General features: G+C 40.1%; 2 protein-coding genes across 13 annotated transcripts; both read left to right on the top strand.

Moving 5' to 3' along the window:
• Window positions 1–13,986: 13,986 nt before the first annotated feature.
• On the top strand, window positions 13,987–63,414 carry RNF145 (ring finger protein 145). Of its 2 annotated transcripts, none has more exons than XM_036916276.2 (11): window positions 13,987–14,369; window positions 19,715–19,918; window positions 27,729–27,837; window positions 37,790–37,881; window positions 43,491–43,726; window positions 46,779–46,954; window positions 50,144–50,284; window positions 51,776–51,958; window positions 58,144–58,291; window positions 59,221–59,577; window positions 61,773–63,414. In XM_036916276.2, the coding sequence occupies exons 2-11, from the start codon at window positions 19,735–19,737 to the stop codon at window positions 62,157–62,159; spliced, it is 2,013 nt and encodes a 670-aa protein (XP_036772171.2). In that variant the 5' UTR covers window positions 13,987–14,369; window positions 19,715–19,734; the 3' UTR covers window positions 62,160–63,414. The 2 variants fall into 2 exon arrangements, with proteins under 2 accessions (XP_036772171.2, XP_057347226.1); XM_057491243.1 differs by lacking the exon at window positions 13,987–14,369 and adding an exon at window positions 15,988–16,006.
• A 38,314-nt stretch (window positions 63,415–101,728) lies between these two features.
• EBF1 (EBF transcription factor 1) lies at window positions 101,729–478,496 on the top strand. 11 transcript variants are annotated; one of them, XM_057491234.1, is made up of 18 exons: window positions 101,730–103,086; window positions 103,469–103,587; window positions 105,568–105,724; window positions 106,310–106,373; window positions 107,006–107,061; window positions 117,434–117,507; window positions 126,995–127,063; window positions 339,250–339,331; window positions 354,975–355,116; window positions 380,116–380,249; window positions 400,408–400,534; window positions 447,300–447,388; window positions 463,760–463,825; window positions 464,784–464,961; window positions 465,581–465,760; window positions 469,472–469,666; window positions 469,995–470,063; window positions 477,785–478,496. In XM_057491234.1, the coding sequence occupies exons 2-17, from the start codon at window positions 103,496–103,498 to the stop codon at window positions 470,060–470,062; spliced, it is 1,773 nt and encodes a 590-aa protein (XP_057347217.1). In that variant the 5' UTR covers window positions 101,730–103,086; window positions 103,469–103,495; the 3' UTR covers window position 470,063; window positions 477,785–478,496. The 11 variants fall into 11 exon arrangements, with proteins under 11 accessions (XP_036771307.1, XP_057347217.1, XP_057347203.1 ...); XM_036915412.2 differs by having other exon boundaries at window positions 101,729–103,587; window positions 354,975–355,092; XM_057491220.1 differs by having other exon boundaries at window positions 101,730–103,587; window positions 354,975–355,092; window positions 380,119–380,249.
• Window positions 478,497–576,716: the final 98,220 nt, after the last annotated feature.

Here is a 576,716-nt window from a genome sequence, read left to right as displayed (position 1 = left end):
CCTTCTGACACCCTATGTGTGTTATAATAAAAAATGTATATTCAGTCTATGTTCCTGGTTCCTGGCACAGAGCTCCTAAAACCCTAGGAATTTCCTGATAGGAGTATCTCGTTATTCACAACAAGCCCTTTATTACCATACCTGAATTTATGCACATGAGGTGATTCTTGGCCTCTAGATAGCTTCAGGATGTGGGTTGACCAACAGAGGAACCAACTGCATGATTAGAAGGTTGGAACTTTCAGCTCCATTCCTGACCCTGGGAAGGAGACAGAGGCAGGAGATTGAATTCTATCACTGATGACCAATGATATAACCAACCATACCTATGTAATGAAACTTCAGTAAAATCTCTAGAACAAAAAGATTTGGGGATCTTCTAGGTTGGTGAACACAGTGATGCGCTGGGAGGAGGATGAGCCTGGAGAGGACACAGAAGCCCTGTGTGTATCCCCCTTCCTCCCTTGTCCTATGCATCTGTTCCATTTAGCTGTTACTGAGATGTAACCTTTATATCAAACTGTATGGTAAGTATACAGTGACAAGGCAAAAATTCTGAAATGTCTTAAATTAAGTGACATAGGGATGGAGAATGAGACAGAGAGAGAGAGAGAGAAGGGAAAGTCATCAGTTGATTGCCATGGGCCACAGCTAACCAGAAACTCCACGTCCCTGAGGTCATTTCAGCAATCATCTAGAAGACATCAACAACCACTCTGCAAGCTCCCTCCAACTATCCCCAGATTTTCCACTTTGCATTAGCCCACTTTCCTTATCTGTAGCCAATGTGAATTTAATAAACTTTCTTTCCCTGAGACCCCTCATAAATGTGCCCTGCCTCTTGAGTCTTGAGGACAAATTGTTTCTGTTATTGGCCCTGCTACTGGGGAAGCAGTAATTTCCTGTTCCAGGACTCATTCCGTACCTGGCGGGCATCGGTAAAGGCTCAAGAATAGCTCTCTCAGTGATGCCTCAGCTTCCAGAGCTTTGGCTGGTCACAGTGGTCTCCCCTTCTCTCTGGTTTTGTTTTCCACAGTTCCAGTTACCTGTAGTCAACCAAGGTCTGGAGGCAGATGATCCTCTCCTGAGCTATGGTCAGAAGTCAGTCCTAACCTCAGGCTGCTCACAATGCCTGTGTCATTCCCCTTACTGCATCGTATCACATCAGCATTTTATCATCTCACATCATTGCAAGAAGTGGGGTGAATACAATAAGGTATTTTGAGAGATCACATTCACATGACTTTTATTGCAATATATTATAATTGCTCTATTTTATTAGTAGTTATTGTTGTTAATCTCTTACTCTGCCTAATTTATAAATTAAACTTTATCACAGGTATTTATGTACAAGAAAAAGCATAGACTGTATAAGGTTTGGTACTATCTGTGGTTTCAGGCACCCACTGGGGGTTCTGGCACATTCCCCCATAGATAAGAGTGGGCTACTGTAGCACTTCCCCAAGTTCTGTGAGTCCTTTTAGTGAATTATCAACCCTGGTGGGGCAAATCACAGGAACTCCGAAATATGTGGTCAGTAGGCCAGCTACAGGTAGCTTGGGAACCGTCCTGACAGATGGTGTGTGAAGTAGGGCTGTTTTGGTGGGACTGAGCCCTTCACTTGAGGGTCAGTGCTAACTCTGGGGAGTTCATATCAGAATTGAATTATTGGACACCTAGTTAGTATCAGAGAATCAAATAATTGGTTGTTGTTGGAAAATGACAGCTTGGCTGTCAGCAAAACAATGCACTGCTTCTTGGGAGTATTACTCCCCTGTGGCTTTAGATCACTTTGCTCTTCTGCACCAAGGAGAAGCATGGGTGACTCTGAGGCTTCAGACGTCAAGTGCCTAGACCTATCACAAAGCTGTGTCTGCTCTGAGGTTGGCCAACCTGCTGGCTTTACTTGAGAAGGGGAGCGCCGTTCTCCTCTGCTTTCAGGCACCACAAACCTCTCAGATTTGTAATCCACTAGAACATGGCCTGGGCAACAAGATAGGACAAAGGCTCCCTTTTCCAGAGACCTAGCAGTGCCTGAGCTCCAGTGATTCCCTTCTGACTTTCCCCTCTTTCAACCTGTGGAAATGTTGCTCTTCTCTGGGCCAGGAAACCTTGCCTTGACTTGTCGAGTATTTTCCCAAATTGCTATTCATGTCAGAGTTATAGTCTGTTCCTCCTGAAGCCTGTAATTTTGAAACTCAGGCACTAGGACAAGAGTCCTGTTAGTTACATGCTAGATTCTGCTGTGTCATTCCTCTTCTGAGTCATTACCTACAGAATACTGAGCTGAATGAATGAGTAAGGACCAAAGGGGAATATGTAACACTGGTGAAGAAAACCACATTGATTAATGTTACCAAACTATTAACCCAGTGCACACTTTGGCAACTGGGCAATTCCAAAGGTTTATGGAATATTATTATTTGATGTCAATCTTCCACTAGATTATAAACACCATGATGGTAGAGATTATATCTCCATTATACATGATTGTTTAAGAATTATCTAGAACAGTACCTAGCATGCAGAAGAAACTTAAGAAGTATTTTTTGAAGGCATAAATGAAATTAAATCCCTTAAGTTGACATTCAGTATATTTAAGCAAATGATGATAATTCCCTTCTCTGAAAAGCTAAATGACCAACTTTACACATCACCTGATATAATACAGTTCCTAGCCTCTGTTCTCCACTTATTCAAGATTGGATCACTCTTGGATATCTTTTCTTTGCTAAAAATGTCCTTTGTCCTCTCTGATTACTAATATCTTCCATCTTTTCAAACTATGCCTTAAAGCTGACCCCCAAAAACCTTTCCATAATTGATCTCACTTGTCTTTGCACTTAGTTTCATTCATTCATCCATTTAAAAAATGTATTGAACTATTTACTGTGTACTGGACACCATTCTAGGCCCTGGGAATATGTAAATAAGACAGAGAGGATCTCTGTTCAGATAAATAAGTACAAATTATTTTCAAATATTGATAAGTGCTATTAAAATAATAACATAGAGCAGTGTGATAGCAAGTAATTGGGGGACATTAGATAAAAATTCAGAAAAAGACTCTGAGGAGGTGATATTTTAGCTGAGACTTGAATAATGGGAAGATGATGTGAGGGTGGAGCATTTCTGAGAGTATTTCTGGCAAGAGGATAAACAGGTGCAAAGGATCTGGTGCAGGCACAAGGTTGGGGTGCTCCTGGAAAAGCAAAGGTGTGTCTTTGACTGGAGCTGTGTGAGCAAGAAAGAGTGGTAGCAGGGAGGGCAGAGAGGCGAGCAAGGCCAGATCAAGCGGGACCTGTAGGCTAAGAACAGGAGTGTGCATTTTATTGTAAATGCAAAGGGACATTTTGGAGGCTCTGAGACTTGGCTGTGTCATGATTTGGCTTATGTTTCCAAAAACTCATTTAGACACTGGGTTATAAATAGAATGCAAAAGCAGAAAGATCAAGTAGGAGGTAATAACAGTAACTCAAGAGGTCATGATAGCTTGGCATGAACTGCAGTGGTAGTTACAATGGAGAGAAGTGGACAAGTTGGGGGTCTTTTCTAGGGGTAACGAGCAGAATCAAATTTGATTTCTAGATTTTTTTTATTTGAGCAACTGGGTGTTGATGCCATATACTAAAATGTGGAAACAGGGAAGGGAAGATTAAGGCAGGAGTCAAGCATTCCATTTAGTTCATATCCAAGATGCTGTTAGATGTCTAAGTGCAGATGTCAAGTGCACAGTTGAATATATGAGCCTGGGGCCCAGTGGAAAGCCAGAGGATGTAGCAGTTAAGAGAGGAGGCTCTGGACCCAGCTTACCCAGTTTCAAACCCTGGCTCCTTCTCACTATGTGGGCTTGAATAATTTATTTAACCTCTGGATGCCTCAGTTTCTGCATCTGTAAACTGAAGATTAAGATAGTACTCACACCATCAATTTGTTGTGAAGATTTAAAGAGTTAATACACATAAACAGCTTATAACAGGGTCTGGTACATAGTAAGGATCCAATGAGTGTTTAGTACTATTATCGATATGAGGTTGGAGTTTGGGTACAGGAGTGGGCTGGAACATAAGTCTGGGGTTTTAAAACCATGGGATTAGATGATACCCCCTAAGGAGAAAGTGTGTTTAGAGGAGGCAAGGGGCCTTGGCCAAAGCCTTGGGTCACTACAACATTTAGAGCTGAGGCTGGGGAAGCAAAGAGCCCCCCAAGGAGAGAGAGGAGCCCCAAGGGGTAGGAACCACAGAAGCTGTGCTGGGTTGAACAGCATCCTCCAAAATTCATGTCTACCTGAAATCTCATAATGTGACCACATTTGGAAATATGTGTTTTTACACGTAATTAAGTTCAGATGATTCATATTGGAGTACAGTGGGCCCTGAATCTAATGGCTGATAGACGGCCATGTGATGCTGGAGGCAGAGATTGGAGCCATGTCTATAAGCCAAGGAATACCAAGGATTTTTGAGAGCAGGAGGAGATAGCACCTCCAACGAAGCTGCCTTTGCTTGGCGGTACTGACAGCAATAGCTGCCTCCAAAGGAACCCCTCCCAAATCCTCTTCCACTCACAATTTTACACCATTTGATAATCTTATCCAGGCAAAGAGGTCCAGAAGTCTTGGAACTACTATATTCACATTCCTTTTGTAAATTATGCCCATGGGAGAATTTGCTGCACACCTGTGCTGGCATCTGAATCACTTGTTTTGGCACTTCACTTGATACTAAGGTAGGAAGTGTCTGTCCCATGTTAACATCCTGATACGTGTACATGAAATGTGTACTCATTATCCTGTTCTTTATTTTTATTAAGGTATCATTGATATACACTCTTATGAAGGTTTCACAAGAAAAAAATGTGGTTATTACATTCATCCTTATTATCAAGTCCCCCCATACCCCATGGCAGTCACTGTCCATCTGTGTAGTAAGATGCCACAGAGTCCCTATTTGTCTTCTCTGAGCTACACTGTCTTCCCTGTGACCCCACACATACCATGTGCACCAATCATGACAGCCAACAATCCCCTTCTCCCTCCCTCCCCACCCACCCTGCCCCATACCTCCCCTTTGGTAACCACTAGTCCCTTCTTAGACTATTTTGTCCCTTCAGTTTTGCTTCGTTGTTATACTCCACAATGAGGGAAATCATTTTCTATTTGTCTTTCTCTACCTGACTTATTTCATTAAGCATAATACCCTCTAGCTCCATCCATGTTGTTGCAAATGGTAGGATTTCTTTCTTTCTTATGGCTGAATAGTATGCCATTGTGTATATTTACCACATCTTCTTTATCCATTCATCTACTGATGGATACTTAGGTTGCTTCCATATCTTGGCTATTGTAAATAGTGTTTCAATAAACATAGGAGTGCATATGTCCTTTTGAAGCTGGGCTCCTGCATTCTCAGGGTAAATTCCTAGGAGCGGAATTACTGGGTCAAATGGTATTTCTATTTTTAGTTTTTTGAGGAACCTCCATACTGCTTTCCACAATGGTTGAACTAGTTTATATTCCCACCAGCAGCGTAGGAGGGTTCCCCTTTCTCCGCATCCTTGCTAACATTTGTTGTTCTTAGTCTTTTCTATACTGGCCATCCTAAGTGGTTTGAGGTGTTATGTCATTGTGGTTTTAATTTGCATTTCCCTGATAATTAGCAATGTGGAGCATCTTTTCATGTGCCTGTTGGCCATCTGAATTTCTTCTTTGGAAAAATGTCTCTATATCCTTCGCCCATTTTTAAATAGGATTATTTGCTTTTTGGGTGTTGAGGCAGGTGAGTTCTTTATATATTTTGGATGTTAACCCCTTGCCAGATATGTCATTTACAAATATATTCTCCCATACTGTAGGAGGCCTTTTTGTTCTACTGATGGTGACCTTTGCTGTACAGAAGCTTTTGAGCATGATGTAGTCCCATTTGTTCATTTTTGCTTTTGTTTCCCTTGCCCGAGGAGAACGTTCAGAAAAAAGTTGCTCAGTTTATATTCAAGAGACTTTTGCTTATGTTTTCTTCTAGGAGTTTTATGGTTTCATGATTTATATTCAGGTCTTTGATCCATTTTGAGTTTACTTTTGTGTATGGGGTTAGACAATAATCCAGTTTCATTCTCTTGCATGTAGCTGTCCAGTTTTGCCAACACCAGTTGCTGAAGAGGCTGTCCTTTCCCCATTGTATGTCCATGGCTCCTTTATCATATATTAATTGATTGTGTATGGTTGGGTTTATATCAGGGCTCTCTAGTCTGTTCCATTGGTCTTTGGGTTTTTTCTTCTGTCAGAACCAAATTGTCTTGATTACTGTTCATTGTCCCCTTCTTTACCTCACTCTTTGCTCACTAGCTGACTCTTATTATTTTTCAATATGCCTTTCCTGTCCTCCTACCCCTGTGACCCTATAGAATAGGCTAATCCCTCCCACTTGTATTTCCATGGAAACCTTTGCCCACCTTTATCATACGCAATCCACTCCACTTTGTATTACAACTATTAATGTGTTTGTCCTTTGGGAGAGGTAGGAAGTTCTTTGGGACAGGAACTCTGGAAACGGAAATGCTAATATAAAACTTAAATTACCATTAGCAATAACATCTCCCTAAAATCTAGAAATTATTGTAATATGCAAGACCTCTATGTCAAAAACTAAAAATCTCAATGAGATCTTAGAAAACTTGACAAGCCAAAATTCCAAATTTGATTTCAAAATAGTCAAGAAAAATGCAAAGAGCCAAGGCCCTCTTGAAGAAAATAAAATAAAAAGAAGAAAACCAATTAGGAGAACTTTTTCTACCACCTATCATGGTTCCTGTTTACCTGGAGTAACAGGAACAGTTTGCTATTAGCACAAGGATAGGCAAACAAATCAGGAGATGGAATAATGAGCTGAGAAATGGATCTGCTCAGATATGCACACTCCATTTACGACAAGGAATGGCACTATGGAGTTGGGGGAAAAGAAGCTTAAAATGAACATTAAACATTAAAAAATTAAATTTAAATTAATATGTATTCATCAAAAAACACCATTTAGAGAATGAAAGGGGAAGCTACAAAACAATCGATTTTTGCAATGTATGTAATTGGCAAAGGGCTTGGGTTCAGAATATACAAAGGACTCTACAAAGTAAAAAGTGAAAGACAACCCAGGAGAAAATTGAGTAAGATACTTGAGCAATTCACAAAAAAAGGAAGTCCAAAAGGCCAATATGAAAACGTACACAGCTCTATTAGCAATTAGGGAAATGCAAGTTTAAAGCCCTATTATAATGGTTAAAGTTAAAAGACTGATAACACCAATCAGAGGCTAGAACTGCAACTCTCATGATTGCCGTTGGGAGTGTAAATTGGTGCAAGCACTTCGAAAGTTTAGTGTACAGTTGTCTAAGAAAATTGAATGCCTCTAGACCTGGTGGCCCAATAATTCTCTTCAAGAGAAATGTATGAACCAGGAGACAAGTGCAAAGATGTTGACAGCATAATTTGTAGTAGCCTCAAACTTGAATATGGGTGTTTATGAACCCAAATGTTTGTAAAATAGCAGAATGAATAAATGTTATTTCATAAGATAGAATTCTATATGGCAATGAAAATGAATGAACTGCAATTTCACACAAGAACATAATTGAATCTCAAACACAATGTTAAGCAGAAAAAGCTAGTCACAGAATACATATCATGTTATTCCATTTATGTACAATTAAAGAACAGGCAAAGCTAAACTAAACTACATTCTCAAAAAACTAAAAATATAAATACCATACAACCCAGTAATTATATTTCTGGGAATACCCAAAGAAAACAAAATCATTGATTTGAAAAGATATACACACCACTATGTTTATCACAGCATTATTTACAATAAGCAAAATACAGAGGCAACCTAAGTGTTAATCTATTGATGAACAGATAAGGAAGTGGTGGTACATATATTCAATGGAATATTACTCAACCATAATAAAGAATGAAATCCTGTCATCTGTGACAACATGAAATAATTAGAGGGTATTATGCTAAGTGAAATGAGCTAGGCAGAGAAAGACAAATACCATATGATTTCACTTGTGTGTGGAACCCAAAAAATAAAACAAAAAAGCAAAACAGATATAGACTCATAGACACAGAGAAGAGACTGGTGGTTGCCATGGGAAAGGGGGCAGAGGGTAGATGACATAGGTAAAGGGACTAAAGAGGCACAAAATTCCAATTACAATATAAATTAGTCACAGGGATGAAAGTACAACATAGGGAATTATAGTCAATAATATTGTAATATCTTTGTATGTTGACAGATGGTAACTGCACTTTTCAAGGTGAGCACTTAATAACATAGATAACTGTCAATCACTATCTTGCACACCTGAAAACAATTAATACTGTACATCAACTACAACAAAAAAGCAAAGAAAATCCAAACTATAATATTTAGAGATTCAAACTTAGTGGTCAAACAATGGAAAGCAAGTGACTATATTAGAGTTGGAGAAATGGTTAGCTTTGTGGTTAGTGAGACAGTTGTGAATGGAAAAGAGTAAGAGCGGGACTTCTGGAATATTAGCTTCTATTTCTGGACACTTAAATCGTTAATTTTTAATTAAACAACATTTGATTGTTGTTAAGTTGCACAATTGTGTCTCTATGTAATTATCATCGCCATTATTTTTTTTTTTAGTTACTTCCTTATTGTCATAACAGTGTATTACACTGAGTAGCAAATTTAAAGAACTGAATGCCTTGGGGCTCTTTCAATTGCAAATAACAGAAAACACAACCCAAAGTGGCTTAAGCAAGAAAGGTAATTTATTGGCTAATACAGTTAAAGAATAGGAGTGGAGATGCTGGCTTCCAGTGAGGTTTTGATCAGGACTCATACACTGTGGCCAGGTCCTAGAATCTTTTTATGTCCAGGGTCCTTTTACTTGCTTTGGCAAATTTTCAGGCTGGCTCTTCCCTTTTGAATTCAGGATGGCTTCCTGTAATCCCTGAAATTATAGGATTCCTTTTTTAGTTCTACCAGGAAAGAGAAACTTTGCTTTCCCAATAATTCAGTCGAAAGCTCTGGTATTGAATCTCACCCTGATTGGCTTGACTTGTGAATCCTTCCCTGGAGTAATCACTACAGGAGACAGAATAAACGGATTGATCCATCCAGGGTCAATGCCCAAGAAACTACACGGCAGGAATGTTACTGGGGAGACAACAAATGTCTATGACAATCAATATCCATTCTATTTAGTTGAATATCATCATGTTTAAAAAATAACACACAGGTTTGCTTTACTGCCTATCTCAGGCTTAATCACACACAGTCAACACACCAGAAGTAGCTGGGTAGTATACAGGTATACCAGTTGACTTTAAATGTGAAAACAACAACAGCATATTTTTTTCCCCCTGCTGATATTAGAGATTCAAAACAGTCACATGCATTTGAACTGATTAAAAGCAAAGCTGGCTTGTAGGACATAACAACTAAGACAATGAATGAAATTTGATTGACTTTTGGTTAGAAAAAAGGTTACTATAAAAGATATTTCAGGGAGAGCTGCAAAAATGAATACTGGCTGGACAGTAAGAAATTTAGGGAATTGTTAAATCATTTTCTTAGGTTTGTTAATAGCATTTGTTAATACTGGACAGAGCTCCTATTTTTAGAACAGGCAGGTTAGAGAATCTAGGGGTGCAGTGTGTTGATGTCTGTAACTTATTCTCAAAGAGCTTAACAAAAGACCCACACACATAGAGAGAAAGCAAACATTCAAAACTTCAATAGTTGTTGAATCTGAATGGTGAATATATAAGTGATGATTGTAATATCCTTTTAATCCCTCTGTATGTTTGAATCTTTTCAAAATAAAAAGTTGGGGAAATTAAAAATGCTTTGGGGGAAAACTGGAAGATCCAAAGCAAACAAAAAGCTGAGTTGTTTCTATGTTTTTTCCTCCCGTAGTCTCAGGTATTAGTTCCACAGAATGTAGAAAAAGATAAATTTATTTCTGTATTAAAAAAATATAAGTTCCAGTGCTTTTTTCCATTTATCCATGAACAATGTTTATTCAGCACCAGTTTTCTGTGTGCATCTCTTACTGTTAACAAGGATTTATAATTTTATCTCTGACTTCATTACAAAATAAATGTGGCCAACCAAATACCAAAGACAGAAGGGACTAATAACATTTATCAAGGGCTTACAATGTACCAGAAATAGTGTCATACATCATTAATTTATTTTTCACTATAAACCTGTGAAGAAGATACTATCATTATCCCTGCTTTACAGATGACAAATGGAGGTGTTTGTAAATTATGTACACTCTGCACACTCTAACAAATAGGGAGCATCTGAATCTAAGAGTAAATCTCTCCTCATACACTGATGGGAATGGAAAATGGAAAACAGTCTGAGTTGTTACCATATGACTCAGTAATTCAATTCTACTACTAAGTATATACCCAAGACAAATGAAAACATGTGTCTGCACAAAAGCTTGTAATCGAATGTTCCCAGAAGCACTACTTACAAGAGTCCCAAAGTGGAAACAACCCAAATATGCATCAATTGATGAATGAATAAACAAAATGAGGTATATCCATACAATGGAATTTCTTTTTGGCAAGAAGAGAAGGATTTGTGGTTGCTAAGTCTGGGGAGAAGGGCAAGTAATGGTTAATGGATACAGGTTTTTTGGGGAAGAGAGGTGGTAATGAAAATGTTCTAAAATTGTGGTGATGGTTGCACAATTCCATGAATATATTAAAAAACACTCAATTTTATACTTTAAAAGAGGTGTATTATATGGCATGTGAATTATATCTTAACTATTTCTCAAAAAGAGTGAATTCCTCTTTACTGAACCATGTTGCCTAGGAAAACTAGGAGTTTCCTCTTGAGAGTTTATTTTCAATATCAAACCATGGGGGTAGCCAGATTGAATGAGGTTTTATATATCATTTAGACCCCTCTATTCAAGAAAGTTAACTATTTTTGAACTCGGTAGAGAAAACCTCAAAGTGCCCAGAAAATATTAGGAACCAATAATGTGAGTGAATAAATGAATACATGAAAATTCTCCATTCACCCATATTTCCAATGTTGGCTATCCAGGTTCTTTGGATTTTGGTCTCATTATGTAAAATCTGTTGTATCATATTTTATTTCTACATCTAGAAGACAGTGCATAATGAACCGGCCATCAATTATCTGCAGATCTGCAACAAAATACTATTTTGATGTGATTATAAGCAATAGTTAATTCTTTAAGGAATTCAGAGACTAGACTTTTAGAATGATTAGAACTGAAACAAATATGCACTCTCCAAACTTTATGCTGAATTCCCCAATGTTGGATACATTTACTGAACAGGAAGATAACCTTTAGAATCCTGAATGGCCTGTCATTCTGCAGTCATAAACATTCCAGTTCTTTCCTTCTGGCACCTGAAGCTAATTCCTTTTATGACCAAGCGGGGCATTTAGGCATTTCCTTAAGCTTTGTTCCAGCTACTTATGATTTTGCTTCTGACATTTTCTGATTTGGGTGGGTTTGGGTGCTTCTAGAAGGCTTTTACTCTACACTGTGCTTGCTTTGCATTTGAGCAATCTTCCTGTACCTTTTTTTTTTTAAGTTTGATTTGCTTACCTGAGTCTGGCAATGTGGAGCTTTCCCAAAACTGGATTAGCAGCAACATAATAGCAGTAACGCTTTCATTATCAGGGTAATTTTCTTTACTTGTTTTGAACTCCAGCATTTACACGCAGTGGCTATAAAATTCAAAGGTGAAAAAGACGTGATTTTTTCCTGCTTTTACTTACAGTGAGGTTTATAGGGTTTTGAAGACATTTTATCCCCCTTTTTAAAAAGGAATGGTGGCTCAAAGCCTTCCAAAAGAGCCTCCAGTCTCAGATGATGGCAGAAAACATGGTCTTGGTTTCAATCGGTGACTCTTTCAGTTTGCTTAATTTCCCTTTTTTCTCATTCAAAAGAATTTTCTTTGAAGGCAGGAAAGCTGAACGAAATAACCCTGGGATCAAAGGATGCAACATCATCAATTATAGGAATGCCATCCTCTCACGGGCTTGCCATTTCTCTTTACTCCTTCACAGAGTCTAATGAAGCCCTGGGCCTAGAAGCCCGCTCCTCCATTTAAACAAACCACACAAATCTGGTAAGAACACTTAAAGGAGTATTTTCAAGATTCTGCAATTCACCTGGAAAAATAAATAAATCCAACTAGAATTTAGGGTTATATATTTTTTGACTTCTTGTAATCTGATGCTGGCCTTACGTTTTCTTGACTGAGTTAGTAGTAAAGTTGTTAAAATGGAGGAAAGCAAGGGATAAGGCCTTGCTATCGAAGGCAGTTATTTATTCTAGTGTTTAGTCATGTGGTCTCTATAATTTCTTACTTACCATGCTATATAAAGAGATTCATAAAACTGCCTCTCAGGAATGCAGCAGGCTTGATTATTCTGAAGTAGTGTAAGGCACCAGGATGAAAGGCGGCTATGGAGAGTTTGAACACAATTCCCAGAAATTTTTAAAACTTGATTTCAACAGGGTTATCAAACTAGTAGAAGGGAAGTTACTCTGAATTTGATTGATGGATGCTTCCAGGAATTATATTTTCTTAATGCAGTTTGCTTTTTACAGTTTTAGCAGGATACAAAGGTTGTTCAGAATTTGGGGTTTACCATTGAAAGTACAGAAGACAGAGACTTTAATTTCCAAGGGAAGGCCCTGAATTTAGTAATCTAGATGGAAGTATGTTAATTTCTCTTGTAATATGCATAAATTGAGGCTTAGCAATTACAGGATGATCCCTTATAGTTGCAACATTTTACCCTACTGTGTGTGTATCTTCTGTGTATAAAGATACTGCCAACATCAAAGACCAGAATGGTTTCTAGGAGCAACTGGCTCTCCACTAACCAAAGACAAAGCAAGAAACACTGTAAGGTTTTTCCTTTGTGGAGTGGGGCAGTGCGGGGTGAAGGGATTTGTGGAGGGTGGTGGTGAGGAGGGGCAGTAGAAACAGTAAGGAGTCCTGCCAAAGCTCAGAATACTAGCAACATTCTGGAGTCGTCTGTGCACACAGAGTGCTTCAGGCGTTGTTTGTGGGGAAGTGGGCAACAGTTCCTGCCTTGAAAGTGTGTTGACTTTTAAATTAAGGTAGGAATGCTGGTCCGTGCAACTGACTGGGACAAAATAAATGGGTTTCCTCGACCTTGGGAAAGGGGTGTGTACACTAATCTGTTTTGAACTTTGGACCAAAAGACAAGATGAACAAATACCATTTAATTTTTTTTTATTAAAGTATAGTTGATAGTCTTGTAGTGGTTTCAAGTACACAACACAGTGGTTCAACAGTTACCCATATTATTAAGTCCTCACAATACCACTTAGTTTTAAACTACAGTAAAGTTCTTTGAACAAATCCTTTAAATCAAGGGATCAGGATTTTTAAAGATTCTCAGTGAACAGTTCCAGTTCATTTATTCAGGCATCCACTCAGTTATTCAACAGATTTAATGAGTACCTGTTCTGTGCTAGGCACTGTTGAGCCATCGCAGACGTGGTCCTTAACGCTTGGAGTTGAATCAAGACCAGTCTGCTGGGGAGTTAAAAATTTTTGGCATCATGCTACTGCGGTTGCACGGGATGAGGATCAGCCCCTCCAATTCTCCACGTGGTCCGGCAGGTGAGTGTGGGTGTGAGTGCGTGCGGCTCGTGGTGTTTGAGGAGTGTGAGAGCTCACGTGTGTCAGGATGGTGTCACAGGGAGCGTGCAGGTGTAGGCGTGGTACGCGTCTCCATAGCAGCTCGAGCCCGGCTGTGGGGCGGCGGGGGGCGTGCCTACCGCCCACTTACTGTAGGCGGCGCGGGAACCACCCGGCCGGCGCGACTCTGAGTGAGCGCGGGAGCTCGCGCGCGTGCGCGCGCGAAGCGGGCAGTTGAATAGGGAGTGTGGGGGAAAGGGGAGGGGCATGTCGCGCTGGCGGCGCCAGGCGCAGACGCAGGCGCAGAGCGCTGGAGCCCGGCCGCCGCCGCTGCAGAGCGCTGGGGGCGGGAGGAGCGAGCGCGAGAGGCTATGGCTGCCGCCGGCTGCTGAGGGGCTCGGCCTGCGAGCGCCTGCCGCCGCGGACGATGGTGACCGCACGGGTCGGGCCGCTGCCGCCGCCGCTGCCGCCACCTGCCAAGACGCAGCAACCAAGGCCCGGCGCGGAGAAGCGGCCGCTGTGAGCCGCACCATCCCGGCCCCCGCCGCCGCCGCCGCCGCCCGAGGAGAACGGGGAGGCGGGCGAGAGAGCCGGGGAGTTGCGGAGCCCGCCTGCCGGCGGCGCTGCTCCGCAGGAAGTGAGGCCGCAGCCCGAGGTGACCGAACCGTCCGTCCCGGCCGGCCGCTTCCCTCCCCCGCGCCCCCTGTCCGCCTCCCACAGCCTCCCCTCCCCCTTCCCGTCGCCCGCTGCTGCTGCTCTCCTCTCGCCTCCCTCCTTTCCTCCCGGCCGCGCCGTCACCAGCCCCTCCCGCGGTCCTCCTCGCTCCCCGGGGCTCCCTCCCACTCAGCCCGTCTTCCCGGGGCCCGCGCAGAGACCCTTCCCCCAGACCCGGGCCTAGGTCCTCGGCCGCCTCCTACCCACCCTCCCAGAGATATCCCTACCGCCCCCGGCATTCCTAAGATGCCCTTGCTCGGAGTTCCCCCATCGCCTTCCCAGCACCCCATTTCGGGGCTTTTTCTAAGCCGCTCCCTGAGCTGCTCCTTTTCGCCAGTTCTCATTTCCAACTTTTCCTCTTCTGCGTCTTTGTTCACTTTGCCTCCAAGCTTCCCTCCCTCTTCGCATTGGCCTTACCCTTTAGTCTACGCAGCCCCAACCTCAGGCTCCCCCCCTTTCATGCGGTTTGAGCTTGTTTGGGGCTGCAGAAGGGCCTGCTAAGCCACTCTTCGAATGGGGATCTATTTGCTCTGCACCGGTCTGTCAGACCTTTTCTTTTTTACATTAAGAGCGCCCCTCATCCCTTCCTTTTGTCCCCATCGCTTCTTTTGCTTGCCACCCCTCCTGCATCCCCCTTTAGTTCTGCTTATCCCACCCGGGAACCCCGACACCCTTGTTCCCCCTTCGGGGATGAGCCCCTTTTCTGTTCGGAGATGGTGAACTTGGCCCACGTCTTTCCTCGGAAGCTTTTTGGTGTTTGGGGCGGAGAAGCCAGCACCCTTGGCTAGACAGGAGGGGAGCTCCCTGGCACGGTTCTCACTCCTGGCAGAGTTCTTGAGAACGTAATCCCCTGTCCCCGCGGCGAACGGGCCTCCGCTGCCTGCTGCTGCTACTGTGCCTGCTTTGCAGCGAGCTCGGTTGGGGTTACTATAGTTCAAAAGCTTCTGAGATCAGCAAGCGTGGGGTTGGGGGAGGAGGTGCGGGGAGCGAGGTAAGGAGCTTTGCAGTGAGGAGGCATCAAAGATTAATGGTTGGCTTCTCATCGGAGCCTGCATTAAACAGGAAACTAGTTTGAAAGGAGAGGAGAGGACTGTGTGTCTTTTTATTTTTAAAAAACGGAGTGTGCAGTTATACTTAATCTTGAATCATGCCCAGAGTATGAGCTGTCGGTGGTGCAGTCGTGACCCAAGCTGAGAGAGCCTAGTGGCAGAGAGAGCATTTTTTAATTTACTCTGTCAGGCTCCTTAAGCTGAAAGTGGCCCTTGTATTGATGATAGTGGGCTCCATGTCTTTGCCGCTTTGAAAATGACGAGAAACCACAGAATTGCTAGTTGTTTATGTAGAAATCAGGTACATACAAAGTTAGCTAGCAACGAGTGGGAGTGGGGAGCACCAGCTATATTTAAAACGTGCCAATGCTTATGTAAGAAGTGCGTTCTCCTCTCGGTTATCTCAGTTTTTGGCTGTTTACTTAGGATTTTAGACTTTAACTTTGCCCTCTAACATTTTCAGGGCTTAACATCCTAACATATGGACAGCCAGAAAATCTGTTGTTTTTAAGATTGGTTTTAGCTGACGGTACGTTTTCATTTTTGTTTTTAATTGGGTTGGACAAAGAGGAGATGAATGATGAATGATAGCTTTTGTGTTTTATTTTGACGGGGGAAAATGGTGTAGAAACTTTCAGCGTTAAATTATCCAGGAATTTACTGAGTAATTTTAAATTGGGTCATACAGCATTCTTATTTTTGCTTTGGGTTTTTAAACGGGAGTTTAGGAGATGTGAATATTGTTCTTTTTTTGGTAAGATCACATTTTTCATTTCTAATTTAACATAATTTTTCAGCAGATGAGCTGTGACTTTAAAAACTTAGATTTTCCATATTGTTCAGGATTAATTGTTAGATTTCATATTCAAACCCAAAATGCAGTGTTTTCAGGAAAGTTAAAGGTCCCATGTGTTTCCTAACCCACAAATATGAATGGGGAACTGTGTAGCATTATACTTGTACAGGACATTACTTTGTTGGTAAGTAGTGATTGCTTATTCTGAGCCTGGAAGAGTCACTTAATGAAATTGTGTGGTCCTGTTTTTCGGTTAGCATTTGTTGAGCCTTTTTTCCATTATTGGAAAGAAAAAAATTATTTTAAGGTATTTTACTGTGTGGAGCACCTTTAAATTTGATTCACATTTAGTTTGTTACTTGCTGAGACATTGTATTGGATGGAGTATTACTTTCCCAGTTCTTTTCACATTTAAGGAGGAAGTTTTAAAATCGTGCATGGAAGGTAAAAACGTATGTAACTGAACAGGGTAGGAAGTAGCTTATGTATTTGGCTTTAGCAGTGTCAAACTTAAATATCCTTTGCCTTCAGATTGCTTGATTATATGAAATTATTTGATATTTTGGTTTTCAGAGAATTTTTGAGCTGTCTCTGACTTCGAAAGTCCTCAATAGAGCTGACTGGCAATAAATACAGGAAAAGGTAAATTAGGCTTGAACCCAGCATTGTAGAGGTATAATTTCTTTATCCCAGGAGAGAAGATTCCGTTTTTATTTCGTACTTCAAATATCGTGAGTTGCAGGTGTGAGATTTAAGGTATCTACAACTAGGATAAATACTTCAATATTTGTTTAGGTGTTGGTTTAGTGTGTGGTGCTAGAGTGTGGTGTAAGGTGATTGTCATCACTCCATCATGTGGCACTTCTACTTTAGAAAGGTTCAAATTTAGGGGCATCTTTTTTTTTCCTCTTTCCTTAGACTGGCCTTGTGGGTAGAATTAGATTTGTCTTCCATGTATTAAATTTGTTTGCTCCCTGTTCCTATATGTGGCCAGCTTGCCAATCAATGACTTGCATACAGAAAAAAATGAAACTTTTAGTAAGCAATTGATTTGTTATTAAAATGGGCGTATTTCATTCTATCCAAGGCCCTTCTCAGACAGTTGAGTCTTGAGTTTACTATGCAGTAGAGTTTGGGTATCTGTCTTGAATATTCTTCTATATTAATAGCTTTAAGGATCCAAGCTTTTTTTTTTTAATTCTATTTGTGAGGCGGGAGTAGTGGTAATTAGAGGGAACATATACCGTTCTGCTAATGGCCTTCTTTTGTAATAGAGATGATCCTCTGTAAGAATTAGGGAGAATTTTTTCCCCTAGTAGTTCAGCTCTTGATTTCTAATGCAGGATTGTTTGCTTGTTCAGTTTAATTTTTTTTTCTTTACCCCTTTACAGCTCCAATAAATGGTGAAAATGGGTATGTTTAAAAATAACAAACAAAAAATAGAGGACAGCTTCAGTCAATTTAAATAAATATGGACCACAATTATTCACTCAGTAACAGTCTCTTTTTTTTTAACTTTAAAAGCAGTAATGATGTATATTGATTCTAGGACATGGAAAAATAGTTATTTTTGCCTTACAGTATAAAGCGTGTCAGTAATACTGTTATATCAGTATATGGTGATTTTCACACGTGACTGTTGTTTTGTGAGAAAAATCTATCCAGATTTGTGTACTTGGAAATAAACTCCCAAGAATGCTCTGAGTTAGCAGTTTGACCACCAGAGTAAGTAGTTATTTCCTGTGTATTTCCTTAAGTCATCGAGATGGCATAAGCACATTATATTTTCTTACCAAAAATTTATTTATTAAGTGTAGTCCCTCTGCCCTCCCACTAATTCATGGACATTCTAAAATGTTTGGCAAGCAGAAAAAGGTAGAAAGAAGCAAGTAAAAATCACGCCAGCCCCACTGTTGAATGGATGTCAGTGTGAATATTTTGGTGGATTTCTTCCTAGGGTTTGTTTTTTAATCCTTAATGATATCATGATCTTTGAGAAATTATACTTGAGTGGTGTAATTGGAATAAATGTTGATTAGAGATTTTATTTTTCAATGCTTTTTTACCCCTTAGGACACAGCTGTTTGGTTTTGGTTCTCTCATTATTTTTTCTTATGTAGGAAAGTGATTAAAGTGGTCTTGTTCATTTAAAGTAACCAGAATTACAGTATTTTTAAATGTTTATTTTATATTGATAGGATATATATAGCATTTGGGTAATGGGAATGATACATGATCAGTCATCTGTCAGTAAAGTCAGTTTTTCAGTGATAGAAAAACTTTATTAACAATGCCAAGTTGAGCTGCCTTTTTTTTTTAAAACTGTGCTGGAAAGTTATGAAAATTAGGGGGTAAAATGGAAATACTGACAAATATTTAATCATAACATAGCAATCTGCCACTATAATTTTCTTAAGAAGTAAATGTTTTCATTTGTTCTGTAATGTCTGAAATTACTGCTGAAGCTAGATATGTGTTTAGCCTTCTCAGCAGAATTCTTACAAGGATATTGTCAGAGCCAACATTTCCAGAATTATCTTTGCTCTTAAAATTGTCCTTTACCTACTTATGTTTACCTTATTCTCTTACATTTCTTGGGTTAATTTGCAGCTCTATCTGTAAATTATTGGTTAATAAAGCAATATTGTACTGAATTGACCTTTTAAATAGTAGTTTGTCTAGGAGATCCTTTATTCTCTTCCTTCCTTTTTTTTTCCTTCTCATTCTGCTACTACTACTACTCATCAACAGCAAGCAAAGACAGGGACTACAGACTTAGAGCTCCTGATTTCTGTGTGCCAATTTGTGTATCGGTAAGAATTTGATGAGTATTATTTTCCTACTTTGAAGGCAGATTATGGGAATTTCAGACTGAGAGTTCTACTTCAATGATGCAGGGAAACAGTTTTGCAAATAATATCTTCTTTATCTGTATCATGAGTTCTCTGGGTTGTATATAATATGAAAATTCAGTAATTCAATTTTGATTGTAAGTAATAGGGAAAAGGATAGCCTATGAGATGCTTCAAACTAATAACTATTTAAAATTTTGTCCTCTTTTAAGAGCTACATAAATCTCAGATAATTTTATGAGAGTGCATTTTTCTTTTCAAGTTAACTGAACAAAAGCTACAGTATTTTTATAAGGTGTTTAGTTGCTAAGTGCCTAGATTTGGAGTTAAGAGCTTTTTAAAAATAAATTTTGCAGCCTGAACATTTAATCAGAATCTTGAGATTGGTCAGACCTGAAAAAGTCAATGTGAAAACACAGTACACAGTTTATTTCATGAATACCTAGAAACAGTAGATGTGGCTAAGGAGCTTTATACACTGTGACATAGTTTTTGTATAGTATGTGACAATCCATTAGATTCATAAAATGATGTCTAAATGTTATTTGAGATAACTAATTTTTATGTATCACTGTTTCTTAAATTTTAGGTCTTCTCCAAGAACAAAACATGGCTGCAAAGGAGAAACTGGAGGCAGTGTTAAATGTGGCCCTGAGGGTGCCAAGCATCATGCTGTTGGATGTCCTGTACAGATGGGATGTCAGCAACTTCTTCCAGCAGATCCAAAGAAGTAGCCTCAGTAACAACCCTCTTTTCCAATATAAGTATTTGGCTCTTAATATGCATTATGTAGGTAAGTATGTGTATCACCCTTTTTAATCTTTTAGTAAGCATCCTGGTTTTTTATGTCTCTTTATATTTTTGAATTTGGGTTAAAATGTGGTCCAGTTACTTTGAGATGGTAGTCATAGTTATTGATGAGGGTTTATAAATCTTCTTTATAGTCTTATTTGTTTTTCCACTGCATATGAATTATTAGGGCTAGAGGAAAACAAACAGTGTTGGATTTATTTACTGGCCAAAACTAGAAGTTTTAGTTTTTACTGTGATAAAATGTAATAATGAGAAATACCTTTCTAGAAATTTGACCTGTTCTAATTTGTCATTTTGGGTTTTGATAGTAATTCAGAAAGTAAGCTTTTTAAAATGAGATATTCTTTATTGTTCCAAAACAATGCCAGTTAAAGATAAAGCATTTATTTCAGTTAAATGAAATGTAGGAAATGATATAATTATTTTAAAAAATTATTCCATACTCCTTGAAATATAATTGATATGATTTGGAGTTAGTGGTAGAAGTAACGTTGACGGGTTAAAGAAGTTAAAAGAAATAAATGTAGGAAACAGATAAAGTTCATCTAGAATAAAAGTCTGACCCTTAATTTTTAGACTAATTTTTGGTTTATATCTAATGATAGCAACAATATATTTTCATTTAATACTACTATTGTATAACTCAGGTTGTAGTTTGAATAATACACTGCAGCAGTTTTATTAATGTTATTGTTATTAGAATTGCCCATCAACAAGTATATCTGTTATAAAATTATGAAGGGTTGTCCTGTCTCTGGGATTTTTTTTTTTCTCTGTGGAAGGACTTCCTGGGTTCCAAAGCTTACCCCTGAGAACCCCTTATAGCTCTTAAGAGATTACCAAGTAAGCCATTGTGGGACGTATGTAGAGTAGAAAAGAGTGCACTAGAAGTAGAATATCTGGGTACAGTAAACTCATCTCTGGCAATACCATGGGGGAGCTGCGATGAGAAGGTTCTTTTAAGCTGTGAAATACTATAATTCTCAGCTCTTTATTAAAGGCTTTGTGTGTTAGCCAATTAATGGAACATAATTCCAGTTGGTCGTAGAAGAGCAGTTGGGTACTTGGCTTAGATTTTTAGCTTAATCAGCAAAATAATTCACACTGTGGTTTAAAAAATGTGCTTATCATAATATTATTTCTGAATAGATTGAATTACTGTTATGAAAACTGCTGCTTAATAACCAAGAAACATTAATTTTAGAAATTGAATGGGTTCTAGTACAGTTGTAATTCATACTCTGGTTTATAACTTTGAGAACTCAACTGAGCCTTCTTAAATACACTTACTACAGCCTGTGGCTGAGTAAGTGCAGTGACTGCATGAGTAATTTTCAGCTTGAACAATTTTTGGTTGGAGTAACCTGTGTCAAAAATCATGTAGTATTTATGTAATGTTCCAATTTACAGAATTTCACCCTTAAATGCATTTTGAAAATTACTAATTTTTCAATAGGTAATACATTTATATTCAAAAATCAAAAAGCATGAAAAGTATACAGTGGAAGTATCTTCCTCTAATCTCTTTGCCTCATCTATTAAGTTCTCACTCATACTGAGCCCCAACAAGTAGCTATTTTTATATCCTTGTGTATAATTCTAAAGATATTTTGACATATATAAAATAGATGTAAAGATGTTATGTATAAATTAAATATAAGTTCAGTGAAGTTCAGTGAAGGACTTGGAGGTGAGCTGCATTTTAAGAAGATGGACCCATGTATTACTTTTTTTGTGCAGATAATAGCATTGTGTATGTTGTTTGAACCTTTTGTCTTTAACTTAATGATATATCATAAAGCCATACCTACTGCCTTTATTCATGAAATAAAGCTTTGTTCTCTGTTTTTTTCATGTTCACACTTTGTTCTGTCAAATCTTAAGATTCTGATTAAATGTTGAGGCCTCAGTCTCCCCTCAACCCTCCAGTTCTGTTTTGTACTGGCATAGTATCCTTGTATGGCTCTACTGTAATTTATTGAACTAGTTATTTTATTGGCAGACACTTTAAATAGCTTTTGTTTTCTCTTTCATTCAGTGTTGTACTAAGTAATTTTGTGTAGCCGTAATTTCAACAGGTGCAAATATAGCCTAGAGATAAATTATTATAAGTAAAATTGCTGGGTTACTGAGTATATACATTTGTAACAGTGATCAATATTGCTTTCCGTAGGGTCTTACTGTTTTGTACCTCCACAGTGGTTGAGAGTTTCTTTAATCCTCCATCCTTATCAAAAGTGTTACCAAACTTTTGTATTTGGCTATTCCAGTGAATGAAAAATGGTTGTTTCTTCATGTAATTTTAATTTGTATTTTGATATTTTGATTGAGATTGAATTTATTCATGTTTAAGAAAAATGTGTGTTTCCTCTTTTGGCGGTCGTCAGTTCTTGTCCCTTGCCTACTTTTCTTTGGGATTGTTAGCCTTTTCTTACCAATTTGTGGGAGTTTGGTATACATTAGGGAAATTAACCCTTTGTGATGTGTTGAAATTACTTTTCCAGTTTGGATTCTCTTGATTTTGCTTATGATCTTTTTGACGTGCAGTATTTGTTTTTAATAGGAATTTATCACTTTTTATTTTCTAGCTTTAGGAATTTGAGTCAAGCAGAAAAGCCTTATTTATTCTTGAGTTTATAAAGAATTCTGTCATGTTTTATTGCATTATTTTTATGGTTTCATTTCTTAAATTTCAACATTGCTCCATTTAGAATTTATCTGCATGTACAGTGTGTTATAGGTATAAGTTTATTTTCTTCCCAGATTACATGGTCTCCATGCATTTATTAAGTGGTTTAGTCCAGCTTTTCCTGATTGGTTATAATATACTACATGTGCATTATATTATATACTATATGTATTCCATGACATATTTTGTTCCATTTCTGAACTTTTTTCCTGTTCTTTTAGTCTCTTATTATTGACGGTTTAGATATTTTACTGTCTGATAGTTACCCCTTTCATTGTTCTTTATTTCCCCCTCAGATCTTTTCTGTTACTGTTAGTGAGAAAACTAACCATATGAACTTTATGAACTATCTGGTCATGTTCCAAAAACAGACAACCCTGTTAACCTTTTGAGATTGCATTATGAAAATTTTAAGTTAGGGTGAAGAGATAGATTAAGGAAGCTAACTCGTCTGTTTGCAAGAATGCAGAAAAGCTTCCTATGTTTAAGATTTCTTTTTGAGTGTTTTAAAGTTTTCCTTATATAGGTCTTGGACATTTATTGTTTAAGTTCATTCCTAGGTAGTTCATCTTTTTTATTACTATTGCGAGTTTTTCCCCCTTTATATTCTCTGTTTGTTACTAAGAGCTTAAAAATTAGAGTAGGGAGTGGTAAACTTTGTGTTTATGGAATATAACTGTACCTTCAAATTTAGAAGCTTTCCAGTGGGTTCTGTCTGAGAACAGCAAAGACAAGTGACTGTCCTAATGTAATTGGTGGAATGTTAATTATGGAACTGTTTTACAGAGTATAAAATATAAAAAGGAGAATAGAAATAATATTGAAAAGGAAGAGTGGAGGCTTTTGTGAAAAGCCCTGAATTGCATGTTAGGTATTGTGCTTAATAAGTAGATAGTGATGGTTCAATGAAGGACTTAGAGGTGAGCTGCATTTTAAGAGGATGAATTAGGCAGTGTTGTATAGGATGATGGATTGGGGAGGGGAGAAACTGAAGGTAAGAAGACCAGTTAGGATTTAGGCACGAGGTAAGGAGTGTCAAGAGTGGATTTGAGAATAGTGGTTACTGAAATCATTAGTGACCTAGAATGTAAAACTCGAGCTTCATTTATGTCCTCATTCTGCAGATCTTTGTGTGTTTATGAAGTTGTTGACTACTTCCTCTTTCTTGAAAATGTTTCTGGATTCTCCTAAAGTCTTGACCATTAGTTCTTATTCTTTGCTGTCCTTTTTCTTTAGAATTTTTCTGAAGTGTTGATATTGCACAAAATTTGTATTTAATTTTCATCTTTCGTTGTTGGGGTGATCTCACATGGTTTTGGCTGCAAATCTCTATCTCCACTTTCCACTGCTTTTTTGACCACCTTAGTCCAGTTAGTGTTCCTCCTCTGGGATTCCAAGGCACCTAGTTCATACTTCCACTTTATCACTTTACTATGCTTCATTCTAAGGGTCCATATGCTCATCTGTTTTCCTAATTAGATTGTGGGGTCCTTTAAGGTAGGAATGGGACGGTCTGTTATCTCAGTATGCCCAGCACCTAGCTAATGCCTGATAATGAATGAATGAATTTCCAAGTACCATTAGACATCTCCACCAAAATAGTCTATACACACTTCAATTATCAATCACTGAAGTTGTCATCATCTTCACTTTAAACCTCCTCTTCCTCCTGTATTTCCTATCTTAATAGCAAAGCTGTCCTCTTCATTACCCAAATTAGAAACAAACCAGTCTTTGCTTCCTTGTTCTCCATTACTTCCCATAGATCACCACTGAGACCTATTTAAATATGTACCTCAGAGCTGACCATGCCACTCTATACCTAAAGCTACTGTTTTATTGCAGGTCCTCATTTTTCCCCCACTACTAAAGAGGTAACCTTTAAATAGCAAATTCTTGCAGTTTGTTAGGAATATTCATCAATGTTATTTCAAGCAGGTCATGGTTTTTAAATGCTACTCATCTTGATTTTTAGTTGTAATTACTGTTGGGTTAGCTTCATCGTTATTTAGCTTTTTGAGGTTTGGTTAATCCCAGAGAGGGACTAGTGATGCATATTTGCATCAGTGATGGTTTTGGCTTATGTTTTTGAAGTAATTAGATTATGTGTGTATAGTTAAAATGATTCATTCATACTGCTTGTTTTAGCACTACTCATATTCCCTTAATCTTCTTGTACAATATATTTTATTGTTGCTACAGAGTTATTTTTCCACTGAATGTGAAAGGGGGGGTATAGGTAAGCTATAGGGTTTTTGTTGTTTTGTTTTTTGTTTCCTTTCTTCACCTTAATGGGTATCTAAAGGATTTGAGAATAATTAGCCCAGTCTAAATTCCTTGTTATCATATGTAAGACTTTTTTGAGGCATTAGCCACCAGTTCTATTAACTTCATCTTCTAATACCTTCCAAATTCTAGTCTAGCCTAGAATTTACTGTCTCCTGGAAATACCTTTTGTGCTTTTTTGGTTTTTGTACCTACTATTCTTTTCCTAGAAGGTTTCCCCTTTTTCTTGCCTGGTAAAGATCCATTCACCTTTTGAGGTCCAGTTCAAACCTAATCACTTAATCATAGCCCTTTTAATGTTTACCTGTTAAAGCACCAATATTGTATCATGCTTTTGTCTATGTTTATTTTTTCACTAGACTGTGATTACCTTAGTCTTTGGATCTTCCTTGTCTAGGAATGCATATGGGTCATCTTTTACACATAATAGTACTAGTTGAGTGACTAGATAATTCAAAGAATGAATGAAATGAGTATGTTCAATCTAGAGGATTTGGCAGCTGATCTAATGAGAGTTCAGGAGAAGGATAAGATAAGGTTATCTGGAAAAGAATGATAGTTCATTAAAAGACTTGAAAGAGAATCTTCATGAAATAGACTGGTTAGAAAATCCTTTAGCCACAAACACTGAGAATGCTTGCTAAATAAAAAATTCTTCTAAATATCTTAAAGTCCTTTAAGGTAGGGATTTACAAAATAAATTGGGGAAATTATTTTGAGAAATTAAAAGTAAATAAAAATGTTTATTTCTGGCTTCTGGATTGTTCTTGAAGTCAGGGTATGTGGGGAATCAGAATTCTACCTCTTTAGTCCCTGGCAACCACCCATTTCCTTAGCTTCAAGCATAACTGATTCAGCATTAGAAGGGCATTCAGTGCTAAGAAGGGATATCTGTGCCCTAATAAAAACAGTAATAAGTGGAAAATAGTTACAGAAGAGTAAACTGCAACCAGATTTTATAAGACGTTTAGAGCAGGAGTTGTCTAAGTGAAGGTGATGGTTTGGGGCATATTATCTGAGTAATGAAGTATAGGATGGAAGAGGATAGAGACTGAAGAAGAGCAGATACTACAGAGTGGATTAGGATAGCGTATGGGGGAAAGGAAGGGTAACGAGATTTATTGAGGAAGATTCAGCAGACTTGATAAGAGAAAAGATGACTCAGGTTTGAGTCAGTGAATGGGATTTAGGAGAATGAAAGGGTGAGCTAGCTTGTGAGAGGAGGAAGGGAGCTTAGTTTGTACTCATAAGAACATATAAGTGGAATATATTTCAGGCATCATGAGCTATAAGATGTCTACTTAGAATAAAATATTATTTTTGCTTGTGCAGTAGGTTCTCAGTAACTGTTATTAACATTCATCTAGGATAGTGTGTATGAAGCAAAAAAATGGATTCTTTGAGCTAGATACTTTATATAGAGAAAAGCAGTTGTATAGGGATTAAGTTTTCTGTTTATTTGAGAATGTGAAAAGAAAGTGGAGGGGAGAATTTGGTGTAAAAGGAAATCCATGTCACAGAGCCAAGGAATAAGTTTCAAGAGTAATTGCTTCAGATGCTGGGACAAGGATAAGCAGGGCATTTTAGATTTGACAAGTAGGTGATTGTTGACTTCCCAGTTTCTTTAGAGTGTGGAGAGTAGAGGAGGTTTGTAGAGGTTTGCAGATTTTAGGGGATAAAGACGGAATGATAGATGGTTAGAAAATAGAGGCATCAGTAGAGGTAGTTTATAATATGTCCGTGGAAAGAGAAAAATAGGTAATTGAAAAAGGAGAAATTAGTGTGAAGATAAGTTTTTCTTCAAAATTGGGGGAAGAGCCATGCACACTTTTAGGAAAGAGTGGTAGGATGTGTCAGGGGAGTAACTGAAGAAATGGAACATACAGCATCTTCAGGAGTTAGAAAAAATAAGATCTTGAGCCAAAAGGAAGGGGCAGGGCAGCCTTGTAGAGGAACATTAAGACATCCAATTCTTACTCAGACTAGAGAATGAGAGAGTTGTTGTAGAACAAATAAGTAGACATCAAGCAAAGGTAGATGATGAGAGGAGTCTTCTTATACCTTCGTGTGACGTGTTAGATTATTTTATTTTATTTTATTTTTAGATAATTATTTTTTATTGAAGGGTAGTTGACACACAGTATTACATTAGTTTCAGGTGTACAACACAGTGATTCAACATTTATATACATGATAATTCTAGGTACCAGCTATCACCATACCAAGTTTTTACAATATTTTGACTATATTCCTTATGCTATACATTACATCCCGGTTACTTATTTATTTTACAATTGGAAGTGTGTACTTTTTTTGTGTGTGTGTGTGAGGGCATCTCTCATATTTATTGATCAAATGGTTGTTAACAACAATAAAATTCTGTATAGGGGGGTCAATGCTCAATTCACAATCATTAATCCACCCCAAGCCTAATTTTTGTCAGTCTCCAATCTTCTGAAGCATAACGAACAAGTTCTTACATGGAGAACAAATTCTTACGTAGTGAGTAAGTTACATGGTGAACATTACAAGGGCAGTCATCACAGAAGCTTTCGGTTTTGCTCATGCATTATGAGATGTGTTAGATTATTTATCAGAAAATCTACACAAGAAGTGAAAAATGCTTTATATTTTCAGCAAAAAGTCCAGTGATTTTACTCTGCTAAATTTAGTTTGATAGTGAAGTAAAAAACCTCAAAGATGTTGAAACCTAACTGGAAAGTAATTTACTTCAGGCCCTTTTTATTAGTGTAATTAATTGAGAGACTAAATTAGGATTGTATTTTATTTATATCACTCTTAATTTCTGCTACAGGTTATATCTTAAGTGTTGTGCTACTAACCTTGCCCAGGCAGCATCTTGTTCAGCTTTACCTATATTTTTTGACTGCCCTGCTCCTCTATGCTGGACATCAAATCTCCAGGTAAGAATATGACCTGATTTTAAATGTTTGACTAAATTTAAAGTTTTTCTTTACCAATAAAATACTTCTCATGAGCACTGTTGAGAATCTGAGACTTTGGTAGGTATCCAAAAAGGTTGTTTTGATTCTTGTTTTCTCAATTAATAGTATCACATAGGATTAATAGCTGGGGTTACATTTCAAATTTTATTTCTGCTTTTAAAACTAATTCTAATATGAAGGTTATGCTTAAGGTTATGTTCACAAAGGGTTTTCTACAAAGATTTACTTTTCTGTAGTACCTGATCTCCAAAAACAAGCTATAGGAACATTTTTACAATTATGGACTTCATTACTTTCATTTATTTTAGGAAGTCAGTTTATGATGTATGAAAAATCAGCATAAGATGCAATCATGTACATAATATATGATTGATATAAATTACTTGATGAAATTAATATAGCTCAGAACTTCTGCATCTTGAGCAGAAGTCTGGTTGCCTGGGTCTGCTAGTCCTAAGTTTTAAGACTATAGTCTGCCAATGAATATGAGCTTTCTACTTGGAAATAGAATGTCAAATACAGGTGAACCAGAAGCCATACAGTAAACATAATGGGGTAGAATAAATTTTGTTTTGATTGAAATGTATAACCATGTACCATATAACCATAAGAAAATATACTCCCAGTTCTAAGAAGAATGGCAGTTACTTATATATAACAAGATGTAATTGTTTAGAAGTCTGAAACACAAATTTGGGTGTAGGTTTTGAAAATTAATTTTAGAAATATCATTTTTATATTACTAGAATGGTTGACTTTAAAAACCTTTTTTTTTCCTCTGGTTAAAAAATAATACTGCTCATTGTAGACAAATTTTGGAAAATACAGAACATTTAAAGGCAGTAACAGTCATCTGAAAATTATACCACCCAATAGACTGTTAAAATTCTGGTATTTCCTTCCAGTTTTTTAATACCTTCCAGTTTTCACCACTTCAGTGGATGTGAAAGAATGAAAATAACTAACATTTACTGACTCTTGGCCCCTCTTGTTGAGGGACCTCCATCAATATTTTATTTCTGGTTATTTCTCAAAGGCTTCAGAGTGTTTCCCAGAAATTCAGTCTTCTCATCTTCCTTTCCTGTCTTGCAGTCTGGTTGATGTCCTCTGCTCAAAATGGTACCTGGGGGTGGTGTCTTACTCTTTAACTTCTGTCACTATCCTTGCCCAGGGTTCATTCTCCTATGTCGAGAGTTACAAAATCTGGAGCTGTCATAGTAGTGCTGTATTTCTTCTAATCCTCAGTACTTCAAATCAAGTTGTGTTTTACTTGAAGTGAGACAGTGACTGCTCTAATTCTGTGTCACATTCATCTGTCTTAGATTCCCTCATGGGAACAGCTTTAGCCTTTTCCTGTAGCATTTACCTACATAGAGCTGAGACCAGGAGTCCAGGGGCCAGTACTGACAGAGACAGCGTGATGTCGTTCCCATCCCAGTGCTCTGGTCCCCAAACCCTGACACAGTCTACTCCTGTGGCCTTACCCAGACACCTCAGAATCTTCAGTTCAAGCTCAGGATGGAAATACTTTCCAATCTTTATTTAGTCATTTTTAAACAAAAATTGTGTCTGTGGAGTATAATTTAGTAGTTAAGGCAGGGGCTCCTGAGTCACACATAGCAGTGTGCAGATGAGTGCCTGAGTACCTAAGGATGTCCTGTCCTTTGGATACATGGACAGGTGATTGGATGGGTTCATTCCATGTTCCTGTTTACTACTATAACCTTAGTGTCAGTTATCAGCATGTACATCTCGGTTCCTCACCTGTAAAATTGAGATAATATCTGAAGGACAATTTAAACATTCAGTAAGACAAAGCATGTAAAGCTGTTAGCGTAATTCCTAACATATGATGAGTGCTCGGTGCATTTTAATTATCATTCTTAAATGTTCTGTTCTATTACACAGCAATGTTCTATGAGCATTTTGCTGCTGTTCTTTAAAAAATGATTTTTTAACTGGCAGAGTATTATTCCATGGTACGGCTATATGATGATAGCTTTTTAGAGTTGATAAGATTTTGATGACCAATAAAAGAAATCTCAGAATTGAAGGTAGAGCTATTAAAATTGTTGCTTTAAGTAGTTTACTATAATTCTGGGTGAAAAAAACAATTAACCTGCCTTTTCCTTCAAGGTTTTTTGGTTTCCATGTGGTTCAGTGGTATAGTGATGCCTGAAACCATGTAGCTCTATTTTATCTATAATAGTACCATCCAGGCTTTTCTAGAGAGGTCAAAAATCTTGTTATGTAAGGATAAAGGGGCTTCTAACTGTGTCAGAGGTAAAGAAAAGCCTTTCTTTGACCATTCTTATTGTGGCAGTTTCATCTTTTGAGTTCCAGTTTATGGAAATGTTTTTTCTAATGTTTAAAGTTTTCATTTTTAGAAGATTCAAACAGAACTATAATAGAGTTTTATAGTGTGCAAAAATATTTTCTGTTACTTCATTTTGATCCCTATTAAAATACTTTGGGGTTTACAGATTGAAAAAACTAAAGTGGGCAAATAGCTAGGTGGGATGATCCTAGACATTAATGTGAATCTGTGAATCTAGGTTTTCTGATTCTTATTTCAGTCCTGTTAGTGAGGCAGTATTGTTAATGGAAAGGAAGTTTTGTTTTAGAATCAGACTGGGTCTGAAATAGCTTTTCTACTTAGTAAATATGTTACCGTGGCAAGTTGCTTCTTTGCAACTGCAGTGTAAGACAATACCTATATTATAGAGTTACTTTTGGTATTAAACTAATGAATTTCAAGATATGGCATATTTCAGTATGTCTTCTCATAATTTATACTACATGGTGCTATCTCACAAAAAGTTAGCAAAGATTTGTTACCCTGAATTGTTCATAACATGTCATATTTAATAAATACTGAGGCTAGACTGTTACCACATTTATAAAATACTAAGCCTTAAGTTTTTAAGTTTAAAAAACATAATGGTTCAGATTTCATGTGGCAGCTTCATAACCAAGTATCTTTTTTTTTAATAACAGCTTTATTGAGACATAATGCACATACCTATTTAAAGTATACAACAAAGATTTTTGTACATTCATAGAATGGTGCAAACCATCACCACAACTGAGTTTGGAGCCTTTTTATCACTCCAGAAAGAAACCCCATATCCACCAGCAGAAACTCCCCATTTCCCACCAGGCAACTGTCAGTTTATTTTCTTTCTCTTTGGATTGGCCAGTTCTGGACATTTCATGTGTATTGAATTGTATAGTATATGGTTCTTTGGGCCTGGCTTCTTTCACTTAGTATGTTTTCAAGGATTATCCATGTTGTAACATCTATTGCTACTTTATTCTAAGTTGTTCTGTTGTATGAATGTACCACATTTTGTTAGTCCATTCATCCATTAATGGGCATTTGGATTGTTTCCACTTTTTGGCTACTATGAGTAATGCTGTGAACATTTGTGGTTTTTGTGTGGACATACTTTTTTTTTTATTGGGCATGTACCTTGGAGTGGAATTGCTGGCTTATACGATGTGTATATTTAACCTTTTGTGGAACTGCCAGACTGTTTCTAAAGTGACTGCACTGTTTTACATTTCCACCAACAGTTTATGAAGATTCCAGTTACTCTACACCCTTGTCAACATTTGTTGATATCTATTTTTAGTATAGCCATCATAGTGAGTGTGAAGTTACAATTTCATTTTGGTTTTGATATGCATTTCCCTTATGGCTAATGATGTTGAGTGTCTTCTTGAGTGTTCAGTAACCATTTTAAGTCTTCCTTGGAAAAATGTTTGTTCAAATCCTTTGCCTATTATTACAATGGGTTATTTGTTTCTTACTTTTTTTTTTAATTGAGTAGTAGGAATTCTTCATACGTTCTTGATAAAAGTACCTTATCAGTTGTATGACTTTACCGTTTTCCATCATTTACTTCAGTCTAGTTATATCTGGGCACAATGTAGTATGGTACTGAAGAGAATCAATACTTGGGTAATTTAAATAATTAATTTGGTACTTCAAAAACTGGCCATAGAAAAAGATACTTGCAAATATTAATTTCTTAAATTGAAGTTTTCATGAACTCTTCAAAAGCTGGATCTCTGTTTTTCCTTATTACATGTATTCACATAGTGGAGCTGACTATCCCTAGGTGAATAAAAACCTGTTTAGAATGTGTCTGTAGAATGGATATAGCTTGTAGTTCAGAAGATTTAAACTAGAAAATCTATGGACTAAGTGTAGGATGAACATTTAATTTTGATACACTAACTGAACTCATTAGTATTGGATAAATGTCAGATTTCTTTAATTCTTAACTACTCTTTTCATTTTGAGTGATAGAAAGAATGTATTTTCTGGTACCAATCAATCCTGCTTTAAAACTGAGACTATCCAGAGCTATGGCAGAAAAGATAAAAACTCTGCACCTGGCATAACCATTCCTATGAGGGTTTGTTTAGTCATGGTTTATATCCACAGTTGTGTGTTTTTCTCTAAATTTTTGAACTCTTATGTTCTTAAATTCCTTGTTTTGTTAGATTTATTAATCAACATAAGTTTTTATGTGTATGACTTGACTTAGGAGCCCATGGGTTTTGAAAAACTATACTCTTTTTTATCCTGGTCTTGGGTGTATAAGTATGGATTTAAATATGGAACTTTCCCATGAGTTATTTAAGTGTAAATACAGATAACAGCTCTGCATTGTAGGAATGCTTGTATAAGTCAGAGCTGTAAGTGAAGGTTTTATTTCAGGACTTATTAACACTTGGGGCCAGCTCATTCTTGGCTCTGGGGAAAGTCCTGTGCATTATAAGATGTTAACAATGCTCTGCCCCTACTCACTAGATGCAGAGCACCTCCTTCCCCAACAGTTGTGAAACCAGTGTCCCTAATTGCCAAATACTGTATCCTGGGAAACAAAATTATCCTCATTTGAGAACCACTATGACTACATAAAGGAATGTTAAAATGAATTTTATCATTACATACTTAACTTTTAATTTTGGCAGGGATAAAATTGACTCATTTCAGTGCTTGATGTTTTCTTCTTTTGAATATTATCAGATCCAGGCACTAAATACTTAGTAGGGAGTTAGAAAGAAGCTTCAGAAAGAAGCTGGGTGGCAGAGGTGATTTAAATAAATAAATCCTGGGTACATGAACTATTCCTTTGCTAGCACAGTGCTTAGAGTGTAGTACTCAACTCCAGGTGTTTGAACATCTCAGTGTCTGGGGTCTCTTAAACTGAGCAGTGCCTTCTGTTTGCACATATTGAAAAAGATAACTTGGAGAGCTCACCACTTTATTCTGTGTGAGAGTAGATTAAGTTTCTTTGGAATTAGCATTGTTTGAAAGTTTTAAGTGACCGGAATGTACAAATTGTTCCTAGGTTGTTCAGTGACTCAGGTTGCTTAACAGACTGTTTAAGTAAAAGTCTTTAATCATTGGTGAATTGGTAAGCTCTCCTAGGTTTTGTTCTTGTTATTTATTTTTTATAATATGTGTGCTCATTTATAGCAAGAATTTTTCCAGTTGAGAGCTATTCTTGAGGCCCTTCTCACAATTCTTACACATACCTTATGCCTCCAGTTTCAGTCAAAGGAAAATACACTGCCATAGAGAATTAGAGAATTAGATTTTCAAAGTATTTAGTTTAGTGTTCAGTGTTGATTGTCAACATTGTACAAATTGCACAAGTGAAAAAAGGTTTAAGAAGGGAAAGATTTTATTCACTTAATAAGTGGAAGGTGGGTTTTCTTGTTTCTGACCAACAATACAATTTACCATTTAAATGTTCTAAATTGAAAAATTGTACTGCTTTTGAACATATCATGATCCAGTCTTAAGGTAGTTAAAAAATTCTGTTAAAAATTAGAATTTCAGGCTCTCGCCTCAGACTAATTTTTGGCCTATAATGACTTATAAAATTTTGGATAATTCCTTCTCTGAATCCTTCTTATTTAGGTTCACTGCCCTTTTTTTTTAAATATTGTGAATAACCCACTCTGTTGAGATTGGATAACCAAGAATTTTTATTGCCAGCATAAGCTGTACATAACTTAGATGCTTAGAGATCTTCGTGAATGACACATTTCAGTTCTTCTTTATAGTTTGGAATGCAGTGCCCAGATGATTCTTTCAGAAGAGACAGCAGAGTGGTGGCTGCTCGGCAAGACTGGCCATTTATCCCTCCCCAAAGCCACTGCCCTTGCTCTGGCAAGCCGGGCACAGCCGACCCAGAGAGGGACTGCGGGCTTTCTGGGACAGGCTGTGTTCCCCAAAGTGGGAGTCAGTCAAATGGGGAAGATTCTAAAGTACTATCTTAAGAGACAGGAATTGAACAAAGGGAAGAAGGTTTAAGGTAGGGGGAAGATATTAATTTCTATGGTAGGGTGAGTGATGCAGTGACTCAGGATGGACAGTAATAGGGGAGGATGCAGCATTGAGGGAGCGCTGTTCCCAGGTCCTATAGGAGGGCATAGTGAGGGAGCATGAGAGGAAGCAGCTCAACATCAGGTGTTGTCATTACAGCCTAGGGGTAGATGATTCTTCTGAAATGGCTACTTCCCTTAGTGTCCTGTTATCTCAACAAATCATAAAGTAATGAAATATGGAAAGTGCAAAAGAACTAAAAAGAAAGCCATAAAAAGGAGACTTAAGAGGCTTTAATAAAACAAAAAACAAAAGAATATAGGTAGGATAAAAGAAAAGAAAGGAAAGGTACATTACAACCCTTTATAATAACTATGAAATAGAATGAGGAGTTAAAAAAGTAAAATAAATGATATTTAAAATAAAAGAAGCAAAAGGCAGAAAGAGCTCATGAAAATATAAGAATCCAGATATGAAGATCAAGAAAAATTTTAAGGAGAGCTGTGAATTTAAAATCTTTTTAAAACCCCACTACATTGTGTTTTTTTTCTCACAGCATTTATCAGTGGTAATCAAATAATTGCTAGGGTGATTATTTGTTCAGTGTATGTCTTCCCTCCTGGCTTTAAGCTTCGTGCTGTCAGTGATGACACTGTTGTCTGCTGGAGTATTCCCAAAGCCTAGAAGTATGCTAGCAACATGTTCTGCATGTACATAGTAAATTCTTTTTGAGTTAAATAAAAAGTATAGAGAATGTTAACTTTTCTTTAGAAGTTTTGTTATGTGAAATTAGGATTAAAGGTAAGACACTCTAAAGAAAGACGAGGCAGCTTTAAAAAAGAAAGTAAAGTAGGCTAGAAAATAATGCAGAACAATTAGCAAATGTCTCAGCAATAAGAAGTTCTAGAATAATGTTGAGTTTTCTGAGTTTTATTATAAAACATCAGTAATATGATGACAGAAGCAACAAGAGAAAGAAAATATGACAGGGAACCAGCTTTGTAATCTCCACCCTTCTTTTTTCATATTTTATTGTATTGTAAACTTAATTTTTTTATTCTTTAGCTTTCTTTTTATTCTTTAGCTTTTTATTATTTCTATCAATAATTACATTGATACCTATGGTAATCTAGTAATCAGAACATAATATTTATATATTATATGTATGTGTAATTTGCAAGTAGCTTTTTTACCTCTCTCTACATTAAAACAGGGTTTCAACTACTGACATGGACTGGATAATTCTTTATTGTGGGGGCTGTCCTGTGTACTGTGGGATGTCTTAGCAGCATCTTGGCTTAGGTGCCAGTAGTACCAGTAATAACCTTTCCAAGTTGTGGCAACTACAAATGCCTCCAGGCATTGCAAAATGTCCCTTAGGGACAAATCACCCCTGGTTGACAACCACTGCATTAAATTCATTCCTCTTGAGAATTTGGCTTTCCCTTTCAGTAGAAAGAGACTTTTTAATATGTTATTTGTTAGAAATAATTGTAGGGAGGAATTAGTAAATCACCATGAAAGCTTAGTCAGTCATTGACTTTTACAATTCTTTCCAGAACTGCTCCCATTCTTTTTTTTTATACAATTTTTTATTAAGGTATTATTGATACACACTCTTATGAAGGTTTCGCATGAAAAACAATGTGGTTACTACATTCACCCATATTATCGAGAACCCCCATACCCATTGCAGTCACTGTCCATCAGTGTAGTAAGATGCCACAGAGTCACTACTTGTCTTCACTATGCTACACTGTCTTTCCCATGATTCCCCCCCCACACACCATGTGTACTAATCATAATACCCCTCAATCCCCTTCTCCCTCCCTCCCCACCTGCCCTCCGTTCCCCCACCCCACCCCTTTGGTAACCGCTAGTCTCTTCTTGGAGTCTGTGTCTGCTGCTGTTTTGTACCTTCAGTTACGCTTTATTGTTACACTCCAGAAATGAGGGAAATCATTTGGTACTTGTCTTTCTCTGCCTGGCTTATTTCACTGAGCGTAATACCCTCTAGCTCCATCCATGTTGTTGCAAATGGTAGGATTTGTTTCTTATGGATGAATAGTATTCCATTGTGTATATGTACCACATCTTTATCCATTCATCTACTCATGGTCTCTTAAGTTGTTTCCATTTCATAGCTATTGTAAAAAGTGCTGCAATAAACATAGGGGTGCATCTGTCTTTGAATCTGAGAAGTTGTATTCTGTGGGTAAATTCCAAGGAGTGGGATTCCCGGGTCAAATGGTATTTCTATTTTTAGTTTTTTGAGGAACCTCCCTATTGCTTTCCACAATCATTGAACTAGCTTACATTCCCACCAGCAGTGTAGGAGGGTTCCCCTTTCTCCTCATCCTCGACAGCATTTGTTGTTCTTAGTCGTTTCGATGCTGGCCATCCTAACTGGTGTAAGGTGATATCTCATTGTGGTTTTAATTTGCATTTCTCTGATAATTAAACTGCTCCCATTCTTTAAAAAATTTTTGTTTTATTTTTTAATTTTGATTTTTGGCAAGACTCTCCTTACTGATTACATAAGGGTCATTTCTTGTTTGGCTATCCTTTGCTAAAGGAATTCAGCTCAGTTGCCTAATAGGAAGTGATTTCATGGCAAAAGTAAATAGTCATATGAGTTTGTTCAGAAATACTTAACATTCAAACTGTTCTAAAATACAACGGATAAAGCATTCAACAATTAAAGAAAAGAGGAATGATATTTTTGTGCAAATTTCCCCTACTTTGATGTCAGAAGAACTTAAGACAGCCATCTTATAATAGTACCACTTAATTTACTGACAATAAATTAAATTCTCATTTTTTGTGCTTTCTGCCTAGTGCCCTAGAAGTTGTTTTCTCAGAGTGTAAAGGCTCTTTTGGCTACTACTTAAATCTTACTATTTCTCAGTAACTGCATGTTAAATAAATTAAATTTAAAAAGGAATATTTAATTTGATTTTAAATTTGTTTCAAAATAAATTTTTATCCTATTTAAATATTATAATTCTAATTATAAATTTTCTGTGGAATTGAAAGTAACAAGTAACAATTTTTAAGGATTATCCTATGAGCCAGTTTTTTAACTAGTTTGTGATTTTACTTGTAATTAAGTATAACGGGAGGGAAAAACTTTGGGAAAAACAAGGCAGGAGCGATGATGAAAGAGAGCCCCAAAAGGGGAAATTTAACATAATACTATTAGATATTACCAGTTAAGTTAGTAGGGTTGAGAGATGGTGTGTCAACTGTTTTTTTTACTGGGTGTAAATTATTTAATAAGGCCATGGGAAGAAAGAAAATCTCATAAAGTGGATCTTTGGCTGTCTTTCCTGCATAGTAAAATTGAGTTTTGGTAAATTCTGTTCCCAGTGCATGGAAGAAAATGAAGGTCATCCCTATATAATGCTTTATACCTAAATTTTTCCTTAATATAGTTGTGGAGAGAAGTATTATTAATAAACATAATATACTTTTCATAAGAATACAGTATTTTAGATGCTTCTCTCACGCATAATGTGCTTGGAAAGTATCTAACACATTCTTATCATTTTACTTACTTAGAGACTACGTCAGGAGTGAACTGGAGTCCGCCTATGAAGGACCGATGTATTTAGAACCTCTCTCCATGAATCGGTTTACCACAGCCTTAATAGGTAAGTTTATACAAAAAATTGGAAATGCACTTAGGAATCAACTAGTCTGTCTTATACAGTTGGTGCATACTTACTAAAGAAAAAAAAAAAGAATCTCAAAGTTATTCATGCTGACTTTAAAAATAGCAACCATTGTTAAATTTTATATTTTCTTAGTCTTCTTTATCCCATGCATAGGTGTTTCTTATTTTATGTGTTTATAATCATAGATAGCCTATAGTTGCTTATTTTTTTTAAGGGTATTTTAAGTGCCCTTAAAGATAAATTTTTAAATAAAGCTAATTATTGCTTTGTTAGATTAAAATATATAGGTAATGTCTTATTTATTGTTACTGAAAGCCATGACCCTATAGTCAAAAATAAATTGCCAGGAGTGTCAAAAACTTTAGATGTGATGGAAATATTTAGGTAGCAGAATGTTGAAAATGGAAGAACTAGCTAAGAACCAAAACAATATAAAGTCCAAAGTGAGGTACCAGACCCTATCATGAACCTGTTTTGTAACTCTTAAACTCACCCACGTAGAGAGGGTGTTAAAAGGTCAAACGTTGGCAATTGAAGGAGGATTTCTTTGGAGAGAGCTCCTCCCCAGCTCTTCACATGAGAATTCATCAGTGGATCACTGGAAGAATCACACGTTTTCTGTGGCTTAGAGGGGATACTGTGGACTGTTGTCTGACCCTGGCCTGCAAAATCTAAAGCTGCACAATCTAAAACTGGCCTCATGTGGCTATTGAACACTTGAAATGTGGTTAGTGCAAATTAAGATATGCTGTAAATATAAAACACACACCCAATTTCTAAGATTTTAGTACAAAAGTGGGTGCAACATGTCTTATTAATTTTTAAATATAGATTGAATATCTATATGATAATTTTGGATATATTAGGTTAAATAAAATATAGTTAGGTTAATTTCACCTGTTTGTTTCACTTTTAAAATGAGGCTACTAGAAAATTTAAAATTACATATATGGCCCATATAATTCTAATCTGATATAAAGGCCAACAGTGGTGTGGCTGGCTGTTGAGTTTTCTGGCTGTGGAATGAAAATGTTAATGTGGGGTTCTCCTGTACTTTCTAATCAGTGTAGGCAAAGGATGTTAGTTTCCTATGGACTAGATGAGTGCCCCAGGAATCGATGGGATTTTCTTAGGTTCTTCCAAGAAGAACCTTAGAAGGATGAGAAGGCTCTAGTAGGGATTGAACTTCCAGATTCTCAGGAGTGTTTAGGAGAGAGCCAAGAGTAGCCAGAGGGGAGGGTACATAACCAGCAAAATGATACTGCAGGTGAAAGATCCACAGGAATGGGAAGTTTCAGAAGAACCCATAAAAGTACCGAGGAGAAAGGTCAGCTTTAAATACCCCAACTGTAAGGAGCATCAACACTATAGTGTAAGAGTACAATTGAGTAAGAATTTCCTATTTCCCTTCCTCATCTTCCTTACCTGCTTCAATCTTGGGTAAGACAGGAAGAGAGGGAGATCATGCTGCAAAGAAAGGAAGAATCCTGCCATTGCCTGTCCACCCCCTCTTTCAATTGTGGGTGTTCTAGCTATAGTGACATAGGAGACCTGAACTAGAGGAAGGGAGAAACCTCAACTTTAAATCAGTTTCAGAATTTTGGTTATTAGATTTGTAACCTAAGCTAGATTAGAAAAGCATGGGATTTGCTTTAGGGGCAGAACACTAATCTTTATAGAGTGGATTTTAAAATATATTAGGAGACAAAAATAATGTTGCTTTACTATAGCCTGTGAGTTGGTGTATTCAATAATGTTAAAATTCAAGTATGAAAATATTTGCTAGGTTAGAAAGCTTGTAAAGTGTTTGCTTTTTGTTCTGTGATGGACATAATTTCCTTTAAATTGGAAACATATTTCCTTAAGTTTTTCTTATCAATGGCTGTGATAGTGTGTTTACTCAATGAAGATTCAGTTAACTGGAGACAAAACAAATCCATAAACTGTTCAGTAGCATGTTTTCTTCCAACTTTGATTTTTAAATTATCTGTTCCATTTCTCCCATTTCACGAATGAACTTCTAATGAAAAACTAAGTAATATAAATGAATACACCATCATTTCTTGAAGTTGCAGACCTCTTGGAGCTATTTCTAATAACGGAATCCTGAAATCCAAAGAGTATGTTGTGATTTTGATTTATTCAGAATTACCAGTTGAAGTAGGCAAATTAGACAAAGTCCTATTCTTCTGGAGCTGTAGGAGAGGTTTCGACTAATAATATGACTCCTTCTTTCACCTAAATAGGAGGAGTAGCCTATGAGTCATATTCTTCTATGAAAGAAAGAAATGAAGCTTGTAACCGCAGAGCACAGCACTGAATGTTCTGGCACAGGCTTATGGGAACTTTCAGAGCTTAGAGGAAGTTTACATCATGCTGAACAAGGAAATTTGAATATTGCTATGAGTACAGTGAAAGTAAGATATGCCAGAATGACACTTCCTAATCATTCCTAGTATTAAAGCATTTCCTCTAAACAGTTTATTTCTTTTAGAGTTAATAGCCAATTTTTTAACCAGACAAATACACTTATTTTTTGAAGTCAAGAAATACCACAATGTTATAGTGAAATTTCTCTCCTGCACCACTCCTCTCCATTCTCAGGTGTCATTGTAACTCCTTTCAACTCATGATAACTTCTCACTTTTTTTCTGTTTTGTCCCTTTCTGGAAAATCCTGTTAATCAGATAAGGCTCCTCCTACATTGACCCCCTAACTTTCTTACTGTTCTCTCTTCCTTTTCGATTTCTCTTTTTTTCTAATTATTATTTTTGTTTGTTTGTTTAACTTTGAGTTTTTCCAGCTTTATCTTCCAACTCGTTTGTGGGATGTTGTTTTTTGTTACAATTTTTTAATATCCAGGAACTTGTCATTGAATGCTGCTTCTTATTAATGACAGTTGTCTTTGTTTCTTAATGATGTATTTGTCTGAAATTTTTGTTCCTTGCATGCTCTTCCTTTCCTCTGAGTCTTTTTTTCTTTCTCTTCTTGTCTTTGTCTTTCATGGGACAGCAGTATTTCTTACGGTTGGATTAGAATGACTTGGTTATGTTAAATAAAGAATTGTAAATACTGATGCCTATACCCCATCTGAGCCTGATTAAACCATAAGTTTTACTTAAATATCTGGGAGCCTTTGACTGATCCTTTGTATTAAAGTGAGTTACTAAGTTGTTGATTGGAAGGAATCTCATTAGGGCTTGCCAGCTGGTACGTTTCACAATTAGTGTTCAAGTAGGACTGTCTGTATTTTTGGGGAGAGCCCTAATGTGAGTATGTGTAGGTCTTTTCACTTGTACTTGGTCACTTACCCCAAATAAGAATCTTTTATCCACTGTTGGGGAGGCTGGTGTCAGACTAGAATTGGGTGGCTGTAAACATGGCAGCAGGTTTGGAGATCTAGAAAGATGTTATCTTTTGGAGTTCAGACTTTTACAGTTCTAATCCCCTTTTTTCATTTGAGCAGTTCACCTCTACCTTGGGCTGTGCATAGTATTCAGAGTCCTGGCTTCAAATGCTCCCAGAGTTTAGTAGGCCCTAAGCCTGAAGTGAGTGATGATGGGCTCACATCAAGATGTCTGCTAGGCTGGTTCCTTCTCCCTCATCCAAGAAAGAATTCAGTTGCTTTAACGTTCCCATTTCTAGGACCAAGCTGCATGACTTGAATCATGGACCCCCTACACCTTCACAGCCAGCAGGAGAGCATGTTGAAATATTTCCCTAACTCCAGGTCTATTTTGGTTTATTTTGTCCATTCTTTCCACTTGGCTGGAGAATTGTGTTAACACTAGTCCTGCCTGGAAAATCATGGCAAATCTTCTTAAATCAAATGAAGAGCCACTTAATACCAGGTGCTGCAGTGAAGCCCACCTGGAAGTTTGATCAAAGTTTGTCTGCAGTGGGTTTTCTTGCCTTCTGATGATGAATTTGGGGGGAGCTTGTTTTCAGCCCCTCCAGAGAGCAGCAGCAGGCTTCCTCCCAGGGCAGGGGAAAGAGTGGTGTGGCCTGGCTAAAATCACAGTTAGCTGCTTCATATCTTTTTTCTGTCCTCTAAAATGTTGACATATCTCACTTGGTGACCTCTTGTTTTCTTTATTATTAAGGTTTTTCCTCTTTTTATACCTTAGGAATGTTTTTCACAATATTTGAATATCAGTGCCTTAAAGGCAAAATTGATAGTTTGTGGAATACAGAAACCATTAAGGAAAAGATTGATAGATTTGACTCTAATAAAAACTTCTATACTACAAGAAAAAAGTTATTAAAATATTCAAGTGACACATTGGGAAAATATAATCATACGACAAAGGGATTAACATCTTAATCAAACAATAAAAGGCTAGAATAGGCAAAGGATGAAAGAGTATTTCACCAAATAATTGCAGATATTTTTATGTACATACTGGTAATGTTCAGTGCTGCTGGTAATCTACAAAATACAAATTGAAAAAAACACAAGAAATACTCCTTGCCCTCTGTTCCTTAAGTTATTTTCGCTGTTGACAAGCCAGTGGGAAAACGGGCGCCCTGTATACTGGTGTTTTGTTTCTGAAAATATGTGTCAAAAGCCTTAAAAAATGTTTCTTCTACTCAGTAATCCCACTTTTAGAAATTTAGTCTTAAGAAAATATTTGGAAATGTGCTCCACATAGTTTATACAGGGATGTCATAAATGTACAAGTATGTTCACTTACAAAGCATTTTATGATTATGAAGTGCTTGGAAACAGCCAAATGCTAATATCATATACATTTGGTGTAATATACTGTATAACTGAGAAAACCTTATATATATTTATTAATGTGGAGAGATATATGCATAATATGTATTAAATGAAAAAAGCTGATTATAAAATAGTATGTGTACCATAATCTTTTTATAAAACATTTGGGTATATTCACATGCGTGAAAAGGTGGTAATATGTATAGTTTACTTTTATTGAGCACTTTGTTTCAGATACAGTGATAAGGCTTTAATACTTCATTTAATGGTCCAAGATGTTGACAGTACTACCTTTAGGTAGTAGAATTATAAGAAATTAAGGGTTTTTCTTTCCTTTTTCCTTCTCTGGGTTTTCTAACTTTGCTATAATGATCATGTGTAATCCTCTGAGAAAAATTTGTTGATTAAACTTTTCGGTTTTAATTTTCATTATTGAGTCATTTGGGAACTCTTGCATGGTGCTGTAAAAGCAATTAAAGATTGAAAACTCGGAACAAATCTTGTCATACCACAGTCTTGGACAAAGAACTGTATCTCTTGAATTTTATGCCTTCATCTCGTGGCCAGAACAGTTAAATAGTGAGGATCTTTGTAAAAGCGACTATCTTAGTAACTGAATTATTATAATATTAAGTTAGATATTCTAAAAAACTTTCTCAATATTATATATGCCATCTGGAACATGATGAAGATCACAGAATGTGTGATTATGTAATTGTGGTCAGATGAAGTTAAAATTTGGTTTAAAATACATGTATCTTAGAATTTTTCAAAAGCATGTCATCCTTATCAACAGTGTTTTTTGTTTTTATTTTGTGAATACCAAATCTCAAAATTAAATGCATTCTTCTCCCTATTTTAGGTCAGTTGGTGGTATGTACTTTATGCTCCTGTGTTATGAAAACAAAGCAGATTTGGCTCTTTTCAGCTCACATGCTTCCTCTACTAGCAAGACTTTGCCTTGTTCCTCTGGAGACAATTGTTATCATCAACAAATTCGCTATGATTTTTACTGGATTGGAAGTTCTCTATTTCCTCGGGTCTAATCTTTTAGTACCGTATAATCTAGCTAAGTCTGCATACAGAGAACTGGTTCAGGTAAGGCTGATAAGCACAGGTCAATAAAATTCTACATAAATATTAGTTATATTAAAGATTTGGTTCACTTTTATTTCACAGTCATGGTCATGGTAACATTCTGTTGACAGTTTTCGTAGGAGCATTTGAGAGTCTTTATTAAGTTCTATTGAGGAGGCAATGAAGTGAAGTGATTCTCTGGAAGCAGATTGTCTGAGTTTTTACTCTGGTGCTTCTGTTTACTGGCTGTGTAACCTGGGGTTAGTCACTTAAGTTCACTTACCTGTATAGTAGAGCTAATAATAAGAGTTATAATTAACTCATAGGGTTGCTGTGAGATTTAAATGAGTTCAGTGCCAGGCAGACTATGTTCAGTATGTATTAACTACTATAACAAAGACAAAAATAATACAGAATTGAATACCTAGAGGTCAAATCCTGTTTTTTCTTCTGATCATAGTACTGTGATTACAGTTTTTCCCCTGTGTTTGCCTAATTTATTTAAACTGAGAAGTTAGATAGTTCTGGGCTATCATATGATGTATTTCATTTAGGTGTGGTATTTGAACTGTTTTTTGCCAACATATCATGCTTCTGTCTCCTGCTTTTTTTAGCCTTTGCTCTAAAACAGGTTATTCCCAGACATAAACAGTAGATTCAGGAGATAAATATTTCTATTTGATTTAATGGATAAGTTTGTAAAATAAATCTTAAAATTGACACTGGTATAAAAAGAGAGTTTTTCTCCCTCCTGACCACGTGCATATAACCTTAAGGTACAGGAAGATCTCAGATTAACCAAACTGATAATATTAAGTGAAATAGTTTCTTTGTTGTTGTTGTGGCCCCAGGGGCAGATTTCCCAGAAAAATTTTCCTAAACTCCTGGCTTGAGCCTGGTTCCACCTTCTTTCTTCTCACCTGACAATTAACTGGGGTGGTGTTCCTGAAAGTAGGTCTTCCAAAGAAAAGGAAGTTATTTTCACACTGCACATGAAGAGCTTCCATCACTGGGAAGGATAGTAGTTGTACTCAGAGTAAGAATGACAGATTTAAGATATATATATATATATATTTTTTTTTAAATTCCATCTTGTGGCATTATCCTAGTTTGTAAGAAGCAGTAGTTATTTAGTAAATATTAATTGGGCATGTTTATCTAATCACCGTAAGGACAAAGGCTCCATTTTTCAATGTCCTGTTTTCCCTCTTGGTTGCCGTAAGATTCATTAATCACTAGGTGTCATAGTTGAAAACAAATTATAGATTATGAAATTAATGACCTGAAAAGAATTAGATAGGCAATTTGTTGCCCTTGTCTAGCTTGGATTAATACTTAGTCTATAGGCACACACCTGATCATCTACATTTGCTTTCTTATAGCACTAAACTATGTTTTCTACCTTTATCTTGCATCTACCTACCACTTCAGCATTTTATTTAAAATAATAATAATAATAATAATAATAATAAGGGAGAAATGTGGGATTCACATATAAATCAAGTATAAAATCAAACGAATATTCATATTTGACCTGATTGTTTATAGTTCATAATGCGTGATCAAAACCGAAAGTTTCTGTGATGACTGCCCTTGTACTGTTTACCATGTAAGAACTTATTCACTATGTAAGAATTTGTTCACCATGTAAGAACTTGTTTGTTATGCTTCAGAAGATCGGAGACTGATGAGAATTAGGCTTGGGGTGGATTAATGATTGTGCATTGAGTCCCCTATACAGAATTTTATTGTTGTTAACGACCATTTGATCAATAAATATGAGAGATGCCCTCTCAAAAAAAAAAAAAAGAGAACTAGATAGGCAAGAAATGGCAACAGTCAGGATTTTTAGTGGTCTGTCTGGAACAGAAAGGAGAAGTACTCTCTACATCTCAGTGATCAGTTTGCTGATAGTAATAATTTTGCAGCGAGCGGGGCAATTTCTTTTTTCTTTCAATATTTTCTCATTGGGGAAAAATAGAGGTTAATCTTGACTAAATTTTAGAAAAAGCATTTGGTTTATAGATGAAAAAATTCAAATTTAAAATTAACCTGCAAATTAATACTTAAAGGTATTTATCTACATAGAGATAGATGTTAATTGGAAACCAGAACAACTTGCAAATCAGTATATTTTAATTTAAGGTCTTTATAGTTTATTGAAACACTCCATTGTCACATTGAGAGTTCCAACAAGACCATCTGGCTGCTTATGTTAGAGTTTATAACCTGTGTAGCAGAACCTTGTGTTACCAGGGTCTGGTCCCTGGCTTAGTAACTCTAGGTACTTGGTTACATCTATACTCTTAGGTTGAATCAGATTATGAGAATTGATTTTCCCCCTAATCAATCTCATAAGAGATTGTCAGAATATGAGAATTGATTCCTCCTTATCAGTTTCTTAAGAGATTGTTTATAAACTAGAAAACAGATTTATAGTAGATTCATAAACTATTTTTAGGTATACCTCTTTTCCTGGTGTTAATGCACTTGCCAAATCAAATCAAATCAAATGTTACTGGACAAATACAGAGTAGGAATTAGGGGAATTGATTTGTCTGGGTGGGGAAGACTTGCTAACTGTCTTTGCTCCACAGTAGAGTAAAACTCCCCCAGTGATTATTCCATCTTCCATCAAACTATTTCTCATCTATGACATTCCTGAATAAACCCTGAAAAATTCCTTCTTCTAAATTTCCCTTTTTCCTAGCCCCTCAAGGAGTAGAGCATATATGATCCATGCTAGTCCTGGTCCTTTTGATTAGACATGAGTAAGTTTACCAAGTCTCAAACTGCCTTTGATATAGTTTTACTCTGAATGTGACTTTATTTTGGCCTCGTTCTGGAACTTTCAGGGCAGTGAGTACTGCTGCCGTTTGACAAGTGTGTGTCAAGTGTTAATACTCATGCAAAATCAGTAGATTTTTAAAAACATTTTAAAGGGATTTAACTGAAACAGTCTTACAATAAAATAAAGGCTATTTAATTTTTCTCTTTAAGTACTTTAAACTTGTGTTTTAAAGTGTTTATTGAAGTAATACAAGATGTTTTCCTGTCTTATTTTCTTATTCAGGTAGTAGAGGTATATGGCCTTCTAGCCTTGGGAATGTCCTTGTGGAATCAGCTGGTGGTCCCTGTACTTTTCATGGTTTTCTGGCTCGTCTTATTTGCTCTTCAGATTTACTCCTATTTCAGTACTCGAGACCAGCCTGCATCACGTGAGAGGCTGCTTTTCCTTTTCCTGACAAGGTAAGTAATAGGAGCATATGATACTATACATAACCTTAGGAAAAGAAAACTTTGATCTAGGAATAGTAAGCTTTGCAAATTAACTTTTATCAGTTATATCATAGTACCTCATATTAAGGTAAGGTTTTTCATTCAGTAGATGCCTCAGTCTGGCTGTGCAGGGAGGTGCTGATAGAGTTTTGGCATGGTACATTTGGCTGCACTGTGCAACAAAGTGCAACGAATGATTTGTAGAAAGGTATGTAGTAAATTGTAAAAGTCATCTTTAAATTTGAAGTTTAATTATTGGGTCAATAAAAGAAAGAAATGTTATCAAGAATAGCTGTCATTTATTGAATAGTATTTAATATGTGCCAGCAATTCTGTTAGAACACTGTGTCCTCATACTGTACCCACCCTGAGAGATAGCTTCCTTTATTATCATTACCATTTTATAGGTGAGAAACTACCAAGAGTAACTTGCCCCAGGTAACACTGCTAAAAGAGGCAGTGCTGAAACCCCACCGGAGTTCACACCCTGTGGCTTAACTCTGTGCTTTCACTATGCCCTGTTTTTTTCATGTTTTATTTCATTGTTGAGATAGAGTCAATTAATTGGTGGAATTATTACATCACCACACTTACTGTTTAACCCGAAAGAATTCTAAGACTTAGTCTTTAAGGCTTAGTTTTTTAAAAAAGATGTATTAAGTCAGTAGAGTGCTTTTTCCACCTCAGTGTCCTTTTGTGCTTATACTAGATCCACATTTGTTACTTTCCCACTCATGAACTTCAAGCCTTCAGAATCTAGCACATGATATATACATCTTCACCTGTTGGCACATTGTCACATTAAAAGATGAGAACAGAAACTCTTGTCCTCCCTGGTGGATAAAAGTTGAATTATAGTTAATAGAGCCATTGTTTCTCAGTCATCCAAAATGATGAAGCACTGTGCTATAAGTGGTGTGGAGAATGAGAGATTTAAGAAAAATATGCTGTCCTTACGTGAAATAAAATAAATAAAAATGTCATGGGGCAGTATCTATTTTGGCAAATAAGTAGAAGAAACTGTGTCAGATTGTGTACATCCTGAAAATAACAATTGATTAGCTTCTATAACCATACAGTCAATTGATATCAAATACATTTTAATCACCAGTTACTAACTTTAACTGCTATTTATTTTTATGTAAATATTATGGAGGTTTTATGCAGAATTTCTGAATGATCTAAAAAATAAGTGAAATTAAAAAGAAAGAGATACAGTCCTGTGGTTGGGATAATATAAGTGTGGGGGTGGGATTGGTTGTGTTTTAACCAGATTGTTACTGTAAAGCAGTATCAAATGAAGTATAGCATAGTGTAATAGGCTTCACAAATCAGTAAACTGAATGAATTTGGACATATTTACAAAGTAAGCAAATAATACTGAGATTTTAGATAAGGTTTAGTTATCTTGCCAAAATAAGTTTTCTCTCTCTTTCTTTTTTATATATGGGATAAATTACTTCTTCTCAAAATAAAGAGTATTTTGATTTAGATCATGTAAGCATTGGTTCTTTATCCTGAATGCTCTCTGCACCAGGTTATATTTGTGTGTTTTCTTGTGAAAGGCCAATTTATTTATAAAAAGAAGGATTAGAAGTTTACCAGAATACTCTGACTAAACCAACAAAAAAAGTAAGCTCAAAAGCAAAAAGAAGGGGTTTTTTTGCAGCCAGAAAATAGAAACTAAGTGTAATAAAATGTCTCCTTGAAGACAGGGGAAGAAAAATTTTATAAATGATCCAAACTCTTTCACTTCCCCAAAGCTAGGTTGAAACCTTTTGTTTGCTTTAGTGTGGTCCTCTTGAAAATGTAATTAAATCACACTGCTTGGGTGTAAAAGATTTCTCTAAATATTGAGACAAAAATAGAGAAATAGTATGAAACTTCAGTAAAATTTTCACTTTTCCAGTGAAAAGGAAATAAAATTTTTGGTGTTATTTTCAGCCATGATTCTTAATATTTTTAGATTATTGGACAATTTGTTTAAATATGTTATGTAATTTCTTGGAAAAAATGTCAAAAATTAGATTTGTTTAACGATGTTATAAAATTATTACTTTAACTATCAAGCACCACAACTGGTGTATGTTTTTTTTGGCTTCTAACATAAAACCAGACCTTTTCTCCACCATAATGTACATTGGCCTATATAAAATTAGATGTTTCACCTAAAAGCTAACTTATAAGCAATTGTATAGGAAGGACAACTGTGTAGCAGAAGCATGGAGCAACAATAGTAAAGGAACAGGTATGGTTTTGCCCAAATGAATGCCTTATCCATATAAATGAAATTCTTTACTGAAATTCTAAAAGTTAAGATGTAGTGCTTTGAACATATTCTAGATGCTGTATAAGTGCTAAATCCAAATTATTAGTACATACTACCTATTTGCAAAACACTTGTTAATAAATTAATGTCTTATACGTTCTGTGAAAGTATTGAGTGTTTCCCTAAAATATGAAAGTATTTCCAAGCTTTTGTGTAAAGTCTTCCACTTTGCCTTGTAAGTGGTATTCATAGTAAACTTTTATGCTAAAAATTGATAATTAAAATTATATTTAAGTGTTGTTGGACTGTATTCCTTTAAAATGCTTTTGAAATAACTCAGGAAAAAATGCATTTATCTAAACCAAAATTAAATTTTAAAGTACCAGTAGTATGGAAGATGCCTGTACAGTGAGAGGAGTCAGGAAGCAAAGTCAACATAGGCCCTCTCCAGTAGAGTTTGATCAAATAAGGGGGGTTGACAAATAACACATACAGTGTGAACAATTTGAATAGTCAGCATGTTTCAGAAGGAACAATGGGCAACTATAGAGGTTTATTATGAATATTATCAGCATGTTAATTATAATTCTTAAGAATTGGACAAGATTTAAGCCCTTAGAGTTTTACTGCATTTGAAGGAAATGATAAAGACTTTGTTTTACATATGGTGCTATATACTGAATATTTGCCAACCAGATAGAAAAATGTAGGTTGGGATAGTAAGGAGAATTGATTTAAATTATTAATGGATTCGTTAGGTGTTTTGATCTTAAATTTTGGTTTGGGGATTATGAGGATCCAGTCAAACTTTGTGGTTATTTAAAGGCTTAAGATGTTTTTATTCTAAATAGAAAATTTTTATCTGTCAATATTCTCCCCCTTCTTTCTAGTATTGCTGAATGCTGCAGCACTCCTTACTCACTTCTGGGTTTAGTCTTCACGGTTTCTTTTGTTGCCTTGGGTGTTCTGACACTCTGCAAGTTTTACTTGCAGGGTTATAGAGCTTTCATGAATGATCCTGCCATGAATAGGTGAGTTCTTTATTCTGAATATCTCTAGAAATGTTAATGTCATCTATAACTTGAAGAAGTAATGATGAATTTCTTTGTTGATGAATTTTAGAGGAAATGGGGTTTTGAGTTTTTTGTTTTAAATAGTTGCAACATCTGGATTAAAATTCTATGAAAAAAATAGCTAAATTCCCAAGTATGAAAAATGTATTTTTATTATATGTACAAAGCAATATGTATTGGACATGTTCCTTTCCTAGAGTTATAAAAGAAATTTTTGATAGCTTTTTCCCATTTGAAGTTGAAGTGTAGCCCTGCTAAAATTAGATTTCTGTATTTGATACTTAAATTTTTTTGTGTTTGGATATAATTTTGATACTGACTGAAGTTTCAAAGGACTCATTAATGAGGATACAGAATAGTTAATCTAATTGTTAATATCAGTAAGATCAGGTATTGGGAAGCCCTGTTTCTAGAACTTGTCATGATTTCTGTTATCTTAATACAGGAGTTCAGTGGTTTCATTTGAATAAATTTATATAATCTCTTCTTAAAGTCTTTAAACATTTATGGAGTTTTCAGAATTAGTATATGCTGAATACCTTAAAAATTGGGGGTGAAATTTTTTTGTCTGTATATTTTTTTATGACAGAAAAGGAAACTGCTACACTCTATAATTTCCTGACTCTATCCCCATGGTGTCTTAACGTGATCCATTGTTCACTGTGTTTTCTCTTACACATGTATCTTAACTTTTGTAGTACATAAGATAAGCTATTCCCCATAATATTACTGATTTGAAGGGTATGTACATTTTAAATTTATTAGCAAATTTTTCTCCAGAAAGTTTTTATCTGTTTATATTTCAACATTAGTCTGTCCTCTATTTTCTCACATTCCTTGTCAGAACATGGGTCATCAAATTTTGATTGCTAATTTGTGGTTTTGTAAAGTACCTATATCTGCTCATTTCTCATTTATTTGTGAGAGGTTCCTTATAAATCAAGTTAATAGAATAAAAGGTCTATGAAGTTTGTATTTTCTATATGGAAATTGAACTAAAAATTGTATTTATACTTCTGGGTTTTTTTGGTCTTTATGTCTTCTGGTTCTTACGGCCTACTTAAATAGACCTTTCCTACTCCAAGATTATAAGGGTATCACCTATGATTTCCCCTTTTGTAATGAGGATATAGTTCATGATGTAAATATATGTATTCAGTGGATATTTAAGAATGGTAAAGGTATCTATCTGAGTCATTAGCAGAACTAATTTATTTTTCTTAGAAGTTTTTTTTCTCATTTTGTTAAAATATTAGCTATATTTTATATTTTACACATGTGATATATTACAACTATTATTACATTGATATTATATGATAATATTCTGGTGAGTTTTTTAAATCTTAGAATAAATCACAAATGTGACAACAGTCTAAGCCTTTGGATTATTTTCTCTCTCGAGTTAAATGAGAGTCTGATGGTTTGTTCTGAAAACTTTTGCTTTTTTAGGGGCATGACAGAAGGAGTTACGCTGTTGATACTGGCAGTGCAGACTGGTCTGATAGAACTACAGGTGGTCCACCGGGCATTCCTGCTCAGTATCATCCTTTTCATTGTTGTAGCCTCTATCCTACAGTCTATGTTAGAGATTGCAGATCCTATTGTCCTAGCACTGGGAGCATCTAGAGACAAGTAAGAAACTTTTACAATATTCTGTATGTGAGTTTGTTGTCTGAAGATTTAGATAACATGTAGAGAGAGAAAATGGATGAGTAATTGGTATTAGCTTAAGTTAACAAGTTTACCTGTTTACTTTTCCTATGTTTGACTTTTTTCCCCCTCAAGATTCTAATAGTTTAAAGTCATATCAAAGGCTATGTAATTAAAATCAACTTTTTTCTTCAGAGAAATTAATACTTTAAATTTTTGTCCAGCTTTAAAATTAAGAATGTAGTGCATAAAATTTAGTTTTGTAAATATAGCAAATAATATATAATTTTATTCTGTACAGTGCTAAGGGGAGAAAACACTGAGTGAAATGTAAATGAGAGAAAACTTAAGGTTGTCCGGCAATCATAAAGATTAGCATTTATGGAATAACAGCTTCATTTGATGGCCTTTCGGCAGTTGCAACTTACTGTGGTTATACTGGTGATTCTTGACACCTGATGGGACTAGATGAAATTCATAGCTGAGTTCATGTTCATCTCATGATAGTAGTGTTCTTAAGGAATAAGGGCCAAATTGTTATCAAAAAATATTTTGGCGTATTGTAGTCTACACAAGGACATTCTAGGAGGAATTGCTTAAAATTTAGTGCCGTTGTTTCTTTCTAGCATCTATCCACACTCTAGTTATTATTGATTACCAAAATACCTGAATTTATTGCTTCTTTGGTGTAGTGCTTTATGTGTAAGAAATAAGTGATCTTTGGGGAGATAGAATTTTTGCAGCAGATTTTAAAACCATTCCAAATTAGCATTTTAATTATAGTTAATCAAATTTAACTTTCTGTCTCCATTTCCCACATTGCCAGACATTCTAAAAATTTTTTCAAATGGTAGAATGCCTGAAAGAATCAGTTTAATTTCAGTAAACTCAAAGCTCTTAGATTTGTTTCAGATAATCTTAATGATCATTATAATTACAGTTATAAAAGATTTAGTTTTTAAGGTCTAAGGTTTTTGAATAGAAGCATTTAAAATGGTGAATTCAATAGTGAACTCAGTTAAATAGACCTTATATTGTCTTGTTTTTGACCTGGGTACAGTTACTGTGTCATCTCTGGCAGTATCCTTCAGTGTTATTAAGTATACTAATTAACATGTATCAATAAAACTAATAGAATACTGTAGAAAAGTCTCAAAAAGATAAGAAAAAAACAACATTGTTCCATTGCTATAAGAAGTAGTAAATTCTTCCTGGATGCTGAACTAGCTCCATAACTGGCTGCTTTTTCTAAGGCCAAATAAGGAGGCAGTTCAGAGGGAAAGGAGCAAAACGGAGAAGCCCTGTGTATGTGGGGGAGTTACTTGAATTGGTGTCAGTGTTACTAACTGATGTCTGAGGCAGAAGATGCTCTTGGTTGTGAAAAGATAAAATAGAAATGAACCGCTGGCTTCTGTAGTACCCTCCCATCATTGCTTATGGTAATAAGAGAATACTGTCAACAGCTAGATGCCAAGACTTTTCAAAACAAATAAAATGGAGAAGTTGTGAGAAAAGTAAAACCTATAGAACCCATTCAAGAAGAATTAAAAAGCTCGTATAGTTCTATAACTTTTAAAGAAGTGGAAGCAAATTGTGGACATACTGACCCAGATGGCATTACAGGCAAGTTCTACTAAACTTTGAAGGAACCAATTATCCCTAGTTTAAACATTTCCAAACCCCAGTTCATTCAGTGAGGCCAATATAATGCCTATATTAAAACCAGACAGACAATTTGAGAAAGATAAAGTTTTGTTTTACTTCCAGTAGGAGATAGTATGAAACTTTTGTAATGTGGCCTAAGTATAGACAGCTTGACTGGTGGAACAGAGAGCCCCCCTCAACAGATCCATATATGTGTGGAACTTCGGTATATGACAGAAGTGCCATATCAGATAAAGTGCGGACAGGTGGCACTCTTCTGTAATGTAGCTGGAAAAATATGGTTTCTGTTTGGAAAAGGATGGAACTGGATTCCTATCTCACACCATAAACGAAAGAATCAACTACAGAATGTTAGAGATCTAAATGTCAACAATAAAAAATTGAAATTCTACATAGGTTAGTATATTTTTGGATCTTCAAGTAGGAAAAAGTTACTTAACTTGACAGAACTGGCTATGGAAGACTGGGACTATGAGTTTGAAAGAAAGGTGTGATAAGTCCAACTATTAAAAGTAGTTAGATTTTTTAAACCTAAAGACAACCTAAATAAATTAGGAATGATAATTCAAACTGGGAGAAGCAATTCATAGTATTCATATTTGTTCAGAAATTAGTAACAAGAATATACAAATCAGTGAGAAATAGATACAGCAGCAGGCTTTTAGAGAAAGAGGAAACACAAATGAAAATGAAAAGAGGTTCAGTATCTTTAGTGATCAGAGAAATATAAATCCAGACCAGTGAGATACTATTTTAATTTCTATTAAAAAAAATTTTTTTAGTGAGATAGTATTTTAAACAATTTAAATTTTAAATTGTGAGGTTGACAATTAATAAGTAAATAGAAAGGAAGGAAGAAAGGGACAGAAAGAGGGAAGTCACCTGACACTCAGGGTGGTAGAAGGTATTACAGGATATCCCAGGTTTCTAGTTGTAATCACTTTGGAAAACAGTTTGGCGTTATCAGTTACATTTATACTTAATACAGTCTTGCACAGGTTGAGTAGGGGCATATACTAGAATGTTCATAGCACAGTTCACAGTAGCAGAAACCTGGGAACAACGAAAATGCCCATCAGACAGGAAGTGGGTGAATAATTGTAATAGTCACAGTGGAATGTTAAAAAAGTCAGTGACATGGAAAACAGTATGAATAATTCATAGAATATGAAGTTAAAAAGTAAATGCAAAACAAAACAATATAAAAAGTTGTTTTTATGTTAGAAACAAAATTTTAAAATATACTCTTCAGGAATATGGATAGCTTAAATAAACAAAATTGTAAAAAGGAAAGCAAGAGAGTGAAGAGCACAGGATTGAAGATAATGGTTTCATTGGGTGGAGGGGAGGCAGGGCATGGAATAGGCAGACCTGCCATATGGTTAGATGTGGATTATCTAGGCCCTCGCTTTTGTGTGGGGAGCAAGGTTCATGAGTGCTTGTTACAGTAATCTAAAATAGCTAATTAGATCGCTAAACTAAATAAAAGGAGGGACATGCACAGACCAGTGGCAGTAGTATATTCTGAATCAAGTATTATGATCAGTTCAGTGTACTGGGGATTAAAAAAAAAGTATCTTAATTCTCAAATTAGAGGAACAATTAAAAGATAATATTGGTAGTCCATGAAACAATGCTGCTCTCCAACATTAAATAAATCAGTGTTGGGAGAACTGTTTGTGTCACTGGCGTTGCTTGGACTAGAGGTGACTTCAGTGTTTCAACATAAAAAGATTTTTTCAGGTAGTTTTAGCCATAGAGATAATTGTTACTTTTATCTGTAAATCTTACTGCAGTTTTTTAACAAGGAACTTAAGGACTATAGTCTACTCACTCGAATTATATAGCAGACTTTTAAATAACACACTTCTTAAGAAATGGGTTGAGTGAATGTAAAAAAATTTTTTTTAATTTTATTCTGCTTAACCTAGTAGTGAAATGAGATTTCAGTATCATTTTTCCACTGTTATTTTTATACTTGTTTAATTTTAAATTAGATTTTTATTGAATTTTAACTGCTTAAGTAAGCGTGTGTGTGTATATATATATATATGTGTGTGTGTGTGTGTATGTGTGTATATAGTATGCACACCTATATCAAAATTAGACAAATTTAAAACTTGGCATACTGTTATATATATACTTTTCTGTGTATTTATGTAAATATATGTGTGTGTGTATATATATATGTCTATTTTATATAAATAAAAAGATACACATTTAGAATTTTAAGGCAAGTTGCCTTATTAAATGATTTTTAATTTATCATCTAGCATAGTATAAATGTTACAGTAACAGTAATTCCTTCCTGCCTGCCTGCCTTTAAAAAAATGAAATTGTTTGTTAAGCATCCCAGAGCAGAGCTACTGACAGATTTGTATTTGTTTCTCAACTTCTGATAATAGAAATGTTTTCTAAGAAAAGATATAAAACACTTTTCAAAGTACCTAGCTTTAATTCTTAGCCACAATAATATTTCGCTTTCTTATTAGTTACAAATTGCAGATAGTCTAACACAACATAGCATTTAACTCTGTGTATGGGCATTTTTGTCTCCTGGAGATGCTTTGTATAGATTTGAGAATGTATCACAGATGCTGATATTTAATTAAAACATCTTAATTTTGTAGCAGCCATAAGCTTTAAACTATTTCTGTTGAAGTCTACATCTTCTGGCTTTAAATAATCTACATTCATGTTTATATTATAATAAATCATTAAATAATAATGTGAAGTTTCAATATTCAGTTTATATAGATTGCAGCAAGTTTTGTTTTTAAGAGGGAAAAGCTGTTTGGGCTCATGCTGATTTCTTTCTAGATTTGTGATCATTACGTTAAAAGTACTCCAACTTTCGCTTTTATTTACTCAAGAAATGAAGTATCTGGTTTTTTTTGGTTTTATTTTTAATTCTTACAGAGGGAATAAGGCCCTCTATCATCTATTTGCTTATAATTTGGGTAAATAAGTTATTCTTTAAGTAAGCTTGTAGGGGGGAAATTACACCTGTTTTTCCTATTACACAGAAAGATTTTTCAAAGTTCTGCTTCAGGCATTTGGTTGGGGAGGGTTTTTATATATTTATGTTTTAGGATTTGGTATTCAGTCTGTCTTAAATCGGTGTATATTTATGCATGACCTGTTAGAGTGTTTCAGTGTATGAAGAGATACACAAAGGAAAAATTATGTTCCTTTTGCCATACTAGGGGACTTCTCTTATTGTATGTATTCTACTACTGACAAGTATGGATCAGGTGGAATCTGAAATCTAAGAAATCTCTTGATTTGTTTTGTAACTTACAAGCATAAAGTTATACATGTAACTACTCCTCTGTGAAGTAATCATGATAACTTGTCCTGCTTATATCATTTGATATACGGGTGGAGAGATGAGTAGGTTGTAAAAGGCATGGTAATATATGGAAAATAATTTGAAAAATGTCAAGCAGAAGTAAATTTTAAAGTCTTACTTGACACTTTTAACAAACTTTTGTGGTTAGGAGCTAGGCTGTGTGAAAGAGTTATTGTCCTTTTTTCAAGTTTAAATTTGGGTGATACTTTATGTATGTGTATGTATATATATGTTTATTGTATTTAGATATTTCTTAAAGTGTTTACATATAATACAGAAAATATATATTATGAATATTTATGATTGTAAGAATGCTACAGATCAGTGTATGATTGGTTGGTACAGGTGTCAAGAATATGAGAGGAGAAAGGATTTATATTATCTGAATAAATACATTTGTTAACTTAAGCTAGCCTAAAGGACTTAGAAAAAGAAAGTGAGATGGAGGCAATTCTGGTGTGATGTAAGAATGCATGTATTTTTCTGGAAGGAATTAATGAACCATCTTTGCTTATGGTGAAAAACAGATGTTAATAAATTTGGACCAAGAAATTGGAAGTGGAGGAGCTCAAATGCCAGGCGAGGAAATTTAAAGATGTTGGCATTATTATGTTGGTAGAGCTTTTGGAAGGTTAATCTGGCTGGTGGTGTCCAGGATAGATCAAGGGCTAGAGGAAGGAGGACCAGCTAGTAGGCCTTCCTCACTGGAGAGTCATTCCCCTTTGTAACACCACTCAGGACAGCAGAGATTTTCATCACTGGGTGGAACAGGTGGGGAGAGGATGTTGTGTGATTTAAGACTACAGATTACTGTTAAAATGTTTAAAGTTTAATGCTACAAAAGTCTGAAATTGTTTGAAATTGCTAGGAATGGGAATGAAACTGAAAGCAAACTACTGAGAAAAAAAAAGAATTCATGGTTCTTGGCAATTGTGACTGTGTGGAGACTAAGAAAAGAAATGAATCAAAAGGCTTTGACATAGCAAGCCTATGACATGACTTGCCCTGAAATGTAGCACAGGGTCTGTGTGGAGAAGGGTGCTCAGTAAAGTATTTGTGAAATTTAAGCACAGCACAAGACCTCTTAGTTGCTAATGTAATTGTACTTCTAGGTGACAGGCACTTTTAAAGAATATTTTTCTTTTTCTAGGAGTTTATGGAAACACTTCCGTGCTGTGAGTCTTTGTTTATTTTTACTGGTATTTCCTGCTTATATGGCTTACATGATTTGCCAGTTTTTCCATATGGATTTTTGGCTTCTTATCATTATTTCTAGCAGCATTCTCACCTCTCTTCAGGTAAGCTTAGGATTAATTAACTTCATATAATAAATGATTTTATTTTTCTTTTTAGAAAAGGAATTAAACTTTTTTAAGATTAATGACCATAACCTGCCTTTTTAGGTGATTACTTCCCACACTCTTTACTGGAATGTGTTACATTTATTTGAGCATAGGATTTAGAAGGTCGGTTATTAATATACTAGACCTGCACATGTCACTGTATTTTTTTTAATTAAGCTAATTAAACAATTTTTCCATTTCAAAATGTTATGATAAGAGCTGATAATGTAAATCCTGAATTTATAAGTAACTAAACTATTAAAAGATTCTAGAGTTTGTTTGGAGCACACTTTTTTAGTAAATACCCATATAAAAATATCCACAGTTTCATGTTGTATATAAAAAGATGGTGTATGTGTGTATTACACACATAGTCGTGATGTAATCACACACACACACACACACACACACTCAATCTCTCTCTCTACTGCCCTGGAAAGATAAGCTTATTGTAACTTGAAAGTGGACCTTTGAAGCCCAATCAGTAAGAAGTAAAAGAAAATGTGGCACTGGCAATAAAGATAAATTCATTGTTTCTTGTAGAACTAAAGGTTCTTTGAAAGTTGAGACACACATATGACTACAGAATTAGGAAAATTTAGGTAGCATTTTGATGGGTTTGGGTGACCTGGGGAGTAAGGGGAAAGGAAGAGTCAGAAAACTGATTAGGAATCAGAATCATTTTAGGAAAGTTAGGTCTCTTTAAGTATGGCTTTTTGGTATCAAATTCCTGGATTACAATGATCACCTCCATTTTCATTACACCACTGTCTTCTCTAGATATTAAATGTTGCATCATGAAAGTATTAGGAATGTGTCATTGTTGTAAATTTATGAAACACTGTTATTAGTGATTCTGTTCTAATACACATTTTTTTCCCCAGGTTCTGGGAACACTTTTTATTTATGTTTTATTTATGGTTGAGGAATTCAGAAAAGAACCAGTGGAAAACATGGATGATGTCATCTACTATGTGAATGGCACTTACCGCCTGCTGGAGTTCCTTGTGGCCCTCTGTGTGGTGGCCTATGGTGTCTCAGAGACCATCTTTGGAGAATGGACAGTCATGGGGTCTATGATCATTTTCATCCATTCCTACTATAACGTGTGGCTTCGGGCCCAGCTGGGGTGGAAGAGCTTCCTTCTCCGCAGGGATGCTGTGAATAAGATTAAATCATTACCCATTGCTACAAAAGAGCAGCTTGAGAAGCACAATGATATTTGTGCCATCTGTTATCAGGTAATGTGCACAGTAAGAGCCCATTTGGATGGGTCACATCCTGTGTCCCTTGGGAGTTTTAACATGCTAACCAAATTCAAGTTAAGTTTCCAGGCAGCATTATCTCCTGGGTAAAAAAAATGTGGGCCTCAGAAATTATTAAAGACCTGATAAAATATTTCCATTTTATTTCTAAATTAAGCTTCTAATTTAGTCCCTCAAGTTCTAATTTATTGTTATTTTCAACATTATTGCTCACCCATAAATAAAGGAAAAACAGGTCAGGTGTATTTTATATTTACTCCTGAATATATATACACACACTCAAATATATGTACTATCAAATATAGTCTATAAATCAGGAGTCAGCAACTTCTGAAAAGTGGTGTGCCAACATTCTGACTCTTCCTGCTGGTGCTCCTAGGGTGGGCAGGAAGTGCTGACTTACTGTAGGTGGAGAGAGAATGTGCTTTGCGGACCGCTGGCTCTCTGAGATGGGTCCAGTCCTCTGCGGGAAGGGCGGTGAGTTGGAGGCATCAGGTGTTCTGCCGTTGCACTTGGCCCACCTGGCGTCCTTGGCACATGAGCCGTGAATTGCTGATGATTGTCTTCTATTAAAAATTGAAAGATGGTATTTAAATCAGCTTGGAAATACAACAACAAATAGGCCTGCAGTTTAGTCACTAGTGACCTGTGCAAGAAGGTGGTGGAGTAGCAGCTTTTACAGCTGAACTGTACTGTTGGCAGTGTGGACAGAAATGATGGGCAACAGCAGAAATTGTTTGTGTGAAGTCACTGTTCAGGGTGTGAGCTGATGTAAGGAAACCAGCTGTGTCAGTGAGTGTGCGGAGAAGGTTCTTTCTCCAAGGTTGCTGTACAGTTTAGATGTGTGTGTATGTGTGTGTTTAAGACTATCCAGAATAAGAATTTTTTCCTAAGAACAAAGTACAGCTACTACTTTTTTGTTATTGGAGCATACTTTTGGGTGCTAGCAAAATAATGTTTTCCTGGTTGTTTTGGGGGGCTGACTGAGGAGTGATGTAGGTACCCCAAAGGAAGCGGCCATTGTCAGGTCTGCCCCCTTTGTGCCTCGGTAGACTTGTGCACAGGACAAAGCACATCGAAGACAGGTTCAGGGCCCATCAGCTTCAGCAGCCAATGAATCTCTGGGGTTTAGGAGTCCTCCTTTTGTATTTGCTGTTGCCACATCACTTTTTTTGAGGTGCTGGAACTACCTGCTGACACCACACAGAAAATGAAAGTCAAATTGCTTAACTTCCCAGCTGGCTGCTTTTCCTTGGATGGCTTTCTGCTTAAAAGTTGACTTCCAGGTGTTACCAGTTCTTGGCAAGGAATTTCTATGATAGCCACAACTCCTTGTTTTGGAACTTTAAACAAATTAATTGTTGAATCACCAAATGTATATTCTTACAGTTTAAACATCATGTCCTCAGCCTTTCCTCCGTGAGTGAATCTTATGTAAAGTTGCCACCTCTTGCTGCAGTGGTTTTCAAACTTGAGTGTGCGTGAAGGTCACTTGGTGGCGTGCTGTAACAGTAGATTGGTGAATGCCATCCTGAGATATGCTGATTCAGTGGGACTGGTGGCCCAAGGATATGCATGGTTAATAAGCACTCTGGGTGATTGCTCTGCAAATTAAGAAACACTGGCTTGTATGGACCCTGTTTTTAAAACTGGGTTATAGACATTGTCCCGAATGAAATTGCCACTTCCTTGCCAATACCCTGGTGTTATGTGGCTGATTTTGACTCCTTGCCAATAATCTCCTCATGGAATAATCTCTTTGACTGTACTGAAGCATAACTGTGGGAACAGTCCTGTCATGAGATTTTTTTGAGGTTCTAATTATACTCATGCTGTACCAATGGAGACCCAGTAATCCTCCTGCTACAGTTGTGTGACCCTCTTGTTTCATGCTCAGGCCAGAGCCCTGTGAAGAAGGTTGTTTCATCATCATTTTTGGTTTTTACTTCTTTATTTTTTTATTACTTGGCCAGTGGTTCTTGTTATAAAGGGGTCTCTGATGGCAAGAGGATTATTACTAAAATACAAAATGAGTTTTATTCTAAGATTCATGTTATAAATTTTCTGTGGGGAATTTGTGGGAAAGAAATGTTGGAACTAGAAATTTTGGGGACAGTAGCAACGGTTTTAGATAATGAACATTTATGAGGCATCTTTTTTCCCCCTTCTAGGACATGAAATCTGCTGTGATCACACCTTGTAGTCATTTCTTCCATGCAGGCTGTCTCAAGAAATGGCTGTATGTTCAGGAGACCTGCCCCCTTTGCCACTGCCACCTCAAAAACTCCTCTCAGCTTCCGGGGTTAGGAACTGAGCCAGTTCCACAACCTCAGGCTGGAGCTGAGCAAAACATAGTGCTTCAGGAGGGTACTGAACCCCCAAATCAAGAGCATCCTCCATGGCCCGGGAGGCACGAGGGCTCTAGGGACAATAATGAGTGCACTGCCAGCAGACCAGAGAGCCAGGAAGGGACTTGGGATCCCAAGGAATATCCTCGTAGTGCACAAGATGAAGCACATCCTGTTGAGGTCAGCCAAGAAGAAAGGAAGCAGGAGTAACACTTTGAGACTCTGGAGAAATTAACTCACAATGGCATTTGTGCTCAGATTTGAGGAATGAATGTATGAGGTGATTAGGCAGAACACTTGACATTCCAAGGATCTAATCCAGGAAGTACTCTCAGTGGAGACCATCTGCTTCCATCCCCTTGACATTGTGGGAGAAATTTTGCAATGTATGCTAATTGAAATGTATTTATATATCCTATGCTGATGTTTTGTAGAGGTTTGCCAAGAAAATTCAACCTCAGCAACTTCAAAAACTGCCCCTGATTTGTAAGGGATAAAAAAAATCAGATTTGAGTGTTTGAAAGGGGCTAAAGAAAGGAGGATAAAGAACAGGAGGACAGCATGGGAAGATCAGGCAGAAGTGAAACTGACATTTCACTTTCTGTGGGACAGGATCGTTATTGTTATGAAGTATGAGTAATGACTAGTCCTTTTCTCATCCTGCCCTCTTCCTCCCCATTCCCTCATTTAACTGAAACTCAGTCAGGTGATTTTTGAGTTTTGTACAGCACTGAAGTGATATCAAAGATGTAAAAGCATTGATTGTATTCAAAGATTGAAGCACGCTCAGACTTCATATGTGCTTTAGGGGCGTGGGTGGGAGGGCACGTGGGCCTCGCGGGTGCATTCATGTAATCGGAGACTCTTGAACTTTATGATGGAGTCCTCAATATTTTGATGTATATGAAACTTTTGTTAATATATTGTTTACTGTGTTGGCTGTGTGAAGTAAACTAAAACTCTAATGAACACTTTGGAGTCCATGTTAGTGTAGGAGACCAAAGTGGGAAGGGCTTTAGGGCACTGATTAAGGCCCTAAGTGTACTTTTCAATCCTGTGTAATGTTTAATTCTTGCAACTGAATCAAAACAGTGTTAAATTATGGCAATATTTGCACTTTGGGAATGAGTACATAACTGTATGATCACATTCTGCAAATGCCATTTTTAAAGCTGTTGTTAATAGACTTTGCACCTTTTCTTTGACAAAGATGTGTCATATTTAAATTTTTACATTCATCATGGCTACAGGTAGAATGGGGAGGGGGGTATATAATTTTTTATGGGAATTTTGATATGAAAAGAAACTAGTCATTTATTTATACAATAGGCTTGGCTCAAAAACGTGTTTTTCAGACTCAATATTCCTAATGTGGGATGTGACTTTATTTTATTTTTAGTAGCAAATTTGGATGTAGACTTACAGACATAGCTGAATGTCTTAATAAATTTAAATTTGAAGATAACTTTTGTTCCTGTGGTTATTGTAAAATGTTAGGTTGAAATTCCATTCTTAGGTTTTATTTTAAGATAGCTGGGCTTCGTATATCTTGATCCCTCTCAGAAATGCCCTGCAGATGGCAACATTTTTTTTATTGAAAGGACCAGTGTTTTGAAATATACTAGTGGTAGCAAACTTAGCTCTATATCAGAAGCATCTGGGGAGCTTTTAAAAAAAGCTGACACATATCTGAGTCCCATCTCAGATTTACTGAATCAGCCTTTGGCAGTGCCTGGGAACGTGCGTTCAGAGCTTCATGGGTGACTCTATCCAGCTGAGCTTGGTGCAGCAAAGAAGTGGCTAGATAGAATGACTTTATCCCCATGTGCAGCTGGAAGCTTCTCTCCATCCTCTGGTGGCCTAGGTTAGCAGAAAACAGAGCAGATGGCTCCCTCTAGGGGTGGGCTGTTGTCCAAAGACCTAGCAGTGCTCTCAGATTGCAATCTAATTTTCAGCCTTTGTGTAAAAGCTGCATGTTCAAATATTAAACTTATTGGTGTCTTGTTAGAGGGGATAAAACTGCCAATAAAATTGGAATCATTTATGGCATGGAGCACTTGGCGATACTTTAGCAGTTCTTTACACTTTTGACCGACGGACTCATACAGACTGAGTAGAAGTACTCAGACATTTCAATAAAAGTCGAGACTAATGAGACATCAGTTTCACATTACAATACGCTTTTCCTCCTAATAGCACAGAGACCCCAGCTCTGTTCCCCAATCACATGGAGCCTGTTAGCAGCAGCAGTGGACAAACAACGTCCTACCAGTGTGCATGTCCTTTTGTTTCAGTCAGAAGAGCTGTATTACCCTACACTAACAAAACCCTCAACATTTCAGTGGCTTTACAAAGACAAGAGTTTGTGTCTTACTCCATAACGTGTCTGTGAGGTGGCAGAAGTGCTCCAGGTGGTGTAGACCCTTGGGGAGCTAGGCTGATGGAATAGCCCCTGTCGGACCTTCCTGATGGTCATGGCCGAGGGACGGGGCTCTGGCAGGTTGCATGTTAACAATGACACTTCCTGGCAGTGGGCGCCCTTCCCCTCATCACCCCTTCTCACCCACATGAGACGCTGTGGGAGTTCAGTCTAATCCCGTGGCCTGGAATAACATACCAGTGCTGTGACTACAGGCCACAGCTGAAGCAGCACTTCATTTTATTTGTACATTATTCAAAATGTGGACTCATGCCTGCGAACGGTTCGAAACACACCGGTTGAGAACATCTCACTTAATTTGCTGGATGACAGTATTGTGTAATGTCATCTCTTTCAAATTAACTGTTGTCTGGAAATTATAATAGTTTCCAACTCACTGCCAGACTTAATGACTTAGACAAAGTTTAACCACCTAGTTTGCACTACTGAAAACAAAACTAGACTGTATTTCCTTTCTATTGTTTGATCAAAATTAAGTGAAAAAATCACATCCTTTTTGGGCCCTTCTTAGTCCACTTTTCCTGTCCATTTAATGGTTTCCACTGCTTTTCAGACAGCGCATACATGTTTTCATTCAGGATTAGTTTTCTTTTAGAAACTTTGTCACCTTATGAACTTTGACATCCAAGTTCATACTACACAATCTAACCCCTCATACTAGTCACATGTTCCCATGTTTTGTTGTCTTTCCTAATGTAAGACTTGTTGCAGCTCTGTAAGTCAGGTTATTTGTACAGCATGTCTCCAGAGGTGCGATTTTAACACACGGGACTGCACGTGAGGCTCCTGGGGTCCGTCATGAGGGCTTCCCTTGTTTCCTAGTGTGCCATAATTTCATGAACATTTTACATCAGGAACACTCTGCTTTCCCACAAGGTTTTGACATGGTGTCAAATGTGAATTGATTTCTTAAAGGAGAAGGAAAAATTTTGTAGTTTCCAAAGTTTAGGAGGGAGAGCTTTTTTCTATGGCTGTGGTAATGGGACAAGAACATTATGGAGATGTAAGCATTAACAACTTATGTGCCAAGTTTGAAACAAAAAAGGCTTAAAAAAAATAAGGGGTTTGCTTCCACTCTGGCTTTCATAAAAATAGTTTATCCAATGTTAGAATCATGGCAAGAAATGAAGGGATGAAGGTAGGAATTAAATGCTGTATGATTTTTAAACATTTTCCCTCATTTTTTTGAACTGCTTATTATTTGTCAAGTATTTAAAAAGAATAAAAATCACTCATGATCTCACTTTTGGAATTAGTCTTTTCAAGTTACTTGGATGTTGGGTGATAGAACTCCTCATTGACAAGCACTCCCCAACCTGGGAGTTGTTTTCACCTCTCTTTTTAAACTCTACAGCCCATCATTCGGCTTCTGCAGTTCAAATACATCCCAAACAATTCTGTAGTTTGTCAGTAAAGCCACACCTGTTTCTCCCATCTTTGAGCATAAAGAATTCTATGACTTTTAAAAATAGGGCTACAGGAAGTATTTGCTTAGAAAATAAAAATGCCAGAAGCAGCTTTTACAATTAGTTCTTGTGGTTAGAACTTGAAAAACACTTGCTTTCTCTCCTTCAGTGGATTTGACCTTGGCTTGCAGTGCAGTACAGAGTAAAGGTAGGACGTTTCTAGTGGAAGACTAGGTGAGCTCTGCTGTTAACCATGCTTCTGGAGTCTATTCATTTTCCTTGTTCTTATTAACACTCATGTTGGTATTCGTTTACTAATCAATTTTTTATGAACCTTGGCTGTTTGACCCTTAATTTTTCTTTCTATTCATATTAGACATAAGCAACTCCTTGCTTTTCTATTGTTTTGTATGTTCTAAGGTTAGAATGGCTTCTGACTAGCTGGAAATAATAAACTTCATGAATGTACAAGAAATTTGGAGTCAATTCTAAATGGTCTACTCTATTACTTTCCAATTGAGAACTTGCCAAACTGAAGTCATGTCTCTGAGCAGCAGCAAGTCGGCTAGTTTCCTTTGATGATCCTTTATCAGCCCCCCTGGATTTAGGGAAATAGGCTGTAGAAGAGGTAAGAGGAGCCTTGATCTTGTTTTCTTTGGGTAAATTCCTAGGAGCAGAATTCCCAGGTCAAATTATATTTCTTCTCCTTTAGTTTTTGAGGAACCTCCATACTGCTTTCCACAATGGTTGAACTATTTTACATTCCCACCAGCAGTGTAGGAGGGTTCCCCTTTCTCCACATCCTCTGGGCTCTGGGCCGTAACTGTTCTTCCCTTTTGAGTTGTGTGATCCTCGGCCAGCCTTGGTTTTCCTGGGCTTCAGCCTCATCTAAAAATAATGATCTCTGAGGTATCATTCTGCTCTTAAGATTTTGTCCATCTGTATTTTTAAACCTTTACTACTGAGTGATGGGCTTCATGTATTTTTGTATGTGCTCTGCCAAATAATAAACTTAGCTAAGGTTCAGTTTACGGATGTGTTCCCGATGCCTGGCATAGGCCCGAAGCTCTGCATCTACTGAGTGACAGTTGAATTTAGGATGTGACTCCTCATACAAACCCCATAGTTCAAAATGGGCAGAGAGTTCTGTTCTAGAGGGAGAGAGTGTAAGTGTAAGGTCACAAGCCAGCTCAACAAGGTGATTGCCACAAAGGGCTTTTTTTAAAAGTGTCACCGATACACAATCTTATGAAGGTTTCACATGAGCAACATGGTCTGACTATATTCACCCATATTATCGAGTCTCCCCCAATGCCCCGCCACAGTCACTGTTCATCAGTGTAGTAAGATGCCACAGAGTCACTAGTTGTCTTCTCTGTGCTATACTGCCTCCCTGTGAACCGCCCCCCCCCATGTGTGCCAATCATAATGCTCCTCAATCCCCTTCTCCCTCCCTCCCCACCCGCCCTCCCACACCCCTCCACTATGGTAACCACTAGTCCTTTCTTGGAGCCTGTGAGTCTGCTGCTGTTTCATTCCTTATTTTTGCTTTGTTGTTATACTCCACAAATGAGGGAAGTCATTTGGCACTTGTCTTTCTTTGCCTGGCTTATTTCACTGAGCATAATACCCTCTAGCTCCATCCATGTTGTTGCAAATGGTAGGGTTTGTTTTCTTTCTTTTTTTCTTATTACTACTATCCTCTTTTATTTTATTTTTTAAATTTTTTGTTAAGGTAGTATTGATATACACTCTTAGGAAGGTTTCACATGAAAAAACAATGTCGTTACTACATTTACCCATATTATCAAGTCCCCACCCATACCCTAATGCAGGCACTGTCCGTCAGTGTAGTAAGATGCCACAGTCACTATTTGCCTTCTCTGTGCTACACTGTTTTCCCCGTGATCCCCCACACCATGTGTACTAAACAAGGTGTTCTTCTTAAATGGCTGAATAATACTCCATTGTGTATATGTACACCTTCTTTATCCATTCATCTACTGATGGACACTTCAGTTGCTTCCATGCCTTGGCTATTGTAAATAGTGCTGTGATAAACATAGGGGTGCATATGTCTTTTTGAATCTGGGATCTTGTTTTCTTTGGGTAAATTTCTAGGAGCAGAATTCCCAGGTCAAATTATATTTCTTCTTTTAGTTTTTGAGGAACCTCCATACTGCTTTCCACAATGGTTGCTATTTTACATTCCCACCAGCAGTGTAGGAGGGTGCCCCTTTCTCCACATCCTCGCCACATTTGTTGTTCCTTGTCATTTGGATGGTGGCCATCCTAACTGGTATGAGGTGATATCTCATAGTGGTTTTAATTTGCATTTCCCTGATAATTAGCGATGTGGAGCAACTTTTCATGTGCCTGTTGGCCATCTGAATTTCTTCTTTGGAGAAGTGTCTGTTCATATCCTCTACCATTTTTTAATTGGGTTATTTGCTTTTTGGGTTTTGAGGCATGTGAGCTCTTTATATATTTTGGATGTTAACTCATTGTCACATATGTCACTTATGAATATATTCTCCCATACTGTAGGAAGCCTTTTTGTTCTACTGATGGTCTCCTTTGCTGTACAGAAGCTTTTTAGTTTGATGTAGTCCCATTTGTTCATTTTTGCTTTTGTATCCCTTGCCCGTGGAGATGCATTCAGAAAAAAGTTGCTCATTTTTATTTTCAAGAGATTTTTGCCTATGTTTTCTTCTAAGAGTTTTATGGTGTCATGACTTACATTCAGGTCTTTGATCTATTTTGAGTTTTCTTTTGTGTATGGAGTTAGACAATACTCCAGTTTCATTCTCCTACATGTAACTGTCCAGTTTTGCCAGTAACAGTTGTTGAAGAGACTGTTGTTCCCCATTTATATCCATGGCTCCTTTACCATATATTAATTGACCACATATGCTTGGGTTTATATCTGGGCTCTCTATTCTGTTCCATTGATCTATGGGTCTGTTCTTGTGCAGTACCAAATAGTCTTGATTACTATGGCTTTGTACTAGAGCTTCAAGTCAGGGAGCATAATCCCCCAAGCTTTATTCTCCTTCTCAGGATTGCTTTGGTTATTTGAGGTCTTTTGTGGTTCCATATGAATTTTAGAACTATTTGTTCTAGTTTTTTGAAGAATGCTGTTTGTATTTTGATTCCTCCTATTCATGAGCATAGGATGTATTTCCACTTACTGGTGTCTTCTTTAATTTCTCTCTTGAGTGTCTTGTAGTTTTCAGTGTATACGTCTTTCACCTGTGAGGGGCTTTTGATTGTCTTAATGAATTCAGGTACAGAACTCAGCGCTTCTATTACAGATTACCAATCTGGGACATTTTGGTGTAATCTGGGCTGATGAATTTTGCTTTGCTTTATTGTTTGGCTTCAATGGTGCACTTTTAAATTCTTTAAAAAGCATTTGAATTAGTTATTAACCACTTAAAACTTGCAAGCATATACATACAAACTCAATGTCTAGCTTCTCTTGGAAAGCTGGAGGTCTCTCCTTCCTGACTGGCAACAGTTGGCAGGAGCTGAGTTAGGCTGAGTGGGTTTTCTAATTTACCCCCCAGTCCCCTCCTCACCTCAACTTGCTCCTGAAAGTTAGATTGTCATCAAACTCTTGTGTCTGCATAAGAGATGCTGTGATTACCAGGCAATTTTGGCTTCTTATTTCATAAGATTGAATAGTGCAAATATTCTGTATTGATCAAAGTGAAAAATTAAGAGAACTGGAAACGATTTGGGTAAATCTTGTGTTCACTTGTGAAAAAGAATCCTCTTATTTTCACTTTTCTTTAACTACAATAGTCAATAAAAAAATCAGTAATCAAGTGTTTCATCTGAATCTATTTTCAACTTAGGGTCTACACTTGAATTGTGTGACTCTATGATATCGACAAGTTGTTAGATGAGCCTAGGGTTTTCTTTGTTGGGCATTGGAAGCAGGTGGAAAGCTTGTGAGAAATGGAGATGCCTGGGCCGAACCCCCAGAATCTGACTGGGTAGGTTTGGGGTGGAGCCCAAGTATTTGTTACAAACTTTGCAGATGATTCTGATCCCATTGAAATGTAAGAACCTTTGATCTAGAGCAAATACTCCTGCTATTTGGGCAAGAGGGTGTTCCTTGTGTTTGAAACTACTGCTTGTGCAGAAGAGGATTCTTGGAGAAGAAATACACATGAAGACGTTGGCCTCTGAGGAACATTTGTGGTTGAGGACAGCAGCAGATGTAAGAGCTCATGGGGTGTCTGCAGTGAAGCAGTGAAGCTGGGCAGCTCAGCTGTGCTGGTGCACGTGTGAGACCTGAGCCTGCCTAGCATCCATTTTGGTTGATTAACCACCCAGAAATGTCTGAAAATATTTTTATTTAAAGGCAAAACATGGGCAGTTTTTTTCCCCACAAGCATACAGAATTGAAGAAACAGAGAATTTTGGGAGTAAACCAGTCTTCAAAGATCTAGATCACTTGTCCTGTGTTCCAAGAGAGCAAATTATTCAACTTGTCCAAGGCCACACAATGACGAAACTGGGAAGCGTGCTCAGATCTCCTGAATTCCAGGCTAGTGCTCTTTCTACTACACCTGCTCACCTCAAAAAAAGTATCCAAATGCCCCTGTTGGTTGTGCTGCATCCAGAGCTGTTGCTTTGTTAAATTTAATGGTATATGTGAGCTTTGGTGAAAAGATGGAGCAGTGAAAATTTCTGGGCTATCATAATATTTGAAACTCTCAATTTGACATCAAATTTTTGGTGAATTGCTTAAAAACAGAAAACAGAGAAAATAAATAAAAGTTGAGATGCAGAATAAATCTTAAAATATGGCAAGACACAGCCCATCAAGACTTGGAAGGTGGAGGCTTTTGGCTATAAAATGTCCTTGTGCTATTTATTAGGAAAATGTTTTCTGAGTAGCTAAAGCCACAAATCATGCAGACCCAGTGATCACACTGTTTGTGGGAACAGGTGAGAAGTTTTCAGGCTGGGAGTCAAGTCTTCGTTTAGACAATTTAAAAATATAAAACTGCTTCCTTCCCAAGAAGAGCATTATGTCACTCAGAGAGGCAATATGTGAGAGATTCATACCATATAAACATTATAAATTCCCATGTTTCTTTTTTTTATTTAATTTTGTTATCATTAATCTACAATTACATGAAGAACATTATGTTTACTAGGCTCCCCCCTTCACCAAGTCTCCCCAACACACCCCATTACAGTCACTGTCCATCAGCGTAGTAAGATGCTGTAGAATCACTACTTGTCTTCTCTGTGTTGCACAGCCCTCCCTACGCCCCCCCCACCACATTATACATGCTAATCGTAAGGCCCCCTTTCTTTGTCCCCGCCCTTATCCCTCCCTTCCCACCCATCCTTCCCAGTCCCTTTCCCTTTGGCAACTGTTAGTCCATTCTTGGGTTCTGTGATTCTGCTGCTGTTTTGTTCCTTCAGTTTTTCTTTGTTCTTATACTCCACAGATGAGTGTAATCATTTGGTACTTGTCTTTCTTTGCCTGGCTTATTTCACTGAGCATAATACCTTCTAGCTCCATCCATGTTGTTGCAAACAGTAGGATTTGTTTTCTTCTTATGGCTGAATAATATTCCATTGTGTATATGTACCACATCTTCTTTATCCATTCATCTACTGATGGACATTTAGGTTGCTTCCAGATCTTGGCTATTGTAAATAGTGCAGCGATAAACATAAGGGTGCATCTGTCTTTTTCAAACTGGAGTGCTGCATTCTTGGGGTAAATTCCTAGAAGTGGAATTCCTGGGTCAAATGGTATGTCTATTTTGAGCTTTTTGAGGAACTTTCATACTACTTTCCACAATGGTTGAACTAATTTACATTCCTATCAGCAGTGTAGTAGGGTTCCCCTTTCTCCACAACCTCGCCAACTGTTGTTGTTTGTCTTTTGGATGGTGGTGATCCTTACTGGTGTGAGGTGATATCTCATTGTGGTTTTAATTTGCATTTCTCTGATGACTAGCATGTGGAGCATCCTAAGAAAAAATTCCCCTGCTTCTCTCTAGTTGTTTAATACATCTTTTCCAAAATCACTAGCCTTGCCTAAATTACTCTGGCACTCCTCTCTCTCCCTGAAAAAGACGGAGGCACAGCTGAAATGTTAAGGAAGCAGTTGTCTTTGTTTTTGTTGTTGTGAACTATATTGTACAACTCACAGAGAAGGGAACTTAGCAGACTGGAGCCTCTGTGGTGGAGGGGATTGATTTTAAAAAGTCGCTTGTGTTACGATGTATGTTGGCAATGGAAGGAAGCCATTTGGCTGAGCTGATCTGTATCACAATAACATTTAAAACTTTTAATCTGTATTTTACAGGCCAATACCCTGCCTTCATGCCATTGCCATTTATCTTATGGGTTTAGGTATTTGTAGTTTCTTCCACATTTAAGAAAAAAAAAGGAAATAATAGCTCAAAGAAATGATCCCTAAGAAATGCGTTGTGTCCAAGTAGTGACCCTATAGCATCTTACTACGCTGATGGTCAGTGACTGTAATGGGGTATGTGGTGGGGACTTGATAATGGGGGGAATCTAGTAGCCACAATATTGCTCATGTGATTGTATATTAATGATACCAAAATGAAAAGAAAAAAAGAAATGTGTCATGTCTAGAGCAGAAAGGGGCAACCAAAATAACTTGGGGGAAGAAAAAACCAACTTTAAGAAATCTTTATATAAAAAAAGACAAAGCAGAATGAACTACTCAGAAAAAGAATATTTTAAATAAAATATGGAGCACACATGTTTAAGTCCCAAATGCAAACTCAAACTAACATTTTGCTGCATCAAATGTCCTGCATTCATATAACATTATCCTTGGAAAGCAGAGGCAGGTGGAATTCAGCAGACTCAGGTTAGTGTGATGCATTACAATCTAATGTGCAGGTACAGTTAACAACACACCGTGGCCATTGTGGGACATGGACTTTGAGGATCCCCTACTAACCAGCCCCAGCCTGGTGGTGACACAGGATCGGTGTGTGCGTAAGCATTCTCACGGAATCGCCCAATCCTTCCAGTGGCTACAGCCATGTTTTTAAAGAAAGTTCATTAGGGTCTGAGAATTAAAGAACTATCCACCCTCCCTTTCCCCTTAGGGACTGACCGCAAGGCCTGATAAATGAACCCTACATTCTAGTTAACTGAGCTTATGTGTCCAGGTTTTCCAAACAGCTGAATTGGTACCCAAAAGTAGCGCTACATCCTTTTTTACCTGATAATCTCTAACAAAATCTGAGCTAACCCTTGCCCTGCACTAGGAACTCTTTTAATCCGTGTACACAAAATAATCCCTTAACTCTTTCCTTTCTGTTGAGGCAGATGTTATCATCCACATTTTCCAGGTGAGGAAACTGAGGCACAGAGGAATTCAATGATTCGTTCAAAGTCCAAAGTGGTATTTGAACCTCAGCAGTCTGGCTTCGGAGTCTGCTCAGTCTTTACATTATGGTATGTGCCTATTCACAGACACGTGTTTTTAAGAATTTTTCGATTTTATCCTTAAAAATTGAAAAATGGTAGGGAAGACATCTAGGGGACTACATCCTGGACACATCTGTGTGTTGGGTCCTTTGCAGATTTCATTTGTTCAGAAGCCACCACAGATAATTTCTGCCAACCTTCTGTTCTTTGATATGGACAACTGATTTTTTCTCAGTTCTATGTAAAGTATTATAAAAACATAGCTTCAGCTGGTATCTCACCCCATATCCTCCCATCTCCAACTAGCTTGCCTTTCCTATGTCCCCATGGCATCTAATCAACACAGGCTTGCAAGTAACTCCTCGGCCCAGACACGGGCTCAATGCCAGCTTCAGGGCCTGACCCTGCAAGAGCTTTCATGATCCATTTGGAAGGTGCATAGTTAAATAGGAGTTATGAAGTGTGGCGAATTTCTTGATGGGAGTTCCACTTCCTTACTTACTGTGGCTGTTTGTGAAGTACACTGTGCTTAAGTCCAAAGGGAGTAAGACAGAGTTTAAGCCCTGCAGTTCCTGGATTCACTTTCTACCAAATGTGAGAAAACCTTCAATATTTAAAGCTGAGCGCAGTTGAACTCTTCCTGCCTTCTATGAGGCATGTTTTTCCCCCAAAGATAAGCTTTATCAACACTGTGGAGACGGGTTCTCAGAATCAAAGAAAGGCCGGGAGCACAGTGGCTCTCAAACTTTGCTGCAAAGCCAGCGGCCCACCTGCAGGCAGGCTGGTGGGCTGGGGTGAGACCTGGACACCAAGATTCTGAAAAGCTCCCTCGGGGATTCCTATGTGCACTAATGTCTGGGAATCCTGGTGCCCAGGAGACCAGAGCCGTCTGCTGTTCTGTCCCTCTGACGCTCTGCAGCTAGATCCCTATGGGCCCGGGGCCTTTCCACATGTCCCTGCGCTGCAGCACAATTTCCCCCACCTGGAACCTTGAGATTCTCAGTGTCCAACCTTCTCTTGAATCAGCCTCAGGCAAGTTGATCTCTGATTCTGCTGCCAGCCTTTGGGCTCAGACTTGGCAAGCTGGCACCCGGGAGCCCAATCTAACTAGCAAACTTGAATTGTTTTGCTGGAACAGTGTTTCCAGAACATTTGAGCCAATGTTTACAAATTGGAAGATTTCACATTTAAAAAATCTGCATTCATAAGTTCTCTGGACAAAGTCAAACCAAGTCCGTTCCCACTGTAATACTCAACAGGAGTTTAGGGACTCCTGCCCCTTAAACTGGCCTCTCCTCCCCTCTCCTAACTGCCCTCTAGTAATGCAGCTCGACGGGCCACTTTGTGATGATGGAAATGTCCTGTGCTGCCCTGTCCTCATGGTAGCCATTAGCCACAGGCGGCTTGGGCACTTGTAATGAGGCTAGTGGAACTGAAGAAATGAATTTTAAGTTTTATTTAATTTCCATTAATTTAAATTTAAATATGCATGGCTAGTGACCACCATATTGGAATGAGTCTAGCTGATCATTGCTGAGCAGAAGCGAATGTGTGATTTTTCCAAAGCATCCAGGAATCCAGATTTTCGGTGAAGTCTCTTCCATTTAAAAATCTGGTTCCATTTTTATAATATTGTGAAAAGCAAACAAAGCCCATTGGGGGCATGAATCATGTCCTGTGGCCACCCTTCGATGCTGTCCACACATTGAGTTAATGCACAGCTAAGGGTAAAGAGAAAAACACCTTGCACATCCGTAGATGGAGAGCTAAGGGCACAATCAGTGTACTGGGCTCTGAAATACAGCCTGGGAAAGAAACTTAGTAGCTGAGACTTTGAAATTTTCAAGTTCCTGTAAACAAGTCCACTCATTTACTTTGGTGTTTTTTCAATTGTTTTAAACAAATGACATTAAAAATTCCTTAAAATCTGATTTCCTTTTAAGTAACTTTTTTTGGATGTAATTTCAAACTTATGGGAAAGTTTCCAGAATAGTACGAAGAACCTCTGTGTACCCTTCACCCAGACTCACCAATTATTAACATTTTACCACATTTACTTTTCATTTTCTCTCAACACACACACACACACAATTATTTTTTTAATCACTTCAGAATAAGTTGCAGACATAATGCTGCTTTTATCCCTAAATATTTCAGTGTGCATTTTCTAAGACAATGACATTTTCTTACGTTATCACAGCAAAATGATCAAAAGAGCAAATGTAACACTGGGACAGTATTACTATTTAATCTGCAGTATCTAGTTCACAGGATTTTTCAAGTTTTACCAATTATTCCAGTAATGTCCTGTAGTACAGTTGCTTACAACTTTTCCCCAACCAACCCCCTGTGCAGAACCAATCCAGGATTATGCATTATGTTGAGTTGTCATATCTCTTCAGTCTCCCTAATCTGGGACAGTTCCTCATACTTTTATGACTTTCATAACATTTGTATCTTGAAGAGAAATAAATAACAATAGCAATAGATTTATGTACAGTATAAACTTATACATACGTATGGAATCTATAATATATATAACAGATTACATATAATGAATATGAAAAATATATAACCTATAATAATTATATAATGTATAGTATATGTAGACATCTCATAATATATATATATAATATATATGATATGTAATTTATAAATTATATCCTATAAGAAATATAATACACGCAATCTATATATAGAATATGTATTTTATATAACCTATAATACATTATTATATAATATGTACATGAATGCACTTATTCTTACATACTTTAATCAGTTGGGAGGAGGTCCTCAAAGGAGAAGGAACAGCAGGGCAAAGACAGGAGAGGCAGGAGAGGACATCGTTGGTTGGAAACCTAGAGAAATTTTGCATGTCCACTCTGTCCAATATGGTAGTTGTATTGACTATCTACATATATAAAAAATATATTGTACAGATTACAGATGACACAAGAATTCATGAATCCATACTAATAAATATACACAAATCTAATGAGTAAGAAAATAAGGAAAGCTCTTCTTTAGTAAAATGCTAATAAAAGTGTAAAAAGGAGTGACAGAACTAGAGAATTACCATTTTGCAACCAATTATACTAATAATTGATCAAGGCAAGAATTATCAATGAATACTAAAGCTAGTGGATGAAAGTTTGAAGAGGAAAAGGATATTTATATAATCTCAGTCTATTACACCACAAATCATTTATTGATTAGAAAGGAAAAGACAGTAAGTTTACAGTGGGTAAACCTGGCAAGTCCCATTTAAACAAGTAGTTGAAGTTAACGTCACTAATGAGGGGACAAACCATCGCATGCCTCCTGATATGATACAGTAAGGAGGGAACAACTGCACTTAGAGGTATTACTGCTAAGAAATAAATCTGTTCATGAGGAAACAAACAAGCCCCAATTGAGGGATATTCTATTAAATAATATTTGCTTCTTTTTAGGAGAAGCTGCTAAAGTAAAAGGTTGCATCAGGCACTGCATTATCGAGAACACCACTAGGTGTCACTGTGGTATTACAGTTTTACAAAATTATTTAGTAAGAAAATATAAATTCCTTTGTGGTCTGCGTCTTTACTTTGACACTGTTGTGAACTGGACACATTTAGCTAATTCCAACACAGATAGCTTTTGAGAAGCGTACAAGTTAAATAATGATAAAAGCAACAAAGGAGGAGGTTAGATCAAATCTTGTCTCTGCCATTACAAGCCTCATGGCAATTCTGCCCCGTCTGGGGGCCTCGGTTTCCTCCTGTAAAATGAGGGCGTTTGGATTGTTTGCTTCTGGTGCAACTCGGGCAGCCTGTGACTTTCAGTTGCTGTTTTCTTAACTAAAATAATTTCAGTGCCTCTTACAAGAGTTTTGCCCAATCACATTGGCCCACCACTGGTTTTGCTTGTTTTCTTCACCCAGTTTTCTAATTTCTCTAATGTTCATCTTGAAGTTGACTCAGTTTTTAAAGTTGTAAGTATCAAACATATTTGTAGGCTGATCACAAATGGAAACTGGTTCATTTGCCATAAATAGAGGGCAACAACAAACATAAATACAATAAGATCAATGCCATGTAATAAAATTCAAGCAAGATGCTATTGTCTGCTGAAGGCTCGGAGTCCGTGGCCTGCTTCGCTTTTCCTTTTTAGAGGGAGGTTTGGAGGTGATAAAGAGAAATAGAGGAGTAGTGCTGACTTTCCTCTTGATGTAAGCAGAAGAATTGAGACTTTGAAGAGATGGCCTTTCTCTCTGTATGGTTCAGTATTAATTCTGCATCCATGAAGGCAACCGCAGTACTTCATATACCATCTGAAACCAGGTCCTTTCTTTCATAAGTTGTTCATAAGCATAACTTATATTATTCCCTTTCTTTCTTCTCTTTGTCTTTCCTCTCCCCTCCTCTCCCCTATTCTCTTCTCCTTCCTTCCTTCCTCCCTGCCTCCTTCCCTCCCTTCCTTTATTATCTCTTGATTCTTCAGTATTTTTAATAGGCCAGAAAGACAGTGATTACAAATCATACATTATTAATTGTTTTCTTCAATCAATATTTAAGCTTCCATTTTATTTTGCTGTTCCTTTCAGCTTACTATTGGTTTAGCTTCCCCTCAGTGTTTATTTAAATTTGATTTTATACTGTCTTTTTCCATTTAAAACACTCGCTTGCTCCCTTTGTAACAGAGAAGATGATATATATCCCTCTGCTGTCAATGTCGAAGCAATTATATGCCACCAAATGGCTTGTGATTTGGCATCTTCTCCTGATAAAGGCTTATGATAGATAGGATGTGGCAGAGGTCATGAATTCTGCTGAGTACAACCTGAGGGTATACTTCAGATGGCTTGAGCTTTATCCAAGTCCCCTAGGACACAATCAGAAAACGGGTCCCCTTCAATTTTGGTGCAGGGCTTTTTCTTCATTCTTCACAGGGATTCAGAGTGAAGATGTCTAAGGCTGAGCCACCTAATTGCCGCTTTACTCGCTAGCATAGTCGTGGCCCATTCCTGCTCTGCATAATCTGTTATAATTACTAATTTGCTGGCCACAATTAGCATAGGGGGGTTTGAGGGCAGCAGAGACAATTTCTCAGCTACCCAATGTTACTAAATAATTTAAAAAGGGGAAGACAAAGAACTTCCATCAAATGTGTTTGTTTTTTTAATGCGGTGTTTACATGAAGGAAAACAATTACAAGATAAAGAAATCAGGAAATTAATAAAGATCAATGCACCAATTATTTCCCCCACTACAAAAGTTTTTTTTCATAATTTTCTTTTCTTGATGAGGTGGATTTAATTTGCCATTAAAAGTCCAAAAGCTGAAAGGTCAGTTTCAATGTTCAACAAAAACAGAATGCTTTTCGTCTTGCATGGAATGCTGTTCCTATTTACCTAAAGCTATCTAGAGAGATTTCTTTTTGGAAGAAATTTTCATATAAAGGTTGACTTTGAATCAGTAGAAACTTTTGCTCTCTACCGAATTCTGTAGAACTATAGTCTTACCCACCCACCCCAATTCAGAGGAAGAACCTCTGGGTTTTTTTTTTCTTTTCTGTGTTCATCGCTGTAATTACGCTGAGATTCAAATCAAGTCGATCTTATTCAAATATGATTTCATGAGATACACTAAATATACTAATGAAAAGTATGATGCACAATTTTTTTCTGGTGAGAAACTTGCTTGAGATTTCTAAAGAATTCTTCAGGCTTCCTCTGGCCCCGTTTGTTCCTGATGCTGATTAATGTTAATGATTCCATTATCCATCTTTCTGTCTATGGATTCCTTGCCCCCCATCCAAGCATTCACTCAATTGTTTTATTATGTGTTGACATCAGTCTTAATGGATGATGGTACTGTGGCTGAGTCCCCTCCCAACGTTTGCTGACTATCACTAGTATGGGTACTTGGAGCCCATTTCTGGAACTATATCCCCAGTATATCCCCAGGGCTGCAAATTATACTTTATTTCATTGTTTTAAAGTATCTAGAGCCAACATGTCTGTTTGAGATCCTGAGCCAAGTATTGTCTTCCCAGCACATCTATAACTATTGATTCCTGTGAGAGAGGCCTGATTATATTTGTGCTTATCTTAGGACCACAGCATTGAAAGAGGCTTTAAAGGTCCTTCATCCCATCTGGTGCCCTGGTCCCCGCTGTATCAGCCTTCTGTGGTGCAGATAATAGAAACCAACTCTGGGCAAGTTTAACCAAAAAATATATTTAGCTTATTAATAAAAAGTGGCCAATTGAATTAAAAACAAAAACAAAAACAAAATAGCCAAACCATCAGGCTAGGAAGGGTCAGAAACCATGCTGACTCTGGGATTCTGGGGATCAGGAGTAGATTGGCAGTGTGTTCAGGAAACTCCCCACTCACCTCAGTTCTTAGTCTGGGCAGTTGATATTCTTTACCCTTCTTCATATGTAAAAAGTAGTTTAAAGTTGTCCCCCAAATCTTGCCCTCAACCTGATAGCTACCCCCATCCCCTCTACACAGAAATGATAAGGCAGCCTCTGAAGCAGTCCAGGAGGAACATCTCTGTGCTGTCTCCATGACTCCACCCTTGTAGCCTGGAAGGGAAGTGGGTCCTGGGGGAGAGAGTCCATTTGGCTCATCTTCGGTGGGCATGTGACCCACACTTATCCAGGGATATTGGTAAGTCAAGGTTGCCCCAGGGGGAGGAAATAATTCCTGCCCCAGGAAAATTGAAGGCTGCTCGGTAAGGGCATGAAACAGCCAAACTGTGTGTTCACTAACCTTACTAAGAGTGCCACAATCATTTCCAGTGACATGGTTGTGTTGATGCTTCAAGGACTTCTTGATGGTGTACTTGTACTGATGGTACGGTTGATACAGGGTTGCCAATCCTATTTTCCAAAAAGAGTGGGACATTCAGATTTTTTTAACTTGAGCCATTTTTAGAGGCTTTATTTAAGGCATAATTTATGGGCAATAAGCAGCACAGATTTAATGTGTAGTATCTGATCAGTTTTGACGTATGTACCCACCTGTGAAACCATCAGCGTAGTTATGGTAATGACCATATCTATCTTGGTATATTTGCCTCATGTCCTTTCATAATCTTTCTCCCTGTCCTTCACAGCATTGCAAATAACCACTGATTTACTTTCTCTTATAGTAACATCTTTTCATTTCTAGAATATATATGATTAGAATCCTAAAATGTTTACTTCTTTTCTGATTTCTTTTATATTTCATAATTGCTTTAAGGTTTAACAATGATATGATATGAGTAGCTCATCTTTTAATTTTTTTTTTTTTGCTGAGTACAATTCTTATCTTTGGATACTCTACTCTTAGTTTGTACATTCATTTGTTATGGGCATTTGAGTTATTTCCCATTTTTTACTATTGAAAATAAAGCAGGTACAAATATGTGTGTACAATTCTTAGTATGGAGGGAAAAAAGGGATATTTTCCTGCCTGAAAGCAAATCTTTATTAATCATGTATGGTTCGCATGTGTTCCTTTAAACACCCAGCTTTCCATAGAAGCACAATCCTCATGCGTGGCTTCAGCTTTGCATCGTGAGGAATTTTGTATTAAAAGAAAATCAAAGTGGTGCAATTTGTTTATGTTATACATTCCAAGTAAACTCTTTTTAAAAAGAAAAGTCTGGTCTCTCCTTAAATGCTACAGCAAAACAGATATAAAACGGACAACAAACTAGACTTTATGTTTACACAAAAGCTGCAAATGCAAGCAGTTATTGATCATAAATTTATATAATCCAATCAGCTTAGTTATGAAATTGGCTTCCTATTAACTTGATTGTGAAAAAGACATTTAGAAATAGTCTAAGATTTAATCTGACTCTTACCTTTTACAAGAGAACACTGTGATTTCAGTTCATAAACAGCACGTCCCTGCAAACCCATTCCCAAGGGCTGGGCGCGCCTCCCTCATTCTGTTCCCTCGCGGGCTCTAACCCTACAGCACAGTGTTCTGTGTAGTAAAAGGCAAAGAACCATGTCACTGACCTAGAGAAGATATGAGAGCCAACGTTCCTGATGCTCGTGGGCTTTTCCAAGGGTCATTCCTGAAGAGAAGGGCTGAGAGCCGCATGGACATAGTTCACATGAAAATGATGGGCCATTAAAACGCTTTCCACCCTGGAGCCCCACCTCAGGGTATGAGCACTCTGAGATCTCATGGTGGCAAATCCTGCCTTCCCTGGGGCACTGCTCCTCACTGCACTACCTGGAGTTCATCCCAAGCAAATCCTTCTGGTGTTCCAGGTCAGCTTGTAAGTCTCTCCCAAGTCTTTATCTCTGGCCTTCTGGGGACTCTATAAACTTATTTTCTCTCTGTGGGAGGCACTCGCTCCATGTACGGTGGGTTCCTTCTCATTTGTCAGTTCTCTGCTCAAATGCCATCTCCTCAGAGAGACTCGCTCTCACGCATCCTGCTTAAGTGCCCCCCTCTCTCCAGCCCCCTGGTTTTCACACTCTTTATTGTAATCTGAAAGTGCCTTTTTGTTTTGGTGTACTTTCTGCTGTCTATCTCCTCACTAACGTGTAAGTTCCATGAGAATAGAGACCTCTGTTTTTCTATTATTTACCCTCATTGGCTGGAACTGTACCTTGTATCCTAAAATTGCTCAATAAGTATTTATTGAATAAATTAACAAATTGATAGTATGTTTTATGCAGGTTTTTATTGTAATGTATAACATACATAAAGAAACACGCATGAAGTATGAATATTGTTGCAAAAACTGTTGTAGAGTGAACATGTGTTAGCCACCATCCAAGTCAAGAAACAGGATAGTGTTGGCATTCCAGAAAGCATCCTGAACCCTACACACCCATTCCCAGCCACAACCCTGTTCCCGCAGAGGTAGATGCCACCTCACTTACATGGTAAGCATTTATTTGCTTTCCTTCATAGTATTACCACCCATACATTCATCCCTAAGCCATGTAGTTTAGCTTTGCCTGTGCTTAGAACTATGTATAAATGGAATTATACTGCATATACTCTTCTGCACCCAATTCTGTCACTCAGGAAATGTTTTTAGACTTCTGACTTCTGGCATGGTAGACTGAGATGGCTCACATATGTCATCTGTAAAAAACAACTATTTTGTTGGTCAAAACCTCAAAACCAACCATTTCAGTGCTCTGAAAATTGACCAAAAGCATACCACAAACTGATGAAATCTGAACTTTGGGTATGAACAGTATGAGTCTGTGGTATTGTTGCCTGGGCTGCTCCCATCCTCTTCCTGCCCTCTAGTTCCATGGTGATAGTTCAACCATGGAGGGCCAGGCAATGAAAACCGGCAGCCTCCAGAAGGGGCTCCTTGATCTGGAGCACTGTCCATTAAGGTGGCAATCTCGGCGCCAAGCAGATGGAGAGAGCCAGTGGCTCCACTAGACTGAGCTTATGGTCCTATTTGGCACAAGCAATGGACTATTAAGCCGCCAAGGGTTTAACGTGGATGTCCAGATGTGAGACAGCCACAGCGCAGAATGCATATTTTTTTCAAGTGCACATGGAACATTCTCCAGGATAGATCGTATAGGAAATCACAAAACAAATCTTAACACATTTTCAAAGGTTGAAACCGTACAAAGTTTGCCCTCTGACCACAAAGGGATTAAATCAGGGACCCACAGCAGTATGAATTCTGGGTAAACCTCAAATATTTGGAAATTAAACAACATATTTCTAAATAAGCCCTGGGTCAAAGATGAAATCACAAGGGAAATTAAAATATTTTTTGTACTGAATGAAAATGAAAATGTAAAACCTATCAAAGTTTATGGGGTGCATTTAATAAATGAGGAAATTTTTGGCTTTAAATGCCTGTATCAGAAAAGAGGAAAGGTCTCCAATCAATACCCTAAGCTTCCACCTTAAGAAACTATAAGCAGGAGGAGGTGGCTGGTAAAGATTAGAGCAAAACTTAATGGAACAGAACCCTTCTCCCAATAGAGAAAAATTAATTAAACCAAAAGTCGGTTCTTCAAGAATATTAACAAAATTTGACACATTCTTAGTAAGTCTGACAAATAAAAGAGAAGAAATAAACTTTTAAAAATCAGGAATGAAAGCATAGACATCACTGCGAACCTATAGAAACTATAAGGATTGTATGGGAATATTATGAATATTATGCCAGCAAACCAGACAACTTAGATAAAATGGACATATTCCTACAAAGACACATATTGCCAAAACTGGCTGAAGAAAAAAACAGAAAATATGAATAAACCTATTAGAAATAAAGAAATTAAACACAAGTTTTTTAAAGAGTAAAAAGAAGCTTGCTTGTACTTCAACACTTGTTACAAAACCTGTACAAATACAATGCTGCCCTAAAAATTCTTTAAAAAGAGAAAGAGAAGGAAAGAAATTGCATTATCAATAAAAATATTCCCAACAGAGACAAGTCCACAACCAAAGGATTTTTACTGATAAATTTACTGGTAAATTCTAACCAATATTTAAAGAAGAAATAATATCAGTTATTCATAAGCTCTCCAAAATAGAAGAAGAGGGAACACCTCCAACTTTATTCTATGAGGGCACTATCATCCTCTTAGTGAAACCAGACCAAGACCTTTAGGAAAAGAAAACCACAGACCACTTCCGTTCATGAACACAGAAACAAAAATTCTTAATAAAATATTAACAGTAAATAAAAAGGATTATGCATGATGACCAAGTAGAACTTATCGCTGGAATGTTAGGTTGACTTAACATGCATTTCTGTATAGTAAAAACCTAGGAAAACCATTTTGTAGGTAATACCAGACTGTTCTCTAAAGTGCTTGTTCTGATTAGCCATGTACGAGAGAGTCCCTTTACGTATCAGGCAATAACATTCCATGGCACGCATAACATGCCTGTTGCCTGCAGGTATTACCTTTGGTTTTGTGAGACTAGTTAACTTTTGCCTATTTGGTCATATAGTGGTATCTTCCTCTGGTTGTATTTTGTATTTACCTGAATCCTAAGAGGGTGAGCATTTTCTTATCTATGTTTTGGTCATTTGGATGTCTTCCGTGTATGTGTATGAAACGTCTGTTGTAGTTCATAAAGAGTAACAATAAACAACATTCTACTGAACCTTGCTGTGTGCCTGGCACTGTTCTAAAAGGTAGATGCTATTATTATCTGGATCAACCATTATTTTCTCTATCATGGTGACAATAATACAATATTTCTCTTTTAATCTATTAATGTAGTGAATTTTTCTTTTTTGGAAAGCCAATAGTTTACTCAGAAGTAAACGCTACACTTCAGTAATGAGAAACAGCCACAGAGAAGCACTGTATTTTCTGTTCCATTAGCAAATACACAGAAGACCAACTAAGAAAAAAAAAAGGATTTACTTCAAACTACTGGTTCTTACACCCATGAACATATATCAGAATTATTTGTGGAGCTTTTAAAAAATATTTACGTCTGGGCCTCCCTCTTGGAGAAGGTTGCAGTAGGGTCAGGACCCAAGTATTTTGAAAAGCTCCAAGAAGTTCAACTTCCTTCTGGTTGAGTCTCTGATTTTAGGTTGACTGGGATACCTTGGGCTTTTTAGGACATTGCTTGGTGTGAGGGGAGCTTTCCTTGCAGATTTACCAGGAGTAGCAACGAACTTGGCTTCTGGCTTTTTGGGAGACTGTTTTGGGTCTTTTTTCCCCAGTGAAGTGTTTGTTTCTTTCTCTACTTCTTCTTTGAGTCTTGGCCTCTTCCCTGGGCCTTTACCTGGGGTCTTGGCCTGTGTAGCTTTGGGGGTCTCCAAACCTCGGAAGGCCTTCCTCTTCTTCCCATGAGGTGTGTTGGGACCAGGACCCTTTTTTGGAGACTTCTTTCCTGTGGCATGTTTCTGTATCTCCATGTTTTCTTTCACTGGAGTAGTTCCTATTGGTACCGGGGTGAGAATTTGAAATATTCCTTGATTTTCATTATGTTACATCCACCTCGAAATCAAAGGCAAAACCCTTCTTGTTTGAGAGATATTATCCTTTGTGTATATTGTGAAGTCAATTTGTTAATATTTTGTTATAATTTTTAGAAACTGTGTTCATGAATAAGATCAACCTGTATTATTTCTTGCTCATCAATTTTTGTTAGGTTTTGGTATCAATCTTAATCTTAATCCTCAGTATTCATAATTATTCAGTTCACCTCTTCTACTAGTTTGGAAGTAACACACTGTTTTCACTGTTACATTGTTTATGGGTTGAACTGCATTCCCCCAAAAAACAAATGATATATTGAAGTCCTAACCCTTGGTAGGACCTGATTTGGAAATAGGATCTTGAAGATGGAATCCAACTAAGATGAGGTCATTAGGGTGGGTGCTCAACCGACGTGACAGGCGGTCACAAGAAGAGAGGACAGAGACACACAGGAGGAAGGTGGCCATGTGAAGACAGACGTGGAGATGGGTAGTGTTGCTTTAGAGAGCCTGGTCCTGCCAACACCTGGATTCTGGAGTTCTAAGCATCAGAACTGTGGAAGAATAAGTTGTTGTTTTAGGCCACACAGTTGGTGGTAGTTTGTTGTGGCAGCTCTATGAACCTAATACCTCACAGAGATTACAACCTGCATAATTAACGTACTCAAGTCTAGAGGTCATCAGGGCCTGTATCCCCTCCTGGACAAATAAGGATCACAAGGAAAGCCTTTGATCCCTTCTCCATTTCCCCTCTTCAAACTCGTGTGCTTTTATTGTCCTATACCTGAAGTTAATCCCTCTTTTTCCCCCCCGTCCCCCCGCGAGGAATTTTCATTGCTACTTTATACAGCCGATGCTTATTTTACTTAGCCACATTCTCTACTTCCTTTGTTTCACAAACTTTCTTGCATCTCAGATCTTTTTTTCCCCTCTCTTTCTAACTGAGCACATCAGCAGAGCTCCTGTAGTGATAATCTGCTGGTGCCAAATTCTCTCAGGTTTAGTTTATCTGTCACTGGGTGCAGAATTCTGGGGCGGCAATCATTTTCTTTTGATCCATTGAAGATACCAGTCCATTGTCTTCTATCTTCCATCATTGCTGTGGAGAATAACAGTGAGCTGTTTGTTAAAGGTCAGCCTAACTGCCAGGCTTTTAAAGGTAAGGTTTTTTTAAAACTCCAGCTGCTTTTAAGATTTTTCCCTTTACCTTTGTTTCTCTGCAATTTTACTATCATGGATTTAGTTGCAGATTCCTTTTCTTCTTTTTTTTTCATCCAGGTTTATTGAGATGCAATGGACATACAAGACTTCATAGGTTTAAGCAGAAGATGTCACAGCATATGTACAGCATAATGACATGGTACTCATATATATTGTGAAATGATTTCCACAATAAGTTTATTGGACATCCATCACCTCAGATAGCTATGGATTTTTCTTTTCCTTGTGATGAGGACTTCTTGGATTTACATCTTTTAGGCCACTTCTTTTTATTTATTTGCTTGGGGTTCCCTGGATCTCTGATCTATAAATTAATGTGTTTCTTTACTTCTGGAAAATTCTCAGCCATTTTCCCTTCAGACATTTCCTTTGCTTCATCTTCTCTGTCCTCTCCTAAGGACTTGGTCAAGTGTGTCAGCTTTCTCACTATGTCCTCCCTGGGTCTTACTCTCATTTAAATTTTTCTCTACTCAATATTTGATGTTGGATAGTTTACTCTAATTTATAACTCATATGTGTTATATTTTATATGGTTTAGATATACAATTACATATAATTTCATATCTAAAATATTTCTAATTTATGAGTTCATTAATTCTCCCTGTTTTATCCAGTCTGCTCTTAAACCCATTTGTTGCGTAGTTAACATTGTTATTTTATTTCCTTTATAAAAGCTCTGTTTCTTTTTCGAATTTGTTATGACAAATTTCATAGTTTCCTATAGTGTAATTTGTTAACTATAACATACCTGTTTCCCACAGATAGTGCCAAGTTTGTCATGTGTTTCGTTAAGCATGGTCATTGTGGAGGTATTTCACTCTGCCTGGTACTTTCCAAGCCAGAGGAGACTGCAGCTGTGTCTCTGCTTTCCGTTGGTTCTGCTGGATTTCGTGATGTTGTGGCATTTCCTTGTGTTTCTGCTAATCTTTGCTGGTTTTCTGGCCTTTGTAAGGTTATTTTGGGGATAACCGAAGCCTGGTACAGACACACCCTCACCCTGCCACGGCTCCGTCACCTACCAGGTGTACTATCTATCTGCTGGGTACCACCTTAGACCAGTTTCACAATCGGAGATTCGGTAGCCAACCCAGGTTGTGGATACATGAGTGTAAATCCTCCCGAGGACCAGTCTGGGACCAAAAGCCATCCCCCAGCTTTGGGGAAAGAGGGACAGGTTTAGAATAACTTTGCCCTGACGTTGAAATGTAGCTCTTTGAAATCTGAGCTTAATGTGAAGAGGTCTTCTAAAAATTTCCCACCTTGGATGAGCTTTGAGCCCGACCTTTGTTGCCCCTCTTCCAGGGCAGCCCCTGGGCCGACGCCCGAGTGAAAAGTAACCAGAATTGCTTTATTAGGGTGTAACTGCTTCAGTATTCAATATGCCATTTTGAACAGTTTTTGGAGCTGTTTCTCCAAAAACTGGTCTGGGAGCTCCCTGCTGTTGTTTGGCACTTCAGTCCTTTTCAGGGGATTTTGAGAATATTTCAATCATATTGAAATGGTGGGAAGTGTGGAGTTGGTCTGAATGATGTGGCTGCCACGACTGGGAAATGGAAGCTCAATGATACTGTTTCTAGTCTCTCATATGCTTAAATATGTCCCAGTTGGCATGATATCCTCAGAATATAATGGAATTTGAGTGCCTAGGTTCTTAGGAAGTACTGTAATCTGTGTGGAAGGCCATGGACTAGCACAAAGGAAAATGAAGAGAAAATGAGCTTTGTTTAGATTTCTCACCTAATTCCAGTTTTCTTAATATGGTTCAAGTCTTTACTAAACAACTGCTTGCATGTCTTGAGGCTATATGACTTCCACAAATCATAATATAAGAAGCTAAGCTTATACAGTCCCTTTAACATATTTACTGGAGATCAAATAGATTCATTTGAACAAATGATCAGCCTTGTGAACAGAGAAGCCTTGAAAGGCACACAATTAAAGAATCAACAATTGCTCTTGTTCATTGAGAGGCTATATTTTATACTTTAAAAATATTAATCACATCCTTATGCAATGTTAATGAAGGAATCTTTTCATTAAAATATTTAAAAATAACTAAGCTATTAAGACTAAGACTACTAGTAAGACTAAAAAATTTTCAACCCAAATCGAAAAACATTTTGGTCTGAAGTTATAAACATACTTTTATTGTTCTAAGCTTACCTAGTATAAAGTTTAAAATCTCTGTGAACAATTCCAAGTGCCAACTTTGCACCCAGTATGGCCTACACATTTCCAAATCCAGCTTCTATTCTGTTTTATAATGTATGCTTTTGGAAGCGAACAGCCCCTCCCACAAGAAATATTTTCTTTTTCTTACTCATACAACACACCTATTTATGCCATTTAATTTAAGAGTATAAATACTGAGCTGGTTGTTCTTCATTCTTCAAAAAAGTCAAGTGAGATAAGGGTAATGGCCATAAAATACATATCATAGAAAAGTTATTTCTTTTCTCTGTGGCTTTCAACAGTGACAAAGAAGTTAGAATCAGGCACTGAGTGAAGGTCACCTGGGCCTTTTCAGGGCCTGGGGCAGAGCAGAGGTGTTCAGCAGCAAGGGCTTCTTTCCACAGATTGCTCAAGAAGCCAAACTTAGCCCTTTCTGACTCTACCCACCTCAAATTCCAGAGGACTGAAGTTGTGAATAACTCGTGAGTAGCCGACTCAGGCCCTCTTAGGTGATTTTTCCACATCAGTTTTGCATATACACTCAAAATGTCAAGTTAGAGCTCTCTCTTCAGAGTCAGCACAGCAGGTGGTCAGGGGAGCTGTGTGGCCTCAGGCAGTGGCCTGGGACTGAATGCTCACTTCCCCACTTACTGCCTTTGGGACTTAGACAAATGCTCTCAACTCTCTGTGCCTTAGTTTCCTCATTTGTTTGAGGAGAATAATGACTGTTTGCACTTCATAGACTTGCTGTGAGGAATAAATGAGATCATACCTGAAAGAATTTAGACAGTCACTGGCATCTCAGAAGTGCTCAATAAATGTCTGATATTAATATTCAGACTTGAGACATATTTTTGCACAGGTTTGGTTAACTCACCTGGGGAGAGTAATATTCTTGTGAGAGCATTTTGAATGTAGTTCAGAAATAATTAAATGCCTTGCTTGATTGAAATAGAAAGGCAATTAAGACAATGAAGCATTTTTCTCTGTGTTATCTAGGACATATTTTTCTCATTTTCTTTTTGTAATGGGAAAATTTGAAACTCACACAGAGTGGTGACAAATTACTCATCCTGAGGTTAATTATTCCTCAACAAATACATTCAAGTAGGGAAGGTGGGTGAGATTCCAGAGGCTTCAGAATCCAACTCTGGGTAGGATGTTTGGGGCTCCGGCAGGCCTAGGTTTCTGGTGTTGCCAGCACATGATTTTGGAGACGTTCTTTACTCTTCTGGAAGTCAGGCTCCCTGACTATAAGTGAAGGGTGCAAATGCCAGACTGCAGTGGTGGTATGGGCAGGTGTACGGGTGACTGGCTATAGAGTGCTGAGCAACAATGCAAAGTGGACTTGGCATATACTCCAGGGACTTATTGTAAGACAGAGCAACCTGTTGACATAAAAAATGCCAATTAATCAAGCTCTATGCACTTTACCCAAATAATTGTTCTCCCAAATGTGTGTCTCTGGTTACCTGGGATGGTTACATGTCTAGGAATAGGGTAGTGGGATGGAGAGAAGGGGCAGTGGCAGCTTACAGTGTCCTAGATGTTACATCCATTAATTTCTCCACATGCATGATTATTTATCAGATGGTGTTTTACTTATTTCACTAACACATATAGGGAAGGATGTATGACAGCTAAAAAACCCGTAGTTCCTGTCTTCAAAGTAGGGAAAAATGTAGGGAAAAAGGGGAAAGAATATTTATGGAAACTCATCTATGTGGTTGGGAATTATATCTGTTGGTGTGAAACTTCAAGAGCTTCCCCGGGTGAACTCTGAAAACGGTTCCCAAACATGGAAGTAAAGGAGAGACCCAAGAAAGAGGCAGATCACTCCAGACCCGGAGGTGGCAGGTTTAATAAGCAAGGAAACTTACATATGAGGCTCGTCTTAGTCAGCCACAAGGTGGGTGTATCTCCACACCAGCCCTTCAGAATCTTAAAAGAGGCTTTAATGGGGATCAGTCACACATACCATCCAGATGGTCTCAACAACACATTGCTCTCAAGGCTGCATGCTTGAAAACAGTTCCCACTGTGGGAAGGGTAGGCAAGATGTACATGTGGAAGACAGGGGCAGGTTGAGGAGCCTGGGATTGCCAGCTCGAGGGTCAACCTGAGGTCACATCCTCTCTGACTTCCTCCAACAATATCAGAGCAGGCTAATGCTGTTACACAACCCTAAATTTCAATGACTTAACATAAGAAAAGTTTATTTCTTGTTTGTCTGAAGTCTATTTCCTCACGCAATCACTTAGGGACCCAGATTTCTTATGATTCTGACATATCCTAGTGCAGCGGTCAGTGAACAATGGTTTATGGGCCAAATTTGACCTACTGTTTTTGTAAAATTATTTTTGTAAACAAAGTTTTATTGGAACACAGCCACACCTTATTCCTTACCTGTCACCTGTACTTTGTAGCCTCTCTTACACTACAACAGCAGAGTAGAATACTTGCAACAGACACTAGGCTCATGAACCCAAAATACTGACTATCAAGACCTTTACAGAAAATGTTTGCTAAGCCCTGCCTTAGAGCATTGGAATTTTGTCTTAAATTCTCTGATAAAGAAGGAGGAAGAAGAGTGGAAGGTTATGTGAGAGGTTTTTATTAACTGTGTTTGGAAATGGCTTCCAAAAATTCTACCTACATTTTGTTGGCCAGAACTAAGTCAGATAGCCAAACCTAGCTGCTAGGGTAGCTGAGATATGCAGTCTAGTGATGGTCCAGGAGGGGAACACATAGCAGTCCTGCACAGACTGCTACAGGCCTAGACTTTTCCATTCACTCTACCCACTCTGTTCCTCAAAGCAACTGTTTAAGATACACAGGTGCAGATGAGGTACCTGAGGATCACAGAGGTTAAGTAACTTGCTCAAGGTCACACAGCACCAGTACAGGGAGAGGGGGGAATTTGATCATTAGGATGTCTTGCTCTGAAGCTTATGCCATTCTCTCTGAAAAACGTTTTAAAAATAGTTGTAAAATACACATACTATGTACCATTTCAGCCATTTTTAAGTGTACAGTTACATGGCATATAAAATATGTTTTTGAGAATGGGAAGGTTCCTAGATTTTGATAGGAATTTAAAACCTTAGGGCTTTCATTTCAATGATAGTCTTAAAAAGTGAAGCAACATCAGATTTATCTGAGTGATTACCTTCAGACTGAGTACGGACACACAATTTCCTAGTTCAGATTTTAGTTGGCATTTGTTGGTGCCAACAGTGATTCTTCATTGCCACAGGCTGATTGGAAAGGGACTGAGGGAGATTTGATACTGAGATGACTCCTGGAAGTTTTTCCTACACCATGTAAACTAAGGAATGCTTTTGTGATAATTCAAAAAAAGAGAAGAGTGGTAGAAGAATTGAGACATTGCACAGGACATAATTATAGAGACATGCCATGCCCCAACAAGCCTACTTGATTGAACTCAGAACTCAGTTGATATTTGAGTGGCAATTTAATTTCCACAAAGCAATGTTATCCAGCACATTTCATCACTGTCCATTTACAAATCTTGGTTTCATAGGTTTTTTTCTTTTTCATTAACTTTGTAACTTGGTTTCACAGTTGTTTAAGTGTTATATGCATAAAGAACTTATCTCTAGTTTCATGCTTGTGCTGATTTAAGTAAGATAGTACATCTAATTCAAATAACAACATGAGGGACACAGAAGGATATTTTCTCTTTAAAAGATATGTGTATATATAACTCATGTTTATAAAAATCTACCTGACAGAGATAGTTCCCTTTTCCACAAGACTTGAATTTGAATTAGGAAACTGTACCAGTCAGGACAGAACAAGTTAAATTGCAATAATAAGCAAATTCTGAGTATCAGTGGCTTAAACTACTTGCTTATATTAAATCTGTTGCATATTGGTAAAGAACTCTGCTCATCATGATCATGACACCTGGACCCAAACTGAAGGATCTGCCCTCAGTAATATCTCTGGTTGATTGGATGGCGTGAGTTCTCTGGGAGCTTGGGGGGAGTCTCTTACCTCTAAGTGCGTGCCCTGGCTTAGGAAAGTCAGAGGATCACACCTAACTTCAAGGAGAGGATGACAATCTTTTTGGGCCCCCAGAGGAGAGAGAAACCAGGCATCAGCAACATTGTCTGCAACAGAAAGCGTCCTGCATCTTTCTCGTATGCGCCTTGTGGCCTGGTTTTGACACTTTCTATCCCCTGGTATAGTTGCCAAAGCTTTCTTAATTTCATAGGCAGTGGTGGCGCTTGGGTTACAGCCAAACTGTGCTGCTTACTAGCCACATGGCATGGGCAAATCTAAACCTCAGTTTCTCCCCTGTGAAATGGGGGAGAAGTGTCAGTTGAGAGGTTTGTTGCAAGGAGTCAAGGCAATAACTCGTGGGAAACCTTTGTGTCAATTGTAAATTACTATCCAAATGAAGGTAAAAGTGTTCTGTCTGCAATCACTCGTGCCACTCTAAGGGTAAAGAACAGATAGCAATGATTTCACCCTATAGCATTTGTCACACAATCAGTATTTCCTCACAAAAGTTCCTAAAAATTCACAAGAAACTTCCTTAGGTGAGAGAGTAGTTCACCAATAAAAAAGCAAATTTTTCCTCTTGGCTAGAAAATGACAAAGCATTTAACATGTCCCCAAATTTATTTGACTCACCCTTCTAGCAGATTCCCACATTAAAAAAATTTGAGGTTAAGGGAAAGAAGCACTTCCCATCTTGCCTAAGAAAGTTGTTTTATGTTGGGATCAGTATGAAAAAGTTAAAAATATTTCACAAAATGGTGCTAAGGATAGAAACAGGAAGATTCTTACACAGTAGCATCAACTCCTCATAATGGATAGCTCAGAATTCTAGCTCAGTAGAACTGACCACCATCCGGAGGATGCTCTTGTCTGACACTCTTTTTCCAGATGAAGAAAGTAAGATCTGGAAAAGTTAAATTACTTGCCCTAGAACACATTCCTTAAACACAAACTAATCAACCAAGTATTTTTCTCTTTCACCAACCTGAAATGAACACAATGCAGGAAGAAATTTTTCTCTGTTCTCATACAATTGCCAATGAAGTCTTTTCTCATGAAAGTCTACGAAACTCCCTTCATTGTGTATCTGCAAGTGGGTAAAGGGCCCACTAGAAATTCCTGTGGCAGCTCACAGCAATGATTTTGAGATTCCTCTTCAGGCTTTCTGAAGCTCAATTGTTTACTCCATTTCAGAGTTTTTCAAATGATGACTTTGACACACAGGAAATGTAGGAATTGAGTAAGAAAACGAGATATAAATTTCTAGTCAAATGATTTCATTACCTGATTATTTTATTTAATTAGATATGGAAGTCTACTTTTCCCTCTAGGAGAATTTTTACATTGCCGACAAAAAAAAAAAAAAAAAAAAGGAAGAATGAGCTACCTTCCTAGGCATGTTTGGAGAGGCTCAGTTACATTGCAGTAAAAAAAAAAAAATCTCAGGGACTTACAGTAACAGAAGATTATTTCCCATTCATGCCAAATGTCTACTCTGGGTTGAAGGGTTCTCCACTCCATGTTATTTTTGCAAAGAATGGTAGACTGAGGGAAACTCCATCTGGGGGTTGCCAGCAGTGGTGGAGTGGGGGAAGGAATTCAGTGAATCGCACACTAACTCGTAAAGCTTCCATCTGTAAATAATACACACTACTTCTGCTGATTTCTCATTTGTCAAAGCAAAGCATAGGGTCACATGCTGAGGGAATAGAATACTTCAATTTTACTATGTACTTGAAATAAGAAAAACTATAATTTTGGTGAACATCTCTAATGGCTGCCATACTAGGAATAAAAAGGAAGAAAAGAAAACAGAACATACTCTCTCCATGACTGTCAGAAAGCAAATGTCTCACACCATCAATATGAATCAAATCCTCAATGAGGGATAATAAAATATGTCAGCTATATAATAAAATCTCTTAACACATTAATTTGCTGCAGGTAAAATTTCCTGAATCTGTTTTTTCATCTTGATACAAGAGTATTGCATAGAATGGGAAGCAGGCACAAATGAACTAAAACTAAATGAGAGTTGGGATGAAGTTTCTAGAAACACACTGTGGGCCAGCTACATGGGAAGGCACCTTTATACCTTTGTAGATTTTATTAGACTAATTTCTCTGAAGAGAAATTGCTTTTCTGTGACATGACTATACTAGTCAATAAAGTCGTTCTAAAATAACTTGATAATAGGAAAGTTATAGCCTAATCAGATAGAAAAATTCATTTTCACTTAAATTGCTAATAGGAGCAATTGCTTAATGGGTCATCTTAAAATGAGAACGTGCACCTTTAAAACATAGCCTTTTTGGGAAATGTCTAAAAGTCTGGAATATGTTTAAACAACCCTCATTTGTTCCTTTTATTTGGGTACAGTCATTTGCTTAGATACATATTTTTAAACTTTTAGTGTATTACTAGCAACAAACTGTTTCAAATGGGGAAAAATTCAAACTAGCTCAGAATGTCCCCTAAATTAAAAAATAGAGTTTTGTACTTTCCAGAATAATATGCACTTTTATAGTCTTTCTTTAAATCCTTCTTGCTGAACTCTACAAAGGAGGAGGAAAGGGTGAGAGTCAAAGTCTGCTGACTTACTGTTTAATTATATCTTCCCTCCAACCCCTTAAACTTTTATAACAGAGCAGGGTTATACACACCCAACCACAATAAACTAAATATATTTTACTACATATTTTATGTCCAAGATGAAAATGAAGATACAATAGTGACATAATTTTATATAGAGGTGTGGTGAACTCTACATGACTAGGATAAGTCTATTTAGTGTTTTGTGCCTAAGTTTTTACAACTTTCATTAATAATTGTATTAATAGCAAATTTCATTGATTATTGACTCCAGAATGAGGGGCTTTATCAAGTACTTCATATTTTCCCCTTATTTCATTCACCCTCACAGCAAACTTACTTTTACGAATGAGGAAATTGAGGTTGAAGTGACTTGATAAATGTCACCTCACTAGTTAGAATACTCTTTTAGGATAAATCATTGTGGTAACATTTAAATCAAGTTATCTGATAATTGCAGTGTCTTCCCAGCCCAACTCTCTTGGAGAAGACATTAATTTGGCAGTGGTTCATTTATTCATAAATATATGAATGACCATTCCGTGGCTGGTGCCGTCTAAAAGCCTGTAAATATAGAGCTGAATAAGTCTGTAATGCCCAGAAGTTAAGAAAAGTGGATTCTGGCATCAGACCGACAGACTTGGGTTGGTCTCTGAATGCGACCTTGGACAGGCACTTTCCAGCGTTATCTGCAAACTAAGAAATTCTATTGCTGCTTACTTCATTGTTTTACTGGGGATATTAGGTGAGATAATGAATGCAAAGTGTGAAGCACAGTGCATTGCAGAAGAGGCTCCATAGTATGCGCTCAGTAAATCCTAGGTTTTATTGTTATTGTTATTGTTGCTGTAAGGAATAATAGTCATTGTCAGGTAGATCCCTGATTAGGGAAGGGAGCGATATTTCAACATTATTTCCTGTTCCAATGTGATATGAACAGTACGGAAGTCGGGGAAAGTCATGAAGGAGTTTAGAATGGTTTCACTGAAGAGGTGGGCTTGGAGCTGGTGATGGTAAGGGGAGTGAAGCTTCTCCAGGTAGGGAAAGAGGAATGGCGAAAGCCAATGGGAAACCAGTAGTGGGATTTTGGGGGCCTGGACCAGGAGGGGTTTCTGCCTTTGGTGGCAGCGAAAGGAGGGAATCTAGGGAATCGCGAGGCGGCGCTGTGGCTCCACGTAAGGGGAAGATTCGGGCGCCCGCGGGAGCCGGCTCGCTCAGGGCTGGCTCCTAGAGCCGGGCAGGGCTGCTGGTGGGTACGATGCTATCTTCTTACAGCTACCAAATAATGACGGTGACAAAGGTGATAAATACATAAGCAAATAACCAGGAAGCGGTCTCATTTAGGACACACGGCATCAATAATCAGAAACTGTCCACGAGGAACCGTTAACAGCGCGGAACTGTCCGGCCGGGATCCTTGCGAGCGCAGTCCGGGAAATTTGTGGGCCCCAGCGGGACCGCTCCTCGCCTGCCCGAGCTCAGCGCGGGGCTAACCCACCGCCTCCCTGCCAGTCCCGCGCCACGTAGGCGGTTCCCAGCTACCTGCAAGCGGAAGGAGCAGCAGTTTAACTTCTACCGAGGGGCGCTCAGTCTGCATCTTCAGCCGTACCTTACTTTTGGATCTGAGATTTTGGGGATTTATATGCTGAATTTCACATGCACACAGGGAAAGAAGAACCAAGTGTGAGCTCAGGCTCACACACAAGTGTACGATGCTCTCGCACACTTACATGTATTTCTGCACTCGCACACCCACTCGCATAAACGAGACACGTCTACCAGTGACACATGCATACACTGTTCACATGCACACGTACTCGTCTGCAACGAATGATTTCCTAAGCACACGCGCACCCAAGTGCGCACTGTCACTCACCTCTACACACTGCTACCGCACAGGCCCACAAATATGCAGTCACTCTTCGTTGATACAAAGATATTTGCACACTCACATCACCCGCATCTTGCATCTCTGTAGCCAACAAAGACATCACAGCGCAGAGCGGTGCGTAAATATCCAGTAAATTGCTCCTCAAAGTAAATACACGCGAGAAGGACTTGGGCATCTCAAAAAGATGCTAATTTCCAAACCGCCCAGGAGCTCCCTTCTCCCACCCAGAATCTTCCTTCCGCCCTGGGAGTAAGAGCCCTTCCCTGATTAGACTCCAATTGCGTGGGCTATTGGACAGAAGGGAAGGGTCGGGAATGGGGGACGATCGTGCCCTGTGACAGTCTTGGACGCGGAGATCCTTCCTGGCAGTGTCCCTAATTGTATTCTCTCCGTTCAGAATAACTTTAAGTTTGAGCTATCTATGGTCATGTCAAGGCCATATGGTCTTCCTCCATCCGCAGGTGTCCAGATTTCTGCCCTCTGATGAGGGTCGCGGGCACCCCCACAAAGTCTTGTGTTTAGTCAGCCTGACTTTGCGTGCTCCTGGAGCTCTAAGATCTCAGCTAGGACTGGGAGAAGAGGCTGACTGGAGGTCACATAGCAAATGTGGCAGAATCTGAGCTGGAGCTGGCACGATGCTGGCGCGACAAGTCGCGGGCGGCCGGAGGAGGCGCATCAGTGTCTGACTGCCAGGATGCCCAACCGCTACGCGCATTAGGAGTTTTCAGAACCCTTTCCCCTCTCCTCTCCCTTCTGCTGTCTGCCCTCGATTAAGGCAACTTGTACCCATGCTCCTTTGTTATCTGGGGGTACCCAGGGGGTTGAGAGTTGAAGGGATCTTCGAGCGTCGGGGGCAAGGACCAAGGGAAAAGCCGTAGACAACGCGCTGTTGATGGGTGTGTGGTTTGGATACAAGGTTAAGGGCATAGGCTCTGGAGAAATTTTAGTTTGGCGACTATGAGCAGTGTGGGTGTGGACAGGTTGTTTTATTTCAATCACAGGGCATCAGTTTCCTCACCTGTAAAGTGGGGGTGAATTTACCTGCCTTCTTTGTCTGTTATGGGATTTTAGTGAGTCTATGCCGGTAAAGCCTTCAACAAATGGGATCTATTATTATCTGGGGACCGCCCCAGGGGAAACCCGAGTCAGTCTACAAGCTCGATCCGGAACGGTTTGTTCGAATCCCTTGCTCCAAACCTTCGATTAGGCAGACTAAGCGCTCCCAAGACCGGGGCAGAGCCCCCACGGGGTTTGTCTGGTCTGTATCTCCTAGCCATCTGTGAATGTTTTGTGCCTCTGTAGATCTCAGTTTCCCTGTCTGTACAATGGGAAAAGCACGTTCCCATGGACTGGAAGTGTCAGTCACCCTGGGTGAACAAATGGGACTTGCTCTGTAGCGCTGGGGATTGGAAAGAGGACCCGGAGAAATGCCTCCTTCCCTTTGCCGCTTGTCAGAGGTGGCTGAGAGCAAGGAGGGAGGACAGATTCTCGGTGGAACCTTGGCCTGCTTCTCCTACGCCTTCCCCGAAGGCCGCGGGTAGAAACAGGTCTTAGAGGGGCGAGGTTAGGGTTTTCGCTCGCCGTCGGCCACCTCCGCCAGCGTCGGAGTACAGCTCAGGGACCCTTACGCAGCCGCGCCCCTCTCGGGTCCTCATTTCTCCAGGGCCTCGAGCCACCACCTACTGCCGTCCCTCTCCTCCTGTGGGTAGCGCGTTGAGCCCCGCGCGCGACGCCAGGCCGCCAGTGGATGTTTCCGGAGCCGGCCGCATGCGAAGGGACTTTACGCCTTCGGCCTTCACCGCCCATCTTTCCCTTTCCCTTCTTCCCAGCACTGAAGGAGGTGTCTTTCCCCAGGTCTCACTCTCAGCGGTCTCAGGCTAACAGCAACAGGAAGGGGACATTTTCCTGGACTGGCGACCCTTCCAGGGGTGTGTCTTCGTAAGGGGAACAGAGATCGAGGGAATTTTCCAAGCACAGGTCCCAAGTCTGGCCTCCTGGGGGCGGATGAGCAGAGTAGATTCCCTCTTTGTCCGAACATACACACAGTTCTAGTTGGGCTGGATTCATGTTGTCTCTGGTCTTCTAGGGGACCAGTGTGTTCTCACCTGCACCCCTCCCCCTCCAATTAGCTACTGCAGCAACTTGACGGCCTTCAGGAAAAGGAATGGATTTCCCTGTGCCTTAAGAGGGTGAGGACAGGCAAGAGTGAGGACATTTCAAAATTTGGGGTGTGTGTGGTGGGGTGCTTGCTCACTGAATCTGAGCTCCATCTATTGGAGCAATTGAGAAGGAGGGGGTGGCCACTAACTCCCATCGTGGCCACTACTGTGGGAGAAACTCTGAGAAGCTCAGCGGGAGACTTAACTCCAGGGGAAACATCAAGCCTTCCCATTGGCTCCTTCCACATATAAACTCATTCTGCTGTGTATTTTCCTCATGCACAGGTTCCTTTTCCCTCACTGTCTTTCTCCTTAATTCTGCAGGTATGGACAAGGCCTGGAAATCTGCATTTTAAACAAATTCCATGCTCCCCACCCCGTCCACATATGATCAGACTGAAGAACCAGATTTGAGATTACTGTTAAAAACTACCCTGAAGTCATATCACAGATATGCTGTAAAGCCTGAGCAATGGTGAACACACAAGTATCCTTTCACAAGAGATGTACCCTTCATGTGAAAAGGATGAAGTCAGTCTCAGTACATACTTTGAGGTCACCCTTCTATAAACATGCTATGCCTTCTGGAGGTGGTGCTAATCTTACATGAGGAAGATTGAAAAGTGTTTAAGGGATTTTTGAAAGTTTAACATTGCAATTGCTACTTCAATATTCACCAGAGGAAATCCACAAAAAGTTTCTTCTCTGGTGGCCTGGGTGTCATTTCTGGTTTTCTGTCATCCGCTTTGTCTCTTTTTCACCTTCTGTTTAGCTTCCTTCCTACTTAACTGGGTGAGAAAGCCAGGTTGAAAGCACAAGGACACCCAGAAGAAAAGCTATGAATACACTAGCTTGATTAAAATAAAGCACACTTACAATCCCAGGTGAGGAATCTGCTGCCTTCCTACAGCCAAAGGGAATTAGCCTTATCAAAAGATTGCTGCCCTCTTTTATTTTTCTTCCTGTGGTCTGGCGTATGTGGAGACTGCTTCCTTCTTATTTAGTTCCTGCAGATGACTGGCTCTGGGGCAGGAATTGGGATGGTGGAGTCTTCTTTCTCTAGACCAATTTCTCTTTTTTGAACAGGCAGCTGCAGGCCCCTCAACAAACGTGTCATTTGCAGAGGGCTTCTAGATTCTGCTTAACTCCCCAGAAAGCCAGTGGTTGTGTTGCCTCTCACTGATCCAGTTCCTTGGAGTGGCTCTGTCTCTCCTTTCTCTGGCTCCCTTGCTGCCTCCCTTTGGCAGTGATCTGATTCCCCATTATGTGGTCCTCATCACTGGAGTATGTACCCCACCAGACTCAACTTGGAGTCCTGAACACTGTTTACTAGAGACTAAAATGGAAGTTCAGGTAATTAAGGAGAGGGAGGCCTGGGTCCTAGGCCAGGGCTATTAGGGACTCATTGATAGGAGGTGACCTCTGCTTCCTTCCTTGGAAGATCCCCTCAAAGCAGGTAGCAGTTGGTCCAGACAGGGGAAGGGATTGCTCTGGGGACACTTTGGGTTTTGGAGGTTAAGCTTGGAGCTTTAAGAAGTTTTAGCAGGATTAGGTTTTTAGCAGAATGGTACATTTAAATTCTATAGAGATGGAGAAGGTCCAGCTCCCCCCTTTCCTCTTCCCACAAATTTATAATCCTTGCAGTCTCTCCACCAACATACATCTCCTCAACACCTACTATGTACAGGAACTCTGCTAAGATGCTGTGGGGATCCTGATGGGTCAGATAGATCTCTTCAGGAGTGTCTTGGAGGAGATGACATCAATTATGGTACCATGGACAAAGTGCTCAGCACATTAGTGGTCCAGATTAAATGGCATAAAAGCTGGGTAGCCTTTGTGCATAAGAGATAAAGCAGTGTTTGCAGATAGTGGCCATGCATCCGCAGGCCTGAAACAGTCTTTCATCTAGTTTAGGAATCAGGAAGTGGCTCCCACTTTCCTGCTCTTCCAAGAACACAAAGTATAACACTTGCCTGTCTCAGTTCCATTCAGCATGGGCATGTGTACTCTTCCATCAATGACCCCATGAGCTTCCTAAATCAAAGGGCCAAGAAAGGGTGGCAGAAAGGGGACCTGGATTTCTGGCAGAGAATTTTCCCGAAGGAGTCCTTAGCAGATTTGGCTGCAGTCATGGAGTTCCTTTGAGGGCAATGAAATAGAAGTTCACCATGTGCTTATTAGAGGTTACAACCTGCTAAAAAATGATGGGGCATATTACCCAGAAACATCTAGCGATTTCCTTTGCCGGCCACAAACATGTACATTGAGAGGTCTGAGGGGGGAGACTATTTCTTCCTTGGTGGAGGCACTGTCCTCTCCCTCCTTTCCTTCCTCCCACGCTCTCTCCCTTCCTTCCTTGATCTATTTCTTGACATATGGCAGGGGCAGAGTTGGGAAGGGTTTGTTAAAGCGCCCCACCCTTTTTAGTAGAGAGAAACTACATCAAATAACCAACTAATTAGAGATGTTGTTATTTGTAGTTACTTTAAAGAAAAAGCTACTTTGGGGGTGAGAGTGGGCATGAGGGGTTAGAGAATGAATCGTAGTAAATTGTAAAACGCATCCAGATACAGCTCCTGCGACAGCATTCATTCCACCGTTTACCTATGCCTTGCACTGCTCTAGGAGCGAGCATGTGAGGCCAGTGCCTAACGCCGGTGGCTTCGAGGCTCGCGACCGAGCGAGAGGCTTTTCAGAGGCCAGACTAGAGGCAGAGCTCGGGTACCCACTCCCCGAGGGCCCGCGGCGCCTCTCTTGCTGGGGTCCCGAAGTCCACCCACACCTCCCGGCATGGAGGCAGTGTCCTCCGCCAGTTCCCAGTCCTGACCTTTGCACACCCATTTTCCACCCCACCACTCCCTCCTCAAAGCGAAGAGGTGGGCACCTGGGACGCGCGTCCTGCTTTTCCTGCCCGGGCTCTCCTGTCTCCTCCACTTTTGTCCCCGACGTCCCAGAACAGCGGAGCAGAACGCGATATCGGCCCTGGGGGGGCGCGGCGAGGATGCTAAATTGACCGCAATGGCCAGGATTCAGACCCCGGCTCAAATCCCTGACAATTATAATCCCTTCCTTCTGTCCCCCTTGTCTCCTGCCCGGCTCTGCCCTGCTCAGCCCTGCTCCTCCCAAGCTCAGACGCCGGGGCTCGGCGATCCTTTGCTTGCCACTTCGCGAGGAACTTTGGCCGGCTCCCCTGCGCCACCCGGAGAGGGATGTTAATGAGCTAGCGAGGCCCCGCGCCGCGAGCCAGCAGGCTCCCGAGCCGCGATTGGCTGCGCCGAGGCGGAAGGATGACGTTATGCAAATGAAGGGGCGGGCCCGTGAGGCGCGGGCCCCGCCTCCTCCCTTTGGGGTTAGTGTGCCTGTGTTTAGCTCTGGGGAGAGTCAAACTGGATTCCATAGGGAAAGCCTGCAAATCACTTCTATTTTAGCAAGGAGAAAACAGAGTCTCCGTCCAGCGGGGTCCACCCCTCTCTCTTCCTCCCTCTCCTCTCTCTCTCTGCCTCCCCCTCCTCCCCCCTTCCTTTCTCCCTCTCTTCCCCTGCCCCCCACCCCGCTCTCCCTCTCTGGTGTATCTGTCTACGGCGACCAGCGTCCTCCTCATCTATACGCACTGAAAGGAAAGAAACAGCTTTGGTTGGGAGAGAAGGAGGAAAAAGAGAGAGGAAAAAACTTGCCTGGTTGTGGAAAATGACACTTGAAGTAGCAAAGCCGGCAGCGCGAGTTGAGTCTATTGTTTCTTAATTTGCCATCAGGGCTTTCTTTTTTTTTTTTCTTCCTGCTTCTTCAAGTGAAGGGTACCTCTACAAAAGGAAACTCCAGCCCCTCCTGTCCTCCACCGGCCTGTGAGCATTACAAAAAAAAAAAAAAAAAAAAAAAAAAAAAGCACCCAAACCAAAAATTAACCAACCAAACAACCCCCAACAGCCAAGCATACATCTCTTGTTTTTAAAATTTTGGTCTTTTCGTTGGATTTTCCCTTCTTTTTTTCTCTCCCCTCTCCTTTTTTTTTTCTTTCTGGTGATCGCTCACTTTTGAGCGAAGGGTTACATTTTTTAAAATTTTGCTTTCCAGCCCGCCTTGATCTTGTAGCTTGAGTTCATCGTCTCAAAAAAAAAAAAAAATCTCTGGCTGGCGTTTTTCTTTCCCTTTTTTTTTTTTTTTAAATATTTTCAAGGGGGAGGAGATTTTCCACAAGAAAAGGTTGTTTTCATGTTTGGGATTCAGGAAAGCATCCAACGGAGTGGAAGCAGCATGAAGGAAGAGCCGCTGGGCAGCGGCATGAACGCGGTGCGGACGTGGATGCAGGGCGCCGGGGTGCTGGACGCCAACACGGCGGCGCAGAGGTGGGTACCGCCCGGGCAGCGCGGCCCGCGAGCATAGCCGCCGGTCGCCGAGCCGCGAGGCGGGAGCGGCGGTCGCCGCGGGGCCGGGCCGAGCTCGCCGCCCGCCGCTCCGCCCGCCGGGGCTCGGCGCCGCGCGGCCGCGCTGCCCTGGTCGCCCGCGGCCGGAGAGCCGGGCGCCGCCCGCGGGGAGCCCACGCCCGCCGGCACTCTCGCCGGCCCGGTCCGGGACTGTTTTCATTTTGTCTTACGCCAGAAGAGGCGTCTCGCTAGCGGGATGCTGGGTGTCTGTGCTCTTATGTGGCGGCTTTCTCTTCCAGCGGGCTGTCTTTTCTTTCCTCCTTTCCTTCTTTTTTTCTCTTTGTTTCTTGCTTTCCTTCTTTTCTTTCCTTCTTTCTTTCTTTCCTCCTTTCCTTCTTTTTTTCTCTTTGTTTCTTGCTTTCCTTCTTTTCTTTCTTTCTTTCTTTCTTCTTCCTTTCTTTTTCCTCCTTTCTTTCCTTGTTTCCTTCCTTCCTTCCCCCTTGTTACACTTCCCTCCCTCCCTCCCTCCCTGCCCCCTTCTTTTTCCGTCCTTCTTTCCCATTCTTCGTTCCTTCTCTTCTTTCTGCGCCCCCTCCCTCTCCTCTTTCTCCTTTCTTTCCCTCCTTCTCTTCACCTTTCCCCAGAATATCTTATTTCTCCTGTCCTGCTCTCTCTCTGCTCTCTCAGCTTTTCTCGGTCCACCTGGAGACCAGTGACTCCCGCTCTGACCCTGACATCTACAAGGGTTCCCCCCCTCCTGGCACCACGGGCCCTGCCAGCCTCTCCCCCGATCTCAGTCCCTGGGATGCTAGACGGTGTGGCCTGGAGGCACTGCCACTGGCGATGGACTTGGAGAAACTTTACTGGGCACTCTCAGCGCCCTTGGTGGGGGCTCGTGGTCCCAAGTGAGAAATGGCCCTTTTTTCCCAGGCCACCAGCTGGGCTTGGGGAGGTAGGGGATCTGGCAGCCGCAGGCCCTGTCGTGCTCAGAGGGCGGAAGGGGAAGCAGGAGGATGACTAATTACATCATCCTCATCTTCTCCGGGCTGGGGACAAGTGTCCGCAACACCGTTCCCATCCCCGCTGAGTGTAAGGATGGGGGTGGTTGGTAGTGAGAGTGAGTTTGGGTAACTGGGCTGGAAGCGAAAGTGTGTGTGTGTGTGTGTGTGTGTGTGTGCGCGCGCGCGCCCTGGTCAGGTCTGGCTGTCAGTGGCGCCCCAGCCTCCAGACCCCCGGCGGGCGCGCTCAGCCAGCTGCCCTGGTCCTTAGGATTTCTTGAATGAGTGTGAGGATTTCTGCGGAACAGCAAACTTTGTCAGAACACGTCTTTAAAAAACACCCCCCGGTTCCCTTTCCCACAGCGACCACCCCTGACAGCTCAGTTTCACCCTCAGATCCTTTTTCTCCACATGCTGTATCTGGGGAGATACGTGGCTTCCCGAGGCCGGGCACTCGCGCAGGGCCCGGGAGCATGAGGTTTGCTGGAGGATGGCGGCTGCAGCGAGAAGCCGAGCAAGCTCAGCATGCGTTCTCACCTGCCCACGCTGCTGAACGGAAGATTCGAGGGGGTGGAGGGAACCCATTCCCATGCCCTCCTCCAAGTTGTAAACCACCGGGTCTATTCCGTGAATGCGGGTTCACCTCCTCCACCGCCACTTCCCTCCCTCCCCACGCTGCGCGCGTCGGGTCGGAGTAAAGGCTTAGAGCATTTTAGCTCCTGCGCACAATCCAAACTAAACTTTTTAACACCTCGTCGTCGGCGGGGAGGACGGGACACGCGAGAACACTCCTGTCCTATGGCCACAGGCGCCCAGGGCGCCCGAGGCGGCTTGTAGGGCGCCCATTGGGAGTTCTGTGGGCAGAGGAGGTGGGTGTCTGAGGGCCCGCGTGTGTGTGAGGGGTGACAAGGGGTCGCGGGTCGGGGTCCGGCCGAGCCGTCTAACTCTTCGTCTTTGGCCGCAGCGGGGTGGGTCTGGCCCGGGCTCACTTTGAGAAGCAGCCGCCTTCCAATCTGCGGAAATCCAACTTCTTCCACTTCGTCCTGGCCCTCTACGACAGGCAGGGCCAGCCTGTGGAGATCGAGAGGACGGCCTTTGTGGGGTTCGTCGAGAAGGAAAAGGTAAGTGGGCGCGGCGCCGCCGCCCCTGATTCCCGGCCGGGTTAGTAGGCCGAGGTGCTCCGGAAGGCGCGCTCCTCCGCGAGGCGCGCTCCTCCGCGAGGGCAAAGCATCCCAACACATCCCTGTGTGGGGTCCCCCAAGCCACCTCCCGTCCTGGCCGAACCCGGGTTCCTCGTCCATTAATTTCTGCTCCAAAAAAGTTCGCGCGGAGCCCCCAGAACTGTCGAGAGGCGAGCACGGCCTCGAACTCTAGAGTCCAGGGCGCTGGGGATTGAACCCGCCCTTGACCGCGCGACCCCGCGTGGCTCGAGCCTCTGCTGGCCCAGGCCCGGGCCCCTAGACCCCGAGAAGGGGACTGCCCATGCGCACCCCAGGGTATTTTCTGGAAGGCAAGAGGGAGCAGTAAGTGTCGGGGGGAGGGCGGCAGAGGGATGTCAGCTGGCCGGAGTTTCTGGGGCTCCCGGACCTGTCCGGCTACGCCGCCTGAGCTCCTAGCTTGAGGAAAGTTACGCCGCAATCTGTCCACTCTCTCACGCCAAACTCCCTCCTGCATGTCTTGTGTCTTCGCGTCCTGCCGCAACCCAGGAAGCCAACAGCGAAAAGACGAATAATGGAATTCACTACCGGCTCCAGCTCCTGTACAGCAACGGTGAGACTCCCGCCCGGTCCGCTCCGGCACTCCGGGGCTCCTGGTGAGGGAAGGGGGGCGAGGAGCGCTCTAGGTGGACGAGAGCCTTTGAGCAAGCTCAGCTGTCCGCCATCCTTGGGGTAAACTGGCCTCTCTTAAGTTTTGCCGGAGGAGGTTTCACCCTGAGGGCGGCTGTGTCGGGCCCGCGCGTACCTGGGGCCAGGTGTGGAGCCCCGGCCCTGGCCGGGCCGCTTTCTTTCTCCCTCTGCGTCCTTAGGCCTGTTCCCTCAGCTGAGCCTAGACTCCAGGCCCAAAGTCTCCTGGGCTTAGGGGGCTAGAGCGATTGTGGCCTTGATGGCTCCCTGAGAGAGAGCAGAGGGGCTCCAGCCTTGGGAAGGGGCAGTAGCCACATGGGGGGCCCGCCCTCTCAGCTGCCTTGCTTGGGGGCTGGCTTCCAAGAGTGTCCGACTAGGCCAGAGGCCCCTCTCTGGACACTGGGGAGCGGGGGTCCTGGCTGTGCTTCTCCAGGACATTTGTAGTTCCAGATACTTGGAACCCCATTCTTTGTTTGTTTGCTTTTGTTTAGCGGCAGATCCTCTCTCACTTAATTTTCCTTCGTTCATCTCCCTATCCCCTTACCCTCCTCCGCTCAGGGATAAGGACCGAGCAGGATTTCTACGTGCGCCTCATTGACTCCATGACAAAACAAGTAAGTTTCTTAACTTCGCGCCGCGGGGATGACTTTGGGGTAGCGAACTTTGGAGGAGTCCAGAAGCTGACTACTCCATAGCGAGAGGGTCGGGACTCGAACTCACAACGTCAGGGGGGACCGCAGACTGCGTTCCCAGCACTGCTTCCCAAGTGCCCACACATGCACTTGCGCCTGCCGCGTGGGGAAGATGGTTCGACGACTCCTTCCTTCCAAGGGAAACTCAGGCCTGGCGAATTAAGACTACAGGGTGCTGAGTGGGGAAAAAAAGGCTGAACTTCCTTTGATCTGGCCAGGGACCCCCCCAGGGGAGCCAAGGGTCCCCAGGGACTCTGGTGCAGTGTGGGCTGAACTTGTGAAAACCAAACCATCTCTGCCTTTCCCGGGAGGTAAAAGGTAGAGAGAGTGGGTGGGGGGCAAAGGCAGGTTCCCTAGGAATAGTGAGATGGACTGAGAACGTAGATGATCCACTCCGCAGATTTTTTTTATTTAGAGAGGTGGTAATGGTGGTAGTGTTGGGAGAGGGAGCTACAATTGTTGGAGAATATTTTGCAAAAGTCCTCCTGCATTTGCCTTCAAGTTTGGCCAAAAGCCAGGCAGCATGAGTGAGCTTGTGGTCTTAAAGGTACATGGACTGCATTTTCTTAAACTTCCCAACACGCAGTGTCAAGCAGTATACATTAAGGTTGAGTTATGGTTTAAAAGATACAATTATGAGCCGAGTCAGAAAAGAGGTCTGACGTTTTAATGAGGCACAGAAGCTTTTTTTTTTTTTTTAATTTTAAGGAAAAGTTTAGTTTCAGAATTAGGGAGCTGGTTAGGTAGTCGGATGACTTAGTAACAAAAAGGGAGACAGCTTTATTAGGTGGGGGAAAGAAATCAAAACAGAGAGAAAAGTTATCCAGTTTGTACCAACCACCAATTTAATAAGAGGATTAAAACTTATTTGCTTGATTCTGATTTTAAAATATTCCCTTTAAAATAAGGAAGGTGCTCTTCTTCCATAGAAACTGACTTGAAAGTTTACAAATTAGGGTATAAATGTGTATTTGTTTTTAGATATGTCATGGTTAAAATGTTATACAAAATGCACACCAATAAGCTGTTGAGAATTAAAAAATCTACTCAGCAAAAACCAATTTAATAATAGCTCATTTTGCTTATTACTCTCATATTTCATTGTGAACCAAGTAGAAAACATGAGGTTATGAAATGCAGTTTTTAAGATAGTAAATAAATATCTTTTGAAATCTATTTCAAGTTATTTGCCTAAAACATTTGACTTTCTTGAAGATCTGTTTAATTCTTAGTTAATTATTTAGAGTAAATCACATTTATACCTTAAGTCTTGGTCTTATTTTTTTATTGGTTTTTATTATTACATAGGATAATTCCCTTTCATTTGGACACATTGTATTTCATTAAAACATTTTTTTTCCTGCCAAACAGAAGCACAAAAGCCTGATTTCAGAACTTTTTTTTTTTTAATAGCAAAACAGAAATGTCTTAAGTGGAGTTTTGTTTAAAATAATTGTCTTTGAAACCCTGGCTATCCTTTCCTGCCATTCTCATCAGAGGAAGAAAATATGGGAGGGAGAGGAGGAAAGTATGAACTCTAATACATATTCCATATATATCTATTAGAATTTATTTTTTAAAAGATAAAAATTCCTATAAACCAGTATATAAAGTCTGTCTGCTTGTGCAACATTGGCCACTTAGATATTAAATTATAGGCAGCACTATGAAATGAATAATTGGAAGGAGAACAAAATTAGGACATGTTTGAAATGATTAACTTTTCTCAAAACTTTATTTTAAACCCCTCAAACAAAAAGTGTCACCAAGAATTGATTTTCCCATTATGATATGAACTGACTTTACACGCTCTCACATGGTGGGAGAATAATCTTGATTTTTATAAAGCAGTATATCAAATATCATTTTACTAACAAGGTCATAGGGCTTAAGAAAAACTGCAGCTTAAAGCATTCTTTGACCTCTTGGTATCATAAATTCTATCAGATGTAGGTGAGGAAACTAGAATAAGGTACAGTTTATTTTTAATAATAGCAGATATAAGAAAGGCATTTGCCATAATGTGACTGAAAGTCAAAAATTGAAAATGTATGCAATTGTACATTTTGATGGGGAGTGACCTGAAAAAGGTTTAAATAATAATCTGAATTTAGTCTAAAAATATCGAGAAAAAGGGGTTTTTTTGAGGCATACCTGTTTACTTTCATAATAATTGTCTAATGCCTTCTGTGTACCTTTCACTTTGAAAGGCAATACTTAACTATTATCTGCTTGCTTGTTCGTTGATTATGTGCTCTAAGAGTTTGGTAAGTAGGTTAGCTTCTTGTGTACACTAACACAATAGACTTCAGAAACAGATCATTGTGAAGAAGCATAACTTTCCTTAGCTGTGACATGTTGCTACATTTTAGCTTTGATGAGTGAAACAGTGAATTGTCATCTAGCCTGAAATTATTCTGATAATTAAATACCAACTCTGATTTAAAATTTCTTAAATTTTTTATTTTAGTTAAATATGCAATGACCCCTTCAATCAGAAGTAAGGCTTGATATAAACCGACTTAGTAAATGGTTGCATTTTTTTCCCCTGTGAAATCCTTCCAGATAGAGTCAGAATTTTGATATTTAGAGTGCAGAATGGAATAATTGCAGTGATGTGATGAGTTTTAATAACATCATAAATATTGGAGGGAATACCTAGCTACAGTTCAAGTGTCTTCTCTTAGCTGCTTGTTTATCATAACGTTTTTCGTATCAGAGATGCAGCTTTATGTGTGTGATGTCATATCTTTGACTTACAAGTTGGGATAAAAACTCAAAGGGAGTCTTTGGCAAACAAAACCTAAAACTAGCTGTGCACTCTGTATTTTCATAGAATGTTCCTGATCTTGGGTGGAGTTAGCAGCATTGAGATCAAACAGAAATGTACTCAATCAACCAAGATGTATTGGTATGACACAGCATTTCACACCTTTTCAAAGTGTCTCATTACACTATTTTGGGTAATTATTAACTCTTAATTTTGGACTCCACCAAGTGCATAAGGATCTGAGCCCCTTTATCCCTTTGCCTCTGTTATAAAACACAAAGAATATAATGATATTTTAAAAATTCATCCACCAACTAGAAAATAAGAGGCTTGCTTTTGGGAAGGGTTGTTCAAAACCAAGTTTAGCAGGACTAAAAATAGGTTGTTTTTGTGTCATTGCTGTTTTTGGTATTCCATTAGTGAGCATGTTATAGGCCTCTAGGATCCAGAAGTTTATAGCTGTTGCATCCAGAAACAGTATCTACTGCAGAAGCTCAAAGTAACCCAGTGGTGGAGGTCTGAGGTTTAACGTGCCTTTCAGATTTTCATGTAGTATTTGAAATATGATTATGTTCTGTGATTGCTTCAGTGAGTTATCTTTAAATAGTTAAAAAAAATGCCTTTAACTTATTTTCCATCCTACCATCTTGCTTTAAAAAAGTGGCATTTTTATAATTCAAAGACAGAATACCAACAAATTCCATAAAGTTAGCCAAAAAACAAAACATTCCCTGCCTCCAAACAAAAACTTTTTTTTGGAAAGGGGAAAACAATAGCTGCATAATCCTAGTTATGTATGGATTTGAAGGTAGTCAATATGGCAAAGGGGACCCTAAAAATTCCCTACACAGTGGGGAGTCCAAGGTATAATAATCAGAAATGCTGCCATAGTTCTCTTCCCAGCTAATCTTCTTTACATTTGTTTTGATGTGCCGGGTGCTTTAAGTTATTGATGCAAGAGCATTTTTCCTATTGATCGTTTCATTATATCCTGCCACTGCTACATAGATTTGATTAACAACCCTTTCAGGTCATTGTTCGTCATTGGTAGATAAACACATTTTTAGTATATCAATAAGTTCCAAAGGAATTCACTAGGCCAGCAGAGGGGTTCTTTCATATATTTGGGGAAACAAACAAAAAAGGACAGGGCAATTTTATAGTTAGGAGCCATATTTCAGCAGCTTTCCCTCTCTTTTGGTAACATGTCAAAAATGCAGGTGATTTAAATTTCCTTGCACATAGAGGAATGAAGAAGTTTGGAATTTTTATGCATGATCAGGACCTGTGTTTGGGAAAATGTAAACTCATCACAGTGGAAAATGTGTTGTTTGGAGTCTGGGGGTGAAAACAAAGCTGATGGTTTTGGAGAGATTGCCGGAGCCAGATGGCCTAGTACTTCCCCAGTCTGGCGGTCCAACTGCTCCCTCCTGGATAATATACAGCCATTTGTTCAGGGATATTTACGCTAGAGCTGTTTCCATGTGAATGTTTGAACAGCATTAAAAATGAACATATTAGTAGTGATGCATTTATCGAACTTGTATGACTAAACCGATACTCTGTTCTTACGACTTATGTGGCTGAGAGAAATGAAGGAGTGTTTGGATGTTCGTGAACTGTTTATATAGATGTTGAGCAAGAATGATTTGGTCTTAGTAATTAAAATATGTAAGCATTTGGAATCAAACTAATGGAAATAATGGTATCACCTACTCAAAGCTCTGTCGTGAAATTAAATGAATTCAAACGTAAAGTGCTTAGGAGAGTGAGTGGCACATATTAAGTGCATAATAATTTAGTTGTTTTTTTATTTTATTATTATTACTAGTGTCCCATTGGGTGGAGAAAGCCAGTTGTATCTACAAATATAGATGTTGATGTAGTTATCATGTGGGTGAAATATCTTTTATTATTGTGAAAAAGAAATATAATGTACGATTGTTTTAATGATTCAGTTTCTATCTTGGCATCTGAGTAATATAAGGAATTTTATTTCTTTGAGACATAAAAGATGCATTCTAAAGCTAACTGCTTTTTGTATACATTCTCTTCTTATTCAGGGCTGTGATGTAACTGAACAGTATACTGAATATGATAGCATTCATTTGTAACTTTTCTAATTCAGTTCTGAAAATGGTCCTGCTTAGCTCCTGAGCTGAAATTACATCTTTGTAATGTGTTCACCAGTAGCCAAGCTGCTAATTGAAGCAAAATAATTTTTTTTTATTCCTCTATTAACATTGGATTGCTGTTTGAGACAATTGTTTATGAAATGTTAGATTGGTAGTGTTTTCTTTGGCACAGATTAATTTTAACTAGGGCTCCTTTACCTACTGGAAATTTCTAGGGCCACATAAGCCAGCACTTTTTTTTTTAATGACCAGCAGTGTAACTTGGTGGTCAAGTGTAATGATTAACACTACAGTGTATTGATATTGTGGGTGTTCATATTATTTTTTGATTAATTTAAACTCTTAGTAATTTGCTACCAAAACCTTTTTGACAGTCTTTATTTAGAGGACACTTCTGGTTGAAGGAGGTACTCTGTACATTCATGAGCTTATTCTTTAAAGTGACAGGTTAGGTTTGGCCTTTTATTTTGTGTATAGAAAAAGAGGTAACATATTTTCAAGATCACTGTTTTGATTTAAATGGAAAATTAGGAGTTTTTAAAAATTATTGATCAGATGCCTTTCTTTCCTTTCTCTTTTTCCTTTTTTTTGTTTTCTTTCCTTTGTCCTTTTCTTCATTCCTTCCTCTCTTTCTTTCTTTCAACTAATGAATGCAAGTGTCCTAGTTTTTCGTTGTCAACCAGGAAGGACTCCTAATGACAAAATTTGTTCCTAAAACCCTTTCAGATTTTGATGAACCAAAATCAAAAGTATTCTCCTCGCTCTCTTTATTTTAGTATGGAATACAAAGAGTTAAAACTACTAGAAAAGTAAACAAAGAAAAGCCCAGCTCAATTTTCTGTATTTCGTTTGGTATCCTATTGAAGTGTGATCCTGGTGTCCACTGTGTATTTTCGTTTTCCTGTACAGTCTTTAACCATAGTAAGTTTCAATGAACTTTTAAGAGCCGGTGATATTTTAGAACAGCAGGGATGAACATTCTTACAAGATGCTTTCTAAAACAGTGGCACGTCAGGAAGATTTTCCCTGTTGATTGATTTATTTCTTTTCAAAGATGGCTAAGGTGAATTTATAAGTGGGCTTTTAACATTGATGGCATCTTATCCTCTCACAGTAAACCTAGCACTACTGTTGCATAAGGATGTGAAAGTTTAATGATTCCTATTTTTCTTCTTTTTTGTTAATTATAAAAAATCATTTCTGGAAAAATTCCTCAACCGAAAGTTAAAAGAGTATTCAAAATAATTGTGATATTTTCTTTCTGCCTATTAAAGGTGGACATTAAGAAAAGGGAGGCTAGTATATCAGAAAAAGAAGTCTGCTGCAAATATATCAAGTTTTGACAACTTGTTTATCAGTTTCACCAGGTTTTTAAAGTTGAGATGAAGTTAGTGCTGTTTATTCTTTTACTTTTCTTCCTGTACAAACACTCCTGCCACCTTAAGGGATTTATTTGCATTGGCAGAATTAAAGTAAACATCATTTTCTACTTGATATTGTATTTTTTGTTTCTTAGGTTAAAGACCCAACTTGCTTCACTATCAATTCATTTATTTAATAATATATATGCTTTCTCTCCCTCTCCTGCCCATCTCTGTAACAGGCCTCCCAGCCTTACTCCTGATAAACAGATTGATTTATTTAAACCACTCTTGTTTTTGTTGTTCCCACAGCAGACTACCTTCCTCACAGGGAACAGACACATGATTTATTATGAAGGATGAAAATAAGCCTTCTTCTTGGTGTTCCATTGTCTGGGCCCTAAACCAGCTGTCTATTAAAATGGTTTCACTTAAAATAGTCAATGCTGCTTATATGCTTCTGTGATCTCCCAGCTGATCCAGCCTCAATGAGCTTTATTCACACCCCACAGAGACACATATTTAAATGAGTAAGAAAAGCAGAAACTTCTCCCTAAGTTGGTGTTAGAGGAGTTCTTTTTAGGCTTCAAGTCTGGGTTTGCTGAACTGTGAGCCAGTCTTGATGTGTGGACTAATGCAGATGGTAGAGAGTTGATGTGTGGCTGGCAGTTGTGCAGTTGTGCATGTAAGCTGGAGGGAGAATTTGGCGGCATTTTTAAACAGTCTGTCTTATTGTTGATGCTGTGCATCAGAGACATTAAGCAAAATAAATTGATCATATTTTCCTATTTTGGATCTCATCAGACTGTTGATTTCTTGGCCCACACCCTTTATGATATAGAGTGTGTGTGTGAGTGTGTGTGTGTGTGTGTGTATGTGTGTGTGTGTGTTAACAAGCCTTTTCAGTAACAAAAACTTCTTAGGTGAGGTCAGAGGTAGATTTGCCTTTGATAGAATTCCACTCTAGTTCACCCTGTTACACTGAGGTTCTCGTTTACCTTGTTTACAGGATTTTAGTTCTACTCCATAGCAGAGAGAAAAGACTCCCTGTTTCACATGCTTTTATTTCAGAAGTCACAGAAACAGCACTCCTTCCTCTGCATTTTTGTGCTGAAAGCATTGTTCTGTTGAGGCCCCAAGGAGAGGGACAGCAGACACTTTATGCTTCCATCTCTCCCCAGTATTCCTATTTCTGAGCAAATCCAAATCCATGCTTTCATTTTTTCTGTGCTTGATTTAAAGAAAGTTTCTCCATTTTGATTCTGCTGCCAGAAGCAAAGTAGCAGTTTGGCGTTTGGTAGACAGATGTATTGAGAGGCCCTGGGACTTTAACAAATGATGTTCAGTCACTAAAGACAAAAACATGGGATTCCTGGGAGTCCATGGATCAGCTCCTGTCTTGGGGGGTCATGAGCATATTTGTGCTGCAGTATATGTGTAAATGAATGTCATCGTGGTGCGCTGACTTCAGTGGGACCAGTGGTCTCAGTATGATATTGTATCATCTAGAAAGAATCAAGATGAAGAAGGTCTGATGTAACTTCTTTCCAGAAAAAGACAAACTGTTTTTTTTGTGGGAAAAACTCTCCCAATATCTATGAATCTACCAAGTTATTTGTGTTAGTTTAGCATGACAAAAAACTGAAGTTGAAACAGAGGTTATCAGGGATACTCAGAGAACATCCCAAATGTGAAGTGGTAATAGGATTTCACAAAAATGTGATCAGATTTTTTTAGCACTGTGTGTGATCTGATCAATTATTTACAGTGTTTTTTGTTTAATTTTGTTTTTGCAGCAGTGATGGCAGTAAATATGACCAGGTGGATATAATTTTTGGCTTTCATAATGTTTTCAATTTACATGATGCATTTTCTTGAGAAAAAGCAACTTCGGTATTTGAAAAGGTCTATAAAGAACATAGGAAACAACGTCAATGCAGGCTAAAACTAGTGGATGAAAATTTGGGACATGGTATGATAGTAACATAATCTAGACTGTCTCCCCAGATGATAGTTATGAGCTATGTAAGGTGAAGCAGTAGCCCTGCGGTGGGGAAATCAAGCTGATTGTCTCTGGTGGATGGCAGACACCACCTTCACTGAAAGGTCAGCCTTTACCACCCATGGTGGAAGTAGTTGACAGTGTGATTTGATACACTGAGAAGAACTCAGCCTCACATTTGTGGTGTTCTGATCCTAAACTGTGTAATTTTTAGTCTTAAGTCTGAGGAAACACAACATAACCCCAAACTGAGGATGTTCTTCGAAAGAACTGGCCTGTATTGTTCAACAATGCCAATGTCACGAAATACAAAGACTCAGGAAAGTTCCACATTAAAGGAGATACAGCACTGAATGCAATGATTGGTGTTGGATTTTATTTTTTCTTTTTGCTATCATGGACATTATTGGGTAATTGGTGAATCTCAGTTAAGTCTGAAGATTAGGTGATTGCATTGTTTAAATGCTAATTTTCTGACTTGGGTAATTGTACTGTGGTTATGTAAGAGAATTCCTTGTTTTAGGGAAATACATGCTGAAGTATTTAGGGCAGGCCTGCAATTTACTAATAAATGATTCAGGAAAAAACTAGAAAAGGATAAGGCAAAGTTAGTAAAATGCAAGCATTTGAGGAATCTGGGTTAAGACTACCTATAATTATATATTTTTGTAACTTTCCTGTAAGTCTGAACTTAGGTCAAAATGAAGCATTAAAAAAATACAGGATTGTGATAGGCTAATCATAAAAAATGGCTTTGATGGGTCAATGGTAGAGAAATGTTTTCTCCTTATGCAGATACTTTTTGTCATTTTTAAAAAATTAGCTGTAATTTTTTTTGTAATGGAGTTAGATAGCTTAACCAGAACCTGGTCCAGGGGTCTGCACACACTGTGTCTTAAGCCGTCCCCATCCTTTATAGGTTCTGAATGTGCCAGGTTCGTAAACAAAGCACACTAGAGCCAACTACAAGTTAGTTGCTGCAGCATCTTTATGTACTCAATAAGGATAGTTTCTGGTTAATTTAAGTAGTTTTGTCACCAAGAAATTGAGAGTTATCTGAATGTGTGAAAGTAATTTTATTAACAATTTGAAGCTGTGTTATATTAGTATTATGCAGTGATACAGTGTTAAGTCAGTTAAATGTAACCCAATGCAGAGCACTCTTCTACCCATAGCTGTGAGTTTTAATTTGACCCAGGTATTAACATGCAGATCTTCCAGGAAGCAGAGATCTCAGGGAAATTTCCTGGTGATCTTAAGCAAAAAGTTTGCATGGACATTACTAAAAACAGACAAAAACATCTTGGCTGGAGTGGTGGCTTGGGACTCCAGATTTTGAGAGTTAGATGTGATTCTTCTTAGTTAAGGGAAATAACTCCATGGCATAAGCCCACACATGCAGCATGTGCAGGCGAGGATTACTGTTCGGGTGGGGTGGGTGTGCTCTCTGGAGCACATGTTTTCAGCCGGCAGGTGGGAAGAAGGGTGTTCGCTGATTGATGAATCATCTCAAAGAAGACGCAGTTAGTGAATGGACTCATTAAAACCATACCCCCACTTGTTCTCTACTCCTTCCCTCTGGAAGACTCAATGTTGGGGCTGGAAGTAGTAAAATGAAGTGACAAATGCATATCATTTAAAAATCAAATCCATGTGCTTTTCTATTTTATACGTCACTAGGATCTCAAGCTACTAAAACTTCTGGGGTTTGCTTTGCCATTGATTAGATTTATTTTTATTCTGGATTGAAAGAATTGTGGTTGTCTTAATAACAGAAGCCCATCTCATGCACTGATCCAAAGATGTGCATCATAATAAGGTGGTTGACGGGACAGAGGAACATATCCCTTTCCTCTCCATTTGGGTTGATCCTTAACAATGTATCTTGAAACAATCCGCCCAGGAAGGCCCTCAGCTCTGAAAGCTAACTGGCCCTCAGCAGTGGTGAAGTAGTTAATTTAATTGTGAAAGTTTGCTCTCTGCTACTTGGTTCCATTCTTAGCTCAAATCATGCCTTTGTTTACAGGCCATAGTGTATGAAGGCCAAGATAAGAACCCAGAAATGTGCCGAGTATTGCTCACACACGAGATCATGTGCAGGTAAGAAATACCTTGCTCCCTTCTTTAATTAGTAGAGAAGATGAATTTCTATCTCAAATGTAGGTGAACTCAGGTCTATTTTTGAGTATAGATTTATTTTGCTTCTATTAGACAATCTAAAAAGGGCTGTTAGGTGTGAGTACTTGGTAGTGAAGTGTCAGTCATCACAGTGGTTCTCAATTATTTATTAGATTTCATCCTGAAAGACATATATTTCCATTTTGATATCATTTTGTTAATGGGACACAAAACAGTACCCTCCCCTTCTTTCAATCAAATAAAAGAGAATATAACACTTTTAGTGTTAATACATGCGCTCAACTACATTACTAGTAAAATGAGTAAGAGTTATACTGATGTCAGCAGAAGCCTCTGTTTGGGTAAGATTTGAAAGTTATAGTTGCCCTTTTTAATTCTCCCTCTTAAAAATATGACTGTCCTTACATAGGCAACATTCCTCCTTAAATCGAGTGTGGGTTTTTATTCCCCTCCTTGCATCTGATCTCTTAATCTCAGTTACCTTGTATATAATAACTGTGACACTGTAGCTAATATTTCTCTGGGTGGCAAAGATGAGTCCCGGAAAGGTATAAAAATTCCTGTCACCCACAAACGAGTGTCTTTATTTTTGTCTGTAATCAGACTGAAGCTACATTTGAAAACAGGCAAGCAGACCAAATTCACTTCCATGGCCTCAGCTGGTCCTCCGCACGTGAGAGAGGGCAGACCAGGGAATGTTTTAACTTGCAGCTTACAATTCTTCCTCTTCATAAAATAATGCCTGATATATTCTGAATAATTGGATAAAGCATGAAGATGCCACTATGTATCAGAGAAAGGCTACTAATTGCTTTGTTAGCCATGCAGGCTCTGGCTGGCTCAAAGCATGGTTGGCTCTTGACTATTACTGACCAGTCCACTTAGGGCTTTAGCTGCTACTTCAGCACGGGGGGCGCTTTATTTGCTACACATGGACGTGTAGGGAAAGTGGTCTTAAAACTCTACAGGTGGAAATAAAACAGAAAGGGCTTAATGTGTTTCCTTACTGAGATCCCAAATATTAACTTCTATGTAATTATGTATGTTTATAAAATTTTCCTTATTTTCTTTTTAAAAAATGTGCTTCTAGTATATTATTCTAAAATATACAGGACTTTTCACAAGTTTTCACTTCAGTGGTTTTTGTAAAACTTGTTAATTATTCCCCAAACAGGTTGCTTTTCTCTAACTCTGAAGCAGTAACAAAACCCAAAAATATGATAATGGGTTTCTTAGCAGATATTATTAGGCAAAAAACTAGAGTTATACTGTATACAACAATTGTACAATTAAAGCTGAGTTGTGCTTTTCATAATTAAATAAGTAAAATCATTTTGAAAAGCATTAAAAAATCACCTCCTTCAAATCACTACTTTTCTGACCGTATCTCTATTTTAGCTTCCCACCATTACCATGTCATTAGAATGAATTATCCATGTTTTGTTACATGTGATTTTAGCAAATAGGAGACAAACCGGGAGATGGATCTCGATCAAATGGCCAACTAATGTCTATATATGATAGATTTGCATCTCCTATGTGTACATGTTTGGACTATGCTAGAAATAATTCTGTTCTTGAAATATTTAAAGATATATTATGCCTTTCATGCACAAGCTTTCCCTCTATTAATGTAGTTTATATTTTTCTTGTTCTTTAAATTCATTGGTCCAATGTACTTTATTATGCTGGTTGGTATGCTTTACTGCTAATGTTCTTTCTATTTTTCAGAAACATAAAAATAGCAAAAATAAAAATCTCGAGCCGTTGAAGGCAAATGATGACGTTTGTACAGCGTGGCTAAGAGAGAAAAAGCCATATTCAAAATGTCATCCTGCTAGTGTTACAGATTACCGTGTTCCTGGCTGCCTATAGACATATAAGGGGTACTGTTTGTTTACTAGGCTGCCATGACCCTATTACACAAACCTGTCATCTATTGTGTGGCTAACAGTCTTTTAAATTGCAAATCTGATGCTCTTTAGGGGGCTTTAGGAAAAAAATTCTCACTTTCCACACCATCCTATTTCTCTTGATTTCTTGCCTGTTGTAAGTGGAAGTTGGGATGTGCTGAATTTGCACCAGGGGTGCAAATGCAGGCTCAATTATAAGCATAAAATTAGAGTCTGTTCACCATTAATCAGCTTGGCTAATTGCTATGCACCACCATTAGCCATATGGTGTGAAAGACAGCTTGCTCTCCCCAAGATGAAATTTCTTCATTGCAGACATGAAATAGTGAGGGCCCTGGATTTTAAAATAGCTTGTTTTAGATATTTAATTCCTAAACAACTTTCTGCAGTGCTTTTTATCAAGGCTAACGGCACAATAAAACTTTGCATTTATGTCACAAAAGCTGTATATTTATAGTACAGTGGAGCTACAGTAAAGGAGACAGAGAATTTAGATCGACAGGAAGGGGCTGGGGATGATTCTGTTTTGTTGTAGGCAAAGAAAAAGAAAAGAATGAGAAAAACACTAGGGAGTTGTGTCTCAGGTGGTTGCAAATTTAGAAAATCCATTTTGTTGTGTTGAGAGGGTAACCCCCTTACATGAGCTGGCTGAAGGACTTGCTGCCATTGCATTATAATTATTGCCTCTTTGAGACAAAACCTCTTTGACTTTGGTGGCTTGGAACTTTTTCCATGGAATTCTGGGAACATTTCTGCATTTTTGGTAAATTGGAACCCATCATACCAATCATCATTACATTTTGCTAATAGCTGGTGGTTAAGTTCTTAAAAAATTATGGCCCCATGAAGGATTTTTTTTTTAAAGCAGGATTCCATAAGGGATTTGATTGTAAGTGCATTTGACATCCTGTGTTTAAATGTGAAAGGAAAATAGACACTATGTTTCATAGGTGATCCCAGTTCCCAGCTCCCCCAGTCAGGCTGGAGCAGATTTTCTCCCTTTCTGGTGTAGAGGACAATTGCAGGGGATGGGTGTGCTGTTTAGGAAAGTATTCTTTTTCCATTATCAATCAATGCCTAGTTTCTTGTGGGACCTGAGGTTGGCCTGGTTCCTAAGATGGCCTGTTCTTCCTTCTTCTTTTGTCAGCTTATTCTGATTTTCTTTTTCAGTTTCTCATTTAAGCACGGTTTCTTCAAGAAAGCATCCGTGGCTCTTGGTCTGAGTAATGTTCCCTTGTTACGCATTCCTATCATATCCTGTGCTTTTCCTTCACAGCACTCAGCACATTGTAACTGTGTATCCAGGGCTTGTCTTCCTTTGCTGGACTAATTGCTCCTTGAAGGCAGAGAAATCAGTTTTCCTCTCTATTTTAGTTGTCCTGTGTGTGAAGTGGGGGAAAAATATTGCTTCTCTCATAGGCTGGTGAAGAATAAATAATCACTGGAAGTGTTTATCATGGTGCCTGATACATAGTAAGTACCAAAAGCCTATCGTTATTATTAATAGCAGTAGTGTTAGTATTAATATTACTAGAAGTGGTAGAAGTAGTAGTAATAGTAGCAGCATATGCAGTGCCTAGGTAAGCACCTGGCATGTAGCTGCTCAGAGTGAACGATGACAAAGTGAACACTGGAATGAAGCAAAGTGTTTACTACACATAAATGTACTTTGTCCATTCTTGCTGTGGTGGTTAAGGATATTTTCATTTATCCTTTTAGCACCCATGTCCAAAGCACTGTGGGATGCAGAGCCAAAAGGAACTGTGTGGGAGAGCTTACAGCTTAGCCTGGGAGGTGAGACCTGTATGCAGGGAGCTAGACCCACTGTAGAAAGGGCCGACTGGAGAGGGGGAGGCAAAGGAAGGTGGTTTTCTGGAGAAGGGAGGATGTACTTGCAGGTGAGTGGGAGCCCCAGAGATGGGGCGGAGGGTGAGCTAGGACAGGGAATTTAGAGGGTGTATGAAGAGGTATTTGTGCCCACTTCTTCATGGTCCAGGCAGGATTCCTCTGGGGAGAGGTCTGCAGACGGGTGAGCCTGTGGCTTGGAACTGGAAAGAGAGTGAGAGTGCAAGATAACTGACCGCACAGGTCCTTCCCCAAAGGTGAGAGTTGGAGCTGTGGGCTTCCATGGGATTGACAAGGATTAGTAAATAGAAGGAGAAGAGGCCATGGATACACTCTTGTGGAGCCATCACCTCTAGCAAGGAGGGGGATGTGTCTGAGAATTAGGAAAAAGAACGCTGAGCATACTGAGCATAGAAGTAAAAAGAGTGTGTTTCAAAGAGGGGAAGCCATCCACGTCATCTTAAGTGCTAGGGTGATCCGGATGCACGGGGAGCCTGAGAACACTGGAGAGCGGCTGGTGAACTTTGAGAGAGGGCATTCAAGGAGGCGCTGAGGCCTGGGAGCCGGATTTTATGGGGTTACAGTGACAACAAGCAATGGCGACTCTGGCAAGGAGAAAGTTAGGCAGTGAAGAAACTAACTCAAGAGAAAAGAAGGAGCAGTTTTTAAAAAGAGAATGGGAAAACTTGAAAATATTTGTAAGCTGAGAGCAAGAATGAATTTACCATTATTAATCCAACTGTCCAGATAATTCCTATTGCTCATTCTCTAGCCACCTTGGCTACATAGGTAAGACAATTCTGTGTTTTGTTGTAAAGCTTGGGGATGGAGATGATGCTTTTCTCCAGTTGCAAGAGATCTACTTCTAGGAAGAAGTTCTGTGTCACTGAAATGAGTATTTGCAGGTCCCATGACTAGGAAACATGTGAATGTTTCTTGCTCTCATTTATGAAGCTTCACATCAGCTCACAAGAGATATGCCACTTGTGTAGACTGCTAAGGAAGAGACCCCCAGGTTTTCCCTGGTTATGCAAATTGTTCAGGAGATGCATGATCCCACCAGAGGAAGGCTGCTGTTTAGAGTCCACAGTGTATGTAGAATACCAGGTGCTGGGTACCCACTCCTGTGACGGGCCATATTATTCCTGCCACTTGAGTTGAGGTTGAGAAGGGAGGTGACATAGTGGGAATTTTGCTGTGTGACAAAGCAAATTAAGAAACTTCAAGCCCCCCAATAGATGCCTGCTTTAAGGAGCAGATGTCAGGTGTGTGCCTGGTACAGTGCCTGCCACACATAGTAGACCCTAAAGCACACCGCTTTGAATGGATGAAGATCCATCAGTCATACAGCAAGGAGGACATATTTAGCTCTATGATTTCTTTCATTAACATGGTAACTTTTCCCTTGAAGTGCTTGTGCATCTGTTATCCCATGTACTGTGTTGTGTTAGCCTGAGCCCTCTTTGGCCTTAAGCTTAAGTGAATCTGTTCCCCCTTCATTCTGTCTTTCTTGGTTCATGCCTTTCTTGTATATGGTGGAGGTTGGGGTCCACCTTTCTTGGTCCATTTGAGTTCAGTATAAGGAACTGGGGGGCTGTTCAGCTTAGGGGAGGAAAGAGGCTAAGAAAGACAGTCATGGGGAGGAAGGACAGGCTGCTGCTCTGCTTGGCTCTGGGATTAGAACTAGGAAACTACAGGGAGGGAGATTTCAGTTAGGTCAAAAGAAGACCTTCTTTCCCCAACTGGGATTGGTTTTTAGTTTTTCAATAGGAAAACAGTATCGCAATACCAAAGCAGAAGACTCCAGAAGTATGGGAATAAAATATATACTCTCCATTCTCCCCACTTCTTATTCCACTCCCTATAGGTTACTTCTTAAGTTTCTATTTGTTCATTCATTCAGAAAATATTTCCTGAGGACCTGCTGCACATGGGACTCTGCTCCAGTTGCTGAGATATAGGGGTAAACAAAGTAGTCTAAGGCCCTGTCCTCATGGAGTGACAGACAATAGAGAAGACAAATAAATATAAAATATAATGTGGTGAGAGCTAGAATGAAAAGGAGGGCAGGGTAAGGGGCTAGAGAGCACGAGACTAGTCAAGGAAGGGATTTCCGAGGCATTGACTCCCTCCCTCTCTTTCCTTGTCTCATTTTGTTCACCTGGTAAAGGATCATACCATATGTACTATTCTGCAACTTGGCTTTCTCAATTCACAGTATGATGTAGACTTCTTTACATGGTAGCATGGACAAACCCACCTTCATTCTTTTTAACGTGGCACATAATTCCATAGGCACACGTATACACATGCACCCATTCACCTACACACATATATGCATATATGTGTACATTTTTAAAGTGGGCCTGTGCTGTAGGTACTCTTTTGTCACCACCCCAGCTGCAGAGCAGAGCCCAGGAATCCCACTTTAGGAACAATGGCTGTGTGCTGCTGTGACATGACCCGAGACAGGAAACCTGTTAGGTTATTTTTCATGCTTTGTATACATTTTCTTTATAAGTGTTAACTAAGTGGCCTCCAGCCCCTTCGTTCCATTTTCTCTTCTTTCCTTCATTACCCCTACTTTACTCCTCTCTTGTTCTTCCTTCTACACTTCTGTTGTTCGCATTTGCCTTCTTCCTGGGTCCCTTGGGGCACTGCAGGGAGAAGTGGCTCTCATTTATGCTGTGCTTTGGTTCATCTGGCTGTGCTCAAGGGTGTTTTCATTTTAAGGAGATGAAGACAGTGCTTAATCCAAAGGACCAACCTCAGGCTTAGTGTGGCCCTTGCTTGGGAGGGGTAGCTTGGTGTGTGGGGTGGAGCCGGAGTGAACCTTCCATCAGTAGTGCCTGCTCAGAGGGTCAGAATGGCTTCCTTCATCTGTCACATCCCTATTTTCTTGGACTGTATTTGCCCCGTACATTATGTTCATTCATGAAGTCATGAACTCATTCAATCAATCAATCAATCAGTCAATATTTGAGCCTCTCTATTCTATTCCAGGACTTATGCTACTCACTAGATAAATAAAATTGACAGTTTCTTCTTTTATGAAGCATAAGGGATAGTGGTGGGGAAGTGGGAGAAGAAAGATAGTTACAAAAAATACACAAATACATATGTAAGAATATAATGTGTATTGTGTTAAGTGCCCTGAATGGAAAAACCAGGAGAAACCTAATGGATGTCAGGGCTAGCCTCTTTGAGGAGGACGAGCGAGGCTGAAGCCTAGAGAGGGAGCAGAGGCTGGCTAGCTTGGGAGGAGTTGGAGGAGGAGCAGTCCAGGTGGGAGGTCAAACCGGTCGAAATTGGCCAGTGAGGCTGGAGCTTAGCAAGTTGGAGGAGAGTGACAGGAGGTTGGGAGGTGGTCAGGCGTCATGTCATGCCACAGATTTATCCTAAGTGCTGCGGGAGGCCATGACAAGGTCTTGGGCAGTGAAGGCACATAGTCCCATTGACATGTTGAAAAGATCACTCTGGCTGCTGCAGGGAGTGAAGAGTGGAGGCAGGAGACCAGAGGGAGGCCACTGTAGGAGTCCAAGTGAGCAATGAAATTAACCTGGATGAGGGTGGTGGCAGGGGAAGGAGAGAACCAATAGGCTTGAGATACAGACTCTAGCCTCAAATAATCATCATGCAAGTTGGAAGAGTCCCTGCAGGGCATTTAGTCTGAGCAGGACCACGGGCAGAGTTTGACCACCAGGGACTTGCACCACCTACTTATTTTGAAAAAGACACAATGGAAAATAGAAAGGAGAAACAGGCCTTCCCATGCATTGGTATTATCCCCTGGTGAAGGGGACTTGGGCTCTGTTGAAAGGCTGCTTTTGGAGACCGACTGCCTCTGCAGAGCACAGGGAAAGTTTGCTGAGACTTAAAGGAGGAGGAGGCTGGAGGGGGAAGGAGCAGGGAATGATAATCATGCTGGCCGAGCACTTAGTAGGGCCAGTCACAGAGTCTGGCTTTATACCCTTATTGCCTTGAAGCTGTGCCCCTACACATGGAGAGGTGGGTGCCACAGTCGCTCCATTTCACAAATGAGGAAACTAAGACTATGAGGTGGAATGCCTTGCTCAAGGTGACACAGGTTGCCCTGCTGATCCCGGAGCCAGTGTTCTTAACCATTGTGCTCTTCTGGTAAGCCATTGAAACACAGGTGTAGGGGACCAGGGTTCAGGGATGATGAAAGTCAGCTTTTAAATTATTTTTTGCATGCATCCCACCTACTGTACTTCTCATTCCCTGTTTCCTCATCTGCCTTGTAGGTATTGGGATACTTTGGGATTTTTGTCCTCAAAGTACTGGTAGAGCAGAGCTCAGGCCTGGAGGAAATAGTTTCCTCTGAATCACGGAAAGGTTTTAAGATGGATGGACTGGTTTTTAGCTGGAGCTTTGACAAAGGAGGCACAATTCTTACTATTGCTTTGTGAAGATATGAGAGACAAACAGAATTAGCACCAAATTTGGAGCTGATTCTCTTCTCAGATATATAGTTACAGCCAGGAAGGAAACTTCCCAACTTTGGCGAAAGACTCCTTATGCAGGAGTATATTTCTGGGTCTTGAAAATGAAGTTCAATGTTTGGCTCTCCCTAGCTCTCTAAATTTAGGCTCTATGATTCACTAAGTTGAATGCGTGTGTGTGTGTGTCCATGTGTCCAAAGTCGTGTTTTATTTGTGGTGCATGGTCATATATAACTCTTGGATAACTTCCTCACCTCCTTGACTGGTCAGATATGTGCTTCTGTAGTGTGCCTCTGGGTTTAGACTGGCCAGTGGACAAAGTTTTTATTTGCAAACAAGTCTCAGATGGATAGTTTTCCATTGACCATGGGTAATTTTTGAAAACCTTAATTTTTCACCCTTTAGCAGCATCTCTGCTTAAAAAATACAGATAGCCTTAAGGTCACAACTGGGGTGGGATTTTGATGGTGGGTGTTTTTCTTGCCTATGGCTGCCTTTTCTCTTACCTAATAAAGAACTTCCAGTCAGGGTTGTGCTAATCTTTGAATCAACTGGCCATAGTGCTTCCAGAAAACCGAAACAGTGGCTGACACAGGGCACAAAAGCCAGAGGACATGTGTATCTCCACTTTCTTATATCTTGCCTCTTCTTTGTCTTAATTTTGTGTTGTACTTATTCTCATGAAGATGGCTCAAAAGCAAACAGAGCTTTAAGGTTTTGGCAAGGCTGGGGTTGAAGAAAACATCCTGCTGAACGAGAAAAGGAGAAGAAAAAGGAATCTATTTAGTACAAAATGACTGGAGGGGGAGAAATCACTCATACCTCATTATTGACACATCCCACACAATTAGTGTGATCTTGAGGGAAGAACGTTTGAGCCACCCACGACTCTGAATATTCTCATTGGGTAGATGTAATAATAATGCATTTCACAGTGAACTCCTCCAATACCACAGGCAGTGATGGGGAGACCCCATCTTAGGCTGTCAGTCGTGGCACTGGGAGAGTCCCTCTTCCACCGTCTTTTGTTCAGGGAGAGGTTAAGCCTGGCCATTAACCCATAGGTGACCCACATAGAATTTTCTGTCCCAGGGATCCGTTGATTGCCAGGTATGGCTCTGTGGTAATTCTAGCATTTGCAACCCAGCAATTTGAACCTTCTGTGTGCCTAAATGATGATTTTATATTGTAATGGTTGTACTAAATCCTTTCGCTTTTGCTCCATAGCCGCTGTTGTGACAAGAAAAGCTGTGGCAACCGAAATGAGACTCCCTCAGATCCAGTGATAATTGACAGGTAGGGACCACTCTACTTTCACTGGATTTTCTTATTCCTCATTACAATGAAACACCTGCCTTGTGTCACTTATGGGTGAGGGTTAGGAATGCCTGTGGCCGAACTTTGCCTGTTGGTCATGACTAAGCTGTGCTGAGCTATTGCGATTCCTGGGAAAGCCATATGGAATGTTTTTTGGAGGCCTGTTTTCTTGGATTGCTTCGGTTTTGTGTCTGATTCATGCTCTTAAAGGAATATTTTTTTGTTTCCTGACTTTCTGTGGCTCAATCCTCATGCTGTGCCAGGAAGCTTCAGAAATAAAATAATAATAGTTTGTGATTTATGAAATGTGGTTGGGTGCTTATAAATATTTAACTTTTATTTGAAAAATGTTTGAATCATTATCACTTTTAGCTACAGTAGTCTGTTGGACGTAATCCATCTACATTTTAAGGTTTTATTTATGCATAAAAGCAGTTTTAAAGAGATCTGTGAACCAAGATTTTCTACTGTTATTTCCCAGGTTTGCTTGTAGCTCATACTGTATTGTAAGCTGATTAATTTATCCTGCTTGTCTTAATTCTTGTGTTTTTAAACAGATCCATATTACTAATCTGACATGACCAAGTAAATCACTGTAGAACAATAAATCTGTTTTAGTTGTTTGGTGCAATTTTCAGTCAGTGTGTGCACATATTATGCAAAGTTGCATTCCAAATATTCATTTTACATTTTAATTATTGAAATTCATTGTATGAAAGCATGTATGATAAACCAATTTGTTACATAGCATTACTCATTGAGAGTTAAATGGCCTGGAAGGTTAATAGATACTGTCAGTTGTCAGCTAGGAAAAGAGCTAGCACCCTCCACTAGCTGGAAAAGCATCTTGCAAGTAAGACTGACTGGTCCCTCATTGAGGACATCAACATCTAAACAAAAGTCCCTTTTTCTGTTTGGTAATACTGATTTTTGACAAAAGAAACCCCTACTAATCTATACTTCCAGGTCTTAATCTTTCTGGGGCTTGCGTTACCATTTTCCAGTAACTGAAAAAGTGTTTGTTTCAGCGTCATTTATGTCAAACTCTTGACTATCGATTTTGACTTATGTGATTCTTCAGGCTTAAACCCGATTTTGATTGTCAAATAGCTTTATAAAGTTTACATTTCAGTAGGTATTTAAAGTAAATACTCTCGCTAATGTTCATATATCTTTGCCTGATAAGTGAGTACTAATATATTTGATTCAGAATTATACATGTGGACCTTTCGTGTCCAGTGAGGTTGTATGCTCCCTGTGGAATTAGAATAGCTTGTGAATCTGTGAGAACAGACTTGCCATCCGCGCCATTTCTTTTTCTGCAATGGGAGAAAATCTTCAAATGAATAAGGTCAAAAACAAATGTAACCTTTATGCTGTTTCTTTCATTGAAATTCTTCTCTTCAAAATACTATTTGCTATTTTAAGAAAGTTTCTCTTACTCTTGTATTAAAAATCAAGCATTCTGATCAAAGCACCAGCCCAAATATTCCCTCAAACTTTGAAACTATAAGCATTTTGTTCTCCCACATGGTTCTTTTCGGTTTAGATGATGACAAGAACCCTACCTTGCCACCCGCAAAGAAAACACTTTTTTTGCTTGTGAATGGGTTAAGCTTTTAAGTTCTTCGTTTGGTTTTTAAGCCGTGACTCTGATATAGAAGGTTGATACGACTGTGGTTTGAATAACATTTGATTTTGACCTGTTACTGTGGGTTGCGATGGCCTAAGAAACTTGACTCAGCAGCTCTGTAATTAGCCCGGCCCGTGTTTTTGAAACAGGATTGTGTTACCTGGACTGCATTAGTGTGGCTTCTCTTGGTGCCGCCTTGCATCTGTCCCGGTAGGGTACTTAAAACCTTTTCTTGGCTGGGGTAGTTCAAACAATTTAGGCAAAATAAGTATGCACTTTATACTGTTGGTGTCTTTAGAGATATTACTCGTGACATTTATCCTTTTCATTTTTTTTCCTTTTTGGTTTGACAAAGTAGAAAACAGTGTGCAGCCTGTACTGGTCTCTTAAGAGAGGAGTATTTAAAAAACGGCTGAAACTCAAGAGAATCTCCAGAAGTCCCAACATATGTTTATTTGCTGGCTGTTACCACTGTCTCCCATGAACTGCCTTTTCAAGCAGTGATGCCAGCTGATATGCAAAACCCCATTTAGCTATTTTTATTTGCATCTGACTTTTTGGAATTTATTTGTCCTTCAGTCTGCCAAAGGTTTAAAAAGCTCCAGTCCCGTCTATGCTGATATGTGAAACTTTCATTTTTAACAATGAGAAAAGAGAGTAACAACAAGAAAAAAACTTACACAAGGAAGAGCAAAATAGAAAAGATTTTTCAATTCCATAAAATTACTGCAAAGAAAACAAAATGATGCCAACTGTGCTTGAATTTCACAGTTTCCAATTTGATTCCATACTACTGATTGTATAATATCTGCGTTACGTGCTTAGGGTTTGATTTGCTTTCAGATTTATGGATGTGAATCGCTGCATATTTTGTAAAAATAGGTTATGGGGCCTGCATTCAGTAGCAATAGTAACTGTTTTTATAAGATGCATGCAATATGCAATTATGGAGCTAGGGTACAGGCAATCATTGTGTTAGGATTTAGCATAGCTTTAACACACAGTCACCTTTTGGGCTCCAATAATTTTTAGCTCCCTTTGCTTGTCCTTCAGATTTTGGAAGAACACTGCTATTTTTATCAGCCAAAAGACTTTTAGCAGTGGTTATTCAGGAAAACTATTTATAGGACAGACAGAAGAGGCTTTCTGGTCATACAGCAATGGTGCAGGGTAAGCTCTTTCTGTATTAAAATTTGGCTGTTTTATTTGCTGCCAGTGATTTGGGGACATCAGCTTGGCATATTCTATCAAATAAGTGGAATTAACAAAGTCAGGAGTTGCCTACTGTGATTTAGAAGATGGGTTTCTACTTTACTTTTTTTTTATAATAGCATGCAACGAACTAAGAAAAATATGACCCAAACTCTTTTTACGTTTGTGACAATTTGTCAAGTCAGTTCAAAAGAGTTTAGAGGAAAATGTCTATGAATGTAGGAAGTGTGCATCTTGAGTTGACTGCCAGGTTATATTTCTGCCTGATGCCAAATGGCTTGATTAAGAATTATAAAACCCGGGCTGTGCCCAGTGATGCAAATATTTGGGCTGTGTAGACATGGAAAAAGTCAAATGTGTTACATTTAATAGCTGATGACCAGGAATTAATAACAGCAAATTTTATTATTGTTGAGGTAAAGGGCTATGTGTGGTAATTATTGTTAAAGTAAAAAGTAAAAAATGACTTGCAGTTATTGAATTAAAGTGGAGATTGATTTAACATATTCACTGAGTAACTCATATTTGAATTTAAAAGGTTTGCAATAAAATTCATGTTTAGAAATTGAATAAAGTGTAGTTTTATTACCACACTGAATATCTTTGTGTCCTAACCTTTTTCCTTGGAGTTATCTTAGTTCAATAAATAAAACCTCATTAGACTATTCCCATTTCAACGAGTTTATTAAATTTTGCAGGAGTAATTAGCATAAGCTGTGCTAATTTTTCTGGAAGACTAATGAGGGAGGTTCTTAATTAGGTTTACTTTGTAAGAATCAGAAAAGATGATAATGACAAAAGTCACATAGGGGAGTCTGAATTAGGAACCCAGTTTTTCTGAATCTATAAAAAATCTTCCATTTTCTCTGTGGAAACTTCTTTATAAATGCATGAACTGAATATATTAAGTGTTCAGACTGTTACACCAGTTCTAGTTCATTAGAATTACCACCCATTCTTGCTTTGCTTCACAAAACTCTTTATTCTCCTACCCCTGAGTCACTCAACTATCTTTGAGCAATGATATGGATGAATACAGATGGCCTCACAAAAACATTTCTTTCTCCAAATTGTATTGTAGGCTTCCTTTCACCTAGAGCCCTAAGTTTCCGGCTGCCTTTGTGTTGCTTATTTCTAACAAGGCAGGATACAGGATGGCTCAGTGTTTGTTTGGTTTTTCAGTTTAGAATTAGTGTGTTTGATGAAATAGTTAGACCATTAAGGAAAGGGAGAAAATAAGAGCCTAATTTTTCATGCCCTTGTACTGTGGATCCTGAGAAATTACCAAGTGGAATTTTTTTTTTCTTTTAGTAGATAGAAGTAATAAAGTATGAAATTTCTTTTCAGATATGTTGTCCTATCTTCCTTGAGTTTACATGAAGTCCTTTTGAGATATAATGTGGCTGGAGTAATGTGCAAGCTTCAAGCTCCTCACAGCCAGTATGAAAATATGGATTTTAAAAGCTGACCAAGATACCTCTAAAGATTTTGGATTTGCTTATTGTTACAGTAGCTGTAACAGATGTGTCTTCCTCTTTCATTTAAGATCCGTATCTCTATGTTTTGAGGTAGGCTACATAAAAAAAAAACACACAAATTTTGTAAAATGAAAACCCTAGTTTGTTTACAATTACTGTTTTTCAAACCACACTTACCCCTGGGGTCTCCTAAAAAGAAAAGGAAAGGTTAAAAAAAAGCCTAGATCCAGGATTTTCTAGATCACTTTCATTTAGGTAACACTAGTTGCATTTGTTTCATAGTTATTGTCTGAACTAGAATGTCCAAGAGTGGAGATATTAGAACGCTTGTTATAGCTGCTGGTTTTACGTGATGTACGTCATGTGAATGGAAAAGCTTAACCAGAGTTGTTGTGAGAAATATTTTGTTTAGGATTGATTCTTCATCTAAAAAGTATAAATGTTCTTTAGGACTTTTTAGAAAAGTGCAGTGTTGTCTTATCAACAAGCTAATTTATTGATTAAATTGGCCCCAGTGTATTTATATTTGTCCATCTGTATGATAGGAAGACAATGGTAAAAAACTTTAGAATTACTTTTATTTTTTAAACCATTGAGTAGAGTGGGGTATATCCTAATTCCTGTATTGACAATCTTAAGATTGTGAAGGCATCTGACTCCTCAGTGCAACCTGTATTTTATCGTCATATGTAAATCCCAAAACTCATTACAAATTTTTTCTTTCTTATGTTCTGTAAAGTCCTCAAATAACATGAACATAAACATACACTTGGATTAAAATTGCAAATCAGGTGGTTAGTCAGTTTCATGGCTTCCTGTCATTGACCTTTCAACTATTATTATTTTGGTCTTTGTCCAGTTTTTAGAAGAACCAGCCACCAAACAAAATCACTCTGTAAAATATGCAAATGGCTGTCTGGGGTGCAAAGAACCAGTGGTGTAAATGCATTTCTCTACGTTCTGATAAGCCTTTATACCACCTGATTTTATAACCTTGAATGCTTGGTTTAAATAAAAGGAGGAGGAATTCACCCTTTAAAATTGCCCCAGACAGCATAATTGCTGTCTCCTTGGTTGCTTTGAGAGTTTCGCATTTTTCCAAAAGTGAAAAGCCAGCATCAACACCAAGCATGAATTTATGGTTGTTTATTAACCCTAGTGTACTTAAACATTTGTTTTCTCAGTGGGAATTCATATGTGATTATTAGCAATGAGACTTACGTGAAAGAGCATCATTCTAAATTTTATCACATATCAGATAATACCATTCTGAATATGAGATGAGCCCTGTACATTTGTGTGCAGTTTGATACTGTGATAAGAAAATAACGAATACAATAAGCTAATAGCAGTCTATATTCCATTTGCTATCAGCTATTCCCAAATACACAAGCAGGATACATTAAAATGCATTTCAAATACACTGACAATATATCATAATGCAAAGTACTTGTGCATGGTATAATACTATTGCAGACACTGTATAATGAACAGCAGTGGTTTTCCTGTAAAGGAAATAATGGCAGCAACTTCCAAGAAATGTATTTAGCAGTGCTTCAGAGAATCAGTGGTCTATATGTATAACCGACCTGGGCATGAGCTCGTGGTGTGGATTTCTATCCTATGTCACCATACTTTTGCTTTTGTAGCAGGTCTGGAAAAATACAGAAAAGCAATGCAAAGTCCCCTGTGTGTCATCCAGCAACTTTGCAGTTTGTGATGAGAATATATCACCATATTAAATACGCTTTTACTTTTCTAAAAGAAATTGCTTAGAATGAAAATAAAAACCCAAAAACCCTCCCCAAATGCAACTCTCTATTGATAAATTCCCCTTATTTCTCCCTGCTGCCAGCATCTGACCAAACTCTCTAATAAATATTGGCCAGATTTTAAAAACTCCATTTAGCGGTTCCTGCATATAAAGAGATGGCATTTTGCTTCTTTTAATTTGCATGAGGTATTATCTGAAATAGACTACTAATTCTTCCTTCTCTCCCCTCCCCCTGTCCCATCCCTCCCTTTTCAAACTGTGTAACTATATCCTGTCCAGGACAATATAAAAGTGACCTAAATACTCCAGTTGCAATCAATGAAATATGGTGAACAGGACAGGCTTTTCTTTGGTTGCTTACTGCCTTTAAAGGTGTGGGTAGATGAAGATAAATCTTCCTCTCAAAGTCTTTCTCTAGTTACAAGGCTTTGTCCAGAAGCAAATGAAGGTTTTAATGTTACAGTACTTATTGTAATAGAATTTTAATTGCCTTAACCCTGCTAAAGTGTGACGCTGACTGTGCGTGCATGCATATTCTAAATGGGGAGGGGAGTCAAGCCAAAAAAAAAAAATCTCTGCATTTTTTTCCACGGTTGGGGGGTGGGGGTGGGGTCATATATGGTAAATGATGCAAACTTAATGAAACAGATTCTGGGGAAAAGAATGCCAATGGCGTTTCATCCGAGTAACGTGTAGGCCACTTTCAGTGGGGACAGTGTAGTAGTCTTCACTGTGCTTTGGGACTATTTTTGAAGGTGAAGTGCTTGGTTCCAGTTCCAAACTTGCCTCCAAACCCTACTTGGAAAGACTTAACTAGACAAGCTGGCAAATTATACAGCTTGATCCCACACAATAACCTCCAAAATGGCACGCTGTAACTGTACCATCCCGCTAACTGTTGGGGGCACAATGGTTTTGTGATATTATCTAAAGTAATAGGGTTAGCCAACACATCTTTAATAAGATATTGTTCGTGCCTTTGCCGTGTGCTACACAGCAGCCTCTCACTCGGTGGGCCTTTTGATTCCTCTCAATAAGATTATTTCAAATACTCTAATCCTGAATCATTGACGTGAATACAAAAGCGTAGTGACATCTAATAGATGCCTCTTAGCTTTGCTTTTCCTCTTGTTCCTTTCCTTTTTCTTCTCTTTTTACCTGACAAAAAGCTCATAGACACTTGGGCTCTGCCTCTCAGTAGCAGCGTGGGGGCTCCTCATGAAACAGAAAGGAGGCAAAGGACGGACAGAGGCTGGGGAGCTACAGAGCCAAGGGCCATAGATTAAAGGTAAATGCCCGTAAATCCTACTCTGTACAAGTACTTGTTCTTTTATTGTTTTCTTTAACACGTTCCTTGCCAGGACAGGGCAAAAAGAGAAATAATAATCCAATGGCACATTGCATCTTTAATCTGGACATTCATCACTCTACATTTTGTACAAGGTTGTGTCAAGATTCTACAATTTTGGCTCAAGTGAAGGTTGTGGTGTTTAAAAGAAATGCCCTTTAATCAGTATTGGGATCCCTCAAGAACTTTTTGTTCATTTGCTGCTCTGTTGATCAAATACTTATACTATGTGTGTGGGGCGGTGGGTGCTCAGGTCAGAAGAGCTGTTCTGTAGGGTGTGAACACCCATGACGTGGCATTTCAAATAACTTTTCTTTCTTTTTTAATCTGAATTGAAGATTATCGAAGTGAAGTGTTAGGATATTTTGTTTGTGATGTTAGCTGCTCGTTTACCTGTGGCCTCGCTCCCTGTTGGTTCCGAGTCCCCTGCCTGTGCTGAACAGTGAGCTCTGCTCAGGCTGATGAGACGCGGCGAGGGGGCGGGACCGCAGCTGCGTAACTGTGCTCATGGCCAGAGGTTGTTCCCCTTTCCGCCTTTTCAAAGCAACTGTGATTTGACTAGAGCTTTTATTTTAACACTATCTCAATATCAGACAATCATGTTACTTGCAACTTACTAATGTTCAACAGAACAATAATTTCCCCCTAATTTTAATATGCTTTCCATTCATTAGTATTCTAGATCTGTTAGTAATATCTTGAAACATGATTTTTAATAGTCTTGGATGCACTATTGATGGAAGGCCCCTCACACCATGGAAAGTTAGTTTGGAGAACCCTGGACCTACATTGTTTGGTTATTCTCACATGGACACACATACACGCACTCATTACAAAGACAAAAACACAGATGAAATATGGGAAGGTTTTTTTCTGCATTTATTAGGAAGCTCTTTAGAAAAGAAAGTTTGTTTTGAGAGTTAATCTGGTTATCTCTGAAGCTATTACAAACAGTTGAAAACCTGTTTCTCTACACAATGCTAGTGTTTTCTTAAAGCCAGATTCTAATCTCAGATGTATGACATATGAGTTCAGAATATCTTTAAAAAACTGAGTCCTTCTTTTGTGGCTTTAGGGGTGAGAGTGTCCTATTCTGACCATCCACATGTTCTCTTAAAAACCAGTATCTAAATTCTGGTCTAAGAGCACCTTAACATAAAATCTCTAACCATTATGAGTTTAATAGTAATATATATCTGAATGATATTTGCAAAGTTTTAGAGACTTTTAAGGTGTGCTATTTCAGAGAATTCTCTTCACACAAATGTGGGGGCACGGATTAACTTCCTTTTCCAGATCTTTAAACTGAGGCACACAGCCTAAGGAAATGAATTAGTGATGAGGCAAGTGAGTAAAGACTCCATCTCCTAGCTCTCAGCTTGATTTTTTCCTTCCTCAATTGCCCAATTAAAAAAAATTTTTTTTTCAGTATTTCATGCAGTCTCATTTATTTTCCTTGGTATCAACCTTCCCATGTAGTAATCTAAACCTTTCTACCTAAACAGTTTTCTTAGGTCAGGCACTTAACTTTTGAGATTAAAAAAAAAAAAAGAAATGACATAGTTGAGATCTTATGTCTTCTTTTAGTTTGATGAAACCATTGTGTGGTTTCATTGGGAAAAAATAGGCACTCATCCAAGGAGCTCTCTGGGAGGGGCAGAATATGGTGGAAAGGGCATCGGTTTTGGAGTCCATTGGCTGGAGGATCAGATTCCTTCTCTGCTACCTACCAGTACCTGGGTCTCAGGGAACTCAAGTTTTCCCATCTTTAAAATGGAAAAAATCATTTCAGTTTGGAAAAGTTGTGAGGATTAGAATAGCTAGCATAGGGCCTGATATTCATGTGCTTGAAATCTGGCAATTTGAGCATAATGTGTTCCACGTGGATTGTTATTCTTAATGTGATGATTGCTACATAACTTTCTTCTAAGCAAAATTACCGTACTGAAGTTTATCATGGTAGCTATGTGCCCTTGGATGATCACTTACTCACTTTTTTCTTTCTGCAAATATGTATTGAGCCTCTACTCTATGCTATTCAGCATTGGGGATGTAACAGTGAGTAAGACACACGATTCCCGCCCTCACGGAGCTTTCAGTGCTTCAGGGTTGGAAAAAAAAAAAATAATACATTGGAATAGTAAGTATGAACAAAGAATACATTGATTTTTTTTGAAAAATAGGAGAATGCTATGTTAGTAGAAATCATGATGCAGAGGAAAAATATCCCAGAGTTGAAACTGACTTATAGCTCTTACTCAGGGGTACTGAACTTGGGCAGACTCCGTGGCTTTACTGCACTCCTCTGAGACAGTCTACACACTGGTTCAGAGCTCAGGCTGTGGATTCAGGCCACCTTGGGTGAAATCCCAGCTCTGCCAAGCTTAACATCTGGGCTCTGGGCAGATCCCTGAACTTCCCTCAGCAGCTTCTTCATCTGTAAGATGGGGATAAATCTAGTAGTTCCTACTTTACAGGCTTGTGGTGAGGAATAAGTAGATAATACACAGAGAGTACTTAGCACAATGCCTGGCACATAGATCATATTGAGTAGAAGGTGGCTGTTAGTTTTAAAATAGGGCTGGAATGAAGTGATCTTTCAGACCCTTTCCAGTTATGAAATTCTAATTTTCATTCCCTCTGCTGTTGCTGAGGCAGACCAACTCCCTGGGATGTGGACCGTAAGCCCCAGAGGGCAGTTGTATGTGTGTGTGAGTCGCTGCTGTATCCCCAGCCCTCAGCACAGTGCCTCTCTGCTGTACAGTAAGTGCTTAGACTATGTTTTTGTGAAATGAACAAATGAAAGGAGCTAGACGTGCAGTTGTTGAATCTGGTGGTCTTATCTCTCTGCATCAAGACAGGCTTGTTATAACTGCACAATAAAGTGAAAAGGCATTGCCATTAAAGAATGATGAGAAACAGAAAATGTAAGATAAAATATTAAATTTGTTACACTTAAAAGCGTTAATCTTCACACGATTACCATGCAAATCTCCTCATTGCCTAACTCTTTAATTGATCAAGTAAATCACAGAGCAGACAAGTAAGTGGAAAACCCTGCTGTTGACATTCTCACAAAGCACATTTTCAAGAATATATTCTGGTAACTAGTATGCCTATTACACACAAGAACTTGAATTTAAAAACACAGACTATATATAGAGAGAGTATCCTTTGCAAACAAGCAGATTTCAGAGAGTCGGGGGGAAAGCTCTATTTTTATATGGCAACTTGGTGATCTCCCATTATTATAGCAAATGTGAAATCAGCATTAGGGCAACTTTTGTTGCAGCAGTGCCTGGGTTTGATAGAATGTTAGAAGACAAGAACTCACCATTTTTTCCTTTCAGGCAGGTACAATATTGACATGCTACTTTGGTGATTGAAGGGTTAACAAATTCTCTCTCTCTCTCTCTTTCTCACTCTCTCCCTTCCTTCTTCTCTCCCTCCCCCAATCCCATCACGTGCCTGGTTGACTCTGAGAGTAGGGGCTTGAAGTTGCCCACAGGGCATCCCTTTTCCCAGCCTTCTCCAAGGCCACCTGGGCAGATGGTAGCTTGCCTCCTGTCCTCAGGACAAAAAATCCAGTCAGGCGCCACACATCTGTGGGTCTCTCTGACCTGTGTCTGAGCTGGAATAGGGAGGAGAAGGCTCACATTTGATAGGCTCCATCTCTGTGGCTTTAGGGGGCTTCTGCATCTACTGGAGGAAGTTCTTCCTTATTTTCAAGATAAGGTGTCATTCAGGAAAGCAATGTGCTGAACTAATCAGGTTAACTGAGAGGCCTGGATTCGTCCTCATTAAGCCTAACTCTTCTTCCCGTAAAGGCAGATAGTGCAGACAGACAGATTACACATATGTTAGTTTTCTCCCCAAAGCCCATGAAATCTACAGGCGTCAGTCAGGGTAAGTAGGTTCAGCAGAATGTCATTCAGGGTATTTGAGCATGGATTCTCATTAAACAGCATAGCATTAAGCCAAACAAAATAAAAACAAAAAGCAAGCTCTTCTCATGATTAAGAGAAGAGCACCTTCAACGTCTGATATCGTCTTTGTTTTTCTTAATGTCAAAGTAATCTCAGATCTGGCAGGAATGATTGGTGAAGAATCCTGAGTATTTCCCAGCTATTTTATTTAAGATTGAAACTCAAAAAAGAAAAAAATCTCATTGTGATATGTTGCCGGTGACAAGGAGTTTCTTAGGCTGTGTTCCGATCTTTGGCGTCCATGCTGGACACTGGGGCCCTTGGCGCTGGTTATTAGTATCTGGAGCCTCCCTCTAGAGCAGCAGAGGGGAGAAGAAAATAGAGCTGGTTCAACTGAATTCTGTGAAGGGCGGGGCTTTCTCCTGCCTTGTCTGCATCTCAAATGATTTGTCGTAGTGTAATTTTAAACACTATCATTGACTGTTCTTTCTTTCCACCCGACCTCTTTCCCACTTTTTTTTTTTCTTGGAAGTTCCAGGAATGACTTCAATTATCTCCACAATCAAACTCTCATTGCTGCCTCTGTGAAAGTCTGTAGTCATAGATTGTAGGGATTATTTTCTTTAGCACTTGGGGTTAGAGAAACCGGTTGCTTCAAACGAGAACCAGCTGCTTCCACAGAGCCTTACTTAATGGGGAGCCACTTTGTACACAAATCTTCGCTCAGGTCAGTCATTATGCCAAGAACCAATCAGCGGTGTCTGCTCTATCACCCTTTATTAAATGTCGAGCAAGGAGTGATTTGTCAGATATGATAATAATAATGATAATTTATAAAAACACACCCTACATCTTTAACTTTGCTTCTACTGAACACTTGCATTTAAAAGGAGCATTTCTCAAACTTCTTCTGTTGCTAATTATATTGTAGACCTATTTACCACCTCTCTCATAGATGGGTGGGATGTGTGTGTGCAGCTTTAACCTCCTCTAAATCTAGAAAGTAAAACTTAGCTGCTCTTTCAACATCATATTTTATCTGATAAGCACAGTAGATACATGAAAGGTAGATAGCCAAGTTGTGGATCCCGCTAATACAGCAAACTGAAGGGCAGAGATTACTGCTATTACCAAACATCTTTTATGCCATCTTGTAAAATAAGAATGAGGGTGAGCTACCATATATATTCTGCTGTCTTTCCTGGTTTGTAGAAATCGGTTTGTTGTCATACCGTGTTAATCTCTAGCAGCACCAAGCTCAATTCGAAACGAGGAAAGTGCTTTCACTAGTTGACAGTACAAAGTACTTTGGAAGCATGCAAAAAGGAAAAAAAAAAAGCTTAAGAGACACAGAAAACCACTGTGGATATTCAGTTCTGAGAATGACTTGTCTTTAGGACCCTGGTTATATTTTTATAAGATAAATTAATCTGTGGCTGCAACATTTATTAAATCACAGTTTGAAGGATGGAAAAAAAAGAGCACCTTCATGAAGATTTAAAAAAAATCTAGTTTAACCAAATTCTGTCTTACAAATGTGAGAGATTACTTTGCGTCATTAATAAAATATATGGCTAATTTAAAGACAATTTTTTCATGCTGACATCAATGCAATAAAACAATTATTTGAAGAGAGGGTGAAAATTTAAAAATTTATTCTCACAGGAAGTTTGATCAATAAATTGAACACTGGTGTATATGCTTTTATTTGTTTCATTTTTAGGATTTCCAGATTGAAACAAGGTTTGGGTAAAATTTTATTTAATGATTTTTTTTGTTTACCAATAGTTTGATTATGTAATGTCTCTTTAGTTCAAACTGTGATTTTATTGTATATTTCCTGTATCTGTATTAAAAAAAAATTCTGTGGGTTTTTTAATATAAAAAACAAATAACTGTTATATTTCCAGTCACTCAAATTTGAACTGAATTTTACTTCCTGTTTCAAAGGTCAAGGCAGGCTGACCTCAACAGCAGTGTGGAGGCTGCTGAATTATTCATATCATTGACTTTGTGTCAGCTTCCACATTTGTGGAGAGGGATGTTTTATTCATTTATCTCATTTAGGGTTCTTCTCTGCACCTGTTTCTACCATTAAGTACCCTGTAATTTGCATTTGATGCTAATTTAGTTTCATATCAGCCTGGTCCCCCCTTGTTAATTTAATTTTCTAAGACCCTTTTCATTACAGTAGAACTGTTTTCCTCTTTAAAGCAAACATCTATACAAGTAATTGTATAAACTGCCTTTTAAATAATATCTTTGAGAAGATTCCATCGTTTAATTCCTTAATTCCTATAATTAGCCATGGTTTGATTAATGTTTCAAAGGGTTAAATTAAAATGCAGAATTACTCAAATGCATACTTGAATAATTTCTTATATACAGCAGTGATAGTGTTTTGGTACTCTTCCTGATAATTTTCAGAACAGTATGTCTTAACAGCAGTAATTTTCTTTATTTAGAGTGCTGTTCAGTTTACTAATAGTAGTTTCTTTCAAGTCATGGTGCTCTCAGCATTACTTGTGAGATATTAATTTTTTTTTCATCAAATTGCCATAGACAGTAGCTTAAATATGTTTCTTCAACATTAATAATATCATACCCAAAATAATCAGCACAGAATTGAGTCTGATTCCTTGATATGTCATGGAAATTGGCATGCTGAATTTCAGGATTTTATATGTGTGCTGCTCGTTTTTTCAAGTGATTTTATTTCTGTTTGCTGCTCAGAGTAGAGATTGCCTGGGAATTTCTTAGTTTCCCAGATACAGTTGTAGCAAGCTTTTGTTTGTATCTACAAGCACCCATCGGGCTTCAGTTGCCACCTAGATATTAGAAGTCATAGCAGGTGCCCAAATGAAATGGTGGCTACCTTGGTAGGAGTAGCTACATCCCTGGAGTGTCCACTGGGGATTTGGAGGAGGTCATGAGCAACTCATATAAGACACATGTGCAGCCTTCTGATTGTAAGAAAGAGTCCTCCAGTCCTTTGCCTGTAACTGTTTGGAAGATCCTTGACACAAAGGTGTCAGTAATTTGTATAGGTTCTCTTAGAGGTGGGCATTTAAAACAGGGGTAAGAATTATGAATGCAAGTTCTAAGGTACATGAGAATGATGGCGGAGGAGAAGTTGTGGCTGTGGCTGCATGTTACTAAGAAATTTGCTCACACTCCACCATAGCTCTTCTTTCCACTGGGCTGGATTGGTTTTATCTGTTGCTCATATGCTCTGGAGATACCAAATGGTGCAGTCGCTTTGGGTTTCCAGAAGGATTTCAGGCCTATTGAAACTGGAGTTTGAAGGTAGCTTCTCTTGTTCTCTCAGTTATAAATGATTCCCAGGGCCTCCCACAAACAACTTTGTAATTGTGGAAAACTGAAAGGGAATCTCTATTTTCCAGCAGACAGCATCAGCTGTCTAGCTCCCAAACAGGGCTGTGAGAGGACTGTGTGTTTCCTACAGGTGCCCTTCATCTGGGGACTTCTTGGGTATGCCCTATCAGGATGAATTTCTTACATCCTATGATTCATTAAGCTAGCTTTGTGCTTCTGCTGATTGGCCTAAAACAATGTGAGAGTTTTCAGGACTGAAATGTGAGATTTTTATTCATTACTTACTGATTCTCTCTTCTTCCTATTTAGAATATCTAATATCTTTGTAGTTTGGGCAAGTCTGTAAGCTCCACCAGAAAAGTCTCCTGGAGGTTTGATGAACAGCCAAGTTTAAAAAACAATAAGGAATATTTGCAGAGCTCATAAGAATGCAGGCAAGGTTTTCCTTCCCAACTCTGGCTGAGGCTTGGAATACTGCTATTGAAGTCTCATCTCTTTGGTGAAGAGCCTTTGGTCTTTCTTAAGACATATATAACTTTGGGAAGGCTAAAACTTTAATGTATCTATCTCTTTGAGGGAATTACATAAAGATTTTGCATGGTCTTAGCTCTTTTCAGTTTACAGAGCTCTTTGACCTATATAGTTTTAGTTCCCATGACAATACTGTGAGATAGGCAGGGGTTTTTGTACCCATTTCCCAGATGTGGAGAAATGAGTAGTTTAGGTTCATATAACTAATACATAACCCAACCAGTCTTGAGGGCAGGTTTTCTGAAGAATCTAAGTTCTTGTAGGAAGAGACCAGGTTTCCATTTGAGCTGAATGAACTCTCAGAGATTAGTCCAATCCCTTCATTTTACAGATGAGAAAGCTTGAGGCCCAGAGAAGCTCAGTAACATGGCCCAAAGATCTAATTAGCCTCAAAGCCAGGCCTGTAAGCCAGGTCCTTGGCTCTGATTCCAGTGGCCTTTCTGCTACTACTCTGGGCCAGCTGGGTCCCGCTCTGCTCTTCATTTCATCTTGTGTGAGATCAGCTTCAGGGAAAGGTATGACATGTATTTACTGGATTTGGGTCCAAGGAAATTTTGGGTCTCATGAGCTCTGTATCTCCAGCAAGACTCTGCATGCTGCACCCCACATACAAAGAGCAAGGGTTAAATTGTTTCTAAGAAATTATAAGTCCCCAAGCTATAGAACATCCCATCTTAAAGTATTACTTTATTTCTGAAAGCTCACATATTTCATTCATTTATAACTGTGCTTGGTCATGCTGTCATAAAATAGAAATTTTTGTTTATATTTATTGGAGGTTTTCATCAATAGTCATCCTCCAGTTAGACCTCCATAAAAGTTCTTTCTATTTGTGAGATCTCCTCATGAGCAGGTGTCTCTATTATCTGTCTCTGGAAGGCACTGACATATATAAATATTGAACTTGGCAATTTTCAGAGTAAGTCCTAAATCTAAAAATTATCTTATATTTAAACCTAAACAAATTTAATAAACTATCCTTTCCAGAAATAATAAGAGGAATGAGACATCATTGTAGAATATAATTCAGAAGAAATCATGGTGAAAGGGGGAAAAATACATTGAACTTCCCCCTACTCAAAACTGCCTTTGGTACAGTGTTGCCTGAGCAGATTTGCCACGCATTTTGAACTTCCAAGAAGATGCAGAAGTCAAGTGTATGGGGCCGAGAGAAATTAGGGGCTCCTGGGTGTAGTCTCAAGCTGAACTGCAGCAGAGTGACTCCAAAAGGCAAAGGGGCATTTACCTGGTAAGCTGGCAGGTGGAGGTGGGCAATCAGCACTTTTGTACTTTTTCAGGATGTCGGGGGAAGGACGTAGCAACAAACATGTCAGCCTCTAAATCATACACCTGCCCGCCCTGCATAGAATGATTGGACTGATTTGGATCTTGGTTCCAATATGTGACTGAACACACACAAGAGCGAAATCTTTTTCTCCTATATCCACTGTCTCGTCATTCAGTGCCAATGCCCTAGTCTGAAGAAGATGAGATTTTGAATTTAGGTGTCTTCTTTTCTTTTCTTTTCCTCTTTCCAAATTATCATAGACCATCCAACAAGCTGAATCCCCTTGTGCTCCCAAATATTTTGATATTTCTGGGGACCCAGAAAGAATAATTATGCTAAAGCTATAAAAAATTATTTCTTAATGAACATTCTCTTGTTTGGGAATGATTGTTTTCCTTTACAGAGGTGAGGAGGACATACACCCATTGATTTGATTGACCTCAAAGAGGAGAATCAAACTAGCATGTCAATTTATTCACTAAATGTTCATGAAGCATCTGTGTATGACTTGAACTGTGGCCCCTAACCCTGAGTGGGGATTGTCCTTCAGGTACCGTGGGGCACTTCCAGGGCTCTCACTTATTAAGGAAATTGCTTTTGGTGTAGAACCTTTTCTCTTCTCCAAATCACCTCCAATTCCATTGAGTTGTTCATCTTTCTCTCACCATCCCCTGGCCCTCTCCCCCACTCCCAAATAAGATTTGAAATAATTCATTATATGTCAGATTCAGTATAAGTTAATGCCCTACTATTTTTTCAATTTTCAACATACTGATACTTCCATTATGAACCCCAATTTAAGAATATCCTTCTGTTAAGGTGCAAGCATGCTTTGGTTCTATTACAGGCTTGATAAGTTAAGTTGCTCATGCTGCTGTTGGATTTTTCATTTGTAATGAAAATGAGAAGCAACCTGGTGTAGAATGCTGAACGAGGACACAAGAGACCTGGTTTTTAATACTGCCTCTGCTGTTATGTAGATACGTGAGCCTCAGCAAAGTCTCTTTGCTTCTCTGGGTTTCAGATTCCCCATTTATAAAATGAGAGAATTGGACACTTAGGATTTGTAAGATTCCCTCTCTCTGGTCACCTCTTATATAAAACGCTGGACAGTAGCTTATTATTAAAACTTTGCTTGGGCAGCAGGTACTATATGGTAAGTAGCAACCTCACAGTTAGAATTGAACAAGCAGCAATATCCCCAACCAACTTCACTCCTCCTCACTACTTTGTCCCAGGTACCAGCTGAGTAATAGGAGAGTAAGACCTGCCTCCATTGCTGAGATATACCTTGAGGCAGCGGACGATTGGGTGAGGTATTTAGATGATGTACCTTATAATGCAAATTGAATTGGTATAGTTAAATTTATTGGTAGCATAACTTGGGCAAGATGGGGAAGGGATCCAGTAAACAGAAATCTTTAGGCTTGTAAAATGTGATGCATGTGGACAAATAGTAACTCCAGAAGGTCATCATCGCAGTGCTGTCTGACTAGATCTGGCTTGGACTTGTCTTCTGGCTGAATCAACCTAAATGTTGATATATGAGGATATACACTGAGTTGCACATAGCATATGCTCATTAAATCATTGTGAACTGCCAGAAGGTATTATTTGTGTCTGCACTTTTGGGGTGGATGAGTATCTTCAGAATGAAACTATGAAATTCTGTGCTCTGCTGGTAGGTGTCCTGGGCTTGGTTTGTGTGTGAGAATATAGTGTATATCCCTTAAGCTTAAAGAAATTAGAATCTCACAAAATCTCAAGGACATTTTTTCTTTTGGTTCATGTAGAGAGAAGGAGACTGAGAAACAAAACTTTGTCCAGGATAGGAACAAGATTCTATGTCTGCATACATAGATTTTAAAATTTTAAATTCTTGAACTCTTACATATGAACATTATAATATTTTGACAGATTTCCAAGGAAACAAACTTGTGATAATGACTTTTGGAGAATTCCAGGTACAGAATAGGCCCTCTCAGGATGTCCTGTTTTTCATTTGCTTTCCTTCATTTCTTATTTCATGTCCAATAAACCTTTACTTTAAGTGGGATCAAGTGGTAAGACAAGCTAACTACGGAGCTAATGTGTAGAACATTAATTCTATAGTATTGCCCTATAAAAACCAAAAGAAATAAGACTAACTATTAAAAGAAGTTCTTATGTCTCTGGAATTTTTATTTAAGTTTATATTAGTGATAATGACCTTGGTTCCAGGGAATTCAGTAACAATTAATGACCGGCAAGGGGTCACTGGCCCTATGGTGCTTTGGGCCAATGAGCCTTCCCAACATGGACAAGAACTGGTCATTTATCCCAAGAAAGTGCCTCAAGGTGACACCCTTATCCTTTTGCCATCTGATTATAATTTAACCTGAGCTTCTAAAGGGCCCATAGGAACAAAGATACTGTGGGTCATGCTTTCAGTATTTTAAAGAGTTTAATTTTGCTATGCAACTCATAATTGACTATCATCCAATAGAGTTGTCAAAATTAAGTCGATAATTATGTTGCTTTCATTCTGAGGTGTTCATACTCATTTTCTGTCTATGTATCTGCTGGCTTATATTAGTGTAGTATTCATCCATGCATATGCTTGCATTCATATTTCTGTGTCTGGGGGTGGGTGGGTGTGTGTGTCAGTGAGAGAGAAAGAGAGAGACCGTGTTAAAACACTCGATGCAGTATAAATAGAATAAAATAAAATGTGGATTATAGAAACTTCAGTGGCATTAATTTTATTTGAAGCTTGGCAAGTATGTTCTGTCATATGTAAAATAAGAGGCTAGAGTAAAATTAACCTCTTCTTTGGGTACAGATGACTGACAACATGGTGACTGGCATTGGCTTTTACGTTTTCTATGTACTAGTGTTGTAATACTGTAATTACTACTGATGATTAATATAGTAACAGCTAACATTTGTTAAGCTACATAGTTGCTAAGTATTCTCATTTAATCTTTGCTATAACTCTATGTGGCAATAGTCTTATTTCCCCCCCATCTTATAGATGAGAAAACTGGGGCTCTGAGAGGTTGAATAACTTGCCCAAGGTCACCACAGCTATTACATGGTGGATCTGGGACACCTGCCCTACTGTGTCAGACCCCAAAGATCAGGGTCTTAATCATGACACCATTCTGACTCTGTTTAAAAACTAACATTTCTATTTTCTGAGTGCAGCCTTTAATATATTCATTTAGGCAAATTTCCATCCTTTGCTGGCATAATCACTACTCCTTTTGTTGGTCATTGCTCCCTTGGGCTTCCCTCAAACATGGTCAGAGGTGCCCTGGACTTTTTAAAGATGGAAGAAAGGCCACATGGCCCTGCATAATTTGACAGAGACAGCTGTGCAGTTGGTTGTCTCATTTAAATTACAACCACAAAAAAAGATGTGCCAGGCTTCATTGACACAGGCTAAGGGCAGGAACACGAAACCGTTTCCTGAACCTACCCTGGGTTACTGCCAAAGGTAAGCAGCCACCAGCAGGGTCTCATGGACCACTGACGAGGGGAGGCAGTGAGCTTCACTAAAACAATTACCCCTCCCTGGGCTTCTCCTCAAGGTTTGCAGCTCCAGATTCTCAGGGTAAAGGAGCTGCCCTTCTCTTAGTTCCAGCTTGGAATGGCTGACCTAGGCAGAAACTTGAAGACAATTCGACTGAGAGTCAGGGAGAAAAACAAAGAAGTGGATTTAAAAGGCTGGTGTTGCAAAGAATCCTCTTGACCGGCTGTGGCTCAAGAAAAAGCCTAGAGAAAGCCCAGACTGCTGTGGTGAAGGCGCACCACCACACCTTGTGACCACAGACCAGGGAGGTATTCATGAGACCTGACAAGCCTACTTTTAATACAGAATCTGGCACAAAGTTTCACGTGTGAATTTTTGCTGTGGGTTTTTTTTTTTCTATCTTTTGGAATACGGTCTGATAGTCCAAAGGGTAGCTTTCAAGTGCAGTATTTTCCCCTTTGCTTTGAGAAGTTTGGAGCATTTTGGGGGCTGTGAAGCAATAAAGCTATATAATGTGACATACGATTTCTTTTTGGGTGGAATTTTTCAATGCATAGTTTTTTCCCTGTTAAATGATTTTTAACATCAGTTACTTTGTTTTTTTCCCCCATTTTTTCAAAACTTCATTCATGGTAGATGTTTTCCAAATTAGATTTGGTTTTTATTCAAATTGTTATGCCTTTCTGAAACAATCATACTGGATCTTCCAGGAAATTTCATAACAGTGATAACATTTTTTTTTGCATGTGAGTGTATCCTGAGCCTGAGTGTGTATGTGTATGTGTGCGCGCGTGCGTGAGTGTAGGTTTGTATAAACATATGTATGTAGTACGATTTTCCTATTGCAACGATTAATTACTGAAGAACATATTTCAGTCTGTTGGGCTTTCAGCAAATTATGATAAAAGGGATGTGGTGGAGATTACCCTTTTTCTCCATATAGAGAAATTAAAATTACAATAAAATTACAATAAAATGAAGGAGGACAAAATGCCTGTGCTGTGCTGCTGTTGATCCTGCACGACTGCAAACCGGGATGGGCTGGGAAGGCGGCCCTTGCAGCTGAGCGCAGGGATGGGAGTCCCCCCCAACCATGCCTCTCAGTAGTGGCATTGTGGGGACTCATGAATCACTTCTCACAGTCGAGGCTCCTTGCTATAAATCCAGCCTGGTGCCGCGCGCACTGTGGGCAGCGGAGCACAGAGCAGGGGCCGGCGGTGTTTGTGGTGGTGGTAGCGACACGGAGCGAGTTCCTCCTAAGCGGAAAGGCCCCGGCTCCACTTTGTCGCCAGTGAGAGCCGAAACAGGAGTCTCACATGTGGACGGGAGCCGCCGGCCGCCTGGGGTGCGGGGGGAGCGAGGCCGCAGCGGGGACCCAGCGCCCTCCGCCCGCCCGCCGGGTGTGTGTTTGCGGGGGGAAGGGGTGGGGCGGAGGGGGGTGGGCAAAGAAAATAGCTGGAGGCGAACTAGGCAGAGGATGCCCTGACCCCTCACTGCTGTGCGCCTCCCCATTACAGCTCACTACTCATCCGAATACTTGAGAGAATTGAAAAAAAAAAGTGCCCTTTGTAGTGTAGCTTTAAAATGGTTTTCTTTCTCAGGATATCCTGTGTCTGTCTTTGGGTGGGTTTTTGGTGGCTTAGATGGTTAAGGGACATCTTCTATTCCTTTAAGAGGTAAGAACATGAAAAAATGTAAATGTAGGAACTTTAACACTTCCCCCCTTCCTAACATTCATATAATTGCTGTTAAGCCACATCGAAAACCCTGGGGCCTGGTGTGCACCAGGGTAAAGTTACATTTCACAAGCAGAAAATTGACTCACCACTTAGGAAAATTGGCTACCAATTATGTGTCAAAGTCTCTAAAGTCAGACCTGAGGTTTTCTTTTTGCCAGAACGTGGAATTAAAAAGAGCACAGGCACCCAGCTTTGTGCCCTCTCCCCTCTCCTTTCTTGCCACTGAGGTTCTGAGTTTTCTTCCGAGGCTTTCTGGGCCCTGGTTGGGAAGGAGGGCTCCTGGCTGATGGAGGGACAGGCTAGCAGGAGAAACGGAGGCAGGGGGACAAGAGCCTATCAGTAGTTAGAAATTTGTTCGTGCCCAGGTATTGTGAAAATCTGCTTAGGGCACATGAGGAGAACATTTTCCTTGCCCAGTACGTCTGACCCAAGGTCTGAGAGCTGTGACAGAGGGTTGTGGGGCCGAAGGGTGCTGGGGACAGGAGGTGTCCCCAGATGACTACTGCCTCTGGTGATGTGGCCATCACACCCACACCATAGGCAGAGCCCATTCTGGAAGCTCACTGATTCCTCCTGTTGTAGGTGGAGTCGTCTGGGTGAGGGTGGGAGTCGGGGGGACCGTTGCAGGAGCAGGAGGTTCTGTGGTTCTGTGGGGGAACATGGCTGGTGAAAGGCAGGAAAGAGAAGAGCAAGAGAGAGAGAGATAGGGATTCTGAGACACGGAGAGAAATGTGAGGGGAGAGGGGAGGAGAGAAATTGAGACTATGGGAGAGAGGGCAGGAGGCTATGGGGGAGGGCGTGCAGGCGAGGGAGATGGAGCCCAGGGAGGTGAGAGAGGAAGAGAGCCAGTGTCTGAACCTCATCTTTTGTCTCCCACTTCTCCTCTGCCACTGTCCCCCGTTTCTCTTTTATGAAACTTTCTTGACACACTCCTTGCCTTCTGCCAAGGCCTTCTTTCTGTTCCGTCTGGAGTCTTATCCCAGGTTTTATTTCTAATGCTGTGAAATCAAGCTGTATTTAGTGCTTCATGTTCTGCCTCTAGAGGGAGAGAAAGAGAAAGCCTTTGGACTTGCCAACTAGAATGAAGCTGCTGGGGCATGTTGGAGAGAGTTAGTTTGCCAGTACATCCAGGATGCAAATTCATACTGGAGGTTATCTTCAGACAAACACTGCTCCTGACAACAGGATGTGATATGTAATAATCTCAGTGAGAGAAACCGTCCCTCTTTTGTCTTCTGGGAAATCTTATGCTAGCTGTTTCTGTTTGATTCTTATTTCCAGAATTCTCAAGCACCAACTCTCTTAAATCCTCAATGATTCTGACAGAGAAGACTGTTTTGTCTAAGGGATGGCAATTCTAGGGCTGAGTCTCACCCAAAAGATCTAATTTCAAGCTGGTCCTAGCATCTTAGCTGCAACAAAGAGAGAAAGAATTTATACTTTTTGCAGAAAATTTAGTTCACCTCGAAGTCTTCATTGGGTTTAAAAATGTATGTGTATGTTGACTTCTGATTTAACACTTCAGAATGTATGAAAATTGATGTTTTTCTAATCAAGACTCAAATGTTTTGAGTGGATTTTTCCCTCTACCATCCTACATATATGAGAGCTCTTTTTAAGTTTTAAGGATCTCACAGGCTCTCTCAAGTGATGCTTAATTAGAGAAGCCTTCTATCCACTAAGTATTTTCCTAAATGTATAATTGATTGTGCAAGGAAGGAAGAGCTGCAGGAGTGGAAATCATACATCATTTCATTATTAATGGCAATGTCTAAATAAATGCACTTTGTCATGCTAATGGATAGCTGAGTATGTTTAAATCAGAAGGTGTTTTTTTGTTTTTGTCTTTCTTTACAGTTCTGGGATCATTTTAGGAAGTTTAAGTAGCATTTAATATATTGATAAATATTTTGTAACATGCAGGGCCAAGTTTGGAAAAAAGAGCCAAATCAAGCTGGTGTAAACCAATAATTTAGGAAGCCACATGCATTGCCTCCTTTTTACTACAGTGAAGAAGCTGGATTTTTACCTGGATTTAATTCACAAGACATGTATTTAGCACTTACTCTGTGCTGTTTTCATGCAATATTCCACAGATGTCTTCCTAACAGAACAATAGAAATGGGAGAGTTTCTGGACTGTTCTCACCCTGTTTTCAGTGTCTCCTGGACATTGGCATGGCTGCTTTCGGCTGAAGATTGTCTTAATTTGAAGTTCTCCTGAAAGTAGACCTTCCACAGGGATTTGGATGCAGGTGGTTGATGTGACATGATCCTAGGAAGCAGGAAGTGAGCAGAGTGAGCGCAGCTAAGGAAGAAAAACAAAGATAACGGTGCATTACCAAAGTCACTGGTTAGGCAAAGGTGCTCCATCCTCTTAGGGTCTCCTAAGAGGCACAGTAAAATATGCCTCCTAGAATTATGCTCCTGAAGGACAAGAGGCTGGAGCACTTATTTCCTGGCTCCTGCCCCCCACTGGTTGAGAGTTGTCCCTGGGTGCATTCACTCCTTGACACTTGCAGACTGTGACTTGTGTGTGGACCAGGCAGCTCCTTCAGAGTTGCCATGCCGTGGACCCAAGCCATGCAGTAAGGGTGACATATGTGGTTGAAATCAGAGTGGACAGGACCAGACACATATTGTTAAAAGAAGCTGAGTATGAAGTGTCTACAGGGAGGGAAGCTTCTGATGCCTGAGAGTTCATCCTTTGTTCTTTATTGAGTACCTGCTGTGTACTTCTGCGTAGTAGACATTCAGTGATTCTTTGTTGAATCAATTAATGAGCATACAATAAATGTTTGATGAGTGCTTATTATTTCTCTGGAGACCAGTCTATCTTCTTTCTCTAAGTGTGTTCTGTTCATGTGGTCAAATCAGGTGTTGTGATTTTGCTTTGGAAAATATGGTACCAAAATATGGAAATATGGTACCTATCACTTGACAGTTCCAGAAGATACAAAGATGAATGCAATATGATCTGAGGGTCATGTTTTCACCCTGAAATACAGACAGCTCTGGGGTGGATGGCTCTTTTAGAGGTTGAGCATTGGCCTTTCACCAAGAAGCAAGGCTTGAGAAAGAAGATTTTGATAGGGAACTTTGGGCAAAAGATGCAGAAAGGTTTCCATGAGTTTCTTTTTGGGAAGTGGATACTGCTGAGGGAGGGAAATACAGTACATGGCAATTGAGGGAAAGGGAGGCTGGGAAGAAGGGAACAGCGTGTGAAGGGCCCTTAAAGGCCATATAAGGGATATAGGTTTTTTTTTGGAGGGAGCCATTTTTACACAAATTGGGGACCTAAAATCCGTGTTGAGGAATTCAGTGCTCAAACATGAGCTCTCAATTCTGCTTTCTTAATCCTTTCAGTTGTAGGAACCTCAGAATTGTCCTTACTGTTGCCTTCTCCCTCTTGCCCCCAGAGCCACACGGGGTATCTCTCAGCTCTGTCCTCTTTGCACCCCCCCCACCACCAAGATCATCACTCACCCCAACTCCTACTGTAACTCCAGCTGGCGTCTCTGCGTTCATTTCGCCTTTCTAGAATCCATTCTTTCCACACACAAGCCAAAGGAAGCTTCTCAGAATTCAAGTCTGATAGTGCCCTTCCCTAGCTTAAAACCCACCAGTGACTTTTTACTGCTTGAAGATAAAGGCTAAATTCTTTTCATGCTGTTTCCATTACTTTTGTTAGGGAAGCTCCCTCCCTTCTTGAAAACTCAGGTTTTATTCATCCATCAGGTTCTAGCTCCCTCCCTTTCGGTTTTGAGAGACACATTCACGGAGATCTCCAGCTGGGTCAGTTCCTGGGATAATATGCTGGAAGCTCCCTGAGACCAGGGGCTGTGGCTTTCACTGTTTTCATTCCTACCCAGCACAGTGCCTGCCACTCAGGAGGTGCTTTATAAATATCTATTGCATTTATTGGGTGATGGTGAATTTAGCTTGTTGCTCTGGGGCACACAGAGCCTATCCAGTGCTGGAACTGGACTGCGCTGGTTCCTAAGAACCAAGGGAGTGACTCTCTTCCCAGCTCTACTCAGGGATACTGCATCGGCAGCCTGAAGGTCATTCCTGGTGGGAGTATTTACACCACAGAACTTGTCAAACAGTACAAAGTAGGGTTCTCTCCACCCACTTTCCCTGAACACTGCTGATACCAACAGTCATGGTCCCTGTCAAATCTTTTGTTTCTCAAACTTTCCTTCCTTACTGAATCTTTGACATCAGTTTTCAGGAGGGCAGCGATCACATCGTACTAGGCTTTGAGCCACCAACATGCAGCAAAGTGTGCAATTCAATAAGTATTTGTTGAAAAAAACAAAAAGGCTAAGTAACTGGTAGCTTGGATCTCTAGCCATGTGTGTGCTGACTGTGCTGCTGCTCATGCTCCTGGAGAAAGGGACTTTGAAATGATACCACAGCGTGCTTTGGACCTCTTCCCTCATGGACAGCCTGGCACAGTTAATGGGATACATTCCACGGTAAAGCCTATGGATTCAATTCAAGGAAAGTATTGAGGGTCTGTTTTTGTGGAGACTCTGTTGCTCATATGTTAGTGAAACAGAGGCTTTTCCTGCCCTTAACTGTCTGTGCCCTTGGGAGGCACAGGTGTATATGGAGAACTAACCAATAAGAGGTGTTAGATGGCGTGGCAGAGTGTCAGGCAGCATCCATGTCAGGGACTGATTGCTTTTGTGTGGGGTCAGGGAATGCTGGGAGAAGTGATATTTGAGTCGTAGTTGGATAATGAGCACAGCTGCCGAGAGCAGAGCCTAGAGGCTAGCAGACCAAGTTCGGAAGTTTCTGGGACAGGAAGACCCAGAGATGTAGAAGTTTTGATCAGTACCGGTGGCAGGAATAGAGGGGAGTAGGTGGTGAACCAAGTTTCAGAAGGGTTGTGGGGAGGTGAAGGAGAATGGAACCAGGGAGAGCTGCCTGGACCATTTTCTCATCCACCCCTTTTCATGGTGGAAAGATGGGAAAATTGAAATGATCTAAGTATGGTTTATTGATACTCATGTTTTCTTTTTTTTTTTTTTTTTTTTTTTTTTAGATAATTATTTTTTATTGAAGGGTAGATGACACACAGTATTACATTACATTAGTTTCAGGTGTACAACACAGTGATTCAACATTTATATACATGATAATTCTAAGTACCAGCTATCACCATACCAAGTTGTTACAATATTTTGACTATATTCCTTATGCTATACATTACATCCCGGTTGCTTATTTATGATACTCATGTTTTCTTGACTAATCTGGATAAGACTTCATGACAACTTTAGCCCAAGCTGCTGCAGTTTCAATAGCAATTGGATTGTTGGACGCACAATTTGATTTAGCTGAACAGCTTTAGACTTGCATCCTATTTCACTGTCCCTGAGTTTCATTACTGTCATTGTCTGCAACTTAATTCCATCTCTGCTTGGATCTTTCATTAAGCACCTTAAAATTATGTATGGAGTAAATTCACAGGAGAATATATTTAAATAAGAAGCATCCCTCACCCACCTAGTCCGAAATAAACACTGTGGGTTTGTTAAATGAATTTGAGAACTTCAGATAATTTCTTTTATGTAAAGTAATTGTAGCCTTACACTTACAATAAGCTAGAACTCTTTTTCTTTCTTTTTCTCTTTAAATACAAGGGAAAAAAAGAATAACAATATTTCCATTTTGAGTCAGGTTACCCCTTCTGGGCTTGTAGAGGAGAGAGATGAAGAAGAATGAGGGAAAGGACAGCTTCTCTTTTGGATTTTGGCAATAGAGTAATTCCCATCCACTCAGCTTGGCTAAGAAAGGCCTCCAAAAAAGAATTCTTGGGATCTCTGACTCTTCTCCACATAAATAAATTTAAAAAATAGTAAAAAAAGAAGAAATTACAAATGATCTGGTCTTGAAGGCCAGAAGTCTAACCTTTGATGTTGGCTTTTCGGAAGTTAAATAATAAACCACAGTTTCTTTTTTTTTCCTTTCTAGAGAGGAGTACTTTATAAAGTCTATCTTTATAATAAGAAAGAAAACATAAATAAAAGACATTAAAATATTTATACAGTTATTCAAAGGATTAAATGCATTTGGTAAGGTCCTAAGGTTATTTAATATTTTTCCTTTTTTTGAGTCTTTGTTTTTAGCTTTGGTTCAGTGAGGATATTTTTTTCCCTGTGGTTTTGTTTATTGAAATTAACTAATTCCCTTATGGTCTTGGCAGAAGTTACTTTAGAAATATGCAAATACAAATGAATGAGAAAAGAGATATGGTATAGATGAGGTAAAGAAATAATTTTAACAATTACTATGCTCTTTGTATTACACTGGTTCGTTAAACCAAGTGTTATTGAATAAGTAACAAAATAATTCTGTTTTGAAGTTTTATATTACATGGATCCTCTCTTTGACAATGTATGTGTTCAGAGGTATTTTCTCCCATTATATTAGGAATGGAGGGGAATGATTAGTTTATATGTAAAATGCATTGAATTTTGATTTGTCACGAATCTGGCTTAGTTAACTTCTTCCCTCCCCTGTACCCTAGCTAGGATTCTCGTGTAAAAACAGATCAAATCTTTTTTTGGAGTTTTGGTTTGTTTCAATATATCAAAATTTAAATACCTGACAATGTTTTCTGGTGGATCAAAACAACAGCAACACTAACGATACCAATCACAGTAGCTTGATTAAACTGGAGTTGTTTGGAATTCCCAATACTATAATTTCTTAGTCAGTCAGTAAATTGGAAGTTCGGACCAAATCTCTGTGACTGAGATTGTCATCACTTTATACTTATGATGAATTAAATTTCTCTTAAAAAAACACTAATGGGTGTTCTGTGTAGCTAACCATTCTGCTTAGTAGGTTATTTTCTCACATGGTATATATAGAACATCATTTTCAGGTTCAACAATAGAGTTATCATCAATATAGCTTTATTCAACAAGTATGTGTTGTAGAAAGCCCTTGGGACAATTGTAGAACATAGTCTCTATTTTCAAAGAACCTTTCACCTAGTGTCATGTTTCCGTGATCCAGAGGATACCTTGGCGACTTGCTGTGAATTAGGGTCATAATTATGACCATCATTTATCACTGTACTGTGACTGCACAAGTGCTGGTGAATAGAGGATCCAGAATGATAGAATGCAGGATAAATCACATCACCTTTTCCTGGAGCAGGGTCTTGGTGAGACAAAGCAGAAGTAGAGAGTAGAACTGATATCATTTCCATCTGCAAGTGCTTGTGACGCATGAAGTGCGGTGAGACATTTATGGTTTTGCTGCTACCATCAAGACCTTCGGTAGGGTTCTAAACTTATTCTGGTCTCTCTTTCTCTCTTTTGTTGGTGACTTCCAGCTGTTTATTTTTATCTTGCTTTGAGATATTTAAGTGGGAGATAGAATTTGAATCTGAGCTGGGGTTATCAGATCTGGCTAGAGCAAGAAGATGGTTTTCCTGGCTTTATATCTTGTTCTAAATTACTCACAGGGAAGGTAAATTTGAAGCAGCATCTCATTTATTCATTCACTGAACACCTACTGTGTGCCAAGCAAACACTGTTACAGACCTTGCATAGACTTTACAGTCTAGTGGGAAGGATAGTCATTCAAGGAGTCCCACAAATAAGGGAGAAATTACAGCTGTGTTGGCTGCTATGCAGGCAAGTGCAGGAGGGAGATTTCAGTGCATCTATCAGGGAGAAGAACTGACTTACTAAGGGGGGCAGGCAGTGGGCCCTCAGGGTAATGATGATCACGCTGATAGCCGATCTCTGTGTCTGCTTTCTCTTTTTAGTCAGAGTTCAGTGTGGCCTGAGTAGAGATAGCACGAACTCTGGGATCAGACAGAAAGGGTCCCAGACCCCCTGTCCACTGTGAACTAGCTGTGAGACCTTGGATGTGTAACCAACTCTCTTTGAAGCTTAGGTTTTTAAATCTGCAAAATAGGGAAAGCTCCACCCATCTTGCTGGATTGCTTTGTGTTATGGAAACCATACATTGCTTAAATGCCTGATTCAGTTAGATGCAGATGCTTACTATTATGATTTCATTATGACAGAATGTGAGTTACGTACATATTCAGGCACTATCCTTTCCAGAGAGATCTGTTTAAAGAGGGCTTTCTTGACCACCAAACCTAAAGCAGCTCCCTGTCATGACATCTTGTTTGACTTTTTATTTTTCTACTGTTAATATTTGATAAATAAAAATTGATATATGTAATACTTCTGCTATGAAGCATAATAATAAATCAAAACCTGACAACCTTCTTCTGAATTTAAGAACTTAATCTTTTTGAAATTTAAGACATTAATATATATGAGATCTATATTATCGTTCTGTTTAGAAGATAGATTTTTTTTTTATTTTTAAGGAAAGAGAAATAGTAATTATTTTAAGGTTTGTACAGTTGTTGTTGCTGGGGGACCAAAAAACAATCACACGCACACAGACATACACACATACAAAAAAAAAAATTGTTTTCCTTTGGGAAAACAGTAAATATGCCAAAGCTAGTTTGGAGGAAGTTGATTGTTTCCCAACCAGAATGATATTTGGGAAAGCATTTGGTTGAGATAACATTGGTTGACCATGGTTTTAGGTACTTGAGCTCTGAAATGGGGTCAGTTTTTAACCCGACGGAGGGAGAAGTGCTCTGAGCTAAGGTGAGTTCTGGTCCTGGCTTTGCCTTTGACTTTGGCTGTGCCTCTGAGACTTGTGTATTTGGCTTTCCTAGGCTTCACTTTCCTCACCTCCAAATTGAGTGGATAAAATGATCATCTCCAAAGTTGAACAGTCCTAAAGACTATGCCTCTGTGATCTGTGGTCCTCTCAGATCCAGGTCCCTTGGTGAGAAGAGGGTGCAGGCAAAGGCCAGGCCCCAGTGAGTGAGAGAGGCTGGCCACAGGTGTGCATCCCTTCACTCCAGTGCACCGTCTCTGACAGCATGGCGCCGACTGGAAGCTTCCTTGCATGGGAAAAAGTTCCTTTCCAATTACACAGCAGTTTTGTGGTGGCTGAGGGCTATAATGGGACTGCTTTGCAGCCAAAGCACTCTCATTCATAAATTCCACTGTGCCACTCTCTAATGTTTTTTCTCTTTTGGATAGATCACTATTTTGTGGTTCCCTCTACCACAGCCATGCAAACAAATAGGAGTAGTTAAATATTGTCTTTGCCTATAAGTCTCTGCAACAGATGGACATGGCAGTGTCAATCATAAGCAACTTTTGGTGCCATAAATAAAAATGAGCTGACTAATATCTTCTAGGAAGCTGTCTTTAAAATGAAGTACAGAAAGAAGCTGAAGATGGGAGCTGGCTTCTTTCTAGTTTGGGGATTTCTCTGGGAGTAGATATTTTATCCTGGTAAAAGCTGTTCCTTATACACAGCTAGATGCATATGCTAAATGTCAACCACTTTGTGCAAGTGTGAATATCTATTGTAAATTATGGAAATTTAAGCTGCTTATTTTAAAAAATATTTGCTACATCTGTTTTTGTAACTTGCATTATTCCTGGGTTCCCGGTTTGGAAGTAGCTAAAAATGCAGACAGAAAATCAAAGTAAATATTGTTCAAAGAAAAGAAATACATACAATAACTACACAGAATCCACATGTGACACAGAGTATTTTAGTTTTTATTTATTTTTTAAACATGAGAAGTATATTCCCTTAAAGCCAGTGTATCAGTCCATTTGGTGGTGATCAAAAAGACGTATGCTTCATGAAAAATCAATGCCTCTGAGAATCTTTACCCTATATTTGTGTACGCATGTATATTACACAGAGCATTAAAAAGTTAACATTTCCTTCTGCCATACAGTGTTTGCTATGTTTTCATGGCAGCAATGAGGGATATTACAATTAGATTCCACCTAAGTGTGATTATTGAAACATCAAGGACTGGTCAAGCTCAGTTCAAATGACCATGGATGTGTGTGAAGATAGGCACCGCAGTGTGCTGTAGTGAACTTGTAAATCATAACTCTGCCAAGGGATTGCTTCTGTATTTCCCTTTGAAAAAGATGACTGTTCCTCCGTAGATATGTAGCACAGAATCTGTTTCTAAAGAGTGCCAATAAAATCTGTTTATTGGTGTCTCTTGTCTACATACAGCCACCTGTCTAAAAGCATAAATTCACATGTATAGAGTGATCTATTCTCCCCTGCATAAGTATATGTCACCCCCATCTGCATCAATGAAAGCTGTGTGCTTACCAGCAGGAGAATAGATTCATATACTGCGAAAAGGTATGGAATTCTGATTTATGGTCTGTGTTGCTTTTAATGGATGTACCTGCAACAGCCACAGAGCTAGAAACTGTAAGGTGTTAAAATAAAACATTTTACAGTGCAATATATTGCCTGGTTGTTAGTTAAAAGCACTAGCAGGGAGCACATTTTAGGTAAATTTGGCAGTATTAAAAATGCATGGGGAGTATCCTGGCTTTCTTCTCTCCAGTCGTGCTCTCTATTTCCTCAAGCATGCTTTCCCTGGTCATGGACTTGCTGCCTGTGACCTCCAGGGCACTGAGGGTGGACATTCTGTGTAGCTTGAGATGAAACTAAAATGAGACATTAAAGCAATTCTGAAAGATTTCAAGACAGGCTGCTGCTAACTCAGCTTCAGAAGCCGAAAAAGGAAAAGAAACTTGTTTCTTGAGCTGCCTGTAACCTGGATGCTAGAGCGCCATTTGGTGACACCCTCAATGGATGTGCAGTAGCTGGCGCTTTCAGACTCTCCATGCCAGGGCTCAAAGCCTTTGCAGAATCATGTATTAAATATTTAAGTGCTTCCTCTTTCTGCCTCTCACTCAGTCGCACAGAGAGCGGGAGGGCAGCATTTTCTAAGCCCGGTGAGGTACCAGTGTGCGGCTGTGGTTCCTTCGGCACACAGGCCCCGGTCAGCTTTGTTATGGTGTATTATACAGCAGCAAGCACCCCTCACACATCGCTGCGGGCTCCCACAGTCACAACTACAGATGCTAACAAAAGCACCTGGGATCCATGTCCTTCTGTGTAGTCTTTAACTGAGGTGGCCTTTTAAAGGCATTCACAGCCCTTTAGAGAACAGTTAATACTATGTTTGAGCAGAAAACAATTCTAGGCATAAAATTTGGACTTACCTCAAGCAAATCTCTTGTTTTGTTTTGTCATCTCTTCAAAGTATTCCAGGAAATATTTTAAACCTAACCATATACATCAAGAACCCATGTTTTTCATTAGAAATTCCGGATTGTATTCATTCAGTATTTTGTGCTTTACATGTTTTACTCCCTGTCCAATTCTTGTTTTTAGGTGAGCATGAATCAAATCCAAAGGGACATTTTTACCTATTCCAAAAGCTTTCGAGAAGGAATGATTGTATGAGCTGATTTTAACTTTCATAGTGAAACTGCTTTTAATATTTAAATAATCTTTCTTCTGAAATGGGCGACTTCATTAAGAAAGTTATTTAATAGCTAAGCTACTTTAGCAACTGGCTTCTACCTCTTTCTTAAAATCTGGAATAGTGCTGAAATAAAGTATAATGTAATATTTAAAATAAATATACCTAGGACCTGTGAAAATCCTACTTCACAGTATTTGTAGGGAAATGTAATGCATGCAACAGTATACAGTAGTTTATATAGTAGTTTTATTTTAACTAGTACACTATAACAACCTGACATGCTGTGAAAAATAAATAACCTTTTGAAAATGCATTTTCCAAGTATGAAAGTAATATTGAAAAATGACTGAGGTAATCATTTTTGTATAGATTCTGAAAGTGGAAGAGAGGGGAAGAATAATTTATGGTTTAATGCATAGAGTTATGCAAGGGTGTGAAAGATTTTCTTTTTTGTGGGTCCAGGAAGAACACACTATGCCATTCTGCAGAAGGGCTTGGGGAACACCCCTGACTCTTGAGTGAGCATTTGCAGAAGTCTTCGCCAAGTCATTCATACCATGGACTCTCTTTATTTTGGTTTTGGGGTTAGCAGATTGAGTAAATGGATTTCTTTTTAGTCTTAGTGGGGGGAGGGGGGAGAGGGGAAAGGCTCTTTGGGCTGTTAAATTCCAATTTTCCAGAGGAAGTAAACATTCAATCTTAGCTTCTCACACATTCAGATAAACAAACAACTATGAATCACATAATGTTTATGGAAAGGAAATAGCCTCTCCATTTTATATGTGGGGTTCCAGAGAAGAGGCGACTTGCCCAAGGTCATACAGCTAGTCAGTGTCTGAAGCAGGCCCTCTTTCTTTCCAGTCCCAACATTACTCCTCCTGGTAAGAAGCATGGTGGGACGTCTGAGATTTTTACAGGCATTAGGTGTCCAGGTACTAGATCGAGGCCAGCAGTGGAAATCTTGTGGATAGTCTTGCTAATACAACTGGGTCAGGGAGTCCCAGACAAACCAAGTGTCATTAGGTCATTGGCACCAAGAAGGGGCTTAGGGGCAGGGTCTTAGTCTCCTTCCCTTCGTCTCTACCAGTTCCTCCTAGGCCTTCTAAAATATACAAAAAGTCCAAGGAAAAACCATGTTTGCTCAGCTTCTAGATGACTTCGTGAACTCCCTTCACTCCATACTTCCCAACAGAGCCACGCCTTGAACTCCTTCTCTATGGATATGCTAGAGCTACCACAGCATTAGATTTTGTTTAAGTTATTTTGGCCATTAGTTTGAGTCTTGATACTCTCATTGGTGATATTAGCTCAGTCCATCTTAATTGGGGAATATATACATGAAAAGTTATTTTCATTGGCTCTAAAGGTGTGAAGTATCTAGGCTATTTAAGTGCTAAGTAGAGAGGATGAGGAGAAGGTGGGGGGTAGATGTGTTTCCTTCCTCATTTACCTCCACTGCCTCGCATGGTTTTTGACTTTTTTGCCATAAGGTTTGTAGACCAAAGGAAGAGGGAGGTGAGTATCTTTCTATCTACCAAAAGGGATGGTGGTAGTGGGGCATGCGCTAAGGGACAAAGGATTACTGAGCTAAGAAAAGAAAAGATCGTGAATCCCTAGGACACCAAAGAACAGTACAGGATGGGAGACCGAATCAAGATACTCTTCCTCCCCAGTTTTCCTAAGAACAGAGATAATCTTAAAAAATAGCCTTGGCAGTCTGTATCTGTTTCTGCTTTCACTCTGGCCCTGCCCATGAGCCTAGTAAAGGCATTTATGCAGGAACCACTTGCAAATGGACTTGGACCTTGGTTGCATTTTGTTAGAATATCTAAGGGTGTCTGGTGTGGTGGGTGGGAGGTGATAGTGGTCCTCATTTCTAAGGAAGTTTAGGGGATTCAAGAGTTGAGCTTATCTTTCATTTAGAAGCAAGTTGTCTGGAAGTGCTGACTCATTCCTGATGAGATGCTGGAGCAGTTGAAGCACAACCCTGGAATCCTTCTAATTGGATTTCTTACTCCATTTCCTCAGTTCCTTTCCTGAGTCATAAACTCCATCCCTCATTCTGCACACATGGGGCCAGTGCTCCCTAGGGCCCAAGTGTCTCCTGTCCAGAGCAAGGTGATATGAACAGAATGAATTAGTTTCATGTTTTCTACCCCTGGGAGTGGGGAGAACTTCCATTTTAGATCTTTGGGGATATCCACCCAAGGATTGAATATTTAATGGTAAAATTCAAGGCCCTCTAAAGCCAAGTGAAAAAGATTTTGAGGAGTGAGTTGTTATCACAAGACTTTCGTGTGTACATGAAACTGGAGAGGCAATAACTTGGAGGGTAAATTCTGTTTTGCTGTATCCTACAGTCACCCCATTCATAAAATGAGACCAAAAAATTACTTAATCTACTCATATAAAATATTTTGGGATCTCATAAAGTACTAATGGTAGTCAACATTACTTAACTGCATGCAAGACTATTGTCCTTATGTATAGATGAGGGAAACTGAAGCTTAGAGAAGCCAAGTGGCTGGCACAAAGGTTGCAGCTAGTTAGTAAAAACACTGGGATTTGATTCCAGGTAGTTTAACTTCAGAATCTATGTATTAAGCCACTATTCTATACAGCCTCCTTCAAATATGGCCTAAGACCCTTCACTCCTGTGATTTACAGCATCAAATTTATGCTGATAATTTAACCTTTGGTATTAATATACAGAGCTGCCAACTGGATTTTCTGACTTGGAACTCTTGGTTTCTTCTGACATTTACTTTTCTTTTATTTTGGTGTTTTTGTTTTTTTTTTTTACCAATACTCCATAGAGCAGAAGTAAAGCTGAGATATGTTTGGTGATTTAGTAGTTTTTCCTTTCTCATAAGCTCTCGGTTGCTGATGGTTGAGGTGCCTTTGTATTTATTGTTCCCTTGATGAAAGAGTGTCCTAAACTCAGCTGGCTTTGTTTTCTCTGTCTCCCTCTCCCTCTTTGATGGCTTCAATGAGCCAATAATATTATTAAGTGACAAAAATAGAGAATACCTAAGGCTTCTGGTTTATTTTTGATTTTTTAATAGGAAGTAGCCTTAATCCTTGATGCTGTCTTGCATATGTTACTGAATGAGCTCCATGCTGAGCTGGGTTTTACTGAGGGGTCTTTGTTTTTATGGGGGATAAAATGAGGATGGGGAGCTGTCCTGAGTGGACCAGATAGGTAGGAACTGTAAGGCGGGAGGATTATGAGCTTCGTTCTTGGTTTTTATTACCTGGAGCTCCATCGTGAGTCTCAGGGTGGAATGAAATCCTATATTGAGGCCAGAAGTGAAAGGAAAACCAGGACAAAGAAATCCGCAGGGCAAGGGGTGGGGCTTGCCTAGCAAGAGCAATGGAAAACAACGACAATGAAGTAGCTTGTAGCTTGCTGCCTAATATGTGTAAAGCATTGGTACAGGCAAGATGGAGTTAATTCAATAAAATAAATATAAAATACTCTCTCCTCTGTCAGGCCGTGCTGGAAGCGGGTCAGAGGTCACTGAGCCGCTTCACTGGAGCACTAATCGATTTGCTGTCAAGGTGGCCTGCTGGGGTTTCAAGCTGGAGAGGAATTGAGAGGCGCTCTGGCCCAATTTCCATAATTGCTCACTGCCTTTAGTGTACAACCTTTTATGAAACACAAAAAATATATCATGGAATTGTATTGATTAGCCATTGGGCTGAATAATTCACTTAGTATTTATTACCTGACCCCAAGAGGTTAAATAAATCCACTATCTAACTTGGGTTTGTGAGAAATATTACTTATTCATTGAAATGTGGGCTGATTATTGCACAATAGGCCAGTATCTCTGTTTCTTGAGTTTGTAATCAAGGTTAAACCTTCTTGCATTTTGGGGCCAGTAAGTCAGGAAAAAAAAGTGTTGTTTGAGTGCTCCCCAAAATAAGCCCAATAAAATCACTGTTGAGTATCATTTTGAAGCAATTTTTTTAAATCTTGAATTTGAATCATTTGAGTCAAGTTTCATAGGGCTCCAAACTTTATGGATGGTGATGAAATACAGATATAAACCTGGTTTTCATCGCAAACACTACCTTTTATAATAACAGACTTATTAATGGTGACAATATCTAAGCCCATTTTGATTTCACCATTTTTGGAAGCTTATCCTATTGTATATGAAGCCCTCATAAATTAAGTGTCCCAGGAAACAAAGGGGTGTCGGTAATGGGTGGGTAGAAGACTTTAGACTTAAAGATGAATTAACCATGGACAGATGACTGATATCCATTAAAAAAATAGAATTTCTAGTAACTTGAAAACATGATTGGATTGAATTTCAGGGCCTCATATGAATTTGTAAACTTTAGGGCAATCATTCATTATTTACAAACATTTGCATATTTCTTTTCTCTGGCTAAACAGCAATTCATTTTGGTGTGCTATATACATCCTGCCACACCTGTATGACATCCAGGCCTAATCAGGTTCTCAGTAGCCATGAGCTGTCACTGTCAAGATCAGCCCTTCCTCGCCACAGCCCTCCCTCCAAAAAAAGACGTTTTTAGCTTTTGTGTAAAGTCTTTCTTCAGTTTCCTGTCTGCATCCTCCAACATCTCAAGGCATTGTTTTTGAAGTTTAATGGAATTTGTTGTAGGTCAAGAAAAGGAAGCCATGTGAAGCTTTTTTTCTCTTTCCCTTCAATGAAAGGGAAAGGACAAAAAAAATTTCATTTGAGTTAAGTGCTAACTTTATGTTTGTTGATCATTTAATATCTCTGTATCCAGGATCTAACCTTGTGATTAATGGTAGGAAAAGCCAGGGCTCTGCTGTTATACTCAGAATCTGCCTTTCCTGTGCTGTGGAGTGGAAGGAAGAGATGGCTGCAAAGCACGGTAAACGTGCACACAACTTCCTAAAGCGTGTCAGGTGTGCCCCACTTCCTGTCTCCCTTGTGGCTGCTCATGTGAATTTGGGCATTGCATTTAATTTTTGTGTTCCATGTTAAAATGGTTTGTTGATTACCACTTTGGGAATTTTCAAGTTTGAGTTTTCGTGTTTGGGCTGTATATTTAGTTTGGGGGTGGGATGGATGTGGGAGGGTGGAGAAGATAGGGGAGGGAAAGAGAGGGAACAGAGTATTTGAATTTTTTGTAAGTGACAATCTGAAGTCTTTCTTTTCTTCCCCTCTGTCTGTGTGGGGCTCAGTTAAATGGAGAACATAGTTAACAAAATGACTTGAGAGCTCTTGATAGCCTCTTGAGATAATTTGGTTGTAAGCACTGAATAAAATGCCTTCTCTGGATATACTCATTTCAAGTGCTAATCATGAATGCTAAATTTTTAAGGAAGCCAGTGTCGTAATACTCTTCATGGCAATTCCAAAATAAATATTAGTGAGATGCTTTAAAAGGACGGGGTGATGCAAAACAGATAGTTTTTCTTTCCCTGCCTGGAATTCTTTTATATTTTAGCATAACGTTCTGCCATAAGGCACAAGAGTTGAGTATGTTCAAGAATAATAATATATAGATAAGAGGTCTGTTGAAGAGGCTAGAAATATCACTGTTTTCTGCTGGCTTTATGTCATAGTCCAAGGAAACTAGTTAAGAGCTGATAAAGGAACCAGTGGTAAGTCTTGATTTATAAAAATAGCTGTTTTGGGTAGATGAGGGTAATTTATTCTTAGGAAATAAATATAATGGAAAGACGCTGGACTTTGGAGTCAGAAGGTCTTGGATTTGAATCCTGCTACCACTTGTTCCTGGGAAAGTTTATTATCTTATTTTGTTTCTTTATTTTGTACAGTAGGGGTAGTAATACTGCTCTCACATGGTTGTGGATTGAGGATTGAGGATTGTAGGAGATGATTCTGGCATATTATGTATAAATGAGTGGTGGTTATACTATTTCTATTCTTCAGAAATTAAGCAGGTATATTTGTTACAACCCTTTGGTGTTGCCTGGACATTTTGGGACTTCGTGGAGCTTCTATCCAAACCAATAAAAGTCTACATATTTCAGAGCATCCTGACATGTATTCACCAGGTAACCTAAAAGGGAAACGCAGTTTGACATTTGAAAAAAGAAATTATTTTTAACCATTAAAATTCCTTCAGAGAAGGGAGGAGTATGGCAGATTTTCAACTGCACCCACAAATATGGAGGTTTTGTTTTTTATTTTAACTAAAAGTGGCCAAGATTTCCCAACTGTTCTATTTTTACAAAATTTAAAAGTTTCCTCGCTGGGTCAGATTTAGGGCCTGTGTGGGAAACGGCAATCTCTGCCAGCAGCACAGCAAGATTCCTGCTGTGTTGTGGTTTCCATGTATTTTTACATTCCACACATTGCTGAACTGTGTATAGAAGGGAGCTCTAAATCACCGGCGCCTTATGCAAGTTTGCAGCCTTTGGGTTTGGGCTTCAGAGTTAATGCATTGGTTTAAAACTGGAGATGGTATGCTAGGGAGTCCACCCCAGATTTCACCTCCTCCCCTTCTCCCGGCTCCACCCTTCCCTTCCCCAGTGGAGGTCGAAGGTGAACTTTATATAGCACAGGAAAGAGTGGGGACTGCTAATAAACAAATGTTAGAAATGATGAGGCTTTAATTGTTGGGTGCGAATGGCCATGTTCCAGCACTAAAGAAAGCCTGGCTAAGATGCAGAAGTGAGGAGGGAGTTACTGCTTCCCCCTAAATGTACAGATTTCTTAAGAACAGGTTATATGTCTTAGTGGATTTCAGGCATGGTGGAGAATTCTACATATATAGTATCATCCCAGCTGGTAGTCATCTATCAGCTTCCATCCTTGTTCAGATCAGAAAAGCCCTGATCTCTTTCTTAGTGGCCTCCCTGTTGGTGTCTGGGCCTGACTCTCTTCACACCCCACAGCACTAAGTCCAGTCCACTGTGCACATGACAGCCACGTCGGTCCCCATCAAGTCCAGTTCTGAACATGTTCACTGGAGCCCTCTGCTTCCCAAGTAAAGCCTGAGCTCTGTGGCCTGTGGGCTCCAACCACCTTTTCAGCCTCCTGTTCCCTGGGTGTCCTTCAGGTGACTAGGGCTTCTACAACCTGGACTTCTCCATCTTCCCTGACACATTCAGCACTTGCCCATCTGCAAGTTCTGACCTCTTTTCTTCTGTCTGCCTGGGTGCCTTTCTGCCTGGCCCATCTGCACAAGGCCTTCCTCAAGCCCCTCCAGAAGAATCTCTCCTGCCTCTCTACTGCTGATTCACCACCAGATTTTAATTAAAAAAATATATCTACTTATTTAACCAATATTTGTGGAGAGTCTCTTCTATGCTAGCTCCTTTGATGCTGGGATGCAGAGATGAATAATAAATAATACATGGTCCCTGGGCCATCAAGCTTACTTTTAAACATTTTTATCTTTAATAAGTTGTATAAGAAAAATTGGGAAAGAAATAAAAAAGGGAAGAAAAACTCCACCAGCCAGCCATATGCATCATACTGCCTTTTTCATTCATGTGGATTTTTTAAAAGTTAGGATGGTGTCCATTTGCAACAACAGGGATGGAGGCAGAAGGTATTATGCTCAGTGAAATAAGCCAGGTGGAGAAAGACAAGTACCAAATGATTTCCCTCATTTGTGGAGTATAACAACAAAGCAAAACTGAAGGAACAAAACAGCAGCAGACTCACAGACTCCAAGAAGAGACTAGTGGTTACCAAAGAGGAGGGGTGGGGGAGGCTGGGTGGGGAGGGAGGGAGAAGGGGATTAAGGAGCATTATGATGAGCACACATAATATAGGGGGTGCACAGGGAAGGCAGTACAGCATAGAGAAGACAAGTAGTGACCCTGTAGCATCTTACTACACTGATGGACAGTGACTACAATGGGGTGTAGCGGGGGGGACTTGATAATATGTGTGAATGTTGAAACCACAATGCTGCTCATGTGAAACCTTCATATTATATATCAAGATTGCATATCAATGATACCTTAATTTAAAAATAAAGAAACACATTAAAAAGAAGTTATGATGGTATCACTACAATGTTGTCTTGTGAATTTCAACTACATATATGTAATGATTTTGATATTACATATAATTTTCCATGTCTCCAGATAGCCCATATTTCATGGATAATACTATTTTTCTATTGTTGAAATTGAATTTTTAAAAAATTTCTCATTATTGTGAATAATACTGATGAACATAGTCACATTTGGAGAGTAGTTTTTCTTTTTAACCTTTTTTTTTTTTGTAGATAATTATTTTTTATTGAAGGGTAGTTGACACACAGTATTACATTACATTAGTTTCAGGTGTACAACATAGTGATTCAACATTTATATACATGACAATTCTAGGTACCAGGTATCACCATACCAAGCTGTTACAATATCTTGACTATATTCATTACATCCCGGTTACTTATTATTTTACCATTGGAAGTGTGTACTCTTTTTTTTTTTTTTTTTGTGAGGGCATCTCTCATATTTATTGATCAAATGGTTGTTAACAACAATAAAATTCTGTATAGGGGAGTCAATGCTCAATGCACAATCATTAATCCACCCCAAGCCTAATTTTCGTCAGTCTCCAATCTTCTGAGGCATAACAAACAAGTTCTTACATGGAGAACAAATTCTTACATAATGAATAAGTTACATAGTGAACAGTACAAGGGCAGTCATCACAGAAGCTTTCGGTTTTGTTCATGCATTATGAACTCTAAACAGTCAGTTCAAATATGAGTACTCATTTGATTTTTATACTTGATTAATATGTGGATACCACATTTCTCTCTTTATTATTATTATTTTTAATAAAATGCTGAAGTGGTAGGTAGATACAAGATAAAGGTAGAAAACATAGTTTAGTGTTGTAAGAGAGCAAATGTAGATGATCAGGTGTGTGCCTGTAGACTATGTGTTAATCCAAGCTAGACAAGGGCAATAAAACATCCACGTATGCAGAAGATTTCTCTCAGAACAGGGGGGTGAGGTTCTAAGCCTCACCTCTGTTGATCCCCAATTTCTCACCTGATGGCCCCCCTGCGACTGTGCCTGTCTTAGGTTGTTCCTCCCTTGAGGAATCTTACCCGTCTCTGGCTAACCAGTCATCTTCCGGGGCCATACAGGGAAATGTAAAGTTGGTAAGTGAGAGAGAAGCCTTACTGTTTGAAATGGTTAGCTTTTTATTTCTTTGCATATTTATGCCCTGTAGCTTCTATGCCCAGCATTTGTCTTGAGGTATCTTTACCACTTGGAAGAATTATGATACTCGGTAAATTTGATATGAGGCACGAATTCTATTTAAGGGTTGTAATTAGGAAGGAAGAAGAAAAGCTATAGAAGTAGCAGGTGTCAGAAAACATGGGAAGATTGATTATTTCTTTGACATATCTTCTTGTAGAGTAACTTCAGCATGTATAGGTTTTAAGCTCCTACTTAAATTGCGCACACACATTAACATAATAGGAGTATAGTTACATAACCAAAGCATACCTGTAATTACCAGCCATCTCCAGTGAAACCAAGAAAACCAGTTAGGCACCATAGGCATTTGTGAAAACTTATCTATGATATGGTGGATATTGTCCAACTGAACTTGAACAGTCTGAGAGAAATCAGACAAATTAAAACAACCCATTTCTGGGGAATGTTCACATCCCTTATGTTCTTTTAACAGTAAATAGTCTGTAGTTGTAAGATTTTGGAGCGCTACAATTTGCACTTCTCCGAATTCTTGGTTGAGTTCCAACAGTATAGATCCAGTCAAATTTGTTGTTTTACTGTATGCACAGGCCAGCTTAGATATCTCCTTCCTCATTCCCATGGCAAGTCCAGGAACTGGTGGGATGAGTGCATCTACAGCTATAGCAGTGCGTGGATCTTTGTTGGGGTTTTTTGATGATCATCTTCTGGCATGAGTCTTCCAGAGAGTGCTGATGTTGGAAGTTCTCTTTCATATCGTATCTTAGTTCATTTTTGGGGTAGCCCAATTAGGCTTTGATCCTCTGTATAAACACAAACAGACCCTTTGCCTACACTTTTATATGCCCTTTATACTCTTGTGTAGAACTCATTGGAGGTTACCACACAGGAACTGCCCTTTTTTTTTTTTGGTATCACTAATCTACACTTACATGACGAATATTATGTTTACTAGGCTCTCCCCTATACCAGGTCCCCCGTATAAATCCCTTTACAGTCACTGTCCATCAACATAGCAAAATGTAGAATCACTACTTGCCTTCTCTGTGTTGTACAGCCCTCCCTTTTCTCCTACCCCCCCATGCATGCTAATCTTAATACCCCCCTACTCCTCCCCCACCTTATCCCTCCCTACCCACCCATCCTCCGCAGTCCCTTTCCCTTTGGTACCTGTTAGTCCATTCTTGAGTTCTGTGATTCTGCTGCTGTTTTGTTCCTTCAGTTTTTCCTTTGTTCTTATATTCCACAGGTAAGTGAAATCATTTGGTATTTCTCTTTCTCCGCTTGGCTTGTTTCACTGAGCATAATACCCTCCAGCTCCATCCATGTTGCTGCAAATGGTTGGATTTGCCCTTTTCTTATGGCTGAGTAGTATTCCATTGTATATATATACAACATTTTCTTTATCCATTCATCTATCGATGGACATTTAGGTTGCTTCCAATTCTTGGCTATTGTAAATAGTGCTGCGATAAACATAGGGGTGCACTGATCTTTCTCATACTTGATTGCTGCATTCTTAGGGTAAATTCCTAGGAGTGCAATTCCTGGGTCAAATGGTAGGTCTGTTTTGAGCATTTTGATGTCCTTCTATACTGCTTTCCACAATGGTTGAACTAATTTACATTCCCACCAGCAGTGTGGGAGGGTTCCCCTTTCTCCACAGCCTCGCCAACATTTGTTGTTGTTTGTCTTTTGGATGGCAGCCATCCTTACTGGTGTGAGGTGATACCTCATTGTAGTTTTAATTTGCATTTCTCTGATAATTAGCGATGTGGAGCATCTTTTCATGTGTCTGTTGGCCATCTGTATTTCTGTTTTGGAGAACTGTCTGTTCAGTTCCTCTGCCCATTTTTTAATTGGGTTATTTGTTTTTTGTTTGTTGAGGTGTGTGAGCTCTTTATATATTCTGGACGTCAAGCCTTTATTGGATGTGTCATTTTCAAATATATTCTCCCATACTGTAGGGTTCCTTTTTGTTCTATTGATGGTGTCTTTTGCTGTACAGAAGCTTTTCAGCTTACTATAGTCCCACTTGTTCATTTTTGCTGTTGTTTTCCTTGCCCGGGGAGATATGTTCAAGAAGAGGTCACTCATGTTTATATCTAAGAGGTTTTTGCCTATATTTTCTTCCAAGAGTTTAATGGTTTCATGACTTACATTCAGGTCTTTGATCCATTTTGAGTTTACTTTTGTATATGGGGTTAGACAATGGTCCAGTTTCATTCTCCTACATGTAGCTGTCCAGTTTTGCCAGCACCATCTGTTGAAGAGACTGTCATTTCGCCATTGTATGTCCATGGCTCCTTTATCTTTTTTTTAACATTTTAAAGTTAAGTATGAGAACTCCCATTTCAGGTAAACTGTATTGTGTATTCAAGAACCTGAATATATAAAACAGAACTCTGCTGGTTGTCACAGGTAAGATACCTAAACCTTTCCTTCTCCTTTTATAGTCACCAGAGGCCTTGAGGCCCCTCTGCAGAACCCTAGGGATTTGAAAGCCTTGTGGTAAATCTCAGAAGAGGAATTGTTTCTTCACATTTATTAACATATTCATGGCTCTGGATGCCTAATGTCAAATGGTTTTCCAACCACTTGAGTTCCCAGTGCTCAATTCTATTGATTATTGGTGATAATACCAGTTTCTTTAGATCTTTGCTAACATTGTGTATTAGCATTTAATTTACTTCTTCCTCATTTGCTAGATGGAAATTGGATATAAGGTGAAAATTGCACACTTCTCTTATTACCAGAGTGGTTGGGCATTTTTCCAGTGTGCATCTATTATTTACATGTTCTTTCTAGTGACTTCTCTGTTTCATTCTCATTGAGGATTTCTTGATTGGACTCTTAGTCTTTTTATTACACTTTGTTTAAATCTTTATATAATAAAGATAATAGCTATCAAAATATAATAATCCATAAAATATGGGCTATTTTAGGTTTGTGAAATACTTACGATTGATTCTACCATTTTGTTTGCAAAACAAATACCTACAATTTCATTCTTAGAAAACTCTGGCTAAGCCCCTTGGGGTTAAGGAGACTTTGTGTTCTCCACAGCAAGTGGCATTGAGTTTTTTATGTATCAGATGTTCTGAAAATGCTACTTGGATGGGTCAAGTCACTGTCACAGCTGCTTACTATTTCCCATCCTTGGTCCTCATCACATCCTTGCCCAGGCCCCAGTCTCCAGCCCTGTCACTTCCCTATTGCCCAAGTCTGCCTCCACCCCACTCCAGCCTCGCTGGCTTTCTGACATGCCAGACCTTTCATGCCTCGGGAGCTTGCTGTTCCTTTTTTCTGCAATTTTCCCTGCAGAATATCCATGACTGCCTCTTTCTTGCTTTTCAGCTCAAATATCACTTTCTCAGAGAAGCTTTTCTTCTTTACTTCTCCTACCTTCCCTTCCACTGTTCCATCCAACCATCTGTCCATCTAACCCTCCATTCAGCCTTTAACAAATGTTTACTGAGCCTATACTACTGTGCTTAGTGCAGGGCATACAGTAGTGAGCCAAACAGATGGGGCCCTAGTATCACTGGTTTATCTTGTTTCCTTGTTAATTGTGTGATTCTCTCACTTCCACCCATAGAATGAGAATTCCTTATGAACAGGTAATTTGTTTTTCTTGTTTACCATTACATTCTAGTCCTATACACACTAAATAAATATTTGAGTGACTCAATGTTTCACCCCCCACCCCTGCCCATTTGGTACCATTTCAGTTGCTTGGGATGTTGGTGGCATCTTTTCAGAAGCGTAGGCTTTCTCAGGCTAGCAGTCCATTCTAACTGGTTTCTCTTTGTCTACCTTGTCACCAAGTTTACTGGATAGAATTAAGGGTTGTCCTCTCCCCCACTTCCACCCCAAATCTTCCTGTTACCATCCTGCTACCCACTAGGCTTATCCTTTAGGATGTGCTCTTTCTTTAGTGCATGAGCCCAGCTCCCACTGGTGTTAATGAGGATGATCCTCCCTTATCTAGGGCCTGCTGGGATTTTTCAAGCATTATGCATACACTTAAAATAGGAAGTAGGAAACTCCAAGTTCAAACTGCTTTTAATAATAGAAACCCTTATTTGCCAAGTTCATGTCAGCTTTTCCCTTGCAAGCTTTATTTGGAAAAGGAATGGGCTGAAGTTCATTTTTCCAAAAGAGAGTAAATGAAAGGTTCATATGAGCTAGGGGACCCCTGGGCATGACAACCTTGAAGGCACTTTATATAGTTCAGGAGCCATAAAGGTCTCGGTGGTCTGCCCGTCTGACTAACTGTCAGGTGAGGGCTGGAAAATTAGGACTAGAGGAGCAGGAATCAGCACCAGGATATCCTTGTTTGAATTCGGTGTTTATCAAATGCCAGCTATATGCTAGGTACAGAGCTGAAGAGTGGGGAAATAACTGTGATTAATAAGTAGACTGTACTTTCATGGGGCTAACATTTTGGGATGGTGCTATCTGAATGTCACCTGTGTATATCACTTTGGTCAAAGGAAGATTCCCAAGCCTCTGCTAGAGTCAGAATTCCTGGGAACAGGTGACTGAGAATCTACACTTTCAATAAGCTCCCCTTATATTTCTTTTTCATTGGAAGGCCTGAAAAATACAGGTGTGATGGTGTGGGAAAGAATGTCAGTAAGTAACTATTGAGTGTTGAGTGTTAAGGGGAGGGTATGGCAGGGCAGCCTAACCTGATGTGAGAATGAGGGGTGGTCTGGGAGGGCTCCCCAAAGAAGTGGTATTTCAGTGGTGACTTGGAGGAGTAAAGCTGACTAGGAGGGGATGAGGTCCAGGCCTGGTCTTAGATAAACCAAAGGAGGGGGAGTTTAGTACCTTTCTGAGAAGTGTTCAGATCTTCAGAGTGAATGAGCATTATGTCCGTGTGTTTACTGATAGTAAGGAATGGGGGTAGTGCGCAAGTAGGGACTCCCCCTCATGAACAAAATTGAGGCTATGAGGACAGTGGAGGTGCCTATGCTAAAATGCTGGACACCCCCTCTTCCTGTTTTGTAATGGAGGGACAAATGGATCCGGGCAGTCATGAGAACAGGCACTGATGGTCCAGATTGATGCCTGAGGCCAGGAGAGCCGACTGGGCGGGGTCAATGGAAATCAGGCAGGGCCCAGACAAATAGAACAAACCCTATCTCTTTTTTTCTCTCTGCCTTTTGTTGGATTTCCCTCAGTGAAAATGTGTGGTGTCCACAGATGCCTATTTTTCCCTCTTAGCCTAGAGACACAGGGAAGGAGAGGTGCAGAAAAAGGAAGGTTTGATGGTAGAAAATAAAGTTTACTGACTGTGTACTTGTCTATCATGCCATGTTCTTACCAGGCAGAGGTTCTAAAAAATATTTGTTGGTCTGATGTTGCTGATTTCAATCTAGAGTTGCATTAAGCTTAGGGAAAGAAAAATTTGAGGACATGGATGGCTTCTAAGGCCTGTAGTTCTGACTCGCACAGGGCGCAGAGAAGTGCAAGTCCAGCTTCTGGGTCTTCTCTGCGCCGGGGAGCACAGGCCCGAGCGTCTTTGGGACAACGCGCAATGGCAGCCGGCCTAAGAGCGCATGTTAATGGAGCACTTGGGCCATGGGCTCTGTTGGCTGCTGCTCAGGTTTTCCTGTCTTTGCTGGTGGGAAATGTAATTTTTTGCCCTCCTCAGTTGTTACTTATGTTTGCTTGGTTTGTTAGCCTAACTGGCTTTCCTCTGTATTCTTTTCTGTCTCCTGTGGTCTCGATTGTTCTTACACCGACCTGGCTATTTAAAAGTGTGAATTTCCCGATTTGAGGACATTTGTATTCAATTTGTTATTTTTCTTCCCTAAGTCTGAATGATAAGAAAACTAGTCTTCATTAACACAGGAGCCTACTCACCAAAATACTTACTAAATCTGGCTGTAGAATTTGACTCTGTGACCTTTTAGGGTGGAGAATGTCAAAGACTGAGCCTGGGGCAATACGAAATAATAAACAACTGGGCTGTAAGATCCAGCTTGACGGGCATCATCTGAAATCACCTCGCTGAATTTATTAGAGTTAATCAATCCAGGCTGAAAAGCAGAGCTAGCAAATCCCAGCCACCATGCTCTATTTCATTCACACTTAACGCCAGGTAATAGGAGTTTGTGAGTTTGTTTCAACTGGTGGATTTTGTCAAGACAATCAAAGGTGTCCCCAGATGGACGCTCCTTGAATGTAACTTGAAAAGTGGTAAAACGTCCAAGAAGAAAACCACCAAGTTGTTTCACTTGAATTGCTCAGGGCTTTTTTCCAAAGATAAAACTTATTGTTCCTCTTCTGAGGTGCCTGTTGGCGGTGACTTAAGTTAGCAGGAATCACATTTCATTTCAAACATTCAGACAGACATGTAGCGATACATTAAGGAGACAACCTACAGAAAGAGAACTACCTATAGAAAAATCTTTCAGGGTTCAGTCTAGGGCAGCTGCTTGTGACCTCAAAGATTGGAAATAAAAAGGCTGCTATTAGTTCCACGTCGGTTCTCAGAGTGAATGTTGCAGAGTGATGGAGGGTGTTAAGCTGTCAAATACTAGCAAGGGTTAATAAGGTTAAGGCAGAAATAAAAGCTGGTCAACAATGAAGCAGTGTGGATAAATCAGCTCCAGTAAATGAAGCATGTCACATCATGTATACAGTATGCGGGACAAACAAAAATCACAACCCACATACTCAGGCAATAGTTGTGGAATTCCGTGCTGGAACATCCCAGGTTATTTCCTGGGGCATCTTGCGTGCTCACGTGGAGACCTCAATAGCTCATTTTCCTCTCTGGAAATCACTTAATCACTCCCCTTGTGGGGGAATTCTCTAACATCAATCAGACAGTGTAAAATATAAGAAGAGCAGAGCCAGTGTAGCTTACCACCTGATGTCAAGGAAAGGCTGTTATAAACTACCACACCAAGGAGGTGATTCACTTTCAGTCTCCTTTGACCTCTGCTCTGCAAAGGGGGGTCAGATAGATGCCTTCTGTGTGGCCTGAGTTTGCCCAGCTCACTAGAGATCCACAGGGCTTTGGTGGCTAAAGGGTTTTGCAACATCTCCCGTATATTTCCTGTAAGTAGGGGAGATCTTGGGAACTGTGCAGCCAAAATACCTTTTCACTGATAGATGCTTGCCATTGGCCACATCCACACCCCGGGAACAGAAATCCTCAGCCTTATAATTATATAGTCCTGGTGTCAACTGTTTCTGTTATCAGGGAGCATCTTCCAGCAGGCAATTGGAAGTCTATGAAAAGTAATCTTAGTGGTTTCTGTGCTTGGATCTGTGGGGCCTTTGGAACTCCAGAAACTGGCCTGTGGACTATGTAGATTTCTAGGCTCTTAGCATCAGGCATGGCCCACATCATGGAGATTTTGTCTGAATACTGTCAGCTTTCCCATTCTAGGAAATAAAATTCTTACCTTCAACCACTATTTTAACTGACAATTCATCTTTCCTTGCTGGAGTAATCCCAGGAGCAATCTAAAGAAAGAATTATGATTCCAAAGAAACAAACTCAGAAAGCTGTGAGTTAAGAAAACATGCCGGCTTCTCATGTGTGTCTCTCTCCTCCCCCATTTCCTGCTCTTCTCCAACTCCACATTTAACCTAGGATGGTTTTATTTAGACAGCAAGGCCTGATTATTTTTACATGGATTGATTTCCTATCTGTGAGCTTTCTCTTATATACTTCATGGCATTTCATCATAAGCAATACATTTGTGACTGTTATTTTAGGATGCTTCTGGCTTTCCCTATAAATTTGAACAGAGTGGGAGGCATGGAGACAAGCTACTGGAATTTTGTTTTTGTGAATAAAAGTCAAAGCAATGTAAAAATTAAACAAACATAATCCTTTCCTATCACTATCAGCATGTCTCAAACCATACAAATATGTAACTGATGTAACTTAACAAATATAATATGGTGGAGGAAGGCTCCTCTGTTCCAAAGGCTTAGCTCCTTGAGAATATGTTTTCAGGACCCACAGCATAGCAAGCTCCGTGGGTATCACTCTGAGGTAGGAGGACAGTGGGAAGACTTAGCAAAAAAGCATAACTTGGGCATCAGATGAATTCAGCATTTTCCTACCAGTTGGCAGGCCTCACTTGGCCTAGTTTGAGCTTCATTTCTTTACCTATACAAAAGGCATGATTCCTGTTCCATAGGGCTATTAGTACTTTATCTATCATGTCACTATCATATCACATGATAAAACAAGCAGTCAATGATCTCTTAAGTCTCTCCTTTTGTCTAAAGTTATTTGCTTAAAATGAATTGCACAAGCTTAGTTATTTTTTTACTGAGAACATTCTAGCACTGATGTAGAAAACAAATTGTATTTGCTTAAGAGTTCTCTTTCTACAAGTGAAATGTAACTTTTTATTACTGTAATGGTCCCAAGCTTTCACATTTCCCAATGTGGAGAATAGGTCCAGGAACGTGACTATATTGAAAGAAGAGATGGGAAGGCAAGGTTCAAATTCAGGGCCATTTGGAAATATTATCACTCAATTTCACAATTTTGTTTCATATTGTATTCACTGAATTACAAAATATTTTTAAAAGTCAAAGATAAAAAAGAGAAACCTTTGGATACAAAAGTTTGTGCAAGTGTTTTTCTTTTCCTTTCTGTCTGTTGTCTGTCTGCATTTTATTTAATGTCACCGAGGTGAGGAGCCACTTTGCAAAACATGTGACATTGCATCGCCCAGGCACCCAGGCAGCTTGTACCTTTTTCCTGATGGCCAGTCTTCAGAAAACAGAAAATACTCTGTTTCTAGTTCCTTTCCTTCTTCATTATATACAAACTGCAAGGCAGAAAGCCTATTTGCCTGTCCCTTAATTCCTTAGCCCATCTTTAATTAGTGTTTTTATGGTTAATCCCTCCTATATATCTTTAAGAGTTTCACATGAGTCGGCTCCCTACAAGTTTTATTGCATTCAAAATAGAGGCAAGCTGGCAGTGTGTGATGGTGGGAATATATACAGTCACCAAGAGGGGTTGGCTGTTACTTGTAATTGATTGCTCACTGAAGCCTGCCCGCGCACTTTACCCCGAGGCCTCACTTTCCTCCATATGCCTAGTGTCAGAACTTGGAAGCCAGCTGGTCAGTCAGCGCATATCCTGTGGGAAGCAGCAGACACAGGCGGCCGGGTAGCCATCAGCCTCCCGGAGCACATTTCCTCTGTGTTTTGATAATAGTTCTGTAAGCTTTAATTATGCTGTGTGACAACACATTCATGAACTATCAAAATAAATCCTTTGAGGAGATGGCTGCTAACAAGTTTTGAAGCAACAGTGCTAGTTGCAAAGAAGTAAGGAGCGAGGCAATCAGATTTTTCAGGATCCCCCTTGATGCTGAAACCAGATGAAAGGTTCTCTTGCCTTTTTAATCATGTTGACAAATGCTCCTTTTAAAGCTGTGCCCTTAAGAAGTTAACTGAAGACACTGCAACACTTGAGTGTATCCAACACAAGGGCTTTACAGTTAGCAGCACTAATGCGAGCATAAAAGCTGTGCCCCCAATATCGGTATATAATCTGAAGGAACACTGCAGGGTCCATTAAGGCCATTTACAGTTGAGACGGAGACTAATGGTATTAAATTATTACAGCTATTGCTAAAGGGGCATTCTAAGTGAATCCCTTCCAGCTGGGTCGGTTGTACATGCTCTTTGTCAACAGTACAGTCCTTTAAGGACATCCTTATTGTTCATGATCATTTAGACATGATGCCACGTGCTTTACTGAAGGTATAAATAACACCCAACAAAAAGCCTGGGAATTAGTGCTTGATTAAACTTGGCTTAGAGTTAAGTGGAGCTGGGTAGTTCTTGGGCTAAGCCCGCTTGTCTTTGTGCACGCACACAGACGCCTGTGGGCTCACATATGGGATTGTCTGTGCTCATGAACTGCACGCGACGGCATTCATTTGCCTGGCTACGCATGCACAGGTAGACCCATAAGTCGGCTAAAGTTGCTTGTATTGTTCTCTGAGATTGGTCTGTTTGCAACTCGGCAGAATTTAGAGAAGTAGAGTGTCAAAAGAGAATTCTGTTTGGAATCCACGTTTTTAGGAAATAAGAGCAATTTACAATCTTTGGCACACATTACTCTCTTTTTATTCATTGTGAGCATGATTGCCCTTTATTTGGGTGAGAAATTATGTGATACCCTTCAAGGTTGTTGGCAGTGTTAACTGTTAAGATATTTTAACTCCCCCAACACCCAAACAATGGAAAATTGCTTTACAATATAATTGAATACTAGGGACTTAAGTTTTAATTTACTAAAACAAGGAAGTAAATTTGAGAATAAATTCAAAGTTGCTACTGACCTTGAGTAACGAACCAAGGCATGAACAAGGAAATCAGAGGCACAAGAGAGAGAAGACTGAAGCACACAGGTGAGCCATCTTCTTAGGCAGGGGTCTAGGGTTATCACAAATAAGATCAACTTGGTTGCATGTTACGTATCATATATAACTATTATGCTATATATGTGTGTTTTCTGCCTATTGTATACATTAATTACATATATAGGTAGTAAAACAATTTTTATTAATCACCCTCACAGTTTGCTTTGTTCAGATACATTTATTGTGCATCTACTCACTTTCTGAGTGTCACCATCCCAGGCACTTGAGGACAGGAGAGTCATGTCAGACGTAACACTTGCCTGAGGCAGTTTGCAGTCAAGTTGTAAGGGATAAACAAATAGAAAAGGTAAACTTGTTCAGTTTGATTGTGTGGTCCTGCTTATGAGGATGACCCACCACTTGAAGGTGTACAATGCAGGGCACATGTGCCATGGCATAGAACTGCAGTGAGGAGGCAGGAAGGGAAGTACAGAGGATCCCCTAACCCTGAGAGGCAGCAGTGAAGGGTGGCAGCATTGAGAAGGGCGGGTTTGGGGACACCACGCAGGCCTGCTCAATTAAGGCAGAGCCTTGTCCTGCCAAGTGCTATGCTGGGCTCTAGGGACGCATATGTTTGAGACATTGTGCTACCCTTGGGGAACCTAGTGCAGCCATTCTCAACCTGTGCACCTTTGCACTAAAATGAAACTTTGTTTGCATGGAATTCAAGGAACTCTTGGTCCCCTTGTAGCCCATCAATTGATTCTTTGACACAAGGTTAAGAATTGCTGCCTCATGGGAATTATGGGCCATAAATTCAAGGTGGGGTTGGTTTTGGGGAGGGACAGGAACTAAAAACCTGGCAAAGGAGTTTGAATGACATGGAATACAAAAGGGAGCCTCTAAGAAAAACCTACAGAGAATGTTTGAGACAGGCTACTATCCATCCACCTCATTTTCAGGTGGGGAAACTGAGAGCCGGGGTGGAGGTCAATGCGCAAGCTCCCCCAGCCCCTCCCATGGGCTCTTTATCCTGTTCAGCTGAATGGATACTGCCTGCCTGGGTCAGGCGCTCTTGGGAACTATTGGGGTGGCAGCAAAGAGGGCAAGATGAAAAACTGACCTTAGGCTAACATTTTCTTAGCAGAGATACACGGAGAACAATCAGGGGCAGTAAGAGAAAAGGAGGATTTAGGAGGCAGTTAAGAACAAAGGATGGAGCCACTGGCATGAAAAGCTCCATCAAATACAGGTTTCATGCACATTGCTGTTGGCACATGAGACACATTTGATGAGAAACTTCTCCTTGAACTTGGCGACAAAGCAGAGAATCTGCAATTTTTGAAGCCTTTCACTATGGAAATATCCACAAAACAAATGGGAAAAACAAACATTAATGAGGCAGATATGAAACACTTTGAAGAAAAAATAATTTAGCATTTTTATAGTTGCTATAGAAACACCTCAGCCCTCACTCTTGCTAATTAGTGGGATTTTACACATTTTAAATTTGGAAATGCAAATCAGTTTTCATAAATTATTACTTATTTTTTATATCTATATTTACAGTACTGCTATGCAGATCTACACAGAAAGTCTAGGATATTATTTAGTTATATAATGTGACATAGTTAGTTATATGAGCATGACATTTATATCCACTAGACATTTCTTAGTTTAAATATTCTCCTGTTAAATGTTGTGGGAAATTACATAGAGATTTACAATTTTTACAGAAGAAAATGAGAAAATGTAAATTACGTGGTGGCTTACTAAAGTGTTTTCTCATGGAGATTTTTTTGAGAGAGGGTTTCTCCCTTCCCCCATCAGACTCTAAATTATAAACTTTTAAAAACTTTTCTTTAGTCATGGGAATTATGGTTGGGTTGGGTGTCTTCTGAACTTTTGGTACTAAACACTCACCATCTGTAAACACTTACTGGACTCTCACTGATTGGAGAAGACACAGAAATGTTTGGAGAAATGGGAATAGAAGACAGGTCCAAGATTTGGAGTGGCTTAGAGTCTTGTGGAGAGGAGGTGAATGAATGCTCAGATTCAGTCGATGGAAATAGAGATATATTTTCAATTTATAGTCAGAGGACAGGAGTGAAGCTGTAGACTCTGACTTTATTATTGAAAAGGGGGATTCTTTGACAGACCCTAACCCTACTTCTTACTAGCTGCAAGATTAGAATAGGGTATTTATAAAGTGTTTGGTAGAGGCCCAATATATCATAAATGCTTAGGCAGTGGTATCTATTATAAAATTGCTATCACAGTTGATTTTCATTGTGCATGCATTTGTTCTTCAGATTTCAACTGTGTGTAGTTGAGTAAAAAATTTAAAAGAAAAGAATGCTAAGAGGACAGAAACAGTTTAAATAATGTTCGCCTCACCATTCACTGTGCACCTGCCCCTGAGTGAGCTCTAGATCTAAATCTGCCAAATTAGACTTTTGTGTGTAGATATTAATGTATAAGGTTGTAAACACATGTATACCACACTCTGTGTGTAGTTTGAATGATTTTCAAGGATTATTTTGACTTCCTGGAATTTTTATCTTACAACTGACTTCAGATGCTAACTCCAACAGCAAGATGAAGCCACTGCATTATTACTATTGTCTTGTTCGTGTTATTATTGGTTGATGTGAAGGCACCAGTAGGGTAGCTGATGGAAGGACTTGGCCCTTCTCTGGAGACTTTGGAAAAAATCTAGATGTCCCTGGATGATTTTGATAAGGAGAGAAAACTGGTAGCAGACCAAGTAGTGGAAGACTCTTAAGGAGGTAAGCAGAGGCTGAGAGTTCCCAGGAGGGGCTGGGACCCCTTGCCAGGAGGTCTTGACTGTGGAGCAGTTGGGTGGTGGAGAGGAAACCAGCCTCAGAGAGACAGGAACCCCCAAGGGGAGACATATTGGGGGATTAGCCACCTGGAAGAAATAGGCAACACAAAGAGAAAAATGTTTATATATGTTAGCATTTTTAGAGCCCAAGGTCCTTTTAGCGATATATTTGAATAACAAGGTGTTCTAATGCTTCTTAGCTTTCTCTGTCTTAGGTCTTCAGTTATTTGAAAAACAGAGTAAACAGGGTCACTTCCCTCCCTAGGCTGATTTCCGCCTCTTCCTGAATCAGTAAGCAAGGATTTTTTTTCTTCTTTGTGTATATGACCCCATTTAAATTCAGGGTTCATGGTAACATAAACGGCAAGTGGGAGGAAAACAAATAAAGTACAAATACATAAATAATTTCTTTTTCAAAAAGTACCACATTAAACGAGCCAATAGTTTTGATGTTATCTCCATAGTTGTGGCTGTGCTATTTATTATGCCTACTGGGGTATGGCCAAGCAGGAAATGTAAGGAATGGAATCACTGAGGCGATTGGAAAGCAAGTGCCCTCTTTAAAGGGAGGTGCTGTAGCCACTTTTCAGCTCTACCTGCTTGTTGCTATTGGAGCATCAGAACCCAGGGTTACCTCACAGGACTTTTCAACAGAAGCTAGAAATTGGCATTTTAATGTAAATCTGATTTTAACGATGGCAACTAATTTAAAAAATTAAATCACTATGGAAGCCAAAGCAAAATCAATACGCAAGTTGCTAGTCCACTGCCTTTCTTTCAGAGCTCCCCAGTCCAGTATGGTGGCCACTAGCTCGATGCGGTTATGGAGCGCCTGCAAAATGGCTTGGTCAGACTGAGATATGCAGCAAGCATAAAGGACACACTGGATTTTGAAGATTGCAAATATCATATCATCAATATTTAAAAAATTGATATGTTGAAATGATAATATTGTGGATTAAATAAAACATACTTATTAAATCAATTTACCTGGCTTTCCTTTCACTTTTTAAAATGTGGCTGCTGCCAGTGAATTTAAAGTGACATATCACAGTTGTGTCTTGCATCACGCTTCTAGAGGACATGTTGCTCTAGAGAGTTTGAGCAGATTTTTCCCTCTTAGGCCGTCTCTCAGTGTGTTTGTGGTTTTCGGTGGGCACAGTCCACAAACTTATCTACTTGTGCAGTCCTTTCTTCTTAGATCAACCTCAAGGTCAAGAAAGGTCTGTGTTTTTCGAGAGTCCTCCAGCCAGGTCACTTTTGATCCAAGGACAGGCTAAAAATGCATCTCATGCCTCGAGCTCAGGTTTTGGTTGGTGGGCAGGTGGGCTGCCAGCCATCTGCCTGAGCCCCAGGATGGTGGCACTGACATCTGGTGTCCCTGTCCTGGACACCCTTTGGTATCCGGGCTCTTCGGAAGAAATGGTGAACTCTTGGGAACCGCATTTCTTGTGTTTGCCTTAATATTGTTTAAAAGCTTGTTGATATTGGGGAAAAAGAGCAAAAGTACTTAAAATTTGCCCCAAATGAGGATAAGCTCTCACCAGCGCCATGGGAGTCATGTGATGCTCTTATTTTAACTGATTCAAATGGTTTAGTAACTAACCAAGGGTGATGGCTTATCAGTGGGGTCACAGCTGGACATGTTAATTTGGAAAGAGGGGAAGCTACTGGCCAATTATCCTCTCCAGCTTTTCAGGGAACAGCATGTTTGTGGATCCAATCAAGCAAGCACTAGGTTCAGATCCAGGAAAAAACAGCGGTCCGCCTGCTCGGTGCTCGGCTCCGTACAGAACGTCTTTACACACGTTATCTCATTCAGTTCTCACCTCATGAGACACACCTAGTAACCTCTTTTGAGATTCTCTCTTCTTAATATCAAGAGAGGAAAGGAGGAACTCGTTAGTCTCCTCCCATCCCCAGACACAAGGGCTTTAATAATTTTCTTAAAAATAGGAGAGTTTGAACGCCCAGACATGGGCATATAGACTTTTCTTTAGTCCAGCTCAGTGACTCTCAAATTTCAATGGGATGTAAACACATAAACTCAGATGTGGTACTTTATGGATGATGTAAGTGATTTTTAACAGTGGTTCTGACCGTGTGTGATTTTTGCCTTCCGTGATGACTTTAGGACCTGACTTCCCGGCTAAGATATAACTCCTAAGTATGTGCCAGAGGTTTTTAGAGTATGATTCCAGGTGGTTGGACACAGGGCTGTGTGATGAATAGCCGCTGCTCCCAGGGCTTACAGAATGATGTGCTTTTAATGTGAGCGTTGGCAGGGGTGCGGAGGAAACCCACGGAAGCTTAGGTAGTCTCAGAGTTCGCAATGTGAGGGAGCAAAGGACTGCTCAGTAGAGGGGAGACGGCCCCTGGGAGCGGAGCTGGCAGCCAAGGCAGTCTGGGAAGGAAGGCAGGTCCCAGGGCAGCTTAGATTTGGGGCCCACGCACACCGCGGTGCCCTCCAGGGGCTCTGGCTCCACTTAAGCTACGTTCATATTATCTCTGGGAGGATCTTCAAGAACAGCTTCAAGATGAGCGCCTGCAACTTTGAACAGTGCCACTTATGGGGCCTGCAGCTTAAAGTACAGGCTGGATGTTGTAGCTCTGTTGATTTTTATGAAGAACAATTCAGTGAATTCACCAACTCTGAGGAAGTTTACTGTGAGTTCTGTTGTGTGAGGAATATGGTGATAGTAAACTAACATTTATAGAGGGCTTTATATGCCAGGAACCGTGTTAAATATTACAATTACATCATATCTCATGTAATTCACATAATACTCTGAGGTAAGTATTACTCATCCTGTTTTATAGATTAGGAAACAGAGGAGTTAAATAATCTCCCCAGGCGCTCACATTTTACTCTACATGCCTGTCAGCCCTGTGAGATTTGAGTTGCCAGTGAGGGAGCCTGCGCCCCAAGTCCCCTCTCCCTCCAGTCAAAGCAGTGGCCTAAACAAGACAGACATTTAATATTTTCACATAAAGGAAGCTTGGAGGTAAGCAGCCCAGGGCCGTAGGGGAGGCTCTATTCTACAAAGCCCTCAAGCCAGGCTTCTTTTTCCACATTCTCCCGCCATCTAGAGGGTGGCCTCATCCTTACTGTCCAAGATGAAGTGTGGCTTTCCCAGCAGCATTCCTAGTGGCAGAATGGAGGAAGGAAGTGGGTAGAGCCCTTCCTCTTAATGACCCTGGGTATTGCGTACAGCATGCTGCTTGCTTCTCATTGGCCAGAACTTGGTCACATGGGAACCTAGCTATAAGGGAGTCTGGGAAATAGCTTTTATTCTGGGTGGTCCTGTGCTCAGACAGTGTTGAAGATGTTACTGCTTCTGATGAAGGAGAAAACAGATATTTGGGGTGAGCAATAGACTTTGGTCACCAGAGTGATCTTGAGCAAGTCACTTAAGATTCTCTTGATTTATCTGTAAAATGAAAATGATGATTATAGTAGATCCCAACTCCAAGATGTTATGAGAACAAGTGAGGCTATTTGGAAAGCATTTACCATAGTGTCCCTTAGCTGGCATCATTCAAAACATCATAGCTATTTTTAATTATAATGACTAATTCTTGTGTATTTCTGTAAATTTTGTGTATTTAGTAACATAGTCACTACGGAAACATGCTTATTTTCATCATTTTTTTCCCTTCATGTTCTATTTTCACCCTTTTGAATCTCTTGGCTACCATGTAACCTTAGTTCAATATCTATTTTCCTGTCAGGCTGAGGTGGTAAGATATAGCGATCATGAATCCTAAAAGATTTGGAGAAGAAACCATGAGAGATAATATTAAGTTGGTTCTCTTTCTCTAGTTCTCTATTGATAATCTCCCAGATGGTCCCCTTTTTCTTGTAGAATTTAATTGTACATTGTAGGCTTGTAAAGCTGAGGGTCAATAGAACCATACTTTAAAATAATGTTGGGACTTAACTCTTTAAAGGAAGAGATTAATTGTGAAATTTTATATTTTACATCTGAATCTATATCCATCCAGGCTGTCACTTTATTAGATTGGCTTAAAAGGGCCATGCCTTTTAAACCAGAAGCTTTGACTCTTTTTTGGACCACTGAAGACCATCATTAAAATTCAACACCTTTGACTGGGAGGTGTGTGAGCTGGAAAGATGTGCATGGGACAGAGAGAGTTATACTTGTAGTTTGGACTGGATCTTGACAATTTTGCAGGCGATAGGGGCACATTGGCTGTTGAGGTAAAATCTTTCAGTGGCGTCCTCTGGGTGAATTCCTCTGGACTTGGTCCACAGTGCACAGCAAGGCCCTGGGGGTCGCTGACCCACCGTCCGCCCTCCAGCCACACTCCTGCTCCCTGTTACCTCAGGCTCTTCTGCAGTTTGACCCCTCTGCCAGAGTGTCTACCATCCCTCCATGCCTATGTACCTGCTTCACACCTTTCAAATGTCACTTCCAGGAAAGTCCCTCTAAGCCCTTGGCTCCATCAGCCTTGGTTTTTACTCTCATAACACTCTGCCGCTTTTCCTCACAGTGCCTGTCTGGGGCTGGAACGATATGCTTTTTAGGTGACGATTTGTTTCACATCTGCCTCCTCCATTGGTCTGTAAGCTTGATGAAGTCATTGGGACAGTGTCAGATTTGGCTCTTCATGTTTCCCGGGCTTGGCCTGGTGCTCAACAAATGTTTGAGGAATGCATGACTTTGAAAACTGGTTAGTTATCTATGGGTCATGTTCTGGTAACTTATAAGACCTACCTATAAACTTTTTTTTCTAAAGCATAGTAGTTGTTAGGTGGCCATGATGGACTCTAGCTTACATGGAAGTTTAATATTCTTCAAATCAGACCTCAGCATTTTCTAAGCCAAGACTAGGGTCACTGTGGTGCCCGGGCCAGTCAGGGCGATGCCGAGCCAGGCGGCTTCCTAGTGACATAGCAAGAAAATACCTAAGGTTGTGTGGTCCACAGTAAAGAGCAAGATTTATTTTCATTACATTTTTTTGTTCACTGAGGGCATCTTATCTAGTTAGACAGGCTTCTTTGGAACCAAATTTTGTTCTTTGTGACATTTGGAATTAATATGAGGAAATACTCTTTGTATTGCCTGGTATTGAAAATGTCAGTAAACAAACTGAGCAGTCAAAGAAGGGGGGTGGTTAGTAACAAAAGACATTGTTTCTCGATGCAGGAGGTAAACAAGAGAGCTTAAAACAAAGGTTTTCTCAAAATAGGCTTTTTAGCAAACTCTGGAGCCCAGTTCTTGAACCCCACCCACCTCCATTCTGCTGAAGGGGTGTTGCTGATGATAATACTTACTACTGTAACCAGCCCCCAAACTTACCAACACAAACACACTCTCAATGTCTGGGCTGACAGCAGGGCTGGGAAGGTCCTTATAGGATCACAAAACAACTTGGGCAGTTGAGGGCTTCCGGCAGCCAGCTAACAAAAATATACTCTCAGAGGATGCAGCTCAGGGAGGCGTGGGACCCGCACAGCAGTGAGCCTGAAAGCCGGCCTTTCCGTTTTTATAGAGCTTCACCCCTCACATCTGGTGGGGCTGTGACAATCAGCGTTAGACCATTTTAGAAATCAGATACCCTGGGTACCAGGAAGTTGATTTGCCTTCCACTTCCTTAAGAAAACACACATTAATATTTAAGCTGGGTTTTCATAAAAGAAGGGTTGTGTTTGAGAAGCAAAGTGAAGTCAGGGTGCTGGGAAAACTCTCTCAGATACAGTGACCCTGATGCAATTCAAATCATCCTCCAGATTCCAAAAGCAAAAGGAGCAGACTGCCCCTCCCCCGAAGGCCTTGTGGCATTTGGTATCTACTCTTTTATGGCGTGTGTCTATAATTTGGAAGGAACTCAACTCGAAGTTGTAACTTCCTTCTCTGTAAACAGAAGTTGAAGATCCATGAAGGTTACCTTCTTAAGTGATCCCGAGAAACAGTGTTTATGATTCTGCCTCAGTATTGTCCCTTTGCAGCTTGTTTGAATTAGAGAGCCCTGTGGCACACATTGTCCCGATACTGGGCTCCTGGCGGCCCTCGTGCTTACGGTTCAGCCTTCTACATTCTCCTGCCCTCCTTTGGATCCACTCTTTGTGGAGCTGACATTGAGACAGCGTCACATAAATCAGGCTCTACAGTCATGCTGTGCCATCTTGAATATGGAGTGTGGTTTTGGTATGACTCTAAAACAGTTGTGGAAACATACACACTTCTTAAAGGGTGAAAGGCTGAAAGGCGTTTTTCAAGGATCAGTGTAAATGGTTTACTTTAAAAATAAACATTCTAAATCACTTTGATCTTGGCTGTCCAAAAGATGCAAACTAGTCATGCCTCTGGGAGAGAACTTTTCGGGATTTTTAAACCTAGCATAGACTATTTCCTTTTTGCTTGTAGGAAGATAAATAATTTTTGGAACAATACAGCACATGAAGAAACAATTGTGCAAGTAATAGGAAGGTAGGATTGAAGGTGTTGTAAGAGCAGAAGTTGGTTTTGCGTTTGCAAACAGAGATTTTGGTAGTTTCTCTAGGTGAGGTTATTTATCCAGATTTGAATCCTGCAAACTGCATTTCCTTTCTGCATGTCTATCCCTCCACCCATCTCGTCTGCAAGGATATCATGGTTTTTTTGGTCAGATACCTTATTGAAAATTTGCTCATGTTATGCCTAATTGCTCATGTTATGTCTTCAATCTTTTGTTCTAATAATTAGACTTTACTGTTTTGGACTGTGTACTTGCCTGCTCACTGGGCATCATGATTTAAATATGATTCCAGCATTAACTGAATGTCTGTACCTGTATTTGGCATTGTGGTATGATGGTTAATATTTTGAAGATTGACTAAATTTTGGATTTTGATTAAGTAAAACATAAGTGAAATGGGATTAAGTTCTGATGTGCTTAAAAAACTCAACCACAAATTATTCTGATAGAATGAAATCATTTTGAGGTTTCCCACATGTTTCTTTTGCATGGAAAAGCAAGTATCAGCTGTACTAATATCACATATTATTTAACCCTTAAACTATTCTTTTTTTTTTGCTCTTTTTATACCTGATATATAAACGGTCGTCTCATGGATGATAGGAAGCTGTCCTCCTTAGATGAGCCATCTTTTTCATATTTGTACTATGAATTGTTACTCAGGAGGCAGTGATCGTTTTCAAAGAAGATGCTTTAAGACCAAGATTGACATGGTAAAAGGAAGTCTAATATTTCATTTTCAACTGGTTCCAGTAGCATTTTTTAAACAGGGCCGCTTTTTCAAGTTCATGTCAGATTTAGATTCGATCATGGGGTTACGGGGGTTGCTGTGCAAGAAAACTACGGTGGTCCCGTATAGTTCTCTTACCACTATGAAGCCATTAGCTGAAAACATGCACTCTTCTTGGATGGACAGAGCCTCATTGTGGACAGAGGATTATCCGAATTGGGATATTTGAGTTCTCCTCTGAGATTTTCTACTAATAAGCTCAGCGACTCCAGGCAAGTCCCTTAGCTTTTCTGGGTGGTTGTTTCCTTATCTATAAATCAAAAAGGGTTTAACTTGAGAAATTAAAAATATAGAGAGAATAAATAAAGACAGAGCTGCTGCAGCCCAGGGGAACACGGGCCTGGGGCAGCACTCCGCTGGCTAGACCTCCCGCCTCTGCCGTGCCGTGGCCCGGAGACAGCTGGGGCAACCTGGAGCCTGCGGTGGGAATCACCTGCTACTAGTATTTTATGTTCCTTAAGTCTAAAAGATATCATGTTATTTAAAATTTAAACATATAAAAGCCATTTTAATAACTTTTAAGTGGCTTTTTTGCTGATATTGCATGTTGTAGAAAACTTGGAATATATAGAGAAGTTCATAAAAGGAAACTAAAGTAATTTATTTGCGCCACCTCTCCGAGATACGCATTTGGAACATATTTCTTTTTTTTCTTTTAGTTTTCTTTCTTGTCTGTCCTTCTTGTTCCTGTTTCTTAATCAGAATAAAATGTATATATCTATATTTAAAGGAATCCAGAGATTATCATGTGCCATAAACTGAGGAGTATGGTTAACTACAAGCCTGATCATTTGTATACTGCTTTGAATCCTGTAACTTCAGATTATCATATGAATTTCCCTACATCATCTAAGCATTTTTGGAAAATGTTTTCATAGTGGTTTAATATCTCATCAACCATTTCCTCATTATTGGATATTTAGGTTATTTCCAGTTTTACACAGCCATAAATGTCATCATTCGAAACATCCTTGACTACCATTCTGATTACAGTCTTAGAATAGATTCCTAGATGTAAAATTCCTGGGTCAAAAGTTTGACTTCTTGTGCTGCTAGTGATCTCCTTTTATTTTATTTTTGGTTGGTACTACTTGTTTTTGTAGAATAACCCCTATTCCTATATGTGGAAATCTGATGAGCTGTTCAATTGTTAGGTGAAATAATATTCTGAAAAGTAGTGAACATGAACCGGTACATACAGATAACAGAATAAAATACATCTCCTATGTCATTAGATGGATTGTTGTCCTCAGTGAATGTCGTGGCTGAGAGTTGCTCTTCACTTTGGTGAAAGTGAGCTGCAAAATCCATGCTAGCATTTGTCATGTAACTGAGATCTGTCCGACGCCTAAGGTTTTTCTTTCCTAATACCTTATTAAAAAAATACTTACCATTGTTTTAAACAAACAGAATTTATGTGTTTCCAACTTTCCTCATTTCTGAACTCCTATTTTTGAAAAAAAAAAAGAAAAGAAAATTGAAACTGTGTTTTTGAGGGAGCATAAATGCATATTTAAGGCATGAATGCTTCTTTCAGGAATCCTTCTGCATCTTGGCTGGCAAACGTCTCAGGTACACCGAGGGGCCCTGGCTACTTGGTCATTCGTGGAGGAATATATTTTAAATATGCTTTCTTGACCTTCTAACTTGGAGACAAGCACATTCCTCAATTTTTCCCAACCAAAGCGAACAAAATTTTCATGTGCAAAGAGTGTGTTTTCAGTGGATTAGACCCAAAGCTATGTTGTTCTAGAGGTCTTAGAATTGCTTATGTAGTGCACAATAAGCTTTGTAGCACAATTTAAATGTTGATTTTAATGTATAAACAGTAATCCGAAAGCTTTTCAGAAAAGCTGTTTTTAGGAACTGGCTTTAAAGCATATTGGATAATGATTTTCCAAGCATGTTTATTTTTTGCTGTCTTTATTTAGGCATATAAAGTTTTTTCCTTTTACTTGGACCCCATAAAGAAGTTCTGGGTTCGCTTTCTCTTTCTCTCCCTGTGCTCCCTCCCTTCCTTTTCCAGCTGTTTCTTTTATTCATCTGAGACATTAGACGACATTCTTTATTTTGCTGACAATGCCTTATTTGTACCTAATTGCCTGGGTTCTGGGAGTCTTAGGAAACTGTATTGACAATGATAATTTTCAGTTGTCTTACAATGAGGGCACATGAATTAACACAGATCCCAATCAAAACATGGCAAGTGAGAAACAAAGCCCCCACCAGTGGCATGTTTCTGACATTGCCTTTGTTAAGTGTTGCATTAATAGGAAGGTGACATTCTTGTGAGAAGTAAAGCATATGTAAATAGGAAGAGTTTTTAAAAATAGAATTCTGCAAGTCAGACTCATTTCTATGGCTTTATAAGGCAGAGAACAAGGTAGACAGAAACCTTCTGGTAGTAGAGAATAGAAATTGAAGTTGTTTTCTTGCTCCATTTAGGAGCCAGACTTTCTTATGTGTTAGGCATAGCTGGGTATAGTTGGTATGTCTCACAAATTGATTATGTGTTTGAATTTCATCATTAGTGAGAATGCAAGACGGGCCTTTTTTGACATGACTGTGATTGTATGGGTTTGTGAAATTGCAAACTAATTGCAAACCTAACTTCTCGGCAGCATTTAAAGTGGTATTGCCTTAAGTGGAATCCGTGGCTGCTTTGTGATTTGGCAGTGGTGGCTCTTGATGTATTCCTCTCTATAAGCGGGGGATATGCAAAAGTGCTGCACTCTCTAATGACCAAATTGGTTGGTTCCACTCATATGCACCATACGACCTCTGCTATCTAGTCTTTCCCAAGTTAATCTAATGTAAAATTAGATTGTAAAAATGGACACTATAGCCACCACCTTGGGACAATGGTGAAGGACTCACGGTGTCAGTCCCACTAAACTCCCTAGTGGAAATCATTACACAATTCATTTGTGGTGTCACCCAGCTCCCTACCAGCTTGGCTTCCTTTTCAGCCCCGGTTATCTCTTGGAAGTATGACCCTTCCGGTTTGATTGCCCTGGGAATGCACACTGTTTTCTCTTGTTGGCAAAGCCTCCTCTCTCAAGGTCTGCATCTTAAGTGGCAGAGATGCAAAAGCAGCAGTCTCAACAGTGTTTCTAATTCAATTCTCCTTTATACAATCATGCAAAAACCAAATAATGCATCCAGTGAAGAAGAAAGGAAAAGAGGGGTCAGGAGGTGTGGGTTCCAGTAAAATTTAAATAGCCACTGTATTCACAATGTTAAACCATGAACATCATCTGTAACTGAGCACACAGGACAAGTCAGTTAGATGACCTGATTTTTCATGGCTTTAGAGATTATAATTCAGGGATTCTTAATCTATAGGCAATTCAAGACTAGATTTTGGTGGGGGGTAATGAAACTTTAAGAATGGGTGGAACATGTTTTATTAAGTAATAGGCGTTTTCCTAGGGAAAGGCTCTTATCAAATTTTCACAAGTCTGCAATCCATAAAGATAAGGAAAACCACTGCATCTAACTTTACAATTTTTTAATCTTTTATTTCAAAGGTTGATGTTTTGTTTCCTTGTATGCAGAAGACACAAAAGCATGCAAGGCTCTGATATTCCTTGATCATTAATTTCTTTTCTCTCTTGGATGTCCCATAATAAATGCACAGGAAATAAATGTAAAATGCTATCCAAACTCAGTTAATAGCTCCAAGAAATGCACATTCAGAGTGCTTTAAAATCAGGTTACAAATATAATTTTCAATTTGCTGGGGAGAAAATAGGAAGGAAGAGTCCTTTGGAATACACAATAAATTCATTGTATGTACATTATTGGTGCTGGTTCATTATACTCCTCATTGGCCCACAACTCAACACATCTTTAAGGAGCAGAAAGTGCACACACTGTCCCAACTGATAATATCTAGGGGGAGGGCACACACACTGTGAACTACGGTGAGCTGGGCTTTTGAAATCAGAGAGGTGGTAGGTGATATTTTATTCTCTGGTGTCATAAAATTATGAAGGTGAGCAGTGCTAATAGTCAGGGACACTTAGGAGATTTGATTGGGAAATTTACTGCTCTTCTGGTTTATTTCCCACTTTGTGAGGTATTCTGAAGGAATGTCATGGCCAGGCCCTGACAGATTCCAAAAAAATCTTAATTTGCTATAAAGCTAGGGGGGCCTTGTTTCATCTTCTCTGGGTCTCTGTGACATGGAAAGCTTGGAGTTTATAGGAGGGCACTTTTCCCTCTTTAGAACTCCCCATTTCCCACAACTGATTCTCATTCTGTCTCCTGCTGAAAGTGCTGCTGTGACTATTTAAGAAGTAGGGGCAGATATGTTGCTGACTGGCTACTTATGGAAGAGTTTCATGTGTTGAGTCTTGCTGTTGATTTTAAGCAGCTTTGCCACTTCCACGTCACATTTCTCAGGACCCTTTACCTTTCCTCATCCTGAAGGATCTAGGATCCCATCAACTGGAGCTGTTGAGATAATATGATATTCAGTAGATCTGGAGAATTCCAAAGCACTCAGTTGCTCTTAGGGAAGCATGGTATTTATTATATAACAAGCTAAGAATTTGCAAAATGGAAAATGGCAACAGCTACTACCTTTCCACTAAGTGACTTTGACAGGCTTTGCTGGTTTGTTTATTTCCTTTATCATTTGACACTTTATAGCAAAATTACGATGCACCAAGGAGACCCACATTCTGGCCTCAGCTCTTCTAGTCATGGCTTTTGAACCTTAACACAGTCCTCTAGCCTCCCTGGACTTTCTTTTCCTCATCTGGGAAATGAATGTGATGTCTGCTCTGCCAACTGAGTATGGTTAGGGTGAAGAGGAAATGAGAAATGAAATGAATATCACTTCCAGGAGCATTTAAAAGCCAAGGGAAGATTGTCCTGTTCCTTGATAGAAATTCTCCCAACATTTCAGACTTAATTAGAAGCCACATATTTTAATGCTGACAGTTCTAGCTCTGGAGTCAGGCAAGGGTGGGGTGAGCACCCTAGCCTTATCACGTTCTCATATGTGACCTTGAAAAAGCCACTTGTGTAATCTGAACCCCGTCTTCCTCATTTTTAAAACGGGAGTAATGACAGTCCAGACCTAACCGAGTTGGAGCATGGATTGAATGAAATACCGTGCCTAGCACGGTGCCTGGCTTGTGCTTGGTGCTCATGACTGGAACTATTGTTAGGGTTCCACTCCTTTACCTACATTATGAAGAATTAGAACCTCCTGAAAACAGGGCCCTGCTCTAAGAATGCCCGATACATAGGCCAGCTGTCATTTTAAGAAGAAATCATCTAGGGTCTGCTGGTTGGTCCTTAATAATCACCTTCTATTACAATCAGGTGGGATTTTCAAGTGGTGGCCGAGTGCCAGTTTTTCCCTACACTTCTCAGTTTCCCGTGCCTTCCAGTGGTATTCAAAATATTTCACAATTCGACTCAAAAAATTTAGCACATCTTTAGAATAAATTATTATTGTCATTAGCACGTTACCACCCAAGAAAATCTGTATGGGAGCAGAATGCCCAGAGAGAAGCGCTCTATACTCATCAACTTGTGAGCATCATATGCACGAGGATGTTTTTGTTTCGGTTGTTGCTTTTTGTACACCAAGCTGAAAGCAAGACCCACCCTGTGGTGTTTGTTGATCTTGGGACTGACGGAGTCAGCAAAGACCCAGTTAGGACAGTTCAAATAGGCAGAATGATAAGGATGCCAGTGCAGAGAGAAGTCACAGAGGCAACACCTTGTGATGAAAGAGCAAATGTGGCCAAGATATAGCCATCATACTTCTCTTCAGCTTATATATATACATATGTCTGGCAATGAAAACATTCCTAACTGGTATTAGGAGTAAAAAAATAGAAAGGAAAATCTATTTTGGTTGTTTCCATAAAACTTCCTTTTAATGTGGACTGACATTAATCAACTTGCCTATCCAGCTGTAAATTAGTCCTCTAACTATCCATCCACTCCACTGCTTTCTTTTCTTGTGATTTTTGTTATGTACAGCTTAGCACATGACAGATCATTTTGACTTAACAGGTTTGCAAAGGTGATAATTTATTGCATTTTACATGACTCTATACTAAAGATGAAATATTGCTTTAAAGTAAGTACAATTTTAGGTGCCTCACTTGCTTCATCCTTGTGAATAACATTCCTCCTTGCCCCCCTTCTCTCTCTCTCTCTCTCTCTCTCTAATATTTCAGCCCTGAACCTAAACTAAAATTTCTTCCATTGAAGGGTATGTTCACAGTTTACTTCGAGATGAATGCCCTATGGATCCTTAAATTTAAGCCTGGAAAATAGGAAATAATTCACTGTGGCTTGGAAAGGGTGGGGATTTCTTTGTTTCTTTTTATATTTATTCAGGAAAAGCTGACAATCGTCCTACATTAATGAACTACACCATCAATCACAGCGTTGACAATGAGCGGAAAAGCGAGGTATATGTCAGGCTGACGGCATATTGCCTTTTTCAGCTAGGGCATGGCTGTTTATAGCACTTTCGTTGGCAAAATTCTTTTTGTACTGGAACAGGAATAGAAAGAAGAATTAGAAAGACTGCTAGTGGAAAGAGCTTTATGTTTTCAAATTATGGAAAAAAAGTAATAAGGGAAAATAGAGAAACGGTTATTTTTGTTGTTTGGGTACCTATCCCACAGGACTTACAGAATAAATGGAAAAGAGGAAAAAGGGATTTCTTTGATTTCTCATTCATTCTACAGTATTTTCTTTCCCTTAAGACCACAGCAAAAAGTTTCAGAGCTTACAAACTGTCTTTGAACACCGAGACTATCACAAAAGTGAATTGGAAGTAATTGGTTTACTCTGAGCATCCACCTCTGCTTAAAACACACACACACACACACACACACTTGAGCTGGTGACTGATAATGAAAAAGACATTGGTGGCCTTAGGAAATGATACAATTTTCTCTCTTCTCTGGCTTCTACTTTCCTTTAGTTGGTAAGAAGAGAGCTAAACGCTGGTAGAACCGCTGTGTCAGACAACGTTGTAGTAAATTGTGGCTCAGACCAAACTCAGGCGGCATGTAACCCATGAGGGGAGGGCACCCTCATCACTCTTTTGGGGGACAATTTCTCCTCTCCTTCAAAATCAGAACAGCTCTTACCGGCATCAACTTAATAAGTTGGCCAACAAGGACAAGGTGAAGGTGATATCAGCACCTAGTAATTATTAAGAATTTATTTTGTGTTAAAGACAATATAGTCACTTCCTGGAATTCTCATAATAGCCCTGTGAGGTCGGGAAACTTCTTTTACTTCTACAGATCAGAAAACTGAGGATCAGAGAGATGAAATGACTTGTGCAAGGGTCATATAGTCAATAAATGCCAGAGTTATAATTTTTGAGTTCTCATAACTAAGATTCCAGTCTCTTCAAGGTTACAGCATTACTTCTCAAGTCCTTTGACCTCAGGACCTCTCTACATCTTAAACATTATTGAGGTTCTGAAGAACTTGTGTTTATGTTGCTTATATCTATCCATACTCACTGTATTATAAATAAAAATAAGAAACTAGAAAAGTATTTATTATTCTTTTAAAAATGACAATACCAATCTAAACTAACATAAACAACACATTTTCAAATGAGAAAAACTCTACTTTAAAAAACAAAAGTATCTATTGAGAAGACTGGCATTGCTTTACATTTTTACAAATCTCTTTAATGTCTGACTTAATAGAAGACATGATTCTCATATTTGCTTCTGCATTAGGTTGCTTTATGTTACTTTGGGTGAAGTGTATGAAGAATAATACAGCTTCACAAATAAATGTAGTTGGAAAAAGAGTATTAGGTTTTTTTTTGTTTTTTGTTTTTTTGTCTGAAATCATCTTTATTTCATGTTCATTTTTTTTGTTATCATTAATCTACAATTACATGAAGGACATTATGTTTACTAGGGTCCCCCCTTCACCAAGTCCCCCCCACAAACCCCTTTACGGTCACTGTCCATCGAGTATTAGTTTTTTTCAGATAATTGTGAATATTTTTCTTTGATAATGCACCAAAACCTGGCAAGTGATCATTTCTTAAAAGTTGGTTGTAGTGTTGAATCTGAAACCATATCGTCAAACTTTTTGTACTTTTTATATAAAAATCTATTGTCATATCTTTCAATTTGAATGGCTCTTTTATCCATCATGATTTTATAACATCATGCACTGGTTATTTGGAAAATATTGGTTCATGAGTTATGTTCATTGAATTACATGATATAGTTTACTATACAATATTAAAAATTCGTCATTGATTTCACAATCTCAACAGAAAATTATTAGGAAGCTGTCAAACTTGTATCACAGGATACAAGTTCTCTGAAGTTTCAATTTTCAGTTGTAAGTTTGAATTTTATCATTGGCAACACAAGACTGTCAATTGTTTTCCTTGAAATGACAGTCTCACTTTGCTCATTTAAAGAAGATGTTTGCAGGTACCGCACCAAAGTCTGAATAACCATTGTTTGTCAGTTAAACTCGCAAGTGAAAATGCTGTTTTGCAAAAGAAAGTGATAGTTCAAGCAATTGCACAAGCTCTTTACCTGAAATTACTGCTGCACTTTGGCTTGCAGCAGGAAGCTTTATTTAATACGTATTTCCCATTTCATCTTACAGAATATTCAGAAGATGTAAGAAGGATTGAGATTGAAAAATATTTAATATTTTAACAAAGTTTAATAAAATTAATATTTTGACTACCTCAAGAACATTCTTAACATGAAATAGTTTTTATGTTTTGTGTGCACGTGCATGTGTGTGTTTACTACGAGTTTATGATGGTGAAGAATACAATCACTGGCTTGGTTCCATTGCCTTGATTCTCACTAAGGCATCATCACTGTTTTATCCATTATTGCTTTTGCACCCACTATACAAATATCAGCACAGCTGTATTACTAGGAAAATAGCTTTGACTTCATTCACCATCTAAGAGAGGCTTAACAGCCATTCAGGGTTCTGTGGGACCGCATTTGAGAACGGCTGTTCTATACGATACTAACTCTCAATGTTAGCAATGTACAAGCAACTTTTTGTAGTAAAACAGCAGGAAAAGCAAACAGTAGGACAGAAAAACAGTAGGAAAAGAATTGGATGTTATTACTGCTATAATACAATTGTAATGCACATTTTTATACATGTGTATTTGTAGTGGCAAATATGATGTTGGTAGGTTTTATTTCTTATTAAATCTTTGTGCTTCATTTCAAATAAGGAAGAAAAAAAATCCACTATGGATCAGCAGGTAGCATACTTTTGAAGCTGTCAGGACTACTGAATTTGGTGTTCACTTTTACCATGTCAACATTGGAACATACTGATTCTCTGTCTGTTTATGATCCTAAGGTCTGGGCACTTGGAATAGACTTAAAATACTTGTGTGTAATTACAACATTTTAAGAGGCTAAAAATAATCAATTTCTCACAAATGCTTGGAAAACTTTCTTTTCTGTAACTGAAAATATCTCATGCTACCTCTTAGCCCTGAGACAAGTTTGAAGAATTATTCATTACCTAGGTGTAAGGAGTTTTCTAAAACACTAAACTCAGCAACTGATTTTGAAAGATTTTGAAGAAGAGTCCTGACTTTGTTGAAACTAAGAAACTTTGGGATTTTTATGGAAACTGATTATAGGGACTAATATATATTTTGAAGTTATCCGTCCATTGTTTGGAATGACTGTTGACCGTATTTCCTGTTCTGGAGCATTACACAGACTCAGAAAGTGTCAATGTCTCAGTCTGCAACACAGATTAAATCTCAGAGTTGAGTCTATGGGTAAGAGCTGTCAATATGGATCTTTCATTCTATTTCTTTTTCTGTGAAAACTGTTTTTTCTTTCAAAGAGAAAATGAGACAGAAAAACTTGTGTGTGCTTGAGGTTCATTCACTGCAATCTGAGAAGTGTGGTATTTGGGCCGAGCTTTTGAAGCTTCCATGATAGGGAGATGCTTAGGGTGTAGTCACTAAATGTTTCAGGTTGTGGATATTTTTCAGTGGAAGGTGAAACGCATTTATAATAGACTTTGCAATCTGGCCCAGTTGGGGAAATGAAGGTCTGTTGGATCAAGTCAGCACGTTTCACAGTGTGGTAGGTTACCAGGGTGTGGACACTGTAGGCTGATTTTAGAAGACACGACAGCATTTGTGATTTAATCATTACATACCTATATTTATGGTTGTCTTCAGTTTATTAGTTTTCTGTGAAAATAATTTTACTTAAATGAAATAGTGAGCCAATTTAAGTAAAATTATTAAGTAAATGATAATAATGGCAGTATTATTGGACTGACAAAATGATATACAAAGGATTGAAGTTTGGGGAAGCTGAAATAGTTCAGACATGTTTACTGCATTCACTTATCCAACATTATTTATTGACTGCCTGCTAAGTCTATGTACCATGGATTTAGCAGCCAGTAATACATAAACAAGGTCCCTGCCCTTGTGGAACTCACATCCTAGATGGGGAAGATACATACACAGTATAATGTCAGATAGTTAATGTTATAAAGAAAAATAAAGCAGGGTTAGGGACCAGAGCTTGAATGGGATGCTATTTTAGAGAGGTTGGGGAAGGCCTTGTTGAGAAGGTTACATTTGAGAAGAGGCCACCACTGAGTTTAGTTCATTTTCACAAACAAGTATTGGGATCTGGAATATAAATGTAAACATAAATAAGACTGGTCAGAGGAGCTCAGAATTGGGGTGCAGAGGTGATAGTTAAAATTCAATAAATTGGAGTGCAATATAGTGATGTTAAGGAGGAGACTTGGGTACCACAGAGTTGGGGAATGGCTGCCCCAAACAGTGGGACATGAGCACAGAAGGTGTCCTGGAGACGGTGGTTGCCCAAACGAAATCTTTCAGGTTGAGGAGGAGTCAGCAGGGCTAGGAGATGGTGGGAGGACTGGGGTATTTACAGCACAGGGAACTGCATGTGCAAAGGTGAAAAACATTCCTGCTTAGGTGCAATATGGATTTTTTAAGATTGAGAAATAGATGGAGGGTGACCAACACTAAAAACGAGGATTAGTGATTTTTAGACAATTAGAAATTGCAAAATACTTAGTATTAAACTACATAGACTACATAGTGTTTCCATCGATAAGGAGTGCGGCTGAATGTCAAGTACCACTCTTGGGCCCAGTTCCGAGGGTCTTTCCTCTGGACTTCACTCCTTAGCGGGCTCCAGTTTGGCCCTCATACCCCTCCCAACGGGGTGAGAGGTCTGCGGGACCACGTGGAACCTGGGCACCCTCTAGATCTCAGGGTTTTTGGCACCCAGGAACTTTATGTCTCTAAGGCTGTGAGTCCAGTCCCCAGGCCCGTGTGGCCCCTCACCTGGCTCTGCCCTTCCAGAGCGTGTCCAATGCGTGCCTACGACTCTTGAGTGGTGGACGGGGTGAAAGGCTGTTTGTAGAGAATGAAGAAGGTGATTGGATGTGAGGAGCGTCACTTCATATGTGTGTATGAAGGCCCCTTGAGATGCTGATCTCAACCAGAGGTAGGAGAAGGAGGGTGGCATATGATGGGCTGGCCTTCCTGTCTCACTTCAAAGTTTGTGACTGGAACTTGGAAGAGTCTAAGAATTTTGAAATCAGATCTGGCCTTCTAGGTCCTTGCGAGGGAATATTTATCAAGAGAGGAGGTATAACATATTTCATTTAAAGTTTGTCTTATATATAGCTCTGCCATATTTAGGCACATGGTATGTGAATTTCCTTCTTCTAGGGATAGGCCTGAGTATCATAATTGTTTACATTTATTGCATTTAAACTAGAAATACAGTAATAATTAATAGAGGTTTCCAGTTTCAAAAAAGCTACTTAAGCAGACATTTACTAAATATGCAGATTTTTCTGAGAAATTATATTAAGATCTGCTTTACCTTCCATCATTTTCCCATGTCTTTGGTCTCCTAATTACTACATAAATTCACTCCAGAATTGAATTAATTAGTTAAGAGTAAGCTCACATTTTGAAATTGCTTTTAGAAAGCAGATTTGGAGGAAGTAAAAGAAAACCCCATTTTTTTAATAGAAGACAGAATTCACAAATTTGCAAATCCAAAAATCTAAACAGCAATTTTTGTGATTAACCTATAGACTGAGAGTTAGCTAAAATATCTCATAAAAGTTAGGAAAAATTCTAACAAAACTATCACTAATTTATCAAGAAAGTGTCTTAAGAAATTATGTGCTTACAAGTTATTTATAAAGTTCTGGGCATCTTTCTTGATTTGATTAAAAAGTACTAAGTACTTCCAGAAAAATTCCTTTCTAGATAAAAAGATCCAAGAAATCAGTATGATCATCAGATTTATCCAATAAAAGAAAGGGCGTAGGAAAGAGTGAATTCCAGATAAGTCCTGTGTAATACTTCTATAAGCCATGAAGTCACCACTTAATTAAACTTGGATTTGGGGCCCAGAATCTGTTAAAGTCATTTATATTCTCAAAGGCTGGAGGCCAGACTGCCAAAACCAGGGCCGAGATCCTCAAGGAGGCTGAATCCTCTTTGCTATAGTACTTGACCCCTCATTGCACCCCTGGAATCCAGTAGGGTTTGAGCTAACACATTTTGGGAGTCTCTGTGCATCATTTGAGAAAATTGCATTGCGTGTCTCTGACCAAAGATGAGATCATTTTTCTTAGTTCATAGTTTCAGGCTAAGGCCGCCCTACCCGTAAGTGGAGTAATGCAGAATGTGCATTGCGATGTGAAATGGGAGGCAACTAAGATTTTCTCATTCAACTACCTTGTCCCAGGCAGGGTGCTGGGTGCTTTCTTTAACTGTCCAGTTAATCCTTAACGACAACCTTGCAAGGGAGTAAGGGAGTTGGAGAGGTTAAAGAATATATTCAAGCTTATAGAGCTTCACAAATGACAGATCCTGGAGTCGTACTGCAGTTGACATGATGCCTGTTCTAGGCATGTTCCTTAGCACCACACCAAGGGGCGTCTAGAGCTTCCTGTGCACTGGGAGATCGTTCATCCTCCTAGATTCAAAGGGCTCAGGGGAACTTGGAGGTTATAATCACAGAATGTCCACTGCCACATTCTCAGCAGATCTAAGCCAAACATATCTAAAGCCTTCCCTATCACTTATCTGTCACTCTGCTTGAAATGTTCCCCTTCAATGACTATTCCACATTGAATCTTAGTCTCATGTCAAATAAAATATGACTCCAGGAAGAGCAATTAATCCCTAGGTTCAGGTTATTTTATACCATTTGTATGTAAGAATCCAAAGGTAATAAGATGTTTGGGAGAAGTAGAAAAGGGAAAAATCTGGTCACTGGGGAAGGTTATGGCATACCCTTTCTCCAATTTCATAGCACTTGCTCACATTTCTCAAGTTCTCCTGTAAAGGAGAGGATCTCCAAGACAGAAGTTAACTTTTCTTCAAAATTTGGCCAATGTGTAGGGGGTGCCTTGTTAGACATTGCAGAAGGATAACCAGCTAGAACACCCAACCTTCTCTCTGTGGGTGGCCGTTCACCCATCAGGCAGCTCTGTACTGTCTGAGTGTGTTGTTGGAGGCCAGAAATGTGCCTTTCATGTAACTGATGTGTTTCTGAAATCTTAGATCCAGAATAAATTTCCAAAAATTAAAATAAAGCAGGAGAACTCACTTTCTGGTTAAGAATTTTTGCATAATGAGAAAAATCAACCCTAAATTTTCTGCATTGTTAGTTCGAAAATGAACTAGGGATCTTATCATTTGGCATTGTCTAGAGTCAAGAATTCTTACCTAATAAAAAAGTCATTCCTGAATTTTCTGCATTATTAGTTTGAGCAAAACTGTGTTATTTGCCCTACTAGGTCTCTTAATGTAATGGTATATTGTGGATTTTGAGGTAGAAATGAAGTTCTGATGAAATAACCACTCAAATGGTGAAATATAAAATGGTAATGCAAGATCAGTTATTCTCATTATTAGGCATCAAGTTAGTATGATACAAATGATAAAGGCAGACGAAACTTTAGATATAGAGTAAGAATATAGCATTTTACTCAAAAGGCATACAAATGATGCTTCCAAAGTTGTCACTAACAGAGCAGCCCCTGATGTCAAGGAGCACACCCCTATGGGTTGTGTTAGCTCTTTTGCCTAGTTGGGTGGTTGTGTTAGCACAGACCCCTGTAACAAGGCACAGTCACATTTTTTATGGTGGACTTTGTATGATGAAAGTTCCTTTGACTCTCAGGGCAAGAGTTTAAGGAGGCTAATGCTGGCGTACCTGTTGGATTTGAGTAAAGCAAAAACCAAATAATATTTGGAATCAGATTGCTTATTGTGCCTGTGGAGAACTGGGTTGTGCTACTAGTCTAGTCATATTGTTAGAGCTTCCTATCGGTTTGTCCTTGGCAGAAGTTAAGGAGGAATCTCATTTAATTTGGTGGCCAGGAGAGATGAGAGATGTAGGTCATATTGTCCTCTCACTAAGAACACCCACCTGCAGGATTAAGAAACCCATCCCACTAAAGGTTTGAATGGCTTTCCTACTGCCTGTTCTTTGCACCTTCCTCCTGGGAAGTGTGGGAACAGCATCAGAATGATGTAACTCACGATCTTCCCACCTGCCTTGACAACAAACTGGGGTCATTTCTCTCCAAGGAGGGAAGTGGCTGGAGATGTTCATAGGCATTGGTGGGCCCTGTGTCCCCAGGACAAGCTTACTTTCCTTAACTGGACCTTTTCCTCTTAGTTGGGCTGAAATTTGAGATTTTCAGTCTGGTTCGTTTAATCCCTCAGTCTTTTGGTTCTAGTCATGAACTAAGTTTTTTCCTCCATTTTACTTTTGCTGATTTGTGATCATGGCTCTTGACATAAGCTTGGAAGACTGGATAGAGTCAGAAAGAGTGGAGGGGGTAACTGCTTTCTACATTGCAAGGTATCTTCTCCTTATTTAATTTTAAATGCAAATCAATTCTTGGAGGCTCCCAGGATAAGTATTATTAGTCCCACTTTACAGATAACAAAAGAAGGCTCAGAGTGGTTAAAGGGCTAGCCAGTCAGCTAGCTGGTGCCTGCCTCTAAATATCCATCCCACTGTTTTCCCCACTAACCATGGTACTTCCCATTATCACTATTATTTCCCTGAATAGAATCTTTATTCCTATTTTTCAGCTGAAAATACTGAGAATTTAAGAAACTTTCTTCTCTTGATAATCCATTGATTCAGTAGCTGAGCCAGATACCAAGCCCAGACCTCTTTGTAGGCCATGTTCAATCCCTAACAAATTTAAAGGAGGCTTTTAATATACCCCTTAGTGGAGATAAATCTTATAAAATTCCATTTCAGTAGCAAAATAGACAAGCACCAAAGTAATTTTGGTGTGAAATGTGCAAAGTCTTATTTACAGAACATCTCATGATGCTGTTCCCAGATGTCTTTTTAAAGAAATTTTTAGTTACATGCAAAAGAACTGAAAACGAGGAATATAATTGGTAAGAAACGTAAATCTGTCCAAAAAAAACAATTACAACAACTTGATGAGATATATATTTTCTCAGCATCAGCATAAAAGAAAGAACATTCTGATCCAGAAATGGTATGTAAGTAAATAAACTTTAATTGGTTTGACAATGCCCCTTTTCCTGGCAGTGCCAAGAATCCTAGCATTATAATTACACAGTTCTGGGCAGACATGTGGTTTCCATTAAGAAAGACTTGTGATTGACTGAGTTCATGAGGCATGTCAGAAAAAACACATCAATGTCTTTATAAGAAGGGAAGAGAAATGGATCTAAATGTATTTATAACTTCACAAGACACATATTCACAAACAGTTTCAAAAGGGCATACATTTCTTTAATTCTGGTGAAAAAACAATCATTAAGGAAAGCCATTGGGAGCCTCTGCTTCTATATGAACTCAGCACAGTTGCATTTAGCAAAAGAGACACCTTTTTGCCCTTAAAAGGATTTATTTAAGGGCTTTTCAAGGAAATTGTTGAGCAAAGTCTTAGTTGAATAAGCTTTCGCTTTATGGGGTTAAACACCTCCCTCTCCTTTGCCACCGTTTCAGATGGCTTTACCATTAACAAAAAGGTTTTTCCGACCCATCCTCTGGGAGCCTTTCAGGGTGAGCCAGGCAGGGCTTATATTCTCTCTCAACCCTACGTCCACCCCAACTTTTTAAAAGAAGAGGAAATGGAGACTTGGGAAGTTAGTAAGCCACTCAAGGTCTCAGAGCTAGTAAATGCTTTTAATTCAGAAAGTGTTGCCAGAACACTGGATGGGGGTGGACTGGGTAGGTGGGGAGGGGCATTTTAGCTCTTGCGTTGTGCAAATACCAAAAAACTCTACAGGTAACATGGATCAAATGTAAGAAATGGTTTAAACTTTATATGCAGTAAGATAAAACTAGCTGGGTTGGAGAAGGTGAATTTCCTCCAAGAACATTTAAACCCAAACCCAATGACTTGACTTAATCACCTAATGTGACTAAAATATTGAATAGTTTATTTTCTGCTTTTGCATAAATACTTTTAAGATGACAAACATTTTTTAGGCCTGCCAAACACTGTCATCTTTCGACAATGGAAACATTTCAGGCTTGATATATTTTCTTGACAACAGAACCATCTGTGTTGAGTGTGAGTGTGTGTGAGCACACGCTTTTTCTTTTCTTGAAAAACAGTTTGTTGAGAACTGGCAAAACATGTGGTAGTGTTTTAAAAAGACAATCTCTGCAAAGACATCTCTTCTGTAAGATATGAGATTTTTCAGCTTAAAAAGTAAGCCAGTGACTTACTCAATGGAATGTCTCGAACTGTTTTTTTAACTGATTCAGATATTTTTAAGCAGCCATCTGGTATGCTAGAGTGGATATGCAAAATATTGTAGTTTGAAATTAATGAAACAATGCCTATGATGTCAGCAATAATAAAAATGACAGTGAAGAATAGTCACTATTTATCAAGTGCTTACCCTGTACCAGGCACTGTGCTTTGTGGTGCATATTTATTTAGTACTCTCCTTAGTATTAGGGATAGAGAGAAGTAACCCTGCTTTGCAGATGGAGAAATTAAGGCTCAGTAGCAAACTTCTCAGGCTTGCAGAGAGTAGACAGCAGAGCTGGGATTGGCTGGTTCCATTCCCCTGCCATTATTACTCTGCTGCTCCTTGTCTTGTAAGTGGACATCGAGGCACTGAGCTGGTTGTGACTCAGGTCTGTTTATGGAGATCTCATAACATTGCACTAGCTCCTGTTATCAGTCAGCCCATTAGCACTGAGAAAAATGGAAAGTGACACATTTCTGTGAAATTAGCCCATTTCTAGAGTTAGGTTGTCTCTGACTTAGAAGCCAAGACAATACAGAGCCTTTAAAGACCATCTTATAGAAACTGTCCTTCGGCTATTAGCCTATGTTTTTATAGTTCTTCCAGGAAAGTGAAAATACATTCACATCTGCCCATCCTAACAGTAATTCCCATGAGATGTGACTATGGATTGTGACAGCCAAAGAGACCAAAGCACAGAGAGGTTAAGGGACTTGCTTGAAACCACACTGGTTTTTGCTTGACTTGGGGCTAGAAACTAGACTTTCTGACCTGGAGCCCAGTTCTGTGTGGAAATATGTCATCTCTCAAAGCCAAGCTCAGTGTCTGTTTTCCAGGTTTGAACTAGTGACACCGAGTGGCAGTCAGGTTTCATGAGGCTGCCCTTTGGCCTCACCACCCTAGTGCAGGCCTGCCTCATTGCAGACGCCTTCTGACTGCTCTCCCTGCCTGGATGAGTTCCCTCTGCTCCGTCCTTCACACTGCAGCCAGGGAAGACTTGTGTGCTGTGCACTTCTGCCTATGCCTGTTTCCAGCGAAGAGACCGACTTCTTCACAGAGGCCCTGACTGTCTCATGCTTTCTGGATGGGAGTCTGGATACAGTTTACCTTCAGTGTCCACTCACCATGCTCCACTCAGTGCTTTTCCTGTATGTGCTTTACACAGGAAAGCTTTTCCTGTAAAAAAGCTGTCATGGTGGCGCTTTTCTGAGAATGTGCTTCACACAGTCCTGCTTGTACTTTGACCGCCCCCACTCCCATGTTTAGAGTAGTTCCCATCCCTTGCTGGGAGGTCATGCTCAGTTTCCCCCTTGAAGCTTCCTCATCCCTCTCAAATTGCCCTCCAGTGGCTCCTCCGAAGTCTTGTCATTTTTTGTGGGTTCTCTCATGTCACTCATCCTCACCACCTTGAATTCTAGCTGTTTTTGCCATGTTTTAATTCCCCTGCTAAGATAGTAAACTCTTCAAGGCCATTTAGAATTTTGCATAAAAATAATGTGCCCCCTTAACACCTGGCATGGCAACCCAGGTAGTCGACCAATAGGTGTTGTCACGAATGAAGGAAGGCGTGAGTTATAGCATGTCTTGGATGCCGTTATAATAATTAATATGTCTCAAATGAATGAGCACATGAATGAATGGCTGTGATAGGCACTTGACCTCTCTCAGACCCTTCCAGAATCTTGAGTAGAAGTTTTGAAGTGGTTACCGCTGCCCTCTGTTCTTGGTGCTCACGGCCATGCTATTCTCATGGCTTTGAGCTGGATTTGGAGCTGACACGAACAGAAAAAGAATTTAGTGAGAATTAAATTCACACTAAACTGCACCCCTGCTCTAGGTTACTGTCTGCCTTGATCCCAGTGATGCCTACATTTGGTTTTAGTTGGTGGTGGATTACAGGGGTCACTGTGACGAAGCACTCTGCGGGGTTCCAAGAGCCTCATGGCTTTTTGTATCTACCTTTTTACATGAAGAGGTTTGTGTTTGCTCTTCAGTCTGACCAGAAATTGCCCGGTATTTGGCATGTAAGTAGTGATCTCCCATCCCAGCTGTTTGCATTCAGGCCCTGTTATGCATTTAATTAAAAACTAAACAGCCCAGCTCTGAGACCTCAGGACTGAAGAGAAGGCTTTGCAGAAAGCCCTCCTTCCCCAGTCTGTCCTTTCCTGATTCTAGCTAAAATGCCAGGTGCATACTATAGCAGTCCAGCTACTATGATATCGGAGGGCTATGGCTCAGGTAGATGTCAGGGGTGGGTGGGAGGATGTACTGGGTATCGGAGAGCCAGGAAGTCAACACACCCACTGCTGGGCCTCCCGGAAGCAGTGTTTCTCCCAGGCAGAGAAGAAGGTCTGAGCCTGTAGGGGACAAGACCAGTGGTAGCCAGAGAGTTTTCTGTTAGAATTGTGCAAGAGCTGGTTCAACTGGAGATGCCAGCTGCTGAATGAGGCAAAGGAAGAAGACTCCTTTGAGGGTTCCTCCCTTCCCTTCTTTCTGTGTCACTCCATTGCCTCTGTTTTGCCCAGTTATAAGCCAGGAGAAGGAAAGTGGAGCAGAATATTTAAAGCACGTATTTCTCCCCTCCATTAGCTAGGTATAATGCTAAGAGGCTATGTGCTTCTTCTCAATATTTGTATTATTGATATGTTCTGGGAGACAGACTTAGAACAATGGGGCTTCCTTAAAGCCTCCTGGAATTTCATCAGCTAGATGATAGAATAGCACCCCTGTCCCCTCAACAGCTCACTTCTAAGGCATATGGTCCTTTGGTTACAAGCAATAGAAACTGATTCCTGACAACTTAAGCAGAACAAAGGGGATTTCTTGGAGGAATAACTGGTAAGCTGAAAAGTCAGAAGAAAAGTTGAATAATTAGGTGTAGGGAAGATGAGTACGTAAGGCAGCCCTGGGGATCTGGGTCATAGAAAGTAATGGTCTCTCAAGACGCTGCCAGCCAAAGGCTTGGGCTCCCACTGTTTCCTCTCCTGAGTCCTAATCTTCTCAAGATTCAGCATCTCAGGGGAGAGAGTTGTATTCGCCTGACTTGGCTATCAGTTTCCCTAAGATCACAAAGAATGAACCAGGGGCAGTTCACTAAAGGAAAAGTATAATTACAGGGAGATGGTAGAGGGATTGGGCAGGAAAAAAATAGCAGACATCTACCAGAATGGGCCAGGACCACTGCTGATGGGCTCACAGCTTCTATCTTTCTGGGCAGAGAAATTCATTCATTCATTCACTCGCTCATTCATTCAGTAAGTCCACTTACTACGAGCACCCACTACTGTATAAATAATGTGCTGGATGCTGGAAATACAGTATTTAATAATTCAGTTGTTCATGTTGTAAGATGTGCTCAGAAACAGAGGAGTTGGGGGAAATGATGTGCTTTCTCCCAGTGCTGATCCAGGCAGCCCAGAGGACACCATTCCCAACTCTAGTAAGTTTTGAACATTCATAGAAGGTGCCCTAGGCCCCTTGCTGTTCTCCAGGAAGTTCTTCATATGTCATCTCCTGGCTTCTACTCACATTAGTAATTGCTAATTCTAGTAATTTTTTTCCTATAAATATTTATTTACATAATTTACAGCATATCAATTCCAACTCATTTATGTTTCTTCAGAAGTGTTCTTATCTTTTCCCTGGGCAGTTAGTTGTGTTTTAATGTTAATTTTCCAGGCACCCAAGGACACATACAACGTTTATACATTCACTGCTTTTCCCTACCTACTTCTTCTGTGAATGTCTAGTAATAGAAGAGAGCTCAGGGTTATGGAGCCTATGTCTAGCTGTGTGACTTTGGAAGTCTTTTGAACCTCTCTGTGCCTTTTCTATTTTCTCATCCATATGAGGTATCCCCTGCCCCACCTACTAGGTTCTTGGGAGAAGCAAATGAAATAATGGATGTTAAAAAGCTTTGAAAAGTTAAAAGTGTTCCTAAAGCCCAAGGGAAAGTTAGGATTCTGTGGCTTTAGGGTAGAGGGCTGAATATGAGAAGTGATGAGTCATAGTAAAAAAAAAAAAAATAATAATAGTAGCCCAACTTTATCCAGGGTTATTATCCTCCAAGCACTATGCTGAGCCTTTACATGGATAATCTTATGTAATGCCCACCAACTAGCCTGTATGGGAAATAGTAATGCTATTCCATTTAACAGAAGAAATGGAGGCTCCGAAAAGTGAAATAGTTTGTCCAAAGGCATATAGTTGGTGTACATGAGAAACCTGGATTTTACTGAAAATCTGTTTGGTGCTTTTTCTCCCCAGATAGACCAATATTTCTCAAGATCTCTTAGTTCTAGGATGGGGAGTTTCACTGCTAATGCAGATTAGAAATGTGGGTGCTGGAATAGGACAGCCTCAGCTTTGTATGTGTCTAATACTTTGGAGCTGTGTGATCTAAGTGACTTACTTGGTCTCTCTGAGCCTCAGTTTCATTATTGTGAAATAGTAGAAGTAACAGTACCTTCTTCATAAGGATATTTAGCAAAAGTACACATGAAAAGCTATAAAATAGTAATAGTAATCATTATTAATTGGATAACCATTGATGGAATTGCTAAGCTGGGGTCCAGACAAGGGTCATAAGACTGGCAAATCCAATGAAATGAAAGAGATTAAATTCTTAGAAATTTGCTCTCTTTTCCCCAACCTCCTACTTTACAGAAGTCTCCAAATGTGTGGCTGCCTTACTTAGTTCAGCCCTGAGATGCATTTTGGTTTGGTCAACAGAAAATATATACACATATATGTATGTGTATACACACACACACACACACACACACACACACACACACACACACATATTTTTTATTTGTTTGTTTGTTTGAATTAGATACCAGCATCATAAAATCAGAAGATTTCACATTCAAATCTCTATATCTGGCTTTTCTTGTAAACTTAGAGAATAGATAACTGTGGGCTCACATGCCTGCCTGGCAACTTCCAGCTTTATGGATTATAGCTCCCCTCTTTATGTAGGGGTGCAATACTCCCATGTGTTCCCCTTATCTGGGAACCACCCAAGTCAGCCTGGGAAAGCTAGGGAGGAGAGAGAAGTGACTCCTTTTTGATAATAATATCATAAAGAAATCTAGTCCTGGAATTATACCTGTTCTTAATTTTATCCATGACTTGCCATCAGTAGTCACTTACACCTGCCCGACCACGAAGTGGAAAGTAGGCTCCCTATTGCAGGCCCAGGAAGGGGGAGAAGAAAGGGAAAGGCAGAGAGAGAGGGACAGGAAACATGCTGTTTCTTAATTAAGCTGGGGAAGGAGACAGGGGCTGAGAGAGACAGCGTGGCTTGCAGTTTGGCATTTATCACGCCATTGCCCCCTGACCTGGGGGCTGTGCTGGATGGAAGAGCCAGGCTGCTCAAAATGGCTTTGCTGATACGCCATTCCTGGGGTAAGTGGTTATTGATGAAGGGGCTTACGCGGCGTATGGACAACAGCAGCCCTGCAGCTAATGCTCTGGGCTCCTGTAGTCTGTGCATGTTCTGGGAGCTTAGCTCCCAAGTCCTGCTTATGCTGGATTCAGGAGCTGAGTTTCATGGGCTCCACTGGCATCCAAGTCATGGAGCTGCACCTTCTTCTTCCTCTCCTTCCCCTAGACTCCAGATTAGGAGATGGAAATATGCACTGTCCAGGATTTCTTCCTTTATAATCTGATGCTTCTGTTTTAATGGCTTTATTACTGATCTGAGGAACAGGACAACAGTGCATTAATGGCCTTTGTGGATAATGATAATATGGGAAGTGTCACAGCAGCAAAACTTAGTAAGACTATTTGGATCTAGAGCTGTGAAAGAAAGAGAGGGAAAGTTTCAAAAGAAAAAAAAGAAAAAGTAATGGCAGAGAGAAAACAGGCTTTTTCATCTCTTGTAACCCTTTTTAGTCAAATATTAGGATTCAGGAGATTTTAGAGATCATCTCTCCCAGTGCTTCTGACCCCTGGCTTAACATTAGAATTTCCTGAGAATCTTTAAGACAAATACTGATGTATGTCTATCTCTGCCTCCAGACATTTTGAATTAATTGGTCTGGAGTGGAGCCCAGGCATCAGCATTTTCTAAAAGACCCCCAGGTGATTTCAACCAGGTCAGATTGAAAACATTGATTGAACACCTTTACTTTATGGTCAAGACAAGTGATGGTCACAAAGCTGGTTAGTGGCAGAACTACCACCAAGAACCTAGGCTGTCAGTTTGTCAGCTCAGGTGCCTTCATTCATGCCGGGGGTTCCTTGTGAACATCACTCTCATACCACTTGCATGATTTTTTTGCCATATCCTTGTACCATCTGTACTATTTAAGAAAACAAATTTGTATGCATCAACTCATTCTTTCAGCTAGAATTTACTTGAAAAGGAGACTCTATGGTATTTCAATAAGTAGCAGTTCAGCCTCACCTGCAGTAAATGGAAGGTAACCACACAATATGTGCAATGAAAGGAAAGCAGCATCGTGATATTGTACCTAGGCGCTGTTGCCTAGCAGTGATGCTGCTAAACACAGAGGCTGGCAAGCGTTAGGTTGTCAAGGAATGCTAGCACCAAACTGAGAATCTCCCATTGACTTCATCAGAGCAATAAAGAGAAAATTGAAAAGTGATGGACATTCTCACTATGTGATTTGTGTTATTTAATGCCCATGTACTTGCACCACTAAAATTGTCCTGAATGCATTATTGGTACTACCTTCTTTGCTTTAAAAAAGTGATGGTTGTACTTACAAGAAAAATACAGGCATACCTTGTTTTACAATGCACTTTGCAGATACTGAGTTTTTCACAAATTGGTGGTTTGTCACAACCCTGCATTGAGCAAGCCTGTCAGTGCCATTCTTCCAACAACATGGGTTCACTTCACGTCTCTGTGTCACATTTTGGTAATTCTCACAAGATTTCAGACTTTTTCATTATTATATTTGTTATGGTGATCTGTGATCAGTGGTTACAGCTCACTGAAAGCTCAGATGATGGTTAGCATTTTTTAGCAATAAAGTATTTCTAATTAAGGTCTGTACTTTTGTCAGACATAATGCTATTGTACACTTAATAGACTACAGCATAGTGTAAACATAACTTTTTATATGCATTGGGAAACAAAAAAATTCAGTTCACTCACTTTATTATGATACTAGCTCTATAGTGGTACTATGGAACCAAACCCACATGATATCTGAGGTATGCCTGTACTTTAAAAAAAGATCAAGTGCCCACAAAGTAGAAAAATGATGTTTAAACTCAGGTCATTAGACAAGAAACTTGAGAAGCCTGGAGAATAGAAGTCAGAAACCTGGAGTAACCATAAGTGGAATCACAGAAATCAATTTTGAAACCAGGTAAGAATATTAACATTTATGACTCAGGCTGCCATGGATATATTATTGTTAATACACTCTTGTAGGCAATGGTCTTGACTACAGCAATAAGCTGAATTTAGAGAAGCTTGAGACTGTAATGCGTTCCTTTAGCTATTTTACTCCTTCTTTTGGGAAATCAGTTGCTAACTAAAGGACTCAAATATTATAACAGTAACCTGTATTTTCATTCCTTTTTTGTTGCTGAATTTCCATTAGAAGAGACAGTTCTGTTTTCTTTATTTAGTCACACACACACACACACACACACGCACAATTGCAGGATGAAGTTCTGCCCTGATAAAGTACTAAAATACTCTTAAGTACTTATAACAATGGCCTAGCCTGGGTCTCCAAGTGTTTGTTCGAGGTTTCGGTTGAGCCCGTTACCTCTGGTTTGGTCATCGCCTCCTCCCTCCACACCCCCATGCCTACCCAGTTGGTAGCATTCGCTTTCCAAATTGAAATATCTGCTTCTTATTCCCTTTGATTTTCCAAAGACATTAGAGCCGAAAGGGAGTCTTAGTCTTTCGGTCAATACTCTTTGATACATTTACCTAAATGGCATGTTCTTTTTCATGTCGTTGTATCCACGCAGTAATTAAATGTAGCTTCAAACAGTATTGAAGGTAGGTAGTCTTCGAGCTTATTGCTTAATTAGTTCAGGTTTGTCCTATAGTTTCCCATCACTGTGCAATCAATACTACTCTAGAGTACATCCCACCAATATTGGAAAAAGATGCCTCCCCCATCCACCAGTGGATGCAGCTGAGTTCAGACCGTGTTGTAAATTAGTCGTATGGGAAATATCAAGTCAGTCATACTTTCAGAGAGTTTGCTAAGTGAATGTGCCTCTTCAAAACACCCTTATATACACACAAAAAAATCTTGCATGCTGCCTTGGGGCCTGTTCTACCTTTCTTCTTTCATGTTACTAAGAATGTCAACTGAATGAAAGAAACAGCTTTTTCAAGAGAAGGAGAACGCTTGTGCTATTTCATCACCTTCTGGGCTGTCACAGTAATTTGACTGAAATGAAAAGCTGATAAGAGCTCTGTCATAGGCCTGAGAGAGTAGGAACTGAGGGAGTCAGGAGCCTCCATGGTGTGTATCCAGGACCCCCTGGATGAAGTGTGGACCTTGGGGCTGGATGGCAGGGACGATCAGTCCTGCAAAAACTCAGCCCCACGAGGTGACAAAGCAATGTTTCTGACCATTTGCTGTGTTGGGTTTCTTCCAGGATAATTCTCATTACATCAAGAGCTTTGTGCATAGGATGCTAGGTGAAGTTTGGTTCTATTCAGACCAGAAAATCTATCTTTTCCCTTAGATACCAACTGGGTTGTGTTCTCCAATCCAAGGGGTCATAGCTATTTTAATAAATCACTTTTATCTAAGGAGTTTTAAAAGAGTGAAAGCTGGGTTTGTGATGGAAAAATCCAAGTATAAAAGTAATTAGACTGTGAATGCCTTGTTGATAGGGATTTTTGTTTGTTTATTAATTCAATTATTCAACAAATAGTAATCAAGTATCTGCAATGTGTCAGGCACTAGGCTAGGATCAGGAGACATAGCAGTAAATATGGTAGAGTTATGGACCTCAGGAAGCTTAGTTGAATCTTGTTAATGTTTGCATCCTCATTGCCAACAGTGTCTGACTGACAATAAATAGTCCCTCAGTAAATAATCATTAACTTGAATAGAAAGTTTGCCCAAGTGCATCCTCTTCACCTGTGGTTTTAAGCTTTGGTCGATTTGTACCTTTGATTAAGCCTTGCTATACAAATAATACTGTTAGTAACAACTGCACAAGCTAATATTTATTAAACAAATGTCAATTACTTGCATTCATTATTAGTTCATTGTCTCAGGGCACATATCTGTTTGACGTAGGATTTCTGAAGACATTTCTAGGCATGTTCCAAAACCTATGTACCTTTTATCCACAGTTTTAATTAACTCGTAGCTTGGTCTAGGCTGCTAGTAACTTGTTTTGATTCCTCTTCCCCAGTTGTCATAAACTGACTATTTAAGTTAAGTCCATGTGTGGAGCTCAATATGCACTTTTACAATGATGTAAAAAGGAGCCAAGCCTAGCAAAATCTCGAATCAGGTACTTCAGATCTTTACAATGATGACTGGAAGTTGTTATTCAGTCCTGTTTTGCTATATATGTCTACTGCATCCTTGATTTTTTTTTTCTTTGTAACATTCTAACAATGTTTTAATGAAATATTTAAAACAAAATAAATAGCATTTTTTCTAAGTCTGTTATTGCAGTTCTACAGAACAACCTTAGCTAAATTCTTGCAGTATTTTGCTAGGAGCTTTGGGATTATACCATAGGTACAACAACATAAAAACTTAAAAAATACAGAACTCAGAGGACTTGAATATTTGTAAAGTATTTTTAAATTTATTTTTAATGAGTTTTTATATTTTAATGTTGTATTGGATTTTAAATAAGAAAGTTGTTCTTGCATTAGATAGCAGTGTACAGTATTACTTCACAGGATAACATTTAATTAAAATACACTAATTTATGTATTTGTTTATTAGCTTTATCCCTAAAGCAGAGAGAACTTCTGCATGATTTTATGAAAAATGCAAATGAGGGTTTTGGCATCACTAATAAAGTTAAATTAGCATAGGTAAAAATGTATGCTTTGACTTTCATGAATTTATAAAGAAGAATTTTAAGATATTGACTTGACATACAGTAAAGACCACTTTTCATGAAAAGATTAAACTCCTGTGAAAACAACCTTCTATTTTTCTAATTTCCTATTGGCTTTATTGGGTTTTACCTGATTTGTTCTTGTCTCAAAACATTTTCCCTTATTTCTGTAATTGCAGGAGTCATTTTAATGCAAGGATATTGTAGTAAGATTTTTTTTTTAACATTTGGAAACAGTTAGTTACCCTCACTCAATATGGTCCACTGTGAGTATTGATGTAACAAATGAGAAACACCTTATTGAGTAGTATAGGTTCTTTGCTGATTTTGCTTACCCCTAACTTAGATTTTACGCTTCTTGAGATTGGGGCCTGTTTTTTTGTGAACTTGTGCTGTGGTTTTGACATCCTTCAGATTTTAGAAATAAGCAATAATATTATAACCTCGACCTAATTATTATGGAACTTAAGAGTTTATTTTTCCTTTTAAAAAAGGTTTAAATCTCTTGAGATAGTCAAGGAGGAAAAAATGAGAAGGAATGGCATATTCTAACTTTTCAGAGTTTTATTTAAATATTCTACATATCAGCACATAAGCACCTATATTTTTTACTGTCCTGGGTGCCATGGATATACTTCAGTAGCATCATCTTTCCAGCAGAAGAGACAACAGATTCAAAATGCATTAAAAGGGGACAGCCCTGAGATATTTTCTCTACATTCTTCCTTTGTTAGTTATTTATATTCACACTTCTTCACTTCACTACATTCCTTAGTAAACAGCTTGCAGGGGGGTTGATGTTTGTTAATGAACTGTCAATAAACACATGTTCTCCCCGACTTCTTAAAAAAGAATGTGTTTTGGGGGTGAGCGTGCTAGTTTCCAATTCCTGTTCACGCCGTGGAGACAGACAGCGAAGTCTTGGCTGAGGACCGGCCTCAGGGCTGGGCACGGCTGGCTGTCACGTGGTGGGAGCGCAGCCTTTGTGCCGAGAGGAAAGCGGCAGATTTTGATAGGGAGTGTGCTCGCAGTTATAAGGAAGAAGTCAGGAAGTGTTTGGAAACAGGGCTGCTGGTATTCCCAATAAAGCTGGAGAAGTCTCTCCCCAGAACAAAAGGCAAACATACGCTCAGAGTGAGGACTTTCTTCTCTGTGGACGTTAGAGTGACTCAAAGGCTGATCCCATGTTTGCAGAGAGGACAAATAATAGTATCTTTGTCCAGGGAACTGGGGTCCAGTCATTTTCTCTCCTTTCTTCTGTTCTTATTGTCTCTTTGCCTCCTCTTTTCTCCAAATAGCTAAAATCGCCACTGAAGTGTCTAATTAAGTCCTAATGACTACGAAATATCAACAGAGAGGAACCTCAGTCATTTGAAAAAATAACATGATGTTTTCCACCGTAGTCTACTCCAGTGTCTTGTGGACAGAGGGGAAAAGAAAAGACATTGTGCCGGGAGGTTGGACATGGTGGTGAGGCCAGCTGCATGACCTTCTGTTGTTTGGCAGAGTCCTAAACTACAAATTAAATGAGAGAAACTTAGAACAGCCTTTAAAGAAAACTATTTATTACTTCATTATATGATTACCGCTTTTTATTCATTTTGAAACAAACTGTCCCAAGAACAACAATTCTGGAAATTTGTGCTTTGCAAAAAAAATGTTGAATTTCCCAGTATCCTTGTCTGTTTTTTTTTTTTTTCCCTTAAAAATTTCATGCATTGTTAGGGAAGAAAAGTCTAGTCTAACTCACAAATGCATCCTTATTCTCATGTATATTTGATACCGGCCCCAGTCTAATCTGATAAAGTGCACTTTGCCTGTGGTGTCTTACAATAAGCTGGCTGCATTAGTGCCGGGAAAAATCAATACCGATTTATAATTTACCATCGCAAAAACCTATCACTTTTTATGACCCTCCATCCTGGCTCATTAATATTACATTAAAACACACACACCCACTGCAACAGGGGGAAATTGTAGCTTGTCAGGTTTACAGCCATAAAGAAACCTTTAATTGGGCTTAGTTTGGGAATTCAGGCATACATTTTGTTTGTTTTCTTTTTAAAATATAATATTTACCTTGGTGGATTTTAAGAGAATGCATCATATACCTATCTATTTCTCTGAGAAGAAAGAAGGAAAGTATTTCATAGAAATTCTGAAATACACTTGCACATAGCTCTGTAATAGACATCTTAACTGTCCTAACAGTGTCCTTCCCTGTTTTTCTCTAGTCTCCAAACCCTTTCTATTTCCTCCTTTTTTTCTTTTTGTTTGAGGGTAGGATTTCTTTCTTCATGAGGAAGCATTCCAGCTAATGGTATTTCTCTTATCTTTTTGGCTTGTCATAGTTGATATTTATTGTGCCCCCTCCTCAGATCATGAAGAAGCTAAATGCCATCTTTTGCGTTGTCCGCTCCCAAAGAAAGGATGCATATTTGATATTTCTTCCCCAATGAATGGAAAACATTACACTGACCCTGCTTGGAAACTGAGATATTCCCCCAGTGTTTGCTTTTCCACAGTAGAAAACTACAGTGTGTGTGTGTGTTTCCTCAATTCTTTCACCTTAAAGAAACCCTCAAAGAAAAATTGAAACAATACTCTTTCCCTTAACCAAGCCTATTAAGCAGCTCTTGCCCTCATGTGTTTTTAGACTTAAAAGTCTTATATCTGAATTCTTTCCAGATAATGTAAAAAAAAAAAAAAATGATGTCGCTGTTTATGTCGGCAGCCACAAGGTGCTCCATTTATTTCATACTATTCAAATAGTTTCCAGGGAATTTTTCCTGTTAATATCATGAAGAACCAACTTTACCACGTGCCTTGCTCCCTTTCTCTGGCTGCCTGAAAGGTTAAGGCCCTCTTCCCCCCTCTCAAAAAGAGGTAAAGTGAAGTGGAAAGCAGAGCCAAATAAATAAAAATAAATAAGGGGAAGGAGAAACTCAGTGTGTTCTCAAGTGTGCAGTAGATCTGCACCATGCAGCAAATACATGTCGTGATTGGGTTTTTAAAAGACGTCCGCCTCGCCTCTGACTGACAGGGCCTATTGATTTTTTAGGTTTCTGCCGTCATCGGTTTTCCAGCCTCACAGCGGCCGCGTGTCGGGGGTCAGGGCGCACCGGGGCGCAGTGCGCCAGCCCTCGCCACTTCCCAAAGTGAAGGGCCGCTGAAAGAAAATCAATCATGTCATAAGTGAGAAGCATCAAAAAATTTCCCCCTGTATGGCCAAGACCCATCAGCCTGTCTCCACTCAGTAGCTAAGGTTAGGCATCTGTCAAGTCAGACTCGGTGAAAAGTATTGGAAATGCCAGTTAACCCATGGGTAGACCGTGTAGGTGTGCTGTGCCTCTTCCCTTTGTCTGGTCATCCCGGGATGACAAGGTTGGCGTTCTCACTTAAGTTTGGAGCTGGCATTGCCCTTTTCCCATCACTTTAGCCTCTGTGTCTCCCTCGTTTCTCCACCCTCTTCCCCTGGTACCCTGTCTACTTAAGAACTGGTGAGGAGTCGAAATGGATGCTTCCTCTTAGCAGCCGACTGGGAGTGCAGCGCGGTTGTGTTTTTACCGAGGCTCAGGGTGTATTTCCCTAAATCGAGCAGATTTTCTCCACTTGTTTTGTATCTAGCTTTGGAAATATACATTACACAGATAAGTTTAATTGTATAATTAATTGTGCACATCACATGGTAGGAAATTTTTATTTGACCACTGTGCTGATATTTCCAAACTGATTGGACACTACATTTTCTTCCTGCTAGGGAATTGGGAGAAAATATATTTTCACTTCTCAGATAAATGATCAGGAGTATACTGTACTTTTAAAAATGCCTTTTAATGTACTTTATATTCCAAATCTGTATAATTTAATTGTACAGTTTGGTGAAAGAAACAAGATTAAGTGTTGCACTTGGAGAAACCCTTTTACATATACCTTCTAATTCTGTGTTTGGTAATTGTCAAGAAAGTGACAATGGATAGGTACCGTTCAAGATATAAATTATAGATTATGCATTCTGTGGGAAAGTGATAGGGTTTGATTCACATATTATAGATTGCACTTATTTTAATCAATAAAATTAAAACGAATAGGTTTGTTTGTCTGTTTTGCTGGACAGGAAGGGCAGATTGGAAAATGGCTGTTGTCAAGCTGGTCTCACTTCATGCGTTCCATCCACTCAGCACCTCTTCTTTCAGGCTTGTCTGTTGGTTGACACTGGCTCCATGATAGTGTCTGCCAATTAAAAACCTGTGTGAAAGCTCCTGAGAAGAGCTGCTTTCTAGAAAATCTGCAGGAGGAATTCATTTGGGTGGAGAGGCAGAGTCTAAGATCTCCTCTGCCTGGGATGACCAGCCCGGGAGTGTCAGAAGAACCTGAAAATAGATTGAATGGAGAGCTATGTTGGAACTTTCCACACCTAAACTGACATTCACTGCCTGAACTAAGATGTATACTCACTAATAAATATTTTAGCTCTCTGTGCTTCAGTGATTACACTGGCCATTCCATACAGATAAAAAGACAAAATGCTTCTTTAATCAGTACTGTGATGTGAGACCGTTAAGGTAATAGTGCTTGAAACTATTAGAATCTCGAAGATATTGACTGGCTTGCTTTTGGCATGACAATTATAATTACATTTTTAGGTTACATTTTATGGGTTTATACTAGTTATTCTAACGTAAAAGAACTTGCTGTCCAGAATTTTAACAGAGGGGAGAATGATCTAGGTTGAAATCCTCAGCAGTCCAGGCAACAGGGGCTGCTAATATGCGATCTAATTGTGATCAATACTTTCTTTTCTAGTTTCTGTAATGACAAGGCCTTTGCAGTAAAAACACTACCATCTTTTTGAAATCCACAGAATGATAAATGACCCAGGCCAACTTGGGGGGAAAATGTAGTGTATTTTACATTCCTAGTGATTTATTATGGGTTTGTGAACATAGCTGGTGTGAAATGAAGCTCAGGAAAAAAAGAGAAGTACCCAACAAAGAAAGCCATTCTGCCTAAAATGCCTAGGCTTAAGTCCCATCACCACTGATGTGAGCTAAGTAAGTACTCTCATCAGAGGCTTAGGAACCCTTGAGTATTTAGATTCTTTTCATTACATTACAGGAGAGGGAATAAAGCCCACACAATGAACCAGTATTTTGCTACATAGGAATATAGGAATGAGTAGGTCTACCTAACTCATGCATTACATCAAAAGGACCAATCTGAGTCTGTCTTGACAGTAAATGAAAGCTTGGCTCTGAAGGTACTCTTAGCTGGGTCTATGTACTTTCGGAGACAGTGTGTTGGGCAGGCTCTGGAGGCAGGTTATTTCAGGTGTAAGAAAGGAAATCTGCTCTTTTCATTAGCTATCAGGGACTTCACTTTCTTTAGTCTAAAGCTGTGTCCAATCATCCCAACCTCTTTTTTGCCTGTATGGGGCTGCGTTGCTGTCCTAATCAAAGCCAGGTGGTCATTCGGATCTGACAGGTAAAGTTTTTGAGGGGAGCCTAGTAGAGATTTGTGAACTCTGTGGTATAAAGAAATGAAAAATGCATCAACATGAGCCCCCTTCAGCCCCCTCCCCAAATGTTTATGTGCAATAATGGTTCTCACGTGGCTATGGCTAGGTTTCTCATTCTCTCCATTTTTGACTTCTGTTTTGAGGTTGCTGTTGACATTTTGCTTCAGGCCAGCATGTAGTGTATTATATCACTGATTTTGTTCAACCTTCCTCCCGTTTTTCTTTTTCTTGCTCTCCTTCTTTTTCTCTCTCTTTTATTCCATCCCCCAACTAGTTTTTCTTACAAATATTAAAACTCTTGTTAAGAAGAGTTGAAAAATATAGGAGTGTACTATATAGCATTCACAGCTTTGCAATTGATCCAATTAATTATCTGTCATTTACTAGACCTTTGCATTTCTTAAGAAAATTTCTAGTGTAGCATTAAAGTGAATGGCACTTCTTTTCCTATTACCCAGAAAATAGCTCATTTTCCTGCCTTTGTAAACACAGCATATAGTTAAGTACTAAGGGCAAGGGCGAAGGGCTCTTATTCAAACATGTGCTTTCTTTGGTCAGAACTGTGGAAGGAGATACAGAAGTTGTAGGAGACTAGGTTTTTACATGAGATTATTAATCATTTCTCTTCTCCTGAATGAGGCTTGGGAAGAAAAAGGATAGAGAGTGTTTTCTCCTCAAATATCCAATTCATCCTATCAGATTTCCCACAGTGACTTTCCCCACCAAGGTTCTAATGTAATGTCTCACCAGTGACCAGAACTGATGGGGTCTTTGAACATTAGACAGTACCCATTAGCCAAGGTCCCTGGGCTAACATCTTCTGGGTGGCATTTTTTCTAAGCGTGCCATTAGTTAGTATAATGGACAGGTGTCTGTCAGCCTTTGGGGCAGGACAGAAAGGAGCATCTGAGACCCTTTGTCAGAAGAGTGGACTGTGTTTTTTCTCTAACCTGGAAACATGTTCCCAGCAACATTTTTAGCCCTTGAGAAACAATAAATGTTAATGGCTTCAGTGAAGTCTTTATGATCTCCCAGGTCAGAAATCTTTTTTTTCCCCTTAAGCCTCAAATATGGATTTAAGAAATACTCTTCAGAACCATTATAGTCATTTGGGTAAATAGTTTTCATTTTAAAACAGTTTTATAACACACACATTTAAAAAAGTGTTCTCAATATGTATTTTTACGACTGATCATGACAGCTCCTTGAAGAGCCATTCTTGCCTGTCAGGAAGGCAATGTGTGTATGTGCTCAACAAAATGTCTTCAAAGAAAAAAGAATCTCAAAGCTGTGTATATTTCCAATTAGGATTTTTTTTTCGTACCAAAAAGTTGAATATGCTATGCGAACAACTGAAATTTAGACAGATCATCAAAGTGAGATCATTCAGAGTTGAGGATTTTTGAAATGCCTCTCAAGTGGCAATTGAGAAACTTCAGTTGGTAAGAGATCAGAACTGCTGGCTTAGCCTTACCCTATGAGACTGTGAACATAGTTACCAAAGGGTGATTTGCCAGACTTTCTTTCTCAAGCCTGTATGCTTCTGAAAGTTAAAATACAAAGCTTTGATTTTGTTGTGTTCTTAGAACCATAGTTTGCCATCTAATCACAGAGGGCTTGAAATCAGTCAGAATAGGGTAACGACTTGTTGGTTTGTTTAAACTTTTATTGACTATGTCATTGTGCAAGGAATTAGAGCTATAAAGAGAACAAGCTGCCTTTGTGACCTTGGGGAGCATGTAGACCTGTAGAGTGGTAAATTCTTCAGTGGAGGCATGAGAGAATAGGTGCACCAGCAAAACGCATTAGGAATCAGAATGGGGTTGCTGTTTATAAGATTGGGTGTCTGCAGGTTTCCACAGGGTACAAGTAATTGAGGGTGCTGGTCAGGTGGGGAGAGATGGAGAGAATTAACAGATGACCCTGGGTATGCTACTGCCCCTACAATTATCAAGTGTCATTAGGCCTTTGTGGGGCACTTAGTTAGGAGTTGTGTATGAATTAATGTTTACTTCAGAGGGATACATTTTTATCCCATTTAACTAACAAATAGTTATAACACGACTTTGGTGTGCTAGTCATATGGGGTGTCGCGATAACAGGGTCCTGTTCTCATGGAACAATGGTTAGTGGGGCTGGGGGCCTGGGGCTCAGACAGGGATGTAAAACATCACACACATAAATGTGGAATCTTTATGTGATAAGTTTGTAAAAGAGAGGACACCAATTACTGCATTGATTTGCTGGGCCTGCCTAATGGAGGTAGTAGTGTGTGTGGTGGTTTGACCTGGTTCGAGCAGCCAGGCACATGCCTGAGAAGTGGTAAAGGAAGGATAGGGTGTAAGCAGGTGAAGTGGTGGGATTGGATGGCAGGGTGCAGGAGAATATTCTAGAGAGGGTAAGTAGGGGGGAATAGGGAAAAGAAAGAATGGAAGAAGTAGAAATGGAGGCCCTACTCCCCTGCCTTTCCTCTCCCTTCCTTCATTCTTTTGTTCTTTCAACCAATATTTGAGTACCTCCTAGGATCCAGACACTGCTCTAGGTACTGGGGATTCAGCATGAATGAAGTAGTAAAAACAAATCCCTGCCCTCATGGAATTTACATTGCTGTGGGGGGGACAGGCAGTAAACAAGGAAAATATATAGGACATCAGATGGTGATGAATTCTACTAAGGAAAATAATTCAGGAAATATGGAAAGCAAATGTCTGGGGTAGGGTCGGGGTTGTTATTTGAAATGTGGTAGCCAGAAAAAGCCCACTAAGACGTTGGTAATTGAGCAAGGACCTGGAGGAGTGGTGGGACTGAGCAGATACCTAGGGGAAGTAAAGTTAGGGGCAGAACAGGCCGTGAGTATGTCTAACAGGCAAAAGGAGAAGTTAGGAAGACGGTGTGACTGGAGCAGAACAAGCAAGGTGGGGAGTAGTAGGTTATACAGTCAGAGGCATGATGGAGCTCTTTTGGGGGCCTGGTAGGCCATATAAATGTCTTAGGTCTTTACTGTGTGTGAGATGGGAACCCACTGGAGGTAGAGGACAAATAAATGAGAAGGTTTTCAGGCAATGAGAAAGATGTCCACCCAGTTATTAACAGTGAGCACATACATCCTAAACTAAAGGGAAGTGTTTCCAGCAATGGGCTCTGAGTATTCTAGGTCTCCTGGCATTTCCTGAGTGAAACCTGGAAACCATTGCAACCTGAGATTCCATTTTTTCTTTAGAATCACTTCTGTGTCAGGTCCACTAACAGGATTTTTTAAGCTGACCTTGATTCATAAATATATATTTTGGAACATATCCTTTGTACCCATTAAATATCTGCTTTGATAATCCCATGGCTAAAATTCTGTCTGAACTGTTCCATCTGGTAACTGTGACAGTTGTGGACCCAGGTATGCAATGTATGTGCTCTATGGGTAGTTGTGAATGAAATAAACTCATCTGAGGCTTGAGTGACAAGGTGTCTAGCTGGGAGGGTGAAAGAGAGGGGAGGGATGAGGAGCAGCTGGGAATGCAGATTAAGGTGGGCAGGCAAGACAATGGCCTGTTGTGATAAGCACCTTTCTACAAAGGTCATCAGTCAGTCATGGAGACTCAGCTCAGACACCTTGGCTTTTTTGTAAGCTGCAGTTTCATTCTCTAGAGAAGCCAGTGGAATCTCTGAAAGGAAGGTTGAAAATCACCGTGGCAATTAAGGAGATGATCAAGAAGAAATACTTTGCAATTCATATCCAGATACTTTGTTATACACATATAAGGGTCCTTATTCTATTTATCCTGTTTACTTAATAGACCCAAGACCTCTATTATTATAGCATCAGGGCTCTGTTCCTTTGGTGTTAATCTTTGATGTTAATCTCTCAACACTAGGAAGCAATTCCAAAGTTATGGACTCCAGGTTCTCTGCACTTTTACCAGTTGGAGGTGAGAGAGCTCCAGAGTTGTATCTCTTGAAGGCAATACCTAAAGGATTTTTAGAGGTAACAGCAAAAGTCTCTTGATATTTGTACCTCTTCAGGCTTTGGGACCATTTGCAATGTCTCTGCTTGTGGACTTCTGGTTATCTTCTCCTCGACAATACCCTTCTGTGGCATTTGTTCTAGAAGACAAAGAAGTCCTTGTGAAGCTTGGGGCAAAGGCTCTTTCTTGATTTCCAGTGACTATTCATCGCACATGGTCAGTGAGCCTCTTCAGGTCTGGATGTGAGGTGGGAGGTGTGTGGTAACCCAAGCAAATGCAAAGAAGACCCTAAGAAGGGAACCATTGAGAGCTCAGACTGTTGGATCCTGGGGCTTGATGCTGAAAAGTGACTTCATTGATATTTGCTTGTTAAAGCTCACATTTGCTTTTCTTCGAGATCCAGCTCCCAAATTTAGTTGACTTTTTACAATCACTCATTTGATTGGCCACAGAGAACCAGAATTCACAGGCCTCCCTGGACAGCCTATTTCCCAGGACTGATGTGAATAAGAATAAATCTTACTCACTCAAAGTACTTTCTAAATACGAGCTAATTCTTCTCACAAGAAATCAAGGTCAAGCATTGTTATCCCCACTTTATAGATGGGCATGCCCAGATTTTGTTATTATGAAGATAGATTTTGAGTCCACGATAAATGTACTTAGCATTATAGTCAATTGAGGATGAAAAGACCTATTAGGTCACCCAGTATTGCCCCTCCTTCTGCACCTCCACATAACCAGAACAGGAAACTCCCTGCAATCTACTTTCCAGTTCCTTGGCCAGGCTTCATTTAAACATCCCAGGGGAACCTCCCCCTAAGTCTAACCTTGGAGAAAGAATCTCCTAAAAGCTGCTTTTGTGTTCTCAGTGCTACAACCACCCCCCTCTGCTGAAAGGCTCTTGAAAGTGAGAGGAATATGTTTGGCAGTCTTTTTTCCTTTCTCTTTTCAGGAGAATTGCAAATTCCAAGAGTATCTTTTCCTTTCACAGTAGATTTTTATATTATGCCTTTCTGGGTTTACTAACAGACATAAGGGATTTTGAGTTACAGTTGGGACATGAGCTCATGAAATTAGTATTAACTGCTTTAACCCATGAGTGCTCGTGTTTATGGAATAAGCAAGTCATAATCCCTGACCACAGCCATTAAAATCTGATGTGAGTCAACTTTGAGTACACAGACTTTCTATAAGCCAACCCTCTTAAAGCAGAAATGATCACAATTTAATATAACGAGAATAATTAATAAGGAGTGTGCCAGTGACCTTGAATATTAATATTGTTTCCTTTTCCTGTAAACAAACTGGGCTATTTTATTATTATTTTAGTGTGTAATTTGGCATAAACACTCCTTTTCACATAATTTCCCCAGGTGACTTTTGTCTCCTTGGCAATTTCCGGCTTTAATAAAGAAAACCTAATTAAGAAGGAGCTGTTGATTGGTTTGCTAGTGTAATTAACACAGGTGATGCTAATGAGTTTCTATGAAACCAGTGGTTTATGGGAAAAATAAACAGACCGCTGTTGCATATGGCCCAACCGATATGTGCGCTCTGGAAGGAATGATGATTTCCCGGTCTCCTGTGAGTGGTTTGTGGGCATGGACTAGGCAGATCAAGTATTTTATAAGATTCATTAGTGGAACTAGACCAAACGGGGAGCAAAAGTCTCAGTGTTAGGTGATATTAAAAAAAAACCTGATCTCTGGTTGAACTTACTTGGTCCATCTTTTCCCATGTGCCTCAAAGGGGTAGATTTCTTTTGTTCCAAGTCTGTTTTGACAACCAGTGTAGGCATTTTAAATTGGCAAAGCCTCCAGCAGGCTTTGTAGAGACATTGTAATTTTCATTCTCTTCCTCCTGACTTTGTCCATTAACCCTTGAGGATGTGTTGACCAGAAAAGCAGGTCGAAATCCTGCAGAAATTAAGACTCCCCAGAGTCTTTTTTTTTGGTCTATAGCTGCTTGCTGAGGAGGAACTCTTTATGCTTTCAGTGGCATCCATGCTGTCTGGTCCATGTAGAATTACTGATAAGAAGCTAATTTTCGCTCGCTTTGTTGGGATGGGAAAGGAGGTGGGGACTGTGGTTTGGATTTCATTTAACAACTTTATAAGATGAACAAGAGTCATGGAATGAATGTGTATTTTCTCACAGTAAATTTTACTCAGAATACCTGGCTGTTTTTTTTGAAAATTTATAAATACCTTGCTCAATTTCAAACAGATTTTTGAAGTCATCTGCGTAAAAGACCAGTATATAACAAGACCTTTGGATGTTTTTCTGGACCTCTTCCCTTTTTCTTCGGTATGTTCTTCAATTCAGTTTTTCAAACATGTGTTTTCTCTTCATTTTCATCTCACTTTTATTAGCAGCTAGTTAATTCTCTTTTTTATTTCCCCCAACCTCCAAAACCGCCTGCTCTACTTTGTCTCTTGTCTATTGCTATGTGACAGAAAAGCCAGAGACATTCTGTGTCTAGCAGTGCACCTCCAGGGACATCTTTTGAACTCTCATAATTTGTATTTATTGCCACCCACTTTGTAAGTTCACAGTTTAATTTGCCAGCAGTGGCAGTGTTAGGCCGACACAGTAAAACAAGATAACGTTAAAATGTCAGAATGAGAGGGGGCATGAATGATGCATTACCCCTACTAGGACTTGCACTTGTCATTCCTTTCCACCAAAGTGATGTTAACTACCTTTTGAGAGCTTTATCTGACTGGTATTACTCAGAAATAGGATCATTAGTTCACTGTTCTGATTAGGAAGCCGCTATGCTTGATTAACTCTTCTTGGACTAGGATCTCAGTGGAAGCATTAAATGAATAGCACAGACTTAGACATCTAGAACTAATTTATAATTATTTTTTTCAATTATTTGTCGTTGTTGACATGTGTTTTTCCATGATGTGGTACTGAACAGGGATGTGTTAAGCCTCCTGGAGGAAAGACAAGCATGATCGAGTTGCACTTGGAATTGCACATTTCAGGGAAGCTTGTCTAGGTTTTTAAGGGTTTTTTTTTCCCCATAGACAGATGCCATCCTTCTTAGTAACATCAATGTACAATCTGTTCACAGCTCTTTTGAAATTCCTGAGTTTTGGAGATGGGCCCTTTTGTAGTTTTCTTAGAATCTCTGTCCTCTTAGGAAAGTAGTTGAATTCATGTTTATTCATGGTGGTGACTTCACGTGCAAGAAGCAGGATTAACAGGAGTCTGGAGGGAGCTTCCCAAGCGACAGATCTAGGCTACCGGGGACAGGAAACACCTCCTCCTTTTTTTATTCCCCCAGAACCGCCTTACACGGTTCTCTCCCTACCCAAATTTTTCTTCCTAATCTTGCTACTGTCTGAAATCCTTGCATATTGATTCTTTGGCTTCTGACCAAATTCATAACTTTCTTTTCCCTTCCAAACACACACCGGGTACTTATACTTTAGTGGAAGATGCTCTTAAAAGCAAGGTTTGCTAGGGAATGTATTGAAAGGCTAGGAAGTGGATATGGGCGTGGCACTGAAGAGGAAATTTGTCCTAGAACAAGGATCATGATGATAGTGAAGACTAAATTTGTGTTCCATTGAAAAGGGCTCCGTTTTACAGTAAAGATAAGTATTGATTCTGGAACACAGCTCAGGAAGGAAAGTTGTGGTTTTAGTTCAGCATTTCTGAAATAAGAATATTTTTCATTCCTGTACTTGCAAACAGACATAGGGCTTTATGGAACGACCTGAGAGAGATTGGTGTGTCTCTTGTACCTCTGTGTACACAGTGCCTGGCTCTTCTAGGTGCTCAATATGCATTTGTTAAATGGAGTGAATGAAACTATCACTGAAGAGCAGTGCTCCCCAGCTCCCACTCAAGTACTTCCCTCTAAATGTCTTATTTCCTGAAAGGGCTTTTTATCTGTGTGGATCCAGAAACTTGGGCTGTTATTACCAATGCTGCTGATGAACCTGGGGTTACTCTGAGCTTATTAACAGCACCAACCCATTATGTTTCTTTATCATATACTTGACATCTGCCCTGGGTTACTATTCTTCACTATCTGCTCAAGTCAGCCTATGTTCTCTTTGGAGATTTCTTGGCAGCTAACCCTTGTAGGTACAGATGAATTAGTCATCTGTTTGTATTAAAAATGTAGCCATGACCTGCTTGTCCGAGAAGATGATTCGGACCTTGTTTGCAAGACCAAGCCAAATGCCTGTCTTTGTGAGGATAAGTTTAACTGAGACAGGGAAAGCTGGATATCAATGTAAGAATTCAGGGAATTTGGTTTCAGGGTAATGGTAAAACTCTATGAGGTACAGAAAAGAGAGTATGTGTTTGGTTTGAGTTTCTTGGGTCTAAATCGCCTTCTAAGTATATACTTTTTGTCAGGGTGAATCATTTGTAGTGACTTCCAGTTTATTGATGTTTCATCTGTGAGCCTATTTTTAGTGGTTTTGCCCTGTGCTCTCTGAGATTTGGCTATAAGGTTGCTTTTGCAGAGAGGAGAAATGAAGTCAGAGAAAAATAAATCATTTTCTATAAGCCTATGTGAACAGGTAGTCATCAAATTAGAAATATTTTTTTGCCCTCTCATAGTTCTATGGGGGAGCCTTTTGATCTATATGGGTCAGACTTGAGCCAAAATTAACTATTTTAAAACTGCTTTCATTTGGAAGTTCCCTTTCTCTGCTTTCTCTTAGGAGGGAAGGTTGTGAGTAAAGTTCTGAAAGAAAAGCTGTTTGGCCAAGAAAATATGAAAATTTTTCCCCATGTCAAAGTTGAACATAGGTGCTTTAGGGAGTCAATAAATGTGACTTCCCCTAGATATAATTGTTGCAGTTAAATTATGATTACTTTCCTAAATTTGCCCCTCTGTATTACTCAAGGTTTTCTGAGGTACACATTGTCCCAGATAGAGAACAAAATGAAACTCTCACCAATTTTGTCTACCTTTTTTGCTCTAAGCCAAGGCTTTGCAGCACCATTAGGATGTAGATTATCATATTTAAAACCTGTGATGACACCGTTGTACCCATCTGAATGATTAATCTGCTCATTAAAAGAGTGCCGATGGGCTAGTCTAATTGGAACATGGATCTTCTTAAAGGACGTTACAGGGTCGGGAATAGGAAATATTACTTATAACATAAAGTAGGGATTAATTATGCTACTAAATACTACTGTGTGAAATTTACATATGGGTCTGGTTAGAGACAAGGATTAGAAAAAGTGTAGCATCCCATTTTATAACATTTCTGTCAACTTTAAGACAGGTGGTGTGTTCCTACTTTAATCCCAAATCTTAAATCAACATTTACAAAAGCTGTTCTAAATTCAAATGCCACAGAAGGCTTAGAGGTTGGGATAAACACAGAATTTGCATCTGTGAATCACTGTGATTTAACTGTATGGATTTTGAAAAACAATTGCAAAGATCCAAAGCTGCAGAGCAACCTTTACTCTCTGTTAAACCCTAAACTTCTGGATGATTCTAATCTCCCTAGAGGAGAGTGAGAGTACAACTGGGATCTTTAAGAAAATATGCAAATCCATTGAGCACCAGTTTACAAGCTTTTCTAAAATAACCTTTCCTTAAATGAATAATATGTACAAAAGATGTAAGGGGATTGCTGTAGTTGCAAAGGAGACTGGAGATTCCAAGCTCTGCTTCAGAGCTTCTCTGCCACAGGGATCCTGTGACCACAATTTAAAAAACCACTTTATGATATGGAAGTGGATCCTAGAATCTTTGGCTTGGAACTAATCTTGAAGGTCTTTCTTCCGATCTCCTGCAAGTTAAGGCAAGGAAGCACAAAGCTTGTGCAACTAGTTAGTGACAAGTCAGCGCCAAAAACCCGTTTCTGACTCATAATTCAGTGCTGTTTTGGGTAAACAACCAACATCTTTAGTCTGGTTACCAAATATCTTGACATGTTGGATCACTTATTTGGTGCATCGTGTCTTAGGATATCTCTGTTTACTGAAGTCAGATTTGTTTGACAAATGTGAAACATATTCTCACACATCCTGGAGAGTTGTTGCATTTCCTTTACTTGAAAATGTGTATTCTTTTTACTTGTAGGTAGATGTCGTGTCATGTGAGTGTGTGTGTGTGTGTGTGTGTGTGTGTGTGTGTAGTAAAAAATGGAAAGTTACTCTAGAGTGAGCATTCTCCCCTGCTAGCTGGTCTAGCCAAAAAAGAAATGAAAATCAGGCATTTGGTTTTTAGAGGCCCCCACCTGTCTGAGGGACCGAAAGGATTGCACACCAGGTTTTAGGATGCTGTGGAGCTTAGAGAACTTCCCTGGCTTCAGAGAGCTTTTGTGATGTTTCTGGGATTGGGGGAGCCTTAGGCTGAGAATGTGAGCTTAAAGGTACCTTAACAAGCTATCAATTCAAGTGCCTACATGGACCCGCTGAGCCATTTCTCACGTTTGTTCTTCCCTCTCCATTCCATTGCACTTGTCTGACTGAATTGAGCTCACCATCATCTCTCACCCAGATTACTGCAGTGACTTCCTAGCTATCTCTCAGCCTCCAGTCTTGACCCTACTCCATCTGTGTCTACAACAGCGGCTAGAATGATCTGTCTAAAACCCTTCTGACATCACTCTCTTGCTTAAAACTGGCTGCCACTTGGACATTCTGGCTCCTCATTGTCCCAGAGATAAGCTTTTTAGCATTGCATAGTGGAGCCCTCCTGGCCTCATTCCTCACTCCGCTCTTCCTTACACTGGGCCACCTTGCACCGACACAAACTCACCAGCATTCGGAGGAGGCTTTTGTCTTTGCACCTGTTTTTCCTGATAAGTGGTACGTCCATAGTTTTCTCCTTTCCTCCTCTTTCATCTGGCTGCTCTGACTTAGCCTCAGGATTAAATCCAGCATTAGCCGCTCATAGAAGCCTTCTGGGACCCACTGGTTCAGGATCCAGGGTACACCCCACTCTCTCTCATACACTTTTCACACTGCATGGTGACGCCCACCAGTGAACCCCTTGAAGGCAGGGAATGTTATTATTGTTTATTGCATTCCTATGTCTCAGTACTGTCTGTCTGGTTCAGATGAAGAAATCAATACATGTTGAAGGATGGAAAGACAGAAATAAACCCTGACAAGAATTTTCACTCTTGTAAATTGTGCAGAAGAAAATGTTCTAGTGTTCTTTGCTCAGCTGTTCCATCATATACTGTCTTTCATTAGTAACTGGATAGGTGCCTTTTGGTATCAAGCTTTATGTCTTGTTTCATATTTCTTTTCCTTTTTTACAAAGAACAGCTACCTGAGCACAGTAGAAATCAGTTGACCACCACCTTCTCTAGTAGCACCTTTAAAAACACTGGTTCTCTGGTGTTGTTCCATGATGATTTCATCTCTCCTGCTGTGTAATATAGTTTGCAGAACCCTGTAATCAAAAGAAGAGGTTGGAAAGTTGTTTTCAGTTGGGGAGAAAAGCCTCTCTCATGGATTTGGGAGTCTTCTTTAAGCTTGAGTTGTGGCATGTCTTGGTGGTCAGTTCTAAAGATATTCCTGCTATAATCTGAGTAGGAGAGGAAACATTCAAAGAAGACTATATTGTCATTCTGTGAAAGTTAACAGCAAAGTATCATTGTAAATCTGCTGGAAAATGTTTGTCTTCTGTGGTAAACCTCTGAACATTTTTAAGACTCAAAAGTGGTGTGCAGAGAGCCTTTGAAAATTCAAATCTATTGAACTACCATAATTGTCCAGTGTGAAACAGACGCTTGAGCATATTCTTCAGTGAATATCATTCATTCTTTGACCTCCACAGTCTGCAAGTGAACGTAGAAACTATAGGCCACCAAGAAGTTCAAGAGACACAAAACTATAGGCCACCAAGAAGTTCAAGAGACACATTATTATAGTCAAACCTTTTTGGCCAGAATGCCAGGGAAGAAATGGAGTGGTTTGTGAGTCTTTCCCCACCTTTGATGACAGAGAAGTATTTCTTTGCCTTCCTTGGTAAATAATGGACTGGCTATGGAGATGTGATTTAGGAGGCAGAGTAGGCTGGGCTAGATGTGAACTAACTTGGATATCCCTGAATTGTATAGAACTATAGAATTGTGGGCCATTTGAGCAAGGGAATTTACCCACAATCTGATAAAACCTCATCCTTAAAGAAGTGGAAAGAGGTCACAGAGATGAACCAAGTGGACCGAAGTCCCAGATCTAGGTGGTTCCACAGATGGGATTTATACCTGGTCCTCAGATTTCTAATTCAGTGTTCTTTATTCTGTACTGTCAGTCCCTTCATTGGCTTAGAAAGTACTTGCTTTTTTTACCTTTTACAAGCCCCGTATGAAAAGCAGAGCTAGTTAAACTGAAAAGAGTGCATAGGACGTGGTAAGTTGCAGTCTGATGGAACAGGGCTTTTGTTAGACCAACACTGGGGTTTATAGCACTGAGGTCTTCACTATCTTACAAACTTGTAACAGAACATTTTCCTGGGGAGTGTGCAGACTCAGAGTTGCATGCGGGCAGCTGCGATTGCTGTTTGGCTTGGGGAAGTGTTTGGTTTGGCCACCGCAGTGCTGCTGCCTTTCTGTGGGGCTGCCCCAGACCCTGCTGCTCCCAGTTTGTTGGCTGGATTGCGGAGGCTTCTGAATCAGGAGCTCTGAGCTTAGTGTGGTCTTTTGTTGGGTTTGGGGCTCATAAGCAGGTAGACTTGAGATGTCCATTTTGTTTTCAGCACATCCAGGAAAGGGGCTATGCTTATGGGATGGACTGGTTGTTGACAACGTTGTTTACATAGTTGGAAGCATCCCGCCCCTCAAGCTGCTGCCCACTTTATCAAATCACTTAAACTCAGCTCTATGCTACCATCAACATTAGTCCAAGCCTGTCACAGAACTGGCAACCTTCAGCATTTGTATGGAAAGATGGTTAATTGGTCTGTGCATGGGCACAGATGCAAGGCATAAGCAAATAAGATTAGAGCATTTGAGCCACTAACCACTCAGGTTTATACAGAAGATATCAGCATTTTCCTGTTTTATCTGGAAAAAGACTTCCTAAGATTTAGGGTTTTCACTTTTGTCTCTTCTTTAAAAAGTCAGCTTTCTCTCTCTCACAAAACTTAGATGAAGAAATTGTTTTTAAAATAGAAATGACCTCCACAGATAGGAGTTTTGGTTGATGGTATGTGATTTATCTCTTGCCCCTAAAATGATTCTGAAGTTTTAAAAAATAACTTCTTAAATCAAAGGACTAGCATATGTTCTTCGTAGAAAATTTGAGAGATTACAGACAAGAAAACAAAAATCATTTTTTATCCAAAGACTTGAAAAAAAATCTGTTTTAACATTTTCTATAGTTTCAGAATATTTTCTATTAAAACTATTCATTTATAAAATTGAGTTATACTGTTTTGTATCTTGCCTTCTTCATTTAATATATTGTGAATATTTTAGTGTGTCTCATAATTTTAAACATAATTGCACAGCATTATATCCTATGGATACAACTTATTTAGCCGTGCCCCTGTTGTGGAGTATTTAGCCTCTTTTCAGTTTTTTGTGCATGTTTAAAATGGAGCAGTGAACAAACTTGTGTAAAAATCTTTGGGTTGCAGTTTGATATTTTCCTTTAGGTTAAATTCTTTAAAGTATGTCTTTGAATTAAAGGATGAATATTCTTCAGCCTTCTAGTACATGTTACTAAATTTCCCTCTGGAAAAAGTATGCCTATTTATATTTCCACAACCATTTTAAGAGATTTCTGTTTACTGGTGTCCTCAACAAACCTCTGTTACTTAAAAATGTTTGTCAATTTAGTAAACTGAAATACGGTATTCTTATTTTAATTTGCATTTTGTACTTATTACTGAGGTTGAGGATTTTTCTTTGTGTTTTTTTTTTGTCAGTCATCTGAAGGCTTAACTGGGGCTGGGAGATCTGCTTCCAAGTTGGTGAACTCTCAGGGCTATTGTAGGAGGTCTCAGCGTCTTCCTACCCAGGGCTTCAAGGGCTTGTGTGTCCTCTTGTGATGGTACCTGGCTTTCCCAGGCTGAGTGATCTGAGAGAAAGCAAACAGGAAACTGTAATGCCTTTCATGACCTAGGCTGGGAAGTCACACGCCGTACTTCTGCCATATTCTGTTTGTTAGAAACAGGTTGCCGAGTCCAGCCCACATTCAGAGAAGGGGAACTAAGTCCCATCTCTTGAAGCAGCACCTTGTAAGGAATTTGTGAACTTATTTTAAAATCACCAGACCCTATATTTTTTTGGCAACACATCTTAAATATTTTCCTCTGGTTTGATATTTGTCCTCCAATTTTAATTATTATTATTTTTTACATTCAGAGATTTAAAATTGTTATGTACATAAGTGTATTAATCATTTTTTAAATTAATATCTTAAAATGCCTCCATTATGGTTGGTGAATAGCTGCTACCCAGAGCTCCCCTGCCCTTCCTTTCCCCTCAATTCAGAACTTTCTTTTTTTCTTTTTCCCCTGATTTGTCAAGAAGTAGTTGACATTCATCACTGTGCATGTTTAAGGTGTACAGCATGATGATTCACAATATGTGTAAAATGATTACCACCATAGGTTCAGTTAACAGCCATCTTCTCATACAGATACAATGAAAAGAAAAGAAAGAAGAAAAAAAAGAAAAAGAATCCTCCCCGTGATGGGAACTCTTAGGATTTACTCTAACTTTCCCATATACCATGCAGCAGTGTAAACTACCATCCTCATGCTGTACATTACATCCCTGCTACTTATTTATCTTATAGCTGGACATTTGTACCTATTTCCACCTTCCTCCAATTCCCCCTCCACCCTCTGCCTCTGGTAACCACCAGTCTGATCTCTTTTATATAAGTTTTTTTTTCTTTTAAGATGCCACACATACGTAAGAACGTACAGTATTAGTCTTTCTCTGTCTTACTTCACTTAACGTAATGCCCTCAAGATCCATCTATGTGTCACAGCTGGTAGCATTTCCTCATTTTTTAAATGGTTGAACAGGCTCTTCCTTATCTCCTGGCACATCAGAGAGTGTGGGTGTGAACCCCTAGACTGGAGCTCTGGGGCCAATGCAGGTGTCAGTTCTGCTATTTTGAATATCAGCCCGAACCAAGGACACACAGGCACATGGCTTCGCATTCTGTTACATTGATTGGTCCGTCCAGTCTGATTCCCTTACTGCACAATTTTAACTTCTGTACCTATATAGTATGTTTTAATATTGTAACCCCCTTCCATTTTTTCACAATACTGTTATTTATTGTTCATATTTGTATATTATTCAGGGAATCTTTCATATATTAATTTTCCAAGTTTCAGAAGATGAATATTTCCTCAAGTCTTTTAAATAACTCCTCCCCTCCCTAGGATTTTGAATTACCTTGATTTGATTCACAAGAATTCTAGTCATCACTTACATTGTATAAATAACCAGTTCAAAATGACTTCAGACAGCCTGACTGATGTGGGAATCACATGGGGCAGGTTACTGTTGGCATCCAAAATACCAGGCTTTAAATTTCCTGTTTCTGAATGTTTCTGCTTGAAATTGCTCGTGGTTTAAAATGTAAATAGCACATAGCATTGAAACCTGGGAAACATTGTTTAGTTTTAAACGGGATGATTTGAAAACAGTGTTTCTGATTTTACAAGATTCTCTCATCTGGATCTAAAGTTTGTTCCAGGGAACACCCAGCCTTTACCCCCCACCCGCCACCCTCATGTTATAAAAATGACTGGGTGACTGTTAGCAAAGCAATAACACCAGTGGGATGTGTATATTAACCTGCCTGTGGGGAGAAGATGCTGAGAGCAACAGGCCTATAATTTCGGTAATAGCGTTCGTGTATGAAAAACACACTGCTTTTGCCTTGATGCTAATCAGGAAACCATCAGACAGTCTTCCCTCACTGAGCAGGGGCAGGGCGGGAAGGAAGTCAGCTGTCATCATGTTTTTGAAGAAGAAAAAAATGAGAGGTGAACTGAACTCTGTGATAGGAACCTCACTCTAAAGCCGCTTCCTGAATTTAAAGGTGTGGTAGTCCAATCAGTAGCACAAATTGGAGGCATCTGATTTGCATGGATTAACAGGAGTGGGTCACAACCTTCTGACAGGTCAATGGCACCACTGGGGATTTGAAGAAAACTTTGATTCTTCCTCTTTTCCCCTTCTACCTTGAAGCAAGCATGCTGTTCTATTGTAAAAGAGGAGCCCTTGCTTAGAAAGCCAAGCTTGTCATTTAAATTCACCCAAGTTAGGACACCATGGAGCTCTGTCAGATGTCAGTCTCAATACAGCAGGAGGATGTTTTTCAACAGCTTTCTAACCCCTTTGCCAGGAAACACAGAGACCTGGATAAAGGGGGAGGGGCAGCTAACTGGAGCTTGGAGGATTTTTACAAAGGGAAGATTGGAATTTTTCATTTAAGGCAGGTTTTCTTCTTCTAGGCTTTTCCTTCTTACTATTTTTTCCTTTTTTCCTTTAAGCCTTGTGTAAAAGATATTTCCACAAAAGGGAAGTGAAAAAAAAATCTGAGTGGTTGTAAAGACTCCTTCATTTGAGAGTCTTGCAAGCATTTAAGCCTGGGAGTGATGTGGTATTTTTCTGCATCAGAAGTGATGGCTGTTTGCCAGTCACTTCCCTTGAAAAATATTGTTTGGCTTTAAGGTAACTATGAACTGTTTGGCAGAGGAACCATCCATGGCAGAGTATGGACAAAGAGAAATGGAGATTTTTTCCGATTAAGCCTTTTAGGCCCCTGATGCCGAACCCATTCAAAATAAGAGGCACATGCCATGCAACTGGCCTCAGTCTGCACTGCAGTACTGCCCCTCTGGGGGCTGCAAATGGGAGCTGCCAATCGGGACCCTGATTAACCAAATGCTCAGGAGATAATATGTCCTGGGAATTCTAAGATACTTGCCTGCCACTATTTTCTACATTTCCATACTTGGTGTTATTTTTACATTTATCAAAAATAGTTTTTTCAGCATGTTCAATAAGCTAGATATTGTGCCAGGCCCTGGGGACCCGACTTGCAACAAGATAGACTTTGGTTCTTGCCTTCCTGGGACTTCCTGTTTAGGTTGGTCTCATCAGTTTGCTTCTCTTACGGATCTTGATCTTTGAAGTTTGAATTCCTGGCCCTTGATGGAAAGGGTCACTGTCTCATACTTTTGTACCTCCATCACCGTGCTTAGTGCTGTAATATCTTACAGAAGATTTAGTAAATACTTTTCCTATAGTTTGATTGGCTATTTGTGTCACATTTATACTTTTGAAGCCTTGGTTTTCTCATCTGTAATACAGGGATAATAATACCTATCCCACAGGGTGCTTGTGCAGAATGAATGATGTAAGAACTTGGCCCAGGTGATCACACACTATTGGGGAAGTATTAGCATTTAGTAGAAGCTAATCAGTAGAATGTCAGTGATGGTGCACGCTTAACACCTAGAACCTTTGCTCTTGGTAAATCCTTTGGAATCTTTCTACAAGATTTTGCACGTTCTTCTTTTAGTAAGCATCTTCTCTTTCAATGACTCAGTGATTTTTTGGGTGCTTGAAAATAACTTGGAAGACCCGAAGGTCATGAGTTGAACTAAGTTCTCAATGGCTGTGGTGGACAGAATTCTGGAGGGAGTATGTGTGCATTTTAAGTCCTATGGTGAAGCTTCAGTTAAAATTCCAGTTTTGGACTCTAGTAGTGAAAAAAGTCTCTTGAAATTTGTTCTCACTTCTTTTCTTTAAACAGCACAGATGTCCTTTCAGAGGTACATGTTCTCATTCTCCACTTGGTCAAAGCGTTTGGAGACCAACCATTAGGCTGCAGCTCAGTGAAAGGAACTGCACATAGCATCTGACCTGGGCAGGCCTGTGATATGCCGTGGCCATGCCCTCCAAAGAAGCAACTGTGCTGGCAGGATAGTATCGTGGGTTGGAGTATGTATGCTAGAGTTCCACCTGGGAGCAGATGTTGGCTTTGTCATTTATTATCTTTGTGACCTCGGGCACGCTTCTGAATCTTACACACACACACACGCACACACACACACACACACACACACCCCACGTTTATTAACTTACCTCAGGGTCTGGCACATTCAAACAGGAGCTTGTAACAAATCCATATTTGTTTCATGAATGAATGTATGAGTAACCACTACAACTTGTTATTCTTCCTTCGCTAATGCCATTACTAAGTGTGTTCTTGCAGCTTCTCTTTGCCTCAGTTGCTTGTTGAACTTGCATGGCTGCCTTGATACTGTCCTCAATGGTAGAATACTAACACTCTTTGAGGGCTGACCTGAGTTTCAGAAACAGCCAGTAATTTGGTCCTGGTTATTTTAAAAAGGCTGGTGTAAAACATTAGCCAATTAAAGACCATTGTGCGTCAGAAATGATGGGTGCCTGTAGGGGAACTATATTGCAGTGAACTCAGAACTCTGCCTGGATTCACAGGAGCTGCCGATGCTCCAAAAACAACAGATCAGGAAGAGGTGGAATCCACCTTGATGTACAGTTCCTTTTTGTTAAAAAGCAGTCCCACTTCAAGTTTCACTCTGGCTTCTTGGACAGAGAGGCTCTTGGTGATATGAAAAGTGGAGAGCTAAGACCCTAGGCTGTTGAGGTGGTCCTGAGTTTAAAACCTGCCTCTGCTACTTACTAGCTGTAAGGCCTTAGGCTTGTTGCTTAAATCTATTCTGTAGTTACTCTGTACATTTTTATTCCCCCCTGAGAATAGCAGGGAAGAAAATGTGCTTGGCATATAATATTCCATGTCAAATTTCAAGATCCTTTCCACTTTTTACAGTATTTTAGTTTCCTTTCCACATATACTCGGGGCTCTAACATCCCTAGTCTCCTTAAGTCCTAGAACACAGAATACAAGAAATAAATTCACATGAAACATTAATGCTTTGGTCCTACTATTTTTACCTTCTCATGAGTGTTTGTCTTCAAAGACAGCATCTAGAAGGAATATGCTTCTGATTTTAGCACCTCGGGCATATGAGGCTGGCATTTGAGGTCAGGGCGGCCATGGGACCCCCACCTCCCACACCGCTACCAAATTCTACAAAGTTGACAGAAAAGTTAAGCTTCATGGAATCTGTCCCCTGCTGCTCATATCCTCCTTAGGTATGTAGGGAATAATACCAAGAGGTGCTTCTGTTGCCTACAGAGGCGTTATTAATTAGGGGCATCCTTACAAACAATTCATTGCAAATGGATAACATGTGTGTTGTCATGGCATGACTTTCAAAAGCAAATAATTATAAAATGGTTGCAATTTAATTCAGTTTGTCTGGATTATGTGTTTGCAAGGCTTCTGAGTACACTGGCACCATTGCTGGCCAATTTGGATTTTAATGTCTTTGACAAGCCACAGTTTCCTTGGCCTGGTTAAACTGTCGACCGCCTTCCTGTCATCTTACTACATTGTGCCAGAGGGACTCTAGATTTTGGGTGGATCTTCAGCTTGTCACCCCTGTGAATCAATCTAAACATTTACCGAGAAACTGGAAACTGCAAGCTGTGTGCGGATACCCTGAGAAAGTGATGGTTAATGGTGTAAAAATTTAACTATTTGCATCAGCACAATAATACATAGGCACATAAGACTTTCAGTTCCCCAAACCCGAGAAGTGGTTTAACAAGGTTGTGTGAAGTTTGACATTCTGCAATACACATAAATGTAAAGGGCAGGTTGGGAAAAATACAGTAAAATCCCCCTTTTTGTACAGAGAATTGTGCATATTTTTTTCCCTAATTATGGAAGGCAGCTTTTTTTTTCTTTTCTTTTTTTTTAAAGCCTGTGCTTTCAGTTTGCTTATGAAACTCTGTTATAGAAGCATAGGTTAAAAATCCAGCAAGGCCACAGGCTACACTTTTCTTTGACTTTTGGGCTCCTCAATGCCTCTAACCCTCTGCCACAGGTTCATGCAGCCCCCCACTGCCTTGGAAATCTCACCCCGTAACTCCCAAGCTAAGGTGGAATTTTAGTATGCATTATGGTAGCAGATGAATTCAGGAAAAAGAAGGAAGCTAGTGGGCAGCATCTTATCTTTGCAAACTGTGATTTGACCCTTCTCAAATCTTCCTCTCTCTCTCCCTCTGCCCCTTTCCTCAAAAAGGCTGTGTATAATTGTCAACTTTCTGAGTTCAGGAGAACAGAGCATTAAACTGTTTGTACCAGATTTGAACTTGTGATTCAAGGCACTGACTTTTGTGAAAGAGGCCTGTGCTCTTCAGACCAGACAAGCCTTCTGTCTCTGTGTTTCTGCTGCCTCTTCCCAGACAGGATGATCTCTGGCATTTATTTATCTATGAGGCTTGCAAAATCATGGTCTGTCATAATGGTAAATAAAACGTGTTGGAGTTAATATAAAGAAGAAAGGAGCAATTACAACTGCTTAAAACAGTCTTAAAATATACTTAAGCAGAGGTTTGCCACGTAAACACACAATTAAAGCAGGAATTTGTGATGGATGCAAGGATTTGACGGTCCCAGACATACTGTTTACTGGTGTAGTTAGCAGATGGATAAGTCAACTGATCCCAGATGTGCAGCTTATAAATATAAAGTCACGTCTTCCCAGTGATGTATGTCTGCAAGGAGCACATACTACTTTCTCCTTAACTCTTGCCTATTTGCTAGGGGTAACTTTGTAATACTCTCTTGCTTAAGAAATAAAACAAAAGGATTTTAAACAGGTTTCCTGTTTCAGAAGTGGTAACCAAATATCTGGAAAGGGGTATTTTTGTGTAGGGGTCCTTTTAAAGGATGGGTTTAAATAGCTTTACTTTTTTCTTTTAAGTTCAGATATCTAAGCCTTATATCCCTAGCCAGTTTTCAGATATTTGCAGCTAATTAATTTGTAGGAAATCTAATCTGAATTGAATTAATTTTCCCTTTTAAGGCACATGAAGCAACTTTGAGATAAGAAAAAAATGAAAACAGCTTTGGTTGCACGTAATTCCTGCAACTAATGAAAAGTAATATTGCTATTCCTTTCAAATAATGCAATAACAAAACACCGAAGGAGAGCATTGCATTGTATTGTTATATTTGCTGTTTAAATAATTTAGCTGCAAAAATCTGAAGGCTGCTTTAGCGGTAATTAATTATTCATTAATGACATGCTAATTGCACAATACTTTGAATATTTAACAAAATGCAAAAGCCAGGCTCGGAAGTTATGTTTTCAGTGCAAGGCGCGAGAAAAATCCTTTAGTCCATCACCATATCAGGACAAAAAAAGTCCTTTTTCAGATGTGAGGTGAAGTAGTAGTAGTGGCCTACTTTCCATTCACTGCCTCGGTCACCCTTTGTGCAGTGGAATATAATGTCCTTATCGAGACTTAACAATTGACAGGGTGGTAAATCCCTTGACTTTTGTCCAAATGATTTCTCTACAAAAATGGGTTAATTATCGCCTTTCCCTAGCTTTTTGACTAACAAAAGGCCCTGGATCTCTTTTTTCCTTTCTTTCCTATTTACTGTAAGGAGCCCTTTGAAATGTGATAGTTTAATCGGCAACACCTTCTACAGGGGGAATACTGAGAAGCCAGCCCGGCCCTTGCCTGGAGCTCAGGTTGCTCTGTGAACATTACCGTGGTTAGGAGATATGACCTTTATTATGCCAAAGCCATCCTGGACTTTCAGGATGAAAAACTCCTGAGTGCTGGGTAGTCGACTCCGTTTGTTTCTGCTAATAAAAGCAGGCGGGTTTTTAACAGTGTCTTTTAGTGGGTGGGTTGACTGGAGGGCAGCCGCGCTGAGCCAGCTTAGTTGTGTTTCATTAATTCCCCTGCAAGGCTGGAGTTTGCATCTTTCTGCACCCTGTCTCTGTTTCCAAGCTTCAAAGCCCCTCATGGTCTCTGACCTGTAAGTCAGGGCTAGTCTTGGTAGTGGATAAGCAGGCAACAGGGACTGACTTTTTTTCTTTTTATTTGTTATTATCACCATCTTGGTCCCAATCAGAGAATCGTCAGCCCCTAATTTAGTACAAGGCAGTGAGCTGTGTGGCAGCTTGTCCTTGTGGTTGAGAATATATTTCATGCACTAGGGCCTCCTTACTCCTCATATTTTGCATTTAAGTCCCATTTCTATTAATGGCATTTATGAACGCACATTGGCGGGAAGAAGACCCCACTGAATCTGTGCATTATCAGAGAGATGGGGAATTAGCATACTCCCGTGTCTGGCCCATGATGGATTTTACTCTGCGGTAGAAATACTTAGCAATTAAATGAAAAATCACCATTGTGAACATGCACCTGCCAGAGAGAAAAAAAGAATGGAGTGGAGAAGCAGGAGCATTCACTCAAGTTGACGCCAGTTCCCTCTTCTGCCTTTGCATTCTCTTTTGGGAAATGGTACATCTGCTTGTAGTCATTGTTCAGTCTGGCAATATATAACAGAGTCCCTGTTTAGTAAATGCACGGTATCACAGGCCTACCCAGCCAGAAGTGTGTCAGGATCAAAAGTGTTTATAGCTGATTTGGGAAGTCACAGGTTGCTAGGTGAAAAGTGAAATAATGCAAAAGCAGTGTATGATTCAGTGCCACAAGAATCAAAGAGTTCAGGGATTGCAAAATGACAAACCCTGCCGTGAGTCTAGCCCACACTCAGACGTGTTTTGCTTGGCTTACATTTTTCTCTTAAGTTTGAACAAATATTAAAAAAATTGAGAGATTTATATAAAAAGCCAAATTTCCATCTTTTAAAAAGTCAGAGGGCTAGCAACCCGGGTCTTCCATGTGTATACTGCAACAGTTGGGTAGAGCTGGGTACTGTGGTCTTGCTCTCCCCAGTTGGACATCACATCTGCCTGGTCTCTACCTCGGGCTAGGGGGACTCGAGGTGGGAGTAACTTGGGGCCGGAGTGGCCAGGGCAGGCTGATTTTCTGACAAACGCCACCAAATGAACTCTACACACTCCCCTAGTATTCAGCAATGTTGAGATTTCAGATGGTTCATATCACTCATTTGTAGCCTTTCCTTTTTCAGATTCAAATATGTCACACCTGAAGGCTGTCCGTCAGGCCACTGGGGAAATACCTCTGTTGCTTTCTGCATGGGCCTCAGATCAATGCCAATTTCACCAACATCTGGATTTCTTAAGATATCTTGTGTTTCTTTTTAGATCTCAAAGTAACTTTCATCAAGCATCTCCTCTTTGCAAGACAGTGGGCTGGGCACTTTTCATTTGAGTCCGCTGCTCATCAGTTCCATAAAGGCTGGACTGCAACAGATGTCAATGGAAAATATTGGACTCTGTAGTGGGACATTTGGCTGGACTGAGTTTTGCTGGGAAATGACAGTATGGAGCACAGATTACTATTCTTCATTGGCTACTGACTCTAGGCCTTTTTACCTACCCCGAGTATCTTTTCTTGAGTGTATTCACTAAGGATTAATGACTGGGATTGTTACAGAAAACCTTGCCTCTTCCCGAGTCCTGAAGTGAATAACATCTAAAGGAAGAAGGCTGGAATGCCAAAAGAAGCCAGTTTTTTGAGTGTTAATTAGAAACCTTTGAGCCAGGAAAGAGAAGAGCATTGGTAATCCGTTTCTCCTTAGCTCACTGCCTCCATGGAAGCTAACCTGAAACCTTTCATTTTGCCTAGCAGTATTAGGGAAACATCTGTGAACAGGCACCACCATACACTACTGGGAATTGCTTAAAAGTGATACAACATTAATCTGTCAAGTGAAAAATAGTGCTGTGGGGAGCATGACTTGTAAACCATGTAAACACATGAACCCTTCTTCCTGGAGGTTTGGATTGAGCTAGGGAATGGTGGTTACCAGAAGAGAATTTGTTCTTAGTGTGAATTAGGCGCTCAGTCCTCCACATGTGACAACTGGAGTGTGGAGATCCCTGGTTAGATAAGGATAGGGTGCATTTGAGTTAGAGCACGTTAATGGTTCAGTAGACTCATGCAGTGAACATTTACTGAAAACATGCAATGGGAGAAGTCCTGTATTTGTTGAGAGAGGCATATACAGACATCTGAACCAAAGTCCCAGGTTGGCCAGCCTTGTCTAGATTGAACATGGGTCCCTTTTTTGTCTCCTGTAAAGTCATCTTAACTTGTTGAGGTGCCCTCTTTGGGGAAAACCGTGAACACAGTTTCTTTATTGTGAACTGTCTTCTTCCTGATGAAAATATTAAGAGTAAAAAGAATTATAAATGGGCACACCATCATGGTATAGGAACTCTGGTAATATAAAAATTAGGTCTGTTCAGATACTTTTGTGCATTAATAAGAGACAAGTTATCATGGATTAGGAAATTAATATTCATTAATAAATTGGAGAATTGTATAGGATTATAAGGAGAGTAGGAAAAGGTATAAGGAAGGAGATGTAAGTTAACTATTCTCCTATACACACAGATGAAATCACAAATGTCTAGCATTAAAGAAGAGGGGCCTTGAAATACGTTGGCATTTCCAGAAAATATTCCATGACCTACTCCTGTGGCAAATGTGCCTTTTACCATTGCAGGGGGATAAAATGCCACGATCCAACTCCAGAGTACAATTAAGGGCTTGTGTGATACAGCAGACAGCCATTCCATACTTGAGAATTTTCATTGTATAATTAAAATAAACTGAGGGTCAGGAGGCAGGAACTGAAGTGAGGGAGGAAGGTCCAGCTGAAGCATATTCAGACATGACATTTTCTGATGTCGATAACCATCAAGAACCTGGCTTCTCTGTCCATGAAGACAAGAATGCCACATGTCAGTCAAATGCGCAGCTGTGAGCAGGGCTTGAGTTTGAAGGAAACCAGGAGGGTCCATCTGGCTCTGGAGGAGCTCCAGTTGGCCTCCTCGCAGGCTCTGATTGTGCTTTCCTTGTGTCAGGGGTGTCCACATCCAGATTTCTGATGACTGTTGATGAATACGGAGAGGTAACAGGTAGAGCAAAATTTGCTCTTCCCTTTCAAGCTGAGATTCTAGGCCATGTATAATCCCTGTGGAATAGATAAAAATAATACACCCAAGAAGCAATCTCAGGAAGACTTATATTTTTGAGAGCCATTTTAAGCAGTTTTGACCCTTATTCAGCATACTTGTGTAATGCATCTGCTCCAGTGGCATATTTTTTTTTTTAAGTATTCCAATGTACAGTCCTCCATGGGGCACTTCGTTGTTCTGTTTCTGTCTTGTCATAACTGGCTTCCCCTCCTTTGACTATGCAGATCTGCCCTCAGGCCTCCCCTGACATCATAGAGACAAGCAGTTGGGTGAGAAGAACCCAGATCACCCTGAACAAAGAAAGGAATGAGGGTTTCACCCTGGAAGAATGTTGGTGAAATTTTGACAGCACCCCACATGCCCCAACCCCCAGCACAGGAAAAACTGGGATGTCTGTTCCCCATGGCATTCTGTCACTTTTGGCTCCTGAGAAGTTCTTAGGAAGTATACTCATCCTCTAGGAATGAAAGATTTATTTCTCTTAAGGATCATTACAAGTTCTTTGGTATATGCTAATATTTTTCGTGTTGCAGTTTCAGGGAAAAATATGGAGAGACCTAGTGCTTTATAGGCCAAAGTGGATTTGAATGGAGTAAGGATGCCTTTGCATACAGTGCTATGTGCATACAGTGAGGGACTTTTAAAACAAGCTGCTCAGCATTTCTACTGTTCGCCCCCCATTTCTCCATATGAAGGACATCATTCTCATCCTGACTCTTTCATGTTTAGCCTTGCTCTGACATGAGAGCCCATCCTTCACAATTTCTGTTGGCTGTAATCCTTCTACTTAGCACCCAAACTCTAGAGCTGTAGATCGTCGTGGTGTAGATTAGAAAGGACCTAAATAACTGACAAATTTAAAATAAGCTTTGTCTCTCCTGCTTACCCAAATCCACCACTAGTGGCTGCCTGGAGCGCTTTGTGGAGGAGGATAAGAAGAAAAGAATGCCAGACAAATCAGTACTGTCTTTCCCCAGGCAAGAGAGAGAGGAGAGAGTGGCTGTCAGGTTTTCCATCGCAGGTTTTGCCTAACTTCCTTATTTTCTACAGATCCCAAGGGAAGCGATTCTAAGGGACTTGACGGGTCAACACGCAGTTGTCTGTGTAGAACATTCCAGCGTTCCCCTCAAGGGGGCACTCTTCTGGGCTCTCTTCTGCCTTCCCTTTCTGTTTCCCATTTCAATTGAGATTCCAGGGCTGGCTCAGGTTTCCCAGGCATACAGGCTACTACTTAGAACAGGCGTGAGCACAGCCTTGAACGGAAAATCCACTCAGTTTGCCCACCATGATTCTGACAGCCAGATTGATTCTGAAAGTCAGGTAGGGGGTCTTGTGCTCAGGTTCTGTAAGGGACCTCTTCTGTTTAGAATCTTTCTATAGGGATTTGCATCAGATCAGGGGTGCCTCTTACAACACGTGGCACAAGCCGATTACTGACTGACTTCTGTCGTGAACTGTCTTATAGGGTCTATACAGTAAGATTGTAGGCTCCAAAAGAGCGGTTTTGTTGTCTCCCTTCATTTCTGTGTTCCCAGAGCCTAGCATGGTGCCTTGTACATGGTGTGCACCCAATAAAGTCTTGCTGGATGAACTGAGTGAGTGGATGTCAGGAAACTTCTGGACTCTGGAGGTCGGCCCTGAAAGATCCCTAAAGCCTGTCTAGATAGAACGGTGACTGGTCTGTGTGTCATTCTGGCCACTCTTTGTCCTTCTGGAAAAAAAACCAAACTGTCTTTCTTTCCCTCCCTCCTTCCTTCTCTCCCTCCCTCCCCTCCCTGCTTCCTTCCTTCTTCCTTGTTGCCTCCCTGCCTCTCCTCTCTCTTTTTCTCTTCTTTCCTTCTCTTCTTTCTCCTCTCCTTCCCTCTTCCTCAAAAATACTGGGCACAAGCTCATCCCTGCCTCTGTGATTTTTCCCTTCTCATTCAGAGTGTACGGGGCTGGCTTGGGGTCATTGCAGAGACCGTTTACATGGTCTCTTTATCATACCACTCCTCCTTCAAAACCCTTCACTGGTTCCTCGTTTCTTTGGTGTGATAACTGGCAACCATTTACTACTTGTGCAATCCTAGTGCCTACTGAAGCTTAATAAAGACTCTCATTTATTGAGGGCTTACCATTGTGTCCAACACTGCTAAGTGCTTTTTCCCTGTGGGGTTCTAGGTGTTGCTGTTATCCTCACTTTATAAGTGAAGTTACTGAGGCTTAAAGAGGTAAAGTAACTTGACCAGTATTACGCGACTAGTCAGTGGTGCCTCCAGGATTTGAACGCAGGTGGTCCGATTCCAAAGCCAGAGTCCTTGACAACTGGTTCCTGATTGTATGTGTGATGTACCTTATATATTACCAGAGAAGAGTTTCATGAGTACAGGGACACAGTGCTAAAGTTGATGATATCTAAGGACACTGCTTCACAGTGGGAAGAAAGCATTTTATATACAACCACAGATATATACTATTCTATAGAGCACAGTTTTTAAGAGCAATCTCCTAAGTGATCTGTGTGTTAAAATCTGAATTTTTACGCACTTCTTCTATTTTTGTTTTCAATATTGGTAGTAAAAAGGATATTCCATATTTATAAGATGTACATGCTTTTGTTACCTAAAAAAGTAGTGAAGAACTGTCAACTGGAAACTGCTTGCAATTAAAACAAAGCTCCCAGACTCTCAGCATGTCTTTGGGTCCTTGAGAGGAGCATCTGAATTTGGATAATTCAATGCACACCCCTAACGATGTATGTGTGCACAAGGGTGTGTGAGTGTACACAGTGTGTGTATGTGTGTATCTGCAGGAGCAGGAGGAAGAGGACAGAGAGACAAGATGAATGAATGTCCTTTTTAGACACTCACAATATTATTAGGCTTTGACTATAGGTGGCTCTGTTTCATTGTCTGCTTTGCCTCAGAACAGCCAAGAATGCCTCAAGGAGTCCTTCTCCAGAAGAGGTTCACAGCAATTGCATAGGTTCCCAATGTGGCCTGTCCAGTCTTCATGGCATGGGTCTAACTCCTTACATTGTCATTCTTCCCAGAATGTGTGCATCTGGAACACAATGAGCATCTCCTCCTCTCAGAGCCAGCCTGAGGATTTGGTTCTTGAGTGGCTCACAAAAAGCCCCAAGTGCCATGTGTTCATCATTTTTGTTTTCTGTCCACCCCAATTCAGGCAGTTGTAAGAAGCAACAGATGAATATTTTCAGTTTTGTCCTTTCTTGAGGCTTAGAGCTTCACCCTAACGATCTTCAAGGTGGTTGACATTTTCAATTAAACTCTGCTCAGTCAGACAGACATAACTTATTGCAAGAAACTGTCAGGAGCTGTCTCCTGCTCAAATGTTACACAGGTAATGATTATAATAATAATTGGTTTCAAGTCACCCATAGGCTGTCCTTTCATCTGGACTGGTTTCACACCGGGGTTAGTCAACAGGGAAGTACCCGTGGTTGGGGATTCACTTCCTTTTGGAGTCCATCCCCCATTTGGCCAGTGAGGGGGCAAAAGACTAGCTGTGTGGAAAGAGCCTGTTTCATCTACTTTTATATAAGGCTGGAGTAAGGGTGCCCAGTTAATAAACAGCCTGTTGTCTTTGTCTCCCCAAGAATGTTCCAAGAAATACAAATACCAAATAGCCTAATAAATTGGTTGAGATCTTGGGCTCTGGAGTCAGACCAACCTATTTTCAAATCCCAGCTCTACCACTTGCCAGCTGTCTGGCCTTGGGGAAGCCATTTTACCCCTCTAAGCTTTTGTTTCCTAGTCTTTCACATTGGGCTAATAACACTTGAGCTTCAGAAGATTAAAGGGGAAATGCACGAAAATGGCCTAGAATCTTGGCTTCAGTAGAGGTGTGGGCTGAGTAAACATCCTGGGCACAATCTCCAGGTCATCCTGTCCTCTCCCAGGTGAAGCAGATTGCAGGTGCCTTTGCTACACCACCATTAGGTTGGGTGCTTTGTGGTTCTCTCACCAGCAAAGGCTGCCACTGACAATGATGCTAAATAGAAGTGGGTGCAAGGGAACTGCTCCCAGAATGCCCTGGGGTGAGGCCAAGTGCTGCGGCTGCCCATCAGGGAAATGAGGCCCGAGGGCTGGAAGTTGGAAGGGGACTGAAGAAGCCCCTGGGCAAAGTCCTTAATGAGGAGAGTGCTAAGAGGGCACACCAGGGATTGCCTGGGACTCTTCCAGAATGCCAAATTAGGATATTCTGACTCCATAATCCAGAGCTTTTGTACAATTGCTTGTTGCATTCCTATACAGGATCCTGGACTCTGCAGGTCTAAGAAGGATCGATTTCCATGACGGTAGTTTGTTGGACAGTTTCTGAGACAGAGAGACACTTTATAGCCTCTCCCCAGCCAGGAGAGAGGACACCATTGATGACCAGGAGTACTGACCCCTCACTGGTTGGCTGCCTGAAAATTGAAGACTATAGGTTTTCTTATAAATTACAGTGCAAATGTCCACTTCTTACCAAATCAAAACACAGAACAAAGTCTGATTGTGTCACTCCCTTGTGTATATAATAAAATATAAGCTATATATTCAAGATACTCTGTGATCAAAATAGCTTCCCTACACTTGAATTTCAATTTAATTCTATTATGGAGCTGAACATGCTGGAGATTTTCAGGTTCTTCTGGTCTCTCCACCTGGTGTACTCACTCTCTGGGTGTTATCTCCACTTCTCATCTTCTCCCAGCCTCTTCTAGGAAGTCTGTCCAATTCCCCTTACCCACCCCAGCTGAACTGTGTGTCCTGCCTGTGCACTGAGTCTGTGAGCAGCACGAAGTGCCTATGGCCCCCCGTTCGGTGTGCTGTTTCTTCACTCGTGTATTGCATAAGGAAACATCCTCCAAAATTCATATGTTGAGATCCTCATCCCCAATGTTGTGGTGGGGCTTGTAGGAGGTGATTAGGTTCAGAGGAGGCCATGAGGGTGAGCCCCGTGATGGTGGGATTAGTGCCCTGTAAAAGAGGAGGAGAGACGGAATGAGGGCTCCCTGCCATGTGGGGATTAGTAAGACGGCAGCCAGCGAGGCTACAAGCCAGAAGAGGCCTCTCACCAGAACCCCACCGTGCTGGCATGCTGATCCTGGATTTCTCAGCTTCCATAACTGTGAGAAATTAGTTTCTTTTGTTTAATCCACCCTAAACTCTGGTGTTTTTTTATGGCTTACACATATGGATACAGTAATGAAGATGGGGAGAGCACAAGAGTGTTTGGGACAGAGCGAACAGCAAGGACAAGTCCTAGAGGAGGAGGGCACACAGGCTGTTTGGGAAACCCTAAAAGGCACGTGAGGGGGAAGGGAGGGGTGCGGAGGTGAAAGGTGAGCTGGCAGAGGTCATTGCAGGCACTAAAGTCCATGTTAGAAATATTAGACTTGCCTCTGGAAGCAAAAGGGAGCCATTTGATCAATTTGGAAAGTATATTAAAATATCACAATTTAATATCGGCCGTTGAGGATGCCATAGTTTCCTATGGAATAGGAATAATGAGTTTCTTTTGCATTGGAAAAGGTCTCACACAAATCAGAAGTATCTTGGTTCCTGGAGCAAGGACTAAGGCACTGGGACCAGAGTGAAAATTCCTCTTTCAAAGCTGTTTTGCCTTAAAGTGTCAACATGCCGAGTCCACGGTGAGATATTATCCTCACGGCTCTTGCTGGCAGGAAGGAACTGCGTAGGGTCTCTTGAAGTGAATGGGAATGTTTCTTGAGTGGCGTATTGAGGCAGCACAATGGCCAAGGGTGTGGGTGTGGGGGGACAATGCTTTAGGCTTTCGCCAGTGGGTGCCTGATGAAATACATCTTGACGTGTCATTGAAGTGTGGAGCCGTGCGGCCCTGTGAGGTCACCTGTCCCACCCCCTGCGCAGGCAGATTGTTCCTCACACTGTCTTTCTCAGCTCTTTGTCCAGTGGCTTTATGCACCGCAAGCGATGGGGCTTCCACCACCTCCCGTGGGAAGCCACCCCCCCTCAAATTGAGCCTGTGCTTAAGAAGGTTGCCCTGATATTCAGCTCAAGGTTTCCTTTCTGTAATTACATCCCATTCCTCTCGGCTCTACCCCTTTGCGTGACCCGAGCGATTCTCTGCCTTCATCGGTGTGCCCACACCCTTGCTCAGGGAGAGTATTTGATCCTCGTGCTTTTGTCAGCCCTGAGCTCTGCTTATTCCTGGCTGGTGCTGCGGGAACCCTTATAAGTAGCTCCTGCGGCCATTCTCTTTAATCCTCGTGGCATCCCTCCTTTGATTTCTATCCAATTTGCCTATTTCTTTCAGGGGTACTGAAGGGCCCAGAATAAATCCTAGGCTTCCTAACCTTATTATTTATTAATCTTTTATGTGGGAGACTTTCTCAATGATGCTAAACCAGGTCCGGTGGAAAATAAAAATCTTTTAGAAATGCAGGTCTGATGTGAACCCCATATGATAAGACTCTGGGCACTTTAGAGAAAAATGAGTTTGAATTCAATGACTCTCCACACCCACCAACCCCATGCAACCCCTGGCCTCTGATTTTCATGCTCCTCCACTTCACCATTCCGTTGGGGCAGAGGAGGTGTGAGTTTTGGCCACAGAGGGGCCGGAATGATCTCCCCATCAGTCTCATTAATGCAGCCTCTTCTCTAAGGCCAAGCTGTCAGGTTTGCTTCTCCATAATGTGTTCTCTGATCCCCCCACCCCTATTACAGTACAACCAGGTAGAAAGTGGTCTCTCCTTACTATGAATTTCTGTAGCACTGTTGTAGTGCCTGTTTGGTGGCATTTCCTGTTCTCTATTTTATTCATTTACCCATTCCACAAACATTTATCTAGCAGCTGCTCTGTTCGTGATATTATGGCGCATAATGGGGGAAATGGAAGACCAAGATTAAAAACCCTAAGACAAAATGCCGGCCCTTGAGGAAGTTTCCAGTCCAGAAGAGGAAGCCATGCCTAGTCGTAGAAGCTGGGGTGGAAATGTGTTTGGAGGATTCGTGGAGCAGGAGTGATTGGCCAGATGCCATTCCCGTTGTGGATCAGAAGCTCTTACGTGTGGGGACGATCGCCGTTGGGTTCGGCTGGGTTTCCCCCTCAATGCCTGGCGTGCGCCTTCCGTTGGGTAGATTCCTGGTAATCTCTGCATGGGGTGCTTATATGGACCAGGCAGTGTGCAAAGCACCTTATATGTGTATCTCATTAACTCTTTACAACTTTGGGTACAATTATTATCTCTATTTACCAAGGAGGAAACCAAGTCTCAAGGATTTACAGCAACTCACCTGAAGTCACACAGGTGGTAAGTGGTGAAGCTTCGCAAGGCAATAGATCAAAGATCATTTTCTTTTTTTTTCCAATTGAAGTACACTCTTTATTTAGTTCAAAGATCATTTTCATATTGTGCCCAATGTCACCTTCCCTTTGCTGGTATAGACAAAAAGCAAGAACAGTATCAGCAAGGCATTTGGTACTGCCAGACCCCATGGGAATGTGTACTCAGATATTTATTAATCATTAGTGGTGTGGGCAGTGGATGGAAAACCAGGCTTCTCTCTGTCCTTTTTTTTTTTAAAGAATCCAGCAGCATCATGCACATTCAGTCAGTCCATCTATTTGACCAAATCCTACTGTGGGGCAGAGGAAAATGTCCATCCAGTGCAAAGACAGTTGAGTAAAAATGAAGCATGACTCTGCATATTTGGACAATCTCTGGGTATTTGGCAGATTTTTGGTATCATGTTGATATCATCTTGTGTAGTCAGCCCATAGTAGGTATTTATGGACTTTGGTTAAGTGTCCCACTTCTGGGACATTTTCTGCTTTTTGAAGTGAGAGTTGGTCTGTTGTATACATGTGCTCCAACCAAAAATGGCTGATAGTGATGAGATGTGTGATTGTTTTTAACAGCATCACTAAAGAGGAAAAAGTTATAGTGTTTGTTTTCCCTTTTGTATGTGTTGCCCCTTTTATTAAAACCTTTTAGGGGGATGGATCTAGTTTTTCTCCTGCCTTACTCTTTTTTGTGCAACTGCTTGTGTGGGTGTGTGTATGAGTGAGTTTGTGTGTGTGTGCGTGTGAATGTGTGGCATGTGTGTGCACTGAGTGTGTGGTGTGTGTGTGTGGTGCGCATGCATGCATGTGGTGTGTGTGCACGAGTGTGTGGTCTTTGGTATGTGTGTATGTGTTTGTGTGTGTGTGGTGTGTGTGCAATGTGTGGTATGTGTATGTGTTGTGTGTGTGCGGTGTATGGTGTGTGTGCATGAGTGCGGTGTGTGCGTGAGTGTGTAGCGAGTGTGTGTGGTGTATGCATGAGTGTGCAGTGAATGTGTGTATGCGGTGTGTGGTATGTCTGTGTGTGCATGCGTGTGGTGTGTGTGTGTGTGTGTGTGTGTGTGTATGTCAGTGTGCAGCGAGAGCCTGCGGCCCTGGGTTTTGGATGTTCCAGCCCTGGCCTGCCCTGGGTTAGCCAGGGCTGCTCTGGGAGAGGGACGGCAGCACCTGGGCAATGGCTCCTAAGCGCGGGGCACTGCAGCAAGCATGTCTGTGTCACGTCCTGGGCATGTCCTCAACTCCTCGGTGCCCGTGGGCTGTGCTCTCTGCTCACGCTCTCTGTGCCCTGGGAGCATGGCCTCTGACCAGCTGCTGCCTCCAAGTTCCCTCCGGCAAATCCCTTGCTCTCATCTTCTCTTGGGCAGACGAGAAGCATGAGGATCGGGAGCTGGGTGAGTGGCACACGCCTACCCAGGCACCTTCCTTGGGGCCAAGCAAAAACTGGTTGCATCATTTCTCAAGGTAAACACTAGTGTCAGTTTTTCTTTCTCATAAAGTAAATAGATTTTAACATAGATATATAAAACTGTATCAAATGTAGATTATATAAATACATAGTAATTATAAAATAACCTAATAGATTGAAAAATATAGAATCACCATTAATGGTCCAGGCTGTGGAGCCAGCCTTCCTGGGTCCCATCCCCACTCTGCCGCCTTCTTACTGAATCTCAGGCTAATGAGTCTCACGAGTCTGTTTCCTTTTCTGTAAAATGGGGTTGGTACTTGCGTCCACCCTGTAGACTTGTTATGAGTACAGTTGTGTACATAAAGCATTTAGCTGGGGGCCAGGCTCTAATATTTACTTTTACTTCATCTAGCAGTGACATTTCATGACCATTATGTGCCAGGCACTGTGCTACCCACCCTATGTGCGTTATTTCCTTTGATCCTCACAACACCCTACTAAGGACACAGGGGCTTTGAAAGACTGAATAACTTTCAGGGATCTGGATTCAGGTTCCATTCCAGAATCTGCACTCTCTCCAAGTAGTTGACCCTGCCCATTCAAGGCCTGTCTGACTCAAAATTTGAATGGCTTGTCTGGTCTGTGGAAGAGGAAGGAAAAGGAGGGTGCCAGGATCTTTTATCCTGGAAGCCTCTACTTCCCTCTGTCTTCCAAGTTACCTCCCCTCACACTTGACAGAGTAGCATGGCATCTAATCTTCCACAAATTTAAAAAGCCAGTTCAGGCCAGCAGTGGTAGGGTTGCTCGTGTGTGTGTGTGTGTGTGTGTGTGTGTGTGTGTGTGTTCATATGTACCATATTGCACTGGCACTGCAAAAGCTGAATGAAGAAAGGAAGGAACTGGTGCGCACATAAATGACACGTGGTTGTAAGGTGCAAGTCAGCTTCCTAAGCCTTTCAGGAAGGTCTGTGTCATCCTCGGCACTTGGTAATCATACCTCATGCGCACGCACACACTGAGCACACATACATTCTCCCTTGCCTGTGTGTACTGGACGTGGTGAAATCTCCCACGGTTCCACATTATGGTTTTGAATATCCTGTTTTCATTAGCATGATGAACAAAGGTCTTTGTGTGTGTGTGTGTGTGTGTGTGTGTGTGTGTGTGTGTGTGTGTGAGATTCAGTGAAAAAGCAAACACAAAAACACAAAAAGAGAAATTAAATTTGGAGACATTACTGCAGGTCATCTGTTCATGTGGGTGGAGCGCAGAAGAGGTGCAGTGTTTCTTAAAGATGGTATGAGCAGATCCAGTTCGTTTCTGTGTGTTTACTTTAAGGGGGGGAAACTCAAAAGATACCAAGCACCTATTATTTTTCCAGCTATGTGTTAGGCGATTTAGCTTTTCAACACCCTCTGAGAGCAGCCACACACAGACAAGGGTCCCCTTTTTCAGGGGCGTTAAGTCACTAGCCTCAAGTGACAGGTAAGCCACAGGCCAAAGATGCGAGCCTAGGCTTCTCTGTTCTCAGTGCTCTTTCTTCTTCCTCATGGCTTTGAAAAGGTTAAAACAATCCATAAATCCTTTGATGAGTAGTTTTTAAATTTATTTTATTTATTCTCCAGTAGAGAGAAATCTATATTATTTTTCTTCACTTCCCAGAAGCCCACATAAATGCAGTTGTGTTAAGAATGTAATTGGGAAATGTTAGGTAAACAATATATTGATCCCCATATCTTCAGCTGACAGGGCAGCTTGTTGTGCTTCTCTTTCCGGGTCTCCGTTTTTGCTGTAGTTATGCTATCCTTCAGAAGGGTGATGGTTGCCCCTTATGATAAGTTTTCTACTTACAGCTGGAATTTCTGCTCTTTCCTTCAGTGGAAAACATTTTCAACCATTCTTTTGAAAAGTCTTGGTGAAAAAGTTTAATTAAATGTCAAAACATTTTCTCTTCTGTGCCTTGAATTTTTATTTTTCAAAATTTAAATAGTACCCAGTATGTATATGTTGATAGTTCCTCTCTGATTAAGAAAAACAACAGGAGACCCAAAGACACTGAACCTTGGTTATGTCTGTCCTGAACGCACTGCAAACTTGATTACCTAACTGGCTTCAGACATTCTGAGAATCAGAGACAGATTCCACATTGTTCTGTAAAATAAGAAAATAAAACCCTTAAGAAAAATATGCAGTTTGGGGTATTTGGGACTTATAAATGATTTGGGGCTTCAGATATTGCACTCGTGCCTCCTATGAGTCTGCAGGGAACTTTATACAAGCTGAGATTACTACTGTGGTTAGGAAACATGAAGGTGTCTTTTAAAGGCAGGTCCTGTGAGTGCTGTACTGCGATCCTTATAATAGTTGTTCCCAGCATTTTAATATTCTCTGAGCTTCGTGATGCTGAAAGTTATGAAGTTAATAGAGAAAAAAATGTTTGGACTGATTATGTTATAAATCATGTAATGGTATAATTACAAATTATGCAATTAAATAAATTCTTATTTATATACCAACTGAGTGCATGATAAAAAGGGCATATTATTAGATGGCTTTGTAATTTTAGTATTTTTAAATGAATAATTTTTATAAAGCATATAGACAAACATTCAAATTACCTTTCATTCCATCTTCCAGGGACAACTGCTATTTGAGTTTTGGTATGTGTCTTCTACTCATGCTTAATGCTTTACATAGGTAGATGTTTTGAAATCTATAAATGTGGAGACATACCATATATATAATGCCTAATGTTACATCTTTAGCCCTTTTCTTTGTTGCTGTTATTTTTATTAATATGTATTCCTTGAATGTGTTTTTAATGACTGTATAATATTCCATCATGTGGATCATCATTTATTTAACCAATCTGCCAATGTTAGATATTTAAGTTTTGAATTTTTCATTATTATAAATAATGCTTTAATGGGCATCTCTGATTTCCTTATGATAGATTCCTAGAAGTGCAATTATGAGATCGAAGGAGATGAATGTTTTTAAACTGTTGATGCAGTACCAACTTGCCTTCCAGAGAGGCTGTGCCAGTTTATGCTGCCCCTGCCCCTCCAAGGGCAAGAGCGCTCACCTCACTGTACCCTCACCTTCAGGGAGGGCTGTCATTTATTTATGCCTTTGCCATTTTATGAAGGAGCATCTGGGTGATTGTTGAAGTTAAGGTGGAAGAACCACAAAGAGAAGCAGAAATTTAAATTCCTGATGATAAACCAAAGAAGCCAAAGTACATTCTGGTTCTTCCAGAAAAATCCTCTTTATTTGCAGATGAGAGTCTCTGCTTCTGTGATGCTGCCTCTAACACTTCATGGTTTCCAAGATTATTAACTGCCTCTAAGGCTCTCAGTGCGTGTTCTAGTGTTTCATTAATTCCCATTAGATAGGGGTTCAGAACTTTTACCATCTTGTTCTGATCCATACTAATGTTCTTTCCCCATTCAACTTCCACTGAAAAGCTGGTGGCCTCTTATACTTCCATGTAAAACCAGAGTCCTCTGCAGCTAACTGGTTGAAAAATGACAAGTCAAAGTTTGATTTGCTCCACAATACTGAATATTTAATTTTCCTGAGGTGTTTTAGGGAATTGGCTAATAATTTTGGTGGAGACAGTCTTTGAGAGCGCCTTGAACAATTCTACGAAGTCACCTAATCCAGCCCTCTGCCCTAGGATTGAACCGCCCAAACCAGGGATGCAGTGAGGAAGGAAAGCAATTTTCATTTCTCAGTTACAGTAGTTAGAAGTCCTCCAAATGCCTTTTTCCTGATCTGTGGCTGGGCAGTCAGTAAAGAAGTAGAGTCTAGAAGAGATACAGCTGCAAGCTGTGAAAGATGGCAGGTCAGAATGGTTTTCCTTTGGCAGTAATATCAAATTTACTCTAGAAATGGGAAGTTGTGTGAGAGAGACTCACTGTTGTCTAAATCCAGGTAAGATATGAGCCTGCTACTGTGATGAATAGTGTCATTAATGGGGTTTCATTCAAAGAGAAACAGGCTGTTGTAGAAACACTGTAGAACTTTTAAATTTTTACAAGATTTGAAAATGGGCTATTGATGCACCTAAGAAAGTGAAGAGTGAATATTTTGACTTGCAGAGGTGGTGTAACTTGATGAGAAGAGAAACAGGGATCATGCTTGCCTGCTCTGCCTCTGATCTGGGATAAGTTACTTTGCTCAGTTTTCCCTACCTGTAAAATGGAGGAATTTTATTGCTTCCTACTTTAGACCTCTCAGAATGTGAAAAAATCATTTTCAGTTCTTAGGAAACATGGAAATTCATGGTGTGTGATTATTAATTTCCTCAAGTGGGGAGGCTGGAACCATTTTAAAGGAAAAACTATCTAAAATGCCCTGATTCTCGTTCAAATCCAATGCTGAATCATACATCGGTGCAGCCTCTGCGGTTGGTCGTGGAGCCACCTCGGCACGCGGCCACGGGGTGGGCAGCACCGTGTTGGCACATCCGTAGCATCTAGCGACACAAAGGCCGGGTGCAGGGAACACATCTCCACCCCTCATCACTCCCTTTGATTCCAGCTTTCCTTGGCTAGTCATTTGCATGCTCATTTTTATTCTGTTTCTGACTGGCAGGGTCTGTTAATTACTAAACATGGGGGACTTAAAAAAAGAAAACAAAACAGAATGAGCCTTGCTTGGTAACCTTTTGTCTTAGGTCCAGTAATTTGAACTGGCAGCAAAAGAAAAAAAGGCAACAGATACACCTGACTAACTTGAATTTCATATTTCTAACACTCAAAAGTACAATGCTTATGGTAATGAATTTTATCTGTTATGAGGGAAAACAATCACCTTTGATGACATTATAGAATAAACACATTTAACAGCATGCTGAATTGCTGAAGTATCATTTTCAACGACCTCATTAGTGTCACTTAATTAAAACTTCCTGCTCTTGACTTTGATGCTGGTACAGACAAAAACACAGAGGGAATTGAACAAACAACAACAAAAAAGGGGGGTACATTTTCTAGTGATAAATCGCAGAGGTTGCTAATGAAACCAAATTACGTACCTTTTTCCTGCAACTCCGATAAAAAAATATGAAACACGCAGCAACTTTGCATCAAACAAATTAATCAGTTGTCAGCAGATTTGCCTTATAATAATCTCCTCCACTTATTGATCATTTAAAAGAAAGGGGGGGCTTTTTTTTCTCTGTACACAGGCATTAGTTTGGTGATAATTAAAGCCTCAGCTTCAGAAATGCCATAATAACCGTTAATTAGCAGGATGCTATTTTCAACATAATTTGCTAATTAGGCAGTGAGCTGGTATAGTGTATATACCTAATTATGAAGGGTCTTGTGCTTGTAGACACATGTGACTGGAGTGTAAATGACACCATTATAGGGGTCCTAGCGGATTTTTAAAAAATATAGTTTGTTCAGAAGTGCTTAGTTCTTTAGGGAATTCTTGGTATAGGGAATACTACTCTTGGCTGTGTTGCATGAAATTTAGAAGAAACATATGGAAATATACCATCTCTGTTATCTAGACAGTGGACAGACAGGATTACTAATTCTAAAGGGGGTTTGTTGCCAGGTGTCTAATGCAAAGGCCGATAATTTAGGCGGTGAAGTTGTGTTTACTCCGCTAGTAGGGAATTATTCTCTATTTGGCTGCCTCATCCAATTCACCTGTGAACCAAGATGCTGTAAATCTCTTAACACTATATGCCTACCGTACCTTGATTTTCCTGCCACACGCTGATAAACTATAACATATATGTATCCATCTCTTCTCCCTCCTGTGTTTCCCTCCATGCCATTAAGAAAATCTAGACTTTTCAAAAATGCATGTTTATTTCTGACTGGGTTTTCTCCAGCCCCATTCCTTAACAGCTTTGGATTAAAAAAAAAAAATTTTTTTTTTAAGAGAGGAATGATTAAGTATCAAAAGTAAGGATGAACTCTCATGCAAAAGTCCCAAATTATATGCATATTAGTAATATTTATGAGTTTAAATTTGGCTTTTCAGCAGAGCATAAGCAGAGTGAGATCATTTACAGATATATAAACTGGCTTCCAGGATTATAATAGCCGATTTCTTTTAAATGTTTTACCTTGTTTCAAATAAAACTATATTTCTTTATTCCCTTTAAACGAAATGAAAACTTAATTCAATAATAAATGAGCTTCGGAGCAGCACAAGAGTCACTTAACTTAAATCTTTTTGTAGAGGTTCCCACTTAAGCAGCTTGAAAGACAGTAAATCACACTGGAGAACGGACATCCCAATTTCATTGCCGCGCTGTAGAGAGCTGAATTAATGGCTTTCTCTTTAGAATGTATGGATGTGCTTTCCAGCTGCTGAGCCTGACAGTGTTATAGCTCAATTAATGTGATTTTGATGTAATTGCAGATAGGGAACGTCGTGCTGAAAAATTATATTTTTTCATAAGAATTACATTTTATCATCCAGATGTGAGGAGGAGGGTTTCAAGGCTGAATATGATAAGTAGCAGGGCCTCTTTTTATTTTTAAATAATGTATCTCTAAAGGAGGGAGAGAATAATGAATCAATATAATTATTTATTGAGCACTTACTCTGTGCCCTGCAGCATGCTAAGCACTTTACTCAAACATACAATTTAATCTTCCCAAGCCTATGAAGCAGGCCCTCTTGTGCACCCCCATTTTACAGATGAGAAAAATGAGTCAAAGAGATCAAGCTAGTAAGGGGCAGATGTGAAATTTGAACCCCTGTGTGTCTGACAGCCTGAGATCCATCTTAAATATTACATGAGTTGCCTCTGTGAATTGCCATCAGGGCCTCTGGCAGAAGAAGGTAGGATCCACGAATGTTTGAATGCTTAGAACAACTTTCTAGAATATCACAGTATAGCATTGTGAGAAACAGGTTTTTAGTTAGACTGCCTGGGTATGAAGCTGAGATCTGCAATTTTCTAGCTGTTTTTGACTTCAGGCAAACTGTTTAAACTCTCTGAGCCTGAGTTTTCACAACTGGAAAGGGAGAATAATAATGGAGACCCTTCCACATAATTGTTCACAGGAATTAAATGAGAGAATATGTGAAAAGTGCTCAGAACAGTGCCTGGAACACAGTAAGTGATCATTAAGTGATAGCCACGCTTACTGTTAGCTAAATGCAAGTCACAGGGTCATCCGATTCATCCAGTGCAGCTTTCTTGGCTTTACCTTATCTGCTGGGTGCAGGCTGTCTCTGGGAACTTGGCTGCTGCCAGTGTTTTCTGGGAAGAACCCAGAATAGCATTTAGCATAATATGGGCTGTGCCTATTGGTATTGAGGTGAGAAGGCTCTTCTTTCTTGTTTTGAGGCCATTTCAATTCCTGTGTTATTAGAAGGGGATCGTGATGCAGACTCCAAAAATGATGAGCAGTGTACTTACTGGCTAGTGTGTGCAACCTTGTCTTTCCATCCTAGCTCAGCTCACACACATGAGGAATGCCCTGCATTGAAGGCACCCTTTGGGGCTCCTGGAGACAGTACAAAGAACAAGATGGTGGTACTGCCCTTGGAGATTTATGAGCTAAAACAAAGTTCAGGACATCTGTTGAGTTCACTATAGAAAATCCAGTAGGAACAAAGCAGAGAAAAACAATGATAATGACAACAATGGTAACTGACATTTAATGGGTGCTAACTATTTACCAGGCAGGCAAAATTATCCCATTCAATGCTCACAATGTCTCTACAGGTAAGAACTAGTATTATCTCTATTTTACAGTCCAAGAGGCTGAAAGATCAAAGAAATAACTTGCCTATGGCAATATAGCTGTAAATCTTTCTCCGCATCCTCTCATCTTAGCCATTGACGTACACTACAGAGATGGAGTGCAGCCTCCTGAAATTAACCCCAAGGTAGGGGTGGAGGGAGGAACTCAAGAGATCTGGATTACTTTTACTTTTCATTGTTCCTTGCATCAAGAAAGAAGGCTATCTTTTCCACTGGCTCCCCATTTGGTAAATAATAATGTCTTCTACTTGTGGTTGCATTGATTTGAGTTGCAATTAATAAATTACTAAAGTCTCTTTGGACAAATTTATTAAACAGTCTATTATACACAAATAATGTATAATAAATCCTGGGCATTTCATTGCTGTGGATCAATAATTTAACCATGATAGTTAATTCTGACAATATAGAGGACTGGAACATTTTAATATAATAATCCTAATTTGTATGGTGATGACATTACTTTGTATTGTTACCTTCAGAAGCAATATGTAAAAATTAATATTAAATTTCAACACCACATGGGTGTGTTTATATAACAAGAAGCACCATTGTTTGCTTACAGGTAGACCTGAATAAAAATGAGCTGAGGTACTTGGTATAATTGTTGAAATACAGACAAATATGCACAGGTAGGTTTCATTATTTCTATAGAACAATAGTTATGGAAAGGAATCTTTTGCTGTGGTTAGAAATGTAGTTAATATATTAGGGGCACATTTTAATTGTGGAAGTGTAAAAACAATGTATCAAACAAGTTCTATTTGCATTCATGATTTTGCTTTTGAATAAACTTCCAAATTTGAGGCTTATTGAAAGAAATTCCTTGTTTACCATTTGGATCCACTTTCTTATTTCTCCCCACCTCTGTCTCACCAGACTCTGTTCCTGAACAGGTGAGACTGGGAATAGCACCTTGGACCACGTCCCGTCATACGTACTAGTAAACTGATCCCCTTCTCAAAGCATTATCTTCTCCTACTTTGCAAGCAGTGGGACAATTAATCAGGATTAATTAGATTGCAAGTAATATCCTCTCATCTCAACCTACAACATCAAATAACAGTAGCTTAAATAAGACAGAAGTATATTTTTTCCTCCTGTTTAAGAAATCTGGAGATAGTCTAGGCACATGGTGTTTGGTCCCTGGCTTTTATTTCTTGCTCTGCTGTGTATGGCTTCAGTTCCTGAGATCACTTAATGGTCCAAGATGGCTGCTGGAGCTCCAGCCGTTACTTTTGTATTACAGCCAGTGGAAGAAGAAAGAGGAAAAGAAGAGCATTCTCTTTCTCTTTTAAGTCACTCAAGTAAGTTACACTTACCACTTTTTGTAAATCCCCTTGGTCAGAATTAGTCACATGGCCATTTGGGAGGCCAAGAAATGTAGGACAGCTCTGTGATCAACTCAAAATCAGGGGTCCTGTTACTAATAAGCTCTGACACAGCCTGTCTTACATTTTAGGACTAATAGATCCTTTGGGAATCTGATGAAAACTGGAATCTTTCACCTGAAAAATACTTACAGGTGGAAATTTACATGTAATTTGAGAAAGTTCAAGGACTTCTTGAAGCCTAGGTGTCCATGAACCCAAGTTAAGAATCCCTTATTTAAAAAATTGTATTCATTCTTTTACTTACCCAGTTATTCATCATTTGCTCATTCATTCAACAGATCTTTATTGTGTATTCCATATATGTTAGCTTTATTCTAGCAATAGAGAGGTGAGCAAGACAAATAAGAAAGCTGCGCAAAAATGGCATGGGATGTGCCTAGAGAAGTAGGCCGGAACCAGGCCATGGTAAGGGGTTTAGATTTCATTCTAAGGGTGGTGAGAAACATTTGGAAGGGAGCACGGGGTGAGGGATTTGGTTGATCATTTTAAAAAGATCTTTCTGGATACTATAAGGAGATGGCAAATGAAACAGATTAGTGATGCTAGACCATTCTGCTGTACTGGTGTAAGGAGAGAGGGATATACTCTCGGCAGCCTCTCATGTCTGTGTTGAACAAATGAAGGGGCTTTTCTGCTCAGTGACATCCAGGGATTTGTATTCTGCCAGGGCCTTATAAAGTGGTTTTCGCAACACACCAAAGAGCTTGCATGTTCAGAGACACAAGGTGAACCACGTTTAAAACCACCTAGCTCTCTGCTGCACTCTTCATTGAAGGAGGTCGTGAGCATCCGCAGTGAAAAGGCAGGGAAACTACTGGTAAAATGAAGCCACAGCTCACCAAAGCATCTGCCTTCCCGGCCAGTTGTTTATTCACCCATCATGGGGCAGAGCAGATGTTAATGGGCTCCTGGGGCCCCAGGGGGAAGCCAGTAGCAGAAAGTTGGGGACAGACAGTTAGGTAACTAAGAACATATGATTTTATCTGGTCGTTCTCACAAGGGACAGTGGTTTGTGAATGGCACATCTGGGCCGTGGGGGGGAAAGCCTTAAGTGCTTAAAACAACAACTGATGAACGCACACAAGGCTGTGTGTGAACTTAGTTTTCAAGTGTGATCACTAAAGTGGTGCTGAAGCCAAAGGGAGGAAGAGGTGGTGCCCCTAAACCACGCCCAGGTTTGGCACCGAGCTCAGAGGTGGCTGCTTTTCAATCTTCTTTTAGTTGCCAGAGGCCGGGGTTTGACTGGTCTATCACAGGTTCATGAAATGTGGGTGTCGTAGATTCAGAATCAGAGATTTAGATCTGAAAGAGACCTTAAAATGAACTAGGCCAGCCTCTGGTTTTACACATGGGGAAAATCAGAGGCCCAGTAAAGGTGTGACTTGTTTGCTGTTTCTTGATTTAGTGCTGTTTCCTCCAGAGCCAACTTAAAGAAGCTAATAGTATATCCCTTTGTATAATGTGACTATTTAAAAATCCTGACATCCCCCCAACCCCCAAACCCTTGAATTTCTTGCCCAGTATTGCAGAAGCTCAGCAGAACTATACAGTTTAAACAAAACAAAATTTCCTACTTTGAAATCAAACTGGCTGAGTGGTCTGAGATCCAGCCTCCAAAGCAAGGGAAATTTTCTTAAAATATTTTGAAAGCTGAAATATTTTCTCTCAGTAATCACTGCAAGATGGATTCATTCTCAACATTACATATGGGCTGAAAGTCTCAGCAAAGTTTTAATCTTTAATTTTGTGAGAAGGGGGAGAGGAGGAGATTTTTATGGATAAGGCAATATTGGATATTAAGTTTGTTTAGAATACGAAGGTTTGCAGGCACCTGTTAAAGTCTTAAAAGAAAAAATATTTCCCCATTGAGAGGGTGGTGCTATACTTATTACCTAGACCTGGAGAATTTTAGAACTTTATGGAAAAGACTGATAAAGAAAGAATTCTAATTCCGAGTAGAATTATACTCTCTGCTTTTATAGAGAGGCCCCTGGCACTCCTCCTGGGGTTTCTCAAGGCTGCATGCAGCAAAGCCTCAGGACTCCACAGAGAGGCTTTCTGCATTCAAATCACCCCTCCCCCAATAGACCACCTAATTGGCTAATTGTAGTCCCAGCCGCTCACTTGGGCTGCAATTAGCCACTTACTTCTTACTTTGCAGACAGAAGTGGCCACTCGAATCCTCAAAAAGTCCGCTGTGAATTCAGCTATTTGTGTGTACAATTTCACCTGAACAGAGAGTAGTTAGGAAAAAAAAAAAGTAAATAAAATAAATGACAGTCCTTGAAATAAATACCCTCTGCAAATGTGGCTCAGACTTTCCCATGCAGGAAGTGACAATAACAGGAATAGATAGCTCTCTCTCTTTTTTTTAAAATGCATATTAAACATAACACACACACCTATCTTTTCACCAGAGACTTTAGTTTCCTAGTGCCCTTAATGTAGAATAGGATGTACCCTCCTGGTAATTTTCAGCCTCATGACTTTCTGTAAATCTACTTTTCCAAACCTGCCGATCTGCTGTGTATAATTTAATGGGTCACTGTACCTTTCTGTATAAAATAAATGTGTTAATTTCTAGAGTGATGCATTTATTCTCTTTGTTATCCACAGAATTCTGGACAATTGGGAGATCCATTTTAAATGTCTGACCCTGACTGGCTCTGTCTTAAAGCAAAGCGGAAGAGTTCTTGTTTTCCTACACCCTTTTGATGTGGTCAGTTATTGTTATGTTGGGTCAAAGGGATCTACATGGGAGATGACGGATGCAGGCACTCTGCCACCAGTTTTCCTTAGAAGTGCACAGAAGCAACCAAAGAAAATCACTGAGGATACTGGGTAGAAAGTAGCTTTTGGGGGGAATTCCAGGAAAGAGAAGATTGTGACCTCTGTTACTGCACAGTGTCAAGGACAGATGGGAAGAAGGTATGAATCAATATATGTCAACTGCACAGATGGTATAGCCATACAGTGTCCACATCTTGATTTTCTATCCCCTGAAACTGAAATTAATAATGCTTTCATTATAGGCAGTAGCTGCCAAGCAGCTGAGAGGACCCAGGGCAACTCCGGGCACTGCTCTGAGCAAGGGGTTTGAAACAGGAGTCTCTCTCCCGGTCTCTCTTTCTGAAGACAAGGAGGGTTATGGATTGTAAGGGGAAAAAGGAGCCATCTTTTGATGCTGAGTTTCACAGATTAAACAAACCAAAGACAGGGAGACTATGGCTGCTACCTATTTTGTAATATTTTTATGCCAGGACACTTTTTCCCAGGTCCTAGCCAAGCCATAGGGAGAGAGTTCACACTGGTGTGCCAATTACTGAGCTCCAGGTGTTGAAGATCTCAGACCAGGACTGGAAGTGGAGTGTAAAATAAAAATAAGCAACCACGAACCGCCAAAACAAGTATTGGCACATCTCTACAAGCTCCGGCTAGTAATGATGAATTCAGTATTCATCACATGGACTAATTAATGCACGCTAACACATCCCAGTGCAATTTGCAAGTCACAGATTGCATTAGGTGATACAAATGACTCATTTGTGAACCTGAAGGATGACCTTTGGCAGGACTATCTGCTGACCTCAAAAATATTAAAGAAAGGTTATTTCACCTTGCCATTGTCTCCAAATGCCAAAATAGCCCAATTAAAAACCTTGACTTGGAACCATAGGAGCAGATGCGAGTCCTAAAGGGCATTAATTATTTTCAGTGTCAGCTGGTTGTATAACTGAGGCCAAATGAGAGTTTGGAAAGCTATTAAGGCGCTGTATTACATGCACTGGGTCTAAGATTTGAATTCAGAATAAGGTGTAGATTTCATCTGTTTAGGCAAGCTGCATAGAATTCGTGCTGGCTTTCTTGTTAAGAATTAAGGATTAACATAGGTGAAATGAAGCTCATCACCCTCACTAGGGTTTCTCCCTCTGCAATCACCCATTTATTTTCCCAAGTCTATTTGTAGAACCATCATTAGTTACCATATTGTGAGGTCAAAAGTATTAGTTTGTTTCCACGTGGACTGTTTTTTACTTTTTGCAAGCCTAAACACTACAATGATTCTGTAGTGTTTTCCCCCAAATGTGGTGACAGATGAAGATATGTACCAAGCTAGGTTCCCATATGGCTAATTTCTACATTTGTTTTAACAACACACAGATTTTCAGTCAAATTAAAACACAAGGACCTCCGTATTAATGATATTCTCTCCAATTCTGTTATTTCTTTCTCCAGGTGGGTGTTAGTGAGTCAGACCAGTAGAACAGCCTGCATTAAAAGGACAAGGGACTAGTGAGTCCATTAGGTGGAATTGGCTCCCAAGAGTTCCCGTAGCTTCAGGAAAGGGCTTGCCTGCTGCTCATGGCTCTCGTATCACCAACTTTCACAATGGATGGTGGCTGTCAAGGCCCACTGTGTGTCCGGGGCTGGTACAACACAGCAGTGTGTGAAAGCAGGGACGAACACATTCTTTTTAGCCTCTTTATAGCTGAAGTTTAAGATTCTGTTTTATCTTCATCTCCAGTTGGAAGGGATGGAAAAGGACGGTTTTGCTCCTAGGAAAAGATAGAAGAGTGTGGTAGAAAGCCCAGGGAATGGGGAGTTGGAAAGGTCTGAGTTTAGAGCCCAGTTTCGTTAGTCATTGTGTATACCTGAGCATGTAACTGAACTCCTCTTGGCTTCAGTGTCCACATCTGTGACTTAGAAATCACTGTAACACCTGACAGGATGGTTAAGAAGACCAAATGAAAGTCATATATATCATGTGTGTCACGTATCATATATCATATATATATATGTATGTGTGTGTGTGTGTGTGTATATATATATATATATGTATGTATGTATGTGTATGCAGCATAAGAAGTATTTGGAAATTGTGGCTATTGTTATTTTCATTATGGGGAATTCAGAAAACATTTTCAAAGAGGACATTTTTTTCATCTAGATCTTTCGTTTGACAGTTTTTTGGGACGGTGTGCAATGCATATGGAAGATCACACAGCTTAGAAATCAGTCCTATCTTCAAATCCCTTTTCAGTTGGGAATTTGCTTAATCTTGATGAACTTTACATTTCTATCTATAAATTGGGATAATACCTACCATAATTTGTTCTTGTAAGGATTATATGAGATAATTGATGAATATGTTGTTTAGCATTTGGTAGATGTTTGATAAATCAATGAAGCCCTATTGTGCTTGCTTCTAGAACACTCATATTCTTTGTTCCCACATATGCTACTAATGTGCCTTTAGTTGAGAGAAGATCCAGTTCTATTTCAGGTCATCTTCCCAGGCAGTTTACTGGTGCTTTATTCTGAAAAACGAGCATCCTTGTTGGACTGTATCTTCTTTAAACATTGATGATTTGTGTAACTTCTCATTCTCAAGGTTGAAGGAAGTTCTGTTTCCACATTTGGTATCTTTATGTTTCTCCATGATTTGCTAGCACATTATTTGGTGTTGTCCCATGTTACAGATCAATGTAGGACAGACTGGGATTGTTCTACTTGGCCCTTCAGATGTGGTTGATCTTACCTGTGAGATAAGAATCCTCTCAGGGGTTTCTATCTGCCTACTTAGACCACATTATTACCCAAGTAACATGACTACCATTTTTCCCTACAGGGTTGCTATTATTTTAAATTTCCATTAAAAAAATTTTTGATTTCATGACAAGATCCTCATAAACACCAGCAGCTAATGAAAGCGGGTTTATTTCTTACTCTTTGGGAGGTGACCACCCATGTCAGCATGAGAGGGTGTCTGTACATCTTTGCAGGTCCAACAAGTGGTAAACAGATGGTATGTGAATCCAGAGCTGAATTGCCAAGAAAAAAATTCTGTTCTTTCACTATATAAGATTTTTACCATCCATTTGCAAAGAACGCTAGGATATGATGTATCAGGAAAGCTGGCTCCATTGAGAATGAATGCGCATCATCGGCAGCTAATTTCTGTAGACAAGCCCACCCTTAATTAAAATTTGGAGAAAGCATGCATTTTCTAATGCATGTGCTGACATGGTACCAGAGTGAATCTTCCTATTCAGTAGTGGCTTGTTTTCATTTCTGTATAAATGAAAGCACCCAGCACACAGAATGCTTCCTTAGGTATTTGGTTAGTAAGTCATAAACTCATGGCTACACCATTCTCTTCAGAAAAGAACTCAGTGTAAAGAAGGCGTAAGCATGGGGGTGGGGATGCATTGGTAAGAGATGGGTTTAGTTACATAAGTACTAAGATAACTTTATGTAAGGTGGTTTAACTATAAAGACAGTGTCCACTGAGGGATCAGTAAATTACTAACCTCAGTTTCTCAGTCTTTGTAACCTGGTCACAGTCTCTGTATCTCTTACTAGTGCTTGTTCTGTCAGTCTCCTCTCTTAGCTCCGCAACCAACCATTTCACCATGTTGGTTCTTAGGCCTTAATCACAGTGCAATCACTTAGCAAGTGAGTTAAAATGCAAATGATCAGACTTCACTTCTGTAGAGTTTGTTTCTATTAAGTTCTGGGTGGGGCCTGGGAACAGGAATTTTAACAGATCACCCCGCTCCACCCCACCTCAGGAGGCTCTAGCATAAATAATCCTTGAGCCATGTTTGTAAGCAGCTGAACCATGCTGATGGAGACCAATTTACTTTCCCCTGAGCAGGGCTGAATGGTACAAGGAGACGGAATGTAGGAGCTTCCAGTAGTGTGAAGACTTTTTATTATTGCATCAGTGGAATCCCTTAACATAATCTATATAAGACTCTTTAAATGAAATCAGACACAAAACCCCCAAAATGACCCCTTCTCCCCCTGAAGTGGAGCTGCACTGCTGCCTGCTCCCTTCCCCTTTCTCTTCAATGGCCCCAGGCACAGCTCTGCAACATTCTCGGAGTGCACCACGGGCGACCTGGGTCTCTGGGTACAGGAAACACCATCTCACTAGGACGTCTGATTTCCAGCTCCAGCCTCACCTCTACTTTGCTCTATGGCTTGCCTCTTTCTGAGCTCTAGTTTATTTCTCCAGTGTGAGCTAGATCAGTTTTTCTGGAAATTCTATCATTTGTGGAACACCTTTGTGCCCCCTGCTTTATGTGAGTACCGCCTGGACTATTATTTATTCCATATTTGTCCTTCCTAATGGACAAAATCTATTCTTTATTAGACACCTAAATACTCATTTAGCTTTTGAGCTAAGCAATGCTTTCTGTGAGATCAAAAGTTTGATGTGCTACTTAAGGTTTCTCTTTTCAAATGCACATGAAAAGTATATTCCCTACAGCCAGTGGTGTGCGCACAGTCCTTAAGAAACTTTGAGCTGGGTGATCCCTAAAAGCTCTTCCAGCTCCAGTGTTCACTAGTGTTATTAGTATCTCTGTAGGTCTCTCCTGTTAGGACCTTGGGGATTTGCAGGTGGGGTAAGTTATAGGGAAAACAAAGAATCCTCTGGGTACTGGAAGCATGTGAAAGGCTAGTGGGAGTGCGAGGAAAACAACTGCTGGGAACAATGAGGGCTCCTAAGGCTCAAATGAATGTACAAAGGATCTAAATGGCTCAAAGAGAATTTTTAATATTAATTTTGTGGAGGCATAGAGCCACTAGCTGCTTAACTTTATTTAGGTCTAATAGGTAATTTAATAACCAACAACATTATTGGTTTCTTGTTTGTTTGTTTTATTGAGTGTCAAAGAGCTAACAGCTTTTATTACATATCTCCCAGGACCGAAGTTGGCTAGTTAGGATAGTGGCCACACAAGGCTCCAGGGCAGAGTCCAGAAAAGAGACTTACCTGGTGCCTCTCATGTTTTGAAACTGAAATCCAAGTATATGAGGTTTATATTTCAGGAGACACTTTGGGGAATGCAGAGGATGCTAAAAGGTTGTTTGCATCACACATTGCAGAATAAAAGACAATGTTTAAGGCCTACTTGTTCCATGCAAGGAGGAGACAATGACTCCAAATGGATACCCACTGAGCTGGCTGGGGAATGGCACAGACCACATAGCAGTCTTGGTGGTCCAGAGCAAGGAAATGAAAATGTAATTGAAAAGTGAGGGAAACTAAAGCATAATTAAATATGCCCGGCATCTAAGCACACTGTTATAAAATGGAAATTGGCCTAGAATACATATTAGGTTAAAAACTTATGCCTCAGAGACAGATAGACTTGGGATTCATGTCCTGACTCTACCACTTCTTGGCTGATTCCTTCCTTGAGAAAGGTACCTGATCTTTCTGTCCCCTGGTTTATTCATCTGTCAAATGGTTAAAATATGTGCTCCTAGGCTCACCTTAAGTATTTAATGACTTAACTTTGTGCAACGTCTGGCATTAGAATTTTGCACAGGCTTGGACATTTTCAATGAATTGCAAGTAGTATTCTTATCACTGTCATCATGATTATTATGTGGTGGGTTAATTTAATTTAATTTTTCTATCCATCCCAAGGAGGTGGTGTTATAGGTGACCCACAGCAATGGAGCTGAGATGGTTAAATCTCTGGTATTTTCCCAGAGAAGATCACTGTGTATCCCTTGAATGGTGGACTCTTAACAGCTAGCATAATTATTGAAAAATTATTCCTTGATGACCTTGAGGTTACCATGACTAGGTGATCAGCACATGAATTCTGATCAAGGTTTCAGGGATAAGAGATCTTTGGATAGGTAATTCCCATTCTTGGAACTAAGGCACTTCTCAGTGGATGTAGGAGAATGCAGTAGAAGTAACGAACTATGACTTGATTCTATTCTACCAACATTAACCAAATTTGGAGCCCTGTGTGTCAGCAAGGAAGTCACCCGTACTTGTCAGGAGCTACAGGTGTGGAAGGCATGAAAGAGCAAGGTCTGATGGGTACTGTGAATGAGGAAGACCAGAGCCTTGCTCTTCAGAGATTCCCACGTGAAGGTTCTTGATGAACTTTCTTACCTGCCAGCAAGTGTGAAAGCTCCCAAATGTGGACCCAATCTTGATAAAACTGGCACTTTTGCACTGAATTTTGGGATCAACTTCTGGAAAAGATAAAGTATGTTTATTTTATGGCTTCATTTCTTGTTTTTACTTATTCTGTCTTCATGTTAATTAACAACAACAAAAAAGAATGCCAGCATTCTTATAACATTAACCCTCTTCTCCACCTCCTCGCCTTCCTCAGTGAGAATGCATTGGGCATCTTTCTTTAAGGGCCACACCATGCCCTTCCTGTCTGTGTCCTAAGAGCTGCATTTTGTCTCCAAAGAGTCCCCTGCCACCAATTGCTTTATATAAATGTCCAATTGATTAGAGTTCAAAAGTTCTTGTTCCTGGCTTATCTGAAGGGAGAAACCATGCAGGGGAAGGGAGCCGGCTCCACTGCCACGGCTGCATCCTACGTCTGCGATGCATTATCACAAACTTCATTCCACATGTTTTTGCATTGTCTCTTCTTACACTTATCCTCTATTGTTTCCTTTTGTTCCAGAAACAGCTGGCAATGGTAAATTTGTGTCCTGAGCCAATGCTTTCCTTTGCCCTGGCATTTCCAAACATTTCTTTTCCTTTAAGCCAAAAATACCAGCAAAGTTGCATTCTGAAAGATCTTCATCTCACACGGCCCATCACCCTCTGATGCTGTCCCTTTAAATGAGGCCCCCAGAGTTCACTTTCTGAAGTTCATTAGCTTGTGTTATCAATAATTTAGGATAATACTCTGGTGCAGCCTGAGTGCCTGGCCCGCCCCATTTTCACTGTCAGTTTTCTCATACCCTAGCAGTCCAGTGAACTTGATAAGTGTCCCATCATCCTGTTAATCAAATTACTTATGAACTAAAATTGACAGTTTTCATTAATTATAAAGGATTATTCTAATTGCAATTCAAATTTATTCATTTAGAACAGACGGCATTCAGTAATATTTCAGGAAATTTGCATATTAAATGGAGAGGGTCGGCCATTAAGTATGGTAATGTATGCATATTTCCTTATTTTTAACTTCTAGGCCATATGCACTGCTGCTACTTCAGCAGGTGAAAAACCAGAACGTGCCTAATTTGTTCAACAAACACAGGGGCCAGAGCACATCTTTTGGCACCCGGTACTGGCACCCTTCTACCTTTATTCCTTCTGCTCTTCCTTTCCCCACCTCCCATGGCCCCACACACAGCCAAAACCAAGGCTGATCTTTCGAAGAAACTTTTTTCATAAACCTGAGCATTTCCCCCCTTCTTTTCTTTTCCTTAAATGTAGGCACAGCTGGTAAGGGTTGATTGAAATGTTTTGCCATAGAAGCTGTGTTCATTAATTTCTTCAAGATGCTGAAGTAGGCATTAAGGTTGCCGGCTGGAGTCTTTCCCTGTGACATGTGGAACAGCAAGGGGCCTAATAGTCAGCCTTGTAACATCAACTGGTTACCCCCCTCGTGCGGCATGAACCTTTCCCCTCCAGTGAAAAATGAACCTGTCTGAGACAAAAGCACAAGCCACGCATGCAATGAGACAGTGCCATTATTCACACCCATATAGGCTGTTTTCAGAGATCATTAAAAATCATATCTCCATGATATTAATAAGCACCTTCCCTGATCCAGGTCTTAGCTAACACGAAGGTATATTTAGGGCCGCCCCCACCACCTACCTAATCTGAGATCATGAATCTGGGAGAAAAAAAAATGCATGTAAGATGAAGGCTAACAAACTGGTGCGGTAGGAGCCACTTGACTTTTTGAACAGCTGGTATGTCCCAGCGTTCCTTGCGGCAGTGCTAGTGGAGAAAGAGGGCCTTGGGCCCCCAGCCACATCAAGTTCTTTCTGGTGAGTTTTGTCTCCAATCCTTAGGAATTATTGATATCTAGTCTTAACAATTTGAATAAAGCATCTGCCAGCTCATTCATCTCCAAAAACTCACATTGAATAACTGGTTGCTCATTTAGCTTGGTTTCAAGTAGACTTGTTTTTCATTTTCTGCAGTTCAACTAAAAGCTTTGTTGTTTCACATGCAGATATTTTATTTGCTGAGCATATTTATTTCAGTCTGTTTGTATAGCACTAGCACTTTCGTGGCCATATGTTATTGATTGAAAAGCCTCCATGAACTTGAATTCTGAATAGGCGCTGTGTCCTTGGGAGGCGTCCGAGAGGCAGAGACCCAGGGCCTGCTCTCCGCCTTGCCAAAGCTGTACTGGGGGCCCTTTCCCCCACTCTCCCTCCTCCCAGGCAATACGTAAATCAGCTGGTGTAGAGTCTGATTAATGCTTCAGTTGTTTATACAACCTCTCCCCAGATCTCAATGGGAGCTTGCTGTACCCTGTTTCCCTTTCTTGGGGTACAGCCATTCCTCTTGGAAATACTAGGAATGTCACCCAAGAGATCAGAACACCAAATGCTATTGTAGAAAACACTGACGGGAAATTCTCAGAAATCATTCAAGCCCACTGGAGTGTGTTGAGTCAAGGGACATGTCCCCCCTGTGTGAACATCTTTTCTTCTACTTAGTTCAGCTTTGAAACCATGAAAGCCTTGGTCTTAATCCTATTTCTGATGAGAGTTAATTTTCAATGCGAGTTCTTAAAAAATTTAATTGTCACTGATTACTGACATGCAATAGTAAAATAATATAAAAGAATGCCGCAACTGATTAAAGTAAAACTTAACGTGTGCCTTAAAAAAAATCCCCTAACTCTACTTTTGTTATGGGAAATATTATGTTGCATAATGTGACCCAGTGGTATAGGATAATTGCTCAAGAAGCTGTATTATACAGATATTTTGTATATTATATCCTCATGTGCAGTATTTCTGATGATGATTAATACCTCAGCAGAGGGAGGCTCTCTTAAACGGATGTTGATTATATCAGAATGTGGACCAAAGGTGATGCCAAGAATGGAGAGTGCATACAAGTATGACAGGCATCCTCTGGAAACACAGAGGAAAATTTCTCAGGAATTGCACTTGCAGCCAGTGTCCCTGCGACCTGCAAGAACAACTGCTAGGTCACCTATAAAGTGCTACACACTGTTTGGTGGGGACTAATCGAGAGAGGGAAGAATAGGAATACAAGTGATGTGTGAAACATGATATAGAGCTAATGAAGCAGAATTAAACACAGTGGAGGGAACTGACCTCTGTGGACTCTGTTTTTTATACCTGCAAAATGGAGCTAACGTTTGCCCTGCCTTCTTCATGGGCTGTTATGAAAATCTTCTGAGACCCATCTGTTTTCCAGACTATTCTGTTCATCAGGATCACCTGGGATTAGTCACATATACACATTTCCAGGCTTTTCTACCAAGAGATGCCTATTCACTAGGTCTGAGGTGGGGCTTGAGAATCCGTATACCTAAATATTCTCAGGTGATTTTTATGATCTAGCCAAGTGGGGAGGCATATACTGTATGTTAAATGCTCTACAAAATATAGTACTCTTAGGGAGAGAAGACTCTCAAAGAAGTTAAAAAGTAGTTCAAGATAACATCAAATTTTAAATTGGGTAAAGCTTTGGCTTATAGGAATTCCAAACATTAACTACATTCCAGAATTTGAACTCTGGCCAGGTAAGTCACTGGATCTGTTGATGAAAATATGGCTCTCTGAAATTTTCCTTGTTTGTGCAGAAATGGGATCTCTATGTGTCCATCCAGAAGGATCCTTGAGGAAGAGCACTTGCCCCCCACTAATACATGAATAGCCCAAACTAGAGAGATGAGCCCTGGGTCAACAACAGGTGCTTTTCAACCAAATATCTGGGTCATTCTGTGAATGTTCTTTATAGTTAAATAGACTCTGGAGGTGAAACTGTCATTACTCACCCATTAAAGGAATGAACTTGGAGAAGAAGAAGAGAGAGCAGTTTCCTGTCTTTGAAAACATATGGAAAGGGTAATAGAATTCAGGTACGGCTATATTTATTTAACCATTACTGATGTAGAACCACTTCATACCATGTCAGAGTAGAATAAATTGAATAACAGTGGGATGACAACATCATTTAATCTAATATCCATGTTGCTTAATAGTTACATTTTGGCTGCATTGGGCACATGGAGTGGGTGCTGAGATTCTCAGCTCCCAGTGATTCCTGCCAAAGATTAAAGCAAGACTAGTAGGTGTACTGTTTAACTGAGGCACTCCCAGGCTGATGCAAGGGATGGGGTGAGTGAGATGGTTTGCTCATCCTTTACGCTGTCATAGCTGAAAATGCCTTGTTTCTCGAGGTTGTGTTCTTCATGGACTGTATGTTGGTTTTAGGAGAGAGAGAAAAAAGATGGGTCTTCTTTTCTTCTTTCCCTCTCCACCCTCAGGATTACAGGCAACTTAATAACATCCCAATCATTGTTAAATTATTTTTGTTCATCATCTTGTTCTAACTCGTGCACTGCCGGGCAGGTTAGAGACAAAATGAAACAGTGGTTGTCTCTCACCTCTACAGCTGGAGTTAGTGCTACTGAGTTACTTACACACCACACAAAGGTAAATGAGCGAGGCTGAACATTATAAAAGTAAATTAAGAAGGTCCAAGCATTTGTATAAGATGAGTGTTACACTGAATTTTAACTTTCAATGATGCAATGAAAGGGAGGAGATTTGTAGAGGTTCTCTGTTCACATGAGCGACTCATTCAAGAAAGTTTTCTGGGAGTTGCTGCAATTTCAGGATGTGCTTTTGATGACTGAGGATAGAAGGGAGACTCCAGAACTTAGCAGAAGGAAATTCTCCCTGCTGGGCTGTGAGCACCTGCTGCAGCTCACTCTCTTCCCACACACTCACTACTTTAAAATATACGGGCTTTATTTTTCTTTCGGATGTAAGACTCTGGATCAGATCAGCAGGAGCTAATTGGGAATAGAATTTTGTAGATTCCTTGAGGACGGCAGTGCTTCCTTTTGGGGCCACAAATTGGGCTTTACAATTTCCTATTTAATCACTGCAACAAGCTTTAGCCAGCCTTTGTTTGGGGGCATTTCAGTACTTTTCAAAATCCTGCAGAAATTGTTGTAGTGTGCATCTGAAGAAGAGGGGCCTCCCAGTCTCCAGGTCTTTCCATAAACCATAAAGCCCATTTGTTCTGAGAAATATTTATTTATTTAAATTTTTATTCAACTTATTTAAACTAAAAAACCAAAACAAAATAGTTCACCCATTTCTCCCACCTCACCCCCACAACCCCAATCCCTACCTCTGGCAACCACCAATCTGTCCTCTGTATCCATGAGCTTAAGCAAAATTTCATTCTTTTTTAATGGCTGAATAATATTCATCCACTTTTCTTCATCCACTCATCCATTGATGGACACTCATGTTGTTTCCATATTTTGGCTATTGTAAATAATACTTCAGTGAACATGTGGGTGCATATATCTTTTTGAATAAGTGTTTTTGTTTTCTTTGGATAAGTACCCAAATGTATTGCTAGGTCATATGGTAGTTCTGTTTTTAATTTTTTCAGGAACCTCCATACTGTTTTCCACAGTGGCTGAAGCAATTTACATTCCCACCAACAGTGTAGCAGTGCTTCCTTTTCTCCACATCCTCGCCAGAACTTCTTACTTCTTGTCCTTTTGATGACAGCCATTCTGACTGGCACGAGGTGATGTGTGTTTGTGGTTTTGATCTGTGTTTTCATGATGATTTGCGATGTTGAGTCCCTTTCTGTATGCCTGTTGGCCATTTGTATGTCTTCTTTGGAAAAATGTCTTTTCTGGTCCTCTGTCCATTGTTTAATTGGATTGTTGTCATTTTTGCTAGTGAGTTGTGTGAGTTCTTTGTATATTTTGGACACTATCCCCTTATCAGATAGATTACTTACAATTACTTTCTCCCATTCAGGAGGTTGCTTCTTGTTGTGTTGATGGCTTCCTGCGTTGTGCAGAAGCTTGTTAGTTTGATATTGTCCCACATGTTTAATTTTGCTTTTGTTGCTTTTGCTTTTGGTGTCAGATTCAAGAAAATCATCACCAAGATGTGTTTCAAAGAGTCTACCACCTGTGTTTTCTTCTATTGTTTTATGGTTTCAGGTATTACGTTCAAGGCTGTCACCTTTTTTGAGTTAATTTTTGTGTATGGTGTAAGATAGAGGTCCAGTTTCATTTTTTTGCATGTGGCTGTCCAATTTTCCCAACTGCATTTTCTGTAGAGACTATCCTTTCCCACTCTATATTCTTGGCTCCTTTGTTGTAATTAATTGACCATGTATGTGTGGGTTGATTTCTAGGCTTTCTATTCAGTTCCTCTGAGCTACATGTATGTTTTTATACCAATAATATAAAATATTATGAGAAATATCTGGATTGGAAAAAAAGATTATCAAGTATTTCTGAGATTAGTCTGAGGGCCTGCATCTATTAATTTTTCCTTGAGCAAAGAAAGTCACATCTAAATAAAACGTATGGTTTAAAAAAATAATTTTTGCTAAGATTAAACATGAAGATTCTTTAAGGTAGGATCTAATCTCACAAAAGTAACTGAAGCTCACAGGTCTACCTGAAACATTTCCCAAGTAATAGGTGTATTTAGGATTTAATGATGCCCCACCTCCTTCGACATGCTCTAATGCTCTTTAGTTACATGAGTTCCTAAGTGCTATTAATGAAAACTAAATGAGACTTTTTCTAAGAGAAATATTGACAGAAGGTTATGCTTTTGTGAAAGATAGATCAACATGTGAAAGGCATTTTTAATTTGTCATTACAGTTGATGCTGGAATAGTCCTTTTCATTATTGGAAGGACCACTGCTTGGTGGGTGGCTACCCTGTTTCTTCTTGGGATGGTGAATATTTAGTTCCATTTTTCAGATTAGGACACTGAGACCAAAGGAGATAAATACATTGTTTCCCACCAGTATTAGAGTTCGTAATAAAATGCCCGACTTATTTCATAGCTCAGTTAGGATGCGGGTGCCTCTTCATTTCAAATGTATGTAATGGGAAATCAGGAGGTATACATTTGATTATTTTAGAAACTCTGAGATTTCCTCTTCTGGTTCTGGCTCTAGACTTTCCCCTGCTTCTTACCCGATCTGTAACTGCAAAAAAACCCCTCATAATGACCAGTGTTGTTCGTCCTGAAGAGCAAAGGTGTCAGAAGAGGGGTAAATTCTTCCTGACCCTACCAATGATCAGATTGTGCCCTGAAGCAAGAGTTTTGATTACCCTTAATTTAGTATGCATAACTTCAAATGGTCCTAACGGTCATAAAATTATCTGATCCTTTTTAATATGCAACCAAAGCCCTTGGTGGTCTACTGAGCTGGGATATTTTTTCACATAAGCCCTTGTTTGGTATTGGTTTCTATGTCTTCTAAAACAAGACACACACAAAAAACCCAAATTAAAAAAACCCACCACCTGAACCTAGGCATATTTTGGGGTTCCATCAGAGAGAAAATTCAAACATTCAGTGCAGTTTATGACTCATCCATACATTTCCCATCTCACATTTCCATTCTTTTTTTTTTTTTGCTGCTGCCGATGAGTTTCATTTTCCCATGTGCCATAATATTAATGATTTTCCCTGCTGGCTTCCCAGCCCGGGGGTCACAGCTCGTGTTTCACAACACTAGACACCCAACCATAAATCTTCAAATAATACAGACGGCAGGGGGGTCACTGTTGAGAGAGCCAGTCGGTCTGAACAAAGTGGCATTGATGCATGGCAAACGGAACAGCTTGACCGCGGCCCTGCTGGACAGGTAGAGTGTGGAGCAGCCTTTAGTTAAGGGGAGGGAGGCATGCGCTCTGCACGGCTCCAAAGAGCCAACCAGTTCTGGTTCTCAGTAGGAGTTGGCTGCCAATCACCCAGGCTTCCGGAGAATAATCACAGCAACTCTGCTGGCTCCGGCTGGAACACCTGATTAACATAATTTGTGTTTGGAGGTGCAAACACATCTCTTTGGGTATAAATCTGCATTTCTTGAGGCCTCTTAGTCATATTTAAAACGAAGTTGGGAAATGCCTGGGTGAAAGTAACAACATACACCTGACCAGAATACACGATGTGCTTGTGGAGAAGCTGTTTCCTTATCCCAGGACCTAGTGTAGTTGGTTTATGGGGACCGAAAAGGGGCTCAGTAAAAATGGAACCTCGTAGCTGGGGTTGAGTTAATGGAAGCCTCAACCTACAGAGGAGCTGGATAAGATGAGGAAGGAAAGAGATGAGAGTTCAGCCAGGGATTTGTTTTTGTAGATAAAATACAACAACTTAGTGACACCCCGGGCCAAGGTATGTTAGCATAATGTATCTGTGACTACACCGTTGTGAGCAAAGATAGCGCATGTGCAAATACATATAGACACACAGAGAGAGAATATGGACAACATGTACAAAGATAATCAGTTTGTGCATAGAGATAAACAGTGCACATGTGTGCACGAGTCACAACCCAATAGTTTGGGAAATAATTGGAAAGAACATACAAGGTAATGTATAAGTAAAAATGGGGCTAGTAAGAGGATCCACAAAGTTTCCACTGACAACAAGATTTTTCAGGATTTATGCATTGTTCATAAGTTATCACATTCCAGCTCAGATATTTCTGTCCGCCAAAATTGGTGGTAGGGTGTTGTGGGGGGAACTATTAGCATCTCATTTTGTTAATTTTTTTTGGGATACCTTTTCTGCAAATAATTTAGTCAACTTCTGAAAAAGAAGTCAATGTGGCTCCCAGTTTCTCAATTATGTAATTCATCACAGTGACAGGGAGGGGTTTCCATTGATATGATATCTAGAATCTACTGCGAAGCTGATAGATGCACTGAGAACAAAAGAGTATACACATCGATCGGGATGATTACACTGGTTTTGTTTGGTTACACCTCTGAGCATTTTCTACATTTTAAATAGTTGACATTAATTGCTGCTGTCATGTAGTAATTGCTTAAAAGGTACATTTTTGGGTGATAGTGGCGGTGGAGGAAGAGAACTGATTCTGTCCTTATTCATTTAAAATAACAAATAATATTACTCCACAATTCATCTGATGGAGCCAGGAGACCCATGAATACAGAACGTTTTTAGTACATGCTAGCATCCCCAAACTTTTGCTTACATTTAGAAAATTTGGCTTTTTCAACTCATGCAGTGTTATACAGGACATTCCAGAGATAAGCACATGTTACAAAATGATTCTTAATGTTAATTGAACATTTAATAATATTTGAAAGTACATAAGCACTTTCTCATATTTGTAAGCTGTGTGAATAATTTCAGCCTTATGTTTTTTACTTCATTAATAATGTATATTTGCAAGTTTTTGGAAAAGCTACATTTTTTTTGTTTCTGATTTTGTGTCTTGGGTGACTTTTTAGACCTAGAAGAAGCATATTGAAGCATCTGGCAAGTCTAGGCTGTCACTCAGCACCATACTTCCCTCCTTGTCCGCTTTACCCCGCTTTGTATCTGTCTGGGTCTTCATTAGACTGACTAGTGGCTGAAACTAGGACTGTGCTATTGTACCCTTAGTTTCTAGCCACAGTTACTTTTAGGGTGATCACTTGCCTGGGGCTTTCTAGGTTTTAGTACTAAGAATTCCAGCCCCAGGGACTCACCTCATCCCAAGCAATCTTGGCCCATAAATGCTCAACAGTATTACCTGAATTAATGAGTCCTTTATCCTACAGAGTTAGGAGAGGAAAGTGCTCTCAGCTCCTGCTGAAAGTTAGTCAGTATCACATGTCTGTGTGTCATTTCCCCTGCTGGTCAGTGGTAGGCATGGAGGGCAGGCACTGTGTCTCTTCTATTTCTTTGAATTTCCCACGGTGCCCTGCAAACCCTCTCAAGATAGAACTCCATCAAGTGCTAGGAGGACTGTAACCAAAAGCAAACTGTTCTGCAATGTGAACCCAGGATCTGCACCTTCCTGGCTCTTCAAGCTTAAACAAGTTCCATGTTCTTGTGGTCATCTTTCTTCATTCTCCTCATTTGTAAAATAAGGATGATCACAGTATCTTCCTTCCAGCGCTGGTGCCAGGATTAGCTGAGACAAGGACAGAGTACAGTGTCTGCTCTGCGGCAGGTACTCAGTGTGTGTAAAGTGTTTCTCCTCCTTCCTTGCACTCCCCTCTTCCTTCTCAAAAACATGACAAATTGTGAGCATGTTTAGGTAGGTGACAGGGTCTTTTTGGTGGCACATCTTGTTAAACTGAATTTGAAGTTGTTTTTGCATAAAATAGTTTGCCTGGAAAATAACGCTTTTCTGTGTGTATGATTGGTTTCTGAGATGCCACATCTATTTTGTCCAGGGCCTATTTGACTTCTTTCCACATTGCCAAGGTTGGACAGATTGGCAGCCTGTTTTGAAGCAAACGATCTGTTATAGGTGGGATAGTGAAACTGTCACTTGCAATGTTCTAGTGTGGGGTGGACATGAGACAACACCCAGGCTGGCAAAAAGGGAAGCTTTGAGTGGAGGCATATCATATACCGGTTCTGCCTTTCCCTCTGCCTTCCCACTGCATTGCCCTCTCCACAGTGGCAAAGCTGGCATCTGGGTATGTCAGTGGCAAAGTTTCTGTGCTCTAACCTCAAAGAGACTTAAAGTACGTTTAAGTGAAATGAAAAATCAATCAGGAGTGACTTATAAATGGCTCCTGTTAATGAAGGCATGTGTTTTATGGAAATAATCTCATAAAAATGATTGCTTTATTTTGCTCCCCTCCTCTGTATCCCCATATCCTTCCTGCTACCCACTAAATGGGAAAAGGGCAAAGGTTTTCTTACAGATTCCTTGTTTTCTTAATTTTTCCGGCTGCAAGCAGCAGAACAAAGAGGAAGTGTCACTGGAACGCCTTAGAACTTTAGTCATTAAATCCTCTTTGCCCCAGCTCTGGTGATGCATATTTCAATAATGAGCAAGAAAAATTGTTTTATGGTAGTTTAATAAAAGCAGTAGACAAATGTTGCCCCTGTGCAAAGGAACTGAATTACACACTTCATGAACCAAATTAGTAACACCACACTTGGCTTTGTTCGAAAGGTGATATGCATTTATGGGCCCATTTTTCAGCAAGATAAATATGACACATGCCAACATTTCCCTGAAGTAAATATTGTAAATAATAAAAGGCTCTGCCAAGAAAAGCTGAGAAATGACTTAATCCTCACCCAGTTATACCACGATGCCAAAATGCCACTGTCCGAACTCTTAAACAAACTGCCCGTTTAATCAGCTCATTTCATGATGAACGGAGTGCAAGGCCCTTTAATTTTCCAGTAATAGTCAATATTCCTCAATCTGGCTTTAAAAAAATATTCATATAGGAGCTAGGGAGTTTTATGGCATAAGCAAACTTGATTACCAAGTAACAAAATATATTTTGAGGGCAGTTGGGAGCCACGTGGCAGAAATGTTTATGTGAATAGGCAAATTGGGAGATTTTTACAGAAAGAAAAAGCTATCACTCTAGGCCTAACTCTGTAATCCTCATTTAGTTTCAGCTTATTCCAGTTTGATTTCAGTTAAAATGTTCTACCGGCAAAATGGGCTGAATGCATTTTATCCCTCTGTGCAGATTTGTTTGTGAGAAACTTGAGTGCAAGAGAATGCATTGAAATACTATGGTTAATATGGAAATTCACAGTGCTGACACGTGCATGTCATCCATCCAGCTCTAGGACATGTTGTGCAGTTTCTGTAGAGGGCCCGCTCTTGCCTTAGTGCTGAGAATAGGCAAATTTAAATGCTGCCTGAGCAGGGCAGTCATATAAATGAGTGGAGGAGTGAGGTTTCAGAAATTATCAGGGAGTGGTGGGGACTGGGGTGAACTGCCAAGCACGTGTCCTCTCTAAAGGGTCAGTCTCTGCTGAGTTCTAGCTAATTGTTGTCACACAGGAATGTGGACCTAGTATTGCTGGAATGTCTCATTTATCAAGAAATTTGGGACATCTTGATTTTTCTCTGAAAGCTCCCAATTTTTAAATGCTGGCCAATAAAAAAATGTAACCAAAGAGGTTCTATATCCCAAACAAAACAAAGGCCACAAGCTCAGAGTTTTTGACTTCTGCTTCGCAGCTTGGACCCTGACGTGGGGCGAAATGAATAGGCTGTGATGGACAGCATTCAGGATGTGGCAGAGAGGATGCTGTCATTGCTGAGGCCTTGCTTCAGGCCAGGCTCTGTCTTAAGCTGTACATGGTTTACCTGGCTGGCTCCTCCTACCCTCTCTCAAGTAGGTGCTATGAATAGGTATTATTATCTTCCCTATTTTACAGACGTGGTAACTGAGGCTCCAAAAGGCAGAGGTGGGATTTGAGCTTAGATCAGCACTGTGAAGCTCTTAAGCACTGCAGTAAGTTCCCTCGCTTTGATTTGGCGGTGTGGCCCAGCAGGAAGTCAGATGGAATGAGGGTCAGGGACCTGGGGTTCTGGTTTTACGGCTGCCCCCTTCCTCTGAGACTGGATCCTTTATGTGACATTTGGAACTTCCATGTCTCACCTTATCAAGTGGCAATAACACCACCTGCCTGATTTACCTCACAGGGTGTGGGGAAGGATTACACCAGGAATAATTGCCAGAGAGCATGGAAAATTATGAAGTGCCCTGTCAACACAAGTGGGGGGGAATAGTGCTCATAATTAATCAGAGGGTACAGAGAGGTGAAATGGGAAGCTGCTGATTGTCTTTGGATCAAATACAATTAAAAAACAATCCCTTCTTGACTCTTCAACTCAATAAAGTGTCTATTTGTAGAAGTGGCTTAAAAGTGAACTCTCTTTCAAAATTAATCAGCCACCACTAATGGCTGGAAAGTTAGCAGACTGCCTTTATTTTAAGTGAGAAAGAGCGCGAACGATGCACTCCCTGAACAGGAGTTAACAGCCCGAACCCTGCCTGGTGTCTGCCAAGCTTGTGACAGGGAGGGGAGAACCTGAAGGTCCCCCGCAGCCAAGGCCTTCCACACCCCTAATCAAGGGGCTGCCCTTCAGAGAAGCCTGAGACGGAGGCCTTTGCTGGCCTGACTGGGAGCTGTTAATTGATGCCGGCTAGCAAGGGAAACTCGTCGTGACCCAGACACAGTGGGCATTTGAAGAGGAAAAGAGACATGCAGCAGAGCCTTAGGGAAAATACCCCAAGGATGGTGCAGAGCTGTTTGTACATGCAGGCGGTGAGTAACCTTCCTATTTATACACGAGTAAGCTGGCCTGGGGAAGGGGAGCCTGCTGGAGTGGCGTCACCACGCTGTGTGACAGGCTGCCTCCCGGAAGGGGCTCTCCCCTCATACATGGCCTAGGCCTTGCACGTGGTTTCCTCTTCATCCTGGGGCCTCAGCCTAAAGGTGCTGCTAATCTGTCCTTTGAGCTTTGGTTAACTGACGATCCCAGCCCTCTTAACTTACAAGATCTCCTTTGCCTCAGGAAAATTCTCCCGTGTGTTCTAGATGTCCTTGTTTTTCCCTCCCCTCCTTCCCCTTTCACCCCAGCCTGTCATTACCCCTTCCACAGAAACTTTCCCATCACCCCCCCGTGGAACCCTGGCCTGTTCGCTGAGAGCAGTTGTGTATTTTGGGGGACCGTGTGAAATCTGCTCTGTTCCTAAAGGAGCCTTTTGGCCCCAGCCGACTCCGATCACTGCATTAGTCCAGGCCCCTTAGCGCTTGGGCACAGAGTCCCGTCAATGCCCTTGCTCTGTAATTGATCTGTAATTATTTTGGAGGTGGAGTTTTGATTGCATTTGTGAGAGGCCTTCTTGTTAGCTTCCTAAGCATTTTCTCTCCTTTTCCATAGCAATAACATAATACATAGATAGCACTCTTTATTCTCAGTAAATGGAGGGCAGTATATTGTAGGGGCAAGGACCTCAGTTTTAGAATCAGAAAACTTGGTTTTGAATCTTCTGTTTACTGCTTACTGTCAGCATAAACCTAGGGAAGTTACTACCTCTCTAAACCTCTGGTTTCATGTCTCAAAAGGGGGTTAAAATAATGTGTACATCATGTACTAACATATACCCAAGTCAGGTAAACTCTTAATAAATGTTATTTATCATTATTATTATAAGGTAAGTGCTTATTGACTGAATTGATCACCTGACACTCTTCCTGTCACATAATTGGTGGATGTGCTCAGTAAGGGCTGGATGTTGAATGAATGAATGAACAAATGAATGAATGAATGAATGAATTCTCTTGGGCCAGAAGACACAGATATAGTTCCTCATTTACTGTTGACTACCTACTGAGTAGCAGCTGGGGAGGTAGCTGTGAATAAGACAAACAATATCCCTGTTCTCATGGGCTTAGATCCTGGTGGAGATAGATAATAAACAAGTTAAATGAATAATCTGTTAATTTTTCAGATGGTGAGTTTTAGTGGTGCAGGTGAATATGAAGAGTATTAGAGAACCAGCAGTGGTTCTCTAGTCAACCCAGTGGAGACCAGAGAGTGGGTTCCAGTGTCCAGTGAGGTGTACGAGGGAGAAAGACTTGCTCTGTGTTACTCCCAAGAGCAAAAAGCAGATCCAGGTGGTGGAAGTTAACAAGGAAGTTGGACTCGACTCTGATTAATGAAGACACTTCTGGTCCAGCAGGCTAGGAGTGGCACAGACTGCTCTGGGGACAGTGAGTGCATCGTCGCACATGGAGGACAGGCATTGTCTGAGGGGCATTCTAGCATCATTTGTAAGGTAGTTTTGGGTAAACTAAGGTTCTTTCCACTGAAAAGATTCTAGGATTTTTTATTATCTAAATGACAGATGAAGATATTTCTTAACTTCTTTTTGAGCTACTACAGACAGCAGCTGGGGTGGTGGTGTGGTGGAAAGGAAAGAGCACAGGCTTGGCATCAGACAGGCCTTGGTTCAGATGCCAGGTCTACTAGTTAGTATTTGTGGAACCTGATTTAACTTCTCTCAACTTTATTTTCCTCCTCTGTACAATGGGTAGATTCATAGAAAGATGAGAGGATTAAACTAACTGAAGCAAGTAAAATACCTGGCATAGTACCTGCTATCCAATAAGTGACACTTGCTATTGCAGTTGAAGTTTTTGTAGTTATTGTTATCATCACCAAAACTTGGGGGAAGTCATCTTAGTGCCCTGTGTCAGGGGACCCTTCCTACTGAGGTGGTGACTGGGGAGTCAGTCAAAGGAGTAGCTAGGGGGTAGGCGGGGAACAGGTGGTCGCTGTCTTGTTGATAAAAACTAAAGGTTGTATTTATGCTACTAATTCTCAGGCCCAGCGTTCATGTCATGACCCAGTCAGAACCACCCAGAGAGCTTGCCAGCTGACAGTCCCAGCTGACAGTCCTTTTATCAGTTTTTCCCCTTCTGAGCTATCCTTAGTGTTAATTACAATTTGATTTCATTGGAAAAGAAAAAGTAGGAGTAGAAAGTGATGGAGGAATGAGGACATGGTGAGACTTGTTTCCACGCTCTCACTCCCCACCAGCCCAGCACCCCAGGGCTCCAGGGAGGTGGCTGATGCCACATTCATATATGCCTTTGAAACTGGACATCTTTGTGTAAAATATAACCCCAGAGGGAAAAGCATAAGCTCCTGTTCTTAGATAAGAACCTGCCAATTCTTCTGGTCCAAAGAGACTTCGTGTGAAAAATGCCCTGCAGAGGAAGGAAGAAGCTCACCAACAGAAAAAGCACAAGACACATCTGGAGGGAGCCCAAGCTGGGAACCGGAGGGCCTGACCATCTGCCAGAGAGCCAGATGCTGCTGCTGGAAGCCTCTCGCCTCCCGGCTTGTCATCTGGGTCCAATGATGCCATCCAAAAGAAGGAGCAGAGAGCAGGAGGGCCATGAGCAATCCATCTTCTCCCACCCACAGTTTTTAATTGTATGACGTGGCCTGGGGGACATGGGGCAGGGGAGTAAAAAGTTTGCTCACAAAACTGTACCTTCCTCATGGAAGAAGCCATCCTAAAACCTAAGGCTCAGGCCACCCAGAAAGTATAGAAAATTATTCCGTTAAATATCCTTTTCTTATTCTTCAGTATAAACAGAATACACAAAGAGGGTGAGCTGTGTAGTTGTCAGTGGGAACACCATCTCTTGTCAACCTGGGAGTGTTTGGAGAGTTTCTAACCACCTGCACTGGTCGCCACATTACAGGATTTCTCGTATGGCAAGTGTTCTTCCTGTTAACAGCTTTGGTGTCTGATTTTGGACAAAGCAGATCATTGGGATTCAGAAGGGTATCTTCTTCTTCTTCCATTGCAAGAATAATCAAGAGTCTGTGCATATGGCACTCATAAAAGGAAAATGATCAAAATCACACACACAAAAAGGACTATTAAATTCTGGATGAGATTACTGCCTCATGTGATTCCCAATATCTTTGGGATATTGGAATATCTTCTGTCTCATAATTGCCCACTGACACATAGACTTTCACAAGCAATGTGGGAAGCAGTAGGATTGTCTCTTACCCTGTCATGTATGTTTTATGCTAAATCCATAAGCATCTAGGGCAGTTTTAGCCAAGGTATATTTACAACGCCAGAAACCAGTTGTGTATAATATTTTACACTAGTATATGTGTTTAACTTACAAAGAATTGCAGTATTTTCTGGATGCATGCAAGGCAGAAATTGTTTTACTTTTAAAGAGGAACCTGTTTGAATAGTTTAACATTTAATTTTTAATCTCATGTAATTATCCAGTTACATGATTGTATAACTCAAGAGTTGAGTTTTACCTTATTCAACAGTATCAGGAGGTTACACCGTTACCGGTCTAAAACTTTAGGCTCCTGGTAGTTCTGTTTCATTAGAAGAATGACTTGGGCATTTCGGACTGAAACCTTGTTATCACTGTTCATGGTGAGCAGGTTGGGTGTCACTGTGGAGAGGGGCCGTTTTAAGCTTCATCTCGAGTTTTCTTTTTGTAGGGCTGGTGGAGACTGTTTCTCCCTGTCCTGGACATGGGTCTTTCTTTTTTTTTTAGTGGTTTTTTTATTTTGTCATTAAAAAAAAAAATTTTGGTATCATTAATCTACAATTACATGAAGAACATTATGTTTACTAGGCTCCCCCCTTCACCAAGTCCCCCCCATATACCCCTTCACAGTCATTGTCCATCTGCGTAGTAAGATGCTGTAAAATCACTACTTGTCTTCTCTGTGTTGCGCAGCCCTCCCCGTGCCCCCCACGCACTATACATGCTAATCGTAATGGAACATGGGTCTTTCTTAAAGCTTCCTTATTTTAATGTGTAGCAGCTTCTGTTGATTAGAGTTGGCTCTGCAATAGAAAAGCTTGGTTCCTGAGAGACAAGAAAGGTAATCCACTGCTTAATGTGTGGATGACGGCTATACTGAGCACAATGCAACCAGTGGAAAGTCTGAGGTTTTGAAAATAGCAGAAGTGAGAAAAATGAAAATGTGGTGTCAATTTGTATTCAAGACTGTCTTCTATACATTGAAGTCTGGCCAATACCCAGTTAGAAAAGCTTCTGATATTGGGGAGTTTGAAAAACTAAAAAGCTACATTTGCAGATGAAAATAAATATCCTGTTGGAGGATTGGGACAAATGCCTCAAGGCTCAGTAGTGAAAGAACTTCTGAGTCTGGGTGGTGATTCATGTCAGATGCTTCAGGGACTCGGGTGCATTTGTCTACAATGAGTAATTTCTGAGAAAATATAGTGAGAGGCAGAACTTTTCTGCCAGCGTCAGAAATTCTTAAGTCTGATGTCAAATGTTTAGTAATGATGTGGAAAACAGTTGCCGATGCAAATACTGGTAAAAGGAGAATGCCTGGAGATATAAAAAACAACCAGGGGCTATTCAGACCAAAGATGGATGTTTCTGGTGTTCAATAGCTGATTATATACTATCTATAATAATAACACCATTTTTTATATTTTTTAATGTTTCAGAAACCAAGGGTAAACTTAAAAGTCATGGACCTTAAATAGCAAGAGGTTAGTCTTCTGGGGAACAGAACTCTGACAAAATACTCCCTTTCACACAATTTCAGAATTGGCAATGACCTTACAATCGCAAATAGTAATAGGTAATGTCTGTCAGTCACTCTAGACACCTTGTCTGTCACCTTGGGTGCATTGTCTCATTTTTTTCCTCACGGCAGCTCAGTGGAGGTACTATTAATATCCCTATATTCCATTGCTGATGCTCACACCACTCTTCGTGGTCGAGACAAGACTTTATTCTCCTTTCCCATGCTAATCATCTTGTAAGAAGAAGATGGGAGTGACTTGGCCAAGATAGCAGCACAAACTGTGGCAGAACTTGAACACAAAGCTAAGTCTTGTGGCTCTGGGCCAGCGCTCTTTCTACCATTGGATGGTTGCTCTTCTGAAACATTGTTGCGTGTCACTAGCACCATCAATCCAAGCAGTTCACTTACTTATTTCATGTGTATATTCCCTTTTCTCTTGTCCTCGATGAGAAAGAATGATTTGGGTTGTCCCGCAGTAGTATCAAATGGCTAATACCCTTAGTACTAATAAATAAAACACTTAGTTTTAATAAATACAGACTGACTGCTCAAAATGCCTTTTGAGTTAAATGAGCCCTGGGCTCAAGTCACAGGACCCAGATTCTAGCCCTGTTCCTTACTGTTTGGCTCTACACCCTTGGGTACATCTCTGAAACTCTAGTTGAGCCACCTGGATAATTGGGTAGAGGAGGAAACATCCAAGTTTCTCCTGATCTCCAAAGAAGAGAAATCAGATGTCAAAAGTTGGGAAGCCTTTAGGTTTTTTCTACAAAAGATTTTAAGAAGCTTATCAGAGTCATTTTGGCTACACACAATTTTGATGGAGTAATGAAAGAAGGTGGTGAGGTATGGAAAGCACACAATCACTTTATGGGAATAGACTCTATGTGTGTAAATGTGTACAGCACATATGTACAACATCAGAGAATCAAGAACTTGGAAATCATGCAGTTGAAGTCCTAGCTTTTGCCACTTAGCTGTGTGGTCTTGCTCAAGTTTCTTAAGCTTTGATTTCTTCATCAAGAAATTTGGGGTAATAACACTCCCTTAAAACAAGATTGAATGAGAGAATTATGAAAAAAACCCAGCACATAGGACATTCTGTTCTTCAAAAATGGTAGCACTGATTATTATTTTTGAATGAAATATTTATTTAGTAATTAGTCTTCAGAAATATGTATAAAGACTAAGGAGATACAGTTAAGTTTGGGGTAGAACTCCTGCCTGCTGGATACTTACTATCTAATCTGTAATAGACGAAGAAAAAAACACAAACATACTACTTACTATCAATGTAGCAAATAGTACTGAACAATGATAAGTGAATATTCTGTGATCTGGTCTCCCCATAAGATCATACTGTGGTGCCTGAAAGCTCTTTATCCTCAAGTGATTAAGGAATTTTATTGTGATTGCAACTGATGTGAAACTTGCTTCTGTGAAGGGTAAGCAATTCATATTATTATTTTCTTCTTTTATTGACTTTGTGTCTACAGGATCTTTATTTGTTCAACCTGTCTTTGCCTTAAATTTTTCATTCACTTATTACCTGCTGTGTAGAATAATTTTAAACTTCTCTCTTCTCTCTCATCTTCTTTAGACCTCCTCCTCTTCTTTGCTTCTTTCTTTTTTGGGGCATCAAGAATGCATTTGAGATGAAGAAATGCTTGTATGTGTCAACAGTTCCAAAAGTACAATGTGGCTGATCTCAGTAGTTTTATTTTTACAACTTGGAAATTGCATGTCAGTACCTGGTTGGGAAACTTGAACTTCAGATATGTTTGTAGATCTGGAGAAGTTTCCACCTCTGTCTCAAGGGATCCAGGTTACAGGTTGGGTAGTTCAGGCTGGTAGACTTCAGAATCTCCCTTGATTAGGTCACTCCTCCCTATTTGAATTGTTTTTCCTTTATCCCTTCTGGAAGACTCTTATTTATTGATGTCTCCTTCTAGAATGATAGCACTGTCTTCAGTGCTGATATGAGTAAGGTGATCTCCATTCTTTATGCCTCAACCTTCCCATCTGCAGATTGGGCATAATACTTGGAATTGTTGTGAGTGTTAGATGAGATCATGCATGTAAAATGCTTAGAGTACATAGTAAACACTCATTAAATGTTAATTGAGGCCATTATTGATTTTATTACTATTACTGTTATAAAACATCCCTAAAACATTATTTTTTACTGCTTTTGTATACATTAAAAATGCTGTGTGGAGCACTTTGTTCATATGAATGCTCCATGAATAATGTTGATGACCAACATTTCCTACTGGCATCAGACTTATTATTGATGTTTAGAATTCTACAAAGGAAAATGATAATGATAATCCATTCCCTTCAATTGGCAAATGAGGGAATTTGGACAAGATTCTTACAGACTGAAATAGATTTCTGTCTTTATTATAATCCTTGCTTATTCTATTTAATGCTTATATTCACACATTTCAGTGATGGAATGTTACATGACATGCAGTATGGGTAGCATACATGCCTTATTACAACTTAAAATCTAAAGGATTCCAAATAGTGAAACGCATCTGGTCCCTTAAAAGGGTTCAGGTAAGGGATTGTGGATTAAGAGATGTAGAGGAATTTGTACTTTATAATGCTTTCATGTACATTAGCCCTTCTGATTGTTGCAAAAGGCCACTGAAATCAATAGGGCAGGTGTGAGTTCTGTTTTACATGTGAGGGAATGAAGATTCAAGGAAGCTAGATGGCCTGTCCCTCTGACACACAGCAAACGGCTGAGCTTCCATACTCTTTCCGCCATGCTCTGCTCTTCTCTGATGTGGGAAGAACAACTAATCCTGCCAGTAAGACCATGAAGGAGGTGATACCAGGTTTGGGCTTTAAAGGATGGGTCACTCACTTCATGCCACAAATAACTATAGGAAGAGAGGGACTGGTGCTTCTTGTCTTGGGACCTTTCTTAGTGTCAACGGAAAATAATTTGCCTCTTGACTTAATGCAGCATAGTTTCAAGAGGCATGGGCAAGGAAGTGGAGAAAAAGAATAAACCCAACAGGGATAAAAGCATTTAAGTATGAGGAAAATCTTACTTTTTTTCCCTCTGCTTTCTGTTCTACATTTTCTCATGTTTGTGGATATTGATGATTTTCAAAACTGAAGAAAAAATTAAATACCCTTTTCCCTAATTCAAGTTTGGAAAAGAACAGAAATCAGATTTGATTCAAATAATACATATTCTCCCGCATTACATTTTTGCATCAGAAATGCATAGGGAAGTTTATTTAAAGACTGTTTCATTCTGTGATAAATACTCTACAGACCCTGCCCTTTTTGCCAGGACCTTGGAAGTGGCATATTGGATAGTGTGTTAATTTTTTTATTAGTGACTTTTTTCCTTTGGTCATTTGCAGAACTTTTAGTGTTTTGGTCAGAACTGCTTAAAATACATTTGAAACTTTTTAGTCCCCCTCTTTTTTAATGACATAAACTTCAATCAATTCAGATGTTTTAACAGAGCTCTTGGAAGAACACCATTTCTCTGCAACATTTCTCAGATAATATTGTCCTACACGTGGAACACAAGCCCCATTTTGAAGCGATAATTTGGTGCCTGAAGGGCCCTTTGGCCTCTGTCCTGCTGCTTGCCCTGGCTGAACTGTCTAGGAATAAAGCCCAAGATAAATGGGGCTGGATTTATGCAGAATAATAAGCCTCCTGCCTATTCTTGTCTTTCTTGTAGAGAATATACTTGGAAATTCATCTTAAGTCTAAAGCATTTGTTGAACACCTGATTTTGTGATTTTGTTTTCTTCCTCCCCTTTGTCGAACCTTTATTAGAATGCTGACAAACCTTGGCCCCAGCAAAGGATTAAGTGAGCAGATTCTTTGAGTAATAAATCTAAAGACATATTAAAAGCAAGGAAAAGGGATTTCCCCAGTGTTTTGGGGGGATTTATAAGAGCCAAAGGCTAAATAACTTAGAAGAGAAGTAAGATTGCTCCTTTTTCCAACCTGGACATGTTCTAATATTGTGACACAGCACAGAATTAAGCTGGCTTACTAAGTAGAAACATGTAACATAATTGAAAATGCACAATGCAGAGAGGAATTCTCAATACAGCAATGTCCTGTTGTAAAGATTACGCTGATTTATTAGGAATTCTTGCACTCCTAATCCCAGCCGTGCAAGACCACAGAGCCAAGATGAGTCTTTTATAACCAGAGAAAGAGAAACAAGGCTTAATAATATATATTCCCAAAATTGAATATAAATTTGGAATCGGTGTTTGAGCAGGCCATTCATTTATCTTAAGACAATGTAGCAATGAAACAGTTTTATTATATTGTGACATGTGGATTTTCAAAGAAGTTCAGGCATTCTCTATTTCAGAAATGATGGGTATAGACAAATCATGGAAGAGTAATGAAAATGAATGGTGTGTAGGGGAGAAGGACAGATATTGTGGGACATAAACTGTTTAGAAAAGATCAGCAAAGAAAAGTGTCAGGTTGGGGGATATAAAACCAAAGGAATAACCTTATGTATAAAGAAAGGGTTAGAAAAAATAGAGGTAAAAAGGGACCTTGGGATAAATGCTGAGGGAGCAAAATCATTACGGCTTGAAATCAAGGATAATAAAGAGCAGAAATTGAGTGTACTTTTTTTTTTTAAAGCATCTTATCAGGAAAAGTCATATATAAGGTTAGATCAGAAAGGGCAATTTTAGAGCTTGTTTATGCACCAAAGAAACAGAGTCGAATCCTGGCCAAGTTCCAAGTGGACTGTTGATCCTTCTACCCTAACTTTTTTCCTCCTTACCTATGAAATGGGAAAATAATATTTAACATTCATGTTGAATTAGATGGCATGTAGGTGGAAAAAGGAAATATTGTTGAACAGAATGTAAAACTTATTAGCAAGAATCGTAAAGATGTATGTGTAGTGTAGTGTGTGTGTGTAGGAATAAAATGGGGGGGAAGATCTTTGGAAGATAATATTCCCTGGTATGTTGCACAATCACAGTAATTGTGCATGGAATCAATAAAGGCTGTGTTGACTGTGTATATACTTTTGATTGACCAGTAACCAGTTGGCAATAAATAAATAAAAATTAAAAATTAAAATTAAAATAAAGCCAACATCATCCTTCCCTTCATTTGATTTTCAACAAGATGAGAAGAATGAACAAGGATATCTCAAAGAAGTTTCCTAGTCCATAGGAATTGGAAAGCTATAGAGTAAGAGAGAGTTGAATATTCAAGATGCTGCCAAGGAGAATTTACTAAGGCGAGAGTAGCTAATTACTGTCTGTAGGTACAGTGGACACATACATACACGTATATAATGCACATATATATTTCACAAATGTTTATGCAGGTATATACATACACACATAAACAAGCACACACGTGTGTGGGCATGCACACTTATTTAGCTGGCTGTAAGAAGGAAAAATATCAGAAAAATAAAGATTAGCCCGAAGTTGAGACCTGGGAAGTTGGTGGCTCTGACGGTGGCTAAGCTTTAGCACTGGGTCTGCTTTGATTCCAAGGGAAATAACAGAGGAGAGCTGCTTAGGAGATTTATTTTTTGCTTGCAGAGAAGTGAGCATTAGAGGAAAATACACATATATATCAATAAGACGAGAAGAGGATTTTGCTACCAAAGAGAAGGATGAGCTTCTTCCCACAGTTACAGGGATGCAATTCCTATTGAAATCAATTTTTTCACTGAACTCAGTTTTCTAACTTCAGAAGGTGGCAAGATACAGGAGTGGTGTCTTAAAGCCGAAAGAAAACAGTAAGAGGGAGACATGGGTTTTAAAAAATGCCACTCCAGTCTCCCAAATCAGAAACTACTGTTGTGTTAAATAATAAACAAACACACACAACCCCAAAACCAAGTGAGTGCAGAGGCAAATTATGAGCTTTAATGCTCCTGACTTCAGAGTAGTTTGCAATTCTTTTTCGTGGAAAAGAGACTTAAGGTACTGTTTTGATTTGTGAATTGGCTTCATGAATGGATAGAAAGTCTGTCTTGTGCTCAAGATTCAAAGTGTTTTATTTGTCTTTAACATTTCAAGCAGGGGGAATAAAATTAATAGTGGCCCTTTGAGTACCCATAATAAGATAGACACTAGCCCAGGCTGCAGGGAAAGAACACTGATACTAAGTGGCAGTAAATCATGTCATGAAGACCTGGCTAAAAGGAGGGCAGAACTAATGCCATCAAAGCTTATTAAGTTTTATTTTAAACTGTTAAAGAGAAAACCTACACCTTCAAGAGTGAGCCATCCCCAAATCAAGAGAAAATGGCTTCATCTCAGTTGCAGAATATAAAACTCTCAACTCTTGACACCAGGCTTAGCAGCGGGGTGGTGGGGGCAGGAGGAGAGACCAAAAACAAAAGCAGCAGACAAAATGAGAAGTATAAATAGATGTATTGAATATACAGTAACCTGGAGGAAATTACTACAATGCTGCTTTCAGTTCTTGTCTCCATTTGTACCAGTGAGAAAGAAATGACTGAGATCTGCGAGATAATGCTATAGGAGTCCCATGGGTTAAACAGGAAAAAAAATTTTCTGTGAATTTAGAAAGGAGAAATAAAAAATGAATAGGAGCTGTTGAGAAGTCTGATGGTTCTGAAAGGCATGGAGAAGAATGAGGGTGATGGCTGTTTTAGTGTCAAATATGGGACTTCTAAATGAATGAAGAAATAGAGACAATCTTTGCTTCCCTTATAGGAAAACATAATTACTACATTGAATAAAGGTCTTATGGCCAGAAGAGCATGAATTAAACAATTCAAAAATCACACCAGTACAACATTAAAAAAGACAATGTTGTTTGATCCTTTATCATATCCTCTGTGTGACAGCTTTTGCCTTGCAAAATTCTTTTGCATTTAACAAAACAATGTGTATTTTCATTCAGTCCATTCTCATACCACCTGGGGAATTTGAAGAATGAATATTATTATATCCAATTAGCAGGAGAAGAGTAGAGGAAGTAAATAGAACAGACCTGGATTTTGCTTTGGCTCTGCCAATAGCTTAACTATGTCTTTTTCCAAATTCCCTTAATCCCTCTGGGTTTCAAATTTGCAAGGGTATGTTTGAGCAAATAATTGATGAGGACTTTCAGCTCTAAATTCTTTGGAATTTAGGAATTCTTTGGAATTTTAGGAATCTTTGGTTGCCCAGTTTCACTAATGAACTATGGACAATAGAGGTTAAAATTCTATTCTCTTGGGTCAGTATCATAACTGCCTTAGATGTGTTTATTCTCAAGCTTTCTGCTCATTTTTGCCAATATCTCTGAGGGTTATTCCCCCAACCCCGTATACATTAGGCAGTAGAGAAATTGCTAGGAGTTGGACAAATACACTTTTAAGTTTTAACCTCAAAGACCAGGGTCGAGTGAGTGACAAATGTGAATCCATTCAGCTGTTCCAAATGAAAAGCTAGAATTAAATATTGTCTTTAGCAGAATTTTGGAGGGTGCTTCCTTTTTAGCCATATTCTGCTTGCAAATGTATTTTTTCCCATCTATTGATTTAGATACTAGCGGTTCATTCAGCAAGTATTTATTGAATGCCTTCCATAGGCCAGCATATTATATTAACTGTTTGAATCAGCATTATGAAATGCTGGCCACGTTCTGAAAGATGAGGTATGAGGGTGAGGGTAGTTTTGGTAGCGATGTGAGCAGGTCTTTCCTAGTGATGTGCACACTTGGAGAGAAGCCCTAATACAGTCAGTGGGAATTTGATGGTTGAAGTCTAGTGAGATGAGGGCAGGAAAGGAAGATAGTAATCCAACATATTGTGGGAGAAATTGAGAGAAGAAAATTCTACTGTGTTGGTTCGGGGAAGGGCACATCTACTTAGGGGAAGGCATCAGGAGGGAAATCTGGTGGGAAGGTAGAGAAAAAGAAGGAGGAAGAGAATCTTAAGTCCATAGACGGAGGTGGTGAGGAGTATTTCTGGTTGCTAGAGGCCCGAGGAGAGTTTCTGTGTGTATGGGAGAGGTGATGAAGACTGGCTGCTTAATATGCAGAAGCAAAGTCTATAGGGACAGAAATCAAACCCTTGGTTATCCTTGTGCCAAATGCAGACTCCTCTCTGCCCTTCAAACTATATCAGTACCAGGTCTATGTCTTTCATATAATTCATCAATTTTTATTGGGATGTGGTAGTGCTATACATTTTAACTGGAAAAGATGGAGTCATATTAAATGTTTTCTGCTAACTTGCTGAAAAAAATCTAGCATATTGGATGTGAAAGCTTCCTGTACTATGTAGATTTATTAGTTTTATGACTATAGACTTGGTTCACATTCTTGCCCCTTAGGATTGTACACAAGTTTCTCTGAGAACAATTTGGCCCAGTTACATTTTATTAACTATAATACATGCTAGCCATAGTTAATACTCTGATATTTTGATTCTAACTCAGGCATTGATTCCACACTCTACATATGCAACTTGCACATGCATAGACAAGAAGCAGGAAAAAGATTTTAAAGGCTCTTTTATTATTCACCAACAGGGAAAAATGGAAAAAGAACTCAGATGTGGTAACTGTCAATATATGTTGCCTTCTGTGGCTCTTTCCCAATCAAATAAATCATTTGTAAGGTTTTGGTAACAAAAGGATGTGACTTCTGCCGAGCCCTCACCTGCCAGCACTACTCCATGAAGTCTGATTTAGAGATTTAAGCAGAGAAATCATCCTTTTCCCCGTTTCCCCTGGAAACAGAGAGCCCAGAAGTGACGTTAATCATTTGACTTTTCCAACTCATATTGAGCAAAACAGAAATAATAATTCACCTGAGACCCTGGAAATTTGTTGGTAAACTTTTTAAAGCTCAAGGTTAGACTTTTCTTTCCCTTTGATCATAAATATGAAATGCTTTAAATATATTCTTTCATAACCTGATCTCCCACCAAAGTGAGTCCTACTAGATGACATAAAATGGAGCAAAAATCACTTTTAGAACACCAGGTTAGAGTGAAAATAAATAGAGGAGTAAAAAGAAGCTTCTAACCACAGAGAAGCTGGTTGGGGATGAAAGTAGAATCTGCCTATGAAGGTGTTATTTAAAACGGTAACTTCCTCATAAGCTTTTCTTAAGAGTTGTCTGGAAAAATTGAAAGGACAACAATCTAAGGTATTACATATGAAAATTAGGTTCAAACCATTTCTGATGAATAGAACATCCCAGAGATGAGCCTTAGTATAGAACTCACTAATTCTTGACCCAGGATCTTCACAGCAACATTACAGATATATTTCAACAGGTACAATGGCTGTATTTGAAGAGACTATGTATAAATTGAAGCCTATTTTTAAAATCTAGGGAAATTAAACTATGGTAGATTTTGTGGTTTATTTTTAGGATCGAAGGTATTTATACATGATGAATGAGGAAAAGATGTATATGGTTATCACTCAGCAGACATCTATGTACCTCCTGGTAGTTTCATTGAGTTAATTTTTCAAATAAAAATGGGGACTTGTCTTATAAGTCCAAAAAAGTTATGAGGAAAACAGAAAGCATGAATTTGCTTAGTTATTGAAAAAAATGTTTATTAAGTACCAATTTGCGTTGGCCAGCCAGAGTGCCAGAAAAGGCTGAATATTTGAAATCAGGATCTTTGCTAAATCTAGCCTTCTCCGTCTATGGTGTCCCCTTCTGAAACATAAAGCCTCCTTTTGTAAAGAGAATATTCCATTCTATCTATGTTTTGTAATTAAAACAAATATTCATCTTCCCAAAGTGGCTCTACCTATGCTTAAATATGAATCTCTTAGTAGTTAAACAGCCCTGTCTTATCTAGATGTTGAGCCAGGATTAAATCTTTTACATTTTGTAAGAGAAACAGAAACATTTACTTTAAATTACTTTAAGAGAGACAAAGGCTCTGGGCCTGGAGTTTCCCAGGGTGAACATTGTCCTTTATCCCCAAATCCATACAGAAATGCTTAAATCTGTGCAATGTGTTTGGGAATCTTTTGAACTCAAATGCACCAACACAAAGCAAATGCCCATCCATCTAACTTGGAATGTGGTGCTTCAGAAATAGTGTGGAATCTGTCAGTTATTGATGAGGATTGCTTGAAGATGCAGAGCGCCTGGCTTCAGGCCAGTGCGTGATTTGCCAGTGCAACACTGTGGTCTAAACTCTGTGGTTTAGCCACTGGTCCATACTGCTTTTCCAGCACACTGTGCTGATGACACAAATACCTCAAATTATGACTTTTCTTCTAGCAGGTTGCACAGATAACAGCTCTATCCTTGCTGATTAGTCTGGCAGGCAGGCACTAGTGGGCCCTTCTGAGGATTAGGGCAGGATGGCTGGGCACAGGCCACGGCACACCTTCCCTTTCACACCAAGCACTGGCAGCCAGGCAAGCTTCCTTGGCCTATTGCCTTTCCTCCTCCTGCCTTAGAACAGCCCCCTTCCAACTGTCCTTGGAGTAGGGGCTGGGGAGTCATGGGGAGGGCACAGTGACATTGCATATTCACCCACTAGATTCAGTTATATATTTTCTGACATTTTATGATGCCAGGAAGAGAAAAATTAAAAAAAGGTATAGAACATCATGGCAGGGAATGATTAAAAACATAGACCTTGGAGCTTGGCAGACCTGGATTTGAGTCCCCGTTCTGCTACTCAGTATTGTGGCATGTAAGTGGCTTGCGCAGACTGTGGACCTTGTTCCCTTGTCTGAAAAGGAACCAGTATCTTCCCCATAGAGCATTTAGGAGGACTTGATGAGCAGATGTGGGCAAAGTGCTAGCTGAGTGCCTGGCCCATAGCAGGAGCTCAATCAACCTCAGAAAAATATGGTGATGATGATGGCTGTATGTCATTTCTGCTCCTCACTGTGCTGCTGGAGCATGCACAATATTATCTGATCTTCTCCCTATCACACAACTAACAGTATCACCATCCAGCCACTTGATTTCATATCACTGTGGCTATTCTGTTCATGAACCAAAAGAAGCCTCTGAAAATACTAGAGCAGTGACTTAAACACTCTGGGGAAAAAAGCATTAACAAATGACGGCATTATGCCAGGAATCTTCAAAGGCACAGGCATTTGTACATCCATTGTGACAGGTTTGTTCTAGAGGAAAGATGGTGTATGCATGCATGATGTAGAACACCGCCCACAGGAAGACCTCCTGGCTTGTAGGCAGTGCTGAACTCACCTTGTACCCCCTAACTTTTCACCCTACTGAAATGATGGTTGTTTTTGCCTTGTTAGTTAACTGTGTATGTGGCTTTTCTACCAGTCTGTGAGCTCCTCCACGGTGGGGACCACTTCCTGATTGTCATGTCCTCCTTGGCTCCCTGCACAGCACCAGAATGGGGTGGCTGACAGCTGTAGAGGAGGGGTGCAGGCAGAACCCAGGCACTGTGGCTTCTCAGCTGTGTGACTTGAGCAAGCTGCATAACCTGCCCCAGCCTCAGCATCTGCATTCATAAAATGGAGCGGATTACTTTGATGGGATTGTTAAGAAGACTGAATATAGTGATGTTTGTAAGATACTCAGCAGAGTTCCTGGTACTGATTCAAGGCTACCATTTATGGAATAAGTAATGCTCAACAGAGCACAGTGCCTTTTCTATAGGAGGGGCTCAGTAGGGCTTTCTGAAGGTTTTATTGACTAGTCATGTAGCCCGAGCACATGTTTATATGTGTGAGTCTACATATACATATTTGTACACGTTAAAGTAAAGGGAGGCTGTCGCAAGAGAAAGGGACATTCATTTTTGAAATTTATTATGTGTGTGTATATTTACATATATGTACATGAGTAGGTACAGATACATATATACATGTATACACACACATAAACATATACATCCCCAAAATGATTGTCCTTCTCTGTTGCAAGAGACTCCACTTTTTCTAACATTATATATATATATATATATATATATATATATATATATATATATATATATATCTTGAAGACCAAAGATTAATAGGATCAACATTAATGGTCGCAGGCATATTATGGGCTTGGAGATTGTCTTCCCTTTCATAAAGAAATAATAAAACAAAGAGAATGAAGGAGGAAACAAAAAAAAGTTTGAGGAATGGAAACAGAGTCATTTTTGCCCCCTCCTTCTTTTTCAAGCCCCATGCCTTCACCCACAAATAGGTGAATTTCTGACACCATTGGGCAGATTCATGCATGAACTGCATGGCTGTGTGACATCTCGGGGGTGAGTACAGGTAGTGCTGGGTACTCGATGTGGGACACGATCACATGTGTTGCTCACAAATATCCCTGTGTTATTGAAACCTCCCACTGGAGAAGACATATAAAAGACCACTACTGTGGTAGTCCCAAATTAATTGCATCTCTGTGAATTATTGAGTTGTTTGCCATTCACTTTCCTGTCCTTTTTTTTATTGTAAGGGCTCATTGTTGGTTTAAGGTTGGATGAGATTTTTTTATCCTTTGAGAAACTTTGTGTATTTTTAGCTTGTGTGTTGTCACAAAATAACTAGGAGTAGTGTCCACCTCCCTCCCCACCTCTCTTTCCAACTTGGGCACTTAAATGTTCTAGCATCTGGAGGGAGCCCTTTCTTTGCAGGTTGAGTACCAAGCTTCTAGCATGTGGCAACCCAGAATACTCTAGGGCTCTGGGGACTCAAATTCATTTTAAGGAGAAAACCCTTCTTTTTCCTGGGCATGACATTCATGCTTGCAGCCAGTACTGTCTTACAGCTTTTATACCAAACTGAGAGACGTTACTAAATGAACACTTCTCACTCTTGTGTAAATAGATAGATTAATGGCGTTAAGTGAAAGCCAAGCCTGCCTGAAATGTTAACTTCCTTATGGGGTTTTGAATTTCTCTTATTTTTGATAAATGGACCAATCTGGCAATAAAATCCTTGCACAGTAGGTTAATAATGCCATAGCTGAACTGTGAAATAATAATGTGTGTACCATCTCTCAGCAAACAATAATCCTTGAAGCCTGATAAATCTATTTCCAGCCCAATTACATGTTCATTGTTACCCACAACTCCTTCTTTGCAAATATAAAGCAGTTTTGTCACATGCATTTTTAAGCAGTAACAACTGGGAAGTCAAAGGCACATAGGCCTGTGAGGGCAGGGGGGCGCTTGGTTTTCAGCTCTCCTGAGCCCCTGCAGCCCTGTGTCTAAAGGCCTCCTCAGGGTCTGCACTGCAGGCACGGGCCGTGTAACCTTCCAGGCCCTCCTGGGCCCAGGCATCGGTGTGCTGCTGGAGACAGAAGGGTGGAGACCTAGGAGGCAAAAATGCTCCCAGGCCTGTCAGCCTTTGTTGATCTGTTAGTAGCAGGCAAGGTTTGGTGCTATTTACCTCAAGTCTCTGATGGCTTAGGAAGAAGATGTGGAGGCTTCTCTACAGAACTTCCTATAGACCAGGGAATATAGAATCTGGCAAATGTCTGCAGGCTTCAGACAGCCTGCAGCACCCACAGACTGTTGAGCACAGCACTTCAGCGCTATGGAGTCTAAACAAAAGACAGCCAAACGTCCTCTTTGGGCTAAAACAAGGGGAAAATATGCTCCCTCCGCCATTGATAGCCAGTCATGGGCAACTCCAGGGTAAATTTACACTGTGCTGGTAGAAAAGAAAACTGTATCCAAAATCATGGCAGATTTTGAGGGAATTATTTAAGCATCAGACTCTAAGTAGCTTGGGGCAGTGCATATAAACTTGACAAACAGGCTACTTTAGTCCTGTCTGACTGTATCAGCATAATAGGGCAATGAAGCTTTTATTCATTCAAAGAAAGGTTGAGTTTGATTGGCAGGGCAGCCTGCCTGAACGCAAGTGGCTCTTTTCCCCAACACTTCACTGCTATCAATTACCGTTTTGAATACGAAGTGTTTCTAATGTAAAATAATGCCAACCTCTGCCTCTATCCTCAGGCCAGAAAGCTTCTTTGTGTTATTTATTCCCAGTCTCTGACTGTTCTGAACCTTCCCCTCTGCTGTGTTTTTTTCCCCCTCTTCTTCTTTCCTTTCAGTATCTAAATGATGTAACATTGCCAGCAGAAGTGAGGCTGATGCAGAAAACATTCCTGTTCTTTATTTTAATCAATAACCTCCTGGGTGAATGACATTTTCACCTTAGTGATTTAAAATCATAAGACCTGGGGATGTCCATGCTTGTGAATCACCCCAGGTTCCAGGAACAAAGGAGACATTTTTGTTTTTTTGTCATTTCCCCTTTGTACTACAAACAACTGGGCTCTGAAGTTGATTTCATTTAGCAGTCAACTTCTGTCTAGAAAAATGTGCGCGACTGAACTGAATGCCGTGCTTATTTAAATTGGCAAGTGATTTGCCTTAGCTGCCATCTGTTGGCCGGTTAGCTATTTTAATTTGATGCTGGGGACATTACCTGACTTTGTACATTGCATTTTGATCTGCATCATGTTTGAGAAATGTCTGAAAATGACTCTAAGGGAGAGGACTTTGAAGGAGTCTGTTGAACAAATATGTACATATGTTAATACAGCACTGGGCATACAAGTGTGATAACAAACAAGTGTGTATAGATACATATATATACACACATATACACACACAGTGTGTCTTACCTAATAATCTTTATGGCTTGATTGATAATAAAATTCAGACTTTTTTTTCCTCTACATTTAACTAATCAATCTTTCTCATTTAAAAATCATTAACTTTGGGCTTTCATGGTACCTTTACCCTGTTATCTAAAGCTGTAGCTTCTGTTGTTTAGAGCCCATTTGAGTAAGTCTTGGGTGGTAGGGACAGCATAGTGGGGTACCTGTGTACACATGAGGTCTGAAGGTGGGCACCCAGCCCTCTCTTTCCTTTCTCAGGGCACCCAGAGTTGGATAGAGCTTTGTGAATATTTATCAAAAGCCTCCTGAGAGAGGCAGCGGGCAATTTGAAAAGTGCACAGGGCAAAGGAGTCAACAGGCCTTGTTTCTTGAGGTGGCTGGGCTTCCTGATACTAATTAGTTGTATGATTTTGGGCCAGACATTTAACCTATCTGCACCTTCCTCTCCTCGTGTGTAAAATGAGGTGATCATACAGGGTAATCTCTAACTGCCTCTCCTGCTGTAATGTTCCAGAGAGCCTGGTTCAGGGGAGAGAGAAGAAAAGGCACGTGGCCTGTCTCTGCCCTCAGATTTCTCACAGTCTCATTGAGATCATGGGAATTATTCACATTCACAACACATTACAGAACTGGGACTTAATCAGTGCTAGACTGTCCTCATCTCTGTTGTTGCCTCACTAATAAACTCAAACTTCCTATAATTTTCAAAAATGATTTTATTTTCCTCAAACTTGCCTTCCACATAATGTTCTTTTCTACATGGCTTATTCCTCTATGTCTCTGTAATATTTGCTCCAGCCCTTTCTTTTCTCACATTTATTAACATTCAAGTAGAAATACACAAGCATATCTCCCATTGACTTTTCCTCTCTCGGGACAGCTTCTTTGCCAAAATCACTGTGATTCACACACTCTCTCCCTTGACTGAATTGTGTTTTGCCACACTGGGGACATGTAAAGTGCCTCTAGTGTATATGATCACCATTGTGATTATTGATAACATTTCAGTGCCCAGTATCATATGGTACAGACCAACCATCCTACCCCAGGCATCAATGTACAAAACATTTGGGCAACAGAAGGGACATATCTGATAATAATTAGGTAGAGAGGATGGTGGGAATCAGGAAAGAGTGAATAATGGGCTATAGACTGGAGAGAAAGAAGTGGGAGTGTTAGTTTCAAATTTGAAATGATGGGAGTCTACTTTCTTCTTCCACTTATTGGACTTTAGGATTATATATGAAGAAACGCAGGCTGGCTAATGGTAGAAATGTATGATCTTGGGCAAATTACTTAAGTTGTCTGAGCTTCAGTGTTCTCACTGAAAATTGAAGACAGTGATAGTATATACCTATATCATAAGACTGTTGTCAGGATGAAATGACATACCTGGCCCAGTTAGGGTTCAGTAAATATTTTCTATTATTGCTTTTGTTCTGTGGAAGTTATAGCATGAGAAACTAGTGTATTAGTTTGGAGACATTCTCTAAGAGAAGTGGGGCGCCAGCTTTGACTTGGGAGGCTCTGTAATCAGAAATGCCTCCAAAACAAACCTCACTCTTTCTCCCCTCATTCTGCCCATGTCAATTTCTCAAGTTCATTTAGTTTTTTAGCTGATAGTTATAAATACACATCTGTCCCATGCCATAGCAGTTCACTACTCTCACTGCTGTTAGTCGCAAAGTTGTAGGTGATTTATAACTAGTGAAAATACTTTTTGGATTCTATATTTGCATACCAAATTTGTTAGTATTTTTTGGGTCATTTTTGGCTTGCAAATGTATTTAAAATTTTCCCAGGAACAGCAGCGATCTCCTTTTGGAAGGGAGAGCCTAAAAGAGCTGTACTTGCTTTTGGTTCTGTACAGCAGCCACATGGGGTTATGTTCTTTACCATCGTGACTCAGGAGCTGGCATTTACATCCTATTTCTTGCTGGTTTCCCAGGCATCGGAAGCTATTATTTCCATTGCAAGATACAATAAATGGAAATGACTTCTTCCCTAATTATTCTAATGAGGCTTCCTGAGCACTTTGGAAAGGGAATCACAAAACTTTGTACTGTTAGCCTAGTGTTCAGTCTCAAAAGGTTTTCAAGATAGAGTACCAGCTGTAAAGGGTGTGTGTGCACGTGTGTTTGTAGTATTTGGTTATTGTCATAATTCAGGGTCACCAAAATGTCAATTTCAAAGGAAAATGGCCTAACAGGAATGAAATAATTTAGTCTCTATTTCTTGTGAAACTATAATAATATTTTTGAGCAGTCAGCTGAATGCCTCCTAAGTTGCCTGGATGACTGAAGGGCTTAAAAAGTTCTTCCATGGAGATAAATAAGCTGTCAATTCATGATGAAGAAAATCAAGCTCATGGTGTTGATCTTGGCCGGGGAGCCTGTACAAGTATGAAAGAAATTTTTGCCGAGATGCAGCACAGCCCATGTGTTAGCAGTTAGCACTCCAGTGCCACACGGCACCTCTGCTAGCCTTTTCAAAAGATAAACATGGTTGTCAAAATAAGGAAAAGAAAAGATTAACCCTTTCAGTTGCATGTAAATAATAAATGACACTCCCAGGTCCCTAGAGTCTACATGAAAAAAAGAGGCAAGGGATCCAGAGATGGCTCTTACTCAGTTACCTGGGCTTCCTTTTCTGAGCACCTCTCAAGCCTGGACTTGGAACTGTGGAATGCGAGCTCTGCAGTGAAATCTGGGTGCAGTGGAACGAAGAGGTGGTACAGGGAGAGGCTTCATGGAAAGACAGGCCAAAAGCCAACTGTTTACTTAGTTCCTTACACTCTTACAATATAACAGGGCATTTCTCTGACCTTGTGGTCGAAGCCATGCGTATTTTGGAGTGAGCACCTAAAAGAAAATAACACACAGGCTAATTCTGTTTACACCAGACTAGTGCACGAGTGGGAAAGGACCTGCATTTGCTATCCTACTGATATGAAAATCCAGAGCTGGGCATGAGCAGAGAGAGAGAGAGAGAGAGAATCATCCTATTTTTTATTACCTGTGTATTAATAAAACCCACAGGGGGCTATCAAAGCACAGTCCTAGCTTCCCAACAATGGCTGCCGTGGGCGGTGCCTCAGTTTGTTGCCCTGGGCTTTATAGAAGCTCTCGGTGTTTTCATGCCTCACATCCAATGCGAGGAGCATGCACAGCCAAGCAGTGGCTCAGAACTTTTAAAACTGAATAATAGGAGAATGCCAAACATTTTATGGAGGGGTTCTGTTTTTCTTGGAGTTCTGATGGTGTATGCTGTAGGACCTTCCTTTTTTTTCTTTGCCCTCAAAGGTCCTACGCAGCATCCAGGCACAATAACATGGGAAACACCAGTGTGTCTCACATTTAGGAAGTCTCCAGTAGAAATCAATGGTTCCATATCATAAAAGTGTCTTTATTAGACAAGACTCATTGAAGAACTCTGATGTAGCTGCCTGAAGAGTACAGCAGATGGGAAGGGTCACAGGTTTGGGGGTAGGAGGTAGTCTTAACCTCTCTAAGCCTCTATGTCCTCATTTTTAAATGGGGACAATCTACCTATTGGATTACTGAGAGACTAAAGGAGACAGCCTGCAGAGCACACTGCCTGCCTTGTTGCAAGCTGTCCATAAATATTTGGAGTTGTTACAGGTTTTTACTGTTGATACTATTTTAATGTTGCTAATAATATATTATTATTGGTCCCATCATTTCAGCTAGTGTGATTTTAAATATGTTATGGCACATTTTTTTAGTCTGTAAACTTTTCTACATGCAAAATGAAGGAGTTGGACCAGATGATATCTAAAGTTCTTTCCTGTATTAAGTGCCTAGAGTTCTAAATGTTCTTTTTGTTGTAACCAGGTGAAAAATGCACATATTCATACCCAAAGTATCATAAATCTAGAGCTGTTGTGTGAAAGAACTGGGACAAGTCTGAGAAGTTTTAGGTTGTAATTAGGCAAGTGGATTATGCTAAAATTGACTCTGCGAAGGCAGTAGTGTTGTCTCTAACCACATGGATATTATCTGGGTATGTGTAAATAAGAGACGGGTGAAAAGATGAATACTAATCTCTGCAAAATTCAAATGAATATTAACTCTTATTCAAATAGTACAACTACAGTGCACAGGGAAATCAAGACTTGAATTCATATGATTTCATTCTTTTTTTTCAGCTCCGCACATCATTTGTTACAGAAGCAGCTCAGGACTTATGGTATTGCTCATTTCCTAGTAAAGCATGACATCTGGGCTGCTTCTTTAAATATAGCATCTTGCTTGTTCGTGCTTATGGCTCAGTAGTATTTGTTTTGTCTTATAAATGTGGTGAAAGTGGGGAATACAGGTATTCCTCAAGGAATAATTAGAAATAAAAGCTTATTTATACAAGGGAAGTTTTCAAGTAGGATGTGTTCTTGCTTGAGTTACAAAGAAGTGATGCTGATTTCAGTTTTGATTCTGAAGCACTAGAACTCTATACTTTTCGTAGAGTCCATTTGGAGAGGTTAGTAAAGATCGCTCAGAGTTCTCTGCACAAGTTCTGGTTAAAAATGGCTTGTCCTTCATCCTCTATCTCAAGTTTTTCTACCCTCTTGGCAAATCCCCTCCTCCAGTCCTCTGTGTTTGGATTTTAAGAAATAAATTCAAGAAAGGAAGTATATGTAACTATAGGTACTGTTTCTGTATAAAGGTGTACCAGGGATCAAAGAGGAGCCATGTCTTGGAATATAATTTGACCAAAACTGCCTGGTGTGCATGCATGTGTGTTTGTGTGCATGTGTGTGCGCGCGCACGTGTGTTCATCTCCCCATGATTCATTCTGAGGGCTGTTTTAGCCTTCATAAAATATTCATGCTAGTTGTGCATGGTTCTATAATTGCCATCTCAGGCCTTGAATTATTTATAGGTTGTACTGTTCACATAGTCTCATTTACTGATAGAGAAGATAACACCATACGAGAGGATCCCAAACACTCTGAGCCCTGTTACTTTGCATTAAGTAGTGGAATTATATTACTGTAGGTGTAAAATGCTGGCCTTTTTCCCCCTCCTCTCCCTTTAATATATCATTTTTGTATTTATAATATGCTAATTGTCAGGATGCTGTTAAGTCTCATAATTCCTGCCGAGTTTTGCAGAAATCAAGATGTGGCTGAAATGATTTAGCTTTTGATCCCAGAATGATTGTTCTAAAAATACCTGTCTTTACACAGAGCATAATTTATTGAAATGATGTATGACTCTACATGCATACCTGGGCCCTTTTGTTTTGTACTATTGATCAGTTTGCATGTCTCAGTGTTAACCAGCACGTGGTTGGTCGAGGTAGACATTTGCCAAGGAGGCTTTCAAGCTTGCTGCCCCTAATTAAATACTGAGCCTCAATTCAGTTGTGTGACAGTTTCTCTGCACCTATTTATTTTGCCTACCAAATGCTCCTTTCCCTTTTCTGCCAACTCAATCTCTATTTCACATACATCATACTGTTTTGAAGTTTATTCTAGGATGAGAATGCTCTGTACTTGTATCTCCTCTTTCTTTCCTTTTGTATTATTTAGTTTCAGAAGTACATGCTAATGAATATCAAAATCTAGATTCACCACAGAATGTACTTTTCTGATATTTCACTATCATTTTCCATGTTTAAGGAGGAAAAACAGATAGGAAAATTCATGGCAGCTCATAAATTACTGCTGATGTATTTTAGTTCTCTGCTGCATCAGCAGAAACTCATGAATTTTCCTTTGGTTTAGGAACTTCCAAATCTATACAAATCACTCAACAAACCCTCCTTCGTCTCCTCTCCCAAGACTGATCAATTTTTTTCCTCTAGCCTTCTTTACATCATACAGGTTGCCCTCCCTTCAGTGTGTGATGTGCACTTTCCTACACCTATATCAGCCAACGCACTGCTCCTCAAAATATACCTGTATATTGCTAGCAGTGTGTGGAATGATTTTAAGTTGTCAGGCAGATGATTTTTTAGTGGTACCCATATGTGGCTTTAAACAACACTGAACCAGGTAATGAGGAAATAATTTCACGTAAAATTTTAGTCCTTCTGATTAGGCTGATGTCTCAGTTGGATGCTAATCTATCTTAAACACCTCTCTCACACTTACTTCATCTCCCTTTTCAATTAATACCCTTTGGCAGGAAACAGCAGTTAGCCTTAGCCAAAGTTTGGTAAATATTTTTTGGTTTTGTTTTCATTGACTTTTATTTGTACTGCTTCCCTCCAGGGCGAGTGGCACTGGTTTTCATTCATAATAGTAATGGAAAGTGTCATTTAAAAAGAAATTTGTTGGGAGTGAGAAGAATTGAGTCAGTATCCGTAAAGTATATTAAATAAAAAAGATTACGTAAAAATCTCAAAAAATATGAAAGTGCTTTTGTGAATGACTAAAGTTCAGGGAACACAATGATAATGCCAAAGCAGTGATGAGTCATGTCAGAGAGCTGGGGATTCAGTAGAACCAAAGAGATGGGCAACAAGAGTGGGGAGATACCAAGATGATGGAGTGAATGAAGGCATGTATTTTTATGCCATTAGACAGTAAAGTTCCACTAACTGAATGGGACTCTATTCAATTTTCTTTTCATACCAGTTGGAGATGCACCTGTATTGATGAAAATTTTTTCTAAAGGCAAAAGAATCCCCCATAGTAAGATGGTAAGGGGCTGAAACAGACTCTCATTAATGAATGAGGGTTTTTTGCACTCAGGGAGGTTGTTGTAAACCATAGAGGGTCTTACAGATTAATGTTGATAGGAATGTAGGAAATGAGTGTAATTCTCTACAGAAGAGCCCTTGGACAAGCTACATTTCTCAGTAAAGCCAGAATATTAGCTTGTTTTGTTATCTAAAGAGGATGTGCTCTGGGAGACTTCTGGCCACTGCCCAGAGATGGCGCCTGGCATGTCATAATAGCTTAGCACATATCCATTGTATCTGAATTAATGCTAGATAGCACAGCTCTGATTAACTAATATTTCCTTAAAAATATACACACAGAAGAGTGAAGTATGATTGAAGATGAAATTAGATCACTGTTTCATCTACTCAGTGTATCCTGCAGAGTAAATGCTTATGTCTGTACACCAGGGGGTGGCCCTGGAATAAATTACATGGTTCTTAAGAGCTTGTGACAATTCAGTTGACAAGAGTGAATTGTGTGCTAAGCAGGTTTTAAAATTAAAATTCAGATGTGAATATCTTATGCTCTTATTTTCCTCCAAATAGCACCCAAATCTGAAAAGAGTGAAACCTTTTTGCTTGGGTAGATGGTGAGTCCTGCCTAAAGGCAGAAGAAAGCATAAGGCCCTCTTAAGCTTAAGATGGGGATGACTGTGTTCCTCCTGCTACTTGTTAGTGTCTGTTTTGACAACAGAATTGAGCTGCAATGCATTTTATGAAAACGTGGCTTTTAAAAGTTTTGAAAATTTAAAAAATTTTCTCCACGAACATACTGTTTTGGACAGCCACAGCTACAGTTCCACCAAGTCCCTCGGCACCTGCTCTGGTAGCTGCCTGCCTTCTTTTAGGCTTTCATCCCATTGATTTGACTGCTCCAAGCTGGTGCCCTGTGCTATCTTGAAGTCAGTTTTCAAAGGGTGAATCTGAGGCGCTGTATGGAAAGAAATCCTGGACCATAAGACCAGGTCTAAGGAAGGTTGTGGCTCAATGATGTGTCACTGAGCAAGTCCATCAAGGTATCTGAGCTTCTGTCTCCCCATCTGTAGAAACACGTGAGTGAATTCGAGGTTCTCTGTTCCAGTATTTTATGGTTCTTTCATTCCCTGCTCATACCTGTGGTGATGGGTTTCATCTGTCTGGCTCCCTTACACAGTCAGAATGTCATTTTCATAACTTAAACAAGACTGCTTGTGGAGCACTTTTTATTTCTGCCTCCATTGACATGTAGCCATATGTAAAAATAACTCACTAGCCATTCCTTCCCTGTTCTGATTGTTCTGTATATTACCGTTTTATGTAGCTATTCCTAAAGCAACAGTTGTATGACATTTTTCCAAGGGAGTCAAAATACATCAGACCATTATTTAATAAAAAAAGGCAGGAGGGTGATGAAGAATTGTAGAACTTTTTTTTCTCTATGTACCAGCTATCTGATTCTGATATTTTAATCTGTTTACTGCAACAATCTACATGTCAAAAGTTGAAACTCTCCAAAGTTCTGTTGGTCTTAGACTCAGATGATTTGAAGGGAAATTAATGGCCAGCTGCATGAGCACCTCACTTCTCTGGCATTTCTGCCAAGCAGTGTCCGCTGTTTTTTTGAACATGTTATGTGACGGGGAACCTGTTGTCTCATGAGGCAGCATGTCTCGCGTCGTTGCAGTGTTCTTTCCTTCTCTCGAAATCTGCTCTGTAAAGTGTTCACTCTTTGGTCCTAGTTCTGTCTAATGGACTTTTTAAGAAGAGATCTGCTGCTCTATCCACAGATCAAGCAGTTCAAATATTTGGGAACAGCTATCTTGTCTCATCAGTATTTCTCTCCTTCTGACTAAAAGTTCCTTCAGCTGTTCTCCCCATGGCACTGCATTGAGTCCTCAGGCCTCTTGACCACTTTATGCTAAATATACACAAATACAGACAGCAAGGGCACTGGGTTAATCGGATGTCAGTTCAGATTCTAGATATGCTACTTACCTTGCTGTGTGGCCATGGCTATGTGGTTAAGCCTCAAATTTCTCATCCTTAAAATGGTGGTTATATTTGAAAATCTATCATTCAAGGTATATACTAAGTGCTATATGAAATTTCGTTGCTTCTCATTACCAGTTTTTTTCCTTGTGTATCCTAAATCATGACATGTCGGAATGATGTGGAACTCCAGGAGTGCTGAGTGTGCTAGAGAGTAGAGCGGAATCTTCACATCACCACAGTTCTGAACACTGTATTTCTAGTAATATGGCCAAAAGTTATGTCACCTCTGATTGGAGGGGAGGCCATGTGCATTTCTGTTTTAGGCCCTCTATATCGAGCTCTTGCCCATGTGCTTTGGCAAAATGACTTTGTGGTGGTACCAAGTGGATTACTTGTTGATTAACAGTAGCAGCTCTGGAGCATGCAATCCTGCTCTTTATGAGTGTTTGGCATTTTGTAGAATTTTGCCTTCTTTAGGTTTTCTTGGCATTCTTCAACAGCCTCCCTACTTGGTCCCCAAAACAAAACAGCAGGAATAAATATCACCCTCAGATGTTTCTCTTTCAAATTCAAAATAAAAGGAAACAAAATAGGTGTCTGCTAGTGCGGCAGAGAATAGACTCTCCAGTCATCTTCATGAAAGAATAAAGACGATCTTTGCAGTGTTCACAAGGTTGAGAGCTGAATATGTCATGCATGATTCCGAGTCACTGACCTGGGTGAAAAGGCAGGATATTGATAATGAAAAGGGAATGAGGAAACTTTGGAGTTGGGTGGGTCCCCAAAGATAAAAACAAAACAACCAAAAATTTGGGGGGAGAAGGTAGAGGGGAGTCCATATGAGGACCTGTGCCAAATTGGAAAAAAAAGAACATCATCAGTATGGCAAAACTAATGCTTTGGAGAAGTAGAACTATGAGGGTCTCATTGATTTCATGTGGTAAAGTACTGCTAAAAAGGTAGGGGTCCTCCCTCTTCTGCCCCCAGAAACTGAATGGCAGCGCCTTTCTCTAAAATGGGCTGGACTGTAAAATGTGTGCTTTCACCAAGGGTATCTGATCCTTTGGGTCCCCTGATAAGGGACAATGCATTGTTATGCAAATTGCCTCTATTCCCAGCGGGCTTTTGCTGTGCCTTGTGAAGGCCTCTGCTGGGAAAAGCGCTTTTCAGCTGTCTTCTCCTGGGTTGATATCTTTATAGAGGGGCCAGAGCAGAAGTGTTCTACATTTTGTTGCACATGTGCCCAGAGTTCTAGTGCCTTCCATTTCTGACTTTCACACACACACACACACACACACACACACACACACACACACACACCAAGTGCCTTTCCTTCTGACACACTCCAGAAGACAGCAGCCCTGGAAGGAGAAAAAGTTCAGTGCCTATGTAGGAAAAGTACCCATCATCCTCCTTTCCTGCTCCCTCTTTAGGAAGGGAACGTAAAACTTCCTTCAGTTGCTGGGAGTTGGTTTTATGAAGTCATTTGAATCTTTCAAGAGTACGTTGCAAGAGAATACTTTCAACACTGCACATGTTGAAATTGTCTCAAGTTTTGCTTTCATCATCCACACCCCCTGCTGCAGACCAGGCACTGTCGTGGCTCTTGCCCGCTGCCCATTGGACAGCATTTTCAGCATCTTTATCACCTGGAAGTTGTGCAAGCACCAGGAGACTGGGGCACCAAGTCATCTCTCAAGTTGTTGGTCCACTGGCCTTTCCAGTTGGCTGTGTGGTTTGTGACCCCAGGCTATACTTTGAAACCATTTTCTTGAATATCGGGCATTGCCCAATTTTCAAGTAACAAGAAGGGCAATGCCCTCACATCACTGTCATTTCTTTCTGTTCTTTGAGGGTGTATGAAGGGTGTTGGTACTTGAACGACACATTTGCAGACCCCAGGAAAACAAACTGGACAATGTGGTCCCAGAAAGGCTATGTGCAACTCGAATGCTTTCCTAATAAATGTGTAACCAAAACATGTTTGCTGTTCTTATCGTAGTTTCCTTTAAATTTCTGAGTGATATTTTTAAGAGCAAAAAGGTAGCATGGTTAGCCATCTAATGTATCCTCGATATAGACTGAAATAACTAATGCTCAGCCATGTGCAAAATTAAAGTCTTTATTTTGGACTTGTAAAACATGAATCTTTGTTTAAGCACTTAAATTAAAGCTCTTGCTTATGACTATTAATTTCATGGGTAGAATGGGAAGTATGGCAAAAGATATTGTTGCTGCTGTTTGTTTCTTGGATAACACGAATTTAAATCTTGGCCACTGTGTTTGGCTTAATCCTTGTGACAAAACTACACAGAGAATTCCCAGATATAAATGATAACAATTTTCAGAGGAAAAACACTTTTTAAAAGTTTTTATAGGGTTTATAGGCCCAGATGGCTATGGTATCTTCTGAAATGTATAGGAAAGTAGAAAAGATGAGTCAAAATGGGCTCTGAGAGGTAATGGTTGAAAACTTGTCAGAGAGGAAGCATAATAAGGACCCTGTAGGATCCATTCTAAACCTTTCAAATACAAAGTTTCTCAAATTTTATTTATTTTAATATCTATAAAAGTAATTAGTTTCTAGAGTTAAGATGGGGTGGCAGGGAGAAAAAAAATAATGATAATAATGGAGATTTAACCAGGTGGAAGTTTTGGTACACTAAAGAATGGAGTTCTGTTTTTCCAAAATCAAGACAGGTAGAGATTTGTTATTTTACGTCAAGAGGTGGGCTGTGACTCCCGAGGAAATCCCTGGCTTCCTTTGCCCCTAGGGTTTTGTCAGTGTGTATAGTGGAAGACCCCCCTTCTGTCAGAATCAGAGCTGCCTTTGATGGTGGCAGAGTGACAAAAAGGGACACCAGTAAAAGGAGCATTGTCTCTTTTCTTCAATCTTGAATTATGTGAAAATATGGAGGTTGAGTAACATCCAAATTATGTGTTAGTGATTTTGTGAAATATGAAGTCCTGGCCTTGTGGGAGATGTAAATTACTCAGGTCTGTTTAGAAGCAAGTAAGTACCATCTTCCATTCCAACACTCTGTGACTGTCAATGTTGCTGTAAAAATGTAGACCCGTCCTCTAACTGCTGGTAGTTTTGGCGTCATGTCAACCCTCCCCTGTTCATGAACAACACTGGGCCTTCATTATTAGTTGGGATGTCAGGTTTTCCTGAAATCTGGCCAGGAGCGATAGACCAGAACTTACAACAAATTTGAAATTGACATTGACCACATTTATGGGACTGTCATGGCTCCCAGTGCTACGTGTTTAATCTTTTGGAGAAGAAAGTAAAGGGTTATTACACAGCTCTTCTCCACAAATTATGCATCATATTTTTTGCACATTTGTGTCTGTGTGTGTTGGCATGCTTTGTTAGTTTGTGTGGGTATGTCTGTGTGTGCTTAGATGTATGTAATATGTGGCTATAGATACATATATATATGTATTACTGGAGTCCCCAGTGTATAGTTTATAGTTTGGAAAGAAATTATCTTCCATCATTCGTCACTGCCTAGCTGTTGTAGACTGGGCCAGAACATCATTTGTTAACAGCGACAAAGCCACACTCATAAACGCCGACATGTTACATTAATTTATAGGCACTGAGTGACTTATTAAAAGTGACGTGTGAAATATAACAGGGCCCGGTATGGATGATTAGGTTTCGGGCTTTGAATTGTTGACAAGGCAGGGGTAATGAATTGCAGGACACCAGCTCCCACGTTTCTCCCTCATTAGTCAGTATTAGCTGCATTAATAGTAATAATTGGATATATTCATCATTTAAAATGTTTTAATAAATGTTTGGACAGTACCCGATCGGAGCTGTCAAATATTCGGCTGGAAGGGTTGTGACAGGAGAAAAATGATGATGTGCCTTAGGTGAGAGATTTATGCAGCTTTGGGGGTGCCAGCCTCGCCTTTCCACTCCCTCAGGAGCTCTGAGTTCAGATGAGCTGGGGGTACAAACCATGGAAATGGAGAAACTGGACTCTCCTCTGCCTCATAGGACGTTTCTGCAAGGAGGCTCTGAAGTAGGACAGAGGCCGCCTCTGGGACTCAGGTCTGAGACTAGCTCACTCAGGATGGTTTCTGGGGAGAGACTGAGAGTCCCGGCGTTGACCCGAGTCCGTGCTGTGGCCCTGGGCAAGCCACTTCGTGTCTCTGAGCCTCTGGTTCTGTGCCTGTGTGTCATTTGAGCACCTCTGAGAGCGAGCAGTGCCGCCCGTGAGCATCTCAGTAGTTCCCCTTGTTTCTTTGCCTTATCTGAGAGACAGGAGAGCATCTGGGATTTCTAAAGACCTGAATACCGGCTCTTGGCCAATTTCAAACCAGTTCTCTCTTCATAATCTAAGATAACCTCTGAGTTAATGGGTTTGATTTTCTCCCTCAGTAGCTGTGGGAATTCTTTGTATCTGCTGCCATTCAACTTTAGGTTCCTATATATTAGCATGCAATTTTGGCATTATTTGTGTAAAATATGTTTAGAAAGTACCAAAGAAAGAGTTTGGATTATACCAGTAAGACTTTATAGAACTTGTGTTTATTATTAAAGATGATATTCCCCATTTCATGAAAACAAATAAGATTATTGCCTCATAGTATGAAACTATGGATGTTTTTCATTAGTACAGTTTGTTTTCCAAACATTCTAGTACATGGTTTTCTGTACACGCAGCTCACAGCTAGACTGTCTTGGGGCTCTTGATGCCTTTACTTAATTTATTTTGGTTTTTCAACTATTTCTCAGTTGTAGGTAGCATTTCATCATGCTACCTACATGCTTATTGTTCTTTCAGAATTGAGCAGATATTTATAAACTATATCCCAGTTTCTGAGGCTGTGGAGATGAAAAGACACAGTTCTTATCTTCAAGGACATTACTGTGTAATTGGGGAGATCAGAAAGTAAGTAGAGAGTCACACAGTAATGGGATAGATATGGTTCTGGAGGAATATGCCTTGGGAACCCTGAGGTGGAGATTCTTTGTCTGTCTAGAGGAATTTGGGAAGGATTCTCTGAAGGAGAGTTGACATTTATGATAATTCTTGAAATACGGAGATTTCCTCTAGACCAGGAATAGCAGGTTATGGTCCATGTCAGGGGGAATAAATAGCATTTGAGGAGGTCTGAGGGACCCCAGCAGGTTTGGGAAATGTCAGGTTATTTAGCATAAAGGAACATAATGGACAGGGGATGAGATGGAGCTGATGCGGTTGCTAGAAGCCAGGTCACAAATGGTGACCTTTGAGATAGTGAGAAGAGAGCGTGTACAAACTTGAGGCAGTATTGGTTATATTTGTGGCTTGTGTCTCAGGAAAACAAAACATCTTCAGGAGTCAGAGGTAAAGAATTCCCTTACTGGAGAATGTTAGTCCAATGAACTAACAGTCCAATGAACTAACAGCTGCTCCTGGTATGCTGGTCTTGTTGAACATTTTCCAGGTATGATTGTAAGAAAATGATAACCATATTATAGGTCACTTGATTTGAATTTTCCATCAAGTATAAGTTCATGATATGATGTCTATAAAGGATGTGGTTTCTCAGGGATGATATGACTCCATTGAGCCTTTAAAAGGCAGAGATCTCTCCAGGTGGGCTTTCTCTCGCCCTCCTCTTGGGCGTGATGTGGTAGCATGGGTCTAGTGGGAATCCTAACGGTGTCCAGTATGTAACTTGCTCAGCCCTGCTGCAGGCACAGTGAGAACAGCGCTGGTGGTACAGAGAGGGCTTCTCATGGGCTGCCTTCCTTTGTGGTTAATTGTAACTCAAGGTGATGACTGTGTTGGCATGGGTATCAACACATTCTCTGACTCAGTGGAAAACAGTTTGAACCTGTGGATGTGCACGTAGATTCACTGTGTTTAGTTAGTTCATTTTTTTATAAACATGGATACTTTGGGACCTAAGTTATCATAAGGACTACTTTTTGGAGTTATCTCAACCTACTTTGGTCAAATCTCCAGTTACTTGAAGCCATAGCAACATTATCAAATAAAATTGCTTTATACTCACTTTCTCAAAGAATATGCCACTTTGACGGGCAATTCTTGTCCTAGATGACTATTTTAAGGAAATACTCAGATACATGGATAGAATTTTATGTCCAGGGATGTTCATCAAATATTGTATTACCTATAATACAAAATCTTGAGCGTAATCACACAGTAGAAGTTGTGTTGAATATCTACTAAATATGATGAAATATTATAGGGCAAAAAATTGGACAAAATGTAATCACATTCTGAAGATTATTTAACACACAAAAAAGGACATAAAAACTGTACAGAGCTGTAAAATTTGTATATACATGAAAAGACTAGGAGGAGATGAGAGACAGATGGGTTTTATTTATTTATTACTTTTGAAAATTTAATCTTTTTTAAAATCAATAACTCAACATTTATAATCAGGAAAAAGCTAGACAGTATTTGAAAAGATGCCAACTGGAATTTCTAAGAGGTCCCTACATATAAGATGCCATATAACCAAAAAAAAAAAAAATGGTAGCATGATGTGTGATGGCAAAAAATGGGAATTGCCAAGGGCAAGTTAAACTGCTTTGGCCCTAGCATCTTGTTAAGCACCTGAGGGGCATTTATTTAAGGCACCATTTGACTAAGCTAATTCCGGACATTTCACTCAACTCCTTGCAGTTGGTTTTAAGTTGCAGGGAAGAGATTTCTGGCTCAGGCCAACTGAGGGAGTATACATAAACATGGGATTTATTTTGTCAGGGATGTTCTTGAGAGATTCAATTCTTTACTGATCTTTTTTGTTTTTTTGTGGTCAGTTATTTACTTTTGGAAATAACCCTGCAGATCCTTACTTGAGTGAACAGGAGATCTGTTCCCATGGCAGGGCTTAGTCGCTGATCAACAAGGCTCTAAGAATTGAGTATGAATTTGGCTACTGCTATTTTTAACATTCCAGCAGGTTGGTTTCATGTCTACAAATGAATGATGTTGCTTCAAATATTTTCATAAATTCTCATCCGTGCTTTGTATTCTCTGCTTACCATGAAATAGAATTTCATGGAATTTAATAATGTTTCCCCCGACCCTCCAGTTTCTTTTTTAGATTGTCTTCAAGTGAGGCTCATGGTGGTGAAAGTTCTTATCCGTCTTGAATCCTCCAGGAAACATAGGGCACAAGTGACTAGAAAAGGTCTGAATTGATTTTACTCATCCCTTTAGTGAGTGCATGAGAAGAGAAGAGATTCACAGTTAAGGTCCTAAATCAGATCTGGCTGTTCAAGTTTTGTTGAGGATTTAGGGAGGCTAAAGCTAAAACTGGGTGTCATCTTGGAGGTTAATCCACGCAGCTCTGGAATGTGTGCCCTGCCACCTGTGATAGTGACGTGGTGGAACAGCTGAGGGTGAGAGGCCCGAGTTCGCCTCCGTGCAGGGCCTTGGAGGTGGATATAATGATGGCAATGCCAGGATTCCGAGGCGAAGGTATTTATGCCTTGTGACATGCATGCCATTGAGACACAGGTTGCCCCATGGGCTAGAAGTGAAGGGGAGCAGGAGCGGGCAACTCTGAGCAATTAGAAATATCACTTGTCTATCTTGCAAAGCATGAGGCCCACGTCATTCACCCGGCCCCACCCTTACCTCATCAGGAAGGGTTTGCCTTCCCCTGGGAGGTGGACCAACTACTTCAACCCCCAAAGTCTGTTTAAGCCACCCTCCTCCCAGCCCCCATCTCTCTGGCCAGGCTGTGGACCCTCTTAACATGAAATAAGAATTTCTTATCTGTGTTTCAGGAGAGGGGGAGCAGAAGTTCAGCTTCTCCTAAAATTTGTCATTTACTTTATTACTTTCCTGCCTAAAAGAAAAAAAATCAGGAAGAGAGATCAAGCACAGTACCTTCCAGATTCATTTGATGATGACTCTGTCACTCTGCAGTGGCTTTGTTTTGTTGTGTGTGTGCTTCTCCCATCCTCTTGAGCACACAGGTCTGCAGAAGCATTACCTGAGTGGGCAGCCTGGCATCAGGCGGGTCTGCTCTTCTCTTTAAAGAACTGTGTCTCAGCTTCTGAATTTCTCAGGCACCTGAACGAAGGCTAGTTTACCAAAAGCTAGCACCCAGTGTATTGGCAGTGTCATGTTACAATTACCAGTAATTCTGGTGGCTGTCACCACTTACTCTGAGCAGAGGATCTCCACAAAAGTATGACACCATTTACAGCTGCTAATTCAAAGGCATTGTGTGAACGATGACAGGCCCTGGTGTGCCTTTCATGCTTATTCAAATGAACAGTCTAGCAACTTAGGTGGAGTAGAGGGAGAAAAAGTTTTAACACATTTCTGTAGATGAGCCCAGGAAGGGTCAACTTGGAGGAAAAAAGTTGTGTTAAGCAAAGTAATTAAACAGAGGCAGAGACATTGAATATTGGTGCTTTTACACAGTAAATGAGGATAAATTCTGTTAATTATGTGACTTTTTCCAGTGCTAATGTGATAATAAAGTACTCTAATTCTGGAGAAGCTTGTCACACTCTCAGCTAAAGTGGTGACCCTTCCACTAGGTGAGACCAAAAAGCGACTTAACAAAGCTTTCTAGCAAAATGCAAGAAATCAGAGTTAAATGGATTTTTCCCCCATTCTTTGTGTTTAGTGTAGAAAACTACTACCTAAAGCATGTTGGTGAATGGGCTGCCCTACCTAAGGCATGAAGGCACTTAGCTTTTATTTTATTTTATGTGCAGTTCCTAAGGGAAGAAATGTGAGCATTTCAAAGACTATAAATAGCCTAGTGCAGGATTCTTGTATAACGATTAACAGCACCAAAAAGAGTATACTTAGAATGCTGGTGAAATTTCGGTTTTAAGGACTTTAATCTTATAAAAATCCATGTCATCATGGATAAGTGGGAATTTGTGCTAGGGCAACAGAGAAATGAACCCTGATCGTTTGCAACATTATACTTCTGGTGGGAACCCAGAGGAGGGAGTTGGGGGAGTCAGGGCAGTGCCCTGATGCATGGGGTACTTGAACTTGGTCTTAACTGCTGAAGAGTTGTTCATGTGAGAAGGGTGGGAGAAGAACAGAGGAGGTGTGCTGGCAGGGAGCCACAACATGTGCAAAGGCCAAGAGTTGGCAAAGCAGGGGGAGTGCTGAGGGAAAGGAGAAGTGGTCTAAGGGGGCTGCAACATAAGCTTGGAGGCAGAGTGGGAGAAAGAAGGTTGTGGGGGTAGGTTTGGTCCAGATCATGAAGGAAAGGAGTGCTTCAGGGGTGGAAGGAGTCTAAAAATTTTTTTAAATAGGCCTGTGTCCAGATTTTAGCACACAGTGTCTAAGGAGTGTGAGAAATACGGTAGTGGCCAGTCCATATCAGTTGCTGCATCCCCCAGGAGCACAGAGAATCTGCATTCCTGGAGGGCTCTGTCCTGCTCTTAGAATACAGGCTGCCTAGGGACTCTGCATTCAAATTTTGTCTGTATTTGCCATGAGCTATCTGTTGGTAGTCTCTGTGATTCAGTTTCTTTTTAACTTGGAGAACTGGGGCAAGGGTGAAGGGTGGAGGGTGCGTGGGGGATGGTAGGGTTACTGGGAGAATCAAAATAAAGTATGTGCCAAGTATAGTACCTGGCACATATAACCACTCAATAACCATTAGCTATGCATTTATTCATTACTATTTTCCTAAAGCCTACCACTTGGTAAAGTTGTCAGCTAGTCTACTTTGGAGCAGTCTTTCCCTTAAAAGAAAGTCAACCATAGTTAGATGGAAATTGGTATTCTGTGTCATCTTGGTGAAGAATCACCATACTAGAGCATGTATGAAGTCTTGATCCCACAGTTCAAGGAAAAATACATGAAATCCCATATTTTCCCAGGCTGTTCCCCTTGAGAATTATCAGCATTATTATCTTTGTAGGAGAAGAGCCATCTTTATTGAAAAAAGACTCAAAGCACTCTGTGGGTTCAGGGAAATGGTTTTGGAAGTAGAATGTTTGGTTAGGAGAGGACACATACTGGGGTTCAAGCAGACCTACCACTCTGCCTCCACAGCTCTTGGCCTAAACTAGGGGGAGGGACTGAATCAGGTTTTAATCTGAGGCTTCTTCATTACATGTGGTAGCCATCAGCAGGAGAAGCCCAGAGTGAAAGATGAAAACTCAGGGAGAAGATCAGGGAACTCTTGTAATCTTTCCCGTTTGCCTGCAGCATCTTCTCTGCTAACTGTGAGGATGCTGTTCTTTGCTTTCATAAGGTAAACCACTCCCTTACCGCTATTGTATTTCTCTCTCCCAGTGTGTGTGGGCCCTCCCACCATGCAGAGGAGCCTAGTTTCAAGTCAACTGGAAAAGGTGTTAATGAACAAGTGTGTGCATGCTAGACAAGGAGGCCATGGCTCAGTTCTGCAAGGTCCTTATTGCAGGAGCAGGATTTATTTTCATCTGTCTCTCTGCAAGGGGATCTGACCAGAAGGGCCGGGGAGAAAGTCCTGTCACTTAGTCATTATTGGAAGTTAGAAAAATCAGAAAATTGAGCATCCATCAGACATTCATTCACTTGTTCATTCATTCAGTAAATATTTGACTACCAGTTGCCAAGGACTATCAACGGTTCTGGGTAAAGAAGAGTGAAGGGGACGGGCGGGGGGCACTGAGGTAGCATGTAGGGAAGGCATCCCCGGGAAGGTGGTATCCACGGGAGACCTAAAGGATGAGAGAGAGCTGGGACCAGGTCATCCAGGGCCGAAAGTGGGAAACAGGGTGGCACATTCGTGGAGGTGAAAGGAAGCCCCCATGGCTGGAGTGCTTGGGAATTAGAACAGAAGGCTGCCACTCATCAGCTGGGTGACTTTGACTGTCCCACTTGACTTCTTTGAGCCTCATAAGACTCACCCATCAGATAGGGGTAACACACTCCTACCCACTCCTACCACATCCTTCAAGGGCTTTTTAAAAGATGAACTGAAGAAAGTTAAAAATGATTTTTCAAAAAATGAAGCATAGTTTAAAAAGCATAGTTCTTATTTTTTTACTACCAATTTAGAGAAGAATTACTGATAGAACTTCATGCAAGTTTGAATATCTATTTTCCATCCAAGGAGGTTTATCCCTGCGAATACTGGAAACTCATTCTTATCATATAATTTCAGTTTTAACTGGGTCCAAGGGTAAGCAGTGGGTTCCACACTATGGTGTTGCTCTCAACTGTGAACTACATCCTGACCTCAGATCCTAGTTCTGCCCACTTATGGTGTGTATGAGACTTGGGCTCTTTTATCAGCCTCTTTGGCCTCAGTGTGAAGTGGGGAAATTAATAGGACCTGACTAACGGGATTGCTGTAAGGATTTATTGCAATGATTCCTGGGACTGCCCAGTGCCTGGCACCTGCTGAGTGGAATGGGGGTTCCTTGTGTGAAAATGTGAGTGATATCTATGCCAGTGAGGACTGGCCAGATTCATGTGCTCTCCCATTAAATGTAGGAAGGGATAAAACTGGTTTGTACTGGATTGACGGTGCCTTCTTTCATAGAGAAAGTTCCAAATTGTGGACTTACGAGGCCACAGACTTCAGAAGCTGGGAGGAAGGCACCGAGTTAGGTGTTTTGTTTCCTGCATGGTTAATTGGTTATAAAATGCTACTAAAACTTACTTCTTCTGATTGAATCAAGAGCCCTGGGACATCCAGCTGTGAACAGGTGGGCATGGGAGGCTTGCTTTGTGTCCGTATTTGCTGTCTGTGGACAGCCTCATGCTGTTAAATATGCACTGCCGTCACTTTTGCTTCTGGAAGCTGATGCTTTTTCCAACTTCTCCCTTCACACAACGTGTCAGCTGCCAAAGGTCTGGGAGAAAATCAAGCTCTACTACTTCTGGATTTAGGTGACAAGGATTCTCAAAAGTAACAAGACAAGAGGAAATATGCCATTATTTTAATAGCAAGGACTGCTTTTTTCTTTTTTTGAATGAGTGGCATCCCATTTTGTGGAGCCACAGGAGACCTTTTATAATTGTTTTTCAAAATTTAATGATGGGCACGAAGAAAGCCCTGCATTAGCCTCATAGGCAATGAGTTGCTGCTATTGGTTATTACGGTTCAGACCAAGAGATGCAAACAGGGATCCCCCCTCTTCCAGATTTGTTTTGTCTGGCCCTTACATGGTCTGGAAGATTGGCAAATTCCACCCTTAGCTGTATGTATTCCCAGCTTTTGTTGAAATGAGAAGGGCTGGTGACACTGCCCTAATGTTCCCCTGCGGTGCTGATTGGCTGGAGAGTAGCTGAGGCCCCTCATTGCAGACAAGGCATTTGCGCTTCAGTTCGTTCAGTTTCTAGCTCTGCCTGTGGTTTTCCAGGCAGCCCAGTTCGTTCATTGATGTTACCTGCCTGCACATGCATACATGTTAATGATAAATGACAGTGACTTGAAAGGAGGCCGTAGAATGATGAAGTCATGTGGTCAAAATTCACCAGGACTCAATAAAATAAAATAGAATATTTCCTTTCTTTTACATCTTCCCTGAGACCCTCGCTTCCACTCCCTTCTCAGCTTTATTGCCCTGTGGACATCTCCATCTCCACTTGTTTCCACCTTTCTTGGAGGGCATTGTCTGATTGTCTGATGCGAGCCCTCCTACCTTCTCTTCTCCCCACCTGAGAGCTGTGTCCTCCCGTAATCTCTCCTGTAATCTCTGTTAGGTGGGACATTAATGTATTATATTTCTATTACGGATTCATCTCCAAGTATAGAACTTCCAAACAATGCACCTCACATATTTCCAGGTTCAACTCTAGTAGAATGGGACCCAATCACATAGTTGGGGGATGTGATACCATGACTGGCCAGGCCTGGATCACAGGTACTGCTCTGGTTCAAGCTTGGAAGGAGTTCAGGCCCCTGAAATACAAAGGCCCTTGAATAAGGCTTAGGAAGTTCTCCAAAAGGAGAATGGAGGACTGTTATCAAAATGGGGGAAAATGGATTCTGGGCGGTCAAACTCCTTTCACTATCTTGTGAAAATGCAGGGAAGTGTGTACAAAAGTGTGTGCAAAAGTGTGGATACGATGCTGGGGTGTTCAAGAACCCCTTGTAGACCACCCATGGACTGTAGGGTGAGAATACCTGGATTAGATCATCTCAAAGTTCTCATCCCATTTTAGTATTCTTTGTTTTATCAAATTATTGACCAGTTTTCCTGATGAAATAAATGCTTCTTTGGAGTTTTGTTTCCAATGCTTGTGGTTTAAATTGAAGCTGTTTTAAGAGTGGCATGTGGTGGGAAGGGCAAGGGAGTGTGGCCTGTGAAAGTACAAAGCGCCCTCAAAATGTCTAAATTGTGTCACTGTTCGTCTACAATATTGCTTTAGTTTCATTTTCCATCAGCTTCCTGATGATATCATGATAAATTGTGCTTAATAAAGTGTCAGACTCTATTTTGCATTGTGATTTTAAAATGATAAATTTCTTCTTATATTTTTATGGACTAGAACACACAGACTTATTGGATCGCCCATAATAGAAACTGGAATAATTTGGAGTTCATGAGATTATTGTCGGTGCTCTGTGGGCATGATGCTCACTGGTCATTTTTATTTGGAGGCCGATCCTGAGCTTTAAATCCAAATCAAGGAGTCACTTGTTTTTCTCTGAACTCCGCTGCATGGCATGTTGGAGCGCAGTGATTTTTTTTTCAATGAAAGCCATTGCTTAAATTAAATTCATTATTCCCGATGGTGTGTGAGCCCGCAGGATGGGAGGCAGCACACGATGATGCTGAGATCGGGACCACAGAGGGAGTGGCCAGGAAAGTGACCAGACAAAATGGAGTGAGATTTTTAAAAGGGTGATGATCATTTAAACAAGTTTCAAAATAATTTTCATTCTTAGCAAGACCATGCTTTTCTCTTTGGAAACAGCTTTTCAGCTGGTGCTTTTTCCGTTTTTATTTTTTGGAAGAAAGGCGATCTTGTTTCTTTTCCTTGAAGCAAAAATTTGTCAAATATCAGCTTTCTCTGGCAATCAAGGGCTGCTTTCTTTCTCTGCAGCTTATGCTGAGGATGAGGTAGGACAGGTGAAGGAATTTAATTTTTCTTTTTGCTCAGAGGCGACTTTGGGGCAAAGTTTCAATGACGTGTGATTAGGTATCCATCCCTTTTCTGCAGTTCACTATTTCTGGTACTAACTTCCTCATCACATTTATCACATGGTATTGACATTGCTGTTGACTTTAAAAAAGTTAATGAACAATCACTTCTCAAGATCCAGTGTCCATCAAAATGCTTTGAGTACCTTACTCCTAACCTACTCCCAGCAGGGCAAGTTTCCCAGGTAATTCTGACACAGTTGGCCTGGGAATGGCACTTTGATGAGCGCCCATAAGGGCAGGGACGATGTCAGCTCTATGCTTGTGCTTGGCATGTAGTAGGTGCTTAGTAAATATAGACTTGAGGATGGATTGCGTGAAGAAGTGGATGATTTCAGGAAATAGCTGGGCCAAGAAATAGCACACACCATCAAGAACTTTAAACACTGAGTTTCAGTCAAGTCATCAAAAGGATCTATAGAATTTTGGGGACAGGAGATGCATTTCATACTATCAGTTACATGACCTTTTGTCCCTTCCAGTTATGTTTAAATATTTTAAAAACAATGACAAGTTTAATGTAGAGATCATATCTTAAACTTTGACACTGAGGAAATTTTAAGTAGGAAACTGAGGACATCAGTGGTATGGAATCTGCCCAGTTGATACATTTTATGAATTCTGCATATGTAAAACTAACAAATGATCTACATTTTACAGAGTGTGAGATGGATAGCCATTAATTGTTTTCATTTGAATTAGTGGTAAGTCTTAGAGCATGAAGGCTGGCAAAGACACCCATTTTTAGTTCTTAATTTGTCCATCACAAAATAGGGGCCACATTCTCTAGGTTCAACACTGGAAAATACTCTCTTTAATATTTGCAATAGTAAAGTTGTTTATTTTTTTTTAAGTGATGATATTCATAGGAAACTCAGAAAATGTTAAAAAGGAAAGAAGAAGGAATATTTGTGCTATAATTCAAAGTTAACTTTCATTAATATTTACAGTCAATTTAAGCTAATGTTTTCCATATATGGCTGTGGGAAATTTTGAAAGGCACTCTAGGTGTCCATAGTGTCATCGAGGGGGTGACAATTACTAAAGTGACGGGAATACAAGACATGAAGACCAAGTGCGACAAGAGCTGTAAGGAGCAGGGGAGGAAGTGATTAAGTGAGCAGGTGTCATGGGTGCAGTGCACTTAAGCTGCACCTGCAAGGATAAGCAGGAGAATGGGAAGCCAGCGTGGGGTGGGGGTGGGGAAGGCACATCAGGCCCAGGAATGCAGCCTATGGTGGAGACAGGAAGGAAGCTTCATGGTTAGGGCACAGGATGTAACTCAGCGAGACTGAAGCAGAAAATATTGGCAGGTGAAGAGCAGGGGACCAATGTGCCTGGAAGAGTAGAATCTTGTCATTATTAGGCACTTTGAAAGATTTCCTGATCCAGCGCCTTCTAAAACATCCACCACAGATGAGTACTTTATGGGTATTCAACCTTCGTTGGCAATTACTCACATACGTGTCATCCTACCCTCAGAGTAAAAATGTTTTAAGTGCTCTCCTTCCATTTTAGTTTTCTTTTGGAGAAAAACTTGAACCAAAGTGATTGTGATCTTAGCACAGTTGGTGTCAAGGGAGAAGAATCGGTACATGACAGGCTCTCCAGGAGTATGTGTTGGTTGAGTAAAGGAATGACACTGAATGTTTATAATTCACAAAGCCTTGAAAAAATAGTGAGTTGAGCATCCAGGAAAACCTATATGCTTTAGTTACTATGGATTTGAATGTCTTGATCGATCTCTGTCGTCTATTGCCTCCAGAGGGGAGATTAATATTGAACCCTTTTGAGTACTTAGGAGGAAAAGTGAAATTCTAACATCAGGTTCTAAATGAATCTGCTTTAAAATGTTAAACAAATGGGTGCTAAACAGAGGGATATTAAAAGGTTTTCATTTTCAACCTATGGATTTCTGTCTGCCAGACATTCAAAGATAGTGACTTGTGAAACTAGTATCTACATACAGTCCAAACAAATCCTTAAGACAATGTTCATTGACTCCACCTGAGACCCAAGCACATTGGTTTTGCTTCAGTCATCATTCTCCGAATTTGGTTTGGCTTTGTTACCAGAGCCACCCACCAGGCTTTCATTGTAGTTAAAATGCATTTGAAAGTGATTATGAGAAAAACTGAAGCATGTCAAAGTTTATAATTGGGAATATTCTAGTGATTATTCCAGAATTTTTTATGATAACTTTAGCTCCAATTTTTAATGAACCTGGTAATAATGGTAAGAGTATAACCAAATATAGTCAATTATCATACTCCCATAAATAATATATATATATATATATAACACACAAAGAAATGTAGTGTAATGGGTATGGGCTTTGGAGCCAAACTGCTCACATTCAAATCCCAGTTCTATGACTTACTGGAAAGGAAAGCTTGGTCAAATTACATAACATCTCTGTATCATTGAGATGAGAATAGAGGTGGTGCTTCATAGGATTGTTGTGAAGAGTGAATGAATTAATACATGTGAAGCACTCAGAACGGGGCCTTGCACATGGTATTTCCATGTGTTCGCTGTAACTACTAAGTTGAGGCATTGAAGCTCTTCCTAACTCACTTTTCATGCTTAGTTTTGTGGACTGGGTCATTGTTACTGGAGCAAAGTTGCCACTGTAATGTGCATCTTTTCCAGCCTAGAGAAGGATTTGCACTAGTGACCCGTTGTTTCAAGACCTGATGCCTGTCTCCAGGGCTGTCCCCTGGCTGCAGGAACTCTGTGCTGGGTTTCTTTGCAGATTGTGTTCTTTACAATGGAAACAGTTTAAGACAAATACGTCTTCTGTCTGGTCCCAGCCCTGAAAAGGACACACACACACGCACACATACACACACACACTTAGGTTTGCTATCTGCCCATTCCTGCTGCATATCAAACTACTAGGATGACTCCAAATGTCTGCCTAGGGCCAGTGTTTGTACCCTAATACATTTTGGTGAACACCTGGCATTTGAGTAATCTTTGTAAAAGAGTGCCCTGAAGATGAATGCCTTTTCTACAACACACAAGCTTACAATTCTTTAGACGTGTCATACTTTCTCATTTAATTTCCAGTCAAACCATGCAGCAGTGTCAAACTACAGCACCCTCACTCTGACTTCCCTTCTCTGGGTCATTCCTAAAGGACTGCAGTTTATTCTTTCCCCACTGGTTACTGATTATTTGTCCTCCCTTCTCCCCTTTCACTATACTGATGCTTTTTCTTTCCTTTCAGATTTTAACTTCTAGCCTGAGAAGACCTATTTGTAGTGGGTCCTTTTGCTTAAAACTATTTAAAAATTCTTTTGTCTGCTGCTATGCTATCCCAACACCTTTTTTTTTTTCAATATTTGCCATTAATTATGTCCTTCCATCAAGGCCAAACTCTGAGATCTGAGGTAATTAATACTTTTCAACTTGACCATGTTCATCCCTTCAGGCTGAGAACACCTGTTCCAGAAATGCCCAAGATATTAACTTGGCTAGGAGAATAGGTAAACTCCTTGAAGTCAGTGGCCAATAATTGGGGTAGCCACACACTCTAACCCTGGGATCCCCAAGATAGTGCCATAGCCTGTTATCATTCCACCTTCCACTGTGGGGAGGGGGAGAGAATTTTCTTCTGTGTAGAATCCTCCTCATGATCTTATTTCTCCCCCTTCCTCCTTCCTGACATCTCACACAGAACTGCAGGGGTTTAACAGAGTCAAGGAGGTCCTCTCTCAGTAGTGCATTTTAATGTCAGAAAAGGAGGGGAGGTCAGCCCAGTGTTGAGAAACCTTTGCCCTTCTGCAGGCTCTGCCTGCACAGCCAGCCATAGCAGCATCCCTGGGGTTCGGGCAGGCTTAGGCAGGTATCATATTTTCACATGGATGAGCTGTGCTCTACAACTTCTTCTGTGTACTAGGAACTCAAAAGTGTTGACATTGAAAATGGAGTTTTCTCCTTCTAACTGTTTTGGCCCCCCTGTTTTCAAGGGAGATGTATTTTTCATGGCTGTGGCCATGGGACTCTTGTTTACCTCTCCGTGGAGCGTGACCACAGGGCACAGCCATGGGCAGCTCAGGCTTTCTGGGTCAGAATAGCTGCTTTCTGGTAAAATGCTTTGAGTTTGGGAGAACCCTCGTACTCCTGGAAAGTCTTCCTTGGTTGTATCGGGCAGTAGGTTTGGTCATGGAGTCAGGCAGTTCTCTGCCTCACTGTCAAAGCAAAGGTGATGGGGACAGTGAATGGAAGGGGTTCCTTCCCAGAGGCCTTTGGGATCACAGGCATCTCCCTCTCTACCCTCCGGTGAGTACGTGCGGAAGCAGCTTGAACTTCACACAGAAGGGACCCCACAGTTGTTCCCACACTGTCCCCTGCATTGGGCCAGAATGAGTTTCCGTGTCCTGAATATCTTTGGAAAGGATCATCTGCCATGGAACCATCTGCAGGCATAAGTCAGAGGAACTTTGGGGGAGCTTTAAGACTGCAAATAAGGCTTTTATATCTTGGTTTGGGTGTGCCTTGATGCTTTTCCTTTCCAGCGGGACATTACGAGAACAGCTGAAAACATCCAAACGTGATTTTTCAGAATTTAGGTGGGGGAAGTAAAAACTCAACCTGCTCAGCCCAGATCTATTGCAATGCTTTGCATAATATTTAATGACTTACAAGCTGTTGCCTAATGGACGATTTTACCGTGTGTGCCCTTCAGTTCTGACTAGCTGGAGTCCTCCATGATTTAAGCTGCTGCCTCTCTCCTTCATGTGTCTTGGCCTTTGGGCAAAGCTGCTGTAGTCATTACTGCCTCCCCCCTTGGCTTCTTCTTCTGGTCTTTTTGTAGGTCATTCCATGAAGCCTATAGCTCTCCTCAGTTACACAGATCTTTGCTTCTTTTCTTAATCATAACATTCAAAGAGAGACGAGTATGTCTATATCTGAGAATCTCTGAATTCTAGGCAGGGAACAATTGCCAGGGATAAATGATGATGAAAATAATTATCTTTTCTTTTAAGCCAGGCACTATTTAAACAATCTACATGTATTATTCATTTAATTCTCAGTGACCCTCTGATGTAAGTCCTGTTATCTTTCCCATTTTACAGATGAGAAAATGGAGGCATAGGGAAGTTAAATAATTTGTCTAAAGTCACACAATTAAACAGTAGACCAAGGATTAGGATGAAAGCCACACGGTAGTCCTGAGAGAGAAATGCTATGATTCCTTTGTTTTGATGAGACCACTGGGGTTCAGGGAGGTGTGGAAATTTGCCCAAGCTTATCTCACGTCCAGCTCGAGCTCCTGTCCAGTATAGCCCTCTGCTCTCTTACAGCATGTTCTCAGTTCTGCCTCTTGGAGGTCCTGGATTCTGTTTCATTAAATAAATATTTAAAAAACAAATAATTAAAAAAAAACACCCACTAGGTTCTGAGTCCTGTGCCATGTGCTGGGTATGCAGAGATGATTTCTGTCATTTTATATCCTCATATAGATGTGTCAGATCTTGTTGGCTAATTTAATGCATTTTCCTTTTGGGGGAACTTAGAGGTACCTTTGGTATCCAGCACTGTGCTGGTCACCTGGAAGCTACTCAATACCTGAATGTCTACTCATTGGTAAAGGATGGCACAGGTAAATCATTGAATAAACAATTTTGTTCTACAGATGTGTGTGTTTGGTTCAGTTAATGTTCAGTGATGGGCTAATGTCCCACATAAGCCTGATTCATGAACCTAAACACAACTTGGAATAGGATGTCACTTTTGGTTTTATGACCATCACTTTCCTGATGGAGAAGGTAGGCCAAAAAGTTCAATACTCTAGGGTTGAGCTCTTAGGGTTGGCTTTTGAAAAGCTACCATTATATTATATTAGAAAAATCATGAAGTCAGGACCCGTGAGTTATAGTTCTAGCTCTTACAACTATTATAACTGTGAGTATCATCATGTCTTCTGATATCTCAGTTTTCTCACATACACGATAAGAAAGTTAGCGTAAATGATGGTTAAGGTCACTGATAAAGTCCTATCATTCATGGAAATAACATACCATAATGAGTCCTTTTGCCCAATGTAGGGTAGATATTAGTTTAGTTTTGACTGTAGATAAAGAATTTTGTTGAGTCTTAGTTTTCTTGCCTTTTAAGTAGATTGAGAATGGCTGGCATGCCTGATTTATAGGACTTATGAGGGTTCAGTGTAATGCTGGGGGTATAATGGCTCTGAGAGGTTTAACACACTGTATGACCGTAAGATGATATCATTCATATTGGAAATTAACAGAAAGGTGTCAGGTTGCTCCCACCCTCCATTATCCCCCTAAAAGACAGGAGCTTGGTCCTGGGCGGGCTGTTTCCTGGAGCCCATGGAAACCCTCGGGCCTCTACAGGGTCACTAAGGGCTTTGTCCTGCTGTCCCAGGGCTGGGGTAAGGCTGCCATGCTCTTTCTCCTGACAACAATTTATCAGACACCCCCACCGCACAAAATGTGGTAATTCATTAGACAAAAGTGAGGCTTTGAGTTCCAATCACCTCTGCTTTGTTAAAAGCCCCCTCAGAATCAGATCTTCTCTGTAGGCCAGCAGATGAGCACGTGTCCCCGGGCTTACAAATGCCTTAAAAGCAGCCTGATAAATCATCCCCCAAATCTGTGAGCCACATCTAACTCTGTCTCTCAGTGGGGGGGATATGTTTTAACTCTGACTTCTAGCTCCTCTCAGCTGCTTTAAGACAGTGTGATTCGAAAGGGTCAGACGTTTGGCATTTACTTAGGGGAAAGCTTGAAACAACCCCTGAGGCCCCCTGAGGCAGGGCTGGCTTTCCCCAAAGAACGCGCCCTTCAGAGCGTCTGTGCCACACATAAGGGCTGGTGTGAGGCCCCAGGCCCCTGTGGATGCTGTCTCTTCCCCACGACAGATGGTCAAGCCTTCAATTTCAGCAAGCAGTCCGCTGTCGGGAGGGTGGGCAAGAGATTCTGCCAGCACGCCAAGTGCCAGGGCAGCTTAGGGTAACAGGGATCCAGTGTGTGCCCGGCATGGCTTTTGTGCTAACAACGGGCTGGTGACAGGCACCTCGCCCCTGCTCATCGCTGAGACAGAAGATCCCCTGCTCCCTTGATTCTGTTTCTCCCTGGCAGAGCTCGTGTCCTGTTTGCCTGTCTTTCAAAATCCATTTTGGCACCAGATGGACCCCCTCATGGTGGTTAGCAGTTGTCTGACTTGCAGATGCCAGAGGGTATGCTGACAGCTCCTTCTAACACAACCTGAATCTGGCCGTCGAATCTGGGCTCAAATGGCTTAAAAGCACACACAGGCTGCCACCTGTATTATCAATATCAGCAACCCTGGGGAGCAGGGAGGGGGGCCTGCAGGAGGGCAGCCGCTCCCCTTCCACTCTGCCCACACTGCTGGTGTGGAGACAGTGGCACTAACATTACTCTCGCTGTATGATTACTCTCATTTACTCTTACCCGTACAGTTGCCTCTGTGGTTCAGTTGCTGGTACAGTTGGTGTTCACATCAGTCCTGCACGCCTTCTATTCTCACTAAACGCGCTATAGCATAATGAAAAAAAGGCGCAGGCCCTGAGTTTGAGTTCTAGGTTCACATTTGCTAAACTTTGAGGAAGTTTTTTAATTTTCTGAACTTCAGTTTCCTCATCTACAAAATGAGATTAATAGCAGAGGGTTTTTAGGGGGATTAAGTGGGACAAGGCATCTGAATTCCTTCGCACTTTGCTGAGCACGAGCTAAGTGTCTCGTTTATGGAAGCCATTACTATGGGTGCAGCCCTGTCACCATGCTGGCCCTGTCCCAGGCACTGTACCTCACCGCAGCTACTTTTTCCAATGGCCTTGTAAGGTAGCGACTGCTACACCCAGTTCATAGAGAAGGAGAGCGTGTTGTGGAGTTCAGCTACTTACCCAAATTCCCACAAGCAGTACCTGTCAGAACTAGGATGTGATCGGCATCCTGGGTACTGTTAAAGGCTGCAGCTTTTCCACCATCCCACACTAGCCCTCAGTGTCAACGCAGTGGTGGTCAGGCCTCTCCTGGGTGTTGGGGGGGCAGTGGTTTAAGTATGCCTTTCCAACTAGCTGTGCTTGGAAAGGACAGCCGGTTTTCACATTTCAGGTGTCTTTGGATGTACGCTTGACTCCCAGTGAGATGGCTGGTTCTGCCCCTGAGGTCCACCACGTTAAACCATTTCTGAAAGCTGTGCATGATCACGAGGGCCCCTGAGCACTTGCCTTCTCCAAGCCCCTAGGCAAGGAATGATGTGAAGGCACTTAGGACTGTGTCCACCCCCTCAAACCCCTGTCCTTCCCCAAGTCAGAACGGCCGGTTGCCCAAGGGAGTGGCAGTGTTGCTCCTTGTATTGGGGAAGGGGCATTAGAGCCAGATTTTGTTTTACAGCTGGGCTTCGGTGGTGTGCCGTAAGTCATTTATCCTGTATGAAAGGCTGACAAACTTTGGCTTCTGTGGAGAGAACCGGGAAGTGGGGCCGAATGACTACTCAGAGGGCCCGCTTTCATCGACGGGCAGCTGAATGTGGCGTGATACTGAAGGAGCCATTGCGGGCTGATGTCTACCTTTCAAAATGTTATTCCTTTGGCTGCCCAACGGATTGTGTCTTCAAAGAGTTATGCCCATGCTATACTCCCCTCTTGGCAAATTTTAAGAGATCAGGGAAGAGAGCTTCTTCTGAGACTTCTCTCAGTTGAGTATTCAGAACTTGCTTCCATTTGGCCCATCTTTGTGCTGTGTTCCCGGTACAGAGGACCCTAGTGTTATTTGGTTGATAGACTTGGTGTTCAGAGCTACATTCAGAATGCGGCATCATAAATTATGTGCATCAATGTAGGAATCGTACTCCAGTGTAGATTTAAAGTGGGTGAAAGGTGAAGAAAAAAAAATTCCTGCAAGAATTTAACTGGCATTTTAATGCATTCTGATATTTTTGGGAGATATTTGGGCTGAAATTCGCAGGCCTGAAAAGTCGAAGGGAATGAAGAACTTCAGGTGGTTTTTAAAATGCTTCTTTCCCCAAACATCCCCAATTCATAGATGCCCTGATGGGACACCTCTGCTGCCTGCTGCCTTTCCACGATGGACTTTAGCCATTGTGACATAAGAAATAACTCAGGAAGTTATAGGGTGACCATCCAGTTTGTCATTCATAACAGGATACTTTTGAGAGTTAAAGTGGATACTATTAAAGCTTACACTAACACAGCTGGTGTAAATTGAGATTGTTCCTGGCAAACTGGGACCTTTAGTCACCCCAACAAGTAACACCCATAGATGTCACTCTAAAACCAACTCGGGGACCAAGGGTGCAGTGAGGCAGTGCGGTTCTTACTCAATAACAAATAGATTTTGTCTACAGTAGGCAGTATAAGAAAAACATAAAGAAAATATTTGAGAAGTCAGAAGACTTCAGTCAGCATGTGAATCTTGCCTACTTCTCATGAGTACTACTAAGTGGGGTATTTTATTTGGAGATGCTATGATAAACAGTGTTTGCCATCTCTTTATTCATCCAGCATGTATTTCGCTTGTTCATCATCTATGAATTTATGGGGCTTAAATTACACGTTGCTGGGGACCATGAGTAATTCTCAGGCAATTATACCAAATTGGAACCTCGCTTGTGAAGACTTTTCCTCTGTCTGACTGAAAATTCTTCCTTGGGGGCTTAATTCTTTTGTGAGATCTGTTGGCAGCACTGAGAGCATTCCCTTCGTATAAAAAGGTCCAGCTTGGATGCAAAACAAAAACTAAAGCTTTAAATAAAATACTGGCTCTAACACCAGACTGAATATTTCAGAAAACACGCAGAGAACAACCCAGAAGCAACTTACTACTTTCTTCCCTTCTGTGTCAGAACTTAAATGCTAACCATGATAATTTGTTTCTTCACAGGTTCTTCTTGAAGTTTTTCCTCAAATGTAACCAAAATTGCCTAAAGAATGCAGGAAACCCACGTGACATGCGGAGATTCCAGGTGGGTCTGTCTCATCTTTCTTAAATCCTCATAATAACATAATGTCAGGAGAGGGTAACAAGGCCCAGCAGAAGATAAAGAGTAAGAGCTGTTTCCCCAGAGATGAAGAGCAGGTGAGGCTCTCGGTCCCCCAGGTCTCTGCAGTCTAGGAGTTGTTGTTTTCATCATGAGAATTGGGAATAACCCACCTGTGTTCATGGCTGAGGCCATGGAACCCTTCGTGCCCAGTTAGGCTTCCTGAAGGGACTCTCAGGCTTACACCACTGCAGGTGAAATGAAGTACATACAAATTATTAATTCTTTGCCTAAAGTTTTACAAGTAGGCAACTGTTAAATAGGAGCTTTGTTCTTGTTTTAGAATTATGCTCCCTTCCTCCTTCCTTTCTTTCTGGTATCCTCTTCCAATCTTAGAAATCGTTAGCAGTAATTATCTATGAAAAACGGCCCCCTGAACAGGCAGGGCATATCTAGAGTGATATGTGTGACCGTTCTGTTTCAGAAATGTTCTTGTACAGCACAGGTAAATGTTCTCAAGCGTCAGTCAGATTTGTCACGGTTTAAAGCATGAGTAGTATGTTAACCATTCATAACTACACATTTACTAAAGGATGAAGCTGAGAAAACAGATGTGTTAACTTCCAAGACACAGAAGGGTAGTTGGGTTTCAGGAAAGGTTGCTAAGTTCTAGATATGGTGCTTCTGAAACTTAAGTGTTGAAAATCCCCCGGGGATCTTGTTAAAATGCTAATTGAGGTGTGAGGTGGGCCTGCAACTCTACATTTCTAATGAGCTCCCAAGTGATGCCAGTGCCAGGGACCACACTTTGAATGGCAAGGTCCTAGACCCTTGTCGTGTGCTGCTCTCCAGTTAATTTTATGGCGAATTCATTTGCATGGTCAGCATTAGCTTCCCTATCAGAGGAACGACCCATATATGTCTGCCCATATGGTCTGTCAATGAAAATAGCATGGTGTTTACATTCTTTAAGCTCTTAGGTATAGTTAGTCAGTTGTAAGTGTGAATTGAAATGTGTGATCTCTGAGAGGATCTTTAAACATTTTAGCTGCACATTCTCTGGTGGGAAAAAACAGAAGGGATGATTCTGAACGTTGAGTTTTGGATGTCAAGATCTCTTAGTCTCCAAGGTGATTTTTTGAAGAAGTGAGATAGTCTCATGAAAGAACAAATTCAGTAGAAAGAAGACATTCTTTCCTCAGAGTCTGGAGTATTTCTGTAAAATCATTCCGGCATTGTCACCTTTTGTCTTGGCAGAAGTGAGGGGAGAGAATTCCTGGATTCCTGGTTTTATGGAAAATGTTTCTCCGAGTTGGTAGACTTGGGTGCTCTCATTCCCATGTGGGACTTGTTCTGTCTTTTAGGGGGTCAGCTTTGCTGGTGAAACAGCACATGTGATATGCCATTAAGTCCAACATGAGATTGAGTTTCTGCATGACCTTATTTCTAGCTTGCTCTGGGCTTGAGATGAGCTGTGTATCTCCTTTGACCAAGCTTGGATAAGGAACAAGGCATATCCAGGCATGAACCAATCATGTCTTATAAACATGTCTAATAGACAGGCGTAATGCCTTATGAATACAAGGATCAGCTTTACTTCTCAGGGTAGCCAAATTAGACATGGGTTTTCGTGGCATTGAGAAACTAAAAGAGTATTTGTGTAAGAATTCTGGGACCTTGTTTTCCCCATAGACCTGCTACTGAAATGTCTAAAAGCCTTGAATTGTAGGGCTGTAGCTTTTATATGAGATGAGAAACCAACTCAGTCTGTTATTTTTGATTGTCTAGAAAACTGTATATTTACAGACAAAATAGTAGTTCATTGTTTAGTAATAGGGCTACTGAGATGAGGAGGTACAATTAAGATTTCTGGAAAGCCTCAGTTTCCTCAACTGAAGAAAAATGGACTCAAATGATGATTCTGCTTATTTCACAACATATGAAACATTTTGTATGCATACCTAATTTGCAAATGATAAATATAAATGTAAGCCTTTGGAGAAAATACTTTTATAATAAACTAAAACTGGGTCATTATTAGTTCAGTTCAGTGTTCCCCTCAACCTGGGCACATTTGACGTTTTAGACTGGGTAATCCTTTATTGGGGGGATGTTGGGGAGACTTGTCCTGTGCATTGTATGACATTGGGCAGTTGTCACTGACCTCCACCCATCGATGCCAGTGGAGAAGCGACCACCCCAACCCTGATCATAACAACCCCAAATGTCTCCGGATATTGTCAAATGTTCCCTAGTTAGGATGGGGATGGGAAATTGCCATTGGTTGAGAATCAATGGGTCAGGCCTATGCATGAGGATCTCTGATAGACTTCTTAGTGACAGTGCCACTGTCCCAAAGAATGCACTGTTTGATTAGGCATGAGAGCTTCCTAGCATGAGGTCCATACTCTCCTTCAAATGTGTATGATTTATCTGAACCCTGACAATCCTCTTCCTATGATTTCTCCAACTGGTCCTAAAGTAAGTGGGCCTCTCTTGGGTCTTGCCCCTCTCAGGGGCAGCTACCTTGTTTTTTGGTTGAAGAGTTATATCTCTATCAACAATGAAAAATTCTTTCCTGGAGCTCAGATGTAACCTGATTTGTTCCCATCACCCACTTATTACTTCCTGGGAGAGGATAGAAGGAGCCTATGGCAGAATGAACACGCATTCATTTTGTTTTGTGTTTGTGTACATTTATACATTTCACTAATTATCACTTTTATACAGTTAGCACATGGTCTTATGCATGTAGGCATGTGGATGTTTATGCAATCAGAGAATGGATGAATTACCTCAGTAGACTTTCAGTAAAACCTCAAATATCCCTTACTCAACTTTTCCATTTTGCTCTTCAGTCTTGTTTCTTTCATGACAATTTCCTCCTGTTTCTCTGTATCATTTCACATTGGTAGCCACACCATCCTTCTTGAATCCATCCTTTTCTTGGATTCCATGACGGTACTCATGCCCTCTCAGCCTCTACCAAGGGATGCTCATCGTCCACTCTCCTGTAAATATTGGTGTTCCCTAAGTTTCCTTTTCCAATCCCGATATTTTTATTTTGTTTTATAGGCTCTCCTGAGCATCTTCTCCTCCCCCAGCATCTTAACCACTATTTGGGCATTGAGAACTCATGCGTTAGGCTCCCTGAGACCTGACGTGCAGAGTCAGACCTAACCATCCAGCTCCCTGCTGGATATTTCCAGGAACTTCAGCTTAGTGAGCTCTGAACTGCATTGTCCTCCTAATTTTCTGTTGCCTTTACCTCCAGCTGGCTTCTCTTTCTGTGTCCCCTGTCTTGGTTCATTCCTAAGTGCATTAAGTGCTGGGGATATGAATGTCTTCATTTGTCTCTATAGTCAGTGTGTTCCATATATCATGTGTGTAAACATGCATGTGCATGTGTTTACCTGGATGTACATCTAAGGACATCGGCCATAGTGATGATGATAAAGCTAACACTTATTGAGAACTTATTATGTACCGAGTATTGTTCTAAGTATTTTACACGAGTTATCATATTTTCTTCATAATGTCCCTGTTAAGAATGTGCAGATACAGATTATTCCCATTTTACCAATGAGGAAATGGAGGCTTAGAGAAGTTAAGCAATTTGGTCAAAGTCACACATCTACTAAGTAGTGTGGTGGTGATTCAGCCCAGTCAGCCTGACTCAAATGTTATCTAATGCTGTGGAACAGTAAGGAAGTTGTCAGAGTCTGTAGGCAGATTCCCAGCAAGGCAATAAGAAGGTCTCTCCACATCCAAGAGCCACAGTGGCTTCCCACAAATTTGTGCTGGACTCGCAGCAAAGCGAAGGACGGGTTTTCAACAGAGGGGTCCTGCCCTAATGGAGCCTAAACCATCTGCATGAATGGCCCTGGAACACCACAAGAGGCCCTCAAACAGAGGGCGGAGTGAGTGGAGTTCGGTAGAAGAGGGAGAACTTGAGCTTTGTTTCTGAACAGAGTTCCGGGCTCAGTCAATTTTTAGTTGTATGGACCTTAGAAGAATAAGCTATGATTCAGAAGCCTCCTTGAGCTTCCTCAAACCTATGCACATTTCTGGGTGGTTTGCCAGGGCAAGAAAGACCCATCCCCTAGATGGAGTCTGAATAAAGTGGCCTCTGACATCTCAGAGAACCCTGAGGAAAAAATCATTCCAAATCTTAGGACTGGGACCAAGATGGGGAAGATTTATTTTCCCTGCAGCTGTCCTGGTTGACGGAGATGTGTCACAGAGACACTGGTTGAAGGTTTCCTATGAATGAGACGCATGATTTCCATCATTTTTTCTCATGGTACTAATTGGGAAGCTGGTTTTAAATATTTTTATGTCACTGTTGCCTCTGAGGGGAAGTGAGAAACTATCTTTTTGGGTGAGAAAACTCCAGTCTCCTCTTTCCATCTCAATATGGCTTTTCTGAGTTATAATGAAAATCCGAGAGCTAGAGACATCCGATGACGATGTGCTGTCCTGCCTGCTAAGAGGCTTTTCTCCAGCTGTCATGGCTGCTGCTTCTCTCTCAGCCCATTTTGTATGCTTACCAGGCCAGCCTGATCTTCGTACACCGTGCCAGAGCATGTCTTCTCTGAACAGCAATCAGGGGCCAATGTAGGTGACTGAGGAGGACATAAGAAAGGTTGTTGATCTCTTGACATGTAAAGACATTCTGTCAAGCAAACTCAGCCTCGCAGTGGCTGAGCTTCTGGTGTGTAAACAGAGACTGCTTAATTACACAGGTCATGTCAATTAGTGTGACCTTAGTGTTTTCAAGAAATTAATCACTTTCCACAGAGCTTGGCTGTGTTCATACTTCAAGGCATTATGGAATAAGCCTTGTAGAAAATCTGGTACAATCACTTAAAAAAAATTTACAATGGATATTTTCTTCTGAGATCCCCAGGCTGTGGTTAACGTAACAAACTTACTTAAATACAACAGTGGATACAGGATTCATTCAGTTCTGGTGGGGGTGGGAAGTGGGAACCAAAGGAGAAGGTGAGAGTAAGTGAGGGATGGAAACAGCTCATGACCGGGAAATTCACTGTGACTATATGATGAGCCTGTTTCTTCATCTTGACACTAAAAAGATGCTAATGTCAAAGGACTGATAAAACTATGTCATGGGTCTGGCTTTTAACTGACAGGAGCTAGACAATTCCAGGTTACGATTTAAGTCCTTATCAATAGCTTTCCTTGTTGGGGCTGCAGGTTGGGGATGATAAGGGGAGAAACAAGGATGGGGTACAAACTGTCATTACAGTAGATACATGATGCCTGGATTTTGTGCAGTAAAGTGTAAATTTGCAAATTCATCTTATTTCTTCAACAAAGTTTTTCCATAGGCTATAAATATATATCCATCTATAAATGTTAGACCTATGACTATAAATGCATATAAATGTAGGATAAAAACAGTCATTCATTCATACGTGCACTCAGTGATACTGTTGTGTTAAGTGGTGAGTACACTGTGATAAGAATGACACTGCCTTAATGAAGCTTTCATTCTAGTCAGGGATCTATCAATTACGATACTAGCTACTGTAACAAATAGACCAAAGAACAAGGCTCATATGTACCAGAAGGTAGTTTCTTGCTTATCTCATGGTACAAGTTGGTAGAAGATCTTATACATGGAGTGATCTGGGGATCTGGGCTTTTTTCATTTTGTGCCTCCACCGTCCCCCAGAACCCGGTTGTCTCCGTCTAGCCAGCTGAAGGGTGAAGAGTGCCTGCAGGGGACTCATGGACTTCTTGAAAGCCTCAGCTTAGAAATGATTCTTGTCAACTCTGTCCACATTCTACTGGCTAGATGTCTGTCACATGGTTGTGTATAACCATGGAGAGGCCTGTAAATGTCCAGTTGGATGGACCAAGAAGAAGAGAAAATGGATGGAGATAATTATTGCTACAATGTATACAAATCAATAATTATAAATCATTACAAATTGTAATTATCGCTACAAAGAAAAGGAAACAGGATTTTAGGAGAGAGAGTAACAGCATGGACTGTGGGATAGGAGCCTGCTCTGAAGTAGGTGACCAGGAACACTTCTGAGGAGGAAACAGCTAAGTTCAGGGCTGAAGGATAAGAACAAATTGTCCTGAGAAGAGTGTGAAAAATGTTCTGAGCAGAGAACAAGCCCCAAAGTCATGTTTATCTGAGGACATGAGCCACCTTATTTCACTTATTTATCATTTTGGAGTGGGAGATAGGGACAATGAGGAGAAACCACCAGGTCATTCATCCCAAATTACCCCCCACATGTGTTTTTAAAAAAATGATGACATGGGAAATGACATTAAAAGGCAACTCTCTACCCTTCTTTTGGGTGGGTTCTATCCATTTTGGAGAATCCTTGTTATTTACTCAAAACCCCACAGAGGCTCTGAATCAGTGTTATAGGGTATGATTAAAGGATTCTTAAAACACATGCCTAACCTCTGCAGTTTCATTCTGCTTTTAAAGGCAGTTCAATAAAGAAAGAAATATTCTTTCTCATCCCTTTTCTTTCTCACTCACAGTCCCCGTCCCCTGTCTTATATTGTTTTGACAAACAGCATATCTTGCAATTAAATTCTTTACCAGCAGAACGCTAGGGGCCCAGGCTGCAATCACACTCTTCATACAGAATAATTTCAAGATGCACCATGCTGATTAATTATACTGAGAGCAGCTCTAATGATAGTTTCAGAATACAGGATTAATTCACATAGCATGGTAAATACAAATGGTGGATTTTCAACCTGATGTATTAAACCATTACGGCTTATTGGGCAAATATGTATCTTGGCATAAGCCTTATGCTGGGCCTTGGCAGGAAATATGCATCACTGAGAACAGGATTTGATGAGCGGTAGCTCTGCACTTAGAGGAAATAAATTCCTACTTAAGTACAGCTGCTATTGACAAAATGTAAAATACATTAAAAGATAGATGTGACAGTGTTTGGTTTGATCAGTGCTGCCAATGAATATTGGTTCTGAGGCTGCCTATGCTTTTGAGACTTACCAGCAGAAGGTATTCTTTAGATCCTTCCACTTTTTAAGGTGTAATTATAGAGCTCTTATTATGTGTGAGGCTCTGTACTAAGTGTTTTACATATATAATCTGCTGTATTTTTCCACCACTCTTTCCCTACTTTACTTTGCACCAAACAAGCACATTGACCTTCCTTCTCTTCTTTCATTTCCTTTTCCCAAATATACTGAACTCATTTCTGCTTCAGGATCTTTGCACTTGCTATCCTGTCTTCCTGAGGAATTTCTTCGGCCACCTCACTGAATGGCTGGATACTTCTTGTTACTTAGATTTCAGCTAAAATATTCCCTCCTCAGGGCAACCTCCCTTAACCACATAATCAAATAGCTGCCACCTAGGCATCTTCCCTCCCCATTTAATTTTCTTCTTGGAACTTTTCACCTTCTGAAATTTGCTTTTATTGCTTCCTTATTTATTGTCTGAGAGCCCATTCTGTCCCTAATAAGCCCTTGGTGGGCAAATACTTTATCTGTCTTGCTCACTGCAGCTTCTCCAGTACACAGAATAGTGCCTGGCACATAGCATAGCCTCAACAACTTATTTTTTTCGATTAAGTGACTTATCAAAGTGACATACTAGTAAGTGATGGAGTTGGGGTTCAAACTCAGGACTGTCTTGGTCTAGAATCTGATCTGTTGACTAATATGCTGTTTTCTTGCTCCGTTTCCATATGCGTGAGTCATAGTCTCATTGGTAGAGAGCATAAAAAAGCAATGCTGTGTTTTGGCTCACCGCCACTTACCACCACCAATGGGAACACATAAACGGAGAGCACCACTTAGATGCCAGTGACATCATCAAGAGTCATCAAAAGTATCCTGATGCTCAGAGGGAAGAACAAGGTTCAGATCACTGATGAGCTTTTTATGTCTAGCACATGTCACAGTGCAGGAGACAGAAGCCTAGTCTAGTCTCCAAAGGTCCAAATTAGTGTAGCATGGGTATCTGAGGATTTAGAAGTGTCCCTTCTTGTCTTACTGTTAAGACAAGAGATATTTTTGAGCCTTCAGGTGTGGATTTAATTCAGTTACTCACTCCCTCACTCCAGCAGTTCCACTCTGTTACAGCCTGTAGGTTCACGCGTCTGCCTTAATTTTTAATGAGTTATTTGGGATCTTTCAACCAGACAGAAACTAGAAATCAAGCAGGTTCAGAGAATATTTCATTCCATATCCATCAAGGATATTTTAAAGGACAAAGTTAATGAAGACCCAACTCCTAACTGTTGCAGACCATTTTTATGTATATAATACTTAAAGTGTAATCAGTCACATAGATAGCAGAGGTGTGTGCTGGAAGACACCAGGAGAGCTGGAGAGAGTGTGTGGGTGAGAACTGAACCTGGAGTCTGCATGTTTCCCTTCAGGCTTGCCTCTGCTCTTCATTTGTCCTATGACCTTCAGGATGTTTTTAAACCTCTTGGGCCTCAGTTTTCTAAGCTGTAAAAGGAGGTGTTGGGCAGATTTGCAGTGTCCTAACACTGAGGACTCCTTTTGTTATTTTCTTCTATGAACCTCAGGTGATGACTGATTTTTTTCACCTAATGGTATTTATTAAGAATCATGATCTCTATTTTAAAATTATTCAAAGCCATGTGAAATCACCAATTCAGAGCTTCTTGTGTATGAGGTAACTGGTGTTTCCATATAGAGATGACTTGATACCCTATCAACAAAGGAAAATTACTGAATGCTTTAGTATGCAGCCTTACTGTAGATGAATTTAGGAATCTCTCTGCAGTACTGTCCCCATTACTACATTTGAAAATTCCTAGTTGGAAGCCTCTTGGGTCTCTTATAACTCTAGGGTTTGAGTTGTCTGTAGAGTGTTTTAGCAGATAAAGTGAAAAATGTGGACTGCATAAGGTTGAGAGTAGAAGTTTGATGGGTTAGACTTGATTTTGTGGAACAGTTTTAGGTTTATAGAAAAATGAGGGGAAGTATAGAGAATTCCCACAGACTGTCTCAATGTCCTCTCCCCTGCTTCCCCAATGATTAACATCTTGCATTAGTGTGATACATTTGTTATAACTGATATGTCAATATCAATACATTGTGTTGTTAACTAAAGTCCATAGTTTATACTAGTGTTCGCTTCTTCTGTTTTATACTCTATGGGTTTAGACATGATGTCACGTGTCCACCATTACTGTATCATATAAAATGATTTCACTGTCCTAAAAATCCAATGTTCCACCTATTCATTCCTCTCTCCCTCCTCCCAAACTCCTGGCAACCACAGATCTTTTTACTGTCTCCATAATTTTGCCTTTTCCAGAATGTCATATAGTTGTAATCACATAGTGCATATCTTTCCAGATTGGCCTTTTCATTTAACAGTATTTATTTAAGGTTCTTCCATGTCTTTTTGTGGCTTGATAACTCTTTTTTTAGTGCTGTATGAGCTGTATAATATTCCATTCTATAGATTACTGGTTTGTATATCCATTTACCTATTGAAGGGCATCTTTATTGCTGATATGTTTTATTTATTTTACCTTTTTTATTGATGTAATTGTTGATTTATATTCAAGTGTATGAAATAATACAGAAATCCCATGTACCACTTACCTAGTCTCTGTAATAGTAATATTTTACAAAACTACAGTACTATATTACATAGTAACATATAGTAGTCATACAAGATATGAAAATTGATAAATCCACCCTTCTTATTCAAATTTATCTGGTTTTATTTGTAAATGTGTGTGTTTGGGGGAGTTAGTTATATACAGTTTTATCATGGGTAGATCTGTGTATCTATCACCACAGTCAAGATATTGGGCATTTTCATCACCACAAAGATCCCTCCTATTATCCTTTTATAGTAGCCACATCCACCTTTGCTCTGTCCCTAACTCTTGGCAACCATTATTCTGTCCTCCATTCATAAAATTTTTTTAGTTTAGGAATGTTAAATAAATGTAATCCTGCAGGTTATTAGTTTGCTATGACTGCAGTAACAAAATACCACATACTGGGAGGCTTAAAAATGGAAATTTATTTTCACACAGATCTAGAGGCTGAAAGTCCAAGATGAAGGGGTGAGCAGGGTTGGTTTCCTCTGAGATCTCCCTCCTTGGCAGGCAGACGGCCACCTTCCTGCTGTGCCCTCTCAGGGACTTTCCTCTGCGCACCCCAGTGTCCTCTGGGTGTTCATCTTCCCTCTTAGGACACCAGTCCGACTGAGTTAAGGCCCACCCTGCCAGCCATACTTTAACTTAACTACCTCTTAAAGGCCATATCACTAAACACAGTCATATTCTGAGGTACTGAGGGTTAGAATTTCATGAATTTGGAGGTGGGGGTCACAATTCAGCCTATGTATGCAGTATATAACCTTTTGATATTGGCTTTTTTCATTTGGCATAATTCTCTGGAGATTCATCCAGTCATATCAATAGTCTGTTTTTTTTTTTCATTGCTGAGTATTATCCCATGGAATGTTGCTTAATGTCTTTTTATTACATGGACTTCAAGCCAATGCATTTAGTGCCTTATATTAGGGGCCTTGAATTAGTGCAAACATAGAATAGGTTAAACCCAGAGATAAGGAAGCCATGTAACAGACCAACTTTGGCACAAATTTCCTTACACTGAATTGCCACATATCAGCATTGAAAACTAAGATTTATATTTTGATAATCATTCAAAATTAACTTGCTAAAGTGATTAATTTTTGGAGGCAGGTACTACTACAACCTTCTAAATTTAAATATTGAAAATATTTTTGCAGTTTAATCTTTCCCCTGATTCCATGTTTGTTGTAGAAGTGTCTAAAGATCCAGATTCCCTTCTGGTTGCTTTTGTCCTAGCCCCTTCCACATGAGCTGCTACTTTTTGTTAACGTGATCTTCCACTCATGACTGAATTTAGCTGCTTGTGTATTTTTGAAAATCTGCTCATGAGATGGAGATTATGCTTCATTAATCTTAAATAATGTAATTGGGACACACAAGGTCTCCTGCCTGCCATGAAGGAAGAAGGTACAGCCTGAGGAATGATAGTGAGGAAATGCTAACCGATCAGAAAACTCCCAGAGAACGCCTCCTTCATATGAAATAATGGGAAAAGTAGACTGAATCGATCTCTGATTTATAGACTGTTCTCAAAGTAGTTAGATTTCATTTTGTTTCAAGCCCAGAATATAACAGACTAAGATACAGATGGGTTCCAGAAAGCAAAATTATATAAACCAGTGAAATTTGCAATTCACAAGAGGCTTAAATTATATAATTATACATTGTGAGCACAAAGTTCTTCAAAATTGTGTGATTTCCTTGTCAGACAGATAAAGCAGTGAATATAGAAGAAATAATTTCTATATCGTTTTATTAAAAAAAAATTATGCTAGGTCCTCCTTTTCACAAGCAAGATGCTTCTGATTATCTGTCCAACATGTTCTCCCAAACTCTTTGTTGAACACCACAAACAAAGCAACAATCAGGCTCCTACTGCTACTGATGTTCGTTGAGTGCTCAATGTGAGCCAGGAATCAAGCTGCCACTTTAAATAATCAAAGCTTCACAGAATTAGCTACTATTATTATTTTATTTAAGAGGGAGGGTCACTGGGACTTAGAGAAGTTAAGTCAACCTGGCTAAAATAACATCAACCAGGAAAGCTCGGAAGTCAAGAACCATAAATTTTGTGTTAAAAAATGAAAAATTTTCAGGGGAGAGTCCAAGGAAAAAAATAAATCAAAATTTTAAAACATTTAAAATTTTCAAAAATGAAAAAACATAAATTTTCTTTCTAATTCTAAGTAGAAGAGGACAAGCAGTAGTAAATAACCTTTAGGGCTATCTAGATCCAGGATATAACAGGGAAGATTCTGGACCACTGAGATGAGCTAAGAAATTGAAAATGTCCGTATAAAATCTCCAAAGTGCATGGGTACCTCAAGATTTCTCTTCTGCCCTTTGCGTCACCTCAAGCTGAATACCTTCACCTGGAGGGTTTGGACTGTGGAACACACTGGGTGTTCATCAGCATATCTCTGGATTGATATAGTAAAAAGTTATGCCAACTCCCAAATAGAAATATGATTCCAAAAAATACAGTGATAAAAATATTCACCTAGGTTAGAATTATTTCAGGAGATGTATCTTGGGCATCCCATGAATAAACTGGAATAATTTATTTCAAAGCCATTCTACAGCAACACTGTCTATCAGAACATTCTGCCAAGATGGAAATGTTCTATATCTGCCCTGTCCAATACAGTAGCTGTAGCCACATGTGACTGACCACTTGAACTGTGGCTATGGAAACTTAGGAAAAATGGAATTTAAAATTTTACTTAATTAGTTTAAATTTAAATAGCTGCATGTGGGGTTACCATATGTGCAATCAGTGCAGTTCTAAGGAGTAAAGTTTTAATTATTACAAGTATCATAAAATTCTAAATACACCTTTTCTTCATATTTCCTTCACCTCTTTCCCTGGACAGGGGAGTGAAAAAGGGGAGAGAGCTGCAAGGGATGGTTGAGTCCAAATGTAAAATCATTTTCCATGTTTGTATGTCCCCAATTCAAGCTGTGTTTTGTTGACAAAATTTGGGAAGGCTGAAGATTTGGCCCGCCTGTCTGTACCTTTGCCTGCATGAATGTGTCAGCACCTCATTAATCTTGTATTAAACTGCAAAGGCCTTTTTCCCTCCCCCTATGGGACATTTTTAAAGGACACTCCAGTGCCCCCTTTGCATCTCACAGATTTTCTAAAAAAAAACTACAAGTTGCTCTGTGGATTAATTTCAGCATATGCTTTATTTATATCTATCCCAATCATTTCCAAATTGGAAAGAGAGAGAAATTATTTTGGGGGATAGAGAAGTTGAGATATATTGTGTCTTGAGTTTTTGAGGAACTCACTGTTTCTATTTCCTAGGAATTAAAGGCATGAGGATTCTGTCTGTATTATCTTTCTCCAATTTTAATTTGTCTTTCAATGAAATGATTCTATCACACAGGTGGTCTTGGTGATCCTTATTCTTGCCAAGAAAAAAAAGACATAGTTTGTAGGGGTTTTTTTGCGTTAACCATTCTTGTCATTTTTTTCAATGTAGGAATTAGATGACAGTGTCTCTAAATGATACTGAATATTTTAAGCCTGAAGCCTGAGTGCTTTGTCCTACAGGTGCTGGTGAATTGTCATTGCTTTTTTCTTTTTTTTTCTCTTAAGACAGACATCTAGAATAACAACTTTCTGTATTTCCTGACACTGGAAACAGATACCGTTTGGGATTCCTTTTATAGTTTCTTCAGCTAACGACTCCAGTGACCACTCAATTGTGGTCTTGTAGTAAATCAAAATTTCTTTGAAAGACCCAGCTCTGTTACATAATTGTAAATTATCCCACGAAGTCATCTCCCTAACTAGAAAGAAAACTGAGTTTCCGTTGCCTTAAATAATAGGGACCCTGCCAACACATAATACTTTTTGAAAATAAAAGAACAGACCATTTCTTCTCCTGTTCCTCCTCCTTCTTTTTACTCCTTTTAAACTAACCCACAATTGATTAGGCAAACACAGAAGCTTCAGGCTGTGTCAGATCTGGTTGGTCAGTCATGGAGAAAGAGAACAACCACTTTGCAAACTGCTGCTTGGGTCTCACTGGTCCCTCCCATGAAACTTGCCCTAACTGGGATTTTGGCTTTCGTAGTGACTAAGGTGAATACCCTGAGTCCCTGAATGGACTCTCCATTGTTTACTTTTCAGTTTAATAAAATAGTGTTAAGAAATAAAACCAGGGAGGGCCCAGGCCCTGCCGGAATCAAGGTGAGAACCCTGAGGGAGGGCTGAGGGGGCTCCACAGAAGACCCCCAATTCAGTCCCTCCCGGGAGGCCCCGGTGACATGACTAGGTGCATTGTCTCCTGACTTCTGCATCCCGGTCTGAAAGAGACTCGGGGCTTGGTCTAAGAAGAAGGGCCCAGAAGGAAAAAAATCAAAATCAAATCAACCCCACGATGGCATTGCGTTCATAGCCCGCAGTTCTTTGCCGTCCTCGAGGCAGGGGAAAAGGACAACCAATATATTTTGGCAGGATGTGTTTAGGTCAAAGAGGCGGACAGTGGAACTTTCCAGTATGGCAAACATTGGTGTGGCAGGAGGTCTGTACAGCCGCCACTTTGCAGGGCAGGGCTGACAGTCGGCAGGCACAGGCCAATGCCCAGCGCTTTCCCCTCTGCCCAACTCGGGTGGTGAGACTGTGGCCTTGCACAAGACTCTAGAAGTCTGGGAAAAGGCTTCCTCAGGAACTCGGGCCTTGGTGCATGCCAATCCTTGTAAGCATTTCACCTCTTAAGAGGCTAATGCCTCTCAAAACCAAGAACAATTAAAGTGAGAGTCTTTCCAAGCAACTAGGGAATTGAGCAAAATGAATCAGAAATCCTCTGCTTTGGCTCTGGAGGTTCGCCTCATTATGAGAGCAGATCTATTAGCCCTCTTGCCTTTGTCTTTCATTTCTCAAGTGAGGTGATTCTAATTAAATTAATCTGCATGTCAATCTATCGGTGATCAATCAAAAAGCCTGAGGTCCCCCCTATGCTGCAGGGTGCTTGCGGCTGACAGGGTCTGATAATGGAGGAAGAAATAAACTGTCGAGCAAAGTTAATTAGTCAACATAATAGGTGGATTAAACGGGAGCTGGCTGATTGCTGTTCCCCATGTCAAAGCAGGAGGTGGGAACTGAAGCTGCAATTACAGACAATTATTATATTTGGTTGTAAGAGGTCGAATGAATAAACATATCTGTGCGGGTTTCAGTTTTAATCCTCTTCCCCATTTAATATAAGGAGAAGTGTAGGTCATTTCTTCTCATTGTTTTAGTCAAAGTTCTCTGAGAAAACACCTTTGCCTGGGACCCTTCCGGCACACTGGTTTCAGAGTCAGTTTTTGAGATGGCCAGGATATCTGCATCGTACCTGGGCTGTGCCTTTTTTTTTTGGCTTTGAAACACAGATCTAAGATCCTTAATTAGCAGACGTTTTTGGGGATGGTTGTGGCGATGGTGGTTGAGGAGGTCTTTGGTCTAATTTACCCAACTAATGTGGGAAGAAAAAAGTACAAGAAGCCCTAAGAAGACACCCAGGAGAGAAAGCTGCATCCCAGCTCTCGCTGAAACCTCTTTTTCATTTCTCTATCCTCTTAACCCTGACGCAGTGGGAGGGAAATATTTTAAAGATTCAAAAGGTTTTTATTTGCATGATCAACTGTGATATCTGCTTCAGTGTCTAAACTGAAGGGTAATTTAGGTGAAACACAACCACCCTTGTGTAAAAAAAAAAAAATGCTAATAAAGATCCTCTTGTTAAAATTATGGTTAACAGTGTACCTTCTGCTGTATAACTATAAACTGTGCAATTTTACTTAAAACTGCATCAAAAGCGTTCCATGCCAAAGACCCACTCATCAATAGCTCCTCTTGTTAGACTTGTACAGCATAAGCACCAGTTATTATGTGAAATAGCTATGCAATTTTCTTCAGCTCCCAGCTGTTTTTTATTTAACTTGAGTTTATTACCCTCCATGCTTTTATATTAAAATGTTCATTCATTTTTCTCTTCTGTCTCCAGGTCGTGGTGTCTACAACAGTCAACGTGGATGGCCATGTCCTGGCAGTCTCCGATAACATGTTTGTCCATAATAACTCCAAGCATGGGCGGAGGGCTCGGAGGCTTGACCCCTCGGAAGGTACGCCCTCTTATCTGGAACATGGTAGGCAAATCATTTTCATTGGTTGGCATTGCTACTTTAACTGTGAATCTATTTAGTTTCTCTCTTCCGACTCCGCCACATTTACTACCATGCTTCAAATTTCAAATGTACTGTTGAACAACATTGATGCCGGGTCTTTAAAGACAGGAAGATATCCTCAAGGCCCAGGCTTTCTTGGTGCACAGCTTTTTACCCTGGAAATGGCTGATGCATCTTTCCTTCAGGTTGAGGGAGAGGGAAACTGGGACCACTGCATTCTTTTAAACTCCCACTAAAAATAAAGGCCAAAGCAAAGTGACAAAAATTGTAATAACATTTTGAGTTTCTAATCTATTTGTTTCTATAGTGAACTCTACCCTCTTTACAATCCTGCTGGTGTATTTCTGTGACAACATATTTAACTTCATTTAGAGAGACATTTAGAGAAAGAAAGTCCAACATCTAGGTCAGATGCGCTTTCTGAATAGGAAGTCTAACTAAGTGACCCTCCACTGCTCTGTGCATACCCCTCTCCTCCTCACTGCAACCTAGAGCCTGATTTCTGTAGGTACACTCTGGTGGAGAGCAAGTACATTTTTTTTTATTTTATGGCTAATCAGTGGTGCCTTTGAGAGGACTGGAGGAAACTAGATAAAAAGTTGAATCAAGGAAAGTAAATGCCACTCACAGGAACCATGGGCTAGATTGAGTGTATGTCTGGATGTTTCCTGTGCTACATGTATGCATAATGTATCCATCCATCCATTCACCCACTCATCACCCATACATCCATTCACCCATCATCCATCCATTCATCCATCCATCCATCCATCCATCCAAAAAACAGTGACTAAAACTCTACTGGCTACCAATCACCATGCTAGATTTTCTCTGATCTTCTTCAAATTAAACTCTTAACTCATTTCCCCACTTTGCTATGTCAGCAGGATTCCTTCAAAAACACTACTACACAAAACACCTCCTGACTGCCTGATATTTTCTATGGGCACGAGCTGTCCATGATATAATTTATAAGGCAGAAAACTCTCTACCCTGCCAGCATCCCAATTTAATAAACACACCACTATCACTGTTTTTGCCTGATTTTTTTTTCCTGCACTTAAGGAATCTACAAACTGTACTTTTTATTAATTAGCCAGATATAACACTCTTAGAGGGGATTCCTCACCACATCCAGGCTTACAGTCTTTTATAAAGTAAACCATCATCTCTCAAAAGCTGCTTCTTTATGGTTTCATTAGTGCTGAGATGGATGGATATTACTTTTTGCAGGAGGCCATTTGAAACACCTGCTCATGATTACATTCCTAGCTCCATTCCTGTACTTAAAATTATTCTGGTCCTCACTTTACAGTAATGTTGCCTTTTTACTATCCTTGGAGTCACTTCAGTCACTGTGTGACTAGAAGTGTTGAAGGGAAAGGAAGATGGAAAAAATAGGTAAATACTCAGTGGGCACAATTTGGAGAGCCCTGGCTTAACAACTGAAGTTTTGTTTTTTGACTCTGGCTGGTAAGTTACAATGTTACTGCCCTGTCCAGGGAGAGAGTTGACTCTCAGTTTGAAATCTTCCAGCTGTGGGTTCACAGTTTCAAAATGTGCTCCAAGTGCCGAGCCTGCCTAGACCCCCATGCTGCCCTTGGGACGCCGGGCGAGAGAGCACACGACAGTGCGCAAGGCCTTCCTGCACCAAAAAATGCAACACCAACCCAAAGCAGCCTGCTAGGGCAGGGCCCTCTAGGGCACAGAGTCAGGAACGTTATTTTGTCTTGTCATGTGGAGGAATGAGTCTCAAAGTAGGATCAGGAAACCTAAATTCTTAGTTTCACCTCTGGCTTTTGTGTGACCTTGCACAAGCCACCTTACCTTTGGAGCTCTTAAGTTTCCTTCTTGGTAAAATGAAGGTGATGCTCTATGGTGGGAGGTAAAGGAAAACTGTGTGCCTTGGGTGGGGGCAGGTCATGTGCACAGGGGAAGTGGGCTGGGTGGAGACTGTGGAAGAACAGCAAGGACATGCTCTGCTGCCCCCAGCCCCAGATAGTTGTCACCAAGGGGAGTGAGAGCCCATGGGGGCAAGATGTTGCAGTTGGGCAAGAATTACAACTCTCCTAATTTTTAGTTGTTGATAACTAGTTATGAAATTTTTAAACCCTGAAGGGAAGGGGTGGGTGGGGTAGCCACTTGGGGAGAATACAGCTACAGGAAAACAGTTTGAGACCACTGATCCACAAGCCCCTAAGCTTCCTCCCAGCTCAAATAGTCTTCCTTCTAAGTGTACATATTAATATTTCAGTTGGGATATATATGTATCATACTAAGTTTTAAAGACAACGTTTTATTCCTCTGTTCCAGTTTACCCGTCCATAAATGGTCAGTTATTATTAATGTATTATTCAAGAAAAGGATGACATTTCACTCTTTATAAGTGGTTAACCATCACTGGGGACGTGGGTATGTCCTATGTCCCTCAGCTAGGGGGGCCTTGCCCTCGCAAGAGCCTTATTTCACTTCTCTCCTGAAGAATGAAGGGCAGACACCTTTAGGTTCTTACAGATGTGGGTATATATATATCTTGAGGTTCAACAGCACATGGGAATCTACTTCTCTGCAAAATGAATCAAGCAACCACACATAACCACCCACTCATTTAGACACTTTCAACTGGTACATAAATACCTACTCAGCAAAGGGTACCCACTGGTGCCTGTCTTACATTGGTGATGTGTGGGAGTGGACCTAGATGCTGATTAATGCATGTGACTTCGGGAGTACATAGTACCTAATCTTGCCATTGAAAAGTCCTGTTTCACTGCCCCTGCCCATCGGCCCCCCCGCCTCCCCTCGCCTGCTCAAATAGCGACTGCACAGGAGGCTGCTGGCTTTTCACCTCTTAGGTGACCTGGAGAACCTGTTTTCCCTCCTTCTGGGCTTTTTACCATCTCATTTCCAGGTAGCCTGGATTATTTTGGGCGACTCTGCACATCTCTATTTATATCCTGCTTGTCAGACAGTTGGAGGAAAGTTCCCTTTCACCACTTGTCTTTCTGCATATAAGTAGAAATAGAGACCATGCTTTACATTCAGGCAGTCCTGTGCGACCCACGGACTCCCAAACCTCCAGGCTCAAATAACTGTCCCTGTTTTTTAAGTAGGAGAGTTGACAAAGACAAATTTATTTCATGGAATCTTGTGTGGCCCAAACAGGGTGAATCCTGGCATGCTGTAGCTCATGGTAATTGCTCTGCCCCTTATTTTTTTCTTCATTCATAAATACTGAGGATTCCCTTTGGCTGAATATTTATGGGAGAATTTAGGCTAGTGATGTTTCCTTTTTAAGTTTTAGGGAAGATGTACAGTTGTGGAGAGTGATGGCCTCAGAAGGTAACTGCTTTCAGGGTTCCAGTTTTTGAAAAAGCACAGGCTCGGGGCCAAAGATGCTGAATCGTCACCTCCCACAGCAATTATAGCTCTAGCTTGTGTCTCCCTGTCACTTAGGAAAATTTCTGGGGACTGGGTGCCGGGGGAGTATTGATATTATCATTGTTGTTCTCTTGAGTTTCAGGTCGTGTTTACTTGAATTTAAGGCCATTTGTGGCATCAGTGTCTCTACCTTTTCCCCCATGGCCAAACACAGTACCCTCATAAAGCTATAGCGCAGAGACCCTGTCAGCCTGTATGCGCTAACACTTTATTATCTAATGATCTAATATGCAACAAGGCAAAGTGCCGGCGCCCATCATTCTGACACAGAATGCCGGGAGAAGTGACTAAATTACTCTATGTACCATTAGCGCCAGCAGCTATAGTGAACTCACTGGCAGCATTTATGCAAATGTCTGTGAATACACTCTAGTGGCTTTGTCAGGAAGCCTTCTGACAAGCAGTTTAAACGCTAATTTTTTAAAATTTTGGCATGCATGTGTTTTTCTCCTTTCTTCTCTTTTCTTCCCTACCAAACGCTTTTTGCACTGTTAGAGGACTTGCCTCATCGATGACCACTGGGGAAGTGTGAGCAGGCCAGAGGGCTTGGTGAGCCATCAGTAGGCACCCTCTCTGGGAGTGGGATTAAGGTCCCAATCTGGTGCTTTTCAAATTTAGGTGTTTTTAAAATTGTTATGAATTTGTACAACATTCATACATACTTGAAAAATCAGTAGAACTTTTAATTAAGAGTTTTTAGAAGATGAACTTCTTAATGTTCATGAGTTAGTTTCTTGCTTAGTTTCTTGGCTCAAATGTAGATATTCTAAAATACCCTCCTTTTTAAAAATGGGAAACACTGAAATTTAGCTTTTGTGGGCATCAGATAGGAATGAATTGCTTTTTGCTTCCAAGTCATTATAAAGATTGAGACATGAGCAATAAAGATGCCAGGGTCCCAAAGTAAAACAAATCAAAACAAAAGCGGGGTTTGGTTACACTAAGAATACTTTCCAGAATAAAGAGTGGAGACAGAATCAGTGGACCCATCTCCTTGCCGTAATTATAGCATTAGAGGAATAGAATCAGACTGTCACCACCACATCACTTCTGACCTTTCCATTGTAGTGTCCCCTTCCAGCTGTCCCTGACAATGTGGTGTTATTCTTGCTCTTTAGCATTTGACCTTCTATAATCCTTTTGCCTCAGACAGAAACAGTTTTTGCTTCTGTTGGTTGCCCCTGGATATCCAGTCCCATTGACTCCCTGTGCCCAGCTGCACTTAAATTTGTTGTTTTACAGACATGTGAAGAAAGATGCTTCATGCTTGGGGAGATTACTCTAAATTGAGACGTAGCTTGGAGCTTCCAGTAGAGAGGAGAGGCCGTCTCTTCCCCACTCTGTGAAATGAGGCCTTAAGAAATAGCTAGTGACTATTAGCTGGGTCTAATAGCAGGAGGGTGAGGCTGTCTGACTGCAGAGCTGAATTCCGGTCCTGACTCTGCATGAACTAGCTGTGTGTGACTCTGGCAGGTCACTTTGCTTCTGTGGCCTCAGTTTTGTATGTGTTCAGTGAGAGTTGAGCTGGGTCATCTCTAGATCTTCTTTTAGCATGTACTATTTTTTTGGGGCTCTGAACTGAAGCCACTTAGACATGTCTTCCCTCTTGTGGCACCTTCTTCTGGGAGGCACCTTTGGAGAAACAGGGCTTCAGAGGACAGAGAAATCCAATAGCTGTTTCTAGTACGGCCCTTTCCGTGATCTCCAGCCCAGGGGATAGGATGTTTGCAAGGTGGTTTCATATCTTCCTTGCTCCATTCATTCATACTCAGCATCCACTGCATACCAGACACTAAGCTGTGCACGGTAGCACAAGGCAGAGAAGGTCTCTGTCTTCACAGAGCTTATGATGTAAACAGAGAAGAAACAAAATTTACCACTAACTCATTAGAGTTGTGCCTAACAGGGGAGACCGTAAGAAGAGTGGAAACGAATGAGGTGTCAGGGAAGCCTTCTTTGAAGAAATAACATTTATGCTAAAACCTAAGAGATGGTTAAGTTTTTACCATGCAAAGGGGACAGAAATAAATGTCCAGGCAGAGGGAACACCATGTGCAAAGGCTGGTCTGCTTAGGTGAGTTCAATGAACAAAAAGGAGACTAGGATGGTTCCTGCTCTTCCCAGTGCCTGCAAGGATGGCAGGCGACAAGGCTGGGGGCTGCTGAGGGCTGGATCATGCAAGCCCCATGGGCATGCTCAGCCCGTCATTGGTGGCAGTTGTGAAATGTGCTCTGAAATGAGGGGCCAAGCTTGGCTTTGATGAACTCAGCTTCAATTACATGGGCTCCTAGTGTGTCCTGAGAGCTCAAGGCAAGATTACTCTGAATTGCTTATACCTTGCCTTTCCCGCCAGCCTTAGGAAGCACCCATGTGCCTCGGAGTTGTTCTCCGAGTCACTCCTCATTCTAGCAGTGGTGCCTGTATTCAAAATGGGAAGAAAGGCAAGCATTTTGTAAGTTCTTTTTCCAGATGGCTTTGGCTTATAGTTTGCTTGTTTCCTAAGTAGCTTAGAAAGAGTCTACCTGTTGGCTCATTTATAAATTTGTAGAGACTTACCTTTTAAAGGCCTTCAGAGTGAAGGAGAGCTGCTATGTCATCTGACCTATGAACTACATATGACTTGTTCAACCCCAACAAAACTAAAATTAGATGATTGAAAATAAACTAAATAACAAAGAGAAATGCGTCCTCCCACATTTCTGTCTCCCATCCCTCCATGGTCAATGACTGAGTCACAGTTCATGCTGAGTGAAGCATGGAAGGTCACCATTGACGTATGGAAGGTCACCTGATACTCCCCTTCATTTTCCAGAGAAGGAAACTGAAACCTAGAGGGGGACATAACCTGCTCACACGCACATAGCTACTTTCTGTCAAAACCCACTTAGTGCTGTCTGCACTCGCCCATGGTATGCTGGCCAGCAAGAGTGAATGTCAGAGGGTGCCCAGCTGTATGGTTACTGGTTACACATGATATTGGAAGTCTGGGGGTCCACCCTGATGCCTTTAGAGTTCAGGTCAGCCTAGGCTTCAGGGGTCCCTGGGATTCTGAGGACCTTGAGAAGAATGTAAAATCTTTCCAGCTTCCAGACAGAAATGCACCTTCAAAACACTAGGACAGAGGATGAATGACACATAAACTTTATACTTACACAGCAGACCTTCAGGTGGCTGGTTTTGGTGCAGGACCCTAGCCAAGCCCATTTAGGCAATAGCATTTTGGCGAAGGGTCCAAGTAGAATAATATTGGTGTCATCCTTTGTTACTGAGGGTGGCGTATTGCATCTTATCAATTCATTTTCCTACTTGAAAAACAAGACAGATGCAAGAACAGAACATTAGGGTTAAGAATATGCAGACGTATCCTAAAATAGAGCCCAGAGGCCTTAGATTCTGCAGCATCAAATTGGGCCTTTTGCTTTGAGCATTAGGGAAGATGGCTTTTTTCTTCCCTTGCTCTAGAAAGGGTGCCACAAGAAGTCAAGATAATGAACAAGGATGTAAGTGGAGACTGACTTTCAGTGTATTCCCCAAGTAATCCATAAAGCAGGTAACACCAGAAATCCTCCCACTGGGGACTTGGTAGCCAGCAAGCTCTCAGTGTGAGGCTGATTAAAGAGTTCATGAGCCACAGGTCATGGCTAAGCCTGTGATCTGTTACCCTTATTTGACTACGATACCACTACAAGCATTGCTGACAAAGGAGAAATACTGCTCAGACTTTGCCACCCTGCTTCCTGGTGACTCGGCCTGGTAGTAATATGCAATATTATTATTGCTATTGTAAATATTTTTAGAAGACTGTTGATTTCAAACTGTTATTTATGGAGGATTTACTATGTGCCAACACCATGGTAATCATTTTACTTCTATCATCTCATTAAATCCTCTAACAAATCTGATGAGCTATAGCAATTACTGTCCCCATCTTACAGATAAGAAACTTGGGGCTTACAGGGGGTTGTTAACTTACCCAAGGCCAAGAAACTAGTTAGAATTGGACCTGGGACTTGACCCCAGGTCTGCCTACCCACATAGAACTCTGTGTAATAGTAGTACTAAGAATAATGGCAATAAACACTCACTGAGCCCTTACTACGCTGGGCACATAGTGCTGCAGGCACCTCATGGTTAAGATGAGGAAACAGGTAAAGAGCATTTAAGTAACTTGCCAGACAGAGTTGTACAGAAAATAATTAGTAGATCTAGGGTTCAGACCCAGCGAGCCTGACTTTGGAGTCTGTGCTCTCAACTACTTGCCCTGTACATTATACTCAAATTCTGTCCATCTCCTATCCCACTGGTCTTATTACTGCTCAGTACAAGAAAGCCAATTATGCTGGTGTCTTACATAGACCTTTCAAAAGTTAGCCCGAGCATACCTTTTTATTGATGGGCACACTGTGGATGTTTACTTATAGTTCGGTTTCCTTCAGTAGCCTATTTTTTTCCATGGCTATACCAATATTCTGCCAGTCAAGTGAAGAAAATGTTGATTTTATGTGATGCCTGGTATGTTTTCTGTGGGGCTGGCATCAGAAGGAGGCAGGTAATCTTTTGTTCATTTGTAAGTATGTTCTGACCTTTCTCTGTAGAAATCATTTGTTGACCAAATGGGGTCCCTGGTTACATATACAAGGTAGAGGAAAAGGAGACCATGAGAAAACTGAGTGTGAGTTAAATGGCTGTTAGGACACTAACAGTCTTTTTTTTTTTTAGGGTACTGGAGGGTTATCAAACCTCACACCACAGAAAACATGGGAAACTGGTATGGATTTGGGGAGGATATTTTCTTATATGAATTTCTTGACAAACTGTCAACTGGGAAACTTTTAGTACTTGTATTTTGTGTGACCTAATAAATGAGTGAGCCACACCTAACTTAATTGTAATAAGTACAAGGTATGTGCAGAGGGAATGGTGCTTTCTGCTTATATTTTGGACTGAAACAAAAGAAATTTTTTAATCCTAATTTTTGTGTTATTTTTGGTCACTAAAGCATCATGATTCCTTTGTTTATTTGCACAATTGATTGTTCCAAACCAAAGGCCCTTTTCTGCCTATTTGCCACAGGAGTTCCCCTTCATAGAGAATTTCAGAGGATTCAAGTGATGCAAATGTACAAATGAAAGTGTCAGCGTACTGGTCATAAATCTTTAAGATGAGACATTTAGGAGCAGTGATCAGGAGTGGGTTTGAAACATTTTTGTTTGAATGTATTTAGTTACACATACATAAATAAATAAAAACAGAGCACTGCCCCCGTATTGTTCAGGGACCTCAAGTCCATACTTTGGTATCTTTGGGCCTCAGTTTCCTCAACTGTTCCAGTGGGAAGGGGTTGATAGAGCCCTGATGATTTGTTGTCTGAGCCCAGCTGAGTCTGTGAGCGGTCTGTCTCCTGGGTGCACACACTGCCTTGGCGAGTGGCCACTAAAATGCCCAGGTGATGGTTGTCCTGCAGGCTGGATGTAAGCCCAACTTCTGTTCACCTTGGGCATTTCTGCAGCAGGTTGCCAGTGGGCTCTGGAGGCCAGGAAAAGCCACATGGTGTGGCACACGCAGCCACTTGGGCCTTGTGTAGCTCTCCTCTGACGTTCTTCTCAGAATCCCTTCAGCTGAGATGACATAGTGTTGAAACCATGTGGTAGACAGCAGTGAGGCTTTAGACGAGGCTTCCCATATGGTGTGAGGTGATTTTAGGTGGTGGAGGGAAAACATTAAAATAAAGTTTTTAAAATAGTTACATGTCCATATCAATGCATAAGGAAACAAAGCAGAGGCCTTCAAAGTCGTAATCTCGCAGCTATTACAGTTTAGGGCAAGACTGAATTTAAAGAAAAAGTAAGTCGATCTAAACAAAAATAGCAACTAAATAATATTAAGCCAATCATAGTGTACCTGGTACTGAAAGAGAGCAAAATCAGGACTGAAGTTTGGGAAACACCATTTTAGAGGACTTAAGTGTTGGGGGAAGTAATAATTCTTTCAAGTCATCAGGAAAGAGTGTAGGACCCTGGGAAGCAGTTTTTTGTTTTTTGTTATAAAGAGTCAAATATTGTCTTTTAAAAGAAAACCTTTTTAGCTCAGTTTACTCTTAGAACAGACTTAATGTCCTCATAGGATTTTAAAAATCGAAACGTCTCCCAAGCTGTTAACTCTGTTTTTCGTTTTAAACAAGTGGTGTCTGCATGTCAGAGAGCAGAAATTGGTGTGGAAAGGAGGTTTCCAGTCAAAGGCAAGAATCAGCCAGGGTCCACCCAGGCAACACATTATGATAATAAATTCGGAACCAGCTGGACACTGAGCAAAGCTGACATTGTGTTGTCAGGGGCAGAATCACCCATCAATTTCCGAGATAGGATTTGAGCTCCAATGACAGAAAGAACAGCAACTGTGTTGAAACTGATGCATGGAGGAGGGGCAGAGCAGGCAGGAACCAGCCAGGCCTAAAGGCAGGAAGTGCTGGTACCTCCGGAAGGGGGTGGCTCTGTTTTCTCATCTGGCTGCTACCCTTCCTTCTAACCTTAACATCTGTCAGCAAGATCCACCTGGGCCCTTGCATGATTAGAGCCCACTGCAGGGGGAGCTTACTGGTGCTAATTTTAACCCGCAAGAGAAGGGAGTGCCTGTGGCTGCAAATGGGGGCCAGATCAGTCTAGGAAACCAAGTCCCCAGAGCTACTGCGTGTCCACTTAGGGAGTCCAGTGTGGGTGCAGGGCTGACTGCTAATAAAGACTGGAAGAAGTGTCAACTTTCAGCTACTCTATTTAGTTCCTTGGTATCTTAACAACTCTGATGATTCTTCTTTAGTTCATCGCTTATTCATTCAGTCATTCAATTGTTCATCTATTTAAAGTATGTTTATTGACTGACTGTCTCCTATACCAGACAAAATACAGAGGTGAATAGTCAGGGACAGCTGGTGACATTATGAGGTGTAGAGCATTTTGTCAAGCAAAGAAGAACATTTTAGTCAGAGGGGAAGGCAAGTCCAAAATTCCATGTAGGGACAAAATATTAGAAGCTTGGGAGAAGACTAATAGGTAAGGAGGGTTAGGTTTGAGATCTGATTTTGAGAAAACAAAGTTGGAAATTTCCCATAGGGTGGGTTCTCTTTGTATTGGAGATATGCGTACAATGTATTTCCTTAATCAAAGGTTAACAGAACTCTCTGCCCAGTAAAATGCTAGCTTTTAGACCCGTGTTTCGATTGATGATGATTTTGTTGTCAGCAGCCTCTGAGCATTTGCTACCCATCAGATTCAGTGCTAAGCATTTTCTATAATCTCTTTTAATGTTCTTAGCCACCGTAAGAGGGCGCTACTATTAGTCCCTCCATTTAGCAAATAGGGGAAACTGAGGGTGCCTTTCAAGGATCTGGCTGTGGCCCAACAGAAAAAGAGTTAGGTTTCTGTATGTGGCGTTTGGGCGGCCAAGCAGCTAACAAAAGGCAGTCGTCACCACTGTTCTTTCCCACTGTTGAGTCAATGCTAATCCCCTCACTTTGGACTTCAGAGGTGGAGAGAAATTCTCCTGCTATTTGATCAAGTAATATAATTCCTGCTTCAATTGAAGCAAATTGACGATGTTACTCAAAGGCAAATTGAAAAGCCAGATCTGTGCTAAATCCCCAGGGTGCCTTGGTTGGCATGTGCGGTGATATACGGGAAGGTGCTTTTCTGGGTTGAGATAAAAAATCCTGGTATCACATCACGCTATCAGGCACCCCATCTTAATCTCCCAGTGCCAGCCCTGCAACTTGAAATACTCAGTGGACAGAAATGAAACTTTATAGAAATTAGGTGATCATCACCCTTATCAGATGAACACAAATGCCATCGGTATGATTTTAGCATCCTCAGAAAAAATGAGATTTACCTGTAGAGGAGCAAGAGAACGTCTGAGGAACGGGCTCTAGGATTTTCTGCCAGTCTGCCTTGGGCAAGTTGGCTGGGAGATGACCTTGTAATTAAAATCGTGCTTGAACCTATGCTGCCGGTCAGTCATAACAGAGGCGCTGACATGGGAAACCAGACGGTAACCAGAGAAGGAAAAGAAAAGTGAAACACAAAAGTAACACTCTTGAGCCCTCAGGGTGCAGAAATAGATCTGAATTGGTCAAATACCTATCTGACCACTAAGCATGAAAGTGGAACTCAGTACTAATATATTTTTATCCCAATATGTGAAATTAATCAATATTTTATATGCGAACATATGCTCTTGTGTTGTGACTGATTGAATCGACAGTTGCAGTCAGCAAGGACGCCAGTTGTTCAAACCCATATTCTTCACCCGCAGTTCTAGGGAGACAGGCCACAGAACATGGGAAATAGAGGCACAGACAGGGTCAGGTTTGGGACCTCTCCTCAACACATCAGTTTCTTTTATTAACCTTGGGGCAAAGTAATAAAAATTTCGAGAGATGAGCATACGTAAAATACATACAAATAGCAATAGACTTTGGCTGTTCTTTAGAAAAATGAGGAAAATTAACATGGTTGGTACAAATTGAGAACTTTCTTTAATTCTTTATTATTCTTGGTCTACTTCTCTTTTGAGCACAGTTAGGAAGCCAGCAGATACTGAGCACCTACTATGTGCTAGGCCTTAGACAGGTATTTTTAAGTGTATTATGCACGGGACCGTGGATGAGGGGAATGTGTCCTAGCAGTTCCAGTGTATTTTATCATTTCTTAGTAGAGAAGAAAAATACAGTTTTGGTCATTCTTTGCTAAAATCTTCTGGCTGTGTTATCATACCAGCTGTGCTCTTCCAGTAACTATTACGTCCAACAAATCTATAATGTCAGACCTCAGGTTCCTCTGCCTTTCAACTATGGTAGAATCCTAGCAACTCTTCTTGATTTGGTTAGCTAAAACTTGTGGAATCTGACCCTCGTTGACCAAAAGGAAAAAAAAATCACTTTGAGGAAAATTTTATTAAGGTACTGTTTTAGGATAACCATTTAAGCAGTAAACTTTATTCTTTTCTTTATATGTGCAAAATTCTATAATGAGTACCATTGAGATGGATAATGTCCAGAGTGAAAATGAAAGTTAAGCGGTACACTTAAAAAATATAAGTTCTTGTGCGGCTATCCCTTGTATTCGATGACCAAACTCTGTGTTTAACAGCCCAACTTGTAACAATAAAAAAGTTTCTAAGCCTGGAAGTCTGGCAGTATTTTCAATGTTCATTTGTTTAAATTGGCACCTGTGGTATTATATTAGGATGCCATTTTTTGAACTTGGAAATAGAAGAAGGTAGAGAGAGATTTTGCTGTAATTCATATGTGGGACTGAGTCTTAGGGGGAAAATAACTTTACTTGGAAGTAGAGTAGTAATATTCTGTAAAGTTAATAAATATCCACCCTCTATCTTGGGAATAAGGCATTACACAACTAAGATTTTACAGGACTTGGGCTGTATTTACGTGATTGAAATGAGTATTTTAGCCAAACTGAGCAGAAACTTCAGATAACTACCAAAACTGAAGGGTAATGTGAGTGTTTGAAACATCTGACTTTATCAGCCAATGTGGATTTTCAAAGTTTCAAGTTCAAGTGAGTCTCAGATTCAATTATCTCATTTGTAAAATGAAATTTAGAGTAACATCTGCTTGCCTACTATTCAGGGTTGATATTAAGAATAATTGAGATAATGTACAGGCAAGTCCTCTGAAAACTTAACAATGCCAGTTAATGTCAGGTATTAGTTATGTGCAGTTTGTGAATGAATGAGGTCCCTGCCTTCAAGGGATGTGTTGACAGTTGGGTTGATGTGCATATATATAAATGCCCAGCTATACACACACACACGCATCAAGGTAAAAGTTAAAGTACAAGTGCAGTAAGTGACAAATGAATGGGAAAGATACAAAGGAGTTCACTGAAGGGTTAGTGTTTTGTAGTCAGGGACCAGTCTTTTCTGACCAAGTACCATTTGACTGCATGGAAATGAGTTGTATGGCCCTCCTGAAAAAGAACTGGTGGAAATATGCGAAGCATGTTTGGAGACTGGACCTGTCATCATCATCTTCATTTTCTTTTCCCCCATCTTCCTCTTCCTTCTCCTGCAACTCTTCCTCATCTGCTTTATTCTACCTCACATTTATTTATTGCTTACTCTGTACTGAGCTCTGTACACATGGATTAACTCATTTAAACCTCACAATGACCTCACGAAGTGGGTTCTCTTATAATTATTATCCCCAATTAAAGTGGCAGAAACTAAGGCTTAAGAAAGTATAGTAATTTGCCCAAGCTGATAAGTAGCAGAGTCAGAATGTGAGCGGAGGCCTCCTGGTCTAGAGCAGGGGTCCTAACTGTTGCGAGTCCTGCCTCCAGTTTGGGAGAGGTGGAGAATGAGGTTCGGAATTGGCCAGACCCATGAGGGAGGCCTTGTTCCTGGAGCAAAAGAGAAATGACAGACAGCTTCTGAAAGCTAGCATCTAAGGGAGGTGAACCTGGGTTTTGTTATGTAGCACATAATTAATAATCCAATAGCAGAAATGGATCACAACCAGGCAAGTGTGAGTTTTTGTTCTTTGTAGGTCCAGACAGAACAGCCCAGACCTCAAAGAGTAATTTTTGATGAAGCTGAGTCAGTCCAACATGGAGTTCAAATGGAAGTGGAGTTCCCGCTTTGCTCCTTTGCTTCTTTGCTCCTCTGTCTGAATAAGTTTGATGATACACATTCCAGTGCTTGTGATGTCACTGATCATCACCACGGAAACATCTGTGCTATAACAAACACTGGAGTGCAGCGTCACCGAATGCCAGGGAGCAGAGGAAACTGGCTCAAAATGATAAGGCTCTCAATAATAAAAGTTCACTCAAATACATTAGCAGTAGCAGCTTCGGTTGTGGAGAGAAACACAAGCATTACTATTCTAAAAAGCACAAAGCAGGAGGTGTGCATTACTGAAGGTTGGGCAAGGTTGATTTTGAAATGCTGCTCACATTCAGCACATGATTTCCTTAAAAAGTCACTATCTATGCTGTCTTGCATGATGACAATAAAAATCCTTCAGGAGCAGGGAGCTTGTCTCCCAAACTACTTATAGAAATCTTCTGCATAGCAAAGGAAGGCTAGCTGGAGACTTCTGTGCTGTTCTGGGCGAGGCTGTGAACAACCAGACGAAGAATTGGCAGGGGTTGTGGTTTGTGTTTATTGTTTGATGAGTCAGTGGCAGTATTCGTCTTGTAGTTGCAGTAATTAATAACTAAAAAATAATTCTTGGCCCTCCAAGGGTTGTAGAAGTTGTACATTGGTGGTTCAGATCATGGACCAAATCCAGCTCTAAGCCATATTTCACTTTGAATTTGCATGGTGCTTTAAGAAATTATGTATTTGTTGCTTTACTGTTAAAAATAAAGAGTATTATATGAAACTCTTGATTCGCAAATTCTCTTTATATTCAGAAGAGCTGATAGTGGTGGACCCACATTTTCAAATGGCAACAGTTAGGTCAAACTGAGAAGTTGTGTCCCCTTTGGGTGGGGCATATACTCCAGAGTATGCCATAATCCCCACCTTTCCTTTTGTTGTCCCCAGCCCATTTTATTTATTTATATTCCTGCCTCGACATATGAGTATTTCGTTTTGTGATCATTGACAGGAAGATTAGAGATTAATTAATCTTGGCACAGTTCCTGGTGTATGGGGGTAACCCCATAACTGGTAGCTCTGATTATTCTTTATTAATTACAGGCTCAGTTATTTAAACTTGATCCTTAGGTCTGTACTGTCCAATGGAACTTCCTGTGATGATAGAAATGTCCTATCCCAGTGTAGCTGAATATGATTATCACTAGTCATATGTGATTATGAACCACTTGAAACAAGGCTCGTATGACTAAGAAAACAATTTGTTTTTATTTAATTTTAGTTAATTAAAAGTTAAATTTCAATAGCCATATATGGCTAGTGGCTACTGTATTGGGCAAAACAGATTTAAGTAATGGGATTGAACATCCAGTCAAGTGTCTTATTTAGGATAAAATATGGAGAATAGACACTAGACTGTGTGTTTGTGGTGGGGTTGCTGAGGGGAGGCATGCATTTTACAAGAGAGTAGTTATAGTGGGCTACATCTCTTAAGATCACCTACTTCTAGGAAGGGAACCATCCCTTATCAACCACTCCACTAGAATTCTTGTCCATCGAAGGAGCCAAAGACATATGTTTTCCAAGATGTTATATATCTCTTGCACCAATAAGCATAAGTCATCTTAAGTGTAAATGAAAAAGTTTTGCAGCTGTCCACCAGCTGACTGTCCAGTTCAGGGTACTGCAAAAATATAACAATAGACTTGTGTGTGGAAAAGCCTAAATTTTTGATGAGCTGGTTGCCCCTACCATTTATGATGGCAGAGCACCAAGAGCCGGTGTTACCAAGGATGCTGTGGAAAGGCAATGGAGCCCACTAGACTTCTAGAGAGAGCTTCTATTTTTAGGATGAGGATCCACTGTCTGCCATCTCTTGCATTTCCATCACAAGCGTACATGGAGCACATTTAATGATCACATTGCCATAAACCAGCCGCAGGGGAAGATGCTGAAAGATCCCTCTTTCACACAACTTATTCATTCATTTGCACATTGTTTTGAGTCCCTGAACCCAGCGGTCAGAGCCCTCCCTTCTTTGTCACAGGATTGGAAACCCCAGTACCATCTACCCAGATTCTGGCCTGTTGGCAATTTACCAGCCTCTGTCTTGAAACTTGCCCCAAGCCAACTGCTCCAGCTGAGAGATCTGTAACTTCATTGCTTCTAGGGATAAATGCACAGGAGAGAGAAACAAACATCAGCTTGCTTCATTCAAATTGAAGCTCAGAACTACACACCCCCTCCCCCTAAAAAGCTTCCTTAAAAACACAGAAAACTTAACTGAAAGTGATAGAAATGGCTGTTGTAGCTAATTTTCTCAAATGATAACTAGTACCAATCCTCTTGTAACGGAAAAACATACATGAATATATTCTGCTTGGATCATTCATCCAGTGAGAATTATATATCATCTACTAGGCAGATTTTTCCTTTTCTCTTTCTATGTGTTATCATCAATATAAACCCCTATTAAGACAGTGAGCTGAATGAGTCCTAGAATTCAAGAGGAAGAGAAAGACAAAACCTTCTAACAAAAAGTGGATCCTACATACTTTTAAATTCCTTCTTAGGAAAATTCTTCACGAAAATGTTTTCTAGAAAAAGACCACATTGATATCAACTGAGACTAACTAATAACATGTTAAATTATCTGCAAATATCTATGTTTTTAATGCTTAGTCTGTCTCCCAGACACAAGAAGGCTAAAAATTCATATTCAGATAAGGAAAAGCAAACCTTGGGGAACAGATGGAGCAGAGTTCAGCATAGAGGTTTAATCCTATCAGGCCGATTCCTGTATGACCATCTGGATAATCCGGCACACACATTCAAGGCCTGTTAAAAATATGACTCCAGCCAAGATTAACATCACAGATTTTCCACTAGACTTGCTCATATTTGACTTTATGATTTTCCAGGCCCAGGAAGATTGCTTGCAAATAGACTTGAGTATTTCTTGAAGAAGTACTTAGGTATTTTTTTAACCCAAAAATTGTTCCTCTTTTCACAATATTGGGTGTCCATTTTGGGAAAGTTATTTTCATTTCCCTTTCATCCCTGTCTTTCATATCCAGAACTTTTCTTACAACAGAATAATAAGGAGAATTGGGCTAAAAATAATTCTGTGTGTGTAAGTTCTCCTTGTCAGGGAGGAAAGCGTTATTTACTTATTGTATAATCAGAGGCAAGTGAATTTACTATTGTTGCAACAAATATCACAATTTGATCCATGAATAATTCATTTTGAGGATTCTCCCACCCTCCATGATAATTTTTCCCCATTGCTTTGCAGTGGTATGGCTGACAATCATAGAACAAGAGAAAAAGAAAAGAAAAGAAATAAAAACTGATGGCAATAAATGGCCTTAGCTGCTCTAGGATTAATATTTTGTGCATTTTAATTTTGGATTTGGCAGATGAAGCATGAGGTGGAAAACAGTACATTCTCACCTCCCTGAGTTATAAAATTCTGAGCCTCCAAAGTTTTTGACAATTTTTGCATATCATGAAACAATGCTGTGTTGCATGTCATTAAATCAAAATGCCTTCTATAAGTCTTTCAGTGCAATTTAGAAGTTACAGGTGCATCAAAATGTCAAGATTTTTCACTCCTGAATTGTTAAGTAACCCTGCATAGTGAACCTGTGCAGAGTTCTGGATCTCAGGTAGACAAACTCAGAAATTCAAAAGTTCTCAGCCTGAAATGTTCAGTTACAATTGTTGCACCAGGATTTCTGTCCTTTCTTTCCTCAGATCTGTGTCCACTAATTGTGGAAGAAAGTTGCTAATTTAGAATAGAGTAAAGAAGCTGCAAATTAAATAGGGAGTAGATATGATTTGAGCTTGATACATATGTAGCAAATGGCATAGCTGGGAATTAGCTATTGCACTAAATTTAGATACCACCTTAATGTCCCCACTAGGTTAACTCTGCCTTAATGTAGATGGATGTTGGATCCATGTTTCCATCGGGCAACTATGAGTTTTTCCTTTCTCCTTTTCTGTGAGAGCCATTAATTTTGTCAAAGCAAAGGACTTTTTTGCCAAATGAAGTCACTTTGGAATAAAGGATGAAAAACACTTGAAATTCTCAATCTCTTCATTTAATATTTAATAGATTTAATTGCATCTGCTGTTGAGAAATCTCTATATCATGGGTAGTATTTCTCTTCAGAGTGACAAACACACCATCACACACATACACACACAGAGACGAGAGAGAGAGAGAGAGAGAGAGAGAGAGAGAGAGAGAGAGAGAAATGCTCTTTTGCATATATAATATATGATTCTTTGCCAAGTAATATCTAGATATGCTAGTAGATGGGGCAATAAATGCAGACCAATTACGCAACAAAACAAAATAAAAACCCTAATAAACAATAAAATGCTTAACTGCATAAAGCAATTACTGAAAAAAAATAAAGAAGGGCAGAAATAAATCAAGTGACTCAAGTTAAAGTAAGATCTTAAGTGTGGCAAAGACTGTGACACCACGAATTCAGGACACTGTCAAATTTGTTGATTTGTTTAGCAGCTGACTAGACCAGGGAGGTTAGCTGTCTGAAAGTGATCTTGCTGGTGCCAGGAGTCCAGCTAGGCATTATACCTCAACTGGTTTCTAAGGCATCCAGCTGCAGGGCTGGTGAACCCAGAACAGATTTGCCTCCTGTATACGGTGAAAATATAGATGGCTGTCTTCTCACTAGGGGCAGTCCCTCAGTCCGTCCTCCTGCCCGGCCCCTAGCTGCCAGTTGTCAGGGTTGAAGAATTCGGGTGTCAGTGTTTCTGGGCTGTGAAGCAGCCAGGAAAGTCATCATCTTAGTTAAAAACCAGCACACACAATTGTTCTGATTGAACAGGAAAGGCAGATAGCTGCCCACTGAGTCCAAGTGGGGGCCCTTTGTGTCCCCTCAATCTCCCAAGTGCAGCCTCACCAAAATCAGGTAGATACAAGGAAGAAAGTCCTGAGATTTAAAAGGTCACAGACATTCCACAGAAATGTACTGAGCTCATGAATTTCGCAGTGTTTACTGCCAACTGCTAAAAATTGGGGCAATAACATTGAAGTCAATTCCTTATTACTGAAAAGATTGCCAATATGCATTCCAGGCAAATGGGAGAGGGTAAGTGACTGCTTCAAGGTCGCACTGAACAGTGCTGTGGAATTTGAACAGCTGGAGCTCTTGCTGATTTGCCACTACTATAATATTCTGAATGTTAAATTCAACTTAACATAACTGCATCTTTCTAACTTTACTCAGAAGCCAGTTAAGGCTGCTGCCAGCATCTCCATGATAAGGATCCGTTATCTGCTCTGTAGAAATATTCGCTAATACAGAGTTCTGGCTAATAGAATGCTGGAAAAGGAGAGTTTATATCTTTCACAATGGAAATGGGAAATAACCTTATATCCACTTTAGTGGAATTTCATCTTGAGGTTTAGAATGGGATTAGAACAATTCTGAATGTATACATTTGACTACCCGACTGAGTGTTGTTTCCCCAGCATATTTAAATACAGGAATGGAGAAAAGAGCCAAACAAAGTCTCGGTAATGAGGTGTCCAACAACTGTCACAAAAGCCTCGTTTGGGGGGTAAGAGATGATAAATGCTGTACCCAGGTGTGCAGCTAACCCAGACAAGTGAGGTACTGATAGCAGCACAAAGGGATTTCAGAAGCAAAAGTAAGAGCAGCCCCAGGACCCTGCTGATAGCTGCGCACACCGCTAATTCACCTCAGTGGGCAGGCACCTCTGAGCTCAATTAACCCTGATCCCCAAGGCCACCCATAAACCCCGAGGTAAACATGGCTTTCCTGGCCCTTGCTTTCTATCAATGAAATAGATCATTTCTACTGGAGGCTGGGGCGTGATTCCAGCTTATAAATTCACCTTGCTGATGAAGAGCCTGATGTTTCTAGTGCAAGTGAGCAGGCATTTGAATCTTGCAACATTGATTCTGTAAATCAGAATTTTGAATTGCTGAGGGCACCTGTGATTTCTTCTGCCTTACATGGCTATTGGAAGGACATATAAACAGTCTGGAGGTAGAGCAGGTGATAGGAAATGTCCCCTGGTGCAATTGTCTGCACACAGAGCATTAGTCGTTAAATATGTACTGTAGGCTGGATGATTTCTTTCTTTTCTTTTTTTCTTTTCATTCTTCCCTCTCTTTTCCTTCTCACCACGACCATTGTTCAGAAGCAAATTGGAAATCTGGTAATTAGGCCCTGACTCACGGTGTAGTATTAGTGTCCCGAGCCAAAGTTCAACACCCTGAAATGAAATTTAAACCAATTAATCTGTTAGATTTTTATCGCTTGTCCGTGTTTTCTCAGCAATTCCCCCAGCACGTGGCCTTTGATCAACTCTCATACAAACGCTAAAATGTGTGCCTGCTGCTAGCAAGATGGGAATGACATTAACATGGTACTCATAAAACAATCAGAGCAGAGAAGCCCTCAAACAGGCAGGGCATAGTAATATTTAATAAAAGCGCACACATAATCTTCAGAATTAGCATTTTGTGCCTTGCAGTACCTTTGGGAGAAGAGCTTTTATTTGTGGAGTGATCATTATTATAACAAAGAAGAGCTACCTAATAATTTCCACTTTAACTCTGCAATGTGCCATGAGCATTTCAGAGCCATTATGCTAAACTGTGGTGGGGTAATCATGTTATTGTCATAGTTTGAAGGAAAGAAAATCTCCTCTACTTTGGTGACTGTTGGGGTGGGGGAGGAGGTACAACAAAAAGGCAAAAAAAAAAAAAAGCCCTACAAAACCCCAATTTTTATTTTCAATGAGATTTAGAACCAAGAATTGGCTTACTGTCTTTGTGAATATCTTGAGTGTGAAAATTCATTGGCGAGGAAGAAGGAATCTATTAATTAAATCAAGATTTGGCTGGTCAAAGTAGTTTTGTATTCAAATCCACCCATCTCCCCCATTCCATAAAATTTTTCTTGGAGATAGAAAATTGTATTGATTATTACATTCCTGGGCTGGCTTGAACTCTTTCATAAATCTTTTCATCTTCAGATTCCACTTCACATTCAACCTACGCTGTGACTATTAAAACCTCTCTCCTTGTCTTCCCTCTGCATCTCTCTGGCTATCCTGCATGAAAGAAAAACAAGTCCTTGGCTGCCTTCAGATGTTCTCTGAGCTTTCTCAGAAAAAACTTACCCAGAAGGAAGAGGGAAGGAGAAGCTCAGGGTTTGTTAGCACAGCTGGGTTTTTTTTTCTTAATTAGTATCAATTTGCTCTAAAAAGCACAACTTTTATTCTTTCTCAGAATTAAATGCTCTGCTGTTATTTAAATTTTTTTTGTTATTATGATGTATTACCTTAATATACATTGAACATTTTGAACCACACAGTCATCTACAGAGTAAAATTGAATAGTCTCCCTTCTCTGTTACTCTTACCATATTCCTTTTTCATGTGGACCCACTGGGAACAGTTGTGTACATTCTTCCAGACTTTGTTCTATTATGCCTGTTCACACATAACCACACACACACACACACACACCTACACACACAGGCTCGTATATATAATTTTTTAAATTGACAGGATCACACTATTCATTAGACTACAAATTGCTTTTTTTGCTCACTAATTTTGACATTCTTCCATGTCAGTGTATAGAAACTTTTTCCACCCATTCGAATGACACTCCTAATAGTCTACAGTATGGATAGACATATACCCTAATTTGTTTAACCTCTCCCTGACCGAGGGCACCTGGCCTCTGGAATTGTTTTACTCTCAATACTGCAGTGAACATTTGGGTATCTGTAGATTTAGGCACATTTGCGAGTATTTCCTGAGCTGCTTTTAGTCTGGCAAGTTTGTTTGTGACTAAAGTAAAAGGAAAATGGTGGCCTACAAGTTAAATTTAGCCTACAAACATTTTGTTTATCCTACACATTAAAAAAAAAATTAGTTGTCAGCACCTGAAGATTGGAAAATTTCACATTTAAGTTTTGGCTCCTGGCTTCTTTCGAAACATCGGAAGACCAGACCACCATGGGCTCACGTTTGTGTGTGGCTGCCAAGGGCTGGAGCTCCCCCAGTTCTGAGTGTCAGCAGCGTTTATCTCATGCTTGTTCTGAAATCCTGAGATGCTGCATTCATTTGCATTTCTTTTCCTGGCCTGTACAGATTCTGTGTGTTCTAAACAATTGCTGTTGGGCCTGAACTGTTCAGCTAGTCGAAATGTTTTCTACCTTGCACTATTGGCGTTATAGAGTTCTTCATTTTGGGAACCACCCCATGCATTGCTGGATACTTAGCATCCTTGACTTGCAGGGACCAGCACAGGGAATGTCTCATCCCCAGCCCTCTCTCTCAGTGGGACAGCCCAGGATTCCGTAACATATGTTCCAAGCTTCGCGGTGGGACAGTACCACAGAGCCTCCTCTCAAGGCTGCTATGATGCACAAATGTGTAGGAGCACCTTTAGGACCCTTTGAGATCTAAACTCAGAAAAGGCTGCATGAATTACTTGTTTAGATGAGAATGGCCTCTAGTCTCTGAGCCAGGACAGTGGGTGGTGAGAGTACAGAAGTAGATTAGATCAAGGGCTGTGTCTCTTTTTTCCAGGAGTACGTCCTTCAAGATTTTTTTCCCCTCCAAAATTAAGAGGTGGTGTCCTATATTGTCTCCTCACCAAGTAATCTCTGGAAGCTTGATGCTCTTTCCTCTGATTAGTTGGCATGTTTCTTTGTTTCTGGCTGGTTGTTTACATAATTTGAAAACATTCCTTTAGAAGTGTTTGAAAGTGAACACACACAGACACACACCTACAAATAACACATGGAGAGAAGTGGGGTGATGGTGGGGCTCAAATCTAAAACCAGCAGTTCTTCCTGCTATTGTAACATCTTTACTGTAGGAGAGCCTGTCAGAGATACACACCCTTCCCCCTTCAGTGCAATGATGAGAAAGCCTGGAGGAGCCCATACTCATCAGAAGAAATATGCTTGAGTGATTTAAAAAGATAAAACTAAAAAAATTAAATCCCAAAGCTAATGCAGATGATAATAAAACTAAGACTATCTAGTGGTTTATGAGGATAATCACAGGGTTAACATTTAATGATACCACTGGATTCCATACTTTGCCATCAGATAGGACTCTTTCCATACCAGGTTCAGTTAAACCAATATCCTGTCCTTTCCAGAAGTATCCAGGGATATAGCAACACTTTTCTATTCCACTCTAGCCACTAAGTATAGAGTTAGATATTAAGAATTAAGATTTTGAGACATTAATTAGAGTGTTTCCAAACTGCTCTTATTTTAAGAATTTTACATAGTTGTTAAATGTAGTTATTTATCTTATAAATTGAAATGATACTATATTGTACCATTGGTTTAGAAGTACTCAATCATGCGTTTAAACATTTTTACTTTCAAAGAACTATTTTGTTTAAGAAGTACTATGCCTGTGGAGCATTGATCACAACCTTGATGTATGTTAAAAATTGGACAAGGATTTTCAAGTCATGAATCATTTACATTTTCTTGATTAATTATTTTGTTTTTGGGAGAAAGTGGAGAAGAGAAAAGGCATCTGAACTGCCCAGTTTTAGTTGTAAATGCATTACTATGAGTTCAGCCAACATGAAATGTTTAGTTTGGATATTTCTTAATTTTTCTGTGAAATTTTATAAGATTAATTTGAGCCAAAATCAAACCCATTCTACTTGCTTGTATGGTGGCACGTGAACAATGGTCCCACTGGACTGGGTTTAATATTTTCTTTTCTTCTTGCAAAAGTTGAACCATGACATTTTGCCAAATTTGACATAGTCCAATAATTTTTTTCTAGTTTTTTTCCTGTTAACATTAACTGGTGCTCTCATTGGCTTCAATACTTGGAAAGTCAGTCTTGGATACTTACTAAACTTTTATTAAAGATGAGGGTCTCTTTTCCTTTCCTCATACAATACCACCCTTGCTTTAGAATTTTGCCCTTGTTCCTGTTCATAAAAATAATCATGAGAACAGCAGTATGGTGTTATGGAGTTCAGAATCCTTGGTGGCACAAAGGTGCCCTCAGAGATTTCAAAGATATACTGCTACAATTACATTTATGCCCAGCAATTTTGTTGAAAGTATGCCATGCTCATCTGGCAAACCACCTCTAGTCTCTTTGGAATCATGGTATTTGCAAATTATTTCCCATCTCCAAGGGTCATTAATAATGGAAAGAGAAGATATATGAAATTTTGAAAAAGTCCATTCTAGATTTTTATGCCTGGGAATGATAACGAAGCAAAGGTCGTGGGACTCTCTGTGGTTCAGCCCTGACTCAGCTACTTGGTTGCATAATTTACCTTGAGTGACCTGTGTACTTTGCATCTATAAAATAGGATCCATGATATTTGTTGAAAATAGTCTTAATGAGTTTCAATGAAGAATGAAGGCATGGAGTGAGAATAATTGCCTTCTCTGTCCTCCTCTCTTTCTTGCTTCCTATTGAATGTAAATGTTTATCTAAAATATCTGTGGGTTTTCTTTTCAAGAGATATATTTAATTTTGAAGCAGTTCTATAAGGCTTCCATTGTGTTCTGAAAGTCACCTTTTAAAAACAAATCTTTAGTATTTCATAAATTAAATTTTGCCTCTGTTTTATTTCTTGAGATTTCAAGTTTGAAAATCAGTTGGGTAAAATATATGTATCTCAATAGAAACAATGAAAAGAACGCTTTTAAAAACTGAAATTGCACCCTTAGGTTTCAGGTTCTAATGCGGCTAGGAAATGTTGAGATCTTGAGGGACTTTCTGTTAGTGAAAAGATGAAAGATTTTTTTCTATTTCTCAAGCCTCCCATCATTAAAGTTTGGTTCTAACAGCAGACTCCTTCTCTTTTTCATGTGTGTTGAAAAGCAGCTACTCCCTGTATCAAAGCCATCAGCCCGAGTGAAGGATGGACGACAGGAGGCGCGACTGTGATCATCATAGGGGACAATTTCTTTGATGGGTTACAGGTCATATTCGGTACCATGCTGGTCTGGAGTGAGGTAGGTGTTGTCTGAACATTAATATCTAATGGCTTGGTCTAGTTGAGGACTGTCTACACTTGAATTTCTAATAGAGTGTGTAGAATTAGTGGTGCCACTCTGGGTAGGCCAGCTCCAGCCTACAGAACTTTGAGAAACTAGAAAAGATGGGTTGGGTGTACCAGGAGACATCACTTTCTACTGGAATGACTTCCATCCTCTGGCCCAAAGGCACAGGGAGAGCTTCTGTTTTGTCCTTTGTTCTCTTGGGCTAGCCATGGTGTGGAGGTCCTATAGAAAAGAGATGCAAAGTCACAAAATTATAGGAGAAGCCTCTTCCGAATTTTAACAAAGTAGGGATCTGTGAACATGGAGTCTATTGTGGGGTCTTCAGGGAACACCATTAATGTGACAGTAATAATCCAGGTGTAGGTAGGTCTTGATTTACTCAATGGCTCTTCATCAGGGAGTGAGTGGTTTTCCAGCGGAACTTAAGGAACCCAGGGCTTTTTGCAGCCCTAGGAATTTATAGCTCTCAGGCATCTCCATGTGTGACTGCAGCCATATGAAAATGACTATGTTCTATTTATTCAGGGCTTTGCAAGCACTGTGGTCATTATTTTAAATTGCCAGTTGACTTGTCTGGCAATAATCAATGTTAACTCAAAACCACCAAGCAAAAACTTCACCATTGTGTAGAAGCCATGGCAAACTTGCCATTGTTTTCTAAATTCTGAGCTTCAATTTTGTAGCCTGTGTGCCTAGAGCCCCTTTTCTGTCACCTCCCCAAAGTCTGAAATGTCTGGAATAAGAACAATATTTGGGCTACAGAGTACCATTGAGCTTGTTCATCCCACTCACTTTACAAGTAGCCATATGAATTGCTAAACTTTATTGAGACTATGCTAGGTACCATGCTGAGCTCTTGACATAGATCATCTCAATTTTTCCTCTACACTACAAGGTAACTACTCTTGGCGTGCATCTTCTTGGTAAGGATACTGAGGTTTAGAGATGTCTATTTACATAACCCAAAAGCAGCCACCCAGAGCCCATGGAGTGTAAGCGATATGTAGATGGCCACACAAAGAAGTTAGCAGCAGAACTGGATCTAGAGCTCAGTTTTCTTTTTCTATTTCTAATTGTCCTCCAATGACACCACTGTTGAGCCCATCTAGATATGTTGTGTTTTTCTCTATAGAGGGGCCATTGAGATACGCAGAGAGTTAAAACTGTGATAGTTGAGTATGTTTATCTTTCCAAAGCAGAGACTGTCCTTCTTTTTAAGCCTTCTGTGCACATTTCCCACTGCCAATCACCTACTCAGGCAACCCCTTGCCAGCCTGTGCTAACAATGTCTCTCTATTTCCCAAGCAGCCAACAAGTGGCATGTGTTTGGCCAGAGAATTAAAGCTTCATAAAACTAAATCAGAAATGGTGCTTCTCCGTCCACTAAACTAATTGTCGTCTAAGTTGGAACATTCCAGGCATGAAAGTTGGACTGAACTCCCCTGAGGACTGTGCCGATTCTTTGTTGGAATGACTGGGTTATAAAATTAGAAGCATCCTATATATCGTATAATTTTCTGCCAGTCTGGCATCTTCATCCCTGTTGGAGACAGCAGTCCTCACGAGGACAACTGCTCCCAGGTCTTGTGGGCTGTATCTTCATCCCTTTCTATCGCTTGTTTTATTGCTTATCATGGAAGTTGAAAGAAGGGGAAAAATAAATATAATATGGACTTCTTGCTCCATATTATTGTTGTCAAAATGAGGCCTGAGAAGTGAGACTCAGAATTGGCAGCAAGACCCCCTGAGATCAAGGTGGGTCAATCTGAAGCTTCCTTTAAAATGATGTGCCTGTCTTAATCCAAGTGTACCTCCCTTGATGTGGAATAAGGGCTTTGGCAATCAGGAAGCCATTAATTTGCACCTCCACCTTCTCCCTGGTCAAGGTCCCCCTATTTTCTCTCAGTTCCCTCACGTTCTTGCCCTCTTTTGGGAACAGGTAAGGGAGGTTAAATTCTAACTTAGATTTGTCCAAATTGCTTTACAGGATCTGTTTCCATATAGTAAAATCTACACAAGTCATGAAAATGAAATCCAACCAAGGCCATATACCTTTGCCCTCCTCCCTCCTTGGCCCCTCCACTGCCATTGCCTCACAAGGACCAGAAGCCCCTCACGGTGGATCTGGGTGGGTCCACCCAGGAGGTGAGGGTACGGGATGCATGCTTCTCCTTTGCCAACCTCCTCCTCCCAAGCTCCTCTCTTTTGTGGCTATGCCACAAACCAACTATGACCTCTTCCCAGTGGAAACCTACCACTTAGTTTCCCCAAATGTTTAAGCAGTTACTCTTTTAAAATAAATAAATCCCTTGCAGTATTAGCAGCAAGATGTCTGGAGAGAGGGCTTTAATTTGACTGTGATCAGCTTGATAATCCTGACATTCAGAAAAATGAGCCTTGTAGAGGTGAACTTTTTGTAAATATTCTAAACAATTATGTATTTAGATTTTCCTATGGGCTAATTTACAGATACTATTTTTTTCTCCCTTTTAGTGGAGGGAGAGAATTTGATACTGCTCCAAATTCAAAAATCCCTTGTATAATGAGGAGAAGTTGGAAAATAGCTTAAATTCATTCAGGGTTTATCATGTGTAGGCACTTCATGGGTGTTATTTCATATGATCCTCACGATAGCCCTGTGTTAGATATGTGTGAGGAAACAGTGTCAGAGAGGTTAAGAACCTTGCCCGCCATCACACAGATAGTGTTAAAGATGGAACTCAAACTACAAGGTATGCTTTTCCAAAGGAAATAAAAGCCCAAGTTAATGAGAAGACAAATGGAATATTGAGAAAGGGAAGAAGGACAGAATGAGGAGAGAAAAAAGGATGTGCATAGTAACTGAGGTAGTGCAGTAGTAGTAGTATTCGCAATAAATAGTAGTAACTGTGGTTGTTGTTTTTAATAAAATAAAATTGTGTAAGTGCCTTTTATTTTGGTGTGGACAAAAAATATCAACCAATTTTGGGCCATTTCTCCAGGCTCCCATTAGATAGTATCAGAACTTGATACTTTGAATATTTAAGAGAAGATATGTATGACAAGGCTATAGAAAAATACAGAGTATGACTAATGTTAGCTAATACCCACTGAGCACGTAGTTTGTGCAAGATACTACGCTAAGCATTTGGTATGGTTCTCATGAGAGCCTTGTGACATCTCTATACTATATTGTTGTTGGACAGCTGTGTCTGGGGAGGTCTCTCCCCTGTGCAGTAGGTGAAACCTCAACCCAGATGGGAGGATTCTTGACTCTGATTGAGAAAGAATTCTCTACCAGGTCAGACAAATTTGGTAAGGAAGGAATTCATTAAAGCAAGAGTAGTAGTGAATGACAGCAGCCTGCAGGTTGTAGAAAATGAGGAAGAACAGAGGCAGGAAAGGGAAGCTCACTGGATTCCTGCTCAGAGTAGGGCAAATCCCTTGACAACTCCTAAAGCCAGGGTCACCTGGCATCCAGTGTCCACCTGAATCTGCAGATCATGGGGACTAAGCTCCTACTGCCCAGGATTTAGGGGAGCTGCGGAGCACTGGATGGAGTGAGTTTATGTTCTGAGAACTTCCACTTCCCTATTGGTTTGAAATGAAACAGAGAGAGAGTAAAGGATTATGTTAAGACCAGAAAACTGAATGAAATAGCTAAGTGACAAAGACATTTACCACCAGAGGTGGAGGTTGGAGAGTTCTTGTCTCTATTGTGGAAAAGAGTTCAGAGACTAGTGCAGTTGGCTTATGCAACAATAAAGTCTATTTGATAAGACAGTATACACTAAGATGAGAATGTGGACAACCTCAGAGAGGAGGCCCATTTAAGGGTTTAGGGTTCAGGGCTTTAAAGGGCCTTTTGGGTAGGGGTCAGCATAAGGCATGATGTATAAGGTGATTCATAATTGTTTTGAAGTTTTGTCTTAAGAATAGGGTTATTTAGGTGACTGTTGACCCAGATCTTGGCATTCTTTATCCATATCAGGTTCATTTACACTTCAGAGGTCTATCACTTGCTCTGGTTACAAAGTTACTTAATTGATTAAGGGGCTGGAAGAAGAGGAAAAACAGCACATAGATTAAGTTAAAGAATAAGCTGGGCCTTTTTCGCAGGCTAAGTACATTTTCCGATGGCATGACCCTCGCCCCATGTCCCTGCCCTGCCTCAGTGTTGTTCTCATTTTACTGATGAGGAAATTGAGGCTTAGGGAAGTTAAATAAGTTGTTCAGTTTTCAAGTGGTGAACATGGGATTTGAACCCAGACAGTCCAACTCCAGGGCTCATCTTCTTAACTATCCATGATTTAGCTATGCCAAAATTCTTATCCTAGGATGTTGCTGCATCAGACCAGGGTGTGCTGACCACCATTGCCATTGATGCCTGGTACTAGGGGTATCTTAACAGTTATTTTCACTTTCCAAGGTAAGGTAGACTTTGCATTGTAGAGAATCAGAGAGGTAAGAGTGATCCTTTCATTTTCTAGTGGTGTAAGTTTGTAGGTGGAGCCATTAGCTTCTAGGAAAAATTTATCCTTATGAAGGATACATGCCTTATGTTAGAGCCAGAAGCCAAACCTCTTCTTTCATCTATATAAGTCACATTAGGCCAGACGGTTAACCTGCCTGGCCTCATCTCTCGAGTAGGACCCCTTTCTATCCAAGTCTTCATCTCCCGGCCACATGAACTCTTGAGGTTATGCCACCTTTAAGATCTACTTCTAATTTTAAGTAGACTTTTATCTCTTCTCCATTTCCTTATTCTATAGCCCAATGCACTCAAGAAGCAGGCTGGTGGGCCAGGACAAGCAAACAACATTTTAGATCAGTGGCTGATGCTATTATTTGGAGTCTTAGCTAAAGAATTTAAAAAGAGCCAAAGAAAATAGGCCTGGTTTAATTTGCCCTCATCCATGCTCTTCCCCTACCAACCTGATCTTTTGCAAATGAATAGTTCAGTTTAGCTCACCGATTGCCCCTTGAGGCTTGGGGAAAGAAAAAGGGGCGCTCTGTTGCTTCTAACTCGGGGCTGCCTTCTGCGAGCTCCTGAGTTTCGGGGGAACCGCGTGACTTTCTTGTGAATTTGGTGCACCATCTTTGTTACTCTTCCTCCTTCTTTCTTGGCCTGTTTCCTCTCTTTTTTTACGGAGCAAATTATTTTACTGATACTATTGTGATTCTTATGCTGCTTTCCCCAAAAGACTTAAAAAAAATATTTGTAGTGTTTTATATATAAACCCAGGAAAAACCAACAGGGTTGATGTGTGCTATGTTTAATGTGGGTTGAGTTTTCTCTGGACCAGAGATGTACTTGGTTGTTTTTGCTTTTCCACCAACATGTGATTTGCAAGAGCAAGAGCCTTCTGCTACTGGTTTGTAGAGCTAATTATTATTTTAATATCTCTTGAATTCTTCTAATTTCTAAGCCATGAGTGCTGGTTGGCAACGCCTGTTGGGTGTCTAGCCCAGGAATAGTTACTGCAGGAGATTAAAGTTAGGCTTTGTTGGGATCTGGTGTTTTATTTGGAAAGAGTACTTGCTCCCATGAAGCAAATTAGAGAGTTACATAATATATTTATATAATCCGATGTCAAATAAATGGCTTAAAATTCAAGGCGAGGTTCCAGAAGGCAGAGAGGGTGGTATATAGTCAGAAATAAGATGATTTGCGTAACCAATCACACTCCTGTTATGTGCGGGTGGATCCCTGTGCTAGACGTTTTAGGCTCTCACAATCCTTTTATTTAGTTACTGAAATCTCTGAGAGAATGTTTACAGTTTAAGATACTTAAGCTGCCCATAAAGAGAGTACAATGGTGGGACTGGCCAGGAGCAAAGGGTGGAGGGAATTGTAGACAGACAAGCATTCAAGAAAAGTTTTAGATTGGATGTGGTAGCAGTCAGGAGACCTGTGTATTAATTGCAGTCTTTCCATTGCCCAATCAGAGGATCTAGATTTTAGCGTTGATCCCTGGGCCTCAGTTTCCCCATCTGAAAATGAGATGCTTGACTAAATCCTCTTTGAAGTCAGCTACAATTCTGTAATTCCTTTTATTTTGCATTTGCTCCTTTGAAAATCGCTCCAAAGTAAGAAGAGGGGAGTGATGATGGGTAGGAAGTAACTTCTTTTCTTCCCCGACTGCCCTTTACTTTTGGAACACACTTGCCATGTATAAATATCACGTTTATTTGCAAAAGGATTCTTTGAACTTCATCAAAGCCATTTAATTAGCCACACAAGTGGATCTCTCTATTGATATGTCTTCAGTCAATATTTTCACTCTCTACATTTCAGATTCTGTTATCTGATGTAAACCTGAGAGTTATAGCACAGTGTTGCTCTAATTCATCTTCCAGATAGTTCTATGGAATATGACAGCTCTTTGAGATATCACTAGTTACCCCATGGGAGATGAGAGAAGTTTTCCCCGGTAAGTTTGGGAAATGTTGAGTCAAATAAATTCAGCTAGTTCCTATAGTAGAACTTTGCAGAGTATTTGAGGTACTGATGTGCACCCTAAGGTGTAGTAGGCAGCATGTCCCAAACTTTTGTCACCACAGAACCTTTTTTCAGCGATCACCTTACAGGTAGAAATATTAGAGATGGCTGAGGTGCATTTGAATTTCATGTTTCTGAAGTAAAATCATTAAATTCAATCATGAAGTGATTGGGCTAAAGTAGATGTGAGAAAATCATCTGAAATATTTGGAGAGTATTATTCAGATTAGACCAGGTATGTTTAGAGCCATTATTCTCTAATGTTGTAAGGCTTTGAACAGAATTTCTCTCATATTTTGCATCTGGTTTTAGTCAGTGCACACTTGGCATTAGATACCATGTGATTTTGTAGGACAACTGAATTTAAACATTGCCAGCACCAACAAATAGACTCACATGGGGGCTACACATTGTCTTCTTCATCAGATGAAGGTTTTCTTCAATGGCATTCCCTGACATAGAGAGAAGTCAACAGGAGCTGCTCTGGGGGCAGACCTATGGGTAAATAAAGTTGGGGGTTGAGAAGTGATTCTGCTTCTTGGATCCAAGTGTTGGAAAACAAGGTTTTAAATGCAGTTCCTGATTTCTTTCTTTCCTCCTATCTATCTCTACTTTCCACTCTCATTTGCATCTATAGCACAGAAGAAGGATTGTAAATAAAAAATACTATTTGCTCCTTTGTGGCATTAAAGAATGAATGGCTGCAACCCATACATGTTCCCACTGGACGTTTCCCAGGCTTTTATGTTCTTCCTTTCCTTTTACTGAGCCACATGTACAGTCACAAAATTGTGATGGCTTTGACGAACCTTTCCAGTCATCGAGTGCAGCTGTTTTGTTTTGGAAGTGAGGAAAAGAGGTTCCAGAGCCATATAGTGACTTGTCCCTGGGACCACATCAGCTAGTCAGTGCTAGGATTACAGCCCAGTTCTCCTGACACTGACTTCAGCCTTCACTCAGCTTTCTCTAGTACCAGGTTTTCTCATGACATTTCCACAGTCTTTTAACATCATTCCTTATACTTACCAAACCCTCCCGAAGTTTATACATGAGGGCATTGGCACTCTAATGACTGTTACCTATACAATATTTGTATGAGATACAATTCCACTAAAATCAAAAGAAAACTAAGAAAGGTGGGGAAGGACATGATCTCAAATATCTTTTTCAAAATTTCATAATTAATGTACAGCTGTGCTATTTATTTTATATGTATTGAGATTTACATATATGTATTTAATGCAAAGTTGACTAAATGAATGGACTTAAAATAAAAAATTGCAAACTTTTTCTAAATATGTAGGTTGTCAAGTTTATATTCAGCCTGTACTTATCACCTGCTAAGCGGAAGATGCTTAATGCAAAGTTATAAGCTTTATTTGTAAAGAATAAAAAGGGCAGTCTGAATCAGTTGCAATAAATTTTGAATATTATTTTGAAGATTACCTTTCAAGCCTTTTATTTCATGGGGAATCATTTCTAAATGAGCCAGCATACATATTTAAAAAGCAAATTAAAAATAGTCTAATGGCCTTTTAAATTCAGTTACATAGTTACAACCATGCTCACCTTATTCCTAAAAGTGCTTTAATCATGTTTTTATTTTTAATGACTAAGGCATTTGAAATCTATCCTCTATACTGGTAATTATGGGTTAGTTAAAAATGACTTTAATATGATATTTTCAGTTGTTTACAGTACATTCAAGAGGTACATGTGTGGGCCTATAACATGAAAATGAAACCACAGAAGTAAGATGCATTTCTAATTTTAACATGAGTCAAAGGAAGAATTCACACCTGGCTGCAGTCATGTGACTCTTATGAGGAAAATGGGTATCTGTGTAGTGGTGTGTTCATTTCACATATGTGCTCATTGCCGATTGCTGGAATGGCTCCCTGGTGGTCTGAGCCACAGCCTTCCTCCTCATACAAATGGACTGGATTCCTCTTTGCTAAAGCTACCATGCCTTAGTTTGGGATTCAAGCATGCCCCCTTAAGGATCTGGCTTTTCTTTTCAATATTCTTGCCCACTATTCATCTTAATTTATGCTCTAGTCACACTGAGTTGTTAGCTGCTCCTTCGGCCCTTGGTGAGCCTCTATGCTCTTGTCTTGCTTATGCCATCCCTCCTTCCTCCATGCTTTTCCCTCTTCTCTGTACGCAAATCCTTCTGCACTTCAAGATTCAGTAAACTACCACTTTTGTCTGTGAGATCTTCCCTCATAGCTCCAGGTATTGAATATTTTCTCTTCTTTCTTAATTCCTTCATGGACTTTTCTGTACCATATTATGTTTCCTATAACTTTCTGTTGTGATTAAAGGGGTGCACTCTTCCCTGAAAGCAGGATCGAAGCTAAATTTAGTGTAGACTCTTACAGCATCTAACACATAGCCTTGCACATCAGAGGCATTAATTTATACAAATTGATATAAAATTGTGTTGAGTGACACTACCTCTTCATTCGTTCACTCATTCAAACAAATGCTCCTTATTAGCAACTGTTGTATTCAATGATGCTTCAAAGTGTCAGCACCACATAGACATATGGCAATTTGTTTTTTGTTAATGCATGTGTGGTTAGGTAGTTTATATTTAGATATACTTATTGTGCAATATGGATGTACCTGAATACCTTAGTGTAAATCTGTTGGATATGGTGAGGATTAGTAGTAATAAAACTAATGTTTTTTTAAGTGACTGATACCAGTGAGGCCTTCTCCTAAACTCATTACAGGCATCATGTCAATTAATCCTTATAAAAACACTAATCAGACACCTAGTCCTCTCCCCATCCCACCTCCCTTTCCTGATAATGAAACTGAAGGCCAGACAAGTTTAGTGACTTTCCGAAGGTCCCACAGCTGGCAATTTGCAAAGTTGGACTTGAACCAAAGTCTGTCTGACTCCTGATCCATCTCTTAATCATCTAATAAGAAAGTAGTGCAACCTCATTTATCTGGAGAAGAGTGTTGTTACAATAATGTCAACTCTCCAGAATTCAGTATGAAACCGGAAGTCAGCAAAAAGAAATAAGTAAATATATAAAATAACAGACTTTGGGGCAACCAGAATAGTAATTTTTAACAAACTATGTTATCTCTTTTCCCAGGTTCTGCCAAATTAAAGGGAACGAACTAGAGGCAGGTTGTTAGAAGCAGGCTCAGTGGCAGCAGAAGAGACAGTTTAATGTCAAGGCAGAGATGGAAAACCTAAAAAGCAGATGTAGAACTGCTTTGCTGTGCAGCACATTAATGACTGTTCATCATGACAGTGGCCCTGAGTCATCAGGAAAGAGGCGGCAATTATATTCAGTATTCTCTCTAAAACAGTGAGATGTGTGCAATGCATCCTCAAAAGACTTCCAGGGAAAGCAGCTCTGGTGGCACAGTATTGAAAGGCGGCTTCCGTTTTCTGTAAAGCTCACTTCCTGGTAGGGCATGTTAAATGAGGAATTACTGAATACATATGCAAGTATCAATGTATACAGGATGCCAGTATGAACTATTAGCACAAGAAAATGTTAGAATGAGTCTCTGTTTGGTATCTTACAGCTTTGATATCCTTTCCTTAAAGTTTTGAAAGACCTGAAAATTCTTTTGGTGAAAGGTGAAATCACTGCCTCCTACCCCATCTATCAGTCTTTGGACTCTGATGTTTTTCTTTTCCTAATTCCGTAGGCAAAGATTCTTTCCTGCAAACCACCAACTTTGATAACAAACCTTTAATCCCTTCCATTAACCTACCCAGCTTTGCTTTTTCTTTTATATTTTAATTTTCAAACAAACAAGCAGTAACCCAGGACACTAAGCCAGACTTGAGTGGGGAATGATGTTCCTTGTTGACTGAATTTAGAAAAATAAGCCTTGAGAAAGAGCTCATTGTGCAGTCTCCAACCACAGGCGCTGGCCCTGCTGCTGTCCAGCCCTCTCCTTCTGGAAGACTTTGGGCCTCAGGAACTCACCAATGCTTTTCCAGCTCCCAGATGGTCAGGGTCAGGATGGGATCCAGTCTTTAATGGGGCCCAATTGGCACAAGACTGACATCCTGGGAAAAGAGCTGGAGAAAGTTTATTTAAAAAATAAATTACTGAAAAATAAATAAATAAATCAACCCACAAAACCCGAGGTAGTTGAAGAATAATGTATTTACTTTAGCCTTTTTCTCCCAAATCTGTTATTTTGAAAGATGATCTTATTGCTGTTTTATTTTGCACAATTAACTGCATTGATTTAGGGAGCTGGTTAGTTCCTTGGTCAGAAGAATTGGGCAGTATATTTCTGTGAATGTTTAGTGAGGGTACCAGGATGTTTGGGAGGGCAGCAAAGGAGACAGACTTTTTTAGCAAAAAGATTTTTGAATAGCATGGTATTGATTATTTCTTTTTTGTAGATTCACAAGGGACTTTATTAAATCTTTATCCTAAATTATTAGTGGTGGTTAATGGCATTGCAGTATTTATTCACTCAATGTTCAACAACTATTTATTGAGTGCCTACTAGTTCCCAGGCACTGAGAAAACTGGAAACATAGTGAAAACAAGAAAGGCAAAGTTTTTATCCTCGTGGGGCTTATAACATTCTTGTTGGGGGATGCAGCCAATAAATAGAAAATCTATCTACATCTCCCTACTATGTATGTGTGTCTATGTCTATATTGTATGACAGAAATTTCAGACAGTGCTAAGGAATACTGGTGATTATCCAAAAGCTAGGTTTTAAATTCCCTATTTAACTCAGTTCCTGAGACTTCAGTTTCAAAAGTTCCTGCTGACATTCATACATAAAGTTTATCTTTGGGAATTCATGTGACCCAACATATTTTGTTAAACATTGGTTTAAAGTCATTTTCTTGAAAGGACAAAAGGAAACCAGGATGTTTGTGAAATGGTAGATGCCTCCACTGGTTTTCTCTCATGTTCCCTGAGAAATCATATACTGCCTTTGAGACAGGCGATTCTTGGGAACAAAAAAATCTGTGTTATGAAACCCAGAGAAAGAACTCTGATTAGGGAATCAACCAGAATACACTGAGGGACTCAGGAGAAGAGCTGGCATCCCCTGATTTATGTTGTATCTATTTCAGGGGAATAGAGATATAATACAGAGGTCCAGCTAGTATAGTTACCACGAATATACACTTTTCATATTTCAGCTTCCTTTAGGAACTCTTGAAAACAGTATTTTTTTAAACACCACATTTAAACTACAGAAAGACGAATGTTCTGGAGTGAAGGGAAAATAAATCTGCTTGTTTGGTCACTACCACTGTGGTGTCTCTTTAAAAATCCTTAGTCAATTTGGTTTTGAAGCTTTAATTATGCTTTTATGTTGCAGTTTCCTTATTTAAGTGTCTGCTTCATGTCCATCACTCAGCACCCCCTGCCTATCTCAAAAGAGAGTTGGATATTATTATCCTAATTGAGGAGAAGAGAGAATGCTGTGAGAATTATTAATACATAAATTAAAAAATTAATCTGGAAAGTGCTTTAAGGTCCCTAGAGAAGCTCTACCCGAACACAAAGCGTATTTAACATTATTACAAGTACTCCCACAGAGCAGATAGGCCAGTGTGGTGTGAGATGAGTAAACTGAGGCTGAGGGTGATGAGGGGTGCATGGGCCAGAGTACACGGGCTTTAGGACCCAGTCCCTTCGGTGGGGAGCACCTAAAGACCACAGTACCAGGGTCCCCTCTGGGCTTCCTCTAGGCATGAGTGTTCATTATTTTTCCAAAGAAGAAGCTTTTCCTTCCTTTTACCCCTTCTTTTTGAGTCTTTGCTTGTTTTTGACTTTTTTTTTTAACTTTTTAGTGTTGAAAATGATTAAGGCTAAAATATTAAATCCTAAGGCTTGCCATGAAAACTCACCAGTGTGGTTTCTAGTAATCCCAGTTATTCTTTGGCTTTGTGGCTTGAAACTTCAAATTGCATTTATTTCATGTAGTCTCATTGGTTGGAAAACATGTCTTAAGGCTTATCTTGGAATTCCTTTTTGTTTCCTAAGAAATAATACTCAGGCAGCCTGTCAGCAACGAGGAAAGTTATTTTGAGTACCTACTATGTCCCTAGAATATTTGTGGATGTAGGAGAAGCTGAGGACCCAATCCATCCCGTCTGTGGCGGAGGTAGGCTGAAGGGTGCATGCAGCAGCAGCTATAGGAAAATAATGAACAGTAGTGGGAGGGACAGCTGGGCTGTAGGACGGCAGTCTCCAGTCAGGCAAACTTGCTGTTTCTGATTGGTTCCCTGGCCATATTTCTTTACTTGCCTGAAACTCACTTTACTCATCTGTGAGCCAGAGAATGCCCCTAACACTAGAGGATAGAATCATTGAAGGAGCCTCGAAGAGTCCTTGGCACATAGAAGACAGCGAAAGGTCACTGCTGCATAAGTCACCATTACGGTTATTCCCATTGTTCATTTAGTGGGAACCCAAGTCATACAAATAAAAGATACTACTGGCTCATGGAGAAAAAAGCAATTACCAAGTCTCACTCTTTTTCCCCCAGAATTCTACGTGTTTCCATTAACATTTTTAAATACAAAATACTCTCATTTACTTACCATGTGGGTCAGGCGTTTGACACTTCAGTAGGCTCTTATGAAAACCGTTTGGAAAATTGTCTTCTCCTGTGGCCCTCTTCTGGGCTTCCAGAATTTACAGACTGCCTCTTTGGAGTTTTGCTTCCACACCCATGCATCCTCCACAACTCTCCTTGGGGAAAAGTTTGCCTCTCCTCTTTCTCGCTCTTCTGTCGAGGACAGGCCCCAGCCAGCATCTGTGCTCCATTTCGCTTGTAACCACAGCCACTTCAACTCGCACCCAGAGGCCAGAGCGAGCATGCCTCACCCAGCCGCCCACCACAGGCTCTCCTGCCCTTGTGCTCTGGAAAAGAGAAGATGCTCATACAAGCAGCTTGGAGGGAGCATAATTTCTGCTGCCAGCATGTCCTTGAGGAGCTGGCAGCCTCTCCCAGAGCCTTACAGAGACCATGTGTGTTTTTATCATTGTAATGCCACACTTAAAAATTGTTTCTCCTGATGATATTAATGCATTCGTATTGCTGAGAAGTTAGAGAATTCAGAGAGTTATGCAGAGGAAAATAAAATCACCTGTAATCTTGTCATCTAGTGATACCTTCTCTTGACACTTTGATGATTTTCCTTTTAGCCTTTCTTTCATGCAGATACATAGCTAACTGATATAATCACATGCCATGTATATTGCACAAAACTAATATTATTTACTTTTGGTCTTTAGTACTTTTTTCTTATAATAAAATTACTACCTGCAAATGTATTAATATATTTATTCTAAAATTATTTATGTGATTACTATTTCCTGTGCAAAAACACACACATGTGCAGATATACACATACATATACACATCAGGAGGAAGAGAGAATAAGAATCAAATATGATTGTCTAAGAACAGTGGACTCTTACGGGTAGAGATTATTATGCCTAATGGAGTCAACATCTACTGGAATTCTGACCTAATTTATGTGTTTATTCCAGAAATATTTTGGAAATATCATGTAGATAAGGCATTAAGTTAAATACTTAGAGGACACAAACAGGAATAAGATCTTGTCACTGATCTCAGGGACTGTCTTATGGGAGAAGGATGTGTAGGAAAATCTTCATGGCACAAAGCAAAATGGGAAAGTGTTATAAATGCCATAATTATATAAATTCTTACAGAGATGCAGGTAACTCTGACTCTTCAGATCAGGTGAAACATACTGCCAGAGAGAGCATATGGTCAGGCCCTTAAAGAACCAGTAGAATATCCGTAGGGAAATGTTTAGGCAAGAGATGGTACGAAAAAGCAAAGAGGTTAGGCAAGGGTGTGGTGCGGTAGTGTCCTGCTTTCCAGAATGTGGAATGACAAAGTGGGGAGAATGACTGAAAGGGGAGGTTGGCTGCCAGGCCATGGAGCACTATGCCAGAGTCTGAACTGTATACCAAACATAGGGGCAGGTGAGACTTTGAACAGAGAATGACATGATGAGCTTGTATTTGGAGAAGATGATCCTGGTGGAGAAAGTAGAAGTGGAGATCATTTAGGAAGCAGTTATAATACTGTAATAGTCTGAGTAAGAAATGGTGACAGCCTAAAGAGGAAAAACGAAATAAGCAAAGAGCTGGTGAGCTCAATGGGGGAAAATCAACATGACTAAAAGAAACATTGATGGGAGAAAAAATAAAGATGACCCCAAGTTTTCTCTTTTGAGTGATTCAAAGGATAGTGCCCCCTTAACTGAAAGAGGGAACACAGAAGTAGTAAGATCATAAATTTAGCTTGGGTCATGTTGAGATTGAGGTGGCCGTAAGACATGTTTGGGGAGATTTTGCTATTCTGCTGCCAATTAAAGTTCAGTGCTTGGCCAAAGAGATCAAATCCTATAGGTGTGGATTTGGAAGTCAGTTTAGCTGAGGTGGTTGAGCCAACGACTGACCTCAAGAAATGTTAGGCAAGTAAAAAGAGAAGAAAATATAGAACATAACTTGTAAAATATTTCAAGTAACAGTTGGCAGAAAGGAAAGGTTGGCAAATGAGGAAAACAGGAACCAAATACGAGAGAAGAGTTCAGGAAAACACTTATTTACAGGTACAAGTGGTAGGTTTTCATCCTGGTGTTTCAAATAATAATCATTAGCTTGCCTGACCCTCAGCTTTTCTCATATGGAATATATATCCTAAAAGGATGGGTTTTAAAAGATAATAAATGTAAAAATGCTTTGGTAAGCCATCAGACACTTTGCAAGTCTTGGGACTTTGAGTCAGTGTCACAGAAGTGAAGAAAGTGGAGACTTCCAAGAAGGGAAAAAGTGGTGGCAGATGCTACAGAGTTTCAGAAGAATATTATTTTTAGCTCAACTCATTTGGCTTGTGATTTAAGGAAGTTAAGTCAAAAGGGCGAATCTGTTCTCTAAAGACTTAGAATAGGATTTTCCAAAGTATGTAGCACGTGTCCCTGGTAGGACAGGAGGTGATTATATTTTTGTTTGTTTTGCTTTATATTTTTTTATTGAAGTATAGTTGGTATACAATATTATGTTGGTTTCAAGTACACAACACAGTGATTCAACAGTTATATACACTATTAAATGCTCACCCCACCTAGTGCAGTTACTATCTGTCAACATAAAAAGACATTACAGAATCATTGGCTATATTCTCCATGTTGTGCTACTGTCCCCATGACTGTCTTATATTATGATTGAGAATTTTGTGCCCATTTTTACCCTTCAATCTACCCACCCATCAACCTCAATCCCTCCCCCATGGTAACTGCCCATCACTCCTCAGTGTCTTTGAGTCTACTGCTGTTTTATTCATTTTGTTTTGTTTTGTTTTTAAATTCCATTTGTAGGTGAAATCATATGGTATTTGTCTTTCTCTGCTTGGCTTATTTCTCTTAGCAAAATACCTTCTAGGTCTACCTAGGTTGTCACAATAGCAGGATTTCTTTCTTTTTTATGGCTGAATAATATTCCATTGTGTATATGTACTACATCTTCTTTATCCATTCACCTATTGATGGATACATTTTGCTTCTGTATCTTGGTTATTGTAAATAATATGGCAATAAACATAGGGGTGCATATATCTTTTCAAATCAGAGATTTTGTTTTCAAGTAAATTCCTAGAAGTGGAATTACTGGGTATTGTAGTATTTCTATTTTTACCTTTTTGAGGAACCTCCATACTGCTTTCCAGAGTGGCTGCACCAATTTACATTCTCACTAGCAGTGTAGGAGGCTTCATTTTTCTCAACATCCCCACCAACACTGTTACTTCTTGTCTTTTGGATAGTGGCCATTCTGACTGATATGAGATGGTATCTCATTGTGGTTTTGATTTGCATTTCCCTGATGATTAGCGATGTGGAGCATCTTTCATGTGCCTGTTGGCCATCTGTATGTCTTTTTTGGAAAACTGTCTATTCAGGTCCTCTGCCCATTTTTTAATTGGGTTATTAGGGGTTTTTTTCAGTGTTGAGTCGTATGGGTTCTTTATATATTTTGGATGTTAACCCATTATAGGATATATCATTTATGAATACATACAGGAGACAATTTTGGATTTGACACAGAAGAACTGAATCACATAGTGAGAATATTCTTTTGTTTCTCTTTTAATCCTTCTGATTTATGTTGAGGGAGAAAGTCTTAGAGCAAATAATCTGTAACATCTCATACTAGCTAATGTCCCTTTTCAATAAACACCTTCACGCTGTCAACATTATCTAGATAGAATTTAACAATATCACAGTAACTTTAAGGTTAACGTCTATAATACCTTCTTATTTTGGTGGGGATACCAGCTTTCCAGTTGCAGTAGTGAGATGAAGTTTCCTTTTAAAATAAAGTGTTTTAAACAACAAGGTAATAAATTTTTTAAATATTAAGAACATAATTGTGTAGGTGGTGGGTATAGATATGGCTAAACTGACAGAGTGGTATTCCCATGATAGAAGTTTGGAAAGTAATAGACTTAGGAGAGCCCATCCTCCTTCTGTTGTTTGGAGCGGCTGCCTTAGTTCAGCCAGGTTGGAACAATGCTGGAAATCTACCCTGCAATGGGGAAGTGTGGAGGTCTTGGCTCCTGGACTTCCAGATCTAGATCCGGTCCTTCTCCTCTGTTGGGTCAATTTTTGAAACCAGTAGACTTTTCTGGACTCCTGTGTTCTTATCTGTTAAAAAGTGAGTGTCACTTTTGAAGGATTACTAGCATTCCTTTGAGCAATTAATTCTGTGATTCTTTGAGTGATTAGTAAATAAGCCTATGCTTTCAAACTGATAGAAGTTAAAATGTTTTTCTCTACAAGTCATCAAAATGTGACAATGCTGAAGCTGTTCACAGACAAACATCCACAGCAAGGAGAATATCAACAAATTCATTCTCTAATGAGGATTCATATTCTACTTCATCTGTGAAGGATAGTTCTTTCAATAAGGAATCTCTGCTTTAGTTAGGGAGATTGATTAAAACTGCAAATGAAATTGTAAATGAAAACTTGTTTCAATTCCCTGAGCCTAGTGCTTTATGCTAACACCCCCCAAGTCAGTAGTTTCACTGCAGTCATATCTAATCAATCCATAAAGCCCATGAATTTTGTGCCTTATTGCAACTCTTGGTTTTTAAGTCCTGATTCTTAAAAAGATGTCTCTATTCATCTACTTACAAATATCTTTCCATCTTTTAAAATTCATTTCCCTGAGAAGAGAGAGGGCAAGTGAAGTATTTTCTAACTGGCTGAAAGTTCTCCTAAGTATTTTTGTAAGTCAATGTTACCCTGCTTTCCAAGTTACTCTTACAAACAGAAGCAAACCACCTGTTTGGAATATAACAGTAGGGTGACTTCCGTCATCAAAAACAGTCAACCGGGCAGTAAATGAAAAATGGATATAGCATGAGGATAGAAAAAAACACACACACAGTCCTTGGATCTGAAAAATTTGTGTTTGTTACTACCTTTAGAAAGTTTCTGTATGCACATTTTCTCTTCTATGATTAAACAGGATGTATTTGTTCTTGTCAGTTTTTGAACTGCGTGCCTGTCGTTCTCTGCTCTGATGAAGGTGCTCTTGTGCAAGCACCTTAATCATTGTAAGATTCATGTTTTCAATCTGACAAAAAGGGAAAATGATATAAACCATTGTTATGACTGAATTAGTGTTTGTATGTAAAATCCTCAGCAATGTGTAGATACCTCCTAGTACTCAACAAGTTTTAATTCCCAACTTTGTAAAAACACTGTCTAAACAGTTGAGATTAAACATGTACTTGATTTTGGAAGATTATCTTCTACTTCCCTTCAGAGCCTCTTTCCTTCTCCTATTCTCTACACAGTAGTAAACTTGATTTCCTGGTTCTGATGATTACAGATTAGAAGAGCAGATTAGCAGGTGTAAATGCACTGGGAGGAGAAAGACAAAGAAAATGAATAAAATAGAAATAACTTAGGAACTATAGCTATGGAGCCATGTAGTGCAGGGGAAAACAGCCCCTTAGTCCACTGTAGTCACTTAGGGCTTGTCTATATCACTGCAAGTTATAGCAAGGGGTAATCCAAAGACAATCTTGATTTATCAAAGCTACATGAAATTGTATATTCTTTGCTTATTTTAGAAAACATGCAGTACATATTGGAAGAAATTCAATATGAAACGGACAAAATTTTAAGTAAATTTTTTTTTTGCTTTTAAGGTAAACCCTTAGCTACCCAAAAAATCAGCCCTAGAGATGAACTGTCTGCAAGGGTTCCACATAAGCAGGGTCTTACTGAAATGTTATTTGTGTACCTCCAGCAAATAAGCTAAGGTTCCACACATTCTATTCTATGGGAGAGGAACGGCATTTCTAATTACCAAGTGAACGCAGATGGCCTTTCCTTTAGGTTCAAGAAAGATCATTTGACTTGTGGAAGCGCTTGTGGATCTTTGCAGCAGCACCTTTCATAAACTTCCCAGGAGCTTGGTGTTAGCCCCATCTGCCCAGATGGAACCCAGCGGCTGGCATCCATGGATGTCACCTTGATTGTCATGGTGTCACCTGTGTCACCTATGATTCTCAGGGCAAAACATTTGAACTGGGCCTGATCTGCTCATTAAAACAAACTCCTTTCTAAGTCATCCCTATAAGAACAGCAAAAACATAAGTCAGCACAGACTCAAGTGCCCCATTGCATACTGACTCAGCACCACAAATACGTAACTAAATCAATCTGAAAGGAGTCAAGCAGTGGACAACTGCAGACAGCATGGAGAGACAACATGTAGAATCCAGCACCATCGGAGGTCAACCAGTCAAATACCAGGGCTGGATTTTTCAAAGAACCAGATAATGCCAGTTTTATGGCCATTAATAACATTCTAGTTATATAAACAAAGATAAGAGTAATAAAAAATAAACTCTGCTTCTCTGTGTCATCTGATTGCCAACAGGGTTCAGAAATGAACTTTCTCATTGTGCACATGGCATTGCACAATGGGTCAATGATCATTCTACAGCCCCCTCCCCAACCTTCCATTTCCCTTTTATGGACAGCCCTTAGTTCTGCCAGATCCATAAGCTATTCTTTGGTTTCCCTTTAAAGCTCTTTGATTGTGCCTCTGGTAGTTAATATACCAAATGGTCTTCGGGGTATTTCATACGTGTGCCCTGCAGCTAATCAGAACGCCTTGGCCCACTGATTTCCTACCTCTGTGTTTTCCACATGTTTAAGAGCTCAGTTCAAACACCAGGCCCACCAACTTCTGGAGAGGCATGGCAGAGCTCAGTTCTGATTTGGGTGTCTGCTTCAAACAGAGATTTTCCAAAGGATATCCTGTAGGAGATAAATCATTTCATTAGGCCATGTTCACTTTTCAAACCAGGAAGCAGAGTGCCTGCTGTGTAGGAAAACTCAGATAAAGTTGTTATGGCTGTGCTCAGAGCTCTTGTAAATATTGCTGTCAGTGTCTTTTATACAGGTTGCATCAAGATTGTATTTAAACATTGACAGGTTAATTACATGTTTTAAAGCTATGTTTATTGAGAGCTGATAGGAAAGCTGCAAAATGAGTCCTTTACATATCACAATGACATTTTTTTTCCCTCAAATGTCTCCCCTAGCTGATTACTCCTCACGCCATCCGTGTGCAGACCCCTCCTCGGCACATCCCTGGTGTTGTAGAAGTCACACTGTCCTACAAATCCAAACAGTTCTGCAAAGGGACGCCAGGAAGATTTATTTACACAGGTGAGAACAGAACTGCCTTGGCCCTGTGGGTCTTTTACTTTATCTTGTATAGCATGTATTTTATTTTTAAATCTAATTTCTGTTAAGACCCTCTTTCTTTCTTCATTTCACCATATGTATGACCCAATGAATTACTTTTATTATTATTTAAGAATTCATCTGGGTGTCTCTGTTGAATGATAGGACCAGTAGAAATAATAGGTTGGATATCTAAAGAAGCAGCATGAGAAATAATGCAAAGGGCAAGGAGCACTAGAGAATCCTGAGTCTGGATGCTAAGCTGCCGTGTGGAAGTTCATTTGCTTGATGGAGTAGGGATGTACTTTAATCAAGTACAGCGTTCTTCTAGCCTACCCATAGCATTTGTATTAAATACAATTGGTAGTTGTCATATTTAATTCTGGGTTGGTGCTTTATTCCCCCTCCAAAAATAGCCTTGGCACATAGGCCTGCCTTGCTGTAAGAAGCTAGGGTTAGACGGTGAATGTGGATCCCCTCCCATCAGTGAGAGAGAGCCAGGCAGGCAGTCAGTGAAAATGCATCAAGTGCACAATCTGAGTGCCCAAGGTGTACTTTAAGAGATTCTCAGGTTGCAATGTATAACCAAACACCCAGGGATCTTTTTATAATTCAGATTCTGAGTCAGTAGCTCTAGGTAGGACCTGAGACTGTGCCTTGCTAGCCAGCAGGGCCAAGTGAGGCTGATGATCCTGGTTCAAGACCCAGGCCAGAGTAGTGAGGCTCTAGGCCCTCTGCTTAGGAGTGGTCATCTTGGGGGGGTGGCTCCAGGAACTGGTCCTATGCTTCCTTCTTCATTCAATAAAGAACCACAAGGCCAGTTGAAATAGAGTGTAAGTTGCTTTCACACAAAGAAACTCTTGAGCAGTGAAGGGATAACTCTGTTAACACATCCTAATTACAACATACAATTAAATGGACAGATTGTATTTTGCTATGACATTTTACCTCAAAACAGCTTTTCTTTTTTGTTTTAATACTAGGAACAAAATGAACCATGCTTCTTCGTGTCTCTCTCTCAAAATTATAAAAACAATTAATGCATCCTAACCCTTGGAAATGCCTCCCAGCCCTTTAAACAAAATGCAGGTTTGGTGCCTGCCTGACGATTAGTTTTAGTTAATTGAAAATTATAGGATTGACCCAAGAGGAAAATTTTGTTTGCACTCCAATCACTTTTACAAATTAAGGAAAATTACCACAATTTTGTTTAGCTAAGGTTTCACACTGAGTTCAAGAAATTAGCTCAGCCATCCCAACAAAGTCAGCACTTTGTTAGTGAGCGCTTGAAAAAATAATAGTCTATCTGGAGTTTTGTGGTGTATACAAACGAAGCATAGAGAAAGCTATGATGCTTTATAGAAGTAGGCCAAGTGTTTTTAATTAGGCTCATTGGTTCAGCGTAAGTTTTGAAGAACAATCAAACTAGCAGATTAGCTGTTTCTTTTAAAGCTAGGATTTCTTGCCATTCATTTTTCCCATGAGAACTTCCACATAGCACTATTTTTTTTTTTTTTACAAGCCTCATTATAGGCCTGCAGGAAAAGGACCAATTGAAACTTCTGTTACTGTAACATTCCCCACCATCATTCCGATGGGTGGGAGTTTTTCACAATGTTCTTCACTGAACTCAGTGTTCTGGAACATATTACAGAACCACAGAGGCCAAATGTTTTCTCTGAGGAGTTTGGACTCTGTTTTTGGCCAAAAACATTTAGGCCTTGCTGGATGCTTATTTACTCTGCTATTAAGAACAAGAAAAGGAGAAGAAAAAGAAGAAGAAGAAAATGGTTGTGTGGTGGGAGGTACGGCAGGCAGTCAGGCATGATTCCGCTTGGGTGACAACATCCCAGCCCCATTAATGGTTCCAGTTTGTGGTCAGGTCTCATTTAGAAGAAATTATTTTTAATCAGTGTTCAACAAAATATCCCCTTGAGCCACCTGGCCATAAATGTTTTTAAAAAATCATCCCCACTAAATTACTTAAGTCCTCAATAGAAAATAGCTAGGTACCTATCATTATTTGGAATGTGTTTTTTTTTGTTTGTTTTAACCATTAAAAGAAGTTGCCATCAGTTAAAGAAATCATGTCTTGGAAAAGCTATATCATACGGGAATTAAGACCAGAGATCAAAGCAGCCGATTTTCAAGTCTAGCAAAGTAGTTAAGGATCAGAGGGATAAATACCTTGTGCATACGCACCTGTGTAAGTGTGTGGGAAATTTAAACTATGAAGAAAGACTTCTGCTGATTTTGCCTCAAACTGTGGGCAAGAGACAAGAACATGCAGTTTTTTAAGTTTTCTAAGAGTCTTATCTCTCCCTGTGTTGGAAAAATAAAATTTTGAAGAAACTAGTACAAAAACTTCCTCCTGATATGGTGAGCTGTTAACAGATGTTGTGACATTCTAACAACAGGGAAATCTCCGCTAACTGACCTACACGTGTGCCTCTTGATCATTAGCGTTAAATGCCCACATCAAGCAACTGTCACTTGTCCCTGACTGGTGCTGCTGGCCCCTGTGATTTACTCAGTTTACCTCTCTGCTTGTTATCTCTTCCTGGGGAAGGCAGAGATGGGTCATAAAACCTCCCTGTCTTTATACCCAAACAACCCCTCAGGTCACTGTAAATGTGCAGCCCTCTTCTTCTGTCCATCCACAGAAGCTCCCATGTCATTTTTTTCCTACATCCACTGTGCTTCACAATGTGAGGCTTCATTTTCTGGATGGGCTGAGCCAACCCTCTTGTTTCTTAGCGGAATGTCACTTGGAATATTTCCCTTTAAAAAAAAAAAGGAACTAATCTAGGACTGAAAAATAACAACCCAAACTAAGGCACTGTTGCTGTTTTCTGAGTGTGCCTGCATTTTGGTGTGTGTATGTGGAAGTCTCTAAAAATCCATAATCATAAAAATAAAAAAGAAGACCGAGATGGGAACAGCATGGTCTAATCTATGCAAATAAAGACAGACTTTTTGGGGAGGGAGGAAAGAATTTGACTAAACACAGATTGCCTGCAAGCTGGCTCCGCTTGCAAGGAGTGAGAGCTCTGCTCTCCATCCCTGATTGGTTCTTCAGAACAGGGACACAGGAGGAGATCTTAAGCACACCAGATGCGCGGGTCTCTGGGTTTGCCCAATCGGAGGGAGAGAGCAAAGTGCATCCCAACTTGATCAGAACAGAACAGCTCAGTAGTACTTGCCAGATCTTATTTATTGTGTCTGGTTATTCTTATGTAAATGCAGGGCAAGGCTGACTTTAAATTTTACATGTTTTCTGATAGAAGGAAACAAAAACTCTCTCTGCTGACAGGACTGTTTGCAAACCCTCGAATGGTGAGTCAGGTCAGTTAGTCCAGCAGGAAGTAAATCCCCCATAAACCTACACTGCCATGGAGAGGGGGCTTCTCACTACCTCCGTACTTCTCAAAGCTCGTTTTCCCGCAGTTGTTCCATCTTTAAGTGTCGTGGATCTTTTAGAATTGTAATCTCTCCTGCTAAACTTCAGGTAACTTCGGAAGCTGCTAAGACTCTTAGCTTTTAGTTGCTTCTTCAAAGTTCTTAGAATTGGTTTCCCTCATAAGAAGTGGCCAAATCCCAATGCAGTTTTCACTTCATTCCAGTTACTTCTCCATTGGAGAGGCTACTATTTTGGGGGAAAATATGCCTGAATAAATGGGCCAGGGGGATAATGTTTGACTGGCTTGAGTGTGCACGGAGAGCCCTGTACAGCCTGCTCCCCAGAACGCTGCTGAAAGCTACAAGGAATGATCACTTAACAGCTCAGAAGTTGGGTTAGGTCACTTAAGGAATTTCTCCCACCAGGCTCTTTCATTCTAAACATTTCTCACCAACCCCCTTGTCCCTGCGGAACAACTAACCCAAAGTTAAGTCTCAGTGTTCACGTTGAAATAAAAATGTGTCCTCTTTGTACCTCTTGATCAGGATTATAGCTTTGCTTGTACCAGGGACCATTCTGGCCTGATACACACTGTGGAACTTGGTAACATGTACCAAGTCTTTCAAGATTTTTTCTTTCTCCCATTCCTCTTGTTTACTCTCTCTTCCCTTTCCCTCCCTTTTCTCCCACCCTTCCCTCTCTTTTCCTTCTTTCCTTCAATTCATCCTTCCCTCCCTTACTCCCAAGGAGACAATGCAACATAGTGATTGAGGGCTTGGGTTCAAGAGATGATGGGTGTACATCAAACTTTCATCTGTGCCACTTCCTGGAGAGGTTATTCTTAGGACATCATATGGCTTCGAACTATAGTCCCCTCATCTTTACAGGGGAATAATATTTGCTGGGGTTGTTTTTAGTATCAGGAAGTGTATATAAAACACCTATCATAAGCTAGCATGAACATCTAGCCAGATGTTAGTAGTTTCCATTAATAAGTGATGGCCATTATAATCATCATTCTCTCATTTGTTACTTAGTCCTTACCATGCTGTGAATATTTAACATGTATTCTTTATCATCGTTATCATTTCCTAGAGGTCTAAGAAATGTCCTTTAGGATTTTTAGTAACAAAACTGTAGGTATCAGTAAATTAAAGAAACAAGTAGCACCAGTCAGCTACAAATAAAAAGAGCAAAGTATGAAGAAGGTACCAAGAAAAAGAGATTTATAAATATGAATACAAGCATACCTCAAAGATATTGTGGTTTCGGTTCCAGACCACTGCAATAAAGCAAATATTGCAATAAAGCAAGTCAAATGAGATTTTTGGTTTCCCAGTGCACATAAAAGTTATGTTTATACTATACTATAGTCTGTTAACTGTGCGATAACATTATGTCTTAAAAAAACAATGTACATACCTTAATTAAAAAAAAATCATCTGAGCTTTTAGCAAGTTGTAATCTTTTTGATGGAGAATCTTCCCTTGATGTTGATGGCTGCTAACTGATCAGGGTGGTGGTTGCTGAAGGTTGGGGTGGCTGTGGCAATTTCTTTAAAATGAGCTGATGAAGTTTGCTGCATTGCTTGACTCTTCCTTCCATGAACCATTTCTCTGTAGCATACAATACTGTTTGGTAGTGTTTTACCCACCGTAAAACTGGAGTCAGTCCTCCCAAACCCTGCTGGCTGCTTTATAACTAAGTTTATAGAATATTCTAAATCTTGTGTTGTCATTTCAATAATCTTTACAGCATCTTCACCAGGACTAGATTCCATCTCAAGAAACCACTTTCTTTGCTTACCAGTAACAAGCAACTTCTCATCTGTGTAGCTTTTATCATGAGATGCAGCCATTCAGTCACATCCTTAGGCTCCACTCATAATTCTAGTCCTCTAATTCCACCACATCTACAGTTACTTCCTCCACTGAAGGCTTAAACCCCTCAAAGCCATCCATGAGGGTTGGAATGAACTTCTTCTAAACACCTGTTTATGTTGATATTTTGACCTCTTCCCATGAATCATGAATGTTCTTAATGGTATCTCGAATGGTGAATCCTTTCCAGAGTGGTTCCAATTTACTTTGTCCAGATCCATCAGAGAAATCTCTACCTATGGGAGCTATAGCATTAGAAAATGTATTTCTTAAATAATAAGACTTGAAAGTTGAAATTACTCCTTGAAGCATGAGTGGCAGAATGGATATTGTGTAAGCAGGCATGAAAACAACATTGATCTAATTGTCCATCTCCATCAGAGCTCTTGGGTGACCACGTACATTGTCAATGAGCAGTAATATTTTGAACGGCACATTTTTTTCTCAGCAGTAGGTCTTAACGGTGGACTTAAAACATTCATTAAACCATGTTGTAAACATATGTGCTGCCATCCAGTCTTTGTTGTTCCATTTCTAGAGCACAGGCAGAATGAATTTAGCATAATTCTTAAGAGCCCTGCGATTTTCAAAATGGTAAATAAGCATTAACTTCAACTTAAATTCACCAGCTACATTAACTCCTTACAAGAGGATCAGCCTGTCCTTTGAAGCTTTGAAGCCAGGCATTGACTTCTCCTCTCTACCTATGAAAGTCCTAGATGATATCTTGTAATTCTCTTTTGACCTAGATGGGCAATCTGTCATTTACTTCAGCCACCTTCAGGAATTAACTTAGCTAGATCTGGAGTACTTGCTCCAGCTTCTGCATCAGCACTTGCTGCTTCACTTTCCACTTTATGTTTTGGAGATGGCTTCTTTCCTTTGACCCCGTGAACCAACCTCTGATAGCTTCGAACTTCTTGCTGCAGCTTCCTCACCTCCCTCAGCCTTCACAGAATTGAAGAGAGTTAGGGTCTTGCCCTGGATTAAACTTTAATTTAAGGGAATGCTGTGGCTGGTTTGATTTTCTATTCAGACCACTACAACTTTCCCATAGCAGTAATAAGACTGTTTTGCTTTCTTATCATTCATGAGTTCCCCGGAGTAGCACTTTTAAGAACTTTTCCTTTGCATTCACCACTTGGATAAGTGGCCAAGAGGCTTAGCTTTTGGCCTACTTCAGTTTTCAGCATGCCTTCCTCACAAAGCTTCATCATTTCTAGCTTTTGATCCAAAGTGAGAGATGTGTGACTCTTTCTTTTAATTGAACACTTAAAGACCATTGTAGGGTCATTAATTGACCTAATTTCAATATTGTTGTGTCTCAAGGAATAGAGAGGCCTGTGGAAAGGGAGAGAGAGAGGGGGAAATGAAAGGTTGGTAGAGCAGTCAGAACACACACACCATTTATTGATTAATTTCATTGTCTTATATGGGTGCAATTCGTGGTACCCCCAAACAATAGTGACATCAAAGATCTCTGGTTACAGTTCATCATTACAAATACAATAATAAGAAAAAGGTTGAAATATTGTGAGAATTACCAAAATGTGACACAGAGATATGAAGTGAGCAAATGCCATTGGAAAACATGGTGCCAATAGACTTGCTAGATGCAGGGTTGCCGCAAAGCTTCAATTAAAAAAAAACACAGTATCTGCAAGGTGCAATAAAGTGAAGCATAATAAAATGAGGTATGCCTGTATAACAATTTTGTTACAACAAGTACTTTTTCAGGAATGGCCTCAAACAATAAACATTTTAATCAGGCAGCCCTGATGCATAAAATTCCCTGGTGTTGATTTTTTAAGGAACAACACATGCTTGTTCTCTTGTTTCCATCTCAAACTTCAGACCCTCCTTTGGAGGCTATTGTAACACAGGTACAGTCTATCACCAGGCCTTTCAAATGTGTTTAGATTATAATCAGCTTCGACTGCAGGTTCAAGAGATTTCAGGCCAGAAGTCTCTGTTTCTAGTTCTTGGAACCCTCCTTGACAAATGAAGGCTGCCACCCTGGAGATAAATAAAGTTGTCAGTTTTAGGGGAGCAGTGGGGAGTTTGCACCTAATGAGTCTAAAGTTCTTTAGCTTCTTATACTAATTCGTTGCCAGATTAAGCTTCCAAAAAGCCACTTTCATAACATTGCCCTGCAGTGCAAGCTTTCCTGTTTGCTCACTGTATGTAAGATGCAGTCCCAACCCCTATGTGGGATGTCCCCAGTTTACTGTGCCCTGTCAGCCCCAGTCTCCTCAGGAGGCCTCAAGATCACTTCTTATTTAACAGCTTTGGATATGGTGATTTCCCACTGAGATCCAGTTCAAACTCTATTCTCCCTCTGAAGTGTTCTCTTGACAGAGTACTGGTCTGAGAACAAGAAGGCCTGGTGGCCCCAGCTCTGCCGTAAAGTAGGTAAGAGATGTAGGATGAGTTGCTTCCATGCTTCACACTCCAGTCTCTTCATTGTAAAATGAGCCATTGGCCTAGGTGACTTTGGTGTTCCCTATGGCTCATCTTGATTGACTAATAGAGTCTCTGTCCTTGAATCTCTTTTGTTGCCTGTGCTCAGACCATTCATTCATCATTCATTTCCTTATGCCATTTGCTTTCTTATTCTGTTCTCAGACATATCACAAAAAATCCAGACTCCATGAAGAGTTACCCTTCCCTGATCTTATACTATTTTGTACACTGTTGAAGGAACTTGACTCAGTATCTTACTTGCAACAGGTGTTCTCTAAAATTGATTGACATATTGCCCAGGATCAATGGGTCCTCATTGATTTTTGTGCTCTGAATGACATGGAATGTAAATAAGAGCTGTTAATTAAGAATCTATCCCTTTTCACTTGAAGTTTTACGTGAGGAAAACATAGTAGTTGAGGTTTCTGATAAAGAAAAAATGGGGTTGGATCAATATTTTAAATGCTGTTCATTTTCTCATCTGTAAAATGGGGTGCTTTATATTATAGTATCTACATCTAAGAAATAAATGGATCTGTGTATGTATATAATGCAATCCTGCTGTGTGAGTATGTCTTGAAGTAAACAAAAAGAATCAGAAAATGGGAATGTTCCTTTTGAAAATTCAAAGAATTGATCATTAGAGCACATTTTGGTTGTTTCTGAATATGTACTAGTTTTCATCATGATCAGGGAATGGTTTCTTTCTAGGCATTAGAGTAGGAATCAAAGGCCTGGGTTCTAATTCTGATTTTGTTACCTTTTTTTTTTCTTACTTCATTCACTCATCTCACAAATATTTGTGGATTCCCTGTTCTATTCTAGGCAATGTTCTAAACCAGTTCTAGGCAATGTTTTACAACAATGTTGAGCAAAACCAGGCACAGTCCCTGTTCTCATTACTCTAAGAGGGAATATGGATGTTTCTAAGTTTGCTATTTCAAACCTGGTAAGTGCCCAGAAAGACAGGAACAGAATTGCAGACAAGCATATAATAAAGGAACCACAACAGGTCAGTTAGAGATAGTTCCCTCAGGAAAAAATGTATGAGCTGAGTATTATGAAGGATGAGTAAAAGTTCAACTGGCAATTATTGAAGAGCAGGGGTAGGTTAGGGTTGGGAAAGAGAATGAGTGTTCTGGCAAAGAGAAGCATGTAAGAAGGCACTGTGAGTGGGAGCAAATGCAGCATCTTGGAAGGCCCTAAATATTCTAGTGGGGCTGAAAAATCAAGAGAGAAGAGAATGGTGAAAGAGAGGCTGGAAAAGTGGGCGGGGAAGTCTATGCAAAGTCTTGTAAGTCATGGGGAAGAGTTCAGTTGTCATTTTAAGAGCAATGGGCAGTCTCTGAAGTGTCAGAAATGACAGGTGGACATGACTAGATTTGCATTTTGTAAAAGAAAAGCCTCTGGCTGGCTGGAGCACAGGAAACCAGAATGGCTGTCAGGACATCATTAGTCATTGCAGTAGTCTAGGAAAGAGAGTTGGTGACTTTGATTTGGGTTGTAATGAGTGGAAATGGAATAAAGCAAGACAGTTTGAGGTGTTTAAGAGGAAAATGGTAGGACCTGGAGATGAGTTGGATGTGGGGTTGAAGGAGACAGAGAACATAAGGCTACCTGGAGTCTTGCTTCCTCAGCTTAATGGATAGGGGCCGTTCCTCCTCTGGGCCTCCCAAGGGTCTAGTGAGTATCAGTGAAAGAATGGGCGGGAAAATGCTCTGCAAAGGGTAATGATCTATACACATACTGACAGGCCGGAGCAAGCTCAGGGAGGACTGGGGAAAGGAAGGCAAGAATGTGTTTTCTTTTATATCAGATTATTTTCATTTAAGATTCAGCTGAAAGAGGGCTGTGTAATGAACACTTGACTAGCAGTTCTGCCTTAGCAGTGTCCTAATTGGAAAAGACTCAAGAAGAAAGAAAAATTAACAGGCTGCTCCTGTTCACATGTCTTGAACATTATTCCAAACAAGCCATTTACACACCAAGAAAAGAATTCAGGGCAAAAGTTATATTATTCTTTTTGCTTTGTGATCCAAAGGGTAGGTCCAAGCCTCTTCTCTTCTGCCAAAGGGAGTTGTATCACAAAACATGAATGCTCCTGATCTCCTGTGTGCTGATGTGATCCATGATCGTGAGCTCACTGGCATTTGTAAAGCTAAACACTGTTGGTGCCATAACAGGGACAACAGCAGCAAGAATCACTAAAAGTACCCATTGTACTTCTGTGACATCTATAAAATGAAAGCCATTTCTGCAAAGAATGAAGCTGGTCTGAAGGAAGCATATTATTTTGCATATTTTATGTACATACTTCCCAAGAAATATGACCTTTATTTCCTATTTGGAGTGGAGTGTAATCAGGACTTGAGTAGCTAGTGTAACAGGATCATTAAAAGGGATATTTTCACTGACATTAGAGGTCTAAATGGCCACTAGGCCTTATATACAACCTTGCCTTTTTCCTGTCTACTCAGAGTTAATAAGTGATAAGGCTGGAGAGAGATAAATCACAGAAATCCCTGTCCAAAGAAAACATATTGACTACAGCCAAGCAAATACAGACCATAACCAACGGTCCCATTCATCATTCATGTAATAGGGATATAAAGTATTTCCTACCAATGAAACTGTATAGAAGGAAACGCAGATAAGCTTCCCCAATCTAAGGCATGTGATTTGGTTATTAAAGGACATGAACTATTTGTCACATGGCTTTAATCTTTAAGATGTGTTGCCACTTCTGTCCTATAAATTTCTGGTCAGGGATTAGAAAGCTATTAACAGTAAAGGTAGGAACTGAGCTTTATATGTATTCTTGCCAACATAATACAATACTATAAAGTCTTGAACCTCTAATCTATTTAGTATGATAGAACATGATTTGGTTTTCAAAGCCAATAAACTATTTGAAGGTTTTCAGGGCTTTTGTTTTTGTTTTTTTACTTAGGATCATGATAAGTTAACTCTCCAGTTTTTTTTTTAACTATATATATTGAAACTTTCTCTAATATCCTGTGGGGTGGGGGGTACTAAATCAAATTTCTTTCTTTTTCCCCTTTCTTAGGATTTATTGGAAATGTTTGATGAAGGGTTTTTCCTATTTTGTTTGCCCATGTCTGCAGTGGTGTGAATGGCGGTCTTTCGGTTTATTGTTAACTATGTGACATGGTCCCCACTAAAGCACTGAAACTTGTTTTTTGTTATTGCAAAGTAATGTATGCTAATTTTGGATAATTTGGGAAGTCCCAAATAGAAAATAATCAAAATAATATTAATATTGCCCACATTTCCACCAGTTTTTTAAGCACTCAATAAATGTTAGCTTTTAACATCATTTTTAATGGCATATATCTTCCCTTTTCCTACGCATATGTCTGCCTCATTACCAAGTAGGGGTGGTGCCTTATATAATATTATATAATTTGCTTTTCTACTTAGCAATATATCATAAATAGCAGGGCGTTATGAATTTAAAACAATTTTTAGTCTTCGAAAATCATTTCATGTCTCAGCAGAATCTTATAGTGAGATGCATCTTTATCTTCTTGTTAAAGCATAGGTACATTGAGTTTGAGTTCTTTTCTCTTTTTGTTAATGAAAAACTTCCAGCAGTACAGGTCAATGTCGTGTGTCCTCCCTCTTTGGAGGCCACATGTGTTGGTATTCATCAGCCATCCCCAACCAAGCGAGTATATGCAGCTCTGAGGGCCTCACACCTCAGGGGACCTGGTGTCTCAGAGATGGGGTCCGGCTCCCACAAATACTTTCAGCTACAGTGTGGAGCTCTTTGTTCTCAACCTGAAACACCTCTGGTGGGGCATCAGCGAAGTCCATACATATCCTCCTTACCTTGTGAAGCACTATTTTGCATAATAAAAATGGGAACTCATCTAAAATGTTTAACATATCTGAAACTTACTCAAATCCAAAATTACAACAGTGGGGAGGAAATTTAAGTTCTGCAACCATCCTGCCCAGGACAGCAGCATTTCCTGCTAGAGTCTAAACTCCTGTTCTCTCTTCTCTTTACCCGTTTTCCACTCCAGTGGGCTTCTACCAGCCTTTCTTCACTTTCATCCTATTTTCCCTCCTGTCCCTCACTTTTTTTTCACAATTCTGTTTCAGTCTTCTTCCTCTCCGTGTCCCTGAAAAGTAAAACATTTTTCCCCCGAGAATCTGTGTTAGGCCCATTTTAAAGGTAAGAAAACTGAGAAAGGTGAAGTGGATTCCCCAGGACTATGTTGTTAATAACTGGAAGAGCCAGGATTTGAATTCTGGTCTGCCTTGCAGGAAACTTCCCAGGGGGCTACTTTAGCTTATTCATTTTTGGAATTATGTGATTCCTCCAGTAAGATTGTTGATAACAGGAGAGTGTGGGTATTGCTAGGGCACATGAGGTCTAGCAGGACCCGGAGTTTTGCATGCTTTCACCAAACCATATCATTATGAACATAATGTATGCTCATACAGAAATTTTAAAAACAGAAAAGTATGAAGATAGCCATTATCCCATCCCTCAGAAATAATATATTAATATTTTGTTGTCTTTCTTCTATTTTTCTTTGTGTAGTCTTTATGTTTTTATTACAGTGCATCATAATATGTTTCTATAATTTTGCACCCTACTTTGTGATATAAACTGTAAAATAAACAAATTCAATTCTTCCTAAAAAATTTTTAGTGGGTATATAGTTGTCCGTTTTATGATAGCACCATAATTTACTCATTCCCCCATTGTTGGGCAGCTACATCTTCTCTTTCATAGAACTTTCAACATCATATATGCCAGAGTAGAGCATGCTCTTAAATATAATGTGTTCTCCCATTTTCCTGATGAAAAGCTTTCAAATTTTAGGACCAAGTTAACCATGTACCTGTTTATAGATGCCAATGAATTATCAAATGTCTACTTAACAATATTTCACATATTAATTTAGTAACATATACATATTTAAAATCACATATATAATTTATAGTGTTTAGAAATGTAACTTTTCCACTTCTGGGTTCACACTTTTATTCAAAGTCTTTACAGCTATTTTTGTAATCATGTTTTTGTTAAAACCAGAGCCATTTTGAATTCATCATATTCTCTTCTAATAAAGTTGTTTGAGATACAGCTTTTTAAAATTCCACACATGATGCTTTCACTGGAAATTTTACCCTAAGCCATAAGTAACCATTTGCTATATTTAAGTCTCCCAACATAAACACATCACCAGTGTTTTTAAAAACTGATCTTTAAACGGCTTGTTTTGAGGAACATTTACAGTGGTTAAAAAAAAGGCTGTTCTCCTATGAAAAACTGCTAAATTTATGTCAATGTCCTATCTTCCTCTTTTTGTTTGGACTAACTTTTTCAGATGACCTATGTAAGCATTCCCAAACCACCACCATCACTTCTGGTAGCTTCATGCCCTAAATAGTACTTAGTTTAAAAAATGTAATTGGGAAATTACCTTATCGTAAGAGAGTCTTTAAAATTTCTCAAATATATAACAAGGGAACTATTCTTTGAGAGGAATATTTTCTCCATATGTTTCAGCACATTGATAAATCTTTCCTGTAGGAGGGTCATATGCCATATGGGGTTCTTGAGATGAATTGAATACTGTACCATATATTTTTGACTTGACTAATGTATGCTCACCCTCTTAAGTGCACCTCATATTATTCAAGGCACTGAAAGTGCAGGTGGAAACCATCCTTTTAAAGTCAGGCTGGAAAATTTCTGCCAAACCTCTTAATGGTGAAGGGGTAGACAGAGGCTGGGACTCCCTAAATTGTGGGCAGAAACAACAATAAAAGAGCAGACTTCCCTTCTATCCACTGCTCTTTAGCCTCCAAAGGTAACTGCTAATATTTTTCCTGCTAATGTTAACCGTGGTTCACTTCTTGACACCCTAGGTGGAAGGCCTGAGCTTCTGGGCAGAGCCACCTGGGAATCAGTCTCATGTTTAGCATCAGGAGGTCCAAACTCCCAGTTAATGTGGAGTTAATTTAGGTCTTTGTTTAATGCCAAAAATACATTCACATGTAAATGTCTGCACAGAATAAGGCCTTCCCAGGCATTCTGCATGTGTGCATTTTTTCCTTTTAATGTGAACTGATTTTTAAAACACTCACTGATGCCAGGCCCACTATTTGAGGTTATTGGGAGGTTTGGGTGGAGGCAGGTTTCTCTGGAAAATCTGTTCTGACTGAGCAGTAGGTGTTGTGTGTCTCCAATTTCTTCAAGACTAGAAAAATGAAACAGTTGCACTGGTTAGCTCAGAAGACATAGGAGGCTCATCTAAAGACATGGAAATTTTGCTTAATAAAGTTAATGTCAAAGCTAAAAAACTATTGTGACTTGTCAGAAAGTTTAAGTGTCAGGGGCCAAAGTACAGGCTTGGCTACTGAGCCTCTGCTGTGTCATCTTTATCTTAGGTCAGTGTAATTAAGTACTTTACTCACAGGCTTGACCAAGTCTTTCCTGTTCAGTTCTTTTTTGTCAACCTGTGAGGTGAAGAATAGGTGTTTTTGGCCTCATTTTCAAGTGTAAAAAATGAGGTTTTGAGGGAGGTGAAGTGGTTCATTTAAAGTCATATGGGTTACTTAGTGATGGGACTGGTATCAGATCTATGATACTCCAAATAGTTGATTATATTTTATGGTATCTCATATTTTTACATCTATGAATTGGACTTAAACTATTTGTACTCCACCTTTTAAGTTTTCTATGGACATAATTCACTGCAGTGAACAACAAGGGTTTGAACTGCATGGGTTCACTTATTTGCAGATTTTTTTCAATAAATACATTGGAAAGTTTTTTTGAGATTTGATACAATTTGAAAAAATTCTTACTTTATTGTGAGGATATAATATGTAATATATAACATACAAAATATGTGTTAACAGACTGTTTATTTTATTTTTAAGTCTTCCATTAACAGTAGTCATGAGTAGTTAGGTCTTGGGGAAGTCAAAAGCTATACATATATTTTTGACTGCGTGGGGATTCAATGCAACTCTAGACTGAGTCTTAGCTGTCTCTCTAGAATTGGCACTTGGATTGCATGTAGCATTTTAATTTTATTCATAGCACTTACCATCAGCTGATATGATCTGGATTATTTCTTTGTTTTCTTGCATATAGCCTGTGTCTCTCACTAGAATAGAACCTAGAATTGTTTGCCACAGTATCCTCAGTGCCTAGTACGGTACCTAGCAAGAGTGGAAACACTCAACAAATGTTAGTCAAATCAATGAATGGAAGAATGTATGAAGGCATGACTGAAAAACTGGGCCACAAATATATACAATGTGAGCCTTAAAGATAACCTAGTTACCCAAGTTATTGACTTCTTAACAGATGAGGAAAACTAGGCTTATCGAATTTTAAGGACTTTAGGTCTTTATACCAGAATCTTCTTATTAAGTCTATCAGCCAAGAGCTTGTCTCCACACTGTGTATATTCTCCTTAAGCTCATTTAGTTATAAAGAAACTGTATAATTGTGGGCCTCTGGAGTCAAGACAGACACCGATCTGAATAGGCTCAATCAATTTCTAGCTAGTTTCTTAATCAATCTGATATTCCATTTCCTCATTTGTAAAATGGGGATGATGATATTTCAGAGGATTGCTGTGAGGATTTAATTAGATAATGCATATGAAAATCTTAGTACCGTGCATGGCAACTAGTAAGTGTTCAGTTAGTGCTAGATCTGATCAAAAAAGGATTTGAGAAAACAAATGCCTGCAGGCCTAGGGTTTAGAAATGGAGAGTCCCTCAGAAGTAGCCGGGACCAAACTCCCTGTTTCGTAGAGGAGACGACTGAGGCTCAGATAAGGAAGAGCCTTTCCAAAATCAACACATGATTGATTTGCTTATAGAAGCAGAAAAAATAACATATGTATGATTTACTAATTATTTTGTGAATAGCTTCCCATATTTACAAATCTGTAAAGACATCATTACATTTTTTAATGTATACAAAAATCATTCAACCAGCATCATTGTGGTCATCTTACAGGCTCTTCTTGAGTTAAGGTCATCCATCTTTCAGCAGACGCTCAAGGAAATGGTGAGATAGTAGAACACATTGGATTCCTTGGGCCTCCAACGTGTGATCTGTTTTTTAAAAAAGTGCCATAGATGACATTGCTCTGACCTGTTTACATCCTTGTCTTCCTATTGAAAAAAGTTTTTCTTCAGCTAAGTAAGTCAGAGTCCAACAGAAAAGTCCAGTGCCATTTTCACCATTGGTGAGGTGGCATCATGCAGTATAAGGGCATTTTCTTCATTGTAAGCCCAGTGTAAGACAGGGCATCTCAGCAAGCTGCTGGGAGACCTCGCTGGATCTGGAGGGACTTGGTAGTGTTCCCTGCATATGCTGTCCCCTACCACACTCTCCTGTCCAGTGCCTGTGGGGACTGTGGGGCATTCCCTCTTGCACACAGAGCCTCTGTGGAACCTACTGTTCGTCCTTTAAATCTCAGTTGCCTGGAGGTCCTTGAGGAGATAAAATGTGTTAGGCTTAGTGAAATTAGTGATCTTCTGCAAAATCATCATCATCAGGGTCAATGAGAGAGACAAGATGATGGTAATCAGGGACAAGATTAAACCTGCCTGGAAAGAGATCTCTGCTGTGTGCCTGGCACAGTGAGATGTTTTGGCTCCTGTTTGCTGCCCAACTGGCTGACAGAGAGTAAAGGCATGAATATCAGGCCAGTCCTGTAGTCATCATTAAGGAGGATATCACTGTATCAGTGGCATATCCCAGTTCATAAAAAAAAAAAATAAGATCATATAAGCAGGTTCTGCTAAGAATCTTGCTTGGGGCTTATGTTAGAATTCAAATAAAGGATTTTTTTCACACCATCCTAAAACGGCACTCAGTGGGTAAAACGCAAAAAAGGGCCAGTTGTCCATTGATGCTAAATGTAATGAGTAGAGTAAAAAGTAAAATATATTAATTCCACTTTCCTAACTGCAGCTAATTACGGTTGGTTCATTTTAAACAGACCTAATTTAATCGGCTAGTATAAGTATTCAATTAAAGTTGCTTCCACTGCTTTCTTCTCCTCAGAATACTTTCTCTTGTACTTACATATGAGGCATTCATGGTGTGAATCCTTCCAAGGGTCCAGGTTCTAATGAAAAAGTGGTTTCAGGACTTCATAATTGCCCAAATTAAATAATGTGTATGTAAATGGGATTGAATAGAAATTGTGCATTGAAATGCTGTAAGGAATCGAGTCCCTATATCTTGATATGTTTCAGCCAATCAGAATAAAGTGCTTCCCATTTTATTCTGTACTACTTAGGATAGTTTATTGCATTATTAAGTACATGTTACAAGAAGCACATTGTTGTTTAAGAGTCATTGATTTAAGCAGAGCTATTCTTATAAAGTTTCGTAGGCTTTTACATAAAAAGAGAAGAGCCCATATAAAATTATAAAACCTTAATGTAATATAATAGCCTATAATATAATATTCTCCCATTTTCTAAAAAAGCCACCAGAAATTTTTAATGAGTTTATTAGAACTACTGTTTGTGAATTCTGGGATGTCATGTCTAATTAGACTTAATGGATTTAAGTATTTTTTTAATGAAATCTAATCTTAACTCACCAGGGTTATATTCTTTGTCCTTCTGCCCTTAAAATGATTGTACTTTATTTTTATTTTGGGTGGCATTAAAAGGAAATGAAAGACTATGATTCTGCCTCATTCTCAGATGGATACAGTGAAAAATACAGTGCTTCTTATGAAGTTAATGTGAATTACTGTGTAATTACCAGTGGCTGCACTGTAATGATTATTTAGTTACCACTGAGCATTCTCTGCCAAATAACACACATTATTTCATAGGAGGCATAGAATTAACTCAAGTCATCCCGGAACTCATGGAGGGAATATATTCCTGATCTCTTTCGTTAAGCATAAGCACTGCTAATGTTAACATCTAAATAATCAAGCTTGCAGCAAACTGAGGGCAGAACAGGGTATGAGTTTACATGATTTGATTTGCTGATGTTTTAAACACTTAGCAGGAGACAGCTACAGAAGCCAATTAAATCTCTCCAAGGTGCCTAGAGTTATCTCCTTTGTGAGAAACAATTTAAGGGAATTGCATTGGCCTTTTAACTGGAGGGGAGAAGAAGCTTTAGGAATGAAATTTCAGATGCAAAGTGCTGATCAATCGCGCCTCTTTTCGTGTTTTTTGTTGTTTGGGCTGCTGCTGTTTTAAAGGATTTGTACTTCTATTTTGCAAGCACAGGGTTATGTTCAACTTTTGTCTGTGAAAATGCTCCTTTGGCTGTTGATTATGATGTGCTGTTAAGCAAGGTATTGTGTCTAAAAGAGTAAAACAAAAACAAAAAAACAAAAAACATGTCAGTACATCCCATCCCTTTCAGATACTGCATCTTATTTAGTGTACCGGAATTCCCAGTTTAAAGTAATCACAAAATTTATGGAGAAACGGATAAAAAAGGTTGTAAAATATTGATTTGGTGAAAATAATAACACAACTCATCTATAATAAGAAGAAAAATGAAGCAATAATTCAGGGGGTATCGAGCGGCTTGCTGCTGGGAGTATTGATCCAGCCCTTTACGGTATAAGATCGCACCTGAGATTGCTCTGAAAGAAAGAACAGCATTCCTTCGCTCATTATTTCTCAGATACTATCGCCGTGTTACATGGGCCCTGCAGAGCTGGGATTGTTGCAGCTGGGAGAGTGGGACCTGCAATAATAATAATAAATAAATAAATAGCTCAGAAATCTATATTGCCTTAAAGCCACTGTGCCTGGTCTTAATAACACATTGGCTCTGATTTTGTAAGTTCTTCATTGCCGTATGGTAGCTAATGACAATTCCAAAGCTGGGTGGTTCATTTAAGGACCAAACAGATTTTCATCTCATGTAATGGTTCTCGTGTTTGAAAAGAATTCTTGTCTTGGCTGAAGCGGCATACATCTGTTTTATTTCTTCTTAAGTCATTAAGTTGAAAACAATACATTTATGCCCCTTTGGACTATGGAAAATGTTCCATCTGGCTTTGACATGGCATTGTTCTATATTTTAAGACAATTTTTGGATGAGACAGGAGTAGTATTGTTTCTGAGAAAATCTTAAATACTTTGTTCACAAATCATGGATTTATAAATGTATCTATAATTTCTAAGACGGTAAATGTGCAAATTACCTTGGCAATATTAACTCCTAAAATGTTAGACTGTATTACATTGAGGAGAATTCTAGATTCTTTCTAGACTTTAAGGTTATCCAGTAAGTAGTACTGAGAAACATGACTATTTTTTGTGTGTATTTTTTGTGCTCTTGTGTCATTTTTTAGAGAAGAGGGTACACTAGTATTCAAATTCCAGTTTAATAAAAAGTGTTGATACCTATTATGTTCCAGGACTCTTTAAGCTCTGTGACCCAGAAAGGTGAGGTTCTTGCCCTCAAGACACTTATATTCCAGTAAGAGAAGAAAGGCAATATATAAGTTAGGAAGTAAAAAAGGTAACTCAAAGTGGTAAAGTGTTTTGAAAGAAATAAGAGGGGTGGCCTGGTAGAGCAGATCTGAGGCAGAAGGACTTCTTTAAATAGCAGTTAGTATAATACAGTTAGAATAGTATGAAGTGGAAAGTACTTGAAGCGTGCATGGCATCAGGAAGGCAAACACATTTTTGTTTCCAAGCATCTGTGGATTTTCCCCAGTGCTGAAGTCATGATATTCACCCAGAAGTTTCACTTTCCCTACCCCGTCCCCCAGCCACTCTGTGATCATTATCTAGAAATATGAGCCATACCAGCTGACTATGTTCTCAGCAGATCAAGCTTCCTGAAATTTCAATAAGTATTGATCCATGTTATTGCACCAGATCCTTGAAATTGTTATTTCTGTAATATTTGTCTCCATTTCTGACTCTAAAAGAAAAAAATAAGTTTCATGGAACAAGAGGCTGATACCTGGTGTCAATAAAGGTAGATGGAGAGGGAAGGATGGAGAATTAGAAAGAATAAAACATCTAACCACCCAGACTAACTCCCAAAATAGCTTTCAATGAACTGCAAAGCCTACCCCTCCTTCTATACCCACAAAGTAAGATTGAAAGTCATCACCAAGCCTTAAACTGTGAATATTGAAATTGCAAGATGTATGGTACATTTAGTGGAGACGTTGTGAAGTGCAGAAGTCATTTTAACTTTGTCTTTTAATTTTGAAGATTTATTGGCTGCAAGGAAGGGGATTATTTATACGCATTCTTTGGTATTCACAAAACATGTAGTTGCAAACAGTGCAAAGAATGGAAAGAAATCATCATTATGAAGCTGGATGATTCAGGAAATGTGGTGATAAATATGGGAGTGACAACACATTATCTCAGCCCCTTCCAGCTCCACATTTTTGAGTCATGATTATCAAGTGTATCACTGCAGAGAATATGCTAAGTCAGTTTGGAACTAGAGGAATTTGAGTTTTAAAAGAATAATCAGGTGATGTTTGGGAAGTACAAATACAATAAATGATGTCAAGTCATTTGAGCTTGAATAAATATATATTGTATAATTGCTCCTACTCTTTAATTTCTTATAATGAAAGGAAAGTGGCAGGCAACAAGAAAGCAATTAATTGCTACAATGATTACTTTGCTGCTGTAGTGCCTGAATTAAAAAGAACATTAAGATTACTTTTCTAATAGCTCATATATATATATATTTTTTTAATCACTGATGCTTTTAAAAGGCAGGTGCATTTGAATTGTTTTAAAACACTATTTTTTTCCTTGTTGGCAAGTAGATTGTCAAAATGAGCTGCTGGTTGTTTTGTGCTGTTGTCCCAAATTCATGAAGAGAAATGTCATATCATAGCTAACCTATTATAATAATCCTTCTCTGTTGTGTGCTTCTTTAATTAGAGACAGGCTGATTATTGAAAAACAAACTTGTGGCTGTCACTGTGATTTTTCTTGTGTGCACAAGTTCTCTCTCATCGGCACAGAGCCTTGAATGCAGCAATACCCAGAGATGTGGAATGAATGAAAGGATAAAGAGAATGAATGAGTGTAAGAGTCCTGCTCTCTGGCCTTTGACTGGCTGTTTCACCACTTAAACCTCAATTTTCTTATCTGAATAATGGGGGACATAAATATATCTTCTGCACTAGTTTGTTGTAATGATTAAAATAGATAATATGAGTAAAGCACTTACCACATTATAAATAGTGCCCATCAAGGACTCAAGAAATGGTAGTTCTTATTATTGATGACCTTAAGTAGCTCTCAATCTGTGAATTGATTTTCTGACAGTCTGTTTCTATTTAATTCACCAGTGTACTTCCAGGGCCTGGTACTATGCCTTCCCAGAGTAGATGCTCAAAAAAATGTTTGTTCACTGAATGAATCCCCAGGTTTTCATTAATAAATAACAATGGCTATTGCTTACTAAAAAAACACTTAACTATGTGTCATGCACTGTTTTAAACATATGACATATTTTTAGACATCTTAAAAAATGTATGAGACAAGTGCTATTATTATCCCCACTTTATGCATGAAGAAACTGAGTCAAAGAGGAGTTAAGAATTTGTTCGAGTTCATGCAACGAGAAGGTGGCAGAACCAGGTTTTGAGCACAGGATTTGGCTTCAGACTCTGAGCATACAGTGTTACCTTCAGTATTAGGGCATAAAGGTAATGTGAAATGTTGCACTGTGCCCCAATCATTCATTCACTTAACAGGTACTTATTAATCTCCATCCATGTTAGTTACTGGGAATACCATGTATACAATGGGTACAGTCCCCATCCTCATGGATTATAGTCTAATGGGTCTGAGTTACTCCAATTTTAATTCATCCCATACTTCCCTCAATGACTATTAGAATGAGAGACACTTAGAAGTCTTACTTGATGCAGAAGAAGGAAGGCTGCACCATTTGCAGAAAGGAGATTTTAATGGTAAGCCTGAAAGGGAGATAATTAGGGCGGCATTGTAATGCCATTATGGGTTACCCAGCATATGTCCTCCTTCCCTTTAGAGAGTGTATAATGCATGCCTTCTGAAGCTCTAGGTGCCACTAAGACCCCTTTCTGCTTTCAAATTCTGTGAGGACATGTGTGGCCACGCCATCCTCTGGGTCAAGGTTAAGCAAAGCATTGCTCCAGTCTAGCCACAAGGAGACAAGTCCCTGGCTCAGTCCTTGAAGACTGGCGCAGCATCTGCAAACAGCCCACTTTTATCTTCTCTGAGCATCTGGATTAGAAGTCATGTTTTTTACATAGAAGTCCCACCAACTGTTTCTTTTATGTCCAGTACCTCAACCTCAAAGCCATAGGACTTAATGTGACCAGCATATGCTCACATTTTAAATCTGGAGCAGAATTTTCTAATAATTTGAATGAGTGTTCAAACTATGTTACATGCATCTATTTCACTCTACTCTGCTTGTTTCTCATGTTTGGACTTATCTTCTTCATTACTTAGTTCATTCATTCATTCCTTATTTTCTCTGCTTACCAATTATTTATTGAGGAATGAAAAAATAGGCAGCTGGAAAGGTAGAGTTCTCATTTTGATCACAATGCCTGGTGGAAAAGTCCAGTGATGGTTGTTGAATGGAGAGATTGATGGATGGGGGGGTAAAAAGAAAATTAGAAAACCATATGTTTAAATGTCAAGAGATTACTTAATTAGGAAGGAGTTCAAGCAAAATATTCAAAGTAACTCTTGAAGAATGAGTAAGTTATTCGATAAAAAAGGTGAAGAAACAAAAGTAAAACCAAATCGAATTTGTCCCAACAGGGTTCAGTGATTTTTACAAAACAAATCCATTGATCTAGAATCTCCCAGTTTTGTCTGCCTTTGCCTGGGGTCACCAGTCAAGATGACTGATTATCCTGGGAAAGGCTTTGTAGCCTATCTCATAAACAGAAAAAAACTCTCTCACATTTGGTCAGAAGACAGCCCAAACACTTCGTCTCCAGAGGCTGGGAAAGTTTAGCTGTGGTTGAGATTCGGCTGAAGGGAACGAGCCTGCCAGAACGAGAGTTTGGATCTGAGAGGCTCACCCTGTTCAGATGGTGTGAACCCACCGTGAGGGCACGACACCGTAAGTTAGGACTTTGGGCCAACTCCAAAATTTACTAAGGTTTGTTACTAAGTTTTCCAAGCTGTTAAAGTACCGCAGACATTTTGGCCAGTTATACATTTTGGGAAGAGAGCCTTGGGATAAAAAAACTGATTTCACACTTTGCTTTTTTCTATAGGAAAAAAGCTGTCTTGATCTACACACTTTGATTTAGGATTGTAGGTAATTGTCTTTAGGTGATCTTTCTACAAACTATGGTTTGAACATATGGGTACTATTGTTCATTTCCACGGATAGATCCTGCCCCAAACTCCCTCATCCATCTTTGGAGAGATTCTCCCAACACCCTGAACCTGCAACCGTTTTTCCATGAAGTCCTGCCCCCTCCTTGCAGCTTCATTACCGACATGTGTGCTCAACTGCTGCACGTACACCTTCTTTGTGCCAGGCATTGCACTAGGTCCCTTACAAGTTTCACCCTTGATTTTTTAAATTCTGTGAAATTCCTGTCCTTTCTGTCACCTTTAGGCCTTCAGCTAACTAATCCCAAGAAGCTTTCAGTGTTTAAAAATAAAATGAACTTGCTAAAGCAAAAGCAAGTGTGTTGTTCTCTTGAGTTTCATGCTCCGGTTTTTATTGAAGGCCAACTACGTGCAAAGTGTGGTGCAAAGTACTTGGGTGACAAACATGAATCGTGTGCATAGCAAACATGAATACAGGGCAGGCTGTGTTGGCATAGGATGCTAGTCACAGTGATCAAATGCTCTGGTGTAAATTTGGGTAAATGGCTCTGGGAAGGGCAGCCCAGCCTGCAGAGAACCTGTACTGGGGGGGGTTTTGCCTCGAGGACTGAGGGTGTAGGATTCCTTTGAATTCCAGTCTCCCCTTTCTCCCCTCGTTATTGGGGAGATGTTATTCCCAATTAAGTTGTTATCCAGTTTATGTTGTTATCTCCAGTTAAGATGTTACCCATCATCTTAAAAATGGGCAGTCTTCATATGTGAAAATGATATAAGAAACTGTAAGAAAAACTCTGCCTCATCCGTCTCCCTTTATTTTTGTCTCTTAGAATATGTTCTACAGCATTCCAAGGTCCCTAGGTAAATAAGTTCCCCAGCTCATCATTTGCATTGATCCTCTCTGCCCTTGTCTCTACCCCTGCCCAATAAGAGATTTGAGAGTATTTTTATTTTGTTCATCTTGCTATGGAAAATCTTGTACATTCACTCGAATTGAAAATTTCAGAACAATTACTGGCACTGAAGTGAGTAGAGTTTCGTATCTTCATCCAGGCACTTGTTCTTAGAGAGCAGTAAGGCGGTTATAATAATGAGCAAAACATCTGGGGGTCCTCGTCAGGTAAAGATGGTGTGTTTGATTGAATGTCATAGATTTGGGAACAAGCCTAGGAGTGGGAGGCATAGGTGAGGGGCTTTTATGGACACATTTTAAAAAGAATAAATGATTGGATAAAGAACACCTCAGTCTTGATTTATGAGTCAACCTTTTCATTTGCTTCCCTCTCAAGATGCCTTTCTGTGGACTCTCCACTGGGTAGATGATTGCTAGTTTTTAGCATTTTGCTATGCAATCTGATATTTTATTGCAGCATCATTTTGTTCAGACTACATCATCAGTGGGGCAGCGGGGACTGAGACACATGCGAAAACTGTGGTGAATCAGGTCTGTGCTCAATGGAAGGTCATTGCCTGAGGGTAGCATGGCATGATTGCTACAGGTAGAAAAGGACCTTTCCCTAACACCAGAGATTTATTGACTTATGGACAGGGAAAAGTCAGCTTTTATATTTCAAGACAGTAAACCACCGCTTGTTAATTGTGATGCCTTCAAAGGGCATTTTGGGTGGTGAACTTCAGCTAGAGCTTCTTGCAGTAACATGTAACAAGAATGCAGTTGAACAGAAGTTTGCAGTTTTGACTCATCGGATTATTTGTCAATGAGTAATACTTTGAGTTTGCCAAGTTCCAGTTTATAGCTGGACCTTCATAAGTCAGAACTTAGTGTTCTAACAGCCAGAGGCACTCTATACTGGCAACTTTAATCCCAGATAGAAAAACATTAACAAACACTACATTTTAGCCAAAAAAGAATCCCTAGGGGTGGTAATACATTATACCAGGTACTCATGTTACCATTGGCCTGCTTTGTGTGTAAGATACAAGCAAAGTACAGGTGAACTTTGTGATGGTTGCAGTATTCCTGAAAGTTAACATTTTTGGAAGTAGGAACTTACGGAAGCCACGGTGGTTCTGGTTGGTGAGTAACATGGGCCCTGGGGAATTTGATGAATGGAGATGAACCATCTTGATGAAATAGTTTATTATCTGAATAGTTTATTTTGTCCAAACATAGGCATAGTCTACATTGCTAATAAGGCAAAAGCAGTGGCCAGTTTAGGGAACCAAAACTTACATGTGAACCAAAATTTGGCATGAAGGAGAAAAAACAGCGGGTTGATTGATTTCATTGTTTGCATTCCAGCTGGTGGTTTTGGTGTGGACCACACAGCATGAGTTTTAAAGAACTTTAAGAACATACCCTTTCTTTCTATTTTCTTGTTAAAACCAAATTGTGTGCAATGCTAGCTGTTGACCACTACCTTGGAGAGAGAAAGCATGATGGTCTACGATGACAGTCAGAACTCAGCAGATGGCTGTAATTTCTTTCCACTCACTATCCTTTTCTAGTCTTCTGTTCTGTTTCTTGGTGTGTATTTCATCGACTTCAGTATTAATTGTCTTTAATAGTTCTTCTGTAGTCAGTGGCACTTTTGGAGAGAGTGAGATGGGGATGTGCACAGCCTTGTTTTATTAAGAGATTTCCTGTTATATGAGCATAAAGGTTGTCAGCTTCTACTCCTGTTACCTTCCACTGTTTCTTTCTTCCTTTTTTGCTTCAGCATGCCTCACCAGCAGGAGAAAGACTAGCTCAATTGTATTATCCTGTTAGACTGCTTAAACCATGTTTAGATAGAAAATTACTTTATGCTTTTCTTACTACAGTTCATGATTTCCATTTCGTAAGGCATCTTTTCTAAATTTTGGGCTTTATTATTCTTGCGGTGTTGAGCGAGCAAAAACAAACCTTAGTTCATAATTCACTTTAAAGAACATACCCTTTCTTTCTATTCTCTTGTTAAAACCAAATTGTGTGCAATTTATAGGAAATTGAAACCACATTTTTCACTTAACTTTCCAAAATTAAAATTTATGGGGAAAAAGAAGCAATAAAACAGTTACAATCTGGTCATCTATAATTATCTGTGTGGTTTGAGCAGTTCCACATTTGAAAAATAGTGACACTGAGAACTTATCAAGATTTTATAACCATGGGACATTTCGTTTCTCTTTTGCTGTTTTGGAGGCAAGACCTCCACAAAATGCTCAAAGTTACACTATGAATTTAGAAATTAGATGCATGAAGATTAACTTTGAAATGCATACAAAACAATGGACAGTATCTAAAAATAGTTGTTTTCCTCTCACACTCAGTAATGAAATTTATTACAGTAAAATTTACCATCATAAGCTGCTCTTGAAATTTCAACTATTGTCTTTCATTTCAGTGTTGACATTCTCTCCTCATTAGGTAGGAAAAATCACTGAACCAGCGAGACACACTACTTCCATTTATTGGTGTTGCCATTGCTCTCTTGGCATCTCCACTTCCAGTCCCCCTCCGCCCTTATGGACTCTGGAAAAAGGGTCCTTGAAGACGTACCAGAGCTGAGCTGCAACATTTTTCTCAGAGTAAAGTTTTTTTGTCCTTTGCTCTTTTGATATGGCCATCTTGTTGTTTCCATATTATAACAGTAAAAACAAGTATTATATCCTAAAAATTTTAACACTTCAACTTCAATAGTTTTTAATATTTTCTTTGTGGAAATCAGCCCATATTTGGACAACTTGATGCAACCATGGTGAAGTCCTTCATTCATTTGTGTTTTCATTCAGTAAAGATTTATTGAGCACCTATTTAGTTCTGAGTCTCATGTGAGAAACTAAGAATAGGACAGCGAACAAAACACTACAAACAATCCTGGTACCTAGTAAGTGTTCCCATTGAGCCTGAGCATCTTTATCAACACCCTAGAAATGTATAGGTGGGCAGATCTTTGGCAAGTACAGACAAAACATTTACAACCACTACAATCCTGAGTACTGACTTAAATTCAACAGGAAATTATACTCCTGCCCCATAGGAACTTATCAAGAAACTTACAAAAGCTCCCGTTTTACAAGTATTTTGAGCATGTCTGTTTCTTCATTTGTAATTTTATTTTGATGAACACAAGTGAGAATTTTACTTTATTTATTCCACTTAACAAATATTTCTAGTTTTTATTATGTGTCACACTGTTCTGAGTGATTTACAAATATTAACACATTTAACTTCCTAACATCACTATAAGGTAGGTTTTTTATTTCCTGATTTTACGAATGAAGAAACTGAGGCATGGAAAGAGCAAGCCATTTGCTGGTAAGTGGAGAAGCTATAGGTCAGACCCAAGTCACCTGACTCCAGAATCCATTCCTTTAACTGCTCCACTGTGTTATTTTCAGAAGAATTTTGCTATTTATATGACTATCTACCTTATTTAAAAGTGTGATGAATCCTGAGTGTCCGACACTTGGACACATTTGCTAGAGCTCGGCAGAAAACTCCCCCTGCTTGTAAATGAGCAGGTTTTCAAAGAGGAGCTAGCACAGAAACCCCTGGCATGTGAGGACTCTCAGATCATTTTGAGTTGGAGTAAACAAAACATGTGTCAATCCTTCCATCAGGTCCAAGTTGTCCATCCATCTTTCTACTACTTGTTTAGTAATTACATTATATGTTTATATAAGTACAGTGATTGCATCATAATATGCATTGTCTAAACATAATCTATACTAATTATAGACAATCTGGAGAATAACAAGATAGAATAAGAGAAATTAATATCCTCCAATACCTATTACCCAGAGATAACCACTGCTAACATTTTCATATATTCCATATTTTTCCTGTGCATCACAAATATATATAAATTGTTTTCATATTTGTGGTTATACTGTGGATGTATATACACACACTTTTTATCCTGTTCTTTTTTCATGTAGCCTACATTAAAACTTTCTCATAAATGTAATGTTAAAAGGCTGCATAATCTCCCACAGTGTAGATTTACTAAATTTACTCATCCATTCCTTTACTGCTGTATATTAAGTTCTTTTATATGTTCTTTTAAATGACACATTCCTTGTTCTTTTCTCTAACTTTGATGCTTTAAAAAACTTTGTCATTTCAGGCAACTAAACACTCTTTTTTGAAATATTTTTAAAAATCATCCTAAATGGTTCCTTTTTTGTAGAAGGTAGACTTAGAAAAAACTTTTTAAATGCTGTTTTATTATTTTAGTATTTGCACTATGAAATAATACTATAAAATACAGAATAGTGGAAATAAACCATGTTTAAGTATACAAATGAACTTGGGATTAGCCTAAGAAATTATATCTAGCCATAAATGTAAAAATATTTATATTTTGTATAATGTTATATAAACTGGGCCTATTAAAGCTCTTGTATATATTAATGAAATCAGCCATACTTTCTAATGTATAGTGTCTAATCTGTCAGTGTCCTTTCTCTTTTTTATCAGCCAGCTGCAAACTGGATTCATTTTGGATAATTAGCTTTGGTACTAAATGTATGTTATCCACTCAGTTAGGAAAGATATTGGAGGAAATTCAGAAATCAATAGTAATAATGTAAACAGAGAGAATGGAATCTATTTCCTCTCTTAGAATTCATTTGGATCCACTCTGCTAAGGACAGGGACCCTGTCTAATGGATGTTGGATCAAGGACCACAAATAAACCCCACTGGGACAAGCTCTCCTTTAAGAATTGATCTGATCTTTCAGTAAATAACTTCTTGGAATATTAAAATGTATGTCTTCAATAATCCTAGGAAAGCTTTGACTTGTGTTGTTTATAAAATTGATTTTGGTTTCTTTTGGTGTTTAGGAATTTACAACAGGATGTGCTTTCTTTGTGCCCAAACTCTCTATGGCCGTCATAAAACTATTTTTGACAGAGGACTGATGTTGGAGTCACTGGTGTTATGCTAACCACAGTCTAATTGTCCAAAGGGAAATAAAATCCAGCGCCCCATATTGCTGATTATAAAGAAGCACTCTATAAAGTTTCAATGTGGATATCATCATGAGGAAAGATAATTTAATACTTAGATTGAAGTCTGTCGCACCTCTTGTTCAGCACAAATGTGACAGAGTTAGTTTACCTTGCCCAGACCTCTAAATATTCTGGCAGACTAATGGAACTCTGAGAGCTGGCGTGCCTGGCCTCCCTTGTTGACATTCTAAATCCCACAGCCAAGAAAATATTCCTGTCACGTAAAGGAAACTCATAACTGCTGATATTCAGTGTATGTTTATCTCCCTCATGTAATTCTGTTATTTTGTTTTCTCCAAATCCTAAACTCTATGGGAGCTTATTGGCTTATGTCGCAACTAATGGCATTACTAGGAGGAGGTGTACTGGAACCTGCTCCCACACTGCTTCCTAAGGAGTATGGATTTTATTGTAGGGTGGTTGGTGGGATTCAAGTGATCTGATTTGGTACCTTCAACACCAAAGCCTAAGGGCAGAGCTATAGTGAGTCAGGAATCTCTTTTCTGTGTTCATGGAAATTATGGTCATCATTGATTTTAGAATCTTGGCCAAGAGGAACAGGATCAGATGGTGAGTTTATTTCAAAATCAAAATCAGGCTGTCTAAAAAAAAAGACATTGCATATTTTGGGAAATGCTTCTTCCTCATGGTTTCTAATATTTTCATGACAATTTTTAAAAATTTCAATAGAGGCCAAGTAGCTCCCAATGTATTAAGAACTTAAATATGTTTACATCTTTTACAAAGTCTAATCATAAACGTCTTCATCATCACAGAGATGATGACATACCCTTCTCACCTGTATGTTCAGTAGGCAGTGCAGCTGGCCTGATTCTCCCCAAGAGGCTTGCTGTCCCTGGCACAGAAGGGCTGTCACTCCAGGGCTGTCAGGGGTCTCTTGCATAGGCAGCAACCTGACAAGAGTCTTTTGGGAACACTCCTCAAAGCCCTGCTAAGATCTTTCTGCTCTGGAGCGAGCAAGAAAAGTGGAACTTTGAATCAAGCCAAATATTTCAGGAGAGAAATGTGCAGTTGCCCGTCCACCCCCTCCATCCCCCACCCCACCTTTTGTCATCATACCATCTGTTCCATCCACCAGACCCTTTGCAAGCCTGGTCTTCCCTCAATAGGCACAGTTGAAGCCTGCTTAACTGGCATTCAGAGGGCAGAATGGCATTATTTGCGATTCCCTTGCAATTGGCTCAGAGCAGTGCTGGGAGGATGTCAGTTTTGCAAGGGCAGCATTATTCGCTGTGATTGCTGCTCAGCCCAGAGTGCTCGTTTGCTTGTGAAGACAGGGGCTTAATGTGCTCTCTTCTTCTCTCTCCTATCCCCTCCACATTCCTGCTGAATCTCACATTCCTCTAAGCGCTGCCCTGAGAGTGTCAGCCTTTCCACAAGCCAGAAAGAAGACGCTCTGTGAAAATGGGGTATTAATGGTTTGTGAATCCGAAGACAGTTAACTGATGTGTGCATTCAATTAAGATGAGTTTTTCAGTTAAAAGACTCCCCAGGAAGAGAGGCTTTATTCTCATTTCTGGGGTATGAGCAGTTAATGAAGAAAGCATATCAGAATTCTACCCATATCAGCCAGAGCTGCCATAAGAATTCATACAATTTTCAAGTTACTTGATTAAGGAAAACTTGCCAGGTGAGACTAAATAAGATGGAAGGTGATAATGGAGAAGTGTGTGTCATTTCTCATCTTTTTTGGGTGACATCACCTCCATACACTCACAGAGTATGGCTAGGGCTTATGTATGATCCATTTTGGAAAATCTTATGTCTTACTGGAGTCAAGTCTCTATATAGCACATGTCGATACACATTTATATTTTCAAGTCAAAGCCAGATAGTTTTGCTTGAGATATCTTTTATTGTTTGTCTTCTTCTATGTGGCCCTGAAGGGATCGAAACGTCATCCTTTCCAATGTATTTCCAATGTAAATGCTTCCACAGGGACAGTTCGGTGTAAAGGGTGAGTAAGCAGGTGGGTGCTGGAGACAGACTGCCTAAACTTGAACCCCAATTCTGCTCTTACTGGTAAAATCTAGGCAAGATCTGTCACCTCTCTGTCATCCTTTATCTGTGAAAATGGTGATGATAATAATAGACCTCCCAGAGATAGCTAAGACTTAGTGATATATAACATGGTGCTGAAGTGTCCGGCACCTTCTAACTGTGCATCAGTTCCTATGGGTAACAATTGCTACTGCCTTTCCATTACAGGAATTTAGGTCAAGGTGGAGCAGGTCGTTTTGAATCCTAGGGGTTTTTGCAAAACAGACTTTAAGAGAGATTGACAGCGGTTAAAAAAAATATGGACACTTTGTAGACATGCTCCATGCTACTTTCAAGATCATGGGAGCCTGCGTTGGTCTTCCTGGCAGTTAAGAGTCCTTTTTGTAAGATGGCCATTTAGCTTTGAAATGGCAGCAGTTTGGGAGGAAGATCTTGTAATGCAGATGTCTTGTCTGAAGGGCAGGTTTGATGTCCTTTCCCTTGGTGCGATTTAATCACACTTCCTTTCATTGCCACCTATCCCTTGCCCTCAGACTAATGGCCATAGTTTTAAAATGATCCTTTTTATTTTAAGTCAGGCTTACGTGGAGGACGACTGATGCAGGGGACCTAGGGTCATTTGCATTCCAACACTTAGGTTTTTATTCTGATTCAACTGTCAACTAGCGGTCTGATCTGACACTGAGCACTTCAGGTCTCCAGGTTTGACTGTGTTTGCTGTAAAAGGAGAGATCTTGGTGGCAATCAAGTTCTCAAGTTAATTTCAGAGTTGGAAAGGAGATTTAGAAGAATGTATTCTTACCGAAAAGTTGTTTTGGTAGCTATTGAAAAATGTAATCCAGTATGTTTGATTTTGTTCTTAAAGGGTCACAGTACCCATTGTGCCCATATAATCATAAAAATCTTCCATCTGGGAGTAGGTCAGCAGTTTATCAGGCCTGGTCTCTGCCTCTGCAGACATGTCCCAGCCCTCAGAAAAACCCAGCAACCCTGTCTGGCACAGTGGCCTCAGGCAAAGTGAATCCCACAGATGGAGTTAAATATGTATTTTCATTTTCTCTAAATTTGCCAGTCTCCAATAGGGGCAGACAGATGTAGAGAGAGAATATGGAAGGAAGGGTACCTCTTTTTCCTTGTTTCCACTTATTCCTTTTAAGCTGCTTCAACATACCCATCAATTAGAAAGAATTGAAAGATTCAGTTTGGAGAATTTCAGCCTTTACTTCCAGTTTGAAGAAGAGGGTCCTGGGGAGTCAGAGCAGGAATGATATCTTCTTGAAACAGGATGGCATTTCTGAAGGCTGACAAGCCTAGTGTGGCTGGTTGTGGGCCGGTCCCCCTTGGAAAAAATAGAGCTGGTGAAAGTTGTGTGGCCATTGGGCTTACTTTTGGAGTTCAGATGCCCCTGAACTCAGTGAGGATTTAGTCTCTGCTCTTAGTCCTTCATCTTTTCCACCCACAGATAACCAGTTTGCCCTCCAAAAAGTTGTATCCATTTCTCACCAACCCTCAGTGCACAGTGTACTTATATCTCCATGCAAGTTACTGCATTAAGAACCTAACCTACATATGTCACTGTTGTTAATAAAAATTAGTCTGCTGTTGCTCTATCAGTGGACTATTGCTATTCTTCAACAGCCTCCTGTCACAAAGTCTGTTCATGATACATGTACCTTAGGAGATCCATTTACAACTCTTAGAGGGGCTAAACAGAGATATTACTTGAATGTCTCCCCCAGAGCTGGAAATAACCAAAAATACACTAAAGAAAATAACCATGGTACCTGTAAATATGGACTGTGCCATACCATCCTTACAAGTCCTCAGTACAACTTTGGCTAAGCCTCTTTGCTACCCACCAGCCTTGCTTGCCCACAGTTTTCATATGGATTGCGGGAAGCTTCAAGCGTTTGAGCTGAGATGTGAACAGTCTCAGCCTGTGGAAAGCAGAGGCTGGTTTGTTTCTTCCGTTCATGTCAGTGGGCTCCCAGGGTGTTTGCGTGCAATCAACAGCAATTGCCAGTGTCCCTTCCATCTCCTGGACAGTGTGGCCCTGTTCCAATTAGAACCGCCTCCCCCCACCCCCGCCCACTTCTTTTTCCTCTACGTTTGGAGAACAAATTATACCAGCTTGATGATTGCTCTCTGATACAGTTTCTGAATCTTCTTTCTTTGGAGCTTTAAGTCAAATGGGAATCTGAAAGCCTTTTGGGTCAATAATTTAGTAACTGGTCCATTCTCTTTAGCTCTTGAAAGTTGACATAGGCATTACTGGGATAAATTCATTAAGGTGCTTTTAAACATGAACTTGGCAAATATATACAACATGAATAGTCTCTGTGCACCTGGCTTAGGTGGGTTCAAACCTCTTCCTTTCTGAAGGTCAGAATCAGCGTCAAATGTAAAGCAAACCCACTTATAATGCTTGTGCTCCCTTTGGTTTTTATCGTCACAGTAGGTTTAACCTGACCAAGAAGTAATTACACCATTATTTTTTATGTGGTGCTTTATTACTTGCTTTTCAAAATTGGTTTCCAGCATCTTATGAGCTAATAGCAACAAATGCAGGATTGTAACGTTCACTCCATCAGGAGACGTGGGGTTATTGCGGAAGTGGCCACATACTCATTGCCCACACAATAGCTGTTACTCCAAAACAAGTGAATTGCTTAACTAAACATCTATTGATTATAAGTCATCAGGGACCAATATTAAGACCACCAACATCCAAAGAAGATTAAATTCTGGTTACACATACAAACATATTTTGTCAATATCTTGCATCAACTTATTTCATCATAGTTCACAAGTCCAAATCTAGTGGGGATCAGAAGTAGGACAACCTTACTAGTGTGCCACAAGTAATCAAAGGGGTTCCATCCATTTCTTAAAAGACAGGTGTCCAGACTGGGAGCAGAAAAAACCAAAAGCCATGGAAAATCCCCTCATCCTCACCCCTCTTACTATACAAACAGGAACTCACCAAATCTAAAGGTGAACTTGGCATCATCACTTTATCTCGGGGTACCCGGGGTTTTACACTTCTCTTGGGACTGAGCTGACTCCAATATGGTACTGAGTGTCCTCTACTCTCTTGTATGCTGCTCATGATTAGCTAAGCTTCCCCTGGCAAACAGATTTGCCTTACTTGGCATGTCCAGATCTTTGTATTGGCGGTTATCTAGTGACATAGAGGAAAAACAGAACCTCTAGATTATATCATGCACTAATCTAAAATCATCCTTGCCGCCTACACTCACGATCTGGAACGGTCTTCTTGGACAGCTTCTCCTTGGACCTCTCCTGGTCAGTGATCCGGCTGTCACAGGCAGAGACAACCCCTTTCCTTTTAAGTTCACTATTTGATTTCAGTGACATTATTATCTCCTTTCTGCTTTCTTGACCTGCCTGTCCTTTTGTCTCTGAGTCTTTCTCTAACTGCGCCTTAATTTTAGTGTTTCCCATAGCAAGGTTCCCCAGGTCCTTGGTTTTCTTCTCACACCAGTGGTTTTAGCTATTGCCTACATTATCCATAACATTAACTCCATCCTCGATCTTTCTCCTGAGTTTAGTCCTCTATTTCCAGCTGTCTACTAAACATTTTTGGGTGGATGTCCTATTGGCACCTAAGAAGCATGACTGAAATTGAACCCCTGATTTTTTTCCTCCCATATATAGTGTTCTTGATTCTTTAATCTCGCTAAGTGGCCACTCTATCCACCCAGTCAGATAAGTTAGAAATGTTAGAGTCACCCTCCATTCTTTCTAATTCTTCACATTGAACATGTTCCTGAAGCCATGTAAATTCTATTCTAAAATATCTCTGAAATCTACCTTTTCCTCCATGGTCCACCTCATCATTAGGCAACCCTTCATTTTCTATTTGGATTATTGCAGAAGTACTGACCTTAAAATCCATCCTTTATTGGACTCCTATGGTTATGTCTTTGAAATATGCATCTGATTGTGTCACTCCTGTGACACAGAAAACCTGAGATAGCTCCTTATCGCCTAGCAGATAAAGGTCTTAGCAAGGCACTCAAGGCCAGTGCTGTTACCTCACAGTTACTCTTCAATACCCTACTCCCAATATATAAGCTGTGCTTGCCTCAAACTGGAATATACAACCTTATTTGAGCACATCATGTCCTTTATATCTCTGTGCCTTTGCTTGGGCTGTTCCTTTAGTCTGGAATGCTTTTCTCACCCTTTTCAGTAGAAAAACCCTGTTCACCCTTGCACATCCAGCTCAAATACGACCTCTTTGGTAAATGTTGCCCTGACTCCACTACAGAGAATTATTATCTCTGTTTCTGGGCTGATTACAGGCGTGGCTCCCCACTGGATGATGTACGTCTGAACACTGCATCACAGTGCCCAGAAGAGGGTGTCGAGCCAAGCCGTCTCCGGCTGGGAAAGCACAGGCCGCCGAGCCTGGGCTGTACTTCTCTTTCTTTCATCTTCTTAAGCACACGGCCCTATATACAGCAAGCATACAATTTTATTGAATTAATTAAGTGATGTAAAACATCCCAAGGCTAGAAAATAGTCTCTTCTTAATTACATGTCTCTTTACCTTTATTTTTGTTTCTATTTGGTCACAGAATTTACATTGTTCTAAAACAGTTGCACCCTCCTCCAGATAGAGCTCTATTTCAGGGTAATATTTGAGAATTAGAGGTGGTGAAATTCTTTGAACTGTAATTTCACATTAGTATAAGTGGGGGAAGAAAGGCTGAGCCCCTAAGGACAAGAACCATACCTGATGTTCTCCTAGAATACTGCATCTTATATTCTATTTATCACATTGTTTTATAATTCTGTTTGTGTCTTTCTGCCCCTCTAGACTCTGGAATTTCTTGAGAGTGGGGAATATGTAAATATGTCTAATTAATCCTGTATACCCCACATCTGCCCTATTTCTAGCACATGACAGGTATTCTATTTAAAGTAATAATAACTGCCTGTTGAGTATTTATGATGTGCTCAGCACTGCACAAATAGTACCACATCAAATCTTCACTCTACAGATAAGGAAGACTTAAAGAATGTAAGTGACTTTTCCAAAATGGCACATAGCTGGCCGGTGATGTAGCCTGATGGAAATCTAGTTGTGTTTACTTCAAAAAGTGTGGAACACAGGGAAGAAGAGTGCGCTGTTAGAGAAATGGAAGTCAAATGAGCTCTGGAGTTGATGACAAAGGTTCTTATGGACATAAGTTAAGACAAAGAAAAAAACCAGAACAGACTGCAAAAAGAAGGGCATAAGGAGAACAAGAAAAGCATTAGAAAAGTCTTGGAGGCCAGAAATATTTCAGACCTGTTCTGGAGGCCTCTTGGTTATCCTAACTCGGCTGTTCGAGCAAAGAGGTTAAAAGTGGGACTTGGGAGCCAGACTGCCTGGGGTAGAATCCCTGGTCTTTCATTCATTGGTTCTGGATTTAAGCAGGAGAGTTCACTTCTTCAAGACTCAGTTTCCTTCTTTCTACTACGAAAATAACAATTAGTACTTCCTTTTAGGGTCATAGTAAAAGTCAGATAGGTTAATCCATGTGAAGTGTTTAGTAAGTCCTCAGGAAGTGTTAGCTGATGTGGCTGTTATAATTATTATTAGAAGAAGAAAAGACACACATGAATGAATGCAGTGGATCCTTATATCTTAGCATTTAATGATTCTATGCTTCTGAGTGGATTCATATTCCCTAAACTTATGCACCAGGACAAGGTTTCCCTGCAAATTACAGGGGGGTCATGTTTTATTTTAAATTTGAGAGAAACAAGCAACACTGTAAGTCTGTTTGATACCAATAAACTACTAGTTCAAGATAGTTCATAGCTTAACATTAGACTGAATGGCATTCCTTTTGATGGTGTCATAGATTTGCAAAGCTGAGTTTTCAGCAGTTACTTTGGACAAGAGGAAGTGTCATGTGAAAATCAGTGCGGAATAGAAAAGAGTGGCAACATCCACTTATTCCAAGATTTTAGAATTGATGCAGTGCCCCAGGAGGACACATTACTAAGTTATTGTGATTAATTTAGAATAAATAAAAATATTATTATATATTTTTTTCTTTTAGTTTATTTGTATTTTTTTCAATGGGTACTAAGTTGTTAGGATATAAATATTAAGCTGTTTGGACTGACATAGTTAATAAACGGAATTATTGGGCATTTCTTTTGGCTTAGAGGAACTGTGAAGAGATTACTCAGACACCCAAGGTATTGTGAACATAGGACGTTTGAGGAACTCTGGAGTAGACAGTGGATGAAGATATAATCAGTTTGTGTTAACGATAAACATCAATAGGGTTCCAGACTCCCTGTTCAGGTAGAGGAGACTTTTTGGCTGTGTCTAAGGCTGATGCTCCAATAAGAATTACTTAGGTTGGGTTAATACTGAAGAAGGCTGACTTCATTTATTTTATATCATGATGCCATTTATGTTGGAGTTTAGGCTGATAAAAACATCTGGGCTTACCTGCAAGGCCATTGAAGCTTTCTACATAGCATACATACTTGCTGTAAGTTCTCTTTGACACATTAAAATATTACCAATAATCCTTTAAGCCTCCAATATCTCCCAGTTATAAGTACTTTCCTGTCTTATTAGTGGAATTAATAGATTATTTGGCATCATTTTTATTTCACTTTTCTTGGGGATTTTCTTCCCCTCCCAATCTGACTTGCCTACAGATCTCTGCTGTAACTTCATCTGCCAACTCTTCTGAAACAGGCCCACTAGTTTAGAGGAAACAACTCTGTGAACAGTGGGAGTAGTTTCTTGAGTTGTCTGAAAAATATTAAGGACTTCAGCCCAGAACTCTGTGCTTGCTTAGCATGAGGCTCAGAGAAGGGAAGGGTTGCTTAGCTGGGGAGCCTGAGCTTGGTGCTGTTCCCTGTGGAGAGTCAGAAGTTGCCGGTAGCTTGTTCTAGGAGAGTAATAAGTATTGTTGTTTAGCAATTGTGTTGTTGAAATTCAGCTCCACTGTGTCTGACAGTATTTATCTAAAATACTTTCCCTGGTGCGTGTTCAAGTTCCAGTAAACCGTGCCTTATTGTGCGACCTTTTCATTTTCCAGTGAAAAGGGATCAGCTCGTCAGATAAAAGCTACAAGCCAGAGTACAGGAAAAATGCGTGCTCAGAAAATCCAAGCATGATTGAAAACAAGATGTGTTAAATCAATGCGGTTTATCGCCTGCCTATTCCCGGCAATTGCTGTTCTAAGCTCATTCTGAACACACACTGGATGATAAAAGTCCGGTGTCAAGCACTCGCTAGGGTGGGGACACAAGAAAACATGTTTATCAGACAGGCTGGGTGATTTTACCCCCTTGATAACAGTTACTGTCAAAACTCTTTGGGAAGAAATCTGAGGAACAATTATAGTAGGAATATTACTCTTGTTATATCAGAAGATATGCCGGTGGGGAAGAAAATTACGTATTTATCCTTAAATGCGAAGAAAGAAAGGCAGAATGTGTTGGCTTTCAATACTTAAACACCGTCATCCATTACACAGTGAAAACCTTCCTCCTCTTCTAGTTCATATGAGCAAATCTGGCTTGGAAACCTAATCATAAATGATCCAAATTATTTTTTAAACACCCCAAACAAAAAAGATTGAAAGGCAAAAAATAATAATAATAACCATAAAGGTCTTGAAGCTTCTGCTTGCTTGAGGGATTTAATTTTAGTTTTAAACTTGCATCAAATTTGGAAATCTAAATTAAGGCTCCTGGAAGGCCAGGCTGTTCAGAGCACATCATATGCAATAACAGGGGCAACTTTTCTCATCAGCTTTATTACAATTAGAGAGCAGTACAGTTTCCCCTAATTATCGTACGTTCACCTACTTCCCATTTTAGATAGGTTGTAACCTTCCAGGGCAAGAAAGGGGTCTGTTTATGAGGAGGTGCTCTGCTTCTGCCAGCGACTTCTCACCAAGGATCTTCTAGAAAATACCGACTGTGGATAAATCCATTGTTATCTTCCCTGCTGGCATTATGTATCTCCACAGCATTATGTGTCTCTTGTTCCCAAAAGACAAAGTGACCTTAGAGAGCCCAATTCAGACCTATAAGGAGTTTCTTGATTGTTTGTGGGGCAAGTAAAATACGAGGTGGCCTCCCCAAAAGACTCAAGTTTGTTGCCATGGTGAACCCAAGGTAAATAAATGAGGCAGAGTGACTTTTTCACCTCTATGAAGTCAGGAATCTGGGCACAAGATTCCTCTTAGTGCTGGATTTCTGTTTCACAGAACTTAGTAAAAAAAGAGGAGCCATTTAATTGATTTGGTAGCAGGACTTGTCCATATGCTACAAATTGAGACTCATCAGTATTAAAGTAAATAGTCATCTTAGAATCGTAAGGGAAGCACTGAGACTTTTGCTCTGATTGGTGCAGCTCTTCTGTGCCTCAGTTTCTCACGTTTGAATTAGCAGGAATAATTTTGACATCTATGTCAAGAGCATATTGAAAGTCTATGAAGCACTTTGGTATTACTTGGAAAAAGGGTCTTAGGTGGCCTCAGGGTGTATTTAAAATGATACCCCTACAAGTAGTCACTGTGATTGTTACATCTATTGAAAACCTTTGGTCCTTATAACTTACTTACAGAATTACAGAATTCAGGATGCAAAAATCTGAAAAATTAGTTTTCTTTTGCAGATGCTTTAAAAAATAATCCATCAAAGTGTAAATTGGTATGAATTTTATGAAGGATAGTTAGGAAATACATGCATCAAAAGACTTCAAATGTACATATTCATGGATTTATCCAAGAATTTCTCCTGAGTGTTGTTCACTACAGTGCTTCTTACATCAGTGAAAGTTTTGGTGAAAAAATATACATCCGCATTAGCAGGAGATTTGTTACCTAAATTATGGCCATCTGTACAATACAATATGCTACAACATTAAAAAGAATGAGGTGGGTATAATTATGTATGTAATCTATATTTATGTAAAACAGTATTGTGAAAATGTCTGAAAGCATACAAACTGATAAAATAGCGATTATATATAAGTGGGGAATATTAGGGGGCATTTCCTCCCTTTTTGTGTTTCTTCTGTAACTTTTTATACCATGTGTTAATTTTAGATTTAGAAAACAGTACAGCTATTTTCATTTTGAAACACAAAAGCAAGTCATTCTTGACTCTCTTCCTGCTCTTGATTGCTTTTGCTTCTGGAAGAGTTATCACTTCACAAACATACGAGAGTTCTTTGCATTCCAAGTGACAGTCCTCAGGGTCTGGCATCTCTTTCTCCAAGAGTCCCTGCGTTTCATCATGCTGGGCTCCGATCTCCTTTCCAGTTCCCTTCTCTCTTCAGTCTTACCTTGCGTGCAACCCCGGCTCCACTCTGTAAACGGCTTGGCCATGCAGCCGACTCATGCCTCCCATTATAACTTCGGTAGAGAGAGGTATTACTTCCTTGGCTTGGTTTTTAAATCTCAGAGTTGTTGCCACACATTAAGAGGTTCGAAGACTACAAATAAGAAGTCAGGGCCTCTTCAAAGCCAGTTTGGAAATTTTCCTTTGGCTCCTGTGCTGGTAAATCCTGCCCATGCTGGCTTCGCCCTGACACCCTCTGGTTCAGTCACAGCTTTCTGCAGTCCAGCGAGCCTCTTTTCAAAGCTCCCCTGCAACTCACAGGCTTCCGAGTCAGTGAAAAAGCATTTCCCAGTGAGAGTGTGTGCTCTGCTTGCAAGGGACTTGGGTTTAGGCTCCTTAGGGAGCGTATCCCTCCACGAAGGGACGATCCGGGCAACCACTCGTGCACTGAACATTAAGGCGCCGGTAATGAAATACCCAAATGGCTGGAAATGCAACAAATTTCTTCATCAACCATATTTCTGGCTCTTGTTTGGGTTTCTGGTTGAGGTTTCGGTTTATATATTTTAAAGTCAGTCTTAAAGGTAGGTTTGTGAAGATAACATGCTGTTTTATTGTTTACCTCTGGTTGTTAATTCAGTGACTGAGGGAAAAATGGGGCCATTATGGAACAAAAAGGCTCTGCCTAGCACATATGTAATAACTCTCATGCCCAGAATGGATCTGCCTGGAAGGGAAATGCTCGCTGTTACTCCTTTAGTTCAAATATAGAGTAGTCACCAGGGAAGCTTGGAGGCCCAGGTGCTAGTTTTATCATTGCCTCTGCTATGAGGTTTTATTTATTACTTGGCATAGATTCTAGATATTTGTTTGGACATTAAATGGCAATAGAATATAAATACTACCTTCCTAATATCTGCATTTCTTTTTATTTCCAGTCAAAATGACATCATGTCACACAACCATTAAAAAAAGGAAATTAAAACCCCAGAAATATGTTGAAATGCTGCAGCAAGTGGCTGAGCTATAAAAGCAGGGAACTCTGCACACTAACATTGGAATGGCACCCAAAGCACTTTTCTCCCATGTTTAGGAACAGGACTCCAGCCTCTCATTTCCATTGTTTCTGAGAATAAGTATTCAAGAAGTGAAAGAGGACTGGGGGAGTGATTTCTCTCAAAGAAAACTCTGAAAAGAGAAAAATCAGTTTTCCTGAGAATGCATCCATCCTGGCTACATGATTTTAATTTGCAAACGAATCCCCTTAAAGAGAATTTCTTTATTTGATGTGAAGTGGATTAAAGAAAAAAGACGAAAGGCATATGAAAAAGCCACCATCTTATATATATATATATACATACATATATATATATTTGCTGAGGATTTACTCATCAGCAGATGTTCTGAATGGATTTTGTGATCATGTCATTCATTCTAGTTGTATTATTTTGAACTTTCTTTGCATATAGTATTTTCTGCTGCTTGGCCATTTGGACCCTGTAAACAATAGCTTTGGCTAGTAGAGCTGTACTGTCTTTACCAGGACCTTGGTTGAAGGCCCAAGGGGAAGGGCTCTGTACAGACTGGTTCTTCATAGAAAGTCACTGGTTTCCTTTAGGGGAGTCTGATACTGTGAGATTACGAAGGCACTCCAGGCCATTTACAAGCAATCCCAGCACAAGGCCAGATGAGGTGGTTTCATTTCATTTTCTTTACCCATTTAATTCACTTTTACTTTCTGAAAAGTAGTGACTTCAATGCAGCTGAAATGCCAAGCAGTGTGTGTGTATCCTGTACTTCCTACCAATAGCCATTCCCCAGAATCATATCATTGCTGTGAGAGAGAGGACACTTCTGAAATCTTAGCTGATATGTCTGCCTTGCAAACTTCCTCTCTGTGCAGAAACAGTTGATCCTGCTTTTTATGCATTTAAGGACAGCTTCAGACTTACTGTGGTATATGTACATAGCTCCATAGGTCCTACTGAACTGACTTAGCTAATATGTATCTTCCTCTAAGTTGGAACAAGACAGTAGAAAACATCTTCAATGCAAATATTTGTGACTCCTCAGTAGCCTGATCACTTTTAAATACATATGTCCCCAATTAAGTGTAGTGTGACCCTAGTGAAGCTTTCGTCAGAAACAGGAGCAGAGGTGGTGACCCACCATCTAATCCTCAGGGAGGCAAGAGAATGGATTTCTGGGCCAGAGGGGAGCCTGCCTGTGAGAATGGAGTCGCCTTTCCAACTCTACAATCGGAGTGGTTCATCTGTCTCTTGGGTTGGATTACGTATACCTTTCTGAAAGTTTATTTTTAAAGGCTTTTGGTGTTGTGACACAAAATAGTTAATTCCTACAAATGCTGTCTGAACATGTGGTAGGTACTAAAAACATTTGTTAACTCAGTGGAGATTTTGCTACCTTATGGAATTGTTTAAATGCCCACATCAGTCCCATTTTATTCTGATGATTTAAAAATTAGGGCTTTTGTGTTTGGGAATCACAGATTTTTTTTAAGCCTGTGAGACTCACTTGTTCTGCAGTCATTCCTAATCGGGGTAGGATGGCCCCCTGTCCTGCCCTCTGCAGAGAGTGTGGCCTACGTGTTTGGAGGCAGGACTGCAGAAGCTGCTCTCATCATTGCTTGCTCTTGGCAGTTTACAGCTTCATCTGGTTTATCTTTTTTCAACCTAAGCTTCTCATACTTTTTTATTTGTGGCTAATTACGCCCCATTAGGTTTTTTCTTCTTTCTCTGCTGCATTCTCGCAGTTGTCCCAAGTTTTAGGGGAAAAAATGGATTAGTCCCATTTCTACCCATGCCCCCTGAGCCCTGTGCTTGAATACAATGAGGTCACTTTGTTGAAGGATTAACTTTATATTACATTCTTGCAGAGTAGACGTATGTCCCTAAGGTACGACTGCCCCCACTGATGAAATAAATATACCATTCTTTATGATTCCTCCCTGTTACCTTCTCTGTTGATTTTCAGAGAGTTTATGAATAGTCACATATTTATACAACTGGCCAAAAGTATACTACTTATTTTTCTTATGGTCTGTAATAACCTATGCAAGGTTATTAAAGGGTATACAGACCCCTTTTAAGGCATAGTTTCTTATGTCATTACTTTATACAAGGAGGTCAAATTCCATGTTGGCAACAATCTCTTGCTCCTAACATTTTTATCTGATTATAAAAGTAATATATGTTCATTGTGCAAAATTTAGAGAATGTGCAGCCCAGGGAAGGAAGAAAAGCACTTTTAAGATGCACTTCGTAGAAATAACTACTGTTAGGCATTTTATACCCAGACATGCTTTCTTTATTCTATGTATGTTCATTTAAAAACAAAGTAACCTTATTTTACATAAACTCTTATAATCTGCTTTTGAACCTAGCAACATATTGTATGTCCATAAATGTTTTTCCCTATGGCATTGCATGTGAGGATTGCATCACATTCCATTCCACGGGTATGCCATCATCTAACCATCCTCCTCACTAGACACTTATCTGTTATTATCAGGTTTTTTTTTTTAAGTAATAATCTACCAGATTACCTATCTCATTCAATAATTCATTTGTGTTTTTTTCTGTTGTCTTTGCAATCAGAGAAATCATTGGCACCTTTGAATTTAAGACAACGAGCTTAAAGATATGTCTTGTGTATCTTCAGTGTTACCTTTGTCTACAGCACTGGACAATGTTATTGTAATATTCACTGCCTAAGTTGAGGGCAGGTTAATATACTTAAAAATAGGAGCATAGAGTAAATCATAAAGGCATGGGAAATACATTAAAGGCCTTTGTCTCACTATCTGAGATATTTCCTCTCACATAGTATACTTCCATAGAATAGATGCTTATTTTTCTTTGAATAATGAGTTTACGGTATTTAATTCAATTACTCTTTGTGGTGGCAGAGTGACTACTCCTCAGGTCTTTAGCTATTAGTTCCATATGGTATTTGAATCGGTTCTTTTAATTGCAGATATTAAGTGTCGGTCATTCTGCTGTGAGTTAGCTGTGTGGACAGAGAAATATATCTCCCCCTACCCAATACATCAGACAGTCATTCCATTAACAACCCCAGGTTTCTTGACACTGTAGGAATTAATTCATTATGCAAACAACTGAAGGGGTGGGTCAACAATTCAAGTTTTATTGGTGGCTTACACTGAAAAATAAAACCAAGAATTAGAATTTTCAGGATGCTGAATTATGTCTTCAGCTATTAAAATGATAACATTTAATTGTCTAAAGCTATTTTATGGTTAAACATCTCTGATGGCAATTAGCATTATGCATGTGGGATGGATGTGATATATAACTTAAACCTGGGTGCTCGTTCCCATTGCTCTCATGCATTTCTTGATTGAATACACTGGATTTTACGAGTAACAGCTTCCCTGCATAAAGAGTTCTATGGCTTTTTCTCTACAAGTCTAATTTGAAAAAAGAATTCTTCTCAAGGGTTTAGAAAGTAATTCATAAAATGGGAGGAATAATAAATATTGTGCCTTCACTCATATACTAGTATAGATAGAAAGATTTGGTACACCTGGGTGTAATTTTAGTTAATTTCCACAAGAGACGGGTCTAAAGTTTACTGTTTGGAAGTGGGGGAAGGAGGAGAAGATGGCTGAATCTCATACTTGCAAAAATGATTACATTGTCTTAAATGAAAATGCTACTCTGTTAACAACTTCCATAAGCATTGCATTTGGGAAAAAAATCTTTTTAATCAAAAGTTACCTGAAGTTCACTCCAACTTAAAATAGACAAGTGAGGAAAAAAGTACTTACTCTGATTTATGTGTCTTTTGGAGGTGTAATTATTGGCTTTTTACTCACCTTTGTAAAACAATGTACTTTTGTAAATGGATTTCTGGCCACTTTATGCAGCCTTTCCCCACCCCCACCCCCTTTTTTTCTTACATAAAAAGTAAGCACTGTCAATCAAAGAATTTTAAGGTTTATTTCCTCTTTAGAAATGATTGATAGCCTTTTAGATTTACAAGTTGACAAGTTAAAGAGTTCTATTGGTATAATTATGTACTAAATTCACAGTCTTTCAATTTAAATGTCCTTTTAAAACCACCAGATTATCATACCTGTATTTTGAAAAGTGGGCCAGTCAGTTTGGGTTGGTATACAAATTGCTTCCATTAGCCTTGGGACCTATTTGAATTTAATACAGTTTTTTAAAGTTAGTAGTAGTCTGAATCTTACTTTTAAAATTTAGGTTAATGGAAATGCATTTTAAGTAAAGCATGTGGCAACTTGTTTTCTAATGTATAGCTAAGTCTCATAACTACACAAAACTACTCTTTTTACTCTGTATGGGAGAAAATACATGGTTGAATACTTTGGTTATACTAAAAAAAAAAAAGAAACACAGAAAAGAAGAAAAAACCCACCCACCCCCACCTATCACTTAGAGGACATGGGGAATGTGGGCAGAGGATGGAGATTCCATCTTTCCCCAGTCAGGGGAGGAAGGCTGAAGGTATTTCATATCCAGGGGAGGAATTTTGAAAAGGATAGACTGGAATCCACTTTCTATCATTTTTAATTATAGGGTGATTTGAAGAGGGTAGAAAGCCTACAGAAACAACAAGGCCTATTGTCTCAAAATATTATTACAGGTTTACTCTTCTTTCAGTCTCTCCAAGAGGTCTTCTCGGAGACCCAGCTGCTCTACCTAGTGCTCTGCAGACGCAGGTCTTTTTCCTGAACTAATATTGGTGTGGGTGTGCCCTCTGTCATTCTAGATGAGGGTGCTGCACCAAGTCTCCACAGACTCCATCAAGGGTAGAATAGTCTTTCTATGCTAAGACGATCCAGTCTCCCCTGCCCCTCACCACCCTCTGCAGGCGTAATGACCACAGAAGGCACTGAGGTATTGTCCCTGAGGAGGTCCACTAGAGATGTTTCAGTTAAGCAAGTACTTTTAATTCTCCCACTGTTCATAATCTGTGGATGCCCTCAGACAAGCCCTTAAGCATTTGACCCGAGCTTCTGACTAGAGTGAATCCTGAAACCTCACATCAAACACTGTGTTACTTTCTATAATGTAAGCAATATAGAATTTAGTCAGAAACGCAGAGTTCAGGACCTGCTACTGATGTTCTTTTGAGTGAGTCATTCCCCACCATGGTAAATAACAGAAGTAGATGGTGGAAATGTTCAGCAAGGGGATCATTCGGCTGATCATTTATGATCTGATTCAACAGTATCAATTAAACTTTGGACTTTCCACTTATTTTTTCTGCACCACCAGTGTTGCAAATCATGTTCTGTTTCCTGCAATTGTCCTAATTGTGTGACTTCTTCATTGCAGCGCTCAACGAACCCACCATCGATTATGGTTTCCAGAGGTTACAGAAGGTCATTCCCCGGCACCCTGGCGACCCTGAGCGTTTGCCAAAGGTCAGGATACCTCCTCTTTGGGTCATGGTCTCTGGAAACTTGGGCTCAGGTGATTGGCAGAAAACTTTGCCATTGATGAAAATTAGTTCATAGATAAGCAACTCAGTTTTTGTGTTTTGCATGTTTGGTACTGTAAGGTAAGCAATGACAGAAGTAGCAGGCACTCAGGTGGCAGGTAATGTACTTATTTTTAAATATGCCAAGTCATTTCTTCCTCTCAAAAATGCTCCAAGGTTGGTACTATTACCACCGCTATTTTGGAGAAGAAAATAGCCCAGCAAAGAGAGGTTAAATCACTTCCCCTAGGTCACACAATATGTAAATTACTGAGACTCAAACCTATTCAGCCTGTCTTCAAAGTCCAGGGTATTAAATCACTGTATCACAGCAGTTTTCAAGAGGAACTTCTCTACCTACATGAGGGTTTGTACCTAACCCTGGTGAAGCTAGAGCTCAGAAGAAACATTGGTAGATCCTGCAACCGAGCAAGTAAAGCAGAGCCTCTTACCTCCAGCAGCATACCAACTAATTAGGAAACTAGGCACAAACGTGTGAAATTAAGCAAAAATTCAGGACAGAGTAATATATGCCATACAGCAATATGTCATTAATTGCCAAATGCAGAAAGAAGGCAGTTCACATTTATTGACTTCTATTCTGCACCTGTTGTCAGTGTTGGGGGTATTCCCATCTCTGGACCCCAGGAATTTGTGGGAGAGATCTCTGTGCACAGCTAATCCTAACAGAAAGTAACTCATACATTTAACAAAAGCGCAAGCCAAGTTCTGCGAGGACTCAGAGGGGACAACAGTTAAATGCTAAAGAAGTTCAAAATACACAATTACTTGAACTACCTTCACTATTTACTGACAGCAAAATGAAATTGCATTTACTACACAAGTGAAAACTGTTATAATTAAATGAGTACATGAGAGGTCCTCTCCTTGCTGCAGTCAGTCGAGGGAAATGTCATTTCCTGGTCTGTTCCTTGTCATAAAAATTAAGTTGGCATCCTTCCTAGCTCAGCAAACTTCTTTGGGGGATCCTACCTGTGCGCCTGCTTCCCTGGGAGTGTGAGGGGACCGGTGGGTGTGGGAGGGGCTGCCTGCCCAAAGACAGAAAGAACTGTGACAAGCAGAAGGGCCTGTTCTGTGCCTGGACGCCAGGGAAGAACCACGCAGCCTGTAGTCTCGGCCTTCAGCTTCCCAGAACAGCCTCACTTCTCCCCAGGGCTGTCCACCTCTGGAGAAACTTCTCAAAAGCATTTCACTTGAGGAAGAAACCATATGACATGTCAGGCGGTTCACCTCCTTGTCTTTCCAAGGGGCCTCCATCTTACACATCCTTCCCTTTCACCCTGACTTCTTTTAGTGAGCAGTTAAGTAATCCAATAATAATAGTGAACAGCAGTCTCTCTCCCCTCCAGCATAGCCCTGCCTTGGAGACATTCACCTTTAGCTTCCTCTGCCTAGGAAGAACCTAGTTGCCATACAGCAACTATGGGAGAGTAACTGGTCATTTCACAACACAGTGATATAAATAATGTGCATCCACCCAAGGATCAGTGCCTTTGGTGTCTCAGCAGTCAAAAGAGGGTACAAAGTCAGATCCCTTCCAATTTTTTCCATTTGGGGACATCTTCATTTTCCATTTGGCATTTGCTATCTATAGAGTCTGCTGAAAGACTGGAGACTCACACTGGGTGGTTTGGAACTCAGAGTGAGGACATTTACTAGCTATTCAACTGGGGTAAGAATTCCTTTCTTTCCCCCTCCCAAATTCTTACCCATCTGTGCCTCAACTGTCTTCTCTATCAAGTGGGGATAATACGATTTCCTACTTTTTGGGGGGGTTGTTAATTTAATCACTCACCTAGTACTCCACAGAAGGTAGCTATGATTATTTGCCGATTGAGGTAGAGTGGGACCCTTGCCTCTGAGAGCTCTTCCAACCCAGCCTCTGCCGAGCAGGAAATCCTAATCTTGTTGAACAACTCACTGTATGATTTATCTTTCACACCTCAGTTTCTTCATCTATAAATGGGGATCATAATTGTGCTGACATCATGTGGATCACATTCAGATCAAAAGAGTAACCCGGATCTGACCCACAATTGCCACTCTATGACCATTTGTTGAAAAACAAAAGTAAATCAGGTCTAATGGTTGAAGTCTAAAGAAGGCAGGAAGTACTTTTCTTATTCATAAAGAAACAAGAGATATAGGAATATATGGTTGAGTTTTGTGTACTTGCTTTTAAAAACATTTTTGGTTGCACATCACATTCAGAAATGTGGAACAAATAGCACAGGCACGTGTCATTTCGTCCCCAGTGGCCTGATGGTGAGATTTCCAGCCCCTTTTTCCTGGGTTTGGGGAGTGTAATCAAGGACACAATGGATTTGTGTGTCAAGGAAACACTCCACAGCTTGCATCTAGCCACTTGACTGTGCAGGGACTTTGGCCGGAGCCCACCCCAGGAAGCTCTCTGTGTGCCTCGGATCAGAGTGGCTGTCGTCTTGGCTCTGAGTGTTAAGGTGGAGTGAGAGTTCAAGAGCAGGGTCAGGAAGTGGCGGATGGAGCCAGCACAGGGTATTCCTGTGGACTCGGGAGATTTATACTCCTGCTGTCCATTGTTAGACGGATAAAAATGGGCCCCACCTTTCTTAGACTCATGGTCAGTGTTTGTCAAACAGGAGTGTTTCAGTGAGCTATGGACCACACACCTTAAAAAACAAACTACACTTTATTAAACCCATGTGTTTGTGAATAGACAAAGCTAGATTCATACAACCACCCACATATTCTGTCAAATGAAACTGCTCCAAAGACCTAGCAGACAGCTTTCCATAATAATATGCCTTTGTATACTGACTGGTGCTTTGTCAGAGAATTTGTACATGCTTTGTTTTATTGGAGCCCCTCTTGTGACAGACACTGGGGAAGCAGACATCATTCCTGTTCACCAAATGAGAAAACAGGAGCAAGCTGAATCCTTCTCTTTAAATTATTTTGTCCCTGAAACTCACCATTAGAGATAGTTGCTGTACACACAAACTTAAAATACTGTAATTATGCTAACCCCAGATGTTTTTTGGCTTCCTTTCTCATGTGCACATGGAGAAGGGCAGGCTAAGGTTTTTAAATTGCAGCATTCTCTTCTCTCCACACCAGCTTGCCTTCCTCTCTGCACCCGGGCAGGAGGGAGAGGAGCCCTCGAGGGACCGACTTTGGGGCCACAGTTGACTTTTCTTGTATTGTAGAGGTGAGGGGGATGGGGACTGTGGTCAGTCAGAAATTCTGAGATGCTGAAGTGCATGATGCAATCCAGAAATACTGAGCAAGGAGCTCTCTCTGTTTTGAGGGCCAGAGGTGTCTCTATCCCCTTTCTCTTTGTCACTGACCTTGTGAGAGGGCTGCAAGCATTAGCCCAAAGGCAGGGAGAGCAGGTCCTGACCTGTGCAACCATTCCAGGGGTTAGTGGCGAGTGCCAGAAGCAGGAAACGTTTCCTTCATGCCTACTGTGTGCCTGGCACAGCTTTATCAAGGGTTTTGAAGAGCACATAGACTAAGAGAGTGGGCTCATAGCTCAGAGAGATGTGGATTTCGAAACTGATGCTGTGCTCAGTGCAACCTTCCCAGGCTCGATTCTCTCCTTCAGGAAACAGCTGCCACATGGTGTTGCTGTTGGGCATTAATGAGGTACTTCATGCAAACAGGTCTCTCTGGCATATAGCAAGACTTCAGTAGATGGGACTACATTTCACAAGGTGGGTACGTCCACTTCACAGGGTCAGAGTTCCCAGAGAGCTGATAACTTGCAGTGACTTCACAGCTAACAAGTGGGAAAATGGAGATTCAAACTCAGGTCCTTGGGCTTGAAAGCCTCACTTTGCTACCACAACATTGAGTTCCCACTTTTCCCTCAGATCTGGAAGCCCAAATAATTCTGCTTGGAGGTCATTAGCTTCTCCCTCCTGGCCCTCGCCCACACCACAGCCCCCTCCTCCTGAAACCCTCACCAGCTTTTCTCTCATTCCCCCACCCAGAGGGGTCGACTGGGGGCTTCCACGGGGCAAATGTTCTTCATCCAAAAGTCAGTCCCTCTTCTGGAGAAAATAAAGCAGTTTGAGAAAAGTCACAAAGGCAGCATTTGTGTATTTTGCTTTATGGAGCTGAAAATATCTGGTAAATTGATCCAGTGGGAGTAATAAATACACATTACTTTATCTTGTTCTTCATGTCCTATACCCCTGAGCCTTGATAGAACAACACCACTTAATAGACTTAAAAAAGAGTAATTACGCTCATTGGTTGTGTGATTTTTCAGCCCTCCCAGCCCTGCCTGACCTTCTAATTTAGCTCACCGTGTCTAACTAATGCATTTATATTCATCTTTTATGAAGCATGTATAGTACAGAATTGACTTCAGAGTCTTTTCCAAGCTGTCCTCCCAGGTCTCCAATCTGGTTAGCAGTCAGGAGAGCGGGAGCGATCCATCTCTATCCATTCGCATGTATAGATAACACATATACACGGCTCCAAGCATTTTTTATCCTTTATGAAATGTAATAAAAAGTATTTATTACATTTTTACTTTAAAGCTTTTATACATTCTAGCATTATTTACAGCTAAACATGCAGGCAAAAGATGCGAGTGTTTTTAAAATGATTACTGTTAATGTTTCTGCTTGTCAGAAGTGCTTAAATTTTCCTGCACTTTGTCTAAAAACTTAGTACTGTTGCCTTTTAAGAACAACACATTTAAAAGATCTTGCAAGTCAGATGTGCAAACACTGCTGACAGTTTGTGATGAATAATATTGCAAAATTTGCAAGATGTTTGTCATTTCGCACCGCCGACATATTAAGGAACAGATTAAGAAACGCAAAACCCCTACGGAAAACAACCGTCCCAAACAAAAACCAAAACAAACCCCAACCAAACCTTGAACCCGGCGAGCGCTCACATCAGAATCTCTCACCCGGGCTTCCTCTCCCAACTTCCCACTCAGCCAGTGGAACCCAATTGTTCTCAGTGCATTTTCTCTCACCATATGGTCTCCTCATTACCATACACTAAGAGTCCATATGGGAAACTTGTGAAATGAACTGTATTCATTTCAACTGCCAGATGAGCAGCCTTTTGCTTTGCAAGCTTAGCTTAAGTCATCTGCTGTCTTCATGTTGTTATGGCAACATGGCACCAATAAAAAATTCTAATCTACTGTAAGTGATCACAGTATTTTAAGTGCTTGCCTATAACTGCCCTCAAAGGGGAGGAGGGAGGAGGGACTGTATTTGTCCAAGGACCAGAAGGCTGTTCTTCATTCCAGCAGGTGTCAGTAAAGAAGCCAGTGGTATGGGGGTGAGGTGCCAGGGTGACCGTGGAGGACATAGGGACTGTAAGGACGTGGGTTGCAGGGGGACAGACTGCGGTGAGGATGGATTGGAGAGCCTTGGGGTGGGTCTAGAGAAAACCCTGACTGTCAAAAACCTTAGCTCTTCCAGCAGACTTGTTATTCTGCTGGTGCTGAGCAGCCCACCACAAATAAACTCGAGATTCAGAACTACACGAGCAGCAAATCCTCGTGGTGGCTTCTCTTAAGTTGGCATGCGAAAAAATCTGAGCCTCTGTGAGCCTGCTCTTCCTGTACATGGGAATTAGTCATTTCCAACACCATGCTAATTAGGAGTACCTTAAAGTAATGGAAGTAGGCAGAAACATCCTTAAATATAAATCATTTTCAACTCCACGGGCCACATGATATGTTGCATCTCTGTTGCTCTATCTGTATTGAAAGTGAATGTTTATAGTCTCAGTTCATCAGTTCGCATTAGCCTCATGCTGAATATTTAAACACAGAACAATTTGAACACACCATGAAGGAAGACAGTGACTGCACTTTCATTTGGAACAGCAAGGGCTCATCTAATAATAATTTAGTAAATCAGCCATTTAGTGGCTCAGTTGTACACTGCGTTGTGCCAAATATTATTCAGTTCAACTGTACAATTTCAGAATTGAAATTCAGACTCTAGTCACAGGCACTGTTTTTGCTCAACAGAGAGGCAAGCCCCAAAATCACCCTCCCTAAAGAGGGCTCGTGTTGAGTGATTTATCATAAATACAGAGCAAGGGCAAAATAAAACTGGAGTCGGCTGTATACAATGTATTCTAATTATGCTTTTATTGTTTTAGTGTTTATGCCAAGGCTATCAGTGATTCAAAACCTGCAGTTGCATCAGTGAAAATACATAGAAGAAATCTTTGCATAACTACATTGCCTGTTAACAGAAAAGGGGATGAGTAAGGGTTTCAGAAAAGGATAAAGAAAACCCTTCGTCTTTAGCTTCCATTCTCTGACACTAGCCACTCTCTCATCTTATTCATTCATTTTTATTTTTAATTTGAGGGAATTCTACTGACATTCTATACAGGAAGCAAAGTGACTACCCAAACAAAAATATAGAAACAAGAGCAGATCGTATGGTACATTTAACTCTTAGAAAAAGCATGCTTGAGTTTGATTCCAGGAAATATTTTTGTTTTTGCATTCTCTTGTCTAAAACATTATGGAATGCAGTGTATTTCCCTCCCCTCTCCCTTATATCTGCCAGAAAACTTACAGGCAAATTCCAGTTCCTCTTTGATAATGTGCTCAGATTAGAGGCTTGGTGTCCCTTACTACTTATGCTTCTTTTATCAGGGGAGTTTAGCCTAGATCTGTGCACCCCTGAAATCATATATAGAATTGTGTGTGTGTGTGTGTGTGTTGTGAGCATGCATTTTTCTGGGGAAGGAGGTTACAGCTTCATTTAAAAGGCCCATGCCCCCCATTATTGTGATAATTCCCACTTCTTCAGATTACTTAATTTTTCATTAGCTGACTTAATTTTTCAGTTAAGTTATTCTGCTTGTCATTACATCATACCCATGTTAGAGATGATGAAATTGAGGCTCAGAGAGGACAGATACCTGCTGAAGCTTACACAGATGGCAAATGGAGGTTTTCTACCTCACCAGACTTAAATATAAATATAAAGCATTAGTTTGTTCAGTCTTTCACAGTGTCTTGCAAACAGCATTGCATCTCAGACAGCATTCAAGGCACATAATAAACATTAGCACCAAGAATGCATAAATTTGGCCACGATTCTCCAGGAAATAAGTAAGGGTTATCAATATTATGGCTGGCCATCACTCGATAAGCACTAACTATATGTCTGCTAAGCCAGGTGCTGGCATTAACCCTGCTTTACAGATGAGGAAATGCAGGCTTGCATTTACAGCGCTAGTAAGCGGCAGAGCCTGGATTTGAGCCAACTCTACTGGACACCAGAGCCAGCATCCCTAAGTACTGCCTCCTAGAATTAAAAAAAAGGAATTTTAAGAAAAAAGACACTTTTGAGAACCAATCCTAAAAATCCTCAAGCTCGTGGCAGGGGTGGGATGGGGTGGAAGTGGCAGCCTAGGCTGAGATAGGCAAAAGCGGCAGAACACATAAAAAACACACACCTGCGGAGTCTGGAGATGATGCTTCTTCTCTTTAGCTGCAGAGTCACTGTCATAGGAACTTGTGAAACAGTTACTTTAATAGCTGAATTCTGGGACCTCTTTCAAGTTCTCTTTCAGCACTGAGCTCTTGATGAAGGGGACTACCTTTAACCTATGTCATATCACACAACGCGACCAGGGACATTGGACATCATAACTCATTAGTTCCAGAAGTCATAGGAGGAACAAGGGGCTAACTCCTCTCCAACTCCCCACCCATCTAACATTCTCCTCTTAAAGACCAAAGCCCTTAGCAACAGATATGCTAGGAGGTCTGCAACCTTGTTCAATATTTTCAGTCTTGAGTAACACTTCAATTAAGCACTGGTGTAATAAGAACTGAGACTCAGCAGTCTCGAGGCAGTGGATTGTAATTGCAGTTATACTCAGGACCATCTGTAAAGCCTTGGGAATCATCATTTACAGATATTGTTTGTCTGGAGTACAAATAATAACCAATGATGTTCACCATTTGAGAAGCAAAAGCAAACTGTATGTTCGCCTCCCTTAGATAGCACACAGCATGGCTCCAGCATGCGCCTATCACTTTCTCAGGGTTAGCTATACGTACTTGTTCAAAACTATAAATTACGCATACATTCGTGCACACACACAAGAAACACACACACATCGACATACCTGTGAGACATGCATATGACAGGAAATCTCTTTTGTTTACTCAGTGGTCCTCCTACTTTCAAACTATATATTTATTCTGCTTTCCACTCCGGAAAGGGAAGCCACCGCCAAAAGACAAAGAGAAATAGAAGTCGTTAATTTTTGGCTTTTGTGTTTCTAAGAGCCGAGGCCTTACCACTTGAAAGATTTTCAAGGGTAGTTTTGACTCCAGGCAGTTTTTGTTCCATGTGCTGACTTTACAACCTACCCCTGAAAAAGGCATGTCTCTGCATAGCCTTCTCTTTAAGCAGAGACTTTTATCCTGATCAGAAAGTCGATTTCCAAGGCCACTCAGCAGGACCTAACCCAGAGCGTCCGTCTTAAACCAGTACAATGAATTGGAATAAGAAGAGCTGGCCAGAGGTTGCCAAGTTCAGCTCTGTACCTCCAAGCAGGTCATGCTCACAAGGGTGCAGACACCGTTTTTCAATGTATTTGTGGCGGGAAGCACCCCAGGCTCCCATTCACCAATTACCATGACACCATTTAGAAGAGAATGCCAGGAGGCCAGAAAGAGGAGGGAAAGCCATTGTCATAACTCTTCTCAGGAATACCTGGTTTCACAATTTATACTTAACTGCTGACACTTGAAAAGTCGAACATTTTGGTAAAATGAATCAAGCTGTAATGTTTCTTTTATGAGATCCCCTTGCAGGAGAGGGAGGTTTGGCACCTGGTGGCGACCAAGCATAGCTATCCATCAGTGTCGTCAGCTGTCCTAGGCAGCTTCTCGGAGGTCATGCGATCGAACCAACAGCTCTTACCACTATATTATTGCTTACGGAACAGTAATTGAGGCACCAGATAAAAATTACCTGGTCTAATAGGCAGTGAACAATTTTCACTCAATAAAATTATAAGCCAAATCATTCATTTCATAACACTCTGGCTAATTTATTTGTTGACCTTTTATTATCCATAGCTCTTCAGTGGTATTAACTGCAACTCAGACAAAATCTCTTGTTCATTTCACTTTCATTGATTTTTTTTTTCATTGAGGCAATAACAGCTGCTTGAAAACAGCCTTTTTCTTCCCACTGTAAAAGTCAATCATGTAAGTTAGTATGTCTTACGTGGATGTAGTTGTGTTAGCTTACAACCCACTTTAATTTCATGTGATTCAGAAGTCTGCTGTACCATGTTTGCAACAAAGGCAAAGCTTTCTGATGTGCCTCCAGCCACATGGCACGATGATACATAATAATATGTTTGAGAGGAAGGCTCTCATTTAATCTGAACATAAAATCAACTTTAAAATTAGAGCAGATTCAGAAGCCCCCGCCCCTGCATGTCCTTTAGACTAGTCTAGAACACTTTTGATGCCTCTTCCATTAATAGGAGTAGACCCTTTCAAAATATTTAATTCCTTTGTTCTGGAAATTTCTGCAGATTTTGACCGTGGTTTGAATTTTATTTTTCTTTAAAGACTGTGGGCAATGAGTGTGTGCTAGAATGTCCAGTAAGCTTCAGATGAAGCTTCTCATATAATAAAACACTACGAAGTCTTTAGAATGCAGGGTTGTAAAATATAATTGTTACACATTTGGCATTTTATGCCTCCCTAGAAATAACCACTTGCTACCTACACCTCATCTATGCTCCTCCTTTCCATTTCAATTTACTCTAAAGTGGTCCTTAGCCATAATGAGAATGCCCCTTTCAACAGAAACATGTTTAATTATATCCATGCTAAATGTAAGTGACTCTTCTCAGTCATAGGGCTTCTGAGTAAAGAGTGTTTAAAGTGTGACACTAAAGGTTTCTAATGATCTGCAGTAAGCTCTATTTCGAGAAGTCTTTATTACCAGAAAAATGAAAAATTTAAGGAATGTCTCAGAGGATGGGAAGCTAAAGAGTGCTCAAATACTATATTGGTTTGTTTCACTCCTTCTCTCACTGCCCTCATTACATGATTTTTTAGAATGCAAAGTCTACTATTGTGGAATTTTCCATCTGGCTGAATAAACACGAAGGAAGTTGGGATATGAAACTACCCTCCACAGAAATACCTCTCAGTACAATTCGTATTTATTGCTTTGTACACCCAGTTCTGCAGGAAATGGGAGGCAAGACACTTCCGATCGATTTTTCAGCTCTCAGGCTTTCCAAACAGTAGTGTCACCCAGACTTTCAGAAATAAGCAGGGAAAAAGCTAGAACTTAAAGGCCAGTGTGCTGAACATGCTGTTCAAAATGTGGGCCCTACAGTGAACTCCAGAGTGAGGAGGCACATGAAATCAATGCTGATTTCACTGACAGATGCTTATTGCTTTTAAATTAGCAGTGATTTTGCCAATCCATTTATGTTGATAATATTTGGGCCCACTGCATCTTGAGTCCCCTGATAAGGCAAATAAATTGGTGACAAGTGGGTGTTGGGTAAATGTGCAGTGACAGGAAAGTATAGTACTTCTTTCTCAGGAATTACCCAAGTCAACTTGACTTTAATTGATGCTTGTAGTTCAGCTTCTGTTTTCTTCTACATCATGCAAAACATTATTTCCCACCTGAGAGAGCATACAGCCAGGTGCAAATTGCCCTTCCAAATTACTGAAGCATCCCAAGGTCTTAATTTTATGAGGGAGTCCCAGAGTCTCAAAATCTGATTCTGAAATTTGAAATTAATCTTGTTGGTAAATGGGTATCCATCTGGCTGTGTGAGTTGGCCTATATGTGCTCTGAATGAAAGGAAGTTCAGGCCATCTCTCCTGTTTATCTGGGTTTGAATTACTCAACACTGAATTAGGCTTATAAATGGGCTCAGTACTGAACAGTTAGACCCTTTCCCCCCCCACCCGGGAAGGCTGGATGTGGCCAGTGAACGGAAACTTATTAGCTATACGTTTGAGGTCAGACACTGAAGAGAAGATTCACGTGGAAGGTGAAAAATCTTCAGAGATTTTACTGTCATGAAACAAAAGGAAAGATGAATTAGACATGTCTGCATATCAGACATGATATGCCTGATTCCCAAGAGCGTACAAATCTCTAAGTATTTCTAAGGCCTAAGAGAACAGCTAATAAAAGGCTGATGTATATCAAGACCAACCTCATGTTGCTAGCATCCTGTAACTTGAAATAAGATCTTTACCTGACATGATTCATTATATTAATCACAAAATTAAAATGTAAGCATAAGCCAGCAGGAGTGAAAGTGTGAATTCATAAAAAAAAAAAAAAGTAGCATAAAAACCCCCAGCAGTAATCAAGACTTGACCTTTGGGAATTTATATGTTGGGTTAAAAAGTCTGAAGCCAAATGGAACACCAAATTTAAGTCTTCTGCTTTTAAACATCATGCCAAATATATGACTTTGTCATTTCATCATATAAATTAAGCTTGCACTTTTAAAAATCAGTAACCATCTTAGAATAAACTCTTTAACAAGTACTTCTCAAGGCCTGTGGTTTGCTGAACATTGTGCTAGAGGCTTAGAAAAGGAGATTCTGACATATCCATTGCCTCAGAGAGCCTACAGTCTGGTTGTAGAGTGAAAACCAACACTTAAGATCAAAGCAAAAATGACCACATAACATCTACTTTGGTGCAATGCGGGGAGGTACAATCAGCACCATTTTTTAGAGGAATGAGAGAGATTAGGAGCTGGAGTATCTGTGAAGGTGGGTTTAGTTCTGATAGGATAGTGTGATTCTCAAGATCTCAGACTCTGATGTCTAACAGGCCTGAAGTTGAATCCCTGCTCGGTCAATGGTCAGTTGTATGATCTCAGGGGAAGTTGGAGGACCTCTCTGAGCCTGCATTTGCCAGGTGGTGATGTGGACTTCACAGTAGGAAGCTCTCTGGGCAGATTGAATGAGTTACTGTTCCACTTTGAATAAACTGCAGCTATCTTTATTATACTTTATCACCACCACCACCAGCACCAGCACCTTCACTAACAGGCTTTGGAGGATGAGAAGGCATGTAAACAGGCACAGATGGAAGCCAGCCTTCCAAAGGAAGGAAGGGCATAAGCAAATGTATGGAGGTAGGAAAGAGCCAGCATTTTACTCCCAGCCTAGAGAGGACTAGCTAACCCAGAACAGGGGGCAGTTCTTCAGATGTGTAGGGAGAGACAACAGGACAGAGAGGTTAAGACCAGATGATGGGGAAAAATCTTTTGTAATCTCCATAGAGCCCTGTACCTTAACTCTGGGAAGGTAATGTGCCTTGACAGGGCTGAAGAGTGAAATCAGTGTGTGATTATTAGGGGCAACAAGAAGCTTAAGAATTATTTGCTAACTGATTGGGTTGCAACAGGGGAATTAAAGATGAGTCTTCTCTCTCTATTTGTAGCCCATTCAGCATTTTTGTTACAAAGATTCCAAAACATAAGTAAAACCCGTAACAATTACGCAAGAACTGTTTTTCTGAACTACACTCGTCTGTGAGTGACCCTGGTGTTTCTGTAGACTCTAAATGGGTATAGTATGGCTTATCTCCTTTTTTCCTTGCAGACCCCCACTCACATCATCATCAACCAATGGTCATAGCAAGACAGGTGGAGTCAGATTTTAATTGTGGAAGGAAATAGATCAGCCCAAAGTTGTTGTTTCTAAGAAGTAAACATTTTCTGTTTCTTTAAGAGAGAAGAAATCTAAGGCCATGAAAAGAAAAATAGCCTGTCTCAGGATGTAGATCGGAGAACAAGCATTAACTCTATAAGGAGACTCTGGGGCTTTTCAATATTTAGGATACTAGTATTTGTCTTCTTAATTCCCCAGTGGGATTTTTTTAAATCCAAGGATAGGATTAATTGTCTTGAAAGAGTCTAATCTCTACCCTCATGTTTTAAATGGCAAGCAGGGAGATATTTTAAACATTATGAAAAGAAGAGAAAATTTCTCCTGACAAATAAACACCTTGAAAAATTAGATATTAGTACTAGTCAAGAGCTCTTTTCAGAAATATTGAAATTACATATTAGAATGAAAGGATCCTTATGTTATGCTCCCTCGTAATGCCACAAAAAGTAAGAATTTAGAAACAATTTCAGAGACAAAAGATTATATGAAACATCCAGCTATTCCTCTTATGGGAAATTTCTTTTTTTTAACATCCCACGCTCAATCATTTCCTAATGTGAAATTACAGATTTTTCAAATTACCATATAAAACTGCAAAAAAATTACACTTGTGACCACAGAAGAGATAGCATACACTATCAATTTGATTTTAAAAAGCATACATCTTTTATACTACCTGTCATTTTTATAATGCCTTTTACAAATTTAATCAATACATTTTAACATTCTATATACTTTAAGTGCAATATACAATAAATATTCAAGTTTCATCTTAAACATGCTTTAGCCTTTAAATTGTTAAAACTGCGGTGCCCTTTCAATCTACTTACATAATGTCATAAAATATACATTTCAAGGTAAATGAAGTCAGCTACTTCAATTTAGTCCCTTAAACTGGTAGTAAATGAGAGGTTAACACTATGGTGCCAAACCCATTATTGAGTAAATTTAGCACCTTGGACAGCTCTGTAAAATCTTTATTGCTTTCCTGACCTGCTCGTCATGTTCTGTCTGTGTGTTCAGTGGCTCTCAGCTCTGATTGAAAGGCAATATATTAGATCCCCAACACAAACACGCTTGGGGGCTAGTTCACTGGGAGCCTAATGACATGGAGGTGAGAGCAATTTTCTGGTCACCAAAATCCAAGCACCTTGCAGGTTCGTTGTACGAACTCATAGAGTACCCAGAAATTTCCTTTCTCCTTCCCATTTGCAGAAATAACTAATAGAGGCTGGATCACATTGGTAAAGCTGAAGCAAATGTGGGCTCACCCTTAAACCCGAGAGCTGATATTGCAGTGAAGGACATTTTGAAATGCGTAAAATATAATTTGAGGGAGTCACTTCCAGGACAAGAAATCCAGGTGCTCTCCCCTCAGGACTGCTGGTGTGAAGGATGCTGGGCTGATGACCCCCTACGGAAATGTGCCTAGTGGAAAATCAGGCCCCAGCTTTACGGAGGGAAGAAGGAAGCAACTTCAGGAAGCAAGATTCACATGATTCATTTTCAGAAGATTAAATGGTGACAAGAGCCCTGGGTATTGAATAAGGAGAAAAAGAAACAAGTGGATTATGTCACTGAAATCTTTATCACCAAAAATGTATGAGATTAAAATATATAGCATATATTGATAGTTGGTGTTTTTTCAGGTCTACAAAAACTTCAAAGACCTTGGAGTTTATTTTGAACTTCCCTCTTCCCTGGTTCTGTGAAATTAATTTAAATGAGAAACACTGTTCTAAGTCCTCAGTGAGAGTGTTCAAGATTGAAGTTGTACTTCATCTTGCTTTTGACAAACAGGAGACTTGTATTTTTTTCCCCCTACAATGAAAAGAAAGGAAAATACCTTCTCTGCAAAGCCCAAACACTGATATATTTATTTGAAGAAATAATCTAGAGAAGTCAAATCTTAGTAAATAAACTAACTCGATCCTGTTTTGTTTTAATCATTTCCTAAGAGCCAGATAAAGCCGTGAGGTTTTAGTGAAAGCAGCGGAAGCTGAATTTGATCTGGGGGTGAGGTCTGTGTGCCCAGGCCACAGTAAATTATTAACTGCTGTAGTCAGACAATACTGAAAACAAAAAGTGGTAAATTGTCTTCTAGCTTGCATTAAAAAATAAATTATTTCAGATGTATTGACTCAAATGCCATTGATTATATAATACTTTTCACTCCTTATATGAAAAATAACTACTGTTTTATAAATGGGGTCTAGCAGCTTAAGGCAAGCATGAATGTTTATTGAGAACTAAAAACCCATCTATCTCATATTTGAATTTAGGACATTATATATGTCATAAGTAGTTACTGCAGTATGACAACTATTTTATTTTATATTATAGAGAATTTGAAATTGAAAAATGCTAATATGTATCTAAAAGCTTGTCATTTCAAGAGTTGTTCAAGGATTTTGAAGAGGCTATGGTGACAGCAAAATGAATGCAATTATATTCCTATTTTCTGATCAGTGTCTACAGTATATGAAAACTGAGCAGCACGGCTTCTCCATTCTCCATGCAGAAATCTATTGTGTAAAATATTTAAAGTTCAACTTCTTTTTGAAACTTTACCCACAGCCAAAAAAAAAAAATTGTAAACACATCTCCTTGCAAATCACTTCTGATGATCATACTGTGCCTTTATGTTTGGTTCTCTGATAAGCCTCCATTTTACATGTATCAAGCTTAACTTTCCTTTTCACATTCCAGGGTAAATGAATCTGCAGAAAATGAGGGCAGAATAAAGAGGGAACAGTTTCTATGGGTTAGATTAAAAAAATTACCACCACGAACACTTCTGTGAGTGCCCTATATTATTAGAAACAAGCATGCAAGCTAAACATGGAAGTCCACCTAAATGAAAAGAGGGAGACAATTTTTCTTCAACTGAAATGAACAGCACAGCATCTATCTAGGATGAGAATGAATGAGCAAATAGGGAAGATGATAAACAGTACTGAAATAGCAAAGAATTGCTGGAAAAGAAACAGACTCTGCCAGTCATGAAAACTGGTGGAGAGGGAGCTTCTGGGGCAGGAGGATCCTTTTGTAAGAGCTTCTGACAAAGAATGCATGTCCTCAGTATGTGGGTGTACTATGTCACCTCCTCATATCATGGCTCTGCCACACACAGGAGATAAACAAAAGAAGTTTAATGCTACATGCTTCTAGTTGCCGAAGATTGATTGGAAATCCCTCGAAACGACCTGTCTGATAAGGTCATGGTTCCTGGAATAAGCAATTAAGTGCTAAATAAACACATCTTAGGGATTCATAACATGCACTGAATGACATCGATTGTAGTAATCTAGTAAATGACCTCGCAGTTGTATTCAGCAATAAACATATGAGTACTTTATCGTGCCTATGGCAGACTATTGAGTGATGTATTTTATCTGGCAGTACCAATGATGCTCACCTTTTGACTCGATTAAATGTGTATGTGAACAGGGATAAATTGGTGATTTAACTCCATTCTGGGGTTCTTCAGGCTACTGTCTTTAAAGCAGTATGTTGGCAAAGCATGGCCGGAGGGAACAGGGACGCCATCATGTGAAAAGATAACGACAACCTGACTCACTCAGAGGATTGTATCTGCTTTTCTCTTGACAGGAAGTAATACTCAAAAGGGCGGCGGACCTGGTGGAGGCGCTGTACGGCATGCCGCATAACAACCAGGTGAGCGTGCGTGGCTCAGGCCAGCGCAGGCTATTCAGCTGAGATATCAGACTCCTTATGGTGACGAAAAAGCACGAAAATGTACACGCCACTTGCATGAGTTGAGAGTACAAGCCATCTGGGCATAGCATGTCGCAAGGCTCTTCAATTCCTCTCTCTTCTGTAAATCTTGCATTGCCTTTTCTATGGAATCATTTTCCTTACTAGAAAAGGTATTCCATTTAAAATGTATCTTCCCTGGGAATGTACTTCATAATTGAGGAAGAGAATTACTGGTGCTTTATTTTATTTCTCTCAGGTTTTCAAGCAAATTTAGGAGCAAAAGGGGGTTTAATTTCTTCTCCTAAAAAGTATAACGAGGCCTGAATATTATTGTCTACTTTCATTTCATAGAGCAATTCCATATATGTGATTCAAACTGCTCAGCAAACTAAGAGTCTGAGAAATCATTCACTCCTTTTTCGTGTCACTTGAATTGATCGATGTCTAGGGCACTCAGCCCCACTCACACTCAGGAGCACAGGTGGTCAGTCATCTATGACCTGCCCTTAACTTCAGTGGGGGAGATGAGTAGCAGTTTGTGTGTGTGTGTGTGTGTGTGTGTGTGTGTGTGTGTAACCCTAGAGTTCTTATGTGTTATTGGTGGGGAAGGGAACCCCACAGTGCTATCAATGGGCTTGTAGTGACACAAACAGAATTCTGCAGCCCAGTGCTGTCCTTATACAGACAAGTGTCCCAAAGTGATGTGTGCACCTCCTGGAGCCTCAGGGCCCCCATTCAGGACATGGGCCTGCTGATGATGGGACTAAACTCAGGATTGTCAAGAGGTTGCAGAAGTTCACTTAGTTAACCTTTCAAAGCCCCGAGCTGGGTGCCTGGCATATAGTAAGCAACTGAAAAATGGTTTCACTGATAGTTGACTGGTGGTGGCTGATGGGGTATTCCTTTTACTTTTTAGGAAATTATTCTGAAGAGAGCAGCTGACATTGCAGAGGCCCTGTATAGTGTCCCCCGCAACCACAGCCAGCTCCCGGCCCTCACGAACACCTCGGTCCACGCAGGAATGATGGGAGTGAATTCCTTCAGTGGACAACTGGCTGTGAATGTCTCCGAGGCGTCTCAGGCCACCAATCAGGGTCAGGAGCCTGCTCTTCTCCCTTCCCATTTCCCTGCTCCTTCCCAACCTCAGGTCACCTCCCCTCCCCCCATTTATTTGGCATATTTTAATTAAAAAGTATTTTTTTCCATCAAGGGTGATTCTTAGCTTGTATCAAATATGATTGTAGAATTTTAGTTCCAGCTCTCACATCTGGGAATCAGGTATGGGGACTAGAAAGGAGGCATGCATCCTGCCATCTCTCTGACTTTCACCATAAACCATGAGTGACAGATCGCAAAGAGGGTTGGAATTAAAGTTCTGAGGGGCCAAAGCACATCATCCTCGCCTAGGGAGTAGGAACCTGTTAACTCCAGGGTACATCTCTTAGACTGCGATTTATTTCTGCTCCAAAATGATAATTTATAGGCCCTGCATTGCCACTTCTTACTGCCCTGCTAAGTATTTATGATCTCCTAAGAAATGTATCTTTCGCTCGCTTCCCATTTTAATCACAGAGCTGGCACCACCAACCCACGCACATGAATCACTGAACCCCTTCCCTCTGGGGGCGGCGAGGGTGGCCAGAGCAGAGACCTTCCTTTCCCAAGGCTTCCAGGACTGCCTCCCTCATCCCCCTCTTTGCCCCCACCCCTCAGGTTTCACCCGCAACTCAAGCAGCGTATCACCGCACGGGTACGTGCCGAGCACTACCCCGCAGCAGACCAACTATAACTCCGTCACCACAAGCATGAACGGATACGGCACTGCCGCCATGTCCAATCTGGGCGGCTCCCCAACCTTCCTCAACGGCTCAGCTGCCAACTCGCCCTATGCCAGTAAGTAGAGCTGAGTGTCCTGTCTTTCTGCACGTGTTTGCTTGAAGAATGGGCATCGTGCCGTGTGGCCCACAGTGCTGGTCTCCACCCTGCAAGGCATTGATCCAGGCAATGCTACTAAAGGCACCACGGTCTCCAGCAGAAATCTCTGCCCCACCCCTTGCTCATCTTCCTCTCCAGAGCCCCCCTAACTGTCCGAACACTGCTGCAAACGAACTGTGAGGTCATTATAAGAACCCAAGCTTTGAATCAGGTGAAGGTGGGTTTGACTCCTGCTTCTACTAGTTGTTGACTGGGGGCCATGGGTAAGTTCATCTCTCCAAGCCTCGGTTTTCTTATCTGTAAAATGGGCAAGGAACTAGCACCCACTCCATATAGACGCTGATAAGAGAATGACTGAAATGAATTTGTCCTGATGCTTGGCCAATGAGAGGCACATTCAATAAATCTAAGTAATAATCATAATGATGAACTGATAATAATAAGTGGTGTTGGTAGTATAGCTTCAAATCTCTCCCTTTAGGAATATGACTCCTTTATTATGTTAATGCTTGGAATTTTTTCCCCTTTGTGTTTCATGTAGACTTAAAAAACACTGGAAAAATAAAAAAACATACTTAATTTTTTCCAAAAATCTGGGAAGATGACAAAAAATACACATGTACCAAAGAAATGTTCTTCAGTGCTTTGTTCCTGTCTTAAAGAAGTTTGGCTTAAAGGATTTTTTCAGTACAGTGTTTACTTTGTATCTAAATAACTTCAAGGAACAGGCATCTTTACATATAAAATGTTGTGGGCTGTGTCCCTACAATCTCTTGGTCTCCCTCTGAGGATTTTTACGTAGATAACCAAGTTTATCTTGGACTGGGTGGGTGACTCTCCGGTTTTGTAAAATGTGGCCAAACTCTTAGGCCTTTATGGAATGATAGAAGATGTGTTGTTACATGAAGGAATATTCATGATTTTCTTAAAAAAAGAGTCTTGGCTTAAAAACACTAAAAATTATGCTACCTCTAATAGCGGACATGTGGAGAGGGCTAAGGCTTTGAAAGATGAAAGGTCATTCTTGGTCTTTGAGACCAGTTATTTCTGAAAGTAACACATAGGGCCTTTTACTTTCTGGGTGACTTTTTACGCTCAGTGTGTATTAAATTTTTATTTCTATTTTGCTTCTTGGGAATCAGCAGCATGTTGAATATTTAAAATTCGCCCAAATAATCTGCAGGCATTATGTCTGTTTGCTCTTGAGTCAATGTTTGGGGCCAGTTTCACATGAGATTTTGATTCATTGAAAGATTGTTTCTCATAGATCTACCATTTCAGGGTTCTCCCACTACTCAATCAGAAAATGTTTCAATCATGACCTGAAAATTAAAAGGTAGCATTCTTAATTAAATCAATAAACTAATTGCTATATGGTAGCAATTCAATTTAGGGGCTTGGATTGTTCTGTCTTCCCAAGCCTGTGCAGACACCCAGCGATGTGAGCCTGAGATTGCATCTGTCAGACTGTGAAACTTTGAACATTTAATTTCCATTAATTGATTTCCTCAGTGCTCACAAATATAGTATTAAATTCTCAAAAAGGCTCTCAGATGGGACGGTTTTATCTGCATAAATGCAAATAAAACAATAAACACAAAGCCCAGCTGATTTGAATTTTTGCCTCCATAATATTTAATTATTCATAAGCCACTCATGTTGAAAAATTCCAAACAGAATAAAAAATAAAATAAGACATTCCACTGGTGAACACACTTTCTGGTGTGGTGGCTGATAACTAATAATGTTATAACAAATGGAACTGCTTGACTATATTTCACCCTTTCCTCTGTGAACCGCCCCCCTCAAACTCCCCACCTCTAAATACACATAATGATTGCGTTTGCCAAGGAGATTAATTGCCTTCCTCAGTGAACCAGCAGGATTTCAAGTCTACGAATATTTAAAAATCAAACCTCTAGTGCAGGAGTTTTGCAATTTAAATGGGTGTTATCACTGAGCGTGTTTTCACATTTACAAATCCTAAGAGATGTATAAAAATGCTGGCCTCATTAAAAGAAAAAGCACAGTTTAGAAAATGTTTGTGAAAACTCTGAGCATGGTGGCTCCGTGTTCCCGTCCGTAAAGCATTCTGTGCGTTTGGATTGTGTAACAGCCGAGGGCTGATCACAAGGGGTCATCTCCCCCTGATGGCAGCTGCTGCCTCTGACCCACTTGATTCCCACTCTCCTAGCTTTCCAGAGCCAAAGGGCTAAAGGGCCAAAGGGGAGACCACCTAAATGGCAGTTTGGATTCTGATGGTCTCTTGGGAAGGGGGCCTTTCCCCTGGCGATCTGTTTCCTTTGCAGGGTAGCATAGTGGAAAGAGCCCTGAATTTGCATTTGGTTCCTGGACACACGGCATTCCAGCTGTGGCCCTTGGGCACATCACTAAACTCTCCTCTGAGTTTCAGCTTGCTCAGCTTGCTCAGGTGTACAGAGGATGTAATGGGCCCCAACTTAAGGTCACTTTGCCAATGACATAGATGAAAAGACATGAAGATTCTTGTGAATGATAAAGCAATACATAATGTTTATTGCATAAGTGAAAAAATCGTACAGTAGAAGGAGGTACCTAGAATTTGAATTCAGTGCCTGAAAAATCACTGGACAGAATTCACACTTTCCCCAGGGAATGGAGGACTAGAAGTTGAGTTTATGGAAATATTGGTCTTGATGGTAGAAGCCTCATCATGTGCAAAATCTCTGTCTCCTGAAGTAACCATGAGATTGTTAGCAGCTAGAGAAAGATGCAAGGCCGGGCTGGGAGGACTGCGACTGGTAGAGAATGTCCATCTACCCAACTCTTTGATATCCCCGGGCAGCTAGGTTTTCTATCTCTGAATTGCTAGGGTTCTCCCTTCATTGATAATTCACATCCCCACTACTACTACACTGTGAGTATTTATAGAAGGCTCCTATCCTACTGCTTATTAATCCACAAGCGTTTATGTACAGCGCCATGGGGGATACAAAGGATTTGGGACTTTCACTTGTACATAGTTCTGCATCATCCACAAATATTGCATGTGACAGTCTATTTATCCTCCTATCCTGGCCTCCTATCTGTCTATATTTGTGCTGTGGAGCATTAAAGTACTTGTATCTTCATGGGGAAGAAAGGGACACATACAAAATGCCATCTGCCAGCACCTTAAGTTGGAATCCTGGCCTTTCATTCGACTCATCCTTGCTCCTCACACCTCTCATTCTACTGGTGACCACACCCTCTCAGGCTGGCCTCCTCCTGTCTCTTGTACCCCCAGCTCCTTTGCTAGAACCTCAGTTTAGGCCCTACCTGGAATGCTGCTCTTGACACCTCTGTGAAGCCTTCTTTGGTTTTCCCTCCCCTGTCTCAACATAGTTGGCTGTGCTCACCTCTGTCGCTATTCTGTGCTACTCTGCCCCTCAGAAGAGTACTTTTGCTTCCTAGCCTGGGATGCCCCAGTGCCTAGCACCCTGCCTGGCACACAGTGGCCCACAGCAAACACATAAAAGATCACCACAGCAAAAGGCAACGCGTGCCGAGTACCAAATGATGAAAGCGGACGGGACCCCAGGAGTGCAGGGAAGGCTTGTGTTGGAAGGGCGGCCCGAGCAGGGTGGCCAGGGAAAGGCCCCAGGATGCGGGGAGAGGCGCTGATTCCTCCTTTCCCGTTGCCCCTCTCAGTCGTGCCATCCAGCCCCACCATGGCCTCCTCCACGAGCCTCCCCTCCAACTGCAGCAGTTCTTCGGGCATCTTCTCCTTCTCACCAGCCAACATGGTCTCGGCCGTGAAACAGAAGAGTGCTTTCGCGCCAGTCGTCAGACCCCAGACCTCCCCGCCTCCCACCTGCACCAGCACCAACGGGAACAGCCTGCAAGGTAAGCCGCAGGCCCCCCCGGGCCCGCCAGATGCCCACCCCCCCACCCGCCCAGGGCCTGGAGCAAACCTGTCCTGCAGCGCGGGGAGCAGCCTTGGCACCGCCTGCTTCTCTCGGCCCCCACCTCCCCGTGCCCTCCCGTCTGCTCTCCTGAGCCCTGGCCCCAGCCCTCCGCGCCCCTCCTCTGCTGGAGTCGCCTGAGCAGTCAGTCCTCTTTCCCACTCTAGCAGCTCTGCTCAGCCTCGGATTCGCTTGAGAATACTGTTTCCGCTTACTAATGCCATCGTTTCTCTTTTCTCCTCTCTCACTTCTGTGGTCGCCATAATCAGACCAGTCTTTTGTGGACTCTAGCAAGTTCTCCACTGCAGGGTCCCTCCCAGGACTGGCCTTCTCCTGAAGTAGGTCACTCAACCTTCCCTTCCTGTTGCCTGTGTCGGACTGAACGGGCTGGGGGGCTGGCAGCTGGGAGGAGTGAGCCGCAGCCTGACCAGGGCCCTTAGGTCAGGGCTTCATAGGCCGCAGGCCCAGGAGTTACTACTGGGGACCAGAAACCCCAAAATGCCACCAGACTGATCTGGTTCATGTTGAAATTGTTCAATTTCATCTCCATCATGGAATATGGGAGATAACAGAGACACCAAGAACTGAGGTGGTCTTCCTATTCAAGGAGGGAAAAATTCCACCTTTTAAATGGGTCCACCATTTCCTACATTCGTCTCGTGGGCTGGACCTGTGTTGTGATGCTGACCAGCATAGCCTCATTCCTCCGCCACAGCAGGATGGTGTGATGGGCACTCGTGGCCACTGCTTTATAGACGAGAACACCAAAGGCTAGGGAGGTTAAGAAATTGCTTGACTTCGGGCATTGGTATGTGGCAGAAGCAGGCTTCAAACTCAGGCTCAAAAATTCATCTCCTTTTTCCATTCCCCCAAACACTTTATTACTCAGAAGGGGAAAAGGATGCATCCAGGATTCCTAAGGTGGCTCACAGGGAAATAGGATCAGAAAAACGATCAGCTCCCATTTATTGAGCACTGAACTAAGTGCGTCAGGCACTGTGCTAAGCACTGAGCATGCTTTATCTTATTTGATCCTCACAACTTTTGATGAAATCTGAGGACTAGTATGATGTCCATTGTACAGATGATAAAACTGAAGTGAAGGAGAGTAAACATCTGCCCCCAGGCAGCCAGTAATCAGTGGGGATGAATATAAACCCCAGCAGGGAGGGTGGCCCTAACCCCTGGCTTACACAGCTCCTCACGATGCCTTCATGCAGCTGCCAACTCATCCCCCCTTCACGATGGAGGTCGGCCCTGGAGGCCAGGAGGGCAGCACACCCACCTGGGATTTCTCAGCCTTGTTTCTTATGTTTATTTATTTATACTTGTAAACACATATACTCTGTACTGGATGCGTTCCATTGATATATGCATATCAAGTCTCCTGCAGACCCTATAAGGTCAGTATTATGCCCTTTGCATTGGTGGAGAAATTAGGGCCCAGTTTGCTCAAGGTCACATAGCTAGTAAGGATGGAGCCAAAACTGAACCCAAATCGTGTGACTCCAGGGCCTGAGCTCCTCATCACTCTGCCTTTCTGCCTCCATTCACTGCAAAACATTCCTCAGAAAGCTGCTGGCAGATCCACCCAAGTAGGCGCCCACACAGCACACCGTGCCTCCCCCGGGACATGCATCGGCGATGCCACCTTCTCCGGGCAGAGGAGGGCAGAGGAGTGGAACTGCGTTCAGGGGATGTTAGCGGTGATAGGAAATGCCCACGCCCACACAGGGGAGCCACCCATTCATGCAAGTCTGACTCTTTCAGCTAAAAATAATGCTTTCTCACCATCAGGACACCTCCAGCTGGCAGACTAGGGGTACAAAGCTTCAGTGAATGAACTTATAATGGCTTTAAGTAAAGACAAAACATATGGAAAGTTGAAATCTGCTGTTCTTGAGCTGCCAGTCACAACCTTTGTTAAACACAGATTTGACATCAGGGACAAGGTGTATAAGGGGTTTGTGACCAACAGCTGAGGAGAGGTGCTTGAGAAGCAAAGCCCCCAGCTCCTGGGAGGTCAGCAGCTGTATCGCTGGCCAGCAGTGACTTAAGCAGGCAGCCCTTCTGTGGAGCCAAGTGTCTTTTCATGTCGTGTTGGCCAAGGAGCGAGCAGGTGGGACTGAAAATAGGGACTCAGCCTATGTCTTAGAACCCCATGGATTTAGGGAACCTCCGGTGGGGTGTGTGTACACTTACATAATGATGAAATGGCTTCAAGACAGGGACACATAGAAAGTCTGTGTATTTGTCACCCCCAGAGCGTGTCTAACCCAAGTCTGCACAGATGCCAGAAGTACAGAGACTGCGCGCCCTCTGCTGATTAGCAGCCAAGGCTCCGCCCCCCGTCACATTTCACATGTGCAGCTGGCGCAGCATAGAGGGTTTGAAGTGAAGCTGGGGAAACACTGCATTGGATTTGCTGTTGTGGATGACCCTGCCCTCTCCTCTGCTTGAGCATGTGTCCAGAGATTCTTTCTGGTGGCTTCTGTTTTTCCAATACTGTCATGTACCAAATGTCCCTACTTTTGAGGGATGTCGGCGGAGGAGGTGTGCGCAGAGAAATTAAAGGCAAATAAACTGACACCACCTTCCTGTAGGCTGTCCTTCTTCCTACCCTCTCTGCTCCCAACCACCACACTCTCCAGGCAGGGCCCACGGGCCCAGAATTGCACCCTGGCTCTGGCGCACAGCCCTGCAGCCTCCTGGGTGCTGCGCCGCTGTTTGCAGGGAGCACCTGTGTGGGCCGGTGGACTCTCCCCTGAGAGAAGTGACGTTCTGACAGTGGCCTTCTAGACCTATAGCTGAAGAATTGCTCCATCTTTAGCCTTCTCAATGCACTTCAAACTGAAGTGTTTTATTCCTCTTTCTCCCTTTCATTGTTACAGTAACACCTCCTTCCTCTGGACCTGCCTAGTTCAGAATTGTGATTAAGAAAGGGCAAGTGACAGAGGAAGAGTTGGTCAAGCAAACTGACCCTATCAGCAAGATCAGAGGTGACACGTTTAGGCCATTTAAATGTTTTAAAGGCCTATTTACCTCCAGCAACCACTCTGCTAATTGTATATCATTCTATTTTGTTAAGCCAACTCCTTAAGAAAGTCATTTCCCCGGGAACCCTTTCTTAGCCATCTCTAGTGCCTGAGAACTAGGCACTGCAATCTCACATGACAGTCACATCCGCTAACATGGGAGGGCTTGTTCCCAGCCTGGCTTCTGCATTATCTCATGTTCTCCTCCCAACCACCTTTGGATGTAGGCTATTTACTGTCCCTATTTTATAAATGCAAAAACTGAGACTTAGAACCAAGATGGCTTATTCATAGTTACACAGCTAGCAAACAGGCAGATTCTGGGTTAAAACCCAGAAAGCCCCCCATGCTCTACGGCCACACTATAACCAAGCAACTGGATTAGGCCCATGTGGACTGCAAAAACCTTAAAAACTTTCCCTGTGTTAGGGAAACAGGATCCGACAGTAAGAAAGGCAGAGCTGCCTGGCAGAGGCTGGACAGTCAGCAGTTGACATTCAGAGGAGGAAAAGATAAGGGAGAATTCAGAAAAGCCCCATGGAGAAGGTTGCCTTTGAACTGGGCCTTGAATGAAGGGGGCAAGTAGGATTCGGGCATAAGGAGATGGGGGAGAGAAACATTGTAAGGACAACGTGCACCAAAGAGTACTGAGCAGTAATCAGGCCGACGCCCGGCATCCCCGAGCACAGGTGCCCAGGAGCAAGGACAGGGTGGGACAAGGAATTCCTCACCTGGAAGTCATAAGCGCCACTCCTTACATACACTGTGTAATTCCCAGTCTCTATTGCCACTGCAACTGGCTTTCTCTCCCAGGGAGATAAAACCCTGGATAATATGCCACATGTCTGAGAAATTGTTCTTAGGACAAAGCAACCCTTATTTCAGCACTTTTGGAGACTCACGAGATGTTCTGTTTAAAAAAGTTAAAGTGTGGTGGTCAAATTGTGTTTCCTGAATCCCTGTCTTGGAGATCCACAACGTACCTAAGCTTACTGAAGGAAGACTGAGATTTCCTGCAGTTAAACAAAATGACTAGTCCATTTAGTTCTCTAAACTTACTTGCCCCCAGAACCCTTTTCCAAATTTTAAGACCAATTAACATCCCATGAAAAGCTTTGGAACATGCAGCTGTATGTTGCCTTTAAAGAGAAAATGCAGAGAAGACTTCCTCCATCCTTATCCTTATCTAGATAAAGTCATTGATGAATCCTGATCCTAGACTCCCCAAGTGTGTCTATTTTCACAGGTCAGAGACCCGAGTCACCAGCTCTGCTCAGCCATTGTCCTGGAGATGTCCTCTCCCTTCTCCTAAAGCTTATGTCCTCCAGAGCATGGCTTCTAGGCAATTTCAGGCCTCAGAAGACTTCATTAATCAAGGGAAAGGCAGCCCAAGGAGGCTGTCAGCCTGCCGTTGGACCTACTTTTCCCCCAGTGTAGTGATTTTAGACCCTCACCTATCCTATCCTGGTCAGTCTCTGCAGGGAAAAATTAAAAACAAAAGGCCAGAGTGATTTCAGAAAAATTGTACGCACATTCTGATTTTTTTTTCCCGACCTTGTTGAAGCTCAGGCTGCTCAGCCCCACTAGATATCATGCTTTCCAGGAGTGAATCTCATAGGATTGTCTTGCTCAATGCACATGCTCGGTTTGTGCCAGATCACCCGCCCCCCATTCTGTTCCTGATTAGCTCATAATTCTTAACACATATGGTGGTTTGAGAAAGACCACATTCTACCTTCTTACTCCAAACTCTCCCAGCTCTGCAACACTTTCCATTTTGTCTTCCTTCTTATCAAAATGTGGAGACCATAATGTACAAGGCATTGCCTTCCAGACCAGTAGTCTTCTGAGCTTCTTGTCAGAGAAAGTGATCACATAGCTGCCGGGAAAAATGGCAGAGCCTCCTCAGTCTCCCCAGTCTTGTGATGTCTTGGCACACGTTGCTCTCTGAGAGCGTTGTGTCCTCATGGAAGTCTTTGTGGGCCCCGCTTGAGCAAGCCAGTGTGCCAGCAGAATTTCTGGAACACTCCAAGCCACAAACACCCATCCCTCTCACCCACATAAGTAATCTTGAGGATTGCAGCACAGTTACAAGAAAAACAGCTCCTAAAACCCAGGAGCTTCCCTGTAGTCCTTGAGGGAGTTTCTTCATAAAAAGGCCTCTTTAGAGGTCCACAAGCTTAGATGCCACAAACAAGTGATCTTTTCCTCAAATGTACTCATCATTAAGGGTTCTGCATCTGAAGGTTAGGAAGTCACAAATGAGAGTTAGGGAGTTGTAACCCTCTGATGTTAGGTGCAGAACATAACCCTCTGATGGGTAGGTACATAAGGGCCTTCTAGAGAGAGGTTTCACAGCTTCTATTAGCCTCTGAGAAGTCTGAGGACCAATAAAGGGAAGGTAGGACAGTGTGGGCACACCAAAGCCACCCACCAGATGCCCTCAGATATTTTCATTTGTTTTTAATTTTAATGATTTGCTAATATATATAAGCTGGGCTATTCCATCTTTTAAAAATTCCACATCTCCATCTTCTCTTGAAATAATTCATAGGGTCTGGTGGCTTTGAGTAGACAGTCCTACACAACAGCATTTGGGGGGGCCAAGTTGCTGCCCGCTCTACAGAAAACATGCCCTTGGTCCCCTCAATCCCTACCCCACAGCCTTTTCTCCCTTAGGTTCCCAGCCTGGGCTCTGATTTTTTTCTTTCCCTTGAATTTGGGCCCTTGAATTGCTGATGAAGAAACACTATTAACTATGGACTAGCCTATCTGTTAGCTTTGCTTTATAATTTTAAATGTGGCCCTCCTGGAGGTTTGATCTAATTAATCTAATATATCATTCAGGTACCAAGCACTCTTATATTTTCTTTTTTTTTATTCTGGCTATCCAGAATAAAAAATGTCCTCATGTTTTCAGGTCCAGCTGATAAATGTTGGCTGGGCTCAGCAACCAAATTAGCAGGGCATTTGTCGGTTCCACTTGCCTCACATTGTACTGATGCAGCCTGGGTCATCCTGCCGAACCATGGGGAGTGCCCTTCAGGGTCAGGCACGCGGGGCAGATTTTGGCAGAAGGCACAAGTAGACTTGCTGCTTTTGCCAGACACTTAGAATTCCCACAGAGCAGCCTGTCTTTAATAAGGGTGCCTGGACCCACCACTAGCCTGGATGCAAAGCTCCCCAGGGGGGGCAGAGCCATGCTGAGCTGTCACACTGCAAAGACCCTCCTCCCTCCTTGCCTTTGGAGCTGAAGCATCTTGAATTCTCCAGTTCAGGCTTGGACTGAAATACAGAGCTCCCTGCTTCAGTCAAATTTAGGGGTCACTTGAATCATAGGGGATCTGCATTTCCAGCTGATCCCAGATCTCTGGGGGGTTAAGTTGGTCTGTATTTGGCAAGAGACACTTCCTGTTTCTAAGAAAAATGGCTTATGAGGACTTACAAAAAAGACTCCAGGAGCTTTTGGACTGCAAAATGGCTCTTGCAAAACATTTGGATGATTTACGTGTATATGAATCAGAAACATGTGGATTAAATTTCCTTGTGAATACAGATGGGTTTAAAAATTAACGGAAAAAGTGTTTGGCAAAATAGTTTTTTTTAATTGAATCTGAAATGTCAGGGCTGGGGGAGGGGAAAGAAGGAGGGCAGAGGCAGCCCACAGGGTGCAGAGTCTCACCTAGTCTTCCAAGATTTGTGGTAGTTGGGGTTTACTTAAAAAAAAGAAAAAAAGTCACATTCCTCCAGATATGAGAGTTGGGAAATGAAGAGGCCACCTCCTAGACACAGTCATCACTGACAAGAACACTAATTTAAATTCAGAATTGCCAATAAAAAGAATGGAATGACTTTCCCTCCCATCTTTTGAAGCCCAAGGTGGCTGCCACTCGTGTCTAATGTAGGCACACTCTCCTCTCACTGTTTTTCACAGTGTCTGAGTTTTCTTACAGATCCCTTCCTTCCTCCCGGCCATCACATGAAGTGTGCTATGTGGGATGGTGCCTGTTTGATAGAAGAGGAAACACAGCCCAGAGAAGTTAAACAGCACAAGGTCACACATTTAGCCGCAGAATACATGGTTACACATAATAGCAGCTAACCTGTTAGGTCTCTACTAGGAGCTGACAAAGCCGGCCACTTTGCGGGCTTTCTTTATTTAAATCTCTAACAACTCTAACAGTATCATGGCCCTTTACAACACGATTAACTGCATTTTCTAGCTGAGGAGGCAGAGGCTCAAGGAAACAAGTAAGGACCTCTTGGGGACATACTCAGCGAGGGGAAAAGCCAGAGGGGAAAGCCGGCTGTCGGATTCCATGTTCTTCTAAATACGCTGTGGACAGCCTCCTATTTCTTAACACTATAAAAGATTCTTGGTTATCCCAGACAGACTCCCCTTTACTCAGGATCTCAGCTCAGCTTCCCTAGGCTACAGTTTTCTAGGAACATGGTCAGAACATTCCAGAAACCTTGAGTGAAGCAGTGGCAAGAAGACAGACATCCTATGGTCTCTGCAAACCTGCCTTCTCCTTGTGCTTCACGCCTCCTCCCAACTTTCTATGCCTACGGACTGCCTGCTGTCACTGGCATTTTCTTCTCCTAGGCATGAGGACTGAAATGAAGGTGCTCAGATTGCTGCTCCGGTGTCAGTCTTTGTGCTAATATAGAGCCCAGAGAGAGCCATGGGCTATTTTTTGTGTGTGTGAAAATTTGCTGGCAGTTGGGATGAATCAGTTTTTTATTATATATTTTGGAAGTGAAGGGGAGGGAAAGAAAAAGTGACAAATGAAAAATTCTCACTTATTTTGCAAGGTTGGGGCTGCAACTTTCCCAGCAGTATTCAAACTATGCAACTTTTTTCCAGTTACGTTTTAAAATTGAAATCAGATTTGGAGAGATGTTTAGGATCTTCTGTTCTGTTAAAGATACATACACAGACTGATATGTTATCGTTCTTAATAAAGTACACATATATTTTATAACAAAAACTAATTCCAGACTTTTGTCTTCTCTTTCCACAGCGATATCTGGCATGATTGTTCCTCCCATGTGAAAGAATTGCCTTGAAGAATTTTATTAATGAAGAGGTTGGATTCTGCTGCGGAGAGTAATCTGATCCAAGTCCCAGAGTGGAACTTTTAACTCAGGCCTTTTTAAGAGGAATCACAATAACTGCGGATTTTTAAACAAACAATATCACCAACCTTGCAAACACTGAAATTGGAAGGATCTGCGAGTGCAGGGTGTTGGTTAAATTGTGCCTCCCAAGTATTTGGGGGATATATTTATTCTGTGTTGATAAAAGCAAATCCACTTTTCTTTTACTTTTTTTTTTAAGCTTAACTCGGCAATCATTTGTCTTTTATAAACCCGTAAAGCTGTATACAAGGGACACTATAAATAAGACTCCATGTTTTAATTTATGATGTTTTTAAAGCTGTGTAAAGGGAGAATGAAGTGGTGATATTTACAAAAAAGTAAAAAAAAGAAAAAAAAAGAAAAAAAGAAAAAATAGCTTGTATGGGACAGAATAGGAATGCCAGTTAGATTTTTTAGAAAACTAAGGGTCGGCTTTTGCGCCTTAAAGCATATCAAATGGTAGTTAGCTCAGACAGTGCATTTTCAATATCTAACTTAACATGCCATCCCTTAGCAGTGCAAGCTTATTTATCTCTTTTGTATTGTTGTCTTAAGTAACTGTAAATAAATGCAGCCTGGAAAGCTAAAAAGTGATGTAAGTGATCAAGTTTTTCCCTTCAACTCAAAAATCCAGTGCCTCTAGACAGATTGTTAAAACTACATATTTAAACCTGATAGCATTCTCTCTTTTACTTAGTCAACTTCTTCTGAAGCCGATGGCCTCTCGAGAGCTTGGTGGCACACTTAATGTGCGTGAATCTCCTTTGCGACTTCATGGAACAGGGTCCAGGCACAGAATTCCACATTATGCCCTCCGGTTATCAAGCCAAAATCCCTCTTACACTCCGCCAGTCACCAATTTACAGTTTATTTATCCTAAATGCCAACTTCAGACTGATTTTTCGAAAGCGGACAAAAGCGACATGGCAGGTACTTGAGAATTCCCATTTGAGATGGCGCCTCTACCAGTCGGCCCTTACCATTTGTAACATAACAGATTAAAGCGACAGGTTAAGTGCTTTGGAATCAATAGTAAAAGGAAACTGGTAGAAAGGAGAAGAAGGTTGAGACCTCCAAAACATAGTTTTGTGTTTTTTGGGATTTTTGCTCTTATTATCTGGGAAGTGTTCTTAAAAATAAGAATTAATAGCAAAGATGCAGCAAAGCTCTGAGGATGCATTTGCCTGATATTTTTTTCTTTGCTGTTGTGTTTTTGTATGTAGTTATAAATACTGTAGATTTTTTGTGATTTTTTGCCAAAGTTGTTGTCCTATTTATACATTTTAATGTCTTAAGACAGTTTTTCAATATCACAAAAAGATTTACTGCATATTTTGCAAAGAAGAGAAAAAGCTCACTACCTTTAGCTTGCACATACTTGCGAAATTTAAAGGCTTTTTGTTTTAAAGGGGATTTTGTAAAATATCCATATAAATAATGTATTTATCTTTGGAATTTGTATATTGCTTTCCCCTTCTTCCTTTTCCTCCCACTCCCAGTTTATTTTCTTGTGTATGTTTGCTATGTGAAAAGTGAGTATTTGGTCACCTACAGTTGTATTAGCTGTTTCAATGTGATTTTTAAACATTTCATTTATAGTTATTTTTAGTATTGTTTTAACCCGTGCTTCAATTTTTTTAATTTCCACCCAAAAGCCATTGTCTATTTTTGTATTATTTGTAAGTTAAGAAGTTTTTTCCAATATATGGCAAAAAAAAATAGTAGCATATTATTCTTGTAGCATTTAGTTCTGTAGATTTAAAAAAATTGTATCCTTTGCTTTGGAAGCTTACAAGAAAAAACCCTAATGCTGTTTTACTCTATTAATATGCATGGAATCTCTCCCTTTGGAGTGACACATTTTGTGCATTAAATTCGGGGGAGAAACTTCATAGAAATCAGTGAACATACTTTCTTTCGTAAGTCTGCTTGTATATTTCCTCTTGTCTTTCACGTAAATATAAACCAGCAGATTGGATGCCTTAACAATGCAAATCATATTCATTTCACTTGTACATTGTAACTGCACCAGAACTGTCAGTCATCACTCACATTCTAAGAAAAAAGAAAAAAGAAAAAAGAAAAAAAACAACAAAGAAATGGAAAAGCACAAAAGAACTGTTTTGTTACCTTAAGACAATGTAACATTTTCTAGTAGAGCAAGAAATTCACAACGATGCTGCAACTGTGCATGCCCCCATTGGATTTTGCAATGGTTTTCACTAGACTGTCAGAGTGCGATTTTTATGGGTTGGGGCGGGTGGGGGAGGGGAGCTGTGGGAGGGAAGGGAGGGGAGGAAAGCTGATTTTTCATGGTGAGAAATAATAATAATGATGATTAATAATAATAAAAAAACTGGAAAATGTAAGCAAGGTGGACGCATTGCTTCTCGGTACTCAGAAAGGTTGTCTGATTTCGTGTGGTAAGCACTGGCCTGAAGATGTGTACAATTTAAAGCCATATTTTGTCTGGTGAGCCCCTGAACTGTTGGTGAAGGATAATCAGCCGGTGAGGTGTCCGGCTTAGACCCCGACGACAAATGCCACCCATCTGTCAGCCATGTATAGTGGTTAGAACTTTTCTGAAAGTCCAAAGAGCCTTTAAAATGTGTATAATTTGTGTTTTGTTGCCTCTATTTATATTGATTAGATGAAAAGACATTCCAGCCCTCTGACCCTCTTTCTTCTATACAAAACTTTTACAATTAAAAGATGTTCCCCTAAATGCAGAATATGGCTTTAAGAAGAAAAAATAGACAATTAAATGAACATTTCAGTTTTGGGGGAAAAATACAGCTTCTGGAAGACTGGATTGCATAACATGCCCTGGCCTCACATTGTACTAGGATGCAGCTTAATGAAGTCATCTCTAAATCTACTAACCTTTCACCTTCTTATCAAACTTTTTGAATAGACACACACTGTACAGTTCAATTGTTAGAGAACCTAACTACTGTAGAAGTTGTTATAATTTTTTTTTTTTTTTTGCAAAATTCAAGCTGTAAAAACTTTTCAACTTCCACAATATTTAATTAAAGTTACTTCCTGTCTGTGATGGCAGCTCCTAGTTGTGTATTCATTTCAGTATTTCAGATGAGCCAAGGTCCAACATAATGTAAAAGGTCTGTGTTTGCAATTACTAAGACCAGTGTTGACGCCCAGAGAAAAGAAATTAGGGTAGACCTGGGACACCCACTTTCTTTGTAAATCCTTGGGGATTTGTTAATCAGGATGCAAATTGAACACGCACAGCGTACTGCTGCCCTCTGCCGGCAGCAGCTGGATGCGCATGGGCCCACGCAGCCCCACAGAGGAGCCAAGAGCCCAAGAACTTCACCAGCCAAGCAAACAGATCCCCTGCCTGGCTGGATTGTGAATCCTGGACCTGCTGTTCTAGAACGCAGCCCTCCATGCTACAAGTCTGAACCAAGCTCTTCACATACAGCTGCTAATTAACTCCAGTGAGCCCTCCCAGCAATTCATTATGTGCCCTGGCTCATTGATGAGGAGGCATGTGTGAACACAAAGTCTTCTATGATCTGTAGTTTTAAATGCCATGTGGATAAGACACTTGCCCTGTTGGGTAAAACTAAATTTATCTGAACTCAAACATTCTGCAAACACCCAATAGTTAAGTACTCCTGTAAAATTGTTTCACTTTAAGTCATAAGTCTTTCCAATTGCATTCAATGCTTTCCCTATTTTCGCAATTATTGGACAGCATAAGGTTAATGATGCCTGTAAAATGCCTCAAAAACTCAGCAAATAGGCCATAGACCAACAGAAACTTGATAGCCAGAGCCAATTGGGTGTCTGACAGCCACCATCTTGATCATTTGTGGTAGACATTGTTGACACATCTTTTCTGGAATAGAGTCCAGTTCCAAGTAATGAAAGAGTATAATGAATTAATTAATAATTAGAAAAGCTACCATCCTTTTCTTAAGAAGGGAATTTATGTTGATTAGGTTGGTCATTTGATAATTTGGAATTCTGTATTTGATGCAGGTCCCTTAGATGCAGAAGATAAAAAAGGGACAACAGACCCCTGCCCTCAGGACATTCATGATCTCAGATAAGGCAAATCTATACTCAAATCAAAGTAGTCTAGAAAGGTTAGAGTGAGACAGGCATGCCACAGTGCTCCACAGAGTAAAACAAGACATCCACACCTCCATGTACTGAACTCTACTTCCTGTAAGGCCTATTTGTTGGAAGCATTCATTCATCCATTCATTCATGTACACCTTGAAGGTTTGCTGCACATCTGGCACCAGGTGAGGCATGGTGGATTCCACAACAAGCCCAGTGACTCTGGGCCTGCACGCATGGAGCTTATGGCTGGAAGCAGATATTAAGCAACCTCAAGTGTACACTAAGAAAACAACAGTGGCAATGAAGGAAAAGTCTAGAATGCTCTGAAAGTATATTACAGTGAGATCTGATTTAACCTGAAGGGCTGGAGAAAGTTTTCAGAGGAAGGGATATTTGAGCTGAGGTGTGCAGGATGAGGTGACCAGGTGGGCCGGGCACCTTGGGCAGAGGGAATGAGGGCAGGTGTAAGGATCCGAGCTTTGTGGGTCGGTATGATGCATTCAGGAACAGGAAGCCAGTGTGAGTTGAGTCTACAGGAAGACATGCAGAGCTTGGGAAGTTCAGTTTAGAACACATCCTGAGCACCTACTGTGTGCTTGGCACTGTACTAGATGCTAGACTGCACAGGCAGACCAGTCGTAATTCCTGCCTGTAGTGACTAAAGCTCAGCTGGTAAGCTTAACAGCCCTGTATTTGTCCACAGGGGCTATGCCAGTACTACCTGAGGCAGGGAGCTGGGGTATAAACAGACAGGGAGTGACTTGCTTGTCCTAGGCAGTTGCTCCCACAAAGGAATATGGGCCCAGGGATGCCCATCTTTCATTTTTCAACAGTGTTAGATATTTTTTCAGATTTTTTTTAACTGTTGTCATCTAATCCAACAGTAGTGTTTTAAAAACACTACATTGAGCAAACAAAATCCACAAGCCTCTATAATGTCAGTTTGGGACTTCTGGCCTAAAGACAAGTACTAAAGGAAATGTTCACACAGCCGGATTTGAGGGTCATGGTGGTATGTCCTGTCCGTGGAGATTAAGGAATGCTGCAAAGAAGGGGTCGCCTGAGTAGTGCAGCTAGGAGCTCTCCAGCAGATAAGGGAACGGAGGGCATGGAGCGCCACAGTGACAGCTCTGGGGGCAGGCTAAATGAGAAAAAACTTACTAAAAGTAACTGAAGGAAACAGAAATATGGGAAAATGGAGCATGTAATTGTGAAAAATGTCCTGTACTCTGCCATAACCACATTCAATGAAAAGAATAGATCAGTTTTGCTTTTAGTCTTCTTTTTGCTTTGCAGAAAGACCCACATGAACAAGTTCATTTTTAAATGGACTTCCAGGGAAGTCAACCCTTTCTGCCAACACACAGGGCCATGCCTACCCTAGCATGTTCCAAGTCAGTCACATTCTCAGGAACCATTTTCTCCTGCATCATCAATTTCTCCTTCTTCAGTATTATTTTCTGATCAGCCAACTTAAAGAAAAGGAAAACATTATTTGACCTCACTTGGCTTTCCTTCTTCCCATGTTTCTGCTTCCTTTTATAGCAAGTCCCCTCTAAAGAGCTCTGTGTCGTTTTCTCGTCCGCATTTCTATTCTCTTGTAAACCATATTACGAGAGATGTTTACTGTCATGATGAATAGGGGGGAGTCTTAACAACTATAAACAAGTGATCAAATGTATATTTTCGTGGTATCATCCAGATAGTCACTCAGAGAATGAATTGGAGAGAGGCAGCGGGGCCAGAGAGAATGATTTTGAGGTCACTGAAGTGGTCCTGGCAGGAGATGAATAGCTCGGACTAGGAAGATGAAAAGGAGAAAAATAGATAGGATTAGGAATATCTAGCTTTGTGATTTTAGTCAATAATACAGTCTTGTATACTTCAAAGTTGCTAAGAGATTAGATCTTAACCATTCGCACCACAAAATGAAGGCACAATTATGAGACATGATGGAGGTGTTCTCTAATGCTATGTTAGTCATCGTATTGCAATAAATAAACATATCAAGTCAACTGCTGCACAAGTTAAGCTTATGCAATGTTGTATTTCAACTATATCTTAACAAAAAAAGAAATATGTAGGGGAGAGAAGCACCAGGACTTAGCAATGTGGGGATTGAGGGAGAAGAAAAGTCAATATCAAACTCAGTTTTCTGACCGGGGCAACTGCTGTTAGAGAAACGGTTGATTTCTCTGGGCTGTTTCCTTGCTATAAAGCTATGGAGCTTGGTGGTGGAATCCCTTTCTACTGTTCCCTTTGCTTCCCTTCCCTCTCCCAAGTATGATCCTCTTCTCCAGAGGCTTCTATATTTACATTAGGAATGAAATTCAGTTTCCGGAACTGGAAATATTTTGTTACTTTTTTTTAAACTTAAGCATCAAGCAGTTTTATCTCTTCTCTCTGGAGAGTTATGCTACAGTGGGACTGATTTTTATCTACTTGGTATGCTTTTTTCCCACCAATGGTAGAATTTCCACATTCTATATTAAGAATGAAGTTTCTGAGCCCTGGAATGAACCACAGGCCGAAAAGCTGGTGTTCTGCAGGAAATATATTGCACAGGGAATTAAGTTGTGAGGGGAATCTAGTACTCCACAAAGGGGTTGACACAATATCAACAAAAAAGAGGAAATCCCACTGAAGTTGACTTGTTCAATGACATAGATTTAAGTGGGATTGTGCCAGGATAGCTGCAGCTACAAAATGAAAGAAAGCAAAGAGAAACGAATTAAAAGCAGGCACAGTTGTGGCCCTCTCTAACACATCTGTTTACTCAAGATATTTTTACTGAGGCCCTTGTTCGTGTTATGTATGTGCTAAGGGTTGGAGTTTGTGTCTTAAATAGACCCGTTTTCTTCCCCGATTATTGCTTAAGGAGGACACTGTGTGAATCAAACAATCACACAAACATAACTTCACACTGTGATTAACGCTACTGTAACCCTAATATAGCTGAGAGAGCATGTGACTCCATCTCTGCCCACACTCAACCCTACTTCAACACCCACATTTAATTAAAAATAAATTGGATTCCTTATTCAAGTCCCTTAAAGGACATTAAAAAGAATTTAAATGTAGAGTCTACAGCAATACCTATTAAAATTCTCTTTCTTCCACGATTCTTTTCCTTACTCCTCACCTTCTCTCAGACCCTTCTTCCCTCAGTCCATCTGATGAAAAGCCTGTTCTGAGGGTTCAGTTTTTCTTTTCACCTCTTCCTTTTTCCCCATCTTTCGCATTGCATTATTTTCGACTAAGTCTTTTGCCGAACAAGAAACTCTTTCCTCTTTATCAGAGTTAGGAAAAGAAGAGATACTGGGCTAGCCAAATATGACTCCCTTCGGCAAACTGTGGAAGAGGAGAGTCCACGAGCACTTCCTTGTTGATGATGTTTGACATTTTATATTTTGAAGGGCAAGAATAGGGAGCCCTGAGCATGCACAGCAAGATGCATCCATCCGCATGGAGGCTTGTTGGAGAGAAGACCTGCAGGAGTGGGAGCAGGGCAAAGCTGGGGGTGGAGTACAGAGAGCACCCCAGGTGGAGGCGCAGGGCGCCACAGAGAGGAGGGCTGGCGCCATTTGATTTTCCCCCACAGAATGCTTCTTCCCAGTTCATCTCTTCCTTCTCTCATTTCCTTCATTTCTACTTTCCAATATTGTGTCCATCTCTGTCTATGCAACAATCCCAATCAGTGTTGGGTTCACTGGTCACTCTCCCAGCAGGGCCATTCCCCTATTACCCCAACACCCCTCTGGGAAGCCTCTCTCCTTTTCCTAACCCCTCCTCTTACCTGCCCTGTGCATTCATTGCATGGAATTCTAGGACAGGGTCAGCTTCTCTTCAATCCTTACAAACAGCTGCAACTAGATGAAAGGTTGGGGATACCCAATTTTGTTCCTTATAACTCAAAGGCAAACATTCCTACCCAACACTTCATGCCCAAAGTGCTCAACTGAAAAGGTCAACATTGGACAGCCAATTTTTTTCCCACAAGCACAGAATATAACAGCACACCCTTGTGGCCAGAGAAATGCCAGTTCGCTTTATTGAACTTAAAGGAAAATCTAGAAGAAGAGGATAAAAATTTAAAAAGGAGACGATATTATTGGCAATTGGTGTTCCTTATTTGGGGGCTTACTTTTACATGAGGTGACAGTTTATTAACTTTATAGAAATTTATTCAATTTTCACAATGGTCATGTAGTTGGTTGTAATTATTCTCAGCTAAAAATAAATTACTCACCAACTTCATTTGAGGACAGCCAGTCCCTATTGGACCTTGAAGGCCATTTACTTAAGATATATGGATGCAACAGTCAGTATATCTGTGGGATGTGTTAACCTAATAATCAGTATACATTGAAAATGACTTCAAAAAATAAATCACTCAAATTTTCTAGTCCTTAGTTTCTTATTTGTTAAAAAGAAGTGACAATAAAGTTATTTATCTTAGAAGATATCTAAAAAGATGATATTAAATAAGCCACATAATGGGTTATCATATAGTGCCTGGCACCTTTTAGCCACTCTTTCAATATTAGCAATTATGTCTCCATTTGGCATGTGTGTGTGTGTGCGTATATGTGTGTGTAGATAGAGATAGATACGGATATTAATATAGATAGATCATAATACATTTAACTGATCTCAAACAGATATGCATTAGGTTATTTCTTATTTCTTGATATTATATGCCACATTATAATGGACTTCCTTGATTTAAAAAAATTAACTTCTTTCAAGTCCTTCCAACTTCTTAAAAGCTAACTCTTTAGCTTTTAAGAAGTTTGGATGTTTCTCTGGCATCCAAATGGCCACCCAAAGAAAGGAATCCTCCTTTAAGAAGAGAAAACTTTCCCAAGTGCTCCCAGATCAAAACAAGATGATTTGTGGCCAGTATTTGTCATAAGCACATGCAAAATAATAGGTCTTCCCCAAATCACTTCATCTCATTACACTTCAGTGCCAGAGAAGGTCCCAGCGCACTCCAGGAAAGAAGGATCTCTGAACATTGTCATATTTCAAAGGACATGGGCTCCAGGAAGCAGATCTGCAGGCCAGGGGCTGAGCACTGCTGCTGAGGACGGGCGAGGGTAGATGGGAGGTGGGTCACTGGGGCACACAAAGAAAAAGGAGTAAAGAAATATTTCTTATATGTTAGCATCCATAAATCATTTCTTGATGTGTGATCCTGCTAAGCCCCTTAATAGCTCAGAACAGATAAATGTAATAGGTTTAGGTGAAGTGAGACAAGGTGAAATTTAGATATGATTAACACATTTATGTGATAATCTAGAAAGGCAGACATGTACCTACAGAGCTCAGTGAGTGGGGTGAGGGGGTTTGGAAATGGACTATTAAATGCCTGATCTGGCTGTAGGTAGCTGCCTTTGATAAGGTGCTACACAGAAGAGATGAGCTCAGAAAAGAAGAGTCCAGTTTATAAGCACAATTGGGAAATCAGAACACAGAGAACTCAGAAAAACCAAGGACAAAATGGTGTTGAAAAAAGATACTAGTTTTCCTCTCTAAATTCTCAAAGCAAAATATCCTTGAAGCAAAATACAGCCTATGGGCAAAGACCAGAGCAAGGACATGGCCATTAGGATACAGCCCAGGAGCACGGTCTAAATCAAGGGTGTGGCCGCCACAGCTTTCGTTAAGACCTGTGGCAAGACTAAGTAGATACCTTTAGTCAACAAAGGGCTCCTAGGAAGATCACACAGAAGTTTGAGGTTAGTGAATTAAGAACCACAATTAACTCTAGTGAGAAAGACATTTTAGAAAAGAATTATGAATATGGGCTCAGTGCACAGAATTTACTGGAATTAAGTACATAAACCACCCATTCAGTTTCTGAGATAGTTGTATTGGCAATTATATAATGCAGCCATCCTGAACTAGGAGAGACTAAGGCTTGTAGAGATGTAAAAAGACTTGTAAGTCACCCAAATTTATATAGGTAGGAAGCAGGCTGAGAAAGTTGCACGGTTGCTGACAAGGAAAACTCTTTCCTTGTCCTTTCAGAAATGACTAAGGAATAAAATAAAAAAGATAGAGTCCCCAGAAGAGAGAGCCAAGAGTTGTGGAGAACAATTGTTTAAGAATCTACTTGAAGGAAGCATACTGTGAGCGGAGGGTAGTTTCCCAACCCATTTATGTTGGATTAGTCATATGACTTGCCTGGATCAATGGAATGTTAATAGATATGATATGAATGGAGGCAGGTGGCTTGTTGAGGATGGATTTGATTTGGCAATAGCTGATATAGCAATTCCTGCCCTTGGACAAAATTTGAACTATATGAACCAAAATTGACCCTCAACACCCAATTAAAGCAGCTCCTTTTAGTCATCTTCTCAACATAATCATTTACTATTTTCTTCATAGCCCTTTTATCTTTCTAGGATTATCTCATTTACATATTTATTTATCTATAAAAGTTCTTATTTACTGCTATATCAGAGTGCCTGGACTGTTCTGGCACATAGTAATAATGACTGGATGCCCTTTGATTTAGAGATACTTTCACAAAGATTGTATAATCCTCACAGGCTTAGATTGCATGAAGGTTCTTATGAAGACATTTGGTTTCTGCCTTCAATAATGTTTCCGAATACTCTTATAACTATGAAAAATGCATTTTTGATCTGGGATAGTCACAACTCGTTGGTAATACCTACATGGTTTGGGCTCTGATTTAGTGATTTCTGGACATAACAGCAAGTAGAATCATTTCTAAGTATTGATTGAGGAAAGCAAGTAATCTAGGTAACAGAAAGTCCTCCTCTGCCTGAGTTGCGATGAGCAAAAGGACTAGTTTCAATTCCAGCAGATTCACCCTAAGTGACCTCTGCTGATAGGGCTGTCTATATAGGACAAAACCATAATTATTTGAGATAATAATGGAAACTGATGAGGTCAAAACTAGTCATTATACAGTAAATTTCAACTGTAAAGAATAATATGCAAGAAATATCAACCTTTATTTCTCAATAACCCTCAAGGCACCTTTCCATTATTTTTTGGTCCATGGAGATCTCTCAAGATTGGATTCCTTTATTCATTCAACAGACACGATGCTAGGCCCTGGAAAACAATGGTGAGCAAAGCCAGAAGTGGTCTCTGCCTGCAAGGAGCTTTCCTTCTAGTGGGAGAGACAGACCTTGATCAGATGTATATGTGACTAACTACAGTGTGATAAGCTATTCCGAGGGCTCTGTAGGAAGACAGGAAACCAAGAGATGATCACCTAGTGGGAGACATGACTTTGTTCGGGCCATCAAGGAGGGTTCCCCTGAGAACACTGCATTCAGGCTGAGATCTGAAGGGTGAGTAAGGCGAGAAAGAACATTAGAGAGTGAACCCTGTGCAGAGAGCCTGATGAAGGTCAGTGCGGTGGCAAGCAAGGGAAAGGGAGATGGAAGAAGAGGCCGGAGAGGTGGTAGGACCCAGACTTTGTAGAGCCTTGTATAGGTCAACAGAAATCTGATTTTTATCTAAAAAGTAAAAGGCAGCCATTGAAAGGTTGACTGAGAAATTTATCAACCAGCAACCAAGAGACTGAGGTACACATTGCTGACAAATATTGGGAGGCACTTGGTAGACAGCTCTCAACTCATCCTCCTTCCACTAGCGAGCACCTGCAGACTGGAGCCCAGCGCAGAGTTCTGTTTGCCTCATTGCGCCCCAGATCCATGTGTCAACTTGTAATAGCTGGTTCACCTTTACCTTTCCATGGAGCCCAGTATGTTTTAAACAATACGCATCAGACCTCGTAAGGCTTGATATTTATTTTATTTCAACCGTCACTCTTTTTTGTCAAGTGTAGTCTCACACACAGCAGGTGAACCTTAATGGTTTAAGGAATAAATAGAAAACTGACGGGCTTACACCCATTAGCTAATGGATTACTAAGCAAAAGGGACTCCACTCCACCCAGTGCACTTAGCTCAGGGTTGTTAGGAATTTTAAAGACTCCAAGCTAATGCTTCAAGGACCCAAGGGAGAGGAGCTCAAACTCAAGTATGGCTCCTTTGATAGACAGGTGAATGAATGTGGCTATCATTATGTAATCATGCAACTTAGGAGTTATTTATTATTGAGTGCACAACACATTCTAGAAACATATTGGAGACACTTGGCCTGCCAGCTTGGCACCTTTGTTGGCTATAACCTGGCAGACAGAAGGACCCTGATGGGAGAATCATTTGGCCATCTTGCTTGTACTCACATCATCGGGGTCCCAATGTTTCATGGGGAAATATGCACGGAAAAGCAGGCTATTTTAAACACAACTCTTTGATGTAAAGGTGCCTGACATTCTGTTACCCGGAATGCTCTAACACCTTTGTAAATTAGCCATCTTGCATGTTGTGCCGAGACCTTCTTTCCATGGTCTTTAATCAGTTGTCTCAGATATATATGTCTCATTAGCATCTGAGCAATGCAATCATGTTTTTATCCAGAATCTCATGATTTTATTGTGCTATTAAGAGCTTGATTTGTGGGCAGTGGGAACAGCAAGAGGACTCATGCCATCGATCACATTATCCAGGTGTCCAGCAGAATGCTGAAATCAGGATATGGAGCTCCAGAAACACCCACAGGTGCGGTGCTGATGAGAGCCCGCACAATGACAAGCTGGCCTTTAGGACTCCAGCCCTCACATTGCCCAAAGCAACTCCGTTGGCCTACACAATTGCCCTTGAGCACCTTCATTTGGTGGATTAGGGGGTAGGGAGAAAGGGATTGAAAATGACCTGTTTCTAAAGGAGGGTGTCTGCCTAAAAATGGGATTTCAGGAACAAGGGCCGAGAAGCATAGTAAAAGAAACACTAAGCTTTTCCCTACCACTCTCTCCCTCAGAAAACCCAGCAAATGATCAGCATCCGATCTTTGCTCTGATCGAAGGCCAAAGAATCACACACCCTGACGAGCTGAAGGCACAATCTCAGAGATTTTTCCAAAGCCCTCACCCAGGAGGTAAGAGCCTCAGGAGGAGCAGAGCCGTGCCTCCTGTCCTACAGCAGGGACCCGGCTAGCAAGCCCTCCCCTCCCATCCCCCTGCCCCCACCAAGAGTCGTTTTCACTCCCCTTGTTTGCACTTTACACACATTCATTCATCTACATCTCCTAATAATACTAATGTAATTCATATCAGAGGACCTGGAAGCTTTGTAGAAAGTTCTTTACTTTGCATAAGGCCACTGAGCTGTTAGGTAAGTGCAGAACTGAGTCTGATTCCAAAGTTCATGTTTTTAATCACAGTGATAATTCCGAGTATATAAGGCCATGGAGTGTCTGGAAAGAACTGCTTAGGAAGAAGATCCTAGTCACAAGCACTGACTATGTGCAGTCTTGTCATTGGCTTTTGATAGAGAAGCAATTTAAGCAGTTTCTAAGCAAAAGACAGAGTAACTGGTCTAATACCAATACTCAGACAGGGGCATAGTTGGTTTCAGAAGCTGTCCATTCTTCTTTTCCTTCCATATTTCCCCTTTGGCCTAGTATTCCCTACCCTGATTCAAGTCATAAATTCTTAAAATGGCAGTGACAGGACCAAAGCAAAGAAAAAAGGACTTTTTTTCATGCTTTTGTGCTCCCAAAACCAACAGGGATATGAAGAGGATCCTGGGCAATCACAGACTGCTTGGGAAAGGCAGACGGAGAGAGCAAGACTTCAGAAGAACTGGGCTTCCTCTGGAGACCAGAAAGTTCCTTTGGGCTTGAGGAAGGGCAAGGGTGATGAGGCAGAAACGTCAGGGGTCCCAGGGAGGGGCTCTCCCTCTGCTTGCACTGGGCACCCCGAGACTCCTGAGAGGGGATGGCCAGTGGGGAACAGGCACACATGGGGCCAGATAGCCCCGTGGAGATTTCCAGGTCCCAGTGAGAAATCTGGTGGCAGAGCAGCCCTCCTGACCCCGGGTGGCTCGGAGCAGACAAGGGAGTGGCCAGGGCTGGGGGATGGACGCAGACAAGGGATGCCTCTGCAGCAACCAGCCTGGGTGCCAGGGGGGACCGCACAGGCCTCAGCAGCTGGGAAAAGACACTGAGAACAAGAATCAGAGGGCTGACCTGCAAAAGGCTAGTGGGAGGGCTGATCCCCTGAACTGAAACTCTCCCTTGGGGACAAGAGACTGAGGAGACCCCCGCTTGACAGAGATCAGGTTTCCAGCTCATCAGTGGAATGGGGTTTGAACCCAAACCTTAGTTCAGAATAAAGGAAAGCTCTTTTTCTTGCATCTCTAAAAGGATGGATCTAAAGCTGTGTGCATTTCCACAGGACCTCTGATGACTCCCTGCATGAGGCTCAGCCTCTACACCAAGACTCTGAGCTACATTATCCACCGCATAGGGGAGTGAAAACCTAGCCTCTTCGCACATTCTCAATTTTGCTGAGGGACAGTCTCCATATAAATATACACAAGAAACCCCAGTCTGCAGCCCTCAGAGCTTACCAGTCGCACACTCAGACCATTAGCCGCTACAGCATGAATGCGCCATCAGAAATGCGCCGTGCACAGCGGCCACTTCTGTCCGCGAAGCCTCTCTGTCCAATTAAAACTGAGTTTCAAGTTGATTTTGGAGAAAATTTATACAGTTTACAGGTTTAAAGCCTTTGCTTCCTCCCAGAGGACAAGCAGGCCAGGGGAAGGGAGTGGGAATGGCTAACATTATTGAGAGGAGAGAAAAGTAAGGTGTCCCCAGGAGACAGGGAGGAATGAGACCAGAGATGCAAAGAGGGCAGATGACAATTGTCAGATGAGGCTCATCACTAGGTTTTGCCTCTCCCTGCTCCCAACTTCTCTGAAAAATTGTCCTTTGGGGCCCAAACTTTCCCTGTTTAGTCTTAGCCAAAAGGTGAGTTGGAAGGAAGCTTGAGTAAAATTGTTTCAGGCATCTTGGAGTTATGCAGGCAGGCAACGAAATGACATTGTTTCTGCTTTCAAAATAAATATAAGGGTTTTTGGTCACGGAAAGCTGAGGAATGAAAACTAAGAAATGGCTGAAACTTCAAACTCTGAGAGTCCCACATCCCTGGTAAACAAACAAACCTGAGAGACTTGAGAGAAAATAGTCTGAATAAAGAAGATGCCAGAGTTTGAGGGGAGCTGGGAGGTAAAACAGATTCTGCTAGCAATGTGAAACCTTTCTCATTTAGATTGCATGATTACTGAGGGATGGCAACCACTCTTCTTATTCTTATACTCTTCTGTTCAACCACCGAAGACCACAAAATTCCCTGTGCTGGGCCTGCAGTACTTCGGGATTTCCCAGACGACCCCACAGCATAACTGTATGCTTCCAAGTGGACAAAGCTTCGTGCTTTTCCTTCCGGTCTTTCCTTTCACAAATGAATGGGCATTTTAAACACAGCACCTTTAAGCACAAACGAATGAAAATCACCAAGTCCAGGACAAAGCAACTGCAAAAGAAGATGTGCAAAATGGTTTGTACATATTATGCAGAAGCTGAGAAACTGGGGCAAGGCACATTTTCTGGGCCAAACTCTACCTCTGATACTTCTTAATCAGTAAGTGCTTCAAAGTTCGGAGGTGGCAGCATTTGGGTCAGGTCGTGATGTAGCTGCAGTGAAGTCTTTTCCGGTCTCAATATTCCTTATCAATTTTGCAAATACGTAATCTGGAAAATGGGCTACCTAATACCTATTTCCTACTCTGTGCCCATGTGACACCATTACTAACTTACAATCATACCTTTCCCTTTCTCCTGTTGCCCTGCATGTGAACTATACAATGTCAGAGGGAGGCACACATACATGCAAAAGAAATGTGCTTTCAACATCTCAATGTATTACCTGTCTGGCTCTGGCATGTGGCTAGCATCTCGGCTGCTCTGCACACACATCCCCTTTTGTCCTCCCCCCTCTTGGTATGCATGGAGCTAAGGCCAAAGCAGCCACTCCATCATTTTAACTGTAGGCATCTTTGAAGATGAGTGCTTTTGGCAGAGAGGTGCAGGGCCCCAAATTCGACTCCATAATGAAGTCCTCAAAGCTGAACGATATTGCAGAATTTAATGGGCTTTGGGGGGACAATTTGACAGACTGATTTCCAGAAGCACAAATATTCAAATTGCTCAGCCCCTATTTGAAGGTACATCTGAAGGGGCACCCTACAACCTGTGTGTAGCAGGCTCTTTTGAATCTTGTCCTTGAAACAAAAAAAAGGGAAAAAAGAAAGAAATGCGGTGCCCCCGGGGACTTTGCCAGCAGAGACTCTGGGTAAGTGCAGAGTGACTGCACAGCTCTGCCAGGAGTCCTTGGGGCTGGAGGCAAGAAGGGGATGAGAGAGACAGGAGATGAGAAGGGCCTTCAGCAGCCATTGGGGAGGCAGCGGCAGGGGAGAAGAAAGGGAGACGCTCACTAGAAACAACAGAAACACAGGTGGAAATGGCCTTGTGGGAAATCAGCCTGTCAACAAACAAAGCTGGAGGCTAGAATCCGCTGCCTCACCAGCCCGGCTCCTGGGCAAGGAGATTGTTCTGTAAATAAATTAGCGGTGGCTTTGACTGCTTGGAAATTAATACTGACACCGTGAAAGCTGCAAATGACTCCCTTTTATCAGGAGCAGAAGCGCTACACTTCACAAAGGGGTCTTTTTGCCATTCTGCCTTTTATTTTGCTTTGTTTTCTCTGGGAAAGTAAATTACAGCCACTTACATCAGCAGCTCAGGTTAAAGAAAGGGGAAGAAGAAAGAGGGAGAGGAAAAATAGTTTCATTTCATGTACCAGTGGTTTAGAACTTCATTTAGAGCTAATCACGCCCCCCTCTTCCTCCGAGCCATTTCTGACAGCAACACAGCCTAGATTGCCAATCAGGAAGACACAGGCGCTCTGAGCTTTGCTGGAAACGCAGCCAAAGGCTGGGGAGGGGGGCTTGAGGTCTCTGAGGATGGTCAGGCAAGATCAGTTTCTGGAAAGGGAAACTAACTCATGGTCAAGTGAGCCAACAACCGATTGTTCAGACTTGCCCAGCGCGGGCCTCTTCCAGAAGATCTCAGGCATTTCCTTCAACTGGGGCTCTTCCTCCAGGAAGATGGCTGCATTTTTCTCCTCCAGAAGATGAGTGCCACCAACTGTGTTAGGAAAAATAACTGCCTTATGAATATGATCTGATGAGGCAGAGCAAAGGCCCTGTGACTGTAATCATGCTTATATTCTGGTAAGAAATCAGAATTTCTTTCTTTTCACCCCAGTTCTGACCTACTAACAACTCTTCTCCCAGGCAAAATAGACCAGAGATTTTAAAGATTCAGATACCTTTAAGAAAACTAGCACATTGCAAATCTCTATCGTCCAATAGCCTATTGGTCACAACTCTCCCTTATCAGTATCCATACTTTATGGTAAAGTCAGAACTGATGAAGGTAAAATGGACTTTGAAGTCTCATAAATTCTTAAAGTACATTTTGGACTATCAAAGTTGCAGTTACTTGATCTAGTTTTAGAAGAACTTACACATATTGTCTCTTTATGCCTTGGAAAAATGATAATCCATGTATAATGGTTATGGTGACTATATAATGACCAGAATTCTAGATTAGTGAGCACGACTCCAACACAACCAGAAATCAGAAGCTTTACTGCACATTAATTCTTTAGCTGGTGTAGATACAAGCTTACTAGGACTCTTTTTTACTACTTTTACAGCTGCAAACTCCCAAGTAGTCAAGAAACAAAAGCCACAAGAAAACTCAGCCCTTGAATACCCAGCAATAAAAACAGGATTTCTCAGGACATCGCAGGAATCACCCTCAAAGCACCATTACAGATTGGTTCATTTAAGAGAATTAAAGGAGCTCTTGCTAGGGGCAGAGGTCCCTCAGACTTTGAGAACTGAGAAGCAGCTGAGCAGTAGCCACTGCTAAAAGTAATGCAAGGAAAGTAGAACAAAGAAAGTGGGCCTGTACCAGGAATGTCAGGCGCATCAGTGGTCAGCCATGGTGACAACACAGAAAGTGACCCGTGTTGCAGCCACAGAAGTGGCAGAGCCCGGTGCTGCTGTCTCTCCTGGTCCCACACTACCACGCTCCAACTGGGAAGGGCCTCATTTTCATATGAGGGCACGAAGACATGTGCATATTGTGATCCAGGATCCAGAAAGCCCTCTGGACAAGTGCTTCATGGGAAACAGGCCAATCTGCCAAATGAACAATTCTAAATAACCAATTTGTCAAATTATAAAGTTTACAGAATTCATATTGCAAGAGATAGTTCTGCAGCCTTTGAGGGTTTGTTTTTTTCAAAGTTTTAGTTTTAGCAGTTAGAAAAGTTGTCATAGATTGGTGAAAATTAACATGCATTATAAAGCCACCATTTGAGAGAAATCAAGCCCACAAAAATGAAAAAAAAATGCAAATTAGCATAGAATTGCATTTAAAAGGCCTACATATCCTTTGTGTCTGAATGGCTGAGACTTCTGAAATTTTGAATTCCACATAAAATACACATTTAATCAAGCAAGTTTAACAAATCATTGAATTAAGAGATGATGAAAACCCAGTAGACTGGGCTCAAAAAAGGCTTTAGAAGAAAGCCTTACCCTGTTGTTTATGTAAACCTGGACTCACAAGTTGTACATTGTCCCTACTCTAGAGTATTGAAGTTTTCATCCTGAAAATTCACAGACCCTGAAGAACAGGGCAATACAGGCAATATTAAAATTTGGCCGGCCTCTGCCCAATGTCTGTGACTCTTCTAGATCTGATTTAGGGTGTTTGAAAGTGTTTGATGAATTGATATCTTATCAGATTGGTCCCTGAGTGCATCTGCTTTTGGAAAGTTGACCTAGAGCCTGCTCAGTGGCCCTCAAATACACAAATGCACCATGTTGAACATAGCTGGCTGGCACAGGGTGGGGGTGGCAAGCAGTAGGTGTACCAGAGCAAAATACTGTTCAGTTTTAGAAGACACGCTCACTACAAGGTTTCATCATCTAAGCAAAGAATAGAAGAATGCCAAAGTTGTACTAAATTTTAAAGAAGAAAAAATGTACATTTGGATATGGCTTGCAAAGCAGGAAAATATTAATGGATAATATGCAATACTTGTTCATCTACAAAAACAGCAGTTTGGGCACAGATGATTGCACAGCATGCTTGATCTTCCAAACTTTTTGGGGGAACAACACTAAAGTTGAGTCATATTCTCTACCTATGCATAAAGACCAAGGGCAGCTTTCTCTTTTTTTCCTGAATTTTGACAAGCCCAGATAGTCTAGGCTACTGGCCCCTCCCTAATGTGCCCATGATTCTGACTCAACATAGCAAAGACTGCCAATGGCCCATAGAGTTACCGCCTTACAAATTAGGAAATGATACCTCTTCCTTCAAGGTACCTATTTCCATGAGTCAGGAAATTACTATAAATGCTGATCTTATTCCAAGTGTATACTTTACTGCCATCTGGAGATGAGCTGTCGTAATAATTTTACCAATCTGTGATGTCAACTATGTGAATTGTGTTCCCTTTAGATGTGACATCCTTGCACAGTGTGCAATCTGCACAACTGGATGGGGCATTGGACCTGGGGGAAGAATATTGAAAAGTGGGATGCAGAGATTGGTAGACCAGCTGCAAGGGAGCAGAAGACTATAATGATTGGCCTGAGGTCAGAGGAGGGGCTCCAGCTTGTGCGGACAGAGCTTTCCCAATGACCATCGCTAGCCTAAGACAACATTCAGACCTACCTCACTTCCTTTCAGTCCTCTCCTGGAATATTCTTGTTCTGATTTCCTAATTCTACTGTTATTTCAGAGTCAGTTTGAATTTCCACTTTTCATGACTGAAGCCAGTTGCTTCTACCTCCAAATGACCATCTTCCCTTCTAAGCTATTCATAATATTTATTTACATAAGATATACACAGGCATGATTGCAGTTGACTGCTGGCATTCACATAGTCAACACTCACCCATTTGCTAGTTTTCCAAAACGTTCAATTCAGATTTACTGGTCACTGGCCAGGGTAAAGATTTTGAATTGGAACTCAGCACGGCTCCTGTGAGTGAGTCCTGTGCTACCTGGTAAGTGAGCCAAACCTTTTAATCAACATTAACTCAGGGTTGTTCTCATCCCATGCATTTTATGACAAAATGGTACAGACTGGGAAATTCAAATGCATCTCTGGACTAATCCCCTTGAATGTCAAGAGTCTACTGTATCTTCAGTATATTTTTAACAATATACCATCTTATATTGTTTACCAAGCATTTATTTGTATTAGTCTTACCTTCCTCTTGGGGACAGGAATCATGTCTTAGGTATTTTTGTCTTTTTCCCAATACTTCCCTCATTTCAGAACGTATAAGAAATTACTGTCAATAAGAACTTACTGAGTTAAGAATTCACACTATGACAATATTCAAAGCACACCTCACCACAATATGAGCGTGTAGTACCAAAATATTTACAGCAGATCTCATAATGATATTGTTCCTCCAGTTGGCCATGACTTACAGGTAAGACAAAGAGGAACTGGATTTTGTCAGAATGTTCCAGTATAGTAATTTAGACCTAATTGTATAAGGAGTAAGCTTTAAAGGTTCCATAAATTCTTACCCAGCAAACTATGCTTTCATCATTTTGTACTTTTAGAGGAAGTCCAGAGGAATATAGTGGGATCCAAATAGAGGCAAGTTCCTGGTAAGCAGTTATGGGGTTATGAATAGGGGGACTTGATTTTTGCTTTACTGATGTCCGGCTCAATGCCTTTTGAGGAACCCTGGAGGGGCAGCTCATAGGCCTTCCAGAAGGAAGAGAGGTCAGAATGTAAGGATGAACTCCAGGGAATGTTGCCACTGGGGTATAGCTCCAAAAAGGCACCTCCCAAGTTGTATTCCATGGGTCATTAATCTCAGGAGAGGGTCAGACCTTCCTCATTTTCCCTTAAGTGTGGGAAACATATGTAGTTATCTGAAGAACACATTTGACATAGTAAGGGCTTAATTTGGTTTCATCCAGCCTTTTCCAAATGCATTTGAACAAGGAACCTCAACCCCTTTTTGGTAACACTCATCAGCATGCACCAGAAACAGGGCTCCATGGAACATGAACTGCGGAATGAAGCTTTGGAAAAGGGGGAAGTGAAACCGGATAATTTGAAGATAGCTAGTGAAGACCTTAATGTATTTAATTATTAGTGATGAGAAATTTATATGCTAAGTGATATATATCTATATGTGATTTATATATATATATATATATATATATATATATATATATATATATATATATATAATTGGTTGAGGAGAATTTACAATATATAGGATATATATTGTAAATATATATTGATATAAATATATATGATGATTATTGACCAGAAGGCAATCCACAAAATCATGCACACTCATGGGAAAGACAGATATATACTATAAATAAGTAATAAGGCAGATGGAAGATAAGAATAACTTAAAGAAGCCTAAAGGACAGTTTCTAAACTTCCTTACACTTTAAATGACAGGAAGCCAATGTCTTAATAAAAACACACCAATACCACATCCGGTAAAGCAGCCAGCAGGTCCACTGCTTTCCTCTTCTGGAAAACCAGGAGGCCCCTGCTGATCCCCATTATTGACCAGAAGACAACGCACAAAATCACGCACACTCATGGGGAAGACAGATATTATAAGGATTTGCCTCAAACCTCAGCCTTAGATGAACAATGTGCACCTATACAGTGTAACTCGTGTTATGAAAAGGTGGATGTTTGATATGTGGAAGATAACAAAAGTCTGCAGGCAAAGTGTGACGAAATGTTGGAAAAGTCCAGAGCACAAGGTCAATGGCTCCTTTATAATAATTGTGTGGACAGAGCAGCTTCCAAAGATTGAACAAGAGATAAAATTTCTTGGGCAACTTCCTTCACCATTGAAAGGTCTTGCAAATGTTATACTTCAAAATCTGTATTTTGCAGTCCTCAATGTGATATGCTTACAAATATTATTTTCCAGAATCTGAGATAGACTCACCTGTTCACCAACTGAGGAAAAAGGAAAACCTTTGACTGTGAAAGACAAGGAGTTAGATGAGTCTGGAGACAGATTAAATCTATTCTACTAAAACAGATATATAATTTCTCTCTAGAGAATACCAAAGACTGACAAAATAAACAAAGAAATAACATGTTGCTTAACTTCTGAAATGTGACAGTCAAGGCATATGGAAAAACAAAATGCAATGAAACAAGGTCGCAAGTTTTCGAAGGTTAGCAGCTAAGGAGGAAGTGGAAGGGACCCTTCTCTGTAATATAAAGTGCTACAAAGAAGTCACTTTCAAAAATGAAAGGACTCCCCTATAAAGCTGTCCTTTATAGGAAAACTCTTCTTACTTTTACTATAGGCCGTACTGTACATTAGGGGATGAGAAAACAAGATTGCCCAAGTCAACCATTCAGAATTTTCTAGGACATCTGCTTTGCCTGCAAACATCTACCTCCTGGTAACAAAACCGTCAGCAGAACCAATATCACTTCCACTCTCAGACTGTGTTGTGGGCACATGACCCAGACCTGGCCATTGGGAGCATTTCTTTCTTCTCAGGTCATAGCGAATTGGTTCAGGGATGCAGACAGGACCTCCACTGGGCAGGTAAGAATCATACACAGGGCATTTGTTGGAACTAGCCGGAGAAAGGTGCACTTATTTCCTGGGGAGATGCTAAACTGGAAGGCTAAAATCCTGAGGAGTTGATAGTCACCTTTGCTACCATTTAGTGAGGGTTATCTGAAAGAAATAAAGATAAAGAAAACAGATTAAAAACTAAAGAGAAAGATTCCTGGTATTATTAGAGTACGTGTGTCTGACCAAGATGAGCTTCTGTACACAAGTTAGTAAACCTCCTTTTTTCCTTCTCTAGTTGAAGTTTCCCTTCCCTCCTGTCCCCTCCCATCCTCTCCCCCTCCCTTCCTCTTCTGCTTCCTTTCTCCTCGCTTTGTTTTACTTTTTTTCTTCTCTTTTGTTTCTTTTCTCTTACCTTCCCTGTGCCTCCTTCTGCATCTCTACCTCCACCTCCTTATTTTGCCTTCGCATCCTAACCAAGAAGTTGAGCCTAGACCTGTGGTTGCATTGATTGATTTGGACAAAGATCTGGTGACTGTGATTCACAAGCAACAAGTAAGAAAACTGTGCATATACTAATCGCTCTTAGGGCTATGTACAAACAAACATACTCCTGAATCCGATGAACACTTGATGGTCAACATACTCACTATGCTGTGTGGTAATCGGTTATGCATTCTAAGCAGTTTGTATACTTTATTATAAGCACTTCATATATATCATATACATCTATATATTATATATATGTGCCTGTATATCTGACCTCATGTAATAATAATAGCTAAAAATAGAAAGAACTCCATCAGTATGTCGATATGCCCACCTGGAATGGAAACTCAGGGAGGTCAGGATGCAAATGCCTTCTTTCCTGTCGTATGCCCAGTGTCCAGCACAGAGCCTGGCACATGGCTGGCTTTCCATTAGTGAAGGAAATGAAAATAAACAAAAGGACTTCTTGTATTTGTTTTGGCATCTTCATACTTGCCTATACTCAGATTCAAGGAATGTTGACAACTGTTTACTGTTCTTAAAGCAGGAAGACAGATCAGTTGAAACATAGTTTGATGAATATGTGGAAGACAAGGGTTAACATCCTCAACAGATAAAGACTAAATGGACTAAGGAGTTTGTAAGCAACTTGGAATGCTGATAAACAAAATTTTGTTTTAAGTCTGTTGAATAAAATATTAAATCTTCAGAGATACCTACTTCTTTGAATTTTAAGGTTGCTAAACCCTATCTTAAAACTTCTCTTCCTCAATTCTTGGAAAAAGCAAATGCTTCCTACAATGTGCCAGCCTTAGAAAGGATTATTTAATAAATGAAGAGTAATGGTTATTAGAAAACAAAAAGTTAAATTCTTATCTTACCCATATACCAAGATATATTTTAGACAGATGGGGAATTTAAGTGTAAAAAATAAAAGAGTGAATAAGAAATATAGTTAAAATAAATAAACATTTATAGGGAAATCATGATAGATTTGGCTAGCATCCCAAAACTAGAATAAAGAAATCAACAAGCAAACAACAAACTGGGAAATGAAACTTGAAATACAAAGTGGACCAACGATTGGTATTCTAAACATGTATAAAATACATGACATGAAGTTCAAGAAAGAAGAAATATAAACGGCTGATGCACATATGAAAACAATGTTAAACTCTTGCAGTTATAAAAATTACAAAAATAAATCACGATATAATTTATTTGGCTCAGTCAAATGGAAAATATGAACAAGAATCATAATCCCCATTCTTGGCAAGGGAAACAAGACCTTCCATAAAATTTGATTGGAGTATAGTTTTGGTACAACTTTTTCTGGAGGATGATTTTAAAACATGTACTAACAGCCTGAAAAGAGTTCACAATTGCATTGCTCCTCACCAGCAATTCTAATCTTAGACTAAAAAATAAAGAGAAGAGTACCAATTCATATTTTAATAATTCACATAAAAGACCAAGCTAGAAACAACCATCATGCCCAGCAATAGGGGACTGGTTAAGTAAATTATATCCACAAGATTGAATATGTCTCAGCCATCATATTACATATTGCCATAGAAGATGGTTATAGCACATTGCTATGAAAAGAGTACATTATAAAACAGAACATTGTACAATATCATTTTTGTAAGAAAAAGAGTACATATATTCAGATATGTATAAATATTGAATGAAAGAGCATAATCTAAAATATTAACCATAATCACTTGAGGTCATTGGGTTAGTGAAACTGTGGATACTCTTCTTTGCCTTTTTCTTTGTATTCAAAGAATTTTGAATGGAAAGTGTATGCATAATATATATACAAAAAAGCACACACATCATATGTGTGTTACATGGTGCATTTTTTGAACTTAACCAAACCTATGTAATCAGCACCCAGGTTAAGAAACAATATTTTTCAATACCTCCAACACTCCTCTTTTCTTCCATTTAAGTCACTGATCATTCTTCAATTGCATCATTATGATTTCTAAAAGCATAGAATGGTTTTGCTTGTTTTGAATTTTATATAAATGAAATCATACGGCAAATTGTCTTTTGTGTCTAGCTTTTTCATGCACAAGAAAAATCCAGTTTATTACATCTAGCTATAGGTTATTCATTCTAATTGTGGAATATTCCATAGTACAATTTATTTATATATTCTATTGTTAATGGGGATTTGAGTAGTTCGCAATTTGGGGCTACTATAAATAGAACTGCTATGAATATTCTAGAACATTTCTTTTTGTGAACATGAATACACATTGTTGGATATGTACCTAGAATGGAACTGCTGTGTCTTAAAGCATGGTACATTCAGCATTAATACATACAGCCAAATAGTTTTCTACAGTGGTTGTACCAATTTACTCTCCCACTACCAGTATAGGAGAGTTACGTTCTATCATTTACTCAGTTATCCACAGCTCTTCAGGAAGTTTTGATGTTAATCAATTGCCTCTATTTATTTTTGGCAAGTGCTCCCTGGGAAATAGATTTTCACAGAGCAAGTATCCAGTCAGGTTAAAAAAAGACAGCTTCTCAAATGACATTTTCCAAGGAGTCACCAGTAAGGTCAAATAATTGAGGATGAGGTTTGTAGGGTCCAATGCTGTGTTGCCCTCTTCTGTTGGTGTGGGCTGTGGGTTCTCAAGGCTACCAAAGAGCTGGGTGGGTGGGTGCGGTATGGGGATAGGACAACCTAAAATGCCACAAAACCCCTGTTCTAACTGAGATGCAGTCATTTTTCTTTAATAAATATTTCTTAGATTACCATAAGCTTTTGGTTAATTTCCAGAGTTCTAAAAACTGACTCTGATATTTTTTTTGCCAGGTTTTCTCATTGCTTTGTGAAGGAGATAATTTTTGGAAGTCTAAAAATGTATTCACTTACTCCATTTTCACTGATGTGACTCAATATGTCTTTAAAAAATTTAATCCTCACCACAATCCTATGAGACACATATAATGATTGGACCATTTTTGCAGATTATGAGGCTAAGATTTAAGGAGATTAAGTAACTGGCTCAGGGGTACAGTTAGTAAGTGGAAGTGCTGGGATTCAAAATCTGATTTATTGAATTTCCCTCCCTGAGCTCTGAACACTTCATTCACTAGTGAAGGGAAGAGAACAGCAAAGAAACGCTTCCAGCCTTGGCCCTTTTCTGCTCAGATCCACCATTTCAGGAAGCGCAGTGAGATTTGGAGAGCCACTGACATTATTTTCCTGAAGTATAGAAAGGAGATTATATTACCACTTATCTTCCTACAGTCTAGGAATCCAAAGATTCTGCAGATAGAAATAACATACCCTGAGATCCTGGAAAATTGGTGTCAGATAAAGGTTTAAGTCTTACTAGGTTTACCAGAAAATAATATTTTATGGTATTCTCAGAAAAATGCCAAACAGGCCCAAACTATCATGTCCTTCTTGGGGGATCTTCCTTCACAAGCAGGAAGGGTCCCTCACTGTGTGGGCTGAGTTCCATGAGCAAAGCTTTTTGGCTTACATGGCTGCCAAATCGGTGTTTGTGCCGTTTGGCTTTTCCCAACTCCATGATTAAATGAAAACCGTGGTCAGGACTACACCAGTGTGAGGGAGAGCGCCCTTCTCTGAGTGTTCAACACTCAGAAGGATTGTTTTGTTAGTTCTGTCACCACAGTCTGTGGAAACATGGGGCTCCATTTTTCAAGTAAGCAATGGCAAGAGGACTAACAAGCAGCCCCCAGATTCTCTCATATGAAAACAATAACACATTCTGTGACTCAGAGGTCTGGAGGTTTATGTTGGCACCAAGTGGAATGCTAATGTGCAAAGAATCTGGTCTCCTCTCAAACACTAACAAACACCAGTCATTTCCTACTGATTGGTTTCAACCTAACAAGCATTGGGTTGAGCCCAAAAGAATATTTCATTGTGGAGTATTTAGATTATGTTGATTACTCACTTATGAGCCTTAAGTTTGTCAATGAAGAACAGATTGCTTCAGCTTGGTATCCTCTACCCACACACCACTACCACCACCTCCCAGGATTAATCCTCATAAACAGAAGGAGATATCACAGGAAAAGGCTTCTGGAGCTTTCTTAAATGCTTCATATACTCTGGGGTATCAGACACCCCTCTGATAATTTGACAAAAAGCTGAACATCTTCTCCTGTGAAATGGCCCTCTCTACAGAACTACACAGTCATCTCGGGGTTCCTGGGCTCTTCAAGAACTCATGCATTACTAAGGACATTCTTTCTATGGTGGATCTCTGCCCAGTGTCGCTAATGCCTCGCTCACATAGGTTGCAGAGTGCATCTTACGGAGCAGCTCTTAACTCTCCACCCACCAATGTAGAATTCTGCTTTGACTTCAGAATTTGGTATGTACAGATGAATGGGTTGCATCATTTCTGCAAGACTGCTATGGATGGTGTGAGCATATTCCTGTAGAAGGTATAAAGGGTCAGGGAACAAACCAAGTACCGACAATGTCATGGAATGGCATTGGCTACTTAGAGATGGGTGTGATTGCTGTTTCTCAGAGTGGTGTTTTTAAAAAAATGTCTTTATTCCATATTAGCAGCTATAGAGGATCAATGCAAGTGTTAAGAAATTGGAAAACAGAACATAAGGAACTTGCAGGTCATTTTAAGCATCAGTGAGTAAAATAAAATTACAACTAATCCTGCCAAATATGAACATATGATTACTTACGAGCACAACTACTTCGCATTTAACCATCTTCAATTTGACAGGTATGATGGGGCACCAATTAAGGGGCAGGCCATGTGACAGGCACTGGGTCACAGATGCAGGAGGTTCCTCAGGAGCTGCCAGTCTCACGGGGAGCACAAACACAGCACTGATAGCCTTATCCACCGGGTTGCTCCAGACAGCAGTGGGGCACAAAAGGGCTCTGGCAGCACCAAGATGCACGGTCCATCAGGGAGGACAGAGTGAGGAAGGTGGCAGGGAGGGGACAGGGGGAGCCTCTGGGGGATGGAAGAACAGGCTCTTGAAGGAAGAACTTGGTCAGGTGTTCTAAGGAGAAGACAGGATTCTGAAAGGCATGAAGGGGGTCACTGGAGCTGTGCAGCTAGAGTGTGGCATGCCATCAAGGACATGGGAAGGAACTGAAGAGGTAGGTAGGATGGCTGGCCCATGGATGACCTTGTTAGCCTGTAAAACAACTGGGTCTTTGTCAAAGGAGCCATGGGAAGTTGTGTGAATAGGGAAGTGATGTGGGCAGGCAGTATCTTAGATGGCAGGGTCTGGTGGCCGCAGGCAGGACAGATTTAGGGCAGAAAGAGAAAAACTAATAGGGAGGCTGTTGGACTTGTCAGGGCAAGAGGTGGTGAGGGCCTGCCCTGAGAAAATGGTGTTTAGGGCAGAGAGAAAGGGACTAGCTCGAGGAAATCTTCAGAGAAAGAAGTGCCAGGACTTGGTGATTGATCAGATGTTGGAGTGAATGAAATGGTGGAGAAAAGAAGGGCAAATGTGGTTCATGATGGAGAGACATTATATGGAATAAGGAGAAGATGCTGCATGGAGTTTGAGGTGCAGATGGAGACACCATGGGTGTATCTGAGAATGGAGCTAAGGAAGGTGGTTAATACAGTGTGAGAGAAATCACCCAGTGGAAATAGGTAGAAACACTATTTTGGAGTTATAAACCACCAGAATGATATGAAGAAACAGATTGACTTGATCCCCAGGGAAGTGCCCATGAGCTTATGTGTGTATGTGTGTGTGCATCCTCCACCTCTGCCCCTCCATCTGAGAGCTCACAGATGCACAATGAAAAACACATCCTCCAAATACACATGTAGGGGGATCAGAAGCTGTCTGAGTTCTTGCCTAACTTATGAGTGAATAAAATAATTTTTCCAAGCAATTTTTATACCCAGTATTCCCTCTACTTCTATTACATGCCCATAAATTTCAGGTTTTGCAATTTATGGGAGGATGTGAATCTGGGAAAAAGTAATGGATGTGCCTAAGATCACAAAATAATGCAAGGAGGAGATCTGGTCACGGGAAGGCCCGTTTTCTCACTATAAGACCATGTTACTTTAATCCAAAGATCCATGGAAACATGTCAAAAGAGAATTAAAAGTGAATTATAATTTTCTATTATCCTTATTAAAAATTTCCTTACATAACAAACATTACTGTAACAACTTGTGGCCTCATGATGAAAAAGGAAGTGAGGTACTAAGAAATAAGTGTTTGTATGAGTTTATTGTTAACTAATTTTGGTTATTTATTTTGTTATCTTTGTTAGCTTCTTTATGTTTTGCTTTAAGAAGGCACAGGGGTTTGAAATGTATGTTAATGTTCCTAAAAAGTTCAGAGGGTTAAGAGAGATACATTATTGAACACCTACTATACACCAAGGATAGTGCTATATATACATGCTTTAATTAAACATTCACAGTAAATTTCTAAGTATCATCATCCACATTTTTATAGATGATAAAAGATCAGTGCGTTAAGCCCTCACCCATGATCACATGGTTTACACCCATCATGATAAGAACCTGTATCTGTCCATTTCCAGACAAATGCTTTCCCCACTGTGCCATCCTGTCCACTTTGCATAACAGAGCAAAGCTCAGGAAGCCTCAGGGTTGCCAACCACAAATGAAGATAAATGCTGTCAGTCTCCTTGAGTGTCACAGAGGCAATGGCAGCCCTCTCTCCCTCTCCTACCTGCACGTTTCTCTTCTCTTTTCTTTTCTTTCCTTTCCTTACACTTTTGCTTCCCCACTCCATATTATTTATTTTCTCTCCCCTTTTGCTTCTTTAATCTTTTAAAGGAACTTAGACCTGAAGACTCAGTCCTTCACAGACTTGGTCCTAATCAGTCCTTGCACTCACACCTCTGTGACCTCTGTGGCACTGAGGGGACTGAGTGCAGTGGCTCAGGGTGAAGGCCCTAGAGACAGATTTCTTTGGTTCCAATGCCATCTGTGATGCCTATTAGCTCAGTGGCCCCATGCCAGGCCCTTAACCTCTAATTGCTTTTTCCCTCTGTGTGTGTGTGTGTGTGTGTGTGTGTGTGTGTCTGTGTGTGTGTGTGTGTGTGTGTGTGTGTGTGTCCATGACGTTAGGACACTGCGGGAAGGCAGTCATCTGAAGAAAGGCAGAGAGTCCTCATCAGAGCCCATCACGCCAACACCCTCATCTCCGACTCCCACCCAGCCGCTAGCTCTGTGAGACGGTACATTTCTGTTGTTTAAGCCACCTACCTTATGGTGTTTTTGTTATGACAGCCCAAGCTAAGACACCTAATTTGGGGAATGACATTTTAGACTGGATGGTCTGGGAGGGCCTCCCTAAAAAGCTGACATTGAGCTAAGACCTGAATGTTAGCCAAAAGACAGTCAAGTGAAGATTTGGTGCAAAGGAGTAAATTCTTGAGTAAGTGGTATGTGTAAGAAGATTAGCCTTTTGTATAATTAAGGCACGGACAAAACTAGACAATTCCCCTCTTCTCCACTAGGTCTACCAGTGAAGCCTCGTGCCCAGGAGCTCTGTGCCCTTAGCTGGTCCCTTTGGCCCCTATGGAAACATCCACATGGTCCCATACTTCTCAGAAAGCTTTCGAGGCTTGTTATTTTCCTGATGTTCTTTTTTCATCAAAACTTGCCTTTCCTGTGTCCCATTTCCTCAGTAGCTCATATTTGCTAACATACACAAGGGACAGAAAGTTATTCCTCAAAAATAACATCTGCATTTTCCAGGGACCTCCTAACGGCAACTTGATTCTAGATGAGTGGCACAGATGAAGAAACCAGGGCACCACGGGGGCCTCCGAGGGGCATTGCAGAGTAGATGCACCTTATGGTACCCACACTACCAGAACGGGGAGTTACACCTTCCCCATCAGTGCTGGCTTTTCCTCTGTGCACAAATTACCAAGTGTCTAGAATATATCCCAAACTGACGCTTAAGAATAAAGATTTCTATTTCAGTTCCCAACACAACTGAAAACGGAGTTAGGTTGCGATTTAGAGCAAATATTGACAATATCTCCAGAAGATTGTGTCCCAGTACATTTATATAAGCTCTAGGTTGAGTAATTCCTTGTGAAAAGATTTTAGATTAGTATCTGAGTTTTAAATGTCGAACCACAAAGGAGTTGCTCAAACCTCCTTAAGCAGTTAAAATCTAGTTCCCAATTCACAGGAAATTTGGCCAAGGAAGATATTAAATAGAGTGGTGTCACTAGTCAGAGTTGATGAAATGCAAGCATGAAGATAGTACCTATCAAAAGGAAAATTAGAATAAATGAATATTAAAATATTTAAATCTATAATAATGTGTTCAAAACACATTTCTGAAGAACATTATCATTGGAAGTGAGAAACCAGTGCTAAGTCACTTACAGTCTTTTCTAAGCAACCTTCTTCCCCCATTTCAACTCATTAGGATAATATTAGCTTCAAGTGTAATGGTGTAATTTTAGCTGTACTGTACACAAATTACTCTGGTTCTCACTCTGACAAGGTTTAGCAATAATCCCACTTGGCAGACCTTTAGCAATTGCTACAATGCTGGAAAAATAAAAAGGAATGAGGCATTTAGAAATAAAAAAAATATACAGGCAGGACAGCCAGTATTATATATTTACCTAGAGAGGAGAGAAGAATGCTCCCAGGTTCTCTAGGTTTAGTGTCTACCTTCTTAAGAGTTAAAAAATAAAACCTCCAAACACAGGGATTTTGACATTTCTGAAATGCCCTGAACACTATAAGACCTTATAGAGTTCAAAGTTATAAGACACAGCACCAATCTATTGATCTTTGATTTTTACTGTTGATCTTCTGAAGGGTAGACTTCTAATATCAAATTAAACACACACACATACACACACAGACACACCCATAAACATATGCTTTAAAGCTCTAAAGGTCAAGTTCATTTCTGCCCAGTAATATAGAGCAAATAAATCTTTTTAATGCTCAATGACCACTATCCAGTTTTTCTGGTTAGAAAAATGGAGAGGGTAGTAGCAAATGTTTCTATGAGGATTAAGTGAAGTAGTCAATGTAAAGCAGTTAATACTGCCACACAGTAAGAACTTCGTAGAAGGCAGCTGTCACTATTACTATTATAATGACTATTAGCCACAAAGTAAATAAAAAGACTCATACTGAATGAGGACCCAGGATGCCAAAGTACTTTCATATACATTATTACATTTGAACATCAAAACCATCTGGTAAGATAGACGATTACCCTCGTTCTTGTAGATGTGGAAGTTAAGATGCAGCAAGGATGAGTTACTTGCTCAAGATCACATAACTGGAAATGCAGTCTAGATCTCACAAAGCCTCTCCTTATTTCTCTTAACTTTAAATACTCTGGACTGCATCCATCCTTTCTTTCATTCAACAAGTATTTATCAAGAGCCCACTTGTATCAGTATTTGTGGCCTGGTACAGAGGCCATAAGAGGGAATAAGACCAACAAGATGCTTGTGGTCATGAGCTTACTTTCCAAAGTTTGGGGCCAGGGAATTGAGACAGAGAATAATTAATTAATGTAATAAGTTGCCTAGTCTTATGGGCTAAATTATGCTCTCCCCAATTCATGTATTGAAGTCCTAATCTCTGATATATCCTGAGAAAGTGACTGTATTTAGAGATAAGCCTTTAAAGAGGTGATTAAGTTAAAAATGATGCTGTTGGGGTGGGCCTTAATCCAAACTGTTTGTTGTCTGCATAAGGACAGGAAATTTGGACAAAAGGAGAGACACCAGGGGTGTAAGCACAGAGAAAAGACCATGTAGGGACCATTGAGAAGGCAGCCATCTGCAGGCCAGGGAAAGAAGCCTCAAGCAAAACATGCTGACACCTTGACCTTGAACTTCTAGCCTCCAGAACTGTGTGAACATTAATTTATCTTATTTAAACTACCCTTTTTGTGATATTTTGTTATGGCAGCCATACTAAACTACTACATCTATTAAGAAAATTTGATAAATACTTAATTTAAAAAGTACAAGAAGAGAATGCTGGGGGTGATCAGGACATTTGGAAGAGCACATTGAAATAGCCAATAGGGTTTCATTGGGAAGAGAAATTTTGAGCAAAGACTTGATGAAAGTGGGGTATTTGCTATGGAGATACTTGAGAGAAGTATTTTCCAGGTAAAGGGGACATTGGTACAAAGGCTCTAGGGCGGAATTGCTCCCAATACGTTAAGGAGCAACTGTTGAGAAGAATGAGCTGGGGTGGCAGCAGGTGAGATCGGAGAAGCGACGGGAGAGACAGGGCAGGTGAGGCCTAGCAAGCTATTGTAAGAACTTAATTTTTTATCTGCATGCAATAGAATTGCTGGGCTCCAGGTGGAGAGACATGACCCAATATACTTTAAAAGAATCACATTGGGTTCTGTGTTAAGAATAGACTTAAGCTGTTGCATCAATTCATCATCAAGATATGATGTTAGTTTACACAAGAGTGGTAGGCATGGAAACGTTAATGAATGGTTAGATTCTGAATCTATTGTGAAGGTGAAGCCAACAGTATTTCATGATAGATTGGATGTGGGATATGAGAGGAAAGAGTAGAGTCAAGGGTGAACCCCAAGGTTTTTGACCTGAGAAAATGACATAGATGTCTTCTGAGACAGGGACAACATAGGTAGAAGGGATATGAATAGGCAGAGCGAAAATTTAATTTTTGATGCCTTAAGCTTGAAATACCAGATATCCAAATGGAGATGTTTAATTGGTCTAATATCAGAGTTTGAAGTTTGAAAAAGAGCACTGTGCTAGGGATATAGAGAATGAATGTAGTTAGAGACAAAATGAAAACAAAGACTGAGACCTTAGGAACCCAGAATGAAGAAATCGGGGAGAAAGGAAGAATCAGCAAAGGAGCAATGGCATCTCCTGTTGCCCCAGAAACCAAGCGAAGAGATGGGTTCCAGGAGAGAAAGTTGGTCAACTGTGTCAAATGCTGTCACTGAGCCAAGTAAGATGAGTTCTAAGAATCAGCATTTGGATTTAGCATGGAAGGCCCTGGTGACCTGACCAAAGAACTCTCTGTGGGCTGGTAGGGGTGATAGCATGGTTGGAGTGGATTTAGGACTTAAAGGAGAGAAACTAATAGCAATGAATGTAAATAACTTCTTCACAGAATTTTGGTGCAGAGGAGAGCTACCAAATGAAGCAGTATTGGTGGGGAAAAGTGGGAGTCAAAAGAAAATTTAACATTTCTTAAAGAATTTGTTTCTTCAAGAGAAAATAGAATAACTAACAGAATGCTTGTGTTCCTGTAAGAATGAAGGAGTGTGGAGGGAGAAAATGATGGAAAGGAGAAAGAGGGGTGAATCGTTGGGGATAACATCCTAGAGGAGGTGAGTACGACGGCATCTAGTGCATCAGACTGTCTTTTGGTAGAAGGAGCATAGTTAGTTTTTGCTCTTACATAGCTGAGTATACACAGGGTGGGGACCCCTGATTGCTTCTATTTTTCTCATTGAAGGATAAAGCAGAGTTATCATTTGAGCGTGAGGATGGGGAAGAGAAGTTGAAGATTTGAAGTTAGCGAAGTTATGATAGAATGAGGTATTTGTTTGCATAATAAAATACCACAAACTTGGTACTTAAACAACTGAAATTCATTGTCTCATAGTTCTGGAGGCTAGAAGCCCAAGATCAGGAGTAAGCAGGGTTGGTTCCCTTTAAAGGCCGTGAGGGAAAATCTGTCCCATGACCCTCCCCTAGTTTCTGTTCATTTGCTGGCAATCATTTGTGTTTCTTGGCTTGTAGAAGCATCACCCCCATCTCTAAACTTCACCTTCTGATGAAGTTCTCCCTGTGTATGTATCTGTGTCCAAATTTCCCCTTTTATAAGGACATCAGTCATTTTGGATTAGGGCCCACCCTAATGACCTGATCATAGCTTAACTAATGATACCTGCAACAACCCTATTCCCAAATAAGGCCACATTCTGAGGTGCTGGGGGTTAGGGCTTCAATATATGGACTTTTGGAGGGACACAATTCAACCTGTAACAAGGAATTGAGGAGAGTGGCAGCAGAATAGAAGTATAGTGGTCTTGCTTGGCAGGAAAAGGAGCCACCGAACAGTCGCAGTCACAATACCCAAGAGAGTCCATTCAGCTCGCAGAGAACACTTCCTCCACCGCCATTCAGCGGCACAGCGGCAGGTATGAGCAGAAAGAGAGCTGGATTTCACCAAGGTCGCGGTTTTACCTGGTAAGTTCAGCAGGGATTCAAGGATGTATACACACAGATGATGACGACCATTTACTATGGAACTGAAGCTGGGGAGGGAGGGAAAAAACGACTCGAAGGAGGTAAAGGACAGAGAAAAAGTGTTAAAATCAATGATCGGGGTCCTGGTGGGGGGTCAAGGTGGTTGAAGTTGGAGCACTTGAGGAAGCAAGCTAGAATACTTCAGAGTGGTGAAGAGAGTAAGGAATGAAACCGACATAAAATGGTATTTGGCTGTTGCTAATTACAAGGGCTAAGGTCTGACAAGGGTGTGAGTGCTTGAGGTAGAAGAATAGACAAAAGAGTTGGAGAAGTGGAGGCCGTGATATCTAGAAGCCGCTGTCTTGGAAGGGTCACCTGTGTGTATGTGGGAACTATTGTTTCTATTCATTCATTCAGTTCTTCAGTTAAATATTTATGTGCTGGCCATTAGGGAGAATGGAGCTCTACTGAGACAAAGGCTCGTGAAACCCAACAAGAGAGCCGCTCCTAAGCCCAGACGTCCCTGCCTGAGCTTCAAAGAGGGTCTTAAATTGGCCTGTGTCATGATTATGGGAATAGAAGAAAGAAGAAAAAAACTTTTTGAAGTTAACTTTGAACTCCTTTGATACCCAAATAAACAATTAATCCAGAGGAAAATAAAAGTCTCATACTCTAAACATCTTTCACTGCTTGTTTTAAAAATTATTATTATTATCTGGTCTCCTCAGTAGCTTACATTTATTGTGTTGATAAGTGTGTTTCCTGGGGATTCTACACACTCCAAAATTTGAAGAGTAAGCAAAAACAGGGCTTCGGCTTAAACCCTTCACAGTTTATAGCCACATTTACATAACATTAAATAAGTCAACAAAGGCATCATTAGCTCCCATTAAAATATGAGCAAAGAAATCTAAACGAACAAGACAGGCTAATTGGTAAGTAATGTTGTGTATCAAAAATTATGACTGCAAGATACCCCAGTTAATGAGAAGCCCTACAATCATGTTTACTACATATTTAAAAATTAAATGAAGGTGAATAAAAGTTAACAGAAAAGAAGATATTCCCCTTCACGGATGCTATGATATCTGTTTTTCACAGTCAAAAGTAGTAAGGATTATTTTATACCCCTACCTTGACAAAAGAGCTCCTTATAATTCAGGTGATTCACCTTTTCCGTAGTCCTTGAAGTGTACACAGGGAAGCCACAGCCTAGGTAGAGGGAAAGGCAGAACCCTTGAATTCCATCAGCGAGGGGGCCCTTTATTGTTATACCAACCCCCTCCTGTTCTTTTCTCCATGGGGGTCTAGGCCTGACTCTGGGCAGAGTGTGCCCTGTAAGCCAGCTGCCTCCTGCCAGAGCGCCCGTGGCCCCTACTGCTGGCTGCTTAGGAGGAGCAGCTGGGGTGAAGCTGTAAATGCTGATGCCTGGGCCCCACTCCAGATCAATTAAGCCAGAATCTGGGGAAGGGGCGAAACTTTAGAAGTGCTTCCCCACTGGTTCTAAAGAGCAGCCGAGGTTGAAAACCACTGAACTAGCCCGTGCATTGATTAAATAGCAGCTAACATTGGCCAAGCGGACACTGTACGTGAAGCTCTCTAATAGAAACTGGCGCAGGTTAATTTTTTTTCTTTACCCTAAATTTTCATTGTGAAATTTTTCATGCACCAAAGTAGAAATAATTTTACCATGAACACAGTTTACAGATCATCAATATTATACCATTAATGTCTTACTATTTCTGGTTTTATCACATATCTACCCCTCTATCTAGCCTATCAACTCATCTATTTTTTTTACACATTTTAAAGTAAATTACAGACATCTGTACAAGTTTCCTTAAATACTTCAATGTGCATATCATTAACTAAAGCACATTTGTTTACTTTTTTTTGGAAGTAAACTTTCCAAAAAATTAAATGCAAAAATCTTAAGTGTATATTCACTGAGTTTGGACAAACAAATATATTTGTGTTACTCAAATTGCTATCAAGATACAGAATATCTTATTTTATACTTAATTAGGTATAATCTTGAACATTTGCTATTAAAAGAGACTATTTAGAAAGAGCAGTACTTTACCCCAAAGAATAACCACATCTAATGGTGGAATTTCAGACACAGTCATTAAGTTGAAAATATTTGGGAGAAGAGAAAACAAAAGGGCCTCCCTAGTGTGTCCCTCAGGTGATTCGGACACAGCTATGCATTGAACCTGGCTCACACTGTGTGATGGAGGCACTTTATGGAGGGCCTGTCTGGGATGGAGGCTGTCTTGAAGCACAGAGTCCTATGTGCCATGTGTGTGCATGTGCGTGCACATGTGTCTATATGTGTGCGTGTCTGCACGTGGGTGTTGAAAGATGTGGTTTTGACACTGTGTTTAGCTCAAGACACTAATATTTTTTCAAAAATGGATGGCTTGCTTTATATATATCTCCTGGTAGACACAAATCTTTAGTAATAGATAAGACTAAAGACCCAAGAGAAGCCACCTCACAGGCTGAATCATCCACTGTCCTGCCCTCTCACCCTAAATCCAGAGCTGCCCAGGCCCTCAGAGCTTCCATGCTTGGGACTGTCTATGGGGAGAGGTTTCTAGAAAGCACAATATTATGAAATCAAAGCCTTTTAGTGCTAATGGCAAGAGGAAATGTTCTTGCTTGTAAACTCTGAGAACAAGGATTGATTTAATAAACTATACAGAGTTTTCAACAATGCATCTAATTTTAAGTAAAAAGACACATCCTGTATTCCAGTGTTGGGATCTCCATTTCTTCCTTCTATTAGGAGAGCTGAGTTCAGGGGACATAACACTGGTGGAGTTTACATGTGGGTACACTCAAATGGTGACTTTTCATGCTGTGTCCTCTGAATTGCAAGTCCTTTCTTTAAAATTTTTTCTGAATTTGATTTTTTCCTATGCTGGAATTGTCATACTTTAGGTCTGACACATCTCTCTCCTTTCATTTAAATCGTTCCAGAAAACCCAAATCCTTATAAGGACTTAGTTCATTCACTGGGTCATTCAATAGATAGTAAATGGAGAGTGACTGCCAGTCTGTTCTAGGCTGCACACTGGGCCAGGAGCTGGGAGTGCTGTAACAAGCTCAGCAGTTGAGTATCTTCGCTCTTATGAAATTGCGTCCCACAAGGACAAAGGATATTATGTAGTCAAGTAAACAATTACTTTCTTGAAATATTGATAATGGTTATGTGGAAGTCATCCAGGGAAAGTTTTGAACGTATAGCAAAAGGGCCTAACCTGATTTGTGAAATCTGGTAGGGTTAAGGGAAAGGCTTCCCTAAAGAAGTACAGCTCAGAGAAGACCTCAAGAATGAATTGCACGTTGGCTGGGTGAAGAGCAGAAGTGAGAGCAGTTACAGCAGAGGCCACAGACAGTGCAAAGGCCCTGAGGCAGAAAAGGAAAAGCAATTTCCATGAATTGAAAACAAGGAGAGAGGGCATTGTGGCTGGAGTGCAGTGAGCCACAGGTAGAAAGAGCCACTTGCAAGGCTGGTGGCCATAATAATGAGCAAGTATTTTATTCCAATTACAGTGGGAAGATGTTATTGTAAAAATGCAAGGGAAGATACAGTGGAGGTATTCTTATTAGCAAGCAGTTGACATAATCAGATATGCCCTTATTTTATATATAATTTACTCTGGCTGGGTGTGGAAATCACATTGGAGAGAACTAATGTTGGTATCTAGGAGGACTACCTGGAGATGTGCAGTACTTCATTGGTACAGGTGATGACCTGGGCTGGGTGGGGGTCATGGAGCTGAGTAGTGTCTGAGGTTAACAGCAGCTTATTGTCCCCTGCAGGTTCTTGTTTACTGTGCTCACCTGACAGTGGGATTCCCAGGGCTCTGACTCACAAAGCAGACACAGTTCTTACCAATAAATAAATACAAATTGGCATGCCTGGGAATTGTATATGGCCTGAAAGCCCAGGAAAAAAGATTCTTTTACATTAGCCAGCTGCACACTGGAATAATACACAGACCTCTGTGAATCATTTCATGGTTTATTAAACGAAATTCTGTTTGCAATTGGCAAGTTAGGAAAATAAACGTCTATATTTGTTTTCACTTTCTATTTCCTTGGCTTGTCCAGACTCACAGCTCAAATCCTAGGGCTGTCCTTGGGGTCTCAGGAGGCAGATCTGGACCCCCACTTTTGAATGGCACAGGGAAATCAGCCACAGATTGCCAGGGAGCCCTGTAAGAACAAGGGGAGATGGCACAAGGGCTGCCTACCACGGCCAGCAGCTACGGCCCTCTTATCATGTGTTACTGCTCCAGACGCAGACCCCTCAGACCATCCGTCCTTCCCAACTTGGGAGAATGCTGTGAAGGATCCATGTGCAGAAGGGGTTTGCCTTTTCTGAGGAATGGTGATCTAACCAGTATTTACCTCTAATCTCACTTGAGATGTGTGTGTGTGTGTGTGTGTGCACGCGTGTGTGTGTTTGGGGAAGATTTACTTGGCTTAATCCTGTTTGAGTGCCTGGTTCCTAGAGGGGACAAAAACTCTTGAGTGTACATCAAAATCACTTGGAGGACTTGTTAAAACAGAGTGCTGGGCCCTAGCCCCAGAGTTTCTGAGTCAGATCTGGGGTGGGACCTGAAAATCTGCATTTTTAACAAGTTCCCAGATGATGCTGAAGCTGCTCATGTGGGACCCACACTTTGAGAACCGCTGGTCTATGTAGTGTAGCCAGACAACGTGATACTCATCAAATGCCTCCTGTGTGCTTGGCCTTGTAACTACCCCCAGGCGTTTGTTTGGCTTGGAGTTCTTCTGGAGCTTTCCTTACCTCCAAGACTGAGTTCAGCGAGGCTGCTGAGGCATCACCCATGCTTTTTCCAGCATGGGCTTATCTATTCCTGTGCAGGGCAAAGGCCCTCCCTGGATGACAGGCTTATTCTCATTCTTCCTCGTGCAGCACTTGGCACATAGTAAAGGTTAATTCAAGTAAAATCATCAGCTTTTGGTAAGTGGAAGAATGAGTGGTTTGGGATACATCTTTAACCTGGGACATCTTGGCAGCATTTAGAATATTCACATCAAAATAAATCATATTTCTATTGACTCCATCATTCAGTACCATATTTAGGGCCTCTAATATGTGCTCTGTTTGTAAGTCATTATTATCGTTGTGACCAAGGATCTTAAAATCCAGTTACAGCAAAGAAATCAGTCAAATATAAAATTACAGTATGAGGATAACCTTTATGGTTGACCGAGAAATCTAAAGTCACTAAGTACTTTAGCATCTGGAAGAAAAGGTCATTTTTGCTCTGCATGTAATAGGTAAGTCTTTGATCTGATAGGTTCATGGCATCAGTGTTCTCATTCAGTTGTTCATTTAGTGAAATTATTATTAAACAACTACAATGCGTTAGTCTAGGCACAGGAGAATCTCAGTGTAAGAGGACTAGGGTTCATTTAGTGTAACCTATTTCCAGATATAAGGATTGTCTCAAAACTTGCCCATCGAGGGTGGGTGTCCAACAACTACATGAATATTTCTAGTAACAGAAGACTTACTGCCTCCTGAGGCAGCTTGGCCAATCTTCGAATTACTGCTCACTGTTAACCTTTCCTATACTGAGATGAAATCTCCCCAAACGTTTCTACTACTAGTCTTATTTACACCTCCTGTAGTAATAGAGGATGTTTGATTCCTCTTCCCCCTGACAACCCCATTAGGTAATGCGAATGGATGGGGCACAGTGAGGCAGGACATGGACACAGGAGCTGGATGGCTCAGCTTTGGATCTCAGGTCCCAAAGTCACTAACTGTATGACTTTGGGCAAATCCCTGAACCTCTCTGTGACCCAGTTTCCTTATCTGTAAAATGGGGATAATGTTATGCCTCAAATGTTGTTTTGAAGTTTAAAATATTTACTGTATGCAATGAATTTTTCCCAGAATATATGCCAGCAATGAATATGGACATATATGCCAGAATGAATGAATATACTCCAGAACAGGGCCTGCCATATAATTAATGATCAGTGATATTAGTATGTTATTCTCATTATTATTCTTTGTAAGGAGGTCTCGTGGGCTTCCAATTTTAGACTAAGCATCCTTAAATCAGACAATGATACCGAGCACTGGCTGCTCTCATCTCCTTGGGCTTTTCCACAACCAGTTGTGTTAGGTACAGTGTGTTAGATCCTCTTACTGTGGTGCTCAGAGCAGAGCCCAACACTAGGGGCTATTTGTCCAGCACAAGAGAGAGACAGACCATAACCTTACTGTTCTTGATTTGGCTCTGTGGTCAGAATGACAATAATAATGAAAAATATATTAAATGCTTATTGTATATAGATATTATGCTAGACTCTTAAATACATCATTTCTCAGTCTCAGAACAGCTGAGAGGACGCACGAGGACACATCACTAAGGGATGGGGAACTGCGATCCCAGCACCTCCTCAGGCTTTGGGGCGCTTGCCATCCTGTGTGCTGCCTTGCTGTACGCAGGGTATTTCCAAGGAATGACAGGGCCCCTGACTTTGGCAGTCAGGGCAAAGCTATGAAATGAGTTGCAAGCCCTGCAGCACTGGGAGGGGAGAATGTTCAGATTATAGCCTCATTTATTCACTGTTACAATAGCTGTACTCTCTGATTTTTCTTCCCAAGTCTCTTGGGTTGGGCCAAGAAAACACTCTTGGGCAGAATATAATAAAGCCCTGAAACCACCCGAGGACCAAGCCTGATGCATTTCAAACACCATAAAGAAGAGGAGGTTAGAATAAGAATGCAGCACATTGGATGATGCTCTCTCATGCCACCTAGGCATAAATGGATCCACATTATAACTATTCCTATTATTAGCAAATAGTTTGCAAAAATAACTACAGCCCCCATCAGCACTGAATGTCATTAGCAGGGGCTGTTCAGTGGATTGACAGCAGCAGTAGCTGTGGACATTTGGTGAGTGCTCCCTCTGTGCCAGGCTCTGCCTAGGGCTGCATGTTGTTCTCTCACCACGGCACGTGCTGACCCCATAAGCCAGTAACCATAGCTCCCTTTCTCAGACGACGGAACTGAAATTCAGGCTGGTTACGTGGCTTATCTCACAGGTGGTTAAATTCTGGGTTGTTGAATTTCCTCTGTAGCCACAGTTCCATCTTGGAGCTGTTTCTACACCGATATCCAGAAGTAAGCCCTGCTCCGCACATATACCACTGCCAAGACGATGTGAAGGGAGTGCCAGGTGGAAGCCAGGGGCCCTGACAGGGCCCTGGAGGATGGTGGGCTTATGATGGCCTCTTACAAGGCTCACAGAAAGTTCTTAAGGAAGGAAGGACTCAGCTCTTCTAGAGAGAAGGAGGCCAAATATTAGTAAACACTAGCCTATAGTCACAGAAGGTATATACTTTACAAAGCACTGTCATGGATATTAAATCATTAAATTCTCATAGCTACCCTGTGAGGAGGGCATAGTTATCATTACTATTTTATAAGCGGAACCTAAGGGTGTGGGAAAGGTTCCCCAGCTGGAATGAAGCAGGGGCGGGACCTGAGCTTTGGAAACTTTGCTTTTTTCTCCTTTGTTTTCTTACCTTTTTAGCATTTAACTTAAAATGGAAATACACACATGTGAAAGCTCTAACTTGCTAAAAAAAAGGGAAACTATAAACAAGCAAAGAGAGAAAAAGTAAAACCACCCAAATCTCCTATTTCAAGACAACTACCATTAAAGTTTTGGTCTATTTCCTTGCAGACATTTTTTTTTTCAAAGTACATACATACATACTTTTTTTTCAAGAAAGAAATATCATGTACATTAGACCACAGCCCACTTTTTATTCCCCCCACAATATATTATATATGTGTTTTTATGTTGGCATTTATGATGCTGTGTACATAACCAACATTTCATGGCCATTCTATCCCATCATTCCATCTCTTAAGGTTAAACAAGTGGGCTCTGCTTTTCCATTTTGTGCTCTCTCTCCAAGATCACTCAGGGAGTGACTGGCCAAGTAAAACAAAAACAAAATAAGAAGCAAAACTTTGCCTTCCCAACAGTATTAGTAGGAATCTTAAATTTCCTCCCTTCCCTGCCCCAAATCCCACTAGAACATGAGACAGCATACAGTGTGGAGTAGCTTCAAGTTGAAATGTACTGTGAATTCAGAGAAGCATCTTAAACTCAATCCAAGCCCGGAAATCACAAAGGGGTTCCTATTGCCTTCTTTGGGACAGGGTTTCGTGTTTGGTAAGATAAAGAAAGGGCTAGCATTACAGTATTCTGACCACTCTGATAAGGGTGAGGACTGCAATCTTAACTAATGCCCTCAGGCCTTTGTAGTGGGCAAGGAGAGACACCCACCTGCTGACTCGGACTCTCCCCAGAAGAGAAAATGCACCCAGCCATTGACAGAAGACCTTTCCCAAGCTCTCCCCTTACCAGGCATTGTCACTCTTATAACAAGATAACTCTCTGTGTGTACATCCAGGCCTCGCTTGCTGCCCCAGGGTAACATTCATCATTAGAATGGAGGTTCACCATTCTCTGCCAGATCAGATGAAGTTTTTATCTTTAAAGAAGAGAAAACAAAATAAAAAGAAAAGAAGAAACAGAAAAAAGTGGTGGGGGAGCAAAAATCAATGGGGTTAAGTAAGCATGGGGACTGTTATAAGTGAATTAGCTCTAGATTCTTGCTTAGTGGTGTGTGTTGGCTTCCATTTCTAGGCAACATCTTCATTTATCCCCATCCTTCTTCGAATGTGTGAGAGAGAATTTCCAAGTGAGGTATCCTTCTAAACTCTGAATCCATGCCAGCAATCAAAGGTATACAACACGACTGCTGAAAGCAAGACAAGGGCTGATGGAATCTTAATAGCTCTGGGAACTCACTCACTGCTTCTTCTCCTTGGACCCTATTAATAGTACAGTTGGTAACATCAAACGAATTTGATTCCCTTTTCTACAACTGCTATTTTGGCTCCTTTGGCATCTTCAAAATATAATTCCTGTGATAATTATTACATTTCCTTTATTTCCAATGCTCGCTTATTTTCAAAGAAAAGAAAATCATACAACACAGCTAAAGGAGTCAAACTAGAACAATTTGTTATATTAAGCAAATATTTATTTGCGTAATTGTGACTCCCATTTCTTCATTAGCACAGCAGCAAAACCAACAGTGTTCAGTTCAGAAGGACACAGTATGCAAGACCTTATTTCACTGGGAAGCAGTCAGTAAATAACAACCAACCTCCCCTCCAGGGCCAATGACCAATTGCCAGTAAGGGCTTTCCTTACTTACTATTCCACTGCCCCCTCCCTTATTCCTTCAGGGAAAAGTTTTAAATGTATTTTATAGATTAAATTTTATCCTGATACAACATTTAAGACACCATTTTGGTATAAGGTTAAAAATGAGCTGGAAATCAGAATGAAACTTTTTGGTTTTCTGGGTCTTCAAAAATTGCCTCAAGTTATTCCAAGACAGATCAGTTTTCTCTCTTCATAATTCTCCAAAAAGGAGGTAAATCCGAAGAATTCTGTGTTTGGTTAGAGGAATTGTTACCATGTTATTGTTTGAACCTTGTTACCATACAGAATTATGCAGGAGGTAGGTCTGTCCTAGGTCCCTTGAAATGGGAGCTTACGGTAAGAGTCTCAGAGCATGAAGACTAAAGGTATGTGTATTAATTTATATGCAGCTGAACAACCTTTGTAGTTAAAACTTTAAAAAACTTATTAGATATTAACTGAATGTGCTGCTATAAATAATACTATATGGGGTGATTTTTATACAGAAAACAATTTTCAAGATCACTTCAAGAAAGTTAAAAAATTTGAAGTTCAACTGTGGAGCATGAAAAATTATACTATCTAAACTGAGAACCAGTGTTCTCTTGATTAGCCAATCCATAGTTTTCTGATCTAGCTTCCTGGTCACTTATAGGAAAGTATCAGAGGTAACCCTGAGATGGGGTCTTTCAAGATTTGAGCACACAACTATGTAATTTGAAGAACTTTGTTGTTTACAATATGGGTTGGACAGTGAGATCTGGGGGGAGATCCCAGCTCTGCCGCTTAGAGGTGTGTGGCTTTGGGCTGTAAGCCGACGTCTGGGATCATCACTTCCCTCACCTGGAAAAGAAAGATCAGGAAACTGTCCATTACCCAGGCTTGCTATGACTCACAAAGTTTAGAGGAAATATATGAAGTACTTAGCAAGGTTCTCAGCACATATAAGTGTTGACCGATAGTATTCACTGTTAACGTGTGTGCTCAACTGCAAAAAGTCTTAACTTCTCAGCTCAGTGTTTGGGAAGGCCTCATCATAAACGAGAAATACAGGGACCGGGTTGGAGAATGGAGGTGCTGTGTAAGGGGTGGGAGGGGTTGGTGATGCAGAAATACATTTTAATTGCAATTTGAAACTAGAATCTTGACCTCCCAAAGTGGCGGCGTGATCTTTTGTCATCAGAGCCTCCATTAGTCAAAAGTGGGCCTTGAAAGTAAGGCCGTTTCTTTCAAATTATCCCCTAGCATACCATAGGGATCTTTTTCTCCTCCTCTAGAATCTTCTGCTAATGTTACAGAGTTTATGGTTCCCGTAATGCACATGTACAGTATCTATTTCATTTAATTTGCTATTAACACTTACAGTTGCACTTACTTCAACATAGCTGGATAAAAAGAATTGAAATCAACCATCTATGGTAGAACTGGAATGTAGCTATTAGCAGCTTTATTTGCAAACCCATGCTACTTTCACCTATCTTGCGTCCTGGCACAAATTCCATTCAGAACACATTTATTAAACACAGATTTATGCCAAGCATAGTCTCCATGCTTTCCTCAGCAAACCAGATTCTTACACTGGTTTTGCTGAACCCCAGTGTCACCCAAGGGCGTAAGAGACTTTTGTAAAAACAAACCAAGTGAAAAAAAATTTTTTAAATCTCTGTCTCTGTAAGTAAAAATGTAGCCCTTAATTTTTCTTAACTTGAGTAAGTGAAATAATTGGCAACATTTTCTAGTGTTGCGTTTTATGGTGCTGGAACTTTCTGTTACAATCAAAGTGTTTTTGGAGACTGGTATTGATATGAAAAGGACTCGTACGAGTTCCAGTTGCAAAAAGGCACCCAAGATAGCTTAAACAAAGGAGAGTGACCTATTTCTGGGCCTTACATGGACTGGAAATGGAAAACCACCCATTTGCAAGGCATCTGTGCTTACTTTGTTTCTCTTTCTGGGAGCACGTCATCTTATATCCTTTTTTTCTGTGCAATTGATCAAACCTCCCCCTTCTCCAGGCAGATTGGCTTTCTCTACTAATCCTCCAGCTTGCAACTGGCTGAAAAAGGCCACCACATTCCCATATGAATGTGACCTTTCAATTTAGGGACCTGCTATTGTCTGATCTCAGGCAGCAGACCTCTTAGTCCAGATTTGCAAGAGAAAAAGAAAAATTGGATTAGTTATCACTTAATCCACGGACTGGCTCCCCTGAGTCATGAGTCTACCCTGATCTAACCAGCTGTAATCAGGGAGAAGTGATATGGTATAAACTTGGTGGCCTAGACTCAGCACTTACAAAGTATATCTCATAATGAAGCCACTGAATCAAATTTTTCACTTCCTCTCTCAATAGAAGGAATAAGCACTGGCAGTGAGAACTCATGATGTAACTCTTCAAACTATTTTCCAAAATTAAAACCAAAATAACCTCATGCTTCTTCAGAAGGCTTATGCTTCACATGCATTTAAAATTCACCCACTCTTTCAATTCTGATTCTTTCTAAAATAAATTCCTTTAAAAAGGGATCTTCTATTGGTTTCTTTGGACTGTTCATGGGTGTCAGAGTATCTACACAATTAAATTACATCAATAGTCATAGGAAGAAAAAATATTTTCTTGCACATGCCTGGAAATTCTCATTTCAATCTACTTTTATTTTGTACATGCTAACATTTTAGAGATGCTAATAAACATTCAGCTTATATAACTGTTTAACTATTCAGGCTCAATAAAAATTGCCAATGCACACAATATCCCATTGTTTAGCATTAATTCTGAAAACTGCTCCAGAAATAATATTTTCAGGACTCTCCCTCTGAGATGGAACCAAAAAGCTTCGTACATCTTTCAATGTATAGCTAACTGCCCAGGGCTATATCAAGCTCATTGTCTAATTGGAAAAAGCCTTTCACTTCCATAACTTTCTCCTTCTCTGTGTGGAAGGGAAAAACTGTGGGTGAAGGGTAGGGTGGGACACAAGGACAGTTTTGAAATGTATGAGAGTTGGATACTCCCAAAATTCCAGCAAGATTACACACACAAAAAAATCTCATCTGGTAAATATTACATTCTGTTTTTGTCTTTGCTTAGCTCTTACACAATTTGACAGTTTGCGGTATTGTGCCACATTTCAGAGCTAAAGTTTACAAACATCTGGCTCGTAGGCAACATTCCATTCCCCCTGGGCCTCCAGTGTCTCTGGGATAAAGTGTTTGCAACATACCAACTGAGGTAGAAAACAGGAGTTTTCCTAGAGAACAATGGGGGTAAGCAAGGCATTTTGCTTCACAAGTTCTCTCTGAGGGAGGCTGGGTCTGGGAAAATTAAACCACTGGCTGCCTCCCAGATGAATTTTGCAGAGCCAGGAACCCTTGGACCCCTCCAGTGAGTGGCCAGGTAAGAAGAGCCCTTTAAGTCCCTGGAGATAGAAAACACTCAATAAAGTACCGTAACAATGAAGTCATGCAAACTCTTCAGTCATTTTTCTGGAGTATTTTAAGTTTCCATCCCACACCAGATGATCTAGTGTGGGATTATGCCTGGGGATCCATTGAGGAATAAGAAAATATTTCCCCTTTCTCATAGTTTTCATGTAGGAAGGGGTAACAAGATCATATGTATTAGCTAATGTATGTGGAATAATGCACATGGAGTAATGCTTGGCACCTCTTAAGAACTACATAAGGTTTTCCTTTTATTATTTCTATGTTGCACATCAATGCATACAGAAGAAAGTTATTTTTAAATGGTCAGATCTTTTATGTTTAATTATATTAATTATTACATCATCTCCCTCTATTTATCTTTTTGTCTTTTCTTCTTTTTCTTATTTAAATGCTTCAATAGGATATTAATATATTATCTAAAGCATGAAATTCTACTGCTATTGCCACTCATTTTTAATGAAAATGTCAACACTGAAGACTGTCAATTTGAAGTGCTTCTTAACAACTCCAGTGCTTAAGAAACAAACACCAAGCTTTCTTTGTCATATAAGACATCCCATAAGGATTGTCACCTTTCCCTGGGGGATTACATCATCAAGTCTCCAGAACTCGTGATGTTATTAGCTTGGTTTGGGGGAGGTCCATGTAGTCTCTGCAACTGTGTGTAAATTCATGTGTATGCATGGGCATGCATTTTCCTAGGAAGAGGACTGACAGTTTGCATCAGATCAGATCATAAAATAGAAAAGGTCATTTACTGGTTATATCAGAGGAGTGAAATATCCACTGTAAGGGCATGTTCTACTCAGGATAACAAGGGAAGCAAAGCCTCTCTCCTCTAGGCATGCACTTTCCTCACCTCAGTATTAGCCTTCATCCTTCCCTAGACACCAAGTACCCAAATGCAATCTTTCCCACTTCCCTCTGAAAACTTAATCTTGATTCCTAATTCACTCTGAAAAATGTACACAATAGAAAACATCTATCAAAGGTTTCTTTTCGGAAACTGAAAGCTTCTGCTAATGGGAAAACTAGGGAACTAGACTCTCAGACCCCATCAGTCGGTGAGTGCTTCAGGCTTGTGTAGTTTCTGTTTACAACCAGCCTGTCTCAGAGTCACTAGAGAGATATGAAAATAGTCTTCCTCAAGGCAAACATGGGAGGTGATTCCACTGGGATCCTAAGGCCTTCAGTTAAGTCATCCATTAATAGCTCCTTAGCATCAACAGTGTGTAATAAGGTGCTGGTGGCCATGTGGAGAGAAGAAAGCGGTTCTGGCCAGCAAGAATCTAGCACCGTTGATGGAACAGCCTGAGTCAGCATCTCCAAACAAAGGAAAAGGAGTATTTGGTCACTGAGCACGTTTTGGTACCAATCAAGGTGCCAGACATAGTGATGGTGTAGGGTAAGAGGTCAGGAGCCTGCTCTCTGAATTCATGCCGAACAGAGGTCACATTCTCACTCTGCCACCTGATGAAAGGGGAACCTCGAGCATGTTACGTAACAGCCTAAAGCCTCAGTCTTTGTTTATAAAATGAACATAATTGCCGTACTTTCCTCATAGGATCACTGTCAGGATCAAACAGGAACACATGCACATCATGGGCATGGTATGGTCTCTGGTACACAGTAGGAACTGAATGAATTTTAGCTCTGACTAATTCTCTCACTGAATCCTCATAACAACTCTGGGTGGTGGATAATAGACATTCTGTTCTGCAGATGGGGAGACTGATGTTAAGAGGAGAAAAGAACATGCTGCGACATGGCCTACAAGAGGCAGAGTTAGCCTTTGTTCACTGCATAAGAAACTTCTCCAACACACAGTACACAGATCACTGATCAATGGGAGGTTGCTTTGGATATGGTAAATGGGAAAACGAGTTATACATTTATACTAATGCATATACAAAAATATACTACTACTGATCTCATATGTTTAGGATGAAACTATAAAAAATTACATTGATTTTAAGTCTCTAATAATACAGTTGAGTCAGGGAAATAGTTAAAATTAAGGATGTGATGTATAAAAGCAGAGGAGAGAACTCTCATCAGGAAAAGATCAAGAAAAGGGTACAAGGTTGAGATTCAGACACAATGGTGGGAATATATATTTCTTTAATTCATCCTAGAATTTCAGTGTAACTTGCCAACACATCCTTGTTATAGCTGTTAGAGATCTGATTATGGTATTCGCCTGTGACTCAATCAGTTCCCTCCAGAGAATGTTGGCACTCCACCTAACCCAACTAATGCCCAGTGAGGAAACCACTGGTAGTGATCTGATGACAGGAAGGTTGTCAAAAGCGTGGGCCCAGGAAGGTCTGTGGGAGACACAAGGTAAAGGCCATATGGAAAGAAAAGGAAGAATGGTGCACCCCATTTTAATCACAATGTTGCTCCTAGTAAATCTATTAGACCTTCATAAAGTAGCATCCGGTACCCATCTAAGGGCTATGAAATGTGACCTGTAGATGATGATGTTTCTAACCCATTTCACTGTTGCTTTCTTACAAAATATCTTTCTCCTCCTTCTTCCAGCATTTCAACATGCAGCCTCAAACTCTGGTGCTGGAGAAAGATAAAAGGAGTTGAGTTGTTGGTTTCCTCCCTCTTATTTGTTTTGCTTTCTCATTGCAGACAGTCCCTAATTGATGATGGTTTGACTTACCATTTTTGACTTTATGATGGTGTGAAAGTGATGTGCATTCAATAGAAACTATCCTTTGGACTTGAAATGCTGATCTTTTCCCAAGTTAGCCATATGTGGCACGATCCTCTCTTATGAGGCTGGGCAGCACTCACAACCGTTCTGCACCTATACAACTGCTGTTTTTCACTTTCAGTACAGTATTCAATCAATTACAGGAGATATTCAACACTTATTATAAAACAGGCTTTGTGTTAGATGATTTTGCCCAACTGGAGGCTAATGTAAGTGTACTGAGCACATTTAAGGTAGGCCAGGCTGAACTATGATGTACAACTGGTTAGGCATTAAACAGATTAAATGCATTTTCAACATATGATGGAGTTTCAGGATGTGACCCTATTTTAAATTGGGGAAGATGTGTACTCCCAAAGAGAGCTATTTACCTTTTCAAGAATGGAATGAGGAGAAAGTCCTTACAGAGAATCCCAGTTGCCAGTAAGACAGGGCAAATAGTGCCAGAGTCATAGAGGCCTCCTACAGTTAAAAAATAAAATGTGTTTGAGGACTAGGCATAGGTTCGAACCTTATCTGTATTTCCAAGCTGAGTCACTTTAAATGAGTCATTTAACTTCTCTGAGCTTAAGTTTCTTTATTTAAAAAATAGGGATACCATGTACCCCAATGTTGTCATGAAGGTTAAATATGCACCAGGTAGGTAAGGAACCTAGTATACAATAGTGCTCAGCAAGATTTAGTTAGGCTATTTATCCTTTCTCCCTCTTGTCATGTCAGTGTCATGTATCCTAAGAATGGTTATCCTGTCTCCATTTTCTGGTAGTAAATGGGAAGATTCTAATCTAATTCCAAATGTTTTCTTCCTACATCAGGCACTCTGGCTAAGGCCCATTTTCCAAACCCTTGTCTTTGAAAGCTTCCTATCTGAAAACTGTCAGCACAGGCCTGTGAAACATTAGCCAAGACCTGCTTTTGTGCAAGAGCAAAGACGCTCCATATCCAGGGAGATGAGCTTTTCCACTGGAGGTGCCAAAGGGCTGTGCACCTCCCATAACACTCATCCATCCTTGGGAAAGTCATGGCTAGCACACTTTGTTAGAGCAGTTTTATTTCCATGGCATTTCATGACCACAGATTTTATAATTTCTTTCAACATTCCTTTCCTTTTCTTTTCCCTGAATGTATGCATCCTGCCTTATTTTTTTCTTTTTGGCTTCTCAGCACCAGTAGAAGATCCCATCCATCTAAGAAATAATTTCTGAACATTTAAACATCAACTGGCAACCTGTCCCTCCCACTAGGAGATCTGTTAACATTTAGAGTCTTGTAGAGGGTTTACAAAAATAAACCTCTCCATCACCTTGGGCAAAGGCAGAGCTGGTATTCCAAGGATAGAAGATAGCAGGTAACACGTGAAGCATCTAGTCTATTTATCCTGATATCTACCTACACCATTGTCATCCAAGCCATCTTCATCTTTTGTCTTGATCCTTAAAAGGGCCACTTCAGCGGGCTCCTTTCATTCAGGTACCTCTCTAGTCTCTTCCAAGATGCAGCCAGAGTACATGTTTCAAACACCAGCTTCCTACCTGTTTAAACTCCTTCGGTGAATTCCTATTCACAAATGGATGAAGACCAAAATCTATAACATGGATTGAAAGACAGCTCATCCCTCTTCTGTTCCATTCTTCCCTGGCCAGCTACTCTTTACATCCTCTTGTGCAACCTTAGAATATGCTTAGAGATCACAGAGAACACAGACCTAAAACAACTTTGGGACAGGTTCTTTTGTAATTATTCCTTTCCAACATTTCCTTCCCATATATGCTTATCTTAACTTGTAATTACTGTATACAACCACTAGCATAATTATTTGATTAATTTGTTTCAGGCTCTAAGCAAGAACTTTAACAAGTTTGCTCACTATTGTATCTCCAGAGCCTCATCCAGGGCCAGGGACATAGTAGTAATAGTAACTAACAACAGGCATCATTAACCAGTTTGAAGCACTTTAGATGCTAACTCTTAATTTTCACAACCCATAAAGAAGGTATTATTATCCTCCTTTGACTAACAGAGAAACTGAGGTATAGAGAGGTTAAATAAGCTGTCCCAAAGTTTTAAAGCTAATTTAAGTGGGACATCTCAGTCTTGAACACAGGTAATTTGGTTTCAGAGCCCATGTTATTCATCATTATACCATTACACTCTATTCACCATTACACTACTCTACTTCTAAAGTCGTAGCAGGCGTTCAAGTCATAGTAACTATCCAACAGACATTTGTTAATTTGTTAATGAATAATGAACAGATTGTTACTTAAAATAACCCACTGGGAGGCCCAAGGCCTTCGAGTTTCTTGAGGATTGGTGAGAAAGTCATTGAAATAGCAACTCCGATGTAGCCTAAGATCAGCATCATCTGGCAGACCAATGCAGTAGTGAATACCGAAGAAGCAGCCCTCATGAGCTGTGCTTGTTATCCTGGAAGCTGCTGTGTTTTTATTGCAGTTTGGAAATGCTGGCAGGCAACATCTCTGCTCCTGACTAAGCAAGAGCAAGTTTAAATATAGATGAGGGCTCTAAAAATGCTGCTGTTGAGGCTATAATAGGCGACGGTATACATTTTCTTTTTTTTTTTGTAGGTAAGCACATTACAAAGCCTTTGAAAGCTAAGCCTGAACCATGACTACTCTTGAGTGTTTATCCCCCAGAGTTTTTAATGTGATTCTGGGGACCATTGTCATTTACTGAAGGATTTGTCTATTTGCTATGAATGTCAAGAGACTGAGAACTTGTCTACTTACCATGAATGTCAAGAGACTGACATTCATAAAGATGAACAAATACCTTTTACCTACAGAGGCTGTGCCTTGGAGGAGGTCATCTGGAGCTGATGGCAAGTGAACAGCATAGAAGAAATTCTAGGGGGATTCTTTTGTCCTCAAAGAACAAGGAAAATGGCAAAATAGGGATTTTTCTGACCTCTTAAAAGGATTTAACATTTGGAGAGTTACTTGCTCAACACTTGGTCAACAATATGGACAGGGGACATTTACACAGACCAGAGCAGAGCAGGGGTCACCAGGAGTGATAAACAAGGAGGAGAAGATTGGGGCCCTGTCCTTCGAGACCTGATACTTCAGTTAGGAAGGTCAAACACTCAAATAATGTCTTGGCAGTGCTTCCAAAAGAACTGAGGGCAAATGAAGAGTGTGTAAGCTGAAGGGAACAATATAAAAAGGACAGCAAGAAAATTTCACTGGAACCAGCTTAGACATTCACTGGCCACTGTGTGTGCTATGTTACAGACTGGAGATAGAAGCACAAATATGATATTTCTCCTCCTCAAGGAGCTGGAAAATTGGGTGTGGAGACAGATATGCAATCCCAGATGTGTTAAGTGTTAAGAAAGAGGTAACCCATGGTGCTAGAAGTCCAGAAGAGAGGGACTCACTTGGAGGGAGATGGGTCAAGGAAGGCTCCCCAGCACTGAACTGCAGAACATGAGAAACGTGTCAGTGATGATGGTGGGAAGAATTTATTTCATCATCTTTATCAAAGAAGATATATTTCAGATGACACAGGTAACCCATGGTAAGGCTAGGATTTGAACCCAGGTCTATCTAGCTCCAAATCCCCTATACTTTCAACAACACAAGTCAGTCTACTAAGTCACTAAATATTTATCGAGTATTTGTATATGTAGGTACTATGTCATAAAGTTTGGCTCTTACTCCATGAATGTACTAATCTTGACCTTTATTTACATAAGAGTCTAAATGATTGGTCCAATATCCTAACTTCAAGTGGTGCTATTTGCTGTTGAAGCCTAAAAGATGGCATAAAGTAAGCTTTCAATGAATATTTGATGAGTATATTCAATGGACAAATAAATGAGTGTGCCTTCATGAGTAGGTGATGAGAATGTAGGGACAGACCAGAATAGAGGATGAAGGACATGGAAGAGTTAGTCTGGAATAGAGTCTTGAAAAATGGAGGGACATGAAATGGCAAATAGAAATCAAGAAGGGCAAGTAAAAGGGCAAGGAGGAAAAAAAGACTAGGTTCGGCATAGTACTACCGTGGCTTCAGTGAATGACAGTCATAATTTTAGTACACTGCCACACCCAGTGTAGTTTATTGAATATTTATTAGGTGCCCATTTCATATTATGGCTTTTTGTACATAGAGCTAATGCTTACTACAGACTTGTAGGTCAGGTCATATGATATCCATTGTATAGTTGATATTGCATAAGAAAGATTTATAAATTGTCATAGCAAAACTTGAAGATAAGATTAAAATTCAGGCCCTTGACCCAAAGGGCCCATTTTTTTTCAATATCCTCCTTTTCAATGAGCTACTAACTGTTAAGCATCAGCTACATGCTATATAGTCACATGCTGTAAACCCTTTTCTAAGTTTATAATGTAAATATGGGCCTAAGCCTAGAAATGACCTCTCTTTCCTATATTCCAATCTAGGCATGATATAGACATTCATCTGTCCATTTGTCTGGGAATGTATAGTATTGGGCCTAATGTAACACTTCAAGGAGCAAAAATTCAGTCCTTCATGCACTCCTGATTATTTATTGACTACTTATTATGTGTCTGATAGTTTTCCAGGTGCTGAAGTACTAGTTAGACCAAGTCTCTGCCTTCAGAAACCTATGTATAGAGGAGGATGGGCAGAAACAAACAAGAAGAAAAAAACATAAAAATTTCTGATTATGATAAGCCAATGAAGAAAATGAGATAGTGCTTACCTGCAGGAAAGGAAGGGCCTCTTCCCTGAGCACTGGCCTGAGTGGTAAGATGAGCCAGGGATGAGCATATCTGGGGGACTGTTTTCCTCAAGAGGGTATTAAGCATGAAGAGCTGAGATGGGAATAAGCACAATGAGTTTAACAGATAGAAAGACCCCAGTGTGACTTGATGTTGGTGAAAGAGAAGAGTAGGAGGAGGAGTTGAGAACTGTAGGCAGGTTGTCAGGGGACACACCAGATATAGTCCTGTAGATCTTGGAGAGAATTTTATTTGGGTTGAAATAAGAATCCGTTAGAGAGTTGCATGCAAAGAAGAGAATCTCCTAACCTCTTCGTGGAATATAGATTTTAGAGGGCAAAGGTAGAAGCAGGGAGACTAGTGAAGGGCTATGGCCTCTGTCCAAATATGAAGTGATGGTGGTGTAACTTGAATGGGAGAAGCAGAGATAGTAAGAAGTGGTAAAAATGTTCATAACTTTTTAGAGGGAGAATTGATGGGACTTGCTGATGGAGTGACCGTGGGGTCAAAAAAGAGAAGATTCAAGTATAATTCTCAGGTTTCATACCCAAGCAACTGCATGAATTAAGTGGCATTTCCAGAGATGGGAGGAAGATAGGAAAGGCATTTGAGGGGAAATCAAGATCTGTTTAATTCATGTTATGTATGGATGATATGTTATAATATGCAAGTGGAAATGTCTCCTTAGCAGCAGGACTCAGGCATGTGGGTCTCCAAGGGGAAGTCAGGGCTGGAGATAATAATGAAGACATCATTCACCAAATGAGATGTAAATCCTTTGGTCCAGAAGATATCAATTTTTTGATTTAACAAGAAGGACAGGGGAACTGAGGACTGAACTTTGGGACACACCATCACACAGAGGCCGGCTGAGAAGGAAGGCCAAGCATAGGCAGAAGGAAGGCAAGTGGAGTGTGGGGTCATGGACACTGGCAAAGAAAGTGTTTCAAGAAGACAGTGGTCAATCGGTTTCAAATAAAACTCCTTTGAGAAGTTAATTTGGCCCAGGTTATTTTGGATGCATCCCAGGTATTTTTGGAAGATGTTAATTAAACTGATAGACTGATGTAACTCTGGGAGGAATATCCTGGGACAAAATACCTTTGAAACCAAAATTAGTCAAAGGGAGAAATAAAGTGGGAGAAACCTGTTTATTTCTTACAAGCAGTCATCCACTTCTGCTCTCCCATGTCTCTTGCAATAAGGCTGCAGATGAAGGGACCTCACCCAACCTCTCTGGTCCAGATATGCCCTGCATCACCCTTGTAATTCCTTAATGATATGGATATAGACTACTTCTCTTCACTCCTTGGAAACACCTACTGACATGAAGATGCACTGAGGACAGGTGAGATATTCTGGAAATACTGCAATTTTACCCACAAATGAGTAAAGCAGATTGCCCCCTCTAGTGTGGGTGGTTTTCATCCAACAAATTAAAGAAGTGAACAGAGCAAAAAGACTGAGGCAGAGGGGCTTCCTCTGCCTAACTATTTGAGGTGGGGCATTGCTCTTCTCTTGCATTTGGACTGGAACTTGTATCATCAGCTCTCTGGGTTCTCAGGCCTTTGGAGTCAGGTTGGAATTATACCATCAGCTCTCCTGGACGTCCAGAATATTGGGACTTCTCACTTCCATAATCACTCGAACCAATGCCTTATAATAAATCTTATGTTATATTATACATGTGACAATGTATATGATTTTTTTGTGGATAACCCTAATATAGCTCCTTATATCATTTGAGTTGCACCATGGGAATGCCAAGGATTTTCAACAAAGGTTATGCAGGTGGGTTTTGTATGATGACACTAGTTTAGTGACTGAGTAAAATTAAAAGTTGGTAATTTTAGTAACATGTGGGAAAAATCAAGAGCAGCTCTACCTTTCATGCTCTAAATAGTGGTTCTTAAAGTGTGGTCCTGATAAGCAGCAATAGCGCCACCTTGGAATATATTAGAAACACAAGTTATTAGGATACATCCCAGGTACACTGAATCAGAAACTCTGGGGTGGGATCCAGAAATTTGTGTTTTAACAAGGCTTTCGGGTGATTTTGATTCATTCTGCAGTTTGAGAACCACTGATTTAGAATTTCAACATGATTGCTCACGAAGGAGAGAATGAATAGCTTTAAAGTATGGGGCCAAAAAAGGAAAAAGAAACAACCCAGGATCCATGATTCCCAATCCATCAAAGTACTGAAGAAAATGCAGCCATCACAGTGAAAACAGCAGTCAAAGGTCACTGGGTGTCGGTGGGGATAAGCTGGTTGCAAGACTTTCCTTCTATAGCCAATATGCAATTTCTCCAAACACCAATATTGAAGCAAGTCAAAAGTCAAACTATAAATTATGAAATATAGTAAAGGAAAGTTGGCTTGTACACATAGTGTAACTAAATTTATTCAAAACAAAGCTCTGGTAATTGGCAGCTGGCACTGAAGTCATTAGAAGACATCTGCTAGAAGATTCCCACCAACTTCCTAGTTAAAAATTATATATAACATGCTCATATATAAACTTGTCATTGAGAAGTGTGAGAACATCAAGTAGAGCAAAGTTTAGGGGCAGCATGGAAGAACTGAGATGGTTCCCAGAGAGACTGCAGGGAGAAATCCTAGTCTTAACCCCTGTTCTCTCTCTCTTCATATGACAGCTGGCAGCAAAGGTGCAGGCAGATCCCTGAACCAGGTCTATGGGGGCATCCAAAGGAAGCAGGAGGGTCGACTCCTGGTCCTAAAAGAACATGCAGTCAAATGGGGAAGATCAGGCCAATATTTTCAAAGCCTCCTGAGGGCAGATTACCTGAATCTGCTGGGACACTAGAGTAGCAAGTAACAAACATTAATTCCTGGTTGGTTTGGAGCAAAAAAGGAGAATTTATTATGAGATATAAAAGGAAGGAATTGATTGAACTTAAGGATGCAATTGGAGTAGGAAGTTGAAAAGAACCCTCCATCTCTCCTTTTCTCTCAACTCTGTCTCTGTGTGCTTGTTTAATTCTTCACTTTCTCTGCATCTCTAGTACACAAGGCTGAATATGGCCACTCTCAATTTGACTCTATGTGTTGACTTCTAGTCACACAGACAGCCTGACTCTATTTTCTCTTGATTCTAGTATTATTTCTAGGATATAAAATTGCTTGACCCTGCTTATGCCATGCCCAGCCCTGGCCCAGTTTGCCAGTGAGGGTATAGTCATTAATTACAGAAATGGCTGTTAGGGTCCATGCTTATGGAGAGGGTAAGGAATAGGCAGTTTCCAGAGTAACATGGGAGTAGATGGCTCTGTGCTTAGAAAGATATCTCAAGATGACTACTGCCCTACCAGTAAAAAAATCACCAAGGGTAAACCAATTAGTCTGTCCTTATCTAAAGACCTCTCAGGGAAGGGGCACTTAATGGGGCTAATGTGGAAAGACTGCAAGGAGGAGGTGTTTGTAACATCTTTTTCTAGTAACAGTTCTCAATATCATGGCATACTAGATGAACTGAGAAGTAGATAAGTGGGCTCTTACCAAAGTTTGCAATCTTTGACTTAATCTTAACTACTAAATTAGTATCATTTTACATAATTCACATGATGAAATTTTACAGAAAACCTTTGGAAAGTATCATGGTGCAACTCAAGAATATATTGTTTTCATTTATAGCATTGTTTTCAATTATTTAAGTATTAGAGTCAGAACTACATGCATTCCTAAAAGTATTTTTACTGGAGTATTTGATATCCTTAAAAGTTCAAGTTTGTCAAAATATAGTGGAGTAGCTGTCAAAAAAGAGGTTTTGTTATTAAGGGAAAAAAATTATTCTTTCACCCCCTATCATGATGAAGCCAAGATTTTTGATAGATTGGTAGCATTCAATGTATGGACTACACTGGATGGACAACTAATATTTGCCTGGATTTTTCATTTTTATCAGAAAGAGGAAAAATCATTTTCTTGGAGCAAAAAATATTTATATAAATTTTAAGACTTTCCCATATCTCATTCTGTAATAAGTCATATCTATTTGTTGTTGAAAAAGAGCATTTTAAAAATATGTACATAAAATTCACTTTCTTTTAAAATCTCACAAAGATATTCTGGGTAATTAAGTCACTTTCATAATATACTTGTGACCATTTTAATTTTTTGTTCTATGATTTATGAATATGTCTACACAAAAGATTTAAATTGTTTCACTCCCACAAACTATCTTATAAAATAGTACCTTAAAATAAGATTAGGAACTAATCCTCACTTTTCAAGGTTCAGATTCAAAGAAAACAATCAATTGACCTTCAGACACATAGGAGCGCTTTTTCACCCAACATAGTCTCCCTTTGACTCTATAACAGGCCCCAAGAAATCAGGATGGTAAAAAAGAAAATTATCTGGACTGCTGTGGCAAATTAAACCATTCAAAGTTAGTAGCATCTTTAGCCTGAATCACTTTGGTAGATTTTAATGGAGTCAAAACCGTAACTTTAAGAGAATGAGATACAGATCTGGTCAGCTAGAACGTGTAGGCTTCGTAACAGGGAAAGAACACAGAATAGAGGAGCTTGTTCTTGAGGAGCTGTTTACTTGTCCGCTTTATAAAAGTCTAAGTCTCGTTCTGTTGTGCATTTGCTCATCAAACAAATTTATTCAACAAATACTAATTGAGCATGTATTGTAGCTGGAACACTATTCCAGGCAGTGGAACAACGAAAAATAACAAACCCAGCTCGGTGGCTGAGAATAACATACATTTACAAACTTAAAATCCACAATAACCCCCAACTAAGTTAAATTGCCTCTTGGGTGCAGGGAAGGTTGTATCATAAATGAAAACAAAGGCTTCTCTTTAGGAGAACCTCACTGCTCTCAAGGATGCTCTGAACTTGTTGAAACCCATCAGTAAAGTGTTTAGCACTTAGGTGCTGGTTTATTTTGACTGTGGGCTTCATGTAATGGTTTTTCTTAGGAACCTTGTCTCGATTCCAGCTGTTGGGATCAAATTCACAGAGGTAAAACGAGTCAACTTCTCTCTTCCTCTCTCTCTGATTGAAGGATGTTAGGCGAACTTGGTGTGGGTGGTGTGGTGGGGATGGGGGAGATGGGATCATGGGGGCTCTGCAAACTCAGCGGCAATCCCCAATGCTGTTAGTGTTTATTGGTCTGAAAATTGCAACTCAGATCACCATGGTTGGGGAATTGAATCCTGACATGAACAATTAAATTCTGGATTTATATTGCTAGCAATTTCATCTTGTCATTTGTGGTTTTCTTCAAATTACAGAACAATTAAATGAAGAATTTGGCAACGAAATTGAACCAGATGCAAGTTTCTTGTCCCCCACCCCCCATCTCCTCCCCTCATTCCCTTTTAATGGCAGGAAAAAGAATGTAATTTAAGTCTTCCCAGCTCTTCAGCTGTGGAACAGCTGAACAGGCATCTTGAAGGAGAAAGTGTCTCTTTCACTAAAGAGTGTGATGTAGTGTTTCATCTGCGGTGTTGAAGAGGAAAGCCCTTGAAGTACAGAATTCCCTAAGAGAAATGAAACATACACATACTCCAACCACAGCATTTATTATCCTGACACTGCAATTTAGTAAACAAAAGACACAAAAAGTGTCATCCTGGCCTACCTTTCAGTAGACAACTTATATGAGAGTTTCCTTAAAAACGTAATGAAGCTGAAAGCTTATTCTTAAACACAAATCAAGATCTAGTATCTAAACTGGTCTAAAATATACCAAATGATAGTGTCATATCCATTTAGAGGAATACTCAGAATTTTTATTCTTTTCTCCAGCTGGGTGCTGCATAAAAACAAACACAACTCATATACCTCCCGTGTTCTCTATATCCATTTCACTGGAGGTAGAGATCTTATTGTTGATGGATTTAGGTTTACCACCTGCATAAACTCATTGCACCTTTTAAAGATCCTTTACTTTGAAGACCTAGCCAGGTATCTAGTAAATAAGTCCAGAACACTCATATGGAAACTTGGAGGATGGATTCCAGGCCATTTGGGGGCAGAACATCCCCAAGCAGGGAATCGAGTGCAGACAATTTGGAAGACAATATATATCAATAAACCCAGGAAGTTTGTCTGTACACTTCTAAAAGTTAAACCCAGTGTCACATTACATTTTATTCAGAAAGAGGCAACAGAGCCTCTGCATAATGATTTCCTATGCTGAATTAGACAGAAAAAGAACTTTTCCATTTTTCCTGACCTGTAACTTAATATCAAGCAACAAGGCTATTAGGTGAAGGAAATGCTATTTGCTTGAGTGGTTCCATTTCTGTTACCACTATCTTTCCCTCACCCCCCAAGCATACACACTGACTGAGAACAAAGAAAAATAACCTTTTTGAATTTTGTTTATCTTTCTGAGGAAGAAGTAAGGTGGGGGAAGCAGTCTTTGGAATCAGGCAAATGTGGGTCTACTCATACTGGTTGCAAAACTTACCAGCCATGGGATCTAGGACAAGCTATTTTTTTTTCTCTACAAAAAGGTTCTCATCTAACAAAAAAACAGAGAGGAGAGAAATACCATCACTTACATCACAAGGTTATTGTAAGGGAATATATGGAAAATTATAATGAAGCAGTTCTCAGCAGAGCGCAAGTATTGCCTGAATGCTGTCTATTCACCACTGATATTAGAATTTGTGCTCAGCTCAATCCCACTACCTCCCAAGACTTCTTAGCATCTGCCCTCTTTTTGTGCCCACAAGATTTAATGTCACTGCTTGTGGTCAACATTTATATATTCCCTGGATTTTGAATTACTCTTTATATATTCATGTAAACTACATAGACTAAAGGACTAAAGGACACTTATTTTCTAAAAACATAATTTTTTCTTTACCACAAAAACAGTACATGCTTCAGATTACAAATTTAGCAAATTCAGATAAGAAAAGTAAATGAAAATTACCCATCATCTCATGCCTCAGTAATAATCTGTGGTGAATATCCTTCCAAGTTTATTTATTAATTTTTACTACTATCTATGCATATACATATATGGCTACCATATGATAAAATACTTTTTTTCTCAACTGCTTTCTCTCCACTCATCTTAGGAACATTATCTTAAATGTTATTAAAATGTTCTTATGAAATATTTCTAATCAATAATGGCTTCTGCACCATTGTGTGGATCTAAGATAACTTAATTAATCCCATATTGTTGAACATTTAGATTTTTTCCAAATTGTTGCCATAATAAACCATATTTTTCACATGCAAGATTTTAAAGAAGAGGATTATGTCTTTTATCTACTTAAATGGCCTATTTGTATAGCATATAGCAATGGGTCAAACCAGGCTTTATGGACATTTTCTGTGGATCTTAAAAACAAGTGTGTTTGGGATTCAAAAATCTAGATGAGAATTGACCTCAGAGATTGTATCCCAGGCTGAATGTGGAGGAAGGACATGGCAGCCCCATCCACACCTATACTAGAGAGCTACATATTTATCTTAAAGACCACAAAGTCTCTATATTCTCTTTCCACCTTCCTCTTCCCAGTAGATCTTTAAACTTTCCTCATCTCAGCAGACTTCCTGCTATCTCACCTCCTGTGAGCTGTATATGTGTGCTTACCTTTGCACTGAAGTATAATATACATACAAAAAGCATACATAATGCAGTTCAATGAATTCTCATAAACTGAACACACCTGTGTGACCTGCACTCAGATCAAGACACGGAACATTTCTAGAACACCAGAGGCACCCCCCTTATGCTCCCTTCTAATTACTTCTCCCAATAGTAAATAAGTACTATCCTAACCTCTAACAGCATAGCCTTGTTACCTTTTCCTTTAGCAATAGAAACTTTCCTTGATGAAACTCATGTGGGATTCCATTATATGAAACACCAGCTAGGAAAGTAACTGTACTGGTAGAAGCAGGGCTGGAAGGCCTTGATTATCATTTATTCCCTCTTCTTGACCTAATATCTACTCTCTACTCTCTATAATACATACTCTGTGCTATGACTGATTTTAATTTCTATATAAATTTCTCTATTTTTCTAAATAAATGTTTATATTTATATATGTGTGTATGTACATGTGTATATGTATATCAGCTTTATCCCATGAATATATCATCTATTTAAATGCTACTATGTGCAAGTCTGTCAAAATTATATAATTCTCACTTGAGCCAGTCAAGCCGTGATGGTTATAACAAAATCACATCCTGGTCTGGGATTGGGAAAAGTCTAGGGTGGAATGCTTACAAAGAGAAGACATCAGCTAAGATGTAACATGGGGGTCCTGCTTATCCATAGGCCAACATAAGGTGACTCGTTAAAAAGGCAGAAAATTGGCATCCACAGACAACCATGGCCAGTATCACAGTCTCCCCGGGCGTCGGCTCCTACTGGAGTCATAGGAACAGATCTGCCCCTGCAGGGGGAGAGCCCTTCCACTGGTGTGAGAGGGAAACAGCCCAAGTGCCGTGATTGTCATCTCTTACAACTGAGGCGGCCTCTGCAGTGGTCAAACTGGGTGTGTTTTTCTTGGCATGGCCAAGCTAAACTTTTGCCATTCACTGAGCAGACATCCACCAAATTAGAAACATTGGGACGGGCAATTTCTCTGATGTTTTGGTTTCAACAGTACTGATCTGTAATTATTTCTCCAAACAAAAAGAAAGTGTTTGACAGAGACATTTAAAGACCTAAAACAACTTTCTTATAGGAAACACATGCTTCTCCTCCAAATTAAAACACACTATTATGCTAATAGGAGGACACTCAGCAAGTGGAATTTGCTTGGGATTTGTTGCCGGGCGGGGGATGCGGGTGATCAGAAGGTAAGAGACAACTGACTTTTGTTAGCATCCTGAACAGATGCCAGAGAGTGAAGTCCAACAAATGTGTCCTTAAAATGACCCTATCATACACACTGGGGAAGTATCTCTGTGCTTTTCATGGAGCTGTACAAAGTTGAACTTGAGAAACACATTGGGAATGAATTTCTGGTTTGTATTAGTGCTTCTCACCTTGTCCCTGCATTGGATTACACAGCTCTTCAGGCTTGAAGGCAAACAGATTTGTACACAGGTACTGTGGGTCTTTTGTAACTTCAGTGGTACAGCTTAATGTCAGGACATAAATGCCAGCCCTTTCTCAAAATGCAGTTTGTCTTCTCTCCCATTTCCCTCTATCTCCAAAGCCCACCACAACCTCACTGATAAAAGGAAAGACATAACATGTCAGACTAATGCACATTGTACTTGGAGATACTTGGATTTGGAAATGACCCTTTTATAGAACACAGTAGTAGTCCAGAGGAAACTTTTACAATTGAACACTTTAAGCAACTTGCAGCACCCATGCTTAGTCAAACAATGAATTCCACAATGTCTCAGGGCCCCTGTGCATCACTGTCCATGTAAGGAGTGGTTTCGCTTGTGTGAGGGTGAGTGGCTGGGGATACAAAGAGGAAAGTGCAGGGAGGGAAGTTTTGCCAAAGTCATGTTTTCTTGATTTATTTTTTAATAAAAATTAAGAGGAAGACTGCCAAGATTTTTTTCCATTTATCATTAACTCATACATTTCTTAGCACCATCATTAGTCTTAGGAATCTCCCTACAAATCTTATTTGAGTCTATCCTGACTCCTTTTGCTCCAGGTCATTGCAAAAATCCCCAAGATCATCAGGGACCCAGAACTTTTTGTTTGTTTTTAATGTGTGTTTTGTTGTGATGTATTAAAGGGAACATTCCCTGCTCTGTCTTCCCCCTGACCCCCCATAATTTTCATACTGTTTACAGAAAATGTTCAGGTTACATTTCTGTAACCATTATCCCCATATTACTCACATTTTCATTTAGTACATGATAGCCCCACATTAAAGAGTAAATGGTGTCAGGAAGGGCTGTCACGTTAACCTTTTATCAATTATCACTGCCTCAGTATGAATCAAGTTATCTGCCTATTTCTAGAAAAACTAATCACTTCTTCCTCTGAAAGTTGTCATATATTCCAATTTTTCTAAGCACCTCATAAATAGTTTCATGTAATTTACTCTTTTTGAAAGGATGATTCATTAAACTTTTACCTACTTATCGTTTTATTTGTATGCATTCATAATATTTTACATAAATTAAAATGCCAACCCCTCCAAAAAATATCCTGTGTCAAAGCGTGCGCCTTGCGTGTTCACTCTGAAAGCAGAGTACAGGCCTGGGGAGTTAGCATTCAGCTGGCATGGGGATGTGTTGTAGTGGTTTGTATCCATGGCCAAACTCCCTACCTAGGATGTCTCCTCGAGGGCAATGACCATAGCTGGTGCCCAATAAATGTTTATTCCATTATTAGTGGAGAACAAGATTCTAAGTGAGCTATTAAGTTTCACTTAATTAAGAATCAAATGAACCCAACAACATGTGGACTGGTCTGGGTAAATGTGATCTGACAGAGAATTACTAGGGAGAAAATGCACCCAATCGGCTGATGACGCAGGAGGCTTCCAGGGATGATTTTGCCCCTTTAGAACCTTTGGCAATGTCTGGAGACATTTTATGAATTTCACAACTAAGGGGTTGCTACTGGCACCCACTGAGTAGAGTCCGTGGATGCTGCTAAACATCCCACAAGGGACAGGAGGGCTCCCAGCAGAGAGTTATCCAGCCCCAGATGTCCATAGTGCGGAGTTTGAGAGACTCTCCCCTGGGGTGTTGAGTAAGTAGATTGGGTAGAGGGGTGGGTTGGGGCTGAAACAAGAAAATAGTAACATGTAACGTGTTTCCTGGATTCTGGGATAGATGTTTTGCATAGATTCCTTGAAGTGGAAATTATTATTATCTTTTTTTCATGAAGGAAAAAACTGAGGTTAATTAACTTATTCAAAGTTACACAAGTAGCAAATAGTAGACCTGGCATTTGCACACAAGATCTCTTAATTGCTTAACCACCCCACAAACTTTACCTTTACTGGAGTTATTAGATTATTTCCAGTTATACAATTAAAGACAGCCTGTTAAAATGCAATGAGAGTAAAAGAAATAAAAAAGCATCATGATAAGAAAAGACAAACATAATTATAAAACCCCAGAAGTAAAAAACGCATATTGGTGCATAATGACTAAAATTGGCCTTCAGAGTTGACTTTGACTTTCCGAGTAGACAAAGTAAAAAGGGAATTACAGCCAGTTGCACAATGCACATTGTTCCTAAGATGAAAAGCCCACCAGCCTTGCAGAACTAAACATGCTCTTACTGTGGGATCCAGCAACTGCACACTTTAACATTTACCCAAAGGAGCTGAAAACTTATATTCACACAAACACCTGCAGACAGATATTTATAGCAGTTTTATTCATAATTGCCAAAACTTGGGAGTAACCAAGATGTCCCTAAGTAGGTGAACGGATAAATAAACTGTGGTACACTCAGGGCTAAAGAGACATGAATTACCAAGTCATGAAAAGATATGGAGGAAATACAAATGCATATGACTAGGTGAAAGAAGCCAATCTGAAGACGCTACATGCTGTAAGATTCCAACTATATGACATTCTGGAAAAAACAAAAAACCACGAAGACAATAAAAAGATCAGTGATTCCCAGGGGTTGTAGTGGGAGGAAGGGCGGGAGGGATGAACAGATGGAGTACAGAGGATTTTTAGGACAATGAAACCACTCTGTATGATACTATTATGGTGGGTCCATGTCACTGTACATTTTCCAAACTTACAGCATGTATACGACACCAAGACAGGTACCACTGTTTGGGGCCCACACCCAGGTTACAGAGATGAATGTGACAGATATGATACCTGCTGTCACAGAGTTACAGCTTAATGGTGGAGAAAGAGATTCACAAACACACAACATAAAATTACACACCCAACGAATACTTACTGAGCACCTACAGTGGGTTAGGTACAGGTATGTGATGAATAGACCTATGAGTTTGTTGCTTTAAACTTGATCACTTTAAACAACTTACTCTTTTTGGATTTTTGTACTTAGGGAGGCTGAGTGAAATGACCAAGTGGAGCAGATCTGAATGAGGAGAACTTGTAGGGTGCCTCTAGTCGTGCACCTTTCCTTGTGGGGGATGACATGCATATTGCCATCTCAGTGAGAGACATTGTCCTGAAGGTGTGCAGTGCCTGACCTGCACTCCCGGATCCCTGGCACCTGGGTCCATCCATCCACCCATCTAATGCTAGGCTACAAAAATCACTCAGGCTGATCCTGAGAAAACCAGTATCAAGTTTCTATAATACAGGATCAGGTAAACACGCAGCTGACAAAGGCATGGTATGCTTTGAATACACAGTGCTGAATCAGTCCCACAAATCCAGTTATGCTCAATATTACGAACAGCCTCCAACTTTCACCTCTGGCAGAAGGTTGCTTTCCTCCCTGATCAGTGGGACATAATAGAGATTCATTTCCCTCCTGAAAGGAAGTGCTACAAAGAGAAAAGGAAAAGAGAATATGTTTTGTCACCTCTGAGCTAAAACCATTGTATTTCCCTAAAAGCAATCATCTTTAGACATTACAATGGCATGTGCAGGGCACTGCGTGGCATTTGTTTTAATCAGTATGCTTTGTCAACTCTACCCCAGATAGAATTCATTCTTCTCCAGAAATCTCAGCAAATCGAGTCTGATTTTTCCTATGAAATGACATTTGGCTGCACAAACGTGCTCCGCTGTCCTGAAGGACACAGTGAAGAGCACCAGCCTTTCAGTGATATAAACCCAGCCCGGATGAGAAGCATCAGAAGCCTTCAAACTCCCTATGTTTTTCCCCTTCAGAGTTCAAGAGGTCTAATTCTTTCCCACTTAGGTCTTGTCCATTCCCAGCTCTGAGCTGGGAAAGGAGAATGCAAGAGTTTATTTTAAATTATATTTGGCTTTAAAAACCCACTGTGTTTTCAATTTTGAGAAGGAATAAGAGAGAAGTGTATTTATCTGAAAAGACAGTGAAAAGGCTGTGCTTTCTTAATCACGCTATAATCTCTAATTGTTTTGTTATTATTACTACTAACTCTACCTAGTTACAGTTAGACAAGATACATTATCCAGATAGCCCTCCTGGCCCAAGGGAATCTCTGTTCAGAAATGGCAAATATTGATATGGATTTAATTGATGTGCAAATGAAGTTCAAAGAGTTTCAGAGATAAGATTTTTAAAGATATAAAACTATCCAGCTAAGGGGAGATGTAGTTGATAATAATATGCTAGAAGATTCATTAATTTTATTGATAACACAGATTTTCAAAACTAAAAAAAAAGTTAGAAATTGTCCTTTGATTAAAGGCTAATAAATAAAAGTGTATTTTTAGTTTTTGTAGTAAGCTTAAAATCCAGAGATTTTTTATTCCACCCTCAACCCCCAAGAAAACAAGTTCTGTTAACACTTTCAAGAAGCAATTTTTTTTAACTGGTTGCTCCCAAATCTATATCAATGAAAACTTTATATGTTGGGTGGCACTCTTGATTTGCACCCCTGAGCGTCTTCTGCAAGGAATGTAAAGTTTTTTTCTGTTGTACCTTTAATACTTTATTATATTCACCTGAATCTTCAAGTTGTACCATCATGGCTACCTCATCTTTACCACTTACCTATTCCCTCTTTTTATTCTCAGGTTTGTTCTTTGCTTTACTGATTTAATTTTTTTAGAATGTTAAGTCAACTAACTGCTAACTAAAACAGTTTTACTGTGTTTGTCCCCTTGGGCTATCTTATTTCTTTCTGACCACATTTAATAGAAACATGGAAAATTTATTTCCTATCACAAAAAAAATCAGTTATTTTCTATTAACTTTCTTCTAGTAAACTGTATCAGGAGCAGAATTTTCTGTTAAGTCCATGGGGTGACTATTCTTCCTCTTCACTGCAGTTTGTATTCGTAAGCCTCCTGTTGATTTTTATGCTTACTCATTCTGTAATAAAGAATTGTCAATCCAAGCCCAGTGGTAGTTGTGATGTTGGAAAACCATCCATACTCTCTGTCTCTCTGGGTACTCACAGTCCCTGACAGGTAACAGGTGACCCAAACAAAATGAACACCCAGTATGGTTTCAGAAATATATTAGGAAGGATACAGGTAGATTCGTAATCAAAGGAAAAATAATAGTGACTTAAACAAAATCAAACTTTCTCATATTAACAGTGCACAGTGACTAGCCCTGGATTAGGGTGACTCAGGTTCTTCCTATCATTTTGATAAGGAATCTTCATGGTGACTTACATTTTTGTAGCATAAGATGGCTGTTGATAGTTCCCTCCATTGTGTCTGCATTCTAGCCAGTGGGAAGGGGAAAAGGGGCACATCCCTTAGGGCAGGATCTAGAGTTGAATATCTCTTCTATTTAAAACCAACTGGTTAGAACTTAACCACAAGGCCATGCCTAGCTACAAGGGAAGCTGGGAAATATAACCCAGCTCGGGAGTCACACACCCAGTTAAAACTCAGGGATTCTATTACTAATAAAAGAGTAGGGAATAGATAATTGGGAGACAACCAGCAGCCTCTGCTGCAGAGAGAGGAGATGAGAAAGAATGTCCAACAGAATTAAGATACATTGCCTTAGAGTCTAAAGGCAAAGACACAGTAAGCAGACATGCAGCCTCCTTACCACGCAAGCTATAAACTGTAGATCCAACCAAAGGTATTTTGTAGGACAGCATTAAAACAAGAATGGCTCAAGGGAGCAATCCTAACAGTGCCGGGGAAAACTGGAACATACCAAAAGCAGCCAGGCACCTAATACCAGTATTAGCTGATTTTGTAGTCTGACATATGATCTTAGAAGACATTTTGTTTTCTGTTTCTTATTGTAGATTAATAAAGGAATTTCTTAAAAGGGAATATGACTTGTCCAGAATTTCAACTCTTTCTGCCATCTCCCTATAGATTGATCACATTTAAGCATGTTTGTTATACAACCTGTAGTAGAGAATTCAGAAGCAGGAATCTTAGAACAATATTGCTCAAATTACATGTTTTCATAGGCTAGATTTATCTAAAACCATTTAGTGAAAAACTACAGAATTTTTTGGAAATATGCTGGTATGTCTAAAAGTTCAATAATCAGAACATAGTATTATTCAAGATGGACAAACCCTAAGCATCCAATTTTTTAAAAAATCAAGGTGCTTTGGAAAATTATATAAGCCAACACCCTATAGTCTTTGAATCTAATGCTGAAAATGAAAAGCCTCATTAGCTTCCACAACTTCCTCAGTCATTTATACCTTTCTACCATTCTTTCTCATGATATTTAAAAAACATCCTAATTTTTAGTCTATGTATAGGTTTTAGTCTATGTAAGGATATATAGGTTCCTATACATTCTTATTGGAAATATTGTGTTAAAGATAATTTAACACAATTATGTTGTGTTAAGAGAGATCTTTGATCAAGAGATTCTTTATAAAGAAATGCTATTAATAATACAGCCAGCCTCTGAGTCAGTTTGTGTTCCCATAATGTAAATTGGGTATGATCTCAAAATGAATTATCTTTTAGAAACAAACCACATCCTCGTTAACTTTCCAGGCCAGCCCATAAAAGCCTACTTTACCCATGATATTTAGACACTAAAAAAAAAAAAAAATCCCAAACTGTATAAGTCAACAGTGTAGTCAACAGTGTAGTGTCATTACTATTTGGAAAATAGTTTGTAAAGGAAAACTCATAATGAGTTCCATCCCTGAATATCTGAGTACACCTTACTTTTCCTCAAATCCAGGCACCTGAAGCAGTGTCATCTAAGCTGAAGAATAGCAGCTCTGACAGAAGGTAACCCTAACCTTAGTCATGATTAATTTAGTCATTCACATACTAATACTTTCAGGCCTCTACACTATGGCATGTGTTTCTTCTTCCCTCTAGGAGAAGCAATATTTTTAATCAGGGGAGGCAAGTCTTTGATAAAAACCTTTAAAAACAGAAAGGCCAATAATTGCATAATTAATTAAACTGATTATTCTTTTTGTGCCATTATGAACAAATGCTGGCTGTAACATTAATTATGACAATGATATGACAATTACTGCCCAAGATGTGAGATTACCTAGACAATGTTTTGTGTTTTTCTTTAAAGTGGCATAAAATGAATATGATAAGGAACTAATATTAATTACCATTCACTTAATCAAGGGAAGCTTCACAGAGAAGGAAAGTAGGCTTTTAGATTTGTCCATTTATGTCTACCTACTTGAAAAGCTAACATGAAAGGAATTAAACTTAGTATTTTGCTTTAGTTGCAAAGTCAATTGTATTGTCACACCATGTGATGGGCATTAAAGCTTTCTCTTGAGCAATGCTTTCCAAAACAAGACCAGCAAAGAACTAGCCTTTGAAGAAGTGATCTGATACTTTACCCTTCACCATTATTTTTCTTTCAACATTGGCATTGACATAACATGTAGAGATATTTCCCCCATATTTTAATAACAGCTAATTTTTAATTGTATGGGAAGCTTCAGAGTTGTACTTGAAATAGAATACCCTTAAGATACTAGGGGCTATTTCTTGTCAAATGACAGCTGTGTATTTATGACATGAATTTATTTTTCACTTCGCAATTATGTAAAAATAGCAATAACATGGCAAGTGAGATGATGCGATTGATCCCCATGTTGAATTATTCATTTGATTTCAGTTGTTGACTTCACAACAGATATCTCCCAATGTACAGTGCATAAATCATGATGAATCTTTTTGCCACAACCACTCAGAGAACCTCTCTGATGCTTTTTTGTATCAATTTACACACGTAGCCTGGAATTCCTGGTTTCACCTTAACTAGGTCCAAAGTGATACCACACATCAAACACTGAAGGGTGGGCTCCAGCAAATGGTCTCCAGGAAGTGGCATTTTCTCTGAAGAAGGTCACTTAGCTGATTGATCACACATGTCATTTTCCAGAATCACTATGTAATCATACTCAGCACCCAAATCTCAGCAAGGTACAAGACAGTCCTGGTGCTGGGTGGTTGTAACAGTCAGAATCCAAGACTGACCTGACCACAGTTGCTGGATGGTCTCCACCATGGACCAGACTGAAACGGTTGCCTTCACATTGCTTGAGCTTAAAAAGCTACTTGATTATGGAAGACTTTTTTCATTATCTAGAATAAGTCAGGGTCCCTGAATGTCATCTCATAGTATATGCCTTTTTCCTTTATATCTTACAAATAAGAATCAACTGATTATAACATTTACTTGAGTATGATACTGACTTCAGGTCATTTGTCCCCTGAACTAAACACCTTCATACCTCTCCTTTCTAGTCTCCTAGCCTAATTACTGATACATGAAAGACCGTTGACAAAATATTGACTAAATAAGTAAAAACCATTCTCACCACTCAGCTACAGCTCTCTTAGATGAGGGAAGAATTCTTTTCATAGAAGAAAAGACATTTGCTAACTTCTAAACAAATGTGCTTGTAAAACATCAAATAAAACACCGTCATATAATCCTCTATTGTTTTCTAATCCTCTCATACCCTGCTGGTTTGGTGAAAGTACTAAATTAACTTAGAAGATTTCACCCCGGGAAGAAGCCACAATATCCTAAACAATTCTTCCATTAGAATACTGTGCCCCTGTCTTTGTTTTAGGCAGTCAAATTTGCAATATACTAAGCAGGCCTACTAGCCTAAGATAAAAACAGATTTATTTCCATGGCCCCAAAATCCCACATTCTATGCCCAAATGGTAAGAGTGATTGTTTTGAGGTGGAAAGATGAAGGGTAGTGATTTTAAAAAATGTTTCACTATATTTTCCAATGAATTTTAGAATAGGGGTTTGTTACTTTTGGAAGTGGAGGGAAAAAACTGACTACTAAATGACACATTTCTAGAAGGAACTATGATATTAGCAAAGTCAACAATATTTAGGCTCTGGACTTGGTAAAAAAATAATTTATCTACTCAGGGAAACCTGTCTATGAGACTCTCCTAAGGGCCCATAGCAACAGTGGCAGTTACAAAGTCACTGATTTAGATGTAGATTAATTTCTCTCATTTGTTTGAATAGTGAATTTTCATATTCTTGTTCATCTACTGCCTGCCTTCTAACACTAAGAACTTGACATATAGTAGACACTCAATAAGCATTTGTTGGAATACTGTGAGTGAATAAATGTCTTCACCAGAAAACCTGAGTTCTGAGAAATTAAATTACTCAAAAAACATTGTAACTCAAGCTGTCAGATATTCCTCCTGCCCCTTGCCTTTGTGCTCAAGTGTGTTCATGTCCTTACTCACTGAAACTGTTGATTTTCTACAGGCATTGGACAGATGTATGACATCAGAGCGTTGCTGTCAGATGCAGCAAATTCTTATTCTCTCAGCCTGTCTCACCTTTACTCCTGCCCTGGTCTTTCTCCTCTCTGGGTTATGTTTCCAGCCACCGATGATTAGTAATAAACACTCATCAGTAAGCAGGTCAGACAAACAGTGCCTAAGCCAAGGTTTGGCAAAAGTGTGCTGACAGGATACTGAGTTCTAATTTCCTTTTTAAGTTGGCATAGGGGAGGGGGTGGAGGATTAAAAAAAAAGGAACAGTGGGGAAACGATCCTCTGATGGGTTAAGCACCATCACTTTGCTTGTTTAGAGTTAGAAAAGAAGGTCTTAGAAAGTTTGTGCCACATTATTTTTTCCACTTGTACGTATGTGATGGAGGTTGGGTCTCCCAGGAGGCTCAAATTATGGTCTTGCTTCCTCATTCTTGGTGTCTTTCCATGTCTGTTTGTTGAAAATAAGTGCTTTTTAAATAAACATTGCCCGTCTAAAAATACACCTGCACCCCAGCTGATGGAGAACTTTCTCAGATACATCTCCTACCTTCCCCAGGCATCAGGAACAGAATTTGTCTTTGGGTTATTATAACCAGTGGGAAGGACTGCAATGTTCATGCTTAGCCCCATCTAAATGTCACCTTATAAGAGGATCACTAAAATGAGAAAGTTTACCTCTCTGTTTTTCAATCCTATAAGAATCCTCTCTTCCTTTGAGATGCTTTCAATCAAATAAGATTATTTTTTATTTCCACTGACTCTCTTACCCCACAATCTTTGTCCCAAAATCACTACATATAAACTTGATCTGTGTTTTGGCAATATTTCATATTAAAAAAAACACTCAATCCTCCAACATTCAAATTTATATTTCTTCTTCTTGCAGGAAAATCATCATCATCATCATCATCATCATCATCATCATCATCATCATCACTGCCATCAGCTTTAACACTGAGTTCTTATTGTATGCCAGGAACTAGATTAAATAATTCACACACATCATTTACCTCCTCCCAAAAAAGCTCTGAGGTAGGTCCTATCATTACTTCCATTTTACAGATGAAGAAATCAAGACTAAGAGAGGTTAAATAGCTTACTCATTGCCACACAGCTTATAAAAAGCAGAGCTAAATGCCAATGCAGGTATCTGATCCAGAGCTCATGCTCTTAAACACTAAGAGAGAATTAGAAACCTAAGAAATCACAGCATCTCAGAGGAAGAGAGGACCTTGAAGTTCATCTGTTCCTGAAATTCTAAACCTATGAGACACATTAAACTCATATGGGAAACTTAAAAACCTGGTGCTCTAGTCTCATATAAATCAGAATCTCAAGCAGTGGGACCTGGGTATCTTCTGAAAGAACCCTGTGATTCTAATTGAAGCTGGGGCTGAGATTTGATTCCCAAGCTTCACCAAAGATAGTGTCATCCAGATTGCTTTTTTAAAAATGCAATATCTTTATTGAGTTGTAATTTACATAACATATAGTTCATCCATTTAAAGCATCCAATTTAATGGTTTCTAATATATTCACAGTTGTGCAACTGTTACCACAATCCATTGGGAACATATTTATTAAGGTATTATTGATGTACACTCTTAAGGAGGTTTCACATGAAAAACCAATGTGTTTACTACATTCACCCCTGTTATCATGTCCCCCCCATACCCCATTGCAGTCACTGCCAATCAGTGTAGTAAGATGTCACAGTCAGTAATTGCCTTCTCTGTGCTACACTGTCTTACCCCTGATCCCCCCACACCATGTGTGCCAATCATAATACCCCTCAATCCCCTTCTCCCTCCCTTCCCCCCATCCTCCCCCACCCTTCCCCTTTGGTAACTGCCAGTCCCTTCTTGGAATCTGTGAGTCTGTTGCTGTTTTGTTCCTTCAGTTTTGCTTCATTGCTATACTCCACAAATGAGGGAAATCATTTGGTACTTCTATTTCTTCACCTGGCTTATTTCACTGAGCATAATATTCTCCAGCTCCATCCATGCTCTTGCAAATTGTAGAAATTGTTTCTTTCTTATGGCTGAGTAGTATTCCATTGTGTATATGTACCACCTCTTCTTTATCCATTCATCTACTGATAGACACTTAGGTTGCTTCCATATCTTGGCTATTGTAAATACTGTTGCAATAAACATAGGGGTGCATATGTCTTTTTGAATCTGAGAAATTACATTCTTTGGTTAATTCCTAGGAGTGGAATTCCTGGGCCAAATGGTATTTCTATTTTTAGTTTTTTGAGGAACCTCCATACTGCTTTGCACAATGGTTGAATTAGCTTATATTCCCACCAGCAGTGTAGGAGGGTTTCCCTTTCTCCACATCCTCACCAGCATGTCTTGTTCTTAGTCTTTTCAATACTGACCATCCTAACTGATGTGAGATGATATATCATTGTGGTTTTTACTTGCATTTCCTGATAATTAGTGATGTGGAGCATCTTTTCATGTGCCTGTTGGCCATCTGAATTTATTCTTTGGAGAATTGTCTGTTCATGTCCTCTGCCTATTTTTTAATTGGGTTATTTGCTTTTTGGTTGTTGAGGCATGTGAGTTCTTTATATATTTTGAATGTTAACCCCTTGTCAGATATGTCATTTACAAATATATTCTCCCATACTGTAGGAAGCCTTTTTGTTCTGTTGATGGTGTCCTTTGCTGTACAAAAGCTTTTAACTTTGATATAGTCCCATGTGTTCATTTTTGCTTTTGTTTCCCTTGCCCGAGGAGATGCATTCAGAAAAAAGTTGCTCTTGTTTATATTCAGGAGATTTTTGCCTATGGTACCTTCTAGGAGTTTATGGTTTCATGACTTACATTCAGATCTTTGATCCATTTAGAGTTTACTTTACGAGGATAGACAATAATCCAGTTTCATTCTCTTGCATATAACTGTCCAGTTTTGTCAACACCAACTGTTGAACAGGCTGCCATTTCCCCTCTGTATGTCCATGGCTTCTTTATCGTATATTAATTGACCATATATAGTTGGGTTTATAACTGGGCTCTCTAGTCTGTTCCATTGGTCTATGGGTCTGTTCTTGTGCCAGTACCAAACTGTCTTACTGTGGCTTTGTAGTAGAGCTTAAAGTCGGGAGTGTAATCTCCCCAGCTTTATTCTTCCTTCTCAGGATTGCTTTGGATATTCGAGGTCTTTTGTGGTTCCATATGAATTTTAGAATTATTTTCTCTAGTTCATTGAAGAATGCTGTTGATATTTTGATGGGGATTGCACTGAATCTGTAGATTGCTTCAGGCAGGATGGCCATTTTGACAACATTAATTCTTCACATACATAAGCATGAGATGTGTTTCCATTTATTGGTATCTTCTTTAATTTCTCTCATGAGTGTCTTGTAGTTTTCAGAGTATAGGTCTTTCACTTCCTTGGTTAGGTTTATTCCTAGGTATTTTATTCCTTTGGATGCAATTGTGAATGGAATTGTTTTCCCAATTTCTCTTTCTGTTAGTTCATTGTTAGTGTATAGGAGTGCAACAGATTTCTGTGTATTAATTTTGTATCCTGCAACGTTGCTGAATTCAGATATTAGATCTGGTAGTTTTGGAGTGGATTGTTTAGGGTGTTTTATGTTCAATATCATGTCATCTGCAAACAGAGACAGTTTAACTTCTTTACCAATCTGGATGCCTTGTATTTCTTTGTGTTGTCTGATTGCCATGAGGAGGACCTCCATAACTATATTGAATAAAAGTGGAGACACTGGGCATCCTTATCTTGTTCCTGATCTTAAAGGCAAGGCTTTCAGCTTCCACTGTTAAGTATGGTGTTGGCTGTGGGTTTGTAATATATGACCTTTATTCTGTTGAGGTACTTGCCCTCTATACCCATTTTGTTGAGAGTTTTCATCATGAATGGATGTTGAATTTTGTTGAATGCTTTTTCAGCATCTATGGAGATGATCATGTGGTTTTTCCCCTTCTTTTTGTTGATGTGGTGGATGATGTTGATGGATTTTCTAATGTTGTATCATCCTTGCATCCCTGGAACAAATCCTACTTGATTATGATGGATTATCTTTTTGATGTTTTTTGGATTTGGTTTGCTAATATTTTGTTGAGTATTTTTGCATCTATGTTCAACAAGGATGTTGGTCTGTAATTTTCTTTTTTTGTGGTGTGTTTGCTTGGTTTTGGTATTAGGGTGATGCTGGCCTCATAAAATGAGTTTGGAAGTATTCCTTCCTATTCTACTTTTTGGAAAACTTTAAGGAGGATGGGTATTAGATCTTCATTAAATGTTTGAAAAAATTCAGCAGTGAAGCCATCTGGTCCAGGAGTTTTGTTCTTAGGTAGGTTTTTGATTATCAATTCAATTTTGTTGCTGGTAATTGGTCTGTTCAGATTTTCTGTTTCTTTCTGGGTCAGCCTTGGAAGGTTGTATTTTTCTAGACAGTTGTCCATTTCTTCTAGGTTAGCCAGTTTGTTAGCATGTAATTTTTCATAGTGTTCTCTAGTTAATAATTGTTTATATTTCTGTGGTGTCCATAGTGATTTTTCCTTTCTCATTTTTGATTTGGTTTATGTGTATAGACTCTCTTTTTTTCATGATAAGTCTGGCTAGGGGTTTATCTATTTTGTTTATTTTCTTGAACTACCAGCTCGTGCTTTCATTGATTGTTTCTATTGTTTTATTCTTCTTTATTTTATTTATTTATGCTCTAATCTTTATATCCCTCCTTCTACTGACTTTGGGCCTCATTTGTTCTTCTTTTTCTAGTTTTGTTAATTGTGAGTTTAGACTGTTCATATGGGATTCTTCCTCTTTCCTGAGGTAGGCCTGTATTGCAGTATACTTCCCTCTTAGCACTGCCTTCACTGCATCCCACAGATTTTGTGTTGTTGAATTATTGTTGTCATTTGTCTCCATATATCGCTTCATCTCTGTTTTTATTTGGTCATTGATCCATTGGTTATTAAGGTGTATTTTTTTAAGCCTCCATGTGTTTGTAGGTTTTTTCGTATTCTGTGCATAATTTATTTCTAGTTTCATACCATTGTTGTCTGAGAAGCTGGTTGGTACAATTTCAATCTTTTTGAATTTACTGAGGCTCTCTTTGTAGCCTAGTATATGATCTATTCTTGAAAATGTTCCATGTACACTTGAGAAGAATATGTGTCCTGCTGCTTTTTGGTGTACAGTTCTGTAGATGTCTGTTAGGTCCATCTCTTCTAATGTGCTGTTCAGTGCCTCTGTCTCCTTACTTATTTTCTGTCTGGTTGATATGTCCTTTGGAGTGAGTGGTGTGTTGAAGTCTCCTAGAATGAATGCATTGCATTCTATTTCCCCTTTTAATTCTGTTAGTATTTGTTTCACATATGTCGGTGCTCCTGTGTTGGGTGCATAGATATTTATAATGGTTATATCCTCTTGTTGGATTGACCCCTTTATCATTATGTAGTGTCCTTTGTCTCTTGTGACTTCCTTTGTTTTGAAGTCTATTTTGTCTGATATAGGTACTGCAACACCTGCTTTTTTCTCCCTATTAATTGCATGAAATATCTTTTTCCATCCCGTCACTTTTAGTCTGTGTATGTCTTTGGGTTTGAAGTGAGTCTCTTGTAGGCAGCATATAGACAAGTCTTGTTTTTTTATCTATTCAGTCAGTCTATGTCTTTTGATTGGCACATTCAGACCATTTACATTTAGGGTGATTATCGATAGGTATGTACTTAATGCCATTGCAGGTTTTAGATTTGTGATTACCAAAGGTTCAAGTGTAACTTCCTTACTATCTAAGAGTCTAACTTAACTCACTTAGCATGCTATTACAAACACATTCTAAAGGTTCTTTTTTTCCCCCTTCTTTTCTTCCTCCTTCATTCTTCATATATTAGGTATCATTCTGTACTCTTTGTCTATCCCTTTTTATTACCTCTGGTGATGGCTACTTAACCTTAGGAATACTTCTATCTATAGCAATCCCTCGAAAATACACTGTAGAGATGGTTTGTGGGAGCTAAATTATCTCAGCTTTTGATTATCTGGATACTGTTTAATCCCTCCTTCAATTTTAAAAGATAATCCTGCCATATAAAGTATTCTTGGTTTGAGGCCCTTCTGCTTCATTGCATTAAATATATCATTCCACTCCTTTCTGGCGTGTAAGGTTTCTGCTGATAAGTCTATTGATAGCCTGATGGGTTTTCCTTTGTATGTGACCTTATTTCTCTCTGTGGCTGCTTTTAATAATCCATCCTTATCCTTGATCTTTGGCATTTTAATTATTATATGTCTTGGTGTTGTCCTCCTTGGGTCCCTTATGTTGGGAGATCTGTGTACCTCCATGGCCTGAGAGACTATGTCCTTCCCCAGATTGGAGAAGTTTTCAGCAACTACTTCCTGAAAGATACTTTCTATCTATTTTTCTCTCTCTTCTTCTTCTGGTACCCCTATAATATGAATATTGTTTTTTTTTTTTGGATTGGCCACACATTTCTCTCAGTATTCTTTCATTCCTAGAGATCCTTTTTTCTCTCTGTGCCTCAGCTTCTTTGTATTCCTCTTCCCTAGTTTCTATTTCATTTATCATCTCCTCCACTGTATCTAATCTGCTTTTTAATACCCACCATTGTGCTCTTCAATGATTTGATCTCTGTCCTAAATTATTTCCTGAATTCTTGAATATTTTCTGTACCTCCATGAGTATGTTTAACATTTTTACTTTGTAATCTCTTTCAGGAAGATTTATTAATTCAGTTTCATGTGGTCCTTTCTCTGGTTTTGAGATTTTGCTTTGAACCAGGTTCTTTTGACATTTCATGTTTGCATGTGGTGCCCTCTAGTGCCCAGAAGCTCTACTCTCTGGAGCTGCTTCACCCCTGGAGCAATGTCTGGGGTTGCAGGGGAGTTGTGCTTGTGCCTGGGGTGAGGAAAGAGCTCTTTCCTGCTTCCTGGCTGCTATGCCTGTCTCACTGCCAGAACCAGTAAGCCGATCATAGAGGTGTAAGCCTCTATGCTTTGTGTTTGTAGCTGTTGTAGGTAGGGCTTCCATCTGGCTGGCCTGGTGCCAGGGCAGGGTCTGCCGGTTTGTGAGCCAGGTGCAGGCTAGCTGGGAGGAAGGCACAGCAGGCTTTGAATCATGGTGGGGGGCCTTGGAGCTGCATAGCCAGTCAGAGGGATGGAGCACCTGAAGATCATATAAGTTCCCATCCTGCTGGGCAGAGTGCACCTGGACAATTTTGTCTACCTATCCTTTCTCCTGAGCAGTAAGCTCTGTGCAATCCTTGCCCCTTTAGCAGTCCTCTCACTGTTAGGAAGTCTCTCAGACTGCCCACCCAGATCAGCCAGATATGAATTTCCGTTTTCCACAAGCAGCTGGAATCTCAGTCTCTCCAGGTATTCTGCCTGTCTTAGCTTTCAATTCCACTAATCACCAGAGCACCATGCAATGTAAGTTCATGCTCCCAGAGCAGATCTCCAGGGTTAGGTGTTCAGCAGTCCCAGGCCTCCACTCCCTCCCTGCTCTGTTTCTCTTCCTCCCACTGGTGATCTTGGGTGGGGGAAGGGCTTGTGTCCCAGTAGGTCACAGCTTGGTATGTTACCCTGTTCCGTGAGGTCTGCTCTGTTCTCCAGGTGTATGCAGTCTGGTGCAGCCTTCTTTCCTGTTATTCTTTCAGGATTAGTTGTATTAATTATATTTTCATATTATATGTGGTTTTAGGAGAAGGTCTCTGTCTCACCTCTCATGCAGCCATCTTTAATCCAATCCTCTCCATTGGGAACATTTTTATAACCACCCCCCAAAAATCCCATACTACTAGCAGTCACTGCCCATTCTGCTCCTCCCACTCTCATGGATCTCTTCCTAGGCAACTACTAGTGTCTCTATAGAATTGTCTTTTCAGGGCACTTCATATAAATGGAATCATACAATATGTATTGTTGGCTACTACTTCACTTAGCCTAATGTTTCCAGCGATCATCCATTTTGTAAGCATGCTCTTTCTCCTCATGACTGAATAATATTCTACCATACTGAGTTATTTATCCTGTGTTGCATTTTGGAGATACATAGTCCTTAGACCTGTTAGAATCTTTGGGGTGGAGTATAGGTATTCCAATTAGCACTCAAACTTGGGAATAACTGAATTCATATTCACCCACTGTGCACATTTTGCACCCCCAATATTGTGCTTGAATATATCCCCTGAAGCCTTACTGTGGCTGTTGACTATTTCATCAGTGTCAGTACTGTCAGAAAGTTTGCCCTTAGCTTAGGTCTAAAGCTTTTCCTTGAAAAAGAGATCTTTCTTCCTGAAGGTCCCAGTTTCCCTTGTGGAATCACACACATATTCTGTATCATCTCTCATCAGACTTTTTAAAAGAGCTCTGGGGTTGATCCCAAGACTCCTTTTCTCCAAGCTAAACATCCCCAGCTCTTTTGAGTGATCCTGACCTGAGGTAGTTTTTTGCTCTTTTATCTTTCTGGTTCTGTTTACATTGGGTTACAGGTCTCTTGAAACATAGTGTCATGAATGAATTGTAACATTCTGAGGATGACCCAGGCCCACTTATGGGCTGGAGGAAACCTAGCACATGTGACCTCCAGATAAGGGCCTTATAAGTGGCCAAGTCCAGTTGCAGCATCACACACCAAGCAACATAGGCCAGCAGCAAAATCCATTAGAACAATTCAAATTTTTAATGACACAAAGGACTGGATGAGAAGTGCATTTGTCTGCAAAGCATATTGAAAATGTTTACTCCACATCCATGTCATTCTATGTTTGAACACTGATGACCTCTAATCTCCCCCAAACTCTCCCACTCTTAACTCCCAACCAAGTACTTTTTTGATACCCAGCTATGTGGTGGGGCTCCATTCCTCTCCCACCCCTCCTTTCTTTCACTTTCTTTTGTTACCCCTTGATTGACTTTTGTCCCTTTCCAAACAGACTTCCATTCCTAGCTTTCCCATTTCCCCATCACTCTCCTCTGCTTTGCTGAAGTGTCACAAAAGCCCAAGATAACAAACTTGGAGTTCTTAGAGATCAGGATGAGAGGAACCCTGAGGGTGTACAGAGAGAATGCTCCCTAAAGGATAAAGACAGAGGAGGACTACAAACAAATGTTGTTTTGTTCCCATCACACAAAAGTGCAAAGCATTCTGATGGAATTCCAAGTACACCAGGGCATGTCCATCCTCTCAGAATACCCTAAGTCCAAGGGTCTCCAAAGTCTCCTGACTGAACTCAGGGTCCTGTGTCTCCAGTGATATTCTAAGGATTTTTCTCATTCTAGACTCCTTATCTTTATTAAAATTGTGTCATTCCCATCTAAGATGGTTCCATTTCAACTTCACTTGAAAACTTTTACTTTGGGATACAAGGCCCATCTCTAATGGTGGAAGCTCTTAATAGTAGAGTTGAGTACTCTATGACAAACATATATTAAAAAAAGCCCCCTGAACATGTATTAGGGGAATAGTAAACAAGTTCCCAGAAAGTATGTAACGCAGAAACATTTAAATCTTGTTTGCTGCACTAGAGAGAAAAGAAGGTGACCCACTATCTTACATAAATTCTGAGCCTACCAAAGGGATCTATGAATCATTTGTTTTTAGCTAGGTGATCAATTAATCTGGCAAGGGATTGCCACCTGAAAATTTAGAGGGCTTCATGAAGTGGGTGTTTGCAGTATTTTATAAAGCCTCGGGCCTTCTGAACACCCTCTGTGTGAGGTGTCTTTAATTCGATGTTATGTAGTTGAGTATTAGCATTTGGATCTGCAAGTCTTTAATAAAGCATACTGGATTGAACTTCTCTGATCATTTTTTCTTAATAAGTAGATAATTAATGTGACTTTTCTTAATAGGAAAGCAAAGATGACTTAGATAAGCTCCAAATGGCTGTTTGAATTTGTGAGCAAATTCAAACTTACAAATGAATGAATTAAGGGAAGATACACTTGAGTATAAACACAATATTTATTCAGGCTTCATGTGGTGGGGGAACTACAAAACAAAGATTTTCAGCAGTGAAACAGGGGTTAGAAACCACTTTAAACACCAGGAATATCTTTGGGAAGCCCACAGTGTTAAACTTGATATCTGCATTATCTCATTAATCTTTATAACAACAACCTTATTAGTAAGATAAACCAGTATATTTCCTAATCCAGATTCTTCCATTTGCTGTATGAATGTGAGCATATTATTTAATTTTCCTGTGCCTCTGTTTCCTCACATATGAAATGGACATCATAACAGCACCTACCTCAAAGCCTGCTGTCCAAACTTAAAACAACTTACGGATATCTTTGGGAATATCTCATTTTAATTAGTGTAATAAATTCACGATTATTATTATTTTATAATGGAAGAGTACAGGAAGTATAGAAATGGCATGACCAAAAGCAAGAAGGAGAGCACTGTAAATGAGCAGAGAAAACCCCAGAAGGTCATGCCGGAGTCTGATGAGAAATGGGATTTGATAGGTGACATAAGGACAGAGCCAAAAATGCCTACACAAATTTGCAGAGTAATATAAAGGTGATTTATAGTCCTTAGGTTCTTAAATGCGAGTGCGATTAGAGGACTTTGACTAAGAGAGTGGTGCCAGTGCCTTCCATCCAAAGATCACCAGGAATAGATGTGTAAGTTGAACAAGTTGGGTTTATTACCCATTGCAGTGAGGGAGAACGCACACCATCAGGAACCATGGGGTATCTCAGGAAGAAGGTAGAAAGTAGAAAGGACTTACAGTATTTGGGCTGTGAATAGTTGATTTTTGTAACTGAAAGAAAAGGGGTTTATTTTGGATTAGGTGATGTCAGAAAGTGGGCATAATTCTAAAATCGAGTATCTTAAACTTTATCTTGAAGGAAGGAAGGCTAGAGTAAGACTTTGGTTTTACTAGGTAAAGAAGTAGCTAAAATTCATACTAACTGAAGAAAGGGGGTATTTGGTGTGTTTGCACAGTGAGCTGTTTTTGTGCTTAGTCAAAATTACAAGGTGGCCTTATTTTTTGTTTCACTTCCTTGTGGTCACAGAGTGACCGTGTCTGATGTTACTGTTTGAAGAGAATGTCTATGTCCAACAGGAAGACACCATGGGCTGGCTAGCTTCGAGTTCCAGGCCAACTCCTAGCAACCCAGAGCCCCAGCTATACGTATCAGGCCAGTTCCCAGATGTCAAATGCTGCTTTTCTCTTTCTTAGTGGGCATGCGTACAGGGCTTTGGGAAGATTCACTGGTATAAGATATGAACTGAGCAGAGGAGACAAAGACAGAAAGACTATTTAGCTAGTCATTGCAGCAGAAGTGGGCTGCACTGTCCACGTATCATCTCATCAAACCTCAAAATAACTCCAAAGGTAAGAGCCTTTGTCATCTCTATTTTATAGATGAAGACCTAAGGTTCAGAAATGCTAAATGAATAGCCCTATGTTATAGCTAATAAGTAGAGCAGGGATTCAAACCCAGACCCACCTGACTACATTTAACCATGACAGAGACCCTTGAAGCTGGAGACCCAAGGAAGAGCAGTTCTCCTCTATGTGTCACCTGGTGAATGTTCAAAAGGGTGCCTGAGTTCTGTCCTCAGAGATTCTGATTTGATTGGTCAGCCTGGAGAGCATTGGTATTTGTTAAATACATTTGAGCTGATTCTGATGTACAACAGATTTGAGGTCTAGTAAGTAGAAGAGATCTAAACTATGTCAGGAATTAGCAATGGTAATCAGTTACCTGGTTAACATCCTAATGTGGGGTTGGGGAAAAGCTGAAGTATTATTTTGCAATTTGATAGATTCTTTCATGACTATGAATAAAAAACAAAAGCATCTTTCCCTCAAGAAGGCATTCTAGAGCTCAATATCCCCAATCTCCTGAGCATCATGGCAGCCAAGAATAACTACGAGGACACACAGACTTCCTAATTTCATTGTTAAATGGTAAAACAAATGAGCCGCCTCTAAGAGGTTGAATTTTTGTGAAGGAATGTGCTCGCGAAATGGGTCTTTCCTCTGCCTCCTCTTCTCTGTGTTCAAACAGAGAGGTATTAGGCAGTTTACTTAATCCTGTCTTTGAAGTAAGTAGGGATAAAATTGCACTTTGGGATCTGAATTTCATCTTTAGGTGCTTAGGAGCATGGCAGAACTTCAGAAATCAGTAGGAAAACTTATGGGAAGCCAAACATAATTATACAAAATAGAATGAAGGCGGCAATGGCTGCTGAAGTCACTCTCTGAAACAGGTATTTCTCAGTTTGAGCAATAATGCCGTTTGATAGCCGCTAAAGAAGTACACCACAGAAACTTATATTTTTGCAAGTTGCAAAACAATAAAAGGCATCTATTAGTGGTGCTTGAAGAGGTGGGTTAACCTTTAAATAGAAGGTGTGTGAGAAGCAAAGACAGGAAACGAGCAGAGTGGGGATGTGATTGTGACTGGGAAGGCCACCGTTGAATGGGAAGGAACTGAAAATGGCCACATCCCCATTCAGCTGATACAGGCATGTCTCTTCCTGGAAAGAAAAGAAAAAACGTCCCATGGAAATTGCCTACTGCCTGCCTGCAGGCTTAAGCCTTAGTCCTGAAACCATGGCCAATAACTGGGGAGGCAATTACAAAGCACTGGGCACATTTCTCATTGTGTCAGATATGGTCAAAAGTGGTATATGAGAAATTTTTAAGGGTTTCATGGATGGCATTATAAATTTCAGTTAATTTTGTCTTTATTGAAATAATAAGTGCTCAGTAATACCAACTGACAAATATTGTTGCTTAGAATGAGACTAGAATGGGTATTTAAGTAAAGTTGGTAAGTACATGATCACAAAGATCATGAGCGATAACAGCAGTTTGGGAAACAGTGTAGGAGTTAAAAAAAAATAGGTGGTTTAAGCAAACAGATTTATTAGCTGAGTGACTTTGGGGAAGTCACTTAACCTCTCTGAGCTTCAGTTTCCTTTTGCGTAGTGTAAGGTGGTCTACTGAACTCTTAGATGCCAGGGAAAAGCTGCAAATATGCTCTCATGGAACCAAATATCTGAGACCAGATTAGTTACTTATAAAACACTGAGGAGATGTAATGCTCAGTGAAAGCATATTGACAAAAGTTCATTGTTCAGTTTGTGGTCTCTTATTAAGAAACCAGAAAAATTTAATATTGACTCATCAGTTTGGGGTAAAGTGGGAGGATTCACATTCCTTGGACTTTTATATATTATATTTATATTTTACATTCCTTGGGCCTCTTATATTTTAAGATTATCTCTTTGTCATGAGATAATCCTTTTGATGGGAGGCCATGGTCGCAAATAAACAAATATTAGCCTAGGGTTGATTATTCCTCAAAGTGGGACATTTAAGACCAGTGGAGTAGTTAATCCCTGGGTTGTGGAAACAGAGATTTTGGGTTTGGATCTGTTTCTCACTCGGCAATTATAATGCTGTAGGTAACTGAATGAAAGGAAACTGAAAAACCTCCAGGAAGCCTCAGTTGCCTCACCTGTAAGATGTAGATGATAATGCCTGCCTCGTGGTACGTTCCCTTTCTGGGCTGTGAATGGAGACCATGTTTGTTTTTGCTCATCATGGTAGGACCTCAAGAAATGTTTTCTGAATGAATGAATGATAAATGAGAGGCTGTGGGGGATAGGGCTAGGTAACGTCTGACATACAGCTTTAAACACATGGCAACAGTAGTGGGTGTTTTGGTAATGTCCAATTCATGGGCTTTGGAGCAAAGCATGTATGCCCGGCATAAGTCATCACTGTCACATCCCCACCCTTGACCACAGTGATTGGCCTGGAGATGGGTCAGCGACCCACCTACAGCAGTGAGACATTGGCAGGGAGTCCTGGAAAGAGACCATCATTTTTTTTTCTTCCAGGAAGTGAATGCAAACCTGGGGTTGCTAACATTATGTGAGTGTATAGAGCCTAGCAAAAGAGCCAGGAGGGAAATATCACTGGGAAATAGAGAGAACGAGGGTCCTGGTGATATCATCTGAGCCTTGCATCAAGCAACAGGTAAAGATGTATCTACCCTAGTTTATTTGATTACATGGGTTTTGTTGAAAGCTTCCTGCTTATCTTAGTGCTTACGGCAATTTGAGTTATGTCAGTTGCAACAAAAGAATCTGGACATAACATTATTATCATCATCATAAATAAAATAACAAAAACGAGGACCAAATGTTTGCAATTTAACAACTTAACACTTCTGGCTTTGCTTGGGCAAAATTTGAGGGAGCCCTTAGCTTCAAGTTTCTTCCACTTAAGAGAGAAGACAGCCACTACCTTCTTGCACACTGCACACAGGTTCTTTCCTGATGTCCTGAGAGGCAGAAATCTGGCTAACACAGATGTTTAGAAAGTGCACACACTATGCTTTTCTTTTAAATTCCATAAAACATTCTGCATCACTGGAAGAAATAGTCCTTTTCTTTTCCCTGCAATGATTGCTTTCAACACAACACATACGAATTGATCTGTCAGACCACTTCCTCAAATCACAGACAAATTATCCCTGAAAGTAACATCATCTAGGCCTAAATTAAATTCATTCACACATTATAGACTGTCCCTTACTGGCCTTTGGACACATGGTAGGACTACTGCTACCTTGGAAATGAAGTTTGAGGCATCAAGAGGAAAGACACCTCCAATTTTTCTTTTTCTCTACTTGAAGGATTTGGGTAGATAATGTTCTATCATGTAGGAATTTGGGAATTATTTTCATGGTCTCTATTTTCATTCCCTGAGAGAATAATAGTAACTTGCTTTTAACTCATTTGCAATACTTGTATCATGCAACTGACAGTGACGGGAACAGTAAAATCATTCAACAAATATTTAATGAGCTTTTTTGTTGTTTTTTTGAGAATTCACTAGGCATATCAAAAGGGAGAAGGAAGATACAAAGATGAATAAAAAGTGGTTCTGCCTTCCAGGAGCTTACAATCTAGGAGAGCGAAATTCAGTGATGGAAAGGCCAGTTAAACCACAGGGTAGGCACATACTATTCCTGAAAAAATTTTAGAGAGTGGCTCAGCCACAGTTAAGTTCTTAGGTTCTGGCGTTCAACAAGTATGCATTTGAGATCCAGCTCTTCCACTTGCTCAGAAAAATCATTTAATAAGGTTCTTCAACCTAAATTTTCTCATGTGTAGAGTGGGTTAGCAGCAAATACCAAATGCATGTGGTTGCTCTCCAAAGATGAAAATAGCTCACACATTGAGAGCATTTAGTCTCATGCTCAGCACAAGAGAACACTCAATATATTTCAGCTTTTAGATTTTTAAGTGCATTCAGCATTCCTATAGTATTGGAGCTCCGGGTGGTAGAATAAAAAAAGGCAAATTAGTGCCTCATATCGAAATTACCGAGTATCATAATTCTTCCAAGTGGTAAAGATACCTCGAGACAAATGCTGGGCACAGAAGCCACAGGGCATAAATCTGCAAAGAAGTAAAAAGCTAACCTTTTCAAACAATATTGCTTCTCTCTCACTTACCAACTTTACATTTCCCTGTATGGCCCCAGAAGATGACTGGTTAGCCAGAGACGGGTAAGATTCCTCAAGGGAGGAACAACCTAAGACAGGCACAGTTGCAGGGGGGACATCAGGTGAGAAATTGGGGATCAACAGAGGTGAGGCTTAGAACCTCACCCCCCCTGTTTTGAGAGAAATCTTCTGCATCCGTGGATGTTTTGTTACCCTTGTCTAGCTTGGATTAATACTAAATCTATAGGCACACACCTGATCATCTACATTTGCCCTCTTACAGCACTAAACTATGTTTTCTACCTTTATCTTGCATCTACCTACCACTTCAGCATTTTATTAAAAAATAATAATAATAATAATAAGGGAGAAATGTGGGATTCACATATAAATCAAGTATAATAATCAAACAAATATTCATATTTGACCTGATTGTTTATAGTTCATAATGCGTGATCAAAACTGAAAGTTTCTGTGATGACTGCCCTTGCACTGTTCACCATGTAAGAACTTATTCACTATGTAAGAATTTGTTCACCATGTAAGAACTTGTTCGTTATGCTTCAGAAGATTGGAGACTGCTGAGAATTAGGCTTTGGGTTGATTAATGATTGTGCATTGAGTCCCTTATACAGAATTTTATTGTTGTTAACAACCATTTGATCAATAAATATGAGAGATGCCCTCTCAAAAAAAAAAAAGAAGGGGCAGATGGGAAAAAAAAAGGCAAATTTGGTATCATTAATATACAATTACATGAGCAACATTGTGGTTACTAGATTTTCCACATTATCTAGTCCTCACCACATACCCCATTATGGTCACTGTCAATCAGCGTAGTAAGATGCTATAGAGTCACTACTTGTCTTCTCTGTACTATACTGCCTTCCCCATGCCCCCCCTTACATTATGTGTGCTAATCATAATGCCCCTTATTTCCCTTATCCCTCCCTTCCCACCCATCCTCCCCAGTCCCTTTCCCTTTGGTAACTCTTAGTCCATTCTTGGGTTCTGTGAGTCTGCTGCTGTTTTGTTCCTTCAGTTTTTGCTTTGTTCTTATGCTCCACAGATGAGTGAAATCATGTGGTACTTCTGTTTCTCCACCTGGCTTATTTCACTGAGCCTAATACCCTCTAGGTCCATCCATGTTGTTGCAAATGGTAGGGTCTGTTTTCTTCTTATGGCTGAATAATATTCCATTGTGTATATGTACCACATCTTCTTTACCCATTCATCTACTGATGGACACTTAGGTTGCTTCCATTTCTTGGCTATTGTAAATAGTGCTGCGATAAACATAGGGGTGCATCTGTCTTTTTCAAACTGGGATCCTGCATTCTTAGGGTAAATTCCTAGGAGTGGAAGTCCTGGGTCAAATGGTATTTCTATTTTGAGCTTTCTGAGGAACTTCCATACTGCTTTCCACAATGGCTGAACTAGTTTACATTCCCACCAGCAGTGTAGGAGGGTTCCCCTTTCTCCGCATCCTCGCCAACATTTGTTGTTGTTTGTCTTTTGGATGTTAGCCATTCTAACTGGTGTGAGGTGATATCTCATTCTGGTTTTTATTTGCATTTCTCTGATAACTAGCAATGTGGAGCATCTCTTCATGTGCCTGTTGGCCATCTGAATTTCTTCTTTGGAGAAGTGCCTGTTCAGATCCTCTGCCCATTTTTTAATTGGATTATTTGCTTTTTGTTTGTTGAGGTACGTGAGCTCTTTGTATATTTTAGATGTCAACCCCTTATCAGATATGTCATTTATGAATATATTCTCCCATACTGTAGGATGCCTTTTTGTTCTACTGATGGTGTCCTTTGCTGTACAGAAGCTTTTTAGTTTGATATAGTCCCACTTGTTCATTTGTGCTTTTGTTTCCCTTGCCCAAGGAGATGAATTCAGGAAAAAGTTGCTCATGTTTATATTCAAGAGATTTTCCCCTATGTTTTCTTCTAAGAGTTTTATGGTTTCATGACTTACATTCAGGTCTTTGATCCATTTCAAGTTTACTTTTGTGTGTGGAGTTAGACAGTAATCCAGTTTCATTCTCTTACATGTAGCTGTCCAGTTTCACCAACACCAGCTGTTGAAGAGGCTGTCATTTCCCCATCGTGGCTCCTTTATCATATATTAATTGACCATATATGCTTGGGTTAATATCTGGACTCTCTATTCTGTTCCACTTAAATTTCCTTTGTTTTAAATAAACAAATTACACCAACTTCAGGATGCATCAAGGTAACAAATTCAAGCAAAAATTTGGTAATTGTGAACTTAAATAGTGACATCTATTGGAAAAACAGTGCTCTATGTATTAGACACATCATCTCTAGATAAAGAAGTCCTGGGTGAAGGAGAAATAAAGGAAGCTTAAAGGAAAAAGTTCTTTACCCACTAAAGAAATGCTTTTAATGACTTACTTGGTACTTCAGGTGTCACTCACAGAGAAGACAGGAAATAAAACAGCCAAGAAAGGTCTGAGATTGTCAGCATGATGTTCTACTCAACAATTTGGGGGAAAATTAATAATAAAAATAACAACATCTAGAAATTGTTAGGCATTTAGTATGTGGTAGGCCCATTGCTATACATCTGGCATATATTAACAGATAATAATACTATTGATAGCTGCTAACATTTGATAGCTTACTATGTTTAGACACATACTTCATCCCACTTAATCCTCACAACTCTCTAAGCTAGATCTAATTATTTTCCTACCTTTCAGATGAGAAATGTATGCTCTTCTAAAGTTAAATAGCTTGGCCTGGGCGCATATAGCTGGTAAGTAGCAGAGCGGGAATTCCCTAGATCTGGATCTTGTTTGCTATACTATATTCACTGGGGCCACAGGGATGGGGTACGGATGTCTAATATGTTTCTCAGGCTTTTAAAATCACTTTTACTGCCATCCACATATGCAGGCACAATGGTTGTACCCCATCCTAGAAAGCACATCAGAATACACACAAGAGTGGCTTTGTCCCAGGTCTTTGATTTCAGCTGAGTTTATAAAGGCAAAATTACAAAGGCAAAAATTACATTGTACCTTGTGCTTAGTGACACATACTTGTGATGTCATATGCAAACGTGGTTGAGAGCTGCTAGTCCAAACTGCAGACTGTATGAGGTCCAAATATCATAAGTGGATTGAGCCATCCCTTGCAGATCCATTACCCCACCCCCTCCAACCAGCTGCCTCCTTTAGGGGCCACACCCCTTGCTGAGCGGTGTCACTCACCACAGCGGGTAGTGGAATGGGATTGGTATGCCAAGTCCTCTTTGCGGATATGGCAATAATGAGTGAGTGGGAAATACAACTAAAAGAGATAGAATAGTGTTCCTGAAGTGACATCTACTAGCTAAAAAAATACAACATGGAGTCCCATCCAGAATATTGGAAGATGTTAGACTTAGTGGATACTCCATGGGCCACCTGTGGGCAGGCTCCCGCCCAAACTTCTCCCCAGGAAAACCTCTTGCTGGAGAATCACTAGACTGTACTATTAAAATGAGACACATTTGAGAAGGGAGAGGGAATCTGAGCTGAACCACATGTACTCCAACTGGCCCAATATTTATTTTATGGCTACACTTTAGTGGGACACAGATGAGCAACCCAGAACTAGAAGCCCTCATCTCATTTCTCAACTCCCTCCTTTCTGCTCTACTTCCCATTACTCTCGGGGATTTATTATTTTAAGAGTTTAATTTTGGCCCATTTAAATTGGGAAGGTTGGGTAACTCAGTATAATGCTTTTATAATTTCAGTCACAAGGTGATATGACAATTGAAAGACATGTTTCAGTTTCCTGAGATTGTGATTTCCCCTTCCCAAATAATTTTGTTAATATAATACCAGAGGTATATGTTGCATACAGATTCACCCTAGGGTTATCCTCCTGTAGGCAGTCAGTGTGAGAGCTCAGGAGTTTGTCCAATGACCAATCCCTCATACGTTAAGAGCCAACAACCTATATTTTAAATGAAGAGACCTGTATTTTAAGTCAGAAGATGTAGGAAATTCTTTTCCCATGTCCTGGTCAAGGCACTGACATTAATTTTATGTAAACTATAAAACGCACAATTGTCTATTGATTGTTCATAGAGTGATGCCAGCCACTTGAGGGGAATTCAAAAGAAAAGGAAAGCATAGTTCATTCCCTGGAACAATGTTTCCTCTAATTGGAAGAAAGAGACTAGAGACATTAGTCAGTTTCAAAGCAAGCTTCTAGGTAAGTAGCAATTAGGTAGCAGATGCCTGCGGGGAAAGGGAGGTATTCAGGCGGGCTAGTGTGAGGAGGAAAGGGTCTCCTAGAAGGAAAACATGCAGGGTTTTGAAAGAAACACAGGATGCTCATCAACAAAGAGGCTTCAAGTCAAGAACAAACTTGAACGAACAACATCATATTATCAATAAATACTTATTAAAGCTCTGATTACTCTCTTCTGACCTGTCCCGTAAGTCCTAGTGTTTAGGGGTATCAGAGAAGGGCCACTTTGTCCATTTTACAGAAATGGCTGAGAAATTGACTGATTCCTGCAGCGTCCCATACCAAATGAATCACATTTTCTGAGCTCAGCTGCCCTGAAATTTCCTTTGAAGCCACCAGCGTAAAAAAATGGAAGGACATTGGCCCCTTCTCACTCCTCTGGGCAGAACACATGCTGAGAGCTGGTAAATACCAGAAGTTAAAGATACTATGTTTAATGAAAAATAATAGTGCATTTGATAAACACTTCTGATTATTATTATTTTGATTTTATAAATGAGAAAGCTGAGACTCAAAGATATTGAGTCACTTGTCCAGTATGGTGAAGCAGGAGCTCAAGCCCGGGGTTATCCAGTTCCAAAGTTCCAGGTTCTTAATCATTAGCAGGCTGTCCAAGTGAGGTTGGAACCAGCAATACCAGGGTCACCTGGGAATGCAAAGTCCCAGGCCCACCCCAAACTTAGAGGACCAGAAACTCTGGGGCGGGCCCAGCAAACTGGCTTCAAAGAGTCTTCCAGGTGATTGTGATGCAGGCTTCCGCTAGAGAAGTGCTGCTTGTACCAACTCTCTGCCTATGAGCTTAAATGGGATTTTGTGTAAGCAGGGGGAGCAAGGAAGTAAAGTCTTTTAAACTAAGTATCCATGGGATGACCAGAAGCTTTTGAGTATCTGTGAAGAGCTGAAGAGTCTGCACCTGCCACACAGTCTGCAAATGGAGCTGCTATTTGTGGATGAAGGCACAGGCTGGACACGAGGACTGCCTTCTGGGAAGATGCACTCCAAGGTTACAGCTGCCAGGCAGGAGTGATAAGCCCAGCTCTGCTATCAACCAGCACTTGAACTTGAACAAATCCCTTCACCTCTCTGGGCCCTAGTTTTCTCATCTACTCCAGAAGGCCACTGGACTACATATTTTGCATTGTCTTTCCTGCTCTAAAACCCCTTGTTGCAGGGCCAGGGCAGAATTAGGTGCTATAGTGAGAGGCAGTGTAAGAAGACAGGAAGGGAAGATGACTCAGAATGCTTAGGGGATTCAGGAAGGTTTATTATTGAAGGAGGTAGGGGCTGACACTAGGGAGGGTTCAGACAAGAGAAAAGGGGAGAAGACAGTGCATTCAGATGTGGGAGCCAGAAATCAGGTGAGGTGAGCCAGACGTGCTTGCAAGATCAACCTGAGCAGTTGGATTTGAGGCCTAGAGAGACAAGTGAGCAAAACTCTCAAAGAGAGTTTTCACCTTGACCATGAAGGGGAGCCATCAAATGCACCAATTACTGGTTTTCCTTAAACCTAGTACCATGGTTCTCTACCAGGGGCAATTTTGTCCCTCAGGAGACATTTGACATTATCTAGAGGTGTTTCTGGTTGTTACAGCTAGGTGGGTATGTATGTGTGGGGGGTGCTACTGGCATCTAATGCGGGGAGACCAGGAAATCCAGGCCGCTGCTAAACATCCCACAATTCACAGGACACCTGCTACCCCTACAACAAAGGGCCCAATGGCTCAGAATGTCAGCAGTACTTACACTGAAAACCCCTCACCCAGCAGATGAGCTCTAGCCCGATATCTAATAACTGGTTTATCAGATAACTAGAAGCAATGGATAATGACTAGGATGATAGGAAGGGTTCTAAGTACCTTCCAGGCCTGCACTCACAGCAACTATCTGTGCTTACTTTTTTAAAAAAATAGACTTTCTTTTTAGAGCAGTTTTAGGTTCACAGCAAAATTGGGCATAAAGTACAGTTTTCTCACATACCCCTTGTCCCCATATACACACAGCCTCCCCCATTATCTGTGATCACTTTTAGTAGCTACATTTCACCCATAAGAAACAGAGGCTAATAGAGGCCCCTGTACTCAGCTAATAAGGTGCAGCCCTGGAATTTGGACTGGGGTCTGCAGAATTTGCAAGCCAGTGCCCCTGTGTGTTCCCTACTTCTGTCTCCAGCCCTGCTGCCTTCCCTGCTGAGTTAACACGTCAGCTCTGTTGTTAGCACATGAGGAAAAAAAAGGGGCAGGCTGAGTGTGCTTCTGAGGACCTGGGACCCTGTAATTCATAGCCCCTCATCTACTTCAGACTCTCATTATTACTTTCTAGGATGAATCAAGATGAAGCTAAGGCATTGCAAACAAACCTCAACAAGACAAGTGTGTGTTAAGAGACTACAGGAAATTATTGTTTTCCAGGCATTTAAATGCTTTTGTGGCCTTTCCTCACTCTTTCCAAAGGAGTCCTGGGGATCAGCTGATAGGAGAGGTGAACTATGAAAAATGCTGGGTTCCAGTCAAAGTAATTCCATTAGGGGCAGAAATGGCTCGCTGAAATACAGGGAAGGGAATCATTGACTGCGCACCAGCAGCTGGGCCCAGGTGACATCACTAGCCAAAATCAAAGGAAATGAGCTAATCAGATAATCATAAAAGCCCTTTTTGTTTGCTTGCTTAGAAAGTTACAATTTGCTTTCAGAGGTGAACAAAAATATCTCTTTGAAAAATTCTGGCTCAGATATTTTGCTTCTTTAAATTGTTTTCAGTTATTGGAGCAGACATGAAAATGGAATGCTTGCAGTGTTCTCAGGTCACTGCATATTAGGAGGAATCACTCCAGGAATGTTATCTTCACAGGTTCCTGCCAGGCATTTGATGGTCTTCAGCCCCATGCCCTCATCCTCAATGAAAAAAATGAGGGGGACAAAAGTAATCCACCGGCTTCTGTACACTGCATCCCTTCCTATTTTGATCTTGTCTTTTTTGTTTCATTACAAGTTCACCCAGTCCTGCGACAGGTTAAATGGATATTAAGTTTAGGATAGAAGGCTATGGGTATAATAGAATTAAATTGCATTAGACAAAAGAAGCCAATGGCAAGGAATTCAAAGCGACTCGTTTGGTAAGGGCGAAGAGGGAAGCGCAGTCATTCCCCAAGGATGGAGGCAGGCGATGGTGCCAGGCAGGCCTTGGATGACAGGCAGCACGGAACAGAAGCTTTTGGATTCTAGTAAAACTCTTGTCTTCGGCTTCTCCTGACCTCTTACTGCATATCTGAGCTGGGGAAATACTGCAGGATTTTACTGTCAGTGTAGTGACCCAGCTCAGTCCTCACTTAGGAGCTATTGTAAGTAAGACTCTTAAAAAGGAGGTCGTGAGGGCGAATCCCCTGAGGCAGAAAGGTGTGGTGAGGGACTCGGTGTTTCAAGTCATCGGGTGGTCGGGGTGAGCCCAGTGAGTTGTGAGGCACCCCTTCAGTTGCACTCATCCCAAAGCACCTGGGTGGGCCAGGCTTGAAGCAGTCCAGCTGCCAGACCGGGTGCTGTGCCCCCAGTAACGGGGGGGGGGGGGGGGGCCTGAACAGACACCGGAAAGTGCCAGATCCCGGGAGGCAGCCGTGCTCAGGCTGTGGGTGGTGGCTGAGTGAGGTCGATGTCTTCTCTGCCCTTACCCAAGGTGTCTGTTTCAGGAAAGGGAAAAGGAGACTTTAGGTCAAACTGTGGCAAAAATAACCTTATAGTTCCTGCTTTCCTCCCCATTAAGAATGTTTCCTTTAATTTTTTTGAGGAAAAAATAAAAGTTCCTCCAGAAAATGAGTTTCTGGATTTGCCTTTCTCTGCAACTGAACACAAAAAAAACCCAAACAACCTGATTAAAAGAGCAGGCAAAGGACTTGAATAGACAGTTCTCCAAAGAAAATATACAAATGGCCAATAAGTACATGAAAAGATGCTCCACATTACTGATCACCCGGTAAATGCAAATCAAAACCACAGTGAGATGCCCCTCACCCATCAGGATGGCTCCCATCAAAGAGACAGAAAATGCCACATGTAGGTAAGAAACCGGAGACACCAGAATCCTTGGGCTCTGTTGGTAGAAATGTTCAATCGTGCAGCTGCTGTGGAAACCAGTATAGCAGTTCCTCAAAAAGCTAAAAGTAGAATTGTCATATGATCCAGCAATGCCATTTCTGGTATACACCCAAAACAACTGAAAACAGGGTCTCAAAGACGTATTTGTACACCCATGTTCCCAGTAACATTATTTATAATAGTTAAAAAGTGCAAGCAATCCAACTGTCTGTTGACAGATGAACGATATCCACTTACAATGGAATATTACTCAGCTTTAAACACAAAGGAAGTTCGCACACACGCTACAAGCATGGGTGAACCTCGGGGACACTATACTAAGTGAAGTAAGCCGGTCACAATGAGAACTACTGTGTGTTTCTACTTACATGAGGTGCCCAAAGGAGACAAATTCCTAGACACAGAAAGTAGAATCGTGGTGGCCAGAGTCTGGGGGAAGGTTGAGAAATGGGGAGTTATTTTTAAAAAGGTATAGAGTTTCACTTTTGCAAGATGAAAAGAGATCTGGAGATGGATGGTGGTAATGGTTACACAACAGTGGGAAAATGCACTTAATACCACTGAACTGTGAACTTAAAAATAGCTAGAATGGTAATTTTGTTATGTGTACTTTAGCACAATTAAATCTTTCTTAGAATGTGTGGCTCTGGAGGTAGCAGCTATCTCTATGATCTGAAAAAGACTGATAACAATAAGATTGGTACAATCTATCGAGTGATGGCTGTGCGACAGGAACCGTGAGCAAACCTCACTGAACCCTCACTACAACTCCATAAAATGGGCTTTACTGTTTGTTTCAGATGAAAAAACTGAGGTTCAGAAAAGGTAAATGTCTTTTCCATCACAGAGGTATTCAGCGGCAGAGGGTTTGAATTAAGAACTGTGTAGCTCTTAAGTTCACACATCTGACCACATGCTGGCTCAGGGACATTTCATTCACTGAGCCTCCTTAAGTAGGCATTCTCATCCTCCTTTTTTTAAATAAATGCAGCAACTGAGGCTTGAAAACATCACATAGAAGACAATTCTAAAAAGAAGCAGAGCCAGGATGTAAACTCGAGTTTGACTGATTCTAAAATCC

Source organism: Manis pentadactyla, chromosome 2, assembly GCF_030020395.1.
Source record: "Manis pentadactyla isolate mManPen7 chromosome 2, mManPen7.hap1, whole genome shotgun sequence".
Taxonomy (NCBI): domain Eukaryota; kingdom Metazoa; phylum Chordata; class Mammalia; order Pholidota; family Manidae; genus Manis; species Manis pentadactyla.
This window is presented reverse-complemented; position numbering and strand designations above follow the sequence as displayed.

Coding starts and splice junctions, on each gene's coding strand:
- RNF145 (XM_036916276.2), top strand. CDS start 19,735: ATGGCTGCAAAGGAGAAACTGGAGGCAGTGTTAAATGTGGCCCTGAGG. Junction 19,919..27,728: donor TCTTAATATGCATTATGTAG/GTAAGTATGTGT, acceptor TTTCTGCTACAG/GTTATATCTTAAGTGTTGTG. Junction 51,959..58,143: donor CTGGGAGCATCTAGAGACAA/GTAAGAAACTTT, acceptor TTCTTTTTCTAG/GAGTTTATGGAAACACTTCC.
- EBF1 (XM_036915169.2), top strand. CDS start 103,454: ATGTTTGGGATTCAGGAAAGCATCCAACGGAGTGGAAGCAGCATGAAG. Junction 339,332..354,974: donor GTGACATGCGGAGATTCCAG/GTGGGTCTGTCT, acceptor TTCTGTCTCCAG/GTCGTGGTGTCTACAACAGT. Junction 465,761..469,471: donor TGCCAACTCGCCCTATGCCA/GTAAGTAGAGCT, acceptor TGCCCCTCTCAG/TCGTGCCATCCAGCCCCACC.